The 459,292-nt window shown below is 48.7% G+C and overlaps 3 protein-coding genes and 1 long non-coding RNA gene across 4 annotated transcripts; 2 read left to right on the top strand and 2 right to left on the bottom strand.

Annotated features, from left to right (window-relative positions):
* Window positions 1-21,128: 21,128 nt before the first annotated feature.
* On the bottom strand, window positions 21,129-51,096 carry CACNG5 (calcium voltage-gated channel auxiliary subunit gamma 5). Its single transcript, XM_037128074.2, has 6 exons — window positions 50,950-51,096; window positions 26,450-26,701; window positions 24,381-24,467; window positions 23,331-23,471; window positions 21,820-21,965; window positions 21,129-21,540 (listed from the first exon to the last, which is right to left on the bottom strand). Exons 2-6 carry the CDS (start codon window positions 26,643-26,645, stop codon window positions 21,283-21,285), a joined length of 828 nt encoding a protein of 275 aa, XP_036983969.1. The 5' UTR covers window positions 26,646-26,701; window positions 50,950-51,096; the 3' UTR covers window positions 21,129-21,282.
* Window positions 51,097-70,766: 19,670 nt separating this feature from the next.
* PRKCA (protein kinase C alpha) lies at window positions 70,767-419,200 on the bottom strand. Its single transcript, XM_053655561.1, has 17 exons — window positions 418,764-419,200; window positions 415,471-415,502; window positions 272,285-272,367; window positions 170,974-171,085; window positions 167,752-167,880; window positions 140,847-141,003; window positions 139,646-139,780; window positions 139,314-139,410; window positions 112,853-112,984; window positions 111,992-112,165; window positions 109,919-110,010; window positions 107,634-107,696; window positions 106,696-106,834; window positions 93,591-93,671; window positions 85,720-85,827; window positions 84,166-84,306; window positions 70,767-74,908 (listed from the first exon to the last, which is right to left on the bottom strand). Exons 1-17 carry the CDS (start codon window positions 418,934-418,936, stop codon window positions 74,744-74,746), a joined length of 2,013 nt encoding a protein of 670 aa, XP_053511536.1. The 5' UTR covers window positions 418,937-419,200; the 3' UTR covers window positions 70,767-74,743.
* On the top strand, window positions 206,739-209,230 carry LOC128625873 (uncharacterized). The gene is made up of 3 exons (XR_008389726.1): window positions 206,739-207,440; window positions 208,334-208,566; window positions 208,783-209,230. It is a non-coding gene; the product is annotated as an uncharacterized LOC128625873 (long non-coding RNA).
* Window positions 419,201-446,614: 27,414 nt separating the features above from the next.
* APOH (apolipoprotein H) lies at window positions 446,615-458,566 on the top strand. Its single transcript, XM_037128043.2, has 8 exons — window positions 446,615-446,724; window positions 447,096-447,272; window positions 448,528-448,624; window positions 450,146-450,222; window positions 452,220-452,426; window positions 455,039-455,218; window positions 456,857-457,054; window positions 458,415-458,566. The coding sequence occupies exons 1-8, from the start codon at window positions 446,661-446,663 to the stop codon at window positions 458,468-458,470; spliced, it is 1,056 nt and encodes a 351-aa protein (XP_036983938.2). The 5' UTR covers window positions 446,615-446,660; the 3' UTR covers window positions 458,471-458,566.
* The last annotated feature ends 726 nt before the right edge of the window (window positions 458,567-459,292 follow it).

A 459,292-nucleotide genomic window follows, 5' to 3' on the forward strand; every position in this document is an offset into this window, starting at 1 on the left:
GGGTTTTCAACCCTAGACACCCCACTCCCATTTCAGGGGGCGGTGTCCCAACTCCAAGGGCAGAATAAGACTGGGAAAAGTGGTGCATTTATGTTACCTTTTAGCCATGCTGAGCTCTCCAGAGCCAAGAGTTACTCCCTGGGGCGGTAGTGAGTGTCCTGTCCCTGGGGATATTCAAGCAGAGGTTGGTGACTAGTTGGCAAAGGTGTGTAGGGGGGATTCAGTGGTGGGTGGACAGAGGCTGTCTTCCTTTCTTGAGATTCTCTGGATCCGTAACTAGGTAAGTAATGCTCGGGGTTTAGGTTAGTGTCTCATAACTGGCTTTGTGTCTGACTTGTGCTTCCCTGCCCCCGTCTGAATGGCCCCTCCCAGCGTTTCTTCCCCATCTGAGTTCCCGGCTCCTGCCGCTCCCGCGTGTGCCCGCAGCAAGGCCTGGACACGTCCACGTCTGTAACGCCTGTGGCGGGCTTTGCCTGTGTGTTGAGTTTGCGGCAAGAGGAAGATCCATCTCAGCATTACAAGGAAGACCACTGGAAGTGGACTTCGCTGTTTGAAATAGTCCCTTGGTCATTTCCGCTGACTTGGGATCCTGCCACCTTCATGCACCTGGTTCTCCACGACCTTCTCCTCCGTGCACACCCCCCACAGGCGTCTGAACACTTTTACCTTTTGCTGAGAAGCCCTAGCCCTCCCCTGGGGCTTCCATTTCTGCCCCGGTGGGGTCCATCCGGTGCACTCAGAGGTGGGTCCTTCTTCCCTGAGAGCAGCTCTGGGTCGGGGTGGGAGAAGGATTTCCCCTCCCTCTGCTCTACCATCTTTGTGAGGGAAGAACAGGCCAGAGCCATCAGACATTTATCGGTTCCACTCCGGCTTCCGGGACAGTAGCTAGAACTGGAATCTCTGTCCCCAACAGGGGGGTCAAGTACCCCTCGGGCCCACAGTGCTCCTTCTGCGCCAGCAATCAGCCAGGCAGTGACGGGCGCCCGATGGTCCAGGGTACCCCCTTCATCAGGCGAGCCAAGGACCCGCGGCCCGAATGACGGATTAGGACAGAAACCCCTTCGCTTGGGGTGGTGGCTGCAATTTTCTGAGCAGTCATTTCAGATGCACAAACACCCAATTAAGGTGTCATCGTACCGGACGTGGGGACAGAAGGGCTCACGTGATTTCCTTTCTTGGTAATCTAATGAGCTATTTTTTCATCCCATTAAGAAGCCAAAAAACTTATTTTTTTAGAGCAGTTTTAGGTTCACAGCAGAGTTGAGAGGAAGCTACTTTGCTAGGAGATAGAAATGTGCCGCGGTGAACATGGTCGGAGGAAGTCTGTTGGAAGGATATTAGGGATGCGGGATATTCTCGGGGCGGCCAGAGAACCAGCCGTTAGCAGACCCCTCCCAAAGCCCGCCTGCCGCCTTGCACATCCTCTCTCTGCCGCCTCGCTGTCTTAGCCTCCTCACTTGTCTGACCAAGTGGCGGCTCATGGTCTACAGGCCAGCCCAAGCGTCCCCTCCTCTGTGACCCATCCAAGTAGCTCGGCCCCCCTTCTGGGCCCGCACGGTACCCAGCAGCTGTGTGATAGCACCTGACACCCAGGGTGACCCCCTCCGCGACCCGGATTGAGAGCTGGGGAGAGCAGGGCTGGCAGCGTCTCCTTCCTGCTCGCGGGGGCCCAGCACCGCACCCCGCACACTGTAGGCGCCGATTCTCAGGAGGAAATAATGCAGATCGATCCTGGCTTGCCACCTGGCAACCCCTCCTGGAGTGGGTCCTGCAGTTGCATCTCCATTCCCAGTGCTGGGCCTGGGGGTGGGGTGGCAGGATGCTAACTAACTGCCCCAGGTGGGCAGAGTAGGCCTCCGACCAGAGGTTTGCACTGGGGTGGGCAGCCTCCTGGGCTTCTGGGGTGAGGAAGTTGCCCTGGAGGGCGTGTCTCCAAAACGTCAGAGAAAATTAGGGGGGACAACTCTTAGGAAAGATGTAGGGAGGGGTGGTGTGTGTGGGGGAAAGGGGTTGTAGGAGTGGCACGTGCGTCTTTCTGGGGAGCGGTGAGGCGGAGGGGGCTGGTGGGCTGAGGCACGAAGGGGCACGTGCTGGTGGGGAGGGTGAGCGCCAGATGCCGGGCTTGCGCTCGTGGCGTTTACTTCTGTGGCGAGGGACCCAGGTGTGTATGCCGTGTGAGTGTGTGTGTGTGTGTGTGTGAGAGAGAGAGAGAGAGAGAGCGAACGAGCACGTGAGACTCCTCGCCACTGAGATTCCTCGCCCCCGTGGCTCCGACCTTGACCGCCTCCTTCAGTGAAGACAGTGGGCTTTGTGGGTGGCGTGTGCACGGGGGTCCTTGTGTCTCCCCATTTCAGCGGTGTATTCATGACTGTTACCCTTGTCATACTATTTGTGCACAAAGGGCACTTTTCCCGCTCTGTTTCCTGGCTGATGAGCCGAGTCTGGACACCTGGCAGGTTGGGGCACTGGCGACTTGGAGCGGGAAGCAGGGGCGCGGAGTCCCTCCAGGGCCGGTTTCCCAGCAGCGCCCGGGCCGCCACTCGGCTCCTCCCTCCGAGCTGACAGCGGGGCAGGGGCTCCCTCTCCTGGGCCTGCAAAGCCAGTGGGAGCAGAGCAGCCACGCAGAGAGGTGGGATGTCTGCCAGGAGAACGGGTCTGTCGCCCCAGCCCTGTGTCCCTCCTGCTCCAGAGTCTCTTCTAGTCCGAGGTTATAACGGTCTGGGGCGGTCCTTTGACCGCCTTCCACCCCCAACCCTGCCAGCAACACCGGGCGGTGAAGTTGGACCAGCGGCCAGAACACCTGCTCCCTAGACGTCCTGTATCAGAACCTCTGAGGGGTGGGGGTGGGGGTCCAGGGTCTGTTGAACCAGCTTTCTGAGTGATTCAGACAGCTGCTGACACTTACAAAGCATCATTCCAGAAGGCATACTGGAATCACAGTGGGGTGAGATCACTTGCCCAGGGTGTTATTCATTCATTAAAAATCTGCCGAGTGCCCAATACCCACCAGGCCTGGGCACTGGGGTATGTCAGTGAGCAAAACAGACAAAACCCCCAGCCTCGGGAGCTTATATTCCATTGGTGGTGGGGACGGGGGGAGAGGCACAATATAGAAAAGTAGAAAGCGAAGTGAGTGGGGTCTAGAAGGCGGAGGGAACTTAGCCTAGGCTCGTCGAGAGCCTCTGGCCACTGGGTGGAGACAAAGGTGAAGTGAGACCCGGATGCAGGAGCCCACAGCTGGTCGCAATTCAGGCAGGAGGTGATGGGTGCTCAGACCCGGGCTGCTTGGGCATCCTGGGCAGGACCGTGTCCCCCGGCAACTGAGAGCAAACCAGGAGAGCATGCTGGGGATTTGAGGCTCGAAGGGACGAGCCTGCAACAGTCATCCAGAAGGGTGGGGACCGAGGGTCATTGGTGGCTCCTGGTTCTGAATGTGAGGTGAAGTTAATCAGGGCTGGAGTTCTGCCAGCTGAGGGTGGTGAAGAGAGAGGTGACAGGAAGCAGGGTGCGGGCCCCAGGGAGGGAATCTAGGCCTGGGGAGTGGGATCTAAACCGTGCGAAGAGCAGGGAGGACCAGTGTTCGAGGCAGAACTGAGACGAGGGACCAGGGCTTCTCTGTAGGAGAGACCGGTTAGGTGGCTTCTTTGAGGTTTGGTCTAGTGAAACCCATCCTGTACCCCCTGGTGTCCGTGGAGGGATGTGAAGTCTCTCTGGTGCCCTCTGGCTTGTGCCAGGACTGGTGCCAGCATCTGGATTTCGGGGGCCTTAGCGTTTGGCAAAGGGGTGCCATGGGCTGTCCCAGTGCCAACAAAGAGCTGGCACACAGCAGCTGTGCACTAATGTCATCAGTGTTTGTTGAATGAATAATGAATGGATTCCAGCCTTCAAGTTTCACTACTGGTTTGTAATTTTCTGTATCTGTAGCAGTTTTAAATATAAAACTTTAAGTAGATTCCCCTACTTAAGAGGGATTAAAAATTTGTCTAAATCATTCTAAATAACTGAGCAATGTTTACACGTAAGCCCCAGTGCCATACAAGCTGTGTCTCACAGTGTCACTAAAAATCCTCGTAGTTGCTGCATTGTTCATTTTTGTCACCCTCAGTATGCGGCAGCCGTCACCCCCTTTGGTTTCATGCTGCAAAGTTAACCCTGTTTTAGGGTTCAGGTTCTAAAGTTACCACCCAAGGAGAAAACACAGTTTAATTAAAAAAAAATACCCTTGAAAATAAAGGACTGTTCCCAATAAGTGGAGAATTTCTGTTTTATGCCCGCAAACCTCCGCCCCAATATGCATATAATGTGCAAATTAAATATTTATAAAAAGATTTTATTTATTTATTTTTAGAGAGAGGGGGAGGGGAGGAGAAAGAGAGGGAGAGAAACATCAATGTGTGGTTGCCTCTCATGTGTCCCCTGCTGGGAACTGGCCCACAACCTAGGCATGTGCCCTGTCTGGGAATCAAACTGGTGACCCTTTGGTTTGAAGCTCGTGCTCAATCCACTGAGCAACACCCAGGGGCAAATTAAATATTTTTATGCAAAATAGCAATTACAGAATTTTTGATAGAATAAAAGGACAAAGAGTTATAATTTACTTATTTGAATCAGAATATGTGCGAGACAAAATTCTCACCTGTCCTGGCAAAGTCACCATTCTTGGCCCCCAGCCTTGGGTCAACAAAGGGCACGCTGTCTTTGGCATCAATCAGGGCAGAGGTGCTGGAGCAGAGAGGGACACCAGACCCCAGGCCAGCAGAGGAAAGCTTGTAAGGGCCCACGAATCCAAAGCAATTGCTTGATCTAAAATTCTGGAGCCACAAACCCTGAGGTTAAAAAGAGAAGAACTACAGAATAAAGGTGGGGTGCAGAGGCTCGTTCCAGGCTCCCCTGGAATGTAGGTGCTATTTTTACAAATAACCTAAAGATAGAGGTCCCCAACTGCCGGACCACAGACCCCAAAGGGACAGTGACTGATTGTCAGGGCCTTGAAGTCCACGTGGGGAGGCAGCTTTGCCCACAGGGTCACTACTGTGTCTCGTGTCTAGACAGATGGCTGTTTGTCAGATTTGTGTAAATGCTGTCATGATAAATCAACCACAGTCTATTGCAAAGCACCGCGGAGTTCCTAGTGACTTTTGGTGGATTTTGTACACTCTCAGTCGGTAGGTGCGATGCACACCTCTGCGATGGCGTGAGCTCTGTGCAAACGCCATCTGCACCCTCCACACCTAGAAACTGAGCCCTTCCCAGGCCTCTCCTGCTCTCCTCCCCCACCAAGACCTCAAGGCCACTGTCCTTTTAGATTCTGCTTCCAGAACAGAGCTGGCGGACAGGAAAGCACATGGAGTCGGTCAGATGTGGAAATCTTGGTATCCAGATTGGTATCCAGCACGCTGAGTTCCACTGTCTCCTGTGGAGAGGGCCCCGGGGAGGCAGGAGAGAGCCCCTCTTGGTCCTATGGGGACCCCATGCTCAGAAAGGAACCCTGCAGGGGACGAACAACCTGTCCTTCCTCAGCCTTCAGAACCTCAGCGTCTGCTTCCCGCCCTGTGGGCTGGGCCTGCTTTTCCTGTTCTTGTTCCCAATCAGGTTTTCTAACCAGGTCGTTTGCTCCTGGAAATGCAGCATCTGGGCCAGGAATGGGGCCCGGCGAGTGATGGAGTGGGAACATCTGACGCCGGCAACGTGCGGGTAAATCCCAGTCGCCTGCTCTGACATCCCATCCTGCTCCAGGCCCCTGTCTGGGCTGCCATGTCCAGCAATCCGGTACCAAGCCCCCGGGTGGATCAGAAAAATACCTGTTTCTACAGTCTAATCAGGACTGAGGTCATGAAATAAAATTCGAGGGACAATTGCACTTGAGGACTTTTCTGGAAGTGTTACTTTAAAATTGATGTTCGTTTGTAAACTTAGGACTGCTCTGAGTTCTCCCAGAGGGGCAGGCTCAATTTGTGCAGTTGCTGGATCTGGCCACTAGATGGGGCTTCTCCCTTTGTGTCTGAGCAGGCAGCTGTAAACAGCCCTGAACCACGTTTCTCACTCGGAGACTTACGGCACCATTTTCTGAACTTAATCCAAATCTTTATTATTAATAAATTCCACAAAAGCCCCCCACCATTCAGGTCTCAACTGAAATGTCGCCTCATCAGAGAGGCTGCTCCCATTCTCTTCTCCCCGATCCTCCTTTATCGCTGTCATTGCACCCGAACCTTACTTAGGTGTGTGCTCAGCGGGTTTCAGGGGTCCCATTCCCAGCCCGGCCCACTGGAAGGTAAGTTCCTCAGGGGCGGGGCCTCTGGTTAGAGTAGCCTTCGATACACAGTAGGTACCCCACAAATGTCATTCAATGGCCGAGTGGCCCTTCAGTAAAAACTTAGTTGAAGGTGGCAGGCAGCCGTGGAAGGATGACAGGTCAAATGTCAGGCCCCAGAGTCTGTTGGCCAGGTGAATCTGGGTAAGCAACTGGGGTTCTCTAAGACCCGCCTTCTAGGGTAGGCCTGGGAGAGGGTGGTCACTAGTGGGCCATTATTCTGAAGATAGGGTGGGCGGTAACGGATGCCAAGCGACAGAGCCAGTTCGTGGCACATGGCTGGTACCTAAGAAATGTGAACGGCTTCTCACCCTTTCCCAGGGGAATCATTCAGAATAAATATAACATTTACACTAAAACCTTAGCATTTTTCTCTGTCGACCGTGTTCAGGGTGTTGAGAAATACAGAAATAATTAACTTGGAACACCTGGTGAAGAAGAGCAGACACAGGCCCTGGGGAACGGGGCTGTCTGGCTTGGGCAGAAGTTTGGTCCTAACAATTTTTATGAAAATGGTTCTATAAAGCACTTTCTCTCTTTTCTCTCCAAAATAACTAGTAATGTGCATAATTATTATAATCTGGACTCTCAACCGTAATGTCCATCCCTTATGTCCCCCCTTCTTCCCGCTTGCTCCCCTGGGCTCCTCTCAGGTTCTCAGATCCGTCTCTGAGCCTCTGTACATGCTGGTCCCGTGTGCAAAGAACCCAGGACAATGGCCTGGGGCCTTTCCCCTGAGAACTCTTTTTCATTAGGGTTGGGCTTGAATGCCACCTCCTCCGGGAAGGCTTTCCTGATTACAGACTCTGCTGGATCAGCTGTGTCCTTTAGGCTTTGCTGTTCGAACTTGCATTTACTTTCCCAATGTCCAGCTTTCCCGTCACTTGTTGGCTGAGAACTCGTTAGTAGACAATATCTGAAAGTTAAAATGGTTTAGTCTTTAGCCGTGGTCTGAGGAACCATGGCACCAAGATGGCTGCATCAGAACAGCGGTGTAGATATGCTCTCCAGAACCTGCCAGGGCCTGCATCAGTGTGCTGGGCGTTGCCATGCCAACCAGCTGGGGCCTGGCGACGAGCACTTGCTTTCCTAAGTGACCCCCCAAGTTGATTACAGATGTGCCTCTATTAAGGCAGGCAACTTGTTTGAGAGTTATAGTTTGTGAATTCATAGAGCTGGATCCTGGCTGTTGAGAAATTCATTCTCGAAGATAGAAAGGCGACAGGAAATGAGCGGTGCGTGCTCAGATCCAATGTCGTGAACCAAAAATGGGAAGCCTGCCACACCCACTCCTCTCAGCCTCCTGTCCTACTGCCTCAGACACTGGGCTTACCTCTGGGTCTGGGCCCCCTTTCCTGGCCCCTCCCTGTCAGGGTCCTTCTCTGCCTTCTTCCTCTCCGACCACCAGGGCCGGTGAAAGCTTTTGGAGGTGACTTCCAGGTTCTCCACATTGTTTTTCTACTTGGCTGGAGCTGGTGGCCTTCCAGCCACGTTCTGTGGCCGAGGAAGTGGCTGTGTGTGTCGCAGCTTGAGTACCGAGTCCGGATTGCAGCGCCCTCCCAGTGGGGCAGACCTGCGCTGCCTCAGAGGCCTGGCTCTCCAGCTGTGTGCGGGTGCCACAGCTTTTTTTTTTGCTAAAATTTTTCTGTCTGTTCAGGTAAAAGCATTTGAATGGTGGTGGGCTTTTGGTCTTCTTCTAAAGAAACTAATTTTAATCACATCTGGACTGTTATCCCAACCAGGCTTCCCAGTGGTGGCACCCCCTACCCTCTTGCCCCCAGCCAAGCCTGAACCTCAGGCCACGAGACCTTCCCATGACCTCCCACTGTCCTTGAAGAAGCCAGGAACCAAGGCCAGGGGTTTTCCTTGCTCAGAGCAAATGGAGGCATGTGACCTCTGCCCTAGGAGTGCTGGTAATTCTTACTAAGACCCTAAGGGTACCATTTACCAGGGAGGTTTGGGACTCTTTAATTTAGAAGAAGACTCTTTGTTCTGGATTTGCAACTTTTCTGTAAGTTTCTGATTCTTTCCAAATCAAATAGGAAGCTCTGGGCTTGACTCATGATCCTCAGGCTCCGTGTGGACAGAGGGCTCCCCTGCAGTGTGTGGGTGCTGGGCTAGTGGCTGGCCAGCCAGGCTCTGGGGCTGCTGTCACTGGCTGCATTGTGACAGGTTCTTCTGCATTTCACAAGCAGGCATGTGTTACTCAGAAGAAAGTGTGGGCGAGACAATGTCCAAGCCACCAAAGGAATCGGCCTGTTTCAGTCTATCCCAAGGCCACATATTAAAGAGGAAAAGGAGAAATGGCCACACGAGGGCAGCATTGTTAGCCTTTTTTCCTCGTAAAATGGGGGAAGCATTTGAAATTTGAAGGGAAAAAGGTTTCTTTGTGGGTGCAGGTTCCAGGCTGAACGGACAAGTGCAGGATGTGATAGAGGAAGGAGAGACTGACTCGAAGTCCCCACACTGTCTTTTCCAGGCACTGGCTGGTGCAGAGGGGCTTCTGCAGAGCACCTTAGGCGACAGGGTGACGGCACCTTCTTAACAAACAACACGGGCACATGGACAATGCCCGCATTGAGGAAGGGGCTGGTCACCAGCACTGGGTGCCGGGGTTTTGAATCAGTTCTGCAAATCACATGGAAAAGAGATGTTTCAATGTAGAAGTTCTACAGAGGGCAGCAGCCGCCCCTTCCTGAGCCTCTGGCCTGCCTGCCACGACCTGGTCCCCTCACACCACCTGCTGGGAAGGCAGCCTCCACTTGAGCCTCATCCTCCCTCCAACCCACCTGCTCTGTCCTCCTGTGAGAGGCTGTGGCACACACCTGGCCATAGGGCTGAACCGAAGCAGTGGACAGGCCGTGAGCAGGGAGACACAGAGCTCACGTGGGACAGAGCTGACTCTAAGAGCCACGGAGCCATGAGTGTGTGCTTTGACGTGAGTTCTCTGTAGAGCAGTGGAGGAGGAGGTTGGGGAGATATTGGTCAGAGGAAGCTTTGGAGCAGCGAGGCAAAGGGCAAAGGGCAAAGGGCACAGGTTTCAAAGTTGGTCAAACCTAGGTTTTCCCATCGACAAGCCCAGTGACCATTAGGAAGCGTCAAGGTATCTCTGGGACTCAGTTTGCTAATCTGTCCAATGGGAGTAACAGCACTCCCTTCGTTACCTTGTTCTGCAGGTTACATGGAGTCCCGCAAGTAAAGGGCCTGGAATGTAGTAGGTGCTGAAGAAATCTCACTTCCCATCTTTGACTTCTGTCCCAAGGAAACAAAGAGGTTCTGGGAGCTTGCTTGGGGCCCCTTTTCTCTGCAGCATCTTGGAGAAAGGGAAGTAGGAAGAACCGCAGGAGCGGGAGCGGAGACGGTCCTGTGTTCCGGGGCACAAAGGCGTGCTGGGGGCTCAGATCAAGCAACTGTATAGGGATAATTGTGGCTGCTATTTTTGCGCACTAGTTTAACAACGTTAATTTGACGACAGCCTGATATTATAACATCCTCTCCCACACAGAGGTGGCTTTAGTTCCCTCCTCACCAGAATTCATTTGCATTTTTCCTGTAGGGTTTGGGCTGGGGAGCTGGTGACTCAGAGCTGGAGGGAAGCTCCGGGAGAGGCCCTTCTATGCGGGGCGTGAGCTGCTGGCAACGTTGCCTTGTGAGGGATGAACCCGAAACTCATACAGCCTCCAGGGAAAGGCCCCTGGCCTTGCTCTGGGCCTCTCCGAAAGCTGGCAAAAAACTGGCCGTTCCTGAGCCATTGCACCAGGGCAGGCTTCTTAGAGAGGGAACCTGTGGTGTGGTTGCTCAATGGCCCTGTGGCTGAGGGTGAGCCCAGGGGGCAGAAGGAATAATCACACTAACGCTCACGCATTGGAGATTTGTGCTGAAAATGAAGACACCGACAGACTGGTTTCTGAGTGAGGGCTGGCAAAATGTGACTAGGGGGATGTTTTGCTGAATCAACTCAGAAGTCCGACCATGGATGGGGCAGGTCCATGCCTCAGGGCGTGTGCAGCTGCGAACGAAGTGATGACCCAGGTGCAACGTATAGGAAGCGGTCGAGGGCGGGTTTCTCTCCACAGCAGCACTGCAGCTCAGCAAAGAGGCAAGAGCGGTACTAGCACCTGTGCACTCAGCAGCCACCAGTGAAATAGTGGACCGTGGCCATGACTGTCCTCGGCCACTGACCTCACAATGGAAAGGCAGCCAGAGGTTGCATGCCGCCTAATTTCAGATGATGAAAGGAAGCAATTATTGCTAGTAATTTAAGTGCGTTATTATTGGCATTGTGATTTTTTTAAGGAACACTAATTTTTGCAGATTCACAGTTAAATATTTATGAAAGAAACGCTGTGATGTTTGGGATTTCCTTCTCAAATAATCGGGGATTAGCCCTGGCTGGTGTGGCTCAGTGGGTTGGGCATTGACCCACAAACAGAGGGGATGCCAGTTTGACTCCTGGTCAGGGCACAAGCCTAGGTGTCGAGCCAGGTCCCCTGTTGGAGGTGCAACCAATTGATGTTACTCTCGAATATGAATGTTTCTCTCTCTCTCTTTCTCCCTTCCTCCCCCTCTGTCTGAAAACAAATTCTTTAAGAATCTTAAAATAATTGGGAGTGGACATGTGTTAATCGTGGTTGAAGGTGAGTGATGGGTGCAGGGAGTTCGGCGTACTGTCTTCCTGAGGAATTCCGGACCGTTCTGGGGGGCGGTGAGCACTGGCGGCGTTCAGGCCGTGCCTGTGGGGTGAAAACCGCAGCCTGCGCGCATTCTGAAAGGCAGCGAGGCAGCGCTGGAGCACCGGGGGCGCCTGCGCCCTGTGCGGCCTACATTCCTCCGCCTGCAGGGAGAGGTAGAAGGTTGTGTGGCGGCATCGCTGTTTGCGGGTGGAGCGGCCTTGGAGGCCACCTGATCCGAGAGATGTGCTGGCGGAATTGTGGTCACGACTGGGAGGCGAGCTCGCGACTCCGGATCCCATTTTCCTGGTGTCCGTCACGGGGACTTCCCTGGGACTCAGGCCAAAGGCGGTCAGCCGTGGCATCCTAGGCTGTGATTAGAAGCAACGGGCTCCATGCTCACGGAGCCAAACAGAAGCACTAGGAAAGCCGTGCTGGACGGAGAAGTGAGAGAGAGAACATACGTAATGTGGTGCCTTCTATTCAGATGAACGTGTGTGTGCAAAAAGCAACAACACACATTTTGAGGAGCACGTACCACGCAAAAGGATACATTGGGAAACGCATTTCATGGTTGCTCAAGGGAGGGGAGGGGCGAGGAAAAAATAAATGAACGAGAAACCAGGAGCCAAGATTGGTTTGAAGCAATGAGGCCACTACCGTGAACTGGGGGATGTGATGATCTCTCTGGGGTTTAGAGTAAACAAAGTCATGAAGGATAAACTGCCTAGGATAGCAACTGGCATACAGTAGGCACTAAATAAATGCTAGCAACAACCGAAAGAATATATTTGCATTCATTTGATTACCATTAATAGGCTAGCAGGGTAGATTATTAAAAACACTTGGACCATTTTTTCCCCACCGTTTTCTTTTTCCCCAATCCCAGAAAAGAGTCCATCCACCCTTCTGTTCCTGGGGACTCACTGAGGAACAACGTGGAGGGTCTTCCTGAAGGGACAGGTTGGAAGGACATCCTTGCCAGAGGTCCGGGTAAATAGCGAACCCTAGGATGGAGGGGACCGGTTTGTCTTAGTCTGGCAAATGTGACTCAGCTCTGTATGGAAAACCTACAGATGCAAAGTGGTGGGCAGGAGCCAGACCATCAAACCGAGTTTTCCCGTGGGAATCAGGCCTAGAAAATGCATACAGACTGTTATGGCTTGTTCCTGCTAAAACTCCCTCACCCTGGTCTAAAGCAACAAATGTGTATTGTCTGTCTTCAAGGTAATTTCCAAAGCCTGTATGAGTTCTCTCAAAGATAGCTAATCAGCTCATCGCCATTCCCCTCTGCATGCTATTTTCATTTTCTTGATTGTACCTAAAATGTAGACAATAATATTCTATGTGATAGATAATAAATCTTTCTATGATATAAGACCCCAGGAAAACAATAAAAGCCTGTCCAGGCAAGGGTCGGGGCGCTGCCCTCTTGAGGAAGTGGCCGAGGCACCATAGGCAACTCTCCCCTTGAGAGAGTAGCCGTGCCTGTTCCCTTTTTCCACACAGGATCGTTGTCGCCTGTGCATTCATTCTCGCCGTCAGCCACAACAGGCGGACTCTGCTGGCCAGGTCCGCCACACTGGGAATTGTCCCCATGCCTCTTGGGAAGGAAATGAGCCAGCAAGTGCCACCAGTGAGTTCCGATGGAGGTAGAGACCAGAGACCACTGCAGGGCCCAAGAGGGGTGGTGGCGTGGGGTTTCTGCGGACAGTGGCCATCAGGAGTCAGGTCCTGCCTCTGCAATGGCCCAGGCACCTACACTTTCCTGCCACCTGGTAGCCTCTGCCACCCGCTCCCCCCTGGGCCTCCTGAGCAGCCCTGGGGAACGCTGAATTCCCCACAAACCATGTGGGTACGGCTCAACATTAGATTAGTTTGATTCAGAGCAGCAAGGTGACGCTTGTCGCGTTTAAGTGTGTGCAGTGAAACTCATTCACGCTCCACTTTTTTCTTCACACCTCCTACAGCTGGGGGGCGGGGTGGAGCTCACACGTAAGGTGTTTCAGGAAGTGTTTTGTTGAACACACAGAAATACTCCTTCCTCCTCACTAGCTGGTGGGCCCTGTAGTCCAGGTCTCACTGCCCCGGACACTGCCGCTGGCCACATGCTTCAGGGCTCCTGGGGCCCAAAGCCAGCGTCCTCTGCGAGCTGCTCTGCACGATCTGGGCCTGGCTCCTCAACACTGGCTGGGTCACTCGGGGTGTTGGGTGTGACGGGTAATCCCTGGCCCCTCACTGCGCGGTCAGTCCCAGCACCTGCTGTGATGCTGTGAGTCTTCCTGCAGTGACTGCCAAACAAGGAGGGCCCGATGAGGTCCCACCACGGACCGACCTCACGTAGGGAAACCTGGAATCGTGCCGTCGCCATGCCCACCCTGGTTGTGTGACATAACAGGAAGCACGGCCGGGTCTCCGCCTTGTCTCCCCGCACAGCGCTCCTGAGACCCTAGTAAGGAGTGCCGAGGGCGCTGGGAACATCTTTTCTTCTGCTATTCGGCCATCAGCCTTGGCTCCTGACAGGCGCTCTAAGTCGTTTGGAGTTTCCCGGGTGACAGCAGAGCCTTGTTCTAAATGGGGTGACTCCGGATGGGTGCCTGGACAGCTTCAGGGTTGGGGCTGGTCGCCAAAAGAGGCAGCTGTGAGTAGAAGCTTGGAAGGTGCAGCCTAACCCCGCCCTCCAGGGAGGGGAGGGGGGCCAGAGGATGAGTCTGTGACTGAGCATGCTTGCAGGACCAGGGCCCCAGGGAAGCCAGCACTGTGAGCAGCTGGGAGAGCATCCTGCTTTGTGCGCACCTGACCGCCACAGGCGGCAGCTCCCAGACTGCACCCTACACAGCTCTTCATCTGGGTGTCTGCCTCTACCCTCTGTTCCACCTTTTGTTCTACAGTAAACTGGTAAGTGTAAGCGGTTCCCTGAGGTCTGTGAGCAGTTCCAGAACCAATTGGATCCAAGGAGGTGAGTGGTGGGAACCTCTGCTTGGCAGCCAGGTTGGGCAGAAGTGGTGAGCAACCCGGGTCCCTCTTCTCCTGACCGGCCTCTGGGGTGGGGGCTCTTGGTGGGACAGAGCCCTGGAGCTGGGCCATCTGCTCTAACTCCGGTTAGTGTCAGAATTGAATGTAATTGTGGGACACCCAGCTGGTGTCACCGAGAACTGAGCAGGATGAGTAGAGAGGTGACAAAAAGGACTAACAAGCAGGGAGCTTTCGGGGGAATGACACCACGCCACCCTTTCCCATCACTGACACCTGTCCTTCCCCATCCACCTTTGAATGGAAGCCATACTCTCTGAGTATGGTGGTGGGCGCCGTGGCCATGCCGGGCGGTGAATGGAAGACACCCGGCACTTGAGACAGGAAATGGCAGAGCAGTGCTAACGTTACCGCCTGTGTGGTCACGAGCAAGCCCCTAACCCTCTCCAGGTGTCCGTGTCCCCAGTGTACACGACCCAGAGGGTTGAATGGGACAGTGCTCGCAAAGAACCTACTATGTGCCAACTGCTTGCACAGGACTTTACAAGCATGTTGACGATGATGTCTGGCGATGCCCCTCTGCTGGAGTTGATGCTGAGGTCATAGTGTCCAGACTGCCGTTCACAAGAAACTGGCCTTGATTCATAACAGCAAATCTGTTTTCCCAAAACCTGTGACTGACGCTGTAGGACAGTCCATCCAGCCTCGGCCATTTAGGGCACCGAGAATCACTGCGGATTTAACACACGGAACTCCTCCGGGGCCTCGTGCGGGGCTTATTTTATTTAGTCTCTTTACCGTTGTGTTCATAAAGGTAACTCAATCAGAAAAGGACTTATGTTTTACATACATACTCCCCCCCCCATAGATTCCACCGTGTTTCATGCAGATTTCATTGTATTTGAACTGGGATAGGAGGTGGACGCGTGAATGCGGGTGGATTAAATATTAGAATTGACCCAGAATCAGTGTGCTGAAGAGACTGTAATACATGGTCTCTTTATTGCCTGATCAGAAACCTCCAAAGCCCTGACGCCTTGTTCTTTTTATGATTGCCGAGCGTGAGATGAATTATTCAAAGACCAGTGATGAAGATTGGCTTCAACTCTGCAGCCGGAGCCCTGGAACGGCAAGGTCATTTCTGAACATCCATCAGGCCTGCTCGGGGCCCAAAGTTCATCCCTGAGCCCTGGCAGTGGGGGCAGGGAGCACACTGACTCCAGAATGCTGAGCGCTCTTGTCCTCTTTCTCAAGGGCAGGCCCTTGCTGCATCCCAATGAAGACCAGCCCCTCAGGGAAAGGGAGGCTGGGCCTGAGCCCATGAACTTGACAGCTTGCCCAAGGCACAGCCTTTGTCTAAGGAGGCAGAGCCCGTGAGGGCTGGGAGGGAGCAAGGGGGATGCCTGGGCCTTCAGCATCCCTGGTTGCCCACCCGACACTGTTTCCTCTTCCTTTCTTGAGTTTTGTTTGGGAAGCCACTAGACTTCCAACGAAACTATTGAGAAGGGGCTTCATCCCCAGTTCCAAGGGTAAATCCTGGTGGGTCTAAGCCAACGGTTCTCACCCTAGTGTCCCATTAGGACCATGTTTAAATAGTTTGTGTGACTGGAACCCAGTTGAGAGCCTGGAGCAGGGCACAGCTTTGCCATCATCTGGAAGCTTGTTAGAGAAACGGACTCTCAGGCCCAGCCTGAGAACAAAGTCAGAATCTCTGGGCTCGGAGGACAACTGGCCAAAGCCAATCGTTATGTGGCAGATGCACTTCCCAGTGATGGGGCCACGACAGGTCCTGCTTCTCACACTTGCCTCACCATGGGACTCTGACACCCCTCTCATCTTGAACCAGCAGGACCTGTGTTCCCTCCCCCGAAACCTGGGGGGTCTGGTCCTCAGGTGAAAATGACGCCAGATAACACCTAAGGCTACGTCCATTCGCCCTGTGAACCCTGCAGTCACACTTGGAGGGGGACCAGGCCTTGTGAGCAAGACAGCACAGGAGTTCCAGCTGGCAGCCCCTGCTGAGGTCCCCGCCGGTGCCAACTGTCAAGCGAGTGAGCAGGGAAGCTTTGCTGAGGACGGTGGCTGTCGCACTCCCGCTGCCGGGAAATCTGGAACCAGAGCCACCTGCGGAGCCCGGTCAAGCCCTCGATCTGCACAGTGATGGGATCGTGATGTCTTACGCTGCTGAGTTCTGGGCGATTTGTTGGCATCAGTAGATGACTGGGTCCCATGGTCCCCCGCCCTTGCCAGATGGTGGTTGGTTGGGCACGTGACCCAGTGTGGGCCAATAAGACATGTGGCGGAGTCCTCTGGGAAAGCTGCCGTCTGGGTTCCCGAGAAGGCGGCACAAGAAGAGACTGCCCTTCTCTCTCTTCTGCTGCGTTGCGTCTTGATAAGACTTGAACTGCTACCAACCTTTTGCTATCGACCTGAGGACAAAGGCAACTCCGAGGACAGCACAGCGGAGACATGGAAAGACCTCGGGTCCTTGAGGGCATCACCGAGCTACTGCATTAACAGACCCCCGAGCCCACACCTTCTCCTGGCTCTCCTGACGTGAGTGAAGATTACACTCACCGCCTAAAGCAATTCGAGTCACAGTGTTACTTGTTGTCGGAAGTGTCCTCTCTGTTGCAGGGTGGAAACCAGAAGCCAATCTCCACCAGCTCTGAAAAGGGAGGATCTCAAGGCCAAGGTCAACAGGCAATGGAGTGTCAGCTGTTTCCCCAGAACTGCTCCTCCTGCTGGTGAGGAGAGAGCTGGCAGGGAGTCCCTCCTGAGCCGAGAGCAGGTTGAGCAATTCGGGAGGGCAGGGCCGATGATGGGACAAGTCAGCTAAGCTTGGGTCATAGACAGGGTGACTCAGCCAGCTCTCAGCCCCGAGTCGGCGTGTCTTCTCCACCAGGAACCATCAGAAACCCCAAGTAAATTCTCACATAGGCTTCTCCTTCCCAGGAAAGGAAGCCTGAGGAGGCCACTCGTTTTGTGGATGGAGGACCCGAGGCTCAAAGGGGGCCATGGGCTCACCCAGGGGGAGTGGTGGCTCCGAAGTCCTTCCTTTTGCCTGCAAGATGTTGGCTGGGACTTGGCAAAGGAAGCTGCAGGTCACGTCCCCAAACACTCAGCCCACCTGGGTGACCAGCCAGCGCCCTACCTGCGGGTCTGAGGAGGAGGCTAAGCCTTTCACATCAATTCCAGGGTGAGCTTCTCCAGGGAAGCCATCACTTCCTTCCTCTAAGTGGACTCCCATCTCAAAACTTCCGTCTACCAATAGACACAGACACAGACACAACCACATCTTGGGTGCCTTTCAGCAGGGAAGCATCTTTTCTGCTCTCCATTGGACATGGAAGTGGTGCTTCTTGATCTTGAATCTGCTCTTGAACCTCTGGAGTTGGCTGAACTAGGGCCTCACTCCCCATAATGTGGTCAGGGGAGCAGGCACTGGCTGGAGAAGCCATTTTCCCCTCCCCCCAGCTCAGAGGAAAGAATGGGACCCCTCCTGCTGCTCTGGGGGCCTGCCCTTTGCACTCAATCTTGTTCTTTCTTGGGGTCCTCCAAGTATCTGATCTTGTATCTAAATTCCATATTCTCTGGGTTGTTGTCCAGGAAGGAGGCAGGAGATGCAGGGGTGAGGGAGCCCACACTTGAGATTGGTTAGGTTTTGCTTGTAAAGCCAACCACCTTCAGAGCTAGAGGCAGAGTCTGAGGACAGAACCTAGGGATGATTTTATCCAACCCCTTCATAAACAAAGGAAAAAGTTAAGTCCCCAATTCCTGGGGGTCTATGTCCTGGCTATGGGGCACCTCCCTCTACCCCATGGGGAGTGTCAAGCCTGCAGGTGGTGGCTGCTGAGCGCGAGGCTGGCTGAGCCCACACTGCTCCAACCCTGCATTTGGCAGAATCCACTTGTTCATCCACTTCTGCACCCACTCAAGACGTGGAGTGTTTGTGTTCCAGAAGCTAATTAACTTCCTAAGGGTCATATTAGCATATGAGAGTGTGTTCACTGAGTTTGGTATAAAAATCAAGACTGGGAGAATTGCAAATGGGCTCTCTGTGCTCACCAAGCAGATGGCCTCGGCCAAAGAAGCAGCCTGGGAGGGCACAGAGCCTGGGTGTGCTGACTCCCCACACCCCCAAACTCTACACCAACCCTGCAGTTCTTAAGGTGGAATGCCATTTCCCTTGTTTTCCTCTGCCCTTTATCCACTTATGATGGTTAATTATATGTGTTGACATGGCTGGGCCATGGTGCCCAGGTATTTGGTCAAACATTATTCTATTCTAGGTATTTCTGTGAATTTTTTGATGAGGTTAACATTTAAATCAATGGACTTTGAGTAAAGCAGATTGCCCTCCATAGGCGGGTGGGCCTCACCCAATCAGTTGAAGGTCTGAGTAGAACAGACTGACCTCTCCTTTGCAGAAAGGAAATCTGACAACAAATGGCCTTCAGACTTGAACTAGAGCTCTTCCCTGAGTCTACCCTCTGCCGATGTCCCCCATCAGGTTTTGAACTTGGTGAGCTTGCATCATCAGATGGGCCAGTCCCTGAAAATAAATCTCTCTCTGTAGATACACATTCCATTGGTTAGCTCTAACACTTGAGCTACCCAAACATTAAGCAGGGGACTCTCCCCACCTGTTCTTCTGGATCATCACCGTGCAGATGCGCCAGTGACTCCTCCCCTCAACTCTGCGCAGAGCCCTGACCGCAGCCCACGCCTTTGGAGACCGTCATCTGGTGCTGGGGGCTGAGGTATCTGGACTCACAGGAGGCAAGACGGAGGGTGGTGATTTCCAGGTGGGAGTGAGCCAGCGTCCCATGATTGGTAACCCCGAATGTTTTTATTTCAAAACTCATCAGATTTTGGTGTATGAATGCCCCCCTCCCATTTTTTGAAGGGGGGAAAAAAGAGCTCATCAATGTATTTTTTTTAAGTGCTCAAAGAAACAAAAGTGATCAGAAAGTACATTGGGGAAGGAGCCGTAATTCATTTCTGAGTTGACTCTATATACTTTAATGTTTGATTAAAATCTTTTGATTGTGGAGGGGTGGCAAACAGGGTCCAACTCTGAAACCGATGTCCAGCTGGAAAGGAAACCGGGATTGTCGCAGTTTGGCAGCTCAGCTCCCAGGCCAGGACAGGCGCACCCTGATGACGTCACAGCCAACCGCCCGCCCACGTCCGGGGCGCCTTTGTGCGTGAGGACTAGGCAGCACAGTAACAGGGCAAGGTGATGGGGTGCACAGTGATGTGCATCCTACGCGCTAGTTACACTGACAAAAATGGAAGTAGAGCATATCTGCACACCGGTCGAGTTTGGAAAAGCCGCCTACTGGTCTCCAAGTACACTCACCGATTCCTCTGCGGTGGGAGAACGCGGTTGCCAGATCATTCTGTACACGGTAACCAAAGACTAGAACAGCCATCGCAGGTGCCAGCGAAGGGAGAGTTGGGGCCTTACAGTTGCTACTGGTTTATAGGCAAGGGTTGGAAAATGAGGGCAATCTGGAGCTTTCCACATGAAGCCGAATCATTAGAATTCAGGCTGGTGTCCCCATAAACAGGGGATTGGGATACCAGGGGCGTGCACGCGTGCAGAGAAAAGACCATATGAGGACATGGTTGAGAAGATGGCCATCAGCAAGCCAAGGAAGGGCCTCCGCAGAAACCCAATTTCCTGACACCTTGATCTTGGACTCTTGGCTGCCAGCACTGTGAGAAATAAAGGTCTGTTGTTGAAGCCACCCAGTCTGGGGCATTCTGTTATGGCAGCCAAGCTAAAAAAAACCCACAAAAAAGCCACACACACATACACACAAAACACCAACCCCACAAAACAGTGTCCTTTGGAAGGCCTCATACGTCACGTGCACTTTTTTGTACAACTTTCCAGAGCCCACCAGGAGCCCACTGTGGCTTTGTGCACGCAGAACCTAACACTATCTTAAAGAGAAAGAGAGAAAAGCAGGCAGAGCAAAAATGCAGCAGGGAGCCTGTCATTATTTCGCTGGTCAGAACCTCAAATCCAAAACCGCAGGAGCTGGGACCCTTGGAGAACCGAGGGGGTTGGGGTCCTGCAGAGGTCCTGCCACCGTTTTCTGCCCCGTGGGCCTGGCAGAAGGTGCTCCACACATTCCAGCTCAGGTTTCCTACTAGGAAAATGGGCATCAGGCTCCCTCGCCTTCTGGGGACATCCTCCATATGTACCATACCCAGGAGGCAGATTCGGCCCTATGTTAGGATTAAATTGGCAACCCCCTCTCCCATGTTCACGGGCATCCTCAGGAGAGCAGCTGGGTCATTCCCAGCCTGGCTTGTTTAGCTTCAGAATGCACCAGGTGTTGGCAAGTCCAGCTCCGGGTCCCACGCAGCCTCTCTGAACACTGCCTTCCGCTTAGGTGGTACAGACATCTGTCTAGTGTTTGGATCTGAGGGTCTTGGACTGGATATATGGCCCGTGTGAGCAGGGACAGTATCCCCGGAGCCTGAAACAGTGCCTGGGAGTATGAACTCAGACCAGGAAAATTATGAAATTCTCATTATCAGAGTCACTTCTTTGGGTTAAGGCATTAAAGACCCCTGTTAAATGTTAGGGAGGGGCCATACAGATTAAGACTTCATCAGCCATTAACACCTCTTTGTGACTTATCAGCAGCCTCAGAGCCTCCTTAGTTCCCTAGGGCAATTGAGTTCATGTGGGAGAAGGGGAGGGATTCACAGTTGGGGGGGCTGAGCTGAGGGTGGAGAGCACAGATGGGGGTATTGTATGGAGGGAGGTGGGTGACAGAGAGAATACAAGATTTCACAAGGAACACTGCTTGACAGTTCTGAGCCAGCCAGACCTCTGTATCAGTCACCTTTTGGTCCGTGGTCCAGATCGTGAATGTGAGGGCCAGGCCAGCTGGCAAGCACACAAGTCCCACTGGGCCTGTGTAAGGAGCTTGGCGTCTCAGAGCTGGCCTTGGACTGAGCCATGAAGCTGGGTGTGCAGGGACCAATACACGGCTGCAACACCCACCTGTTCCAGGAAAGTGGGGAGTGGCTGGTGTGGCTGGCACTCAAAAGGTGGGGCTGCACCCATGCTCTCAGCCAATCTGCTTGCCCACTGGCTCCATTCTCCTGACACCACTGTGGGGCAGTTGGAGATACTGTGTGGGTGGGGGCCGGGGAAGCAGGGAAACAACTTGGGTCAAGTGACAACAGCTAAGCTTGGGGGAGGCTGGCCTGTCAGCCACACGCCTGGGCTCACAGGCCAGCGGGGGAGCTCTGGAGAAGCTGCCTGGCTGTCCAGTCCCAGGAGGCAGGCGGTGAGGCTCAGCAGGGGGAAGAGGACATCTGGTCATAGTCGGGGCACTTGAGCAGGGCTGGGTAGTTGCTGTTCATCTGCAGGGAGGCGTCGCTGGAGATGTCGGAGGGGCTGCGGCCCCGGACCCAGGCATCCGGGTGGAGGAACTGGCCTGAGTAATCAGAGCAGTTGCTCAGCCGTGGGCGGTAGAAGCCGGGGTGAGGCCTGTACATGTCCTCAGCGGTGTACCTCTTCATGAACAGGTACACGGACATCACCCCCGCACTCTGTGGAGAGGAGGGAGCAGAGGAGGCTCATGCTGGGGGCCTGGCCTTGCTCCCAGCAGGGGGACACAGTGATGAGAGCCACTGGGGGTGGGGGAGGGTGGCGACAGGGGCAGGGCCCTGGACCATCCTGGCCGGAGCAGCCGTGAGCAGGTAAACCGTGACATGTTCTGGGGACGAAGGGCAGTGGAGTGGTGGGTCCAGGGTGGGTGTAGCCTGCCTTCCTCGTCCGGCTGGGCCCGGGCATGCCCTGCTCCCCACCCAGCCTGCTGGAAGGGTTACCTCTGTTAAAAGGAAGGAGATGGCGGCGAAGGCAAACGACCAGCCGTACTTGTAGCTGAAGTAGGTCTCTGCGTCCTTGGTGCGGTTGAGCATCTCATCGTTGATGCTGGAGATGTAGAGCACCAGGCCGACCACGAGAGAGAGGCCTGGGGGGCGGGCAGCGGGGCTCAGAGGGGAGGCCCTGGAGTTTGCCGGTGGGACACACGCCTCCCCTCAGGGTTCAGGAAGAAAGCCCGGAGACAGGGCACTTATTCCGGGGTTCAGGGAGAGGAGGAGCTTGCTTCCTGAAGACCATGTTTAGACCATGACCTTCTGGAAAGCGTACATGTGCAGGTAAGAAAGCTCCCTGCCTCTGTTTCATTTGTCCATTTTTTGGGGTGGTGAACACACAATACTACATACAGATGATGTATTATGGAATTGTATCCCTGAAGCCTGCATAATTTCATTAGCCAATGACACCCCAATAAAGTCGATAAAAAAAAGCTCTCAGCCAGCCTCCTCTTGAACTGGTGGCTCTCACCCCTCTGCTGTCCGGAGTCACCTGTCGGATGTGGATGCCCACCCCCCTCCCGTGGACGTTCTGAGTCACCCGAGGACTGGGGTCCTGGCACGGTACTATCTTACAGCTCCCCCCGGTGACCCTGATGTGAACGATGGCGACAGCCACTGAGCTAGCAGGGGGCTTTTGCTAAACCGAGGAAGAAAACCGACTCCCACTGACAGAGGCAGCCAGGCCTCCAGCCCCCATCTCTCCGGCCACGGCGGGTAACATCGCTTCAGAGACGATCCGCTCCCGGTTTGAGCAGCAGCCCCCCACCCTTCGCCCGACCACTGGGTGTGGCCTGAGGAGGTCATCAGGCAGAGAGGGAAGGAGAATTTGTCCAGATTTTGGTAACTGTTCAGTCGGGGCGGGGGTGGGGGGCCCCGTGGGGGTCCAGAGTCCCACTGCCATTGTGCCAAATAAATGACAGCCTCAGGCACCGTCAATGAGTGACTGTAATTGAATCAGCACACAATTAATTACCCTGTTTTGAGCTGTTCAGGTTTAATTCCCTTCACATGATTAAACCAGGGCATCTTGAAGGATGAATGTTCAAGGAAAATCAGTGTGACTCCAGACTTCCCGGGCACTTAACTCACGCCTGCGTCTCTGCTGGTCCTGCGGACCCCGGGCCCCGCTCTCGTTAGAACCACTGAGTGCGGCCCAGTTAGACCTGAGGTTTCTGATCTGACTGCTGAAAAAATCTCAGGTGCCTCCCAGCCACTGTACAGCCTTGACTAAGGTCAGGTTCATAGCAGGAGGAAGAGGAGCTTCACCCTGGGTCCCCACCTCCTGGCCTGGGTGGAAACAGCACCATGCAGAGGGTGGGCTGAGGACACTGCAGGTGCCTGGGTCACTCACTCAGCTGGTCTGCGCCGGGGGCCGACCCACAGCCACGGCCAGGACTGCCCAGAGTGTGGCTGTTTGGGCGTTGAAAGTCCAGAGTGAACGAAAACCACAGACTTACCCGAGAGGATGAAGAAGATGCCAGAGACAAAGGCCAGTATTGTCCGGTGGGGACGGATGTGTCCGATGTTGCTCAGGATGAAGCCAATGAACATGAAGAAGAGACTGACGAGGGGGAAGGGTGTGGCTGAGCGAATCATTTCTAATTGAGGGGACAAGAAGACACCATTAGCCTCCACTTGCCTTACCCTCCTGAGTCAGGTGCTCCTGGAGGTGTCTGCCAGCTGGTGCCCATGGCCGCACTGTTCACAAACTCCCCAGCTCTGTCCCTTCCTTGGCTGGCCTGGGACCTCCCGGTGCTGCCAGAGCCTTTGTCCCTTCGCCCTTAGCTTGTGGAGTCTGTGCTCAGTGTCAGAACTGCATGGAAAGCTCACTTTAGGGGTCAGAACCAGCTCTGATGAGGCCAAGGCCACGGTCAGTCTTGCTGGGGGGCCAGAGGGCTCGATTCAGTTCTCCGAGTACTTCGGTCTGGATGTTTTTGTCCCCATCCCCCCTCCCAAATCCGTGTGTTGAAACCTACTCCCCAGTGGGATAGGATCAGAGGCAGGGACTTTGGGAGTTGCTAAGGTCAGGAGGGTGGAGCCCTCCTGCACGGGATTAGTGCCCTTATAAATGAGCCTCCAGGGAGCTCCCTCACCCTTCCACTGTACAGGACAGAGCACGAGGGCACCCACTATGAATCGGAAGACAGCTCTCGCCAGAATGTGACCATGCTAGAGCCTCAATCTTGGACTCCGAGTTCCCCGAATAAGGGAAGGACATTTCTGCTGTTTATGAGCTACCTGGTGTGGGGTATTTTGTTCTAGCAGCCCAAGCAGGTATGGATGCCCTCTCACTCGCCTGGGTCACAAGGCTGGGACATTCCAGCAACCTGTCACCATCTTGGGATAAGTAATGGATAGAGCGGGTTCCGGGCAGCTCGGTCCAGCATGGCCAGCTGAGCCCAAGGACATCAGCTCTTGGGAACCGAGCTGGTTGCCCTGCCTCTTCCCTCCGCCCTGCTCTGCTCTGCGGAGCCAGTGGCCCAGCGTGGAGCATCTGAGGCACCTACTCAGGACGTTGACCGTGGACTCGGACGTCAGCTGGGTGTTCATAGGCATCACGTATTCTATGGTGAAGCAGCGTCCCCGCTCCTCACCTACGAAGACAAGAATCATTTACCTTTCTGGGTTTCTCCGGAAGGTGAACTTGAAGTTATTCAAATTGTATCTTTAAATGCTTCTAGAATCTTTGACCCTCAGTGTATTCACGTCTGGACAAGCTCCAGACCCTGGGGGGTCCCGTCCCCCACGGCAGAGCTGGAGCACAGCCGGACGTCACGCCCTTCCTGAACCCAAGCTCCGAGAGGCGCATGAGAAGTGGCCAGATTGCAAACTCAGGCTGAGTAACATGACGGTGGCCGTCTTGCTGTTCGGGGACAGACTCAGTGCACGGCGGGCTTAGATTCCCTGGTGCGGGCATCACGGAGCAGAACCCCCAAAGCCTTGTCAACCACTTCGGAAGCCAGACGCTGGGGGCTTCCAACTCTGCCTGATGATTGCCACATGGTCCCAGGCAGTGAGGGGTGAGGTCAGGTCCCAAAACAGACGCAAGTCACCAGCAGGCCAGGCCTTGAGGTGTCCCCCTGTCGAATGCTGGTGGGCACCAGGTGGGCACTGGAAATATGGGGGACCACTGTCTAATCTATAGGACTGTCTAACCACTGTGCTGTACACCTGAAACTAATGCAAAATAATATTGAATGTAAACTGCAATGGAAGAATAAAGTTAAAAAAGAACAGAAAAGGAAAAAGAAGAGGTAAAAGGAGCGTGAGTGACCAAAGACTGAAGTTGGGGTCTCTGGCATGTCTGCAGACCATCAGGGTTGTGGGGGTGGGGGAGGTGGGGCTGCGGCTGCCACCTGGGAGACCACCCAGGCCCCGTTTGGAGGTGCCTGGGGGAGGGTGGGGACCACGAGGCAGAGACGGGAGGGATGACCCCGACCAGAGAGACCGGAGAGGAAAGGAGGAAACCACAGCCTCGCTGGGCGGGCCGCTCCCAGGAGGCCGGTCACAGCCGTGAGATGCAGACGGGCTGGTGGCTTCCCGAACTGGAAAACTGGTTAGAAAGGAAACAACAGGTGCTGGTTTCCACTGCATTCCAACTCTGTCCTTGCAGCGGCCCTTTCAGACAGAGTTAAATACAGGTGTAATGGCAGTCGGCGGCACTGCTCACCAGGGTGACAAATGCACACACACACCCGTGGGCACCAACCCCACGCCCACCTCCCAAAGCCCTGCCACGCAGCTGGGAGGACCCCCGGGCCCCTCTGCCCAGGGCACCCATAGGTTACAGGGCCCTCCAAAAAGTGCCCAGGGACCACCCTGTGGTGATTCCAGTCAGCCCAAATTTGTGGCCCATCTCGGGATGTGGAGACAGAGAAGCTCTTCTTGTACAGGCTGCTTGCGGCCTGATAGCGGGACAAAGGATAGTAGTGCGGCTCCGAGGCTTCCACAGCAGCAGGGGCCTCTGGAAGAACTAGCGCTGGCGGGAGGACTGGACAGGCGGCACCGGACCTGCCCACCTGGCGGGGTGGGAGCGACCTGCACCTGGGAGGCCTCCCCGCCACCCCCTGCACACAGACACAGAGAGGCTGCCAAGCCCCGCCCACCCTGCACACCAGTGGTACTGAGTCAGGGAGACGTCCTTCCCCTCCCCCAAGCCCCACTGCCTCGTTTGTAAGGTGGACGAACCCACAGTCCTGCCTTGCGGGGAGGTGGGGAGATCAGTGAAGCAGGGGGTTCAGGCATGGCAGGCGCGTGAGCCCTGTGCCTGTCAGCCGCCCTCCGCCTGCAGGTGGAGTGTAGGGGAGGTCGTGGTTTACACACGCCTCTCAGGTGGGCAGACCCAGGTCGCCAGCGATGAGAGCACTTGCTCAAATGGACGCTGCCCATCAGGACTCGAGTTTGGGGTGAGTCCCGGTTGCTGCAGGGGACACTGCCTCGGCTTCCAGAGGATTGTCTAGTAAACCGTACGGCACCTCCCCCAAGGGTGGGGGAGGGGCTCCTGGGCAGGTTTTCTGGGGTGGGGGTGGGGCTGCTCCTCTCTGGGCGGAGCTATCTACACCCTGGGTGTCCTTACCTGCGAGAAAGCAGACACGCCACAGGCCCGAGTGCAGGGACATCTTGATCTCCGTGCTCTGGTTCTGGGGCAGGACCACGCCCTCCTCCAGGTACAGCCAGTAGTCGGTGCTGACGGCGATGCCCAGGAGGCCCAGGCCGCACACGGCGAAGACGCTGCTCAGCAGGGTCAGGGCCTTCCTCCCGCAGGCGCTCATCTTCTCCACGGCTGAGTGGGGGCCGCGGCCCTGGTCCCGCCAGCAGGGGGCGAGCTCTGGGGGTGGGAACAAGTAGCGGCTGTACCTCTGAGGAGGCCAAGGTGAGGGGCCTGGGGGAGGTAACTAAGGTGAACTCCCCCTGGCTAAACCGATGTGTAAAGAGCAACAGGCCGGCTCCCTGGAGGCCAGGCCGCTGGGCTGAGGTGCACTCTCTTCTTCCTGCCAGGAACTCACAGCTTTCTTGCCAGGCTACTGCAAGGGGCCAGCTTGTCCTCTGTGGGAATCTCCCTTGATGGATAATGCTATCCATCCATCCATCCATCCATCCATCCCTCCACCCAGCAGTCCCCTGTGCCCAACACGGGAGATAAAAAGACAAACCCTGAACGTGATACTATCCTCACTCTTGAAAGCTTCCCACCTAGAAGGACAAAGGCTCCCACAAAGCAGTTAAAATGCAGCTTCCAGGAGGCTGTGCTAGAGATCTGCCCAAGAGCTCTGAAGCAGGGAGGAGGGCTGGAGGTGTAAGCTCTGCCCGAGGGCTTCTCTGTGTGGAGAAGGACTCTGAGGGTCAAGTGCACCCTGGCAGAGAGCTGTAGCAGCCAGGAGGGGAAGTGGCGGCAGCCTTGGGAAGAGGCAGAGGGTGAGAAGGCTTCCTGGGAAGGTGTCTTCTTGGGAAGCACTTCGATCAGTGCAGTTCTAGGTCAACAGAAGTGAAGAAGCCACACCACACAGTCTGAGCTCAATGGACTTCCTAAACCCACCTAATCAGAGACCGACTCTTGCCTTGGCAGGAGCTGGCTCCGAACCAGCCACAGAGGAGCTAAGAGTCCCTTCAGGCCTGCCTGCTGACACCTGCCAGGGCCAGGCACTGGGCTGGGAGCTGGGGAGCCCTGAGGGGTAAGGCCGGGGGACACTGACCCCCACGGAGCCCAGAGCCCAGCTCAGGGCCCTGACCACTGGCTGCCATGTGGCGTCACCCAGGGTTTGCCCAGCCATCCCCGCTGCCTGGGCATCGCTCTGAGAGATCCTGGTGCAGCTGGGCTCGGTGTTTTTCAAGTGCCCCCAGTGATTCTAATGCGCAGCCCAAGTTGAGAGGGACTGGACTTTGCTACTCAAAGTGTGAACCACAGACCAGCCACATCCCCTGGGAGCTTGTTAGAAATGCGGATGCTTCAGCTCTCCCAACTTTGTCCATCAGAATCCGCATTGCAATGAGATCCAGGTGAGTTGTGTATCTGCTGAAGTCTGCGAAGAACTGGGTCAAACAGGTGACAGGGAAGCCCAGGATGTGATGAGAGCCCAGAAGAGGGTCACCATGGGGGGCTCGAGGGGTCAGGCAGAGCCCACTCCAGAGAGGGTGGGCCTGGGCAACTCAGCGTGCCTTACCTAAGCCAGTCGTGCTCACGATGGTGCCAAGTGTGAACCCTGTGCAGTAGTGCAAAGCCAGAAATGCTAAAACGGTGTGAATGTTCACACAAGTGTCAGGCATCGCAGCACCTGTGGTGAGGGGGGAATGCCACCCGGCGGTGACCCAGGGCCCTACTCAGGGCATGGCCTCATGTCTCAGTGGGTTCACCTGCAGGGTCTGAGCTGGCTGGAGGAGGGGAGAAAGGGAAGGGGAGGTAAATGGGTGCTCTTTGCAGGAAGCGGGGGACGTCCGGCACTGAGTCCACAGCACTGGCCCTGCCCTATCGGCTGACCACAGGAGGGCTGACTGACCTGTAGAAGGAGCCCCAGCCGGCTCCCTGGAGCTGGGTGTGAGCCCATGGAAACCGATGCACTCTGTCCGCCAGGCCAAGAGCAGTGGGGTTTAACCCAGGCCGCTCCTTCCTGAACCAGCTTTGACAAAGAAGGAAAAATGAAATGCAAAACAGCCAGCCCTCCCCACCTAGCCAAGTCCCTCTCCACACGGTGGGGTGGGGGGCGGAGCTGGCTGGCTAGGCTCCCAACTGGGTTGCAGGTATGTCACGGAGCACCTACTTTGTGTGGAGTCCCGTGCTCACTGCCACAGGGGAGGCAATGGCATCAGAGGCACTGTGTGCAGAGTTCACCAGCCGGGAAAGGGGGACACAACAGCATCAGGGCGGTCACAATGGGGCGGGACCCACCTGGCAGGTGGACCTCGGTGGGGGAGGGGCCCTGGAGACTGCTGCATGGATCGGTGGGTTGGGCAGTGACGTGGGAAATGATAATTAAGGTTTTCATTGATGGTTGGCTAAGTACATTCGCTTACATTTGAAGCTCCCAGGGCCCCCATATCTTCCAAAGAGAATGGGATTAGAACCCAAGGACAGTTGCTGGAGGGAAGGGAAGGAGAATACAAGGGTGAGATGCCTGGATGAGAACAGAGCCCCACAAGCTGCAAAGAGCCTTGAGAGGCAGGAAACCAGGGCCGCAACCTGGTCACTAAATCTCTGTGTAAGACCGGAAAATCGACCCTTCTGGGGCCCGTTTTTCTCTTGGGTAACCCAGAGGAAGGGAACAATAAAAGTACCGTCTACTGAAGCTTTAGCATGACCATGAGGCATTTGCTAAGCACTTTACCATCTGTTTTAATTCTCCCAACTCTACCACCGCCTCCCTGCACAGGCGAGCACACTGAGGATCAGAGAAGTTAAGAAACTCACCCAAGGTCACTCAGCTGGCGGGTGGAGGTGCCCACATTTGAACTTCACCCTGCCTCATTCTCAAGACACTTCCTGTGCCACCCCTACAAGTGTCTTCCAAAGTGGGGTCCCACACAGCAAAATTGCCTTGGAATATTCTAGCAAAAAAGACTCCATTGAAAAAAAGCCTTGACAAGCGCTGCATGTAGGTCTTGAAGAATCCCACTGCACACGCACACGTTAAGGCCTCGGAGATCTAAGCCCACCGTGCACTGAATCTGACCCCAAACCTCATGCATTCCAGGGCTTTGCCTACATATCTGTCCATGCAACCGTGCCTCGCTCTGAGACAGCCACGCTGGGGACAAGGCTGCCCAGAACAACCAGGCCTGCCCTGCTCACCCCCCAGAACGGCCGGGAGATTAAACATGACAGGGCTTTGAAAAATCCGAGGCACCGTCCTGGTGTAAGGAATTATTCTTAAGCACCGATGGGCAAATAAGCCCCTGTGCTTGTAAGGCAGATGGATCAGGGCTTCTGAAATACGACAGCCGGTGCGGCCGGAGCCGAACAGCCCATTTCAACGATAAGCTTGTCAGCGAGCGAGACAAAGAAAGGGTCTGGGCCTTGGAGGCTCGAAAAGATGAAGGTGGAGAGCAGACTGGATCTGAATCTATAAACGCGAGAAGCAGAAGAAGAGGCCGAGGCTGGCCTGGCCCGCGGAACTCTGCGGCAGCACAGCCTGAAGGGGGAGTGAGCGTGGGAAGAGGAGGCGTCCCCTTCCAGAGCAGGAGACAAGCTCGCGGGCTCTGCACAGAGCAAAAACAACAGTCCTGTTCATGACACAAGACTAGTTGTGCTTCCATCATGAAAGCGTTCTTATCTACAAATAAACGGCAGCATCAGGACCTCACAACTACCCTCTCTGTGGGGAGCATTAGCCCCATTTTGTGGATGGGGAAACTGAGGCTCCGGGATGTTAGGTGAGCCTGCAGGACGTCCTGGCTGGGGGCCAGCCTCTGGATTTAGACCTCGGTCCGATCCCGAGTCCATGCTCTGGCTGCACCGTCTCCCTACTGAGGACATAGACCCTTCTGGAGTGTTGGGGTGAAGAGACACATCCAAAGTGGGCCACTAGGACATCTAGAGACGTATGTGACACAATACTTGGAAGATGGTCTTTGTAAAGGGCCACGTCACCTAAGGGCCATTGGCTGATCCTACCGGGCTCGCTCTCGGCAGCCCCCGGCTGACCCTCCTCTGCCATTTCTGGGAGGTGCTCTCCGACTTGGCATTTCTGATTCCGAAAACACCCTGTAGGGTGAAGGACTGATGTTTCTCTCAAACCACACGTAGGAAAGTCAAGGTCCAGAGGGGAGGGATACCTGAGGCCGCCCAGCCAGGCCCCTGGAGGGACCAAAGTGTGAACTGGTAGTTTTTTGAACACTGATTCAATGCTTTTCCCCCTGTGCCGCATGGAAAATTGTGAGGCAGCAGATGGAAATTACCTGTGCTGCCCCATTCTGAAAACGATTAACTTGCATCTTAGTTCATTGCCTTTGCCTTTCTTTTGACATCACTGCCTATGTTTGCACCCGATGTCGTCTGGCAGTGGCAGCAGGAATGGGGGTCCCGCTGGAGACACTGGTCTGGGTGAAGTCCTGGTTCCCACACCATCAGGCTTTTGTCCAAGTCCTTGCTCACACACGACCGTCTCTCCTTCCACGAAGCCTGTCCTTCACCCACAAGGTTCATTCGATCTTTCCGATGGGGAAGGCGGACGCTTTTTATGAGCCGCTGCCCCGAAGAGATGCTTGTCCCCTAATGTTACACAAATAAAGCTGGATGCGAAACCACGTCTTCCAAGAATTCAACTGTCGAAAAAAATTCACAGGCTGGGAAGAAGTAAACCAAAATGTGGATGGTGGGTGTTTCCAGGTAATAAAGTTATGGATATTCGATTTTCTTTATCACTTTCCTGTGCTCAACAAAGCTTCTAAAGAAACATGGATTATTTTTATATCCAAAGTAGAGAACAGACATAAAGACTAGAGTGGTCCATTCTCCAACTGCTGCCCTCGTGTGCAGGGTCCCCGCGAACTCCTGGGCTAGAGATGCTGAAATGCAGGGTTACCCTCTGGGGCTCGGGGCCCAGACATGGAAGTCTGGCAGCTTCAAGATGATTACCTGGGTGCCATTACCTCTAAGCATTAGCTTGTTAATTATCAGGCATTAACAGTTGCTAATTATCATCCCATGACTAGCAATTAGGGAGAAATGTCTTGTGGAGAATCAAATCACTAATGGAACATCTCCCTGCTCAAGCCAATAATAAAAGAACTTGGAATGGCGTGCTTAGGGCTCAGACACAGGTGAGGGCACAGGTGAGCGTGGGAGCCCAGGTAGAGGACTGGACGGTAGTTTAACAGGAGGGAAAGAGAGGGAGGGTGGAAGGACTGTCCAGTGTGAACGCTGATCTGTTTCCTACCGGCCCAGAGAAACCCTAGCAGCACTCGAAGGGCTCAGGGAGCAGGGGCTCCCGACGGTCGCAGCAGCTGCCCCTGTGAGCTGGTCTAGGGACTCCGCATCCACTTGTCCGGCTCCCAGCAGGACAAGCGGGTGACCGTCCACCCCCAGGGGTTCTATGGTCCTGCGTGCTTTCCACTGTGCTGAGTGCCAATGCATTCTACGGTGGTTAGAAAGTGACCACAAATTTCCTGTCACTCCCCCTTTTGGGAGGTGGGGCCCACGCACGTCCCCTCCCCTTGAGTCTTCGGATGTTTGTGACTGCTTCAACTAATAGCGTACACCAAAATGATGCTGCGTGACTTCTGAGGCTGGGTCATAAAAGGAGATGCAGTTGCCGCCTGGCTCTCTTGAGAACTCCCTTGGGGGAAGCCAGCCCCCAGGTAAGAAGTTCAACGCCCTGAGATCGCCATGCCTCGGAGAAGGGCTCTCAGACTGGGCCCCACTCACCTGTGGGGCTGGACAGTTCTTCGTGGGGTGGGGCCTTCGTGGGCAGTGCGGGGTGTTTGGTAGCACCCCTGCCTCTACCCACCAGTTGTTAAGACACAAACTTGTTTCTGCATGGGTGCAAGCACCTCGGGTTGAGGACACTGCTTCGGAGGCTGCTCACGGGTGCTCTGGTTGACAGCCCCGCTGAGGGACCAGCCAGCCGTCAGAACCAGCTGCCGGCCACGGGCTCAAGCCATCTTAGACGTCCGGCCCAGCAGAGCCTGTGGATGAAGGCAGCCCCAGCCAATGTTCTGAGTGTACCTGCATGAGAAACCCCAGCAAGGACCGCCCAGAGGAGCCCTGACCGGTGTGGCTCAGTGGGTCAGGCGTTGTCCGGGAAAGCAAAAGGTCACTGGTTCGATTCCTGATCGGGGCACATGCCTGAGTTGCGGGTTCTGACCCTAGTCAGGGTGTGTTCAAGAGGCAACAAATCAGTGTTTCTCTCCACCTCTTTCTCCTTCCCTCCCCCTCTCTCTATAAATAAATAAATAAATAAATAAATAAATAAATAAATAAAATCTAAAAAACCCCCCCCAAAACCCCAACTGTCAGGCTGAGCACTTCCCAAATTCTTGACCCACAAAATCACAAGCAAAATATATTGGCTGTTGTTTTATACCATCATGTTTTGAGGTAATTTGTCATATAGCAGAAATTCCCAAGACAATTTTATTACTCAGTGATAAGCAAGCTCTTCTAAGTGCTAGGTATGTGATGAGTCCCAGGTGCGATTGTTGAGGATGTGACTCAGTGACGGAGGGTCCGCGGGTCGCAGCTCCGTCCCTGGAGTTTACGGCTACGTGGGGAAGAGAACGGCATCCCGGCTCTGGGGTCAGGCAAACCTGAGTCGGAACAAACGCCAGTGCTTTCCTTTCAGATCCTGCGGGAATCCCACGACCACGCTGACCCTTGGTCTCTTCATTGGAGAGCAGGGCTGGCTTCTCATGGGTCACTGCAAGGGCCTATGACAGCGTCCCCGAGGGAGGCTGGGCCACTGCGCGCCAGCCCGGTGAGTGCTTCAGTCACGACATGACACCCTGGCACCCAAAGAGCAGTGAACAGCAGGGTGGGTGGAGCAGGGGGATTTTGTCTCTGAAAAGGAGCAAAACGGCCTGGGCTCTCTCATCACTTCCCAGCTCTCTAGCCTCCCTCTCATCCTGGCAGTTGGTCCCTGCAGAAGTTTCACACCCCTCCTCCCGCCCCCGCCCCCTCCCTCCCGGACCAAATTTCAGCCTTCCTGTCTCGCCTCCATATCAACGAAGGCTTCAGACTGCAGAGATTTTAGGTTCTTCTCATTGGGGGAGCTAAACTGCACACGGGTGTAAAGGGCACTCGCCCGCAGCTGACCTAGGAGCTCTGCAGGCCCTGGAGACTGTGGTTCCTGTTTCCTGGGCCCGCAGGCTGGGTGCACACAGGGTGCAAACACGCCCCGAAGGCTCGCAGGACACGCGTCAGACCAGGGCCCACAGCGACGTCCGTGATGGGAGGGCGATGATGGCGGCCCAGTATGGGGCTGGTCTCTTCACGGAGCGTCCACATCCTCGTTCTAATCCCTACCTGGACAGGCCCCACGAGGATTACGGTTATTTTTTTTACGTAAAGGGACTTACAGATGGAGGCCTGGTGGTCACCCAGTTCACGCTGACAGAGGTTAGATTCAAACCTAGGTGCGTCCAGCCCCAAGGCTCGGGCTCTGAGCCCACGTACAGGCTCCACCCACGCCTCCCCCATGTCACTGTGGACGCCCGCCCTCTCTTCTACTTACTCCAGGGATATAACGCAGTCTGCCCCCTCTCTTCAACAACACAGAGCTGCATTTGTTATAATTTTACAGCAAATGTAATTTATATCTTATGGGATAATAAAATATATGGAATATATTGGGATATATTATGGAATGTGGAATAACAAGCCATAAGACCATCCCATGAATCTATCGCGTTTGAGCAAACATGTCTCTACCTTGGGGCTTCTGTGCTTCTGACCTGGGGCATCCCTCGTTCCCAGCCCTGCTATCAGCCAGGAATGACAGAGGTTCGCCCTCCCCTCTGCCACACTATGTCACACCCCAGCTGGGGCCACACTGGGGGACCCTGGCAGCAGGAGAGATGCAGCAGATGTCCCAGCCACCCCTAAACACCAGTCCCACGAGGAGAGCAGCCACCCCCGAAGTTCCAGCCCAACAGAAGTGGGTTTTTACCTTGTGGTTTTTGTAGAAGCCAAACTCCCCTTTAGAAAAGGCAGAGAGAGCGACACCTGCCCTTCTTCCTTCCCATCCCACACAACCTCGACCAGGGCTGCCCAACACGCCCCTCAGCGACACGAAGCCGTAACTGTCGGCAACGAGACGCCCACTCTGCGGCTGCCTCCTCCCGCTCACACCTCCAGCGACGCCTACTGCGCCCGTAGCTTTGCAGCCCCCTGACTACCGGGCACGAGAAGAGCCAGCGAGAAATGGAAGACGGCTTCCAACCCTGGGCCTTAACACGTGTAGACGGGAAAACTGTTCAGGCTCGGTCTCATTTTGGTGGCACTGTCCATCCATCAGACCCAGGCCGCCGACACCTGCAGGGACCGTGGAGCCCGGGGGTTTCCGCTTTCCTGGGGATCCTGATTTGGGGTCTGCTGCTCCCCTGTGCACTTCTGTCCCCCCCCGGTTCCGGCCGGCTGACGTCTGCTGTATCAGGACTCTGGGCCAGAAACTGTTCTACGCAGTTTACACGTATTAATTCACTTAATCCTCGACACAACCCTTCGTGGCCAGCACTACGATTAAAAAGAGGATACTACTAGTACCTTCTTCAAAGGGGGGTGAGGATTAAATGAGCCAACACACGTGGCCAGCTTAAAATAGGGGCTCCTGCCTAGCACATTGTAAGTGTACAAAGCAATTTTTAAAAAAAGATTTTATTCTTTTATTGTTAGAGAGAGGCAAAAAGAGGGAGAAAGAGAGGGACAGACACATCGATGTGAAAAAGAAACATTGACTGGTTGCCTCTCAAACATGCCTTGACTGGGGACTGAACCTCCAACCCAGGCATGTGCCCTGACCAGGCATTGAACCAGCAAACCTGCTTTGTGGGACGATGCCCAACCAACTGAGCCACACCAGCCTGGGCACACAGAGCAATCTTAACTGTGGCCATTATCTCCACTTCGTAGATGAGGGCGTTGGTGGTTCCACCTCCTAGTCAAGGTCACCAGATAGAAAATGGGGGAGCTGGGTTTTGAACCCAGCGATCTGGTCCCATTACCTGCTAAGCAGAACTGCCTCTCGCTCCTCTTATCCTGTGAAGTGGCAGAAGTCGTTTGGACAGAGTGCTTAGCTCACCACTTGGGAAATCTCGCCTCCGGGAAGTGGAGACTCCTGCCGGTCAGAGGGAAACTCGGACCCAATCTGGCTCAGAATTCGTCCGCCTCTTGCTCGAGATAAGAGGGCTGACGGTCTCATTCCTTTTCTGCTTGGCCTCTGGCTCGCTCAGGCGCACAGGCAGCCCAGGTGTTTTCACACCAAACGGTGAGCGTGCAGTTGCAGTGGGAGGGAGAGGGAAGTAGCTGAGCGGTCCCGGCCCCGCCTCAGGGTTATCCTCGTTCTGTCCAGTCCCTCCTCTGTGCTCGGAGTTACTATTTAAGTTTCAAGAGAGGCATTTACTTTTAAAGATTTTCATTTTTAGAGAAGGGGGGAGAAAGAGAGGGAGAGAAACATCCATACTCGATAGATACATTGATAGGTTGCTTCTCTCACACACCCCCAAGCTGGGGACCTGGCCTGCAGCCCAGGCACATGCCCTGACTGGGAACCGAACCGGCAGCAACCTTTCAATTCACAGGACGGCGCTCAATCTACTGAGCCACACCAGCCAGGGCAAGAGAGACATTTTTTTTTTTTGCTGATTCTTTCTTCAGCAAAAGGGGGCGGGGGAGGGAGGGAGGGAGAAGGGGTGGGAGAGCTGGGGGAGGTGCGCTGCAGCAAACCCTGCTACGGAAGGACCCTTGGGAGACAATCAGTGTGGCCTGGCCCGGTTACCAGGCCGTGGGCGTGCTTCTATAAATACCTCCCGCCATCCGTTTTCCTGCCTCTGGCACATTCTACCCTAACTCAGGATTCTGATCGTCAGCAGCCCACATGCCCAGGCCCGCTCCTCTCCACCACCCCGAATCCCTGCCCCTTCGAGCCCCGAGCCCTGGGTCACACAGAGAGCCAGGCGGGTGGCTGTGGGCCTGGGAGCAACACGCACAAGCCCAGGGTTCCAGCCCTCCCAACGTTAGTGCAAAAAGGAAGACGAAGTGCCAGCCGCTTCGGGGACAGAGCCTTGAACCAGAGGCACAAGGAGAGAAAAGCATAAAAGGGCTGATGTGTTTCTCCGAGGAGTCAGCTCTCAACACGATGCTGCCCACTCCTCCGTCTGCCCCTGTGACTTGGCATGAAATGATGTCTGGGCCTCCCTGAGACCCAGGGGCCTGGTTCTGAGCATCCCCCACTCTCCCTGTGGGTGAGGAGATCCAGGGCCACTCAGTAAAGTCATGTGGCCCCTGGAGGTTCTTGCCTTAAGGGATGCAGCATGACTCTGGACAAAATCAAGGTGCTTACGATGTTTTTAAAGAGACTTCAATATCTCCTGACTGGATGACAGAACTAACAATCTGTGCAGGGAACTGAGGGCGAGGCAGGAATGGCCTCACTGTGCACCAGGCCCCCAGGAGGCAGGTGGGGACAAGGATGAGGAGGCAAGGGTGCTGCACTCTGCTTTGCAGCCAGTGACACCACCTTGCAGGCCCAGAGCCGCTGGGTGTGGGAGGGCACTGGTCTGGAGAAAGAAGCAAAGGCAGGACAAGCGCGAACCTCAGCCCAGCTGTCACTCCCCCTGTGGCTCACTGCTCAGGACATCAGCCCACTAAAGCCACCTGGACGCCCTGGGCCGGGGTGGGGGTGGCTCTGGCTTCCAGTCCCGAGTCAGCCTGGGTTGGCCGTGGGGCCTCGGCTGCTGGCTCAGCCTGTTGGAGTCTCATCCGTAACTCAGGAATGGCTGCTTTTCAGGGCGGCTGTGAGGGTTCTGTGCCATGAAGTAGGTTGGGGGTTCTCGGCAAATGTTCATCTTCATTTCTCGATCCAGGAAGGAAGCCAGACCGGCCACCAAGGGGGCTGACCCCAGTGTGGAAAATGCGTGGGGTCATGAGGCGGTGCTGGCAGGAAGGCGAGGGGGACATGTGTGTGTGCATCTGACTTTAAGACCAGCTTTGCTGACTGTCTCCCAACTGAACAGGTGGAGATCGGGGCGGCACGTGGTGGGCATGGGACACAGAGAAGCCCTCAGGACTGCTGGGGAGGAAAGTGCCTGCTACGCAAGGGGTCAGGTCAGGAAATGCGAGGAGGAAGGGGACCCCCCGGAACCCCATGGCACGATGGGATCGAACAGGACACAACCCCGGGCCTTTGTACCAGTGGGCCTCAATCCCCGAGACCCAGGAGCATCGTCTTGAAGAGTTTTACAGAAATCCCAAAGACGATTGCTTCTGAGACCAATTACACCTGACCTTCTGGTGGGGCAGGCAGGGGGGAGGGCGAAGTGTCAGTATCACAAAAAATTCCAGGTGATTCCAATGTGCAGCTGAAGTTGAGGACCACAACCCAACACGGGGACCCTCACAAGCCTGGAGAGGTACAGACCCCGGGCTCACGGCTGGACCTTAGTTCGGTTTGGATGGGAGCTGAGCTCTCCATCATGGAGGCCACCAGCCACAGGGGGCTCTGGAGACGCACAGCGCGGCCAGTCCGAGCCCAGACATGCCATCAGCCCAGAACGCACACCAGATGTCTAAGACTTCGTACGGAGAAAGAAAGTAAAACATCTCATTGACAATGTTGTAAAACACCGACTACATGTTGAAATGGCATATGGGGCTAAGTGAAATGTACGACAGAAAAATTCCCATCACATCATACAGCTCTCATTATAATCTACTGGACCGCGCTGGTCTGAGACTAGCCAGTTCAAAGATGCGTTTCCTGTAGCTCTCCTGTCTGTAAGTTAGTTTCATCTGTTTTTTTTTTTTTTTTACAGGAATGGCACTTCATGATTCCATTTATCTACCACTCTCAGAATGGCAACAATAGAGAAATGAAGAATAGATTCGTGGTTGCGGGGATCGGAACGAGAGGTGGGTGGAGGAGGCCCATGTGGCTGCAGGCGGGAACCTCACGGTGTGGGCACGCTCTGCGCCTCCACTGCGGCTACTCAGCATCCGGCTGTGGCCCGTGTGCCGCGGTTCTGCAAGACCTTACCATCCGGGGAAACTGGGTAAAGGGTTCACGGGATCTCTCCGTACGATTCCTGTCCACTGCATGTGAATCTACAATGACCTCAAAATAAGATGGTAAGTTAGAGAGAACAGTGTCACCTCTGACACGGTCACGTCTGTGCTGTGCTGGCCAGAGCGTAAGGCGGCGCAGCCCTTTATGAAAGCAGTTTGGTGACATGCCCTGAGCCTTAGGCATTTTCACTTCCCTCAGCCCCCCAAATTCTACTTCTGGGAGCTGCTGCTAAGCAAGTGGATGTCAGTACACACGTACACAAAGATATTTATTCTCTGTTGTATGCAGTAGCACAGCGCTCAAAACCACCCAGGGTCTTTCCGAAAGAGAAGGGGTATAGGAACTATGGTTTGTCCACTCAATGAGCTATTATGTAGTCATTTATGGAAAACCCTGATAAGATCATGTTAAATGAAAAAAAAAAGCGAAATACAAAATATTGCTAATTTGTAAAACAAAAAATTCGTTAACACATGGGATAATAAATATAACAACATTAATAGTGGTATTTGGAATCAACTATTTGGGAAAATATATTTGCCAATGATACCTTGGATAAGGGTTTGATCTCCAAAATATATAAAGAACTCACACGACTCCACTCCAGAAGACACAAAACCCAGTTAAAAAATGGGCAAAAGACTTGAACAGACACTTCTCCAAGGAGGACCTACAGAGGGCCCAGAGACACATGAAAAGATGCTCAGCATCACTAGCCATCAGAGAGATGCAAATTCAAACCACAATGAGATACCACTTCACACTGGTCAGAATGGCCAACATAAACAAATCAACAAACAAGTGTTGGAGAGGGTACGGAGAAAAGCACTGTTGGTGGGAATGCAGTCACTAGGGCAGCCACTGTGGAAAACAGTATGGAATTTCCTCAGAAAACTAAAAATGGAACTGCCTCTTGACCCAGCAGTTCCACTGCTGGGATCATGCCCTAAGAATCCTGAAACACCAATCCAGAAGAACCTATGCACCCCAATGTTAATAGCAACACAATTTACCATAGCCAAGTGCTGGAAGCAACCTAAGTGCCCATCAGCAAACGAGTGGATCAAAAACCTATGGTACATTTACACAATGGAATTCTATGCAGCAGAGAGAGAGAGAGAGAGAGAGAGAGAGAGAGAGAGAGAGAGGGAGAGAGAGAGGAGCTTCTATCCTTTGCGACAGCATGGATGGAACTGGAGAGCATTATGCTAAGTGAAATAAGCCAGGTGGTGAGGGACAAATACCATATGATATCACCTTTAACTAGAACATAATCAACAAAAGAACAAAGCAAACAAAATATAAGCAGAGACATTGAAACTAAGAACAATCTAATAATAGCCAGAGGGGGGGAGGGGACAGTAGGGAGAAGGGTCTTCAGGAACTACTATAAAGGACACATGGACAAAACCAAGGGGGAGGGTGGAAGCAAGGGAGGGAGGTGGGTTTGGATGGGGTGAGGAGAAAATGCAGACAACTGTAATTGAACAACAAAGTAATAAAACAAATAGTGGTGTTTTGATAGTAGGGTTGTGGATGAATTTGTTTATTCTTTTTCTTTTGCTGTTTAATAAATATGCACCACATTTTTCTCTAAGTGACCTATGATCTTTCCCCTTTTTTAAATGAGCTGTCTTCCTGCAGCTAAGGGACAATGCCCCATCAGGAAAGAGGGTGGGTAGCAGACTTGCCCCCTGCTGGCTGACCACGGTGGTGCAGCCTGGGGCCCCAGGGCACAGCTAGGAGAGCAGTCACAGGTTCCGCCAAGTACCCCCAGGAGGATTTGGAGCCCTGTCCCTGCACCAATGCCACTGAGAGAACCCTGACTGTTTAGAGGGTAGAAAGGAGAATCTGTAGCTTCAGAGCTTATGTGAACTCTGGTGAGATACATAAGCTCTCTCAGCCGCATTCAGCAAAGACATAAAGTGGCAGCATTGTAACCCCTGCGTGAGGGGGTCCTGGAGGAATGAAATGACACAGGAGCACAGCGGTTTAGAAGCTGCGTTTCACACTTCACTACAGAATGCCAATTCCCAAATTGCACTCCCCCTGCAGCGTGTAAGAGAAGGGGGACTTCTCATTGCTTCCTACGGTGTGGTCGGGCTTCTTGTCAAACACAGTGGGGACAAAACGGTGTCCACTGTCATCTCAACATGCACTTCCGTGACTGCTAGTGACATGCAGCATCTTTTCACGTCCAGTCCCTTCCCTGTTCCCTTTTGTAGGAAGCATCTGTTTACGTCTTCCCCCCACGTATTTTTCTCTTGGGTTCATCTTATTTCTTACTAATTTATAGGAGCTCTTGAAATATTCTGGATATTAACCCTTTGCCATATGTATGTGCTAAAACATCTCACAGTCTGCTGCTTTTCTCTTCACTTAATGGTATCTTTTGAGAAGTTCTTAAATATATTTGAATGCACGGTACTATTACTCATTGTTGTATGTTGCTCTTGTATACAGCAATATTGCTAAACAGGAGCCTCTTAGATTTTCTGTGTAGGAGATCTATAGTTTGAATGCTGACACTTTTGTAGTTTTTCATTCCAATTCCTATACCTCCTACTTCTTTTTCTTGCACTAGTGCAGTGTCAAGGCACACTGGGGGGACGACAGGGACATGCTTGGTCTGATTTTAAAGAGAATGATTGTAACATTTACTACAAAGTAGGATGTTTGTTGAAAATATAGCTCATCAGGGAAAGGAAGTTGTCTCCTATTGATAGTTTGTGACAAGGTTTTCTTTTTTGGTCATATTGATTTTTATTGTCCTTTCCACATTCATTGAGATTTCCATGTTTATTTTTCTCCTATAATCTATTAACAAGGTAAATTGCATTAATAGATTTTCTAATGTTAAACCACTCTTGCATTATTGGAATAAATTTTGCTTTTGGTGTGATATATAATATTACATATAGATTATAGGTCAATCTCACTCATGACTATCAACACAAATGCCAGTTCGACATTATTACATTGACGATGTCTGTGTTTATAGTCATGAGCAAGGTTGACTTATCATTTCCCCCACTGTCCTACTTAGTGTCCTCATCAAGGATATTTCTGAACCACAATGAAATACCATGACACACACACACAAGTGGCTAAAATTTAAAAGGTTGACAATAGTAAGTGTGGACCAAGATTTGGAGTAGCTGGAGCTCTCAGACATTGCTGGTGGGAATGCAAAATGGTACAGTTACTTTAGAAGACAGTTTGCAGTTTCTTATAAAGTTAAATGTGCTCTTGCTGCACAACCCGGCAATCCCACTCCTAAGTGGGCAGGTTTCTAGTCTCCTGTTCACAGAGGAGTGTGGCAACTTCTGGCCTTGCTAGGGCCCAAGGCCACATCTTCCTGTTTCTCGGTGGGCATTAAATTTCAGACTTGAGCTCCTATGGCCGTATCTGGGCCCAGCGCCTCCTGGTCCTCCTTGGGGTCAGTTCACATGCTGAACACTCTGGGTTTGAGTTCCTTGAGGACTTCTGTCTTTCTTCAGAGTCTGCTGTGTATTTTAAAACCTTAGGTACTGTTAGGTGGATGGGTGTGTGTTAGCTGAGCTTACTCTGTTGCTGACACTGGGCGTGTCTAATTCAGTATCTACGTTTGAGCCCCTCTTGCCTACAGGTGGTACCAGAAACCTCTAACACGCCACCCAGCCTTCCGGAGTGGGGGTGGGAAGGGAAGACGGCCTCTTTTTACTTTTCTGAATTTCCCGACGTGCTATAACAAGCACACATTATTTCTCCAATTGGGGTACATACGCATGTGAGTGTATACACATATATAAACTTTAACTTAAAAATGAACAAAAGCTGACCTATATGTAAGGAAAAAAATACTTTTAAACCAGAGCCACTGCATGGCAGAGGGAGGCAGACAGTGAATTCCGGCCCCTCTCCTGGCATGGCCTCCTCTGCCTTTTCCTGGGGCAGAAGCCAGCCTGCTCCAGGCTTTTGCAATGTTCTATTTTTATTTTCATTATTTAACTGTGTCCAGTATACATTGCTGAGCGGAGCGCTCAGCTCCATAGCTTAATGGACAACTGACCTCGGTTTGCAAAGGCGCAAGTCACGTGGGGCGCTGCAGGCTGTTAGCGGGCTCCTTAGCACGCCCCGCCCCGTCAGTTCCCGTCTGAGGCAGAGAGAGCAGGGATGCGGCTGCCGGGGAGGGGCCCAGGGCGAGTGGAGGGAGCCGGTCCACTTGCAGCCCGCTCTCGGGAGCTGAGGGGCTCGTGGGGCCGCAGGCGGCTGACCATCCATTTGTTTTCTCACCTCTGCCGGCTCGGTCACCAGTCACTGAACTGAGCTCCTGGCCAGACTGACTAAGGGGTTCTCCTACTTCCACCTCATCTTCTTTCTTAGTCACTTAATTCTGGACCTTCACAGTGATCATAACTGCATCTTTGGACCATCGGACCCCACAAAGGTCATACACCCAGTTGCCTGGAAAATAATGGGGTGATTCACCAGGCAAACAGGCTCAGAAGAGTTTGTTGATCGACTGCATTGACCTTGATCCTCGGCATTCGTAATGTTTCACCAAATGTTTATACTGGATGCTTTCCTCAAGCCTAGCAAGATGCTGACATGGATGGCATGATCCATTTGGCAAGTGAGGAAACCGAGGCAGAAGAGGAGGCATCCTGCCCAGGGAGTGTGGGACAGGGACTTGAACTTGTGTCTCCTGGGGCACAGTCCTCAGCCGGTACTCACACCATTCTCCCCACAGAGAGGCAGGGCGTCTTCCCAGGTAGAACCATGGGCACAGAGCCCTGGGGGCCAGTCAGCCAGGAAGTGTAACCCCCAGGACTTGGGGTCAGGGAGCCCGCTAGGCTGATCTGTGGTGAATCTGCCCCTTCCGGGGGTAGGAAGGCAGGACAGAAGGGCTGCCGCTTTCTCTTTGCCTCCCGCCTCCCTCCCTCGGTTGCCTGCACTGCCCCCCCCCCCCCCCCCGCCCCGTTCCCCAGCCGGTGTCTGCAGGCCGGCTGGATGATGAGTGTTCCTCATTCTTCCCACAACAACTCATTCATCAGGAGGGAGACAGACGTCTGGTCCGCAGGGAAGGGAGAGGGAGCGGAGGAAATCAATAACTGAGAGTGATGTCTCTATATTGTGCCTCCTGTGCGGTATTTCCCTCTGCGGAGGCAGGACAGGGAGAAAATGTTGCCTGCGTCTCTGATGCTAATTGATCTTGAGGCTGGGTGAACCCAGCAGTGGCCCCTTAAGGGCTGACGGTCACCTGCTGGCCCTGGGCTGACAACAAGCCCTCAATCAATGTGCACGGGGCTACCACTGATCTGATTGGGGTGTCCTGGCTCCTCTCCACTCCCAGCACTGGGGCCTGCTCAGCAGGGTCTAGACACAAGCCATCGGCTTGCAGGGGGGCACGATGTGGGAGAAGGTCAAAGGAGGAAACCGGGGCCATGCCACAGACCCAGACTCCTTTCTCCTGCACACGTGGAAATTCCTACTCAGCTTGGGCTGAGCGAAATCCCAGTGGTACAAGCAGCATTATCAGCTAATAATAACACTTCAGTCTGAATTTACAGAGCCTGGATCTCCATGGGGACAGTCACAGCCCTGTCCAGGGACATGGGGAGGAGTGCATGAGGTGACCCACTCCTGGTACTGTCATCAATGGCTGGTACAGCCAAGCTCTGGGACCTTATGTGGGGCGGGGATCGGCTTGGCTCCGGACACACAGCAGCTGTGCCCCCTCAAGTTTCCAGAGTGACCTGTGGGAGTGGGATAGACAGGGGGACAGGGGTGCCTGAAATTCGGAGCAACGTCCCGTAGGAAGGTTTCAGAGAGGGGCAGCATGTGGGTGCAGGGTGCCAAGTGGGGCCCAAACACCACCACATGCCTGCCACCGCACTCAGGGCTGGGGCCCCGGGCCTCTCCTCTGTGAGTTCAGGGGTCAGTGATGCCTTGTGCCCCGGTGGGGTGGGGCTGGCCTCAGTGTCATGTGCCCGCCAGCCCCAGAGCACCTGGCAAGCTCCTTCTGCAGAGCAGGGCAAGGCTGGCTGAGGCCCCTGGGGGCAAGTGAAGTGCAAGTGAAGGTCACCCACCAGGGAGCAGTCCCCTATACCGAGGCCAAGTGAGATTTACCCAAGAAGTCACCTGCATCCTAGGGCGACAGTCGGGGGTGTCTGGGTGTGCCAGTCCATGGGGAAGGTGCTGCTTTCTGGCATGACAACTGGTACTGCCCACAAGTGCCAGCGCCATCCTCTGTGGGGTCCCTGTTTGGAGGAAAAGCCGTGATGGGCAGTGGAGAACGGGGGCAGTCACGAGCCAGGGACAGTGTGGTGCTTGGGACCCTTAAGCCCTTGACCCTGGGGTCACATGAGTCCTGGAAGAGAAGGGGTCAGCAGTCAAGAGAGCAGAGCCTCCGTGGTCACAAAAAATGTGGGTAACCCTGGTGCAAAAAATAATAAGTTTTGGCAAATCGGATGTTGGGAAGTTGGTGACGGGAGTGTAAAATGGTGTTGTGGACCACAGTTTGGTGGTGCTTCGATTAAGTCACACATATGATGACCCCATGGCCCAGCAACTCTACGCCTAGGGATACACCTAGAAAACCTGGTGACGGGTATTACGACAAATGTTTGTACCTGGATGTTCATAGCAGTATTATCTGTAACAGCCAAGAAGCAGAAATAACACTAATGTCCATCGACTGATGAATGGATAAACACATGTTGTAGACCCACAGTGGAGTATTATTCAGCCATGAAAAAGGAACAGAGTGCTGAAACACACCACCACATGGGAGAACCTGGAAAATGTAACGCAAAGTGGAAAACGTCCACATGTTGCAATTCCCTTTGTACGCAAGGTCAGGTCCAGAACAGGCAAAGGTACAGAGATGGAAAGCAGATGCGTGGTTGCCAGGCACGTGGGGCAGGGTGCAGGGGGCAATGGATGTGTGCCGGGACTCGGCAACGGTGATGGCTGCACAGCACCTGAAGGTACTAAGTGCCACTGAATCGTATACTCTAAGATGGTTAAAACAGTGGAGTTCATGTTGTGTGTATTTTACCACAATAAACCCCCCCTACGGATTGCATTGATTTATAGCAAAGATGATGACTCACCACAATTTAAGGAAGATGTATGCACATGAGCAATGAGGGCAGAGTTGGGAGGGCTGCAGGAGAGGAGGGAAGACTGGCTGTGAGGTGTCTGAGCACAGAGGAGCTGCTCAGTACACTGCACTTCCCTCCCGTGACCCCTCCTGCATGGGAGCTGGCCTTTGCTGACCACGCCCTTCCACACATCCCCTCATCCTGCACCCCGAGATAGGCAGGACAGGTCCCTTGCTGTCTTCTGTAGATCCAATGATTCCCTGCCTCCCTGAGCAGCCCAGACCCCAGGGACGGAAACTCCAGAGCTGGTCGGTAACACCTGGCACCCGACTCCAGTGAAATGCGTGATCGGCACTGGTGAACACAAGCTTGCAGGTCTGGCAAGACCTACAAAGGGCAAAGGGCAAAGGAAGCACTGGGCTTTGATTTCAGTGACCAGTGGGAGCAAATGTCGTTTAACAAGCAGGTTGTGAGTACCCCTTCGGCAAGTCTTTGTCCTTGGGGGTTGGGGAAGAGGAGCAGATGCTGGCAGTGCTGGAGGCAAGTTGGCTGACGGAGGTGATGGCACAGAGGCACAAACAAGGGACCCTAACTGGGGAACATCTAGGAAGGCTTCCTGGAGGAGGTGGCACTTGAGCCGAGTCCATTACATCACCTGGTTCCTATCTGGGGAAGAGTTTTTATTTCAAATGAAGGGAAAGGGAAGAGATTTTTGGGAGAGTCAGACCCTGTGCCCAGTGATTTGGTTACATTTTTCTTTTACAAATTCCAGTGGTCTCCGTAAGCATACTGTGCTCCCTGGGTTCAAATCCTGGCTCTACTACTTATGAGCTGGGTGACTGTGGGCAAGTTATCTGTGCTTCAGTTTCTTCCCCTATAAAATATGTTTGATGACAAGGACCTCGATGAGCTGCTTGACAGCTAGATAAGGTCAGTCAAACACTCGAACAGTAGAGGAAAAGGAGGGGACATGTGTAGGAACTATTGTCATCATATCCACTCCCTTTACACTTGACCGTGGCTTTGGGCTCGTTAACTGACAAGGTGGCCTATAAGGATCCGTTGGCTTCATTCTTTCCCAGCCATCAAGTGCAGCAGAACCTCTTGCAGACGTCATGGGGTGGGCAAGACGGGCCCAGTGTCCACAGGGCCCGGAAGACAAAGGGAGTGGCCACTATGTATGTGGCACCTCTCGTCACGGCTTGAGGTTGTGTGATGCCTGTTGTCTTCCTTCTAGTTTGATCCTCACGCCAACCCCACGGGGCAACCGCTCTCTCCTCCATTTTAGAATTAAGGAAACTGGGGCTCAAGGAGGCAGAATACTTTGCCGAAGGTCACACGGGCGGCCGAGCTCCAGGCCCCGGTTCCACCCATCCTCCGCCCAGTAGGGGGGACAGGGGCCTGGAGGGGCAGAGCCTGGGCCGCATCCCCAGGCCAGAGCTTCCCAGCTGGGCCTGATTCCTGGACTCGGTGCCAGCCTGACACCCAGGTGCGTCTCACCAGGACTGGACGGCAGGGGGCTTACCCACGGGCAGCTTCGCAGTGATAAGCGCCCGCTGCAAGTTCACTCCTATTAGTGCAGAAGTGCCAGGTACAAACCAGACGCCCCAGAAGGGATGACACTGTCACTAGCCACCATCTCCTGGAAATGTCCTAACATCAGTCTGTCCATTTGCCTGACATGTGGGACTCAAGACAGTACTTTAGAAAATGACTCGCTGCTGGGTCCTCTGTCCCACTCACCCCGAGGCCTGTCAATCTGCCCTCGGCCCCTGCCCCTCACTAAGCTCTGCCTCAAGACGGTGCCAGCAGTCACACAAGCTGACTGGCTGGAGGCGGCTGCCGCCTCCCCCCGCCCCCCCCCCCCCGCCGCTGTGTGCATCTCCCTCCTCTCCTTGTCTCCCTCCCCTTCTCCTGGTCTCCCCTCAAATGTCACCTGCCAAAGGGGCCTTCCCTGAGGCCCCTTGGAAAGTGGCACCCACCCCCACACTCTCTGAACCTCCAGCCTGTCTTCCACTCTGCATTTCCACCTCGCAGCCTGCTGTATATTTTCCTCCTTCAGCATGTTTGCTGTCTGCCTCCCTCTACAGAACGCTTACCCCTAAGGGAAGGGCACTGAATTTTGTCTGTTTTGTTCATGGCTGTATTCCTGATGGTTCTCAGCAGTGGGTGACCATACCCTGCCAGGTGCCATTGGGAGACATTTCTGGTTGTCACAGTGGGAGGAGGTTGGTTAGGTTTGCAGACCTAACCAATCACCGCCGACAGTTTTAAACAGCCAGCTGACTAGCCCAGGCTCTGCAAATGCAGAGCACACCACCTATGGAGTACATTAACCACCACGCGGCCTCACTAAGGGGAAGGGAGAGCAGGGGGCTCTGTCACCTCCAGAAACCACACAGCCATAGGACTGGAAGCCTCTGGAAGCTTCTGTCTAACACCTGCGTCCCCAGCAGGCCGCCCAGCCCGCATTCCCACCAGGAATTCCCACTTGAGGTTCATAGCTCTCCCTGCTTGCTGCTGACCTCACTCCCCAGGGGCCTCCTTGGGCCCACAGTTGGGCCTTTCTCTGCAAAACCTGAGGCTGGGAGAGTGCCACCTTCTCTCTCTTCCTCTGCCCACCTTGTCTTGCCTCCCCCTCTCTTCTGCCTTTTTCCTCTCCCCTCACGGGTCCTGAAAGCTTTGAAACAAGTCACTAATGCTAACTTTTAGTAGCTGACATTATCAGGTACAAGGCCAGGGGCCAAAGGAATGAATCTCTAATGGTGGAATATTAGGCACCAGACAGCTAGTTTTTGGAGGACAGGATGATATTTGGTGGGCCAGGGTTTTCCTGGTGCTCCTGAAGTCATAGGTAGTTTGGCCCCACTTCTGCCAGGGAGACAGGCTGACCCCAAACCCAGGATGAAATAAGAGTAGGCTGGTGCCAGTGACCGCCTGGGACTGAGCTGGGGGGCTGAATGGGGTAGGCACAGAAGGACAGCGAGGGCTGGAAGCCCGAGGTGGAACGCCAACCCCCCAGGGTTGGGCTTGGTGGAGACTGGGGTCTGAGTTTTCCGTCCTCTTATCCTGGGAGGCCAAACTCAGTCTGTGAGCTGCCCCCAAATCTACACCACTCCTCCGGCTCTGAGGGTGGCGTGAGGGCTCCTGGGCACATGGTCACTTCCCTCAAGTTCAATGTCTAAGAGTCAGGTGGGGGACTAGAGGAGGCAGAGCAACCAGCCCTGGACACCTCCATGAGCTGACACGGACATCTGTGTCTTTGCTTTACACAAGGCCCGGACCCACGCTACAGATGAGGAAACTGAGTCTCTGGGTCAGGAGCCCAGCTGGGGCTGGAGCCCGTGTTTTCCACCCCGACATAAGGCCCACCTCCTCCAGCTGAGAGGGAATAGTCCGGCCAATCTCTTCCCTCTGCATCCTCCTCTCCCACCTCAGCCCCAAATCACTGAACCTCCACTCGCTACCTGAGAATGGCCGACTGTCACAAGCCTGCTGCCTGCTGCCTGCTGGCTGGGCTGTGGGTGCAGCCCTCCAGGACGCCAGGTCCTCACAAACTGGACCTGTGTGGACAGGGCAGCCTGGCTCCTCCCTGGCCTCGGGATAGCCACACCTCCCACCCATGAGAGGGAGGCACCCCAGGGACCTGGCCCTGACATGGGATGCCCCCAGCTACCTCCAGCTGCTGAGTTAGCAGAAAAGTGAGTCACAGCCAGGGCATCGCAGGCAGACTCAGGCAGGCAGGGCTGGCTGTGGTGTCAGCAGAAAGATGCGACCGACCAAGCTGCCTGTGGCCTGAGAGGTCCTGAAACCGGGACATCACATCCAGACCAAGAGCCCCTCGCTTGCCTCCGTCCGGTGCAATCAGAGAAAAAGGTGCAAAAGAGACTTAACAGAGAATCCGGGGACCTGGCCAGGGACCTGGCTCCTGTTCTGAGCCTCGCCAGTGCAGACAGGGCGCCCCTCACGGAGCTGGGTGTAGCCACGTGCTCTCATCTGCCCCCTAGAACCTGGCAGGCATGATGGTGCCCCATTTTGTGGTTGAAAGGCAGTCACCCACTTCGCACTGGATTATCAGTGACCGGATGAGAGCAGGTCTCAGGACAGGACCTTAATTCATCAACCCCCAGGGTTCACGGAGAAGATGAGTGAGCCTGAGGTGGCTGGGAGGGTGGTCCCATGTTGGGTTCTGGGGGATGGTGAGAAGCCAGGACCGTGACAGCCGGAGTGTCACATCCATTTGGGGATCCTGTCCTGAGACCTGTTCTCATCCGGTCACTGATAATCCAGTGCGAAGTGGGTGACTGCCTTTCAACCACAAAATGGGGCACCATCATGCCTGCCAGGTTCTAGGGGGCAGATGAGAGCACGTGGCTACACCCGGCTCCGTGAGGGGCGCCCTGTCAGCACTGGCCAGGCTCAGAACACGAGCCAGGTCCCTGGCCAGGTCCCCGGATTCTCTGTTAAGTCTCTTTCATTCCCAGGAAGTGGCAATTTGATCATCAGTCCTAGGAAGTGATCATTTGACTTCACTTACAAAATTGTACTAAACTGCATCTTCGTCAATGGCCAAATTAGGATGACAGCAAAGAGATAAACCAAGTAATTAAAACGAGGGGGCTTTGGGGTGGCTGGAGAGACTTGGGGGTGCATCTGCCTGTGGATTCCCCGTGGCCACCACCGCCTTCTCCCCCCGTGTCCGTCTCTGCTCCGTGGCGGCCGGCAGGGACACTTCCTCCGACCCGGCCAGACCAGGCGCCCTCCCCGTCCCGTGGGGCGCGCGGGAAGAGTCCTGCCTGGGGGCAGGCGGAGCGGCGGGGCGATGGGACAGCTGGGGAGGTGAGACCACCCGGCAGGCGGGCTGCGATAAGTGGGATGTGCGACGCGCGTGGACGGCCCGGCTCAACAGGTGGCGGTGGGCTTGCCCTCCGCATTATCCGGATAATTCCTACCGAGCATTCAAGTCCGCCCAGGGAGTCTGCCCTCAGCTTCGGAGCGGGCGCGAGACCTGCCCCGCGGCGCTGGCCACGGGGAGGCACCAGCCCCTCCCCGCACATCCCGGAGCGGGAGACGCACACGCGCTTCCCACCGCGCGGCCCCCGCCTTCGCCGCGCCCGGCCAGGAGCGCGCGCGGGGGGCAAGCCGGCCCCCGCCCCGGCTGCGTGGTAATGGGGTGCGGGGTGGTGAGCGCTGGCCGGGCGCCGTGGAAGCGGCTCCCGCGGGAGGTCGTACTCCACCGGCTGGGAGAGCTGGTGTCTCCGGGTTTTCCCGGCTCTTACCTCGCGGGAGCCTCAGCGACCCCGATTCTGGTGCAACGCTCCTCGCCGGCTTCGCCTGTCAGGCGGTAGGATGCGCGCGAGGTTCCCCTGGCGCCGGTCCCGTGTAGTCCCGCCGAGCCGCTCCGCGCCCGTGACCGTGGCCGCAGCCGCCGCTGCGGGAGCCGCGAACTCGGAGAGGGAGGGTGGGTCGGGGGCGGGGCAGGGGGCGGGGACTGGGACGGGGGCGGGGCCTCGCGCCTCCAGGCCTCCCGGCCTTTGCGCCTCCGCGTCGAGAGCTCCCGCGGGCCCTGGGATCCTGCGGGCGCTGGGATCCTCCCGGGAGCTGAGCCCCTCTGGGGGAAGCACCCTCATGGGGTTTGCAGGTGGAGAGTTAGAGGCTGGGCTAGGGAGGAGAGACCGCACAGGGCTTAGCGGAGACCCCCGAGCCCTGGGTCAGACTTAACCTTCAAATTCCAGCTGTTACTGCTACTACTGCTCAATGAGAATAACCACAATATGGGACCTAGTATTCATTGGTCACTTACTGTGCGCTAGGCACTGTTCAAGGCGCTTTGCGTGTATTAAGTCATTTGACCCCCACATCAACCCTATTTTGCAGACGGAAACACTGAGGCACGCACGGAGCAGTGACTGGAGGTGCCCCAGGACACATGGCTGGAAAACGCCTGAGCCAGGATTGCAGCTCAGGTCTCTTGTGGCTCAAGGTCCGTGCATCAAAGCCTCACTGTGCTTTCTGTCTGTGTGGTGTTAAGACAATTACTCCTTAAAGGCAGAAGGCCTGGCACATAGTAGGTGTTTAGTTATATTTGTTGAGTGAATGAATAAAGCTGTTAAGGGGGAAGCCACCAAAAAAAAAAAAAAAAAAAGAGAAGGAAAGAAAAGAAAGAAGAAAAAAACACTGGTGGAGCTGGGTTAGTGATACGAAGATGAAAAATGGGTATAGCAGCCAGGAGATGTCTCTTCTTCCAGGTCTGCATTTAATATTCCCAGCAAAGGTCAGAGACGCTGCCCTGAGATCATGTCTTGCAGGATCATCTCTGCTGGGCAGCAGCCGTGTCCTCAGACAACTGCAGAGTGTGTTTGGGGGCCAGAGGACTGCCGGAGAGTGGGTTTGAGGGCAGAGATGGCTGGGGCAGTGGGTACCCGCCCTCGTGGGCTGGTTGAGGAATGTTAGAATGTGCACCTGCTCCCCAGGTCCTCTTTGATCCGTCTGATGCTGCTCATGTTGCAATGTCCAGGGTGAAGCAACAGACTCCTTACCTGCAGAAGGCACCCTTTAAAATGAAAATAGTTTCTAGGGATGCTCACAGCCTCTCCTCAGTCATTCTGTGACTCCTCAGTCATTCTAGGGGAAAGTGGGGAGGTCTCACATGCTGGGTGGTTGAGAGAAAAGGAATTGGGATTCAACATGTTTTAGCTTCTAACTTACTGTGTGACCTCGGACAAGTTACTTAACCTCTCTGAGCTTCAGGTTCTTCTTCTATAACCAGGGCTGCCTTCGTGGGCATGTGACCTTTGCACACAGACCTGCTCTTAGAAAGGCCTTATGCCTGCTTTAATGACCTGTTTTGGTCTCTTAAAAATTTTAAATCATTTTTAAACAGGGCACAACATTTTCAGTTTGCACTGGACCCCGCTAGTTGTTAGCCAGCATTGGTTATAAGACCCACCTCACTGGGTTACCGTGACACTCACTGAGATAATGTTTCCCACAGGGGTTTCCCTTCCACTGAACTGGTCGTAAAGACAAGTAGGATTTCATCAGGGAGACAAAGGGATGGGAAGGGAGTATCAGGCAGAGGGGCCGGTATGGGTGAAGGCCTGCGAATGTGAAATTCCATTCAGGGAAAGACAAATAAACGCTCTGGGGTCAGGTGGGGGGTGGAGAGTGGAGATGAAACCAAAGAGGCAGGTTGGGGTCAGCGTGAAAGGGCTTCCAGTTCTTTTTAAAGAGTTTGGACCTCAGCTTGGGCGCCTGTGAGCAGGGAGCACTCGGAAGGGGAGGCAGATGGGCACCAACACCTACACCCTTAGCCCACAGCTCAGCTTGGACTGGTTCAGATAATGAGCCAGGCAGCGAATGGCGTGGGCAGGGGCCCTGCTTGGAGGCTGCCAACATGGCCTGTTTGAGCCGTTCGCTGTCGACACAATGGGAAAATGCTGTAGGTGTCAAAGCCAGCAGCGGCACTTGGGGACTTGGGGATTCTGGGCCTGATAAATAATGGAGCAGCCCTTCATGCCTGGGTCTTTTTCAACTCTTTCAATAATTCATGAATTCCACATGGATTGAGAAGTCTCGTAAAACGTCATTTTTTTTTTTCTGAATCCTGAGCCAGTCTGAGCAAATCTGGTCGCTTCATGCATTAGGTCTTAATTAGAAACATACACACACATGGGCACATCCAGCTCTGCAGAATGCGACTTGTGATCAAGTCAAGGAAAATGCCCTATTACATCCCAGACGGGGGCGGGGCAGGTCCAGCCAGGCCCCTGGGAGGAGGTGGAGGTGGGCGCCGGCTGTCCTGGGGGGACAGGGTTGGCGGGGAGGGTCCTCGGGGTGTGCACGCTCCAGAAGAGACTGGATGTTTTGGTGCTCAGCACCCTCCCCGTGGGAGGGGCTTCCTCCTTTGCCTCCTGGAAGCCAGGCTCAGCCACAGGGCCTGCCTCGGCCAATGCAATGTGAGCAGAAGTGACAGGTGTCACTTCCAGGGAAGTTCTAGGAGCCACTGAGTTCTTTGCTGTCTCGTTTTCCCTGTCTTTGGGACTGTGGAGACATGAGACAACAACCTTATGTCCTAGGTAGGACATTACTAGTTTCTATTTCTAGGTGAGGAAATGGAGGCTTTCAGACATAATTTGACCTAGAAATGGCCAGGTTACCGCACTTGCAGGAGAATGGCACGCTTGGGCGCCATCCGCATGGGCATCTCTCAGGCCGTGAGTGGGCACAGCAGCCAGAACCCTCAGGCCAGCTGCCAGGACCCAGGCACACAGGGTCTGGTCTCAGCAGGGGAACCAGGGAGCTGTTTGGGGGCCACACGTTCTGGGTGACTGGGCAAACAGGAAGGCTGGGGTGACAGGGTCACTGGCCCTGAGGTGTCCAGGGCTCAAGCAACACTGCATTTTAAGAAGCAGGGGAATGAGTGTCTTTTTCCTCAAGGGGGCTTGGCTTACCAGGTGATGTTTCTTGTCTAGCTGGCTGGCTGGCAGGGACCTTTAGAAGGCGGACTGCGCTAAATCTCCAGGTGAGATTTCTTCCTCACCTGCCCTTCCTCACCCATGGATTCAGCCTTGTAAGTTCCCTCTTTTCTCCTAGGACTTGACCTTGCTGGTGGGGGAGGGATCAGCAGGAACACTGGCTGTGCCGCACTGGGTCCCCATCACTCAGACCCCAGCACGTCTGTCCATTCCATGCCCCCAGCTGACACCTCTCTTCAGCCCCCTAAGCACCTCATCAGGCCTCCACATCGGGCCTGTTGATAACCGATTCCTCTTCAGTTAGAATGTACCCCCGCCTCTCCGCCCTTGAGGCAACGGAGTGTGAAGCCTGGTGAGTTCCTTGCGAGGTGGCCGGGTGGCCATTCACATTCCCCTTGGCCCTTCTCCAAGCTGCACCCCCTGCTCTGCTAAGACCAGCTGTTCAGCCTCTGCTCTCCTGATTTGTCCCCTTGGCAACTCGGTTGTTGCTTATCCAACAGTTCAAGGGCAGGGGAGCCCGTCAACGGAATGAAGACTCCTCTCCGTTTCTACCGCTGAGAAGTGACTGGGTGTCACAGGAAATGACACTGAAATGAAGGCCCTGATGGGACTGAAGATGGGGTGGCAGGTGCGGTCAGGGGGAAGAAAGAGACCTTGGCAGGAAAGGTCTGAAGGTGGCCCAGGAAGACAGTGCTCACCCAGGTCAGCACCTGGACAGCTCCCTGCGGGGCCTGGGAGCCCCGCTGCCTCGGGGAGGATCTTTGTAAAAGGTGATTGCTGCTACTTAACCCTAGATTCTCCCTGTTCTCTACCGAAGCCTGTACAAGCTGTTGGTCTGGTGATTTACTCCTTTGGGGCTCAGGGAGACACCAGTGTCATTTGATGAGCTAATCCAGGCCACCACCGTACGGATTCCCAGGAGCCAAGGTGTTCAGTTGGCCAAGTGACACATCGCAGCTCCTTGGAGCACTCCCAGGGGTTCGGGCCACCAGAAGAGGGCTGTGGGAGGATCTCTGGAAGCCCAGCACTCTTCTGGAAGGGCCCAAGGGGTGGGGGGCGGCTCATCTCTCCTGAGAAATAGGTGGGGCGGCTGGGCACCTTGCCTCCCGCAGGGCGGCTGCTATGTGACTGTCAGTGGCTGGTGGGGCGGGAGCTCCTACAACAAAGGGCCCAGGACCCTGGCGGGTGGGCTGGGAGTGAGGAGAAAGGGAGGCCAGGAACTGAGACGTGAGCTCCTGTTTCAGAACTAAGAAAGCAGGTGCAGACTCCAGCCATCTCCCCAATTACCTGGCTCCAGAGATGACAAAAAATAGTGTCATAAAGAGCCACTTCCCGGCTTTGAAGTTAATGAAACAAGCTTTGAAGTATAGGAGTGAGGGTGGTTTTTGAAGCAGGCTGCATGTGGGAAGGTGGCCGTGTGTGCCCTGGAGGACACAGATGTGCCCCTCCGGCCAGACAGTCCCCGAGCCCTGGGCCAGCCTGAGAGGCCCCTGGGCTCTGAGAGGGCTGGGTCAGACCCCTCCCTGGGAGGAGACTGGGGCTTGAGAAAAGGAACAGCATTCCTTGGGGCCATCTAGCAGGGGGGTCAAAAGCAATGCAGCTGTTAGGACCCAGTAACCCTTCTTCCACGAATCCACCGTTTTCATCATAGCCTTGTTTATGATGCACCAAAAGGAAAACCCCTACATACCCATATCTACTATTTGGGAATCTCTGAGGATAAGCAGGTTATAGCCACAGGATGGAATATCATACAGTCACTAAAAATCAAGTTTTCAATTTAAGGATACAAAAAATGCTCACCATATATAAATATCACTTATATTTATATATTTATCAGGTAGTTATGTGAAAATTTGGACACAAAAATATTTATATAATAGGATCCACTTTGTGAAAAAATAAAATAATACATATACACATCCCTGAAAAATAACTACAAGGAAATATATTGGAGTGTTCGCCATTGTTAACTCTGGAAGAGAGACTATGGGTGGTGATTATGTTCTTCTTCATACTTTTTTATATTGTTTAAAAGTTTTTAAAATTATGAACACAATTTTATAATCAGAAAAATAACATTTATTATTATTTTAAGTACGGTGCAACATACATAACATAAAATGTACATTTATGTCGCTGTGCAACCATCACCATTGTAAAAAAATGACATTTTAAGTGTACTTTGAAACTTGAAGTTTTTTGTGCAGTTGGAAGTAGAAGTCTGGAAGGCAGAGTTTTCAAACCGCGGCATGGACATCTCTGGGCTGTCCCCCAGAATTCACTCAGACATAAACTACGGTCTGCTTCCCGCAAGCATCAAACCTATCAGTCAGGACTGCTTTGGTGGCAAAGGAGAGAAACCCAGCAAAGGGAATTATGTGACTCGGGTACCTGGCATCTGGACTGAGCGAGTGTGGTGGGAACAGGTGCGCAGAGGATAACTGGGGAGCGGATTCCAGAAGGGACAGGTGTCGTTTCCCCAATCAACAGATGTTTGCTTCTCGGGGAGCTAAGGCGGGACACCTGTGATGCGCCAGCTCCGCCCCCTGCCCAAGGCGGCCATAACTACGACACCGTTTTTTAAATTAAGATTTTAAAAATTGAGGTGAAATTCACATAACATAAAGTCGCCCATTTTAAATGCCATTTTTGGTGGCATGCAGTGCACCCACTTTTGAGGGGATGGTTAGCGATGGCGAGGATTGGGGAGCCGGTCCCCGAAATCCGAGGGCTGTTGCGTTCCTGCTGCCCTGCTGCCCTGCTGCCCTGCTGTCCTTTCGGACCAGCCCAAGGTCTGCGCACCCATCGGGGCTATTGCCCTCTCGGAAAACAGACCTGCCTCAGGGTATCTAGAAGCCTCTAGCTTCCGGAAACCTTGGTTAAGAAGGACAAATCCCTCACCCATCACTTGTAAAGGTCCTAGACCCTGCTCCCGCGTGGGGGTCCCGAGCCCCACGGTTCCCTCGGTCTCGGCCGTGTACTGGGAAATGTCTAAGACCTCCTGGCAGAACCGTCCCTCTCAGGAGCAGGTTTAGCTCAGCCTGCCTTTCCCGTTCCTTTTTAAGGCAGTGATACTTGCGGGTGGCCCACTGGGGTAAAAGGACAGGGCTGTCACTTGCTGGGGGCACCGGCAGGAGGCGGTCCCTCCGCGCACCTGGAGCGCGGTCACCGCAGTGGATTACGAGCGTGCGCTCCGGAGTGAGCGGCTCTGGGGTTGGAGAAATGACTGATCCCTCTAAGTGTTGGTGGCCTTACTTGAAAACAATGCCCGTAACACGCCTCCAGGGTTTGTTGAGAGAACAAAGGAGACAATATATTCAAAGTGCGTAGACCGGGTCTGGCAAAAAGTAACCAACGTAACTTCGGTTTTAGGTTTCTAAACCTGCCCCGTTGTAAATCCCTGCGGGGAGGACGGAGTCCCTGGGCGGGCACTGTCATCTTCAAGTGCCAGGCACTTTCCCAGGGAGCGGGTGTGAAAGTGCCTGCTGGGAGCCACTGGTAGGGTGCCATCTGCCCAGAAGTCAGGACGGGGGACACCAGCTTATGTTCCACCTGGCTGGGGGTCCCCCGTGGGTGTGCAGGCAGTGCCCACCTGTGCTCAGGGTCAGAAAGGTCCCCCTCCTCTGTGGCGAGGCTACACAGTTTTCCAACAGGGGGTCGGGGCAACCCCAGAGGTCGGAGATTCAACCTCCAGCTCCTTCCTGTATCCTCATGGGGTGGGGGAAGGCAGAGACTACCCGGCTCCCCCAGGGAAGTGGGGGGCAGCCCCCAGGTCCCTGCAATGTAGGACAAATGCTGGTGCCTGGGTCTTCTGGGCTTTCCCGGCTGAGCACTGCCCACGCTGGGTTGGGGGCCGGGGGCTGGGCCGGGCCCTTTAGGCAGTTTAGCCGCATCTTTGGCTTCCCCACCCACTTGTGTCAGTAGGCCCTCACCCCCATTGTGACAACCGACATATCTCCAGTCATTGCTAAATGTCCCCTGGGCTGCAAAGTCACCCCTGGTTGAAGACCACTGGGCCAGGTGTCAGCTGAGGCTATTTCTGGCCAGACTTCTGCTGGCTTCCAAGCAGAGAAGAGGGGTGGGCAGTGGCCCCGATGCAGGAAAGGCTGCCCCGGCTCTGAATCCTGATGCGGTTGTGCACTGGTGAAAGAAACACCCTCCCTAATTCTTTTAGTTACTTAGGAGCAAACACCTCTCTACAGCAAGTCTTAATTTTCTCCTGAACACAGTGTGGTCTGGCTGGGACCCTGGAGGACAGAGCCTTGCTCCTCTCACCCTGACTGACCCACTCCGTGTGTGATGGCAGCTTGGTCACGGCTGTCCTTGTGGGACTTGCTTTCCTCATGAAGACCCCGCAGCAGCCAGCAAGTGGCCGTCCCCAGACGGACCCTCTGGGTCTCCACAACGGCCTCTGATGGAATGGAGGGGGTGGGGCAGGGAGGGGGAGTCTCAGTTCTCCCAGTGATGCTGTAAGGCAGATCTGTGTTCTTTTCTTTATTATTTAAATGAGCAAATTAGCACATTAAAGATCTGAGGGACTAAATGCACTCACCCATGGTCGCTCCTTAAGTTTGACACTGAACCAGCATTCATTCATTCGCTCCCTCCCTCCCCGTGCCTGGAGGGGTGGGGGCGATGGGCTGCAAGCTGCCGGTCACAGGAGGAACATGGTTTTGGGACTGGACCCCAATGGGGCTCCCGACACCAGCCCCGAGGGGCTGTCACAGCAGAGTTTCCTGAACAACACGGGAGAGGAAGGAGCGTATTTGTCCCTCCTCGCTGGGTCCTCCAGTGCCCCACTATGCCCATCCCTGTCAGCGACTGTCCGGGACTCACCCTCTTCGGGCCCTGAGATTACGAGGCTTGTTAACTCCCCAGGTAAGTTTTAACCCCTAAGCACACCCTGGGCCTGAAGACCTTTCTCTAAAGAATGAGGACAAGGGACTATGTCAGTGGTTCTCAACTGGGGGGCGGCTTATCTCCCCAAGGAACATTTGAGCATGTGACATCGTGGTTGTCACAACTTGGGGAAGGGGCTGTGGTTGACACCCAGTGGGCAGAGGCTAAGGAAGCTGCTCCACATGATGCATTGCACAGGACAGTCCCCCAGAATAATGACCCTAAAATGTCCCAGTGCCAAGGCCGAGAGATTGCAAAATGGATAAAATATCAGTTCACGCGCAGATCCCAAGGGGAGATGAGGTGGGGCGTTGTGAGTGCCAGGGAAGAAGCACACAGGTCTCGGGGTAACCCCCCTCCAAGTCTGGTTTGCTTTGGAAGGCCCTGGGGGGTGTCCACGGCCCTGGCAGGTGAAGAGGGTCTCTGTTGCACTTTCCTAAGTGTCCTGGTTGGACAGCTGTTACACAGTCACCTTACTGTCAGGCACGAGCAACCGTCACCCCTATGGAGGCAAAAGCCCCTGGACGCGGGGACAGAGGTCTGCTCCTTTCAAACGACAGCACAGCCTGGAGACAGGTGAGTGACGGGCGCTGGGGGGTGGGGACAGAACGTTCACAGAGACACAGGAGTCCCTCAGGGCCTTGGCGACCAAATGACCCTCCTCACTCAGTAAGTGATTACTCTGTGTTTTTTTTCCAGTGTAATAAAATTTCCCAGCATCTGCTCACTGGCCTTTGTTGTTTTCTGTTCTTACTGTTTTGTTTTGCCGTAGATTGTTCTTGCTGCAGTGGCAGGTTTGGTGCCAGGAATGGGCCTTCTGCAAGAACCACGCGGGCAGGAGCTCTCTGATGTCCAGCCGTCCCTGGGACCTGCCCCCCACCCAGCTCCTTCTCATGGGCCTTTTGGGGGCTGAGCTGGTCCCACTGAGTCACACGTTCTTGCCCGAACCAGCTGTTCAGAAGGAGAACGGAATTCTGTGATCGCCTCCCTCAGGGCGGGTGAGTGCTGGCGTCCCCAACTCTGCCAAAATTGGGTTTTAATCTTTAAACAAAGCTTGATCTTTGCCCAGTTGATAGATAAAACATTTGTTCTTTTTTTCTCCAGGAATTCTAAGTTATTTGTTTGGACCAAGTTGGACCATGAAATTGGCTGCTTACCTGGAGACTGGGCTGTAGCCTGTCAGTCGGTTGCCTTCACAAAGCTGCTTTTCACTCTCCTGCCCCTGACGTGGTCAAGACACTCAAGAAAGGTCACGTGGAAGTTTATCCTTTTAAAACACCCCAAACATTGGTGAGGACATCGCTGCTCAGTCTCTCGTCTAGGTAATAACATCATATCCAAGAAGTTTCTTCTGAAACTTTCACTGAGAGAGGCTTGTGGTCCCCAGGGGCTTATGTCTGCCCCCCCGGGGGACTGATCACGCCCCACCTTTTCTCAGCTGCTAGGGAATGCAAAGTCCGGCTGGAGGATCCATGACAGCAATTTGGCTAACTCTCGTGGGACACAGATTTACGTTTTTATTGTCTTCCATCCTGGTCTATTTTTATTTTGTAATTCACCTGGAGTGTTTTACTTTCATGTCATTCCAAATCCGGTGGAAAAAGGCAAAGCCCCAGTTTCTCTTGATGATAAACTCTTATAATCAACGTGTCCCTATAACATAGATCAGACCTGGCACCTAACATAAATGTGTGTTTAATGAATGAATACACGAGTGAATGAACACACTTGACAATGACCAACTGCAAAGGCATTGACACTGACTGAAAGGAAACCCGAGTTACATGTTGATCCAAGAGCCCGAAAATGTCCCCATGGAAAGTAGGGCTTCCAGAAGCAAAGCCAAAGGAGAAAGGAACACAGAGTCTCAAAAATGTTCAGTCGTATTATTTTTTAAAAATGACCCATCTCCCCTAATGCCTTCAAAATTTCAGGAACAAGGATGTTCATTACCCAGTTGTTTAAAATAACGTAAAAACTGGAACTAACCTAAAAGTCCAATAAGAGGGGAATTAGTTAGAGAATGATGGTGATCTGTTTAATGGAAAATTGCAGCCATCTAAAATGTTCGGTACAAAGAGTTCTTCAGGACTTTGAGAATAATGTGTGCAACAGTGTCCCTCGGAAGAGCAGGAGGCGGGACTGGATGTCCCTGACGTTCCCCACAGGGGGTGACAATGAGCACAGAAGGAAGACAGTGAACTGTGGCGCTCTCAGGGGCGTCTCTGGGGGGTGTCATGATGGGAGGAGTTTATTATTTTATCTGGAATTTTCCACATTTTTGACCATCAGCATCCGTTTTAAAATAAGAGAAAAGGCCTAATTAAACATAGAACAGGAAAAGATACAAAGCATAGTAAGATTGTTGAAGAGCATTTCAGAACAAGGTCACCATTCCATCGAAAGTGCAGCTCAGGGGTTTTCTTGCTTCTCTCGCTGACGGCAGCCAGTGCCCTGAAGGGCTTACCTTCTCCTGGTGTGGCGTTTCTTTCTGAAATTCAAGGTTGAGCCCAATTCCTCTCTGCTTGATTATGGGCTGGACTGAGTGACTTACTCCTAACAAATGGAACGAGGGGAAGTGACGAGCAGCTTCCCAGAGTAGACTGTACCAGGTCCTGCGTCCTCCCTGCGGTCCCTGGGCTCGTTCACTTGGGGGAGGCCCGCTGACGTGCTGTGAGCCCAGGTGAGCAGCCCGACGACGACGGCCCACGCGGGGGGACCCGAGGCCCCCAGCAGGAGTCGTGAGAGTGAGCCTTCTTCGAGGCAGAAGCTCCGGCCCCGGTCAAACCTTCAGGTGACCGCAGCTACAACCCGGTGACAGATCCTCAGCCCGCCCACCCTGCTGAGTCACTGCGGACTTCTTGACCCACAGAAACTGTGAGATAATACACATTTGTCGTTTTCAGTTGCTAAGTTTTGGAGTAACCCGGCCCGCAGCAATAATGACTGATGCGCAGGTAAATGTTGACTGCGCACAGCTGTGGAGGGTGTGCGGGTATGTGGGTAAGAAGCTTCGAAGTGACTCGGTTGGGTAAAAATTAGAACGCTTGGTTTCCTCTATTTCTTACTGCATCTTGACCTTATGTATCCAAAGCCCTGAAAAAGGTTCGTAGCCGCTGACCCGGAATCCGGCTTTGTGGAATTTGCCCCGAGGACACGGAATCTCCCCGAAGCGCACAGTCAGCAAGAGCAGGGACTCTGGTCGGTCTGGCCTTGTGCTGCTTCTGCAGCACCTGGGACAGCACATGGGCCCTCGTGGGGGCACCACGCACGGGTTTTGAACGGATAAATAAACACGTGGAAGCACTGGCCAAGTATGTGGAGACGTAGGGATTAGACTATTCACCCCAATGTCATTTATGACAGTACAACATTGAGAATCACCCGAATGCTAGGACAGAGGGCGTGACCGGCCGGCTTGGGTCAGAACGCGCATGTGCAGAAGGGGAGGCTGTGCAGCCCTGGAAACAGTGATGTGGAGCCGCCCGTATTTTGTAGCGGAGTCTTTCTTAGTGGGTGTTTACTAAATGACCGGGATGAGCCAACATTTTTTTTCTGTACCAAAAATGAAATAATTCCCATGACCTGCTGACCAGCTTATTTTCCTCAAACTCCCGTTTTTTCACGTCTCCATGCAATTTCACTCGCACTGCGACTTCTCGTGAGCCAGTCAATGTATTCCCAAGACTTTCAACAAAACACTGTTTTGTATTTAAGTAGTGATTTAAGCAAATGTCACATAAACGGATGAAATACAACGCAAAAGAATGGAGTTGTTTCGATGAACACAAAATAGAATTTTTTTAAAAAGATTTTATTTATTTATCTTTAGAGGGGAAGGGAAGGAGAGAGGGAGAGAAACATCAATGTCTGGTTGCCTTTTGTGCGTCCCCTGCTGGGAACTGGCCTGCAACCCAGGCATGTGCCCTGACTGGGAATCAAACTGCGATTGTCTGGTTCGCAGGCCCGCGCTCAATCCACTGAGCTACACCAGCCAGGGCGCACAAAATAGAATTTTTAAGAAAGACAATAAAGGTGAGTTTTTAAAATTCATAGTGCTAGTTGTGGGCAGCTCCAAAAGACAAGAAATATTGCAGAAATCTAGAAAGATGGCATTCAGGTTGCTTTGTGAATATTTTGCTTCTCTTCAAATAAGCTCGAGCTGGAAATTTAAGTCAAGCACTATGGGTGTCATAGCTCAAGCAAGAAAGACATCCCCACTCAGGAAGTTTCCACCCTTTCTGAGAGGCCTTGCACTTACAGGTGTTGCGTGACAGTGAAATGTTTGAAATGCGTGTGTGTCAACATCGTGTTCCCTGCGTTAGAGGCTTGGCTTTGAGCCCCCGTGCAGTTTAGTAAGAGGGTTTCACAGTCCCGTCAGGAAAAGGAAAACAGAATAATTAATAAGATTAAATGAAATGAGCGGGCAGTTTTGGCAGGGCAGTGGTTATCTGGGGATGGTGGGGTTGTCTTTTCCTTATCTGTATTAGCTAGAAGAATCAGGTGCCATTTTTGTAAATTTTCTAAAGTTTCTAAAAGCCTTTTCTACAATAACCTAAGAGCATTCCCATGGCGCCCTGCCCTGCCCGTGCCTCCCCAGGGTGCCCAGTGCGAAGATACTGGCGCCTTCATTTTGACAAGCCCCACACTTCCCGACGGTCGCCGCACCTGGCCCGCCCTCAGCGCCCCCCTCCCCACACCCCTGCTTGGGGGTTCACCTGCACGCACTCAGCTGCCCTAGGTGTTGATATCTGAGGGGGGTGATGCCAGGGCTGTGCTATGGTCAGAGGGTGGGCCACTTGCCCCTTCCTCTCAGGGCCTCTCCAGGCAAGAGGCACCCGGGTGGGGGTGGGTGCAAAGGGACCTGCCAGGTTCTGAGAGTCACAGCGCTATTTTTCTCTCTCCACCCACATCCAGACAGCTCAAAAAAAAAAAAAAAAAAAAAGGTGAAGGTGGGGGAGAGGCTTCCAGAAACAGTTACAGAAGAGCATTAATCTCATAGGCATCAGAGGCAGCTGAGAGATGGGGTGGGCTTTGAAAGAAGCCATGGAGGGGACGAAGCCCCAGGATGGCCCTGCATCCCCCCCACCCCCCGTGCCCCGTCCAAGCTGCCCCTTTGGTCTCCCAAGTGTGGCAAAGTCAGAAACGTCAGGGGCCTGGCGCCCAGCCTCGCTGTGCCACTGAGGAGTTCTGTGCCTGGAGGCTGGTTCGTTACCTTGGGCCTCAGTTCCCCCATTTGTAAGATGTGCACCCTGACTTCTCCTCCATGAGAGTGCCACAGGGGCCCACGAGATGACTGTGGACTGTGCAACGGCTGCTGGATATGCCCGTCCCCCCCCACCTGCTTGCTGATTTCTGCCTGTTCACCTTCTTCCCTCTCCATCCTGTCCTCCAACGGACCGCAGCTTCCCTGCCTCCTCCAGGAAGGCCCCCGGTGTGGCTCACATCTCTGCTCTTCCAGTTGGCTCAGTCTGGCGTTGCTCACCCAGGGAATATTTGACTGCTCAGGACTCACCTTTCCTATCCTGGAAAATGGGCACCTCCCTCAAGTGGTCACTGTGGCCTTTAAATAAATGCAGGTAAAGTAACCAGAAAAGTGGCTGGCATTGCTCACTCGGCGTGTGTGTATGCGTGTGTGTATAATTTTCATTACATCTATATATACACATACATATATACACTTTTTTTGCTATTTTCATCTGTGTCTGATCCTTGAGCTGCTGCTAGCTCTTCTGTTTCTTTAGAACCATATTGTTCTTTTCCTTCTCATGCCTAGAATAGGCCTCTCTGCAATATTTTTATCAAATTAGCTTCAAAAAAAGAACCTTGGGGAGACATCCAGTTCTGCCTCCTCGGAGCCAGGAGCCCTCCTGGCGAGCTCCCACCGCCAGGGCCCTGCCCCCGCATCGTGGGCAGTCAGCGTGGGGACGCTATGTGAAAACAATAACCTCTGTCTGTGCCCAGAGCGTATAAGCTGCACTGCGACTTCACCGTGCAAGTGTAACAATGGGCAGCCACGGCCTCGAGGCTCTGGGCCCGAGGGCAGAGACTGGGATCTTGGGTCTCCTTGGCAGGAGCGCCGAAGAGTTTCAACAGCTGATCTTCAGTTAACTCTGGCGCGCACACCTGGCCTCCTTCGTTACTTGGGGACTGCCTCGAGGGCCCGGGCCACGGCACAGCGGTGGCTGGGCAACACCTTGCGGGACTCGGCAAATTTGCGATCCATGTGTTTATTCCCTCAGTCCACAAACATTCTGCTGAGTCCCCGCCACGCGCCCCTTTCTCACATTCCGACGGGAAAGGCACGCGGCACGTGGCGGATGAAGGCACGGGGCACCTGGCGGATGAAGGCACGCGGCTCGTGGCGGATGAAGGCACGCGGCACGTGGCGGATGAAGGCACGGGGCACGTGGCGGATGAAGGCACGGGGCACGTGGCGGATGAAGGCACGGGGCACGTGGCGGATGAAGGCACGCAGCACGTGGCGGATGAAGGCACGGGGCACCTGGCGGATGAAGGCACGGGGCACGTGGCGGATGAAGGCACGCGGCACGTGGCGGATGAAGGCACGCGGCGGATCCGCACCCCCCGAGCGCTCCCCTCACCAGCCGGCCCCGGGGCCACGAGCCAGAGCGCATGGGGCTGGGAGGCTGTGGGAGACTTTGGGTTTCATCTGAGGGTTGTGGGGGGTCATGGGAGGGCTTTAAGCAGGGGAGAGACCTGCTTGGACAGGGTCACACTGGCTGCTGTGCCGAGAGGGCCATGGGGGATCCAGGGGCATCCAGGGGGACCTGGAGGAGACGGGCAGAGAAAACAGTGGACGCGGAGCCGGCGCCAGGACCTGGTGCTCGGTTTTCAGCTGCGGCAGCAGCAGCAGCACCGCTGACGTCTGGTCTGGATCATTCTCTGTTGCGGGGGGCGAGGGGGGGGCGGTTATCCCTGGCATCTCGGGTGTTTAGCAGCTCCCCCGGCTGTCGGTCTTTGCCTTCTAGAGGCCGTAGTGCCTCCCTCCAGTGTGACCACAAAAATGTCTCTACATGTTGCCAGATGTCCCCTGAGGGGCAAAATCGCCCCCAGCCGAGAAGCTTGGCTTTAGCGCTGACCTGACAGGACTTGCCGATGGACTGGGCATAGGTGGGCAGGGATGGACACGGGCTGGTGAGGCCGGTACTAGACAGAGGACTAGACTTGAGGGAGGATAGGTTTTTACTGATTTTAGAGAGAAGGGAAGGGAAAGAGATAGGGATAGAAATGGCCGGCGGGGGGAGGAGAGAGAGGGAGGGAGACCTCGATGGGTTGCCTCCCCTATGCACTCCAACCAGGAATTGAACCCGAAACCTTTCGGTGTGCGGACAGTGCTTCAGTGAGCCGTGCCACCCGGCCAGGGCGGCTTCACAGGGAGGGCACCCCGGCCACAGGGACACAGGCTGGAGTTTCTCTACCCGTGAGGCTGTCCCTTTCTCCCCGCAGCCTCCTGCCGCAGGGGGCAGGCCTGGAGCTCCCGGGCCCAGCGCAGCGGTGGTGCTCGGGCGGAGCGGGCTGGTTCCCGGAGCCCACGCAGAGCCGGCCTGGGGGCAGGTGGCGGGCAGCAGCCGGGCCGACCGCGGGGCACAGATGTGCTGTGGGTGCTGAGGCTGGGCCTCGGCAGGCTGCTCGCTTCTCCCTCCCACGCTGCCCAGCTGCTCCTCTGTGACAACTGAATTCCTATTTCTAGCACATCCATCTTTAGCCTGCCGGGGGTCCCCACACGCCTCCATTCAGCCCTGTTCCTAGACTCTGAGGTTGGCTCAATAATTATCTTCACACCAGGAATCCCCCGGTTAGCTGGTACACCCCACCCCCTTCTCAAATGGGACTGGAAGAGAGAAAACCCCAGGGCCGTTCTCTGGCTGTAACCTCCACCCCCCGCCCCGGGTCCCAGCCATTCCCTGCCCTTGTAAGGAGCCCTGCCTCTTCCTTCAGGGGTCTAACAGGTTCGCCCTGTAGTCCCCACTGTCACCCCACAGGCACCCTCTTCATCGTGCTGTTTTACACACGAGGACATGGAGGCAGAGACAGGCACCAAGAACGTGCCCCTGATCGAACAGTCACAAGTGGGAAGCCCGGCCGTGTGGCTTCAGCTTTGCTCTTGCCACCAAGGCTGCCTCTCCAGAGACAGTGAGGGAGGAAGGGGTGTGGGTGGGCTGGGGAGCAGCCTGAGGTGCTTTGCTGGGGGAGACGGCGTGGGCACCCGGCCCACAGCAAGGACCTGGGTGTGGCTGTGCAAGCCTGCAGGGACCATGTCGAGGTGAATGGCAGCAGTTGACTCGGCGACAGGCTGCCAGCCTGGCCAGAGGTTTCTCTGTGTGACAGGTAGTAGCCAGGTGGGGTAGAGGAAGGGACAGGCTTCCAGGGACAGCTGGGGATCCTCAGTCCTGAGACTGAGGCTTCTTGAGTCCTGATGAGGCTGCCTGTCCACCTCCTGGGGCTCAGGTCACGCCCTGGCCCCACGCCCAGCCACATGTGGTTGCTGCAGTCGCCATCACATGGAAATGGACTTAGTGGGTGGGAAGCAGCACCCGGAGGAGAGAAATCACAGCGCGGCAGGTCTGGCTGCACAGTGAGGGGTGGGCAGGGTGGGGGCTTGGGGTAGGGGGGGGGGGGTGCGGAATGCGGTCCCCCAAAGGAGTGGAGGAAGGGGGCAGAGGTGAACTCTATCGAGGCTGCTGATCCCGGCTCTTAGGAGTGCTACTTCTGTTATTGGTTTTTAGTTCTTTTTGAGGCTAATTCCCTAAAGAGCATTGAGTTTTAAGACTGGGTGTGTGGGAGCGCTCCCTGTTTTATCCCCCACTTTTCCATGCCCAGCAGCAAGGACAGGACGAGGGCTGCTGAAGCGGAAGGCAGTGATGGTCCTGAGGCTGAGTCCCTGGTGCAGCCGACCAGACGTGTGAACAGTGTGTGTTTCTAAAGGCAAACCCCAAGTTTGAGCTCAATTCCTTCTGAAACCCTCCTAGTGAAGGGGACAGCCCATCCGTGGACAAAGTCCTCACCAGCCGCTGTGTGACCCCTGCAGTGTGGGGGTGCAAGAGCACAAGCTCCACCCCCTGGCAGGCAGGGGCCTTACTGGCCCCCTCTCCCCCACATCCCTGGTGCCTGGCGTGGCTCCTGCCCCAAGCGGCTGCCCCATGAACTGCCTATGAATGAATGAATGACTTGTCATGACTCTATCCCAGTACCTGCTTGGGTTTCAATTCAAAGCATATTTTAAGAAAAATCTTGAGCGGGGGTGAGGGGAACTAGAAGAGTGTAAAGGGGGATAAATGGTGATGGAAGGAGACTGGACTTGGGGTGGTGAACACACAACACAATACGCAGATGATATATTACAGAATTGTACACCTGAAACCCATATAATGTTATTAACCAGTGTCACCCCAATGAAGTCAATGAAAAATTAAAAAGTCCTTCCACTTGTATCCATTGAAGAAAAAAGTGAGCGTAAGCGGAGTGGGTGCCCAGGAAGTGTCCCGAGTCAAGTTCTCGGACATGAACACTCGAAGAACAACTGTGACACCACAAACGAGGCAAACGAGGCCAAGTGCACTGAGGAATGATCATATTTATTCATACACAGTTAATGTCGCTAACGAAGCGTATCATGCAAACGAAGATTAGAGGTCATACGGATTGAGGACAGCGATGCGGTTAGTTGTACATTCATCTCGCCCGCCACAAACCCGATGTCCCTCGCCAGCTGAGCGGCCTCTGCAGTGGTCACCAGGGGCTTATTCAGAAGGAAAACCTCCGCCTCTTCCTCCTTCGTACACACGTGGGGTCTCACACTATGTTTTTCAGTGAACGGCTTAAACATGGCATGTTCTCCACACACACACAATATTAGGTAGCAAAAGCAATGATTTCAAATGTTTCTGACCATCTATAAAAGTTATTCTGAAAGACCCTGACAGAAGGGACGTGAGGTGAATTCCTAGACCACTTAGACTTCAGAGGAAAACTGCCTTCATGTGGGACCCTGAAGAGCCCGCTAATCTGCTCAAGAAAAGAATCACATTCTTTCAGGAAGAACATCAACAAAAATCTACAATCACAGGAATAAATACTCCTAAAGTTCAGCAGAGGAGACGGAGACACAGCTGTTTAATCAGAAATTGCGAAGCCACCCTTTGTCTGATTGTAGAAAAAAAGATTCTTATAAAGTGGACTTGGTACTTATTTTTCTGAAAAAGCAGGGTTCTGTCCACTCGTGTAAGAAAGAACTTGGAAACGGATGCCCTCGGTGTGCTGGCTGCTGCCGCCTCCTTCTCGGGACCGTGGAAGAGTTTCTGAATTGCCCAGTGAGCAAAACCCTTACGGGGCAGCTCTGCATTTTCACCGAGTGTGAGAGACCCGGGGACCCCCGGGCACTGGAGACAGACCTGAGCAAGAGCCCCCTTCCCGTGTCTGCTGTGGCAGACCAGAGCACGGACAGGTGCCCCAGGGACCCCTGGGGAGACTGTTCTAGGTCCACATCTGGACGAGGCGCAATGAGGCCATCTTTCTATGGTCTGAGAGTCTATGGACCCTAGACAGTTGTCCCCAGGGTCTACTAAAAACAGGGAGGGTGTCGGTCTGCCAGGGCGTTTCACCCAAACCTCCAGTCATCCTGATGAGGACTCCGCACCCACAGGCATGGGAGACCCTGCAGGGCGAGTGCAAGTTGGGGGGGGGGGTGCTGTAGCCGGCTGCCGCCGAGGCCTCCTACAGGGTCCATGTGGTTGGAATCTTATCAAATTGTAATTTTAAAAGCCTGTTTTTAAAGAATTGAGTTATTAAAGTTCTCTATAAAAAAGTATAAAGAGCTCAGCATAGCCAGTTGTTTCACTGGAGTTAAATTAGTTTCTTCCTTAAGGTTTAAAAAAAGTCTTTGGAACCTGTGGGCCTGGGTGTAGGGGCACTGTAAGGCTGTTTGACGGCTGAGTCGGGCCTCACGGTTGTTAACTGCACTCGATTCAGCTCAGAGGCACAGGGGACCCTCCCAAAGGGCCCTGACATTGTAGGATGAACAGAACCGTGGTCGACACTGTTCCCAGACACCAGCCTTCGCCCGTGTACAGTGCAGGCAACCTCACCCAGTCTCCCGTGTTTCGAATGGATGAGAAATACAGCGCTCCCTGCGTCAGCCCAAATGGGAAGTGACGGAAATGTTCACGGTCTGCTGTATTTCATAAAGTGTAACCCAAGCGACTCTAGAAAAATGTTTTTTAAAATACTTCCCCACACTCCTTGTCAAACTAGCGTGGTGCAGTCACTAATAACCAGAGAGTCCCTTGCCTTCCCCAGACCCGCTGTGCCTTCGCTGTTCCTATAGCCCCGTGGGTCCCTGGCTCAGTGTCCAGTTCATGGTCATGATTATTCCGGTGAGCTCGGTGGGGGGTACCCTGCCCTGGGTGGGTTTAAAGAAATAGGAAATGGTGTGAACTGCACACATAAGAACTAAGCGACTTCATAAGACCCAAGTGAGAAAATGCCTGTCAGATGGTGTCGCCTTCCTGAGGCTTTTAAAAACCCGAGACTCTCACTTTCCTTCCTCTTCACTGCAGAGAAAATAAATCCCGGCAAAACACCTCTCATTTCTCTTGCTAAGTGGACCCAGGTGAGAACGGCATTGTGAGCTGTTTCTGCGTCTTCCCCATCCATCCCCGGCTGCCACGGTGCTCGTGACGAGCCCCAGAGGGGCAGCTGGGTGGTTCGGCTCGGCCTCTCCGGTGGAGACAGGGGAAGAGGCTTCCAGCAGCTGGTGAGGATGCTGCTGGCATTTGGGAGATGTTTTCTGAGGAGGACTAGACCGTGTCCCTGGCAACAAACTCATTCTCGAGAGCCAGCAGGCGGTGACTTTCTTCTGCACCAATGACCTCCAATGGAAAGCCCTGGAAATAGCAACAGCGTCCTTCCCAGGATGCCCCCTCCTTCCCCTCCATCCTGCTTTCCTCCTGCCACAAGCTTCCTCCTGGACGCATGCAAACCCCGCTCCTCTCTCAGCTCCGTACCCACCTCGGCCTCTGCAGACCTCTTGCTTCTCGGCACATGGACAGGAGGGGTCTGCACCTGCATTCACCGGAAGTTAGCACACTCCTCTGAGAGCCGTAGCTCAGGGAGGTGCTCAGCAGTCATTTGTCGGCTTGCATTCATCTTGGTCTTTCATAGTCTTTCAACCAACCATCTCAAGTCATTTCCAGGGAGCTCTGAACCCTCTGATCTTCTACGAAAGTTCCCAATAAGAAAGCCTCATGAGAAAAGACAGACAGTGGCTCTGCATTGACTTGTGCCAGGCCGTGGGGATGAAAGGGGATGAGATGTGTTGACAAGCAATCATTCCAGTGCCTAGGGGGTCGTATCCATCTTCTCAGTCCGTTCTCGCCGTGAGTGAATGTGCCGCCAACCTGTGAGGGAGGCGGCCCAGACCCTTCTGTTCAAACCAACACCCAGTGGCGCTAGAGGAGATGCCCGCCGGCCTGCAGCTCACAGGGAAGCTCCAACGCTGGGCAGCGGCCGCATTCCGAGGGGAAAGGACGCAGGGAAGTTGGGTGGCCTTTTGGAGTCACAGAGCCACAAGTCCGGCGGAGATGGAGATTGTGCGAGACCCTGCTGGGGGCCCGGATGGCCACAGGCCCTGGTGGCAGGGGCACTGCCCGGGGGCCGGAACCGCCTGCAGTCCCCCAGCCACCTGGCCCTGCGAGGCATCCTCCTCACTCCAGCCTCCACCAGGGCCCTTCCCTGTGCTTTTATTCCCACGATGCCTGCACAGGGGCCAACACCACAGAATTCCACACGTGCTCTGGCAGATGGGTGTGTGAACGGTCACCACAGGACTTACTCTTTCAGCAATAAGCCCAGGACACAGCCTGGAACCAAACCGGCTATGTCGTGGGGACATGTCACCAGGCCCCTGTGTTTACTGTTTGTCCAAGAGCCTGCTGTCCCTGGGGCAGAGTTCTGGGCCCACCGATGGGGAATTTTCTTCAAACACTATGCCACACATTTGGAAAGAACACCAGGCAGCCGAGATGCTGGGCATGTTTCCTAGGGAGATATGAACGCTCTGGAGATGTGCTGGCTTTTTCCTGGGAAGCCGGAGCTGCTGCGGCTTAAACAGGTGGGCAGCGTGGGGCCCGGGACAAACGGTCCTCAACTATGTGCTTTGCTGGGGGACTAGGGACCCATCCTGCTGTGGCCCTGTTCTGGGGCATGGTGACTGGCTCTTTTGTTTCTCAGGCTCTTTCTGTAAGCTGGTCCCTTTTCTGTCAGATCCAATTGAGGTGCGCCTGGTGAGGACCTGTCCCCAAAGTGTGCACTGACCAGGGCGGGGGCTGCAGCTCTGAATGTGCGGGAGCTCCTCGGGGGTCCTGGAGCCCACAGCCCATCAGGGACGGCAGAGAAGGCGCTCTCCCCGGGTCTGACTTACTCCTTACCCATCTCTTCCTCCCCTCAGGGGTTCCCAGGACAGATAAGCCTCTCGTGTCACAGCTTCCTCAGTGGCAGGGTGTGCCATGAATTTCAGGCAAACAGGCAGGAGTCAATCCTGGAGCACTTAGCTGGGAGATGCTTCTGGGGAACGGAGAGAAACAGAGCAGGCCTCTGGGAGGAGTGGACGCAGCTTCCGTCTGGAATGTTCTTTCTGTTGTGGAAGACTGGCTTCTCCGAGCGCCTGGCGCAGGTGGTGTCTGACATAGAAGGCTCCCCGGGCTGGTTCCAACGGCAGGTGGGAGAAGCTCGGTCACCTCTGCAAAGAGTCTGCCGAGAGCCCCAGGGGATGGCTGTGCCCAGGGGCTGCCAATGGTCTGTCTCACGACGTCTGCACTCGGGGAACAGACATGCGGGCCTCCCAGGGGACACTGTGTGCTATCTGCCAGGGCACCTCGCCCCGATCACTCACAGTAACGAGGCTGAAAGGGAGAGAACCGCTGTGTCCTGCCAGAGGCTGGGCTCACACCACGTCTGCCTGGTCTAGTCACACTGGAGTCAAACCTGCCGTCCCCAAGGGGAAGAATGGAGTAGAAGCCAGAACAGAAGACGGCATTAAGAGGCTAAGAGAGTCTCATCTGAAAGACAATCCCCTAAAATTTTTGTTTGCAGGTAGAACCAAACATTTATATATATATGTGTGTATATATATATAAAGCCTAACTAATCAAGTAAAGTAGCCATTCATTTCTGAGATTAGATCTATGTTAGAAAATTAATATGTCCAATGCGATGCCAATGCACAGGGGACACACGGGGTGGGGGCGGGGGGGCAGCAAAGGGCTCAACCAAGACGTAACCATAGAAGCAGATTAGAAACAAGAGCCTCCACAAATATAGCACAATTGTGTCTTATAAAATTATTATAACACTTTCTTTATGCTTGATACGATTATATCAATAATATAGATTCGCTTGTTATTAAGGTTTATTATAAACATGCAAAATTCATTGCATGATGCATTTGCAAAACATATTAAAATTCTTCTTGCAATAAAACCTCTTTGAGCTGATATGTCTCCAAGTTTCCTGATTCTACAGTTCCAGGTGTGTCACTCGACACAGACTGGAAACAGGGACCAAAACTGCATTGATTTTCATCCCTATGGGGAGGGACGTGGAGGGCCAGAGAATGGAGGAGAATCCGTGGGTAGGGACCGGTCCTAGAGTCAACGCCTGAGGTGACTGTACATCGTACCCTCACAAACGACACTGCAGCCGGTTAAATAAATACGTACAAAAGGGGCCGGGCGCTCGCTTCGGCTTCTCAGGAAGTAGGAAGCAAAATGCTGGGGGCTGGGGGGTTGGCTAACAACACTGTGAGCACTGGCATTGCCGATGGCACCCTGGATCGCAGGATAATCTCCCAGAGATTAAAACGGACGCACGCGCGCGCACACACACTGCTGTATCCTTGATCTGAAATGACTTTGCACGCTCAGGTAGCAAAGTCCTTGGAAGATTTGGCCTCTTACAAAGAAATGCAAGTATCAAGACAGGCTTCAGCCGAGCAGGACACGAGGACAGACTCACTGAACGCCCAACTGAGGTTTTCTTCTTCTTCTTTCTTAAAACCGGTGACCACCGGGCCGTGATCGGGCTATGACGGGCAATGTCTGGGGACAGTGAGCTTGGAAATGACATCCTGGCCTCTCGATGCTAGGGACGGTTTCCGTGGAGGCAGAGACAGAAGTGGCAGGGGTGCAGAAGCCTCCCACCCCCGGCCCTGCCTTGCTCCCTCTCTGCCCTCGGGGCTCCCTGTTCTTTCATTCCCAAGGTGCCGGGGTGGGGATGTGTCCAGCCCACATCTTTGGTGGGGTGGGGGCAGGGGGAAGGGTATCCTGGTGGTGAAAGCCGACAGACAGAGGATTTGGGGAATATATCAAATCGTACCAAAAAAGGGGCAAGAGCCTGTTTGCTGCCTAGGCAGAGTTAACCTACAGCCAGAGTGACTTCTACGTAATGGAACCGGACACTGTACATTGTATAGTCTTCCACTCAGAGAACACTCTTGGTTGGGGGAGAGAGACCCTGAACAGCTGGTCACATTGGGACTAACAACCCTACGATTTGCAGGCCTCCGTCTGGGACAAGAAAATAAGGCCGTGGCCCTAAAATTTGAGGGTGAAGGATCATTTCCCGCTGCTGGGGGGACGGGCAGGGGCGGGGAGGCCTTTGCTTTCGGTGGCGAGTTTCATACTGCGCTCTGTAAGATGGGGTGCACGAACTGGGGGTTGACGTACGAGAACCCCTCAAAATCAGACTGGTCTATGTTAGCGATGACCAGCTGATCTGGAGGCGTTAAGACTGGTTGCCCTCGCGTGAAGAACTTGTCAAAGTTTTCCGCCCCTTTGCCGCACTGCGGAGAAAACAGAGAGAGGAGAGGTCAGTGAAGTGTCGGGAAACACCAGGCAGCCGCTCTCAGGCGCGCCCTGCGGGGCGGAGCGCGGCCGGGGTGGTTAGACAGGAGGAAATCTGGGAGGCGTGCGGCCGACTGGATGGAAGCCAGGCACAGCCAGCGACGGCAGAGGCCCACGCGGTTACTGACCTCCACATACCCGCCCACCACGAAGTGGCCGCTCAGGGGGAAATGCACTGTCAACAGTAAGGTGACAAAGGAACAACTTCTTGTGTTTCCGCCCCAGAGCAAGCAAGGCCTGAGCACAGATGCTACACACGCGGCCGGCAGTCGCGGTCCCTGTTGAAAGGCTGGGATGCTGAGTGGGGATACAGGCAGCACGACCCCTCCCGCCCTGAACTGAAAGGTCAAGCTCACTCTCCCACATCCGTTTTTCTGCACCGTATTCCAAACGAAGCAAAAACTGTGCTATTCATGTCGTCCAGCTGGGATGTTCTAAAAGCCTCAACGCCTAAGTCCCCCTGTGACCCACCCTAGGTATACGGGATGGGCCCTCGGGAATGCGCCCTGGGGCCTGGCTGGATGTCAGCTTATCTGGATGGATCTGGGTGACCAGTATGTGGTCACCAAGGAGTTCAGTTGCAGGTTGGTCTCTGGCTGGAGGTTTGCCCCGGGGCCAGAGCGGGGTGGAGCAAGGCCTGCTGTCCGTCTCAGGTGCAACTTTCCTCCCAGTCCCCAGGGCACTCAGTGCAGACGGAGCTGCGGGCAGAGCTGCTCTGGGAGAGGCTCTGAGCAGCACAGCGGCTGGAGGACCACGGCCGGCAGCCTGACCCCCAGTGGAGCAAAGGGCTGTCCTCGCTTCCCCAGCCACCCAGAAGGGTGGGGCATGCTGATGTGCCCGGGATCCCAGGGCGACTCCGAGACCAGGAGTGCCGGGAGGTGCGTGGGCAACAGGAATCCCGTCCTCCGCACTCTGCGAAGGCTCGTCCTCTCCCTGGCTGACGCCCAGGGCAGCATGCGTTCACTCCTGTCAGCAGCAGTTCCTCACGGACCGGGCATTCCTGGGTCTTTGACAGAGGACCGCTCTAGGTAACAGCAGTGGCCTCATTGGTACAATGGGAGGACAGTCGAACCACCTCCTGGACAGCTACGAAGGTTGAACGCACGGCGTTCCACACACAACCCAGCTCATGGCGACAGCAAGGCCTTCGGGCTGTTACCTTTGTGAGGCCCGTGTGGTCTCCTGGGCCACTTTTCCACACCTCTTCCCCATCTCCCAGAAGGTTTCCTTGAGAATCTAGTTTCATTCTGCTTTCCCCACCCGTTTTCATCAACAATACCTGCTCCTAGGTACCTATCGCGGTGGAAGGCATGTCATAAGTTCAAAGTCGGGCCTTCCTAACAGGGGGCTTTCCTTTCTGGGGTTGTTTTCATCTTCGGAAGTGACCACACGCTCGCAACTGGAGGAGGGTGCGGACCAGTGACTGGTGGGTGGAAATGAGCGGTGTGTGTTGCTGGGGAGGAAGGGAGGTGAGTGGGAGACATGGGGTGGGGGTGGAGTTGTTTGAGCCCCTTTGGGCCCCTTTATGGCGGCCACGCCGACGGTAAGTCCCGCTCACCACGAGGGTCCTGCCTCCCGCACATGCGCCCTGTTTCCACGGTGCGGTTCCTCGGGAGGGCACACAGCGCCATGGAGACTAAGGTCGGGAGCGGGAGCACAGCTATTTTCATCCGAGGTTCAGGACTAGGAGACGCAGTGCTAATTTTTCCCCCATGGAGGGTCTCAGTGCCTGAAAGATGAGCCCTCCACAGCTCTTAGTGCGATTAGGCTTAGAGACAGACGGTCTCCTTTAAGTCACATTGGAGAAGACCTTGAACTGCTTATTTTCCTAGACGTGGGGAACCCAAACTCCTCTTGTACCCTCCACTACCTACTGAACAGTGTCATGGAAGTCAGAGCTCTTTGGTCCCCAGGCAGACGCCAAACGATGGCTTCACCCAAGCTACTGTTTGGTGAAGGTAGAAAGGATCCTGCCCACCGCCTGCGAGCCAACCGCGCTCACAACCGTCAGCCTGTGGGCGAAGGGCCCGGGCGCCATCTGGGTCCGAGAGGGAGGAGGAGGAGGCGGCACAGAGACCGAAGGGCCCGGGGGCCCTGGCTGTGCCTGGGAATGCACAGACGACAGCGTCAGCGAGTGACAGGGTGACAGGAAAGTACAGCCCGCCAGACTGCAGACATCCTCGCAGCAGTCCTCAGGGATGAGGGGGGAGGTGGCTGCCATGGCCACCGGCAGGGCAGCCTCTGCCACTGTCCACAACGGCAACAGGCAGGTGTGGGCTGCCCTTGGCCTCAGAGTGCTAGGCCACTTGACAACCCACAGAAGCTAAAGGCAGCGGGTGCTACTTGTGAGCAAAACTCCTTGGCTGGTGCGTGGTCTTCAGCAGTAAGGGCCTCCTATACCTTCCACCAGCTGAGGCTCCTGGCACCTGGGATGTGGGACAAAGATGGGGGTGGGGAGGGCAGCAGCAAGTGGCCCAAACCTGACCGTCCACTGGCACTCCGAGACCAGACCACGTCTGCGTTCACGGGGCCACGTTCGACTCCCGAAGGAAAATGGGAGGTGCGATGGGGTGAAGGACCCAGCCAGAGTTCCAAAGGCCAGGGTCCAGCTCTGGGCAACTCACTCACTGTAAAGGGAAGACAAGGATGGGAATGTCCGCCTGCCACGCCTGCTGTGAGGACTGGAGGGACCACCGTGTGTGCCGTCCTCTCTAAATGACCAGGTGCGGCACCAACCTGCAGCAGGTGCCCGGCAGGGAGAAGGTCCGTGATCGCCACGTGCGGCGTGAGTGAACACCACGATCCTCTACCTCCCTCCCTCGGCTCTGCAGGCAGGACTGAACTCCTTTTTAGCCACCTGGTAAAGAGCATTGCTCAGACGAACCCAGGAGTAGCTGGCATGGGAAAGACATGACGAAGCACCGGGCGATGCCGACTCCGGGTGGCACGTGAGACTGCAGTGCTTCCCCCGCCGGGTGGCACGTGGCCCACCCACAACGCTCCGCATCCTGCCTCCTGGGCAACGGACACGGGGAGGAGGCTGAGCCTGCGCCGTGGAGGTCGGCTTCCCGGCTCTGATTCTTACCTGGGGGCCACCGAGAGTGAAGCGCATGGGTTAGGTCTCAGTCCTGACCTTTACCTTGGTGTCCCAGTCGTGTGGAATCCAACCCCACAGTCACTGGCATGGGAATTAGGGGGCGTGTGAGTAGCACGGAGAACACGGCCATCACAAAGCAAACCCGCACAAACCCAGGAGAGCAGGAAGAGCGCGCAACAAACCGGGAGAACAGGCGTGGAGCGACAGGAAGGAGAAAGGAGACTCGTTGGGGTGCGCACGTCTCTGACGGCCCCAAAGCACGGCCCCTGAGGGTGTGCTTTGTCTCAGGGTCGTGTTAGCCATGTTCCAAGTCCTGGTTCTGGGGGCTGACCGCAGCCCTGTGCCGTGGTCCTACCGCAGCGTGTTAGTGAGAACACTGCCGACACCTGTACACTGTGCCCAGACCCACGGTCGTATGCTGTCTTCATTTAATCAAACAACCAGGGGCAGAGGGAGCGGGCACATGCTGCCCTGGGCCCCCTGGGAGGTCATTTCCACACTACGGGACCATCTGGGGAGGGCGCGGGGCCGCCGGGCAGCAGCCCTGGGCCTGTCCTTTCTAAGAAGGCCAGCATGCTCAGGAAACGGTCTTCCGTGCATGGCCAGTGCAAGCAGGCACACACGCTGAGGGTTAAGAAGTGAGGCTAGCTTGCTCATGTAGTCAGTCACCCAAGGCTCTGCAAACGTGCTCACCGAAGGCCTGGATGCCCACTCAAGCCAGTGTGCTTTGGTACAGAAAGTCTGGAGGACAAGAACGGACAGGGGAGAGTATTTGGAAAACAGTCAGTGCTCGGCTTAGGAACTGGAGAATCGGAATGGCCCGTGTAAAGGATGCCACAAACCCACAGGAGCTGACGCGGACGCACCTCTGAGATACACTGTTGTTTGGAAGACGCAAGATGAGAAATGGGGTGCGTGGCGCCACCTCGCTTGTATGTACGTTCACGCGCATGTACAACTTTCCAGAAGGTTCCAGACAAGACAGTGAACAATGACAGTAGTTATGGGGGGGGGGGTCTTTCTTCTCCTTTTATGTCCATCTCTATTGCTTGACTGTTTTCCTATGCAGATCCAGTGTTTAACAGTAACTGGTGAGACATGAACCAGGCTGTGGTTCCCGACAGTACAAAGTTAAACAGTTTTCTTCTCGCCCGTGGCCTTAGAACCTGCCTCAGAAAGGGCCAGTTCTGGCCGGAGGAGCAGCTCTGCTGACGGGTTTGTGGACAGGCACAGGCTGTGAGCCACTTGTGAAATGAGTGGTTGCTCGTGGGCACAAGAGCCATGTGGGCACGAAGGCAGAGACTGTGGCTCAGCCTGGGCTGCATTCTGTGGGGCCACATGGTGTCCTCTGCTTGTCTGTCTTTATATAAATGGCCAGCTTAGAGGACTCAGTGACCGTTGTGATCGGAACCGCTGTTTCGGACGAGAGCTCGTCAGCTCCTGCGACTCGGGGTGCACAGGGTTCGCATTTATCCCGCCCTCCACCTCAGAAGCTCCTTGAGCCTTGCCCAGAGCTGCTGATTTATTTAGATTGATTATTATTTTACATGTCTCCTTTCTTCCCAGTTCTCTTTCAAGCGGAAACACATTTGGGAGAGTAATTGTCAATGAAAAGGAAGACTTCTTGACTCTAATTAACCAAGCAGAAGATGCTGTCTCGGGCTGGTTTCGAGGCTTGAATCTACTCCAAGTCCATCAGGATGTGGCGGAGGCTCTCGTCTCCCCCGGGGGGTCAGTGTTCCCACGCTGCCGGTGAGGCTCCGAGTCTGGTGAGTCTCACTGTTAATTGGCATCCCTGCGTCTGGTTCCCTGGGAAGGCGGTGAGTGAACCTGCCTGCTGCCCGAGAGGCCTGATTAGATGCAGCCGGTGGCGTGATCGTCCGGCAGCCCCTCGTCTGGACGGCTGTGGCTCTGCACAATAACTTCAGAGCGATGACGAGAAGCACAGCGCCACGGAGCGCAGGAATTATTTAGATGGAAAGAGATATTAGGCCTGCCACGTACCCTCAGAGGATGCAGGAAAAGAATGTGTGTGTGTGTGTGACATAAAGAAAGAACTGACACGGCCGATGCGGGAACGTGGTACGTTCAGGGTCTCTGGGCATGGGGTCCACAGCAACTCTTCAAACGATCCCTGCAACTCTTCTGCAAGCCAGAAATTAGAAATCATTATAATAAATAAAATGAGTAAAATGAATTAAACTGTCATCCAACTCCCCGAACAAGCCGAAGAAGACACGATGGAACGAGGGACTCCAGGGCCACAGCGGAACCCCCTTGGGCTCTCGCTGCAAGACTGACAACGTCCTGATGAAAGTTGTTACTGTCTTACTGTCTCTTTCTGATTCCACGACAGTAATTTCCCCAGAAAGGCTACCCGTGAGCGACAGGCCTATTTCCAAAGTGCTGGGATCATCTATCAATGCCGGGATCTACTTCTCGGTGTTAACTTTATAGATTAATTTCTCTCTCGCCCACAACCATTTAAGCACGGCGAACGCTTTGGTCTTGCCTGTGAACTAGATATTCTGCTCCTTGGTGCCAATGGATGGAATTCAAACATGAAAAATCAATTAACTTTCCACTTTCGATATTTGTATAAACTGTTCTGTATCACGGACAGGAAGAATGGGAATTTGCAGGACATTATTTTCCCATGAATAACAAATTGGGACAGAAGCCGACAAAATTCAAAGTGACACCGGGTGGCCCTCTGAGCACAGGGCCTCTTGCTCCCCAGGCTGAGCAGAAAGAGGGCGGTCCTCCCCCCCAGCGGCTGCTTGGGATGCTGGTGCGTCACCGGCTAGGTCACCTGGAGCCCGGCAGGCAGCCAGGACCCTCTCCATTCCCTTTCAGAAAGTACAGTCACCGCTTCACGGGGACCTCTTTTTTAAACTTAAAAAAAGGAAGCTTCTTCCATGGGATCTTCTGAACGGGCCTCGTTTTGCTGACTCCAGGTTTTGGCTCAGAGCACTAGCCACATGCTGAGCCCACGGCCCTGCTGGTGCGCGAGGCTGCCTTCCTTGCAGGCACACGGAAACCAGCTTGCCCTGTGCTTTTCTCCAGAAAGGAGAGAGAGTTCCCTGGCTGTCTCAGCTCCCAGAGAGCAGAACACAGATGATTTTGTTTTACAAAATAAACCAGCCCAGAGTGCTCTCCTTCATCTTCCAGAAAATCATCTTCATTTTCACAATTGCACTTGGTGGCCTTCTGGGGACACAGGGTCCTCCCTGACAGTGGGCCACCGCGTGCACTAATTCCTCCGGGCTGTGGGCGCTTCCCTCTCCACTTCCACTTCTGTGCCTGGGTGACGGTCGCCCTCCTCTCTCTGCTCTACTTGATGTGAGACCCGAAACGGAACCCAGGCCACAGAACATCCTGAAAGAGCCTCCCACAGACCCACCAGCGTTGTGAGCCAGCGTTGGAGGTGGAGTTCCATTTCCCTGGTGCTTGAGTCTAGTTTCCGTGATGTTGCCTTGATAGCAGGCAAAGAAAGAGGGTGGGACACCGTGGGAACCCGGATTGTCCAGAATACGCTCCGTGGTGGTCCGGCGACAGGATTCCTCTACTCTCCTAGGGAAGCCAGTCACTTTAAAATCATCTTTCACTGGAGATGTAAAAATTAAAAATAAAACACCAAAATGCTAAAAAACCAATGAAACGAGACTTCTGAGCTCATACACACAAAATGGGCCTCCGGAAGCCCCTGCAGATAACTGGGTACTCCACCGAGTCCTCCTGCTGGCATCACAAATAACCAAAGGCTCCGCATTTCAGGGGAAGTGCTTCACTGGCACTTGCTGGAAAAGCACTGAGCACGCTCCAAGACAGACGAGCTCTGCCCGCCAGGGCCGTCGGCCCCGCTCAGAGGAGAGATGCTCTCCGAAATGGGTCGCTGCACACGTTCGGCAGAATCTGGCAGCAACAGCTCTGCTGGTGCTGCTGCATCTTTGAAATAACAAAGCCGCCGGTCAGAGAAGACTCAGCTTTGTACTTTATCCATAAACTCTTTTGACTTAATGACAACACCGTGGAATCACTTTCTGCTCCCCTCGGCTGCAGCGCTGATCCAGTGGGTGCTGCCGCCTCCTGGACATGTGGACTTCACGGAGCGATGGCTTTCTTTTGCTGCTTACGTGTGGTCCTTCTGCTCCGGGCGGGCATCGTGAGGTCAGAGTGATGTCCTGGAAGCTGCCTAAGTGCTCCCTTCACCTGAGGTTCACAGCCAGCTCTGCTGCCTCGCGAGTAGCCTGGCACAGGGTGGGGGACACTGAGCCCTCCCGGGCCCCGGGCTGCCCTCACAATCTCTCTGCCCTCAGCCTTCTTCTGCGCTGGGAAAACACGTTTGCTGCTCAGTCCTGCAGCCACGGGCTTCCACCGCCACTCTTGTTTGCATCTCCCTTGCAGAACCACCTCCTGCCCTCTGCACTCTCCTAGCTGCTTCTTCCTTCTCTGTACCCAGATTCCCCGGCTTCTGCCTGGGAAACCTCTCAGTGGGCGGGTGAGGTCTCTCCCTCCAACCAGAGCTCTCGCCGCACAGGCCTTCCACACAAAACGGCCCTTCCAGCGATTCCCACGGCCCACGGGAAACCACGTATATTTGGGCCGCCCGAGCCAAGCCATGCTCTGGCTTCCCTGCATGTGAATTTAGGGCTGCAGTGTCCACAGAAAGTAGGCGACTATGCAGATGGACAGTGTCCTGCTGAAGGCCAGGCGGATACACAGAGGAAGGTGTATCTGAGGGCGACTTGGCCGCACCTTGTCTTTCTGGAAAGGGGATGTTGAGTACTTGGAGCAGGGTCTGCATGGGTCTCTACTGTCCCCATGAAGAACCAAGCTGTGAGTAAGCCCTGGCCATGGCGCGCCTGTCATAGTTCCAGAAGGCTGGCTAGCCGTGCAAGGGAAAGGAAAATCCCGAAAAGACTGTTCTGCGCAAATGGGCTGCAGGAGCATTTATCTCTGTCTTCAGCCCCACGCCCCTCCCTGGCCTTAAAACCAGGCTTTGTAAACTGGAGGGAAGGGTCCTTATGAGAGCCCTTGAACTCAGGGCCCAGGACTGGCTAAAACGAAGGTGGGGTGTCAGAGACATAACGTCTCTACTTGAAATGATGACTCAGGAGAAGGTCAGCCGACCTGATTAATTTTAGTTTTTCTTCAGTTTGTGCTAAAAATGCCTTGGAAAAATAAAATCAATGGACTGACCACTCGTGGTTTTATTCTTGGAGTAGAGGACACGTAAGCATATTTGATGAGGAAGTAGCTGCTCTAAGAATAAAGCTGTACTGCACCACCCTGCCCCCCTCCACAACCACCCCCTTCTGCCCAGTCAGTAACTCAGCCCCCCGGGAGGTCGCTTTGACTGCTCACAGGGCCACGTGAGGAGAGATTTGGGCTGAACCAACACAGCAAGTGCTTCTGAAACTGCGCAATAACGGCGCCCTGTTTGCAGTCTCAGGAGCAGAGGCCACAGGGTGATGACCCAACGCTGGCTGAGCTGGTGGCCGAGCTGGTGGCCGAGCTGCAGGGCCCAGACCCCTCTGCCTCCCAGATGTGGGATGCAGGGCAAAGCAGCCGCCCTGGAGACACTGCAAAGTGGCAGGTGGCATGAGTGAAGAGGCTGATGTCTTAAGACTCCCAGTTTCTCGCCAGAGATAGAAGCATTCAGAAAGGCAACAGGCTGCAGCTAGCAACTGGGGTCTGGTGTTGTGGCAATCACCGGGGGTGGGGTGGGGGGCAAAGGTGCGAGGGGAATCCAGGATGGTTGGAGATTCGGAGCAAGGAATTCAAGTCCATGAGATCCCAACCCACAGCAGACCTGCCCTGGCTAAGAGTTTTGGTGGGCGTTCGGCAGCTGTCCTGCTGCAGGGCATGGTGAGCACAGCCCCCCCACCTCCCGCTGCCTGGTCTGTCCTTATGCTCAGAGTCAGCAGGGATCCTGGTTTCTCAGATCTCAGAACGAGGGCAAGGCAGATACATGGCCATTTTTTCCCCTTGCAGAGGCTGGGGGTCATTGGCTGCATCCCTCTGGAAAAACGGTGGGTGGGACACCTTCAGGATTTGGGGAAGCACAGCTGGGAAACAGGCTTGCCCCTGACTCACCACTTTGGGCTTGAAGGGCGGCTGGATCTCCCTGTTCTCCAGTTTCTCCCAGTCGATCCTCCGGAAGAAGGCGTGTTCACGCACGTCCCGCTGTCCCTCGGGCCCGCAGCCCAGCCGCTTGCCTGGATGTTTGGTCATCAGCTAAGGCAGGAGAAAGAGGAAGGAGCTAATGTATATCAGGGTGCCCACAGCTGATGATAATGTATTGTATGACTGAAATCTGCCAAGAGGGTAGAACTTCAGGGAAAAAAGTAACTATGCCAGGTGATGAATGAGTCAGCCTGACTGTGGGACTTGTCCCTCAGTATTAGGAAGGGACTGGTTCCAGGACTCCCCCGTGGGCCCTGAAATCCCATCGCTCAAGTCCCTTATGTGTGTAAGGCACAGTGTCTGCACATCACCTGCATATCCTCCCGGATGCTTTAAATCACCTCTAGGTTACTTATGATTCCTAACACGATGTGAACTGTTGTGAACTGTTACACTGTGCTGTTTAGGAAGCAGGGATGAGAAAAACGTCTGCTCATGTTCAGTGCAGACACAGCCACCGTGGGCCTAACTCCCTAATGCATGTCAGCCAGCAACCATGTCACTTTTCTTTTGGAATCTTCTTGATCTGTGGCTGGTTTAACCTGCACAGCAGGAACACGTGGCTACAAAGGGCCAACTGTACACGCGTATCAGGTTATCACGCTGTATACTTTAAATATACTACAGTTTGGTTAATGATACCTTAATAAAGCAGAAAAAAATAAGCTGAAAATTTGTTCACGTGTTCCTCAAACACATAACCCACGAGCGTCAGGGCAGTGTACTCGGAACAGCCCGAGTCAAAAGGAGACGACCCAGGTGCCCAGCAGTGGCAGAACGGAGCACAGGCGGGGCTGCGTTCACACGAGGGAGTGTGCCCAGGGTTCGGAAGGCAGGCCACAGCCACGTGCAGGACGCGGGGATGGCTCACCAGTACCACCCGAGGGGCTAAGCCAGGCCCAGGGAGCAAGACCCCACATGTGCCAAGTTCAAACAGGCACAGCCAACCCCTGCAGGGACAGGCCGGGAGGGACGACAAGGCGGGAGAGGAGGGGGCTCCAGGGGTGCTGGGGACGAGCAGTTATGTGTGTTCCTTTGGGACAGTTCGCCGATCTGCACACTGATGACTCGTGCCCTTTTCTACACGTGTGTTGCCGACCGGCACATCTCAAAAACAGAGAGGCGAACACGGGACTAACCAAGGCCTTGCCAAGTGAGGCCACGAAGAGCGCGAACATTCTCTAACCATCAAGGTCATTTCCAGTAACCTGCACCACAATCTGTGGGGTGGACGGGGAACTGACGCTGACCGGGCCAGGGTCTCCAGAGGTTTTGGGGTGTCAACCTACTTTCCAGGCCTTCCTTTCCCCACCAGCCCCTGCACGTCACCCGGCTCTAGCTGTTAACGGCCAAAGGCAGTGGCGCGGGTTCGTGGTCTCCCCGCCCTCCTGCAGAGAAGCATGGGGAACCGGTGCCGTGCGCCCCTCCGGTCTGTGATCGCGACGGGAACCCAAACCCACTTACTCCTTTGCAGATGGAAACAGCCTCCTTGGACAGGGATTTTGGGTACGAGACGTTGTGCTCCATGATGGACTGGAAGAGCTCGTCTTCATCTTCACCATCAAACGGAGGCTGTTCCGGAAAAGAAAAGGACGGCAAAACATTGGGGCAGGGCCACTTATTAACACGGCGCCTGAAGCTCCGAGTCAACCCCGAGAAGCCCCACGGGCTGCAGGCGCAGCGCGGTCGGCCGGTGGGTTTATTCGATGATCTGTAATTAGGCTGCTGTGTGTGTGTGTCTGTTTTTCCTGTGCCTTTAATTATCTTACCCTGGGCAACTCGAAACGATCTTTAAGAAAAATGTTTTTTGGGTAATGCTTTGAATGTTTTGCAAATGAATTGTAATTCATCCATTCGTCTTGTAATTATGTGTTAAAAATCTAATTACCATCAAGCCAGCTTACAGGTGACTGTTCGGAAGGTGGGAGCTTGGCAAACGCCGATGTTTTTGGATCCTGAACACGGGGTTAAGTGGACACCAGCACGTGGGCGAACAGGACTTCCTCAGGGCCCCTCGGACCCAACACAGAGCCGCCCTGGACACCGCCCTGTCCTTTTCGGCCAGGTCTGCCTCCCCGAGTGGGGAGTGGGGGGCACAGAGGCACTGCAGGAGGTCCGGGCTTTGAAGTCAGGCCGGTCTAAACCGGAACTGCAGCCCCACCGCCCCCTGCTGGTTGTCCAGAGGCAAGCGGCTCACCTCTTTGTAAGACACAGTGTTCCCGTCTGTACAGTGGGGTTCCCCGGTGAGTCTGCAAAGCGCCTGATATTTGTCTTGTACCCAGTAAGGGACCAATGAAGGGTGCTTAGTGGTACTAGTATTGTTATTGAGGTGGATGGATTGTCTTTGTGGGGGCTGCTGGGAACCTCAGGAGGAACAGGTGCGCTCAACATGCCCTCAGTCCTGAGAACGGCAAATCACCTGTCACTCTGGACAACCCACAGCATCAATGGGCTTAGGAAAAATGGCTTAATGTTCTCCTTTAACTTAGCTAACCTTGACCTTAGAATGCAAAAGGCAGACCAGAGTCAGCCCGTGTTGAGAGAGTCCTATTTCACCTTGCATTTTCCTTCTCATTGTGAGGAGGGCTCATGGTCACCGTGGCTGATGAGGTCAGGGCTCACACAGCCGAGCCGGGCTTCGGGTTGAGCTACCTTGTGACCAAAGACAACTGTGCAATCGTCAGTGGAACGGCTGTCCCTTCTTGTCAAACAGCCCCCCTGAGTGGGAGAAGCCAACTAAAGTAAGCAGAGCGCTCCCCTACCCACCACTCACAACCACCCCGACCTGTTCTGGCCCCCAACCTTCCTCCTCCGCCCCAGCCACAGCCCTGAACAGGCGTGGGGAGTGGGGTCAGCACACGGGAGCCACACCCACTGATGGGAAAGATGCCGAGTCCATAAAGAACCCTGCCTTGGGGCCAGGTGTGGGGTGACTGATGCCACGTATGTCTTTTTCCTTTGTTCTAAAAATATAAATAGGCCTGTTTTCCAGCTGCGAGTGCCTAGCATTGAGAACGTCTAATTCGGTGGGAGCATGCAGGAGGGCGAGAGAATGAAAATTAGCCTGCCCGGGAGGGACGCAGAGCAGAGCAGGAACAGAGCCGCACGGGAAGAAGTGCCACAGCACCTGGGGCGCCCTCCAGGCAAGTCAGTTGGGGGCAGACACCCCAGCGGGGAGTGCAGGCTGTGGATGGTCTCCTGCGATGGCAGGGGCTGTGCAGCTTCTGCCTGCAGGGCAGGGCAGGGCAGGGGGGGAACAGGTGTGGCTACAGCCAGCAAGGGCTCCAGCAGAGGCCAGCCCTACGGTCCACCCCACAGAACCTTCTCCCCTGATGTCCTGCAGCCTCCTTCCTCTGACCACCCGCTGCATGCCAACCACGAGACACCTCGTTTTCCCTGAAGAGCGACCCATGTATGTGGCCGCGTTTTGGCCAATGAGATTTTCGTAACTAAAACAAACATGGTGTGGTTTCTGTTCAGGACTGCGAACTACATACTTCTAGGGGCCTCACTTGCTCTGAATTTGCTGTGTTTGTACTCTGCAAGGTCACAGTGCCCTAGAGGTGAGCAGGCCCTGCTTCTGGATAACCAATCGGTGCTCCAATGTGGCCCCTCAGGGTCACTGGTCAGGACGAGCTACATAATTTGTGGGTCTCAGAGCAAAATGAAAATGGGGGGTCCCTTACTAGACGGCAGAGCACTAAACCTGAAGTGCTGGTGTCTTCTGAGTTTGGGCCCTGTGTGACCACATAGGTCACATGCCCATGAAATTGGCTGAAGGTGGGTGGCTGGTGTGCTTTGCTGACAGTGACAAAGACACCAGGGGGATTCACCCCGCCTCCCTGGTGATGCTCAGAACCAGTGGCAGGAATGCCACAGGGGCCGGGTGACAGGTGATCCAAACCACAGGCCTAAGAGAAGCTTTCTCCAAAGAAACTCAAGTGAACACTTCCCAGGAATCCTCCTCAAGCGAGGCAGCGAGAGGGCCCTCCTCACTGGAAGACCGCGAGGTCAGTGCGGCCAGAGCCCTTTTTTCCCGTGATGTGAAAGACGGGAGCTGTCGGGGGCGTCTGGGTGTGGCTCTGGCTCTGACTCCTGCCTCCTGGTCTCCGGGCCTGGAAACCAGCTTTGCTCGGGGAGCTTCCCCATGTGAGCTGGTTCCTGAAACAGATACAGCTGGGCCAGGCCCACTGCAGGGCAAAGGAAGATTTTTTGACCACATAGTAACAGCTGTACCCCCACCCAGGGCAGGACAGGTGGCCCCTGACATGCCCAGAGAGCGTTCCTCAGGATATTGATCCTGCAGGGCATTTCCGGGTCAGAGTTTGCACCTACATCCCTCTCCGGAGATTCGTATGGATACATTCTAAAGGCCCCGAGAAGCCCTGCAGCAGAGACAGCTAACTCAAGCTGATTGTTACGGCGCGGGGTGGGGGGTCTGCAGAGGCCCCGTGGGCTCACCTGCTGCAGTAAGGTTCCTAGGCTATAACAGAAGCCACAAGACATAGGTGCTATTAATTCCATTGCACAGCGGAGGTCACTGAGGTTCCAGTAAGTGCTCTGGCCAGGGCTACAGAACTGGGGTGTCCAGGAGCCGGGAAGCAAGCCCAGGCACCCTGACTTCGAAGCTGGGACTCGCGGGCAGTCTGGGAGATGCCACTTCCCACGCATGTCTGGGGGGGTCAGACAGTGCCCGTGACCCTGGTGCTGCAGCTGTCGGAGGGGGAGGTGCTGGGCTGCCGTGCACCCAGCACGAGAGGAGGACTCGACTGCTCGGGTGAGACTGTTCTGGTAAACTTAAAAAAGCCAGATTCACCTCCTGTACAATGGGTAGTGGTGAGCTCTGAAAATAAAGGGGGCGGGCAGGTACCGTGGCCTGGGATGTTTCATGTCACTGTGAAGAGTGTGACTACCTCTAGACCAGAGGCCTGACGTGATTCCCCAGCCCAAACGTGGACTACCTATCTCCTGCTCAGGCCACGCGTTCACTGCGGGTCGGCAGAGCCACACCGTGGGTCGCCCAGGAGCCCACGCCGGGGGAGCAGCGCCATCCCCGTCTTGCTGTGGCGGAGCTGGAACAGGGGCTCTGCGGTGATACTCCAGCTGGGAGCACATCCAGCCAGGCCTCACTGGTCAGAACTAGTCCCGCGTCCCACCCAGTCCCCCCGTGTGCCACAAGGAAGGAAGACCCCGAATGCCTGGGGAACAGTAGTAGTGACCGTCACATTTGGAAAAGCTCCCCGGAACCCTGTGTTAAACTGAAACGATGGATTCCCTCGGGGAGGGGAAGTCCATGAAAGCAGCATCCGCATCCCTCTTACCCCAGCGCGAACATGGCTCTTATCCTCCTGTGGACCCTGTGACTTTTCATACCACTTCTGAGCGGCGAAACGTAATTTGGCGTGGTCTGCTTTTCACTCGCTGCTGCAAACACATTTTCTCCGCAGCTACCAGTGTTCCCAGTCAGATTAGTGCCGCTGGGGGCGCATCCTAGGCTGACTCATTTGTCCAAGGCGCACTTGTAATTGCTTCCAGCACTAGCAAATGCTCCTAAAAATGTCTCTGTGTGCCATTTGTTTCTTCTCTGAATTACTTCCTGGAATGATTTCCCAGGTGTGGGATGGAGCAGCCGAAGGACGTGAACATTTTTCTGGCTTCTCCCTCAGTGTCTCCTGGTCGCCCCTGGAAAGTTCTTACAGGTCATCGCTTGCTCTCAGGCCTGGGTGTCGACGGCAGGTCCGTGCTCAGGAGTTACAATCACATTCATTTTCCTTCCCAGACATGCCAGCTACAGCGCCCGGGGACCCCAGGGGGCCACGTGCTGCCGAGGTACCTAGGGCACGACCATCTTGGATGGCTTCTCTCCCCTCTTCCCCCCAATCCCCAGGATTACTATTTTTTAATTTCTACAAATCTGGACTCAGTGTTTCAAGCCTAGCTCAAGCCTTGGCTTGGGGCTGCCCTCCTTGACAATGTGTAATTTGTGAATTTTAAACAGGCAAATGAAGGATGAAGGACCTTTCCAAGGTCATTCCAAAATGATCCCAAGGTCGCTCACTAGTCGGTGGCCACTGGGCCCGCCATGTTCACTTGCAGGTCACTGATGACCGGGGGCGGGGGTCAGGGGTCGGGGAGAGAACTCGAGGACATTCAGGCTGATGTTCTGGGATGAAGTGCCCATTACTGATTCACCGGGAATAAGCACAAAGCATTAACAACCCTGGCAGAAAGGGACGGGAGAGGAGAGGGCTGGCCCCGTTATGATGAATACCCAGGAAAGCTGTGGGCAGTGGTAGCCTGTTAGAGAGCTGGGCAAACATGACTTGTGCCCTGAAGTCTTCGCATTTGTCAAGCTGTCTGAGAACTGAAGACGGCCTCGGGCTGTTTATACTTCACTGCTCCTGCTGGCTGCTCACAATAAATAAAGCAAATAAGAAGAAAATGGCAATAAACTTTTTCGGCTCATCTTCAGCTCTTGATTAAAGAGGACACGTTTCGAGTACAACCCCACCAGCAACTTTCTAATTAGTTTTACTTCTCGATAACAGTGTCTATTCCCTCCGCTGGGTCTCCGAGGCTACTGCAGCTTCGGGGCGGGGGGGCGGGGGCTGTGTGGACAATTCATGTGGTGCCTTTACTGTCCTTTTTGGGCTGAGTCGCAGCCCAGGAATATGCTGAAATTTGCATCAGGTTGGAGAGGAAGGTGAGGAAGGCGAGGAAGGGGGTCTGAAATGGAGGCGCCGTGTTGTGGCGGCACAGGGGGCACTTTGAGGAAGAGTGGCGGTGTCTGCCAGTGCGCCCGAACGTGGGCCAACTTTAAGGTGCCACAGTTAGAGTCTCCCTGTTTCCACAGACATGATGAACCCTTTCAGAAATCATATAAGGCAGGCTCACTGACGCAGAGGAACAGGATAAAAAATAATGAAAATGTGCCAGAATGTCTGTGGGACCACTGGGTGGGGGAGGGCCCTGGGCTCTCTTTGGGGGCGTGAGGAAGAACCTGTCTGCAAATGAGGCAGGACTTCGAAATGCATCCAGAAGGGGACCTCCCTGAAGGGGGGCAGCATTGCCCGAGCTCTCCCTGGCAGGGCACAGACCCAGGAGGTTCGGAGAAGGAGAAAGATGGTGCGGAGGGGACTTCGCTGCAGGCCTGGGTCCCAAAATTCTAGTCTCCTGCTGGCCAATAAAGAGACAGCTCATTTCATCTCTTGTAAAGTGCCCTTGGAAACAGATCCTATTTCCACCCAACCCGTTTTGTTTATTGGCATATGCAAATGTGCCTCTCTTCGTGAAAGCAGGGTTTGTTTTCTGGACTCAAGAGTCAGGACACGCAAGTGGGACTGAGGAGGGGACTCAGCTTCCTGTGCTTTCAGGAACAGCACGGCTCCCAGGGGGCCGACAACTTAGTCCGATTCTAGTGCCAAAGTTCTAAAGAGGGGAGATTATCTGAGGGAGCAGGCGACTTGTGTTTTGCCAGCTGTTGTCTCTCTGACAGCTGTTCTGTATAACCTGCTTTTCTGTGTCTACAAATGGAGGCATTTGGCCTAAAATAAACATTGTACTAGGAACGAAAACCTAAATAATACACAAACCACTTTTTGAAATATAAATCCCATCTTAGCATCACTGAGAAATAATGACCAAATGTAGGCTAGTACTGTGTATCTTTTAACGTCTAAAAGATGACTTTAGTATCTGAAACATGTAAGATTCGATGAAACAGACAGAGCATCAAGGCCTCCCACCCGGCGGGAAGGCCAATGGCCTTGCGATGACCCCCACGCACACGTGACCTGGTGCACCCCCTTCGTCTCTGACCCGGGGCCTCCTCCTCCTACTCCAGCCACCTGCTCCCTCGCAGGCCTCTCTGCTCTGCTCCAACCACACTGGCGACTTCTCTTCTGTTGCTTAAACATGGCAGCTTATCCCACCCCAGGGCCTTTGCACCTGCTTTCCCCCCAGATTTGCACACGGACATTCCCTCATTTCCTTTCCGTTTTGATTTGTACACAAGACCCTCCTTGGCCTTCCTAGCGAAAATTTCCACCCTTCTCCAACACTCTGCCTTCTTCTCCTTATTTGTTACTTTTCTTCTTAGCTTTTCAACTGTTGCACATTTCCCTTATTTCCCTTGCTTACTGACTTTCTTTAGACTGTCAGCTTGGTGAAGGTACAGATCTTTGTTCATGGCTATTACCATTGTAAATGTGTGTTGAATGAATAAATGAATGAGTCAATGGATGTAAGTTGTCAGAAAGGGTAACTTCTTTTCAGAAACAAAGATTTAAAGATTTTTTTTTGGGGGGGGGTAGCTATGCTACTGAACACAAGCATTTCTTTCTATTCTCCTTACTCAAGCTCTTAGCTATGGGGGGTGGTGCTGGCAACTATAAAAGCAGCCCCAACAGAATCATTTTGAGGTGCAATGGCAGAGATCAGGTAGATGCTCAACAAACCCGCTTCCCCCTGCCGAGCTCACAGGTGCCTCTCTGTGAGGCCGTGGGGCCATGGGGCCAGTGAGGGGCAGGCAGGGGTGCCGCGTGCCACCTCCAGGCCTGGGCCTGAGGGTGCAGGTGCAGCTGTCCCCCTGCTCTCTCCTCATCGGCCGGCTGAGTAATGAGGAGTCAGTGGGGGAATCCGAGGCTCTAGAAGGTGGAGTCAATGGATGGCAGGAGCCTGGGTCCTCGAATGACTGTGGGATCCGTGTCCCCCACCCCCACCTAGGTCCGCACCGAGCATGTGAAATACACGTGTGTTGTGTGTTAGCCCACTGAGATTCTGAGGTGGCTTGTTACAACAGCTGGCGTGACTTTACTCCAACACAGATGTGAGGCCAGTACCTCAGCCAGCGCCGTGTTGGCCCGTGACGCGCTTGGTCATCTGATAGGTCACATTGCCGAGAGGAAACCAAACGTGCCTGTCCTTAGCTGGAAACTCAGCCTCACTGGACTTCTACACAAGTTAGATGAACTACCGGTGGCGAGATAGGAGGGAGTGGGAGAAGCTACCGGAGCGCATCTTCGACAGTGGCGTGCACACACGGGCGGCACCGGGGGTCCTGGTCCTGCAGACGCGCTCACAGGGGACCTGAGCCCAGGTCTGAGACGCTGCGGACGACAGAGGCCCCGGTCGCCATCGACGTGCAGGGGGCTCTTGTGTATAATGTGGGAGCTGAGCACTGTCTGTGCTCCGGGATGCACCTGTCAGTGCAGGCTTCCGAGATGGAAGCTGACTTCTGTCCCTATGAACAGAACCCCCTCTCATGGGAGCGTCTCCACCCTCCGCCTGGGCCCAGGGAGGCGGCCCAGCCCCACGAGAACACGGTGAGACGTTACCTGCCCGGCCAGCATTTCATACAGCAGGACGCCATAGGCCCACCAGTCCACAGACTTCCCATACGGCTGGTAGGCAATGATCTGTGGGAAAACGAACACCGATGACAGTCAGTGGCAAATCGAAAGGCCTGTGTTAGAGCAGGTGTCAGTCACACCTGTGGGCATTTGCACAGTTTGTGTAGTGAGGGGTGACGGTGTCTTTGATTTCTACACCCAGGGCAGAGCACCCCTCAAATCAGGCACCTTGAGAACCACTGGTTCCCAATTCACTGCTCAAAATCTGTCTGGAACTTGCCTTCTACCCACCCCCACTGAGATGCCACAGAGCTGTTTGAAAGTAGATTTGATGATCCTCCTCGGAGAAAAATATCTGGACACTGAGGTGGATTTAATTTTTGGAAACAGCAGATTCAAAGCTAGGGTCTGATAAATAAGAAAATAAAACCACATGACAGAATTTCTCTAAAAGTGACGAAGATGATGAGGACTGTGATACCAATAACACGGGGCAGGAGGAGGAGTGACTAATGAAAACTCTAGTTTTCTGGTTTGCACACAGAGGTACAGGATCTGCTGAATGACTGAGGTTTCAAAATGCTTTCAGAGAGACAAAGAATAATAATCAAATGTAATACTTGGGATCGTCTGATCTTGATTCTAACTAACCAACTGTAAACAAGAAACTGGGAAAATTAAATATGCTCTTGATATCAGGTGATAGGAAGTGTTAGGCAGGATAAACAGTATCATGACTACAGAGTGCCCTTTTCGGTCTGAGATGAGTGCATTTTTGAGTGAAATGTGTGAGGAGTGAAGTATTTATGGGTAAAACAAAATCTTAGATTTGTTTTAAATACGTCAGTAAAATAGGTGGGGGGAAGGACAGATGAAAATGCAAGCAGCCGCTGAGGCTGGGGGATGGGCCACCAGGGACCTTCCCTTCCCCCCAGCTCCCCCCCCCCCCCCGCCTTTGTGGCCCCCAGAAGTCCTATAGTAACCCCACAACCTCCCCTGGAGGAAGAGCGATGCTGGCTCAACTTTCTCAGTGCCGCCGGCTTATTAAAACACTGGCTTCACTGCCGTGCACCTAACGCACACAATTCCCAGGTGCCTGGATCACACCCAGGATTCAATGCGCAGACAGACTAACAGGGACTCAGTGTGACCGCTCTGCCGCTTTGCATGCGAATTTGACTTGGAAATGAGGTGCGGTATTCTTTTTTATTGGCCCAGTAGGTCTAATCAAATGTCCTGGGACCTAAACAAACTTCCTGCCAGCCTGCCCATCTCTGTTCCTTTAATGAGCCACCAGGGCCTCCGGCTGTGGGACGAGAGGGGCAGGTTCCAGGCTCACTTAGGTGTGGGCGACAACAAGGGGGTACAGATTTGCATTCTGTGGCTCTGTGGCTCATTTCTGTGACAAGAAAATGATACACAAAAAGGAGGCCTTCATTTGTTTTTTAAATTACATTTGTTCTTTTTTGGAAACTTGGAAAACACACATACAAACACAAAGCACCCAAAAAACCTGCCAAAATGAGTCTCTAATCTATTACCTAATGACTCGAGCTCCCAGACAGAAAATCACTGGATCAAAGCCTGTCATGGCCAAGCCGCAGAACCACAAAGATTGCCCTTGGGAGGACACGAGTACACCCACCAAGCACTGACCGACCGTCTGTCCGATGCCCTCCACACTGTGTGCTCTCCGATGAGGCAGAAATTGCCATGGTTCCCATTTTACAGGCGAGAAAACCAAGGTGCAAGAAGTTTGGGACACCTGCTTGAAAGCCCATCTGTTCACAGGTGGTGCTCTGAATATTGATGTATTTGTTTTAAAAATACAATTTACGGCTTTCAAATACATGTAATCACTCCTATGGGATTAATAAAATGATAATCAAAGGGCTCTGAGGATTAAAATAAATCGAAGGCATCATTTCAGTTTAGCAACTATATTTCAAAAGCATGCGAATAAAATTTGTTCTTGCAACTATTTTAAAAGCTTCCCTGTGATCTGTTTTCAACAACCAGTGTTTCAGTAAAGCTGGTTTTTCACACAAGCACAGCTGAGGTGCCATGTTGCTGTGTGAATTATGATGCTGAGGAACGGGGGTGGGGGGGGCTCACTTTATTTCATCTCCAGGATTCTGCAAATACCCGCACAGCCGTACCAACAAGATCCCTCCACGTGGGTGGGGGGAAGGGCTGCCCGGGGTTGGAGAGCTTAGGAGTCAAGGGTCAAAATGATTCACAAATCCTAATAGCGAGGATGACGTTTTCCTTTCCTTTCTTGACTTGATCAACTTTGGTCCAACTTGCTCTTCATTTTCAATTCCCACAGCACTGAACTCCATGACTCCTGTTGCTAAGGCCCCCTCCTTCCCCCACGGCCTCCCAGAGCAGAAGGCCTTGTGCCAACGGCGGCTCATTCTTGGTGACAGCATTGGTCAGTCCCCAGAGCCCACCAGCTCAGCCGCTGGGCGGAGGACACAAAGTCACAGATCACTGCGATGCCTGGTAACAATAGGACGGGACTCAGGATTTCACAGAAGCATTTTCCACTCCCCCTCAAAAGAGAAGCCCACTGCTGTCACCACGGCTCGTGCACTAGAGAACACAGGATGGCCCAAAGGTCTGTCACAAATCCGGGAGGCAACTTACCAATGCAAATTCACTTTTAGAACAAAGCATGCTTCCCCCTCAATGACCAGCTGCTATTCATACATCCCTCTCATTACCCAAACTCTCACTGCAAAAGGGAAACAGTGTTGGCGAGCCCCCTTTGGCGGACACAGATGCACGAGGTTCAGGAAGCTGGGCGCACTGTCCACTGCGCCTTGTGTGGACCATGCACGGCTACCAAGTGCTGAGCACCTCATGTGCGCTGGGTGTGCGCACTGCAGACCCCGAAGGTGCAGAGACTGGAAAACGTGGAACACCTCGTTAATAAGCTTTCATCTGGATATCTTGGGCTAAAATACATCCAAATTCATTTCCTTTATTTCTCTTTTAACTTTTTAACATGTGGCTGCTAAGTGTAGTTGGCTTGTATTTCTGTTGGATGTGCTGGACTGGACCGTCTCCCCGGCTCCAGATGGCCTAGGGAGCCAGCCCCCCGCTGAGGACTGGGCCCAGAGGCCACGGCCTGGGTGGGGAGGCTCGCTTGCATCTGCCCCCATTGGAGCAGGTGCCTCTGGCACCTGTGGGCCAATGGAGGCTCACGGCCAAGCCCGGGGGCGGGGTGGGGGCACTGTCTGACATCCCAAAACCCCAGGCGAGGGGCTGTGGTGGTTTCTCACAGCAGAGGACTCACAAAGGGAGAGGCGGACTTGGCAAGAGGGGCGCGAGTTGGCAGACCTCCGGTAGCACATGGGAGGCTGAACTTCAGCTTCAAAGACAGACCCCCAGCCGGGCCACTGCCATTCAGTTTTATTGCTGTTTGTCATCATGATCATGATTATTATACGGGCCCACTGCTTGGGGGGGCGGGTGTCAGGATGTTGTAAATGGCTGCCTGTCTTATAAAAGTCAGCTGTGAATGAGCGTTCTTCCAGCCTGGGCACAGAACCAGGAACAGGGGGCCGGGGGCAGCCTCTCATCTCTGACCAGGCCAGAGGCCCACAGCGGCTGGAAGAACGTCTCCCTAAGGCCACCCACCCTTCCACCCTCTGCCTGGCCTACGCTTGGGAAGGCCCCTCAAAGGGGGTGGGGCTTCGGAAGCTTTCTGGAGGAACCAGGCCGCATGGTCAGGGGTGAGATGCTGTGGCAGTGGCGACAGTGGCTGTACCCAGTGACCATTGCCACTGTCGCCAGTACAGCATCCGCCATGCGCCAGGCTCTCTGGCTCTGTCAGCTCATTCAGGCGTCACAACACCCTGGAGAGGTTCACCTACAGGAAGAGGCCATGCTGGTGGTCTGGCCTCGGCACCCACACTCTTGACCATTTGGTTCATCAGCTCTGCACCCTGTGTGGTTCCCTAGACAGCTGTGGTGGCAACTGGCCCGATTCAGGTGCCTTTGCAAAAAAAGAGGGTCCTAGTGCTTAACAGGCTCAAAACAGCCGAGATGCCCATTCCCCCAGGGACTCAGGCTCTGAAGGTTTGGTCTTGGAGGACCCCCGAGAAATTGTCACGTGCACGGGCAGGGTCTCCCTCCCATCCTCGGGTGCACTTTCTCTGGACCCGGGTCTTCATTTTCGTGTTCTGTCTACTTGCCAAACCTCCAGAGCCCGTTCTAAAACAACTGGCCTGACCGCAGAAGCCTACTTCTAGGCGGCCACCACAAAAGAATGCTGGCCTTTATACGTAAAACATGCTCACGCCCTTTTACTGTCTCAAGGAAACCAAGCATATCTCTTCCTTTCATTGAAAATAACAGTGACATGTCCGAACGGTGCTGTCTGGACAGAAAGAAGGGGGGGCCTGTTTTCTGAGGGTTCTGTCCTGACAGTTGGGACCGGCTCCCCCGCTGCCTCCTTCGGGGCCCACAGCCCCAGAACACGCAGCTCCTGGGCCGGAGCCACGTTCTACCCAGACTGCTTATCTGCTCCCACGGGACCCCCGATTCTCCCCGGAACCGGGGCACCCGGCACCAGGTGCGCACCCAGCCCGACAGGCCGTCCGTCAGGCTGTGCTGGAGAAAGTGACGGTCTGACCCGAGCCCGCCCTGCAGACACCGCTGGCCTCCTTGGCGCACAGTCCACAGTGCTTGCAGCATTGCTGGGCTGCTGAGGAGGGAGGGGGCTCAGGCGTGATTTAGGGAGGTGTCTTCAGGGTTCTGAACAGCAACCTGAGGCTCAGAGTAGCTAAGTGGCTTGTTTGAAGGTCACTGGGCTGGTCAGTGGCAGGTCTCCTGACCGTGTCCTCTTCTTGCAGCACCAGGCCTGGACCAGAATGTGACAAACAGGGAGCACCATGGCGGGGGACAAAGGTGGGGAACCCCCACCTCTCAGCCAAGATGCTCCAAATGCACCAAAATGGGATATCTCAGATCAAGGATCTTAGTGTATTATAGGAGAAATAGCAGCGATGTTTGAAATCCTTGGACGAAAGGCATTATATAAGTATACAAAAATTTGTACAAGATGAGAACAAAAAGTCTAGAGTCCAAATTATGTATTTTTTACCTAGACAAAAATCATGGCTCTCTCTAGCACTGGAGAGAACAGTAAACGACTTCTCTAACGGTAATAAAAGTGCTCCAAATCTACCCATAGCGACCTTGCTGTGGTTCACTCTACACTGCCAGAGCAGAAAGCCACAGGACAGGACAGGATGACCTGAGCACTGACCCCTCCACCGGACACAGGAGTGCACAGGGGAGCAGGCTGGTGTCCCAGGACGGACAGAGCTCGGGAAGAGGCCCTTGCAGGTCCTGGAAGTGAATTCTCAGGCCCTGGATGGGCACGTTCCTTTGTCCCAACAGACCCCTAACCTACCTGGAAAAGCCAAGGCCGAGGCGGGCCAGAGGACAGCCCTCAGAGTTGGGGACGGCAAGCGACAGCTTCTAGGCCAAATCCAGCCTGCCTCCTGCTTGTGTACAGCTTGTGAGCTAAACATGGTTCTCACATTTTTAAAAGTAAAATGAAAATGTAAAAAGACTATCAGTCTTCTGGCATGAACAGTCACTCGGTTTTGCCTGTTGGCAAAATCTAAAATGTAGATTAAGGCAAAGCCTAAAATATTTACTCTCTAGCCCTTTGCAGGAAGAATGTGCTGATCTCAGCTCTAAACCTAGGGGGGCCCTGCTAGCCTGAGTGTTCCGAGCCTTCAGGGACCCCCACTTCAGGGTGCTATGTTGAGGATCCTCTCATTGGTCAACACACAGCAGAACCAGCTGTCCCCCAGGATGGACTGTCTCTGAGGATGGCTGCAGGGCCCCTTCCATCCTGTGTGCCCTCTTGCAGTGTGACAATGCCACTCTTCCCACCAGAATGTGGCATTCATCTTGCCCCCGCCGCTTCTGCCCTGGCACCGGGCTGGCTCTGAGACTTGCTTCAACCTCGGAAATGTGGTGGAAGTGACACATTTCAGTGACAGGGGCAGCTTCAGGAAGAGGCCTTGTGGCTTCTGCTTTCGCCCTCCTGGGAACCAGCCACCATGTCCGCAAGCTCTGGACACCCACTGAATGATGAGAAAGACAGACTGCATAGAAAGACAGCGTGCGGAGGAGAACCCACCGCTCGGCCGACAGCGCCGGGACCTGGGGGCAGTGGGGCCCGGAGCCGACAGTGTTCAGAAGCCCCGGCTGCCCAGTCCCCTGCGTCGTCCTGGTGCACGGAATGGTGGTATTAACGGGGCTGTCGTTTTGAGCCTGCAAGTGTGAGGCAGTTATGCAGGGACAGGCAACCGAGACGACTGTCAGAGAGGGGACAGCAGTGTGGGGAGCGCTGCCTCTGAGGCAGGCCCGGCTCATCACACGCTGAACTCCACCCTCAGAGTTGCACTTTGAGAAAGGTGCTATGGTTACCCCACTTTGCAGACGTTACCCCAAGTTCTTTCAGGAGCAGAACGACAGCCGAGTTCACTATGCAATAATGAAGAAGAAGCCCCTGGAGCCAAACAGGAAGTTCGCCCTTAGGGTGGACACTGTCTGCATGGGGCACAGGCGGCCTGAGTCCACCCGGGGTCCTGTACATCGTCACGGGCCCTCTAGACTCTGGTCAGCTGGCTCTCAACCTCAGTCACTGCAGCCCTTCTCACTGGTTTCTCCTGGGTGGCCGGTGACGGGGCTGGTGCTAGGGACGAGCTGGGCAGGATTCACTGCTGGGCCGCCACTTTGGAGCCCGGCTTGCCTCGGGCCTCCTTCGCTGAGCGGAGCGCTGTTCAGAACGTTAACTGCGCATCCCAACAGGGTAAGTACTTGTGCAGGAAGGGCCGGGAGCTGGCGATATATTTTATGTCTGTAAGAGTTTTACTAGCTGACATAAAAGATTTCCTGGAACCGGGAGGTCTCACAGTCCAATGGGTCTTTGTAGGTGTTCTTGGTAATGGAGTGATCGGCAAGGCGCCAAGTGGGAACTGGCCACGGGTGGCAACTGTCACCTGGTGCGCTGCGGGAACTGCTGAAGGACGCAGTACCGGAGAAGGCAGTCAGGGGTACTGACTCCTTTTCCCTTAGATTGTCAAATAAAAAAATTAGTTCACACAATAATAGCAATCGGTGTGAATGAATCAAAACTCTACCAATTTTTTTTTGTCAGATTGGCACAAAATATATTTTTTGGTGTGCTGTAGGATGTCAGTGATTGGTGTGTGGGTACCATGCAAAAGAAAGGCTGAAAATCGTCACGGTGACAGGCCCGGGGTCCCGACCCTGTCACTTGCTGCCTATGAGCCCTGGACGGGCCACCTCTCAGCTCCCATCTCCTCTTCCTCGTCCTTAAACAGGGCAATTGCACCCCCTGAGAGGACCACTGCTGGAATTAAACGCAGTGACAGGTATCAATGCACAGTGTGCACTGGGAAGCCAGCAACTGCTGATTGTCTGTCTCTCTCCAGGCACCACCCTCTCCTCCCCATCGCCCAGGCAACTTTACAAAGTAAAAGATGAAATACAGTTCGGGCATCTCTGACCCACTTTTACAGGAATTACTCAAATCCCCAAATGATGGGCCAAGATGAGCGCAGACAGACATCCAGGAGGCAGGACTTATCAGGGCACCATCGGGGCTCTGTAGACACGGACTGGGCCTGAGAGAGCTGCTCATTTGCACTCAGGGAAGGAGGCCTTCTCTGGGTGGCAGCTCAGCCCATGCTGCAGCCCCCTCCTCTTGGGACAAGAACCCCTGCAGGGAGGAGCTCAAGGGGGTTCGAAGCCTAGGACCCCCTTGAATTGGGGCCGTGGGAAAAATGAGCAAAGCTCTTTGCACCTGGGGCTCATCATCCGGAAGACAGGGCTGGTGACACCACCTTCGCAGAGCTGATCAAGGAACGAATGACAGAAAATCAGTGAGGCGCTCAGCCTGGGTCTTGGCATTTGCCAAAGGCACGGCACCCACAGCAGACGGCTGTGCCTGGAGGAGGAGCTGAGAGCAGGGGTCGGGGGAGCACGGGAGCCGAATGCTCCAGGGGAACAGGACTGAACTGATGAGACCCCAAGGCCAGGAGAACAGTGAGGCAGTTAAAGAGCTGCAGGCAGATGGCAAAATATATGAGCTAATATCACCAATGTAATTGCTTGACAAGATCTGAGCAGAGTTACACAATTTAAGGAGGAACCGAGAGGAAAGTCTGGCTTTTTAAGCATTTCTGGGAGGGAGAGCGGCTGCTTTATTTTCTCTTGCAAGGCTGGAGTCACTGGCCCGTGACCTTCCATGGAGGGAAGCTGGCCTCTGACGGAAAGCAAGCCGCCCTTGGGTTTTGGGTCTCTTTCTTTCACCAGTGCTTTCACCAGTGCTCGTGCCAGCGCCGGCTTGCCGTGGGGCCGGTGGTTCAGAGGCGCTGATCCCGGAACGGCCCCTCCGAGCTGACTGGCCTCCCTCTCTCATTTCTGGTTCTTCTGGGTCTGGCAGGCTGTTCACTGCCTGACTGCCTGGTGAGTGCGCCCCTGAGCTGTTTTCTCATCTAACTTCTACATCCTCTTTCTTTCTCTCCCTCTCTATGGCGCTTTCCCCAGTGGCCAGGAAAAGTCTCTGGGAAGTCAAAACTGGGGGACCCTGGCTGTCTGGGAGACCAGGCTATGTCCCGCCAACCATCGGACCCTCAGGTTCCCCAGCAGTTGATGAGGTGAGCCACGTGGCCATCCTTGGCACTCGGTCCCCTGCCATCGGCCTCACCCCAGTGGCAGCCTTGGGGGTGCCCTGTTCAACACCAGCTTCCGGACAGAGAGCCTGGCCTCTCAGTTCCAGGGCCTTCAGCTCTGCTCTGTGTCTCCTCTGCCACCGTCATATCTCGGAACGCAGCAGCTGCAGTTGTTTGTCCCCAACACATCTGCCCGCCTGGGTGTGGCTCCAGACCCAGGGCAGGGCGCATCAGTGAGCGCAGCACAAAGATTCCGCGGTGTGGAGCTTGGACAGAGCGCTGGCTGGTGGGGCTGGAGGGCTGCAGTTTTAAACAGCATTACCAGGAAAGGTGGCCTCCTGGATGTGACCTCAGAGCTGAGGCTTGAAGGAGGCGAGGGAGGGTCCTACGTGGACACCTGGGGTGAAGGGTTACGGGTAGACTCCACAGCTCCCGGTGTCTTCTGCCTCCATGCTCACCTCTTGGCCCAATCTTCCCCCCCCTAAAATGTGGCTCTCCCCAGATGTGACCCTTGACTCCCTCCAGAACAGAGGTCACAGCTGATGGCCCATTGGCTGAATCTTCCCTGGACACATTTCTCTGAATATATATTTAGAGTTGACGTGAACGATTAGGCCAATTTTATATAAAAATGCGGACTTCTGGGCAATGCTGGGCTGGAAGAAGATGCCAGGAGGAACCCTGGGGACGGGTCTTCAGCTCCCTGACACTTCTGGCCCCCAGCACTCCCAGGAGTTTGCACGTCTGCATATGGCCAGCTGGCTGGGGGTGGCAAGGCGCCCAGACTTCTGCTCTCGTGATTTGGGCCATGTTGGAGGTGCCGTCTGTTCTTGCCGAGGGGAAGGCTGTCTCCCCACATCTCCATACCACGTCTCCCCCCCGGCTGCAGTGGCCTGTTTCTCACTGCCTAGCTCCCAGCATCCTCCTGGGTCCCTCTGGGTTCCCCTTTCCTGCTGAGCGTGCCTAGGCATTTAGTAGGCACTTGCTGAATACCTGATTAACTGTTGCCATGTGAGGGAGAGGGACTTAAGTGTTGCTGGTTCACCCCACGGCTTCTGAGGGACCTGCCTGGGATTGACGGCTGAAACACAACCCCAACTCAGTTGCGGTGGAAAGGCCTGACCACACCCTGGGCCCCCGACTCCAGTTCAGGTGGGAGAATGTCCACTTTGGCCTAAGAGACGTGGAGGAAAAGATGGTCTGTACCATCCCAGTGCTCACGTCTGACCTCTCCATCGCGTGGGAGGTTCTCCTCCCCATTTCTGGGAGGAGCATGTATCTGGAAAGACTACACAGGCTCCGGAGTCGGAAAGTCTTGGGTCCTGACCCTGCCTTTGCGCGTTATCAGCTGTGTGCTTGGGGGCCTGACCTCGTGTCCCTGGTGGGCTTGGGTATGAGGTGCCTGGCATGCAGTAACCTGCGATAAATGGTGGAGCGCTTCCTTTGCTCTCGCTTGCACAGTGGATAAAAGGAGAGGGTCGAAGGCTTGCGGAACGGAGGGCATTTGGGGCCGGGCCACGTCACCTTGTTTCCCTCTCTGTGACGGCATGTGCCGGCGTCCCTCCTTCTGAAAGCTCGTTCCCAGGTTCCTAGCATGACACGGCCAACCCCACACAGGCACCACGTCCTCTGGTGACTTCTAATGGCAATCAACTCTCCGTTCGAAGGTCTTCCCAGGCCAGCCTGGCCTTTTCGGCCCCCCAAAATGACCATGCACACAGCGACAGCCAGAGCTTCCCAGAGGGGCCATAGCAGACAGCTGCAAGGTCACTGTCCAATGTGGCACACGAGCGAAATGCACAATGGCGACGGGAGGACCAACTTGCCCAGGACAGAAGAATACTCCAAGGTACAGACAGCACCCTCAGAGAGGAGGTTGACCTGGTAGTAGAAGCCGTGGTGGTAGAAGCCATGGCTCAACCATGGTGACAGTAGTTCTGGAAAGTGCTCAGCCAAAAAAAACCGATCTCAAAAGATTACCTGCCGTACAACACTATCATAGGATGTTCTTGAAGTGACCAAGTTACGGGATGAAAGTAGATGAATGGTTGCCAGGGGGCAGGGAGGGGTGTCGGGAGGGAGGTAGATGTGGTTATAAAAGTGGTTCTGAAAGTGAACTCATCTTCCTTGGGCTGCTGGGGGTGTGAACCTATACCCGTGATCAAGTTGCAGAGAACGGAACAAACATACACACAACAGTATACAAGCAAAAAACTAAAAATAAAAAGGCGTGGAGTTAACCAAGATCCAAGACCTATCCCTGGTATGTTGAACAGCGCTTTGGAAGGGGGTAGGAGGTTGCCACGTGTAGTTAGATGCTGCCATGAGTACAGTGCCCAGGAGTGTACGCCCTCGTCCCTGCGAGCTGTGACTCTGTTCACTTCACTCCATAAAAGGAGCTTTTGCAGATGTGACTGAGTCAAGGATTTTGAGATGGGGTGGAGACCCGGGGTTCCCTGGGTGGGCCCATGTCGTCCCAGGGTCCTTAGCAGAGGGAGGCTGAAGGGCTGGAGTGAGAAAAGGCAGAGACCGGAAGACACTGTGCCGTGGGCACAGGAGACAGAGGAAGACACCTGGAGTGCAGGACCGCGGAGAGCCCCCAGGGACGGGGAGACCAGGCTGTGCATCACCCCAGAGCTTCCCGGGGGAGGGCAGCTCTGCCCACAGTGGACTTTAACCCCGTGAGACTGATTTTGGACTTCTGGTCTAAGGAACTGTAAGAGCACATATCTGTATTGTTTTCACCCACTAAGCCTGTGCTTATTTGTTACAGCAGCAATAGGAAACTAAGACAATACAGTGAGGGACATGTTTTAAAAAGACAGTAAGCTTCAATTATTTGCTAAAGTCCACCCACGTGGAACACTGCCACCCCTGGTGAGACGGGGTGTCTGAGGTGTCAGTGAGCACAGGAAGCTATTTGTCTGAGCAGCTGAGACCTGTTCAAAGCCACCTATAGTCCTGAAAATGCTGCCACTCCCTGTCCCCAAGCTTTTACAGCATCCGCCGTTGTTACCAGGGCCGGCACGGCTCATAACTGCAGCCTGTTGAATGCTCCTCGGCCAGTGGATGGCTTCGTAAGAAACACCACATTGGTGGGGGCGGGAGGGTGTGTCTACTGTAGGAGCTCACTGTTCATGCTTGAAAACAGGACGGGTTAAGTCCATATTATGCCTGGAGATACCAATGTATGAGTTCTTTTGGGGGGAAACCAATAAATTACTTATCAAGATAAGACAATACCTTTGGTCACATTAAGTTTCTAAGTAAATGGTCTGTTTCCACATGGCCTAGGAATATAACAGACAAAAAGCTCTTAACAAAGGAATATAAATTAGTTTCCCGTTTGGAACAGTGGCTACTACTGAGGGTTTCCTGGGTGCCAAACATTGTAGTAGGCACTTGTTCCTCCCAGCAACTCCACTCGGCGCGCACTAGGACTCTGACTGGCTGCTGCAGGAGCCCTGCTGCAGGGTCCAGAGAGGGTGAGCAGCTCACCTGAGTCCCCCCTGCCTGCCAGTCACAGTCAGGACAGAAGCTCACGGTGATCTGAGTCCTAAGCTTGTGTTTTTTCCAAGGTCCTGCCTGCCTCCAAGAGGGGACAATATGCTAAGCAAATACCATAAAAGCTGCCGACAGCTAACACAAGAGCTCGGTAAAGGGCCGAAGGCCTAACTTTGAATCTATGACACTGGTGCTGAGCTGGGAAAGACTGTCTCATCTGCAGGGCTGTGTGGGGACAGAGCTGGCCATGCAGTGACCTGGGGTAGGGCCCAATCTGTCAGTGGCACGGAGGAAGCTTCATCAAATAGGAAGCGAGTCATTCAAGGAGCATTGTAACGAAGGCCAAGCAATATGGCCTCGCGGTCAGCACACAGATCTCAGAACCACTTTGCTGGATAACCACCTGGATACGTTCTTCCCAGACAGACACTGTGGTCAAGGCCAACGCATCATTTAGAGCACTAATTGCTCTGATTTTGCTAACAAGTCATCACTGGGACCAGCTTCTGACCCAGTTTTCCCCTGAAGAACATTTTCACAAGCAAGACCCCCACTTCCCCGCCCAGCGACTTTCCTTGAGTTGCTCTGACCATGACCGCATGGGAGACACACTGTTCCAGGCAGCCAGCTGACACGTGCACACCAGGAAAACGGAAGTTCCAAAATCCGTGACATACTATGTGTCACCAGTGGTATGTTTTTCCCCCCCACCCTGTTCTGCTCTGTTTAGTCTAGTTTGGTCCATTCTGATGTCACGGCCCCACCCAGTGACTTGCCAATGACTCCCCACCCCATGAGGGAGCTGTGGTGGCAGTTTGAAGCCGCTGGTCTGGCAAACAAGGAGAATGGGGGCCTACCTCTGGGGCGATGTAGTCTGGGGTCCCGCAGAAGGTTCTGGTCGTGACCCCCTCCATCATGTGCTCCTTGCACATCCCGAAGTCAGCAATCTTGATGTGCCCTTCGGAGTCCAGCATGACGTTGTCTAACTTCAGGTCCCTGCAAGGAGGTGGCACAGCATCAGGCCCCTCCCACAGCGGGGCGTGGCCTGCTCCGGAAAGGGCGGGGCGGGGAGACTTGGGATAGCTGACCAGCTGCCGTCTCCTTGGCAACTGAACTACAAGTCCCAGGGGAGTCGGGACCAGGAATTATTATTACTAATCTCTAGAGCCTGATGTGGTGCTTGGGAGTACGGGGGTACTTCCCAGATGCGTGCTGAAGGGAAGACTAAATGGCTGAACCAGCGATTCCCAGCCACGGCTGCACAAGGGGATCAGCAGAGATTCCGGTTCAGCAGGTCCGGGCCACAAACGTGTCCCTTCTCTTCCGCCCAGTGCCTTACGTCCGTTTTGTCACTTTCCACTTAGTACTGGAAGACGTTCCTCTTTCTGTGGTACCAGACTTTCACTAGGGCTGACGACCAGAAGACTATAACTGAGGTTTCCCCTTGCCTCTCTCCCCCCAGTTCCCTGTGCGCTTATCTATCTGGGCGTCTCTCAGAAATGCAGGCTCGGTCCTTGCCGCCCGAACTCCCTCCCAAGTAAAAGGCACAGGGAGAGCTGTCGGTGGAGAGAAAGGCGTGTTTCCTCGTGGGAACCGGAAAGGAGAGGACTCTTTGGAGGCCCAGGGATCAGAAGGTGGTTCTGACCTCCCCGAGGGTCCCAGCAGGTCTCTGCTGCCTTGGGGGTTTATCGACTTCACACCTGGCATCCCCATCACAGAATCACATGCCCACGGAGACCCAGGGGCCCAGCCACACGCTCCACCGCACGGGCGGTGGGAGAGCGTCGCCACGTACCTATAAATGATTCCTTTTTTATGAAGAAAGAACAATCCAATGGAAATCTCTGCTGCGTAGAATCTGCAAGAGGAAAAAGGTCGTCAGACCTCATCGGACTCCTGGACACTTTATAACCCCCCTCCCCTGCTCTCTCCCACCCACCGCAGTTCAGGTGTCAAAGAGGTAAAACAGTGCAAGACCTGGGACCCTCAGGGGTCAGCGTCACCCCTCACTTGTTCTTCCAACCCTTCGCCCTTCCCTCTGCCATTTTCATTCTGCCAATTTCGCAACTTTTACAAACGATACAGCTCATAAAATCAATGGGATGAGTTTATTTCCTGTCCAGAAACAAGCACTTGTTGTCTGGGGCAGGTGGACAGGTAACTTTCTGCTTAAGAGAAATTCCCAATACCATCTTTTAAAGAGCAGATATTAGATGCCTTCCTGTCAGGACTACGGCAGAATGCATTTCCATCCGCCTACTCACGAGCAGAGTGCATCGGTGTCTGCACGCACAACTGTTCCCTGGAAGGCAGAGCACTGTGTGCAGTGAGCTCTTCAGCTGCATTCCTCAACCCTCCCCCCACACTGACCCCAAGCGCCAGGATAAACGGGACACTGTGATTCATACCCGAGTTTACCGTTTTGAATAATTCATAATAAAAAGCAGTTACTGCCATGATTTCAAGATTGCTCATAGGTTATTATCTGAAACTCAGTATAACTGCTGAAGGATGTTTCAAAATTTGTATCATAGTTTAGGAGTCTTTGAAGTCTGAGAAGCCGCAAAACTGCCGGTGCGAACATCACACCCAGGAGGCTTGGCTGAAGCTCCCGTTTCTGTCTGCACGGGCAGAGAACCCCCACGGCAAGGACCAGGCTGGGGGGGGGGGGAGCAGACTCCTCCTCTGAGGGCTGGTGGGAGGGGAAGAGGTCGGAGAGGAGAGGAGGTGGGACGATAGGCGACTTTCACATTATTTTTCATGCTTTCCTATCTTTTAAAAAATAATACCTTTCTGGCCACACCAGTACAACGAGAGGGGACTGCCCTCTGTGTGATTTATACCACGAGGAGGCTATTCTGCCACGTGGTCTTTAGCTCCCTGCCCCCAGCTTCATTTGGCCACCCGAGCCTGTTAACGCTCTCTCACTAACAACATGAGAGTGGGGGTGAGGGCAGGCGTTTCTGGAAGCTGGAAAGGAGGAAGACAAAACACCTGCCTTCCCACTTTTTAAACCTGCTACCAAAGACTCCCGTCAGCCTCCGGCCACCCTCCCCAAGACGTGCCCTCTGCACCGCTGTGGTGTCCCCACGGCCGAGACCCAGTCCCTATACACCTGACTCGCCAGCGCCTACGCCACCGCGCATCTCGTGGAGGGAGACGAATTCGGTATCTGTTTAGCTTTGCTCCTGTTGAGTTTCTGGGGCCTCCCTGGCCCCTGAAAATGGGATGACTTTTCAGGTCCCCAGGTCCCCAGAGCCTGGCTCTGTCTCCTGTGTTACTGACTCACATCCCAGGATCTGAGGCACATCCCAGTGACACCTTCAAACAGAGCTCCTGGTTCTCCCCCCGGACTGCCTCCTCCTTGGTGGCTGCCCCAGATGCTCTGTGGGGCGGCACCTGAACATGTTTCTCTCTTCTCACCCCCAGTCTGTGGTTTTCCTCCTCCAGAAGGACCCTCAAAAACACTGATTCCTGTGGCTCCGCTCCTCCCCTCCTTCGATTTTCACCAGCCACACACTCCCCCCCCCCCTGGGCCAGAGGGCTGTGTGACAACTCAGCCCGGTGCTGTCAGGCCCTTGACGCCCCATCCAGCCTTCCTGTATCTCCAGGGGACACCTGCAAGGCTCGGCACCCACACCCCTACTCCACTGCCCTCCACATCTCGCTCCGTCTCCCTGAGCTTCTGAGATGGGCACGCCCTGAGGACAGTCTTCCCTCCCTCCCCCCTTTGGGGCTCTGCATGCTGTCCAGCGTCACCTAGACAGTATTGGCAATGCACCACGTGGTCCAGCGACCTCTCCCACTCCAGGTCGGACAGCGGGCTCCCCAAGGGCCCGGCGCTCACTCCTTTCACATGCAACACAGGAGTGGCCGTCCGAGTCCCTCTCCGGTTCACCAGACGTGGGCTGAACCTCTCCGGAGGCTTACGCACTGAGATGGCCGGGGCTATAAATCCGCGCCCACAGCAAGTCACCGCGCTCCACCCCAAGTGCACGGAGCCCCCAGCGCCGTTCGCCCAGCAGAAGCTCCCCACCGCGACTGCCGTGTCTGAGCGAAGGGACCTGAACGCATACTCACACTGCCTGTGGTTCCTTGAATTTTCCTACTTGCTGAATGTGGTACATGAGGTCCCCGCCGTTGACGTATTCCATGACGAAGTACAGCCGGTCCTGCGGGCCAAGGGGCGACACGTGAGCCGCGCTGCTCCGCGGGCGGGCGGGCGGGGCGGTGCCCCGCGCTCCCCCAGACCCAGGTCTGCCCCTTCTCCCTGCCTCAGAGGGTCTCCCCTGCTCTCCTACACACATAACACATGTCTAAGTCAGGGACGACGTGAAGAATCCGCCTGGGCCAATTATTTAATTTTAACCAGTGTTTCTTGTTCGCGATGTCTAGGAGGCCTGCGAGCATAATGCGGTCACGTGTTTAACCGGATGCTTCTAAAAACAAACCTTGGGCTCAGTGACATTTACTGTGGGGGAGGGGACGGTCGACGGGGAGGCTCATCAAACGTCCTTCTGCATCCAGAACGTGTCCAAATGTGGTTCCTGACGTCCTCTGTCGCTGCTGTGCTGCGTGCTGGCCCCACGAAGGGCACGCGCCATAGAACCAAGTAAATGTGCACATTTATGAGGACATTATGCTGCTCATTATACAGAGCAGAGCGGGCTTAACAGTGAAACAAGTAACGGCACCGCGCACCCAGGTAACAGCCGACCTCTGCTGCTTCCAGAAAACATCACCGTTTCAGGGAGGTCACTGCACCTGCTCAGGGAGGACGGCAACCGTGAGCTGCAGACAACGGGCAGGAGAGGGCTCTGGGGGCTTCGGTGTCTGGCTTTCCTGTTAGCAACTTTAATGTCGTCGTTATTTCTCTGCTTTGCAGCTTTCTGGAGCATGATCAGTGTAACCAGGGTTACTGGATCCGGGCTGGGATTCAAGGCCCGGCTCCCTCTCAGTGCTCTGCTCCTCTGCTTGGCGCTACTTAGGTGCCGCTGGGAGCAGGGAGCGGCGGGCTGCCAGCGCTCGGCCGACACGCAGCGGCCAGCACCTGGCTCTGCAGCCCCACGCTCGGACTGTGGCTGCCCTGCCATTTTGAGAGTCTAAAATGCAAGAGCATTGAGGGGCACCTCCCCACAGATCTTAAAGGGAGAGAGAAAATGCAAAGTCAATTTCTGGCCAACGGGAACATGAAGACAGTAATAACACCAATAGTAACAATTACAGGTGCTGATTCTCGAGTCATATGTTACAAGGACAGCAGCTGAGGGCTGGAAAGTCCATCTCTGGGGATGCCTCACCTCGGCGCCATCTCAGCCTTTACATTTCTTGCAGGCCGAGTGCGAGCAGCAAGCCAGGGCCCTGGCCCCACCACTGGCTGATCAGTGCTCTGGAGCTTTCTGCATCCTCGCACAGCTCTGCCCTATGGCAGGGCTGAGACACTTTCTCCTTAAAGGGCCAGACAGGGTAACATCGTAGGCTTTGTGTGTGTCTTGCAAGTACTCAACTCTGCCTTCGTGGCACAGACGCAGCTGTCAATGACAGGTGAGTGACTTGAGCGCGGCTGTGTTCCGACAGACCTGTTTGGGGCTCTGAGATTTGAATTTCACCTGCTTTTTCCATGCCATAAAATAGGACTTTTAATCATTTTTTAAAGCTTTCTTAGAGCTCATGGGCTGTGCTAAACAGGCCAGATTGCCAACCCCTGCTGTGCGCACTGGGAAAGAGCACGCTCTCCCACCAAATCGAGTCTCCGCGTGTCCCAGTGCTTGGCAGCTGGCGAGCTGGCCTGCAAGCAGCCGGCACCGAGAGTTGTTTTGTTTTATGTCTCTGAGTCCTAGCACATTGCCTGGCACGAGGAAAGCCTCTGATAAAACGTTTGCTGAATTAAATGGAATCAATGCCAAGTCTCTAAGTAGGACACATCCCAGGGAGGGGGTGCTCCAAAAGTACCAGTGGCACTTGACTGAGAGGTTGTTTCCAGTCGCCTCTGGGTGGCAGAGGAGACTCCGGGGGCCGAGCAGTCCCCAGGTGACGCCTTTCTCCAGCCTTTTCCGCAGGAATGAAGCTGATTGGGCACCGAGGGCACCGGGGCTCAGGGAGCCCTGGGGGCGCACCCTGTGCGGAGCCGCAGCTGTGAGCCTGGGTCCTTACCACTGTCTGGAAGCAGGAGTGCAGCTGGGTCAGGAACGGGGGCTTGTCGAGCAGGGCCAGGACTCGCTTTTCCACCATGGTGCACTCCACATCGTCGTCCTGAATCACCACGTCCTTCTTTAGGATCTTGATGGCGTAGAGTTCTTCTGTTCCCTTCCTGTCAGCCAGCATCACCTGAGAACAGATGAAAACGGCTAGGCGTTCGCCGGGAAGCACGTGGTGTAAAAACAGTCATAAAGTTCCACATCATGCGCAGACTGTGAGATACTGCAGGTCACTGCACATCACATTCCTCCTGCACTGTGTAATTTCCAAGGCGGCAGGGTCTGCACGCTGTGCAGGCTGTGGCCACACGGTGGCGCTGTTGTGGCCGCTAATAGGAATATGCAGCATTAGAGCGTTAGGGCTGAATTATGCGTTTTTTCATGGTCATCCTTACTGCAAATAAGTGACTGAGCTTTATAAGCTTCTGACCAGTCAGGTACTACCACAAAGAAACAGGCAGGATAGAAACCAGTTCCTGGATTTATGGTGAGATTTGGGGCCAGGTGCAGACATACAGGCTAAAGAAACCCAGTTCAATCTCTCATGATTATTACATTCGCTTACTACAAGCTAACATTCAATTTTTAGTTGTGAAAATTATGCATGCAGCCAACGCTGCGGAGCACCCATTCTGTCCTCCTGAACACTGACATGGTGGCACAGTGACTCCTCTTGAGCTTTTTGGACACAGTTGTTTTTGAGAAACCGTGCAGAGAGCAGGGAAACCTAAGGGGCAGCTCCGGAAATGTAAGAAAGAATGGGATGGTCCCAGCGTACAGAAATCTGGCCATGTCACGGGCCAGTTGTCCTCCTTACCTTCCCAAAACTTCCCTTCCCCAGCACCATGAGGAAATTGAAGTCAGTGAGTTTCACTCTGTCCAGGTTGTTGGAAAATCTCCTGTCTTCTGAAGGACTGATCACTTTCTTGGCGGGGCCAAGCTTGGCTTTCTGGACAACAAACAGACAGGTGAAAACAGTCAGTCGTTTTTTCCCCGAGGGGAAAGACTGACAGCAAACGCTGTAACTAAGTGGGATGCCAGCGGGGAGGGGGAGGTGGCACGAGGTGAGGAGAGCCCCAGCCGACACCGCTGCTCCAGCTGGGTGGCTGCACCCGTCCCGGGCGGCGTCTGCGGAGCGCCCACACACGGCCCTTACCTAGGAAGAGACAACTCTTCAAACTGCTCATCAAGAATCCAGTCACTGGACCCCTGCAAGGGCAGGCTGAATCTCGTTCTGGGAGGTAAACTTTAACTTCTCGGGGAGCCAGGGCTGGCCAACGGTCAACACCATAAGAGAGAGAAACTACGCGCTGATGTTTCTCTTATTTGTAGATTTTCCAATTTAAGGTTAATCTGTAGGACAGAAACTTGTGCCCCTGCAAAGAGGGAGGACCGTGTCCTCAGGAGAGGAACTGCTTAAGTGGCAACTGTGGGGATGATTTATTGCTACTTTAAAAGGCAAGATAAGAAGAACAGTGTTTTTTTTGTTTTTTTTTTTTGTTTTTTTTTAAGTCATGAGAAGAAATGGTGATACACCGAGAATCTGGTTTCACACCCTGGAAACACACTCTGCCCTTGGAACCTGGAGAGTGCATGGTCAGTGAGGTGAATTACTGAAAGGAGTTCCTATAAATTAGACCCGGCCACACAGAGGCCCGGGAGAGACCCGGCCCTCATCATGGAGGAGTCAGTTTCATGCTCAAGGTGAAAAGCAAGAGGCTCAGCAGAACAGGAGAGGCGACTGGGATTACAGGGGCGCATCTCAACCATCAGCCGAGGAGCCTGTGGAGAATGTGGAGGAGCCCTGAGTGGGTGGAGAAGCCCCCACCAGAGTCTGCATTTTGAAATCTGCCTGACAGTGAGGGAGCCCGTTACTGGATGTGTCAGCGGCTGAAAAGGCCAGGGTCCAGGGGCCTGGCCAAACCTCTGCAGCCACGGCCCTGGGCTGCAGGGCCAGGTCTCGAGCTCTGAACACATTCTCAGTGAGAGGGTGCAGCCCCGGCCCAGCGCAGCAGGTGCGACCGAGCGCAGCTGAGCTTTGGGCAGGTGCCAGGGCATCCCTGGAATCGACGTGGTTACCACGAACACGGCGTAGGAGGCAGAGAAGGTGCCCTCGGGGCCTCATCGACAACCAAAGCACTGGCAACACAGGTTCTTAGCACTGGGGGTGGGGGGGGAGAGCGAGCTGCTTCATGCCGGCTCTGCTGGAGATGCCCCTTCCACAGCGGTTGGCATGGGGTGTGCACTCGACGTTTCAGTTGAACGGATAAAGAAATGAAGCCGTACTGTGCCCCTCGGAGGCTGTGCTATGAGGCGATGCTTTTCTCCGATAAAAACAACTGGCCTGTAGGGGTCAGACCTCACGGCTTGAGCGGGTGCTTGGGTGAAGTGCGCACACCCAGCTAAGCAGAGACTTCAAAACATGGGGGAAGGATGGCCCCAACTTTTCTGCCTCCAGGCTGGAAGTATTAAATACAGTTGGACTGCACCCGTTTGCAGTGCATGGCGGGAACCGTGGGCATTAGGGGCCACTGGGGACACCGATGCTCGGTCAAGGCAGAGCCTGAACTGCAGTGACATGTAAACTGGCCTCCCCCTTGACAGAGGACGGGAGGGATTTTCAGGCAGACTTGCGAGAAAAAAACAAGGACTTGGGGTCCTTCAGATCCTCCCTCGACTTCAGGACCAGCCCCCTGTCCTCCAAAGAGCTGCCCCGGAATGGCTCCGAGTTGAGAAACTTTCTGGTTTCTGGTCTAACTTTAAATGAGTAATCGGGAAATTCAGGTGTGAGGCGAGGATACGGACTAAGCCGCTCTGCTCTTGTGATTTACAAAGAGAAGATGTTATCAGACAGGCACGGAGAGGTTACTTCGGTGCTATTGGGAATCCACAGCAGCATCTGGAAGGACCCAAACACGAGGGGCTCGTGGCCCTGGAGCGCTGGGAGCAGCTGCTGCGTGTCCACCTGCGGAGCTGACCAGGGCCGGGACCGGGTGTCCCTGACCCATCGGCAGTCCTGAACAGTGACGGCGCCCTCAGCACGCCTCCCTGCCACAGGCCGTGTACGAGGCACCGTGGGCTGATGTGTGTGCTGGCCTCCAGAACAGAGACGGGCTTTTTCACCCAGCACCTATTGCCAGCACGGGGGACGGCAACCCAGCAAGAGCTCTGCCGGTTTTGTGCTACGACCGTAGGGTAGTGATAGGTACGGGGTATTCCCCACAGTCAGGCTAAAGGGACGTGAATGCAAAACCACACTTTTGCATTTGGCTACTTTTGGACCCCATTGCAATGTGACCTTAAACTGCAGTGGGGACAACCTGTGAGGCTGGGGAGGAACAGCCACAGAGGAGACCCCTGCCCGCAGGACAGAGGGGCAGCTCGGGGCCCCTGGGCAGCTCCCCTGCCAACAGGAGGGCGGTTCTCCCACAGCCACACCTGGAAAGGCTCCTTGAATCCTTGCGGCAGAACATACCTTCTTCCTGGACTTGCTGATCTGCCCTCTGTCCAGACCGCCTCGCTCATCTTTGTATCTTTAGACCGGGCACACTCACTGAATGTCTCATTCACTCATTCATCCCAAAACCCATGACTCCATTAAACCTAGGACTGGCAGAATTTAAGAGGCCAAATCATAAACAGTACAGTGAACTTGCAGCCAGCACTGGTCAGACAAGCAGTTGCCACTAGGTGGGTCCTTTCAGAGACCACCCTGCATTCGGGTGGTCACACAGTGACCCTTCCCAGGGGGCACGCAAGGCTGGCAGCCGGGCCAGCAAGCCGAAGCCAGGCCCTGGAACGGTTTCTCTGCAGCGACCTCCTCAGAGGAGAAGTCCTGCCCGCCCCCGACCCAGCCGTGATCTCTGACTGGTGGGCGGCGGTGAGCCTCTGAGCCGACCATTTCTTTCTTCGAGCATTTCAACGAGCTGTCTGGCAACTGGTCTCCCTGTGGGCAGACACCTGCTTTTCCTGGCTTGCACACTGCTCACCTAACTCTGGCGGTCATGGATCTAATTCAGACTTCGCTGGGAGTGCAAATAAAATCAGCTAAGGGGAGGAACAGAGCTGAGGCCGACGGCCCAACCACAGAGGTTCTGGTGAACCCGTGCAGGCATTGGAATAAAAATAAGCCCTATGGACACCCTTCACTAAAGCAACACAAACCCTGACCTGCACAACCTGGGGTTCAGACCACGGAGAAGGGAGGGACAGGATGTCTCTGGAAGACAGACAAAGAGCATCGGCTGGGGCTGGGGACCTAAAGGTCACATTAGTCCTTCGGTAACACACCTGCTGATAAATCCCAAACCTTGAGTTCCACCTCTCTCATCCTCGACACTCACAAGAGGAGAGTTGATGGAGCGCCAGGCTCGGGGCAGCAGCCGATGGGGCGGAGATCCCCGCTTGCTGAGCCTCCACCCTCCCTCCCGTGAAGCCCTCCTCCACTCCCCCTACCCCATCACGGGAGCAGGGGGAGCAGGGGGATGCCCTCTTAGCTTTGATGGTGTCCGTTAACTTCTTCAGAGAGAAGCGGCCGGAGCTTGGGGTTTGAGTCCCGACCTTATCACACCCACCGCAGGGGCGGGCGGTGGGGACGGGCCTCACCTCCAGAGCCCACCCTGATTTCAGAGCATCTTCTGTAGCCCCTCCAGGGCGAGGATGTGCAGGGGACGGCCCTGGCTTATTAAAATGGCATGGAAATTTTTAAAGAGAAAGTAAAAATGGTGCTGTAAACTAGAATAAAAATGGCTTCACAGGCTGAAGATTTAGCATGCTTTTTAAAAACTCAGACGAAAACTCAGCATGGCTTTTTATTGGCTGTGACCAAAGAACTCGGACTTTTGGGCTCCGTGAAAGATGGCAGACCAAGCACCAGGCCTGGTCTGGCATCGGCTGCCGACGGGGTTTCCAGGGTGTGCGAACAAGCAGCATTCTCTCCCCCAGCGGAACACTTAATATACTATCAACACGTGTCTCACTGTACACAAGACACGTCCTTGAAAAGCCGCAACACTGTGCGGTCACTGAAGGTGTTCTCTACTTAAAGGCTCCGATGGTGGGGTCTCTGTAAAGCACAGCACGCAGCGAACCCCAGGAGTGCGAGCCCAGATTCTCGGGGGTTGGGGTCGCGGCCTGCAGGTGTGTGTAATTCCCGTGTCTGAGGCGCTGTCTGTGTGAGCTGTGAGAGGCCCCATGTTTGGTGCACTGCTAGGGGGCTTTCCCAATTAAAGCTGAGTGGGGGGTGCACCAGAGGACCACGCTGCGCGGCTATGAGGATCCAACTGCAGGAGATGCTAATGTTCTACGAGGCTGGACCATTTATTTGCAATAGCTGGGATGTGACAATCTGACCCACATGAATGGCAATTCCGAGTGGCTTAACTTAATGCAGTAGATGCTCTGCAAGGTTTAGATTTTGCATAATGATGATATGTTCGCTCCGGGATGCGGGAAGACAGAATAAAGACACGGGGAAAGTGTCAAGTTATAAGTCACCAGTCTCCTAATACAATAGCACCCTGCCTAGCAGCTCTTCTAAGAAGTGCTGACCTACCTTCAGTAGGAACCGAAGCCCAGAGATTCGTCCACAGCGGGAATGCAGAGACCGCTCACCGCGAGTCTCCCCGAGGGCCTGCCCTGGGATCACTGAACCTTCGGGCAGCCCTCGGAAGAATGCTGTACTGTTTAACTCCATCCCACTGCAACTGTGTCCATTCGCACCTATTCTGAGAAAGTTCCTTTAATACTGTATCTCCTTGCCTAACAGAAATTATGGCTCTGAAGAATATATGTATCAAAGATGTTTGCAAATTGTAGAGAGATGACCCTGAAACAATGGGAGCTTCTTTCTACTTCTAAGATTCTGAGGGCAGATGGCCAACAGTGAGCAACTGTTGTGGCAGATGAATACTGTGGATTTCTTCTAAACTTTTTTCCTGTAAGGTGAAAATGCTCTGTGCTCGGGGCTTAGCTGCATGACCCTGGCAGTGCAACACGGAGGTGTTCCCATGCTGCTCCGTGGGCAGCAGAAACAGCCACGCCACGAACAACCAGGACCTCAGCACAGCGCCTTACCTCTGGGGCAACCACGTATTCACCTGCACCCACAGAGACAGGAGTTAAGAGAAATCACACGGTTTCTGGAGACGACCACCACGAAGGAGCCAGGAAGGTGTCTCGACAATCCCATTAATGGAGTAAGCCTGCGCATTTCTAACAAGCCCTGAGTCACGACACCGATCACACCCACTCTGTCACCAGGTGATGGACTAAGACGATGCTACTAAATGGCCGTCGCAGCCTCCTGGGGAGCACAGCCGGGGTAAATAAAATGCCTGCTGTTCTCTGGCCAATTTTTCATCTTCCGAGACACGCCAAGCAGGCTTCTTGCCGGAGGGCCTTCGCACTTCCTGCCCTCCGACCCACTGAGGCACGAGCCGTCCCTGCTCCCCGCCAGCCCCGTGCAGCCTGGCAGTGCCGTTCCTTCCTGCGGCGAGTCCCCCCTCACGCCCTTCTCACTACCTGCTGCTCCTCCCTCCACTGGACGGAGCCGGGAACCTCATCTGTTCTGGTCGCTGATGGCTCGCCAGCGCCCAGGAGCGAGCCTGGGACGTGGTGGCAAATGCATGAATGTGGATGTGGGGAAGGCAGTTCCTCGTGATACAAAATGTTTTAAAAGGCAGCATGATCGCTTTTACAAAATTTCTACCATAATGCTGCTTCTTGTCATACAAATAATAACGCTCATTTTAGAAAATGTAACGGGCAAGGACAAGTAAAAATATCTGTAATTTTATCACCTAGAGATAACATTGTTAATATTTTAGATATTCTTTTTCCAAAGATTTTATTTATTATTTTTAGAGAGAGAGGAAGGGAAGGAGACAGAGAAAAAACCATCGATGTGAGAGAGAAACAGCAATCGTTGCCTCTTCCACGTTCCCCGACTGGGGACTGAACCCGCGACCCAGGCATGTGTCCTGCCCGGACACTGAACCTGCGATCCTTTGCTTTGCGGGACGATGCCAACCCACTGAGCCACACTGGTCAGGGCTGTTGGATATTCTAGTTCTTTTTCCATGTTTTCCTCTTAGATGTTATAGAATTACACTGCCCGTAGCCCGCTCCCTCCCTTCGGAGGATGCGAACTTTTCCCAAGTGCCCCTGTATCACCTGACTGCGGCGCCTGGACACTGCCCCGCGGGGCCCCCTGTAGCGGGGCCCCCTGCAGGTGATGTAGCCACTCCCCTACTGCTGGGCATCCAGGTTGGTCCCAGTTGCCCCTGTACCCAGTCACGTGCAGGCAAACGATTCTGTCATCCAATCTCTGCGCACATCCCTGATCTCCCCAGGATAGACTTCCTGACGTGGGATTTCCGGGGCAAGACGGGTAGGCACTGCGAAGATGGTGGGGAAGCCAGACAGTTCCACCTGACCGTGCGAAGTCAAAGAGAAGCGGGGACCTGAAGAGGCTGCGTAGCTCCTGATGGCAGGGTCTCGGCTTCTTTTAGGCCTCGTATCCAACACCGTGACCAGGATTCCCCATAGCACTTCTCTGTCAGACCTGGCAGTCTGATCGGCCGCTCTGATCTGGAGGCACAAGGCCAGGGAGCGGCCGTGTCGGCACCTGTGTTGTCTCTGCAGTGGGGTTCGGAGGGGAGCAGCACATCGCAGGTGTGTGTCAGTCATTCTCCCGCTGACGACCGCAGGGGCAGCCTTGGAACCGGTGGCTGTCCGCCACAGACGGGCCCTTGGGGAGGTCGGACCTGCTTGGGTCCAGGTGAGGACACAGGCCTACAGAACTGACTCTACCACCTGCCGCTGCTCAGGGTCATGGCAGTGCTGGGGTGGGGAGTGGCGGGGCATGATAGATGTGTTATTTCCTCTGTATTGGTCCTTGGAACAGGACCCTGGGTCATTCCACAGAGAGCCACTCCCCTGTGCCAAGGGCTGCTCCGCCTGGGATGTAACCTCTCGCCCACCACACAAGGGGGAGGGAGCCTTTAGGATTTGAAAGGAAGTTGGAGGTCAGCTAGTCAAGGCCACCCACCTTCCAGATGAGGAGACTGAGGCCTGAGTGATGTGTCTAAATCGATTTTCCTCCCTGGGCTCTGAATCTAGAACTCTGTTCTTTGAATTCAGGGCTCGTTCTCCTATTTAGAAGGTAGGAAAATATAAGGGGTCAAATGATTCCATTTTGGGGTTTGCAAGCCAAACACTGTCATTGCTGTAACCACCTGGCCCTGCCGGTTCGGTGGGAAAGCCACCCGAGTGAGCGAGTGCGTGCGTGTGGCTGTGTGCTAACGCCGCCTTGTGTCAGGAGACAGGCAGCATGTGGCCGGGAGGCTCCAGTTCGCCTAGATGATGCAGGTTTGCAAACGGTCCGTCCTCATTTGCAGTTAGATTTACACAGAACATCTGCATTGCATTGCTAACTTGTCAGAATGAACCTCGCATGCACTTGAACTAAATTCCTGTTCCGTCTGCTCCACGATGCTGGACAGGCTGACTAGTACTGGCCAAAGCTGCCTCGCGCCAGACAGCGTGGTGAGTGAAGTGCTTTGTGGAGCAGAAATTTCCGGGAAACCACGTTAAGTCATTTTCTTAACGAGAAATATTTTTACAGACACAGTCACTTACGCTGTTGCCACTGTGGAAATGAATTTGCAGGAAGCCGGCAGGCCTCTGTTGTCACGGCAACTGAGCCACACTCTAAGAGGACAAATGTGGGACCTGGGATGTAGCGCTTTGCCCGAAGTGGAAAACAGAGGGGTCAGTTCTCCTGGGACTGACGATTATATACCTCACTGTTCTGCTGGGTTGTTCTTCAACCCACCTGCTTCTCCTTCTCCTGGAGGTGTCCAGTGGGTGCTGACACACGTTTTCCTAGGCTGGCTGACGGTCATTGCCGGGCCGCAGTAGTGCGGCCAGTCTCACCCGCTACACAGGTCCAGGGCAGGCTGCTGCTCTCAGTGCTGCCTGGTTGCTGAGAGTCCAGACTTACGGGAGGATGCCGGGAGCGACGGCACCCTCTTCAAGTTTTCTCTTCTGCAAAAGACCGCCTTTCTCTCTCTGACCACAGGCATCTGCCCGCCTTCGAGAAAGGCCCAAGTGAGCAGGCCTGCACACTGCTGTCGGAGTGTTGTGGCACCCAGGAGTTTTTGGAATCCTACGTCCTTCCCTACCAGGAATGCTCCCTCTTTGGAATTCACACCGCACTGGCTTTGTGAGTTGGCTGTGGCAGGGTCAGAAGCCACAGGAACTCACAGATGCTACCAAAGTAAACAGTTTTCCTGACGGCCAACAGCATTGCTCGGAACTGGGGACTTCTCTGCCCTGAGGAAGCAGAGCACGTGAAATGTGCCGCGGCCCGTGCAAGCGAGAGTAGGCTGCAGGAGCCACGCAGACCTGAAGAAACCCTGACGTCTTGCTTTTTCATCACCCTGACAGTCTCTAAGACCACGGAGCAATTGGGAACACAGAGGTAATCCCCTCTTCAAATCCATCAAAAAGTAGAGATGCAGGCTCAAGTACGTTGCCATCCCAGGAACAAGCTTTCACGGACTCTTTTATTTGCAGATCTTTACTGCCCTCTTGTGGTACCTGCCTGAGCTGGACTGCACTGTGATCCGGACCTTTTAGCAGAAACCTGCCTACGGATCACCAGTCAGGTCCACAGAGGTCAGGTTCCCCTAAGCGCTGCAAAATGGCACAGAAAACACAGAAATTCCACCTTCCAAGCTGCACCTTCATGGGCAAGGGCTCGAAACTCCACCAGGACGGCTGGGCCTCAGCAAAACGCCAGCGGAGTGTGGACTGACGCCAGGGGTGCGTCTTGGGATCCTGGTACTTTCTTTCTAGAAACCAACAAGTCGCCAACCAGGCATACCTCTGTGTCTCCTGAATCTAACCTTCGACTGGGCCCAGGCTTTGCAAGTCACAGATACAGGGAGCAGGGCAAGGGCGGATGTGAGGGCTTCCGGGGGCCTGGGGTGGCCTCAGAGAAACACGGAGCAATTTCAGAAGTAATAAGAAATGATGATAGTCACATAAGGGCAGAATTCAATAAAAAAGCCACCACTGGGGAAATTCAATTGAAGCTAAATGATCACAGAATGGCATCTCCTGAATTAAAAAAAAAAAGCCATAACTGGCAATAAAGTCCGGATCCCTGGGGAAAGTTCTAGACACTTCTCTCCATCACTACATGGCCGCCATAGGGAAGGTAGGCAGGCCTGGGCACCTGGCAAAAAAGCATCCAAACTTCATCCACACGGAGGAGGTAAAAACAGAAAAAAAAAGATCCCTCTCCCCAAATGTTGATTACTTTTGCTCAATTACTCAATTTAAGGTTTTTAGAAATGTCTCTAATTGACAGCAACTAGCATTCCAAAAGCAGGGCCGATGGCAATTAAATTGAGCATAATCAAAATTTACATAATCATTGATTTCATCCTACCTTCACTGAGCGTTTTAAAGCCACACCAGCTTTTAAAAACAAGGGACCTAATTATAGCTCAATGGGACACCTGCTTCCAAGGCTGGTGGCAGCTGCACTGTTCTGGGTGGTTCCTGGGCCCCTGTGGCCGTGGGCTGGCAGGGAAGCCGAGGGGCGGGGTGGGGTAGGGTGGGGTGGGGGCGGCAACTGCTGAAGAGCATAGGAGTTCAAGTCCAGCACACATTGGCTGGAGCGCCAACTACAGTAGGGTTGACTTCACCAAGGCCTCAGTTTCTTCATCTGTAAAATGGACTATGACTCCTCGCTTCCTCCTGTGCAGAGCTTTTCCTTCCTGCAGTGACAGGGGCTCAGTCAGGGCCCAGTAGCTGCTGCCAGGTTGGGGGCTCAGAAGAGAGATTCAGCCTTGGCTGTATCTCAGTGGATTGAGCGACAGCCTACAGACCAAATGGTAGGCAGTTTGAGTCCCTGTCAAGGCACATGCCTGGGTTGCAGGCCAGGTCCCCAGTAGGGGGCGCATGAGAGGCAACCACACATTGATGTTTCTCTCCCTCTCTTTCTCTGTCCCTTTCCTTCTATCTAAAAATAAATAATCTTTTAAAAAAATGTTTTAAAAGAAGGGAGATTCCCCCTGGAGGAAGCAAAGGGATGGCAAGTAGGACCTGGCACAAATGAACCTGGGGGGCTCCCTGCTGGCCAAGAGAGTCCACGGTGTTCGCTGTGAGAGTGGGCCTCTGGGGTGGGGGAGGGTGACACCTGGCGGGGTGGGGAGTGGAGGGTGGAGGGTGGGGGTTGGGGGACAGGATACTCCCTGCCTGGGAAGCGGATGGGGGGATGCCGCAGACCAAGGAAAAGCCAGGAAAATGTAAAATAACTCAACCACTGTGCTCTCAGAGGAACCACAAGCGGCTGGGGCCTGGGGAAACGTGGGTCGCAGGAGCACCCCCTCGTGAGAAACGAGAGCACGGCTGCCCCTCCCCCCCAAAGCTGTCAGTTCCGGGCAAGAGCCGCCCGCAGCCGCTGCCAGGAGTCGGGAAGACGGTCCCCACAGGCTCCTTCCCAGCCGGTCAGCAGAGGGCAGTGGGCCCCGGGGAGCAGCGATGGACCCATCACTGACAGCTCTGTGTTTTCAGAGAAAGCTACGAGGTGAAGGCTGGCCCACGAGCGGGGGAGCAACGCCTCGTTCACGTGTGTGAGAATGCCTCACTGCACGGGCCAGGGCGACTTTCCCCTACGCAGGTGACGTGTTCCTTCTCAGGTGGAATAATCTGTGTTTCTCACCTGAAGACCCATAACCAGAAGCACAGGAGATGTCAGACACGTGCACCCAGACAAAGCCTGTCCCACGGGGGGCTTTGCTGACTCCAGAACCCTCGACCCTGTTCTCAAATGACCCGAGGACGCCCTTCCTTGGATGCAGTGGGCAGGGGTGGTGGGGTCACTCTTCCTCGCTGACGGAGTCCACGAGTGGTTCAGAGAGCAGGACAAAGGGTCGCTTTAAGCGGGCGATGGCTTCTCAGACGACAGCAATGCACAGGGGCACTTCCACGTGGAAGACGATGTGGGGAGACATGGGGAGAGTGCCGGGAGCAAGAGCAGTGCAAATTCTTATCTAGAAGGTGCTGTTGGCTGTTCGGAGCACCTTGTACAGTCACCGCTCAGTCCTTGCGGCAACCCTAGCAGGGAGGTGCTTTGATTGTCCCCATTTCAGAGATGGGGAAACTGAGGTAAAAGAGGTAAGCACATGGCCCAAGGCTAAGAGGTGGTGGAGCTGGGATCTGAGTTTGACTTTAACTGTGCTGTTTCCTCGGAGTGACAAGGTGAGAGCCAGGCTGCCCAGCAGGCAGGGGGGAGAGGACAGTCCTTCCCAAGAGGGGACAGCCTCCCATCAGTTGGGAGGAGCTGCAGTTTACCAGCCAGGGGGGACCCAGAGTGGTGAAGACTTTGCCCAAATCCTTTCCTCTTTTCCCTCTATGTCCTGTTCCAGCCCCATCTGGTTCTGTACCAGCACCTTGACAGGGAAACACAGACCTGTAGTAATATGTGTGTTTTTCTCCCTGGAATAACAAAGTTTCCAATGGAAAAACAAAGATGGAAACACACTGTGCGGGTGTGTCACAACTCGCAGGGGACGAATGTCTGGGTCACAGTTGGGAACTGAGGACCCGAGGTGAGTTTGCTTCATCGGAGCAGAGCAGCCTCTGAGCAACAGGGACTGAGACGACAGGCGGCTCACTCGTGTTTGACAGTCTCCACGTCCCTGAACGATCGGCGAGGACCCACTCACTCTGAGGACGTGGAAGCTTTGACTCGGCCAGTGCTCAGGGCAGCCACCAGTGAACGCGCTGCACCTCGGGGCGGGGCTGCAAGGCAAACACCCAGAGACTGTGACGACAGCGGGAGTCTCAGGAGGCTAAGGTTTTCACCACGCTCCACGAGACCCGAGAACCCTCAAAGACTATTTTCTCTTTCCCATTTCCAATAACTCTGGGTCACTAATCTCCTGTGGCCCCTTCAGGGAACCCATCTGCAGTGTCCAATACAGGTTCTGGAGATGAGAAGTTGCCCAGACATTAGCTCCTGGGTGTCATCTTCAGCACAATGCTCTTCAAAGAGCGTTCTATGCTGATCCTAGCTTGGGGGCGGGGCTGGGGTTCCCCCCGGCCAGTCCTCCACCCAAGTATCCGAGTATTTAAATTTTCCACCCAGTTCCAGTAGGAATACCCCGTAACAGTATAGAGACGATTTTCATTACTGACAAGAGCAGTATGTGGGGGGCACCGCTGGCCCGCAGCCCCAACCAGCACCCCCAAAGACAGCAGTGTTGTCAGAAGTGACAACAGACCAGAGTTGAAAAGAACTGACATCCAAGTGGCAGAGCTCCACTGGAGAGCTCGGGGAGAGAACGGCTGATTAGGTTACGACAGTTAAGTGAGTTGGGAAGAAAGTAAAAAATGAGAGAAAATGAAATATAGCACGTCGTATTAAGCCAGGCATGAAGCACATGGGAAGAGTTCGAGGGGTTTGGCCCCTGCTGTGTCACCCTGCACCCCCCACATAAGCACAGACACGCGGGGTGCAGGGTAAGTGCCCGCGGGGGCCGTGCACTCAGGTGGATGCTTGCCTACGAAAACCTGGAAATGCGGTTGGGCACGCACAGTGAGTGAGAGAGAGGGAGGGAGATGGGCTGTCGAGCTAAAGACGCACTCTTTCTGTTCATCGGACGCTCCGATCAGACCTGAACTTATCTTTAGGCACTCAGAGGAGATTCCAGTATTTCCTGGGCAGAGCTATAAACAAACCCAGTCTGAAGAGAGGGAGGCCCGGTGTACTCTGTGGGTGACTGGCACACAGGCATCTTCCCTCACTGGGGGGCTGCGGCCTCGGGACAGGGGCAGGCAGACCAGGGCACAGGGGGGCATGGGGGTCAAGCTCCCGGAACACACGGTGCATCGTTAAGCATGGACAGCATGGTCGGGGCTCAGGCTTGGGAGCCACGAAAGCCAGGGCGGACGTTTTTGTGGAAGGAAAGGTGGCAGAGGACAGAGCGTTGGCAAAACTGCCTTTAAGCAGCGGACGTGTCAGCCTGGTGAGAGCTAGGAGAAGAACTGCTAGGTCAGTAGGGGAAATGCTAGGTATACAGGAAAATGATTAGCACCGTGAGAAAATAGAGATGGAAAACCACATGGCTCCGGCTGTATTTACAATGCAGGCAGGAGGGCCTGGCTGGGCAGCTCAGCTGGTTAAAGCACTGTTTCGATACGCCAAGGTTGTGGGTTTGATCCCCAGTCAGGGCACATGCAAGAACAAACCAATGAATGCATAAATAAGTGGAACACCACATCAGTGAGTTTCTCTTTCCTCCCTCTCTCTCTCTAAAAATAATCAATAAATACAGTGCAGATGGAAGGCAACCTCTTAGATGAGCACCAGCCCCGTGAGGGTTGGAACTCTCCCTTGTATGAGCAGGGAAGGGTGAGAGCCACACCGGGCGGAGCACAGGCCCTTCTCCTCTTCTTCCTCATGGCTACACATGGCATCAGGTCAACAGCGTCACCCCATTCATGGATGCTTCTCCTGCTTCTGGCATGATGGAGTCACCGGGTATTTGGTTAATCAAGTGTCTGAGATGGTACACAGCTAGTTACCTGGCCATTTTACATATAGACTGTCATTGTTACATGAATGGGAACAAAACCAAATCCACTCATCGTTTGAACTATTTGTAGCCAAATTTCTTTTCTCGATGATTCAGAAGGCTATTCAGCATCTTGAAGTGCCCAAGATTCCTGGTGAAACATAAACTGGCCGGGCAGCTGATTAACCACGTCCTGGCTGACCGAGCGCCAGGTAACCAGGTTTTGTTTTTCAGACACACCTCTTTTCGCCTTTCCACTTCTGTCTAACATAACCCATCATAACTTGATAACATCACTTTCTCACATACTAATGTGGAAAAAATGAAGTTGAAACCATCTTAATGGAGATTCCATAAGAGCAGCCACGGGACGAACCCTACGAGTTCAGACTGCGTGCGAGTCAGTGTCCGGGAGGAGACCCGAGAGAGCGGCTGATTTCCAGAACCCAAACTCCACAGCCCCAAAGGGTCCCAGCATCCCTGAGCCTGAACAGACTGACCGTCAGAGACAACCAGATTCTACCCTGTGCTCGGAAGGCTTTGCCTACTAAGTTAGGACACCGGTCAGATCGTGAATCTCGCATCTCTTTGAACCGGTGTGGGCAGATTTTCTCCCATTACCTCTTATAATTATGGTCCTTTAAATCTGTCATCACAAATCGATTTATAATTGTTCTCAAAATAGGCCATTTTATTCTAGTCCCAAAGCTCTATTTTAGGCTAGAGATCTTAATCCATATCAGGATGAAAGGGAACTAACAGTGGCAACAAAAACATCCTTATAGGACCCTTGGAAAGAACCTTAAAGGAAATGTAACCTGCATTTTCCCTGCACCTTCCCTATAGAATCGCCCAGCCTCTGCTCAAATACCTCCAGGTAGGAATAATTAGCCAGGGTGGGGATCAATGGCCTCCCATCCCCTACACTATACTCGGCAACATCCTTAAGAGCAAGGTTTGTGCCTTAACTCTTTGTCCCCACCACTTGTGCTCGACAGCAGATGCAACACTCACCAGCTGGAAATTTCCGGGACTACCCATTTCTTTAACTGCAAAAAGTGTGGGAAAGGAGCTGGTCCATTTGCAAGAGTGACCACATTCATCACATATGGTTTTGTCCTACTGCTAAAGGGATGTGAGTAGACAAGGAGAGGAAGACTCTGGGCTGCACAACAGCAGACGTCCTCTGCTGGACGCCAAGGACATTGGGGTGAAAGGTACATTCCTCCTGGGGCCTGAAGTTTAGATTTCAAAGCGTTCAGAGCAGGACCCAGGGTGCTCTGTCTGCAAACAGGAAGGTGACAAATCTTCTGGGTGTATCCGGCAAGTGAGCAGTCTTTAGTTTGCACAAGGAAATTTCAGACCAGTTGAAAAGCCTTGAGGATTACGTAAAGGTGTGGCTGGGATTCAAAGAGTTGAGACAGAGGGAAGTGGAGGAGAAGGGAGGGTCTTTCCCACACAACCTAAGCAAGCACTGAGATGCATGGAAGAGCGTATGTCTGCAGGTGGGGAGACCTGGTGTCATGGCGGGCGGATGGGCACCGGAATGCGAGAGAAGCGTCTTTCCAAACAGATCCGGTCCTGCTGCATGCTAGCTTGACCGAATCCCCTCTGTGCTCTTGTTTTCCCACCACAAAGGTAATGCCAGATACCCCTCTCAGTTCTCTCATCCTACGGTCCCCTTATTGCAGGGGTCAGAAAACGTCCTCTATAAAGGACCCGATGGCACACAATAGGCTTCTGGGGCCATCCCGTCACTATGGCTACGACTCAACTCTGCTGCTGTAGCCTGAGAGCAGCCAAAAGGTGAGCACACAGACGTGGCTTGTTAACAAAACTCTATTTGTGGACACTGAAGTCTGAATTTTGTCTAATTTTCAAGTGTCCCAAGTGATATCCTTTTTGATTTTTTCAACCATTTAGAAATACTAAAACCATTCTGAGGTCACAGGTCATAAACCACACGTGCTTGCTTGCGATCCTGCCCTGTGTAACACGGACATGGTAGGGGCAGGGATGGAGTCCATCCTCACGACCTGCACAGGCCCTGGAGAATTGGAGTTCGTTTTTCATTAGCCAGCAGGTCACGTCCTCTGGACCAGCACTTCTCGAACTGACATGGATGCAGGCATCCCCTGGGGAATGTTCACACGCAGATGCTGACTCGGTGGAAGTGGAGAATGGGGTCTGGGGATCTGTACTTTAATGAGCCCCCAGATGCTGCCGACGTTCCAGGCTCAGAGTCACAAGGACCTGGAGCCCCAGGATGGTCAAGGCTTCCTTTTGCAAGATACCCAGGAAGTTCAGAATCTTGGGACTGACCTCTCTAGAGCCCCCAATCCGAACTCTTTATGGGATAAATTCCTGGGGAAAGCTAGCACACCTCATTCTGTATTAACCTTCTGTGTTAACATTAACCTTCTGTATTAACATTCTGTGTAACCTTATTCTAGGCTTTTCTCTTTTAGGAGCTTTAATTTTGTAGCTGCGCAAGATAGAGCCATAAAGACCTGTGTCAGTGCCTAGTTGGCCTGCCTGTGTCAGTGACAATGGACATTGGCTCGACCTTCCTTTTAATTCCTTCCCCACAGAGGGAAGTATCCTTGGCGCCTGCTAATCCCCTGTGGGTTCCAGGACCAGCTGCTTCTAACATTTAATATTAGGCTTGCCCAACATCCACCCACACGACCACCCCCACAGCTATAAACTCAAGGCTTTTTATGTCATTTTGGGAATTCGTGAGGAAGAAACAGACAACTGGAATATACAACCTTTTTTGTTTGTTTCTCGACAAAGCCATTTCCATAAGACAAGCTAAACAGAAAACATGCCGCCCACGCTGTGGTAGAATGCGCTCGCCCTCCCTCACAGGCGAACTGAAACCGCAGTTGCTCTCAGAGTCTGCCATTGAGTTTGCTCAGCTGAGTGGCAGTATCCACCTCAGTTGACAAGGATGTAAGGAATGCGTGAAATGCGCTTGCCCTCCCTCACAGGCGAACTGAAACCGCAGTTGCTCTCAGAGTCTGCCATTGAGTTTGCTCAGCTGAGTGGCAGTATCCACCTCAGTTGACAAGGATGTAAGGAATGCGTGAAATGATGTCCAACATTAAACCTTGTCCCATTTCAGTTTAAGACGTTGTATCTGGCCCTGGCCAGTGTGGCTCAGTTGGTTAGGTGTAAATAAAATCTTTAAAAAATAAATATAAGATTACTCTGCTCAAAATCTTAAAAAAAAAAAAGATTTTGCTTTCAAGACAGAACTGAAGTACAAAGATGTGTGCTTATAGGTCCCTGCACCCCCTCCCCCCACCATCACGCAGTTCAGAAGTAAAATTAAAGCTATTTAGAGAGAGAGGAAAAAAAAGGTGGACTCCACAGTGGGAATACACATTTTCTGTTTAGTGTCTAAAAGGTCACTGGAAAGTGCTCAGTTTCCATAGTAACAGTAGCAGACCTGATCAAATCAACAAATAGCTTCAATTTATCTGAGGGTCTCCGATGAACTATTTTTTTCCCCATCGAGACAGGAACATTCTGAATTAGATAAAGTCTTCACAGACAGTGGGAGGAAGCTTTTAGAAAATCTATTTTCAATAATGGTAAACAGAAAGGTGCTTGCTTGCTCTTTACACATATAACCTGGCCCCAGAGTGTTATCTACGTTATTTAAGTACCTAAATTATAATAGTAATTGGAGCATACTAGTTTGATAATCAGTAGTAGGAATAATCTCAAAATGTTCCCCCAGAATCAATAAAAGGAGCTATACTGTGCTACCCAGGCCACCTGCAGGCTCCAGGGTGGTCCTTCTGGTAGACCCCCGACCTGTACCACCAGCCCTGCAAGGCGGCTCAGGCTCATGGGCCGTCACCGTCAATTCTGTTCTGTCTTCTTTGTGTTTAGGCCCTGATGTGGTTCTGAATGGTGACAAATGCAAAAACTGCAAAGTCACAGACCTCACATACTATTGACAGAAGTTGCTGATAATCCAGCTTTAGACTCTGACCGATGGATTGTCTGTAGGATCTATTTAAAAAAGTCTGTTCAAAAAAACATTTCAGCCATAAAAGGTCCAGGTCACCTATTTCCAAAATGCCTGTTACCATGAACGTAGCTCATGGGCCCACAGCCCTCAGGGGACACATTTACTGGGGCCTGGAGATCAGACTGGAGGGCGGGGCAGATGGGGTCTCAGCGTCTCCACTGCAGCCCACTCCTCTGCTCACAGCTTCCCACGCACATGGTGGGTTTTGCTGGGACTTCTGGGGCTGAGACAGACGTGTGTACTGTTCATTAGTAGGCGGCTCCACTATCATCCTAACTGCGTTATATCCGTGTCTCTAACATAGTCACTCCGCCATGCAAAAACCTGACTTCTTAGGCCTAGGAACAGGCTGAGAATCTGGAGGGAATCTACTTTCTGAAGTCCAAGTTTCTTGTAAACCAATGATTTGTAAGCCCAGGAAAAACATACTAGAAAGTCATGGGTTTTGCATTTCAGTCCCCCCCCCCCAGAGTGAACTATTTTTCTTACTTGGGGGGGGAAGGTTGACACCGGCCCTAACAGAAATGCAATGTCTGCTACGGATGCAATTTCACATTTTTTAATAACCTTGTTAAACATACACCAAACAGGTGAAGTTAATTCCAACAATGTTTGTTTGATGCTATGTTTAATAATATTAGGATTAGTACTAATGTTTATTAAATAATAACTCAATCAATTTAGTGTATTTTATATCAATATTTATATTATGTTAACTAACATTCTATATTAGATTTTAATAATGACATAGTTACTAATCGATGTTAATTTTATTTTATATTAATACTTAATATTTATTAAATATCAATAAACAGTATATCTACTAATGCTAATAGTTACTACACATTAAATATCATTTAATAGATATTTAATCTCTATGAAATATCAATACTTTGATATTTATTAATATATTTAACTATACCAATGGATTTATTAAATATATTTTTTTCGATATATCAAAACTATTTTTCTGTATACAACCAATGTAAAAGGCATCACAAACAAGATGTTTCACACACTTTTCTTTACTGGGTCTCGGAAACCCGGTGTGGATTCGATACTTGCCGCCTGTTTCAGTTCGGACTGGCCACACTTTACGCGCTTCATAGACCCGTGGGGCCAGCGGCTTCTGAACCAGACAGTGAGGCCCCTGAGGATTTCCAAAGTAAGAGGAAGTGTGGCCTATTCACTCTTTGGGATTCAGCATTGTGTGACTATTTAGCTGACAAGGCAGTCAAGCCGTGAGGGAGGGACAGGCTGGGCTCTCTGTGCTGGCCGAGCCAATGAGCAGATTTCTGGCTTTCCTCCACCACCTGGAGACCAAGGCTGGGCATGGAGCCAGATGCCAAGGCTGACGACAGTCAGTGAGGGAGAGAATGAGACTTAGTATGAGGGGCCAACTTGGGGTTCTGGGGCACGGCACAGATGGCTCAGGGCACGCGCCAAGTTGAGGGGGTGGGGCTGGTCCCTCGGAAGGGCCAAAGCTGCCAATCAGGTAAGTACCAGTTCAGACAACTGTGAAACGCCTCCTGCCTGCCATGGGACACAGGAGACCGAGTTGAAGCAGAGCCGAAGTGGGGAACCCTACAGCTGAAAACATCACCGAGAGAGGATAATCCGAATTAAGCTTCAGGCTCCAGAAAGCCGTGACTGTTGGGACAAGCGACCCAGGGTCCGTTCTCAGGAATGATTCCTTGACAAAATTTCTAACATGCCAAACAGGGTTCTGAAATGCCTCTCAGAAGCATCTCTTTAGCATTTATAAATATACGTTATCCAAATCTTAAAAAAAGAATCTTCTTACCCAAGCTCACCAGCTAGTAAGTGGTAGAGCCCGGGTGTGAAACTGTGGCTAATTATTCCAAATTGCACAGCCCTTCCAGAACACCACAGTGCAACACTGAGTAACTGGCTCAAGTTCGTGCAGCTGGAGGCGGGTAAACCAGGACTTGAATCCCAGCAGCACTGGCTCCAGGGGCCCTTCACCGGGTGCGGCAGCACTTCCCCAACAACAGCGGTATAAGCGCTCAGCACGGACACTGCCCGGAGCTCAGCTCGCACTCCCCACTGCTCCCCATAGTCACTGTTGCGTCCCTCACTGTCCCCATCAATACTGCACCCCTGAACCCCTGTTCCTGGGAAGGGGTGGCAAGGGAGGAGTCACTGAGACCATGCTCCAAGAGCAGTTATTTCACACTTGATCATAAACTTCCCTCTTTATAGAACTCTGAAAGGACAGGCACACCTTGGTTCATTGCGCTTCACAGATGTTGCATATTTTCCAAATTGAAGGCAGGAAGAACGGCTGTTGTCAAAAAGATGACAACTCGTTTTGTGCGGTGGTCTGGAATTGAACCCGCAGTATCTCCCAGGTGTGCCTGTACTTCCCTACAGAGAGCTCACGCCCATTTCAAGTGACACTGCAATTTGAATAAACTCATCTTGCTTTCTTGAGTCCTGACACCCCAAAGAGTTATTTGTGATACATCATATGCCGGCGCTCCCACAGAGCGTTACTTCATGCCATTGTTTTCTGACAATGCAATGATTCCGTGGCAGATACAGACCAAAGGGTGCGGCCTTTCAGCTACGGATGTGTCTGTGTTGCTCTTTAACGTTTTTCAACGTTAGTTTTAACACCCTGGAGTGAAGCAACGGTAGCAGGCAAGCGTGACAGTTAACAGTAAGAACAGAAAAGGGCTCACATGCTTTTAGCTGATTTGTTCTATTTTATGAGTGATCTGAAACAAGCGATGACAGCAGTGAAAAGCCTTGACAGCAAAACAGAATGGCGTGACCTCATTTAAGGAAATACCGGCTCCTACATCAGAATCTCCAATAACCGTCAACGACGTGTGGGGGAGACAGCCAACCCCACAGGTGGAAGCGAGTTCATCTGGAGTCCATTTGTAGCTAAGGGAGTCGTCAAAGTAAAAATTAGAAGCAGTGATTGGGATCTGGAATAAAATGAGGGAATTTAGCTTTGACTTTGATGAACACAGAAATATGAAAAGTGACGGAGGGAGAAGTGACCCTGAGCCAAAGCCCAGTGCTGGTGGCCCCAGAAGGCCGGGTCCAGGGCCACCAGCCCTTCTGGCTCGATTCGTATAGAGTCACTGGACTCCATGTGGGAGTCTACGGGAAGCAGGATCGGGGAGAAGGTCTTGGTGAGAGTAAGTTGTGGCAGGGACTAGGGGCCGAGCCTTGGGAGGAGGGCTCTGCCTCAGAGTAGAAGGGGACAGAGGCGGGAACAGGGTCTGGGAAGGAAGTAGCTGGGCTCCGAAGGAAGGGACAGAGAGTCATCCTGTCACTGGCCTCACCGTCCTCCTCCCCAAGCCTCCGCCCATCTTCTTTATTCTGGGATAACCCAGGGATGCGGTCCAAACGGCTCAGGGGAAGGCTCACCCGACTGATAAAACACAACGCGAGTAGCTCAAGCTTACCGGCAACCACGGAAGTGGACGAGTGCCAGTCAGATCCTCCGGAACTATTTGAAACAAGGAAAAGACATGGCCAGAAGATCCCCTTTCTTCCAACTGGGAAGCTGAATGTCACACGTACCCTGCTAGGCATAGCTCCAGAGGCGAATGGTCCGGATGCCAGATTTTGTAAAAGATCGAAACAGTAGCATGGACAGAAGTCCTGAGCTTTCAGGTGAATAAAATCAGTACTAAACTGTGTCGTTTCTGTTGTTAACCTACAGCTGCTACCGTCCTCACACTGTGTTCATTCCTGGTGTGGGTAACAGCACACGCCTTTCTGAGGTGCTCACCTTGAGTCTAACGAGGAGCAGGCGTGGTCAATGTACACGCCGGCTCAGCAGGAGACTAGTGACTCCCGATAACCACTTAAACCCGATCTTGTCCAGCGAGTATCCGATCCGTCGCCAGATACACACAAAGTTCCCAATTTACAAACCCACTACGTTCCAGAAACCCATCTAAATGTACACGGAGCCCTATTCCCCCCAAACAATGTTACAAATGGCGGCAGCGCTCTCACTAACACGCCTCTATTTCCTAATGTGGCTGGACTACAGGGTGTGGAACATGCCCACTTCTTAGAGTGTCTTTCAACATGAAAAAAAATTTTTTTTAGAGAAGCTTCGGAAATTAAAAACATAAAACAAAAAAATACCTTTTCTAACCCAGTTTCTACAATGAAACATATTGATATTGACGATGATGATGGTGGTGGCGATGAGAGCCAACACTTGTATATAAGTTTGCTTCCAGGACTTTCCTGTTGACTACTTAATCGAACCTTTAAACACTACCGTTAAGTCAATCTGCTGTTTTCATTCGCAGAGAACACACACACAGGGCGGGCAGGTGTTAACAAACAGCAGGGGTCAGGATTTGACTCTGGAGTCCGTGGGCTGAGCCAGGGGCTGGTAAACTGTGGCCCACAGGCCAAGCGGGTCTGCTGCCTGCTTTTGTAAATAAACTTTTATTGGAACACAGCCTCATCCATTTGCTTACATATTGCCTATGGTTGCTTTTATGCTACAAAGGCAGCATTGAGCAGCTGCAATGATATTCCTGATATGTTAACTACTTTAAACCTCAGGCCTGCAAAGCCTAAAATATTTATCCTGTGAGCCTGTACAGAAGGTTTGCTGAGCAAGGGTGAACCCACCCTTGGGTCACCTCTGCGGAAGCCTCTTCTCTGACTCTGGCCAGGAGCCTCATCGCTAGCAGAGGAAGGACGGCAGCCCTGACGTCCACACTGCTGACAGGAAGTCCAGGGGAACTGCTGACCCGCACAGGGGTCATTGCGTGGTCACGTCTCAATAGCTTCCTGCGTCATTTCCAAAGAGACCTGAAGCAGGGTCCACAGCCACCTCCATGCAGGAGGGACTGTTGATCTTATTTATGGAATACTATTGAACAAGTGAACAAACATGTATTTTACGTTTGTGATTCAGAGACCACTTGTGCTTTGTTTAAAGACAAACAGGGAACAGGCTACAGGACCACAGACACCCTGTCTGTGAAGATGGCGGTGAAGGTTCTGGTTTGTTTTGTCTCTCAGGCAGATGAACTGCTCTAGTGGGACAATGCGTTACGGAGCAAGGTCATTTCCAACCATCCAGGGCCTTTTCTTGGCTCCAAAGAGCTTCATTCACTGCACATTCTGTTAGCCAAGATTTTCAAACCAGCAATAAATTTGTAATTTTTCCATGTTATTGTCAGACGAGTACTGACACAGTGGCAGAGCCATAAATGCTCCGGTGTTTTATTTTTACGTTTTCCTTTCTTCACACTGAACGACTTCTGGTTTCTGGGGGAGGATTTGAAAACCACATTTAGTGAGCTCTTTCTGGGAACAGAGCCGGGCGTGGAAGGAACAGCCTGGGGGGCGAGACATCGTACAACCCCGCTGAGCGGGCCCTGTCCCTAAAGGCACCAGCCACCGGGCTGTGTTTCATCCAGCCCGGATTCACCACTGACCTTTAGATGAAAGAACCTGCACTCAGCGGAATCAAACTGTCACCAAGGGGTGGGAGAGTATCTGTAAAAGAGGGGGTTGGCAAAGGACCAGTGTGACGGAAAGCACATCCGGACAGAAGTTCTCTCTGGAGAGGATGGCACACAGAGGGGAAGCTGCAGCTGGCGGAGGGGGCAATCACACTGTGCCTGGGACTGAGAGGGTGGGGGTTAAAGGAAGTGCCCCCACACCGCACCCTGATGCCTAATGGCACCCCATTTGGGAAGGTGCTGTCACCCAGAATCGCTCGATGCCGACCCAGCCTTCCTGCCCTGGTCCACGGCGGCATGCTGCATCCCAGCAGTCGGCACTGGGAAGTACACACTGTCGTGTTGACAAGCCTCCACCAGAGGCTGCTGTGTGACTAACCCCCTGCCTGAAATCTGGTCTGAGTGTTCCAGTTAAAATGCAGGACAGATGTCATAAAACTTGTGACATCATTCTGACCCCATCACCTAGGGCTTCCTACTCCATCTCTTGCAGTGGGTTCTACAAAGCTCTAAGTAAACGAGCTCATCGAATCCCAATAAAACCTGGGAAGTCCGAGTTGAAAGGCGAATCAAGGGAAAGCGGGACTGTGAGTGCACGCAGGTGCTCTGAGTACCTGAGCACCACACTCAGTGACGGGGCAGCAGAGGCCCCGCCCCCTTGAAACTCACTGACACAACCTGTCCTGGCTGACGTGACTTGCCCTTGGGCAGCAGGCCCAGCTCTCCTTGGAGGGAGGACAGTCACCAGCAGGACACGCACATGGCCTCCAGCTGGCCAATGGAGAGAAATGCTGCACTTTTGGCCTCAGGCCCTCTGGCCTGTTTCCTATTGATTTATTTATGTATGTATGTATTTATTTATTTTTGAGTTGGGAACCCTGACCTTTGTAAAAAGCTGGATTTGTTGCCCAGAAAAACAGGAAGGTCACTCCCCAGGAAGCCACGGAAATGAAGCATTAAAAGTGGGCTGATATTTGTCCATCAGCAAAGTGAAGTGTGTGACACCACCCCACGTGGCATCATCACGACGGCCCAGGGCTGTCCCTCTCTCCAATGCCTTCTGTCCCAGAGGTTCCCGACCCTGTGATCACCAATGGCCACGCTACAGCACAGCAGTCGGCAAGGTTCTTTTTAGCTCCTCAGGTCTCTCCCCTGACTGGGCATCTGAGTGATGCTGGTGCCCAGTGTCCCCAAACTCTCTCTAGAAGGACTCATCCCTCCTAAGGGTGGTGTGACACTGGGGATGGGGCTCCTGTCCTGAGCTGTGGGGCGGAGGTGGCAGTAGGCAATCAAACAGGTGGAAGAAAAACGCCAGCAGGAGAAGGGCTATGCCTGGCACAGGTGCTTGACGCTGCCCCGGACCCTGACCTTCATCCTTGCGTGCCTCTGGGTGTTACAAGGCCTCTTCAGAAAGAACATATTATATATTCCTACTTCTTTTTCTCCTCTGTGTTTTTGAAAGGTTTCATTTATTCATTTTTAGAGAGAGGAGAAGGGAGGGAGGGAGGAAGAGAGGGGGAGAAACATCTGTGTGAGAGGAACATTGTTGCTCTCTTGCATGTGCCCTGACCAGGGACCGAAACTGCAACCCGGGCATGTGCCCTGACTGGGAATCGAACTGGCAACCTTTCGCCCAACCAACTGCACCACGCTGGTCAGGGCTTCTCCTATATCTTTTAAGAGCAGGATCATAAGCTGGGTCCCACTGGCTGAATCCTACCTGTGTCTGAAGGAACAGTTGCATGTTGGACTTACCCAGAGTTTAAGTTTTACTTCGCTGCTAGTATTAAAAGGAATCAGAACATGTCGTAAAAAATGTGGGGTTTTGGCTTCTCTTGCAGGACCGGGGGATCTGGCAGCAGTGGACCCTCATCTAAGCACATCGGTGTCCCCGGGGCCGAGTAGCAGCAGCTGCCGCCTTCAGACGAGGCCTGAACTTACCAGCTCACCCCACTCCCTACCACTCCCTATTGTCTCATCAGCCCTGAGGCCAGCCATTAGGTGCTGTGTATGTGTATTACCTGCGACTCACTCTACCCATTTACGCTCCTGAGGGCATCGGGGCTCACAGCCCCCTCTTTTAAATATTTGCCATCAATATCCACTTTAACCAAATGCCAGTATAACAAAACACTTTCAACACTTGTATGTTTTAACTCCTTTGGAATTCCTTCTACCTGGATATGACCTATATGTTTCTTGGGGACGAAGTTTTATTTGGGAGAAGGGAACAGTAGAAGAGGGGAAACAAGACCCGCACCCGCTGCGGGTCAGCGTTTCCATCACTGTGCAGGAGCAGCCTGCGCGTGTGTGTATTTCAACAGGGTGGAAGAATTTCAGGGACTTCTCAACAGCCGGAGGACGAGAATGATTCAAAAACAAATTGGCCAGTTCCACAGACTGAACTGGCTGGTATACGTTTCCCTCAAAAAGCCAAAAAATGCAGGTGATTAAAGAAACAGAACAACATGTAAAGCCGTGACCTGGGACTTAAGGCAGGTGCTCGGAGAAAAGAACAGCTGTTAAAAGTGGAGAAGTTTGGTGGGTACAGAGACATAGGGACAGAGAGGAGAAAGAGAGAGAGAGAGAGAGAGAGAGAGAGAGAGAGAGAGAGAGAGAGAGAGACGAGGGGGAGAGGAGAATTGGAGAAGGAAGGGGAAAGAAGACAAGTGAACTTGGGACAGAAGGCGAACTCGGGTACCCAACGGGAAGGAAAGAGCGAGCTGGTTTGGTCTTTGCTAAAGCTCTAGAGCACAAGTTAAGAGGCTGGCGCAGTAAACCAATTACTCCCACACGGGCTCGGTTGAGGCCGAAACGACCTCCCGCCACTGGGAGGAGCAGAGCCCTTCCTTCGAATGAGAGTATTGCACTCAGAACCCTGCCCATCTCCCCAAGAAGTACAAACCAATTTCTTACGCACAAATCAACCATGTCCTTTTCTGGGACACTTCCATTCTCTAAGTGAGAATAGGCGCAGCATGTCAACAGCTTCCAAAGGAAGGTGATTAGGTAACATTTTTTGGTTGTAAACAAAAAGAAAGATCAACACCGAAGCTACTTTTTCCCTTTCAGCAGGGTGACCTCAAAGGTCTGGCTCTGCCTGAAGTTATTAAACTTTCTCAAGGAAAGGGGTCCCAGGGATTTTGTGGGGATCCTCACCTCGAATTTCTGCCTGAGTTCCATGTTTCCTTCATCGTCCCCTTCTGGAATGGGCACGTTGTAGTATTCACCTTCTTCTTGGTTGAGCAGCTTGTACCTTTCAGAGACAGGGGAGAGAAGTGTGAAGGCCCCGGGCTCAGCGACCTGTCTTCTGCAGCCTCTGGCCCAGCCTCTCCTGAAATGCGTCCCACAGGGAGACGACAGTCAGAAAGCTACACGTTCGATGGTCATTTGAGACTTCAGCCCCCTTGTTTCCAAACCTCTAACTGCTCTGACGCCCTGAGACTACTGGCCCTTGGCTGACACGGACACAGTGACCCCGGCTTCCTTACCACCCACAGGCCGGCATCTTCATCAGCTCTGAAACGCCGAAGGAGAGGGACCCCATGAAGTCGTTCCTCGTGGTCCGGTCCCAGTCCCAGATTTCTATGGACAGTCGTCGGTCTTTATCTGAAGGTTTTAATTTGCTACAAACAAACACACACACCGTTATGCTGATCATGGTTTCCTGGGAGACACCCCATGCTCATAATGTGAGCTTGAAATTAAAAACTAAAAAGTACATTCGATGCTCTTCCTGTGACTCCCCATTGCCAACAAAGTTCCAGCCTCCAGGTAACCAACGCTCTGGACTAGGGGTTAGCAAACTAGGACCCGTGGGCCAAATCTGGCCCACTGCTTGTTTTTATAAATAAAGTTTTATTGGGACATGGCCATAGCCATACATATTGTCTATGGCTGCTTTGACTCTAGCACAGCAGAACTGTGTGCCTGTGACAGACACTATCTGCCTATAAAGTCGGAAATATTTACTTATTCGGCCCTTTACCGAGCCAGGCTTGCTGGCCTCTCTCCCACACGGCTGAGATCTCTCTTCCTGGCTCTCCACAGGTAAACGGCTCCCTGTGCGCTAGTCTGCCAGAAGGACCACGTGTTCATGTGCAGCCGCAGCCAGCGCCTTCCAACCCCTGACTTATTTCTGCCATTCCTTCCTCCCGGTAACCCCTTCCTTCTTCCCTGTCTACCATCTAGCTCTGAAGTCCTGTATTCCTTCAAGGCCCACTTTAAATGCCACCTCCTCCAAGAAGTCTTCCCTGCTTAAAGGTAAGGATCTTCCCATTTCAGTGGCAACAGCAGTGCCTGTTGTTCACTTATTACATTTCTTAAAAATTATCATTCAAATGTATCAAAAAGGATCTATCATCCTTGCCTTACATCATCCCCTAACCCTCAAAAGATCCTAAGTTCAGCATGAGGTATTTTTATATCATCTGTAATGTACGAGAATTCTTGTGCAGAGTAGATATTGATAATAATTTGGGGCCAGCATCATGTACTTCTTGACACCAAGTTGCTGTCCATCAAACGGGAGTGGCAACAGCTCTCCCCAGCAGTCGTCTGAGAAAGTCTTAGGAACAAAGTGGTGTGTGGAGGCCGTTGTAACGAGCCCACCTAGGTATCACTGACCGAGAGGCAGGCGTTTTTGTGGTGGGTAGGGAGGGCACTGGCTCGAGAAGAGAGGACAAAACTTACAACGTGAAGGACTCGTTCCACTGGGGGTTCAGTGTGGAGCGGATAGTTTTGGTTTTCTGTTTGCTCTCATTCTTGGGATCAGGAATAAGTTTCAGCTTCACGTAAGGGTCTGAAAGTCCATTTGGATCCATGGGGATTAGATTTTTTGCATCTTGCACTGTGAAGAGAGAAGGAAGAAAGATTAAATGTTACGAAAAGGAGACCTGACTCCTATCGCCCGGTGTCAGCACTGGGCTGAACGAGAGGCATGTCCAGATGGTGTTTACGGGCAGAGGAGGTGAGGTGAGAAGCCTCCGACCGCCACCGTCTAGACGAATGAACCGGGGCACGGTTCCAGTGGCACAGGGCTGCTGGGAGAAGCCGGCGGAATTATGTACAGCACGCCTGGAAGGCGGGGGAGGGAACCGACAATTCCTTGATGTGAGCGCCCACTCTGCCCGGGGCACAGTGTGCCGCACTCACCCCCACTACCCACCACTGCAAAATCTGCGATGAGGGCGGCGGACTCCAGGGGACCTGGCTGCCCGAGAACTCCCTTAAACTCAGGCAGAAGCTTTTTAATGCAATGCAGAAAAGGACTAGTGTCCTAAAACAGCACCCCAAGTCCCACAAAAGATTAAAAATGGGAGCATAAGAATAAGGCTCCCCACAAGGAATGGAAATGAGCCGCAGGTCTCTCTCCAATGAAGCACTGGGATGAGAATCAGATTCTTTCCAATGGCAGAAAAAGCCCCAAACGGCTGACGCTGAGGCTGCATCCCGGACAAGCTCATGAGGACCACCAAGGCTGTCAAGAGTAGTGCCGGTGGCAGAATAAGTGTGGGTGCGGCTCCATCATCTTCAGTTTATACGCAGTGCAGACAGCCCACGCACACACAGATCGTCTGGGGCAGGTCTCTTCTGAATGGCGATGAGTTAAAAATCTCAACAGGATTTAGAATTGTGGGCTTCCTACAGAGACATTTGCATTTAAGCTGATGATGTAAAGAACTTATCAATTCCAAACATTATCGAAGTAAGCGGTGGGTCCAAATTTCAATTTCTTATTGCACAGAGGACAGCATGCCAGAACACCTGAACCGGGATGAGGGGCAACGCACTTGGGGTCCCATCTGCTCTGAACGTGGGCTCCGGGGCCAGGCTGCCTGCGTTTGGAGGCTGGTGATGTAGGTTCGTGCAAAGTACTTGGAACAATGTGGTAGGCACACATCAGAGCCGGGTCATGACTGTGATCGTTGTTGTTAACACAAGTTCCTGGCAGAGAACACAACCCAAAGGGATGTGCAGAAACTGGACTGACAGCTTATGAACTGGCAAGCAAATGCTGGGGAGAGCGATGCAATGAGGAAATTTTCTGACGTGGCTGCGACAGCGTGGTGCCAGGGATGCCTTACCCTGAGCAGCAGTGTCAGAGGGTGCCACTAACGAGAGCAGGTGTGGGGAGCTGGGAGAGGGGAGATGGGGGAGAGGAACAAGAGCAAACGGGTGAGGAAGTAGATGAGAAGAAGGGCCAGAAGCAGGAGAGAGAAGGAAGAGAAAATGCGATGGTAGTGTGGAGTCAGACGCTGCCCCTGGGGACCCCGGGCAGTGTGTCTCCACCCCTGCTGAGCACTGGAAACTCACAGGATGTTTTAGTGAGTTCTGACGGATGTGTGCGCCAGCCCCTGGCCCCCACCGGGGAGTCTGACTTAACTGGTCTGGAGGTTGTTCCCCAAGTGTGGCCCCGGGATGGGCATCACTTGGCATCATCTGAGGACTCAGACGAGTCCTCACTTTTGAACATTCAGCATCTAAAAATTGATCACTCAAAATGGATCACTATGGTAAATGAAAAACCAGGATTGTCTGCCATGAATTGAAAGTAACCATGAAAATCAACACAGTGACAACCCGACAGTGTTCCTTATTTCCAGCTGATACAATTGCCCAAGGCCTGCTCTTAGTTGTTACAGAGGGGGAATTACAAGACTAAGAATATTCGGAATATTCCAGCCTCACAGAGTCTTTTTCTAGATTGAAAGAAAACTGAAAAGGGAAACCTTTCTTACCACGTAATTTAATACTTTTAAAAGTCATCTCAAGTACAACCAACAGTCATAGCCCATTGGTGGCCCTGGTGCACACAGGGAGAGTGTTTTGGGGGCGGGCAGGGAATGCCAATTCTGAGACAGTAAGGGTGTCCGGTATTTCAGTCTAGGAGAGCCAGCAGGTCCAAGGACAGACCCAGCACAGGGCCCGTGGCTCATTTCTCGTCTCTCATTTTCTGTAAGAACCAAACTACTTTGACCCACAGAATTAAGGCAGGAAAAATACCACACTGCTCTGATAAATAAACTAGGGTGAATGAGACTTTTGGGGGAAGGGAGGGTAAAGCGCTGTTGTGCCAGCCCAGGGTCTGAAGGTAGTCGGTCTCTAAATACAGCAGCGGAGAACACATCTGCCTTAGTCGCTCTGGCTGCTGCAGCCCCGACCGCCCCTGGGGTCTGTGCGTGGGGGCTGAGCCCCAGCGTGAGGGCAGGCGGGAAGCAGGTGAGAACGTTTGCCCTTTGCATCCTATCAGCAGTTCTGCCGCCGCCTCGCTGAGGACACATCTGCTGGAGGAGCAAATGCGTCCGGGCCATGGAGTTTGCTGTTTCAGAACTCAAGTCTGTTCTGATCCCAGAACTTCAACAGAAATACAGAACATGGGTTATCTCACTATCTGTTGGCTTCAGGTGCCGGTTTTGAAGCCCAGCTATCCAGCCCAGCAGTGAGGAAAAGCAGCCTGGGTTGAAAGGTTAACTCCCTGAGAGTGTAAGATAGCATTTCTGGACAACATCCATCCACATAAGATCAGGAGGACTGAGAAACGCCCCAGTGGTGCTGGGAGACGCCTGACCGAGGTGGCGAGGCTGCCCGGAACGTGCGAGTCCTGAGAGCGTTTCGGCACAGGGGCTGTCCCGTCATGAGCTCAGCCGGCTGGGCGGCTTCGCCAGACTGGAAAATCGGCATTAAAACTGCCCCGTGGTAAACAGAACAGCTGACATTTAGGAACGAAACCAGGGGTCTTTGCCAAGGCCGTGCCCGATGAGGGGAAGTGGAGATGAGGATGCAGGCAGGGGGCGGGCGGAAAGGAAGCAGCGACCGCCGTGCTTTCTTGGGGAGAGGCAGGCTAGACCCACAAAGATGTGCAGGCAGGTGACTGCCTGATGTGCACCTGAGGATACGTCTACTCAGACGGAGGCTGGCTTCTGAGCGGCAGCACGGCGTGGTGGCTGGAAGCTGGGTTCAAATCCCTGCTCTACCACTTATTAGCTATATGACGTTGGACAAGTTACCCCACTTCTCAGTTTGTTCATCTGTAAAACAGGAACAATAATAGTGCTCACAGGGCCGTTGGGAAGACGGATGAGTTACTGCACGTGGAGCATTTAGAAGAGGACCTGGAGCAAGCGACGTGTTAGAGAAGCACCTGCTGTTACTACCGGTGATGTCAGTGCCATCTTTATCACCGTAGTTACCACCACCACCTCCACCATCGTCCAGTCTGTCTGGGCCGGGAGGCGGGGCCAGTTCCTCGGGGTAAAGAAACCTAGTACGTCTAAGCGCAGTTCATGTAGCACTGGAATTTTGAGACCTCAGGGTTAGGCTGGAGTTCAACAGGCAGCTCTTCGCTGTTCCCCAAAGAGCTTGGGATTAAAAACAGAAGAGAACAAAATCAATGCAATCCTTGATCCACTCAGAATGGCCCAGAGGGTCTCATGACCCAGAGAATAGCCATAGCATAAACGATGCTAACCACCTGTGCACTCCCCACCTGACACAAAAGCTGGGTCAAGGCCAACACCGATGAACCCACCTTATGTCTTCCCCCAACCCTGGGGACTTTGAACCTCACTCTGAGGTTGTCTCAGGGCACTCTGGCTGGGCACGGAGCTCTGGGGGGCGCGGAGGGATTCATCCCCTCCCCCCCACACACACACGGAAAGCTCTGCTGAGGACACAGCCAGATCCCCTCTGCCTATGGACCACATTCATCTGCAGTGACCCCCGGTGACCCTGCCTGTCGCAGAGTTCGCCTGCAGCAGACGTTGTCTGGTGATGCGTGAAAATCAAGTGCCTCCAAATTCAAGGACAGCAGGGCCCTTCAAATGATTTGTTTTGCTTTAGACAAGAATTCTCTATTTTTTGTGCCTTTTTCCTTTCTCTAAAAGCACCTTTGTTTATGGTTTCTGTTTAAAGCCAAAAAGGACAAAGACTCAAAACGGGGGCTTGCCGCTGCAAAAGTCAGGATTCCTCAGTGCATGCTGACCTGCTGACCCCTCCCACCGCTGTCCTTGCTCAGCAAAAGTAAGAGTAAACAAGATTCTAAAACGCTGCCCCGCCTCGTGCAAAAGCAAAACTTATATTTCCCGACACTACAGAAAAAAACACAAACGCTCGTGTGAAGTTACCAACAGCCCAAAACGAGAGTGCAAAAATGCCAGGGGGTCAGCTGGGGCAGACCGCAAGCTGGGCTCTAGCGTCTGTGTGGAAAGGACCTGCAGTTGCTTAATGTCAGGGGACGGGGTGGCGGGGGCTACCCAGCGCCATGAACCACGCCTTTGAGCAGAGCCGGGGAATTAATTTTGATAACTATTAGACAGCCATAACATCTTCTTTAAAAAGACCTTGGGCTCATATGTTAATTTCTTATAAAAATATAGTCATGTTCAACTATAACTGTAATGTCGGGGAAACTCGATGGGCAACATTTCTGGGAGGTGTGCCTGCAGCGAGAAGGCAGAGATGGGTGTGCGCGTGTGATCGCTCTCTTGTCCACGGAGCGAGGCTGATCTGACCCACGTGGCAGTGGGTTGTGGCCAGGTCCCTCACACTCTAGGAAGGGAAGGAGCATGGTGGCGGTGGTAGAGATGGCAAGGGACAGCATTCCTGGAGAGATTACTATGGGGTACATGCTGTTTTAAGTTCTTTACAATGAGAGAGGTGCTATTCCCAAGCCCACTGGCAGATGGAGGCCCTTGGATGCAGGGAGAGGCATTATTACCTGTTCATCACACAAAGGTACCAGGTAGCCAAACTGTGGTTAGTGTGTGATTGCATAAAACCTAGCTTTGTGCTTGTTTTTGGATAAAAATGACTTGAATAAGTCTTGTGCTAGGCAGTAAAGTTGACCTTGGCTGGGAGGGAATGAGAACATTTGCTCAAGAGAAGGGGGAGGAAGGGGGAGGAAGGGGAGCGAGCACTTTCCCCTCCACGGGAGGGGGGAGATGGCAGAACATGCCCAGGTGAAGGGAACACCCCCCCGGGGCCAGCTGTGCCGCGGGGCCAGGTGGCCAGGAAGGCAAAGTGTATGTACAACCCAAGTTCTGCTTGGGTGCCACCAACGCAGTCAGCTAAGCACCTGACTTAAAGACGTGAGTGCAGATCTTGGGGTGCAAATTCTTAGGTCACTTAGCATACCGGGGTGTTTTGGTCACTCAGTGGTCTCTATAGCTGGGCCTCTGACAAAAGCTGACATCTGCCAGAGAACACGCAGGTTAGTTCCCGACTCAAGTAAGGCCACAGTGTCACCAAGACACAGGGCTCAAGAGCACCCAGTGGCCATAATACCAAAGGGGCCCCGAGGGAAGGCTCTGCCCCTTCACACTCAGGAACGGCGCTCTGTCTCTCTCATCCCCACACTGACGGTAGGACAAACGGCACGTGGACAGCACAGAGAGAGAAGGGGACTGCCGTAGGTGTAAAGTGGGCCGGGCACATTCGCACTAAACAGAGAGATGCTTCAGATCACAAAACAAACATCAAAACCGGAGATGACATTCCACAGAACCGCATGACTGTATCCCAAACAATCCCAAAGTGTGCTCGTTTCCCCCACAAGAATGCTGAAAATATCCACCGGGCGCATGCTGCGAGAAGCCTGCTGGCTGGGGCTGTGCGTTTTGTCAGAAAAGCATTCTTCAGCTCCACGTGGGAGTGGAAAGCATAGAGCGGGGAAGGGCCTGGGTTCGCCAGATGTTTGTCCTCCGCCAAACGAACGCAGGCTGGCCGAGGCCGGCTTCTCCACTGCACAGTGCGAGGGGAGCATCCTGCCCCGGCTTAGACCCTGGGACACACCTCCAGTTTTTCAAAGAAGGTCGCATTTACAGATTCCAGGGATGAGGGTTGATATTTTGGGGTGGTCATTCCTCAGCCCACTGCTGAGGGGTCTTTCTTTGGGGTGATGAGAAATGAAAGTGATCTGGAATTAGTGGCGATGGCTGCATTGTCTTGTGAATGTGCTGATAAGCCTTGGGCTGTGCATGTTGAAAGATGAACTTTACGGTAGGGGACTCGTATGTCAACAGGCCCCTTTATCAATAGATGTCCATTTGCCTGATTGTACCTGCTCGCTTAATCCTCCCAACCTGTCCTGTGAAATTCAGTCAGATGCCCATTTTCTGGATGAGGGACTGAGGCACAGAGATGTTAACTAGCTCAAGGTCGGGCATTTAGTAAGCAATGGAATCAAGGGTACAGCTGAGTCTGACCGGGGCCTGAGCAGTGACCTCTGCATGGTCCTTCCAAGGCGGCCTCTGCATTCAGGTATGGCTGTTGGCATAGAACAGGGGGAGCAAACCTGCTCTAGAAAGGACCGGATTGGACATATTTTAGGCTCTGCCACAAAGCCTCCACTGCAAGTTCTCAAGTCTGCTGTTGGAGAGTTAAAGAAGCCAGAGACAATGAACATGCTGTGTTCCAATAAAACTTTATTTAAAAAGGCACAAGCAGTGGGCCAGATCTGGCCCTCAGGCCACACGTGCATGGTCCTTGACATGGGTCCACACTGAACAGTGTGAGGAGTAACAAACAGGGCAGAGGGGCCTCTAGCTCCTCCCTAGGACTCTGCTTCCTCCAGGTTCTTTCTGCTTTGATCTGAGCCTCCAGAACTCTGACCTGGTCCTAAGGCTTGGGATCGGTCCTGGCTGGGGTTGAGGAGAGAGAGGGTGTGCGTTCTGAGAGGAACTGGAACCCACCCTTGTCCTTTGTTGTTCTCTCCTGTCTCAGAGGACCTTTCGGAGGCTGACATCTCGTGCTTGTGCTTAGGTTTGTTTCTTTTCCCCACGAGGCTTCATCGGGCTTTTTGGGGGCAGTGGCCCTCCATCCTAGACAAACCTGATGTGCAGCCTCTCCCTGGAACGTCGATCTAGCTCCGACCTGCTGCTGTGTGCCAACCCCACCTCCTTCAGGCAGCCAGGGCGTGGCCCCACCCAGAGGCCAAGTGCAAACAGGGAGCACGATAAGGCATCAATGGGGCCATTGTTTAATTATGCAACAGCTGCTTTGGAAATGGGAACTTGAAGGAGTGTGTACCAAGCGCACCAGGATGCAGAAAAGCTGACCCGTCAGAGGAGAGCGGGCAGGGGGCCTGTCTGCTTGCTGGTTAACCTGGCTGCACCTTACGGAGCCCGGGGGGTCCTGCTGAGAAAGCTGCTCTCCTGACGGCCTGGGCAGCACTTCAAGGGGCCCGTGGGCTGGATCAGATAGAAAAAGGGTAAAACCCTTTCCCGACCCCCCCCAACCCAAGCTACTAATCATGTGGAAACACAACCACACCACAAAGTTCTCGTGTTTCCTCTAGATTACACTTCCCCGGTCACGTTACGAGGAAGAACACCCTGTTCTCAGGGTCTGTTTTCTCCTCACTTTAGGCCTCTCCTGATGCCGCTGTGAGGGAGACGCGGTGTGGAGAAGCTGCCAGTTCCCCGGCGTCGCCACAGTCAGCTCTGCACCCGGTGCCGGCAGCCAGCCCTCCAAATGTTGATGGGGAAACTAGTGGCCTGACAGATTGCTTCCGGAACAGGAGTTACCGAACTCCCTCCCGGCAAGATGTTTCGGGGGCGGTCCAGCTGTCTAGCAATGTGCGAGGTTCCGGGATTAGGGGGCCTGAGCTGGAGCATCTCAAACCCCCAGACACACGGGCCCTGGCAAAGGGGAGCACGTCACAGGTGATGGCAGACAAGTTGGCGTGGGACCCTGTGAAGCACTAGACCTGGTGAGGCCACAGGCCATCAGGCTGGCATAATAGGTCACCACAGAAGGACACTGGGCAGGTCCCGGCTGGCCCGAGGATGTGGACACAGAGAGGCACAGCTCCCAAGTCACATTCCTGATACACACACGTTTTAACTCTGGTCACAGGTCCACCCCGAAAGATTTCAGACCAGACTCGATTCTCCATAAGCCGTCCGCCCTTTGACACAACACTGCAGTTGCTACGACAGTGTAAGGGCACACATGGGCCCTGGGGGAGGCCTCTGCTGTGTGAGCCGTGGAAGCCTGGCTCTCCCAGGCTGGAGCGCACCTTTCAGAACCTGGGGGCAGGGAAACAGACACTGTTCCTCTAGGCGACTCCTGCTGCGGCTGAGCATGCGAAGGAGCCTGGGAGCCCCCGGCAGAGGTCCTGCTGATGGGGACAGACAGCTGCCCCTGGCAATGGGGACAAGTGGCTGTCAGTAAGGTGGTCGGTCCAGGGCGGCGTGGGCCGTTCTCCATTAGCCGGAGTGCGGGCACATATTAGTGGGCGCCCACTAGTGGTAGAGTTCAGTCTGGCAAAATTAACCCTGAAGTGTTGCTATGTGAGAGCTGACCATGAACTTCATCAGGCTGATTCAATAGAATTGTTTAGTTAGGAAAAACAAAAAGCCACACTCTTCTCTCCCAAACAAATCAGACCTGAGAGGCTGAATGGCAGGTGAGTGACAGTGTTTTTGAGGATCCCAGATACAGACCTGAGGCCAATACCCTGTGTTCTCTGCTATTTTAACAATTCTGTATACACAGGGACTCTCCATCCTCTGGTCCACATTTACCTAGTACATGGGGGCATGACTTAGGAGCTGGCGTCGGTTCTGACTGGTTGGTTAAGGATGTTAAATATTTAACTGCACCCAACCTATCCCATCCACTATTTACATAACCCGAAGACCCACTCCACACCAGTGAGGCCAGGCTCTTTGCTGGTGCTCATGCTGAGCCCAAACAGCCCGGCCCGGGGCTGTGCACTCACACTCAGTAATTGCCTGCTAAATACACGCAGCTCCAGGCCACCCTGTCCTGTGCTCCTGGGTTCATATGCCCATTTCTGAGCCAGCAGGAGCACACCCCTCCACGCAGCTCAGTACCACTGGCCCTTACTTTGGAACAAGACCCATCTTCTCCGACCTTCCGTCTACTGCCTGCCCAGCCCACCGGAGCTTCAGCTCTACAGATGGACAGCAACTTGGGCAGGGGCTGCATAGGATCCTACACCCACCCCACCCACGCCCACCCCACCCCTCACCGCCAGGGTTAGCTCAGGGTAAGGCAAAACCCATAAGGATTCTTGTTTGGCTGAGGAGCTAACTCGGATGGGAAAGCCTGCCAATGCTCCGTCTTCTGGTTGCAGTACATAAAGTGTCCACTTGGAGACACTCTTGGACCAGGAAAAACCGCACAGGCCGCACAGTGGAGCGTCAAGGCAGGTCTGAGAGGAGTCAGTTGCACTCTTTTCTAGGCCATGGTCAATACTGTGAAGAAAGGGTCCCTGAGCTCACAAAGACTAAAGGCTGTATGACATAGCTCCAGATTTCGGGAAAAACGTATCCGAAAGGGGGGTTTAGTCTTGGGGAAAAATGATCATGTAGAAATTCTCAGGATTTCAAGAGTAAAATGCAAGGCTGTCACCACCAACGAGGGTCAATTTCTGACTGGGCAGCCCTGGACTGAGAGTCTGTGGACAAGCTGGGGTCCGGGACTGTCTGGATAGACCCGTCTCGTCTAATTCTGCTGGGTCAAGTCCCCTGATGCTGTCCGTGCTGATGAAATCCAGAGAGCGCTGGGTGCGATCTCTTCCACGTGAATATAATACGACCCACAAGTTTGTGATACTTGTTCCTTTATTGCCCGGGACAGAGGCAGGAGCAATAAGCTGCTAAAACCACACCTGCTCAGCCGTCCCGTCCACGTAATCCAAACACAAATCTGGGTTCAGGGACGTAAGTAATCTCACCCTTCGGACTTATTCATGTAATGTTCTGTTTCATTGGTGAGTCTCACTGCTTGGTGATAAGCATGTAATTTCCGACCCAGTGAATTCAGGGGCTATTCACATACCCCAAACCATGAGTCAGCAATGCTTCAACCCCAGTCCTGCTGGAATAAAACTGACGAAAGAGGACTGAGGTGGGTGTGGTGTGAGCTGAGAAAAGTAGCAGGTGGACCTTGGGAAAGATCGTAAATATTCCACTGCTTCTGCTAAAAAAATTTCTAATTCCCTGTGTCAGGACCATCTACTTAGTTTAAAATTCTTCACCTTCATAAATAACACAGTAACTGATCATCCTCATGCATAACTACATAGTCACTGAATTTCTTTTTCCCCCTCAAGGCACATTCTTAGAAGTGGACTGAAGGGTACAAAATCATTCAAGACGCTACATATATTGGCAAAGTGTTCCCTCAAACATTGCACCAAAGTCTTATCAAAGGGAAGGTGAGAGAAGTAAAAAAAACGACATTGTAATTTTAGCCTTTTGATGATCTTTGAGATTTAACTTTTTTTTTTTAATGTGGTTACCTGGCCCCCTACCTTGCTTTGACTTACTCCCTCTTCAAGTCTCCTACGGGGTGTCTGGCAAAGAATTCTCTGACTGGCTCAGAAGAGCTCGCATGGGGTGAATGAATGACAACAGCCCCTTGTCGCAGTTGCAGCAAAAGCATTAAGATTCCATTCGCTGTGATTCTGGGAACCCAGAAACTGAAGTTTTTACACAATTAAACCTGTCAAACATTTAAAAACCTTCCTCCACTTCTTTTAAGTTTAGAAAAATCCTTGCCCTTTCTGAAGCTGTTTTGTTATTTTGTTTCTCTTCTTCTATTTAACTTTTAAATCCATTTGGAATTTATTTTGGTGTACAGTATGAGGTAAGATCAAACTGATTTTCTTCTTCCAAATGTTCAGACCACTTTCCCAATGACATGTGGGGGGAGCCCCGTCTTTCGCACGGGGCCATGGGGCTTCTGCATGTTCACATTTGGGCGTCTACTGTAAGAGAGTCGGCCTTGAGCTTATTCCTGCAACAAGCCTATGCCCTAAATTGTTCTAGATTTTCAACCGGTTTTGAAATACAGCCTTTTCTATCTGGGTGCAGTTTCCTGAATCAGGGAAATTCCACTCAGCTGCTTTTTTTCCTGCTCACCTAATAAAATTTCCTTTGTATCTGTGCGTGTGCGTGTGTGCGTGTGTGTGTAATTCCGTTTGCCTCTCCTCTCAACTTGTTTGTTTAAACAACCTCCTGCTCTTGTTTGATGGGGACGGTGTACTCTCGCATTCTACAGAAGTTTATGTGGAGTTTTCTCAAATCTTCTGTCTGTTTTTGCTCAGTAGTCCACTTCCAAACCTGTTCTCCATGATCATACTCCCTCCCTTCCATTCCTCAGTGTATACACATTTCAATGGGCCCCAGATTATGTAATGTTGTCTTTCTTTACTCATTTCTAACTGAGGAAAGAAAGCTACATTCAGATTTGGTGATCGCCTAAGGACTCCATTTAGATTCTCATTGGCTCTGTCTACTGTCTACTTGGTGACTGGTCAACTTCTTCCCTCAAAACTAATTCCAACTGATGGGCAAAGCTCCTTGGACCAATATCACCGTGCCTTTGCGGACCCAGGTGGGAGCATATCCACTTCCTAGCGCATGGTCATCACACACACCGAGTCAGCGGTATCGTTTCGAGTCCCACCAACACCACGGTTCTTCTTCCTTTCCTACCTGTCCACCCCACTTCATACCTGGGCTCCTAACCCTCGGGACACGCGGCACCCAGACCAGCCCTGGCCTGTGGCCGATCCTTTGTCTTTCCTTTGGAAAGGACCCTGTGTGGAAGGATAAAAGAGAACCACATTTTGGCCGCCCAAAGCTGGAGACCTTCTGCAGTAAAGGGAAGCCGCCCAGGTTTTCTGGCTGGTGAAGACCCTGTTTCCCTGAGTCTGTGGGAGGCCTAAAGAATCTTCCTGCCTCCTTTTAGGAGCACAGGGCTTTGTTGCTTCAGGAGCCAAGTATGGCCCGGCCACTGATGATTTTTTTCTTAATGCAGACCCACGTAGGCTGATAGTCAGAATCTCTCTAAGGTGGCAGTGAGTGGTCTATCTCAAATGTGGGTTTCTGTCTTTTCCCAGGTCTTCCCGACTCTTCAGAGGGACACGAGAGAGGCTGAAGTTCAGAGGTTACCAGCTTCTTCATTCAATGCAGAAATCTATTGATTCCTTAAGTGGCTCTTGGAATCCCACTGTTTCTAGAAAAGCCTGGTTAATTAGAAGACAGATAAATTCCCCTTGACCACCCTCGGTTTGAAACTAAGCTGCCCCCGTCATTTCTCATGTCAAAGAGTCTACCTGTCACCGTGCCCCTGCTGGATACCTTTCCAATGTGCTTCCCCTGGTGTGTTCTGTCCTTTAAAGGTCAAGGCTGCCTGTTTAACTCAATTCCACATCATCTCAGTGTTGGGAACTGCCCTGCCTGGTTTCAGAAGCTGTAACCCCCCACCCCCCATGGCTAAGGCTGAGTGAGTGACCTTCGGACCATAAGCCACTAAGGAGACAAAGCTTTTCTCCCTGGCAGGGGTGCCACTTCTGTTCCTTTTACTTCATCCATAACTGGCCCCAGTGCTTGATCTGTTAGCCGATGACGGGTAAGATTCCCTAAGGGGGGAAATGACCTAAGACAGGCACGGTCATGTGGAAGCCCCAGGAAAGGACTTGGAGGCTATGGAGAAAGGGGGTGATGGACCCTTGCTCCTCGGCTTTGACAAAGCCTGAGTCCTCATTCTGTCTGTGAGAGGTCTCCTAATCTCTCAGCTGCCTTACTTCCCCTGCCTGACTTAAGCCTGAAACCATGACAGAAGGCGGTGCAGCCCCGTGTTGGAAAGGGGCAGTTCCCCAGGTTATCAGGCCTAAGAAAGAATACATAAACTCCTGTGAAACCTGCTTTGCTAAGAATGCTCTCAATTAAATGATAAAGGTGAACCAATCATTTAATGGCCAGACCACTCACTGCCACCTTAGAGAGATTCTGACTATCAGCCTACGTGGGTCTGCATTAAGAAAAAAATCATCAGTGGCCGGGCCATACTTGGCTCCTGAAGCAACAAAGCCCTGTGCTCCTAAAAGGAGGCAGGAAGATTCTTTAAGCCTCCCATAGACTCAGGGAAACAGGGTCTTCACCAGCCAGAAAACCTGGGCGGCTTCCCTTTACTGCAGAAGGTCTCCAACTCTGGGCGGCCAAAATGTGGTTCTCTCTTATCCTTCCACACAGGAAATGAGTTTTTTCCCCCAAAGTTTTGTAGCCTTTTAGCTAATAGACCCTGACTCAGAAGAAGCCCTAATAGTTCTTTGTATGCTATCTACTGTTTACTGCCTGACAATGATTAATGAGCTGTACCTGTATTCCTGCACAAATTAAACCCAATAAAAGCCTGTCTAGGCAAGGGCGTGGTGCATGCTCTCTCCTCGAGAGAGTGGCCAGGCCTCTCCGAGGCTTTCCGCCCTTGAGGGAGTAGCCGTGCCATCCCTTTTCCTCCATGGGACTCGGTAGTCCATGTGAATCTGTCTCATGTCTCATCCATGACGCTGTGGGCACTGCAGGCCGGTGCACGTGTCATCTCAGCAGTCATTTCGCCCCCCAGCTATGAGGTTACTCAACTTCCAGACACTGCAGACAGGACGACGTTACGGGTACGAGAGGCCAGGGAATGCCATGGGCAAGGACAGTGGGTCTCCAGCCTGCCCCGCCCCCCCACACTCCCTTCCCTGGGCAATCCCCAGTGAACCATGTGATCTATCTAGAAAGCAATGGGGCTGGTGGGACTAGGAAATCTTTAAGCTTCCTTCTACTTTGATCACAGACTGCCGAGAATTGATGGCATATGTTTATGCCTCTGTTTTCAGGGACACATTACCTATGAGCAAAGGGGTATGTTCCTGCTGTGGGCACTAGGCAGCTAGAGGTCCTCTGCATGGCCCCTCATCCTGGATACAATCCCTAACTTCGGGGGGTCATGGGATGCCTTGGAGAAGATAACAGCTGTGGCTGCTCTCCCTCCCAGGACGTAGATGCAAAATTCTGCACACCGTTTTTGGAGGCCTCCCTGACTCCAGGCAGCTAGGGTGGGGCTGGGCTTATGTGCACAGATCTGAGCTCAGGCCCCGCTGTGAGATAAACATGTCTCCTCTTCCACTTGGGGCTGTCACACAGACTCCAGGCTCCGTCAGTTTCGGAGCTCTGCCAAGTCCCCTGCAGAAGACTGGAGCTCCCCAGACTTGTAGGACAACCATGTCTAACACGATACACTCAAATGAGAGAGGGCAAGGAGAGGCACCTCGGCAAACACCAGGAATGTCTGTGAGACGGGCCCAAGGGGAAGTGTCTGAACGTTTAACCTAAGTGCCTCTGGTCCCAGAATCATGGCTGCCCCTATCTGGAGACCTACCTTAGCCTGATCCCCATACACATGGAGCTAATCCTCTAGTTCCAGGCCACAAGCCTTTCGGTTCTGGGTCTCTCGGAGGGAGCTTCTGCCTAATGCATTTGACCCAGATGACCCCCTCAAACTGGGCAACCCAGGCAACCTGAGATCTCAGAGCAACAAGGCACCCCAGGGAGAAAGAGCCACAACCACCTGAGGACAAACGGAGTCTGCTAAAAGGGGACAGGCAGGGGCAGAGGAAGGTGTATTCAGTTTTCTCCTGGCACTAGAGGAAACGATCCATTTGTATTTCTGGCGGCGTAATTATTATGGTCCCTTCCCCACCACAGCTGATAGAACTGTCCCTTCCTTTCTTAGAGGAACAAGATGACACCGAAATGAATCCACAGTGAGAACTGGAACTTGGCCTGGACGACTTGTCTCTGGTGGTCACTGGCTTCACTCATATCAGGAGGGGCTGAGCTGGAGTAACTGGGGAGGGGAAATGTCTCCTGCACCTCCCTCACCTGCCCCCTCAGCCTGGTTGTTTCCTCTTCATCTGAGCTTAAAATAGACTGAGCCGAACTGAAAATAACCAGGGAGATTAAATTAAACTTAATCAGACCTGGCTCCGGGGCTGTTGCTAATAGAATCATAACCATTCGCATCAGCGTGGCAGACAAAGACAAAATGTTTATTGGTTCTTTATTTCTTTTCCCCTAAAGTCACTGAATCCTTAAGAGACAAAGCCCAAGGAAACCAATGTGCTTCTATTGACTTTATGCAAGGGATTAAGTGTAGAAACCTTTGAGGCTGGTCAGCCTGCGAACTTGTTCTTCTGAGCTCACTCGAGGGAGCCCCACCTCCTGGCCACCTTTGCTGGGCTTCCTGCCAGGGATGTCCTGGCTGAGCATCACCCAAGATGCCTGGCGAGCCAGCGACAGCCCACGTGCTCCCTCAGTCGGCGGGAAAGGGGTCAACTGTTCCACTCAGGGCTGTTCCCGGCACCTGCAGGACCAACGACTCTCCCATTCCTTCTGGTCACCAAAGAGGGGCTCAGACCCGATTCTCTGAGGGGCATACCTATCGGGGCTACTGGGGGTTCGTGTGAACAAGAGACTCTGAGTGTCTGTCTTTGGGACACTCCAGTCCTTGGAGAGAGAGGAAGCTGTAACAATGAGCCACTTGCAGCCTTTCTGTGTGGACCACTGTAGCCTTTAATCTGAGACTACGGAGCTGAAGATACACATCAATTACACTTATTCTGCCAAGGCTAAGAGATTTTTACCTGGCAAAGCCTCTTATCACCTCAACCACAGTCAAAAATATAAAACACATCTGGACATTCTCATTAACTTCGGGTTCTTCGTCTGACTGGGCCCATCTGTCCACACTGGGCAGTTGCGGGCGTCAGACCCAGTCGGGACTAAATGAATTCTGGGAAGACGGGGCTGGGGACCGAGTATCTTGGATGTAAAACTTGTAACCCAGTGAGACAACCGAGGTGCTTGTACAGCACCAGGCCACGGCGCGGAGGCGGTCACTGAATCTGCCAAGGCATCGAGCAGGAAGAAGATTAAACAGGGGGACAGCCAGTGTTGTAGAAGCCACAAGTCCAAGACTATCCCCAGGAAGAAGATTCTAGTCATCTGAGTACTTAAGAGGCAGCCTTTGAGATCTTGGGGGGGGGCGCAGGACGGAGAGGGGACCCGCCGTCTCTCCATAATCCCCAGTCTACAAACCAAGCAAGAGACACCTCCTTTTCCCTAACTGTGGGTGGACTAATGGCTGGTTCGCAGACAAAATGCACCTTGCTGAATGAGAGCCAGGCAGGCTGGCTTTTCTTTCTTTCCTTTTTTGTTTTTGGAGAAAGGCTAAGAATCCAGGGCATTGTTAGCACGTTGCCAACTAGTTTATTCTCGCAGCTGGAATTTCTCATGAAAGCCCATTTCCAGGGGCGAGAGGCCCAGGGCTGCCAGGACCCAGCGAGCAAATGGCCTGCAGACAAAGCTGCCCAGGGGGAGGGTCCTTTCGGGCCAAAAAGCTCAAAATGCAGCCCCTAATCACACAGCCACGCCACCTTTCCTGGTCACTTGCTCTTCATTCTGACTGAGGCCCCATTCAAAGAGCCCTGCTTCCTGTGGGCTCAGCCGTCACTGCCCTCCTCCGCATCAGCACCATTTGCACTTGGAACCCAGTGCACCGTTTTTGTAGCTTCCAGACAAGAGGAGGCAATTAATGGTCCAGGGGGCTGAATTGGGCACATGTCGCTGAATCAAAGCTGTTTCTTTATCCTTGGCTGATTTTGGAAACCAGCCAGGCCAGGACGGTGCTCCTTTGTTTGTTCAAAAGGGACTTATGAGTCGTACCCGACCTTTGTACGGAAGCTCAGACTCCAGCACTGCCCTTCGGTCGTTCCATGGACGTGAAATGCGGTTGAAGGAAAAAAAGCGCCAAAGCAAAAGGCAGGTGCCTGGCTCCAGTCCCTACTCCCAGAGCCCCTTCCTGCACAACCCCGGCAAAGGGCTCACGGTGTCAGCAGGACCTACTGGTTTGTCTGTTCGGCACCATCCCCCTTGTTCCTCTGGGTGTGCTCCCCTCACCTTCACCTGCCGTTTTAGAAGACCTCGCCCTTTGGCCACCGTCGATCAGTCCAGAGGTGGCACATGACCCAAAGGGAGCCAGTGACCCCTTCCCTGGGACTCTGGATTTGCTCCTGACACGGCAGGGGAGGTGCCGTGGGACAAAGCTGCAGAACCGGCCACAGCCAGGTGTCTGCAGTGCAGGGAGGCCCCGACTTGCTGTGAGATGAATGACAGCTGTGTGGAGAGAGGAGGAGAGGAGGGACAAGAGCTAGTCCTTGCTCCCAGCTTTTTCTGCAGCTCCACAGCATCCATCCTTGAGTTCCATAAGATATCCCAGATTTCTTTAATTCTCGCCCAAGGATATGTTCATTGATTTCAGTGAGAGAGAGAGAGAGACAGACAGACAGATTTGGATGTGAGAGCAGCATCGATGTGAAAGAGAAACATCAACTGGTTGCCTCCTGTACGGGCCCTGACCAGGAATCGAACCTTTGACCTTTTGGGGTACAGCTTGATGTTCTAACCAACTGAGCCACCGGCCAGGGTCCCAGATGTCTTTTGATAACTCTCCTGAGAGTGTACTGGAGTTTGGTTTTGTCCTTTACAATCCAAAACACCTACCTCGTAGTCACATTAGTTCCCTAAACCTTGGTTTTGACATAGGTAAAATGCAGGGGTTGGGCCAGTAGTGGTTTTCAAATTCTGGTCTACAGACTCTTCTCATGGGTCACAGAAGAGGAGGAGGAAGGCGGGTGCTGCGTCCTCTCCCCTCGAATGGGAATATCACCCCCAGTAAGATGTCACGTGAAGGCATGTGCTCTTCGCACCAGTTTGAAAATCACTCGGCCTCACCCGCTTGCGGAGCTCGCGGAGTCTCGGAGTCTCCGAGTCTACTGTCCGCCCGAGGGGCCCCTGCTGACTGGCACTGATTAGCTTTCTCTCTGAAATGGCTCTCGCAGCAGCAAAAATGCTAGAGCCAGAGGGAACCTGGGAGTTCAAGTGCCTTGATTTGCAGATGAGGAAACAGAAACAGAGAGAGGTTAAGTGGTGAGGCCAAGGTGGGTGGCAAGTTAGAAGCTTCGAGGGGAATATTCTGAGCGTCACATGCAACCGTCCCCCTCCCACCAGGCCCGTTAGGTTCCGAGAGTGCCGGCTGCAGGCTGGTCCCGCGCAGCACCTGCCTGCGGGGTGGTAAAGGCAAAACAAACGAAACCGGCGCCAGGCTTTGCTGGGCGTGGCTTAGGCCCCACTGTGGCTCCCCGTGGGAAACAAGTCAGGACAGAAAGAGTTAATGTGTCAATAAAGTGACGCGCTTCTATTCACTGAGCTCTACAGCATCGGACACGGACATGTGACAGGGACACGGAGCCTGACTGTTACTCCAGTCACTAGGTAACAACCCCTCATGCTTAGTGAGCATTCGTCAGCTGCAGAGCTGGGGGTCAAACCCAGTCTGCGGGACTCCAGGGCCCACGCCAGTTTCCTCTAAACCCAGATCGCATAACTATCTGATACACATAATCCCCCTGTGTGTGTCCGGTCTTCACGGAGTGCTAGTCATTTCAGTGTGCTGAGGATTTGTCTTCTAAAATATACGGGCAGCCTTCAGAAGCCCGGAGTTCTGAGACAACAGAGAGTCCCTCCTCTCCTGGGGCAGGGAAGGGGTGTGCAGTGGGTGGTGGGAGCACAGACTGACCTCAGCTCGGGATTGTTGGGAATTAGAAGTAATGAGGCTCGCTGGCGCTGTTGATAACATGTGGTGCACACACCTTCCTCTCTGGCCTTCTGGGCAGATGTTTGCCCACGGGACCCCTGCGGTAGCCACCAGTGAGAGCGGCGGTGTAGCCAAAGCGACAAGCCCTCCCCCGTGCCCTGCACCTCCAAGTCCCACCCAGGCTGGGTACAGGCAGAGTGACTTAACAAAGGGAAAGAGATGTCAGCGCGGTATTTTCCAGAACAAGGGCCCTCCTCTCCCCGCCTCCCCACTGGGAGTTCAGCGAAGCAGGCATTTCTCTTGATTGCATCCCCTGCCTCCCACGGGTCTGAGCTGCCAAGTGGCACTTCCCCTCCGGTACCTTCCCCAGATCCTGCCCCCCCTCCCCCCTTGAAACTTGGACGGGAAGTTCGCCTTGCATCTGCTCTTGCTTCATTATTCTAGGGGGAAAATGCCTGCCTCGGTTTTAAAAGGAACCCTGACTGTCTTTAATTAACCATAAACCTTGCATTAATTACCAAATGGGTGGTAAAGTACAACCACTGTTCTTCTCAGTAGAGAACGTCCCCCGTGGGCAAAGCTCTGGTGCGGAGCGCTGCACAGGTGGCCACACCCCCCTCCATTCAAACAGGATATTTTAGGACCGCTCGGGAGCTGACTTATCTTCTGTACTCTTTTCAAGTGGAAATGCCTAAGGCTGAGGTGAACACAGTCTGATGTCTCTCTGCACCATTTCCATGCCCACGACCACATTGCGTGCGCACACGTGAACTGGAGATAGTTTTACAAAACATTTGGAAAACGAATGTTTGGGGGACATCAGAACAGCTCAGTGTTGGAGCTAGCCCCTGTGTCTGCTAGCTTTTGGGGGCCCACTCTCACCCACCCTTGAAGAAGAAATGAATCAGAGAGGAAGCATGCTTGCATTTATTTGGCGAACACTGTCTCTTGGTGAACCAAATGATTTGCACACACTGAAAGGTTCGAGTTCTTCAACCTTTCGGTGGGGAACCAAAAGGGGGCGCTGACCTGCTCTTTGTTTCCACTTCCAACCTGATCCCTGCAACATCTCCTCACCTATCAAAGAGTTAAAAGAAAGTTTCCACAGGAGGGATTAAAAAAAGAAAACATTTGCAAGCTTCGAAGAGATTCCTCACTTGGCTAATGCATTTACTTTCCAGAAGAAGATCAAGTTCTTTGCAATAATTTCATGGCAATTAATCTTGTGCTTAAATGATAATCCTATAATTAGAAGCAATTAAAATCCTACTTGAGAATGACCTGCTCAGTTAATGTGAGCGTCCCTATATGCTAATGGGGTGATCTTGAAAGAGGACCCAGAAACTATGTGTTCCTCCTCTTGCCAGGGATGCAGGCATTCAAAGCCCATCTTAAGAATACTTCTTTATTGCAAGAGCCACTGAAGTCACAGTGGACAGAAGCCTAAGGCCCCTGTAAAGAATCAGGGGCTTGAAATCAACTTAAGCAGGTGGAAGAGAAGCCATGTCACTTTTAATCTGAATACCTGGGCAATCGAAGAGAAAGGGGCAGACACCACATTAAGGAAATGGCACTGGTGACTCTGCCCCTCACCCTGGCTCTGCTGCCTCCCACGGATGCCCAGTGACTAAGCACCCAGGGTGGAAATCTATTTGGAATCACCACACAGAGAACCACACAGGAATAACAATCTGTAGGAGGGCGCACGGCTAGTTAGTACATAGTTGACATTTAGCTCTGCCAAAGATAGGTCAGGACGAGGCACCGCAGTCAGGATGCAAATAATGAAACGTCTCTTTGACAGGATGCAACCTCTTTCTTGGCTACATTTCTCTAAAGGACCCCTGAAATCCTGTGGATTCGTGAATCAGGCTAAAACAGGTTCGTTTAAACTTGACGCAGATGTAGGGTTAGAACGGGAGGAGTTACTTGGATTGGGAAGCACAGTGTAAAGCTCAGAGTGATCTGTTTACGTTGAGCCTACTGGATACTTCTATCATCATCCTCGTGATCATCTGTTCGACAGACATAAATTAGGCGCAGACTCTAGACACTCAGTGGGGACCAGGAGATAAGGCACCCTCTCTGACCTCAAAGGGCTAGCCGTCTGACAGAGGAAAATCAACACACACATTAACATGCCAGTGAAATCGCATTATAAGTGCTCTAGAGAGCTTGGGGAGAAAGTGGGCAATTTTAGGCAAGGCAGGAAATGTTAGGAGAGGCTTCATAAAGGTAACTGGAACAGAATGTTACAAAGATGTTGCCCCAAGGGAACAGCAGGAATGGCAAGCGCAAAGGTGAGGTGGTAGGAAGTCGCCTGACCACCAGGAAACCCACTTAGCTTTTCTTTAATACTGGAACACAGAGTGCCAAGGGATTAAGGGACATGGTTGGGGGGAGGGCATAAAGGATGAGGACTGGGGAGGCAGGCAAGGTACTGGCTGCTGAACATGACACAGACATGTCACACAGACATGTGACACCTGGTATTTAGGAACGTCCGACCAAGGAAGAAGATGGAGGGGATAAGTCCATTGGAAACATTCCAGCATCACTGAGAAGCAACTGCATTTGAACGGGCAACATGTAAGCCCTCTTCTGGTACCAGCAAGCTGCCATTCGGTTTGGCTGAGAGCAGGGGTGTCAAACTCATTTTCACCGGGGCCACACAGCCTTGCAGTTGCCTTCAAAGGGCCAAATGTTAGGACTGTGTACATGTAACTACTCCTTAACTAGGGGCAAGGAGCTCGGTGCTGCTGCCGGGTAGAAACAAGGTGCCGGCTGCACAAAACAAGCTGTCAGGCCTTGTCTTTGCTGCCTGTGGCTCAGAGGTAGTTCCTGTTTTCTTTTGCAAAGGATGGGCCTGGATGTTAAGCACAGGGACAACTGCTGGAGGTGGGCTCTTCCCAGACTGTGGGCATGCGCGAGCAGGGACCAGTCTGTGATGGGGGAGAACCAGGTCCAATAAGAAAAAGCCACGGTGGAGGCTGAGAAAGGACGTCGTCAAATCACACATCTGGCCCACTCACACACAGTAAGAACACATCCCGAAGGGGTATGTTTCCATCCTTGCCCGCCCATTTTAACTCTTCACTTCAAGGCAGGGAAGAGTTCGGCCAGGTTTCCTGCTGCCACTTTCATTTCCAGCCATTATCTCAGCCTTGGGACCCGGAGGCGCCAGGGGGAAATAATGACAGACCCCCAGCCACAATGGTGCCAGCAACACTGCAGTAATTATAGGTGTTGAAGGGCCATCCTGGAGTAGCGCTGACTACGAATTGCAGGATAGAGACGTGAAATTGCAAACATTTTAGCAGCGGTGTGGGCCCTGTCTCTGCTACGGGGAGAGGGGTGTGAGCTGGCCAGTCGCCTTCCCTGGGCCAGAGCAGGAGTCGGCTACGGAAGGGAGTGGGAGGGGCGAGTCTGGGTGTCGGGGTGTAGTGTCCTTCACCTGGCAGGTACATGACCTTGGGCAGGCTGCTGGGGCTCAGCCACCTGTCTCCTCAGTTACAAAATGATAGTGACGGCAGCATTTAGCCCTGGCCACGCGGCTCAGTTGGCTGGGGCATCATCTGGTGCATCAAACGTTTCAAGGTTTGATTCCTGGTCAGGGCACATACCTAGGTTGTGGGTTTGATCTGTGGTCGGGGCGCAATGTGGGAGGCAACCAATCGATGTTTCTCTCTGACAGAGATGTCTGTCTGTCTGTCTCTTCCCTGCTCCCCAAATCAATAACCATATCCTTGGGTGAGGATTAAAAAAAAGGTATGTACTTTAAAAAAGTCTTCCCATTTGATAGAGAAGTATTTAACTTGGAGCCTGCACCGCCTGACTCCTAAGAACTGTGCGTTCTGTAAAGTGGGATGGTTGTAGCCCTAATCCCAAATATAGAAAGACATTTCCCTCCATCTCTCCCCACCACACACTCAGAATCGCCCAATTCCTGCTCTGTGTCGAGCTTCCTGAATATCTGCTGCCCTTCCACGGCTCAGCATCTTTCCCTGAAATGCCACTCCCTACCTGTCCTTCTGTTCCGCTGTCACTTCCTCTGTGAACCTGCCAGCATCTTCCTCAGGTGAGGCCCCGCTCTCCCAAACTCCTACCACACCTGGAGCACTGCCCTGCTGCTTTCTCATGTCTTAATTACCCCCAAAGACCGCACATTCTGTGATGAGAGCCCTGTCTTAATGATCTCAGCATCCCGGGGCCTGGTAGAGAGCCGGAAGCATGCTCAGTGAATGTGTAACAAATGAAAGACCGAAAGGATACATGGTTACTATGAAGTTGAGTCTCACTGCCTTGACGCCACAGCAAACATGCTACTATCATTATAGGGCAGAAAAGTACAGAAGGAATGTTATTATTTTAGTCTCTGCAAGACGATGGTAAGTCTCGAGGCCTGGGGTGTTGGGACACGGGCACCAAACTGCACACAGTCCTTGAAGGTAGACAGAAGATGTGACCCTTATGGTGCAAAAGAAGCTCAGGACCTGCAGGAAGTCCTCTTCCCATGTGACCTCTTAGAACTTCAATCTCTGTGCCAAATTAACAACCCAAAGTAGGAGAGAAAATTAGACTCTTCAACAGAATAATCTATTTGTGGGAGAGATGTGTTCCTAAAACAGTTGTAAAGCATATGATATTTTTTCCATTTGCTTACAACATTAAATTGAAAATTGGTTCCCATAAGGGATTTTACCACTCCCCCAAACCAAATAAAAAAGCACAAAAGAGCATAGAAGACCTATTAAAATCACATATTAAAAAAATGACAATGTTCAGATAACATCGGCACCACTGACCAAGGGCAAAAAAGAAAAACATGGCAGGAAAGTGAGGCCTTGCCTATAAATACCACCCCAATCTAGACGGGAAACTCATCTCTGCTCTCAAGAGGGTGATTTCTGTCCCAGAGAAGGAGTCCACTGGGAGTTTATTTTACTTTGGAAGTTATTTTTGATTTGAGTGATTCTGTGCAGGTAAAATGTGCTGATCCACAATTAGCACAGCTGCTCAGAGTTCAAGTGCATTTTCCAAGAAATCACTCACATTTGAACCATCAGCTCTCCTTATCACGGTTTGTTGTTTATACCCGGGTTCTCACGAACTCCAGGCTGACGCCCACGTCCCACGAAGCCCTCTGGGGAGCACCCTTCCCTCCGCCTGTCCAGTACCCACAGCCCTTCGGTCTCCTCTGTAGCATCCTTCCTTCCTGCTCACGGCCATGACTCTGAGCACCTCCCAGTGGTGCCCTGGTTAGCCCCCACGTAACCAAGCATTTAATTATACTTGGACTTGGGCTGTCCTTTCATTCGCTCATGGGTTTCTCTTTCTCCCCTGGTTCTATGCCCCACATGTGGACCTTCTGTAACCTCAACGAATATGTGGAGTGCTGAGTAGGGGTGCAGCAGATATTTATGGATTTGGTCTTTGGTGAAGGGGACTCTATGGGAGTCAGGTCTGGGATCCAGTCCTCGCCCCACCAATTACTACCTTATTATATGTAGCAATTTCCCTTCCCTTTGCTCATTGGCTCATCTCGAAAAGGAAGATAATAATAGTACTTTGTTGTATTGTTTGAGGGGGTCAGTGAAACAATAGATATAAAGTGCTCCACACGATGAAAAGGTCCAGCTCTACGAACAGTCTATGTATTGTGAGTCCTCAGTAAATGGCAGCTGCTGTCGTCTAGGCCGTGCGTTGACATGAACTTGTGCCTGAGCCCTGGGTTGGGAGGGGGTGGCGGCAGGTGCAGCTGGAAAGGACCTTGGCTTTGTGTTCCTGGCAGCCCTTCCATACCGGGATAAGTCTGATGTCTTTCTGGCCCTTTAACACAATTTCTAGTGAGTAACACAGGTACCTCTTTTCCACAAATTTATCACATACTATTTAAAAATGTGATGACCACAGTGATACTCAAAACTGCAGTTTCATAAGACAGTCAGTACTGGGGGTGCTGGGTGAAGGGTATACAGGAAATGTACTTCTACAACCCATTTTTGTTTTTGCATTTGGACCATGAGCTCTACTCTTTGTGGCTGACTATTTACATTTGTGTTCCCATTAAAACCAATTTCTAATTCTGAAAATCTACATGTAATTCTACATTAAAAGTTTTAGAGAAGTGATTGGCTCTCTTCCCTGAGTTTGGTTTTTCTCTGTGTGATTCTGGACAAGTCATTTACTTTCTTTGTCCCTCAGTTTCCTCATCTACACAGCAAGAATGACGGTGGAAACTCTACATAGGTTTAAATAAGTCACTGTGTAAAGTGCCCCTTTGTGGGAAGGGCTCAGTCAGCGTTAGCTGCTGCTGCTGCTTTGTTAAACTATTGCTGGATTCATCTTCCTAGAGCACAGCTATATCTACACAAACATTTCTGGACTAATTCTCAAGAGACTTGACCTAGATTAGTATCGTAAGCCCCACTGGTGGCTTTCGGGAGGAGTCCGTGTCTGACTCGGTGAAGGGTGCTGTCCCCTGAGACGGTCCGGCACTGTGAACCCAGCCCCATGCCCAGCGATGGTGGGGCCACTAGCAGACAGGCCTTGGGAGGACACTCTGCTGTCCTTGGGAGATGGCCCTGACCTTTCTCTTCTGCTTGTGTAGCACGTGCCACCCCGCCCAGGGCTTCTGCGCCCCTCCATGCAGGCTGACACCTGTGCAGATGTGCAGAGTCCCCTGAGGCCTGCAGGGGAGAGAGACTGGAAAGCGTGGGCAGCACCACGCGGTTGCTGCTTTTATTACAGGACGGCCCCAGGCCAGGCCCGGCGCTGTGGGTAGAAAGTTTGCTTATTTTTTTTTAAAGATGTTATTTATTTTTCAGAGAGGGGAAGGGAGGGAGAAAGAGAGGGAGAGAAACATCAATGTGTGCTTGCTTCTCACACGTCCCTTATTAGGGACCTGGCCTGCAACCCGGGCATGTGCTCTTGACCAGGAGTCGAACCAGCAACCCTTTGATTTGCAGATTGGCACTCGACCATTGAACCACACAAGCAAGGACATGCTTATTTTTTAAATTAACAATATGAGGATGTTTTAAAAAAATGAGCTTTCCCTGAATTTCGTCTTTTTAAAAAATAGACTCTTTTGATCTTCTTCCCCCTATAATATCTTTTTATTTACAATAAAGAACATTAAAGTTAGCCTTTCCATTTTCACCATAGCTTAAAATTCCTAAGTACAAATGGCAGCATTACTATCTTTGCTGTTTAACTGAGAATCAGTGCCTCCGTCAAAGGAAAGAGAGGGGGTGGGAGGGAGCCCCACAAGCAAGGAGGCGGGGTTGACACCCGCGAGCTGAACGACACATCAGCACAGAGCAGGGTGCAGCAGGCGCGCCAAGGACCTGTGAACCCCGGACCGGGCGCAGGGCCAGCAGGGCTCCAGCATAACTCGGTCGAGTGTTGATTTACCCCCCGTGGACATGGAGGGCCAACCTCAGGAAGAGCCGCGCTGAGGCAGAGCCCACCCAGACACAGCCCTGGGAGGCAGTGTCCTGGCCCACGGAGGGGGATCTGGTCCCGTGCGTGGGCTGTTTGCCGGGGGTGCCCATGGAGGGACAATTAGAAGCACAGGTACGGAGTCCACATGTCTTGTTTCCAACCCTGGCTCTGCACTTACTCTGTGACACTGCAAGTTACTGAGCTCTTTCAGCCTCGGCTTCCTCTTCTGGAAAATGAGGCTCATCGTCGGGGGATCGTGAGCACCGTGTAAACTATGTGGAGTTCTTAGCACGATGCCTAACGCCATGGAAACACGAACGCTCAGTGGCTGCTCGCTGTCACTGGCCTTAAGGCGGACTTCCCAGGCCAGCACGGCCCAACGCCATGAAACATGTGGGTCATCCCTCACCGCCCCTTGCCCCGCCCCAGTTCCGTTCTCACCCACTGCATTTCTGCTTCCCTGGCCCCTTGTCGCCAGGGGATAATGCACCCGCCATGCTGTCACGGTTATGACTCGGAGTGGCATTGAGCCTTTGGGAACTCACATGCGGAGCAGTCTCCTAGGAGACGTGCTAATGGGGACCAGCTCTGAGGCAGCAACCAGCCAAGCATCTGAACCCCGCCGCGGTGTGCCCCCAACCTCCGTCCACTGGGGAGCTGCAGGCCTGACGCCTCCACAGGTGTGCCTTACCTGTGACGTGGAGCTTTTCGTCAGCGACCTCAGCCTTCAGGTAGATCCGGCCCCTCTTCTCGGTGTGGTCCATCCCACAGAGGCTGGGGACGTTTATGACGCACTGCTTGTGCACGTTCATGTCGCAGGCTGCGGATCGAGAAAGCACAGGCTGAGCTGGGCATGTGGACCATCGCTCCCTCAGTGTTTTGGTTGTAGGAGCACAAGTGAAAACGGGCTACCCTTGAACTCGATACTTTGCTGTATGTTGTTGGTGACATAAAGAGCTGTTAGCAGATGTCCCTCACAGCACAGGCTTTGTGTGAGTGACAATATCCTTAAAATATCCACACCATGTTTGTCCAGGCTCAGCCAAAGCAAAACGCTCCTGCCTGGTCTTCTGTGAGGTTTCAAATATTTAACAGTGGACAAACTTCACATAGGTAAATGCGTACAAAGCACAGCCTCACTCCTAATTTGTACACAGAGGCAAATAATATGCACATCTTAACCAGAGGACTTTTTTTCTGCAAAACCACTTCTTGTGCCTTTCTAGCTCACCACTCAGAAAGGGCGAGAATCTGTGGGTTGCACATAGGAAATTCATAAAATTTTCCTGAGCTAAGTCTGTATTTTCAAGAAGGCTTAAATATATCGCTTTTGCTTTTTTTTTAAAAAAGAACTCGTATTTGATATTTTAAACCTGTCTTCAAATATTTAAATATTATTCCAAGTAAAACAAATACACGCCTGGCATGATACGCCATTCTTTACCAGCCGACACTGCGTGGGTGAGACTGGGGGAGGACTGAGGAACAAGACTAGTCACCGCGATGAACTGGAGGCTCCGTGGAAAGAGCCCTGCGAACATCAGACTCTGCGGAGGCGCTGCAGCTCCCGGGTCCTCCCGCCTCCAGGCTTCCAGAGAAGGGCCGGCCGCCGCAGCCCTCGGCCGCCCTCGATGGGGTGCCGCAGGCGGGTTCTTCTGTGACCTTCGAGGGGCAGCCTTCATGCTGTTTGGTTCTGAAGGTTTGACTTTCGTGTGGTGAAATAAGTTGCCGAGAGCACAGTGTAGGATGTCTGTTCGCCGTGACTGAACATGGAAGGCAGGACACTGGACACGGGGTGGAGAGAACTGGCTGGTTCACACATGTGGATTCTGGTACCTATTCGTGGATTCACGTGCCTATTTCAAAAGCTACCTGTTCAAAGCCGTGAACCTTGACTTAGCAAAGACACAGACTCAGACTGAAATATCTTTAAGTGCCTGGGAAGAATGTGAAACTTAAAGGCAATAAAGGCCACAGGCTCTGGGAAGGGCCCGGACAGCAGGGAGGGCGTGGGCAAGGGGTGAGGGGCCCTGGGCTGAGTCCTTGTCTCTGCTTCCACCATGAGAAGCTTTTGAATCTTGGGAAGCTTATCTGCTCTCTCTGATGCCATTTCTTACTCTGCAAACGAAGAGCCTGGCCCAGACAGTGGTTGATAAGTTTGGTTTTTCTGTTGTTTTTTCCACCAAGCAGAACTGTGTGTGGTGTTATGACCCTACAGTGTTGAGGGAGCAGGCAGAGGATTCTTCCCAGAGAAGCTGGGGGAGGGGATGGGTCCGGGTGCCCTCCTCCTCCAGGAAGGAGCACGGGCAGCCGCCCCAGACACCCTGGGCCTCCAAGGGGAGGAGTTTAAAGCAAAACAAAAAGCACCAATTTTTAGACTTTTTTTTTAGCAATGGAACCCATTTTTTCAAACAAAATCTTAGGCAGAATCCTAAAATATAACCAGATGAGTATTAGTTTGTTAGCATAAACTTAGCTAATAAATTCAAATTTATACCATTTATTTATTATAAAGATATGCATGGATAAACCACAAGGCCTTCTGATTCGGACAAAGTCGTGAAGCCAGCTCTGCGGGATGCTCAGCTCTGCCGGAAGAACTCATGTATGCATGTATCTTGTTAAAGGTACACGGCACCCCAAACCCTGGCTCCTACAGGAGTGAGCACCAGCGGTCACGCTGTCGGACTCTGTGCTCACAGTCCCGAGGCCCTTCTGTCCAGTGGGTGCAGCAGGAGAAACTTGACTGCACGTCCTTCCCAGTGAGCGGCGCTGGGCAACATCAGGTCTCTGACGCTGTCTTCAACTTGTCAAGGCTGAGTGTGTGACGCATTCAAGTGTTCATTTTTGTTCCAAGTTTTCAAGCAGTTAAAAGTATATTTACAAATGCACTTAGAATTGCGCTTGCAAAACCCCTGCAAACCACGTCTTGGGAATCCTAGGGTTTCTTGAAATGCAGCAGGCCCCAGGTCTGGATCATCACAGAGGTTTTGTTAGGCTATTGAATGCCACAGCTTTGGGAGGGGAAGAGCCCCTGTGTTCTGGGAAACCACCCACCTACTCTGTAACATGCATGTATCTTTGTTTCCATGCACTGTTTGCTCGCTCCATATAGGATACACGTAGGAGAGCTCCTGGCCATAACAGTAACCACTAATGAATGACAACATGCTGATGTTTCCGTAACACTTTCTTGAGTACTAGAAAAACAGGCACAGTCTTTTCATATCCTAAAGGTATATGCTTTTATTTAAGCAAATAGATAGCCTGGAAAATGAATTTCAAATAGAATTATCAAAGCAAAGACTTTCCACACTCGTTTTTCTTTCCTCCTGGGGGTTGATGGAGATAAACACAGAACAGAATAGGAGGGTGGAGGACACCAGGGTCTTCCTCATCAGTGTCTTCAGTGACTCACCACTAGCTGGGCTCACAGGGGTCTCAGCTGCCCATGGCCACACAGGGCGAGCAAACTTAAGGAGACACCAGCCTGGGTTTTATTTTCAGTGTGGTTTCAGTTTAAGGAGAATCTACTGGATTTTTCCACGGTCCGCCCACTAATTAGAAACATAGGAAGATAATGACTGTGGTGGCTTCGCTGATTTTGAAGCCTAACCAAATGTGGGATCCGGAGGTGCCGAGTCTTTTTTCAGCACCTGGCATTTGCTTTGGGATTTGACTAGCCTGCATGTCATCGTGGTTGCAGATTTCCAACACAAAAAATTGGGATAGCACCAACTTCACTTATAAATTGAGTGCTTTTTTTGGTTCATAATTAGGCAATTAGGCAAATCTGAATGATTCTCTTTCTGGACAAGTTGGCGCTGAAATGTTACTGAACCTGAAGTGCTCGGGGAGCTCTGGGCACCTGCTCCGGAGCCTCGCCATCGGCTGGAAAAGAAAACTTACTTACTGTCGCATTTCATCCCCTGATGGATGAGCCCGTACAGCAGCGACCCGCAGTGGTCACAGAAGGTGGGGCTGCCATAGGTGTGGATTTTAAACTTGTGCTTGCTCCTGGGGTCCTGCAGGGAGAAGAAGCACACTGCTCACTCCGGGCACGCGAGGACCAGATTGTTGGGTTAAGCCAATGTCAGGCCCACCACTCCCCATTCCCGTGTCAAGGTTCGGTGGAACTCGAGTGTGCACTGCTCTCTGGGGCCACATGATGGGCGGTGGCAACTTGGCCATGTTAGATTTTAATAGGCTGCCTGTTCTGGGCCATGTAACAAATACCCACGTTTCTTCCTTTACGGGATGCAATGAGGTAATTTGCATATTGCTGGGTTCCCACCGAAGCTATCGCTTCTGGCCCACAGTCACCCAAGTAATCGAGGACGATCATAGTGCTTTGGACGCTGCAGTGCCTCCGCATCCTCTGTGCCCAGCACAGAGGACGTGCAAAATCGGGGTGTGTTTGTGAAGCTGGACTGAGTTCAGGCAACCTGCTGGAGGGCAAGGTTTCCGTAAGAGCAGATATGTACCCCCACCGACAGGGACATCTTCCTGCTTCGGCGCTGTTTCCAAAGCACCCTGTGCATCTGCACAGGGAAGCACCAGCACGATCGGGGGAAGTTAGAAATGCACTGAACACAGCTGCTGCAGCCCCTGCCGCAGTTTCCTCCCATCCCCTAGTACACCACACACGCCACTGGAGGGACAGCCAGGCAGCTCATGTTCTAGTGGCGCTTTTGTTCCTCCACCCACTGGTCGCCCACAGACAGGGAAGTACGCGTTCCATGGAGCACACCACAGGGATCCAAGCTCATGGCCTCCACAGTCAGGCTGCCTGGGTACCGGCCCCAGCTCTGTTCTGCCCGGAAGTGTGACCCTGCACCCATGACTTATCCTTCCTGCCTCGTCTATAAACTAGGAAATTAACAGCACCCGTCTTAGGTGGCTGCTATGGGGACAAAACCAGTCAACCGTAGTAAGGTGCCACACGGGCGAATCCATGGAGAGAGTAAGCTCCCCTGCTCCTCGGGCCTCGATTGATTAGTACACAAAAGCAGGGGATGAGCTACAAGACATTTCTGTCCTGTCCGGGCTATACAACCATTCTGTCCTCCACCCTCCCTCATCATATGCCTCCTCCTGGATGACATTTTCTGTGTCCTGAGGAGATGTGAGCTGCCATTCATGGAATTAAGGAAGGGGACCAAAGGGCAGGGTTTGGGGGGGGGAAGGAGACCAAAGGCCCCATTTCCGAGGTGTCCAGCTCGAGCTGCCCCTGAGTCCTAGGGTTTCTCCAGTCCTAACGCGCGCAAGACGTTCCCGGCCTCTGACTGTCTAAGAGCCTGGGTGCTGGTGATTTTGACTTCAGAAGATAACTGAGCACTTGTTTGGCTTTGGAACCTAAGGTCTAAGCCACATACGAGCCACATACTTTTAAAAGACATAAATTCTAAAATTAGCGAATATTTCAATCATGCAGAATATAAAGAAAAATAAATCAAACACTCATGTAAGCACCACCCAGACTTGACAAATGTTAACATTTTCCCCAATTTTCACTGCACGATTATCATCCTCATTCTACAGAGATGGCAATGACCTTCAAAGTCACACGGCCAGTGAATCCCGGTGATGGGATGTGAATGCATCTGAGCCTTTAACACTGATTCCCACCCAAGAGTTTTCAGAAATCCATTCAGAATGAGGCTCTGGTCTTAACAGCTTTACTTTTTATTTTTATATTTGCAACACAATTTTTTTTTGGAAATGAGAATGCCACCTGTTTTATAAATAAACTGTCACTGGAATTTAGACACGCTCATTCATTTACATATTTTCTGTTGCTACAGTGGCAGAGCTGAGACAGAGCCCGCATGGCCCTGTGAGCCTCAAATACTCACTTCGGGGCCAGTCTCTGCTTTGCGACTGTAGTTTCCAAAGTGTGGTCCCTACCCAGCACCACCATCACCTGGAACGTGTTGGAACTGAAATTACTTTCCCCTCCCCAGACCACCCGAATGGAACCTCTGTGGCAGAGGCCCAGCAGGAGGTCCTAGTGTGGGGAGCACACTGACTACGAAGACTGAGAACTGCTGCTTTGGAAGGTTACCCACCGAGTAGGTAGTAGGTGCCTAACAGGTGCTGGGTGCCTACCTGTGTAGATGGCTTAACGATATTCTTGAGGCAGTCACTAGTTTACTTTCTACGTGTCTCTGGGGGTGTGAAAGACCAACGCCTTCCTTGGGAGGTTAGTTTTCCTAGCAGGCGGCAGCTGCGAATACGGTCTGAAGTACGTGTGGGCTTTAAAGCGGTCCCTCCGCTCCCCCTGTGTGCTAGGACATTGGGAAGAATGTCAAGGGAAGAGGCCAGTGACAGGCTCCATTATGAGTTCCCACGTGGACAGCCAAGGTTACGTCCTACCATGGGGAGGGCGAAGAGGTTGCCAGGGGAAGGACATGGCCAGTTGCCCCTATGGAAGCAAGGTGCGGACCATGCGTGCTGAGTAAACGGCTGTGGAGGTGGACACGCAGCCTGCCGGAGCCCGGGCATGCCGGGCAGCTCAGGGCAGCTGTCCTGCTGGTCAGTTGTCACATGGGTTCCTGTGGCACATGGGTAATTGGTTTTGCTTTTCAGGAAAATCTACGTCTTACTCATGCACCCCCTCCCCCATTTGGCATCTTTGGGCTCTAACCATTTGGAGGCGTAGGAAGAGAGGAAACCTTTGCTTTTAGCTCCTGGGTAAGTCTGGAGAATGACCAAGTCTTGGAGTCCTCATACTTCAAAATCACGAGTGGCCAAGGATCATGCTCACAATGACAAGGACACCACCACCTGCCTGTTGATCCTCATTCTTGGGCAGGTGCTTTGCAATGACCAAGATCTCCCCCATAATAAGACCATTGACCAGGACCCTGGAGACCTGTGTTCTGACTCCGGCCTTGACACAGACTCAGTGAGTGACCTTGGAAAGGTCATGCCCCTTATTTATGAAGCAGAAAGAAAGCCAGTCTGCCTTTATGAAAGCTGGGAGTGAGGCTTACCCAGGGGAACATATAAGGGTTTTGCAACCTGGAAATCCCTAGACAAATACAAGAGAAGATGACTGCAATTATATTACCCTTGGAAGGAAGTAAGCCAAGGTGCACGACATTCCCCTTCCTTTGGTGACTTGGGCCTGAATCACAAGGAAGAGGAGAGCTAATTAGCCTCAGTCCTGATCGGCGGTCAGAGCAGATGCCAAGGTGGCCAGAAGCCAGGGGCCTCCTCTGAGGTCCCCAGTTCCTGCCGTGTGCCAAAGACTGGCCTTCCCAGGCTGAGGGGTAGATTGTGACACCGCCTGGCGGCCCCACCGGCTGTGCCCCGGATCCACCATATGGAGGAGGACACCTCCCACACACCAGAGACGGAATGCAGGAGCGTACAGCCTCCGGCCGACGTGGCCTCACCTCATCTGAGAGCCGCAGCGTTAGCTAAGGAGCTGTGAGTTAACAGTGGCTGCAGAGAGTGACAGCACTGAAGAATGAGCCGGGCTCCGTGTGTCTATCCAGGGTCCCCAAGGAGCGGTGCGTTTCACCTCTTTGGGCCCTGACTGCCTCATCTGGAGCCTGAAAGCGCTGGGCTGGATGAGCCTCTTCAAAGCGGCACTTCACAGAGCCCTGCAGTGGCCAGGAGGTGCCCGGGGGCCGCTGGGGGAGCCAGTGGGGAGGGCGCGAGAGCAAGGCCACTGCTAAATAATGTTGAAAACTGGACTAGACGATCTCTTTGATTCTGTTCTTGCTCTCAAAAAGAGAACAAACTTCTTATTTTTATTTTGGAATAACTTAAGACTTGTAAGAATGTGCAAAAATAGCACATACTGTTCCCATGCAGTTTCCAGCCAGCCTTCCCCGGTGATACCTCTTACGTAACCGCAGCACATTCGCAAAGCCAGGCCATAGGTCGGCATCGGGCCCACCCCCCCGTGCCCCCCTCCGGCGACGACAGTAATGTTCCACCGGATCTCACACACATCATGCCAGTGCAGACATTTGCATTAAGCAGCTTGTGAGTTACAGCCACTGTTTACTGAGTGGGGGCACAGTAGTATTTGCTGGGTCCGCACCACAGTTCAGTCCGAGCCCCCCACCGACCATTCGCAGCTTGTCCGTCAGATGCACACCCTGGGTCTCCCCTGCAGGGGTTACAGGAGGACGAGTCTGAGGGTCCGTCTGAAAACTGGAGTCAGCGGGCTTTTCTCTCCACAAAGGAAACTCACACTCTCTCCAAAATTTTCTGATCAGTTTTTCAAGACAAAAACCATTTTTGCGGCCCAGGTTGCCTGAGGCCTCACACAAAGAAGGTGCCAGCAGGGGTCAGAGGGCAGTGGGAGGTGTGTCAGTTACGGTGACACTTGTAACCCGAAGGAAAGACAAGGACATCAAGGCACGAGCTGTCCCCCACTGGCTCCAGAGGAGGTGTCGGGCAGGTGCTGGTGAACCACATGAACGGTGAGCGCTGAGGCAGCCAGGAGGCTCTGGGTGGCCAGGGAGCAGGGGCGGGGGCAATGCGGGGAGAGTCCTTAGCAGGACAAGTCGCACTTGTCCTCAGGTTGTGAGACGCAGCGTGTAATGGATAATGGGGCTTTCAGATTCCTTCCTGCACCTGTAAACCCAAATGCCGAACCCTTCACTGGGTGATCCCCAGACAGCACCTGGGCTTCTCCCATCTGGCTTTGGCCGTTCCCTCTACCTGGCGTAACCCAGTGCCGAGAGTCCCCCTGCTGAGACACGTGGAAAAGGCAGTCCCCAGGGCCGCTCCCCCTCGCAGAACGCTTCCTCAGCCCTCCTGTTCCCTCGACCTTCCACAGCATCTCATGTCTGTCGTTTCCGCGCCACTTCCACCTTCTGTCCTGGAGACGGTTACTGCTCCAGGTGCCTCCGCTCCCACTTTTCATCCTCTCTCTCTCTCTCCTCACACACACACACACACACTCTCTCTCTCTCTCTCTCTGCTGGGGTTCAGATGCCGCAGTCTGACAGAAGTCTGGAAGCACGGGGCTGAATCTGCAACTGGACCGAGGCTGCCAGTTAAGTTTTAAGTAGCAACTTGATCTCCAAACTTCCTGGTAACCAAAGCAAAAAAGGGGAAAGGACACAGCAGGCTCCTCTGGGGCTGCAAAGCCCCCAGGGGCAGAACTCTGCCTCAGTGTGCTCCAAACACCATGTTGTGCCTCACACATGGTGGACCATCAACCCACGGAAGGAACCACTAAATCTTCTACAAAGCGTCCTCCTGCCACTGCTCCCTGGAGGGTTCTCGATCAAGCGACCTCACGTATAAGTTAAGTTTGGCTACACCCGGGGCCGCAACACACACCACGCCTGGACTACTGCCAAGTTCGTCCCATCCCCCCATTAGTGCTGGTCACGTGAGCCTTGCCTGGGCCTTGTCCAGGCCCTGGCGGCCTCTTACGAGGTGGGGTCTGAAAGCTGCTGTCCTACGTCACAAGCCTGACATAATCTTACGAAGAAAGTGAAAAAACACTCAGCTTAGATGCTTCTGTCCTACACACAGTTGGGGGCAAAAAGGAAACTGTTGACTAAACCAGTGTTTCATTCACAGGCACGAATGAAATCAAACCCACAAATCTCCCACGGGTGTCCAACCTGCGGCCTGCGGGCCGCACACAGCCCAGGATGGCTGTGAATGAGACCGACACAAAATTGTACATTTACTCAAAACATTAGATTTTTTTGTGTGATTACGCATTGCAATGTATTTAATGTGTGGCCCAGAGATGCCAAAAGGTTGGACGCCCCTGATTAGTTAAAACCTTTAATTCAAAAAATAACAAACAGAAATTTTGGGCTCTGTGGAAAGCACCTGTGAGCCCGATTCTCATGACTCCGCTTTACAATGGAGCAGCGTCGCGAGCCCTGCTCAGAATCAGCTCTCGGCACCTCTCCCAGGACTTCCGAAGCCTTTCACCGTCAGCACCACCACCTCCCTCTCTGCCGTTTTTGAAGTGTGTTAGAAACAAACCCACAGATCTGCGCCGCCCCAAATCTCGATGCTGTTTGGGCCTTAAATCTCCTTAGGTAAACTTTTTATTAACTATAACCAGGTAGAAGGGGTATTCCAGGTAAGCTGAACTTCAGTCTTCATAGGTGGAGAATGAGCCAGCGATGCACGATGGGCAGCTCTTGAGTACCAGGAGGCCCACAGGGTCAAAAACCATCAGGGATGGTTTTTGCACATGGCAAAAAAACCATGTTGATGTTGATGTTCGAATGCACATGGCACTGAATGCCTTTTTAATTCAATGAAGAGAATAACGGCAGGCTTTTTGCTAGAGGCCCTCCTGGCTTGAGTTTTCCACCCATATTTGAATGTTTCTGAACCCCACACAGGGTTCACTTGCAGCACCCGAATGGCGGCCATCAAGGGCTGGCGTTCAGATCTCACGGGTTTCCGGGAGAGGCGGTCTTTAACGGAGCGAGGCCCTGCACTGTGGCTTCCTCGTCGCCTGGAGTGGCGCGGCTGCTTCAAGCTGCTCCCTTCCCCACTTTCACCATCTGACATACTCTCATGAATCACGCTTGTAAGCCAAGCTGGGGTCTAAAGGTCACCTGCCTGCTGACTGCACAAGTGACACCAAGAAGACATTGCTCTGGAGGCGAATCTGGCAACATTTCTGTGATCTTAAATTTCTTGGGAAGCGAGTTTTTTTTTTTAACTCCATGATTTAAAAAATCTCTCCTTAAAATTTGTTAACATGAGACTATTACCCACACCAGACCATATGACTGTGGTGATTTCATGTAACTTAGGAGTCACTATAGTGGTTACGTTGGTGGTCACGTTCCGAGCAGGGCACCCCAGCCCCGCTCTGGCCGCCGAATCCGCCCGGTTGCATCTTCGCTTGGGTGGAGGCAGCGCGCTCTGCCTGAGACTGCACTGGTCTTGCTGGATGCTGCCTGTTCTAAGAAAGACCCGAGGAACTCCCAGGCCTGGCGACAGTTAATTTTTGGTCTCAATGTAACCCTATGTTTTCCTCATGAACGACATTCACCTTTTACAGTTGGACTAACTCGTCAAATCAGGCTTTGCTGGTAGAAAGATTCTTATGGGTCCTTTGTCAAGCTATGCGAGATGCCTTAATTATTATATGTGAATTGACAACTCTTTTAAATAAATCTCTACCAGCAAGGCTATGACTAAATAAACATAATATATTTTATACTAAAAAAACACTCTGTAGCAAGCTAAACCAAATGAGCTAGATCTTCCTGTATCAACACAGCTCTCTGAAACATAGTGCCTAATGAAAAGAGCAAGGCACAGAATGAAACATAAAATATAATGACATTTATTTCAAAACCAGGATTAAATATAACCTCCAGTCACAGAGTAACAACATAGCAGGAGAGATGTATAAGTAACTTGCCTCTGGGGAAGAGCAGGGACAGACTGGCTTTGTACATGACAGTGAGAGGTGCCACTGAATATCATCTGAAAAGGTCTATGTTTAAAGAAAACGAATTCATCCATTATCTATGTAATCTGAATTACCACGACTCCCACCTGAAAGCATCAGGTCGCGTGTTAACCGGCTTGTGAGATGACATTAGAGGGACGGCCCCCGTGGGCTGCAGAAGCTGAGGCACGACTGCTGTACCTGGTGGTCAGTGGCCGTGTCTACGGCTTCTCCAGCAACCTGCTGAGAAGGTGTCGAGATGAGATGACGGTGCAGATGAGTGGTACCACCCGCCGTCAGTAAAGGTGGAATCTTAATTAAAAGCTATATTATATGCAAGCTAATTTCCCTACTTGTATAAAATTTTCTGTGTTGTCACCATCTCCAGACAAAAACTCGACACAATTCGATGTCTTATTAATTATGAAAGACTCTTTGATGGTTTAGTCTGAAATCCTAACACTAAAATATGATGTTGAAAATGGGCAAATATTCAAATCACAAAGCCCCTTATTTCCTAGTTAGCTAGCAGATTTCTTCATTTTACTTTTAAAATTATTTATGGCCTGCCTGAGAGTTTAAGTTTCTATTTTGAAATATGTTTAGACTCACAAGTGATAAAACCAGTGCAGAGTTCCCGTGTAGCCTCCCCCCCGGTGACAGCCTCTCACCAAACCACCACCCCAGTCCGGACGCGGGTGCAATGGATGCCCCCAGGTTCTAAGTGCTGTCTGTGTGCGCCTGCCTGTCTCGTGCTATGAGATTCTGTCACACAGCCATTGACACGGAAGAGCTCCATCATGACAAAGAAGCCTCCTTGTCCTGCTGGATGTCATCATACCCTCCCCCGTCCCTAACTCTGGCAATCACCGATCTGTTCTTTAGATGAACTTTTATAGCAATTTATTTGAGCACCAAATAAGGTCTGTGCCAGTTAACGATCTGGTTAGCTCCAGTGCCATAGTTCGAAAGGAAAACAAAGCAGGAATATAAGAAGCATCCCTGCCAGCCCGGAACAAAGTTAGTTGCTTTCTAAAAAAGAAATCCATGGCCAAGTTTATGTGACATCTAAGAACAAATCAGGGATAAATGGCAACATATTTATTTGAGAACATCCAAGATGCTATCACCTTTAATTTAGTAAAGACAGAACTGGGTTGCTGGCCCTGTGAGAACCCTTGCCTGACACTCACAGACGGCACAGGACAAATTCTGGAGCCCAGAGGCGGCACTTACGTTCGCCACAGACTTGAAAAAGCGTAACACCATTTGCAAGCAGGCTGATCTTCATGCCTCCCTGTGAGGTTGGGCGGTTCCCCAGCAGCTGGTGTTTGTTCAACTGATTAAACACAACGGAGGAGGCAGGAGGTGCATCCCTGTGTCTTTCTTGACTGCCAAGTCCAAAGGGGGCAGGATTCGTTCTTTCCTCAGGTACCCTTGATGCTTTATGCAGTTTGCTCACTACTCTCAATAAATATTCCCCAAATGGCAACGCTCTCCCCCGCACTGGCTACATTAAGAGATATTTACTTCCTTGTGTCCAAGGATGTTTTCAGTTATAACCTCATGTTTTATTTAAAAAAGTGTGCAGCATATGATAAAATATTAATCATTTTTGCCACTTATTAATTTTCAATTGTTTATTCACATGTTCATTTATGCATATAAAAATTCTATTTATTATAAGAAAATGTGGTTAAATAGACAGGAAAATTATATATATGTAAATATTTTGGTATGTTTCATTCAAGAAAGATATGATTGTGTGTGTGTGTGTGTGTGTGTTTTCTCTTAGGAATAATTCTGAACAGTCTCTAGATTTCCCTTCAAAAAGAAAAACTAATAGCTCATCTTAAACATCTTCCCATGTTGCTAATTATAAAGCAGTATCATATTATACTGTGTGATATTTCATCATCCAGATGCACCATAATTGACTTAACTGCTCCCCCATTCCTGGACATATAGGTTATTCCCAATGTCACTATTATGCTATTACAGACAATACTCCAACAAGTGATTATGAGCATATACTATGCAAGGGTCTTATCAGCTCCCCAGGACAAAGGGCAGGAGAGGAAATCCTGGGCCAAAAGTATGAACAAAAATATTAAATTTAAAAGCTGTTCATCCATTATAATCCCAAAATCTGTTTTTGATCAAGGCGCTCGCTCTACGCTGGTTGTTCCGGGTAAGCTTACAAGTAGCCATTGTTCTATCTCGGCTAAAAAGTGCCACGGACTCTAGGCTTGGACTTGATTTTTGTCGGGTGCAGGCATCTGTCCTTGAGTCCTGCTGCTCCCCTCTGCTCGGTGCCTGCCAAGAGCCTCCCTAGAACGAGGGCTGACGTTGTCTTCCCTCCTTGCCCTCAAGGATTTACTGTTCTTTCTACTGACATCTTTTTGTTCCTTTTTATTACACTGGGAGTTGAGAAACAGTGACGGCGCATTTTCTGGACAGTGAATCTGCAACCGACTGTCAGTTAAGGATGGCCGGGCTGAAGCTGTGAGGCAGCAGACCATCTTACACAGTTAAAAAACCGATTATTTTGGCCTGCTGCAGTCTCTGACATTAATCTCACACTGGGTCCCGGGTTTGGGCGTATGGAGACTTCCACCTTGGCCTCCCCTCATGCAAAGCACTATCACAGGTACAACTGAATTGCCCTTTAGCATTTGCCTATTGCGCAAACTCTGCATCTTGCTTCAGGTTTTTGTCCAGCGTCTCTGCCTCAGGCTGCTGTGTGCTGGTGATTCTGGGGCACGCACACCCGTGCCAAACACACACACTCTCTGCTCACTCTCTCTCCTTTTCTAAACACCAGGAGCCAACACTAATGTGCTTTCCTCCCACTGTGACTTTAAATGCATCCGAAGCAATGCCTCCCAGAGGTCAATCCAAAGAGTGACAAAAATAGTACTCATTCAGCTGCCTCCCAGGACTGCACCAGGCACCTCCAATCCTTCATCTTAAACGGCTGGCTCTGTGCTCGGCTCTCATAAAAAACCTGAAGTTTGCCCTTAGGGCAGTGGAAACCTACTAGGCACATGTGAAACTTGTTTTACTGTTTTATTTCCTTGTCTTAAGTGAAGCAAGCATCTTAACAAAAATATCACGTAGAACATGCTACTATTGCCCCTTGAAGCAAACAGTGGTTACAATTAAGGCAGAAATTCAGTGCTGCCTGCCCCTGCCCAAGGGTCTGGTCTCAGTGCTCCTTTGTCCCTGCCCTGCAGAGGGCGGCCATGACGGGGTGACAAGAACAAAGAGGGGGAGGGACGCCCCATTAAAGTGCATTTGTGCACATACCTCTTTTTATTTGAGGATATACAGAAGTACTGTGATGGCTAGTATTCTAAAAAACTGTTTTTCTTCCTGTTAACTGGCTTAACCCTAGAAAAAGTCGACATTTAAAAGAAAAGGGAAGTATTATACAGTAAAACCCAATGGCAGCCTGTGGGCCCGTCACCAATTCCCACCCCTGTTGTTCTACCTGCGGGCAGAGGGTTGGGAAACAAATGTTCAGTTAACCTGGTCATCCGTCCTTTCTGATAGGGTGCCATGGTATGGGAAAGGGGGTCAGGGAAACTTAATGCAGTCTGGCTTCATCCTCAAAGGGCTTATGTTATTGCTTTTCACCTGTGTGATGGCCATGGGGGGTCAAAAGGGGACAGTCCCCAGTTGAAAAATGAAGAAACCAAGGCCCAGGTAGGTAAATGATTTCAGCAAGATCCCAAGCTGGTAAGTGGTTTAAAATTTCAGCTCACGTCTTTTAACTCAATTGATGGGTCCAACCTGTGCCAGACGTTGAACCAACGCTGGGCAGATACATAGACTGGGCGAGCAGACTCACTCTGGGTGTGAGTACAGATGCCCAAACCTACTTTCCTTCAAGGAACTCAAAGGGACATAGAGCAGAGAAGACTATCTTCCTTTGAAGATAGGAGAAGAGAGAAAATATGAAGAAGCAGCCTGTCACGAGGTGGAAATAAATGGTAATGGCTTTAGCCATCTTTAGTATCTCTAGATTTCCATTTCTACCATTTTCAGTATGTCCAAGCTGGAGCAGAAAACAGATACCCTTTGGTTCCACTAGAGGGCAACAGACTGGGGTCAAAAAACGCAGGTCAAAGAGCCTTAAAGATGGCCACAAGGGAGCGGGAGTGGGAGCAGGAGCGGAGACTCCAGCTGTCCTTGCGGTGCTGACGCCCCTGGGTTTCAGAGCGTGTGGTCCTCTTCTTATCACAGTCTGTTCCGGAGAAATTAAATCAGGCTGAAGTTTCACTCAGCCTCTAGGATACATGCAATTCAAACATTCTGTTCTTCCTGGAGGTAATTTTCTATTACCCTTTGTCAAGCCCACAGCATTTGACAGCCCAACCAATGAAATTTCACAAAGAATCTAATTGGTGTCCGTAAGTGGGTATGATCTGTACAGACCGAAGTGGCAGCAGGGAAGGTAGTGTGTGGTACAAAACACCGCGGGAGACTTGCTCATGATCTACGGAAAGAAAAAGGTTTGTTCATGAGAGAAACTAATGATCCAGCTCAGCAGAGTCCGCTGGAACCTTCCATAATGACAGAAATGTCTCATATCTGCCCTGTCCAATACAGTAACCACTAGCTACATGTTGAGCACTTGAAATGTAGTGACTTCTACTAAGGAACTGAACTTCTGAATTTCCATTTACCTTCAATTCACTTGAATTTAAATAGCCACAGATGGCTAGTGGTTGCTGTGATGGACAGTGCACATTCTGAACACTCTTTCCTGAGAGACCTTGTTTGGTCCTTTTTCCTGCTCCTCCTCAAAGTGCCATGAGGGCAGGGACGTGCTGCGAGAGCTTTTCCTTCGCTCTGCAGGTAACTGGACAAGCCGGGCTGTGAATCGAGGCCGGGCATCCTTCTTGACCTGGACCTTTCATGCTAACCCCACTTCACCACCCAAAAGCCGGGCCTCAGGGCCACATATCCAGTCTCCTGGGGGCTTCCTACCCAACTCCACAGTCCAGCCCCATTGGATTACTTTCCTTGATCCACTACCAGCACCACATCACTCCCTTGCTCAATGCCCCCTGGGGGCTCCCTGCTGCCTCTGCAGTCCAGCCACAATCAAACTGTCCAGTGTCCTTCCTCACCGCAGGGCTCTGTAAACTGCCCACCCACGAGCCTGCCCTGGTGTCTGTGCTCACAGGCCTCTCCCCACACTGAGAAAAGCCCTCTCCCAAGCGTACCTCCTCTCAGTGCAGGCTCCAAACACACCTCAAGCCCCCCCCCGCCCCCAGACCCTCTCCTCCTGAGGCCTTCTCTGACTGCCTCCGCCTACAGTTCCCCTCTTTTGCTTCACAGTCTGCACCCAGCTACCATTTTCTGAAGGCTTGTGAAGGGTCTTTGTTACTTATCTGTTCTTGGAACACATCTTTCTTTGTTCCATCTGAGGGTCTTTGCACTTGCTGCTGCTCTGCCTGGAACCAGGCGCTGGCTCTTTAATAGATGCCTCCCTTGTCACTCAGGGTGGGCTAAGCTCAGCCTGCTGCCCCGAAAGGTTCTCCTCGATGCCCATCTAAAGGAGCCTTCCAGATGCTGCGTGCCATGATCTGTTGTTACTTGTTTAAATTCTGTATTTTTATTCTTTAAAATGTAAATTCCATGAGTAGAGGGGACCGTGTCTGCCTGGTACCTGGAATGGGGCAGAAGACAGGCTCTGCATGAACACCTGTCGGGTGAGTGAGTCCTATAGTGAGCCCTCCCGATGGGTGGGAAACTCAGAGGTCACACCTCCTGGGAGCTCAGTACAGGTTTGCACAAGATCATAGCAACAGTGACACTCAATCTGAGCCTTCGACCAACTAGCTCACAGGTGACCCACCGTTAAATGAAGGTGCTTTGCAAATGAACCTTCCAAAGTCTCTAAACAAACGTATTACCTTTGATATTTATGTCTGTCTCTTAGAAAGTGAAGTTTAGATTAAAAAATCTAGCTAAGGTCAATATTTTAAGGATGGAATAATCATGTAATAGTTACAATTGATACCCATTTAGGAACATTCTAGAAATTTTAACTGATTTCGGTTGTGAACTTACTCTGCCATGAGTGGTGCCATAGGTTTTCTGGTGGGAAGGAGGAGTGTTTCAACTTCTTTTACCAAAGGATGAGGGGTGGTGAGACTTCCCACCCATGCAAGAAGGAAAGGAAACCTTCTAATGTGTGTCCCTCAGGAAACAGGGAGAGGAGGGTGAAATGCGACCCTGCTTGTGGCTCTTGTCCTGGTTTTAAACTTGGTCACAAATCAGCAGCTTCCTGGGAAAGGTCAGTCCTCTCCAGTTTAGTGAGCTAATCACCTGACCAGTGATCCTCTGACATTTCATTTTCTGGGGATGTCAGTTTCCCACATGAAAATTAAAACCGCAGTCCTGGGGGGAGATAACCACCCAGAGTCAAGTCTGATTCCAGCTCCCTTTGAAATGATTTGCTTACACTGTAATTTTGTCCTTGAGCGCTGATGAAAAGCAGTGAGCCACCTTCGGGGGCAGAGATCTGCTCTGCTGGGCTAAAATTTTGAATCTAAACATATCTGTTTGTAATCAGCTTTTTTTTTGGTTACTGTTAATCTCATTTCTTAGATTACAGATGGAGATGGCCATCATCTGCGTGCAATTAACTATGAACAGCTCACTGTTCCCGAGAAGCCTGCAGGTAGGCTATTTTTAACAATTGTTAAACATTTTTTAAAGACCCCCTTTTTTAAAAAATGTGGACTCTCTGAATTTAGTTGAAAATCCTTGCTAAGGTTTATTTACTACTACAAACACATCTGAGGGGCAGCAGTTACTGACATAACCAACCACGTTGTTTCAAAAGTGATTTTCCTGCTCATACCGGGAAGCTATATGCAGCCAGAGCGGGTACAGGTTGTCATCCTTTAATGTTGTCTGAGGTTTCTATGGAATTTTCTAAGAAAAAAAAATCACCACAAACACCAGACCAGCTATGAGTATTTGTCCTGAAAAGTGCATCCTATTCCTTCACGGAAGCATCTGTTTTTAACGTTTTCTCTTAACCCTCTCTCCAAGAACCGAAGGTTTCATAAAGAAATCTGGTTCTACTGAAGATGTCAGAAGATTGCTATGAATTTCCTAAATGGAGCAAATGATCCTCCTGGTTGAATGCTAAGTGACCAAAACAGGCGGTATCGTTTCACTGATTGCACCAGGTTTTGTGGGGGTAAGTTGAGCAAAGTATGTCGGTAAACAAAGGAAAGAAGGAAAATGGGGACGGTGAGTCCTTGAAGAAATAATTTTTAAATGCCTCAATGGGTCAAATCGTGATTTTGTTGGGTTTCAAACAGAAATGCTTATAGACAGACCTGAACTGCAAAATCTTTACTGAGAAAACGCCATTCATGTGACTCAAATAGGATCATTCTTTTGGGTTGACCCTGGTAGGTCTCTGAAGCCCATGGAGCCGGGATCTCACTGACTGGGACGAACCAATGAATCTAGAATTTTGGGAACAGAAGGAATCCTCCTTTCCTGATCAACCCGAGTCTTCTCTGTAGATAGGTTACTAGGGGTTAATACCCCTTAGAAGATGCATTAGCTAGCACTCAGACATCGAAGAGCCTGGCTCTGCTCGTGCTGATGAGTGGATAAAGACTTATTTTTACTTGATCGCCAGAGGACAACTTCATCATGAAACTTCAGAGCTGAGTTATTTTCAGATGCTCCTTGACAAAATGTACGCCAGCCCTTAAGGCTATTTTGTTAGCTCCTAAGATAGATCTATTCTCCTTACAATACAAGCAGAGAATAATTAGGAGAGAGGTTTGGCAGAAATTGGGCCTCTCCAGGTGAACATCTGCACACTTCCTGTGGACAGCTGATGGCCAGACAGCTGCATGGGACCCAAGCCACTGCCAGTGTCAGTGGGCTGCTGACAACACGCTCGCTTTGACTTCGCAGAATCGCTCAGCTTCCAGGGGCTGGGACCTGAGCGCCCTCCCAGGGGCAGGCATTCCTAGGTCCCTGACCCAAATCTGTTCCTCTTTTTCCCTTATGAAGAGATCTCTGGTTTTTGTTGGAAAGACATGTCTAACTAACAAAATACACTCCCAGCTACTCTTGCAGCCACAAATGGCCAGGTGACACATGTCTGATGTAAACACAGTCAGATGTGTTTACTGGCTGTAAACACAGCCCACAGTCTGGGGGTCCCTTTTAAGAAAGCCCCAATCTCTGTGACCCTCCAAACTCCCTCACTTCCCTTTTTATCTTCCTACCTGGCGGTGGAATGGGCATTTGATGACCAGAGGCAAATCCTATTTCCTCCACAAACATGGAGACTTTGGGAAACTCTTTTAGAAAGGGAGCTGGATTTTTTTCATGCTGTTAGGAAAACAGGCACCAGCTGATGGAGGCTGCCCAATGAGTCATGCAGCCGTTCTGCAGCTTCTGTCCATCTCATCGGGTTTTCACTGAGTCAGAAGGAAGCAGAACTTGTTGCTCCTTTCTTGTGTCGCTTGCTGTTTACCCGACAGGGGGACACAGCTCACGGAGGGACACCTGCTCCCTGAACGCTGTGCGATCCCTTCTGTACTGGACGTGTTTATGTGCCTGCGTTCCCAATGACCCCATTGTGGCCACTTAAGGGAACATGTGACAGTGTGGCTGGCCTAAAAAAACACTTTAATTACCTACAAAAGCCTGTTTTCTTAGATGTTTTGGGCCGTTCCTTAGTAACAACTACCTACATCTCAATCTAGCCCCCTCCATGACTGTATAACCTCATAATGGGAGCAGGAAAGCAAAGCCAAGGTTAAAAAATAATCACAGTTTTCTGGACATTATACAGGCAGCTTCACTCCCACTTTCCTTCTTTCCTTCCCTCCCTTTTAGAGGTTTAAAAGAGACTATAATAAACTTCTGAAAACATCTGCTTAATGAGGCTTTGCCTTGAGACACTGAGTGGGGGGAAGAGCAGGAACTGGTTTCAACACAGTTGAGCTTTGCCAAAACCCTTGGCTTTGAGAGATGGGCACAGCCTTGTCATCTTTCAGAGGCTCCATTTTGCAGATGAAGATAATGACATTCATTTGAGGGGCATATTATGCCCTTCTGTTGCATATACAAACCAGCCTTAATGGATATTTAAAAGAACTTCCCACGGGAAAAATAGGCCCTGCAAAAATGCCAGGCTTTCAACTGCCACTTCCTCCCAGGGAAAAAGGAAACAAAACCCAATGGTCCTACTTAGATGGAGACGGAAATTGCTCTCCGCTCTCAAAGCTCTTAAGGCTGCCGCCTCCACATTTGGCCGGTGGGCTTCCTCCAACCTGCGGCCCTTGGAGGGTGGACACCTGCCAGAGTCACACACCAATTTAGAACAGTTTATGAAGATGACAGGAAAGAGGGTGATGGAAGAGAGGCTCCCATTTGTTCCTCTTTGCAACCAACCCTCACTTCCATAATGCAATGGTTCACGACAGAGACTTGGGTGCAGGCGTCTCCAAGAAGTGCCACTATTACGAGGTTACTTTCCTGACCCCTGGTCCTCCAACTGACTTACAATACCAGAGAAAGCTGCCAAGACTATGAGATTTTTACAAACCTATAAGCCACATGGTTCTTAACTTTTTCTGTCTGACTGACTTAGCATGACATTCTCAAGATCCATCCAAGTTGTTGCAAGTGGCAGTATTTCATCTTTTCTTATGGCTGAATAGTGTTGATTTCACTCATAGGTGAGATATAAACTGAAAGCAACAATGGACAAACAAGAAAAACAAACACTCAGACACAGACAACAATGTGGTGGTTACCGGAGGAAAGAGGGGTGAGGGGTTAGTAAAGGGCGTGGAATTTATGGTGATGGCAGAAGATTTAACTCTGGGTGGTGGGCAAATAGTGCCATAACTACAGATGATACATCATAGAATTGTACACTTGAAACCCAGATAATCTTACTAACCAATGTTACCCCAATAAATTTAATCAAAACTAAAGTATACAGATATGAAACAACCCAAACAAACCTATAATCCTCACTTGCTCGGTTACTGAAAGATGGGAATGTAATATTTGGGGCTAACTGTGCTCATTGGGACCCACTTGACTCATATGGGCTCCATCCTCACCTGGTTCCCGGTGAGTCTAAAGGCTGTAGAAGTTAGTGAGAGAGAACGAAGATGACTGACAAAAGGATGAACAAATGAATGGACAGAAGGACATTTGGGAAGGGAAGCAGGAACGATTTGTGCATGAAGAAGTGGGACACAGTCACCCCAGCTGTACTTTTCCTCGTTGACATTCCGCAACAGCCCGTGTTGTGTGCCTTGCCTGGCCTGTGTCCCTGTAGAATGCAGACACGCAGTACAGAATGTCAGCGTTTCCCACAGTATGAAATCGCCTGAGTCACAGATTCTTTTATTAAAATTCATGAGCACCGTCGCAAATACCACAATTCATGCCATTTGATGTCTGCTACTTATCTCCGGGAACCGTGATGCTGTTTCATGCCCAGGACTTCCTCAAAACTGTACCTGCAACTAATTTAGGGTTTGTTTTTTTAATTCTCACCTGAAGATATGTTTATCGATTTTAGAGAGAGATAGAGGGAGAAATGGGGAAGAGAGAGAGAGTGAGAGAGACATTGATGTGAGAGAAAAACATCAATTGGTTGCTTCTTGTGAGCATCCTGACCAGGAATCAAAACTGCAACCCAGGCATGTGCCCTCACCGGGAGTCTAAGCTGTGACCTTTCAGTGTATGAGATGGTGCTCCGGCCAACTGAGGCACCTGGCCAGACCTAATTCAGGAATTTTTTTAAATACTGATTTTTTGAAAAGTCATAATGATAGGTCCACAAATAATCTATTTGTTTTATACATAAATACTTGCAATATGTATATATTGAGAGTCTAGATAGAGAGCAAAAATTATACACATACATTTAGGGAGCTAAAAAAATACATGAGAATGCATGAATAGACAGCTAAATGATTAAGTTTAATGACCCTATTGAGGGCAAGACTCATTCAATAGTGAATTGAAAGAATAAAGTTACCCTTGACTTAGAAATTAATATAGCACTTCTGATGCCACATGAATAGATGGCCACGTTGGGTCAACTAAACCTTCATGACCAGCACGTTTCTGGCACCAAGAGGGCCTTGGAAAATTAGCCTGCTGCCTCTTAGCCTGATAGAAATCTCAATATCAGCTCAAGACAATGCGAGTTTTTCTTCCACTGTAACACAGGGAGTTCCTACTATACTAGGTGGTGTTTTGTTTCCAAAAGCCCTTTATGTTCTTTACAAGCACTTTACAAAGGAAGGACTGGTGGTCATCAGGTGGTTCTGCAGCATTCTGACCCAATTTCAATAGGTTCTTAAGAAACCTGGGTGAGCGGCGTGCCTATCTGTGGCCACGGCTGGGAAGTTGCCTGGTGGTTTCCTCCATCTCCAGGTCCGGGTTTTGGTAGCTGGAGGCAGAGCCGCCTGTGCTTGAGTCCCGGCCAGTTCATGCATAATGCATCTGAGTGGATGGAACAGGCCCACTAGGGACGAAGCTTGGCCTGTTTCCTCCGGCTCATCATCAAATTTGCTCTCTCTTTGATCTCAATGGCTCTGTAATGGTCCCCCTTTGATACCCATGAAGCTGCTGTAAGTCAGATAATGACAGGAGACATCTGGTGGCAGATGGAGAGGGGTCCTTCTGGAGAACAAAGTTGGGCTTCAAACCCAGCCGATGGGCCAGGAGAGGAAAAAAGCCCCAAAACTAGATTACAAAGATGAAGAAAAACAGCCCATACCTGGTAGGTCACAAGACATGAAAAGACCCAGATAGTCCATATTCAAAACCCAGTGCGTCACCCTGTCCCCCTCGGGCCCTGAGATGAAACAGCCCCCGAGCACCTGGGCTCTTTCATCTTGGCCCCCTCGCACTTCCCGCCAGGAAGAGACTGAGAACTGGCAGGTTGTACTGCATCTGTCGTGCTTTTCCAGAAGCTGTAGCTTATAAATGTGCTGTGTTAATCAGAATTATAAATGAGGAACTTTTTTTAATACTGTGAGCTGTTCGGGCCTGTGTCCCCAACTTCAGCCTCCCGAGCAGCCAGGGGAAAGCTGCAGCTTCTGCTCCCCGTGGCCCTTGAGGGCTTCTCCTGGGCCCGGGGGCCTCTCCTGCCTCCTCACTGCCTCATCTTCCAGCCCCCTCCTCTTTTTCTCCCAGTTGGATCCCTTTGGAATATAAGCTTATGGCACTTACCACAATTGTAACAAATTAACTAATTAACTAATTGTGTGAAGACGGCTCATAGCAAAACCATCTCACTGAAGTATAGACTCCACCCAGCGGTTCTCGTCATCTTTGGCGCCTGTGCACCCCTGCGCCTGAGCATGCAGCCCCAAGCCCAGTCTTTGCACAAGTTGCCGAGGTGGATGGAACCAGCCATCGGGCCTTAATCACTTTGTTACCCCCCAGCTCCCAGCACAGTGCCTGAGGCACAGCCTATTTTCAAAAGACATCTGGGAAATGAACTGAAGATATCCACTAAGTAAACGGATCTTAAGGCACCTCGTTTTATGTTTGAAGATGGATTTGCTTAAAGGTACTCAGCTGCCTGGTGTTGCCACAGAATCCAAGTCTGATGCTGGAATGTACAATGCTTTTTCCATCATCACGACTGGGGTGGAGGTAGGGGTGGGGCCAGGACGCAAAAAGCCACGTTAAATGTGTTAAATTTATTCCACATAAGTGAATTTCTATACTCCATAGAGCTATAGTTCATAGACAATTAGCAAGTGATGATAGTGAGGGGCCAGCCAGACTTTCTGATAGGGCCCTCAGAAGGGCTGTGAATTACAAAAAAAAAAAAAAAAAAAAAAAGCCTATTTTTCTTGCCATCTGAAACCAGGATCCAGAGCAGCGAGGGATGTCTGCTTGCCTAAAACCTCGCTCAGCAAAATGGCTGAGCTAGGTGCTGAGCAATTTTCCTTAGTTCTGGATCTATAAGTAAAACACTGAATATTCACATACAAGCAGCTTACAGGGCCCTGGAGTTCCAGCCCCTCCCCCACTGTGCAGGGAAGAGATTTCACTTAAACCCCGAGGGGCACAGGGTCACGACTCCTGGTGTATGGTGTTTTCCCCCGCACTGTGATGCTCTGCTTTGAGCAGTTTCGGTGTGTGGATTTGCTTTAAACTGGGGGCAACTCTTACAAGCTTTGTTTTGTTTTCCTAGAGCATACGCAGGCCTGGACGGACCCATGGCTACTGTGGGAAACAATCAAATGGCAATGCAAATTATTCATTTTCTCTCAAGGGTGGAGTATCGATAGTTCTCTACTTATGAATGGGCTGTTGTAAAAATCATTCGCAAGGCTGTTGTTCTAAATCAGGATATTTTTACCCCAGGGCTACATACCTGGTCCACTTCCCAGATCAGACCCTCAATCCCAAAGTGCAATCTTCAAGCCCCTACAGAATATAACCCATCACAGCAGAGAATGCTGGTTACCTGCCCCAACATCTAATTCTTCTCTCTCCCCCCTAGTAGAATCCCCGTGTTCACTGGGCACACTGAAGTCTGTAGCATCTAGGCATGGCCATGTGACAAGCGAGATAAAAGCAGAAGTATCACATGGACTTTCTGAAACACTGCCTAAAAGCTGGGAGGGGTGCCCTTTTTTCCCCTTCTGTGGCATGCAACACAAACTCGAAGGCTGGAACTTCAGCAGCCATTTTGGAGCAGAGGGGGCTGAATGGAAGCCACGGGCGCAGCTGACGTAGTAGAGATAGACCTTTGTTCCTGATGCCCATGGAGCTGCTTTATAAGCCCTGGCCTACTTCCCTCCATGTGCTTTCTATACAGAGGGAAACGAATGCTCTGCTGTTATCTGAGAGTTTTCCACTGTACACAGCTATGTGCAATTCTTACTATGCCCATAAATAACAACATGTCTACAGGAAATTGGGATGTCTACAATATGTCTATCCCCAAGCCCTCTCTGGCAGGACAACAAAAAGAACATGCACGCACCTCCAAAACAGCCAGAAAAAAGCATAACAACAGGAACTGACATTTGTGGAACATTTGCATTTAACAAGCATAGTTATTTGTTAGCCACCGCAAATATATAATAGCTATGAATGACTGCCCCCTTCTACAAATGGCGAAGTGAAGGTTCAAGTAGCTCAGGATCTGTCTGTCCCAAGTCAGCGAAGTGGCTGAGGAAGAGCTACATATATGGCAGGAGATAGCATGGATGTGGTAACAGGTGGAAAATGATAACATTTTTAAAGAACTTATCAACAAATTTAGTAAACTGCAATTACATGGGGAAACTAGAATAAAGAGGCGACTTGACAGAATTAAATGAGGTAATATAGTTAAAGGTATGCATCATGTGATACTCTAAAAATACCAGTTTCCATGCGAATTTTTAAAAAGTCCTTCCTGAAATATATACTGCTCCCCCCACCCTCCCAATTTCTGAGATGCATTTTGTTAGATGATTTTGTTAGGGAGGTAATATACATGGGATCCTACAGTCATTTACAAAGTTGTGCCCCCAAAATGAATTGGCCAGGTTTGTGTACTAGGTTGACGAGCATCCCCCTCAAATCCACGTCCATCCCTAACCTCAGAACGAGACCTTATTTGGAAATAGGATCTTTGTAGATGTAACCAGTTAAGATGAGGTCCTCCTGGGTTAGGGTGGGCCCTAACCCAATGACTGGTGTCCTTATAATAAGGGGAAGGATGCGCAGTGACATAGAGAGAAGAGCTCCGAGGACAGACAGAGGCAGAGACCGGAGCGATGTGGCCACAAGCCAAGGGATGCTGCGTGTGACCACGGAGCTGCCAGAAGCAAGGAAGGAGCGCTCCCCAGAGCATGGCCCTGCTGACTCCTTGATTTCGGACTTCTGGCCTCAGAACTAGGAAAGAATAAATTTCTGTTGTTTTAAACTACCAGGTCGTGGTAATTTACTACAGCATCCCTAGGGAATGAATAGTCTGGACACAGAATAAGAGTATCAGAGAGAGCTGAGTGCTGGAAGTGATTATAAGACTAAGATCCATTTCTGTGTGTCTGAAAACTGTCTCCCTCATGTAGGTTGCTATGCCTTTGACCTCCAGTTTCTGTCCCTCCAGCCACTGCTGTGCTGGCCTTGCCTCGGCTCTTTGGAGCCGGCACCAGGCTCTGGATTCTGGCCGAGAACTCTACTCACTGGTCAATGCCCTACTTCATCTGTTGATGGTGCGCTGGTCATCAAGGTGAGAAAAGTCAGCTGCTATACGTCAAGTGCACCAATAAACAGGGGCTAATTAGATTTTGGGATAAGATTTGATTTTATCCTGGAGATATTTGATATTTATTCGAGTATAGGATTATAACTTGTAGATATGTGCCTAATTTAAATTTACTGTTCTATTCTTCTGAAATTAACATAATCAAGTTTAGTATACTTATGTTCAGAATACCAAATGAATAAACACGACTTTGTACATACTCCATAGTTTTACAAGCCTTTAATGGAGAAACCCAATTATGATCATTTAAAGACAGAAACGATAATTTCCTTCAACTGTCTGCAAGAAAAGAAGGTTTTCTTACCCTGGAAAGTTTCACAATACCACAAATGAGATGCTTATCTCTTCAGTTTCTGTACAACTTAGCTAAAGACAAAAACCCTCCAACAGAATCTGTCAAATATTCTCCACTGAACCTAGGACTTTCAAATTGGTGCGTGTGAGAATTGCACAAATATCAAAATGCTCTCAATGTGAAGCAGTTGTCTTCACTCACCCATATTCCCCCCAGGATTCAGAATTCTATATGTGTGCCATATTTAATATGTTTATATTATCAGTGTCAGATTTCTCTAACTACCAGAATGTTTCCCAAAAGTGGGTGACATGGAATTATGAGTCGATCACAGTGTTCATAACGCCTCTGTGGTATTTGAAATACTTGCTAGTTCTCCTTCCATTTTCTACTTGCACGGTGAGATACGCTTAATACAAAAAGGTACACTTTTGACTTCACAATGAAAAGATAAATAACCCAATTATAAAATGGGTCAAGGATGTGAATCAACATCTCTCCAAAGGAGACGTGTGATGACCAATAGTCGCATGAAAAGATGTTCAGCATTGCTAGCCACTGGGGACATGAAAACCAAAACCACCATGAGATACCACTTCACACTTACTAGGATGATTAGACACAAGAAGATCCCCAATTACAAGCATTGGCAAGGATGTGGGAGAAACTAGAACCCTCACCCATTGCTGATGGGACTATGAAACGGTGCAGCCCCTTCAGAAAACTGTTTGGCATTGCCTCCCAATGCTGAACACAGTTACCGCATGAGCCAGCAAGTCACCCCCGTGTGGATAACCAAGAAAACTGAAACCACGTGTCCACCCCGAACCTGCCCAGTGATGTTCAGGGCAGCATCATTCACAACAAGTGGCCACGACCCTAAAGTCCACCAACTGGTGAGTGGATTTTTGAAATGTGATATACCGTACAATGGAGTATTATTTGGCTGTAAAATAGGAATGAAGTGCTGGTACCTGCTACAGCATAGCTGAATCCTGAAAGCGTTATACTAAGTGCAAGAAACCAGTCACAAAGGACCACTTATTCTAATATTCTATTTATAGGAGTTGGCCAGAATAAGACAATTCTGTAGAGGCAGAGAGGAGTTAGTAGTTGCCAAGGGTTGGAAGAGCAAAGAAATAGGCAGTGGCTGCTAATGAGTGGAGACTTTCTGTTCAGGGTGATGAAATGTTTTGGAATTATAGTTTTGCTCCTGCAACTCTGTGAATATACTACTAAAAACCACTGAATATACTACTAAAAACCACTAAAAGCAGCTGAAACTTATATCAACTATATGTCAATAAACCCATAAAAATAATAAATGTGGGAAATTATATTTTTTAAAGAAATATTTACAACCAAAAATGAAGTAACACAATACTCATTCTCCATAATTAAAAAAATGTGCCCTTGAACAGCTCACCAGTGGGGACCTTTGTCCAAACAATAAAAATCCAGGCAGTTCCTAGGATAATTCTCCCCAACTTCAAGTATGTGGGGTTTCCCTTTCTCCATTCCTTCTTCTCTTTCTCTCTCATTCTCTTGGGGCTTCTGGTCAAATCATTCAGACAATCTGTCACACCTTTAACTGAACTGGCCAGCTGCTTAACTGACTCAGCAAATGGTACCTGTGTGACAGGCATTGCAACCGTGTGTGTGTTGACAAGCTTTGGAGAGTTAAGCCAGATGGACGGACCTGACAACAGGCAAAGTCCTGGTCCTGTCATCCTGAGCCTCCAGTCTGCGGCTGGTCTCTCGCATTTCTGCTTTGGGTGTGGCTGTTCGGTTCACCAGAGAGCCAGCCATTCATTCTTTAACTCACTCATCGGCTGGTGGGCTGGTGCGGACTTCTATCCCATCTTTTACCACCGGACTGACCGGCAACACAGAAGCACCACAGACAACATTCGAAACACCAATGCTTATCTTGCAGTCCAACAAAATGATTACAAATACACACTGAAGAGGCGAATTTGTGAAGGAAGGAACAAATCTTGTAAAATTCCATGTTTTTACAAATGGCTGAGTCATACAAATCAGATTTCACGGTGCTTTAAGATTCCAGAAAGGTCAGTCCGAAGATGGGTTGAGGAGCCGCCGTGAAGAGCCCAGCCTCTGGGGCAGACCCAGGAGCTGGTGGTCCCACAAATGCACCTTCACCTCCAGTTACTCACCTGTCAAGCGACAGGACTGCATCGGGCCTCCCAAGCCTGGCTGATTATCAGGGTCACTTGGGAGGCCTAAAAAAAATCTTTTCATTATGGGAAATTCCCAACATGCAGAGGGTAGACAGAACAAGAAATCCTCAGTATGGACTCATCACCAGCTCAAACGGTCATCTCTTGGCTGGTTCTGTTGCAGTGAGAACACTCCTCTGCCTCCCGACCCCATGGGTGAGCTTTTCAGGGACACAGATTCCTGGGTCAGAGATTAATCAGATCTGTAACAGGACTCTTTTTTCTTAAAGTCAGTTCACAAACCAATGACCAGGAGGACCACTGAGTTTCTTTCCAGCAAGAAAATTCTATCAGCATAGGATGCACGAAGCTACAAATGCCATAAGGTCAAGTTTATGAAATGACAAAGATACACCTTATGGGCAGCGTATGTACTTTATAGAGCATTAAGCCATTGCTGAAGAAGCTGATTTTGTTTGTTTTGCATCTGGACCCGGACCCCCATAAGGAACAATCCTGTTCAGTGCAGGCTGCAGAGGAACCCCCGGTGCTCCAGAAGTTAGACTTACACAGCGCAGACCATGCCCACAGCTCGCCTGGAACTGGAGCGGAGGCCGCCACCGCAAAGCGAAGATGGCTGCACGGCACCCAGACCTCAAATTTAAACCGACTCGTATGCCTCCATACCTGCAGAGAGCCACTGACAGACACCAGAACATACACTGCCCACACCAAATGTTCTGAGTGGGTCAACATCTTCATCTTTGAGATGATGCCCCGTGACCACTTTGATTTTCAAATTAATATAACTCTCTGACAGTGTTTTTTCCAGGAGAAACCTCTGTATCTTTATAGGGAGTTGCGTTCAAAAGCTGGTGTTTCAGCTTCCCAACTACAATACAAAAAGCCTTCATTTTGCTCTAAGATCACACAATCCTGAAGCTATCCAAATTGATAATGAGTCTTTTCATTTTTAAACATTGCTTCTAACTTCCTTTACTTGGACTGCACGAGCAATTAAAATGACGGTGTCCACTGAATTAAACAGAAATTCAGAAGGGAGACCTGGTGGGCCCTGTGAGCACCCACACGCCCCTTATCCTTTCAGGTCGGGCTTCATGTACCTCAGAGAAACCAGGCTGCACCTGAGCGGCTGGCAGGAGGTAGAACCTCGAAACAGCAGCTAATGCTTCGAGCACATCCACCCTGAGGTGGCAAAGGGACCACTGCTGCTACAAAATATAAAGTAAAACAATAATGTTTACAGGTTGATACATGCTCCTTGCCATAAACACCAAACCTTACAGGAGGAGAAAATGACATGGAGTGTTTTCCAAACTGGACCTCAGCAATCACTCTTTTTTAAAAATGAAGTCAAGTGTGTTTACCTTTAAATAAACAAGACTCAGACTTTTACTTTTATGTTTTTAACACAGGGGTTGGAAGAGGCAGTGCTTGCCTCCCTCCCCAAAGGCACGCGCTTTCAGAGGGTGATTCACAGCTTGCTTGCAACAAAGTCTGCACTGAGCTGATTAGCTGCCTGAACTTTTTTCCCCACAAAACTATGAGAATTGGAAAAGTGGAAGATTCGTTTAACCCTAGAGTGGTTTTGCAAAGGCAGAGTCGACTCATGGTGTCTTAAGCATTTTTCTCATTTGATAATACTGCCTAATTATTATTTGAATTTTAAAGTTAGTCAAGTAAACCTGCATCTTTTGGGTTTTATTGATTGATTGAAATAATCTACATAAAATAAATAAATATTCTAGGGAACATAATCCTTAGGAATATAACGTCTATTTATAAAAATGTTTTAAATTTTAAAAGTCACAGTATTACAAAATAAAACGAAGAAAAAATTTCCAGAGTCCCACTAATACTACTCAATCACCAGAATATTCTAGTATATTTCCATTTGGTAATTTTAAACATGCCTCCTTTTGTAAAGTTATAATAAGAATAAATATACATTAAAATCTTATTTTTCCATTTAATTTAGTCATGTGACCATGACTTTAGAACAATTTTCAAACGAAACGCAAATGAGTCATAATTTCCACCACTGTTCCTTCATCATCAGGTAAGATTGCAGCGAACACATTCATGCACATAACTACACTGCTGCATTCGTAGAAGAAATTTCTAGAAGTAGAATAGCCACAAACATCTTATAGCTCTTACTATATATTGCCACACACTTTCCAAGCGTAGTACCAAGTTATAACATAACCTGAAACATGGAGAAATACTGCTTTATATACTCTAACAGCAACACTGCTTTTAAATAAAATTCTGCTAATGATACTTTATTTTTCACTTTAATATCTTTGTCAGAGTACCAGAGTATTTCCTATTTGTTAGTTATAGTCCCTCTATTGTGAGCTCTCCTTTTGAAATCTTTTGCTAGTTCATCTGCTGGAGTTCTGTCTGAGCTTTCCACAGGGCTTCTTCAATCCTATGGCCTCTTGGCTTTTCTTTGGTTTAACTTTATTATATTTAACCCTTTCATCTCTCTTAAGTTTATTTTCATGCATGGTATGAAATAAGTATCAAATTAATTATTCTTCTAAATTACTGAGGAATTTATTCCAAATAGCATTTATTGAGTAATCCTTCACTCCTCATTAACAAGTAGCAGTTTAGATTTAAAGGACAACAATGAAATTCAGCAGCATTTTTCTTCCAGCTAAGGTGAGGAAAGACACTCTTGGAAAAATCTGGGTCACACAGAAAGGAGAGACCGGATCACTACCCATTTATCTCACAAACTGATGACTGCCCTTACGTGTGTGTGCACCTTGTGTGTGTGCCTGCACACACAGACACGTACACAGCAGAGACAGACAAGGTAGCTCATCTGTGGCTACGTGTACCTGCACACCTACATGCATATTCCACAGAAGGAAATATTTTGAGAGCAAATATGAACGGGACGACAGCGCTGACAAACTGGACCATGAGTCTGTGGTCTGGGTCTGATCGATAAAATTAAAACAAATTGGTGGTGAGACAGAGAAACACACAGCCATCTGATTTCAGCATCTGCATCATGTTAACCGATATTCATTACTGACATTGGTCATAGATGTTTAGTGCAATCCCTTTAGTAGTTGTTCTTCTTTTGCCTCGATTTCTGTCTTTCACCATAGGGGGACTATATAACATTCCATCATTTGTTGACTCAACAAATAACTGGGGAGCACCTACTGTGGGTCAGGTACAGTTCTAAATGTTGGTGAATCAATGGGAAAAACCCGACAAGCACCCTGGTCTCATCAAACTGTCTTCCCAGCGGTGACCCCTCTGCCTGCGCCAGACGGACGGACTGACGTGCAGTGTGGAAGGCAAAGCAGGATCCGAAGGCCGAGTGCCCCTGGGCGCAGTGGAGGCAGCCCTCCCGACCTCCCCCGGGAGTGGCGAGCTCATATCGCGTCACTGCAAGAGCAGCAGGAAGGTGGAAACATCTTCTGACGTGCCCATCACCGGACAAGGGGATAAGAGGGACGGGGTGCATGGAAACATCAAGCAGCCCGAAAAAGGAAATTCTTACCCGTGCCAGTGGGTGAACCTTGAGGACGCCGTGGTCAGTGAAATAAGCCAGTCACAGAAGGACAAGTACTGCATGACCCCACTTGTATGCGGTCCCTAAAGTCACCCAATTCAGAGACACACAGTGGAATGGTGACGGCCGGGGCTGTGAGGGAGGGAATGCAGACTTGCTGCTTAGCAGGTGCAGAGCTTCAGGTTGGGACAATGAAGCGCATTCCGAAGAGGGAGGGTGGTGATGGCCACTCGACAACATGGGCGTCCTTGCTACTACCGACCCGTACATTTGAATGGCTAAAACGGTGAATTTCTGGTTACGGGTATTTTACCACCATCTACTAAAAAAGAAGAGGGGCAGCGGGACCTTCAGCTCCCCCTCACTGGCTCCCTGCACCCACTGCAGAGGCACCTGCCAGCCCTCGCCGTGCTGCGCACTTCAGGAAGGCCTAGAGAGGGCTCGGCTTGGACCCGTGCCTGGGCTCGTGCGTAAAGGACCCACGCGATGCTCCCGGGAATGGGCCACAGGCCAGAAGTCCAAGTAAGTGCAGCCGAGAGCCGCCCCCACAGAGAGAGCTGGTCCTGGCCTTCCACTTGTCCCATCCCAGGAAACTCCTTCCGAAGCAGTTTCCAGTGGCTTCTAAGGAATCCAGGGAGGAGAACTCCAGATGGGACATCAGAGCAAGAATCTCTAAGGTGCCCCTTAAAACCGGGCTGTCCCCACCCCTGCATCTTGCTCAAATCTGATACCCCTGTCATTCTACAGCAGCTAACACCAGCCAACAAAAGAAAAGAAGGGGGGGCTGTCTTAAGTTCTTTAATTTCCTATAAAGGTCATGAACGTTGGTGGAAATGAAAACCTTCCCTTTTCTATCACGCACCCAGGGAGATACCAATCAGCCCAGCAAAGATGGGAACGTGTGGCGCTGGCTTACCGTCACCGGGCCGGATGTGGCGCGGAGCCTGGCTTGGAAGAGTGAAGTGGCAAAGGCAGGGGGGCACAGGGAAAACTCTCCTAACTGAACCTCACGAGACCAAATTACAGCCCTGACTTTTCCCATCCTGTTCCCACTCGCTTTTTTTTATTGTGCTTTTATGGCTCAAAGGAACCACGATAAACAGCACAGGTATGAAGTGGAAAACACACTAGAAGGTGCCCATCAAGCAGTAAAATAACCCTTACCAAGCCCTGGGCTGGGAGCAGAATGACGGGCACCACATCCCCCAGCTAATTACAGAGCAGAGAAAGCGAGTGCACACAGGGGACACGTCCCCGTGAGCCCACCTGTTCACGCGTGGCTGTGCAATGGGTTGCATGTGAACATGCCCGGAGGTGACCCACGGCCCATCCCTACAGGACAAGCCCGCCTGCTTCCTGGAGTTTCCGGCCGTGCCGCCGTGAAGGACGCCCCGCTGCACTGATGAGGCCCTGCCAGCCTCTGCAGCCCTCAGAACGGCCTTGGTGGTGACGGACTCAACCTCTCCTAATGCCTGTTTGCTAGGGTGTGCTGTGGGTTAAGTTGTGTTCCCCCCCAAGAAAAGATACACCTCACGTCCTAACCCCTACTACCTGCAAATGTGGGCTTATTTGAAAACACGGTCTTTGCAGAGGTAATTAAGTTGAAGATCTTGAGGTGAGATCATCTGCGATTTAGGGTGGGCCCTAAATCCCAACGCGGTGACTGGTGTTCTTGTAAGAGAAAGGAGAGGGGGGCCCGAGGCACAGAGACATGGGGAAGAAGGCGGGGGAAGACGGAGGCAGACTGGCGTGACGCGTGCACAAATCCGGGGCTGCCACGGGCTGCTGGCCGCCACCAGAGGCCAGGAGAGACTGGCGGAGCGGAAAGAACCTGCCAACACCTGATTGTAAGCTTCTGGCTTCCAGAAATAATTTCCGGAGGTAAATTTCTATTGTTTTTGGCCCTCAAATTCTGGTAGTTTATCAGGGCAGTCCCAGAAAACTAATACAGATAGATGTTAATTCCCTTAGGAAGAGTGTTTAAGAAGGTTTCTCTCTTGGTCCTTAAACCAGGAATGGGGATCAGCGAGTCACCTGCAGTTCCATGGCCCCACCCGAACCATGCAGATCGTGTGATGGCAGGGGCCGTCTTCAGAGGACAGCAGCCAGCTCCCCTTTTCATTTATGATTTAATTATTTTCCCTTGGAACTGGGAGACTGGTCTCTCGGATCTAGGGAATGCACCTGAAAATGTGCCAAAGGGGGGAGAAGCCCACATACTTTTGTCAACAAACATAATCTTCCCATAATTTCCCTGCATTTGCTGGCCAATAACATGCTAAGAAACATATCTTTCCCAGGCTGCCTGAGTTTGCCCTTCGTTAAAGTCACTCGGACCATGGCCCTGAAAAAATAAAGAGATTCCAGAAATTTCTTGCTGAACTACAACTAAGGAAGCCATCTGGGAGAGCCGTCTACAGCTGTGTTGGTTCTGCGGAGCAGCAGCAGGCAGGAGCGGGAGTTGGTAAACACAGGTCTCAGACCCGTGGCTGTCAGACCATTCCGCACGGCCAACACATGCTGGGACCAGTCGTCACTGCCAACTAACATTTGTGACATCATCGGGGTTGGGATGTGGGCACCCAAGGTCTCCTTCAGATTGTGCCCCTGGGTCTCCCGGGGAACACTCTGAACGAGAGAGTTGTGTTTGGAGCCCAGGACAGAGACTTAGCGTCTTCCCTCGCACCGGGTCTCTGGGGATCATCACTGAGGCGGGACAGAGTTGCTCTCATGCCAACCACGCCTTCCGGGGTATCTGCCTTCTAAACATGGGGAGGGATGGTAAGGCGGACTGGACATGGGGACAGGTAAGAAGCAGGAATTTCCTTTTCCAATTTTGTTAGAGAGAAAATGATATGGATAGAAAACGCCTTCAAGTCTGCGGCCCAGATCGCTGTGTCCTCTGAGTGACTGAGACCTCTCCCCACTCCGCCCCCAGATTTCGGCTGGGCGGCTGGCTGCTGCTTGGCTGCGGCCGGTACGTGCCTGCCTCCCCTGCGGTTGGACGCAGCTATGCGCCTGGGCTCAGGCCAGTGGGTTGTGCAGACGAGTGCTGCGCGACTCTGCTGGGTCTTGGCCTCAAGATGCCGAGCTTCAGTGCCCCATCCTCCCTCCTCACGTCCATGCAAACTGGATTCAACTACGCGAATAAGGAAAGCATCCCAGGGAATGGACAGAACATCAAGATGGGAGGAACTCAACTCCCTGCAGGACCACATGGTACAAAGCTGCCCCCACCAGCTTCGGGGCTGCTGTGTAAGAGGAAAGATAAACTCTGGACCTTGGCCACTGTGATCTGGAATCTCTATTGCAGTGGCTTAGCCTTCACCCTGACTAATCTTCCGGATCAGACATTTAAGCACTAATAAATGCATCTTTATTTGATGACTAAATGTTCTTTGGTTACAAACAATGTAGAGAACCAATCACACAATTCAACTGCATCGCAGTTCACCTCTACACAACATAACAACTGGAGTCAGTTTAAGAGACTGAAAGGCTGCAAGGGTGCTTCTGGAGGCCCCGCCCCAGTCTCGCCTGAGTGGGATTTACTGCGCAATTCCGAGCAACTCATTTCACCCCCTGTTCTGTGTGTGGATGAGAGCTAGGATTCCTTGGATGCACAGGAGGCAGAAAAATAGCAAAGGAACAAGTTTTTCCATGAAATTCATGGATATAATCTTTGGAAATATACTGAGCTCAAGTCCTTTCTCTCTCTCCCATTTTATCCATTTGAAGGAAGGAAAGGGCTTTCTTTGATAAAATGGTGGCTGAACTGTAACTTTTAATAAGGTCCTTACATAGAAAAATGAAAAGGTGACCATGTTCATGCTCGTCCCACACATTAAAAAAATTACTCGCTAAGGCCCCGAAACTCCCTAAATCTAGACCAGCTGTCCTCAAGTCCTAATATGCTCTGATCGCTGGGTACACAAAGGTAAACTCAGAGCAAAGGTGATGGGTGTTTTAGTAACCATTGAAAAAACACATTTGTCAGGGGTGACCGCTCTCTGCCAGTGCTCAGGCTTATACAAAAGGACCCCGTCTCCTGGGGAACCAGCCATGGCCCAGCACCGGGCCACCTTGGAGGAGAGCCCTGGACACGGGCTTCCCGGCTGTCCACAGAGCTTCTACTCATTGTTCTGTAGCTGCAGGCCAGCTCTTCCTTCAAACCTTACTCAGAAAAAGCAAATCCTCATGGCCTGTAACTGCCCCCCCAAGGGGGGCACTTTCACTAGGAAAAAAGTGTTCAGGAAGTTCCAGAATGATGAATAAAAACTGTCTCACCAGGTCCGGGAGAAAGCACTGTACATGCCTTATTCCCTTTGATTCTCATAAGGATTGTATCGTCATCCCGATTTTATAGATGCAGAAATTCCAACACAGAGAAGTTAAGTCACTTGTCCAACGACACAGAGCTGGTAAGTGGCGGGGCTGGGATTTGAACCAGGGCTGTGTTAGAGCAGAGCTGCATTTTCCCCGCTGTGCTCTGCTGAGCATGACTCCAAGCCCTAAGCTCTGCAGCCAGTGCATGAAGCTGTCCCGCTCCCATTTAGTGGGGGGGGTCTTATTTCAACAACAACACCCTCTGGACCCACTCCTTACCTGATGCCCTTGTATACACCCGAGGACAACATTAGCAATGCTGTTTATTACATTTATATAGAATCTGACAGCCAGCAAACGGCTTTTCCATCCTTTCTGTGACGAATCTCACATCTGTGAGGCCGCTGTCATTATTATTCCTGGTGGGCAGGGGTGGACACTGAAGGACAAGAGGTTCTGTGACTCATCTCAAGCAGAGGTGGGGCTGGACTGTCAGTCAAGGTAAGCATTTTACATCCTTTAGATAGAAAGCAAATGTGCGATGCTGGGGGCCACGTGTGTCGTCCCGACAGAATTTCTGACTGCTGCTGTCCCCTCTCTTAACTGAAGATCAACTGCCTTCCTCCTAGTGACAGCTCCCCATGTCCTCGCTGGTCCGAGGCCTGCGACAGTTCCCCAGATGATGAACTCCGAGGACAGGGACTGAGACCGTGTCCATTTCCTCCACGTTCCCAGTTCACAGGGGGTGCCTGGCATGCGGCAGGCACTCGACAAGCATCCCCGGAATCAGCGAACAGTTCCACCCCCACGTGGACTCAGCAACTCGGGCTGCCCACCACAGTGCTGGAAGTGAGCATGGCTTTGATGCCGTAATTCCAGGTCTTGGATTTCTTTTTCCATCAGGAAGTGCTTAAAGAGATTCACAAACATCCATGCTCATGCCAAGGCTGCTTCTTATAGAAAAAAAAATCTTCAAGATGATACAAAGGATGCAGCCATTCCAACTGACACTGTGGAAGTATATCTATTAACCTGGAAGGAGATTCCTGACCTAAATGTACGACCTAAAACCACGTGTTCTTTTTGATCCCTGTTGTGATACCACACTCACCCAGCCACAGCTAGATCCAAAAAACAAGAGTGGGATCCGAATCAGAGGATAAGAAGTGGCTGCCTTTTGGGGGGTGGGATTACGCTCTTCAGTGGGATTTATGATGGGAGTGGATGGCTCTGTAGTGAGAGAAACAGGTGTCCACTTGGGGAGGATAACAGCGGACCCACCCTGCGCTGGTGGGCACTGGCAGACGTGGGGAATGTATAGAGATCTCAGGCACTTGTGACACTGTGAACTGTGAGTTGTCAGGCTTGTGTTCACCTGTGGCTCGGGTGACAGCATCAGCCCCTCAGTCTCAAAGTCCCAAGCAAGGGACCACGAAGAACCAACAAGAACAAAGACATGTTCCTAAAGGCAATGCTTTAAAAGACAAAACAAAGACTCAAAAAAAAAAAAACCACCCACCTCAAACCCCGAAAGCCCCGTCCTGATAACATCTCAGTGGACGGGAACTGCAACGACGGGAGCTTAGCAACCAGGGACCGGTCTTAGACGCAGAATCGACAGACCCTTTTACAGATGTTTTTCTCTTGATGGCTGAACTGCGCTTCCCCACATCTCATCTTTCTTTCATTAAAACACTTCAGTGACAGTGTTACAGACCAGGAGAAGATACTTGCAACTCAAATCAACAAAAAAATTAGTAGCCAGAGTGTGTAAAGAATTTTTACCAGCCACTGAGAAACAAGCACCCCTCCCCTGCATTCCCAAAAGAGGTGGAGGCAAAAACACGCCAAGGATAGAAAACAGTTCTTAGAAACAGCAGCCCTGGCGGCTACGGAACATACGAAAAGGTGCTTAACTTTCCCAGCAACCCAGAGAGGCCAATGGCTGCCGTGTCACACCTGTCCGTTGGAGCCTTTTGGTAAATCCGACCTCAGCGCTCACCGGCAGGGACTTGAGGAACCAGAACCCTCCAACCCTGCTGGCGGGATCTGAATGGTCAGGCACTTTGGAGAGCGAGCTGCCAGACCCAGTCAAGTTAAAGACAGGCCCACCTTAGGACCAGCAGTCCCCCTTCCGAACGTGCCCTAGCCTGGGGGACATCCTCACACACGCGTGCACTGCAGCTCTGTTTGACAGAGAGCATGATCCCAGAAGCAACCTGGCCATCCACCAGTAGGGGGACGGACAAGTCGCTATCACTACAGGACCAGTGACATGAATGAACTAGATCCAATGTGCACCAGCGTGGACACATCTCAGATCTATAGTGTGGAGAGGGAAAGCTGTAAGAGAATTTGCAGAGTGCAGGATGATGCACGTAACCTTGAAAACGCACAGAATGATGCTAGACAGAGATCTCTTCAGATATGTAACCGCATGTTGGAAAGTGCATGACAGTGATGCTCATCAGCTTCAGGACAGCAGTTGCCCTGGGAGGAAGGGGCAGGGAAGGGGGGTGAGGGGCAAGGAAATGAACTTTGACACAAAATATCTGTGGGAGGACATTTCTGCAGGATGGTGGGAATGAGGGAAGGGAGGAGGCCTCCGTGACGATGCTGGGAAGTCAGTCGACTGTCCTGCTCAGGGCCTGTGACTCTGGTCCTGATCTCTGCTTGTTTTCTATGCCACAGAGACGAGACTCACTAGGTTTCTGAGTGGACACTATCTGCTGACCGGACTCACAGAGACCACTCGTAGCAGAAACACATGAGCAGCGTGGCGATCGAGTTGGAAAAAGAAAAAAGGCCTTTCCCGTCACTTCTGCCCACGTCTCCACACCCTCTCCAGTGACTGTGCGCCAGTCCCGGGTTCCCGCGGCTCTCGGGCCCACAGATGCGGGCGGGGACAGCGTCCCCTTTCTGTGTCCTGAGCCTGGCGCACTGTGGATACTCGGCCGACCTTAACCGGCTCATGTGACCATCACAGAGGACGATCCCAGGCTCCACCTGGGCACCTGTCACAGCAGCGAAACACTGCACCACCACCTGGGGAGCAGGTGGGCTGCTGAAGGGACTGAGTGAAGTCCCCTGGAGCTGACGCAGCAACGTCCCCGTAAAGGTCCAACCTCGGCAGCAAAGGCTTCTTCTAGACTCTCTCCGGAAGGTGCTGGTTACTGGTCTATGGTCCAGAGGGTGGAGGTACCTTTTTTTCTCCTAGAAGGACAGATGGTTCTATGTGCTCTTTGTCTTCTGCGGAGACCTCGCCAGACCTGACTCTCATCACACCCACCCAAGGTATGAATGGGGGGCATGACGCTAATTCTGCTCTTTACCTGAACACCTGGAATAACCTTTTTTAGTCTAGATTTTTTTTTTGAGAGGCAGCTAGGTGCTGAGTCCTGGGGTGAAGGAAGCCACACGCCAGGTGAAGGCCAGGTGGGGAGCCGCTGTCCCTGCGTGCCATGGGGTGGGTTCGGGGCTGTCCCACCTGTGATCTCCAGTGGCCTTGTGGAGGCCTGATCTCCGCTGGCTCACACCCACAGGGGCACAGCGCCACAGCAACCCCCGCCACGACAACCACTAAAATGTGGCCAGGTACTGCCAAAACTCACCACTGAATTCACTGCGTGCTGTCGATAACCTGGGTCCTCTAGAAAGGCCGTTGCCCCCATTTGTCCAGAGTTGCCCGACGGATCTGTGAGTTGTCAGACACAACCCACCTGAGGATGGGGGACTTACTGTGGGGTCACGGAGGGCCTGACATCGGATTCTACAACACTCACTCCCTGCTACAAGTTGTGCACCATGCCAGCCACGCCCACCGTCCCCCATGTGACGCTCAGGACCCGAGAGGAAAATATGATCACCTCCACTTTACAAAGGACAGGAGTCAAGGCTGGGAGACCCTTAGTAACACCCTCGTGGCCACAGGGTAGAAAGGGGGAAGCTGGCTTTTCCAGTGGAAGCAGCTGGCTCCTCACCCCACAGTCCACCCCCACCCAGACTGCCAGCGTTCTAGGGATGGGGACATGGGTCCCCGGATGAAAAGCCCTCCCCGACGGTCAGCTAGAGTCTCTGTGAGGCCAACTGTGGTGGGTTCAGCAGTGCCCCCTGCCCCCCAAAATACATCTAAGTCCTAACTCTATTAGTTTAGAATGTAGCCTTCTTCAGAAATAAGGTCTTTGCAGGTCTAATTAAGAATCTCGAAGTCCCTAAATCCAGAGACTGGTGTTCTTAGAACGAAGAGGGAGGTGTGACCAGGACACTGGGGAGAAGCCCGCGCGGGGACAGAGGAGTAATGCCGTCACCAGCCAAGAACCACCAGAAACTGGGCGAGGCAGGCAAGCACCTTCCCCAAGAGGCCCTGGTGGGAGTGTGCGCTTGCTGACGCCTTGATTTTCCACTTCTGGCCTCCAGAACGGTGAGAGGAGATATTTCTGCTGTTTTTTAGGGTGCCCAGTGTGAAGTGATTTGTTAAGGCAGCCACAGGAAACTGATCCCTAACCCTGTCCTCACGGATTTGCCTGAAACCAAGCCAGAGTGATGGGGGGTCAGGGAGAATGCAGGGGGGGAGGGAGGAGGGATGGGGAGTTTACGTGCAAATGTGGTGTGTCTCTCCCTTCTGCCGACCCAACAGGCTTCTGCTCGGAACCGAAACCGAAATCAACCAGAGAAATTAACAGCCCGAACCATCCACACTCTCAGAATCCATCTGCTCAGCTTCTCAGAAGGCTCCTACCTACTTGAGGCTTTAGGCCGTGCGTCTTAATTTCACGATTCACACCTCTGCACCCTCAGAGTTGCGATGAAGATAATTGACTTTGGAGAGAGACTGTAACAGCCTCGGGCTTTTCAAAAAGGCGAATCCACCTCAAGAAAAGGAAGAGTACACACAGCCCATCATTCTACCCCATTAACAAAATTATTTCTCATTTTCAAAAATTACCTCTCAAGTAAAATGACTTTCCTCTGCTCCTAACCGGGGACAGCAGCAACTCTGGGAGGCCGGGAAGATGCTCACTCAGCATATTCCTGAACCCAGAAGTTGTCGGACTTTTGTCAAAGATCTGAGAGATCACCACTGATGGTTTCCCCAAAGGAAACCATTAACTGAGACTTCCTTCAGGATGTCACTTTAAATCCCACAGGAACAAAGTCCTTTTACACAGTACCAAAGAGTCTATCACCCATTCTTAACCCTGCATTTTAGCATGAGTCCCCCAAACAGGAACAGACCATTTCAGGATGTCTCACATTATTAAAAAACGAGCTATGATAGAAAATTGACAAATCATAAAGCAATACTCATGAGATTTATTTTTCCTTAAAAAACAAACAAACAAACAAACCCTTAACTTATTTAGTGGTCATATATCTGGGAACCTCAATGGTGGTTCCCAAGGCATGAGAGCGACGCAATCATGTGCTAAGTGACAGCAAGAACGGGGGCGAACACACTGGGCTTACTCGGCGCCCGGACTGTTCCAAACGTTCTCACATGCTTCCATTCACTCAGCCCTGCCAGCAACGCTACCTGGCAGGGCCTCTCTCCCTGCCATTCTAGACAGGGAAACTGAGGGACAGAAAGGGGGAGTGACACATATGTCCTCAGTGGTAAGCTGGGATTCCACCGGACCAGCTCCCAAGTCTGTGCCCTTGACCTCTATGTTATATAAAGTTTACATTCCGAAGAGCCCAGCTGAGGGTTTAACGCAAGGTTTTTAACCTCTCGCCTTAGCTTTATTTAGGCTGCCAATGAGAATCAGCAAGGTAGAGTTGATGGAGGAGGTAGACTGGGAGGCAGGCGAGGAGCAGTTACAGCTCAAACGCCACGGCCACAAGGGGAACGGAAAGTGTAAAGGGGCACTCACACGAAGGCCCTCCAGGGTGGAGGAGTTTGACACAGAAGCCGAGTGCCCCTCCTAGTCGGGTGCCTGGAGCCACTTCTGTGGGTGGAGGAGAAAGCACAATGGCTACACTCTAGGCGCTGGTTGGGGCGGTGCCTAGAAGACCTGTGGTGAGGGGACTGCGTCACCGCGGCTGACAGCCAGAATACGTGACAAGGGGTGCGGCCGGGCACTGGGCCCGCACTGCCGAGCGCACGGGAGCCTGTCCCGGCGCTGGCCCGGCCGTCCTGGTGCGACCAGCTCGCTGCACACCCTGCCCGCAGCCCCACTTCACAGAAGGCACAACGGAGCCAGGGGATCCAGTGACTCGTCCAAAGAGACACAGAAGAGGACAGGCCCGGACTCCTGTAACGTGCTCCCAGGTTTTCTAAGAAAACGTGTAGGCTCACTCCGAGAATATAAATCAGGGTTTAAAAATTTTAAGGAGATTTCCTTTCAAGTATGGTTGAACTGAAAAAAAAATGGCAGAATAATATTTATGACAAGCACACGTCACGTGAGCCTCACACGTCGGTGCCCGTAAATCCCGTGTGCGGCGCACGGCCACGCCCACCTGTGCGCGTGCGGTCGGTGGCTGGTTCTGCAACCTGTCGGCAGAGGCGAGTGGCTGCAACAGAGCCCACACGGTGTGCAAAGCCAGAAATACTTACCTCCTGGCCCCTTGCAGGAAAAAATTGCTGGCCGCTGACCTAGAGACTGTATCTGGAAGAATCACTCTTTTTCTGATGGTTAAAAAATGAGCAAGACCGTAATATAACAATAACACAATCACTGTAATTCCTAACGTCTACAACCTGGCAGGGTGTCTCCCTGTGAGGGACAGCCTTCCTGCACCAAGACTGACTTCCCGCTCATCTGATTTCTAGGACACAGAAGAGAGTGATTGAGGATGGCATGTGGGGAAAATACACACTTTGTCTTAGATGCACCATCTCCGACACACTCCATGATTCCACTGGCATGAAGTTCACGCACAAGAAAGCCAGTGCAGGCTGTCAGAAGCTGGATAGCTGTGGCCCACCCGGGGCGGGCAGGGAACAGAAGGAGCAAGAGGGAGACTCGGCGCTGCAATGTCCTGGTTTGGGATTTGGGTGCAGATTACAAGGGTATATTCATTTGATGAACGCAGGCTAATGCAGGCTAATGATATTGCAATTTTTATGAAATACATATATTTGAATGTCTGTAAAAGTTTATGCATATATATTTCAGAAAGGGAGGGAGAGGAAGGAAGAGAGGGAAAGAGGGAGAAAGAGAGGGAGGGGTAGGGGGAGGGAGAGACAGACAGACAGACACAGACATTGATGTGAGAGAAACATCCATTGGTTGCCTCCTGCACATGCCCCAACCGGGGACTGAACCTGCAACTTAGGAATGTCCTATGACTGCGAACTGAATGGGACAATGCTCCAATCAACTGAGCCTCACTGGCAGGGCCTGTCAAAGTTTGTACAAAAAAACGGGTGACCTCTCCTACACTTGGCTGTGTGGCAGCTAAGGAGCTTGGTGTTTGTCCTTAGATCTGAGAGGCTGGGACGAACGGAACCCTGGAGGTCCGAGCCCAAACACTGCTCCGTGGTCTCGTGTTGGGCCACGTGGACGCTGAGTAGGCACTGAGTTGCGGGAGGAGAGCCGGGAGGGTCAGCCTGTCCCTGTCCCAGCCGCCTCCCCGCCACTGCCAAACACTGCCGGCTTCCAAGGACTGTGACGTCCCGGGTGCTGGGGCTCAGAGCAGGAACGCAGCAGCCCCGGCAGGCAGTGCGCGGACTGGCCTGCCTTCAAGGGACCTTTTGACTCCTCAAGAATGTGAACCCGGAGGAGGGCTCCCGGTTCCCGGTGTTATTGAGGAAGTGGAAATTTTAGCTTTAATAACACACCACTGGTCCCCCACAAGGAATTTATTTTATTTAGGGTCAAGGTTAAAGAAAGAATTATTTATGACACTTGTTAAAGCAGAAAGGCAGACTTTATTCCCGGGGCCCAGTGCAGTAGGTACAGGGACCACTAGACACAGGGGAGACACACCGGACTCAACTCCCAGGAGAACAAGGGAAAACAAGGAGCAGAGTGCAGGGCAGTGGGCGGAGGGTCACCGAGGAAGCTCCAGGGGCGAGGAGGGTCCCTGCCGCAGGCAGGCCAGGGGACGGGGAACCCCGTCGGGTGCAGGGGGGCTGGATGTGGAGGATGGGGGGTTCTGGCTGAAACTGGACAACGCGTAGACAGACACCAAAGCCCGCGCATCAGGGGCCAGATGGGGGGTGAGTTCGGAGGAGAATGACTAGCAGGGGTGTCCAACCTTTTGGTGTGTCTGGACCACACGTTAAATACACTGCAACACAAAATCACACACACAAAAAATCTCATCATGTTTTAAGTAAATTTACAGTTTTGTGTTGGGCCGCAGGTTGGACACCCCGGGACCACAGTTTGGTCAAGGAGGAAATCTTTGTCACAGCCACAGGTAGCTACAGTTCGGAAGTAATGTCCGAGTTTTTAAGAATAAGTTGAAAAATGAAATTACTCAGTAAAATACCTGACTTCACAGCTCTGTAGATTTATTTCCGTCTTTTTAAAACCTGTGGCATGTCCACTGTACATGGGGGAACAGAGATGCTGGACCCGCCCAGATGACAGACACTCCCTGGTCTTGAGGAGCTCTGAGGGTGTGAGAAAGGAGGGGCCCCGACAGACAGTGACCCCTGCACTGGGGCTTGAGGGACAGGTGGGAGGGAACCAGGGGAAGGAAGGAGGGAAATCCATTCATCCCTTTTTTTTTTTTAACCTAACCTAGGAAGTGACAGCATACAATTTCTCCTTGCTCCCAACTGGAGCTTCCCCCCACACCCACTGCTCTCCCAAGAAAGTAGACTGATCACTTTAATATGCAAATTGGACCCTGTCACACCCGAAGCAGTTGACAAGGCTCTTCTCTGCCTTCCAGCCTCACCTCTCCGGTCTAAGCTGCAGGCACAAAGGCCTCTTTCAAGGCCTTGACCAGGCCAAGCAAGATCACACAGCGATTAAGGCATGAGCTTGGGATCCAGACGCCCTGTGTTCAAAGCCCACCACCCTGCCAGCTTCTCTGCGCCACAGAGGCACCTACTTTGGAGAATTTTACAAGGATTCGGTGCCCTCAGGCTAGAGCCTGGTGCCGAGTAAACCCCGCTAAGTGCGCAGTGCAGCGGCCACTGCGTGGTCCCCCTCAGCCTCCTCCTGTCTCACAGCTCGGGGGTCCTGGAGAGCTTCCTTCAAGCTCGCACGCTGACCTGAAGCTGCCGCCCATGTTGGTTTCAGCTCAGATGTCACACTCTTGAATCCCGGTCTGCTTCTCTCCTGTCCCTTTCACACTCGTGTCACCGTGTTTAACGATGCAATTACTGCTATGAGGCTGGTTTGATATCTGTCCCCCTCACCGGTCTGTGCATCCTGAAAGGGTAAAGCCACTTCTGTCTACTCGGTGCTGCACCCCAGCCCCACCACGGTGCTCACTTAGGTGCTCACTCTTGAGTGTGGGCACAAACATATTCCAGGCAAAGCAGCGGAGCCCCGAGAGGCTGCGGCCCACACAGGCGCAAGGAGCCCCCTGCAAGGGAGACAGAGGTGAGAGGGAGGGAAGGACTGGAGCAGATGCCCAGGGTTAAATCGCATGGGGCAGCCTGCGAGCCGTGCTCAGGGAAGTCACCAGGAGACGTGAAACACAGCGATCCTGGCCCTGGGGTGTCATCCACGGTACGGAGGGGCCAGGGAATGACGGGGAGGAGGAACAAGAGTCGAGGCAGGTGGCCAGTAGGAGACTGCCCCAGCAGGCACAGATTTGGATGAGGACATGAACCACCAGCCTAGGACGCAGAGATGAGGCCTGACTTGAAATAAATAAAAGATGTAGAAAGGGTGAAATCTGAGGACTCCTCGATGGGGACACTTCTTTAGAATGGCCAGGGAATTAATATCACTCGTTTTGTTTTCCTCATTCATACCCCGCTCGGAGCAGGGGCAGTCTGTGCAGCCCGGCCCAGCCCCAGATGCTGTTTGTGGCCTCAGCTGTGTTGTCCCATTGACCAGATGGCTAAAGGGGATGCTCAGCTCCCTGGGGCCAAAAGGTGCATCTCCTGGCCTGGCATCATTTTAGAGGTGGTGAATATAATAAACAGGCACAGACTCCTCTGTGCTGAATTCCTCCTCCACTGTATCCTTCTCTGAGGATGTGAAATCCCAGTGAACTGGAAGATTTCTCTGGTCAAGCCTTGGGGACGTGACATGTGGCAGCTCGACCCAGCCTGTGACCACTGTCCACTCTGACAGGCCTGCTGACCCCGGGGTTGCCCTGACTCTAGGACGAGATGAAAGGCAAATACCAAAGACAGACAATGAATGCTGGATTGTTTCTTTTCACTGTGTTTTCTATTTTTTAAAAAATCGGTCTCTCCCTCCCTCGAAGATGAAAAGAAAAACAGTTTTTGAACCTGGCATTTGGGAGGTAGCGGGGGGAGTGGATGGAGTAAAGGTTAAAGAAAGAACTGATGGGGGTGGAGGAGGCATCCGTCCAGCACAAACCCGGCATCAAGGCTGGTCCAGGCCACCGATGGGCAGGTGTACGGGTGGAGCAGGCAGCTGGGAGCGGGTGGCAGGCGCTGAGGATCGGAAGTGAAGCACACAGGATTGAAAACAGTGATTCATGTGGCATCAGGGGACCGGAGAGGAGCACCCTCTCCCCTCCTGTCACCCCCACCTTCACAGAGTGTCATTCTCTGCTCTCAATAAATGTGACAGGGGACTTCCGGTTAAGATGCTATTGTACATGCATGCTTTGGGCCTCTCCTTCAGTACCAAATACACACACACACACACACACACACACACACACACACACACACACAAATACCAAAAAAAAAAAAAAAACCCCAGGAAATTGGAATGGTATCTACTTCTATACAAAATAAGCATCTCCATGAGCTAGACACTGAGCAGAAACCCCAAGCTGTAGAGCAGAAGCTCTAGGCCTGCCACACTCTAGGTCTGAAGCAGGCAAGGGGTGAGCAGTTCCCACAGAAAGAGAGGCTAAAAGTGGACGAGCAAGGGGGGAGGGGTTGCTGAAGTCCAGTTGCAAGGAGTCTGTGGCTAACCACCCCCATCATCAGAAGACCCTCTTGCCCAGGCCACAGGACGCATCTTGGGAGGCCCTCGACCTCAGAGACAAGATCTACTTTTATTCTAGTCTGGAAAGGGAACTTGTACTTCCCAGGCCAAAACCAGGAGACAAACTCTGACGCAAAAACAAAGGCCTTGACAACTGGAGCAAGGAAAGCAAAAGTCCCTGTCTCCAGAACTCCGATGGCAGCCCTCCACTGCCCTGCCGCCTGCCCCAAACTGAAGGGTCCATTTGTTTCAGCAGCTAGGAACCCCTCCGACTAACAACTGTTGCAATCCAAAGTGCATTGCTATTTTCCAAAACAGCTTAAGGGTTTGAGAAGGGAGAAATGAGAGACGGAGCATGTGAGGTGGGTACCACAAACCCTTCGTGAAGTGACAGGAACGCCCTGAGGTCTCCTTGCTCAGGAGAGAACACGGGTGCTCCCCCGTGTGTGTTCCCTGCTGAAGGCTGAGTCTGCTAATTGACCATGTGACTCGCTGGGCAATTACATAACATGAAATTTCAAGCCTGGGCAAGTCATACGTAGATATCAAATTTCTCTGGATTTGTGAACAGCAGAAATGATATTTCATCATGAACCGAGTCCTACGGCTCTTTGCAAAAATCAACGGGAAGCAAATTATATGCCAAAGTAAAGAGCCGTAGGCATTGGCACTTCAAAAGGCATTCATTTCAAATTATAGACTGGTCTAGAATCATCCGTGCTCTTCCTCGTATCGGCACATCGAGAACAGGGGCTTCGGCCTCTCCCATGCTTTATACGAACTTCACGAGGTCCCTTACACTTTGCCAGTCACCACAGAAGATGGCCCTGTGACTGCGACGTTTACTCTAGTGCGTCCTCCTCTGCACGGTATGGATGCAGCGGTGCACGTAAAATTTGGTGCCCTCGTTCTCAACGCTGTGTTGAAGTGACTTTCCCTGTTGTGACATAGCTGTCTCAGCCACCATTTGGAACCTCTATAATTTATTTTGCCTTTCTTCCAGTTATTGGATGACTGGGTGTTTCTAATTTTATGTACTAATATTAACACTAACACCTCTTATCCAGACATCCTCCTTCAGTGTCACTTCATTCAGTACTCGAAACAATACTTAAGGTGGTAATAGACAACTCTGTAAATTATTGACAGTATTGCAGATGTCTCCCTTCTCCCCCTCTGTCCCCCTCCGCCCAGCCCCCACCCCCTCTCAGCCTTTGTCTGTGCCCGCGAGCTGTGATCTATGTTCTTTGTCTCATCTCTTCCCCTAACTAGGCCATGATGACTGCTTTCTATATGCCAGACAAGGGTCTAAGTGCTTTGCCCATTAAGATTTTATTTTTTTTATAGAAAGCTTTAAAAAAAAGATTTTATTTATTTATCTTTAGAGGGGAAGCAAAGGAGAGAGGGAGAGAAATATCAATGTATGGTTGCCTCTCTTGTGTCCCCTGGGAACTGGCCTGCAACCCAGGCATGTGCCCTGACTGGGAATCGAACCTCAATCCTTTGGTTCTCAGGCCTACACTCAATCCGCTGAGCCACAACAGCCAGGGCTAGGATTTTATTTTTAAAAAGTCAGCAGCAGAGATTACTGTCAGCCCCATTTGATGAGATGGAAACTGAGGCTCGGAGGCTGGGTCACATGCCCAAAGCACGGAGCAGGCAGACAGCCGTTGGACCCACGTGTAACTGAGCAGCACCCCTCCCCACCCCCGCCTGGGTGGCTAGAGCACCACCCCTCCACCAGGGTGAGCATTTCAACCTTTTCCTGACAACCTGGCTTTTAAACCGTGGATTCTTCCTTCGGGTAAATGAATGCGGAAGTGAAATTGCTAGGTCAAGGTTATAAACAGGAAAGCTTATCGATACATATGGTCAAATTCATTTCCAAAAGACCACGTAAACTTGCAGGTCACAGACGAGATATGAGATTGCCATTTTCATTTTGCCTCCCTTACCGACTCTGGTTGCTGCGATTCCCTTCATTGAATAAGTGGGATCTTGTTTCGCATTGTTTTATTACCCTTGAGTCCATTTTTCTAGATGGTTGTTTACAGAGGCTATTTCATCTTTTGAGATGGTGGAATGATTTTTTGAACTGGTGGGAGGGTAGGGCCCTTTGAAACGAAAGATGATACTCGGGAGGCCCGGGAGAGCTCGCTAAAACCAGCAGTAGAGCACGGAGTCAAAGAGCGGTGCTATGTTTTATTATAAATGCGCGTCAACATTGTTCCAACGATCTAGAGTTACAGTTACGATCTACGTAACTGTTCCAACAATCTACAGTTATCCAGTTGGTTCAAGTCATGAACCCAGTGTTTCTATGTGAAACGTCGTGGGGCAGGGGGGCTCAGGAAAAAGCCCCTCTGCAGACAAAACACAGCTCTTTCAAACTCATGAAGGCAAATGCACACTTTTCAAAGTTCCCGGCCCGCAGTTCTCGGAACCTTTTCAAAAATGACTGGGGGAGGTCACACTTTGAGTTTCCGAGTAAGGTCTCCCCGACTCCCCTACTACTGAATTACTAAATGCTGCATTTTTAAAAAATTAAAATGGCTGAAAAGAGGACAAAGATGCATCCTCATACATTAGCAAAAACCAGTACAAAAACAAATTATGTAACATATTTTTAAATATTTGAGTCACAGAGTTTCCCAGGAAAGTTCAGTGGGTAGGAGGTTAAGTGTAGGTTACCTGAACAATTCGATTAACTGAAACATTCCCGAAAGCTGGCTCACCTTGGGCATTTTCTTAGTTATTGATATTTTTCACAGCCTTTCAATACACAATATTTATTCTGAAAAGTATATAAATTCGATTGAAGGTTGATCGATGAGTGTCTAGAGATATTAGGGACCTCACATATTTTGTCTGGGGCCACAGCATCGCAGACGCCAGTCACCGAGTATTCCGCCTCTGTCAGGGTGCGGAACAGGCAGCACCCCAGGTACGCAGGGTGACAGGCTGGGACAGAACACCGACCCAGCACCATCACACGTACAGAACCCTCCCTACACCGTAGCCGGGCATAGCAGTCACCCAGCTGTCCACCAGGTCCAACATCCTTTTCAAGTCTCAGCAGGAAGGTGCATCTACCCTGCAGACCTCTGCTTCCAACAGAGCCACCTCCCTTTTATCTGTCCTTTACATTGAGGTTTAGTGGAAGTTTTTATTTGCAGAAATGTACGTCTTACGCTAAACAAACATTTTAGAATCACTGGCCTAGATCAGTAATCTGTTTTCTAGAAATAACAATTTCCAAGGAATTCACTTAGGTTGTTCAATTAAACTGAAGTGAATTTAAACCATGGTTTTTTCCCCCATCTTTTCAGATATATTTCTCCTGATAAATTTATTTGACTAAAAGTTCCAAATTAGCTTTTTCTCCCATCAAGGAGACCATTCCAAATATCAGTGATGACAGTTAAAATGATTATGCAGTGTGAAACTTATTTCTAATTTGGCGTATTATGATTTGTTAGTGGGCAAGTAATTATACTTAAACATGTCTGTATGTGCTGGCAAAAGTTACTTTAGAAACACGGGTAGCAGACCTGTATCATGTAGAGCCAGCTCCTTTCCAACATCTTCAGCTACCCCACATGAGCTACTATTAACATAAAACAGAAATAAGTACATGGCATGTTGCGATGTGACAGGCATTAGGAACGAGACATTTGTGTCTCATTCAGAGACACATGCATGTGTGCATTTGTGCACTTTCAGATCACTCCAAAATTCCTCCATCATGCCGAGTCTTTAAAACTGGGCTTTGGTTTTTCACACCTTGTGTGTCCACAGACATTTAACAGGAAACTTAAACACGCGATCAGATACTTGCTGCAGTGGTGGGTTCATGCAAGCAGATGTGTTTGCACTTGTCACAATTTGGAAATGTGCTCAGAGATACTGCCTCGCTTTATCCTCACAGCAATCTGAGAGAGAGGAGTGCGGCTTTCACTTGCAGCTTTGATATTTCCACTTCAGGGGCGGGGGAGCATCTATGAAGAACAGCTAAGTCATTTGCTCTGGGGCCTAGACTGGAAGCTGGAACTAGAATCCAGAACTAGAACCCAGGGCTCTTGGCTTCCAGCCCGGAACTCATCCCACTGGATTATGTTGTCAATCGGCTGGAGAAAACTTCACCCCCACAGTTCAGGTTGAAGATTTGATAGCTATTTAAATACTCAGCTCCAGGCAAGCAGTTATATGAAGACATTACATATAATTTTAATAGGAAAACTGCCAAATTGAGTAAAGGGTGCCAAAGAAGCCTGAAAAAAGAGCGAAAGCAGAGTCTTTCACGCCACGAGGAATGTAGCCACAGCACAAGTTCACTCTGTACACATGGGCATCTCCCCTCCTTTCACCGGTGCCCAGGGGCACCATGCACACACCATCGCTGAGATGCACAGTAGCCTGGGGGTTGTTTGAAGGCAATTCTAAAATAAACTGTCCATCAGGTTTACAGAATTTTCAAATGCACATACGATGCAAAGCCAGATGAATTACGACATGACACCCTCCCCAGTGCGTCCACAATCCAATCAATGGCCCAGGACCCCAGTGCCTCCTTGTGCCTCTTCATGTCACCATCCTCCCCAACAAGGTGGTGGTTATATTGATGCGTAGCAGTACTGATGAGTTTTTGCCTGTTTTTGAACTTCAAATGTATGGAATCATTTTTTTTTTTAAATGTGTAACTTTGTGCCTGAATCCTGTAGTTCAACATTATGTCTAAGAGAATCACATTTTGTTGCATGTATTAGGTTTCTCATTATGTTACATGGTAGTACATTGTGGGATTATACCCCTCAAAAATCCATCCTACCTATGAGGACCATTTGCGTTTTCCAAGTTAAGGCAGCATCCATCGCGTCTTCCCCATTTACATCTCTTGACCTTTCCTTTCTCAACCAGCAGTCCCCCAGGAGGCTGTTTTCTGAGGCCCCCACTAGCCTCTGCCTGAGCCTTAATCCCAGCTTCAGTGAAAAGCCTTAAAGCAAACTATGAATTGTAGTTCTGGAGTTATACCGTGGGATTTCCTGTACAAAAGGAAGGCAAATGAAACTACCGTAGCCAAACGCTGGAGAGATAGATCGGCAGTGCTTTGGGGACTGGCAGCCTCGGTTTGCACCAGGAGGGTCCTTTTTCTGCCCCAGGTGGTGCTTTTTCAGACGGTTTCCAACACCTCGGCTTATGGAACCTACAAAAATGCTGGGTGACCAACTGACAAGGGAAGAAATGGACCTCTCGAGAAACTTTTCTTCCACTTCTCCTCACCATGCTCTGGGTTCCTTCAAGGTCTCCTGCCAGTGACCCCAAACATATCTCAGTAACTACTGTTCCCCCCAACTCTCCCAACTCCACCCTGGGATTTAAACGAGAAGGACGAATACAGTGGCTTCCCCACGGGCAAAAATATTGAAGAGTCCACCGTTCCCAGGGTAGAACCCTTCTGAATTCGGGTAGAGAAGGCCTGTGGATACACCTTTCAGTGTTTTACTTACAATTCTTTTATTGTGGTAAAATCAACTTTGCTATTTCAACCATTTTTAAGTGTGTGGTTTAGCAACACCAAGTCCTTTCCCATAGCAGTGCCACCATCTCCCCATCGCTTGCTTGCAGAACTCTTGCATCTTCCCTGAACCGAAATCCCGTGTCAATCAAACATTAAGCCTTCACTCCCCACTCCACCGCCAGCTCCGTCTTGGCCCTGGCCATCCCCGCTCTGTCTCTCAGAACCTGACTGCTCTAGGTTTATCCTATAGATGGAATCATACAGTATTTTTTGTGCCTGGCGTTTTTTTAATGGAGCACAGTGTCTTCGAGGTTCTTCCTTGTTGTGGCATGTGTCACAATGCCCTCCTTTTCAAATGCTGGATAACATTCCACTGCATGGATATTATTTATCCGTTCATTCATTGATGGACAGTTCAGTTGTTTCCGCCTTTTGCCTGTTGTGCCTAATGCTTTTATAAATATGGGTGTGCAAATATCTCAATATCCTGCTTTCATTTCTTTTGGGTGTGTACCCCCAAATGGAAATGCTGGATCATCCACCTTATTTTTAAGAGCAGCATTAACCCCAGCTGTGGAAATGACACCCAGTGAATGACAATATAAAGCTCAGACTCTAGAGGGTCTGCTTCCTTCAGCTTAGAGGACAGACAGTGTCAGTGGCAGGATTCAAGCTAACGCAGCTTCCGTGTAAAACTCAGCTCCCTCTGCCTGCCCACTTCTGAGCTTTCTAGTTCAAAACAGCGCTGAGCTGTACTCCAGTTCAGTTTCACAAACTGACAGGGAAGTTGGATTTCTTCATTATAAGAGGATAATGAATTCTGTGCTCAAAATTTTAAACTCCAGCTTTGTCAGTAAACACAAGATCTCGTTAATCTTGACTGAGTTAAAAAGCATGTGAAAATGATCATTTCTGCACATCTAACCTGCTACCACTTCATCAGATTAATCTCATCAGTCTAATTTAACAGGCTTTAGAATCATTTAAAATGATATGTTTTGAGGAAAACAGTAGCTCTTGCTCTCCACGGGCCCACCTTCTCACACACTGGTCTCATTGGTACTTTAAACCCCAGCAGCTTTGGCTGAATCGGTATTTAAATGGGGAGACTTCCAGGGAAAACTTGAGAGGGACAGAAGCAAGCAGGGAGACAGGAAGCACTGCCTCAAGCAGACGGCCAACAATCTCCCCGGACCTATGACTGGCTCCTACAGATGGAGGCCGGGTGGGCCCTCAAACTCCTTCTGGCACCTCAGAGGTCTCAGCCAGGTTTGCCCAGAATTATCCGAAATGCTTTGAAAACCTCCAAGAACTGGTGCCAACCCAGATCAAATGGAAGGAAAATGCCAGAGATGGGGCTGTTACTATTTTTAAGTTCTCCAAGTACAGCCTGAATTTAAAAAACAGAGCTAGAAAGAAATTCAGACTTTGTCTCGACAGTGTTGCACTGCTTACAAATGTTTTTTTTTTTTTTTACACAATCTCATTTGATGCTCTCAGCAAGGCAGCTCGGGCAGGTGGGCTGACGCTATTGTGCCTGTTTCACAGATGGGGAGTGGAGATTCAGAAAGCTTGGGTGACATGGGTCCCGCAGCTGACTCAGGGCTGCACAATGCCAGCCCCCAGGCCTCCCTCTACACCATGCTGCTTCGCAACAGAGAAAACTTTCTGGCGAAAATCAGAAATCCCCCTCCGAGGAATACACTGGTGATGGGCTTGAAATGCAAACAGTCTTTTATATTTTCCTGAGCCTGCATAATAATACTTACGAATGTTCCTAATTTTCCATAGAAATGGCTTCAACTTCACTTTGCATGTTATGTTTGAAATTGCATTCTCGTTTGCTCCTATTCCTGATTTCCTGCAGTCTCAGCCGAGGCCTCCCTGACATTTCTTTAGGGTTCTGATGTAACCATTATGCAACTCTCCTCGGCACTCAAAACCCAACAATCTCTGTGAGTCTTTGGAGGGAGCGTTGGCCTCTGCCAAGTGCACCCACATCCTCTGCTCTCCAATTTGTAAATGATTGCTCTGCTGTTTACATGGGAGAGCACTTCCTTGCTGGTGAGGAAGAGCCAACATTCTAAATGGAACCTTCACCTCCAAGCGTGAACCAGAAATCATTCAGCTGCGACATCCCCACCTCGATTTTTTTGAGCATTCCTCTATGTGCTCTAAGCCTCCGTGGGCTGTCTTACAGCTCAGAGCTTACTGAAAGAAAAGGGGAAAGGGGCACTCAGAAAGAAACACTATAAATAGAGAATTGCAAAATCTATCGGCCTCAGGGACCAGATCGCATTAGACCTGAAACTGTCTGACTTCTCGCAGAGACCCTGCAGCCCAGTTACTGGGGTTCCTCACCAGGGAGATGATCTTGAGAACATCAGGATTCCACCTTTAAGCTGTTTACTTGACACAATCCTCCAGGATTGTTTCTGGATGGGCTTAATCCTTAAATAAATTAATTCTGAAAGAATTTGTGAAAGGGTACCCTAGAAGGCTTACAGTGAAGAGTTGCAAGAGCATCACACACAATTCTCATTAAGAGAAAGGCTGCTTGCTTCAGCGACAGTTTTTCTCCAGCTCTGTCCCGACCTGGCTGTGTGTCTTTGGGTGAACATCCCATAACCTCTCTGAGCCTCAGTTTCCTAAACTGTTAAAGACGAGAGTGCCAGGGGGACTTCTGCGCCTTGTCCCTGCTCAAATAGTCTCTGATTCGAGGACTCTTCTGCCCCAACCGTTTATGATCTAGTACAAGATCTATAATGGATTCAGATGTGTGGGTCCCTGAGCTGTCCCTCTTGAGCCCAGAGAGATCCTAAATGTGAAGTTACAGTGAGGGAGAGACCCCCCGCCCCCCAGGACTAAGTCCTCCTGATACTCGCTCAGTTCTCACCAGCATTGCTTCCGCCTCGCCCCGGACCCACCCATTTCCTCTAGTAAGGCAACCTCAGGCATTCATTGAAGAGCACGCCCAGCCTGCGGTGTGCCGATCCCAGCTGCACAGCAGGATCGCCTGCACCTGACCCTTAACCGAACCTTCTGGCTCCCTTCACTCCCCTCCACCTCGAAGGCCACCACCCCAGCTGTGGGCTTTATCAACTCTCACCTGAACAGCTGCACATGAACCTTCTTACTGCTGTTCTCACCTTCTCTCTTGCCCATTCTCCCTTCCTTTCTTCCTCCAGGCTGTAGTTGGGGTCATCTTTTTGACCATCTCACTCCCAGCACTCCGTCTCTGCCCACCTCGCTCCCCTGTGCCCACAGTGCTCAGGCCCATGGCCAAGCTCCCTTCTACCTGGAATGCACTCCCCGCTGCCCTCCCCTAGATGATTCTAGACATCCTATGAGTCTCAGCATTGAGGTCCAATCCTAGCAATGCTGTGCCCGCCACCCAAAAGCAGCAAGCCCTTCTCTCTTATTCTCTATCAGTGCACCTCACTTTTTTGGCTTATGAGGCACCTAGCATGACTTTAATGTATTTGTTCGCATCTATGTTTGTTGTCGGTTTCTTCAACTAGACCATAAACCTCAGAAGCGGAAATGTCTGTTTCAGTGTCTACAGAACGCCTGGCATGTACTTGCTGTTAAATACACATCTGGTCTCTGAATGAACCATCAACCAAACCAACAACCCAACCCAGCAGTGAGGGGCCCAGCCATGCTTCGTGAGGGTTTCTGGATGCACAGCTGTTTCCATGTTGGCCAGGGCTGTGAAGTCTCAAATATGTCAGAGTTTGGCAGCTGTGGTCTTTACCTAGATGCAACAGTTGCATCACAAGGCTCCCCAGATGCCGGCAATAAGCGTGCTTGCTGGTAGGCACCCAGGAGGATGGTGTGATCTGCCCATTCAGAACCTGGGCCTGCAGGAAGGGGTGCTGTCTGGTACCTGGGGCACCTATCAGCACATGAACTCAAAACACTGCTCTCTACAAAACGTCCCCTCACAGGCCAGTGGAAGACCTACCAAGGTGGGGCATAGCGTTCATTACAGGAAAAACTACTGGAAAAAAAACTTTCCAAAGTTTTAAAATATGAGATGAAAAACCATTGTGTCTGCTGAAGAAATCTCTGTAGGCTTTACTACAAAGTACCCTAATAGAGGATTAACCTTGGCTAAAACTGTTCAAAAAAGCCCCTCCCCCTCTTATAAAACATAAACCATATTATGGTATTTACTCCATGAATAGAGCTATTACACCAATGATTACACTGAATATATGCACTTAAAAATCCCAATGAGTAATCTGCCGCCCCGCCCAAATTTGAAGACTTGCACAACCCATGAGACTGTGCACACCATGAGTCAGATTTTTTCTGAGTCAGATTCTGCACCCAAAGAGTAACTAAGGGAGCATGAGTGACAGGTCTAAGAAATGTCAGCAGGCAACTGCTATTGTAAAGGAGAGTGCCTGAATATAATATATCACTAACAATTTCAGAATTGTAATTTGTATCAAGTTGTCTTGGTGCAACTTGCCTCACAGAGAAGTGCCTCTGAATAATTCATTATGTATCTTCCTCAAGCCCCTTGAAAAAAACCATAGACACCACAGATAATAGTCTATCCCTTAAATGAGTCCTATCCATCCCTTTTTCCTACCAGTGGAAGGAATGTTCTTGGAGGCGCAGGAGGAAAGAAGTCACGCACTGTTCTCTGAGTAGCTATGGAGACTGGGGGCTTTGGAAGCTGCAAACTGGTCTGGTCCAGTCATCACGCGCTGGGCTCCTCCTCCCACGCCCCTGGTCCCACGTGGTCCTTCCTTGGGGAGTGAGCACACTCGCTTCCACACCCAGCTAACTGCCTGTCGCACGTCTCCACACTCTTCAAACTCTCCCTTTCTTTGGTTAAATATTTCCATTTCTTTAGCTCCAGGAGTCCACTTATTTTAATAATCTCTTTGAGCAATATGTCATAGACTAAAATGGAACTGGATAGCTTTTGTCACCTAATGCCCATGAAAAACTACTGTCTTGACTTAAAAAAAACGAAGACCATTTTTGGAGCCCAAGAATTAACTCATTGGTATATAGCTCCAGGTGCAAATGCATATTTAATACATGTTTTCTGGTGATAAAAACGAAATCTTGAATTTTTAAAGCGCCTTTCGGTGAAAGACCCAAATGTGTTCAGAGTGGAAGGCTTCCAGGCAGTAAACAGAAACTTGATGCCCGAAGGTGCTCTGAGCAGAGGCAGCTCGATGGAAAAGAGCCCCGGCCTTGGCGGGGCGGGGCCGGGCAGCGCCCTGGGTGGCCTGCCCGTGCCGAGCAGTGAGGGCCGAATGCCTTCTTTTTCAGGGAACATTTTTCTCCAGAAAAAGAGGTAGCAGTTGAAAATACCCTTGGCAAAACAAACGAGAAGGCTCTATATTTAATGACAGGAACCAAAAAAGAATTAGTCGCGTTCATCGCCAAGGACGACAAGTGAAATGCTTGATGAGTTCTTCTCGGACGCCACACATTTTAAAATCTTAAACAGCACCTGGAGGGAACCCCCTTCACCTAACGACAGTCTAAAATGACTAGCGGGGCAGGTTGTCAATGGCTGTAGTTCATAATAGCTGTGCCAGTAGTAATCATACAAATGAAGCCAAAGACTTCTTGTCCCTGTAACTCAAATGAGAGTCCGGGTGGCCTGGTTCTCCGGCAGTGCAGGTGGTTGTCCAACAACACGCCAGGCTATGAGCCACCACACTGCCCAGACGGTTCTCAAACGGAGTTAGAAACTAGGATTTTTACAGCATATACTCCCAAGGGGGAACATTTTGTAAGATTTTGGTGAAGGCTATCTTCTGCACTGGGTGGGAAGGCAGCAAGCAGTCTGGCTTCTTTGTCCAAAGGCACCCAAGTGACATGGGGGAGTGAGCAACACAAAACTGAGTTAAGGGAGAAAGCATTTCTCCGCCAGGATTCTGTGATATGGCGGAACGGCGAGCGCCTGGTGGTGAGGAGTCCGTGGGAGGCGATCTCCGTAAAGGAGGCCTCACGTGTGCAGCAGCCAGGACGCTGGCCGTGCAAAAAGGGCAACACGCGCTCCCTGTGGCTCCGCCTCCACCCAGCACGTCCACGGATGCTGAAGGAGGAACAGCCCTTCCCGAGCACCTGTTAACTTCTAAAACACTGTGCTGGCTTCTCTGCAGAGCAGAACCCCTGCCTTCAGAGAGTTCCCAGCCCACTAAAGGAGACAACTGTGGGATCACAAGCACTATGGGATGGCTGCAACACAACAGCGTTACCTGTTCAGGGGCTGCAGGTAGCCCTACCTGGCTGGTCCGGTCCTGCAGCAAGGACAAACCTGCCCTTCAACAGACCGCGCAGCTTGGGGAACCGAGAGGGAGGGAGAGGCTGCAAACAGGGCAGCAGACGCCAGGACCCAACTACCTTCACATCCACACATTTACTTTGTTGGTTAGGGGCAAAAAGCAGTTTGTTTAATCCTTTAAAATAAAAGCTCATCCTGCCTTTGGAGGATGGGTAGGGTTTAAAAGGCAGAAGCGGGCCCAGCAACGCCAGGAAGAAGCGCTCTAGGAACAGGAAGGCGTGAGCAGACTCGAGGGGGTGTCACCTTCCAGCCCGAAGCTGCGACTTGGGTCCCGACGGGGGCCAGCAACACGTCATAGCATGGTTACGAATGGAAGCCCTAAGAATCTTCCAGGTCAAGGACGTGTTAGGGAGGCTTTCTGCCACACAGCCTGGGTCTCTGCGGCCCCAGGTTCACCGTTGTTCCAAGTTCAAAGGAGTTCAAAGCTCCTTTTCTGAGAGGTCTGAGCCCTGCCTTTGGGTCCTCTCCAAGCACGGGTGTCTTTTTGCCTCGTCTCCGCTCCACGCGGGCACAGCACTCCACCGAGGAGCCCTGTGCTTCTCACCTTTGCACCTTTAAAGGCCGCATGTCCCATCTCAGCTTGTGAATCACTTCAGCTCTCCATCAGCCTCTCATTTCTGTCCCAAGCCCAGAGCTTATTCCTCAGCCTCCAAGAAGCCTTTCCTGTCACTGCAGACACACAGGTCACCTTCTGAATAATCGCAAGACGGCACAAGCTTTCCAATATGCAACCAGTTCTTAAGCAACTTGGGCGGAAGGGCCATATCCAACACCTTTTGGTCTCTTCTGGGACTCTAGCAGGGGACCTAATGCATGGAAGGACTCACTTCCAAGACGCTCTCCTTCCTCACTGGGCTGCTGGCGGGAGGACTTGGCTCCTTGCCAGTCCATCTTCCAAAGGTGGTCTTGAGGGTCCCCACAGCATGGCCCCTGGCTTCCTCTGAGGTGGCAATCCGAGAAAGAGCAGGGAGGGAGCTGCGATGCCTTTCACACGGAGTGTCAGAAGTCACATGCCGCCACGGCCACCGTATGCTGCTTATTAGCAGCAAATCACTAAGTGCAGCCCTTACGTGAGGGTATGAGATTGAAGCTCCACCTCTTCAAGGGAGGAACGTTGAAGAATTTGTGAAAATATTTCGGAATCACAGTGGGGAAGGCCCAGAAATGTGTGAAAGGAAGGGGTGTCAGGCAGTAACTGACGACCCACCCGAAGTCTCTTCTTATCCAGCCAATTATTTCATTTATCTGCTGAGGAAAAAACAAAAACAAACAACCCCCCCCCCCACATTCACTGGCCCAAGTACATTGGAGAATAGAGGAGTCAGGTCTCTCTTGTAGCCGTACATGTTCGGTGTTCCGCTGAAAAGACACCCGCGCCACAGCGCTGCCGGGCTCCTGGGCAGGTCCGCACGTGTGTACCGTAGACAGTGGTGGGAAGCTCCGACACGGCTCCCGGGAGTGTCCCCCACCTGGTCTTCGTGCCTCGTGTGGACTCCTGCCCTCGAGTGCCCTTGGTGACCTGCCTCTGACTAGGAGCACATGGCAGAGGGGTTCGGCGGTCATCTCTGTGACTCGGTGACAGAAGACTGTGACTGCAGCCTTGCTGGCATTTTTCTCTTGAGACTGTCTGCTTTCAGGAAGCCAGCAAGTGGTCCGAGAGGCAGGCACTGAGGGCCGTTTCTAGCCAACGCACAGCGAGGAACTAAGGGTCCCAGCCCAACAGGCGCATCGGGGGAGTGAACTTGGAGGCAGGTCCTTTGCCCCTTGAGCCCTGAGGCGAGGGGGCCCCAAGCCGGCTCTTCTGCTGTGATCAGTGAGAGACTCAGAGTTCCAGGCACCCAGTCGGGTGAGGCCTGGGCTCCTGACCCACAGCAGCCGTGAGTTCACAAGCGCTGTTGCTTTCAACATAGTTTCTGAAATAGACCTACTGTATTTGGGACTTAAAAAATCCCATGGTCTAGGCTGTTGTACTAAGTGAAATAAGTCAAAGAGGGTACTATGTGATTTCACACATATGCAAAATCTAAACAATAAAACAAACAAAACAGAAACAGACCCACGGATAGAGAATGAACTGAGAGGTGACGGAGGGGAGGAGAACGGGGGGATGGGCGAAACAGCAAAGGGGAATAAGAGGTGCAAACGTCCAAGTGTAAGAGAAATGCGTCACGGGGTGACACAGAGCCCAGGGAACACAGTCCATAGGATCCTAACGACTTTGTATGGTGACAGGTGGGTATCAGATCTCTCACGGCGATCACTCTGTAAGGTATATAAATATTGAACAACTCGTAATATTGCGTGCCAACTACACTTTCATAAAAATGGTCATCTATTATAAAGTAAAAAATCTTATGTATTTTTTAGAGCACATCATACTTTGCACTTAGGACCTAAGCATTTTATATGTAAAATATATAAGGGCACAAGGAGAAAATAAGCCCCTCTCATGGATCTCACATACGCAGTGGGTTTTCATGAAACGAGTTTGAATGGTGTGAAACTTGCCATTCTGCAGTAAGAGAAAGCCTTGGAGGCAGCCCCCAGCCCCCAACCCCCCTGTGTGACAGCCACCACCTTGTGCTCACCAAAAGCCTTATCTCACAGAAACATGTTCTAAAATCTCACAGTTGCTCATTGTACAAGTAAGAAACCAAGTGGAGTTTCAGTGAAAAGGTCCAGAAAAAGCCACATGGTGATTACAGATTGCCAGGAAGCCAAGGGACCAGAGGCATTCTTTTGAACATTCAATTAGTGCACTTGAACTGTTGGAAGGAAAATCCCCAATTATATTTTATACACACTCTTCAGCTCCAGCCACTGCTCAGAAGTCTGCTGCCATGGAAAAGAAACAAGTAGATGACCATTGATGAGGCAAAGTTTCTAAAATGCCAGGTGCTAAATCAAGCATATTGTGCTAAAAATTTTACGGACTATAAATAAAAGCAGAAATTATGGAAGTGTGTAGCTTTGCTAATTGTGTGAAAATAATGCCATAATTCGACTTGAACTGGATGCCTACAGATGAAACAATAATTGACTCTTTAGCTATAACTCTGAGTTGTTTTATAACTATTATAGTTTCCAAACACAGTCATTTATTTGAAAGATCTCATTGACTCATCAAATGCTATCTTTAAAACACTACTCCCGTTCTGAGAAAATGACGTTCACATACCAGAATAAGATGACCTGCCAAATATAATTTTACTTCAATAAAACAAAACACATGCATTCATCTGCACTTTATCATTTAATAGCACGGTGGTATTTTTCAAGGGAAACAAACAACAACGCTCAACCCACAAAGGCATGTGAATGTTAGGTCTCTCCAATCTGCTGCCACTTACCCTTCCAGCCTCGCCTCCCAACCCAGGCCTGTTCTGCAGAGTTCTGCCCAACTAGTCCTTCCTGAATAGTCCTCACACGCACTACCACTGTGCCTCTGTCCAGAATGCTCTGCCCTGCCCCGCACCCCACACACCGTGGCATCCCTTCACCTGAGTCCCATTGTAGCATCTTTCCAGGTCTTTGTGATCTGCTCTCTTTTCCAGAAACCTTCTTTGGGCAGAAGAAATACCTCCCTCCTCTCATCTCCATAGGGCTCAGCACTTCTCAGGCTCTGGCTTTACTACAGCATGGCCGGGTTTACCAGTTGCCTGCTTCCTACTTATGTACGGGAAGCTCTTGGGGCCAAGTATGACACTGAATGTCCACAGAAACTAACATGAAGCTCGTGCACGTAAGGATGCTAATAAATGTGACCTGAGTAAATTAAGTACATACTGTAGCATGGAAACCCTAGACATGATAAAAAGAAAAAAAAGATACTAGTTTCAACACTGTCTGCTACAGTTTCTTATAACCTCTCTGCAATGATTTTAAGGTTAGGGAAACGTTTGGCTTAACTCACTCTGCATAAACTCTTTAAATGTTAACTACTAAGTTTTAAAAGCATGGAATGACTTTTTCTCCCCTGTGGCTTTATACAGAATCATAATAATTGCGACATGAGCTTCGGGCGCTGTAAGTGCCTGACATTAAACTCCCTCTATGGGATTCCACACGGTGCCTATTATCAGCCTTGCATAGAACAAATATGGTCAAAGTATCTACAAAAATCTGCTGTGAGACCCAAAAATATTTCAGGGGCTCATGCACGCTTAGGTCATTGATATTTAATTGATCACCAAGAAGAATACAATGATCAAAAATCTGAACAGACTCAAAAGAGTTTTAAACAACATAATTATATATTTTACAGGGCACATGTTTTTCTGGAGCCCCCAGAATAGATATGCAAATATCATATAAGTGGCAATATTTTTACTTAATTTTTAGCATCATGAGTCACCTCACCGGGTGGCTTTTGTACACGGCGGGCACCGAGAGTCACATGCACTTCCAAAGTGCTGTGAGGTGTGGGTCAGAAGCCAGCTCTGCTCTGTGTATGCAGTTTCCCCGTTCGGAACCGCGGCTGCCATCTGCTGCCTGTGCATTTGCCTCTGTCTGGACAGTGGGAATTATTTCTTCTTCCACATCCAGGTCCAGAAAGGCAAATTGGCTTTGAATCCCAGTCAACTGCTCTTTGCCCGTTGCAGAAATTAAGTTAGGACACAGAGGAAGAAAATGATTGAGGGAGCTAAGCCTCCAAAATCTTTTGGTGTCCCCTGGCTCTGCAGAGGTTTGTCAGCCCCTGTAAGAGCAGAAGGGACAGGAGCATGTGAGGGGTGGGCACAGCGCCTTCCTTAAGACCTCCCTGCACTGTCACGGTCAGCTCCCACTTACTGCTGCAACGCAAAAGCATCATACAACAGATTAAAGCTCTAAAAACCAACCAACCCTTACTTTCACACCTCAGCTAATCAAACTCTCATTGTAATTATTGCGAAAACAAATCAGACTCTTTTGAGAGTCTCATCTAAACCTCTGCCTTCCCCTGTAGCGACCCTTAGTCACTAGCCAGCCGGTGATGACTGGAGAATAGATACATGTGGGAAAACTAGTAACAGCCACTTCCTACCTCCGTAGGGTTTTACTATACTTTTGCACATACCTTGTCTTATTGGGTTATTCACTGCAGAGTGGGATGGGATAGGGGCTGCCATTTTTTTCCAGCTGAGAAAACAGAGGCTCACAAGGTTTAGAGTGAAACACACAAGGAAACAAGCCCAATGAATGTCAGACCTAGAGGTCAAATGATATACTAATAACCACCATTGACTATGCACTTGTCACATGCCGCCATATTCAGTCTCTACAAGGGAGGTCTGTCACCCCTCTTTTGCAGATTAGGGGGACAAATGGAGATGCAGGAAGTGACGGGGTCAGAGAAGTGATGGCTGAATTAGGTATCTGATACGGGTCTGACAAACTCCTCAGCCCCAGTTCTAGACACTGTCTGCTCACAACCCAGACGTTCCAGCTCGGCGTGCCTTCCGCGGGGCCACTGTGGCCCCGGCAGCCGGCTGGAGCCTTGCTCCAGACCAGCCTCTGCCTGCAGCCCCCGCCCGGCGGCAGCACTGCCGCTGACTGCGCCGGGCTATTTATGAGACAGTCCTCGCTCTAAGACGTCCGTCTTTGGATTATTCACTCCCCCCTACGAAGTAGAACCGGCACAGGCTGTCCCTTCTGCGCGGAGCCCTGTTCCGGGCTCCGCAGTCAGCTGCCTCCCTCTCCGCCCCCTCACTGACAGTCGAGGCTCCCAACTTGGGCTGAACCTGCCCGGTGCTGAATGTCACCCTTTGTCTCGAGGCCCTGGGCTGGCTCTGGCGGCTGGAAAGCCTGAACAACAATGATGAATCAGAGTATTTATTTTTGAGGTTTTTCTCCAAGCTGCCTCTTCATCAGCTCTTAAATAGCAGCATTCAAAGCTGCCACAGACACTTCCAGAAGTTTCCTGGCCTGGGGTTCCCAGTGGGGAAAACTTCGCCTTCCTGGCAACAGAGGCAGCAGCTCCATGACACCGTCTGAAGGAGAGACGCAGAGCGAATTTCTCCCAGAAAAGACGGGAGGCCTACATGTTTAAACTGATTTTTCCAATTACTTTTAAATCCCTCTGGTTGCAGGAGCAATGCTGGATTCCTATTCCTGAGCGTGGTGACCTTTTCGAAAACTGTTTTATGCTTTTCACTCTTCTTTAATTGGTGCAACCTAAGAGTATACATCATCACATCAGTGTGGGGTGTTGGAGTGAACCGTGCAGCCCAAGGCAGGGGAGAGCAGGCCTTCGTGCTGGGGCACAATGTGGCTTCTGTGTGTCATGCTCTCAGGTGAAAATGAACCATTCTTGTTCAAACGGAAAGCTTAAATTCAATAATGAAGTTACCGGGCTTGAGAAGGGGAAATGCAAGAATAATTCACAAATTAGAATTTTTTCTTGTTGTAGTTTCTGACTGTGAACATCCTGGGCAGATATCCTCCGGGTAGGTCATTCTTCTATATATCCCCCGCCCCCGCCCCCAACACACACACAACCCTCATCCAGCACCCTCTGCAGGGAATGGCCCCAAGTGGTTCTCAACCTAACAGATGCAGGAGGCTGTTGGGGCCACAGGAAATTCCCCCTTGTTGGAGCCGTCTTGTCATCCTGCCTGTTCACATCGATGACAGCACCAGCGACAAGCACCACCACTGTTTGCTGGACACCTGATACAGTTACGCATTGTTGGAAGCACCATTAGATCCCCACCACACCCCTGTGGGAAAGCGCTACTGCTGTCATCCACGGTTTACAGAGGAGAAAAGCAAGGCACAGAGTTCAAGTGAACCTGCCCAGGTCAAAGAGCTAGCGAGCGGCAGAACAGGGACTCGAACGCAGAGCCCGACTTCCAGTGCCCGTGCTGCACGGCCTGGAGCAGCGCACTTCCTGGAGGCGTGGCTGCTGCGTGAACCTTGGCTCAGCACGGCAGCTGGCCATCTGGTCCCACTTCAGTGTGGAATTTCCAAGTGTCCGCTTTTTCATTCTGGGTGCTCTCGGAGCTTTGGTTAGTGCTTCTCTTTCCTCTGTTACTGCTGAACATGTCACTGTCCATTTTTGATTTGGGGATGATGGGGGGAGGGTGGACATGCTCAATGACCTCTTGGGAGTCGTTGAGCCTGGATGGGAGGGGTACTGCTGGGTGGGATGGGAGAACTAACGACTAAAACAGAGAAGCACTGCTCCCCGTTATCCATAGATGCACCGCCCTCCATAAAAGCTCTTTTGCAGCGGACAGTCTCTCGGACTCGGGGGTTAATGGGTGGAAGAACGACACAGCTCCGCCTGTGGAGAATGAGTTCTCCCCCTCACTGCTGCAGCAACAAGATGCAAAAGCCTAAAGTGCAGAATCACAGAGGAAAAGGGGGTGGGAAGCAGCTGAAGCTCTTCAGTGTTCTCCGAGTAGCTGGTTGGCGAGCTATGAAACTCATGTCCAGACTCTTTCTCAGTAGCGCAGGCCAGTGCTGCACAATGCCCCAGACGGGAACCGGGCCCACGTCTGCACGCGTTGTTTCCCAGGGTGCAGTGTGGAACGGCACAGGGCCACCGAGGACCCAAGCGCCGCTGTCCTCAAAACCCTTGGGAACTTGGAACGGTAAAACCACCATAAAGGAGGGGTGTTGGGGCCACGCGATTCACTTCATTTTGGTTTATTTTGTCTTGCTGTCAATTTAAATACCCAAGTCAACGACGTGGCTTTGGGAGGGGCTGTGTAGGCGTATGGTCTTTTCATAGTAAGTAGGTTTACATGGAAATTACATAACTCTTTTTGGTAACTCTTCTTGGTATTGAGATGAAACTCACACCGTGCACAATTCACCCATTTGGTGCATTCAGTTCAAGGATTTTTACTACCTTCACGGGTTATGCAAACATCCCCAAAGTCTTAGAGCCCTTTTTCCCCAAATGAATCTCTCACACCCATCAGCAGTCATGACCTCCTTTCCTGACCCCCAAACTTGAGCAACTGTTCATCTGCTTTCTGTCTCCAGGCACAAATGTGCCAACTCTAGGCATTTCCTGTAAGTGGAATCATATAATATGTAGTCTCCCATGACTGGCGACTTTCACTTATAGCTCCTCCAAGGCTCACTCATGTGGTAGTATGGAACAGCACTTCATTCCTTTTTCTGGCTGAGTGATACTCCACTGTAAGGACGGTCTACATGTTACTCATTCATTCGTCGGTTGATAGCCATTTGGGTCACTCCACTTTGTGGATATTTTGGAGAACGTTGCTATGCACGTTCAAGTGCAAGGGCTTGTGTGGACACATGCTTTCCTCTCTCAGGGGCACACACCCAGGAGTGAGACTGCTGGGTCATATGGTACTCTAGGTTTAATCTTTTGTTAATTAAATACATAATATTTTAATTGAAAGCTTCAAGTGGCCAGTTCAAAGGAAGAATTTAACTATCATCTGTAAAATGTAGATTGACTTATCTCCAAAATAATCCATATTCCTGGATTATAGACTTCTCAAGGGTAGTAGCTCATCTTATTCACCCTGCCCCTGCATGTGCTCTATCCAAGGTTGACCTGAAGAGATTCTCATTTACCAGAAAACAAAACACTTGGTTTGAAAAAAAAGTGTGAAATTCTACAGATTCTGAAGCTCCCACCCACCTCCCAGCTGAGGGAGTAGAAACACAGGCCCCGCCCAATTCCTTCTCCACCCAACTCCTTAATGAAAATTTCTTGACTCATTTCCCAATTGGTGAGGTGATGATGGTGCAAAAAGACCAGTCCTGTCAAGGTCACAGACAAACAGGAGGAAGCTGTAAACATGCTCAGCAACAATGCCCATGTGGTCGGGACCTACCGGCTATTGTCCACAGTGTTCTCCCAATGGCTAACCACCGGCAGACAGAAACGTCGTGGCTTTAAGAACATTCCCATTCCGATAAAAACAATGCAAAGATGATGACAGGCCAAATTCCTCCCCTGCCTGGGAATGCAGGCGGCTTATCTGCATACACATGAATTAACTGATGGAAAAGGTAAACCTCCTGAATTCCTGAGAAGGAAGGTGCTGCTTTTCAATAACGTGCCAGAAAGTTTAAGGTGTGTTGCTTTTGAGTTGCAAAACTCTACTGGACTCCGTTCAATGAAAATTTTTCTAAAAGGCATTGGACATCTCCCTGACGGCTTAAAGGCATACAGGGAGGGACAGGGAGGGACAGGGAGAAAGCAGAGCTCGGTCCTGAGCCTGCTGTGAGCTGAGGTTTGTGCAGAGCACAAGCATATGTTTGCCCTTTGAAGCCCCAGGGCAAACCTTTGAAAGCACGGTACTTAAATGTATTCTCAGCAATGCCTGAGGTCCTGGCAGTGATAGCTGCTACCCTGCCCTGCTCGTGGTGGAGTCAGTGCCCCATTCTGCAGTTCGGAGGGGGTGGGTCAGCAAGAAGCCCAAGGTCGCAGAAGCTTGACATGGAGAAGCCACTTCAAGCCAGGTCCTTCTGACTCTGATGCTGACCATGTTAAATACTGTTCTAATAACATCCTAGATATTTTAATTTGTATTATCCTTCTTTGCCCAGATGGCATAATCTAATAGATGTTGTAATCTCACAAGAGCATTTCCCTGTGGGTTTCATTTTCCCGTCTGTGTGTTTCTCTGGGACTCTTCTGTGAAGGAGCCTTCCTCAGTCAATAGAGGATCTATTTGGGTACCAGACAACTGGATTTAGATGGAAGGCTCTAGCCACCGGGTGGAGAGCTCTGAGACATCTCAGAGGCATCTCAGTACCACCACAGTGCTCTCATTCAGGGCTGTGATTAGCAGCAGGCTGAGGGGACTGCGAGAAATAAATGCTGGGATCACAAAAGTGGGGCACATGCAAAATGGTTTTTAAAGAGAAAAAAGAAAAAAAGATGTCTGTAAAAAACCGTGACTCAAAATCCGGGTAAGAACAGAGATCGTGAATATATAAATACCAGTGGGCAGAGCCAAGAGCTATCCAAGGTCCAGGCAAGTCATCACCAACCACAGGGGTGAAGAGGGGAAGAAAATAAAATCTGACTGCCCAATACGTTCTCAGCACGATGCTATTTTTGGCCTAAATCTTCCCTTTTGCTTAAATGTAGGCTTTTTCCCCCCTCCTCACCCGAAGACAATTTTTTTTTCTCATTGCTTTCTAGAGAGAAAGGAAGGGAGAAAGGGAAACATGGACTTGAGAGAGAGGCATCAGTCAGTTGCCTCCCATGTGCATGCAGACTGGGAATCGAATCCACAACCCAGGTACATACCCTGACGGATGATGGAACCTGCAATCCTTTGGTTGTGGGACTCTGGTCCTACCAATTGGTAGCCACCCCAGGCTACCAATTTAGACCAGGGCTAAATGCAAGCATATTTAAAGGAGGGTGAGCCAGGAGACTGGAGCTTCGGCCTGGAACACACAGGTACCCGGCTGTGTGGGCCCCTCTTCAAAATGAGGGGATGGACTAGAAGACTGGTCTCCAAGACCCTGAGACCCTGTGGCTGTCTTTCCTTTGTTAAGAGAACGAGCTGAAGACAATGGAGCAGAGGAGCTCCTCCTAGGAATGTAGAGGGAGGGACAGAGCAAACAGGGACCGGGGACCAGCCACCAAGAAAAGGTCTCTGTGGCCCATATGGCTTGCAGAAACCCCTTCAGAGCTGGGCTGTGCATCCCCTACCCCAGTGAGAGCGCCAGGCCTGAGAAGCTGGGCCAGCACAGAGCTGAGGGGACACCTGCCAATAGGTAAGAGGTCCGTGGGCAGCAGGGGTAAGGAGATTTGAGTCCAAGGTAAGGCGAGTTAAAGAAGTCGCCCTGCCTGTTTAGGTTTCATTAAATAACCCGCAAGACATCATCGCAGCTCTCCTTCTGCCGGGTGTTGGCTTGAGGTAAAAGCCCTGACCCGATGGACACCGTCAATCAACAAACAGATGGCCTATCTGTACTCAAGAATCTTGTCAGTAGGCCTCACCCTTGGTGAGTTCCCCCATCTGGTAAAATGCACGCGACATGAAAGAAGCAGTATACATGGACAGTGAAGAGTAGTTACAAGTGGGAATTAGAAAATTGGACTGTGTTAAAATCGTGGAGGTCACTCACCAAACCGTGGATGAGCTACTAAACCTCGTTAACTCACAGCTTCAGCTGAAAAGCAAGGGTGGCCAGGAGGCCAAATCAGAGTCCGGGAAGATTCGAGGAAGCAATTCCCATAAAGGACGGAGAACGGAACCTGGTACTTCCATACATGCACGCCAAGTGCTGACTACCTGCGCTTACGATGGTGCTGGTGCAAATGACGACAGTGAAGCACTCTGCACTCGGATCTCAGGGAATTGAAATATATTCAAGTCGTTACCCTTTGGATCCATAAAATCAGCATATGCCATGAGAAGGCTGAAGCGTGCCAAGCGATCCTCCTTTATTTCATTGTCAGTAACAATAATCCAGGCACGGGCCAAATTGTTATTAAGTCTTCGAGTTTATTCACCCATTGCCTTCATGCTAGAAATTTATTACCCACATACACTTGGCCCAAAGTTCAGGAAGATCAACCCGTGCCTTTTAATAATATTCAGAATACAAAACTTGAGAGGAAGCCAGACATGTAGGAATGAAATGAAACCTACATCAGATTCACCAAGAATCAACAGAAGACAGCGACTCTCCCTCACGCGCCAGAGACCCCAGCTGTGTGCCCTTTGGAAGAACGATAAGCACTGAGCCCTGCATGGTTCCCATCCAAGGGGAAGGCACAAGTGTGAAACTTCAACACAAAATCCCAGTCAGCTCCACTAGAGAAGAAACCAGTCAAGGCCAAGGTCATCAAAACCAGTCACTTTCAGACTGGGGTGGCGGGGGGTATGGGATCAGCTAAGGTCATGATTTTCATATTGACTCTCAATAGAGAAAAACTCAGATTGGAACTCAAGGCTCTGCCTCCCACCTCTCCAGGGAGGAAGTGCTCCATAAATACTGTGTTAAAGAATGACAGGGTCACTTCTACCCCACGACGTCCAGCCATCTTCAGATGACTCGTTTAAATGCCTGAGAAGGCGGCTGTCTGGGCTGCCCTTTCCAGCGGCCTCCTCAGGGGGACAGATTCCTTTGCCGTGGCAGAAATAAGCCTGAGCCATCAAAGGCAGCATTCCGAAGTTGACAACGGCCTCTTTGAGTAGGAACCTTGAAGGGGAAAGAGGTTCTGCCTGGTCAGAGTGAGAGGCAGCATGAAGAATGTCACCTGGATCTGTCCCGGCCGCTCATGACTAGCCCACGGGGTATCCAGTTAAATAAAGCCTTAGCGGGGAAACACGATGCGCAAGACTAGTCTGTAGTTCAAGGGGAAGCAGAGGCTGGTCCTTACAACCGTCCTCCTCTGTTCAGCCAAATTAAGATTAATTATAAACCAAATCGTTCACGCTCGGACTCCCAGCTGTGGACATGACGTGTTCCGAGACACGTGGCCGAATCGCTAGCATGACACAAACCACTGGGCTTCAGGAAAGGACACAGGGTGTGGCCGGAGCTCTGTTGCCTTCTGGAGGCTAGAGAGAGGCATGTCCTGTCTGAAGTAACAGCACACCTGGGAGCAGAGGAAATGCAGACCACAGTCACACTGGTCCAGAGAAGGGGCTGGGAAAGAAAAACGGCTGATGTCCTGGAATAAGAGCCTATCGCTTTTCTGCACATTTTGGGGCAGCCCTTTAAGTGTTGCTTAGTAAGGAGAGAGGAAGTATGAGAATAAAGTGGTTATTATCTAAGACATGTTATAAAAAGCTCTAATGTTTGAATCTCATAGACCTCGACATTTATTTTCAAAGGGCTGGAGTGTTGCTGATTGTGCACAGTTACAGTCGTGTTTAAGCGTGGACACGGGAAAGTGAGTGTGTCTGTGTCGTGCCGAGAAGGCACCGCTGTACCTACCCCACAGTGGGCCGTGTGTGCAGACTGATGGCCCTTGTAGCAGCGGGTGAGTTGCTGGGGGTAGGCAGAGCCTCAGCACCCTCTGGGAGGGAGTGCTAGATGGCTGATCTTCAGGAAAGGCAGGTGGGGGGCTGGGCCACAGTCACCAGTGGTGAAGCCAGATCACCAGTGGGGGAGAACACAAGTCCAAGCCAGTCCTTGACGGTTTATCCCACACCAAGAGGGGGAAAATGGTGGGGTTGTAAGTCACTTAAAAAGACAAATGGAGATTTATGGGGGTCAGGGGGGAGTGCATCAACGATACTTAAAAATAAAAAAGAATCAAGTCTGATTAAAGACAACCAGCAAAAAGCTAATGAATTATCACATGACTTTTTAAAAGCCCTCAGCTGGTTCTGTAATTCCTTCTGCACAAGGGTGGTTCAAAGAGAGACCCTAGGGACTCAAGCTGGAGCCAGGTCTTTACCAGAAGTGAGTTGCTGGGCTGGGGGAGGGGCAGGGGAAGATCCCATCCCCCCCGGGGCAGTGCCATCTGCAGTTTTCCTTCTTGGAAATTCACCCGGCTTAGAAGTGGAACACGGTGCTCCAGCAGTGAAGGAGCTAAATTATGCAGAAGCAAGTGCACAGAAGGGAGGCTTGGGCGATGTTTGCCGGTGCTGGTGGGGACGCCTGGCTGCCTCGCTCCTCGGCCCAGGAGCCAGAACATGCAGCTCCTCTTGGAGAAATCAAACCCCACCACTGGAAACGCAGGCTCCGGACTGTGAGGTCTGGGCAGGCTCAGCATCAATAAAATCATTTGAAGAAGAAAGCCTACTTTCTCTGTATCCTGGTTGCTAAGCAGGGACTTGTGGGCACCCATGATGGGTGGTCTCTGTGTGTTCCACTTGCTGCCCTAAAGGTTGGCACTGGCTGAGGACCAGCTGGCGTGGAAAGGAGCGGCGGAGAGAGAGGCCTGCCCCTGAACCTCGCTTTGCCACTGGCCGTTTCTGCTGAGCACCGAGGGCTAACCCCATACAGGCAGATGGCGAAGACAGGAGGCCACTACTAAGGTGACTTGTGGAAACACGGGCCAGGTCGCTTCACCTGAAATAGTCACACCATAAGGACAGGACAGGACCCAGGGAACCAAGCACCCAGTCAGCACTTTTATTTCCTGACACCAGCCACAAAAGGAGTCGGAGCTGCCCTCCCAGATAAGCAGATAACTGAGTCTAAAGCCTTCTCAGCTCCAGCTTCACAGCAGGATCACCTGGGGGCCTCTGATAAAACCCTGAAGTCACAAACTACGACCTGGGAGATAAGGATTTAATTGATTAGGAGATCACCCAGGCCTAGGCCCTTCTTTTAAAAACTCGTTTGGTGATTTGCAGACACACTCAGGGCACAGCAGCACAGGTCGACAGAGTCCTGGGTGTGGGAGGTGGCAGGGGTGGGGGCTGGCAGAGGCAGGGCTGGCTCCCAGGCTGCAGATCCTGATGTTCTTGCAGCCGCCGCCTCTCAGCTGGTCTCCACTAAACACAGGAACAGTAGGCTGGCTGTCCTGGCTTCCTGGTGCAAATCCCAGGCCCGTTTAATCGCAGGCTTTCCTGGAGCCCTGCACTCATGTGAGCTGGGTGAACAGGAGCCAGCAAAGAGTCCCACTGGGGCAGCGAATGTTACTGAAAAGCTCCTAATTGTCAGCAAAAATCTAGGCAATCAATTAGGCCTCTGAGTGTTATCAGAAGGACCTGGAGGGCTCAGGGGAGGGAGAGGGAGACGACAGACTGTGGCAGGTGAGGGGCTCGGCTACGTGTTCCACAGCCAGGGCAAGGTGGGAGCGCAAGGGTGATTTTTTCCTAGCTCTCCCCCCAAGAGCACTCCTTAGAGAGTCAGGGGAGGGGTGTTGGCATTTCCAGCACAGGCGGCCCAGGGACTGCACAGTAACCTGAGACAGGCATCCAGATTCTCCCACCTGGCTTCGAGGTGCCTAGGTCAGGGAGTCCCTGGCCTTGAACCCCACTAGTCCATCCATCTAACAACAACAACAAACCCAAAATCACTTCCCTCATCACTTCCCTCACTTCTCTGATCGGAGAACAAAAGGTGCCGGGAAGACAGCCATCTTCTCCCTCGTGGAAACTGAGAACACTCTGGGGGCTGTCAACCGGGCAACCAACTGGGACGGTCCTGCTCTGCTTTTTATAGCTGGCCACCTCTGTGGCTGGAAAACTCGTTATTTGATATTTTCTTTCTGCCCAAGTAGTTTTCAATTACCCTGTTTGGGGGAACCTCAGTGATAATACGCTGAATGGTGAAGTTCATTCTGCCCCTTACATCTGCGTAAGTCAGACTGGGTTATGGTCTTCAGTTTAATTAAAGTTTAGTTCTGTGTTTATCCCTCTTTCCCGCTCTCTCAAGTGAAAAGATGCTCTCATTTGGAATAAATGTGCTCAGCTTACATCCCCTACTTTGGAGTTCAAAATATTTTATGAACTTCAGGACAGTAAGGGCTGGAATAAACCGATTTTAGCCAGGATGTCATGCAGGGAATCAGAGGGCACTGAACTTGGGGCATGAACCAAATTAACGCCACTTTCCAAGAACTGTATATTGCCAGATCAAAGCCAAGGGCATGGTTCCTAGTTTGGTCTGCAGGAATTAGAAGGCGTTTGATCTTGCTGACTCAGTTTTCCTTACTGCAGACTGCAGATTTGGGTGGACAGAGGAGGAACAGGACGGATGTGCAGTGAGGCAGCGGAACCGTCGAGTCCATTCGCTTCACCTGTGCGCCGTCAGGCAGGATGCGCAGCGGCTGATTCTGAGGCTTAAGAAGAGTCTTTGGCTCTGATTTATCCAGCTGCGCCACGGACCGACCGCAATGTTGAGGACTTCACACGAGGACTCACAAAATGAGCCGTACAGAGGACGTCCATAAGGACACTGTCAGAGTGACCTTCACTTACTCACTCAAAACATGTAAAACTAGCCTTGGGACACATGAAAATTTTCAAAATCTCATTTTACCTGTGGTGGAAAAATGCAGAGACAACTACGGGATTCTGGAATTCCACCCATGGGCCACTTGCCCCGCAACAAAGAGCTCGTCCAGTGTGGGATGTGCTCCCCTTACCAGTGAGGACCTGGGCTCTGCCAGGTCACAGGACTCTGGAAGAGGAGAGGCGGGCCTACGAAATGACTGACTGAACGCCAAAGCTGGGGGAAGAGAGCAGCTAGCCTAACTCACAACAGCTTCTTACACCTGGGAAATAATAGTGGGACAAACCAGGGAGGGAGAGAAAAGTGGCATTGAACATAACGTCTAAGTTACGGAATGTTTTAGTCACTTTACAGAATTTGATGGAAGTCTGTAAATGTTTTGAGCTTAATGCTTGCACTCAAACTTTTGCAAAGATCTTAATTACAAGGGTATCAATAGTGATCAAAGATGACATTTCGGCTCAAAAAGTCTATTGAAAGCCAGAAAGAGGCTTAAACAAGAAAAGAAGTTGGCTTTCTTGTATGGAGGCTGGAGCCATCTGCCTCCCTGACACAGCAACACCTGAACCGGAGAACAATTTTGTTATTCTGTTTAGCTTTATCTACCACTTCCTTGATCGTGAACTTCAAATTCTACCATTTCCCCCTCTTCTAACATTTAAAGGTCCCTCGATGCCTCTTAGTCTTAACCACCCGACCAAAATAAACTTAGCAACCACCCAATCAAAATACACTAGCCAACTAAAACACATAAAATAACTTCCAACTGTTATTTTGAAGTATCTTCCCTTCCAGTTATATGAGCTGTGTTAGTTTTCTACTGCTACTCTCACAAAATAGCACAGACGTAGTGGCTTAGAAAAACACAAATTTATTATCTTCCAGTTCTACATGTCAGAGGTCCACAAGGAATCTGACAAGGCCCATAATCAAGGCGTTGGCAGGGCTGTGTCCTTCTGGAGGCCTCCGTCTCCTGCGCCTTGTCTGACCTCTAGGGGCCACTATATTCCTTGGCTCATGGCCCTTCGGTCCATCTTTAAAGTGCAAACATCCAACCTCTGCTTCCGTACCCTTTTCTGACCTCTCTAGCTTCACTTGCATAGGGACCACCGAGATAATCCAGGATAAGCTCTCCTCAAGATCCTTACCGCAGTCACATGTGCAAGGTGCTTTTTGCCACGAAAGGTTATGTAGTTAACACTTCTGGGTGTTAGGACGTGGGTATCTTTTGGGGGACCTTAGTCTATTATTACACATACACACACATTTATTACATGGTTGCAACAGTTTACTGGCTGCAGTTCTGTATGATCTTTTTTTTTTAATGGAACATTAACTGTAAGGATTTCCTGTATTTCTATCAAGATTGTTTTAAAACATATAAATTCCTACCTGATTGAGAAAAACCATTGTAAATACATGCCAGGGAGGTGACAGGTATAATATATAATTTTCTGTCTTTTAAACCTTCTTTGTAGCATTTTGCCAAAAAGCCATTTTATTAATTTTAAAAAAGGGGCAAGAAGAGGCAGCATGCCTCCATGCTGACCCTGGGAGTGTGGGCCCCGCACCCAGCTGTTGTGGGGAGAGGGGCCTGAGCAGACCACGGTCTGCAGCGTCCCTCCTGGGAGCAGAGGTGAGAGGGTTTGCACTCAATTCTACAGAAGCACAATCAGACTGTCTTCAGCAGAGCAAGAACAATTGCCCTACTGTCTAACATCACGAACGACCTACAGAGCCACCATGCATTAACAGTCAAGGCCGGGGCAGCACCTGGCTCTCTCATTTGTATGTCCTACAGGCTGCAATTTGTCGGCTTGTTCACTTTGGTTTCAGGATTGTAGCTTGTGGGTATAAACTGGACTGGCTGTCGCCGCCACAATCCAGGGGCCGGGGTTACCTGATTTCCCCATTTTATCTGTTACAAAGACCCACAAGAATAAGAATGTAACCCTAAAAGGAACTGGGGGCTGGGGGAGGGCACAGAGGTGGAGATTAAAACTGAATTTGCTTCCCATAAACTATTGGGTTGCCTTGTATAAAACAGGGTTCCCAAACTTTCCCCTTCGGTCTCTGTCACCAGCACTCACACTCATGGCTCCTGCGGTGGGGGCAGAGCTGCCACGTACAACACAGACACTGACGCATGGGCACGGCGCTGCTCCAGTGACACACTGTTTACAAAGATAAGCCGTGAACAGGATGAGGCCCAACCAGCTGAAATTTGCAACCCCTGGTACAGGAGGAGAACAGGTGTCTTTAACTTGTACAAACACCAAAGTATCTCCAAATTCTTTCCTTCCTGCTGCTAATCTAAGTCATCTGTTTGTACAATTTTAGCAAGTCTGGGATCGTCTTAAGAGTCACATGGATAAGGTGGTGTATTTTATGATGGCCCCAATTTTTCACCCCTACCTGTAGCCATAATGTTTCTTACATGACTTTGGGGTCCCTCCCATAAAGGTTAAGTATGTTTCTTTGTCCCTGATTTTGGGCTCAGCCCTGTGACTTGCTGTGGTCAACAGAATGAAGCAGAAATGCCAACATGCCGGTTCTGTGCCTCCAACAAAACAGACTCGGTGTTTCCACTCGCCCTCTTGGGCTCCCACCAGCCCTGGGAAGGACACACCCAGGCTGGCCACCTGGTCAGAGGGGATGGGAGGCTTGTGGAGCAGAGTTGACGTCCAGCCCCACAGTAAGAAACCCAGGTGCCCAGAGGCACTCAGGTGAAATTGGCCAAACCTCATACAACCTGCAGACTACGTGAGTGCTAATGCCTTTGTTGTTTTAAAGCTGCCAGCATCTGGGTCAGTCTGCTAGGTGATCAAAGGGATTAGCATATCATTCATAAAGCAAACTTTGTCTTTTTTTCCAAGCCCACCCAGTCACCTCCACAGAAATCATCTCCATAGAAAATCGTGTCTCCTTCTATGGAATGATTTCTGATTGAGATTACATGCATTGTACATATTTACTTTAAAGCCTGCTTTACTCATTCTAACTTTATTACTAATAAATTTTCTCAGTATTTCCTCATAGTAGTGTGTAGCTGCTTTCACCCACTGATCCAAACAGGAATCTACAGAGCCATGTAGTTAATGTATGCGATTCCCCAGATTTTTCCATCACAGCAGTGGGTCATTTTTAGACCACTTCCTAAAGCATGGTTTACCATCACGATAAAGCAGTCTGGCACCGTGCTGACTCTGACTGCTCATTTAGAGAAGGTATTATTAGCAAGAACATTAATAAAGTGATGTTTATAAAGCTATTATGCACAGAGAATATTCTCAGACCTCCATCTGAATTAAATAAAAACCCCGTTTTCTGGAAAAGAGAAAAAAGGTGTGTGTAATGGCCCTACCATGTTTCTGTTTAATTTATGGAGGCAGATGTCCATTCTCCACTTTGGACTGATATCACTGAGTCATGACATCTATCAACACTTCTAGTAAGGACACAAGAAAGACTGGGTTCAGTAAACATACACTTGCCCAAATTCTGGCCAGGGTCAGCTTTAACCCATACCTTCCCAAGGACATCCAGCCATCCACACCCACATGAAGCTGGTTCATGTACCCTAGGAAGTTTTCGCCACCCAATGGCTGCAGTATCACACTTCCTGAGCTAATCTCTCTCTCAACGAGACACACGCAGCTAGTCACCACAGTTTAGGTGGGTCTCTTCCAAAAGCTTGTCTCTAAGTGGGCGATTTAAAAATGTGAAAGGCATTTCCAAAGCCAATGTTGCAAAGTCTATTTAATTCATAACAAAGGGGAATTATATTAATCTCTGCATTAACAAAATCTTTACAACTTTCGATTGTTAATAACAAAACCATGTATGCTGATGCTGATGGTGAGCATCCTGAGATTCAGGCTGGCGCAGCCCCCTGCAGCTGCGTCCCCCCATCAGGAGGCGGGACTAGGTGGTCTATGATGGCCTCATTCTCCGGCCGGGAGGATGGGGCTGGTTTGGCCTAGAGCTCTTCAGTCACAAGGCTTATTTCTGCTTCACGTGGAAGCCCAGTCTCAAGAAGGCTTCTTCCTCAGTCAGCATTCATTCCGAGAGAGAGCGAGCAGGGGTGGGCGTTGTGAAACCTCTCCGCTCAGAGCTCTGCAATGACACTCATGCTGCATTCTGCTGGTCAAAGGTGGCATGGAACTGGTCTGGACTTCCTGGGGCGGGGAGATGACTCCACCTCCTGACCAAGGGTGTGGGGCAAAGTCATATTTCAAGGGAGCTTGCCACAGGACAGGAGAATCAGGGGTCATTTTTGGTGGTTGACCACATGTACCTAACAATGACGTGTTCTACTGTTTATGTAAAAGTGCATGTAGTTTTCACAACTTCGTCTCCCTGCATAGTCACATGCAAGATCCCCAGAGGGCTGGGGGAAGGGATCATAGATAAAGGAAGGTAGTCCTAGACACCTGTCACAGGTTATTCCTCACCTGGGGCAATAGGGCAGGCACACTTCTAGGCTAATGGCCCTAGAACACATGCTCCATGAGCACAGGGATTATTGCCTGTTTAGCTCAACTGGTGGATCCCCAAGGCACAGGAGAGGGCCTGGCCCATAGCAGACAGGCAATGAAGTTCTTGAAATGAAAGAGTGAATGCCTCCTAGGGGTTCTGAATTGGAAGTTACCCAGGAGTCCTGCAGTGGAAGATGAAGACTTTCTGACATCCAAGATAATACTTATTCGTGGGTATGGATCATCGGAATTCTGCTGTCTATAAGTTGGGGACTATCAGTACTTAGAACGAGAGCAGAAAAACGATGTGCTGAGATGTTCCCATATTAATCTTCCAGAATGACATTAGCCTCTTGAGACCAAAAATCAGACAAAAGCATAATGAAGTAGACTTTCTGTATCATTCCGACAAAACAAGAATGCTCTTGTAAGTGGAATTTTCTGGCTTTGCTAAGTTCACAGGAATCTGAATTGTGAGCAAGAAATTAGCAAAACACACAGTCTTCCACTGAACAAAGGCTCTTACAGTACCAGGAACTGAAAATCAAGGGAGCACAAAATAAGTGGAAAGGAAGTGCAATAGACATTTGTTGGATGGTTAGTGTTGGAGCCAGAAGACCCCCAGCAGTCACCTGACCCCTGTTCTCACAACAGGGAAGCTGAGGCCTCAGAATGAAGTGGCTTGTCCAAGGTCACTCAGCACGTTAGGGAAGAGTGGGGACAAGAGTTCGGGAGGTGAGACCGAGCACTGAGCAACTTCCACTACACCCTGTTGACAATTTCCAGCAGTATAAACAAGCTTTTGAATAGAAGCAACTATAAATAGCAGTTAGTCAGAGCCTTGTATTAGATACGTTGACATCACCAGAAGGCAGCTCTGTTCACCACAAGCCCCTCTGACGCTCACTCTGAAACAGCTCTCGAGTCACTGCCTCCTTCACTTCCACCGGCACTACCCTGGACCCCCACAGGTCCAGACCGTGTCCTTCCAGCATCTTCCAGCAATCTCAACCTCATCAAAATGTCCCCTCTTCTCCCAAAGCTTGCCGAATATTTGTGTGTACTTGCTTTTCTCAGCCACCTACATGATGTCTTTGTCAGGAAAGGGAGCATTATTTTTATAATTCCCTTGCACACTCCCACAGTACTGAGAGCCATCTGACATACACATTTTGGTTAAGGTAGTAACAGGTAACATTTATATTGGATAATTACCATGGGACAGGCACTGAGCTAAACATTTCACAAGCATGTCATTCTTTGTCCCTTGCCCACAGATAAAGAAACTGGTCTGTAGAGATTAACTAACTTGCTAAAGGTCACCCAACTAGTGAGGGTGTTTGGAGCTGAGATTCAACCCTGAGGCTACCTGACTCCAAAGTTTATGTTAAATCCTGGTCCTTTCCAAACAAGACCTGCCTGAGTTTGGAGTGGGGCCCAGAAAATGCATTTTGGAAATGTGCCCGGTGATTCAGGTGTGTACCAGATTTGGGGGTTACTGCCCTATACTCTGCAACCTTACACTGATTGATTCTGCTTACATTTTTCTGGAACCAGAATGAAGGGAGGACCAGAATCTGGTCAGCTCTCCTCAGGTGACTCGGGTCGTGCACACAGCAGAGTGTTGTCTGCTCTCCTGAACTCACCCCTTTCCACGAGAACCCTCCACAGCCAGGGCACCGGATAGTTATTGCAGGAGCAGTGCTGAGAGTCTATCAAGGAAGTCCTGACAGCACAGTCCAGGAAGACAGCAGAGTTCAAGGCCACACAGGTCCATGTGGATCTCAAGATAACGTTCTAGGCCCTCTTCTTTGGGGTCTTTTTTTTTTTTTTTAATGTCACCCACACATCATCCAATGACAGGCCCAGCTACACAGTCTCACACCATTTTCCCCAAGTTCGGAATAGACATTATGGTTTTCATTGCTATGCCCCAGCACTGGACATTATAAAATACCCTCAAGCATGCTTTTAAGAAATTTTTTTGGAGCAGCTGGTCCTTCCTTCCTCTATAAAGGACTCCATAGGTGATACGGACATTGGCCTGCTGTGTCCACAGCATCATGGATGAGACGTGAGACAAATTCCACGGACTACCGAGTCTTGTGGAGGAAAAGGGATGGCCTGGCCACTCTCTCAAGGGGAGAGCATGCTGACCCTTGCCTGGACAGGTTTTTATTGGGTTCAATTAGCACAGGAATACAGGTAAAGTTCATTAATTATGGTCAGGCAGTAAGGATGAAACAATAGATAACACACAAAGAACTCTGAGGGCTTATTCTGAGTCAGGGTCTGTGAGCTAAAGGGCTACAAAACTTTGGGGAAAAAAACTCATTTCCTGCTCAGACCTTTATCATGTAATTGAGAGCATTCTTAGCAAAGCAGGTTTCACAGGAGTTTATGTATTCTTTCTTAGGCCTGATAACCCTGGGGAACTGGCCCTTTCCAGCACAGGGCTGCACCGCCTTCTGTCATGGTTTCAGGCTTAAGTCAGACAGGGGAAGTAAGGCAGCTGAGAGATTAGGAGACCTCTCACAGACAGAACGAGGACTCAGGCTATGTCAAAGCTGAGGGGTGAGGGTCCATCACCCCCTTTCTTCATAGCCCCCAAGTCTTTCCCTGGGGCCTCCATGTGATCATGCCTGTCTTAGGTCATTTCCCCCCTTGGGGAATCTTACCTGTCATTGGCTAACGGATCAAGCACTGGGGGCCTATTATAGATGAAGTTAAAGGAGCAGAGGCAGGGCTCTTACCAGGGAGAAAAGCTTTGTCTCCTTAGTGGCTTATGGTCTGAAGGTCATTCACTCAGCCTTAGCCATGGGGCAGGGGGGTTACAGCTTCTGAAACCAGACAGGGCAGTTCCCAACACATGGGGTTCAGTGCAAACCACCTACAAGAGGGTAACTTGGCCCATGCAATGATACTATACCTAACACAGGACTAAAGTTCTCCAGGAGATCACAACCACGTGCTTTCAAACAGTCTCGAAGTTTCTCCATCAGGGGCTGCCTCTTGCTTCAATTACTGTTCTCTCCCCATGCCGTTCTCTCCTGCAGTCTCTGCCAAATACCCAGGAGCTCCTTTCTGCCTAGCATAGCTGACTCAAAAAGACATTATGAAATACTAAAAGGGAACAAACACAGAAATTACAGGAAGCCAATTAGAAAGGGGAATGCTTTGTAAAGAATAGGTGTTCCATCTTGCCATAGCTGGCTTCATTGGCTTTGCCCAAGGTCATATGAAGTCTTGGGATTTCCATCAGCTCTTCTCCAAGGTCTAGTACAACCTCACAAGCCTGCTACCTGTGCTCCTGTCTCCAGGCTCCCTGTCCACATCCACCTGGAGGATGCCCATCTAGGACCCCAGCAGCCCCCCAATGGACATCTTGAGGGATTTGTGGTCCAGACCAAGAGAAAGACCCCTGTCCCTGTCATGAAGAATGGGAGCCAGAATATGGCTGGGAGGGGGGTAAGAGGTTGAATAGTAGCTAAAGGGGCCATGGTTTGAAGGAAGGGTTCTTCTAGAGCTAAATTTAAGTTAGTTCCTCACTTTTTTCCTTCACTCAAGTATTTTGTTATTTCAAGGAAACACTCAGTATTTTGGAGACTAATCTAAAAGTAGAAACCAGGTCTTGCTATTTCCTCAGCCTGTGTTCTTGTCTTTCAGAGTAAAAGGATAAAACAATCCTTGACCCTATTTTCTGTTCTTACACATGCAGTAAAAATCTGTAAAACCAAGAGGATTTATTTCATCTTCTCTTAGAAATTGGGATTTGTCTCACACTGGCTCTTTTTTCAACATACATTCTTCTAACTTAGGTCTCCTTAAAGAACACAAACTGAGCCAGACTAGACTCATCACTCCATAATTGGATGTTTACTTTTAGTTGTCCTAATTAGCTGAAAGGAAAAAAAAATCTTGTCATGTATACCACTCTTCTGGGATCCTAGAGAGAATAAGTGTGAAAAGCAACTCAGAATTAGAGGAAAAAATTCTCTGTGGTCATGCACTATCATTATCCTCACAGATGAGTTTACATCTGGATGTGGCAAATGTTTAGAAATGATAAAAATGAGATTTCTGATTTTGACAGTCATTAAACTCTGCATACCCATCGCTATAATGTACCATTAAGACTATATTTGTACTCCTGCACTGTCTAAATACGAGTTAGAAATTGCCACATCCTTTCAATATCTGTGAATGCACTTGTTAGAGAAACTGCAGACTGCAGCAGAAACCCTGTAAATGTCACACATTTTTAGTACTTGTCTTTGGGTGGCGGGTAATTTCCACACAGAATTAGCTGAAGCACACCTCGGTTGGTGTTGAGTGGGCTGGTTCCCACAGAGTCCTGGTGACGCCATGTGGCACATGGAATCTGAAGTGTCTCGTCTTTTTAGGCCCCTGGCCTCCCAAGATACCAACAATGCCCTGGATTGAGACTTAAATCATTGCACTGTTTGTTTGTTTAATATTCTATAGCAGGTTTTTTTGTTTTGTTTTTTTTTTAATCAGGAGTGGCAGACACAGGGGAATTCACTGAGTCTAAAATAGCAGCTGCAGGTGGTACTGGAATCACTCTACTTTTTCTGCTCGGTCTCGGGGCAAATCTTCTGGGTTTCAGAAGCCCAGCCATCAACTATCACTTGGAAACAAAAAGGCAGGATCCTGGAGTTAGAAAAGAATATGACCAATTGTTCTTTTAGCTCAAACAGAAAGCATAAATTATATAATAGTAAGTATGGGCACCTGAAATTCAGGGGGAAAATGGTTGCTCACTGCATTAACTTTGATAAGCTGAATTAAAAGTGCTTTTTCATTGCAAGATAAATATAAATAAACCTTTTCATTCAAAGTCATCCTGCTCTTCCGACAGGTCAGAAATCCAAAAGCCGCCTTATTCAATACCCTTCTTGTAACAGCAGAGCGGGCGAGTTCTGTGAGTGACCAGCAGTCCTACACAGCAACGAGAACTGTACTCAACCACGACCAAGGTGAACCCAGAAACACATGCTAGGGGAATGGTTCTCAAACAGAGCGAGCCCACCTGGAGGGCTCTAACCACAGACTCACACCCAGGGTGTCCATTCAGTACTTCCGTGGCACCTGAGTATGTGCCTGTCCAGCAAATGCCCAGGTAATAATGAGGTTGTAGGGGGCGGATCTGAGAACACTGCCCCAGAGAACACTGAGGGGCATGGGAGTAGGAGACTGAGCGCTTACCCAGCACCAGATTCTTTAATTATCATCATTCCCCCATTTGACCCTCAGTGCAACTGCCAGGAGCATCACCAGGTGAACGATGAGCAAATGGACACCGAGAACGGCTGTAGTATTTGGTGGGCAGTAAGAAGGCAAGAGACAACCCCGAGGCAGGCAGGGGCCCCCCAGAACCTTCCTGTGGCTTCCTTAGACCCTAATCAGTAAAATCATACGCATGGTAAAATACCCTACGTTCATATCTGATTGGGCTACCTTGAGACTTGCAGACTTGCTAAATAAAACATTCTAACTTGGAAGCCTCAGAGCATTCAAACTATCACACATGGGCATTTTTCATGCAAGGAGCCAATTTCCACCTCTCCCCTTTAACTTTCGACTTGCTGCTTTCCTGTTCCACTGAACAATCTCCCCAAACCCTCATTGGCACATGGTAATGACCTGCCCCTGACCAAGGATGGAACTCACCACCTGTATTTCAAACAGCAAGTGCCCATTGCTTATGCTTTTTGAGGCTCTTACTGTTGATAATCTGCATGTTTCTTTTGTGTTTGTAGGTGTCAAAGTTATGTCTTTAATGTAAGCTCCAAAAATATAAGAGTTCCCTGCTTTGTACAATGCGCATCGTAGCACAACACTTAATAAAGGCTCTGTGTTGGTAATGACCTGCAGTATCTCTCCATTATCAGGGAGTCCCTGCCACTGTGTAACAAAGCAACTCCGAGATCTGTTTCCATGACAACGGCAGCATCACACAGGAAAGAGAAGGAAGAGAGTACAGAAAGGCTCTTTAGAAATTGGTACCAAAATGCATATCCAGTTTATGAGACTAAAAACAATGTTTGTGCATTAGATTTGAGGTTGAAATCTTTTCTTTCTTGAATGTATCCTCTAATGAAGTGACTGTTTTTAAACACCTAATGGGAATTGATTCAGAACACTATAAATACCACCCATCTGCCAAATTTCAAGTCTAAAATTAGGTTACCAGGTTCATCAATTTCCCTTAGAAGATTCTAGCAGAAACAGATCAAGTCTCTCTGACAGCAACAGCAGCGGATGCTGACAGTTCAAATGCTGCAATAAATAAACAGCGTTCATTGAACAATGACAAGCTTATAGAAAAACTCTCCAAACCATCATTTTTCCTGAATAAAATGACAATGGAAAACATCTTATGAGACAGCAGTTTCCTTAGAAGGCCCTTCAAACCATTTACCAAGCCACACACTGAAAATAACTCACAGCAGTGTGTGTTATAACTAAATCACACGATATAAACAAACACGAGAGGGGAAATCACGTTTTCCCTTTCCACCCTGCTCGTGGCCAGCCATGTTTGCTCTTCTCTCACAGATGAGGGAAAATAAAATGAAACACCAGACAATTGAAGTAACCTCCTCCCTGCCTAACACTTGTTTCTACCATGGTTTTTCATGCACTGGTCATCAGAGAAGAAAGGGCCCTCTGACTAACAATACACTGGAACAACAGCCAGGATCGGGGCCTCTTTTGTTCTCAGCCACTGGGAGGTAAGGTTCTTTCACCTCCGTGTGTCCAGGTTATTTCTGACCCTTGCCTTGTTCTCTGTCTATTCTATTTCGGTAAACTGAAGGGAGGGTGCAGTCTCCGGTACCCCAGGCCAACACGCTCACCAACAGGCTTCGCGCGAACTGCACGGTGCCTACTTTTCCACCTTTTCACAAGTATAAAAGTCGGACATCAAAATGAGATGGCACTCGCACAAAGAACTGTTTTTCTTTATTCCCGGAACCGTCCATTATGCTGAGAGGCCACAGCTGGCTCAGGAGAAACAGGAATTCTGTGTCACATCTGGGTTAACTCGAGGCGCATCTCCCTGATCATGTACTTGCTAACTCAATAATTAGTTTTTTACTGAGAGCCAGCCAGATGCCAGATTGAGGGTGAGCGCTGAGGCTGGGGGGTCAAAGACAGGGTTTGCCCTCCAGGGGCTGCAGCGTGTGGTTGTGACAGAGACCGTTACAGCACTGTCACAGATGTCTTCAGAGGTAGCACAGGGAGAATGAAATGGGGGGCGGGGGTGGAAAGGAGCCTGGGTGGTCAGAGAGAGGAGATGCCAAATGGGATTCTCAAACGACGACTGAGCGCTGGTCAGGAGGCACGGGAGACAGGCACAGAGAAGAGCCGTGGCCTCAGAGCACCACCTCGGCCTCCAGTGCAGCCCCTGCTTCTGGGCAGAGCGGGCCTGGCATCCCCGGTACACGTCGTGGGCCTCCTTGTTCTGCAGTCCCTCTTCTCCTGTTAGAGACACCTGCTCTTTGGAAGTTCTCCTTGGGGTTTATGCCAAACTGTGCCTTCTTGTAACACCCATTAGATCTGGGATTCCAAAGTCAAGTCCACCCTTCTTTCTAAAACGAAAAACAGCTCTTACCAACTCCTACAACTTATTCCTTTCTTTAAGCTGAACATTCCTGACTCATTTTCTGGGGCTCCATACTATTGTTCCCTGTCTCCATACCTCAAGATCTGATGCCCGTACGGAACTTTGGTCCCCACAGAGGAGTGCCACCTCCCTCGACCTGGGGGAGCCCTGCTGCAGATGACCAAAGCCACTCGAAAGCCGCAGTGAGTTATTTAGATACCTGTCTTGCTTCAATGAACCCTGATTATGTACTATCAGGAACTACTATGTAATAATATTATGACTGAAAGCACATAGTTATTGAAACTCAAAATATCTCAATGCAAAAATGCTGTTCGTCAGAAAACAAAGAACAACAACAACAAGAAAAAACCTGAGAAGTACAATTACCAAAGAACCAACAACTGGTTTGGGGGAGGGGAACTCATTGTAAGACTTTCTCACTCCTGTCTTTTTCTGTCATCAACGGATAAGCAACTCAGTTCATTGCACCTGAAAACCCCCCATGACATCAGGTGAGTAACAGGCTCCTCCCTCTGCTGCTGAGACGAGCTCACAGCACTGGCAGTAGCGACAAGGACGCCTTCCCAGGCACACAGTGCAGGCAGTTACGTCCAGGAGGCCATCCGTCCTCAACGACTTGAGCATAGAATTCATTGTTGCCTATTTAATACTCATTCTTCTGTTCTTTGTTACTGGACTGCCTTGATTTTGTTCTGGGTAGGACTATACCCAGGCTAAAATAGAGCAAACCAAAACCTACAGTTTTTTTTCCAAGTAGGAGTGGCTAATAGGATGAAACTGGAAGTTGCTGGACCGGGTTTCTGGGGGAGTTCTTTGAAAGGGAGCAGACTCAATGGGCATCTATGTTTTGGACCTTCCCTTTCTCTTTCCTGTTGCTTGGGACACGGTGGGATGGAACTGGAGCAGCCGGCTGACAAGTAGGGCAACAACAATAAGAACGAAAAAACAAAAGCCGCCAGACGAGACGGCGGCACTGAAGAGCGAAGGAGCCGGGTCCTCCGCGGGGTCTCAGAGCCACCCTGTGAGCCCAAGGCTGCCCAGTTCCAGATATTTTCGTACACGAAGAGGACAAAATCCCTAGTTAATTCAAGTCACTGTTGAATCAGGTTTTCTACTGCTGGTGTTTGAACCCAACCCCAAATTAACGCTTAGCATGTAGCCGTGTAGACACCCGCAATGAAGAGCTTTACCATCACACTGCTGGGCAAAGAAACATTCTCAGGCGGGCAGGGATGCTCCGCTGAGATCACAGTCCTGGAGAACACTGCGCTTGGCTGTGGACAATGATACGGATGGGACGAGGGAGGGGTGCAAATACTTCAATGAGAATTTGAGAACTTTTCAAAAATTGTACTATTCCAACCAGATTAAATCCAGAAGAATGATGTAAGTCTAATTATCTTAAAAATCAAATTATTATCCCACAATTTCAATTTCCTATGGTCCCTTCTAGCTCCTGCCTCTCATCACATAAATTCTGCCAGTGCTAATCATAGTAACAACTTCATATCAAGCTTTTGCACCGAGCATCATAGAAACGTTTTTTCATGTCTTTATAATCATCATTCTTAATGACCACCTGCATCCTATCACACTGATGTATCACAGTCGACTTCACAACTCCCTGCCGACTGGCAAGAAAGTGAGTAGGAGAAAGTGATGGCTGCAGAGGGCAATCGAAGAAGCACCGCTTCTTGCCAATAGCCAGCCATGTCATAGTTTTCGATGCTTAGATCCTATTAGACATAAATTATTCTCAAGGTTCTGAATTTGACACTGGTCTCACGTATCCAAAATGGCTGATACACAGAAATCTGGCAGTTGATTAGGTATTGTAGCTAAATGAGATCAATAACAGACATATTATTTTTAAATGAACTTGACAGACCCCATATTGTTAGCATTATGAAGAATGTTAAACCCTACTTTACTAGAGCTGGTTTCTGGACACATTAACTCATTTTTTTTTAATATACAGAAAAGGGACAGTGCATTTCAGTTTGCTTCCAAACTAGGAGATCACATTGAATTCTGCATTTCTTAACTGCAAACATACAGAGCCCTTATACCGTGTTATAAATAAATGGGTTTTCAAGCATAGAGCCATTGATAATTGTATACTATTTTAAAAGACCTAAGGCAATGAATTCCATTTCCAATGGAAAAAAAGAATTGTGCAAACAAGCTTAAAACAAATTTTTGTGTGTGTTTGCCAGTGTTATAAAATTGCAGCTTTTAATAAAACCTTGACCCAAATGCCAGCAACTTCAGAAAAGAATCTGGGTGGGGGGAAGAAGAAGGTTGTTTCATTTAGGAAAAACCACCACTATCTTTTTCCTAATCTTCAACACACACAATTTAAACATATACAGCTAGCTGTAACACTTTACACTATCCCTATATGCTACAGCAGAAACAAGACCTAAATACAATAGTATATTTGAGCACTGGACTAAGGCTTCGTATAAAAATACCATCCTCCTTCCCCACCCATGTTTCTAAAGTATGACATACTTCCTCCAACATGTGCAGCAACACAGGGATTTTTAGGAAACTTTTGTGCATGATCTTAATTCCCAACCTTGGCTCTTTGGCCTCAGTGACAAAATACCCTTTCCTATGTGTTTTATCTAGTTTTTTTGGTTACTATGGAAAAGTCAAGGTAAATTTTAAATACTAAGATTTCTGATTTCTTGAGCTTGAATTATACCATGATGCTGATGTAAAAATGAAAGGGGCACCACGGTGAACTGAGAAAAGTTTCTCAGTTTTACCAGTTGTGACTTATTCTTTCCTGTCACCTCTTTCCCTGTTGCCTCAAACCACAGCAAAAGGATACTGCATTTCTTATTATTGCAGGGCTGAGGTTACGGAAGTCATCCCAACATGTCTCAGTCTGTTCTTGGAAAGTCCTGCTAGCTGAGCGACAAGTCTAATAAGCACGGAGAATGAAGATGAACGTATTTCATGTTTTGCACACAAATGCAGAATTTGTAGAACTACATGACTTCATAGTTGTGATCTCGAAAAAGAGAGAATTTCTACTGTATCTTTTGTTTTGCAACTAATGGGAGAATACTGAATCTTTAAGCATCTGAAGTATGAGAGGTAGAGATGGTCCAGTAAAGATGTAGTTGCAATGTTTTATTCATTTAGCATGTGTTTATTTTTCCTTATATACTCGGAGGTGATTTATTTGTTCAGCCCAGTGATACTACAGCTAAAAATAATCATTCATTAGGAAAAGTAGAAGCAATTTCAACTTAACAAATAGGAAATGTTTGTTTTTTATATTGAGTTGAATATTTGACTCTTAACACTTTTCTACATGCAAAACACAAGTATCTTGAAGGTTCTCCACACCTGCACTATGGAGGAATGTAGTGTGTAGTAAGCACTTCCTGAAGATTTGACGTTTGACCACAGTGTCCATTGGGTGGTTAATTTTTCTTATGAGCCCCATGATGCAAAGACTTACAGATGAATTTGAGAAAAAAAAAACCAGAAGAAATTAGGTTATCAGGTTCTGTTAAGCTGGTACATATATCTTGCTTAAGTTTTTGTTCATTAATTTATATCTACTTATTACAGAAAGCAAATTTGGAGGGGAAAAAAGATTATGAAGAACATGTTGTTGGGTTATTTTGAAGATACATCCAATCACATAGTAGGGCTTAGGTTTAATTGGCACAGCCAGTTGGTTAACCATTTGGTATGATGCCATAATGACAGAAAAGAAAAAGTCTCTATTTACCCTGAGGCATTTCCTTGAGGTTATATTATCAGAAGGAATCAAACAGAAAAGACTCTAAGATTTTTCATGTCTCTTGTAAGAGTAACATGCATTCATTCATCCGCCTGACATATATTAATTGAGCACTTACTATGTGCCAGTTCTAGGTTAAATAGAAAAGTAAAACAATGTCCCTGCTTTCATGGTGGTGGAAGAGATAGACAATAATCAAGTAACTAATAAATACTATGGTTTAGGTGATGATGGGGGCTATGAAGTACACAAAGGAGGAAAGACTAATAGAAAATAATGAGGGGAGGGTCATCTGAGCAGATTCTTGAGTGGTATGAATGAGCATCCCCTTGGAATGAGTTGCATGCGGAAGAATCCACCTGTGCAAAGGCCCTGAGATGCAAAGGCCCTGAGATGCAAAGGCCCTGACATGCAAAAAGGCCCTGACATGCAAAAAGGCCCTGAGATGCAAATGAACTTGGCATGTTCTGGTCAGGGAGGTGGAGAGGAGCCAGACTACAGTCATGATGGGCCTTGTTGACCGAAGGAAGAAGTTCACATTTTATTCTAATAATCAAAGGAAGCCACTGAAGGGGTTAGGCAGAGCAATACAGTGATATAATCTGCCTGATACATGCAAAAAAACCCACTGTGTCTGCTGTGGTGAGGATAAACTGTAGGAGGCAAGAGCAGAAATGAGGAGCGAGTTAGGAGGCTGCTAGGCAAACTGTGTATTTTTTCAGGTTATTTTGTTGGAGTCTCCCATCATTAGGCTCCTGAATGAGACATTTACTATGTGAGAATATGATCGAATTTAAGCAAACACCTCCAAATCGAGAGTGGGCACATAGACTCACAGAGAAGTTTTCACTTACCATTTTCTTTCCCATTTTAGTTCTGTGCATTAAGTTTTCTAAATTACAGATTTGTAATGAAAACAAAAAAGTTAAACCGAACTACCTTAATCTCAGTGCATACATCAAGCTTATTAGCAAATGCTAAAGAGAACAACCTGCCTTTCTAATTTTAAGACCTGCTGTGTAAACTCCTCTCCTTTTTCAAGTGTCCCTGGTCTTTCATGATTAATTTTAGTAACAGGAGAATGACCTACTTAAGCCCAAATGAGTCATGATACAGCTTAATATCTAGAAACCTAACATCACCCTCCTTCACGGAGAGCATCATTTCCATATATGAAATCCTCGTGGTTTCAATATTTCTACCCCGTGTTAACACTATAAAGCTCCCTGCCTTGAAAAAGAGATTGGAACAGACAGGCTAGGAATGTGCCACGTACAGAGAGCGAGCAACGTGTAAGCTGCCTTCAGAAAGGTGTTTGAGGCAGGTTTATGACAAAGAAAGCCCCTGGACTGTTATAAAACAGTTCAGAATCGGTGCATTTTAAAACATGTTCTTTTACACAGTCATCCCATACTAAGATAAATTTCTCATGAGCGTGAAGAGCAAGTGACCTGTATGAGTTCTGCACAGACTAGTGACCCTGGCCCAGTTAGGCAGATAATAGACACGTACCCAGGAAAGCAGTGGCCAAACGGGAAGGAAATCAAAGACCACAGCCGCGTAGGTAGTGTCCCTGGTGCTCTCTGTCGCCTCTCAGCCTTGTGAATTGTGACTGGTTAAAACCTCTCTGAATTAACTGTATAATTAGCAGTTACTTCAAGGATTACAAATATAAAATATGCAGTTGACAAAACAAACATTTCCTCTTGGGGGATTTTTTTTTCCTTCCCATCGACATTTAACCAAAAACTGTTCACCAGGTTAAAAGTGGTCACAGTTAGCAATCATGACTCACTGGGCATCATGCATGATTTCATTTGGCTTAAATATTTTTCAAGTACTGAAGAGTCCCTCCATAAGAAAAAAATTTTTTTTTCTTAAAAATAAAGAAATTCACTATCTAGAGACTTTTAATCAGGAAATGGCTGGTATTGATTCTGAGAGAATCTCATGAAACATTGTGGACATTTTACTCAAACCAAGGAAGTGATTTGCATTCTATTTTGGGATCAGAGATTTCACTTTTCCATTCATTCACTCACTCATTTAACAGTGATCACTTACTATGACTCAGAAATCATACAAAGCAGTGGAGATACAGAGATGAACAAACTATAGGGGAAGGAAACTATTACAATATAACAACTAAAATATGTCTTCCTGTGGTAAATTGGACAGTAATGGCCCGAGGACCCCCCCCTCCCAGGACCCACACCTTGTGTGCGTGCCCTCTGTGGTGGTGAGTTCTGCGTGTCCACCTGACTGGACCGGGGGACGCCCACACACACATTTGGTCACATTATTCAGGATGTGATCTTTGGATAAGATTAACATCTAAATCAGTAGACTGAGTAAAGATGATTGCCTTCCCTAACAAAAGCCTAAATAGAACAAAAAGGCTAACCCTTGCCCAAACAAGAGGGACTTCTTCCTGCCTGACGGTCTTAGAGCCGGGACACAGGCTTTCCTGCCTTTAGGCTCCAGCTGAAATACTGGCTCTCCGGGTCTCAAACCTGTTGGCCTTCGCACTGGAACTGCACCGAGTCTGTCCTGAGTCTCCCACTTGCCGACACCCTGTAGATCTTGGCACCTGCCAGCCTCCATAGTCATACCAGCCAATTCCTTATAGTAAACCTCTTTGTATGATAAAAAGACATACACAGTGTACGGGTTCTGTGTCTCTGGAGAACCCTGATGAATCTGCCTTCACAGGGATTCTGGGCATAGCCATGTGATGCTTTGACCAAGGGGACATCAGGAAGTGATTCCAGCAGAAGCTCACTAGATGCATGTGCATTGCGGCTTGCCCTCCGGGAAAAGCAGAGCTCCATGTCAGAGGCCTGTGCTACTGGCCTCCTACAGAGGCCAGTGTGAAGCAGAACCAAGGCGTCCTGGCCAACAGCCCCGGCAGTCATCTTGTGGGCCCCCGCAGAACCCCCTGGGAGACATGAGACAGGAGAGCAGCACAATCATATATGTATAACACCTGGAGTACCACTGGGTGGCCACCCGCATACAGGAGAGTGTCCAGCTCATTAAGGCCAAGTCGTAGCACATGATGAGGTCATCGGTGAGAGGGGGGCTGTGACGATGGAGATGGCAGACCGAGGCAGAGCCCACAGAACTTGGGATGTCTTAAGATGTGGGAGACAAAGGGGATGGAGACAACCGAGTTAATCACAAGGCTGCTGGCTCAGGAGACTGCGTAAAGCTGATGGTCTGGCACGGTTCTAATACAGACTAGTAAGCATTGGCTTGGAAAGTGGAAGAGACACAAAGAGAATGGCCAGAGTGACACCCATCAAGCACGACACAGTTGACATAAAGAGCTTGGGCACTCTTTCCACATCAAGGATGCCATCTGGAAACCTTCACACGGTCAGGACTACTCAGCACCTAATGGCGATGTGACAGGTATCATGACAATGGCACTCTTCTTAGAACCTGGCTTTTGCTTTTGGCATGTCAGTCTCGACACATGTTTGGGGAATATGCTGGACTATAAATGTGGAAGTGTTCAATGAATAAACAAAATGATTATGACAACTGACTTTCCCACTGCCCATCTCCTCTCTGGCCAGCACTAGACTCCGTGATTGACAGGGTCTGCGCACAGCTCTGGTACAACAACATCACAGAGCCGCTGTTGGGGAGGGTCCCACTGCTTCATCTCTCACAGCCATTATCAAAGGCCACCGCAGGCCTAGTAAGGGGTTCATTTGATTGCTGGGATGGTTCCTTTTGTCCTTAGCCTCACTGTAAACAAATAAATGTCACAGTGATAGAAAATCATCGCTAGCTAGAAAATCCTCGATAAACCTTCCTGCCTCTCCTAGCCCCTGGCGAATATACTTCTTTTTGTTCATAGACTCTCCCTGAGTCTCCTGCTGGAAATTTGTTAAGTAGCAGAAACAGAAAACAGAGCCAAGGTGAGGAAGGTGCCAGCTAATTGAATGGGACTCATACATTGGCTAGTGGAAAAGCAGCTCACTGAGATGCAGGAATGAGCCTGCGGCGTGAGCCCAAAAGCTATGTGGGCTGGTCTTCAACTTCGGGTGAAGCCACCTGAAATGAGTCTCTCCAGAAACCCAGTGTCCTGGGAAGTCCTACCTTCCACTTTCTTGAGAAAAAAGTCAAACTCTCCAAACTGCCCCAGACTCTCACCTGGGCCCACAGTCCCGCATGCTCCAGTCTAAACTAGGATGCAGGGTCGATCTGGCTTATGAGCACTTTTACTGTAAATGTGTTAGGGTTTCATCATTTCAAATCTCTCTTACTAAGAGTTGTCCTAGTCACATTGACCCCAGACTCTGTCCACAGAAACAGAGCCTTTATAGGCAGAAAAACTTCCCCTTAAGCTGGCTTTGCAGATCAACCATGTGGTACTAGGGAAAGAGAACAGGCCTGCAAGTGGCATGACCTGGTCCAACACTTAACGCACCCTTTACTATTGGGCCCCAGCGAGTCACTTCCCCACCCGGGAGCCTTGATTTTCACATTCGTACAACGGGAACAATGATCTGTGCCTTGTGCATTTTTTTTTAAGATTTTATTTATTTATCTTTGAGAGAGGAAGGGAAGGAGAGGAGGAGAGAAACATCAATGTGTGGTTGCCTTTCGTGCATCCCCTGCTGGGAACTGACCTGCAGGGAACCAGCCTGCAACCCAGGCATGTGCCCTGACTGGGAATCAAACCGAGATCGTGTGGTTCGCAGGCCCGTGCTCAATCCACTGAGCTATGCCAGCCAGGGCTGCCTTGTGCATTTTTGTATGTGATCCACTGAAGTAATTATCTGAATGAAAATCATGTTTATTCATATGTGTGACTTCCCACTAGGGATAAACTGAAGACAAGGACCATGTTTTTTTAACCTTTGCATCTCATAGCCCCAGGCACAGAATAAATGATCAAGAAATGTTGAATAACATGTAATGAAGAAATACAAGAGTAGCCCCAGGCACAAGAAATGCTCAACACATGTCAGACAACGTCATGAAGATGCAGTGACTTGTAGAACAAACCTGTAGCTCTGGGTTCCCGATGATTTGGATCCCAGGGACCGGCTCCCCAGGCCACATTTCTGGCAAGTATTCTTAGGCACAGGTTATTCTGATGGTCCGAACACCATCGACTGTCCAATAGTCCCAAGTCTCTTGTGTAGGTCAGGAAAAATAAATGAGGAAACCATCCTACCAATTTTGATCGCAACCAGCCCAAAGGCTATTGCCCAGATGTGCCATTTTTAAAACTCAAATCCCAAGAATTAAGACAATGGCTTCAAATGGCTATTGTGAAAAGCAGGAGAGCCCATCAAGGTGCCACAATAATGATGGTGACGAAACATCCACTCCTGGGTGCTGGATCTGGTCATTAACTGTCTCATGTGCAGCTAAAGCTATTGAAGTAACTGGAGACCAGATGAAAACAACTGGTGATCAAGTTAGGTTAACAGACCTTCATCCACACATTCTCTGTGGATCAACGATATTTTTTTCTGTGCTAGTTGAGGCACTGGGCTCTTGGCTTTTAAAGTGAAAAGACAAGATCTGCTCACAAAGACTTCACTGTGTAGGCGAAGTCATTAAGCAATACAACCATTTCAAAAACAGAAAACCACACAGGTGTTAATCAGAAGTGCCCCAGAGAGGTTACACAGTGACTCCTGTGTGCCCTCGGCACTTTGCACAAAAATGTCTCTCTCAGACCTGATGTCACAGGCACTGCTTAACCTGCACAAGAAAGACCACTTTCTAACCTAACCCTCTCACCTCCAGCTGGGCCCATGCCAGTGCTCAGTCACGCCCCTTTTCCCATCTGGTTCCACCCGACTTTTGGCAGCTTCCCCAAATAACACTACCAAAGGCTAACAAAGTTGCCAAGAGCGGAGATTTGGAAAAGAATGTGCTACTGGCCTTCTATGCCATTCTGAGAGTGGAGTTCCTAAGATGTTTGAGCAGTGACAACGTAAACAGTTGGATTAAGCTGGAAAGCCCCAGGAGCCCTGGAAAACAAGCCTTTGGCTAAAATATGAGGCACCCTGTCATCACGCACATATATGCCCCCTCTCACTGGCCAGATCTTGGGAGGCAGAGAGAACAGACATTCCACCGCCCAGCTGCCTCCCATAGTTCTCACCAGAGCTGCAGAGCAGGGGGCAAATCTCTGGGGCCCCTTTTAATTCCCAGCTGGATTAATTGCTGCAAAAGTAGCAGGAGTCCCTTCCCTTGGAGGAAATGCTTCTGCTGCTGTGAATCTGGTACAGAGAAGAAGCTACCCACCAAGGATCAGAGTTAGCACAGGAATTATCTGCTAGGTTTACTTTCCTGAAATAACTTGTTGTTAAGGTCCCCCATGGCATCGCAGCACGTGAGAATACCACCTGTGGGTGACTGCAGAGGGATCCAGGACCTGGCAAGGGCTTCCTCACAGGTGGATGCAGGGCTGAGCCCTCCAGGGAGTGCAGAACACTGCGATTTCTCTTGCAGGTGTTCTTTTTACCAGGCTTCTTGCAAATACACGTCACTTAAGTCTGTGTGCCCCTGGATAGCAGCCTTTGGCAAGATGTGTAACTCCCTTAATCCAGCAGAGAAACATGAAAATACTGGTCTGTTTGTAAAAGAAAATTTTAAAAAGAACTGCAATCCATCTGAAAATGTCACCACTTTCAGGAAGCCTTCCCTCATTCTCCCATTAGATGCTCCCCGCCCTCTGCTTAAACTACACAGCATTTTACTTCTCTTCCTCCTATACAGCTATCCTATGCAATCTTACAGGGTAGTTATTTGCATGCTGGCTCATCCGTGTGATACAAGAGACTGTATTGGCAGGGCAGAAATGAGACTGTCTTCACCTTCATATCTTTACAGCATAAAGCCCTGAATAAATATTTAGTGAAGGAATAGAACTTAGGGCTGAAAACAACTTGAAAGACCACTGAGTTTATCCTCCATATTTATCAAAGAAAACCAGGGTCTGGAACGCTTTGTGGGAGGGCAGGACAGCCAGTTCCCACACCAGATCCCCTCTGTTCCCTCTGCTGACTTCCAAATGCCACTTTCTAGCGCCAGCACCTTTTACAAAGCTCACTCTACTTAGTTCAAGCATATAAAAGTCTTTCGGGTATAACTGGGTTTGCGCACAAAATTGTGTGATTTCCGTAGTAAATGGAAAAGCACACTTTGAGAAAACAGATTCACTAATCAAATTAACTCCTAGATTTGTTTTAAATGTTTTGAGTTTTGTTGCAAATGAAGCTTTGAAACGCTGGATTTTAAACAACTGAGCAGCCTCGCTTTATTCAATTGGTTTCTAAGACACCGAGAGGAACTCAACAGCAGAGAATTCGCAAGACCACCATCAAGAATAGAGAGCAATTTTGCTTTCTGGACAGGCAGCCCTCCACGGAGTCCAGCTTCGGACCAGACAGTGCTTTTGTTTTGCAGCAATTTGCTCAATCGGTTCTATTTTTGGTTCTGTTTATAAGTCAATGCTCTCGGCTTCTTCAAATGGCTCGGTTTTATGGTCTTCACAGGCCTGTAGCTGTACCCAGATCAGAAGCAAGCTTCCCTGCCGTCTAACTCATTAACTTCACTGGTGCCTCTGCCCTGGGAGGCACCAGCTGACATGTGACGCCACCTGTGTGGATGTCCGCCATCTCCCGGGTGAGGGGCACTGATGACCCGGGAAGTTATTTTTAAGTCCCCTGAGTTCTGTGCAACTGTATGGCTCAGATCTAAGAAGTGCAAAGTCCTACACGACAAATTGCTCCCCAGATAGGCCAGGGGTGCTAGTGAAAATGTACAAGAAAAAAAAAAAGAAGGGTTAAACAAAAAGGCAAAGAAAAACGCAAGGGAAGCTCATTACCTCCAAGTGCATTAAGGCCTGTAACAGCAACCCTGGCTGGTGTAGCTCAGTGGATTGAGCGCGGGCCTGAGAATCAGAGGATCGTGGTTCAATTCCCAGTCAGGGCACATGCCGGGGTTGCAGGCCAGTTCCCAGCAGGGGATGCATGAGAGGCAACCATACATTGATATTTCTCTCCCTCTCTCCTTCCCTTCCCCTCTAAAGATAAATAAAAATTAAAAAAAAGACTTATAACAGATCACTACCTTTCCCTTTCACTTTCTCAAACCTCCACACATCCAATGCATAGGGTGAGTGCACCTAAGGTAATGTTTAAATACTTGTTTAGCATTTGTGCCATTTTATACGTATCACATAAAAATGTTTCTCTCTCTAAAACTTGACACAACAAAAGGATGTGTGAGTGTGTCCCCATTATGGCTTTAAAAGCAGGACTGAGATGGGTACAATTCTCTGAAAGGGCCACTTTGCAGCTTTTCTCACTTAAGGCACACAGAGAAAAGTATGGAAGAAAATGACTTAATGTACTAATAATCTATACATACCCACATCTGGAAGGACCCGAGTAACCTGTTTTCCCTGTAGCGACATGAGCTTCATGAACAGATGTAATTTAAGCTGAATGGAGATGATTCTAAGAATGAGGAGGCGTTCCAGACGGAAGGACAAAGAGGCAGGCCAGCTGAAATCTTAGACGGCAAAGGGAAGCCTCAGACAGAGCCGGCCCCTGGAACCCTCGCCAGCCCTCCTCAGTCTGCCTCGTCACCCCACTGTGGCCACAGCAAAGTCACATTCTCCAACCCCACACCCAGAGCCAAGCAAGGCCATATTCCCTGTCTACCTGCACACCATGTCTTAGTTCATGTCTTAACTGGGAGTGGGGGGGACGGTGGGTGTGGGAGAACCGTTTCTGCACATGGACCAGTTCTGTCTTGTTTCTCTGTTGTCACATAAAATCTGGGGTGTAGGGCAGGGGATGCTGGGGCCGCTCACCTGGAGACACAAATTCTGCACCAACTCAGGTGCCTTTCCAACGCCAAATGGGAAGAGCCCTGTGTGTTCTGTGAGCCACGTCCATCCCCTCTTTCCAGCTTGTAGTTCTTGGCTCTAAAGATTCACGATGCCAGTGCATGCGTTAACCTCTAATGTTAGGTGCTCTGAAAGTCTTTCATTTTCCTCTGCTACTGGGTGTGCATGGGGCTGTGCTTAAAGCTTCAGAAGCCTTGGCTTTCATCTCTAGTCATGGTGGTAGGGATTGTCTGAAAGAATTCCGCTCGTCTGGAGCGGGGTGGGCGGGCTCAGAGACTGGCCTGATTTCCAGGGGGTCCTGCTATTGAATCCCAGAGCCCCTTCTCCTCCAAGGTGCCCCAAACTTCCTCATCGGTTCAACAGGACCGCTCTTGGAGCCTTAAAGATTGATTATCTCTGTTCGAAACAATGTTTAGTTCTCTTCCTATCTGATTCTGGTAATCTGGGTTCTGCTCTTTTATTTTTCAGTCCTTTTCCTTTCCTTCCATCTGGGAGATGGCGGAGCAGGTACAGTGCAGTGCCTGCGGACCTCACAGAGTTGGTTCTTCCCACCTGCAAACGCTCAGAGTCTGCTGAGGTCGACGAGGGCATTGTTAAGCCTGACGTCAACTGTGCATCTTAAGCACTCACCATAGTGTGAAAAGGAATCTTATTTGATGATTTTTAAATTTTCACAAAAAAAATGTTTGAGGTAGTTTTTTCACCTACATTACAAAGGGTGAGGCAAAAGTAGGTTTACAGTTGTTCATATGGAAAATAATAAACAGTAATACAAAAATAAACTCTGCATTTTGTGTGCTCACAACTGTAAACCTGCGTTTGCCCTGTATTTCTTTCTTCCTGATCCTTCTGCTCCTTTAACGGGCTTTCCTCATGTCCTTTAGCACTTTTCTGAACATGTGAACAGAACTTCCAATGGTTCCACCAGCGGGTAGGTCCCAACAAGCTCTGTTGAAGCACAAGCAGGCCAGGGCCGCTCTCTCTTCCCCGACCACCCTCCCAGCTCTGTAATTCTGTGATTTTAAACTTGCTGGGGGAAAAAAGGACAAAACAAGAAAATTCCTACCATCTCAGCTCAGCTCTGTGCCATGAAACCCTCATGCTTTTCCAACCACCCCCTGGGGTACAGTTCATCGTGCACATTTGTAAGGTAATAAGGTTGCCCTGCATGAAAAACAGCCCTGTGCTGGGGCTGCCGGAAAACCTGATCACAGGCCCCTTAACCCCAAGGGCCAAAGTTTCCTCCTTGGAAGAGAACACGCAATTCATTCCAGATCAGCCAGCCAAGTCTCCCAATTCTTCTAAATGTCTCCTGTACTTCTTTTTCTCTCACATTAAAAAAAAAGGTTCATCTCGTATCAACTGTATTTTCAAGGATTATAAAACGTGAGGCTCAGTACCAACGGCAAGTCGACACAGAAGGAAGAGGAGCAGACCTCAGCTGCACGTTGGACACAGGGGCGCCTCCCGTTACATCTCACACCAGGTGCACCATCCCTAAAGCTTCCTGCCTGGCTCCGGGCTCCAGGAGCAAGGGGACTGCAGGGCAACCATCCAAACAGCATACAATTTCTGAGCGTGAATGAGGTCACGGAAAATAGTTCACAGGCATGAACTAATCTCTAGCGGGCATAAACCAAGACTCTCCGTTGTCAACAAGACAGTCTGGTGGACACGGGGATGTACAGTGCCCGTCCAGGTGTAAAATCAAGAGCTTACAGCGAATTTGTGACAGAACCACAGACGTGATCAGAGCGTTGGGCTGTGTTGCTTCAGGAAATCATTACATCAGCATCACTCCCCTGGATTGATTTCCTCCTACCTCCCGGCCCCTCCTCTCCCAGCCAATCTGCCGAAGTTCCTCAGAGCTCTCTCCTGGGCCCTGATCTCTTTTCTTTTCACTCTATACCCTCTGTCTAGGCAAGATAACACTTAAAAAAATCTTTATGTTTAGGACATACGCCACTTCTCACTTCCAATCCCATATTCACCCACAACTGTCTTCTCAATGTCCAACTTCTCAAATGCCCAAGTCAAACCCTCGGTCTGATTTACCCCAGAGCCTCAAAGATGCTCTCCCTTTAGGCCAGAAACCTGAACGTCTTTTTCAACATCTCCATCTCCCTGGCCCGACAATGGCCAAGAACCACTGATCAGGCAGGCACCTCAGTGTACCCTGAATGGGTTCACTCCGCCCATCCCCATTGCCTCCATCCACTCCAAGCTCCCATCTCTTTGCCCTGGAGAGTGGGGTCCCTGTGCTGGTTCTCCATCAGCTGATGTTCCCCCATGTTCACCTGTATGTTGAGCCCATTTCCTACTCAGTTCATTTTCTACCAGGCGACCACAGCCACCTTCATAAGATGCAACTAGGATCACATCATCCCTAGGTTAAAACCTTTCCCTGGGTCCCCACTGTACACGAGACTGTGTTCAAAACACTGAACCGGACGTCTGATGCCCAGCCCGCTCAAGTTCATTCATACCAGAAACTCCTCCCCACATCAGGGAGGTCTCACCTGGTCTGCCCTTTGTAGAAAGAGTGTTTTACAAGGTTCCACGTTCCCCAGCTTGCATGCACACATGCCCATGTATGCACGAGCACAAACCCCCTTTTGCTGCCTGTCTTCTACTTATTCTTGATGCTTGGTTTAAAAGGCATTTATTTCCCTGGGGAAGCCTTCTGACCACCTGCCATAGGACCCTCACTCAGGTAAACACACTCAGAGCGCTGGCATCCTGTTTTAATGAGTGGTATTTTAATGCAAGGGTGTTAAACTCATTTTCACCAGGGGCCACATCAGCCTCACGGTTGCCCTCGAAGGGTCAAATAATTTTAGGGCTGTATAACTGTAACTACTCCTTAGCTAGGGGCAAGGAGCTCTACATTCGGCCCTTTGAAGGCAACCATGAGGCTGATGTGGCCCCCGGTGAAAATGAGTTTGACACCCCTGTTTTAATGTCTATCTTCCCCTATATTAAAAATCCAATAAAGCATATTTAACTAAAAGAATAAAGAGGTGGAAGGAGTCAAGCAAAAGCCGTTTACAGCCCGGTAGCTTGCACCAGCCCCACCGCTCCCTGCTCCATTCTTGGTGGGGCCAGTATGAGAGGGGACAGAAGAGAAATGAGCAGAGCTCAAAGGGGAGTTGAGAATAACAAGCAAGGAGGTGAAAGGACCACACATGATGCTTGCTCTTCATTTGCACCCAATTTTCTCTCTTTTTATTTCTTGCCCCAAACGGATAAGAAAGGGGACTGTGGAAAGGGGAAGTGTGGGTGACACCACACAGCTTTTTTGTACGCAGGCAAGTCACTCAACATTCGTGGGCTGGATGGACTTCCTGGTCCACAAGAATATACAACAAGGTCATCCCAGAGGGTCCCTCCGGCTCCCGCATGGTGAGTCTTTGTGGGAGGGACAGTGGTGGCTCAGAACTGAGGCACCCACTCTGTGCTGCCTCCACCAGCATCTGAACGGGGACACAGCATGTCTCCACACGCTGGGGGTCCCCCAGTAAGTTCCTTCACTACATGTGCTAAAAGATGCAAAGCTGAATTGCTCAGAGCTCCTGGGGAACACGCCGGCTCCTGGGGAGGGGGGAATTCGGCCCTGCCTCCACCGCCAACGCTGCTGTGAAACCGGTTTCCTGATGGGAATGGATGCTGAAGGCAGAAATCACTCAAAGCACATAATTTAAGTATCAGTGACTAAAGAGATCCGGCGAAAGCAATTCAGAATAGAAATGCCTACTCTTTAGGTCTCCCCCGCAAAAAAAATTTTTTTCAGTTAAAATATTATTTTCCATGGAAACAAACCATGTTCCTTTCCGTTCAATATACATGGTGGGGAAAGTAGACTTACAGGTGTGAGTACGTGAAACCCGGAGTTTATTCTTGTGTTATGTTTTCATTACTGTATTATTATTTTCCATACCAACTGTAAATCTGCTTTTGTCCCAGCCTGTATTTCCGACGCGGGTATTTCCCAGGCCTCCTGAATCCCACTCTGCTGGGCTGCTCCTGTTTTTCAGTGCATTGCAGACGCTCCACAGAGACAGGCAGAATTACACACAAATACACAAAATTACATGTTCACTCATGGGCAACTTTGGAGATCATCTGCTCGGTGGAACAGATGTTAACTTACTTAAACCAACAGGGGCGTTTATAACACAGAATGAAAGGGCAGCAAAGATCTCATGAAGCGAACTAGATAGGTTTGTTAGTGGCCAGAAGCAATGACAGACCACTAGTTAATGTACCAAAGAGTGATTTATGTTGATTGTAACATTGGTCAGCATCTTTGGGAAAGACCTGCATTGTGTTCGGGAAAGCTATTCCTATCCATCTGCTGCACTTAGTCCACGCGGCCGCCCAAAGCAGAAGACTGATGGGGAACATTCAGCAAGAAATTCTCCTCTGCCCCCGGCAGTCCTGCCAGGGCTCAGAGGACGGTGCATGTGTTCACTGGTACAAGACACACAGGACTGGACCAACGGACAAGTCTTCTCATCGACAGTAGAGGCCCAGACAATAGTTGTACCGGCATTAAAAAAAATTAAACTCGGAAATTCAAGTTGACATCGAGCAATAGCTCCCAGACTACTTACATCAGTGTCAGGTCCCTTGTCTGCACCCGGACAAGAAAATGTGACAAATTCATGGCACCTCTTGTGAACCACAAAACAGCAAACTGGCAGAGAGAAAAGAAAGTCAAAATTAGAATAAACCAGATTTAGTATACAAGTTGTTTTCCAGAAGAGCTATGTACTACTCATTAGCAGTCAACTTAATTTCTCTACAGAATCTTAAACGGCAATCAGAAGGCATTTCATTAAAGACACATCAACACTTAGTGTTGATCAGACTCTGATAACAGAACCGTACAAAGCCCGCACTGATGGGCCCCGGGGAACCTGACCCGCAAGTCTCTTTCTTTGCGGTTGAAGGCGAGCAGGCTAGAGACTGTAAGACAGTTTCTCAAGGTATAAAAAGCAAGAATCAAAATTTAAACTACTTCGCGCTGTCCTACACCAACACAATCATGCCCATATAAATGTTTATAAATGTTACACCCTGTAGGTGACATAAACTATAAAGAGTTTATAACTATAAATAATATATGGGTGTCCCTAAGAGTGGGTTCCAGAAGCTCCTCAGCAACATCGGGACCCGAGAAACTCATTAAGACACAGACCCTGTCTACAGAGAACAGCTATTTGAAATAAGGAAAGGCTCCCCTCACGCCTTCTTGCCATAACTATATAATGAGGGGGGAAGAAAGGGGAGAAAAGGGGAGAGAGAAGAGAGGATGGGGAGGTGATGGGGGAGGTGATGGGGGAGGTGATGGGGGAGGTGATGGGGGAGGTGATGGGGGGGGGGGGGGAGAGACGACTAAAGCCCAGAGGATGGAGATGTGGGTGTGCCAAGTCAGGAAGGTACAATAAGGGTTGTTTTTTCATTTTTAAATAGTTATCTTTTAAGGTGCTCATAATACAATGTCACGGTGCAAGTACATTTTTAAAAAAAGAAATGCAGGCTTGCCATCAAGCAGGCAGAGTTGGGCCTACGGGGGAACCAACCCTAAGAACGTGACGACTGAAGGTCTTTAAAAGAGCATCCCTTTAGGAGCAGAGATGAGGGGTTCTTGTTCGCTGCCCGCCACGCCTGCCCCCCCCCCCACCATCCGGGCAGGAGGCGGTGGGTGTGACCCACGGAGGAGAGGCCCCCAGGGCCTCAGACCCGGGTCTTCCCACTGCGTCCCTGCCCGAGCAAGAGCTCTGCGGCACTCCAAGGGTGAAGGACACAGCGGCGCTGAGAGGACACAAAGGACTCCTCTGCCCCCGCTGCCTAGGCACAGAGTCATCTTTCACTCCCTGGAATTAGGGGAAGAAATTGCTAGAGAAAGAGGCTCACAGGAGCCTCGCTGCTCCACCGTCCTCATGTATTGTGGATGTGGTGTTTGGAAGGGAAAATAAACATCATGATTCCTTACTTAATCGTTCGAATGTGCAGGGTCTTTTGTCTTTTTTCTTTTTTTTAAATCCATCTCTGCACTTATTAAGAAAACCTGTATTTATCAAATTCCTTTGGAGGAACAGTTTGTTTTTTAACTCTGTCCTTTCTACCATTACTTACCCATCCATGCAATTATATGTTACCCTAGTATTCTACTATATGCCTCAAAAAAAATTTTAAATCAACTTCATCTGAAAAACCAGGCCCTCAAGGCACAGCATAATTTATGAGGCAGCAAAAAGCCCCACCACTGGTCCCAAATACTTCTTCCCAGCCTGCCTTAGAGAAGCCTCCCCAACCTTACACAAAAGTCTCGGACCCAGCAGGGCCTGAGTATCCTACAGAATGTGGAGAAAAGGGCCATGTCTTCCCAGACAGCCATTTAGACACGAGCTACCTGAAGGATAAAGACCCCGCAGGCCTGTTCAAGACTGAAAATTCAGAACAAGTGGTCTTCAAAGGAAGCTACAGACCAGACCTATGCCTGAGTGACTAAGGAGAGACAGCTGGGTGAGCCCTTCCCTCACCCCGACCTCCAGGGAGGGGAGCAGGGAAGAGGAGCTCCCTGGTAGTGGCGGACTCCGGCATTGGCCAGGGAAAGGCTGTCTCAGAAAACTAAGGAAGGGCCAGAGATTCCAAAATCACCGATGGCTGACCTTGACCTTTGGTTTCAAGTTCCAAACTAAATTGGGTTATTTTGTAAGACAATATGATGCGAACATTTGAGGAGTCTTGCTACTGTCACTGGAAAATGAGGGAAAGACAATAAATACAGCAAGAGAATGCATTGGGTCGACCTGGAGATTGGACAGCAGAGACTTTCCTGAGGCTGAAATTAGGAGCTATGGTTTTCACCCTTTTTGTTTTGGAGTTCTAAAGGTCTTCATCTCACCATGTCATGGGGAACAAAGGGAACTGGGGAGCAGGTGAGGGAATAAGGTGCTACTTGTCACCGAGTATGCTTTCAATAAATAGCTGCCTGGCCCTGGCTGGCGGAAAGGCAACATTAAGACAGCAACCACTCAGTTGGAAGATGCACAGACATAAGTCACAATGGATTTCTCCGTGCTTGGTCCTGGAGCTGGACCGTTGGCCCTTGAAGAAGTCCTTGCTTAAGCAAGCACAGGCTGGCCAATCAGACTCTGAGATGGAGTCTCACGGTCAAAGACTTCGGGGCCCCTCTGCTTGTACAACCAAATGAGAGGTTTTAAAATAGGAGGCTGTCCTGCTGCTTAAAGTCACAAAGTAAACCTTCATTCAATTATTTCCTAAGCACAAAACCACTTCCCTCTAATCCTCGCCATGATATGCTTATGCTGCCCGACAGTGATGGCTCTGCTCACACACGAAATGCACAAATCACACCAAGCAAATGACGTGGGCAGACAAAAATAACCACGGTCTTGGCCTAATCATGCTCCTCAAGGTCACGTGGCTTTAAATGGAGACTGTTCAGTCTACTGATCTGTATCACACACTAATCTTACTTATGGAAGGGAACGAAATGGAAATTAAGGAGAGTTTTGGCCATCTGTCAAAGTAGGTTTCAGAGACAGAACAAGTGATATAGTCACCTATGTTTTCCTCAAGAATTCATAAAAATTTTTAAAAATTAAAAAAAATAGCAGGTGTGTTGTGCTGTTGCTGTGCTGACAGTAATAGTGGTTCCCAGTTGTGCCCATTAGTTTAAGAGGAACAGTTCTCAGCAAATGGCAGCCCAACAGCCAAATGCCCCTCATGAGAGAAACACCAGTCTCTTCTGACACTGCACCTCCCCTCCCCCAGTGAATTTGATAAGAGCTCACTTTGCTGTAGTGAGTTTTGGCCCAGTAGACACACCTGGGTGACCTGAGACTGCTCTGTGTCAAATGTTGTCCCCACACAAATGGGTGACTTGGGACTCTCGATACTGAACGATGTCTGCTGACATGGCCTTGGGCAACTGGTAAGCCCAGAGGCATTTTCCATACTCCATCCATGCACAGAGCTTCACTAGGGCGAACCGGTGCTACGTATAAAGGAGTCAGCTGCTGCTGAGATTCCTGCTCATTCAGATTCCTCCTCTGGACCAGCACCAACCCTGGTCACTCACCCACCACGCAGGCACAGCCGTGGCTGCCGAGTGAGAGAGAACTTGAAGGGTCTCCACTCCACACCCACGGGCAGGCTATTATTAAGAGGAAAGAAGAAAAATACCCAGTGATGGCAAGGGTGAAGAGAAATTGGAGCCCTTAAAAAGAGGAAAAGAGTTGCTGTGGAAAAGAGTCAACTGTATCTCAAAAAGTAAACGGAACGACCGTAGGGTCTGACAACGCCCCCCAGACATGGGGTCACGTAATCTGCCTGTAAAATGCGCTGCCCCCAAGTCTGCTGGACAAGGGCTGCCATGTTCCCTGAGGGGAAGAACTGCATACTCATGTGTCACTTTCCACTTCTCTAAAAAATAGGATTTCACCGTGGAGGCTCAGCTCTGCGGTATTTAGGACTCAGGTCATAGTCATGTGCCCCGCCTGCGTACCCGTGGTTTCAGTCACCTATGGCCAACCACATCCTGAAAATATTAAATGAAAAATCCCCAGAATGAACTATGTATAACTCTCAAACTGCACTCCGGTCCGAGGTGGTGTGCTGGAATCTCGTGCTGCCCCGCCCCAGCCCACTCGGACGCAGATGACCCCTTTGTCCAGCTGTGGACTCTCCCTGCTCATCGGTCAGTTACGCCATCTGGGTTATCAAGTTAGTTGTCCGGGTACTGCAGTGCCTGTGTTCAGGCCGCCTGTATTTTACGTAATAATGGCCCCACGTTCTGGCAATTCAGACAGGCCAAAGTGAAGCCGTAAAGTGACTCCTGTAAGTGAGAAGGTGAAAGTTCTCGACTTAATAAGGCATCTTATCGGCTTGCATCTCCACAAGAAGGATGAGTACAGTAAAATACGATATTTTGAAAGAGACTGCATTCACATTACTTTTATTAGAGTATATCATTGTAATGGGTCTTCATTAATCATTGTTAATCTCTTACTATGCCTAATATATAAATGGAACTTTATCATAGGTACATGTGTACAGGAAAAAGCATATTCTGTGTCTGTAGGGTTCAGTACTATCCCGGGTTTTAGGAGTCCCTGGGGTCTAGGAACGCAGCTCCTCTGAACGAATGGAGACCACTGTATGCACAAAAGTTCCCTGTTACCCAGAATTAACGGGGTGAAAGTCATTATGTAACAAGTCCTGAATCCATGAAAGGACCTACTGGATGTAATAGTTCAACTTGGTTTAAAACAGAAGACTGGAGGCTGAGCTTCCGAGAGCTCCTTTTTAACATGCATAAATGGTTGCCATCAAGTGAGGTGGTTTTAATTAAATTTTGCTTAGCTGGAAGGGATTAATGAAAGGTAGCTGCACATCAGAACACAATGAGAATGAAAATCTCTAAGGCAAGTGAACTGCTTTCAGCTTCGTAGGAAAAGTAATGAAAAAATGGAGCTTATATATTATATTTGCATGTTAAAAGAAAATTATTGGTTTCAGATGTGTAACAGTGAAAGCATTCTTCTCGTGGGATACACATTAAAGTTGTCGAAAAACAAATCGAATCGATGTGCCTTATGACATAAGATAAGGAGCCCACTGATGCTGCCTCAAAGCATTTGGGTGCTGCTCCCATTAAACTCCTGCCCAAACCCACTGCTCCCACTTCTGACCAGCACCTCCCATCTCCCCTTCCTCAGGAGAATCCTCGTTAACCTCTCCTCAACTTCCCTTCCTCGAACGTCACCACATCGGACTCATGCTTCCTTTCTGCACTCCTCCCTGGTTGGATAGGAGATATACTTTGAAGAAGGAGCTGAGGGATTGACTATGAGGTGTGAAGGGGGGGTCAAAGGTGGCCCCCAGGTGATCAGCCAGAGCAACTGTGCAAGTCGTGTCACCATCGTGGAAACAAGAGGGGAGCCCTAGGATGAGCGTGAGAGCACGGAAGACTAAGGAGTGGGGAGAAGAGCGGGAGTTGGGAGGGGAGAGAGAGAAACACCACATCTCCACGCTGGCGTGGCTCCCAGCTCCAGACTTCTCGGTTATGGGAACCATCAAATACCCTTTAAAGATTTCATTTTCTTCACATATACCCACACCTGCATATATGTGACATATGTTACTATGTCCTGAACACACAAGATCACATCATACACACATTTTATTGTTTATGCATGTTTGACCTGACTTTTCTGTACTTGAAACAGAAAGAATCCTAAATGGTAAAGTGTGAATGGCAGGGTGTGGGAAATGAGGGGAGGAGACCAGGAGGTATGAAAGAATTAACTTGGACTTGGGGACTCGCAGCCTGGGTAAGCTGTGCACGGAAATTACACAGGCTGAAGGAGGAGAAACTATTGTTGGTGTTGTATACACCGGGGTTTCAGTTTAGGCAAGTTGAGTGTAATGTGCTGCGGGGCCCCCCAGGTAGCCCTGTCAGACAATCGAGTGGAACGCCAAGGTTAGAGGTCTGAAGACAGCTGGGAGCTGCAGGCCGGGTTTTGGAGGCATCTATGTGATCTGACAGCTGAAGGCAACATGGTGAATGAGGACTCCGAGCAGCGGGGGGGGGGGGGGGTCCTGGGGACACCCACCTTTGTGGCTGCTGGAAAGATGCAGGTGGTCTGGGAGAGGGAGGAGTCAGAGAGAGCTGGGGCCTGGGGTTGGGGGAAAAAGAATTTTAAGACAAGCTTTGATGATCAGCAGCCCATCATCGCCCCAAAGCCGCACACCTGGAAGGACAGAGCTAATGCCAACGGGTAACTGCTAAACAGTCTCCTTTTACTCAGTTCAACTCACCCCGCATTCTGTACCCCAGAACTGACATGGACTTTTCTGATACCAACTACCAATACACGGTAATAAAATCTTAATACCTTGAGTAACTGCAGTACAAAGGCCTGTTTTATGGAAACGAAACCAAAATCTCTTAAAGGTAAGTTTATGACAAATCACACCAACAGGTGTGAGAAGCGACCCTCAGCCTTCACACAGGATATCACTGATTTAAAAGGCGGCAGACACCACTGAGGGTCCGAAGAGAACAGAATCGGGGGAGACCTCAGAAAGAACCTACTGCCGTGGTTTCCAAACGGGAAGCCTTTTGGGTGGTGGGGCAGGGACTGGGCGGGTGAATGACGAGGCCATGCCTCTTCCCTGACACTGTGCTCTCCTTGTTCAGTCCTGGGCTACGGTTCTATTCGTACAGTTTTGATATCTTGGCGGCCACACCAACAGTCAACACCCTTAGCACATATTTGTTCAGTAAACAAACCATTTGGTTACAAAGCTGAAGGTCAAGGGCAGAGTAAAGAATCGTGTCACTCTTCACACGAATACCTGTGAAGCTCCCAGCAGAAAGCAAGGAAGGCTGGCAGACATGTGGGGACTTGGGGTTTCATAACCCCAAGGGAGCTTTGCAATTATGTGACTAAAATGTTTGGGCTATCTGCTTAGTAGAGAAGGGGAAGCCACCTAGGAAGAGTGGGTGGACATCCTGAATACAGGGTCTAGGAAGACAGCACGCTTGGGTGGTGAGACGAGAAATCGGCAGAGGAGGAGAGGCAGGCCTAGGAGAGGGGCAGGCCGAGAGCCAGCCTGAAATGGCTCTGGAAAGGTGGGGGTGTTTCAAGAAGGAGGAAGTTGTCAGTAGTGTCACTCTCACAAGAAGTCAGGGAGAAGCTGATGGAGGCAAGTCTAGTCGATCAGGGACTGGAGGGCCCTACACTGGCCATGGTTTTGACAGTGGTAAAAACAGAGAAACAGAACACAGGGGTTAACAAGAAATCAGGTAGTAAAACAGAGGCAATGGGTAGAGAACATTTAATTCAGTTGAATTCTGGTCAACAAATATTTACTGAGCAACAACAGTTACATCCCCCAAATGGAGAAAGGTCCTGGGGATGGTCAAGGTCAACAAGGTTCAGGTCCCTCCACAAGTGTGGAGTCTAGTTTGGAAAACTTCAAGATTGTAAAGGCAGCATAGTCAAGTCTCCCTGTGGACTGTGAGCGCCTAGGGACTGGCTCTTATCCCAGCCTCAAGGTCACCGAAGCCTTGTGGCAGAAATGATGATCTTGGCCAGGCCGGAAAAGGACAAAAAGTCAAGGAACTTTTTCCCCACCAAGTGAGGGCAGTCATGTGACAGTTTGCAGTAACATCTATGTAAAGTTATGAAAATGGGCGTGGCCCCCTCATGCAAACTACGAGGGAGGTAGTAGGTCAGAGGAAAAGCAAACACTGATGGAAAGAAATGCGATTCATATCTCAACCAAGAAAATACTACTTTTGGTCATGGTTCAAGGAAGGAAGTTACGAAGTTGTTCCAAACATTGTAGTAAACATGCTCATTTTAGAACATAGTGATGTTTATTTTATTATTATTATTACTACTAGTATTTTGTTAGTGTGTTTTAGCCATATAACTAGAAAACTCCTGTGGCTAAGTGAGGGAAAAAGTGTTTTTACTAGGTTTGGTTTGATTTCAGTCTCAGGACTGAAAGAAGATGTTAACATTTAGTTACAAAAGCAGGACACAATAAAAAGAAATAGGGTACAGTATTACTACTGAAATGACGGAGCGACCACTAAGCAACGGTAATTTTTAATTTTTAGAGATAAATGCATGCACAAAGTTTCCATGAATAAAATGCTTTCATGTTCTTGAAATGACATGGAGTTTGTGACACAATCTGTCCACATTATGTAAATTTTTACCCAGGTAGCACTTCCTTCTGTTTATCTTGGCGAACAGTTCAAAAGAAGCCATAATACCCTAATTGCCTCCCTTTTATCAAATATGTTGGGAACTAATAAAGCATCGGGGATGTGGAACACAACATAATTACAAAGCAATGAGGCCAAATATTTCCAAAAAGGAAATCAGAAGGTGTCCAGGGGACCCCAGTGCCCATGGGTAACAGTGGTGAGCAGCTGGGGGGAGACTCTGCACAAAGGAACCTGGGAAAGTTTTCATACAAATAAGGACACAAAGCATGGACAGCGGCAGGGAAGCAGTGAAAAAAAACAAACACAAAACCCAGCCTCATAAAACAAAGGCGCTACACTTCTAAATAGCATGCCAGAAACTAGAGGGCGAAGATCATTTTTTAAAAATATGGTTATTCAGAACGTTAAGAACAAGTGATTTTTTAATCTACACTTAGAAGCTTCAAAAACCCTACATTGGACATTAATCTTCACGCAGAGCTATTTACTGACTTTAAAAGATGTACATGTGGTTGTTGTTGGTTTGCCTGTTTGGTGAGTTCGTGTTTTCCTGTGCGTGAGAGTCTGCTAAGGATGTAGGCCAAAGCAGTGAATGGAGTGGGTCCGGCATGGTGCTTAAGAAGATTCAATTTTACTTTCTTTTAGTTCATACCTGTTTTCTCATTTTTTCACCCATTGATGTATCAACTAAAAATATAACTTTAAAGACGATGTTCCTAGTCACAAGCTACAAGCTCCTGAAGTGATTTCTGAATCATCACCATAAAAAAGGTCTTAGTGCATATTTGGAATTTGTTGTGATACTGTAAGCCCATCAGGTATTTAATACAATTCCCATGACTCATGCTGCTGGGTACTCAGCCATGGGGTATAGACGGAAACCAGAAAACAACTCACAAATGCTGGAGAGCAGTAACTGAGACAAACACAAGAGCAAAAAAAAAAAAAAGCAAAAAATATAATGCATCTAATTGCTCAAAACCTTTTGGTTTTGCATACTAGCAATTGCACACTCAACAATTAATTCAAAGAAAATGATGGTAGATGCACATAAAATGTGGCACAAAGAATGTTTATAACAAGATTACATATAATGTCAAGAAATTAGAAGGACACTGAGAGTCCAAATGGAAATGTAGGTTCGCAGGTGCCCTTCTGATAAAATGCTACCCAAGCCATAAGGACTGTTGTAAAAGCACACTTACTGCCGCAAGGAGACGTCTAAGAGGCATCGCCGCGTCGAAGGAAAGAAAGCTGGCTGCAGGAGCACGGTGTACATTTTAAATGCACATGTAAAGCCTCACACCAAACTGGGAACCGTAACTACCTGCATCTGGTGGGGTGACAGGACTGTCACAGCGCAATTTTCAAAAATGCAAAACATGACCCTCAAGACAAATACAGAATAAAGATGTTGAAACTATTCACCTTGTTAACGAGCAGACCACTAAGTTGGTAGAGCTGGTGGGTTCCAAGGAGAACTGAGTCCGCCAGGAAAGGCACTGTGAACCAGGTGGGCGGCGGTGGGGAGCAGGGCGAGGCCAGTGTTCCAAGGGGGACTGTGTTGATGGGGGCACGACTCTGACCACGCTGGAAACCACTGAATCGTGCACTTTAAATGAGTGAATCGTATACTATGTAAATTACATGATATCAAAGTTAGTTTTAAAAAGCTAAAATCAGTGCATATGTGGGATATAAAACTGAAACTCAGGGATGCAGACAGACGCCAGCGTGGCAGTGACCAGAGAAGGGGGTGGGGTGGCAGAGGGCAAAGGGGGGCAGATATACGGTGACGGAAGCTGATCAGACTCCGAGTGGTGGGCACGCAATGCAATATGCCGATCACGCGTCATAGAGTTCTACACTTGAAGCCTGTATGATCCTATGGACCAGTCACACCAACCACTTTAATGAAAAAGCCAAAAACAAACAGTACAACAGCTTAAATAATTAAATAGCCCTTCAACGGCCTCATTAAGCAATGACCCCAAATAACACCGACAGGTTACGCTGCTCACCTTTACGCTTTCTTTCTAAATTTAAGTCACTTTCTCAACCTTGAAACAGTGTATTTTTACTCCTCTTGGGATGTCTTCCCTACGTTTCCGGGACTAGGCGTGGATCTTTGAAGCGTCCGGTCCGTGGCTACCCTCAGATGGCTCCTGAGCAGCGTGACTCCGGTGCACTCTCTCAGGCTGGCAGGACGGGGGGCAGAGTCCTGTGCCCCCCTTGCCTGCACCCCATTCACCGGTCTCACAACCCTGGGCACATTTGCTTCAGAACCTCGGCTGCTTCTAACTCTACGAGGGAAATGGACGCCACCGACCTCCCTGAGCTGTGAAGGGCCAGATGGGGCGGTGTGAATTAACTTCCAGTCCAGACCTGAGTCATCATAGGCACTCCACAAATATTTTTCTCTTTGTCCAGATGGGAGAAAACGGAAATTTATTAAAAAAAAATATATAGGTCATTTTGGCAGGGGTTCAGAATAATTTGGAACTTGTGACTAGACTGAGGAGAGAGAAAAACAGGATATTTTCAAATGAAGAAAATGTAAGAAAAGACAGAATTTAGCTGACATGGAAATCAATGAGTAGAAGGCACAGCCTCCACAAGCCGATGAGAAGGCAGTTCCTCCTTTTCCTACAAAATAGGGAGAAAACACACCAGGGAAACCAAACAGCTACCTCTCAGACTGAGGGTCCCCACAGCCAGCTGTTGACTCAGCCCAGGCTCTCAGAGTGATGCCCCCCACCCCAAGCTCAGGGCCTCCCCTAAATCAGGCACGTGGGGAAGCCGGGCCAGGACAAGCAGAGGAGGTGCCGTGGTACAGAGAGGCACAGGCCCCTCAAGGATAAGCCAGCAAAGCTCGGGCCCACCCCATCCTCAACCTGGACAACTGAGGGCTCCAGAAGCGTGACCATGTCAGTCTCAGGACGTCAGCTGCCAAGAGAGTCGGCAGCTGTGGGCTCTTCCAGGCCAGGCGTGCCGGGGACCCGGGGGAGACAAAACAAGGACCCACCGCAGCAGCGAGGAGTGCTCCTCGGCTCCACGCATTCCTTCAGATCCTCACCGAGGGCAGCCAAGTTCCTCATTCCACAGCTCAAGTCCACAGACACTAGTATCTACCACTACAAGTGTCTGTGTCGGTGGCAGGAACATCTGACAAGTAGATGAGATAAAGCCGTCTACTTTGGATGTGCAGCGAGAGGGAGACTGCCTTCCGAGAGGGGAAGGCTGTTCACAGGCTTTACTTCCTAGACTCGGGCGAACCCACCGAAGGCAACTTTCCCCACTGGGCAAAAAATGGGAAACTGGGAAAGTCAGTACATGTCTTGACCGGTCAAGTTTGACACTCAAAGAAAACTCCAAAGCTAGACCAGGCTGATTCCACAAGCCAGACCCTACCAAGATGACACTGAACAATAAAGGCAATTCGAATTCCCACACCTTGCTTCCAAAGTACATAGACGCAGAGTGAGGAAGAGATAGATCAACCACCATAGAGATGAAAAGAATGAGGCATTTTAACTGATACACCAAACCATGTGGTATGGCTGCCAAAAGAACTTCTGGGAGAAGAGGCTGCATTAACAGATGTATATCATCTAGAATGAAGGAGGTGAGAATTCCACACAACTCTATTCCTGAGACACGGTTCAGGGTTCCAAGGACTTCTGTTAACTGTGGTTGCAGCCTCTTTTCAGTTTAGGATATCTAAATACAAGTAAGATGAGGAGACTCTGAAACGCCTCCTAAAACGAGAGGGAGGGGTCCGTCTGAGAGAGAAGACTCAGTCTGCAGCTGAGCGGTGCAAATACTTGAATGTCTGGTATTTGCAGGAAGGATTAAGCCTGTTCTGTTTGTCCCTAAAGGAGGGAAACTGGAGAGGACTAAAGACAGTTACGGAGTATCAGGTTTCAGCTGTGACAGGGGATGATGTAAGGGCTGCCTGAAAAGGAAGGCAGCTTGGGGGGGCCACTTTCAGTTGCTGTACATGACCCAGACTGCACGTGAAGTTTGAGTTTGAATGCCCACCCAGAAACACCACCACAACCGAATTCAACCAGAGCAGGTAACTGCAGCGACCCTGTTTATAATGGTTTTGCTTACTATTACTAGTGTCTTTAACCTAAAAGAAACTTCTGGTACAATAAAACCCATCTAAAGATGACTTTAGAAAAAAGAGCTTTACCGTCAGGGATGGGACAAAGCCTTCAACGTTCTAAAGCTAACGGTGGAATGTGGATCTGGAAGCTGCTCCCTTCACACCTGATTTATCACAGCCTTTACCTGCACAGTGTGGCCCCCATGCACTGCCACCCCCAGCCACCTCCCGAGAGCGTCCCTTTCCAGTGCGCCCAGCAACAGCAGCCTTTCAACGAGAGCGACTCCTCCGCCGATCCGGTGTACGCTGAGACAATACTTACCGGGCACCATGCCGGCAGTCCGGGGTTCCCACCAGTTTTTGAAGTGCTCGTGAACACACACACACACACACACACACACACACAAGACAGCAGACAACGTCACTGGACAGTTCTGCTAATGTCAACAGCACCGCGGGTGTCCTGGTCTGGACGTGTTGGGGCAGAAGGGGCTCTAAATTACGTGTGCGATGTCAAGTCACTGGAACCGGGTTGCTCACCCAAGAAAAATAAGGCACAATAATGAGAGTAAGCCCCCATAATACTCACTAAATACTTTCATTGAGGACGAGGGAAGGGGGTGCAGAGAGAAGGAAACTGTAGAGTCACACAGCTAATATGTGGGGAGGCTGGGTTCCAACCTGCCAGTCTGGTTTGAGGGCTCAGGTTTCCACCAGGATGTAACCGCAGCACCTGGGGCTCGTTTTTGGTCATTGTGCAGCTCCAGTGTTCCCTTGGATTTGAACAGGAGGACGGTAAAAGACTGGCCGGACAGAGGGGCTCCATGGTTACTGGGGGTCCAGACAGCAAGGTGTTCCCTTTCTGGAGGCTGGTGCTACAGGGAATGTGCCAGGACCCAGGTGTGAAGACAGAGTCCTGAACTGGGCAGAGCAGCTCTAGCTGAGAGGAACAGGTGGGTAGCAAACCGAGACAAACCCATGTAATCCCTGCAGGTGTGACGGAGCAGGCACGGTGGCAGGGAAACCCGAGGCTGGAGGACACTCAGAGAGACAGAGAGAATCCTGGCCTGGGGTGGACGCAGGCACCAGAGCTCCATGGACCCAATGCCGAAGCTCTGGGTTGCAGGGGGGTGTGGCCTACCTGTGCAGTCAGGTAAAAATACCTGCTGCTGGAACAGGAGAGAACGGAGGCTGGGGGGTGAGAGGCAGGCAGCTGCCCCAGTGCTGGCCAATGACCTCCCCAGGGAGAAAGGACTTCAGCCTGACAAAGCAAAGGTTGCCTCCTTCACCACACAAGGCAGGCAAGCCCAGGTTCAAGCACCTCCGATGGTGGCAGAAAAATCCACTGCCTCTTGAAAAGACACCAGTTTTTCTGAAAACTGGAAAATGACCGACAGTCATTGTGCACGTAACCTGATTATCCCCTACTGTTCATTTGGGATTCACGCAGCAGAATTCCCGGAGAGACAGATCTCTCTTCTGACGGCCTCCTCGGCGCGGAGACGCCTGTGTGTGGAGGGCGTTGCAGGCGGGCGGCCCTGGTCAGTCCTGAGTCTCGTTCAAGTGAAGGCATTCGCTCCTAGAGACTGACCTAAACGGCTGGCTCTTCGCTTCTTTTTGGCAACTGAGCACGAAACCCAGGGAGGAAATATCAGGTCAATTCTGATAATGGGTATCTGTTCCCTTGACAAGAAAGAAAATCGGAGAAATGCTAATAGGATTCGTGGGATCTAAGTAATGATTTAGGGCAGTTCCACGTTTAGCCCTCAACGAGCAAACGCGGAAGGCCTGCACGTGACCGGCTGGGCGGGCTGCGAGCAAGCAGGACTCCTCCCCCGGGGCACCACAGCCTCAGGAACTGGTGAGGGCAAGTTCGGGTCTTCTAGAACCTGCCACCACCCCACCTTGGGCTCCATGGAGGTGGCTTTGTTCACTGGTTGTGAACAAAGTGTTAGCTTTACAAAAATAGTTGATCAAATTGAGACCCAATTCTGACTCTTCTGCATCCCTGTCTTTTCTCTCTAAATCCTTTAGAGTAATTCCGTATGTGTTTGCCCCACCATCACTGAGTGGTTCACAGCGACCCTACAGGTAAGCCACTTTCTCTCCCGAGGTCAAGTCCAACTTTCCCACACCTTTTCATGAAACCAAGCAGGGATGGGGAGCCAACACAGCAAGACACACTCTGTGGGAGTAAGAAATCAGAGTTAAATTCTAGCCCTCCATTCCACTTTTAAAAAGTAACTTCAAAGTTCCATGTGCAGGAAACCTAGAAAACAGTTCATTCAATCCGTCAATTTCATTCAGACTCACCAGCCTGAAAATCAGCTTTATTTTTGTTCTCCCCTACAATTACAGAGGGCTGATAGTTCTGCTCTCTGATGACAACATCTTCCTGCAACTGTCTTGTCTATAACCATTGTTGTCACTTGATTCCATTCAATGTACCTCTACTGGGTATCTATGTGCCAGATGCTGGCTGTGTCTGAGATGAATAACCCGAGGGTGCTCGGGAGCTAGTTAGTAACAGACACAAGTTCATCAATGGTAAACCTCTCCCAGGGGCACAAGTTGGAATTACCATCTATCACCCTGCCTGAGAACAGGGTTCAAAATGTATTTGATGCACCAAAGTATCCAGTTTATCTTTGTGATGTATTACTTACTGATGTCACCAACATAAAAAAAAACAACCAAAAAACCATAAAATGTTGCTCTGGCAAATGCTACTTACGGGAACAAAAGCATCAGGAAAATGAAATATATTATGTCGATAAATGCAAAGTGAACCTGAAGTTTCAGGTGTTAGAGAATATGTCCAAAATAAAGTTGGAATTCACTTATGCAATATTTCCTCCAGCTCTAGAACTCAAAGAGCACCATGTGTAAATGTAACCAAATAAACTAAAAATACAGGTACCAAGTACAGGCCAGAGGTAAGGTTTAGAAAAGGGTGCGCTTCCTCTCTCCCCTGAAACACAGCCTGCAGTCTAATTAAACACACCAAGGAGGAGGTGCTGGCTGTCTAGTCAGCCCAGGAGGGAAAGCAGACCAGAAGATTGCTGTTCAGGTTTTAATTCCCTCCGTTTCCTCTTCTACTCGAGTATTTGACATTTGTTTTGAGCTGCACAGCCTTGCCTTCGCTGTCTCCCTAATAATTAAATTCTAAAATACCAAGTCCTTGAATACCATTTCAAAAAAATGATCGTTGGTGCTGAAATGAAGGGTTCCCGGTGCCCTTTAAGGCTGAAGTGCGCGACTGCCCCAGGGAATTACCGGGTCTGCCCCATGGGGTCCCGAAACCTGGGCAGGGCCGGGAGCTCCCCCTAAGGTGCCCTCTCTGCCCCGAACAAACGCAAAGCGGTTCAGGTCCATTAAGCATCAGCTCTGAAATATGTCAGGGGAATTCCTTTCTTGGCATGTGATACTGAGGTTTCATTTTTGTGGCCTCTTCCTGGGACATGTAGCCAAACCTTGTTATTTTGTTCCCTAAAAATGAGCCCATTAAAAAAAAAACCACAGGACACGTGTGCAGCATGATGCAGCAATGGACACATTTACTGTGGGGCGCTGCCTGAAAGAGGACAGGTTTCCGAGTCGCCTTTAAAATTCCTCATTAAAAAGCTAAACCAACAGTTTCTCTCCAGGCCTCTCAGTTCACGGACACTTACGTAATCCTGAATCTTTGGTTTCAAGACTCTGGCCATGAGGCCTTGGTACTTATCACCCACCTCCAGAGTTTCTTTCTTAACAAAAAACCGTGAATTCCTGTACTTAGGGGTTGGGAGATTGAACCCAGTGGGTCACGCGCGTCGGTCAGACATGGAGTCACAGCTACTCACCCCCACGCGTATGTGTGTGCAGAGTCACTTCTTCTGCTTCCAAATGCTTCATCAATGACCCAACAAATGACAAAATGTGGCAGTTTGGTGAACAAATTAATAGAAAACAGGCTTTAAAAGGTGTTGTTTTTAACACAGTGACTCTCCAATATACAAAGTCATACCATTCCTATGCGCCCATAAATATCACAGACTGATAGAGCGATTGTTCGACAGACAGGTAGACAGACGGGCTTTTTCACCTGAGACCATCTGTGCACCAAGGTGTGGTACTGTGGTTACCACCCGGTAGAGGGACTGTGTCGTGTTTTCAACATTACTTATTTTATCATATTTTCTCCAATGAACATGTGTTACTAAGAACTGTTTCTAAAAGTTCAGTGCCTGTCAGACTTACTCCTCCACCAAACAGATCACCATGCTGACTACACAGCCCAAAGAGAGTGGGGGAGGCGTGTTCCAAGGAAGCCCTTGTGAAATGATGGCAGGTGCCATCACAAGTACACACACCTGGGAACCCAGGGAGAAAGGGGGTGCAGACCTCCCTGAAGCCGGCTATCACCAGGGGGCGCTCCTCGGGGTCTGGCCCCCCAGAAACCGGAGGGATGTAGCACACAGAGACTCTCCTGCGTTTGGAGGAGACAAAGGCACCTGCAGGGGCAGCTGGACTAAGTGGGGCCCAGTGTTGACTCTAGAATGGCATCATCTCATCCTCCTTGGTGCCGAGTAGAGAGACAGCGTAGGTTGAAGGTGATGGTCCAAAAGGAAACAAAGCTGAGCTACTGCCCCTCAATGTTTCTTCTAGGAAAAGAACAAAAGGGAGCGAGTTGAAGAACAGATAGGAATGGTCATCCATGCAGGTAAGAGAAAATGGTGAGTAGGAATCCAGCTTTCTCTCCTGACAATACCAGGGTGGGTTCCCCTTCTCTTCGGCCTTCCTTCCACGCTCCCCACTTCCTCCCTGGCCCTACTCTGGGGCTCCTGCTGCAATGATGCCCCAGTTGTTGGGTTTCAGAGCCTGTCCTCCACTTGGAGAGCTCAGAGGGGGAGCCTTGGGTGTTTATTCCAGCTCAGCTGCCCACTGAAAGTGCACCAACATGTCGGAAAACCAGAAGCAAGGGCAGCAGGAAGCGGGTTTCTCAGCCAGATATGCTCTGTCACTCGCAAAAGCGCCGGACCTTGGGAAAAGCATGAATTACGATTTGCTTCCCAAAAATGCATCCACAGGAAAAAGCCAGCTAGCTGATTGCGACTGCTACACCGAGATAACAAATGGGAGCTAACGAAGGCCAGGAGACCCAACCAGCCCCTCCAGCAGGGACGTGTGGCCCATGTGGCTGAAAGGGTATTTGCCAGGATTCAGGGACAACAAAAGGTAGTTTGTTTCCTTCTAGTTCACTAAAACAACAGGGGCAGAGGGGGTGGAGACTGGTGCACATTATCTTTTCCAATAGGTGGCTGCACAGTACAGACCCGGTAAAGGAAAAAGTCACTCTACAGTTTTCATTTCTCTAAGCCAACATGCACCAAACGGCAAGTACACACTTATCTGAATAACTTTATCATTTCAGAGACATAGTGGCACCTTGTGTTTTAGTGAATCAGAAGAAAGAAGTGTCGAAATGAGACTGCACAGCTCCTGAGAGCAGCTACTGAGAGTTGCTGGGAGAAGGACCATTTGGGGGATACATGCTTTTGGGAGCAAGGAGGCCTGGTTCTAGGAAGAGGTATTCCTTAGCATCACACCAACACTCATCAGAGCAAAGTTTTAAAAGCAAAAGTGCAAATAAAGTTCACGTTAATGTTGAAATGCACTATAGCGGACTAGTCATTAGATTTCTTTTTTCCACAAAAGAACTTTGCCCAGCTAAAGCTAACTGTTCTTCAAGTGTTTTGCTCATGATGAAATCTAAAATATCATTTAGTCAAAAGCTGTCATTTACAGATGAGGAAAAATGAGACAGTCAACCAAAATATCGTAACGTGAGTGCTAATAACTCCAGATGAGCTACAAGAAATCTGGTTATGGACCACGAAACTGGAGCACTGTTAACATCACCCCATCTGAGACATGGGTGTCTGCAAGCCTGGTTTAGCGTAGGGGGGCTGTGCCACACTGCGGCCCGAGTGCAGGCTGGCAGACAGATCGCTGTATGAGAAGATCTCCCACACCCCCACCTGTGAGCCAGGGCAAGCTGTGCCGTCGACGCCCTTCTCCAGGATGCTGGGAAAAGGGGGAAAATAAGGAGTTACTAAATGAGGAGCCATTTCTGTCATGCATGTTTTTGGGGAAAATGAAGCCATCAGCAAACAACAATAATCTACTTTTAGTAAGAGAGCCTTTTTTTTTTCTTTCTGGAAGAGGACATTCTATTCCTCTGAGGTACAAAACAGTATTTTTTTAGGAAGCAGAACCATAGGTGGTAGGGAGGAGTGGCCGCGTTTTCGTGAATGGCCTCCAAGGAAGCTGCCATCATCGTTGGGGAAGACGGCCTGTATCTTGGCTGAGAGAGCAGTGATCTAAAAATGACAGGAGAACTATCATTTTGCTCAAGTAAATTCAAAGAGACAGTTGATATAAGTCTCATCTATGTTGAGAATGAAACAAATTGATGTAATGAAAAAGTTTACAGATAATATAGGTATGGTTATAAAATAATCTTGGTTTGCTATATAACGAGGTACTCAAGATTTAGAAAAACACAATTTCTGCATGGATACAAATATTGCATGCCTTCTCTGGTCTCAGAGTTAAGCAGCCCCACCGATGAGCCAGTGGGCCCGCTGGTGGCTTGGATGCTGCTCTCCTCCCTCACTTGTCCTCCTTAAATTATTCAGCCTCAAAGGGCTGGAATAATTTTAGGAATGTACAAAATGTAACTACTCCTTAACTGTTAAGGAGCTGAAATTACATTCAGCCCTTTGAAGGCAACTGTGAGGCTGCCGTGGCCCCCAGTGAAAGTGAGTTTGATAGCCCTGGTCTAGATGATGGTCTACTTATTCTTTAACGTGCAAGGTAACGCATTCAGGTTGAGCTGAGATTGATCGACAAGTCTGACAGAAGTCTAACTGGAAGAATATGTTCACATGTATACACGTTAACAGTTAAATTTTTACCTTTTACGTGGCATGTGACCTTCAAAAACATATCAAGACAGACACTCAGAGAAGGCTAGATATAGTTGTTTCTTAAACCTTCTTCTGTGGTAAACCCTGGGGTAGGAGCTAGGACCCTTGAGGCCTGTGGCCACTGCTTTGCTGGTCTTCATTAACTCCCGCTTGTCAAATCCTGGGAGCGCTGTTCTGCTTCTACAGTAAAGGACACACTAGGGCCTGGTGTTTGCCCTCGTCAACTGGCAGGTGGGCACAAAACCCAGCAGTAACATTCAAAGGTGCAGCTCAGCTGGCTGACCAAAGCCTCGGCAGAGGGATTACTGGGAGGACAAGCCAAGGTTGTATGCCACTGAACCTCAATAAGCGCCCAAAGCCAGAGAGAGAGGATTTCTGTCATTCTCCCCTTCTCCGCTGTCGAAACTCAGAGCCAACAGATGCATGAAACGTACGCACACGGTGGGAGAGGTGGTGAGGGATGGAGCAAGTGGGCTAGGGAGGGGGCCTGCCTTCGCGTACCGACCCTGCACGTTCAGTACGTATGTTCTCCTCTCGTGCATGAGACCCTTTTCACACACCTGAAGAGTTTAAATGAAATAAAATCTCAAGAGAGCTAACTTACAGAGGAAAAACCCCTACATAGCAATAAAACCATGACATCATGTTAAGAACCACGAGTTTTATACACGTCATGAATATTTATGTACACACACACACGCCAACCCACATGTCGCATTCGACTCTGCAGTGTATTTCTAGGTCCACAACCGTTAATCTTAGATTTCATTTACAGAACTCATTACGCGGCATGGCAATTAAAGCTAAGAATGCACATTCCTTTGGACTTACTGAAAAAAAAGGAAAAACCACTGTGGACATATTTCAGAAACCACCTGAGAAATAGGCAGAAAGGTAAAGGGATACTGAGAAACAAAATCAACTTTGCAAGAAAAGCTTGCACCCAGTGAGCGGGATGGAAAACCTGCTTTCATGAATGATTCATCCTTAGAGACTGCGGATGGATTACTCAGGGCTGGCTGGCACGAGCCTTCCTGCACAGGCCCCACGAGGTACCAACGGCCACCACCCAGCAGGCTGCATGCACTCTCCAGTGGTAGTGCTTTAAAAAAAAAAAGTGCCGGGAAGCAGGTGGAAAGCAGTATCTGTACACTAAAAGTAAGAAAACAAAACAACAACAATGTCCCAAATAAGCACTTGCTTCAAAGCACTCCCAAGAGAACATGGTTACAACTACAGGAAAAACAAGCAGGAACACCTCCCAGCCCACGACCATGCCTGTCTCCTTGCTTCTGAATTTCAGCAAGGAAGAACTGGACGAGATGGCTTTATCTGCAGTGAGACCCTGCAGAATCTCATCTACCCTGCTCCAGGAGGAGACAAGGTCTTCAATTGGGGGAATTTTCAGAAAACACAGACTTGCCCTGCACCAACCAAAACTCTTCAAATAACTTGAGTGAACTCCTACTTCCTCAAGAGTATTGTAGTGTGTACCTTCTCACGTCGGAGGTGCAGAACATTAATTCGGTCTCCCGGTGAGTACTGACTATGCTGGTCTTTGGTTAGTGTCGCAGTGAGCGCTTCGGTGCTTCTGCTGAAGTCAGGCTGCCTTTTGTTCCATGCAGGTGGTCCACACGCAAGAGGGGGAAGCCATGCAGGCCCTCCAGCTTGGGCTCACATCCCAACCACACCACTCTGGAGCTGCGTCAACCTCAGCAGGTTACCTTACCTCCCTGAGCCTCTACTTCCCCATCCATAAAACGGAGATCATAAATTTCGTGTCCAGCGCTTGGCACGCAGGAGCCATTTCATAAATGTCACTTCCCTCCTTCGACCCTTTGCTTTTTCTAAATACATATAAACTAGAAAAGTCAGTAGCCAAACCTATAAGGAGTATTATGATAAAATAATTTTCAGAAGATGCTAAAAGAATCCTTAGAGGGAACTCTACACTGCGTAGAATGAGACATTAGGGGTTTTATGCTAGTTGTCTCTAGCTTGCCGTTTTTGTTTAATTCCAGAGTCTAGGTTCTGTTTCAGAAAGGTGTAGGTTTCTTTGGGACTTAAATCTTTTAGCTATAACTTTATTCCAATGCCCCAAGTAGAAAGCACATTGATTCCCATCTAGATCCTAACAAAAGATCCTCCCTGCGTATCCTGCAGAACAGTTCTTTTTGGTGTTTAAATATCTCAATCTTTAGAAAGGAAAATCTGTATCCCCCCCCACCAACTAAGTATTCTGGAGATCTCATCTTAAGCTGCCTAGTTTTGGAAGTCACTGCCCTCACGACAGAACTTTGTGAAGGTTAGAGTATTTATGTCGGGCTGCTTGCTCCCACCAGACTTGATAGACAAGAGACGACAGGTCTGAATATTGAACAAGAGTCCAGAAGGGCGGCGGGCCGTGCTTGCTCATCCTGTCAAGGAGAAGGCTGTGGTGGGGAAGCACCGCGCAGGTGACCCGGCCGCCAACAGTAAGGACTGTGAACTCGCAGGCAGCCAGGAGTGGTGCTGGGCTTGATGGGCAGGGTGGGGCCAAAGTAGGTTCACAGCTGTGAGTACTCGAAACGGAGTTTATCTTGTATTATTATTTATTAATTATTGTGTTATTTTCCGTACAAACAATTGTAAACCCACGCTGACCTCACTCTGTACATCTGGCATTGTCACCAGCTCCGAGTGGCACCATGGTCATCACTTCCAACAGGGATATTCCAACACGCAGTGAGTTGGAAGCAGAGCCGGGTCACCTAAGCCTCCCCGGCTTCCAGGCGGGTGATTATCACCTTCCTCCACCCTGCATACTAGGAAACCCCGCGCATCTCTTTACCCCAAACACTGACAGTCTGGCCTTCAGCAGAGGCACAAATAGGTACTAATTTCCTGATCCACAGAGGCCCAAATACGTGATGAAGAACTCAGCTATTCTCTTGGACAAATGCCTAAAATAGCGGTGATGCTCCAGGCCAAGGAGAGGATTCCAAGATGACACCATCCCTTAAATTCTCACTGAAATATTAAATGACTTCACCGTGATCACTCCAGGCAAAAAAGCTTTCCACCCAAGCCTCGCACCCGCCACTGCCATGCTGGTGGAAGCGTTGTCATTCCAGGCACACCTGGGATCCTGAAGGCGGCCTGAAGCCCAGAACGGACTCCCTGTCTGCTATGACTCCCACTCTGAGCTTTCGTTTTAGCACAGAAAGCTGTTCCTGGAAAGGCTAGTGTGTGCCCTTCCGTGATGGGGACCTGGCATGGTCCAATTCTCCCAGGACCCAAGCGGCTCCGTGCCCTAATCTTGAAAGGCAGGACAAGAGGTGAAGAAGGGTTTTTTTGGCTTTTGTCTTCTCCTGACACCCGAACATACCTCTAAATCAGCCCCAAATTGTCTCAAACAGCACAGAAGAAAGCTGGACGCAAGCACAGAAGCTGTGGCCAGAAGCTGGCCAAGTGGATGACAATTATCATCTAGATGAGTCAGACTATTTGGACTGGGTTTGGGGGCACTGGCTTCCTACAAAGCCTTGGACAGGAAGGAAAACCAGCTTAGGCCACTCACACTGACTTGTAAGAACTTCTCACTCCCGTCCCCCAGGGCAGGACAAGACTGCCGAGAGAGCGGCAGTATGCCCCCGTATTCAAGCGGGCAAAGACAACGCAGAAATACAGGGGCCGTGTGTCTGACAGCAAGGGCTGCCATAACGAGGCACCATAAATGGGGTGGCTTAGTGCAGCAGAAGTGCTTCCTCTCACTGCCCTGGAGGCTGGGAGTCTGCAGTCAGGGCCTTGGCAGCCTGGCTCCTCCAGGAGGCCCCGCGGGACGGCCTGTCCCAGACTCTCTCCTGCCTTCCGGGGGCTGCCAGCCGTTCTGGGCGCCCCTCAGCTTGCCAGAACATTGCTCCATTCTCTTCCTCTGCTGACAGGTGGCATTCTTCCTGTGCCTGTGTCTTTGCGTGGCCTTCTTATAAGGACAACAGTCCTTAGATTTAGGGCCCGCTGTCAACTGGTATGACTTCACCCTCATGAACTGCCTCTGCAAAGATCCTATTCCCAAACAAGGTCACGCTGGGAGATTCTGAGTCGACGTGAACTTAGCGGGGACACCCGTCAACCCAGGACAGGGAGAAATAAGAAAAGGGGAGTGAATATGTGAGCACGGCTGGGCCTACAACACACAAGGGTTAAATGAACTTCCCAAGCCCTTTCTCAGACGAGAGCAGAAGGGAGGTGGGGAATGCAGTCTCGGCCCAGCTCCGAGGTCCCAGGTTCTAAGCAGTAGGAGAAGCCCGCACAGGTAAGACCCCAGTACGTCGAAACGCCACCGCGGGGCTCTTCTCCAAGCACATTGAGATGACGGACGAGGGAGTCTGGCATGGCCAACCTTCCATCCCTTGTATAAGGCGACCGCTGTTTACAAATCTAAGAAATGAAGATAATCTTCAGAAAGCCAGGAATGATAAATAAAGTCCGCGTACTGCCCGACTTCGGTATCGAACATTCTTTTTCCTGGCAGCCCTAGTTCTAGACACTCCAGAGGGCCGTGCCTTTTCCTCACAGTGTCAGCGGGAATGGCCGGCCTGGCCATCCGAAAACGCGGCCCTCCTGGCAGCGTGACGGTGTCTGTGCGGCCCACAGAGGCAATTTACTGCTTCGAGCACATTTGTAAAACGTGGGGGGAGCTGACTGAAATTAATGAACTTTTCTTGCCAAAAAGAACTGGGCTCCTTATTCAGTCGGCACTGCCAAATAAACAGTGTGAATAAAGTCAGTTGGTGAGGAAAATAAGAACAGTCAGAAGCCGCAGAAGTTGAATACAGGCAGTCCCCGACTTATTTATGCTGATCTAAAGATATCCCTCAGCGGAGAAAAATAAGTCTGTACCTGCGGCCGAGTCCACCTGACACATCCCACCTCCGACTACACACTCAGCATTTCTCTGCCATCTGCCTTCCCGGCTTCCTCCTCCCTCTACAAAGCCCTCCACTGTCTGGGCCCACTGTCCCCAGACTTTCCATCCCCTGGCCAGGCACCTGTCCCTGCCTGGTGTGGCCCGGGGTCAGTGGTGGGCCAGCTGACGGTGAGTGATGAAGAAGGAAGGGAAGGCGCCTTCCCTACCCCACAAGAAACTGCTCTGCCTCGGGGCTGGCTGCCTCGGAACCTGCCCAGATCCTCCCTCCTCCCACCCTGAAGGCCTCAGTCTGGGGTTTTCTTCTCAAAAAAAGAAAAGAATGTTTAGTTTTTCACTCCCAAAGTCTACAGTACTGACCTCCTTGGTCTTTACATAGCCAGGCATTTCAGACCCATGTCCACCTTGAACTTGCCTGCCCCTGAGGCACTGCCTCTTTGGAGGCTGTCGGCCCCAAAGTGCTGCCCCCAGGAAGCTGGCACACGGACCAAGGAGTCAGAGCGCCCAGCGCCTGCCGTGGCTGCCACGTGCAAGCCACCGTCCCACGGGGAGCACAGGCTGTAATTTGAAGCTGAATGCCATTAATTGTGTAATTTCATATTAATTCCGCTAAAATCACATCATACAATTAGGGCATGATGAAGAATTGTTTCTGGAAAGAAACCAAAGTCCCCCTAAGTACTGGGTTCACGTCCAATACTGACAGCTAAATACAAATGGAGGGATCGATTTAAACATCCCATCCCACGACTTTAAAAGCCTGGATGCCCCTGATATTGGTCTAGAAAAAAAACCTATTCTGACTCCCATGTAAGCTAAATGGTTATCTCAAAGTCCTTGAAAAGATATGTGTTTCCATCAGGGAGAAAGCTAGTGGAAAACAGCGAGACCAATTTTGAAGAAGAAACCCCACGAATGGAGGAAACCCTAATCAGATCTAGCTCCCAGTGACGTCCTGCTTTCAGCCCAATTCAACCCCAGACTGATAGGGGAGTGGAAAGGGAAGCAAGTCGATGGATTCTAGAGGTCGTGGGGAGAACAGAGAACAAGGGGGTTGCGAACGATCGGTGATGATAGACAGGTGCCAGTTTCAGTCTCTTTCTGGGGTCCCCTGAGGTCCCTGATCCCTGCCAACCCCAGAGCTTCTGCCGCAAGCCACAGCTCCATCATAAATGGTTTCCGAGTTGGGGTAATTCCACGGGAAGTAAAGGGAAGGAGGACTTCCTGTCCTCGCAGAATGCCATGAGGGAAAAAACACCCTTGACCTTCCGACAGGACCCCTAAGTGAGCCTCTCCACGCAAACCTGGTTCAGTGTGGTTCAAGCAGAGTTGGGGGTTAAATGGGCCCTGTGGTTTGAGAACACAGCCATTATAGGTCCCATTATCTTTGAAGGACAATTGTGTTTGTGGTTCCGTCAGTCAGTGTGAGAATGAAGTATCAAGCCCACTCGTGGGTTTCACTGTTTTAGCCACTGTTTTAGCCAGGAGCGCTGTTTTGGCCTCGTTCCCGCAGACTTCAGCGCAACAGGAACACGCAGGGTGGGTGCAAGGCTAGTGGTGAAGATGCTCCTCACGGTTCCCAGAATGCACAACGTCTCAAGAAGAAATAAAATGGTCAAGGCAGAAGCATGGGCAGTCCCTCATTCTGCTACACTAGTTCCACTTACCTGGGAAAGCCTATTGCCCTTCCCAGAAGCACCCAAGTAAAAGGCTAACCTCTGGAGGCACCTGTGCTGCACCTGAACGTGGGGGCTCCCACTCCCGCCCTGTCTGGACGAATGCTGCACAGGCCTCGAGGAAGAGACGAAGGCTTCAGTGGCGTAATCAGAGTCACCCAAATAAAAAGTAGGCAAGCAATGGGAGACACTTCTCTAGACAAAATGAAAGTACTAGTAGTATTTTCAATAAATGGAATCACCCAGGCCCCATGGATCGGAAGGTCACCCAATGCCTTGTCCCCTGGGTCAGCCTGGAAGTGTCCCTGCTACAAGGTGAGGCCATAAAACAAATTTCTGTAAGTGAGGAATGAGCCCTGTGCGGTGAAATGGCTGCGGTAGACTGCAACGTAGGAAGCCCTAATCAGGTTTACTTCTCAGCGATGTCCTGCTTTCAATCAAATTTTCTGGACGGTTAGACTGAGACTGAATCAAAAAGGTATTTGCCAAGAGGAATAGAAAAATTATTTCTGTTCCCTGGCCTTTGTCTTTATTAGTGATCACCCAAGAGTCAGCTGGAATGCATAGGAAACCCAAGGCTCGTGAGCCTGTGATGGACGCACCGTGGCTGGTGGGCTGGAACACAGGATTCAGGGGTCCTTCCTCACCCCTCCACCCACAGGGACTTCGCTGTCTGGCTCCGCTGTGAGCCTACGCTCACAGTGCCCTATGCTCAGAGGATTGCAACACAGCTGCTCCTCCGAAATAACTGCTCACTCTCTAACGATATGAAGATATGGCAACTAACATCCTGTGGACATATACTGGTTAGAAAAGCACATTATGCCATTCTATGAAATAACAATTTAGACTGCACATGACCTGCATGTTTGTTACCAAAACAAACAGAAGAAAGCATCTTTCACTCAACTTATCCCAGGGGAAAAATTATTTCTAATTCTGGGCTTTAAAAAATTTGAACTTAATACCACTCCTTACTATTAAATTCTATTATATTCTATCATTAGAACCACCACTTACAGATCAAAGCTGGGAAAAAAACCCCAGTATTCAGAGCTGAAGCAGTAAGAGGATTTAATATGCAGCTCCACCAGACCAGCATGCACACCATCCATTTCCTTCTCAAGATGAGTATCGATGTCTGATTTTCCAAATTTCTTCATTTTTAATCAATATGCTACTTGGTTAATGAATTGACAATCAAAGATAGAACAGTGGAGGACCAGAGGCTACATTCATTTTGTGGTTTTGCCTGAATCAGTGGAAACTCATTTACCTCTTTTCCTTCCCATCACTAAACCTTTTTTTTTAGGTAAAGTGACAGAGAGACAGAATGGGTCGTTCTCCTTTCAGCCCAATTCTAAAAATTCGCTCCGCAGGAAGCCTCCATGCAGGAGTTCCAAACAGCACCATTTTCTTCTCAAGTTAAAATGGGCAGATCAAAATGTTTCAGCAGTTGCACGAGTTAGTGGTTTTCATAAATAACTCAGCACAATTTATTCGAGGTAAGTAGACAACAGCGCAGGAGCCCATTACTGGGCAACCCAAACTGCGGGCTGTCATTCCTTTGCGTGAAAGCAGACACCCGCACTCCTCCAAAACCCCAGGGCAAAGAGGGTGCCGAGGTGTGGATGCAAGTCACCTGGGGACTAGTGCACAGGAGCAAACCGACACCTGCCCTGGGACCCTCTGTCCAGTTCCAAGCCCTCCGTTCCCTTGGGTGCCTCCTCTTTTCAGGAAGTGTCTGTCCATCTCCACGTACATCCCATTGGAAACCCTGCCGTGAGTGCCCTCCTTCCACGCCCCTGTCAGACGCTGGCCTTTCCCAGGTCGGGTGGACATGAGCCAGCAGACTGTGCAGCAGACACTTTTACCTGTCCTGTTTTATTTAAGATTCAGCACTGACCTTTGAGGTACTGTTATACCTGCTCTACAGAGAGGAAACAGACCAAGGGAAAGTCTCCCAGTTTCCAGAAACCGTTTCCAATCCTTGCAGACTGGTGGGATGCCCCTGCCTCACGTCCGGTGGGCCTTCCTTAGCCGTCCCCCTGCCTATGTCCCTCTCCACCACATTGAGGCTTTGGAGGACCCTGCTTGGTGCCGGGCACACAACAGGCATCCACTCAGTGACTGCTGCGTGAATCAACTACCTTGACAAAGGTCACCCAGTTAACGACCGACAAAGATGTCATTCCAGAGCCTCTACTCTTCCCTCCTTCCCAGTGACAGCCTATCAAGGCTGCATATGATGCTTTAAAGAAAGAAAGGGAACCCCCCCATGTCCCAACGGATACCTCCTTGATCATGAAAACAAAATGAGAAATCGCTTTTTAAAAGTAATCGATACACGAGTACAGACATGCTGTGTCCGAATTGAAGCTCCTAGCAACACTAGACACACTCGTCACCCACACCCGAGGACAACTGGTGAGCCAGGGCACGAGTGCTGGGAGGAGCTCTGCCCCCTTCTGCCCCCTGCCAGCACCCTCAGGGTCTGCGCTTGCGCACAACACGCTGGAAAAACAAGCCCAAGCCTAGAAGCAAACCCCTGGTGCAGAACCACCTCCGTGCTCTCTGCCTCACCGGGCCCCAGATGTTCTGCTTTATCACCACGTGCCTTTCCCCTGGAGAGAGCCGCACCTGAATGATGGCCAAAACAAAGTCACTCTGCGTTTGCACAGTACAAGGGACACAGTCGGTTCTGGGGGCAGAGACCAAGGTTGAAGATGGCAAAGATTAAAGATGATTGATTCCCAGAAAGAGAACAAGACCAGTGTGGGTTTGTTTGCAATTTTATGTATGTTTGATTTTCAAAGGCAATATGGCTAAGGAGTTGCAAAAAAAAAAAAAAAGCCTCAGTTTCCCTACCTATCCATTTCTTCTAAGCTCATACAGAATGATTGTTTTTTTAATGTTAAGTTTTTTTCCTCCCAAAAGCTGAGATAACCCTCTTTAAAATAATATAAATAACACAGGGGAAAAAACTGAGCAAACTGACAAATTCAATAAATTTAAAATACTCCAGAAAATTTTTTTTTGGCCAGAATTTTTCTTTTACCTGTTCACAGAGGCATCATTATATGACAACAAAGAGTCACCTCACTTTGCAAAAGCACATATTGCGGGTAAAGTCTGAACAGTTTCACGGACTGCTTAAAGGGATTTGTGATGTAGGGGGGCAGTTTGTTCACCTGGTTTAATTCTGGGCAAATCAAAGAGCTCAGGAACCCCACAGTGGGTTCTTGTGAAAGCTCGGACTTTTGTTATAACCTGAATAATCAGCTCCTAATGTATTTGGCCACTACATTTAAATTTTTGTGCAACTAATTTTCAAAATAAAGGGCCAGCACAGATGGAGAGTGTTTCCAAAGATTAAAGCCATTTGCGAGGCTCTAAGCTGCCTCCCAACTCACCACCCTCGTTGTATTTAGCAGTTTAATGGCACCAGGCCGAATAGGTCTCCAAGAGCGTAATGCAGCTGACATGCCGCGATAACTTCCATCAGGCAGCTTGAGTCCCCAAACTGACGTTCGGCTTTCACTGCGTCCCAAGGCAGCAACATCCACTGCTCCCTTCAACCAGACCTTGTTCTTGCAATGCCATATTAGGATGAATTGCAATAATGACAGGTAACTAATCCATGTTACCCTAATGTTTAGACGTACTAAGTATGCACTCTGATACCAATAAGACAAAGTTGCGGTATACCAACAACTCGCTAGGAAAAAGAGGCACAAAATGAAACGCAACTCCCACATTTCACCAAGACTTCACTCTGAAGAACCTAAATTTTATAATGCAATTCAAGGTTTTCATTCAACACGCTAGCTTTTCACTGAGTGCCTTCTCTGGGTTATGTGTGCATCTCAGCTACAGACCCCAAAGTGGGTAAGACAGCCTCGCCTATGGATGCTCGCCGCCCACAGATACTGACTCCATGGGAACGGGGTCCACACGATGCTTAGACAGTAGGCACTGAAGGGACCAGTTCTGTCTAGGCCTGCAGGAGATGCCCACTGCATCAGAGGACGCCCTGAGCACAGGGATGGACATTTTCAGTCTCCCCTCAGCACGCACCTGGCCACACCCAGACCAGCGGCCGACGCTGCGCGCAGGAGGCTGAGGGCAGAGCACTGGGGGGAAGTGAAGTGGGACTCGAGAGACACACAGGTTAATTGCTTCTTATTCCCAACACCCCTACTCTCTGGTTATCCCTGCCACCTCTCAGCTCTGTCACCATCCTGTATACAAGAATATGACACTTTCTTCACTGTCCACCCATTACTAACATTTTAAGGTTCCAGCCAAAACATTCTCAGGGAGGGAGCCCTCACATACAGGACTTACTCTCTTAATAATTCATTATCCTGTCTTCTGATGGCTTGATATTGAAGTCGTTCTGAAACTTAACACTACAGTAAACTATTTTTTAGATTAAAAGGGAGTTATTTTGTTAAGTGAAATATATCAGCAAAAAACAAAGATGGTATATGAGGAATCTAATAAGTTCTATATCTCATATATAACATAAATTTATTTCATATAAATATATATACATTTACTACACACACACACACACACACACACACACCAAAGCTCACAGACAGAGAACAGATTGGTGGTTACCAGAGGCAGCAGGTGCGGGGGTGAGAAAAATGGGTAAAATTTTATTTTTGTTTAAATAAACCGAACTAAAAGAAAAGTCTCTTTGACAAGTGATGCTGGAGCAAACACATGTGTAAAAGAATGATTTTGGACCCCCTACTGCGCTGAATGTAAAAATCACCTCCAAATGAATCATCTGCCTAAATTTCAGAGCCAACTCCATAAAAACGCTTAGAACAAAATAAAGGAGTCTTCATGACCTCGGCTTTAGGCAATGGCTTCTTCTATAACGCCAAAACACTAAATAGCAAAAGAAAAAAAATTAGGCATCACCAAAACTTAAAACATTTGTGCTTCAAAGGACACCATCAAGAATGTGAAAAGACAGCTCATAAAACAGAAGATACTTGCAAACACTACAACAGACAAGGCGCTTGTATGCAGAACTCCAGTACCTCGCGGACACAAAGACAAGCCAATCAGAAGGTGGGCAAAGGATCTGAAGAACTGTTTCTCAAAAAAAAGATACTTAAATGGCCAAGAAATGTGTGAAAAGACGGTCCCTACAGTCGGTCACGGGGGAAAGGCAAATGGAAGCCACAGTGCGTGCCCCGTCACACCCAGGAGAGCAGGCCCTCGGGAAACGCTGATCTCGGTGCTGCCAGGGACAGAGACGGCCTGGAACCACCACGCACTGCTGGTGGAAACGCAGTCTGGCGTGGCTGCTTTGGAAAACAACTGGGCAGTAGTTCGAGAAGTTAAACGTGGAGCTACCCTGCGATGCAGCGATCCCACCCCTGGGTATGTACTCAGGAGACTAGCAAATGTGTCGACAAAGGCTGTGGACAGTGGACACTCTTCCGCTGCCCCTGGGGACAGGCTCACCGTCTGCTGAACTGAGTCAGCCGGTGCCTGCTTGGTGCCGTCTGGAGAAGAGGGGACTCTGGGCTAGGAGCCAACTGAATAAAAAAAGAAAGTGATTCTGTTCATTTAAGAATTTCACAAACATATGGATCATATGTGCATATGGATTAAATCTATTTCACTAAAAGTAAATAATGAGCAAATTTCTGACTGTTAAAGGGGTTTTGCATGTTCTCAGAAACAACCATGTGATAAGCACAACAAGCCAGAAGTTTCCATCCTGAGATCAGTGCAGGAAGACACCCCCCATCCCCGCCCACACAACCCTTGATCAAATCCTCTATGCATCTCAGCTGCCCCCTTGCTCGCTGGGCTAGAGGATCACTGGGGCCCTGAGATGCTCCTTCACTTCAGCCCCAGGAAGAAACCTCAGTTCTCAGGGCTCCTGGGCCTCCTGGGGATGAATCACAGCAGACGGTCAGGATCTGCTCAACCACTGAGTGCAGACGGCAGTGAGTCACCGGCCTGTACAAACCCCAGTGCCCTGGGCAGGCGGTGCTCGGAGCCCTTTACCCAAATCTAGATGAGGGTACAATACAGCAGCTTATGAAAACCCACCTCAGTCTGTATTTTTTAAACAGAATGACACTGTGTCCCCACCAGGATCCAGTCGAGAGATCCTGCAAATGCCTGGCTCGCCTTCCTGGAGCAAAGCTGAGGAAGGGTGGGGATCATCTCCCTCTCAGAGAAGGTGGGTCAGAGTGTTGTAGTGTCTGGACACTCGGGGAGGCCGCAGTGAGGAGGGTCAATTCTACCGCAGCCCCCAGCCCCGGTCTTTCGGAAGGGCGGTGGGCACTGGTAGTGGGAAGAGAGTCTGCATCACTTAATAAAGTTAGAAAGCAGCACCCCTTTTAGGACCAAGGTTGGTGGGTCACAGAAAAAAGCAGTTTCAAAGGCCCATCATAGCTCCTGGTGTAAGGGGAGGTAAACCCAGCCCCAACACAAACCTTAAAACCCTCACCACCACTGCCACAGACAAAAGACCAGACCGTGAGGCTTCCGCAGTGAAGGTCACAGGAACATGGGCATGAGTGCTGGGGTAGCAGGTATATCTGAGTGTGGGCCCGGCCCCCCACCATGTGTGTAAGGCCACAAAGTGAGTGTTTCTACACTGTTTGGGTCCTCAGAGGGTCGCAATTAGTTCTTCTCTTCCCAGGACAGTGCCAATTAGGCCTGCACCCTGGCAACCAGGGACTCCCCCTTATCATGGCATCAGAAGCCTTCCACTCAGAGGTGACTGCTCTGAATGACCTCCAGCCTCAAACACTTGGACTCCCCCCAGTGTCGACAACAGCCCCGACCCACCGCGCCCACCCAGCCTGGCCCTGTTTGCCTTGGAGGCTCTTCCACAGGGAGCAGAGCTGTTTTCACCCCAATTTTTTTCAGTCCTACATGGGTTCCAGCCTGGAAGCACCCCAAAGGCCTGGACAAGTAGGAACTCAAACCCCAGGAAGAAGGGGATATTGGCTTTATTTGGAAGTCCCATCCTGGACCAGGGTCACAAACATGACACCGAAAGGAGAGTCCAGGTGGTAAATTCAGGGACAGGTAGGTGTCACTACGAATCCCAGTGCTCACTAAGGTCCCTGAGGTCAGCCAGTGTGCACGGGTGTGGTGTGGTGTGGTGTGTGGTGTGTAGGGTGTGTCATGCATGGGGCGCGCATGCTCTGGTGCATGTGGTACGTGTCCTGAGAAGCGTGGAAAGGCACTCAAGGACTCTGAAAACTGAGTGGGATTTTCTAAAACACTGAGAAAAGGAACATGTAGGGAAGAAAATTCTATTTTGCTCTTAAAAGCTTTATTCTCTCCAGCAGGTGCAAACACAGTTTCAGAGGTGGGAGTGCCTTTCGACAAATAATTCACCGTCCCAAATGCTAAAATCAAACTCCTACACAGGCAGACAACAAGGGGAAGATTCTCCCTGGAATTTATCACCAACACACCTTTCCAAAGGAAGCCTCCGAACCCCAGCCTCAAAGATAAGTCTCTGCTCTCTGACGCTCAACCCCTTAACCAGCGACTTGTGGAAACCGCCAACTTAATAGGGAAATCCTTCCCCTTCCAGAAAAGAGGGTGTTCCCTGAAGGTCAGGACGGGGAGGGCTCTGAGGCTGGAGGCCTCACCCACCAGGCAGCCAACTACTCTCCAGAAAGTCACCTGTTGACGGGTCTTGGGAAACCCAAGATGCCATCCCTGGTTAAGATGTCCCTCTAAGAAGAAAAGAGGACGCTGCCAGTGAACCTATGGCATGCCACTGACTGTAAGACACCGTGAGATTCTAGAACACAGAGGTGTGAAAACACGTGTGCCTTGGATACAAAGAGACAGGGCGGCAACACACAGGCCTGGCCTGTAGCAGGAGTCCCTGCCTGGGTTGCGGGGACCAGAACCCACAGAACAGTGCTCCAGGCTGACTTCTGTGGCCTGGCACCTCCCTCCCGCTGCTCACTCAACGAATATGCACCAAGCTTCGTGCTGGGACCAGCATTGGGACCTTCACATGCTTGTGGCATTTGAGTCTCACAATGACCCTGTGAGGTATCACACTCATCCTTCCCCTTTTACCAGATCAGAAGCAGACTCAGGCCAGATCACTTCCTGAGGCTGGTAGGAGGCAGGCCACCAATTCCCACTCAGGTCGATCTGGGTGCAAAGCCCGCAATTCCCATCCCAGCCCACATTTTGGGTCTTTCTTTCTCCAGGTGAAGCAGATATCCACCTGTATGCTTTCTCTTCTCCTTTGGTATCTCACCAGCCCAATTCATGGCTTCTGGCAGCGAGGAGGTATTCCTTTTCCTTGGGTTATGTGTGGTCAGGAATTTAGTATTAGCTCAACCTCTCCTCCATCCACTGTACGGTTTATTCCTCCCTTTCAGTGGGCCACGCACGTCACAACGGTGAGCCCGGGTGGCTGTGAGTCAGTTACCAAGGCCCGGTTCTTGCACTTCCCGGGGGTGGGGAGGCTCACAGCAGGCTTTGTGGCGACTCGGTTTCACGGATCCCAACATGCCACAGTTTGTCACTCATCAGGATGAAGGCATCTACTTGTGGCTGAAGAAAAGCATATAACCTGCTTAGTGAGTCATTAAGTTCCGCCTCTCAGGGGAATTCTCTGCAGCCAGAGCAAACATGCTTTCTGCTCTGTACATAAAGACATCTAAGAGGTCCAACCATAGTTTTCAGTCTCTGGTACCAAGGCTGGCTTTCTTCCCAGGAGGGACAGATGCCAACCACCTCATCAGAGTTGTCCCCCAAGTTACTTCCCATTCATTTCAAGCCTCAAGTCAAGAGCAGAGTTTGTGAGGGATCAGCCTTTTCGTCGTTATAAAAGTCAATTGACCAGCATGGAAACCATTCAGAAAGGGCAGCCCGGCATCAGACTGGAATCGGAAAACCTTGATTCGACAGCTTCATCTACCACTTACAACAATGGAGAAGGTGCTGACCTCCTCTGAGCTCCAGCTATTGGTCTCATAAAATGAGGTCCCTGATAACCACTGGGAATTCCACGAGACCTAACTGCCCTGTGCAAGAAGCACATCAGCCTGAGACGTCACTGGAAAGAGACGGTGGGGAGAGCCACAGGCAGAGCTGTCTCCCGTTCACGTCCGAGGCTGCGATGCTGTGTTTCCCACACTGTGAAAACATGGCTCCCTCCTAGGCTAACAGGAATGCAGGAACTGCTCACAGCCACCCAGTTCCAGAACAGCTTTCCCCAAAGACAGAAACGTGTGTGCATGTGTGTGTACTAAAAAGCAAAAATGCAATTAAAAGTAAACATTGGATATGTACTTGTTGAGCAGTTACATGCGTTAAGTGTTGGGGTTCAGGGTAAAAAACAGCAAGATGGCCTCCGGCCTCAGTGAGCTTGCAGTCCGATAGGAGAGAGGAATGTGAACTAAATAATTACAAGACTAAATATATCATACCCAGCATGAACATTAGGAAGAAAAAGATGTGGGGGATACGAGAGCAAATCAGGGAGGGACCTGAGATGGCCTGGGATCCAAAGAAAAGTCTTCAGAGTAAAATTACGTTTCCGCTGGGCACTGGACGGAAGCGGCTGCCAGGATCAGGCGACCGGTGGGTGAAGAGCATTCAAAGACAGTGGAACAGCCCAAGCGAAGGCCTGGGACAGAGGGAGGGGGCAGGGCACCCTCATGGCACCTGGAAACCGAGGGAAGGGGGTTCAGAAATGAGCAGGGACCGCAGGTGACACAGGGCCTGCAGGCCAGGGAGAGGATTTTGGCCTTCATCCTGCAAACAATGGAAGCATCTCAATCACTGTAAGCAGGAAGCATGGAGTGGGGTGGCCGGTTTAAAGATCAGTTGATAGAGAACAGACTGGGGGCAGGGAGACCCGGTGAGAGGCTGAGGGGACAGACTCAGAAGAGAGACTGACACCATAAAGAAATAAGATGACACCACATAAAACATATCCCATGGTAGAGTTGGGGCCATAAAACCAAACTGGCTGGAACCTGTCCATCCATCCATCCACCTACCACTCACCAAAGGCCACTCCTCCTCAGCAGGGCACGAGGCTGTCTAGGATAAGAGCACAAGAAGCTCACAACCAGCGTGGGTTCATTCCAAGAAAACCACCATCGAGAGAAGCCCCACCAGTGTTTCCTATGATGCAAATACACAGAACCTCAGGGGTCAGCGTTAGGGCGCAGACGGTTTCTGTGTGAAGGCCGTGCTCTGTCTTGGTCTGGATTAAGCTCACTGTGTCAGAAGAAAGACAACAGGAAAACAGGCTGCGTGTACGGAACAGCCCGTGAGCTACAGCTTCACCCCCCTTTGCAAGGAGGCACTCCAGGCCTCACTTCCTCTGCGAGGAAGTGACAGCAAAACCACCTGAGGGGGATGATCAGCTCTCTCGGGGACAGGAGAGTCACATGGAGCTGTGTAAAAATAACAAACATTTTCAAGGGCTTCCAAAAGAGCCAGCAGACAGATGGGGACCCACTGCATTTTTAGATACAGAAGCAGACTTTGAGGAGAAAGGGGAATGCGGGTTCCGCCCCCCGGGAACAGCGCTTCCTCGGCTGCCCAGGAAAGGAGCGGCGGGGGCTGTGAACTGAGGACACCCGATCGGGTCGGCGCTGCTGTCCTGCACTGCGAGGACCAGTGTCACCTCACTGGCGCTCGCCAGCCCACCCTCAGCCCCTAGCTGCCACGTCCAGGTCCCCCCATGCCCCCGACCTCCAGCCCAGGTCACAACCCCATCAGAGGCACGCTCGGGGCTCTGTGCTTCACCCTCATGTCACTTGTTGTCATTAGGACTCTATAAATATTTGGATTTATGGTCACATATCCATCCTTGCTGAACTCAAAAATTTGGGAGGCCACATCTTCCTGTCTTCAGAATCTACCACAGGACTTGAGAGAATGGGAACTTGGTAAATATTTGTCCACTTGTTGAATAACCAAACTAATCAAAAGTGACTAAGTTGAATAAAATCTGAAGAGAAGAATGAAAACTCACTACATGTTACAGTCGCCACCCCCTTTAATTATGGAGGACTAAGAGTCCTCTCTGTCCTGTAGCTTTGGTGGGGGAGGGGTCTTAAAACTCTGGGGCCTGGCCCTGGCTGGTGTAGCTCAGTGGATTGAGCATGGGCCTGCGAACCAGAGGATCGCGGTTCGATTCCCAGTCAGGGCACATGCCTGGGTTGCAGGCCAGTTCCCAGCAGGAGACGTACAAGAAGCAACCATACATTGATATTTCTCTCCCTCTCTCCTTTCCTTCCCCTCTAAAGATAAATAAATAAAATCTTAAAAAACAAAAACCCTGGGGCCTGAACTATATCATTATATCATATCATAATTATGGTTGCTTTGACTTGCATAAGAAATGTGGGCTTATCAATTCAGCGCACTTGCGTTCACTTAGAAGTCAATGACCGAAGATATTTTAGGACTCAATGTTTCTGGTATTTCATAAGGACAGGACATTTTGGGAGAGGGAAAAAAAGCAAGCCTCTTATTTAGAAGGGGCCTACGTATCACCCAAGCTCTTTCTGGCCGTGATGTAGAAAATCCATCAGCAGAAGGCTGTTGCATTAATTTTGGGATTTCCAGGGAGTGTAGGCGCAGGTGAAAAACAAAACAAACAAAAAATAAATAAATAAAAACCCTTATTTTACTTCCTGAAGCGGCAATGCTGATGCGCTTTTTCTGCCCGTGCTCATCAGGACCTTCAGGTCACAGGGCTGACAAGCTTGCTCGCCCAGTGGTGAAAACGGTGCTTCTGGCTGGAAAGGACATCCGCAGAAGACGGCCTGCGCCAAGGCTCGTCACAGCCTTTGACAAAGGTGGAGGGAAGCGGGGACTCCCACACCCTCTTCTCCAACAAACCTCAAAGGATCTCCAACCTTCAGGCACGAACATCAAAGCACAACGAAAGGCCCTATAAAAACTGCGAAGCCACCTAAGAGAACCCGCTGCAGACCAGCACAGCACGAGGCCAGCTGCTGCCCAGCCAGACGCAGGGAGCAACAGACTTTGCCACCTGTGAAGTACAGGTACAGTGTCGTCTAATTTATTATGGTTGTGGGGAGGGTTGAAGGACACCAGATGAGACACAAACTCTAAGTGATTCTATGATGCTTTATGCACTGAGGTCCTCACTAAATGTCAGGTTTTGCTGATGAAGACGGCAACTATGCTGATCACTATTAAGAGGAGGTGCTTATTAGTTCTCTGTTCCCCCCCTCCCCCTTCATCTTCTTTTCATGGTCTGGTTTCAACGAAGCAACTGGTATAAAATACCAACCACAAATGATCAAAGCTGGGCTGGCAAAGTTAAGAAAACTTGTTTCCTCTCTGAAGTGCTCCCTTTTTTGAGTGTTTTATGACCAGGAAAGGGCCCAGTTGGCTGTTTCCCACCGTGGGGCCATGTTCTCACACCAACCACTCGTCTCACAAGGACACATGTCCGGACAGTGTCCACCGGACACAGCGAGGCTGCCAGTGCGGGGGGCACTGAGAAGCCTGCCTTTGCTCTGTGCCCACAGAGCTGCTTTGCAGGTGGGGAAACTGAAAGAGTGAGACGCTTCGGGACCCTCAGTGCCACCCAAGACCCGGAACCGAGGTCAGTGGGTCCTGAAAATCTGTGGTCTCAACTCCCGTCTCATAATGTGAGGGCGGAGGGAAAGGGACCCCCAGCTGCTGCCCACTAAGCCCTGTTCTTCCAGGACACTGTTCCCTGACATCTTGGCAGGTTTGGAAATTTGTCATCCACCCTCCCAACCCTCCATAGCCCCTGGAAACAGCACAGTAGCACCTCCTCAAGAAGCACAGTCGAGAAGTCACATGATGTATTTATTCATGGTGTCCAAATAGGAAGGGGACCTGCTAAAAGATATTTATACACGTGAGTCTGTTCTTAGAAAGCACCGACAGATAAAGGGTTTTCAGAAAACCAAGCAGAAACAGGGAAGGGGGGAGGACAGTTCACCTATGTGGGTTTAGGCTGTCCAAGGAATTAGCCTACTCATCTGTCTAATCTACTTGAAGTCAAAAAAGGGAAGTTCAAAGAACTGCCCACTTATTTCTGGAATTTGCAGCATCATGATTCGAGCTATGCCCGGGTTCGCGATTCCTAAATTGTACTGGGGCCGCCCAGCAGGCAGGGCCTTTGGCTCCACTGTTTCAGTCAACAGATTCAGGAACTGTTTCCCAGCTTTGGTTTCCTAGGAGAGAAGACTGCTTCAAAATAAAAGTTTTAAAACTCTTCAAATTACTTCTTTCCCAGTGCCTAGAAGCATTATGAATAAGAAACATCATTTGCAAAAAGGAAAATACTAGAAGCTTTTTAAGGTTTGAGAAGCGTCAACATGCAAGTCAAAAATGTAAACTTTTTCCCCCTGGAGAGAAAACCTGTTTGCGCCCCCCCCTCCCCCCCCCACACACACCCGCGTTCTCTCCCTCATTTTGCGGGGGGAAGCTCTTCGCCCACTCACCCCTTCTCCCTCCTCTGTGAGCACCGTGTTACCAGTTCCCGACCTGGAGCCCACATGCATTCCTTCCTGCACTTCCAGCCTCCGGTTCTGCACAGGGCTGCTTCTCACTTGTCCTTTAAAACCTGCAGCTCTCTGGTGGGTTGTCGGGGTTTGCGTTCGCTCTGCTGGTTCCTCTAACACCATTTCATCACTTGCCTTTCACCTCTCGTCTGGGTTCTCATATTCCTCGAACTCAGCTTGTAAATTATCCCACCACTGCTGAGCTGCTCCAGCATCTTTAACCACCTCCAGGCCTCATCAGTGGCACATTTTCTCCTCTCCATTTTCACTCAGTTCTCAATGTATCTGACTTGGATGACATCTTTTCAGAAAAAGAAAAAAACCGATGCTCTTCTTTGGTTTCCATGACAACACAGTCCCTTGATTTGCCTCCTAATTCTCTAGTTATTCATTGTCTGTGTCTTTCCTGGTTCTTTATTGTCCTCCCATTAATCGACAGGGGTATTCCTCCAAGGCACCATTTGCATTGATCCCCCATTTATCAACCTCTGCGTTCACTCCATTGGAAATATCCATTATTCTCAGAGCTTTACCATCTGCACCTCCCAAATCTAGACTTCTTATCCTCGCCCTTACACCTGGTCCTACACCTACTCGTCTGAATGTCAGTGTGACGAACACTGACGGTGGCACGGCACTAACATGCATTGAGCACTTCCTACGTGCCAGGCGCTGCTCCAAACATTTTTCATGTGCTCTCATTTAATCCTCATAACCACCTTACGAGGTAGGTACTATCATTGTCCCCATTTTACAAACGAGAAAACTAAGGCACACAGCAATCAATTTGACTGAAGCTGCACAGTTAATGGCTGGTGGGACTAAAGTTTGAACCCAGGCGTTTGGAGTTCAGGGTTCAAGCTTCTAATCAAGGACAGAAACTTCCTCTCCTCCTTTGAAAAGAGTCAGTGATCCCCCCTGCAAGGTCACGTGATCGTCATTCAACATCAACACCACACGCTGCTCCTGAGGTTTGGAGACTTTCTCTCCCCTCTTTCATTTTCTTTGCTACTCAGCTTTGGAACAAATCCTGATGGCCTTTCCCCCGAGACACCTGAAAAGTGGGTCCCACTTGCCTATCCACGGCCAGCACCCCAGTGCAGCCGTCATCAGCCTCCTCTTGCCTCATGGCAGCAGCTTCCGGCTCACTCCGATCTGACGGAAAGTGTGCACGTGGCACCTCTATTGGCATCACAGATGTACCCTCCAGTGGTTTCCCCTCATCCGTGATGACAAGGCTACATTCCTTACCTTGTAACTCAGCCTCCCCAGTTGCACCCTCACTACTAGGCTCAACAGAGTACAGGGCCTCTGGGGCGGTCCTGTCAAACACCCGTCTTCATTCCTGCTCTCCGCCTGCACCCACTCAACACGTGCCATTCTCTCCACCCAAAAGGCTCTCCCCCTTTTTCTTCTCTTCAGGATCCAGCTCAGAATCACTGACTCCTAAAAAGTCTTCCCTCCCTGCTCATGAGAACCATTTCATGGGCTTTGTGCTTATTATGTATTGTTTTAAATACATCTATTCAATTTCTTGTTTCTACTACCTGATATGCCCCCAATTTAACATATCCTCCCCCTCATCCAAGTAGCAGACGGTTCCTCTTCTGTACTTGTCCACCTCCCCCAGTTGGGAGCTAAAAGCCTGATCTTGTTTGTAGAACATAATTATCCCCGTGGCAGCCCAGTGGTCCTGCGTGAGCCACCCATGGTTGTTCGTAAGAACGCAGCACCACCGCGCCAACAGGACAAGCTGCCGGGTGTAAAGAGTGCCAAGCCTTATTATCACAACATCTGGGGCTTCTTTTAAAAAGTATTTATTTTTAGAGAGAGGGGAAGGGAGGGGGAAAGAGAGGGAAAAATATATCAGTGTGTGGCTGCCTCTCATGCTCCCTCTACTGGGGACCTGGCCCGCAACCCAGGCATGTACCCTGACTGGGAATCGAACCCACGACCCTTCAGTTCAAAAGCCAGCACTCAATCCACTAAAGCCACACCAGCCACGGCCATCTGGGAATTTGTATTTGACAACATAAACTGCACTCTCAAAAGAGGCCAGAATAAGAAAGGGAAAGTCTCAGTCTATGCTAGGTGTGGCAAGGGGTGGGTCCAGGACCTCCTGTGGGCCTGAATAAAGAAGGGACCAGACTGGGATGGTGCAGGAACCAGGCAACAGTCCTAAGGTAGGAGGTCAGGACACAGCGCCAGCCCATCTTTGCCCTGGTGCTTAGAGAAGCCTTCCTTCTCCTTCCGAATCCAAGCACACTGGACTCCACAGCAGGAGCCTGGTATTTGAATTTATTTTTATTTCATTCACACATGATCACCCACAAGAATACAAATAGCAAAGTACAAACACATTTGAAAATCAGCATTAGGAAAAATAGGGATCAAACCAAAATCCAGTTGGGGAGATGGAAATAATACAGATATTCAGAGCTAAGAGTCCCTGGTGGTGGTGGTTCTGCTAACATTAATTGACTGTCACTGTGTTTGAAGAAGGCTCCAAGCACTTGACATTATTATTGTACTTTAATCCTCGCAATCACCCCATGAGGTAGACAGTATTCCTATACCTGAGAAATTGTTGTGACAGCTGGGTGCCGTCATTTTAATCAAGGCACAGAGAAGTTGGGCAGCCTGTCCGGGGCCACGCAGCTGGCAAGCTGTATGTAGAGCAGATGTCGGAAATGGACGAGCCGACTCCTAAACCACGGCGGGAGCCTGTACTTCCCACCCAAGCCAAGGGGGAAGTCATCCAAATGCCAGGGCAGACCACAGCAATGGGGGCCTGACTCAGACCATTCTAGCAGCAGCAGCTGCAGCGAGTCCCTCGGGTTCTGCACTCCCCCACCACTTCACCCGTGGGCAGGGCCTACAAGACCAGACCAACGCCTACAAGACCAGATCTACCTTCCACAAATCATCATGTTAATCCTTAGATGTGCTTTTTTTTGTTCAGGTTCACTCCCTCCCCCCCCCCGGCCCCACTCAGGACTGTGAGGCCTGTGACAGCTGAACGAGGTCCACACAAACTACACTTGATGATAAAGTCCAGTGCAGTGGGGCTGGCTTTCATTCACACTCACAGCCCCCGACTTAATGGGGCTAAACTGACAGGCCCACCAAGGGATGAGTCTGGGCACCAAAGCACTGTCCACTGGGGTAAAATAAAGCTGCTGTACAGATGAAGGATCCAGGTACAGTCTTGTCTCCCATTCTCGCTGCTCCAAACCTTAAGGCTCAAGCAGGAATAAAGATCTATTGGCCCTTTATCTCTGTTGGCTCCTGACATGCCCTCAATGGCCGCTAAAACCCCAAGAAGACTTTGGTTAAGAGAGAAAGAGCGGAAGTCAGGCTCCATCCCAGCCATGCTGCTCCTAGGCCAGGAAATTCACCTGGGGGCCCCACCTGCTCCGCCCACCAATTCAGGGGCTAGAACAGAGTCCATTAATGAGGAGGTACTAGGTCCTCCACCTGGAAAGGTCTACAAAGACAAGCCAGTGCCCAGGCCTCGCCAACAGAGGCTCTGAGTCAGATGTTTTAGAAACACTTCCTGGGCTTCCTGAGGGAACCTCTGGGCTAGAGGAATTCAAGCCCCATCCCTGGTCCTCCGGCTCCTCTGTGCTTACAACAAACAAGTTCACTGTGTTCACAGAACAGACCAGAAGGGGAAGAGGCTCACAATAACTCAGCAGGCAGAGGGGCTGCTCCAGACTGTGTTTATGAGAAACTTCCACGGAGGTAATTTCATTACAAGATGCCTCAAGGGCCCGGAGCGAGGGCCAGGAGAAGCTCCGGGATTTCGTCCAGGGCACAAACCGCTGGGAACGCACAGACTGATTCACACATGGCCTCCGGAAAGCATCCCAGCTATTGCAACACTTAATCTCTAGAGTTCTCCTTGCTTTAAAAAAAATAAAAGTAAGGCAGTAATGATATATCCAGGTTAGGAGTTCTGAATTCTAGTTGGCCGCCCCCCTGTTTTGGGGCTTGCTCCTTCCCTGGGCTAATCACAGACCTCGGGCTTGCTCTGGGCATTCCGCCTTCAGGATCTTACACCCCACAACCTGCCTGGCTTGCCCAGCTGCCCTCTCACCTACTGAAAGGTAGATAATATGTGGATTGTGAAGGTGGGTGCATGAGGGTTTCATCAGTACTCAGTCCTCTTAGGCTTTAAGAGAAAATCTGGCAGCCTCGCTTTATTCAATCAACAGACATGAACTGCACACCCACTGTGTGAGAAGCACTAAAGAGACCCACATGAATAAGGCACAGCCCTGACATCAGGATGCTTAAGAATCAGAGAATTTACAGTGACTTTATGCACCTGATGACCAGCTGTGGGAACCTAGAAAAGCCACATTACCTCCTTCTGCTTCAGTTTTCTCAAATATTTAGTGCGATGAAAATAAGACCCCGGTATACGAAATATCGTCAGGAAGGAGATTGAATAATAACAGACTCCCTAATGGTCTGCAGCTTTGAGACTGCACCAAAAGGAAGAGAGGGTTGTGCCTGGTGGCAAAAAAAAAAAAAAAAGATCTGTAGTCATGGTAACAAGAAGCCACAGTTTAAATGATCAATGACAGCTCAGCACTAGTACACAGGCTTGTGCTGTCTCCAAGTCTTGTCAGGAGGCCAATCAACAACAGGTGCACACACATGACCTTGACACAGCTGAAATCCAGTCAGACCCAACTCCCAACGCCTGCCCAGCCCTGCACCTTACACTTTCGCAAACCCTCCCCAGGATCAGCTCCCAGCCTGGCTCAGAGAAACTGTCCACAAAGCAGACCTCTCCCCGCTACTTACATAGGTAATAAATTCCCTTTACTGCTTCACATACAGAGCGGAGGTCTCTTTCTTGAGCACGAATCATAAAAACATTTTTGCCTGCCTCTCTGGGTATATTTCAGTCTATGGCTGAAATGAGAAATGAACCTGAACGTGATTTGGAAATGCTGAATATACAAATGACAAAAGGATGAGAATGTGGGGAAAAACTTACTGGATTTTCCACAGGACAAGTCCTTAGGTTTACCCAGTGCCAAATTGGCTGTGTTTTAGATATAATTCAATATGCTCAATTATTGGCTTTCAATACTCACTGAAGATTAAAAGCTGCAAATGAAACAGGGCAGAGGGAAGAAGCTGGCAACCAGGGGAGATAATACATGAGGACTCTAAACACTGAACTACATAACCATCTAGCTCAGCAGTCAACTCCATTTAGTCCTCAAGTCTCAGTTTCAAAAGGAACTGAATTGTGACAGTCAGGATCGGGTCATTAACAGAAGTGTAAAGGTGCTGGCACCTAGAGGGGTAAAGCCCCCTCCCCCTGGCTTTATTCAGAGCAAAGCCTTCCCTGCAGACCTCTGGAGAGCTGAGGCAAAACTTTTGCAAAATATTTCTGATGTAATCAATTTCTATTCAGGAACCATAGGATGTTTCGTAGGATGTAATGAAACCCACACTGTTTCCCTGAAGGCAAAGGAAAATGAGGGCGCCTTTCCTAAGAGCCTGGTCCGTCCCACCAGGAAGACTATGAACAGGCACTGGAGGAACAACTCGGTTGGGTAGTGTCATCCCCATATGCCAAAGTTGCGAGTTCGATCCTCAGTCAGGGCACATACAAGAGTCGATCAATGAATGCGTAAACAAGTGCAACAACAAAAATGGACATTTCTCTAAAATAATACATATTTTTTTAAAAAGAAAAATATGGAGAGATCTGGAACATCAAAGGAAAATAAAGAAAGACAACAAAATGAATTCATTTTCTGGACTACTGTCCAGCACAGCTGCACTGAACTCATTTACATTTGCAATTAAATAGCCCTAATACATATGAACATGGTACCACATACAGGTCCGTGTTTGAAATATCTCAACCCAGTCACCGTAGAAGCAGTGGTGACCAAATACACTGTCCTTTTCCCTCCCATCAGAACGAATGAATTAGTGGGCATTTGTGAGACAAAACTCAGCATTCTGAAAGCTAGTTATTTGTGGTGCACAAACAGAAACATATGTTCCAGCGTGAATCATGGCGCTGGCTGTGATTTCATCACAAGCCTGAGGTCCAGACCCTGTGCCCCGAGGCAGTCTCAACCTACAAAGCAAATAAAGATTCCATTTCACCACGGGTCCTGCGATTTCCCGGGAAAGCCCTGTGCCAGTCAGCAAGCTGGACTTTTCCTCTCTGTGTGGAGAGTAAAGGATTCATGAAAAAAACGGGAGTAATCTACAGTAACTGGGGGATGCTGCTGGGAGCCCGGACCTAAAATAGACATCTTCAACCCTATGCCCACCTGGCCACTCCCTGGTGCTCCCAGAAAGTCTCCAGATCCTACCCCCTCCCTTCTCAGCTGTGTGGGCAGCACAGCGCTGGCAGAGAGCTGTAAATTAACTCGGTTCCTGCAACTTCTCTCCCCACGAACGGAAATCAAGCTCTCCTGGAGGCAGCTCTGGAACCCTTCTCAGGGTGCAGTGCGCCACAGCGTTGGCCCCGCCCAGACCCAGCAGAGCCCCTGGGCCCCAGATTCAGGCTCCACCTCTAGGAGCCAGAGCACAGCTTCTGACCACACCTGGATGATGCTGGTGCTTGTGCAGGAACACCCGGGGCACGCCAAGGGTCTGTCTGGAGAGCTGGGGCCGCAGCAGGCGATGCTGCTGGACAAGGCGTGGTGCTCTCTGCCCTTGTGTGCGGTTCTGCCCCCAGAGCACAGGGCTCGGGGGACATGTTGTGGAGAGAGGCAGGAGGTTTTCTGCCTCTGCCTGAACTTCATCCAGCACCTGAAGAGGAACCACCTTTCGTGGTAGTGAAAGGACGATGGGGAGTAACTGGGTCCTGGAAGGACAGAGTTCATGAGGGGCTGTGAACAGAAAGAAAAGAGAACAACCCAGAATATAGACATGTGTGCCTCTATTTTTATCTTTGCATAAAATAGTGTGCAGCCCGGGGTTGTGGAGGATGCAGAGACAGACAGCATTCTGTCGTACAGACCAAAGGGATGCTGGCCACAGTCTCGAGCGTATGATTACATCCACAGTCCCCAAGCCTGGTGAGTGTAAAAGTTTCACTTTGGAAAAAGACCTTAAACAGAAAACAGGCAGATACAGCCTACCCTCAACATGCCTACAGTCACTCTTTTCGACACACATTAACACTTCTCGCCCATATATACCCTTATGGAGATGGACCCCACTATACTTGTGCCTGAATTTTGCAGGGAGGTACAGGCTGGCCGTGGGGCCAAGGGAGACAGGTACATGGTTCCAATGAGGACAGAAGGGACCAGGCAGGTGGTAGCTTCCCTTATCTATTATCAAAACAATCGGCAGTTGGACCTTGGGTCAGGAAGTCAGCGTCGGTTTCCTCCTCTGAAGATCAGAGTGATGTGATACCTCTGTCGCCAAGCTCCCCTCCCAGCCCCGGCAATCTGTGAAGTGTCCACATATCCCTTCTCTTGCTGCTAATTGGTTCCTCAATAAATAATCCCAAATCAAACCAGAGGAAATAATGTGCCAACACCGATCATGGAAAGAAATAAAGCAAGACAGTAAAACCCAACATATGCATCACACACATTTATTACATTCATGAAACCAAACCAAACCAAAGCCAGGCTGAAATTTTCATTTCGGAGGGTGTTACTGCTACATGGAGCTATGCTGACAGAAGCACCTTAAAATAGGACTCCTGAAAAATGAGGAGTCAACACATTTATTCGATATGTATTTATGGAGCTCCTGCTGTCTATCAAGACCTACGCCAGAGGTTAGCGGCCCCAAATCAGACATCATCCCTCCCCCCTGGAAATACAGGGGCTCGGCAGAGAAGCCCTCACAAAAATAAATCTCCCAAAAGCAAAAAGACATTCCTTATAATCCCCAAAGACCATCCAACCACGTTTTAAAACAAGAGAGCTTGTCTAGAACTTCCAGCTACTAACTCAACGTGCGTGAGCGGCTCGGAAGGTCTTCAGGAGGTCAAAGCTGAAGCCAAAGTCTGATTTTACTTTCACTCCTCCCTGTTTCACCGAGATTACATCTGTTGCTAGTAGAGCAGCCTTCCTCTTCCAAGTTTCCACTTAACTTTTCTGGAACACCTTTCAACTTTTTTTGAAATGTCCTGGGCAGCTTTCCCCTGAATACTGACACAATACAAACCAGCCTTCCCCTGAAGCGATCAGACACATCATCCTTGATCCGGGCTGTCTTCCTCTGACATCTCACGGTGACTGTTCATTAGTGTTTTGAAGACAGCTCGACTTCTTGCTAAAATCACTGCTTCCTGCAAAGGCCTGCGGCTTCACCTGCTCTGATCACACATCCCTGCCATCCAGCCCATCACCCATCAGCGCCCCAGTGCCAATGCGCTCAGGGAAGTGCCAGGTGTTCAAAGGGGCATCCGTTGAAGCCAGTGAGCTGGGCCACTACTGCAGGGAGAAGGTCTTATTTACAATAACAGAGATCATAAAAGCTAAGGGTCATCAGTCCAATGGTCCTGAACTGAGGGTCACATGAATGTCTTAACTCTTAGGGCCAGTAACATAGGGTCAAAGGACAAGAGACTGTAAAAAAAATTTTTACTTTTTCCTTGTCTGGGAAAACCAGATTAAACATTAATTTTCATATCAATTCCATCAAGATATGTCTCACTTTCAGGGCTGAAATGTCTGGATCTCTTATCTCCATTCAGAACAAACTAATCTCCCCTCTGACCTTCTCCTCCTACTCTTTTCAGCTGCTCTGTTGAAGCGCCTGCCCTCCGGCTCCAGCTCTGGGCCATCATATTGAAATTGCAACCAGTCTGCACTTGACATTCTTGACGACCCCTTGTTGGAAACTCTTTTTTACTTTGTTTCCGAGATGTGCTACTGACTCCCAAAGGTGCATGTTTGGTCTGACTGCATGTGCAACTTACAAAGCCCTTGTCTATATAACAATGTCCAGTTACCACGGACAAAACAAGGCCAGCACCTTCACAGGAGAAACTCTGGCTGCAAATAAGTAGAAAATCTAACTCAAAATGCCTTACACGAGGGGCCGGCAAACTTTCCTCCGAAGGGCCAGACGGTAAACACTGCAGGCGTTGTGAACCTCACGTTCTCTTTCCCAGCCAATGTGCTTTGTGGTCAGGGTCAGAGGCAGCCCCAGACAGCACATAAACAGATGAACGATGCCTGGTTCTGATGTGACTTCATTTACAAAAACCGGTGGGCGTGGCCCGTGGGCCAGAGGTTGCTGACCCCTAGCTTAAACAAAAAAGATGATTTGTCTTACAAAACAAGGCCTGAAGCAGGAAAATCCCACGGTTGTTTAATTCAGCCACGCAACCACATCCTAAGGTCCTGCTTCTCTCCACTTTCTGCCTGGCCGCCTGACAAAGCCAGCTCTTCTCATGGTCACAAGATGGCTGCCACAACTCCAAAAAGCACGTGCAACATCCAACAGAAAGACAAATGGCTTCTTCCTTGTGCCCCCTTTTAGGGTAAGGAAGCCTTTACCAGAAGCCACCTGTTTCACAAGAATCATATGCCCAGCCCGAGGAGGATTCTCATCGTTGTCTTAGACCAACCAGGACTCACCACTGAAGTCACGAGGGTGAGCCAATAGAGACCAACCCCTCAGTGTGCACCAGGGTCTGACCTCCTGCCAGCCATTCCTTGCCTAACCCTGCACCAACCCTCCCTTCCAGCGGGACTCGCTGCCGCTGTGCAGTGAGTGTCTGAGATTGACACTGTGTCTAAGATTCAAGACCATTCCTGCTCCCACAATTAACATTAATGTTTAATTAGAGTTAACCTACTGTGGATACCTGAGGGCTTTCCAAAGCATAAGTTACATGCAAAGAAACAGATGCTACTGTGAATCACTGGGTTTGAAAAATGATACAAAAACTTTTTTCTGAGCTCCACGCGGTCGTTTTCCATGCAGTCCAGTTTAGTTTCAGGATCAGATAAACAGGCCACAGAAAGCCCATACTTTCTCTCACCCTAGAAGCCATCAGGAATAAACCCTCAACTGTGGTTTTTCAGTTAAACTGCCACCATACAATCACTGACAACTTTGACGATGAGAACGAAAAAGCCTCGAACAATAGGTTGATGGAGAGCTGACACATTTCCTTCCCACATAAGCAGGTAAGTGGCAATACTCGTGTCCAGGCACCATGGGGAGCCCTAGCCTGGGTGAGGAGGGCAGTACGGACAAAACCACACTCAGGTGAGGACAGCCACCCTGAATGGTAGGGTGGTGGCAGGAAGAGGGCCGGGTGGTTTGGCTTTGACGTGAGATGCGTGTGGACGCTGCCAAAGGCTGGAGAGAAGCCCCTCACAGGGACGGCACTCTTCTGCGTTAATCAGGAAAGGGAAGAAGCCAGCAGCATTCGGTGATGGCACGCTTTGGCTACGTCAACTCGAAAATGGTGCAAGCTTCTTACACAGTTCCTACAAGCAACAGGACCAGCAGCCATGGTTTGGATGTCCACATACGTGGAGCATTTTTACTCGACAGTTCCACGTGGAAACCACATAGGAACTCACCGCAAAGGCCTGTGCACAGTGCACAGGAACAAGAGGCAAGTTAGGCTGCTCATGGATTTTCCATAAATACACTTGCAGGTTTAGAACACTTCTTTCCCTAACAGTGAGTTTTTTAAAAAATTTGAGAGAGAGAGAGAAAGGAAGGGAGGAATTGGGGGAGGGAAGGGGAGGAGAAGAGATATGGAGAAGCACTGATTTGTTGTTCCACTTACTAATGCATTCAGTGGTTGCTTCTTGTGTGTTCCCAGAGGATCAAACCCACAACCTCAAGACGAATCGCTAACCAGCTGAGCTAGCAGGCCACAGCCCTATCACTAACTCTTATTCCAAGTCACATTACTTTAGAAATATGTGAAATGTCTAGAAGAATGGGAGTTTATGTTACATAAGCACAGAGTCATGGCTGATCTCTGAGTGCTCACTGCTCCTTCTTGCTGGAAAGGCCCTGAAAGGGTGCAAGCTGACAGAGAGCCCCTGACGAAGGAGAGAAATGGGAGGAAATGCTGCTTCTCCCAGAGTCGTCCCATAGGAAAGCATCACCCCCCTCGCCAGCCTCCCGCAGCAGCTCCCGGCTCCCCTGCACTTCTGCGAAGGCAGCATTAGCGTAATGCTATAGAGTGCCAAAGAGAATAGTTTTAATACACAGGGTTTTTATGCTCCTGGAAAACTTAAACATGAGCACTTGATTCTATTAGCTAGAGTGCACGGCAGCCAGAGGAGGACCCATGGTGGAATGAGCAGCACACTGCTCTCTGAAACCCTGACATCCCCAGCACTTAAAAGATTGAATTCTTAAACACATTCAGCTCAGAGAAGTGCTTCCAGGCTAATTAGAGCGATCCATGTAACATTCTAGAAGTGGAAGTGGGCTTTAAATATTTTTTACTGTGTAATATGATTGTGTTTCTCAACTGGGGGCAGGCCATTGAAGGAAACCATAATAATTACTGCAGATTACCTGGGAGGAACACCAGGATGTATTAAAAGCCTCAGTAACAGCCTGCTTTAAAGTACAGGCAGGCGACCAGCACTGGTAGGTGGTGTCTCTTAGGTGGTGTCTTGTGAGTCAGGCTAACAATTATTGTATGTAAATGATGCCTCTAAAGATATGTGGAATGAACCTAAGTCTCTCATAATCGTGTCATTCTGTAATATTAATTTTATCAGTAAATCTCTCATCTATAAAGGTGAATTTCAGTCTAGTCTCTCTGAGCTATCAAAGTCTCAAACCTGTAAACTTCAAATGATCAAAGATGTCCAAGTATGGAATCATAAAAGGGACAAGCACAGCTTTTTTCTACGGCGCATGAAAGGTCATGTGAAGCAGGGATCTGGGCGGAAAAGGAAGTTCTACCCGGATAACTACAGGGACAAAATCCTCTCTGCTCTCCGGGTGAGTGGCATCGTCTCCACACTGTGAGTGTAACTCACCAACGCTTTTGCTAAGAGTTCACCACCCCAACCATACCTATTCCCCTACAATCACACTGCAGTCAAACGAGGTCAGAGCACATCTTCCCTGTGGTGGTTCCAGAAATTTTACGATTGCTTATCAATGATCCCATCGCCATTTTTAAAATATTGTATCACAGTAAAAAAAAAATACATGACTTGATATGAAGTCTCTCACATCCTGTATTTCTTGACACAGTAAAGCTAAGGCTATCTAAGACTAGTCTGTCCTGCTGTCTCCAGTCCAAGGACACCGCCACTGCACAGAGCCCTAAGATTGATGACGATCATCACTGCCTTTGAGTCCTTTTTTTAGAAATTGGAAACTAACATGGTTTTGTGGCACTCCTGTAACTTTCTTACATGTGTGGCCTGCGTGTGTCCAACAATATTTAATATTTATTACGGGTCTGCTCTAGGCTCTCGATGATAGGAACACTGGTACGTGAACGAAGCAGACAAAATCCTTGCTGCGTGGTGCTTACCTCTGAGTTCACGCCACATTAAGTAATTATAAACTGCACTCTTGAAACACACAGAAGCCAACCTCGGGAGTCCCAGAGTGACGGATTTGCTAAGCAAAAGTAAGAAGAGTAAAAAGGGAACGGCACAGGAAAAAGTATTTTAGAAATACATCCCTATAAAGCAGAAAACCTCTCCAAAGATCACTTTAAAAAAAATGCCTTGGCTAAACTGTGACACATTTAGACAAACTGACAGCCAAGGTTAAGTGGCCAAAGAAAAAGGGGACTGCCCCTGCCGCCCAGGTGGACAGAACCTGCAACTGGCCCCCAGCGCCCGCCCGCCCTTTCTGTTAGAACAGCCTGGGAACACCTGTGACCAATGCCGAAGATTCTTTGTGGTTTCCTCCCCCTCAGAATTACTCAGCCCAATCCTTTCACTTTCACTTCTCTTCTAGAGTAAAAGCAGAAGAAGGGGTTGGCATGTGGACTCTCAGCGGGAAAGTAGTGGAATGAGTTCTTTGGGCTCCTGAGACAAAATTCACCGTCTTTAATGCTTTGACCATCAAACATTCATGTCCTCATTTAAAACCTAAGAAACATTTCATTTCAGTATAATGCATTCCCAATAAGCTATCAGAAATTCTGATCCTTTCTTTTTGGGGGGATTAATTTCTCCTTATAAAGAGGATTTTTTAAAACTGTTTTTCAATTACAGTTTGCTTCAACGTTATTTGCATTAGTTTCAGGTGTAAAGAGGATTTTGAAACATCAGAGAAAGGAGGAGCCCTGGCTGGTGTGGCTCAGTGGATTGAGTGCCAGAGTGTGAAGCAAAGGGTCACTGGTTTGATTCCCAGTCAGGGCACAAGCCTGGGTTGTGGGCCAGGTCACCAGTAGGGGGCTCAGGAGAGGCAACCACACATTGGTGTTTCCCTCTCTTTCTCCATCCCTTCCCTTCTAAAAATAAATAAAATCTTTTTAAAAAAGAAAGAAAAGGGAGGAGAGCAGGGCACAATGACATCAGTGAATTCCAGGAGCGAAGACCGAAAGGGACCATCTGAGTATTTCGTGATCCAAAGCTGGCCTCCGAGTGTAAGACTTTGTCAGAATAGCCTATCAGAAGCCTAGCAAATGTCTTCTCTCCCTCTTACTGTAACTAGTATATACTTGCCCCCAAATTGAGACAAAGCTGGTGTTTCTGTCTTTAGGAACAGAGTCCCCAGACAAAGGGGCAGTTTCTTTACTCATCCACCAAATACTGACTGAGGATGCCTTATGTTTACTGCATGTCTGCATAGCTCAGTAAGTGCTGGGCACAGGTGGCCGCAAATAAAGAATGCAGTAAATGGGTAGATACATGCTTTGGAAACTTTCCCTATCATCTCCCATGATTTCTACTTCAGTCTCCAAGACTTCATTACAGTAGGTTTGTGTGCAAGTAGGCAGTTTTCTCTCGGGGCTTTTAGAACTTCCTAATTCACAGACATTTGCAAGCTTTTAAACCATCCTCATCTTCCCCAACAAGTCACGTCCATCATTCTTCCTTTACTCCCACCCTTCCTTCCAAGGGGAGGGGAACGTCGCTTCAGGAGAACACAGAACTGAAGTTAACTGAAGTCCAGTGACATGTGAGCCGAGCTGTCTGCTCTGCCCACACAGAGAACCACGCCCAAATGCGGATCATTTGGGGAACAGAAATGTGCTCGCTGTGTCCAAGGTTGCTGAGAAAGTCAGCGTGGTTTTCATTTCTAGTGTGGGAATTAGAACAAACAAAAGAGTTAAGTAGTTTTAAAAATAAATCCCAGGTCCACGCATCTTAGAGACTGTGACACAACAGCCTAGGCTTCAATTAGGGTTTTTTGTGGGGTTTTTTTTTTGCCATGAAGAGCAATTTTTACATTTTTAAATTTTATTTTTCAATTATAGTTGGCATTCAGTATTATTTTGTATTAGTATCCAATGTACAGCATAGTGATTGGACAAACACAGACTCTGCAAAGTGATGCCTATGATCCTCCAAGTAGCCACCTGGCCCTACACATAGTTATCACAATATTACTGACTATATTTCCTATGCTGTCCTTTAAATCCCTGGGGCTATTCTGTAACTCCCAATTTGTACTTCCTAGTCCCTTCGCCTTTCTTACCCAACCCCCTAACATCCCTCCCATCTGGCAGACAATCAGTCTGTTCTATGTTAATGAGTCTGTTTCTGTTCCATTTATTCATTTATTTTGCTCTCCAGATTCCACATGTGTGCAAAATCAGATGATGTTTGTCTGACTTATTTCACTTAGCACAATACCCTCCAAGTCCATCCATGCTGTAACAAATAATAAGATTTCATTCTGTGAAGATAAACCTTCTTTAATATCAATGTAAGGCAATCTTTGGTTTTTATAAAAAAAAGAATGCTTTTAAAAATGCTTAGAAATGTGGCAGCTTGGTTTTTTGAAACCTCTGGGCCCTGACAAAGGTAATTCTAAATGAATAGCTTCAGACGTTCAGGGCTACCTCTGGGTCAAAAGTTAATAATTGACAGCTGAGCAAATGTAGGTAAACTGCTTCTTTACTGCAAGCTTCTAATCTCCCGTGGGTCACTGTGAAAATGACAGAGTGCATTCTCTTAAGTGTAAGCCAGCTGCGACTCAACCACGTGCTAATCTGATACACTGCTCTTAGAGGAATAAAGTCCACGGGAGATGGCCTTCCACCTTGCTATTTTCTAAGTGAAAATCACACACCCAAATCTAAATTACATGACATCCTTTATCTCAGTTGTGGTTAAATACATAATATTGTTGAACTTAAGGTCAGCAAAGATGATATGGACTTCACTAAAAAAAAAAAAAACAAAATGCAGATGAGTTGGTCTAAAAAAAAACCTACTTGAATTACTGATTACAAAAGTAACCCAAGCTCGCTTTAGACAATTTGGAAAGTGCCTAAGGATATTAAGAAAAAAATGCTACTACCCAAAGATAAATGTTAGCATGTTGCTATGTTTCCTTCCAGTCTTTTTTCCTGAGTGTATGTAAATATGTTTCCTTTATGGTCAGTTTACAGAGATGTGTACCCTGCCATTTAAAAACATATGAACTATGCCACTAACTAGCTTTTAAGAACAATTTTCAGTGGCTTCATACTACGTCACAATGTATTAAAACAGCCCCTTTTGTTGTTTATTTCATCTAGAACAATGGCTGGCCTGGACCACACCTGGTGTCCACTGCAACACTGTCGTCCGTAAACAGGAACCCCACAGAATTAGGAGCAAAAACTCCAGGAGACCAGAACCACTGTCAAGCCGGTCATCCTACTTACAAATGCAAACACATTCCTGGCTATATACACACGTAGCAGGGGAAAGCAGCGTATTGTGATGAGATTATTAGCCAAGACATAAATCACATCAGTAAGGAGTGCTTGGCAAACTCACCCAGGAAGGACCCCGGAAAGCAGACTGAACGAGGCTCTTGCTTCATTCATCTGACCAATGCCCAAGTCTGAATAACCACGATTTACCAGTCACTTCTAAGTAAAAATGATGATCCATGAGAAAAGCAGCTAGTTTAGCTGATAATTCAATTTTGTACAAGTCTCTCTCTAAAGCACCCATCCGTCAACAGTCAGAGGCCCTTTATATGAACTTCCCATGTCGTTACAAAGAATGTGAAAGAAATGTAACTCAAGAGCCAAGGTTTAATAAAATAAATCATTTTTGCTGCTTCCTCAAGGATATTAAGTGGACATTTCTACAGCTGCTAGTGCAGGCCCAGGAGCTGGCAGCCCTGTCCACGACCTGCTCTTGCAGCACTGGCTTGTGCCGTCACGGCCAATGTCAACACCACTGAAAGGGAAAAGCATCTGCATGTAATCCAAATAAGTGTGGCCTTGAGGACCCTCTGAACGTCATCATAGACCCCCAGGGATCCGCAGACCACACTCTGAGGACCACTGGCCCGGAGGGCAGGGAAACTAAAGGAACTAAAGGATGGTTTTTCCTTTTATTTTTATAGTAAGTCCATAAATAACCTTTAAATGTTTGAAGGTGTCTTAAAAAAAAAAAACCAAACTTGTTCTTTTCAGGCTTCTGGAACAACAAACAATAATCAAACACAGAAAATACTACTTCCATGCAAAGATGGGCTCACTTTGGTGCAGTGAGTGCTGGCTGTGTCTCGAAGCTGAAGCGGCAGCAAGCCCTCAGTCCTGGGAAGCATACATCTGAGGAAGTCGTTTGCTGGTCAAGTTCAAAAGTGCAGCTACTTGAGAACCTCAATGAACTGGAACGAAACTTACACAATTGCTCTCAGAAACCAAAAGAAAGAACATTATCACTTTTTTTAAAGGTCTAAGACGCAGCTTCCTTATAATAAAGTATTTAAAACTTTATAGTTTGAACAACTGTAAAGTGTCTTTCAAACCAGAAAAGTGAATAACCTAGCACAATTTTCAGTGGTAAAGTAACAGACGAGCCATTTCCGAGTCTCCACTTGCAAAGCCACTCAGGAGTTGTTAGGACATACTGGGAGGTCTTTCTGCAATACTTACAAACTACAGGAGTCCCAAATATTCCTCGTGTAAAAAAAAAGCATTCTCGAAAATGATGGTGATAGATATGATTTTTGATGATTCTCACAATCCCCCTTAATAAGCCCTACCAAACTCAGTAACTTGCTAAGGCAGAAATCCACAGTCCTGTAGGGCATGACCTTTTGGAAAAAGGACTGGGGAGATGCTGACAGTCATCGCCGTCACTCCAGCCAAATGTAGCACCCGGCGCACTGGCAGGTGTCCCGCCAGCACCCTGTTAGTTGCACAAATGAATGAACCAACAAATGAATGAATGAACATAGTCGATGCTGGCAGACAGAGCAGCAGGATCTGCTAACAGTCTGATTTGCGTCACGAACTCTCAGGATGAGGAGGACTTCTGATTTCATCTATTTAAAAAGGACTGGAGAACACATATTTTTCTAAATATTAAACTATTCTCAAATATTTACTCTCCTGAGATGCAAATAATTTCTAACAGTTCCAATACATCTGAGAGAGAAGATATATTACATAAGTGTATTGGATATATTAATGCGTCTATTTTCCTAAGTGTTCCCTTCCCCAGAAAAATGAATAATCTTTATTATCAATTATGATTCATCAATGGAACAAACACTGTACCTGCCATGAATCCAATAGAGAAGGCGCAAGATGCACAGGACAACCGCAAGACCTGGTGGAAACAGCCAAGGTTTTTAACAAGTGAAGCAGCCAGGGCAGGGGGCACGGACCCTCAAACCTTTTTTAGCCCCCCCAACCCACCCTCTAATTCATGAGTATTTCATGAGTGGACCTCAAACATGCCTTCTAGACTTCCTCCAGCCATCACTTACAGCCGTAACCAAAAGCTCCCCAAACTCGAAGCTTTCTGATAACTACCACACATTCGATCCAAAGTGCCCCAGGTCCCCCACGTCAAAGCAACTTACAAGCAGCCAGTGCACTCACCGGTCGGTATTTGACCTTCTCTTTCTCTGCCCTAATCGCCGGTGAGAGCAAAATGAATATTTGCATAGAAATAAAGGGAGTGAGACTAATGCCAATTTTTTAAAAAACCAGATAAACCAAAAAAATGCAAAGTTAGGTAACAAATTTTGGGTCTGGACATCCCCACTTGGATAGGTGCACTCAAGCACATGTACAGAGCTGTGATACCCGACCTGGATTCTAAACCATTGATTCGAATGGCTAGTTGGTATAGATTAAATGCATTCTCTTTTTACAAACTAGTCTTCCAAGTTCCAGTTATGAAATTAAAATGTTTGACACTCTCTAGTCTAAAATGCTGTCCCAAAATGCAGTGATTTGCATAAATCATGCCATTACACAGGTACTAATTAACCAACTATTGAAATATAGTCAACACATTCTCATAGCTAGAGGATCTTTTTAAACACTAAATAATATTAAAATTCTTTTCCTTCTGAATATTTTTCTTTTTGCATCTTTTCAGGTTATCCACCAATAACATGTTGGATCTACAGTTGCCTTTGACAGTCTATTTTGATTAGAGTAAATCTTTCTTATGCTGTATATCATGCAGCTACCCAAAAGAAGTACTGAAAGTGAATTAATGTCAATGCCAATTTTTATAATATGTAACTGAGTGTAACCTTTCTGGAGTCATGGGTGGTTCTAACAACAGATTACTTAAATGCTCAACTCCTACCCACCCTGTTTCAAAACAATGAATTTCAGCTGTTAAAAATAATGATTTTAACTGCTTACCCAGTGCCTATTTCTAAGAAACATAAAAGTGTTTACTTTTATGTGTAAAGACAGACTTTGAATGCTGCTTGCAATGTTTAAGAATGAATGTCATAACCCTTGTAAGTTAAGACACAGTACAATTCTGTTCATGTACCATTCAAAGCAACATTTTTACTCATGTGCTGCTATAACTATAAAGGACATCTTTTTTATTTATAACTTTTTTAATGAGAAATACAAAAAGGTTTTCCAGAGTAGCAGGATCCCACAAAGTTATATTGAGTCTCTCAGTCTAACAATTCCTGGCACATGTTAAAGTCCAAATAAATATGAGATGGATGGATAAATAAACAAAAAGATGACTAAAAGATCATAATTCATAAACTTAACTCATATTTCAGCAGGGTGCCCACTGGACAAGTACACAATCAGTTTCACTGGATCTGCACAGTGGGGTAAAATATTAATACCCAGGCTCTCATTTTTCTAAGCAAGGAAGATGGTTTAGAGGTCACATGGAAAAGACTTTCAGAAATGCAATCATTTTCTTGAAATTAGATTTCCTGGAAATGAAGTGTCTTCTACAGATGAAGCTGCCAAGAATTCTGAGCCAGCAGCAGACGTGAGCTCTCGCTGCAGCAGTGATAAAACCCTGCACCAAGCTCCGGGCTCCTCTTCCACTCAACGGCACTGGAAGCGAGTAAAAGAGAATGAAGGTGGGTGGCCTTTATTCTGACCTCCTTGGTATCGGGTTCCAACCAAATACAGAAACCAGTCCAAATGATGAAATGCATTTCTTAAATTTTAAGTTTTTACTTCCAGATTGACGTCTAACATCAGCACAACAGATTCCTATCCACCCTCATCTCTTCTCAGGCCTTGAAGACCCAGAAGAGCTCTCCGCAGCCTTCTGAAGCTGTCTGGGCAGCACTTGGGGCCCTGCCACAGACTCCTGGCAAGAGAAGCGGCCACTCTGCAGGTGTGATATAGAAAGTGAGAATCAGCCGCCGGAGCAAATTTTATTTTGGAATCCAACCATACACCCTCAGGTGACTCAGCCGGGTCTTTTGTTCATGGAGTGCTGTCAGCATCTGTGCAGGGGGCTTATTTTTTACAAAGTAAAATACCTGAGAGTGTCCAATGAAACTTTTTTACGGCAAGTCATCCTAGGAAAGAGACAAAACCAGTAAAGAGGTCACATTTTTAATTCAAAGCAGCCTTCTCTTTTTCTTAATGGGAGAGACCTCTAATCAAAGTGAGCAAGAAATCACTCTACAGGCAGACCCTGTTTCATTGTGCTTGCTTTATTGCACTTTACATGTGTTGCATTTTGTTCGTTTAAAAAAAAAAAAAAACTGGATGCAAGACCCTCCACCAACAAAAAGGTTGTAACTCACTTTTCTGTGGTGTGTCTAGAACTGAACTGGCACTGTCCCCAAGGTGTGCCTGCACTGAAACCCCAACACAAATGCCTGTTACCCTGTTTTCTTAAGACATCTGCAGAAAGAGGTTTTTGGATGTGTTTGGCAATTCTGCTAACAGGCCGCTGCCGCTCTCAGGGCTCAGCCTCAGACTCAGTGCGTGACAGAGCAAACTGGGGCAGGCATTCAGATGCGACAGCTGGCTGGGAAAGGAGAAGGAACCACTTTCTTCTCCTCCTTCTTGGGTAAAGAGGTGAGAATAGTGTATTCCATTCTTCTTCCACACCAACCATAACCACTGCCCACAGGAAGCCCCCGATCCCACTGACAGGAACGCAGCCGCAGAAAGCCTAGTGACGCCCAGCACAGCACCCTCTCCGACCAACAGGCTTAACCCCTGCAAGTGCAAAAGGAAAAGCTGCTTGTGAAGAGCCCATACAGCCATCTGCCAAGAGTCACCAGCCATCCCCCACTCAGGTATTGGCGCCTATTGGGAAGGATTAACTGTACGTGCAAAAGAACAGGGATGGAATCATTGGATTACAAACCCTCAGGGAATATGCTTCACCTACCAGGAACTTCTAAATTTACTTTTTAAAGCCAACTAAATCTTTAAATGTCTGGTCTAATTGTGAAATTCAAATATATACAGAGGGCTGGGCTTTTTTTCCCTATTATTAGTGAATATGTAGTAACAGAAAACTGATGCTGGGAGATCTCGCGGTGATGCTAAATATAAGCAGGAGTTTTCCGTGTGAAATGACAGCTGGACCTCATCCAGAAAGCATCACAAGAGAGAGGAAGGTGCTCCACAGGTACATCCGAGGACAACAGAGGAACACAGCTCATCGTCGCTGTGTCCCTAGGCCACTTGAGGCAAATCAGAAGTGAGCAGCCAAACCAGGAGCTGAAGCAATGACACCCAGGGACTGCGTGGTGGCCAGCTAGCCATGTAACCCTTGTCAGCCCGCACGCAGGTCTTCTCTCACACCAGCCTCGCACAAATCCCCGGACGTGTGCATTGTAGGCCCTCTCGGCAAAGTGAACAGACATTACCCACAGGAGAACTGCTGCTCGCCACCTTCCCTCCTGATGGGAGAGAAAGGGATGGGCTGCAATTCCAGGAAGATGGGTTTCAATGACATCAAGGCGGCCTTGCAAGCAACGTAGTGTTGGGATAGTGGTAACAAGATGAATAGATTCCAGCAATTCTCGCACATTGTTAGTGCTGCTGAGGACCAGCTGGTGGCTAACCTCCTATAGCCCGTAAATAGCGACCTGACAAAAATAAGAGGCCAACAAGAACTCAAGACACACGCACTAAGACTGTCACCCAACCACAACTGGTGCATTCAGCTGGGCAATGCTACGATGCATTACCAAAGACAGTTTTTAATTTTTTTTTCCTGGAGGAGTCAGGACTAGGAAGTGCCTACCTGATTATTTGGAAAACAATGTTCTACAGGTAGAGATGTTCTGCAGGCTTTCCCAGGAGGACAAAGGGAAAACTACCAACAAATATTTCCTGGAAGTGTCTTAGTGCAAGGTCCAAGGTTGGATACTGTAACTGAATAAACTAATACCCATCGCGCTTTCCTTCAGGGTGCCCAGCATGTGAATGCTCAGGTCAGAGACCAGGAGCGAAGGGTGAGAATTCAGGGTGAATAACACATTCCGTGCTCGCCTGCAGCCCAGCTCCTGGGCTACAACACAAATGACTTGTGGACTCCTGAACTCCTCTGCTCTCCAGCATCCCGGAGTGTGCAGAGCTCTGAGAAAAGCCTCAGCCGCCTTCCCTCACAAAGCACAAGCCAAGGGCTCTTCTCTGGAATCCACCCCGTCTTCTATTTGAACGACCTAAATTCAACAACCTCAACAATAAAATAATGACACGGAATCTGCATGAACCACTGAAAATTAATACATACTTACTGAAACTTATAAGGCCCCATTTCTCCATAGTTAAACCTCTGATTTCTTTTAATGACGTTATTGAAAACTAGCACCTTGCCACAAAGCTGTATGCCTTGGACGGTTCTTAAATGGACTTGCGGCTGTGGCTGTGGTCCACTGAAAAACTACACTGTATACATTCTCCCTCTCCCCCCCCCCCCCCCCGAAGCATCCTAGACATTCCTGCATCTCCACCTGCCCTCCTGCAGAGAGCTGGGCGTTTATACCCGGAAAACTTTCACTTACATGGCTTTAATGGGTTCTCAGTAGAGCACTCCTCCCAGTGATTCATTCTCCCATCTGACTGGCCAAGAATTTGAATTATAGCTCATAGGGCAAATTCATAACTAAAGAGTGCCATAACGTGGTGTGAGATGTACACGTGGATTTGCCCATTACTGAATGGAGCACGCCACTGTGGCGACGTGCCGGTCTGCGGAGGGGCACCTCGTCGGACACGGGCATCCCTTTGCTTTCCCACCAACTCAGGGTCAGGAATAACATCTCTTCTGTAGGCTAGACTGGAATGCAGGTATGTTTCAGAAGGTATAAGGAGCCTCTTAGTATTTCAAACATGTAATAACAAACCATATTACAATAATTACAATATGCCCCCAGCATAACATGTCTCCGCATAGGTCACCGACAGAAATGTGAGGTATGCTATTGTTTAAGTCGCTAGGCTATTAAGGAAACCCCAGTAGGTTCTTGACACAAGCCTGTTCAAATTACAGAGTGCCACATGCCCAGTGACAGCTGAATCTTGACACTAAAGAATCAACCCATAAACATGAACCGAAGGGTCACCACGCACGGCAGGAGATGTCAAACCACCACTCCTGCAGAGGGTGTTAGTGGGACGGGCAGAAAGCGGGCTTTGAAGTGCTGAGGGGGCCGGTGACAACGCTGTTGATGGGAAAACGGACTCAGGAACTAACTCATCACAGAAATGACCCTCCAAGCATCTTTCTTTACTGCCGAGTCCCCCTACACTCCGGAGCTATCCTCTACCTAATGTTGTTCATTTCCCCTAAATGTCTTTCCAAGATCTCTTTTAAAAAATACTGACTTCACCATGAGTTTGGCTCACCCTCTCCAGAATCTTCTAGGACCTGTTTCCGTAAGCCATTCCTTCTTCAACCTAAATCTTTGGCTTCTTCCCCACACCCAGAAAACACTTGTAATGTTGTAGTTAAATGGGAGCTACACACATTATATGACCCAGGGGTATCTGTCTGTGACACCTCGAGCCACTTAATCTCTTTGTATGCCTCAGTTTACTCATTTGTAAATTGAGAACGACAGCACCCTGTATCTCTCAGACTTCTGGGGATTAAATGCATTCATTCGTGTGCAGCTGTTGAATGTGGCGGACACAGAGCAGGCTCCTTACAATGTGGGCCATTTTAATGATGACCAAACTCTTCTCTCCACTGAAACATCTCTCTGAATCCTAATTAAAAAAAATCCCCTGACCTTTTTTCATCTTTCCCTCTTCCCTTTCTAGCTAAGCTTCTTGAAAGAGTTCTTTACACACACAGTCTCCTCTTCCTCACTGAATCTCTAACTGAACTTAGCTTCCCACAGCCATCAAGCTATGAAAACGGCTTGGGTCGAAGTCCAGACGACTTCACATTTGCATTTCTGACCTTTTGCTCCCTGGGGTGGAGGCCACTCCTTCTGGAACCTGCCTCCTTTCTCAGCCCCGTGACACTGCTCCTGCCCTGACTCACAGGGCTCCCTCCCCGGCTCCCTCCCTGGCTCCCTCAGTGCAGCGTCTGGTCCAAGGCCCACTGCTTTTACTGTGTCCTATTTGAGGGCTCCATAATCCACTGCATTGTTTTAGCACCACTGTGTACAGCTAGTGAGTCCCAAGAGTGCACCTCCCGGCCAAGTCTGACCAGGACCAAACCCAAGGCACAAACCCAAGGTGACTTGGGTTTTGGTCACAAACCCAAGGTGACTTGGACGTAACCACTCGTGTGTCTCACAGGGCTACCACCCTCAATGTGCCCAAAAAGAGATTGATCAGATCTGCCCCAGCTCCCACTTGGACGTCCCTCATGTCAGATCATGGAACCGCTACCAGGAAGCAGGGCACTGTGTTCGAGTTTCCTCTCCCTTGCCACCCATACATGCACTCGATCAGCAAACGGCTGCTGGTTTTTCTAAGTGTTCTGTAAGCCCCTGTCGTTCTCCTCATCCCTACAATCACTGCCTTGCTCAGTCCTGTAGCCTCCCCTGAAATTTCACAGAAACCAGCCGCCTGATGTCTCTGCCTCCACCTCCCATGGCCACCAGACTGGTGAGCTCCCATCATGCAACACTTCACTGGCTTTCCATCTGTGTGAGGGTAACACCCAAGCCCTTGGGCACACAGCAACCAGCGCCCAGGGCCTCCCCTCCGGCCCCTCGCCTTGAGTGCTGAGTCTACATGGCTGCCAGGGGCTCCCACGCAGCCCACCTTTGCTGAAGCGGGCTGGGCCATGGGACTCCCCTCAGCCCTGCTCCTCCAGGCAAGCTCCCACCACTCTCCACGGTTCAGCTCCAGCTCCACCTGCCTAGCCCCACTCCACAAACTCGCCTGGTTAGTGTCTCCCTTCCCCTTTTCTCACCTGCAGTCCCTGCCGAGTGTCCTTTGTCACTGCATTTACCTCTTCCCACAAAATGTGGCTTCTTCCCATCAGTCCCTTGAGGGCAAGAACTGTGTCCTGGGCATCTCTGTGTTCTCAACAGGACTCAGTATTTACCGAATTCAATGTTTACATGAAATAGGCAAAGAAGAATTCCATGTAGTTAAGTACTGGAGAAAAGTGTCCAGAATATTCTTGTGCAATCAAGTACTCAAATACATATTGATGCTTTAAACACCCTGCCCCTTGGAGGACTGTAACAGCAAATGCAGATGAATCTCAAATGATATTGTAAGATTTGTTTATAACTATGAGGAAAAGATTGACGCGCTATGTACGTATAGATGGGCCTCACTCCCATCAGGACATTAGGGCAGCTACTATCAGAGACACAAATCACCAGTGTCGGCCAGGATGTAGACCAACTGCACCCTTGTGCTCTGTTGGTGGAATTGGAAAACTATATAAAGGTTACTCAAAAATTAAAGGCAGTACTACCATACAACTCAGCAGTCCCAATCCTGGGTATATATCCAAAAGAATTGAAAGCAGTGTCGCGAAGAGGTATTTCCACATCGATATTCACAGCAGCGCTACTGGCAGTAGCCAGAGGCGGAATCAACCCTAGTGCCCAACAACAGATGAGTGGACAGGCAAAGGATGGTCTATTTGTGCAATCAGTTATTAAATCTTAAAAAGGAAATTCTGTGACAGAGCTTAAGGAGAAAAAAAGCAATGAAACCCCCCCTGCAATAACATGGATAAACCTTGAGGACATTACGCTAAGTGACATAAGCCTATGACAAAAACGAATACTGCACAACTCCACTTGTACGAGTTACCTAAAGTAGTCAACTCCATGGGGACAGGAAGTTGAATGGTGGCCCACGGGGACTTACGGGGAGGGAGAAACGGGGAATTATTTAGTGGGCGTAGTGCTGTAGTTCTGAAAGACAGCAGTTCTGGAGACTTGGTTCAGCACAGCGTGACTATACTGCACACCACGGGTCTCTATAGTTCACAATGGGAAGTACAATGAGACACTAAATCTTGTGTTTTGTGTTATCACCCCCACACACAACCGTGCAGACAAATTCAGACAAAACATCCAAAAATTCCATGTACTGGTTTAAATTATGACTTTTTTTTTTTGCATGTGACCATTGTTTTCTTATAAAAAACCATCAGAAAATTCCACATGCCCATATGAAAATGATGTCCGACAAGCGGTCCCTCGTGCCCACGGGACCCGTCCCCGTCCCAGCTACCGGCACGTTTCATGTCTAAATTGGATCTGAATCTACAGGACGACATGAAGAACCAGTAAACACAACAAATTGAGCATTCAATGAAATCAAGTGTCTGGAAGGAGCACAAGAGTGATTCTTAAAGTAAACATAATAACCCTGTCTGCCTAGCACACTGAAATCTCTGGGAGCTCTTAACAGTGGCAGGGTGCCAATTACATGACCTTGTTTTAAAAGAGTCCGTGGAATTTTGCTATAATTTTACTTATTAAAAGGACATATGAGTAGTGTAACACCGCCCACCTTCCCATCATCCATCTGCCTCTTCCCATTCATCAGCTTCCGCCTCGCCTGTCCTGGTTATCCCGAATGCTACCGACACCCTCCAAGCTGGAGAACCTTCTCTCTGTCTTGCTTCCTAACTGCCTGATCAAACCATGATATGCAAATTCCCTACGACATCTACAGGGCTCAGGAAACTTTCCCACCCCTTCAACCAACACCCAAATGCCTTCCTCTCCCCAACCAGCTCTTCCTACCCACTTATGTTTTCCACTTAGTCTTCCAAACTAACCCAACAGCCACTGGTGCTTCTCCAGCGACATCTGAAAGCCACCCTACCCGAACCACTGTCCACTTGAAAAATGAGGTTGGGTTACTGTGCTGTGGCATGACTGCCCACCTGTTTATGGAGATAAGCTGTCAGTGTGTGGCAGAGAGGATGTCTGAGCTGGAATCACCACAGTTTTGAGGGTTGCTCTGGTTTTCATCTCTGTCTCGTTTCCTTCCAGTTATCAAGGCCATGGGGCCTGAACTCTTACACGGGTTGTGGAGCCAATATAATCTCCAGGCCTGCACATTCCTAGCTCTGTGACTCCAAGGAAGTTTCCTAACCACTCTGAGCTTCAATCGCATCAACCACCACACGATGAAAATAACAGTACTTGTCACCTATGCCGTTGTAGGAGTGGTCAGGAGAATGAAGTGCAGAGGTTCATGGCCTGGTGCAGAGTCACTGAGTAAAGGTCAGTGAGAGTGGACACCCGATCCCTCAAGAAGCATGCTAGCTACAGTCCCCTGGAGTTTACACAATGTCACAGAGTGCTTCTGCTAAGCTCCGGCACCCTGCAGAGGCCAGGGACGCGTTGCCAAACTCAGGAGTCAGACTTAGTGGCATCTTTAGGACACAGCCATTGATGTTGCATCGCGAATGTGCTGCTCTCAAGAATAACCCCTTGTGAGTGGGTCGCACTCTCCCCGTGACATATTACTGATTATACGTGTCAAGGTCACCACAAAGCCCTAGAATACCTTGACACATTAAAAAAAGCAACAAAAACCAACTATGGCCCATCCCAGTATCCCTCAGATAAGTCTCAGAAAGACAATTCCTCCTTATCAGTCAAGGACAAGGGCTGCAAAAGGCAGCCTAAGAAGAAAAACAGAGAATGTGCCTTTAATGTATTATCTTTTTTAATTTTAAAATCTTGCATGAACATGACATGCCTGCCATCTACCAATTTAGGAATTCCTTTATAACTGGAAACCCCAGCACGGGCTGGGCTTGGGCCAGAAGGGCCCACCCTAAGTGAAGGAAAGAAAGTAAACTCGTGCTATGGTGTGGGGGAGAACTTGACAGCACACGTCAAAGCCCTAAAACAATCTATACTGTTTAACTCAATAATTTTGCTTCTAGCAACTTATACTGCAATAGTTCAACTTTCCTATCAATATTTATGTGGAAGGACGTGCATCCCAGACTTATTTACAATAAAAAAGGAAAATAACAAGAGGGTCATTAAAAGTCAAGTCAATGACAGAACATAAGATAGAATGTGCAGCCATTATAGTCTTAAAAAAATACTTACGAATGAGATACTGATCATACATGAACAATGAACAAGCAGGATGAAAACTACACAAAATCACACTGTAAAATAGATGACTGGAGGTACAAAAAAAAAGAAAAGATAAGGGATCGTGAATAATTCATTCTTGTCTTTTTCAAATTGGCTCCAAAGAATACATCTCACTGCCACACGTGAAGGGAGGGAAGGCAATCTGCATAAACTGTGTGCCTTTCATTCGCCAGGGCTCTCTGCCGCCCCCTTCAGCCCAGAGCCCTGTGTGCACACACCACACTCCACCGGGGGTTTGTGCCAGACCTGCTTCACCAGTGGACTCTGAACCAACCCCCTGATTTGCAGCTGAACGGACAAGATTCGGAAGGAAGTTTTAATGCCATTTGACAAACAGTGTTTCATCCATCCAAATGACTTGAGTAGGTGGGAGGGAAACTATACTTAGTAACCTTATCCTCGTTTCAGTTCAAAATGAATAGCTACAATATTCAATACAGTAACAGTGTAAACCTGCACTGAAATAATGCTAAAAATAGTCCGCTGCCTATGCCAGTGACTTCCCCCAGTGGGAGACTTTTCAGGTCAAGCATGAATGTCAGTGGAAGTCCTCCCCCTCGTTAGGAAAAGGGGTGGAGAGCACGGGATCTGTGACACCAACTTCCCTGAGAAATGAGGTCTCTGACCAAAGGTGGCCCCCGGAGGCCCCAAGCCTTTCTGTCACCTACTGTAACACTGAGCAGTCTCTTACTGCCTGTCCTCACGGTGTCCCTCCCAACAGGGCTCAGCGCAAGGCTGCTAAAAACAGGAAAGCCAGATGTTCTAATGAGCAGCAGTGAGATGAGAATAATCGCCCACCGTGATGTGTGGGTGTAATGGCAACAAACACCACGCAACAGAGAGGAGTTGTAGGACCTATACCTGGTCCTCAGTGGACGCGACACTCCTTACAAGACCACCCCCCAAAGTCAAGTGGGCCTGCGCCCCGCCCCCTCCGAGCCTGCGCTGTCCAAAGCTGCTTTGCACCTGAGCTGCGGCCTTGTCCCAGTGGAGATGTTCTAAGTGTAGGATATGCACCAGATTTAGGAGGCTTGGGGCAAGAAATCTTGATTGTTTTGATATTACATGGTACAATGATAACATTATACATACATATAGGATTAAAGATACTTTAAAATTAGCTTCACTTGCTTCCTTTTACTTCTTTTCACGCGGCTACCAGAGTGTGTCCAACTGTACGTGGCTTGCACCGCGTGTCTATTAGCAGAGCTGCCTTCGGCCGCCTGGCTGCTTCCTTCCTTCAGACTGTGCCGAGTCGGCCCTGTTCACGTGTGGGGACGACTTAGTTTATGATGGCCCCCACCCACGGAACAGAAGCTCATCTTCTAACCTGCTCCTCTGGGTGTGAGTTACCCTTGAAAACTCATTCTCACTTCTCTGACTGCCCCCGCCATGTGCCCACATCAGCAGACCCCAGGACAGGCCAGGACGGGGCGGGAGATGAGCATCCAGCTGCAAGAACTCTGAGCTGAGCCATATCCTGCCTTCTGTGCACCTCTGCTTTCAAGAAGCAATAATAATACTTTCTGTTTATGTAAAATGCTAAACCAAGACCCTCCACCCCCACCCATGGTCACTGCCTCCCCCGGTGCAAAACAACCCCCGTGGGGGCCGCACACCCCTCTCAGAGTGCCCTCTCTGCAGACGTCTGTCTGGCGTTGGGGAGTCTCCTCTGTTCTGAAGGCCAGTGACGTGAGGAGAAGCCCCTCTCTCAAGCCTGGACTAGACGCCCCCTCCTGGAGGGCTCCCAGGAAGCCTCCATTGCTCTGACACTTGAGACCCGCATGTCTGCCCACAGCCCTGGGGGACATGAGGTCCTGACCCGGGCTCCGCCCTGCACTCTGCACGAACTCAGGCTCCGGGCCTCTCGCTCAGGCCTGACACAGGAAACCACAGGCCGCTTCCTGTCCATCACAGCCACTCCCTCATCAGCAAGGTGAACTAGTTTGTTTTGGGTTTTTGTTGGTGGTGGGTTTTTTCTTCTACTGAATTGAGACGAATTGGATTTGGGTGGCAAAGTGGACTGTGTGTGCCTGGGAGAAACACGTCAATGAGGTCACGAAGGCCGGAGCCTGAGGCCCACAGAGGGTTCCACACCTGCAGTGAAGGAAAGAACCAGAAGCCGGGGCTGACCAGACGGGCTGTCTGCCCATCAGCACCACCCCCCCCCCCATTCTCTACGCCTTCTACATATCTCCTCCCGGTGGGGGGGCAGTCCGCCTGTTACAGTGCTGAACGAACCCCACAGTGGTTAGTTAGTCTTGCTCTGACGGTCCAAACCCAGACAGAGGTCTGGAACGTCAAAATCAAGACCCAGACTCTCCAGGGGTGGCCTCCACCTGTCTGTCCTCAAGGTTCCCTGTGTTCCTGGAGCCCACTGGCCCATGTTTGCATTTACCTCCATTTCATACTAGTTGTTATTCCCACCCCAAACCAATACTGGATAGTTATTTTCCACAGTTTCCTGTCTATTTACCCAGTGAAATGCCCAGCAGCCTGGAAGCACCTTTCTCTTGCTCGTCTGAGGTTTAGGCCGTTGGTGCGTATCTTACACGCATCTAGAAACTGGGAAGTGGACACGGTCCCCCCAGAAGTGCTTCAGAGGTAGCCTTTCAGCTTCAAGGACACTTGTTTAGATTTAGCAAAGCCCTCTAGTATATGGTGGGAACAACTGAAGTTCTGACTACTTGCAACAACCTACATTGCCTTTTATTTATGCACGTATAGAATTCTAAGCCTAGTCACAAAATGAAGCCACAGCTGTTATTAAAATGCAGAAGTCGGGTTTGCTCCGGGCTCTAAGCTCTCACAGGCATGTCGTGCAGCATGGAGAACCCTGCTGACTAAACACTTTGTGGGTCTACACAGCCCCTGCGCACATTAATAAACCTGCCAGCAAACGCAAGCAAAATTAAAGGCACTTCTTCAATGACAGCCCCCGAGAGGCAAGGGAAATAATAAGTGTGGTTATTACAAAACCACAGAGGAATCATAAAAGTGAAAGCTCCAAATATGGTCAAGTTGAATGAGTTTTTCAGGGAGACAGTAAGTTCTTCTTTGAAAGGCTGTAAAATTTTAGACATGGTACTGTGAAGGGGCCCCCGGGCACCCAGCTCAGTTCAGAGGTTAGCTTCTCAATGAAACTCTTTCTAATTGTTCCAGCTTTTTTAAAAAGTAGTTTTCCGCACGTTGTACTCCCAGACCACTGTGACCCTCAGCAGGGCAGCTTCTAATGGGGCACTTGTTTCTCTCACAGCATGAAATACTCAGGGACAGGCAGGGTGCCCCCAGGCCTACAGCCTCCTTGCAGATGATTTGTGCACATGTGTGTGCAAGTGCACGTGTGTTGGTGCACTCGTGTGCATGTGTATGTGCTGGTGCACACATGTGTGTCGGTGCACACGTGTGTGCATGGAGAAAAGCATAGAGTGAGACTGTCAAGTAGTCAGTCAGCAGACGCAGGCGATCACTGCGCTGCTCTCTCAAATTTCCCGTCAGTTTGAAAGCTTCGAAAGTAAAATAAAAAACGTAAAGTCGAGCGACACACAGTAGGAGCACCGACTGGCAGAGTGCAGAAGTGCTTTACTTTGACAGCCAGATGACCATTTAGTGTTGCATAAAGAGGACTCTGGGGGCTCTTCATCCAATGAGCATGGAAGCTCCCACCACTAGGCACTGGGATGGACACAGAAGATGAAGCCACGAACCAGCCTTTGTCCCAACCCCAGGGGCCACCGGGCCACTGGGAAAAGCAGATGACCCAATCAGTCAGGCCCCAGGCACTCTGCCACGGGCAAGCAGGAGGTGCTGTGCAAGGAGGGCGGGGGAGGCACCCATCTTCTCTTGGGGTAGGAAGAGGGAGCCACGGAACTCAAGGAACATATAACAACCAACATCTGTAGAATGAATGAATGAGTGAGTGAATGAATGAAGACAAAGTATGTGAAAGCTGAATGGCACCTTGAAGCATTCAGCAGACTGTGCCCCTGTGCGGGGCAGGGTGAGCACCACTGAAAGGGCAAAACACAACCGAAAGCAGAAGGGACAGGCTGCTCTCCTGCGCATGACTGACGCTCCATCCCAGGAGCCCACCCCTCGGGGGACCCACGCAGAGCAGTGAGCAGCCCAGGTTCATGGCCAGTGGGGTGGAGAGTGGAAAATGCCTGTAGGCTCGTTAGGACTTTTAATACCCTGATGAAAGGCTGGCGGAGACAAGGCCACCTGATCTGTCAAATGGGAAATCCCTTTTCATTCCCAGATTCCACCAGAAGTCCTCAGGAAGGTCTGATTTCACCTCCAAAACACTGGGAGGTTGCGCTTTCCCCACTGGCACGCAGATCTGGTTCCTCGGCTTCCTGTGTGAATAGCCCCGGGGAGCGGTCCTTGGCTGTTCGCTCTTCGAGACAGAGTTGAGACCAGCCTCCCTTTCCAAAGCTGGGCTGGCAGAGTTGCCGACACCCTCCCTCCTGCGTGGAGACTCATGGCTGCCTGTCCTGTTAGAGAATGAGCCCCCGATGGCTTTGCTAGCTGTGCCTAAAGTCTCCAACACTACAGAAGCCCACGGAAGCCCCTGCAAAACTCCACTTGGGGACCCCAACACAGGATAGTCTAGAATCAAAGTCTGTGGCATGTCCCTGCACCTTCCACAAAGTCACTGCAGGTGCTGCCGATGCCGCAGAGAAGCACATGTGTGGAAATGGGTTGGCTTTTCTCCCCCCAACCAAGATAAAAAGCAGTGTTCCTTAAACCCAAAGCTGAGTGGGAGTCGACCTTATGTTTTCCCTTTCTCTCCTCCTATTTGGTGCTTTGTTGGTTCACGGATGTCGGTTATGAAAATGACTTCTAACGAACCACCTTTGGCTTTTGCAGCCAAAGGAAACCAGGAAAGCACAACTACTAATACGAACATCTACTGTACGTACATCACAGTCACAGGCGCCCAGAACACAGGAAAAACAGACCCCGTGAAGAGGTCCACCCTTCATGACTTCACATTGTTCCAAGCTATTTATTTTCTCTGCGATTATCCACACTGGATAAGGTGCCATTTGTGTGTACTTGACCCCAGTAAGTTCCTTACACCTCTGACTTTCTACAAAGGAACATTAAAACTGCATATAAAAAATGAAACTGTAGGGTCAGCAATTTTCATCCCAAGTCAAATGGATGGCTATTTCCAACCAATCAGCCTGGTCACCAGAGGTGACCTGCTGCACCTTGGCCCAGGTATGACCAACAATGGTCACGTGTTTCGAACATGACCAGAGCATCGCCAAGCACACCTCCTCACTGTCAACCACCCTGGCCCAGAGTGAGGACATTGACCATGAAGATAGTAAAACTTGATGTTGAAGCTGGTGCTGGCCGCTGTTTCCTGGGGACCTGGTAAGAACCGGACACTGTCTGGGCTTCGTTCCCTGACCCATTTGCGCTCTCTCCAGCTCTCAACAGTTACCCTCCTGAGGGGCTCTTCTGCAGAAAGGGCACTGAGGCAGAAGTCGCACAGGCCACAGAGTGGGAGGACCCCCCACCCAAGAGTCTAACCAAGGTCAGCGATGTCCCTCACGTGTGCGGTGCTGTAGGAGGGGATTGGAGGCCCGTCTCTACAGAGACACAGGCCGAGGGGAGCCATAAGCTTCTCCTCCTTCCCCTCTGGCCAGCCCGCTTACAAAAGCGAAATTCAACCCCACAGACATTTACCTACCACGCTCCTTCCGTGTGGGAGACCTGCTGATGGATGTCCCAGGGAAAACGTGAGGAAAAGAACACTGGCCTCTATCTCAGGCCGGCCTCGCAGCTGTGAGGTGAGTGGGAAGATGCCACAGTATTTAAAACAGTTGGGATACGCGATGCTGCTTCTTAAATGAAATCACAGTAGTCACCACCAATGGCTTAAATGAGCTTCTCAGCACTTCCCACACCTTTTTCCCTTTCCTTTCACGACTCCCTGTGTTTCTTTCCTAGCAATGTCATCCACTTGACATTAAATAAGATATCCTTTGGTGATGAGTCTCAGGTCTTAAAATTAAACAAAAAATGACATCACCCTCCCCAGTGAGGCAAACAGCAGAGTAGAAAAGTCAAGACAGGGCTCCGCACTGATGCCTCCTGGCATGTTACCTCTTACTGAGACCCGGGCGAGTCACCGACCCTCCCCTGCCCTCAGTCGTCTGTGGGGACGGTGCAGCCACCCACAGCGCAGGTGCAGATGAGCTTCGGGGGCTTGTGAATGCCTTGACTTGCATGTACTTTCGTGTGTGTGTGTGTGTGTGTGTGTGTGTGTGGCGGGGGTGGGGGGGGGGTGTAAATGCCTTTTTTCCAGGTATAAGGTCACTGTCGAGGAAGCTCCAGCTGGGGCTTTGCCCAGACACGGGTTGCAGGTTCAGCCCGGCCCCATCCTGCTCCATGGTCACCTCCCCCTCATCAAACTCAGACACAGGTTTACTGCTTTACTACCTCAAAGCTGAGATTTCAAGAGGAGACTAGCGCCTCACCAAGAAAGGAGACAGCCAACAGGGGAAACAAAGGTCTAGGCGCCGTGGGGGAGGAGCAGGTGGGACAGGAGCCAGGGATGAGGCAGTTCAAGCTGAGAACCGTAGGAGGAATGGCCCCCCGCCCAAGGGGATGTGAGTAGCAGTCTGGAAAATGGACAGCACAGGCTGGCAGGCCCGAAGCACCATGCCACAGCCTTCTGTGACTTTTCGTCCACCTCCTCCCTACTCTTGGAGCACCTTCTCAGCAAAGGAGCTGCTACAGCAGCTGAGGGCTCCCACAGGGTGAGCAGCCAGGAGCCCCATGGCTTAGAGGGAACCAGGGACTGGCAGGGAGATGCTGGTGACCGTTGCAGAACAGGTCAGTGTGTGAGAGAACTGCCTTTCTTCTTCACTAAAAGCCACTTTCCCAACGATCCTTCCCTCGTAGGCCTGCAGGAAAGTCAAGGTGAAGAGCCCCTTTGACTGGACCAGCAGGAGTCTCTGCACCAAGGAGAAGGCTGTCACCAACTCCAGGACCCGGCAGCTCTCCCAGGATGCCAGGTCCTCCCCAGGCTTTGCCAAGCGCCCCTCAGCTGCCTCTCATGCGATTCTCTCTCTCTCCCCTCATTCTCCCTTACAGTGGGGACAGCCAGCTACCAGGCCTGGTCTGACCTGGTGATGGACGACGAGGCCTGCCGCACAGGGCGTGGAACGCAGAAGCCTCGGTTTCCTGCCCGCACGGCTGCCACGCTCTTACTCATCGGCAGAGACAGCGCATCTCACCATGGCCTGGCATCTCACTGTGTCTGCCCTCCAACCCTACCCAATGAAGAGGAAAACAAACCTAAGAACGGGTTCCTGTTCTACCGTGAGCTGACGCCAACTATCCCAACGGGTCTCCACACTTCATCAAGCAGGATAAACCTGCTCATATGCAAATGTCAGGCAACCCCGAACACGCAGGAAGTAACCTTCTCTCTTAGTCAAGCCCATTGTATTCAAACAATGAGGGAGAACATTTCAACCACAAGCCCAAGGACCATTGACTTTCTTCACATTTTCGCCCATTCTTCCACGAAGAGCCGCACAACGCTCGGATCGCCACGCCGCCATTTCCCAACAGGTGCCATTATGTGTCCAACACGAGAGACAGGTAAAAGGACGTAATAAAGGAACCTGCTAGCTTCTAAGCCTCCTTACGTTGGGGGAAAACTATGCTCTTTAAAGCTCAGAAGTTCGATTACTAGTGGAAGAGTAACTTGGTGTAACATCTGTGTAGGGCACCCAGGAACACTCATCACAGTTGGAATGGCACTATTTTTTCAACCAACGAGTCTGCTTTCGGAAACTTGTCCCGAGCATACACTGTCCAGTGTGCCCCGACCGACTCAGTCAGAGCCGGTGCTAGTGACCGCGAGAGCTCCCCATGTCCCAGGCATTGTTGTAAGTGCATCAGCCACTTTACTTCTCATAACGACCACCCAGTTTATGGAGGAGAAACCCAAGGGCAAGAGAGGGAGTGACTAGTTCAAAGCCAAGGAACTAGCAGCTGGCAGAGCCAAGGTTCAACCCCAGCCAGTGTTTGTTCAAAAAGGCAATGCACAGCATGTAACTTCAATGTCCATCAATAGGAAACTGCTAAATAAATCACGGCGCATTCACGTAATGGAGTGCTTTGTAACAACTGCAGAAAGAAGTTGTGTCTCTGCGTGCTGGCGTGGGAAGAGGTGCAGGCCCACGCTGTGGATGAAGACGGACGTCACAGAACTGTGGGATCGTACGGCAGCCCGCGGGTTAAAAACCAAAAGGGAGAGAGTAAAACAGAGACAGATATGTCAAAAGCAAAGTTCTAAAGGATACGGGAGGACTCACTGGTGGTTACATCTGTGAAATGGGTCTGTGACATGGGAAAGGGGCTTGAACATTTTGTGCTCTTCCATCCGCTTCATTTTTTATCAAGAGTATTTACGCATTTTAGTTTTTAAAAGTGTTTTTTACAAAAAAGATTAGATATCTCTCCATTATACCAGAGAGGGAGAAAGAGAACTCTGGACTTCATGCTACAAACATTTTGAGTATTAAAATGGACAAGGCCTTACAAAATACCATCCAAGCCGCGTGCGTGCGTGCTTGCGTGCGTGTGTGTGTGTGTGTGTGTGTGTGTGTGTGTGTGTGTGTCTGATGCAGAACCAGACACTCTCCGGTTAAAGAGTAAGTCTTGCACCTGGCTCCATGAAACGGCAAAAAATATCGCCTTCCAAGAGGTTCTACAGCAAGTGTAAAACAAAGCAGAGCAAACAAACACTTGATTCGGTGCTCTCTTTCCTGTGTTCGCGTCCAGATTGATGAGCTGAGGACAGACAGTAGCAGAAGGGGGGTGCACAACCTAAAACAGGGACTGCGAAGGGATGTCCCACTCACGGTGTTTGCCCGGGACAGTCCGGGACGGCTGTCCCAACCATATGGTGTCACATGGCTGTCCCACGGCTGTCCCACAGACATGAGCCCACCTCAGCCCCAATAAACTGCTGCATCCTTGAGAGAGATTCCGCACAAGAAATATGTTTTGCAAGTCGAGGAGGAGGAAGGCCTTTCTCGAGATCCCAGTTTAGGCATCTGTTTCCACACACTAGCACCAAGTTGAAGAGAAAAACAGCCTTTTCCAAGCACAAACATTTAAAACACAGTATTTGTAAAACTTGGAGTGGTTTTGACGTTTTATTCCTAAAGGAACCAATTCTCCAGAAACCAGACAATTTGTACTGTTCTCCCTACACGTGTGACACTCAGAAAACCTATGAGAAAAGACGAGCTTTTGATGAATTTCTGGAGCCCTGTTCTAAGACCAATCGCCTTTCCAGAAAACAGGTTTACCACTGGGAAAAAAATGACATAATTGGAATCTTATCTGTAATCAACACTTTGACATCGAGTAAATCATAGCCCAGACCAAGAGTCCATCCAAGGCAATACTCACCTGTAACTCCCTGCAGTCATTACCCTCGATAGCTATACTCTAAGCCCTGCACTGTGGCCATAAGTTTGCTCACTTGTGTTTAATACGTATGGATGGCCCGTTCTGTGTGCCAAAGAGACTCCACGCAGGAAATGCCAGAGAGTGCTCAGTGCCCATAAAGTACCAAAGTAACTAACCAAAAATAGGAAAGTGAAATGAACCCAAACTTTTACCTAATTATATTATAACTAACTTTAATCATTCCACCAAAGTCCATTTTATTTTCTCCGAATTTGACAGGATTCCCCGTGATGCGCCCAGTGATTCTGACTCTCTCTGGGACAGCTGCAGTGACTGCCGTCAGTTTTCTCAATGGCCTGCAGTCATTACAGGCCTTGTCCCACTGACCCTGCAGAGGCTCACAGACGCTGCATGATGTCATTTGATACCAGACAATTAAAAGCATATGTGCCTCTCAAAAAAGCACTTCACAAAGACTACTAATCAAAGAAATACCACTTTTTTGCCTGCTAAATTAGCAAAACAATTTTTTTTCTCATAACATGATGCTTGATGTGGACAAAAACACAGGCCAGAAAAAGTTCATTCATTGCCAATGATGTTCTGAAATCAGGATTACGCCTTTGGAAAGCGATTTGGAAATATATGCTAAGAATCATGAAAAAAAATTCATCCCTTAGAAAAATATGAACACTTGTAAATCCTACCCTTGGAAAATAATTGGGAATTCAGAAAGAGCCAAATGCATAAACTTGGTCATTGCAGGCCCTTTGCAAGAGCAGTAACTTAGAACATTTGCAGTAAGGAGACATGGGTTACTACATCTGGAAGCCTGCACAGCAACCCTTTTAACTAGGACACAGTGCCTAGTGAAAAGACCCAGGTATGAAAAGCTATGTCCGTGATTATACATGTGCATACACAATAAGGAAAGAAAATAAGCCAACGTGGCGATGCAATCAGAGGTGGGATTACTTACTGCGTGTCAGAGGGATTATGACAGGATTTCTCAAACTCAGCACTGCTGGCACTTGGGGCTGGGCTGTTCTCCACGGGGGGGCCGGGAGGTGGTCCTGTGTGTGAAGGACATCCAGCAGCATCCCCGACCTCCACCCACCAAACGCCAGGAGCACGTTCACCACCAGCTGTGACAAAGCCATCCCCAGACACTGCCAACTGTCCCTGGGGGAGGGCAGAATCACTGGAGTAAGACTTACGAGGTTTAAGCTCCTTTTTTCTCTCTCTACTTATTTATTTTTCTATTATAATATTAAAAGAATTGAATTTTTAAATAAAAAGGGTAGCAGCAGAAGCCAACATGTAATGACTTATTTTGTAGTCCAAGATGAAAGCCTGTGTGCATTGCCTCCAGTCCAGAACCCAGGCCGGGTGGGCTCTTTGCTCAGCCTCGGCCCAGGGCGTTCTCCTCCTGCGGCCCACCCCTGAGGCTGCTCTGAAGGCCGAGGCTTGGAAGGACACTAGGTTTTTTCTCCACCAAAGAAGCTCCCCCAGTCCAGCCCTTTCTTACTCCATGGACTCCCCTCCTACAACATTAACCCACATCTGAAAGTTTTCATAGCGGAAATTAACAGAGGGACACGCGAAAGGGCACTGCCTCTTTCACAGCTTTTGGCATTTTGCTGCCATGCCGTCTCCTGAGAAACCACAAAACGCATGATCGTGTCACCAGCGCGCGTTTCAAAAGAAGCTTCAAAAAGCCCTTCCTAACTAACTACTGCACTCTGCAAACAAGAATGAAGAGTATTTTGGCCACATACTGTTGCTTTTGAGTTAACAGGTCAGAAAAAAATCACAGAAGTGCTCAAAAATGATGGCAAAACAAGTTAAACTACTTCTCAGAACCCAGTGAGTAAAGCGGTACTTTACAAATTATAGGACGAGGTGGGCGGCGGTCTTGACTACATTTTAACTTCATGTATTGGCAAATTCACATACATTTTTGTTGCCGCATACTAACTACATTTAATGGTAAATCTCTGCGATGGCTCGTACAATAACGTCCAAACTGGCCTCAGATTCCTTTGCAACCCTGTTGCCCCGTGCTCCTCCCCTCTGTGTTACCTCCTTAGCCCTCCAGCTCGGGCTGTCCCTAGCAGTCGGGTCTCCCTGGCTGGAAGATGCCCATGGGCTCATCGCTCACAAGCATCCATCTGATGAATCGATTACCTCCACAGTCACCCAACCGGACACACCCTTGCAGTGCCCGAAAACTGGGAACTCTTTGAGGACAGAGATGGAACACCAACCTGTAAATGCTGACTTGTAATTGACCTTGAGCCATCTCCGAAAAGCCCTATGAGCTCCTCTCTCAAATTCATGACCTGCCTCATGTTTGGGCTGGAAGAAAAGGATCGCCTTGGTAGAGAATTCTTTCCTGAAGATGGTTTCTAAGGAACAAGGCGCCATTTTTGCCTGCTTGGTTTTGCTTCTGACCATCATCAGTGCCATTCCAGAAAGTCCCAGCAGCTATTCACTCCTTGAGCTGTTATAAGTAAGGACAAGAACCTGACACCAATCCATTCTCCTATCCGGTTCTACAACTGCTCTTCTGAACCTAGATTATAACTAAGCAAAAAATGTTATAAATAATAGAAATGTTATTGGACTATCTCAATAAGTTATTCATAAAAGCAATGTTTCCTGTGGGCAAAGTTAATAATTAACATATATTTATCCAACAAGTCAAAAACATGATCGTAGTATTTAACATTCAAGTTGGAAGTACAAATCATGCTGGTGGCCTAACTGTATACTAGAAATATTTTAAAATAAATGACATTTAATAATAAGCACTTGGGCGTCTACTAAGCATTAGGCTCTATTCTAAGCCTTTTAATATGTCAACTAATACAACCCTCGCTACGCCATAGGTATGCACTATTAACGTCCCATGAAACACAGTGATTATAAGGAACCCGAGTAGATGTATCTGCTCTCTCCCTGATTAAAACCGTGTGGCCCATTTCCACATCTAAGGAGCACATGAGTACGGGCAGACGACCAAGTCACACACTCAAATCTTTCCCATGAAGTCGAATACAACACTCACAAAATTCCCTACGAAGCAACCCGCATGAATGTTTACATTCTTATTTTACAACATGTGTTTCTTGAAACGCTCACTGGAGGCCGTGTCAAAACACTTCCCGAACTGGAACTGGTGTTAGTCGTCAGCTCAATTTTAGAATAAAAATAATTTGAGACTGGGGCATTTATTTATTCCTTTGAAAAACAAAACCTATAATTTTGGTCTCCTGTGACTAGTAATTTCAACAACAGGACAGAGCAGAACATCAATCCTTTTCTAAAAAATCAAAGTGCTTTATTTTTTATCCATTATATACTTTCAATGGCCCTAACCAAAGATTATTTTTAACAGCAATGACAACAAAGAAGAGCCTCACAACATGAAAGGGAAAGCAAGACCTAAGTACAATAGCCACTGCTGTAAAATTCTTGGAAGAAAACAAAGGAATAAATCTTCCTGACCTTATATTTGGCAATGGTTGCTTATCTCTGACACCAAAAGTATAATCAATCAAAGAGAAATGCATAATTAGACTTCGTCAAAATGAAAAATGTCTGTGCTTCAAAGGACAACACTAAGAAAGTGGAAAGACAACCCACAGAATGGGGTCTGATATTTACAAATCATACCTGGCAAGGGACTTGTACCTAGACTCCATGAAGAATGCACACTAGCGAAGACAATCCGAGGACTTAAAGAGACATTTCTCCAAAGCACACATGGCTAACAAGCACATGGAAAGATGCTCAACCACATAAGTCATGAGGAAAATGAAAACCGAAGCCGAGAGACACCACTTCACCCCCAGCAGGATGACTAAAGAAACAGATGAGCAATCACAAGTGCCGACAAGGAGGTGGACAAACTGGGGCCTTCACTGCTGGGAGGACAGTAAAGTGGGGCAGCGTCTTTGGGAAACACTTTGGCAGATGTTTGAAATGCTAAACATAGAAATACCGTGACCCAGCAGTTTCAGTCCCCGGCACACACCCAGGAGAAATGAAAAACACATCCATGCCGACACTTGTACGAGAAGGTTCCCATCCGCGTTACCACTAACAGTTGAAAAGTGGAAACAACCCAAATGCTACCAACTGATGAAGGGGAAACAAACTGTGGTGTATCCACACATGACACACTGCAGAGCTGTGAAAGGGAATGAAGTGCTGATACATGCCATAACATGGATGAACCTCGAAACACCCCAGACACAAAAGGCCACGTTCTACACAATCCCGTTTACATGAAATGTCCAAAACTGGCAAACTCAAAGAGTCAGAGAGTAGATTCATGGTTAGCAGGCCCTGGAGAGAGTGGGCACTGGGAAGGGACTGCTGACGAGTGTGGGGTTTCTTTCTAGAATGATGAAAATGTTCTAAAATTAGGTGATGTGGATAGGATTGTACAATCCTGTGGCTATACTAAAAACCACTAAACAGTACACACAAAAGGGTGACTTTGATGGTATGTGAATTATAGCATAAATCTTATTTAAAATGGCATATGTGGCAGAGAAAAAAAAAGTCAGAAGAAGCTTTACATTCAACTACGGTGTGTGCAATTGTGCTTATCGATGATTCTTCCCTTTCTCCTTGATCCCGCCACACAAGACAGAGGCATCGGAAAGCAGCAGCTGTGAACCTGGGTCTACACATCAACCCAGCCACTGGTGGACCAACACGAGGTCCCATCCCTTGGCCTCAGTTTTCTAAGTGGTCATGACAGTGCGAGAGGACTGACGATACTCTAGAATCTGAGGCTTTGAGACGGTAGCAGGCGAAACCATTTCCAGAATTCATCGCTGCCAAAACCTGGAAGCAACCGAGACGCCCTTCAGCGGGTGAACACGTACCTACACTGCCGTGCACCCAGACAGTGGAGCATTATTAGGCACTGAAAAGAACTGAGCTATCGCGTGGTGAAGAGACACGGAAGAAACTCAGGTGCATAACAGAGAGTTGAAGCAGCCGATCGGAAAAGGCTGCAGGCTGTATGGTTCTAACCACACGCCATTCTGGAAAAGGCAGAAGAGTGGGGACAGTGACACGGTCAGTGTTTCCAGAGGACAGAGGGGTAGGGATGAACAGGCGAAGCTTAGAGGACATTTAGGGCAGTGAGCATTCTCTCTATATTATAATGATGGATAGATGTCTTTACACATTCGTCCAAACCCACAGAATGCGCACCAGCAAGCATGAACCCTAATGCAAACTAAAGCCTTTTGGCAAATGTGTATCACAGTAGGTTCATCCACTGTAATAAGTGCACCACTCTGGCGGTGCGATGCTGAGAGTGAGCGAGGCTACGTGTGTACGGTGGGGAAAAGGGAAGGAAATCTCTACTGTCTCCTCAACTTTCCTGTGAGCCTAAAATTGTTCTTCGAAAAAAAAAAAAAAGAGGCTTTGGTGGTGGTGACCGGGGATACCCTTTAATAAGAGGTTGAACTCAAGCTCCACACTGGCTTGATGTGTTTCCAGCATCTTCCCTGCTCCCTGCGCCATTTGAAGCCAGCAGATAGGGGCCTCAACTTCCTTGCCTTGAGTGTACTCCAAGTCTGTGCTCTCCACACACGGCGAGGCACCCTGCAGGTACCGCAGCCCGGGGTGAGGATTTACAAGAGGACCCGCCATCCATCTCTTCTCCCCCCACTGGACACCCAGGACAGTGCATCAGACTAATGTATCTTACACTGGGGACCCACCTGCCCGCTCCTGCTACCTGTGCCTGCCTCGCCCACAGTGTTTGCCTTCTTTGTCTCTGTATCCATCCCACTGTGCCAGGGCTTCTTCTCAAACTCAAGTGTGTATCAATGTCACCTGGAGGGCTTGCTAAAACAGAGTCCTGGGCTCCAGCCCTGGAGAGTCCAACTCAGCAGCTTCCAGCAGGGCCCCTGAATTGGCACGTCCATCAAGCTGACTTGGTGTGGCTGGGACTGCGCCCTGAGGGGAGCTGGTATACAGCACTATGCCCAGCATATGGAAGGAAGTCGATAAATGTGTGTCGAGTAAATAAAGGGATCTTTACCCAGATCATAAACCATGTGTTACGAGTGCCCAGCACTTCACTGTCTGTGACCTCGGCTGATTTTTACAACTCAACACATTAGCAAGGCAGGTACCAGCATCCCTTCACAGCTGCCTGAAGGACCCAGGCTCAGAAGGATTAAGCAACGTGCCAACTCCATATGGTTCTGATGCGCAGGACGAGCCTGAGAAGCCAGGGGCTGGGCGGCCTCCAGGAGCACTACCCTGAGCCTCTGCACCTTTCTGCATTTCTCTTCACTGCACCTGTTTCTCCCCAGTTCAGTATTTCCCTGGTAGATGACCCGAGTGGTAAAACGGGCCCAGAAAAACACAAAACTGACTCTTAAAAATGGTAGAAAAGATACACACACACAGCCTCAAAAGCCATAACAACACATGACCTGTAAATGGAACGTATGGCTCACGCAGAAAACTGGGAACACAGTCTATGTGGGATGCTAAACTGGCTTCACCAAGGGGTCCGCAGCTAACAGGACAAAACGCAGACAGGTGAGAAGCACAGCCAAGAGCATCCCTGGCTCCATTTCTAAAAAAGCAGAGCAGGAGACATAAGCCATCCATCACCAGGCGGCCCCTGAGTCATTGCCTGTCTTCAGCTAGCAAGTCAAATGGAAAAGCTGCCCGTGTGGAAAGCCAGGGCCCTTCACGTCTAAAGACGTGGGTGTTTCCAGGCAACAGGCAATAAATATTCATTAACTAGAACTAGGAACTTCCTTTTCCTCAAATGCTTTTACCTACAACTGGAATGATTTCTAATTCGGCTCTGCCCAATCACTTTTCACCCACGCCAAATCCTCCCAGAACTTCTGGTGCCCAGAAATCCTCTACGGCATACACAGGTAAGATAAATCCTTCCATTACACAGTAAAGACCTCCGTGAAACTATTCCCCCCCTCAAGGCCACACACCACGCAGAGGGATACAGACTCAACACAGAAAGAATGCACCTCGCGGGTGTGGGGCACGTAGCAGACCTTCCGTAAAACAGCAGATGTAATGACATCATCACTTCCTGTCCCGAGGAGCAGGAGCTCAGACCCCAGAATCCGGCTCCCCCTTTACAGTGCCAACCAGAACCTGTTTAGTTGCTTGCGTAACTAATTCAGGGGCTGAGGTACAGATGGGGCTGAGCATGAGGAAGGAAATTAGATTGTGGAGGCTCCTCTAGGCTGGATGGGTGCCATGGTAACCAATGTGCAAGAGGCCATGTGAACAGCGAAGGAGACCAAGGCGACATCCGCGTGACTTCGATAGCACTAAGCCCAGGAGGGGAGAAGCAGGCCTTTAACAGTCGCTTATGAGGACAAACACCTCAGCCTCTAAAGGTACACAAAGCACTTGGCACCATGTCAGGTGACAAGGGGGTGAGGAAGCTGGTCCAGTGGGGAGAGTTGGAGGTGGTGGTAAAGAAAAAGCCCCAGGAGAAAGGGGGCTGGGATGCAGACCCGTCCAAATGGCACAGGTGCTCACCCCCTGCCCCCCGAGACACATCTGGCAGCACCATCAAGGGGAGTATTCTCTTCATGAGGATGGAGGACAGGCACTCAGGAAGGGGGAGGGAAGGGGGAGGGAAGGGAGAAGGAGAGGAGAGAAGAGAGGGAAAGGGAGGAAAGGAAAAAGAGAGGGAGGGAAGGGGGAGGGAAGGGGGAAGGAAGGCGGAGCCCGGGCCCACCCCACCTTGGGAAATGAGGCAGACAATATTATTAAGTCGAAGGGCTGCTTACGGCCTGGGGTTCACTGATTAGCTGCTAAAAACCTGAAGACCATTTAATGTGGCTTCCCACCTAAATCTGAGTCTCAATAGTCTTGACTGTTTGATGCTACAAACCAAGAGAAAACCGACCTTCTCACAGGATGGAAAGTGATCATGAAAATAGGAGGAGGGATTTCAACAGGGCACCTTCCCTACAGCAGTTAATTGGCTGAGTTTCTCTGTGATGGTCTCCATGTAAACCCCCGAATGACAAAAGCCATACCAACAGCCAATTTCATGCATTTAGAAAGCCCTTAGGATAATCTATTGGTTCATTTAAGTAATAACTGATGGTTCAGGAGAAAAACAAAAAAATTCACAACAGCAGAAAAAATAAAATCACCATATTCCTACCCAAGACTATGGACATTTGGGTGTACATCCTCACAGGCCTTTAAAAACAAGAAACTGTGTGCCTATCAGTGTAGCAGCGGTGTCATGTGACAGTTCAAGCACCAAGCAGTGGTGGCTACTTACAGGCTGTGTGACTTTGGGTAAGTCGCTTTCCCTCTCTGAGCACCCTGTCCATCAGAAAACAGGGACAACATTTCAAACTCATCATCTAGAGCAGGATTAAAGGAGGTGATTGACACATGTCAAGTGTCTGTTGCACAAGAAGTGCCCATTGAGTGTTTAGCTCTCTCGGTGCTCAAGTTCATGACGCTCCTTCCCCTGCTTTTTCATTTGCCCAGGTGTCAAGCATCTTCCCAAGAGGGCAAATGGAGTTCTACGTTTTTGTGGTAGCTACCACTACCTGCTGCATGTGTGGGCCATAAACTAACTGTGTCCCTCCGCTGCCCTTTCGACACTGTCGCTGACTGCCCCCCATGAAAGATGTCAGTGATGAGCCTCCCCGCTGCCCATCTCAGCTCAGCCAGCCAGTTCATTTCTTAGGGAAACTCTCTGGAGAAAAGTGCTGAGAAAAAAATATACTTAAGTAGTTACATGGCCTTTTTTTTAAAAAAAAAGAGGCAAAATGTAAGGACTGCTGAAGGTGTTACCAATAAAGAACACACCTAACGTAAAGTGAGGCGGAGTCACCAAGACCCCGCCAACAGCAGAAGTTCCTTCACTTTTGTGTAACCGAGGCCATCATTTCTCAGGACAGTGTTTGTAAACGTACCTGGCTGGCCAAAAAGTTTGGTTACTTTTTGCCATAAAGTAAAAGGCATTTTTCATTTTCACCAATAACTTCATTGATTTGGGTATTTTGAGCATGTTGGCCATCTCCCACAAGGCATAACATTGATTGTTCTCAGTTAATGTCTCCACTTGATCACCACCAACTCCAACTGCTCTACCCAACCAAACAGCATCGTCCGGCGAGAAATCCCCAGCAAGAACCTTTGCAAACCACTTCTGACGCTTTCGGTCAGTCACAGCACCTTCTCCGTGCACTGCACAAATCTTTTTTTGCTTTCAGTTGTTTTCACCTTTCTTGAAATAATAAACCATATGCTGAATAACAAACATGCTGAAAATGTTGCATAACTTCTTCCATCTTCGATATTAAAATGGCTACACAGAAATCCAATTTTGATAAGTTTTTTTAAAGCATGCTGATATGACAGCTGTCCCAATACAATCTAACACAATTGTTCTGAATGAAGTTAAAGACAAGTAAGTGTTACTAGAGCCAGCGTATGGGAAAAACCCATCGAACTTTTTGGCCAACCCACTACCACTGCTTACCTTTCAAAGAGTCATCAGTGCCAAGCATCGATTAACTTGGCTCTGAAATGCTCTCTTAATAAGCAGACTCAGTGGCTTTCTCCACGTGTATGTGTGTGTCTGTCTGTCTGTCTGTCTGTCTCTCTCTCTCTCAGTGCACATGCATCTAGATGCTGGACTTGAGAGTTTCTCCACGCCTGGTCCACAGGTCCCCGTGTCAATGCAGATTCCTGGGTCCCACTGAGACAGACCGAGTCCGACTCTCAGATGCTGGGGATGCGTTTTTTAAATGAGGCCCCGGGAGTCTCTTAAACAGTAAGACACAGCAGGTGCTATCTTCCTGTGATTACACAAATGCAGATCCTTCTAATTCAGCCTCTGGATATAGACTCTTATTCTCCTGCCCTTGTTTAAATACTAAGCACTTTTAAATTCTCAGTTGGATGTAACAAAAAGTATCTGATGCCTATTACGTGCCAGGCATTGGGTGGGGACTTTCAAGTCACTGCCTCAGGCCCAAAGAAACGGTTTTAAGGAGAAAACCCACCATCTGGTGTTCAGGCAGCACTGGCAGGTGTCACAAAGACTTGAGCCATTAGACGGTACCTTCCTTGTTCTACTGCATCACCTAGTGTCCCCTGAAAGGGAGCATGTGACTTACAGATGAAACCATTCTAGAATTCCTCTATGCCGGGCCCTGTTATTCTACGATCTTCACCTGTGCTGATTCAATTCCTATGACAATGCCAACACAGCTGGTGGTATTACTATGTGTCTCACAGAGGAAGCAACTGAAAGGAAGAGAAAGGCACAGGACCCGTCAAGATCACAGAGTTAAAATGGAAGAGATGGGACTTGAACCTGGGCAGTCTGGGTCCAGGGCTGTACTCTTTGCTACCAGCCTGGAGTGTCTCTCTGAGGTTCAAAGCTCATCCCCAATTTCCACTGAGGAAGATCACTTTCAAAATGGCCATCTTCTGAACTTCAGAAGAGACAACAATCAATTCTCGTAATTCTCAAACGCCTCTCAACCTCATTAGTGACTGCAGGGTAGGGCAAGCAGTTTGAAATCAGGACATGAGAACCCTGGCTTCACTGTTGATTTGAAGTGATTAACTCTAGACTGAGCTCTCCACAGGTCTAAGATGTGACATTTTTACCAAAGATGGGGAGCTCAAAGAGAATAACTATAAAAATAAACGCATCATCATTTATTTGCTACCTGCATTCTATAATTACATATAATCAGAAATTCATACTCCTTTGTTGAAGATGAACAGGAAATAATTTGTTTCTTAGGGATTCACTAAGGAGAAATGCTTAAGGAGACAATTCGCTCTCTTATGTACTATCATGTCCCCCCATATCTGTAGTAACTGTATAATAAAGCGACTATTGGTTTAAACTCTGGGTTTGACCCCAGCTCAGCTGTTTAATACTCACTTTCAGGCAGAGTTCATTTCTCTCTGCATCAATATCCTCTGCCACACAATAGAGACTACAATAGTACCTAATCTATAGAGTTATTGAGGATTAAATTGGTCTATGTGAAGTTCCTACCTCCCAGCTTGCACCTGGTACATGCTCAGTATGGACGAACTATCCCACAAAGGGCTGGAACTGTTTCACCTGTAACTCACAGGCTGCCTTTTAAAGGCACTAGGTGATCCAGCAGAACAAGAAAGGTACCATCTAATGGCCCAAGTCTTTTGATATTTGGCAAACACGGCCCGTTGACTGTTAACCACCCTGGTTACTTATCATCCCTGTTCCTGAAGTTTCCCAAACTGTTTTATTTATTTCATTCAATAAACTAATTACCTCTGTGCCACGGTGGAGGGTGAGGCATACAAGGACTATCCTTCCCATCAAGAAGGCTCCAATCAATACAAGGGACAAGCAGGGAAACCATATGTCTACGGCTGCCCAGACAGCCCCGGTTAACACCTGTTGTCCTGGCTTACAATTCACAGTACAGCCCCACCTCACTGTCAAAAGTGTCCTGGTTTGGATAATAAATTATATGTTCACCCTAGTGGTAAGATACCTGGAAAAAAACCCACAACCCACTACTCTCTGGCAGCATTTAATAGGTCCCACAGCAGAGCCGCGAACAGGCTGCTCATGTTCTACGGGACAGAAACCAGGAAGGACACAGGGAAGAGGGGCTGCCTCAGCGGGGCCTCGGCAGTGAGAGGGCGGGTCCTCAGGACCTGGACACAGCCAGCTCAAAGGGAGGATGAAGATGGCACTTGGTGAGCTGTCACTACGCTTCTCCCATTTGCCCAGCCAGAGTAGACGGTACCACATTCAACAGTGGGGGGAAAAAGGCCACAGGATTTCACAAATTTTACTGGACTATGTGGGGTAGAGATGGAAAATGCTGGGAGATTAAATGAGTACCTCAAGGCCCCCAAGTTAATCAATCATTCATCTCAGCATCAACTGCCTTAATCTGATCGACATCTGGCTGGAGTGAGCCTCAGGGAATTCACGTTAGTAAGAAGGGGAAGTGAAGAAATCAATTGTCACTGGTCTCTCCTCCCCATAAACACCTCTCCTGCTGTTTTCTGAGGGAATCTTGGAACCACAGAACAATCCTCATATCCCCTTCCTACAGAAATACAAAAACGTCTTAAACTCCACTAGAAGGGGACAGTCACTGAGGCTCAGGGACAGTCGGGGGAGGCTAAACGTGGGAGGCACTGCAAGAGCGGGATTCTGGGATGCGGCCTCGGCACTGACCTGGTTCACCTGGCCTTCCCTTGGGCAGAACTTCTGGTTCATCGACAGAAGCTGAGTTAGAAACGACAGTATCCAAATCTCAGATAAGACACAGCCACCCTCTTACAACCCTGGGGAAGAAGGGGCCAGCCAAGGGTCATTGGGATGGACTAGAGTGGAAGGTTGAAGGAAGGGCTCAGGGAGCCAGCTAGCCAGACTCCCTAATTTACAGACAAGCAAACTGAAACCTGGGAGATGTTGACACTTTCCTGGGTCCGATGGCGTGGGCCCAGGAGCAAGACCCAGGCCCCTACCTGACCCCTTCGCTCTGAAATCCAATAGACCAATCAGCAGGCTCAATGTGAAACCACCGTATTTTGATTTTCTACAGAACTTATTATTTTAAAAAGTTATGCTCACATGCACCTTCCTCAATATAAAGAAAGCCTCCTTATACCATGAATGAAAAACACGAAATAAGATTTGCTCCAGGCCAAAAGCCACCGGAACACCCAATGATTGAGCCTTGATTTTCAAAATGCCCAGTAGGCCGCAGGAATTTAAATTAAACACACAGAATTCAACATAAGGTAAGAAACACCAAAACCGTATGAGCTCCATTGCCTCAAACATGTCCTGACAGAAACGCCATCGGGCGGTCAGCTGGGGAGCCAGAGCTGGGGGGCGGAGTCCACAATCCCCACCAGTCTGGACAACCTGCTGGGCATCTGGGCGCTGCACCCTAATCTCCTGTCCACTCCTTCATGTTACACTCTCCAGAGGGTGACCGCACTTGTCGGGGGTCTCATTACCAAGGGACATTATTGCAAGTGATAGTCTTAAGTGCTGACTTAGGGTTAGCATGCAGCCCAGTACATCGAGCGCCCATTCTGCAAAAGGGCCTCTCACATACATCATTCTGACCCATCACTGCACGCAGTGTCGCAAATCGGTGAGGCAAATTAGCAAAGCCGAATGCGGACCACCTGCCCGGTACCATGAGGCCCTCAAGGACGTAGCTCAGATTCAACCCCGGTGTCAGGACACTAAGCACTAGTTGTTTCAGATATAACAGAATTGCTTTTCTTCACCCCAACTGGTCATTTCACTGGGAGAGAAAAATAGACCTTTTAAGGCCATTTCACCCCACTTACTGGCAAGACTGCCTGCTAGAATGACAACAGCTTAACAGGTTTTGAAGGACTTGGTAAGGAATTCAGAACAGGATTGAAATACCAAAGCCCCAAATTTCTAAAACTCTGAATTTTAAAATCATTTTAGGTATGGCCGTGGGTTTTGCTGGGTATCTTTGTTTCCTCCAGATTTCTACTCAATAGCCTCTGGCTTTCAGACCGCAATTTTCCACCTGTCCTGCAAGCTTTCATTCGTCTTTCATCCACCATCGTGACCAAGGGCTTTTTCTTAGCTCAGGTTCCAGGGCAGGGAATTCTTGGCCCATGGCCCAGCCACTTCTGCAAAGGACTGGCCAGCAGCTGCTTTCTTTCTACTTCCTAACATTGATTTCCACAAAGAACACTCGGGCCTTTATTGTTTCCTTTAGAGAAATCAAATTTTTCCAACTCAGTATGGCCCTGTTAAAAACTTTCAAATTGTGCCCTGACTGGTGTAGCTCAGTGGATTGACTGGGGGCTGTGAACCAAAAGGTTGCAGTTTGACTCCCAGTCAGGGCACATGCCTGGGTTACAGGCCAGGTCCCCAGTGGGGGCCACGTGAGAGGCAACCACACACTGATGTTTCTTTCCCTCTCTTCCTCCCTCCCTTTCTCTCTAAAAATAAATTTAAAAAAACTTTCAAAGTATTTGCAAATTGAGACTACTTACACATGCTTTATTTTGGGCGCTATAAAAGCAATATTCTTGAAAGATGGGAGGGGCAGGAAAAAGGGCAACCTGAAAAGACCGCTTTGACATATGCTTGTTCTATAAAGGCCAACACGGTATAAAAATCCCAAATGTGCTTCTCAAATTATTTAATAAATCTAGATAATGAGTTAATTAACAATTTTGCTCACTATGAAGGGCTTTTTAAGACTGACTTTCGGATCACGCACATCACTTGTTCTGATCTGCAAGCACATTGAGTGGACGGGAATTTCTTCCATGAGAAACTCCTGAGACTCACTGGAGTCAGCGCAACCGCGTCCTCCGGTCAAGGAAGCACCAGAGTGGGCAGGCCACTCCCCAGTCATTTCCCCCCACAGCAGCTTGCCTGCCATCATTCACCGCTCTTCACTTTTTCTAGTCCTGTCCTTTCATCCCTTCAAATGCACGGCGATTATTTAACTCTGACAAACTTCCTACAATTCACAGGCCCAATTCAGTTGGAGTCAATTATAATGTCTCTTTCGGATTCCCTATAGAAAGGAAAATTTCTCAACCTGCTTTAGCCTTGGTACCAGGACCTGAAAACGAGAACACAAAGGCAATTTATTTTTCATAAGCTAGTCGGGTGCACATCACTACGTAAAGCCTGGCTGGGAAAGTTACTCAGAAAACAGAGTAAGTTTTGCTTTAAGGCACATTTTCCATCAATAAAAATCTATGTTTTATTTATGGACGAGCTTATAAAACTTTTGGTTTCAGAAGCATTTTTCCCCTAAAAGTACTACAGTTGTATCATGAATAAAATACCAAAAAAAAAAGTCATCTGTGTTAACATCTAAAAGGTCATCTATGTGATAGTTATCTTTAATGCCACAAATCAAAAAATGCAGGAATCGAGCTATTTTTGTCACGGCGATGACTATGGCAATGGTTTCAGTGGCACACTTGTAGCTACCACAATTGTAATTACACAGCCAGCTTTGAAAGTACACAAGTATCACAGTCCTGATACAGACACATAATGACATACGCATCTCCATTTATACCTTCTCTGACTATGGGGAAAGGTAACAGTTACTTCAAATGCTTTCTGTATATAAACAAAAAGAACATGAACGATGCATTACTGTCAACACTCAGTTCATATCAACAATGAAAAACCATGGCTCGGATAACATTAAATGGTGCATAATAAATTATTTATGTTAGGCTTTGGCATGAGTTCCGTGCTTCTGCTTAACTAAGGAAGTCTATGATAATCAGGGAGGATGAAACATTCATAAGTCTGTTTTCTCAATGGATATACAGTGAATAAAATCAGTTTTCTGTCGAGGAGAATTGTCTTCATTTTAGGAAATATTCATTAAGCATTCAGGATGATAGGAGACTTATTCCAGGTACAGAATAAAGACAGAATTCATTTATTAGGGAAAGTAAATATACCACTAAGATAAGGAAAGAGTAAAATCATTAGTAAAGAGAAGAGTTCAGTGGTTAAGCAGCATAAATTCTTGCGTCAAATATATCTAATTTCCTCTGACGGAATTAAATGAGATCATGCGTGCAAAGTGCTTAGTCCAGGGCGGGGTCATCCGCTCACACCCTCTGCCTTTTCTGCTTCTCCCTCATTAGGCTGCAAGTATTCCACAAGACTGGCAAAGCTTTCTCCTCCTCCTCCTCTCATGCAGGATGTATCCAGTGCCATGACTTGTTAGCCACTGTCTTGCAGAATACATATCACATATCCAACATAATGCTTGAGTTTGGAGACTTCCCAGAAAGTCTGCCCTCCTAATTCCAGCTGGTCTTCACCCCAAAGGCCTCAAGAAACCTTCACAATAAAGGCAAGAGCCTATCCTAGGAACATCAAGACATGAAGATAAATATTGCTTTTAACATGAGTCCCCTTTTCTCCTAGCGTTTGGGATGTAATTGTTTCTTACAGAGAGACCTTGGCTGAGTCTGGAAAATATATATAATGAAAACCATCACATGATGAGATTAGATTTTACATTCTTCAGTTAGGATATAGTCTGCAAGGGGGAAAATATTTTAAAGCAGGGGTGTCAAACCCGTTTTCACTGGGGGTTACATCGGCTTCATGATCACCTTCAAAAGGCTGAAATAATTTTAGGACTGTATAAATGTAACTACTCCTTCATTGTTGAGGAGCTGAAATTACATTTGGCCCTCTGAAGGCAACTGTGAGGCTGATGTGAACCCTGGTGAAAATGAATTTGACACCCCTATTCTAAAGGGTTTATGGAGCTATGCAAGTGTAGAAAAAAAATCACATTGGTTGGTCTAAAACTAGATATTTGCACAAGCCCACAATGGAAAGGAAAAGTGGAAATGAGAGAAAACACAAAAATCACTGGCTGAAAGAATACATTATGTGCGTGCACACAAGAAGCAATGACAGCCACGGAGAAGTGGAGACTCCCCAAATCAGGGAAGAGCCACCCTTGTCACTGTCACAGTCGGTGGGTGGGCATCGAACGCTCCCTTTTCCCACACGCCCTACATTCCAACTACACTGACCTCCACACCGAATGACCATTCATCCTTCTAGCACATTTGGTGTCTTCCAGCCTGCCCCTCTGACCTTTGCTCACACTGTCTCCTCCCCAACCACAGGCTACTTCCATAAAGTGCAACCATTCTTTAAGACCAAGTTCAAATATTACCTCCTCAGTTCCCACTCTCTGGCCCCAGAACACTTTGGTTTCATGTCTATGGTGGCATTCATCATGATCTCCCGTTCTGGCTGTAGGCTTTCTCCTTGTCTGTTACTGCCATGACATTATAATGATCTGGAAAAAGCCCATCCCTGGCTTTTCCATCTCAGTCTTCTCCATGGCTAGCACAGAGCAGAGCACAGGGAAGATGCCCCTTTATTTTTTGTGAAATTAAACTGGCTTTATTGGAACAGCATTCCTTCTTAATAAATTTACTCCCAATAAACACTATAAAGTCATTAATGGACAGCCTTCCTCATTAAAGCAGCATGGTTTATTACTTATGGAATGTAAGGAGAAGTCTTCATTCAGAGGGCTAGTTCTAGTTTTTGTCTGTTTGTTTTACCAACTATAAAGGACAATAATTCCAAAAAAAGCAGTTGCTTCATTTTTTTAGTTTCACACTTTACTTCATTGTTCTTCTAAGATTCATTCCATGCAAATGCAAAGGAAAAAGACAGTCGTGTGTAAAGAAAATTGGTAAAAACAACGCAAGGGTTGACTGAAGCACCAGCATACCCCAGGGTTTGCCACACACCTTGGGCGGGGCTGTACTAAATTCTGCAATGTCTTTTCATCTAACCGCTCTTATCTACAGAAGCAAAACAAGATGAGTTTTAGTGGCGACGAAAGAAAACATGATTGCTGGACACGTTGGGCACATTGAGACTGTTTCCAACATATCGGATTTCGGGGACAAGGTCTCTTGGATGCTGTCATCATAAAATAAGACATGTTGGAGGAAGCTGCAAACCTGCATGGCACCATGTTCATCGACGGGGATAGAAAACATTTCTCCACCAGGTAACGGTCAGCAGACTTTACCTGGTGTTTCCTGTGAACCAGACCCGAGAGACACAAAGATAAGACTTGGTCTCTACCCGAAGGAGCTCAGGATTAGGTGAAGGCATGAGACACCAGAGGCATAACACAGAGGCATAGTAGCAGACACTGCAGATTATGGGACAACTGGGCAGAGGACAGAAAAAAAAAAAAAAACACTCAACCTGAAGAGCCAAGATGTGTTAGCCAGCAGGCTGGGGGGCGAGAGATTGGCAGGGAGGGTCCCACTCAGAGGAAGCAGCCCTAAAAGGCAAAGAAGTGAGAGAGTGCTCACCTCCTCCTAGGGTAGGCAGGTGGCTCAGGAGAGCAGGGGTGGAGACTGTCAGGAGGTGGAGCCTGGGCAGAGAGGCCGCGGGTGAACAGAGATCTCACACTGCTGCCTTCCGTGACCCTCGTCCCACAGGGATGCTGTGAGGACCGAGTCCAAGGGCGCTCAGAACCTGGTGCAATGCAGAGACCGTGCTCAGGAAGCACAGACTACGACCACTATCACTACAGCAGGTCCTGGAACGGTCCTTCCATTCAGTGTCACTTCACTGTGGGGCTGATGCCCGTGCAGGAACTTCTGTTTTCACCCACTAGCCTACGGTACAACTGGTTTCCTTTATGTCATTTTGCTTCAAGTTGCAGAACCTATTGATGATGTATCTCAATTATGTTAAGACTAATACTTCTGATTTACCCGCTGTCTTAATAGAAAAGAAAAAGTGAATCTACTCATCTATAAACACTACAGCAGCAGTGACTACCTTCAACAAAAGGCAACTAATTGAAAGCAGAACAAGGCAGACTGGGTAGATACCATGCCGTCAGCCAAAAATGGACTTCTTTTGTTTGTTTACAAAAAAAGGAGTCCAATGTATGCATTTATGGAGAGAACCATAAAAGAAGGATAAAGAGTATTGGTTCTAGCTTCTGAAGTCTCAAGATCCAAAAAGGATGTGTTATGCTGAATGGCTTGTTGATATTTAGACTCTGGAATGTAATTACTGACATATACATAGACAACTTCACCAGTTCAGAGGGACTTGCTCCCCTTTGAGGATACTCCCAGGTCTAATGCCCTGGACCCAGCCAAGCAGCGTTCAAGGCCTCCCAGCCTTGTCAATGGCCTTTCATGAGAACAACACGGTCACAGATCATTGGGTGCTTGCTGAAACCTCACTTTGTCTCTTTCTTCCCTTTCTATTTTTAATCACCTACCCAAAACAAAAGGGAAAGCCAAGCAACACCACACACAGACTGTACCCTAAATTCCTTGAACCTCAAAACAGGAAACCACTCCCAACTCATCCCTAAGCTCCCTCTACACTTCAGAGACTCACTCTCTCTCTCGTTGCCACTTTGGAGCCAACCACCCACCAGCTCAACTGCTTCTGAGCCCTGGATTCAACCGAGGGCTAGCAGAGCCGAGAACTGCATTATCCATTCGGATTGTGAGTGCAGCTTTGAGACGTTCCATAAAGCAATGTATAGAAAAGACGCTGCAAATAAGCCCCACTGATCCCTTGGATCTGACCTGCCTGCCACTCCAGAACCACCTGTGTCAAAGCTGGTCCTTCCCCCTGATCACCCGTGCTCCCTGCTGCCACAAGCAATGTTTGAGAGCTCCTCATCCACTGTAGAGCTTCTTCTGAGCCCTCCCCACCTCCCAGCTTCTAAGCAGGGCTGAGGGAAAGGGCCAAGCCCAGGGCCACACTTGCTAAACACGCATCAGGGGATCCTGCGTCCAGGCTACAAGGAAACTGAGGGCATTTTTCTTGTTAGCAATGAAGAGTCACATGGAGCACAGTTTCCTCCCCTGCCCCACCCCCACATACTGAAGGGGAGTTCCCATCAATTAAGGAGGACCACATGTGAATCAGTATCACTCCTAAGACCCACTCACCTGCAGCCAGTGTGAAAGGGTCTCCTGGTTTGCTGAACTTGACGGCTGTGAAAGCTTTTCCCTCCACGTTCAAATAATACAAAGAAGTAAAATACATTTAGGGTCTTGGTAACTAAGTCCAACAATGTTTGAGTGGAAATGTGAGGTTTTTTTGAAATGCTGGTCCAACTGCAGAGAGGTAGAAAACACTCCAGTTCTACATATAAATTCTCCGCTCACAATCTCACTGTCCTTGGAGACGGCCTGGCCATCATGCTATAATTCTGGGCCAGAGAACACTGCATTCACGGGACGAAAGACGGGGCCAAATAAGAGACACTCAAGCAGTGAGTATGGTTTAGTAGGAGTTAAATAGAGGCTACAAAGAATAGTTATTCGTTCCAGTTTTCTAAAAGAACTGCAACTAGCTTGCTTAAAGTACTTTGAGTTTATGTGCAAGTTTCGGCCTACTATAAATATTTCTATAATCCTTTTCTGCTCCCAACTCCTTGAGAGAAGCCAAAAAAAAAAAAAAAACCTCTGAAATATTTTTGGTGTTGGCCTAGAATGAATTGTTATTATTAGCATTTGGGACACAATTTATTGAGTTGTCCATCAACATCCTTCACCCTACCCCTTGCGTAATCTGCACACGCCATAGGTATTCTACTGCATAAAACTGCTGAGTTGCCTTCCCTTTAGATGACGATGAGCCCTCCAGAATTTCAAGGCCCACGTGGTCAGGCTGGGACTCTTCTATAAATGAGACCTTAATCCTGTCCATTTCACAGCTACTGAAAGGTCTATGTCATTACATGGTGTGGTATCTCTGTCAGGAGGCAGGGAAACCAGTTTTCAGTGAATTGAATCCAGTTCTGAATATATTAAGACACTGTGACAGGTTTTTTTTTTAAAGACACCTGCAGCAGATTCCAACATCATTTACAAATGTATGACTTGTGATGAGGTTTGGTGTTCAAACAATGAAAGCGAGGCATGTCCTGAGCTGTTCGTGAGGAAAGTTGGTGGCTGCTTGAAGACTTCTGACAAGCTCTCTTTGTTGGAGACCATCTCAGTTTCCCTAACATCTAAATGCACATTTTTAACTTACTTGGCTCTTCCCAGATGTGTTTTGGGAATGGCAAGTTGGTAGAAAAATAATACCTTCTACTAAATTCCCAGACAACTTTCATTTTAAAGTGAGCTCAGCTGAGATGAGGAGGCAACCAGCCAATGAAAGGTGAGGATAACAAAGACCCGGTTGAAAGTCATAGTTAGTTCACTGCAAATTTCAGGCTCATTTCATTATTCACAGAGGTCAAACATTTCCTTAACCGAACTGTTTACTTAGGTACTCTCATCCTAATACCCTATTAAATTTCGTTTTGACTCCTCAGGTTGACACCATCTATAAAACCATGGAAATCAACAGAAGAATATGCTTGTTAGTGTGAAAATGAGACACTTTTCTTTGTGGGAGTAGGGCCATTTGGACTTTAATCACAAAATGAATCAGCCATGATGAGATCTCGGATTTATGTGAACAGAGCAAATGTGCCAACATCACTCTGGGTGGAAAAAAAAATTGAAAAGAACAAGCAAGAAGGCACTGGTACATGTCTTACGTGCCAATGAATGAATAAAGTGGTGAGTGAATTAAGAGCAACAGTACTGTCATCCCACAAATTATTAAATTTGCTGCTGCACCGGAAGGAGCGAAGTGGTTGCTTGTGTTTTCTTCTTTTTCTCAGTATTGTTAGGTTAGCTTCGGGCTTGAACATGTCAGAAAGGACCTGCGTGCACTGTAAGAGTTTGCCATCTACTCTTACTGTATAGGAAGAATATTCATGATACTAGAAGGACAAAATGTGAATGAATCGGTCTCCGACCTCAAAGAACTCACGTATTTTGCAGCCATCAACACAGAGTACCAGTTCGGCCTACCTGGTACCAAGGAGGACATGGATTACTCAGTTACAGTTAAGAGTCCCTTCACCTTACTGGGAAAAAAGTTTAAACTCAGTCTTCAAAAAATATAAGAACTCTGCCTAAACATCAACACTTAAAACAAGTATATTTCACCAAATTTCTGCTTTTCAAAACACTCAAGAGATTGAATTACAAATTGCAAACTAGGAACAGAGAGCAAAACAAAAGATCAATAGATTATAATTGTTGTAGCAATTCTATTTAACACCCTTCCGTGTTGTGTAATCTGTTACACTCTTCTTGGCTTCCAAGTTCACCAGAAAGACTGCCTTACGAAGGAACTGATCAGCAATAATTCTGCCGTCCACTGAACCTCCAAGGACCCATTTGGAGTGTGGACCCGGTTTCTATTCTGAGCTACTGTAGTACAGACCGTGGTCCTGGTGACACAGCGTCCAGCGGGTCTTTAAATAGCACTCACTTTACTGTTGGTTCATGATAACCGCCATCTATCAAGTACACTGTGAATTAGGCTCTGCGTGGGGCTTAAATGTGCGTTATCTCTTCTTTAACAAGTGCACAATCCTATGAGAAAGGTAGTATTATTTTCCCATTTTATAAATGAGAAAGGTTAAGTAACTTGTCCAAAATTTGGAGCTAGTAAGCAGCAGGGCCAGTGTCCAACCCTATTCGAATCTCAAAGTCCTGGAGAAATTCTACCTTCATTAAAGAGAATTAGAAATAGACACTTTCTATAGAGACCAAAATATATTCTAAGTCTTTTTTTTTTATTATTATTGAGATTTGTTTATTTCTACCTCTGCTACCCCTACTATCAGGACAGACCTTACTATCCTTATAATTCAAGGCTCACTCTGCAATACAAATATAATGGCAATAAAAACAGAAAGCTAAATGCAAGATAGCTTGTCCAAGGCACAAGCATGACTGAGGCCGCAGTGGCCTTTGGTGGCCTTTTCCGACCGGCCCTGCGGGAGCAGCCCTGACCAGAGCCGGCGCTCAGGAGCTGGGACACACACCACCAGGGCTGCAGGATGGGAAGTCTCGCCTCCTGGCAACGCTGTCTCCGTAACACTCTTCACAAAAGGAAAAACCTCTACACCCAAAAGATCCACTCTAAGGGCTACTTTTCTTACCAGTGCATCACTTCTACCTTTGTCAGTCTTGTTCACTTTCAAGTATTCATCTGTGACATTTCATTATACAAATAATGTTCCTTTTTAAAAAAAAAATCAGACAATACAAAAATTATAGAAAATGATGAAAAGAGAAACAGTCACCCATCATTTCATCAGTTACCACAATCACCATTCGGCTTTTACCTACAGATTTTGTTGTTAATCACTGTAATCATACTGTGAATATAATTTAATATCTTATAAGTGGCAGAGCATTTTCATGAGCATTTTCCCATATTCATTCTAGGCAGTGATTTGAAAGACTTAAGCAGCAGACTACTTGAACATACAGTACTAATCATCGCTGAATCATTTCCCCCGAAACTGGACATAAAGATGGTTCCAATTTATTGCTATTATAAGGAAACTGGCCGTGGACAAGTGACTGTGCAAAAGCTTCCATAGTTCAGATTAGTTCATAAGGGCTGATTCCCAGAAGCTGGATCAGATGAAAGAATGACTCTCAAACCAAAATGAAGATGACCGTGATAATGAGAACGAAAGACTATTTCAGACATACATAAAAGTTCTGAGAATGCTGTAATAAACACTCAGGCACCCATCGCCGGACTGAAACCAAATGGTGGGAACTCAAGACCTAAGAGCTAAAGATGATGAACAGCAGGAACGTCATCACCAGGATATAAGCAGCTGCAATACTTCACTCCCCAAAATCCTAGAAATGTACTGGTTAAATCAGCAGGCAACAAGAGGAGTCTCACCATCTCCTTTCCATTAGCACTTCTCTAGGTTTTCATTAGCACGTACAGCAGGGTTTTGAAGGATCTGTGTTGGCTGCCTGCATATGATTGAATTAGAATGATCTCAGTTTTAATGAAGCCCTTTCTGCATATGTAAACTGAAAAAAAAAAAAGATAATTTGACCTGTAGGAATTTGGAGAATGTTGTCATTAGCAAATGCCATGAAATGTGCTTACTTCAAATTAATGTTTCAGAAACTACCACATGCCAAACATCACTTCCATTTTCACTGTCGTCTCCCCTCTGGAAACTCGAGTTCCCAAGGGGCTGATGAAATGTAAACACACGAGAAAGCAAGCAGCCTTGTATCATGACGCTGAAAATAGAGAGGATATAGTCAGCACTGACAATAACAAAAATTATGTTTCTTCCCTGACTACACTAGAAGATACAAAGAAGTATCACAAAAAGGCAAAAGCACAAATGAAAATTAAATTTCTGCTTAATCATCCTTTTCCAGAGGGGAAAAAAAAGCACTTTATTTATTTTCCGTGCAAGGCAATATCATCTTTTAATAGCTGCAGGACACATTACTATTATCCTGCTGCTTCTTGGCTGGAGAAATAGGATTAGTGGCCTAGGAGGGAAGAGCTTAAACTGATTATTAGTCAAAGAGGCAGTCCTAGGGCAAATAAGCAGGAAAAAGGAGCAGCCCAGGTCTTCTTGGGTAAATGTCCTGCAGAGTGAGACCTGGTCAATCCAAGGTTGGTCCGGGACTTTAGATTGTGATTTACATGGGGAGGGCTTTTAAACTTCCATTGTCAAAACAGACTCCAAATGACGGAGGTCAGATGTAGGTTGGCTCAAAACACAGCTTCCGTCTTACCAGGCAGTTTCAGGATGGCCACCATGGATCTGTTCATGCACTCACTTAGCCAGCAGTGCTTATGCTTATTAGGCAACTACCACATGAGTGAGGCACTGTGTGGACAGGGGCACAAGATCCAGAGCCCACCTGCAGGAAGCAGCGCTAACATAACTGACTGATGTTTCTGCCCGATCGGAACGTTAATGACCAAGAACTGAGCATCTCAAACTCGAGTCCTGGTGGGTGGGGTGGGAAGCTGTCTCTCAGATCACTGCAGCCACCCTCCTACATTTTGCAAAAGATAAACAAAAAAAAAACAGAAGCCCAGAGATGTGTGTGGACTAACTCAAGAACAAAATTTAGCAAAGAGTGTATGCCTATAATCCCAGCCAAGAGATCTGCCCACAAAAACAGGCAACACAAATTTATTTTAAAGAACTTGGTACCCAAAACATCAGAAAATTTCAAAATGAGAAGTTTTCTCAAAGTAATACAAGTGAAGTGGTAATGAGCCTCTCTCCATTTGACATGCTAACTTAGGACAATGCAAGGGCAATGCTTAGAGTCCCAAAGTGAGGTGCTAGCATGTTTTCAGGTTCTGGAAGCAGCTCCCCAGGGCCCCAGGACGCAGCGCAGGCCACGGAAACTGGACACTTGAGTCCTTCATTTGCAGATGTTACCCACCATCTCTCTGTTGGCGATTCCTCTGCGCTTTCCTAATCGAAGTCAGGAGGGAAAGAGACTCCCTTCCTGAATCAAACCAGCCAGGCATACCTGCTGTGAGAAGGAGGGACACCTGTCATGAAGTTCAACAGAGAGCTGGAAGAGGAGGTTCCCAGGAGCAATTATAAAAATTAAAATAAAGATTAGGGCCCAAGTGCGTCATCAGGCATGGTTAAGCTTCACTGAAATGTGCAGTAAAATCTGCCTGTACCATACTTAATGGGAAGGATTTCTCAGGCTAAACCCAGGACACACCCCTTTAACCAGAGGACTTTATTAGTTTGATGCCACCATAGCTACCCGACTTTTAACAGTTCTCTTTACAGCCTGGCATGAAAACAAAACTACCTTTGCCACAACCAGGTAAAGTGAGTTGACAATCAACAATAATCTCTGACAGACTAAATGTCTAACATGATATTAAAAACATTACCAAAGGGTCATATCTAAGAAATGTTTCTCAACCATAAAGTGGCTGATAAAACTATGTAGTCTGACGAAGTTCAAGAACACCCCTCACATACCATTCCCTACCACTTCCCTTCTCCCCAAACCCCTAAAACAACGCAACTCAGAAAATTAAAAGAAAACGTCAAGATGTTCTTGTCTTTCCTGCCATTCTTCCCCTTTCATTCGCTCTGGAGCTGTCTGCAGAAATTCTACCACTCTGATGGAATGACTGTTTCAATGACCCTGTGGCAGGGACGGTCTGGGATGTCTGCACAACCCGTGCCAGCTCTGAAAGTTCCATCTCACACACAGAACGGGTCTCCAGGCAGGGACTGAGTTTCTCTAAAGAAACCATGGAAAACAACTGGGAGGAAAGGAATTAAGGGGGTGCCACACCCTGTGGCTTGCTGCAAGTATTGCAGCCCTGTTGACTCTTTCTAGACTTTTGATAGATGGCTTCCAAATGCTGGGATCTTACTCCAGCCCTCTAAGCTACCCGAATTCCCCAGACTCCTCCATGCATTCAGCTAGGCGCCTGACTAGCCTCTCTCCCCCAAGAATTTAAACTGAGATTTGCATCTGTCTGCTCTTGAACTTGGGGGCTGGTACACTCAGGATCTGACCTGGCCATTTTAGATTCTGTAAGCAGGGAAGTGGAGAAAGCCCAATTGTACCCTAGAGAAGTATGTAGCCAATGCAGGGAGGGAAGTGGGGTGAGCCGCAGGCAGCCTCAGGCAGAAAGGTCCTTGGCTCTGGTGCTTCCAGACCCCCAGTGGCTGGCAGCATTTCCTGTCCTTGCCCCTGTAAAGGGCCCCCATGGACCCTTATATAAACTCTTTTATAGCTTATGCTGGTTTGAATAGGCATTTGTTTTTTTGTAACCAATCAGATGTACTAAAATGTTTAATCATTTAAAAGCTAACATTTACTGATATATAACCCCCCCAGTAGAACAACCTAAAAACCTATTTCTTTAGCAGCATGTACTGAAATATTTGTATCCAATTTCAAAATATATTTTATAGTTTCCCTATAGCCCTTTCTAAAATACAGCTACATGCCTAGGAGGAAATTTAAGTAAGTATTAATACTTACTCTCCTTGTCCTAAAGGTTGAGCTATTAAAATCTAAAGACCTTGGGTGGAAGGTTTTACTTTCAAGTCTTCAAATTCAGAGTCTCACAAACTTAAAGCACAGACCAAAGAAATTGCTAAATGATGAAAAAGCCCATTCAAGGCTCAGAAGCAGGGGGCACCCAAACTGTGCTGTAGGTTAGTTACAATATCTTTGGTAATGTTTTTAGTCTGTCAGGTTACTATGCAGCCTCCAGCCATAACAGCCCCTGTCCTGGTAAAGGACGTGCAGCCACAGTCAGAGGGAGAAATAAAATCAGAACAATGCTGATATTCCATGCTTGTCCTGGCCAGTGAATGTGGCTATACTTATTTAAGCATCTACCCACCCAACAGATAGTCACCGCATGTCCACCCCCACCTTGTACCAGGCTCGGTACCATGTAGGAGGGAGTACAGGCTCTGTCCACTCAGTTTCTTCCATCAGACATTTACACTTTAGTAAGAGAGAGGAAACAGAGACACAAGTACAATACGCTGTGGTCTGTGATGAGGTGAGAAGAGAAGCACAACATACCATGGGATGCAGAGAAAGCAAGTGGTATGCAGCGCCACACGTTGGGAGGGAGGGAGGGAGGGAGGGAGGGAGGGAGGGAGGGAGAACAAACGGGCCTTGGGACTCTGAACTTGACTACGGATCCCACTTCACTGCAGTGACTACCAACAAGCTGGCCCCAATGCAATTGCTCAGCCTTCCAAACGTGGAAAATAACAAAATTTTAAATATTTTTCCTTTATTTCATTTTTCTATTTTAGCAAGAAGAGGATGACATCATCACCCTTATAACCAACCCTTCCCTGTATCGTAAAGGTCCACTAATATCCACCCCAAGGGAGCCCAGTTCCCTGCCTGGTGTGCCCTGGGCTGGACTGACCACTCCAGCAGCCACCCACGTGGCTCATTTGACTGTGCTCTCCTGAGCCCTTCCTTTCAAGTGAGAAACACATGCCACTTACTGAGCATCTAAAGTTATTTTTTTCCAGCACCATTCAACATGTGAAAAGCTAGTTCCCAAAGAGAAATAAAGAGTACTGTTATCACAAATTTGTCCCCTTATTTGTAACTGGGCTGAGCTGAAAGCAGACTCCTGCCAGTCCCTGAAAGGCCATAGCTCTGAGGACCTTTGGTGGAGCTTTAGTTACAATATCTCTTTTCACTGCCCCGTAGGTGCTCACCCTCCCTTCCCCTCCCCCCACACCCAGCTACCAGCTCCTAGGGTGGACTTTTTTTTTAACCTTGGTAACTAAAGAACCCGATAGGGCCATGTGATAAGGGAACGGTGGCCTAAAAACCCTAAGTCTCCAGTTCCAGCAGCTATGGCTCACTTTTCATGTTTCACACACAGAAGACATTAACGAAGGCCCTAAAAATAAAAGACACTGGAGGCAGCCAAAGAGATACCTAACACTCAATCAAAGCTGTACAAGTGAGGAGAGAGCACTAGCAGTTTTTGGGAAGCAGGCCAAATGTTCTTCTACTGGAGGAATGAATTTAGGGTTTGTGCGCAGTCAGCGGCCTGAAGAAGGTGCAAGAACACAGGAGCTGGACAACCAGGAGGCCCCGGAAAACCCTCTCCGCCCTGCCAAAGTCCACCACGTGGGCGAGCCCTTCACAGCCAAACCAGTAGAAAAGGATGATTCATTTCCTCCATCCATCAGGCCCTGAGAAACGTGAAACACAGGAGGAGGAAGGACACAAAGAATGTGACGACCTACTTGCAAACCGCTGCACAGCGCCGTGGTCACTGAGCGTGGTCTGCATGGCGGGTTCCTACAAGCCAGTGGGTTGCTGCTGTACCCCTAAGGAGCTCGCAACATGCCCAAGGCCCAGGTACCGTTAGAGCCCCAGAAGCTGCAGGAATGTTAACATTTCTCCTTTTCAAAAATACAGATCTCGAGAGAAAAACCATATTGTCAAATTTTTAGTGGCTGACAAAAATATGTGCTCTATACCTGCTGCTATAGGTATAAAGTAATTTTTTTTGGACTGGACAATTGCCCACTAACAGTTAACAGGGCCTCTCCAATTATGCACAGGAAGAGGTTCAAGTGTTCTCTACATGAGGGAGATCCTTGGAGAAGCGACCTCAGCTTTTCACATTTGTGCAGCCTCTGGTGCATTCTGAATGCTTCATTAGAGAAATTACTTAAGCTCCCACTAACAAAGTCACATTCCAAAAGAAAAAGGCTTTATGAAAATTCTCAACCCAACCCTAGAGCCATTCTTAGTTAAACAATACATTAAAAGTTTGAACAAACGGTTTTGGAGACCTGTAATTTTTAACTATATATAGTTTTATTGCTTTTCAACTAAGCTGCTGACTAAAACTAAGAGCAATTTACAGCTCCATTATCCACACGTGGATGACTCGTTGGTCCGATTACTGTCACTGCAGGCTGCCCACCTGTTCTGTAGTCCAACCTGCTCCAGGATCACATGTCCACGGCCTGCCGATGTAGGCTAAGGGCACGCAAGCCAACTTCAATGCACACAGAAGAAAAAGAAGGCAGTGATGCTGAATACCTAGACTGCATTTCTCCGAGATAAACAGGAATTTTGAGTTATGTATAATTTTGGACAACTGGTAGGATTTCAATTCGTTAAGTATGAATTTTAATGTGCTCCACACAAACTTAGACTATACTCCTCAGACCTCCAAAGCTCAACGTGACTGAAACTATTTTCCTGATACCTCTAAGTCATTATTTGCCCTCTTCCCTGGGTTGACATCTGTCCCGAAGGTGGGAAAGCAATGTTGGTAAGACCGCTGGCGACTTAGCAAGAACCAAGGCAGTGGCCTCTTACTGTGCAGCATGACATTCATCCCGCCATGAAGCCCCAGGGTTCGGTTTTGTTTAGTGCCAGTTTCCTGTTCAGGAACATCTTGATGGTGCATTACAAATTGTTCATCTTATGCTAATATTCTGTCTGCCACACCAAGCGCTCAGCTCAGGCTGCACCCTGAGTAGGATGGTCGCTCTTCCTATGGAAAACCACCATTACGTAAAGGCGCTACAAGCTATGCCTATCCAGACTAGGATATCTAGCAGATAACTTTTTTGCAAACAAATGAAGTGAGGGCCTGTCACTTTGTGAAAAATAACTGACAGTATTTATAGCCAATGATGAAATTCAAGCTTTCAAGGGAAAAACAGAATTTTGGGAAACTTGAGGTTAACAGCTTCTTCGTACCTTTCTTTTTTTATGAGATTGATGCCAAACTTTTAACAACCGATGTTTGATGTTGTGTAATGGAACGTGTCCACGTTGAGAAGGCCCGCAGAACCCAATGATATCACATTTCCCGATCAGAAAAGGAAGTCACACAGGCACGTGAAACAGGCTCTCCAGGCAGACCAGGGGGCACAGATGTGGTTTCATATTCTAACTCAGTGTTAAGACGCTCGCTTGCCAGCTATCACTACCAAAGAAGAATGTCTCCAATCATCTGAAAAGGCTGTTAAAATACTGTTCCCTTTTCCAGTACCACAGCTGTGTGAGACATAAACTTCACCCAAAGCAATGGACCACGACCAAACAAAAGCAAAGGCAGCCGAGCCCAACAGTGTTTTATTCACATCAGACACCAGAGGGATGTCCAATACATAAAACACCACCACCTAAATTTGTTTGTTTTGAAAAATATCCTTTTCCATAAAATTATATAATTTATGTTAACACATAAAAGGCTTTTTTATGGTTTTAAAATGAACATTTTAAAATTACTTTTTAATGAGGTAAATTTTAGTAGATAAAAGAGCTTTTGCTTATGTAAGTTTTAAGTCCTGAATAACTTTCTAGAACACAGGGGTCCTGAGACTGAAAAGTTTAAGAACTACAGCCTTAATACAATTATATCAAAAATTCAAAATGTAAGTTTAGTTATTTCCAAATATAAAAATAGGTTTCTGGTATCATAGTGCGTCTACGCACTATGATAGATAAAGTGACATAGATGATATCACTATAGAGTGATATAACATAGTGACATGTCTTAAAAGCTTGACTTTTTAAAATATACTTTGTTATCTCGTGGGTTCTGTGGCTTTCATACTAAAACAAATCTTATCTTTTCCTGGCATGCATTCAGTTAGCATTCACAGTGTACTCACTGGACACCTTCTATTTAACGCTGAAAATACAGCCACCGCTGCCCTCCCGGAGCTTACAATCCAGTGGCAGTCACTGCCTATCTGCTCACACAACACTCTCTCAGTAAAATTAACTGAGCGCCTGCTATATGCTAGGACTAAGCCTGGCCACCGTCTCAGAGTCAGGGTGTTGATAGACTTCACTGCACTTTTCATCGGAGCTACCCATACTTTCCAAATGCTCTTCATTTTTGCTCATTCCCACACATCTTAGGAGTTGAGATTTTTTCACCCTAAATCTGAAGGCTATTGCTCTATTCACTTTTGCCGTCCACGATTTCATGACAGAGACACAGTTTCATGATAAGAGGAAGAGATGTGTTGACAGTCAGAAAGACGATGGCGCACTCAGCCAGCCCTGACACTCCCTGCTCCCCTTTTCCATGGTAAGGGCCTGGTCGCTGGCCCTGAGGCTCGGGGAGAGCCAGCCTGCAATACTTCAAGGGGGACCTAGAGAGCACCTGTCAGGGCTAAGAGAAATGGAGGCTGCCCCCACACTGCAGAGATTTCCTTACAAAATTCATCAGGCAAGCAGTGGCGTACATAAACATGACTCCGAACATCATTAAAGATTCCAGAGAAAACTGAAAGATAATTGTCCATTAGTTACGCAGGCTGAACTTAAATGAGCGCTTTAGAAATTCAACCTCCTAACAAGGTTTTTAATTCAATCACAACTTTTAAAAAACCCAACAGCACCACCACGTACATAAAAACTGGCTAGAAACTGGTATGGGAAGTAAGGCTGGTCACACTGAAATAAATCTTGCATCTGTGGCACAGGGTATAATAATTCTGTGAATCTGAATAATTTTGCTATTGCCAAAGCAAGGTAGGGCATGTAAGTTGCCAAGAAAACCTAGCTAGAGCGGATAAAAAAGGGCATTTTGTTTACACAAGATAGAGGAAACAAATTAGAGAAATAAAAGGGGTCATCTTCTACTCTGGGCATTACATAAAAGAGGTTTCATCAGATGGCAGTGTGCTTATTCGTTCTTTCAGCCAAGACCTGAGTACAAAGAGCTCGTTAATATCTAAAGAACATGCATCGCTTCTGCCAACCAACAGGTCTTGTCTACATAGTGGAAAGCAGTGAGATTCGGGAGTCAAAGAGATTGGATTCAAATCCTACTTTTGCCACTTGTTACTGCCCGCCACTTACTTGCATTTTCTATGCCTCAGTTTCCTCATCTGTAAAATGGGAATGCCAGTACTAATCTCACAGGGATTTGCTAATTGCTTCTGGCTGTTTCCATTCTAAAGGCTAGGGAATGCATTCAAACAAAAATAAGGCAATAAATAAGTAATAAACATAACAACTGCTAAAGAAATTAAGAGGTGGAAAGATCCCTGGTCTCAGGTCGTCAGGGAAGAACAGTTCATACTCCATTACAAAGCTGAATGGGAAGTTCCCATTCATCAGTATTGTTTCTCGTGCTTCATGAGCCCATGATAGGTATTTACTGAATGGTAACTGTGGGAAACATACTTAGTGGTTCTTCACCTTTCTTGAGTCATATGGCGCTCCCTGGGTAAATAAAAGATAGGGAATAAACCTTTCCCCAGAAAATGCTGCTGACAATTATTCAAAGTCTGGGAGAGATAGACCCCAAAAAGCTCATTCATGAGCCCTACCTAAACACATACAATGTTAGGCCCTGGCCAGGTAGTTCAGTTGGTTAGAGCAAGGTTCCAATATGATCAAGGTTGTGGGTTTGATCCCCAGTCAGGGCACATACAAGAATCAATGAATGTATAAATAAGTGGAACAACAAATTGATGTTTCTCTCTCTCTCCCTGCCACCCCCTATCTAAAATAAATAAGTGAATTAATTTAACTAAAGACATACAGTGTTACACATGATGACGCTATTGATTCTGAAATGAACCCCAAGGTCACCTGGCCCAGCGTCGTGAGTCAGGGGTACCATTATCAGGACTGTTGTGCATCACACCTTGTTCTGTGTGCAGCACCATGATCCATCCTACTGCACAAGCTCAGAACCTAGGAGCCACTCTGGTCACTTCCCCTCCTACAACTAACCTTCCAGCAGGTCTTGTCCATTTCTCAAGCATGGCCTCACACTTCCCCTCCTCTGTCCAAGTCACTGTCCCCCCTGTAGCAAAACCGCTTCAGCAATACCGTGACTGGTCTTCTCTCTCTCTCTCTCTCTCTCTCTCTGGTCTCCCTGTCACCTGGTCTCTGCACAGCAGGCTGAGCCAACTCCTCAAACTTGTCATATCAAAACCACCCCGCACTCACTGAAAACAAAGAATAGTTTTCGTTGAAAGGAAGCCATACCATTCTGAGTGGTACACACCCTGGAATGGATTGGGGGCAGGAGGGAGGAAAGTGATGCAGAAAAAATCAAACATAGCAGGGAAGCAATGAAAACAACCACCATTCTCAGTTACTTTGGACACTTAGGTCTGCATATGTTACACACAACCCATGGGCAGCAGGATAAGCAGTATTCCCTCCCACTTCCCCTTCTCTAATTTTAGAAATCAAAAACATAACAGCTATTCATATCCTTAACACCCCAAATTATCTACTTTTAAGCTCTTGACATCTTTGTACATTTTTATTTTTAAATACTTTTTAAAGAATCTATACAATGCACAGTAGAAACACAAATGCAAAAATAAATCAAATCAGACACCAATACAAAAAGAATAACATTAACATTAGGCAACAACCATTCTAGGCATCTTTCTACAAACACAGAAGGATGGATGGATAAAGCTATAGGTAGATATAAATAATGTTGTGAAAATGGGAACATATTCCACATGCTACTTCATTTTTGATATATGAAACTTTAATTTGCTGGCCTATAGCAAAATAAAATTTAAGATGAAGAAATATTTTTTAAATATTTTATTTATTTTTAAAGAGAGGAAAAGGGAAGGAGAAAGAGTGAGAGAAACATCAATGTGGTTGCCTCTCATGTGTCCCCCACCGGGGACCTGGCCCGAAACCCAGGCATGTGCCTTAACTGGGAATCAAACCAGCGACCCTTTGCTTCACAGGACCATGCTCAATCCACCGAGCTACACCAGCCAGGGCAAGATGAAGAAATAATTTTAAAAATTAAGAAACTGGAGTCATTTTTATTTTATTGTTGACACTATTAACACATGTCCCTCATTTCCCCCCGCTTCACCCAGTCCCTGCATCCCCTACCGTGGCCTTTACCACGTTGTCCTCTGTCCATGGGCTATCCTCTCTGCCTCCACACTTCTGTTCAGTTACAAAGCTAAAGACTAAAAAAAAAAAAATTGCCATTTCACACTCTGTCCCGTTCCCATAATTCCCTTAACTGCCTGGCATCGGTTCCCCTACATTTAAATAGGTTCAGATGCTCAGCCTGCCTCCTATAGTACCCCCACCTCTGAGTTCCTCACTTTGATTCACAGCTTGGAAGTGCATGGACTTCAGCAAACTCTTAAACACAGGGCCACATCGCTGCATTCTTAGTGTCTGTATGGTAGGTGCCCCAGGAACATTATATGGAAGAATTTATAACTGCCAAACAGTGTGAGAATAGTTTATCTGTTAAATGACACATATTGTATCTGTGGCACGAGTAAAAAGGTAATTCAAAATCTTGAACTCTTTGTTGAAGAGCTGTAAGAAAGGTATTCACTAAGAATATCAGAATTTTATAAGCTGCCTCCTATTTGAGACTTCTTTACTAAATCTGCCATACACTGAAGGCAGCTTTTTTTTTTATATAAACGCTTAAGGCAACATGCAAAAAAGATGTTCCTTCACATTAAAGAAAAACTAACATTCAGAAGATAACCAGGTCAAGTTAGATTTTAAATTCCAAGCTGCTATCGCACTGTGCTAGAATTATACTGGCACGGTCAAGTATCTAGTTAATTATTTGTGACTGATTACCATTTATAACTCATGTCATCAAAAACGGTTCCTTAGTTATAACCACTCTTCAAAAATTCAAAGCTATGAGGTGGTTAAGTACTCTTGACCCTTTCAGACATCTTTCAAGGCAAGGTACTCAAAGTTTACAAGCAGTCACATTGCAAGTCACCAGCACACGCTTCTAAACAATATGCCTTGCTCGATTCTGCACCTCTCTAAAAGGAGACTTCATAGTGAACAAAGATATTAATTTTTTAAATTACTTAATACCTATCAATTTGTATCTTAAAGATTAAATGCAGGGAAAAAAATGGCCATGATCGAAACAATTTGCAGAGGTTGCTTAAATTCACTGCCAGCACACAGTGTCATGGTGAATTCCCCAAGAGCCTTGCCATCTATCCCTAAATGACTGTGTCACAAAGTAGGAAGCTGGCAACCTTCTAGACACAGGTGTCTGGGACCAGCAGAAAAATAGATTCAACAAGATGTCGTGAGGGTTTTTTTTTTTAAGTCTTCCCAAAAAAGAATAAAAAAAGAATTACAAAGATCCATGCAAGTGATTTTTTCAGATCTGTAAGAATATATCTATTCTCCTTGCAGGTGTAAAGGACATGAGGAGTCCCATGCCTTCCTCTGACTCCCACATAACTAGCCTAAAGCTTCCCTGACTCCTGACATTGGCCCTTCTACCCGGAACTCACTGTCAAGTTCCTCCTGGGCCCTACATGGCTACAATTAGCTCCTTCTTAATTGCCAAATAATTTCAGTAGAATTATTGCCCCCGACCTAACAGTGCTCACAGTTGCTTTATCAATGATAAATAGGAATGACTTTTAGATAAAGGATTTCTGCTATATTCACATTCAGACAGGCTTTTCCTGCTGAAACCGGACACCACCGTCTATCTAATTATGACATTTTTCTTGGCCCTCCCTTAACATTTTAACTATTCTAATATTTATGCCCTAATTTTTCTCCCTGGATGTTTATGTTCTCCCTTCCTTAAAGAAACTACTTGGTTATACTTAGACCAAGTTCATCTACAGGGAAAACATCATTTGCATGTCAGAAGCACCAGGTCTCCACTGGCTTGTCTGCTAGGAGAGCTTCTGGAATATTCACAACCTAAACCAAACAGGCCTCGTTCTGACAAACTACATCTGACGCTGCTGATACCAGCCATGATCCCCCAGTGCCTGCCCCAGGTCAATCCGCCCACCCCAGCTGAGTTCCCCGAGGCCTTGGTAATTGTTTTCCATTACGGAGATTATCTTCAAGCCAAAGTCCATTGCTACTGTCTGAACAACTCTGATACAAATGTTTTATTGTGTATGGCTTGCTCTGAGGCTTAAATGTCCTTTTTATCTGTTCCCCCAGAGAGTTTAACGCAATAAGTAAAGTAGATGAAGGTATGTGTATGTAACATAGAACTAATCCACACCATTTTTACCCCATCCCCCCCCAAAACGGTCCTCCCGTTAAGCCTGGAATTAATATAGTACCCAGCAATGTTAAGGCTTCCTTTAGCTCATGCTATCAAAGTTATATAGTTCAGACCTTTCACTTTCGCCTGTTATAAAAGCATTTGAAAATCTGATTAAGCGTGCATTCATAACATAGTTGGCAGATTTCAGCATGGGCTCTTAATATTGGGTTATTTTGTTGCTTTGGGGGAACTTCCTAGTTTGACGACCTAAGTTAACGTCAGGCTATTTCCATAAAACGTTTTTGTCCTTCCTGGTGGCCCTCAGAGGCGAGCTGCCATTCTTTGCTCAGCAACTGGAAGAAATCAGAGAGGGTTTGGGGTCAATGCAGCAAAAGGAAACAGCTTCTATTTAAAGGTCTTTGGAGGGGGAGAGAGTCAAAGAAAAACAGATTCTGGAGTTTACAGTTCTTTACGGTGCTTCAGAATGGCTGTCATGTTTCTTTGTATCTGAGTTCCACTCAAGTAGTCATGACAAAACAATCCTCAGTAGTTGAAATGAACAACAGAAAAAAACTAAGCTTCCTTCCCAGAAATGGTTCTTCAATAACGCTGGGGAAACTGTAGGAGTTGTGTAAAAAACATTTAGCATAAGCTAAAAGTAAAATTAAGTCAGCTTCAAAGTGGTTTGTAAAAGAAAAGAAAAAAGGAGAAGAAAAACCCTTGAGTTAATGAGAAAGATCTTAGTCCACATGTAAGTTTCAGAAATTTGGGTTTTACAAAAGAATCCTTTCCCCTTACGAGCCACTGAGTTTTCAGAAGGCCTAATTTAAAGGGAAGATGGATTACACACCAGGACAAATAAACTGAGGAGCCACAACACTAGTTCACTGAGGCAGTGATGTACGAAGTACATTCCTATGACATTCTGGAAGGTTACAACTCCAGATTTAAGTGTTGCAAATCAGCTTCGAAATCCAGCCGAATCCAGCCATCCCCCGTTTTCCAGTTGACACTGTAGCAGCAACCATTTAAGTTGTGCCTATTCTACTTCGTTAGTTATTGGAAGCAAAGTGACCATCTACCCCCCACCCCTGCCTATCTAATTCCCCTCTGATTAAAGCACCTGCGCTTTCTCTTCAACAAATATCTAAGGAATGCCAGCAAGATTGATCAAAGCCTGGGTGAGCGTTGCAGCAATTAACATTTAATAAATATAAAACTAAAACACAGCTAGACATTGGCAAGCCCAGGATGGTGGCCGCAAATACGTCCTCTTCATTCCCTTCTATTACCTTGAGGATCGGGAAGCAAGTTTCCAAAAGGAGCAGTAACGGGCGGCCGGGTGAATTCTGTGGCTATCTAGGACAGCCACCTTCACCATGCATAGTCTGGGTCCGTGTCAGAAACAGCTGTCTGCAGCCTCTGCCAGGAAGAACCAATGAGAACTGCAAAAACAACTTATTTGTCCATTCCACAAAATATGCTCCCCCACTCCCGTTCTTCCCACTGTAACCTCCTCAGAACCCTGTGAAAGCCCAGATGCAGCTGCATCTTGGTTCATTTATATTTTAAAATTTTACTCCATAAGACAGCTTTGAACAGCAACCCCAAGCCCTGTATGTTTAAAATGCGCGGGGGGAAATGTGATGTCCTTAGCATACCGAGTTTGCTTATTTAGTAGTTGCATAATGAAAAAGTCCTCTAAGTCAGAAAACCCAACATGAGGAGCATATACTGCCCCGGCAGACACTCCCAATGCCAGCCTTTGGTCATCATCTAATCCGGATGACAATCAGTGAAGGGCCATCAGGGGCCTCTGCTGATGTGCAGAGAGTGTGGTTCACGGCCAGAGTGGGGTTGTGTACAGTAAGTCAAAACAGCCAGTTCTAAAAAACTGAAGTCTCCAGAGTTTAGAGCCAGGCAGAAAGGAAAAGCGACAAGTCTGGTGAGCCACCAAAGAAACCCAATGTTTTCTGGTGACTGCAACAGAGAGACCAGGCAGCCTCAGATCGCCCACTCCAAACAGTCTCTGCACAGGAGAAAGACAAAGTTTGAGGAGATGCTCCTCTGGAATGCCTTCAGAAGCCGCGAGGAAGAACTAGATGCCTTCTGGAAGAATCCACAGGGTCAAAACTAACTCACCAAGAATAAGTGGGAATTTCAGGGGGGAAAAAAAGCCCAGGTTAAAAAAAAAATACCTATGCTACTTTCACTTTTGCAACAAGCGTTAAAGAACTAACTCACAGATTCACAGGAAAGCACAAAAACGATTAATCACACTGGCTAAAGATTCAGCATTTAGGATTTCTTCAAGAATTACATTGAATCAAGCTCTTAATGCTCAAAGTCAAAGGTCAATGCCAACATTTCTGGGATTCCTTTAACCAAAAGCATTGAGGTCTATTAGAAAAAGATTTAAGTTTCGTTATCCATTTCAACCAGGTTTCAATCTTTGGGCCGCCACGAACAATAGTTCTTTCAGGTCAGGCAAGTTACTTATATCTCACAGAGACTTGGTTTCCTACTTTGTAAAGTGGGAGAAACTTAGAATTTTAAGGACTGAGAGAACATGAAAGGGTTCTTGGTCAACAGCTTGTATTCCTGCCTCCACTCCCTCACCTGCTATCCTTTCCCAGCCCTTGGCAACTCAGGGTCCCCTAGGGCCTCCCTGTCCCAGAACTCTTCCCTTCCCTCAGCATTTTTGACTTTGACTTCGTAGAAGTGAAAAGAGTGATGCACTCTAATTAATCAGATTCTTACAAACCATCAAGGAGACATGTCTGTCAGCAGTCACTCACTCCCAGGAAGAAGAAACGCATGTACAACAGGCAGGTACTAAGCACAGGTCAGAGCCCGAGGAGCGTGGGCAGTTGGGAGAAGTGGACTTCACACTGCAGAGGTCCAGCATGTGGCCTCGCGCAGGAAGGTGGCCACGCAGGAAGGAGGTGCTGGCCCAGCCCCTTGCACAGGTGCTCGCCTGAGGCTTGGCCTGTCCACACCCCACAGTGCAGACAATCCCAGGAGGTAAAGGGGAGGACACTGGGGCTGACCCCTCAAGTCTCTTCTAGAGGCAAGACCGCCACAGACTGCCATGAAAAATCACATGCAAAAGTTCGGGGGGTCAGGGGGTGGGAGGGCAAATGGGCTGAAGAAAGATAAATAATTAAAACCCATGGATGGCAGAAGAATAATTAGTATATGGGTACTTAAAAATTAACCAGGAAAAAAGTGAGTAAGTCAGTTGGGGGGTGGAGGCTGAGCAAAGGACAATGAGTAGCCAAATCCATACACACACATACACATATGGCCGACCCTTTTAGGGGCGGTCATCCCTTCTCCTTTGGGTTTCATCTCACCACCTGGATGCTTCCTATTACCCTTAAGTTGCACACGCCTTCTCTGCCTCTTACCGACTGAGTGAAGAGCCAGTAATACTTGTTCCCACGGCAGACTGACTTCTCATCTGACAGCAACTTTCAATGGTACCGTAATTGTTTAACTGCCCCTTCCACTAGACTGTAAGCACAGTGAGGACAGCATAACATGCATCAGTCCTGTTCGACAGTATGTCTGGCACCCTGAAGGAGGACCCGGCACCTAGTAGGTACTCAAATGCATCCCACAAATAAAGCACTCCCTGTATTTCAGGTACTATTCATGAAAGTGAGAAAACTACTCCAAGTCACTAGTCATAAAATGGATACAAATTTTTTTTAAATGGTGACAAACCATTGTTTGGCTCAATGGGCAAATTGTTTTTAATGATGATACATAGTGTCTGGAAAGATAAGATGAAATGAGCACTTGGTTGAAATACAGTTTAATAAGCCCTCAAGGTAATATGGTAAATATGGATCAAGAGCCTTCGAAAGGTTCAAATGTCCAGGTAGCCTGTGATCTCGGGTCTCAGGATTAACATAAGTAATTAGCTATAAAGAAAAAACTGATACACAAGGACATTTATCACAGCATTGCTCATGTTAATGGAACACTGTCAATGTATAACAGGAAAGAAAATGGTAAGAGGTATTCTGTATAATGCACTATCATACAAATCATGTTCTCAAAGAATAGTCAATGGCGTGGGAAATGGCAATACTTGTTTTAATTGTGGTACCATACCCATAACATGCAAGTTACCATTTTAACCATTTAAGTTGGCCGTTCTGTGGCATTAAGCACATGCCCAGTGTTCTGCAACCATCACCACGCCTTCCCCAGACCTCATCCCAAACTGCAACCCACACTAAACACTAGCCCCGCCTCCCTCCCCCCAGGCCCTGGAAACCACCATTCTCCTTCCCGCCTCTCTGGATTTGACTGCTCTAACACCTCTTCAGTGAAATCCTACAGTTTGTCCTCTTGTTCATGACTTATGTCACTTAGCATAATAAGATGGTCTATAGACTTAGAGGTCCATCCATGCTGTGGGGGGTGTCAGAATTTCCATCCTTTTAAGGCTGAATAATGTTCCATGTATGCTCATATCACATTTTGTTTCTCCATTTCTTCATCAACAGACACTTGGTTGCTTCAACAACCTTGTGGTTATATGGTGAATAACACAGCTATGAACATGAATGTGCAAATATCTGTTCATCTCTCCGCTTTCAGTCCCTCGGGGCATACACCTAGAGTTGGAATGTGATAGCAAATGGTGTTTATTTTAGATTTTTTGAGAGGTGGCGCCCTTTCCTATCCCCACCAGCGAAGCACGAGCACTCCCACTCCTCCATACCTTCACCTACACTTGTTTTTCTGTTTTCTTAACAGCAGTCATTCGAATGGGCATGAAATGGTACCTCCTTGTAGTCTTGTTTTACATTTCCCTGATGACTAGTGACACTGAGCATCTTTTCATGTGCTATTGGCCATTTGCACATCTTCAGGGAAATGTTTAGCCAAGTCCACTGACCATCTTTTAATTGGATTGTCACAATATATTAAGTGACAGAAGTAGGGTCTAAAAACAATTTAACAGAGAAAACTATGCATATGTACATTGAAAGAGGAAGGAAGCATTACAAGATTGATGGTTACTTCTGGATAGGAAGATTATATATGACTAACTTCTTTATACTTTATTTGCAATGTTTCTAAAAGAAACATCTATGACTAGTACGATCAGGAAGGAAGGGGGCATTAAAAGCGCCTTTTTAAAACCTGAACCCGACCACAAAGTCAAGGTGTCATTGAAGAGTATCACTGTGAAGGGTTTCTGGAGCTGGACTTCAGTAGGAGGAAAGACTCAACCTCTGCTTGTCCTGTCGGGGAGGGGACCAGGCACTGGAGGGGCTCCAGAACCTCTGGGGGACGCTGACAGCACCTAGTCTGGTCACCCCTTCATTTACATAATCCAGGCTCCGCCCCCTCAGCCCACAAATGAGCACGTGGTACAAGGCGATGGGACAAGTTCTCTCTCCTCATGGAACTTGAAAGGGAGATCAAACAAGATGAAACTGTCAACAACTGACAAAGATATTATAAAAAACACAACTGAATGACCATACAAACAGGTGCCTCAGATGGTATTAAGGTAGACCCCTCTAATACCGACCCATGATTCAGATGAGACCACTGTAGCCTTGAACATTCACCAGAAAACAGCTTGATGATATAATGAGACAGGTAAAAACGGAGGGCGAACTTTTCAGCATTTAGAGGAAACCATCTCCATTAATAATCACTCATCTTTCTTACAGTTTCTTAGATTCTCTATCAGTCAACCCTGGTATGTTTTTAAGTTGTTTATAATGTAGACTCCACTGATGTAGACGTCCCACCTCCTTGCTGGTTGCACTGGACAGACTCTTGCCATGCACGGCATGTGAGTCCAGGCAGGTGAAGGAAAACCTGAGGTTCACTTTACCTGAACAAGGCTTCAGCCTCCTTAATAGCACCAGACTCAAATCACGAGCAGATCCCTGAATACCAGGAACCTGACTTAGACCTCACAGAAAATGGAAGAATGGACGTACTTTGAATGACAGCCAACAGTCTTAAATGCTAAGGGCCCTCTCCCTCCAACTCCCCCACATTCCCCTGACCTCGCCAAACCCTACAGCAGAGGCTTGAAACTGCTTGAATAAATCAGATGCCCTGGTATGGCCAGAATTCACATGTTCTAGTCCAAGACGTATTACATTCATACATCCTGTTGGGAACGTGGCAATGTTTTCTTTTGCTCTAGTATATTCTGAACCAAAAACAATGGGTTTGCTAACCTTGTATGCGAAAGAAAAATACTGATAAAATATTCAGTAATAACAGGAAAAATAACCATGAAAGTGCTTTGACAAGACAGAGCATGTGTGCTTTTATATTGCCTTTAAGACAGTTTCCCTTGAGGAAAGGCTACAGCAATGCATTTAGCAACCAAGAGATTACACAGTTGTCATAAACCTCCTTTAGTGAAATATGTCACCGATGTGACGGGGTGATACACTCCAATACTCCCACCCTTGTCTGCATGTTCCATTTCTTTCCCCTGCCCACTCCAGAAGGTCATGTAACTTGCTGACCAATGAGCTGTGAGCGGACGTATCATTCCTGAGCTGAAGCAATAGAAAGAGGGTGATACTCTACCCTCTGTCAGAGCTTCTGAGGGAGGCAGCCTGATGTTCTAGATGCTAACATCACACAAACCTGAGGAGAAGAGCCCCCTCATCGCCTCACAGTGGATGTGTACAGAGAAGGAAAAGCAAACTTCTGTTGTGTCAAGACCCTGAGATTCAGGGATTAATGTGTTGCTAGAGATGACCAATCTCCACTAATACAACAAGGGTGTACCCATTACTAAACACATGGCACCACATCCACCCCAACATGGGGGGGCATAATTAAAAGTATGTGAGAATCTTCAGAGGTTAAAGAGGGGGGAGATGCAAAGGGGTTCTATTTATACTTTTAGAAGAATGAGTCAAGGCTAGGGAAAGACTGGGGGACAGGAAGCATGGGATACACACAGTCTTTCAACCCAAACTACCAAGACCAGGTTGTTGGAACACACAACTAAAACAGTCACACACCCAACCCCGTCCCCCTGATAATTAGAGCCCGAGAAGCAGGGAGCTATGATTCCAAATTATTCTTTCTGACATCTCATCTCTACACATCACCCCCAAAGCACTTAAACATCTTCCAGGCCGCTTCTATCAACAGCCATCTTAGACATGCCCCCTTGTTAGTTCATGGAAGGGCTTCAAGGATTCGGAATATGGAGCAGTTGCCAACACAGAGAAAATTCTTAGGAACAAAGAACAAAAATAAATAGTCTAAGATTAGAAGGAAAGTACAAGCAACCATGTGCCTTCTTCATTCCCCCCAGGATCCCAACACAGTCAGAGCCCAGGAACCCTGCTATGACCAGCCTCACTCCCTCCAACACAAGTTCAAAGTCGTTTTCCCCATTGCCATTTTAAAGCCCGTTGTGGCTAACTTATAAATTCTGTAATCTAGTTAATGCCAGAGCACATGACCCTCCAAATACCCTTTTTTTTTCTGCAATCATCCTCAGACCCTTTTAACAAAATACTTGAAATTGGGGTTGAGTCTCTAATACTATATTCTAGCTTAATAAAATCTCCTCCAAACACTGACAAATGTTTGCTTGCCTACTGATCCGTTTTATCTTTTTTGATAGGATGAGCAGGTATTGCAGCTGTCTAACTAAAAAAAAATAATCAAATAGTCCTTTTACTGATGTATCCAAGTGTACTGGCTGAATAAATAAAGGCAGGGGTATGTGGTTGGGGTTCGTACCTCCCTGAGTCACATACAAATTAATTATCAGGGAACAGCCTCTCTTCCCAGCTGTTCCTTCTGTGTTAATACCCAAGAGACAGACAAAAGGTCGAATGAGATCAGCTCAGTAAAAACTGGGTGTTGAATGTATAAAATTTTTTTAAAACTCAAGCTTAGCTTTTTCTTTCTAAAGAATGAAAGCAGGGTAACAATGTTTACCCTGATTGGCTGATAGAGACGGGCATTTCTAGGGAGCCATACCCTTAACGGCAATGCATGGGAAGCAAGACTGCGATGCATTTTATTGAGCAATCCTCATGCTGTCCACAGCATTCTTGCTCAGATATTGTCACCATTTCCTCTACCCTCTGCCCCATGACAATAAAGCTCCAAATCCCACTGGGGATTCCAGACAGGCAACGCCTGTCTGGAAACCTCGCCCTACCTTCAGTAACAGGTCCTCCTCTTCCCTGTGCTTTCCTATACCACAGCCTCTGGTTTTGTTCCTGCCTCGTTGGCCCCCAGGCCCCACCCCTCTCTTCTGAAGGCTCATTCTTGCTGACACACCAATTCTACTATGGCAGGATTCTACCATGCTGACGGCATTGGCTCTATCGTCTTTCCACACTGTGCCCTCTTCCCCCAGGCACGCTAATCCTTACTATTCACTCAATTCCACCTGTGAGCAGAGGACTCTGGCCACCCCTCTCCAGTGCCCGAACCCAGCTGGCATTCCCCCTCCCTCACTTTGAAGACCTTGAAGGCACCTCTCATCCCACAGGTTCAAAGCCATGTGCTCTTCCCCCAAACCTAGTCTTCCTTCCTCTGGCTTGCTACACAGTAGTGACTGGCACCACCCTTCTGCTCTGACCTGCCTCGTCCCTTCTACACCCAGCTGATTTCACCTCGACAGCCCCTGGATTTGCAAACATCTCTCTACTGTCACCCCTCCAGTTTCAGGAACCGGAATGAAGTTTCATTCTCTCACTAGAATGAAGACTGGCCTGCCAATAGCTGCCCCATTCACTCCTGCCCACTTCTAATTAGTTCTCCATATAACGGCAGGCACAGTCCTTTCCAAGGAAATGCTGATCAGGCCACCCCTCCTTCCTTGAAGCCCTTCCATGAATTCCCAGGGATTCCCAGGGATAAAGGACGAAATCTTGAATGTGGTCTAAGACCTGCAAGGTGGCCCCTGCCTTCCTCTCCAGCCCTTTCTCACCCAGCCCTAATCACTCCAGAACAGGGCTGTTTTGGTTCCTAGGACACACAGCACTACCTCCTTTCCTGGCCTTTGTACTGCTGGTTGCCTTGCCCAGTAGTAGGCTTTTCCTTTCTTCTTCACCTAGATAGCTCCCTTTCACCCTTCAGAGCTCATTCAAATGTTGCTTCCTTAGATGAGAGTTTCCTGACCCCCAGACTAAGTTAGACCCCTTGTTTGTTATCCATAGCCAGAGGCCTGAGGCCCTTTCCTTTACAATTCCATAAGCGGCCTCTCCTTATTTGCCCTCCTGATTACTGGATCAGTGGCCAGGTCCATTACTGAAGGGATAATACCAGAAATAGTCTCACAGTTTGGATTATTTATATCCCCAGCACTAGATACCATGCCTGGCAGATAGAGCTATGTTAAAATGTATGTTACATATTATATATAAACAGTCATCTAAAATTTTAGGCCTCATTGTTTAAAAATTCTCCTCCAAACCTGTCATAATGATATCCAAATAAAAGCTAAGTAAAAAAATATGAGAAATGAGAAATAAAAGATATATCAAAATAAAGCTAAAAGGATAAATTGAACTAGAGAATTGAGTCATGATTACAATGCTGATTCTAAATATTTGGGGGTTATGGAAATAGAAGATGACACAAAAATAGAGGATTACTTTTAAACGAACTTTTATTTATCAAATAAATGATCAAATGTAAAATGAAGGGACCATCTGATATCCCTTTCAGCAGAGCTCCCCTTCATAAACTTTAAAACAAGATTGTACCAGTGCTGATAGGTGAGGGGCCCATCTAAATGGAACCCCACCCGACCCTGGGGACCACAGCAGTGGTGAGTGCCCACAGTGCATCTCCCTCCCGACTCGGGGTAAGTTCAGCATCACTGATCTCCATGGCACCAGGACAGACAGAGCAGACACATGGCAAACAGACAATCGCCATTTGTTTCCCAACCTTGGCCAAGGACAGAAGCGAATGCTCCTACAAAATACAGTATTAGGACTGAATTTATCTTTTGTTAAATTAAAAATCCATTCCATGTGTCTCTGAAACCTGCCCTGCCTCACATTTGCTGGGCTTGACCACACTTGTTTTATCATGTCCCCACGGACCACCAGGATATACACCAGGAAATTAAAGAGCATGTTCTTAGGGACAGATTGTCTGCAGCCTGTTGTGTGATGGGTAGGGGGCTGCCAGGGGGAGAAGACAACACCTGCATCCAAGCTGTAAAAACGGGGAAATTACTTTGAAAAACTTAATAAATCTGAGGAATTTACCCATCGAAAATGATAATTTAGGTGACATTTCACAAAAACCAACAAAATGAATCAATAATCAAGATCTATATTCCAATACTAACATGAACCAATCTCTTAGTTGTGTGATTCAGGCAATAACCTCTGACCTCATCCATCAAATAATTTGTCCTTATTTGCTTGTCCTCATTATCTTATATTAAATAAGATATATTTGTAAAGTGCTTAACACTGGACCATACACAAAGGACATATTCAATAAGTGTTAAGTATTATTATTATTATTCCCAGCAACTAGCACAGTGTTTGGTAGATAATATGTACTGAACATACAATTTTAAGTAGATGGTTGGTAGCCAGCTATACATACCTGGAGGTCTTAGCGACTTAACATTAACCCTAAAACCTAAAGCTTCCCACAAATGGCCAGCTTTTTAAAAAAGGGAAAAGGAGGAGAGGGATAGGGGACAGTAATGGAAATCACTTGAAAGGTCAAATTTGCACAAACAGGATTTGTGCATGCAGAAGCATGTAGTCTGACATACTCCAAGTAATCCCGGGGCTCTATCGGGCTCAAAAGATTGTAAGCAAGCTTTCAAAAAAAAAAAAATCACAGCTACCCACCCTTCTGAGTTTTTTCTCCTCTCCTTTAATTCTGTTCTCAAACAGTTTTAGGAACATTGCATCCTGGCTTGCCGCTTCCAACATAATTTCCTCTCCCATGCATTTCTGAATAGAGCAATCTGTACCCTCACTATCACCAGCCATCTCTGGGCCCAGTGCACCATTATTTGAGCCTTCATTATGGTTCCTACAAGATCAAACACAAAGCTCTACTAGTATTTTATTTCCTCTCCAGATTAGGGGGGGAGGGAAAGAGGGGCTGCCGAGTGATTACTCGGGTCACAGAGCTCTGTAAAACACCACAGAACCAAAACAGGACTCAAATACCGGATTTCGACTGTAAGGAGGTCACATAAATTGGATAGTAAAAAACATTGGCATGGACCCAGCAGAAGTCAGAAATATTTAACATTCTACATGTTGCTAAAAAAGAAAAACATCAAGGCATGAACACGGTTTGTTTTTCTCATCCTAAACCAACTCAATTCCTGGCTTATGGCCAATTCCCAGAAACGACAGTTTGTTTTGCATGAAACTTTCAATATTTCATGATAATACTTTTAGGGAACAAATTTCCGTATGATTATTTTTCCAAGTATTATGTTTCTATGGAAGAATTAAAAGAAAATGGGAAATATATAAAAACTGAGTGACAAGGAGATTGAACGCTTCCAAGGCTCTCCAACCCTCAGGAGATAAACGAGGAGGAGGGACTTGGAAACAAGGCAGCCCAGGACTGACAAATAGATTTGCTCTTCCATGTCAAGTTCAATCACATGATATGTAATGGTGACTTGCAGTACTGAGTTGAGACGGATTCTGAAGCTGAAAAGGGACCATGATGACTAGAATTAGTGTTAACCTGCCACAGAAACTGGCAAGAATGTCACATTTTACTACCATTAACAGAGTCCAACTCCCCCTTTACAAAGTAGACAGAAGCCTAAACTAAACTCAAACCAAGATTAGCTACTTTCTCCTCTAGTGCTTATTTGTCACATAGAAAGGTCTCTTTCGACTTTTGTAAAACACACTTATACATGTTAACTTTTTTAAATAGAAGAACTCTGTAGTGTCTAAGTCATACTTATTTAGTTATATTTTAAACTCCCTGATAAAAGGGAGCAGGCCTTCTAATTCTCAAGAAACCCCTTCCTCCTCCACATCAACAGCTGGAGTGTGGTTCTGTGCACAGCAGGCCCAGGAGCTGCTTACCATCTGCTTCTTCAAATAAGAACACACCAAATGCACCTTTCACTCGCTTATTTTCTTTTCCCCTAGACAGCACAGTGCACAAAAGCAACTCTAAAGCCCGACTTGGTCTTCTGTCGAAAATTAAAAGACCAAGAACAACAACAAAAAGAGTATGTACAGCCATGTGGGTGAGGTGTAGGCAAGTGAATGACTGACTGTATTACAATTCAATGAGCAATTCTTTCCACCACCCCCAACAGGCAGGCAGACACACCTCTTGCTCACAGAAGTACTTACTAAAAACTAAAATTGGCATAAAGGTATTATGAATACCACACATTTAGAAAGACCTCTGACAACCTGGTTTTCCACAAGTAGCATGCAGATGTTTCCACGGTACACTGCAAAATTTAGCATAAATGAGTTAAACTAGGTTAACTGTTCTCAATTTGGGGTACTTTAATTAATGGAAAAACACTCCACTGGTGTTCTTTCCACATTGACATACACGTAGCCAACAATCATGTGAAGTTACAAAGGCATCTTAAAAACTACAATGGGGAGAAGGGTTTTCAGGAACTACTGTAAAGGACACATGGACAAAACCAAGGGGGAGGGTGGAAGCAAGGGAGGGAGGTGGGTTTGGAGGGGTTGGAAGGAGGGGTGGGGAGAATATACTGACAGCTGTAATTAAACAATAAAATAATTTAAATAAAACAAAAGTACCTGACCTAGACCTGGCTGGTGTAGCTCAGTGCATTGAGTGCCAGCTTGCAAATCAAAGGGTTGCTGGTTCAGTTCCCACTTAGGGCCCATGCCTGGGTTACAGACCAGGTTCCCATAAGGGGAGTGCAAGAATGTTTTTTAAAAAATTAAAAACAGAAAAACTATCTGACCCAGACTGAATCAGAGTCCAGTCAATCAACTCTCTTGATCCAGCTGCCAATCTGCAACATCTGCAGAGGAATGTGGTGCACTGTACCATGAGCCTGTCATCAGCAAAACTCCACGGGACACTCATGGTCCTAAGGCCCAGGGCCACCACCCTCCCCCAACCCCCGCCAGATAGATAATAAGGAAAAGAAGGGACGGAGGATGATGTCGCAGATTGCAAGACTCAAGGACATTTCCAACTATTTCCAAGTGTGCAAGACTGCACTGCAGTGTCTAAACCTAACCACTTGGATGATAAAAGAAATGCACGTATCTGATGAATCTAAAAAGCACAGCAGGGTTACTCTGGAGGGAGAAACAGGGCAGATGGAGGACTTGGCCAAGTTCTACCACTTGACTGGGTAGTGGTTACAGGAATTATTAGCTTTATCATCATTCATTAAACCATACCTTCTGTGTGGTTTTATACATCTGTTTTTATTTTACAAGGAAAGGTTTTTAAAGTATCACTCGATTTTACTCCCTAAGGATGTTCTAAAGTTGAACTCTTCCAATGCAGTAGCCACTTGCCACGTGTGGCCACTGAACTTTAAACTTCAAAAATAAAACAAAAACTCAGTTCTGCACTTCAAGTGCTTAATAGACAGTGCTAGTGGCTACACACTAGGTAATGCAGATTAAAGATGATTCCCATTATCACACAAAATTCTGTTGGACAGCCACTGTCTAGAAAATAAGCCGGCTTTCTAGGTTTCTGAAGCTCTGAATTACTAACTTCCCTCCCCAGAAAAGACCAAGCATGAGACCCTTGACTTTCAGAATAAGCTTCCATTCCTGTTACTCTGCTTGTAAATAAGATCCCAATGATGAGAAGCACCATAAACTCCAGTGACAGCCACCCAGCAACCACAGTAACCACAAGGCTGACCCCACCCAGAATAGCAGCTCCAATGCAACTAACAGTCTTTTTTTTCTTTAAGGGAGTGGTCTGATTTTTAAAAATATTTATTTTTAGACAGAGAGGAAGGGAGGAAGAAAGAGAGGGAAAGAAACATCAATGTGTGGTTGCCTCTTGTACTCCCCACACCAGGAAACCTAGCCTGCAACCCAGGCATGTGCCCCGACTGGGAATTGAACCAGCGAACCTTTGGTTCACAGGGCAGTGCTCAATTCACTGAGCCACACCAGCCAGAGCTGATTTGTGATCAAGGAAAATATCTGATTGTTCAGATGCATGACCAGATACACTACCCCAAGACAACTGGCAAAAACCTGTTATCTCCAAGACAAAGGAAAAATAATTAGATGCAAGCTGCGATCCTGGATCCTAAAACAGAAAATAGACATGAGTGGAAAAACTGATGGAAATTCAAGTAAGGTTTGTAGTTTAATTGATGATACTGAACCAATGTTAATTTCCTGTTCTTGATGATTATACCACTGTTCTTGATGACTATACTACGTCAACAATGGGGGAAGCGAGATGAAAGACACAGGTAAACTCCCTGTATCATTTTTATTTCTCTGCATCTAAAATAAGATCAAATTAAAAGTTTGAAGGAAAGAAAAGATTTCTTCCAAAGGTTTAAGGGTGAGCTTGATGGAGGCAGAACTCCAGTAAGAGCCAAGGACGGCTTAGCCAGGTGAGGTTGAGATGTGGCCGGTGTAAGTACCTACTCCCTGTCCCAGACCCATCAGGTTTTCCTGGAAAACGGAACTGAATTATTTGAGAAGAAAGGCTATTATTCCGAGATGGTGATAAATTTCATACAGCAGGCACAACGGAGCTATAAAAGTGACATAGGTAATAATTATCCTTGGCACTTAAGTCATACGAAGAAATTTTAAAAATTATTCATACATATCAAGTCAGCCCTGGTAATTTTTTTTAAAGATTGTATTTATTTATCTTTAGAGGGGAAGGGAAGGAGAGAGGGGGAAAAATACCAATATGTGGTTGCCTCTCATAGGTGCCCTGCTGTGAACTGGCCTGCAACCCAGGCATGTGCCCTGACCGGGAATCGAACCTGGATCCTCTAGTTTGCAGGCCCGAGGTCAATCCACTGAGCTATACCAGCCAGGGCAGCCCTGGTAATTTTTTTAGCATTTCTTAATTTTGAGCATGGTCCAAAGACTTCTGGGGCAATAAACATGGCCAAGGGTATTGTGGGGAAATTCACCAGTGGGTGGGGTGGGTGGAGAAGCAACCATCTTCTCGGGCTCATTTCTGAAGCAACTTAGTAATCTAGGACATGAAGGAAAATTCCCCAAGAAACATTTCCAAGATATATATTGTATATGGGTTTAGAAAAAGAAATATTGAAAGAGGTATGCATAAACGTCCATGTTTGTTATCATTAGATCTGTCATTTTGTATATTTTGTGCATTTTCCGTATCGGTACTTCCTAGAGCAGAACCTCAAATCAACACTAAAACTATGAAATAAAGGCTTCATTTCTGTATTTGGCTGTACCACTGTCCAGAAATAACTTCAGTTCTAAGAGTGGCATTACTTATACTACAGAAAGCAAAATGATCAAATAATAAACTCTACAGTTCTATTAAGTCACCATTGGAATGAATCTTATTTAGGAGGCTACTAAACATATTTTAGCATATTTTCAGATTAATTAAACACTAATTTATACATACATTTTCAGGTAATGTAGGACATAGGAAATCAGCTCTGATGTAATATCTCAATGTAAGATAATTAGTAGAGTAAGAAACACACAGATGTAGCCTGTTTCCAAAAAATCATGGTAAAAGACTTAAAATTAGGCAGAAGTCAAAACATTACTTCAAATAGACTCATCTTCCTTGCCGTGAATTCTCCAACAACAATGCAAAGACTTAAGAATTTCTAAAGCAATGTTTTCAATGAGGTCTTTACATGTCATTTCCATTCTGGTAATCTACAAGTTATCAAAGAAAAATGTAATGATTACTCAGTAAAATCCCAACGCTCAGAGCAAGATACGTACGCATTTACCTCTAAAACACAGTTTTCAAAGGAAATAAAAAGAACCTTCTTTGTTTGCAGAGTTCCTCATACCTTTTTTTTTTTAAATAGAGGTTATTGGATGAGCACCCATCATCACTGGCAATAGCCCTTCAGATCCAAGACTATGAAGTGCAGGTAAGCACAGAGGTTTCTGAGCTACCAAGAAGCAGAAAGATGTCGGCGGGCAGCATCACTACACGGATGTTGGGAGCCAGGGATTTAGGTGGTCAGTCTCGTGGGTGGGTTTGGAGCAAGTCACTTAATTCTCCTGGCCGGCTCCACAGCTGTAAATTCAAGGACCTCAGCTACACAGTCCCCACGGTCCTTTCTTGCTTTAAGTTCTAAGAGCATGGCTCTTCCTGAACCTGTGACTCCAGAATTCAGCAGAAAGGTCAAGAAAAGCCAGTGCTTAAATGTATGTGAATTCAGATGTTAACCTGCTTTTAAACCTAAGCATATTTTTATCACCTACAAATATACAATTTAAGCAATTTTAAAGCTGATATTTACCAAGAGGGCTATCCTGGTTCTTTTTTTTATTAACCAAAAGTTTTGTGCATCTGACATGAATATATTCTACCACTTCAAATAAATGACTTTTTAAAAATCCTAAGAGAGAGCTTCCTTGGTTTCAGGCTGTTAAGACAAAATATACAGAATATCAAACATAACTTGACATTAAAGGAACACATAGGAAATAGATAAAAACAGGCCAAAAGTGAATGCTGCTCTTCAGAATTTTAAGACAAAACTTGGGCCTTCATTAATTCCCCACTGATAGGAAAGTCAGCCAAACGCACCTTATTCACAAATGAGCCCGTCAAACTCAATAGCAGGAACGCTTTATCTTTCCCAAGTTTAGTCTTTAAATTTAAAACAAATTGTGAAAAGCATTTTACACCTCTCATTATCAAAGTAACTGAAGAATTGAATCAGCCCCAAGCCTCACCCATGAGTGATCCTATGCTCTCTGGTACTTTACCTTTTATCTTAATTATCCTTCAACAGCAAGAGGAATCGTTAGATTCCTCTTAGAACACTAAGGTAAGTTGTAAGCATACGAACTATTCCAGCTCCCACCCAATAATTCATCTTTTAAAAAGATGCAATCTTGCAAATTAATCTGCACCCCAGGAACACAAATCTGGCTCAATACCAGCAGGTGCTGTGGTGCGATTAAGTGACTAACAAAGGAAAAATAAGGACAATACATCTCAGTCTTTATCCCTAACTTTGATTTTGGACCTAAAGAACGAATAAATGAATGAATAGCAAAAACAAATAAATAAACAAACAAATCAATCAATAAAATCGGCCATGAATTCTCTGAACTGTTTAAAATGGACCACCTTGGCCAATGTGGCTCGGTTGGAGCATGGTCCCATACACTGAAAGGCTGCGAGTTTGATTCCTGGTCAGGGCACATACCAACGTTACAGGTTCGATCCCCAGTTGGGGCACATATGAGAAGGCAACCAATTGATGTTTATTTCTCTCTCTACCTCCTCCTCTAAAAGCAATGAAAATAAAAATGTCCTCAGGTGAGGGTAAATATAAATAAAAATAGAATAAGTGATCATTTGATTTTTAAAGGCACACATGTGCTATAGAGAGATAAAACGAAATCAAAACAGAAGAATGATGAAGTTTTCCATGTTAATGAGTCACTCAGATCAAAGTAACTAATGTGAAACTAAGGCGACAAAAATCACTTTAGTGATCAAACAAACTCAGCATGTGAAAGAATTAGATTTACTCAAAAGAAGATTCCAAAGTAGTTAGTAAGCAAATGACTCACAACATGGTATTTTTATAATCCACATATGAAATGGTAAACATCCTTACACAACTTGTTATGATTATGACTACATTTTAAAAGCATTTTTGTTTAGAATATAAGAAAATATGATTTAAACTACTTTTTACTCTGTAAATAGTTATCAAATTGTAGTATCTAGGGTTGTTTTAATGACTTAACTCCTGTTTTTATGTTTTAGGATACTTACATAGGTACATGCATAAATTCAACAGGAAAATAATTTAAAGTCACTTACTGCCACTAAACTTGAAGACATGTGCAAATGGAAACTAACAAAAGCGTTTACAAGTATGAGCCTAACACTGAATCAATGAGAGTTTTATGAATTACAACAAACAGCACCATGTACCATACTTTATTAGTAAATCTAAGGGAAGAAAAAGACAAATGAAATTAACAGTAAAAGGGATTAGCTACTTATGGGTGTAGCTTCAGATCTACTGCCATCAAACACACTAAATCTGCCTGTTCTCAAAGTCCCAAGACCACAGGCAACTACCCCTCCCGGTCCCAGCATCTGCTTCTGCAGAGTGGGGACAGTAATGCCAGCTCCCACAGAGTGGTGGCCTGTCGCTAAGTACATAATACTGCTGCTAAGCTGACGTGAAGTTTTATTTTGCAAACCTGAAATCAGATAAGAATCCATCCCACACTCCAACCTGGGGTGCCGTGTGGTACCCCCTTTGCTGTCCTTTACAAAGGTTTCTGATTAGGGTTATAACACATTCTCCTGAGTTTGGCCCTACAGAGAAGGAAGGAATAAGTATCCATCATGAACCAGAAATTCAGATGGAATATGTCAGTATGCAGTTTTTCACACAGAAAGTGCTGACTTTAAGTATGCAAATGTTTTCTTTATCATTTCCCTTATTAGCGAATATGAACATATCTAGTATAACTCAATGTATTTATCACCTTCACTCATAATTTCCATGCAGCAAGACTCTAGACTTCCAACGTGATGCTGTGATCAACAGCGACAGTTTGGTAATAGAGGCCCTTGGCACAGTGTCAAAGCAGCACACTTTCTAAAACAAGTTATTTTGCACGCTTTGATACAATAGATCTTTCATAGAGATAACAAGCTTTAATCTCCTATAATTGCAAAATTTTTCTGAAAAGGAAGCATGACATGCAAATACAAAGACACAAAAGAAAATAATGTATTTTTGTAGAAGAACCAACATATGGGGAATCGCACGGCGTACTCCACGTGCATTTCTCCAATCCATCCTTCTGCTTGGGCTTTGGCACTGACATCTCAAACAGCCTGACCTCCCTCCTGGCCTATATGGCTCCCTGAATATACCAGTCACGTTCACCGCTCTCTCTTTTTGCTGTTGTGTTTCTCACATTAGAACATCTTCCCACATCCCTCCAAAGGAAACTCTATGCATTCTACAGAGCCCAAATCAAAGCAAAGCCACCTCCTAATGAGCCCAGAATATATCTTCCTCCTCCTCACCTGCTTCAACACTCTCTCATTCAGATATATTACAACAAGTTGTTTCATGAAATTGTTTCCCTCTAAGCTCCCTGATACCAGACTGGCCCACGCCCTGCAGTGTCTGGCACAATGGAGACACAGTGGAGGTCCACATGCCCACGACAGGGAGCAAGCACGTAAGAGTTACTGAGTTGAACAGCTCCTCATCCTTCCACACCTCCACAACCGAGTTACTGCTGTAGTTTAAGTCTGACACAAAGGGAACTGCGAGGCAACACAGAGCACTTAGATGAACAGCATGGAGCCTGCACCTGTCCTTCCTGGGTTTGAATCCCAACTTCGCCATTTTTGAACTGGGTGTCCTGAAGCAAGTTACTAAACTTCTCTGTGCCTCAGTGGCTGATTCCTCATCTGTAAAATGGGAGGAAATAACACTGCTTACCCTTTTCAGAATTGCGAGGATCAAAGAGGTTAATGAGAAGTGCTCAGAACAGTGTAGAAGAGTAAGCGCACGGGTGACTGCTAGTGTTTCAAGGACAGGAAATGGTCTACGTCAGACTTCGTGCATTGCTGTGCATGAGCTGGTGCACTCACCCCCGCAGCAGCCATGGTCTCGCCGACAGCGTAACTGGTGGCGAGAGAAATCAGAGCATCTCTAAAAAAGAACCTGGCTCTCAGAACTCAGCTGTTAACTGGACTCTCCTCTCAGCCCATTTCTCATACGGGTTTGTCCAAGTTGGAGGTAAACTTATGCCTTCAGTTTTGTAGTTCTGCCTTCACTATCTCCTGACTATTGGAGTCACCCCAAATAATATAGATGGGGCATATATTTCCCAAAATGCCAAAAGCAGAGATATTACAGGAAAAAAATAGCAAGTAACAGCATTAAAAACGAACTGCCCTCATGCTAATTTTACTTTGTGAACTCCCTTTAAAAATAATTCTTATCTTGTGTTGACAACGAATCAGATCATTCCCCTCCACCCATTTCTTGATAGACATCTATTTCCAAAAACCATCTTGCATGTTGTTTAGTTTAATAAAGGGGACTTCCGGTCAAGATGGTGACACAGGAAGACATGTCTCACCTCTTTGCACAACCACATCAGAATTAAAACTAAAATATAGATCACACACAACCATCGGAAATTGAGTTGAACGGGAATTTGACAACTACAGAATTAAACCATACCATCCACACTGGCAGGAGGGGCACAGACATGAAACAGGCTGGTCCCCCATATACGTGTGGTGGATAAAAATTCAGGAGGTACATCTCAGGAGTGAGGAGTCCCAGCCCCACACCAGGCCCCCCAGCCCAGGGCTCCAATGCCAGGAAGATAAGTCCCCACAACTTCTGGCTACAAAAACCAGTGGGAACTGAGTCAGGGAAAGAAACTTCTGGAGTCCCAAGTAGTTCCTCTTAACCCACACAGGGACTCACTTAGATTCACTCCCTCTGACCTCCAGCACCGGGGTAGCAGTTTGAAAGGCACCAGAGGTACACAGAGAGAAACTGAAGTATCTGGCATCAAGTCAAGCAGAGGCCATTGTCCCTTTTCTAAACCCTCCCCTGGTAGAACCAGCAGGCTGGTGCCATATCTGAGACTCCATCAACATGGCTAACACTGTTTGACCTGCCTTGGACATCCCCAGAAGCTCTGCCCAACCCAACTTACAGGCCCACCCAAGCTGCTTTTCCATATGAATGGCTGGTCTTGGCTCATGCTTTACAACTTCCTAAATCCTATCCAATAAGCAACAGCCAGCCTCAGTGAGCCCCAGGCCAGTCACTAGCATTAGCCAGCCTAGATTCACAGCTTGGCTTCACCTGGGAATCTCCAAGCCCAGCACGAGTAGAAGCCATCTCAGATTGCTTTATAGCTCAGGCAGGGTGGCCCTGGGCAAAACACAGGTGGAAGCTGACCTTAGCCTGTACCACCTGGTAAACCGCAAGGCCAATACATCCAGTGGACAGCCAGAGACCATGTCAGAGCACCACATGCACGGAGTCCCTGACAGCTGATCCTATATGGAGGGCAGACATTTGTGGTCATTGGTCAAAGCCAGTCCTTGCAGCTGACTGGCCTGCATAAATCCATCCTGCTGATCTGCCGACAGCAACCAAGCTTCAACTACTAGAGGAGGGTGTACTCAGCCCACATAAAGGGTGCACCTCGAGTACCCAGCTTAAGTGAGAGGGGAGGTAGGGCCACTGGACCCCACAGGACACCTACTACATTAGGCCACACTATCAAGACACAAAGTAAAAGCAGCTCTATCTAATACATAGAAACAAACACAGGGAGGCCACCAAAATGAGGAGACAAAGAAACATGGCCCAAATGAAAGAACAGATCAAAACTCCAGAAAAAGATTGCTTATCTCCATTTCATTTACCTATCAGATGCAGAGTTCAAAACACTAGTTATAGGGATGCTCAAGAAACTTAGTAAGAACCTCAACAGCATAAAAAAGACCCAGTCAGAAACAAAGGATGCACCAATTGAAATAAAGAACAATTTACAGGGAAACAACAATAGAGTGGATAAAGCCGAGAATCAAATCAATGATATCAAAATAATGAAGCAAAGAATAACCAATCAGAACAACAACAAGAATCCAAAAAAATAAAATATAGTATAAGCAGCCTCTGGGACAACTTCAAGAAGTCCAACATTCACATCATAGGAATGCCAGAAGGAGAAGAGAAAGAGCAAGAAAATGGAAATCTATTTGAAAAAACAGTGAAAGAAAACATCCCTAATTTGGTGAAGGAAATAGACATGCAAGTCCAAGAAGCACAGAGTCCCAAACAAAATGGATGTAAAGAGGCCCACTCCAAGATACATAATTAAAATGCCAAAGGTTAAAGAGAGAATCTTAACAGCAGCAAGAGAAAAGAAGTCAGTTACCTAAAGGGGAGTTCCCATAAGACTATCAGCTGATATCTCTAAAGAAACTTTGCAAGCTGGAAGGGATGTAGTAGGTGTCCTGTGGGGTCCAGTGGCCCTACCTCCCCTCTCACTTAAGCTGGGTACTCGAGGTGCACCCTTTATGTGGGCTGAGTACACCCTCCTCTAGTAGTTGAAGCTTGGTTGCTGTCGGCAGATCAGCAGGATGGATTTATGCAGGCCAGTCAGCTGCAAGAAGTATTCAAAGTCATGAAAAGCAGAGACCTACAGCTAAGATTGCTCTACCCAGCAAAGCTATCAGAATAGAAGCTATCAAAAGCTAGCAAATAAAAAGCTTCCTAGACAAGAAAAACTAAAGGAGTTCATCATCAACAAACCATTATTATATGAAATGTTAAAGGTACTTAAGAAAGAGGTCAAAACTATGAATAAAATGGCAAAAAAATACAAATCATCAATTGAATCTAAAAAGCAAAGCAAACAAGACCAGAGATAGAATCATGGATATGGAGAGCATTTTGATGGTTACCATATGGGCAGGGTGTGGGGGAATGGGTGAAGAGTGAGGGGATTAAGAAGTACAAATAGGTAGTTACGGAACAGACATGGGGATGTAAAGTACAATATAGGAAGTAGAATAGCCAAAGAACATATGTGCACGACCCATGGACATGAACGATGGTGGGGGAATTGCCTGAGGGAGTGGGGGGGGCGTGCTGTGTGGAGGAGGGCAAAGGGAAAAAAAAATCAGGGCAACTATAATAGCATAACCATTATTTAAAAGTCTAAAAATTTTAATAGAGGGTTTTTAATGTAGCTTTAGTCATTCCAATCAGATTTGACTGTTAACACTGCACCAATACTGAGATGCTTATGTGTCAAAAAGTCTAACATGAGGTTTCAAAGTTTGGTAGAAAACAAGACCTGAAATAAAGGGTATATCATGGAAATTCTGACTGTGAGGACAGTGAAGCCTTAATTCTGTCACCAAGAAATGGTTCATGTTTCCCTTAACACCATCATTCTTTCCCTAACATAAATCCAGGCTTTGTACTTACCCAAAAACTTTCCGCTTGGCTCTAAAACATGTTTTCTGCAGAACTGTTAGAATATGAATCCATGCCCTACACCACCCACCAGCCTGGTGAACTCTCCGGCACTCTCATTTCTAAAAGGGGGATAATGTCCCAGGCTTCGTGGGGTGCTTTCGGAATGAAGGTGTATAAAATGCGAAAGCTCCTGAAGGTCCGGCACACCGCACCATTTCATTCATATTAGCTTGTCTTTCCTTTCAGTTGCAGGAAACCTTTAAAGTGATTGTACGTCAGGTGTCGCCCTTCTCCTTCAGCCTCCCTACTGCCACTCACATCCATGCCTCTCACGTCAAGGCACAGAAACCTTTCGGGCACAAGGACTTTTAGGAATACCAGAGTCAATCCGGTGAGCTGCCGCTCCCTCTGGAGCATGGCAGTCTGGCTTCAGCTGTTAACAATCTGACACAAAAGAAAACGTTTTAAGTGACTGCACCAGATGAGTGTCCTGGAGCCGGTTTTAATCCCCCACTACCCAGGACGCTTCCCCCTCCTGCCATGGCCCATAACATGCTTGTTTTGTTTGTGACAGTAAGATTCATTTCTTTCTTTGTTTGAACACTTTTCTATCCTTACCCCATGACATTTTTTTTTCATTGCTTTGAGATGGAGAGGGAGGGACAGAGAAAGACAGAGACGTCAATGTGACACAGAGACGAACTGGTTGCCTCCTGTACACACCCGAGCCAGGGATCAAACCCGCAGCTTAGGTGTGTGCCCTGACTGGGGGCTGAACCGGCACCTTTCAGTTTAAGGGACAATGAACGCTTCAGCTGACTGAGCCACACCGGCCAGGGCCAATAAGATTCATTTCTGATGCTTGGGTTCCTTTCTAAAGACAGAAGGATAGCACATGAAGTGGTTTATTCCTATTGTACCCATTTTGCAACTTTAGAATGAACACACAACTTATGGATACAATTAAATTACATATAACTTATTACAGATACAACTAAACTTTCATGCTCCATGTTTTAAATAAGTATGCTTAGCTTCGCCAAATACAATACTTTTCGTTAAGCCATCTGAAGATCTATCCTAGTGGACACACCTTGGATTGTGAACTAGATTTTTAAAAATAGTAGGTGGGCAGAAGTCACTGTGACCCTTCTGGTTATGGACAGTCACATCACATCTCTCCTAATATTTACATCGTGCCCCCTGAGTGCCAGGAACTGCCTTAAACACTGGAGACAGAGAAATAAGCCTCAGTTCTTGGTGTCAAGGCTGGCCAAGAAGCAGACAAAAATGTTTTAAACAATGATACATGGTGAGATCGCTATGACAGGGAGGGCGGCCGGGATGGCAGGAGGACGGAGAGGCCTGGGCTAGGACTCGCAGGTGAGACGGGCATTACCTGGGCAAAGAGAGGGTGGGCAAGGGGCTGAAGAAAGAAAACACTTTCTGGGAAAGTGCAACTTGCTCAGCATGACTGGGGGGACAGGCAGTTCACGAGATGAGTCTGAAAACGCATGACAGCAGGATTTAAGAGACAGAATGTCCCGCTGAGGAGCCAGATTGCATCTGACAGAGAAGCTCTGAAATTAATGCTATTTTGAAACAAGAATACGCTCAAGGAAAATGAATGAGCAAGCTAAGGGTTAATGTGCCCCCCAAATTAAACTGTAAGACATCCAGGGGAGTGAAACACTCAGAGGGAAGGAAATCATTTCATCATTAAATTAATGGAAACTTAAATGTCAGATTCATCCTCAAAAAAACCCCAAATGTTAGGTTTCTACTGCCTAGTAGGAAGAATAACCACTCATGCGCCACAGCACCAGCTTCTGGTGGGGATGTAATGCACCCTGTATGATTCCGAAGGCCATTAATCCGAAGTCATTTCACGGTAAGTACAGCGCACCAGACGGGAATACCCAACAGTCATTTTGTCCAGGTGTCCTTATTTCTAACACGTGTAAATGCACCTTTGTGGAGAGAAAAAAATAAAACTGGTAAAAACAAAAGCAGCTTTAACTGCCCACCTCCACGGCACTTTTCCATATCTTAGGTATTACTGACAATTTCACGTTCAAAGCTGAAATAACACTTTGATCTGACCTCAGTGGGAAAGTGTCCCAGTTTCAAATGATCCCTGCCCTTCTGTGGGCCTGTCTATTTGCAACTCTATAGATAACCCCAAGAGTTCCCCCATGGTTCCCATAGCTTCTAATGTGAGCTAATTAATGAAAAGCGGGATGCCAAGAGGCTGACCCCGGTTTTGAAACTGAAGGATGGAAAATCCTGGCATCAGGTGAGGCCTAGACTTATCAGGGTATCACTTCATAAATTACATCAATGTCTAACCACTATGCTGTACACCTGAAACAAATGTAAAAACAGTGAATGCTAACTCTAATTGAAAAAGAGAAAAAAAGTCCTGGCATCAACTTTGAAAATCAGTGGCCTATCGAAGTTTAGGGGTGGCCATCCCCAGGAAGGGCAAATACCTCCCCTTCTGCCCAACTCCATCCTCACTCCCCTTCTGTCTTCTGACACCTGGTGTCCGCACTTGGCTCCCAGGCCCTGGGACTGATGAGAATAACTAGACATCCTTTTCTGAAAAGCTGCCAACTAAATCTCCATTCTTTTAAAGGTCACCCTCCCTTAAATTGGCCTGGTTTTCTGGAATTCCTCCGCTTGTGCAGCCAAGGGAGACTCATTCTTTCTTCTTCCCTGAAACATCAAATTTCACTCTTACAGAAGGAATATAAAATACCATCCTGTTCAGCAGAGCTGATGTAAATATCTAGCCCGAAGCAGGCCTTCGACATGGAATGTCATCAGCAGAGGCGAAGGGAAGCTGATTCTTAACCCTTAAATACTGAAAAATACAGTGTTAGTGGGAGGCACAGGGTAAGTACAATATTTGGTACGTCCATAGCAGGGAAAGGGCTCAAGACTCAAAAGGGCTTCCCGGTGGCGGACTGAAAGCACACAAATGTAAATTCATCTTCCCCGCAGGCAGACCCCCTCAAACATCCCAGTGTTCCTCTTCAGAGCCAACAGTCCCCTACTGTTCAAGGTCATTGGCAGGGATTAATCCTGATGCTCTCCCTTTAGGGTACCCTAATCATCCAACAGCCTCGGTTAGCAGGAACTTTCATTTGTGACCATTAAACAAGAGAGAAAGAATAGAAAAGGCAGGAAAAACGAGCCGAGGTGAACCAGAGGTAACCGACCGGGGGTTTGGCACGTCCACGAAGCGGGTCACACTTGCAGAGGCTGCTTCTATCACTGTAACTAGAGAAGCACGTGGGTCCTGCTACTGCTGAGGAGGAAAAAAGCGAGCTGGCTCACCCCCTTTTCCAATAGTGAAAGCAGCAAGCAGGTCAGACTGTCGGGGCTCCGCTGCCCCCAGGGAAGAGAACCTCAGAGCAGCTCGGTGCACCGTCCGTCCAGCCCTGTGATCTGGGACCACTGCCTCTGGCAGCAGTCAGTACAGGGCGGGAACCCCCGACTGGAGGCAGAACTTCCCGGTTTGAATCTCGGGTTCATCCATGACCAAGCCAGACAAGCCCATGTTTCTTTCTCAAAAAAAAAAAATAGAGGGGCAGGGACAGCCAGCTGCACAGAGATGAAATAAGCAAGGGGCAGATCAAGCCAAGCAACCACATTATGCCAGAGAAAAATCAAAAGGCAAACTCGAGTCATGTCATTTCAAGGCTTATTTCAGATCCACAAAGGGAAAGCTTGTCTTCGTCTCTAAAAACCTCAAGAAAAGTGTTTCATGGCTTCTAGGTCTAGCCCGAACCCTTCTTTCTTCTCGCCCACGTTTAAGGCCCTTGGTTTCACAGCAAATTCTCACAATGGGGTCCTCCTGTGTTCCCTGCCCTTGTAATATGTTTTCAAGCCCATCAATCCCTCTTCAGTAAAGTTTCTTGCTTCCATTTATGTTGTATCTTGGAGAAGGGAAGACATGGGAAATAAACTTACATGTTTTGTAGATGTTTGTAAAACATAATGCTTTCTAAATGGTATAGATTACAAACCCAGTTTTAAGGACCAAAACTCACTCATTTTAGTTTTCCAATCCTCACTAGACCTTTACTAAGTGAAATGATGGCAAATATTTTGGATTGAAAGCTATCTCACTGCATGAATGTGTGACTCACTTGGAGCATATGCACCTACAGACAGGGTACCTACTGAACAAAGCAGCGGAACATACTGAGAGCTAGAAGATGCTGCCTCCATCAGGTGAGAACACGCTGATGGATAAGGGAGACAGAAAGCAGTCTCCCCCTCCAGCCGCCCGAGGCAGAGGGTGTGTCGCCAAAGGCAAGGATGAGAATGAGTTTTCCCCTGGATAAGAATGACTATCAAACAGAACCAAGAGGAAGTGCTTCAAGTTAGAGAAGAACATTGAGAAAACATTCAGAAATGGTCAGATGTTATAAAAATTAATTTCAAGCAGAGAAGCAAGATAGGAAACACTGGGTAACTATTGTGCATTAAAAGCCACTGTACAGAGCTAACAGATCATTCATTAAGTTACAACAAACAAGATACAATGGATTGATTAGCATGCCTACTCAATGTTAAATACAAATGATACGTACTGAAATTGTGACAAGCAGACAGCATGTTACAGACATATCTAAAATGGTTTCTGTGAATTAAAATTTGTAAATGCCGTAGAAGAATTTGTCAAAGATGTCTGCCTTCCAATTCTTCACCAAAGGAAAGAAAAGTGCATAAAGTACCTGGTCGCTCCTCTAATTCATCTCATTTGTAAACCCTGCATTCATTCAAACAACAGGTAAAGTAAGGCGACTCACAGAATAAATACAAATGGCTCAAACATGCCTGAAAACATGCTCAGCCTCGCCCTGGAGATGGAATGGGTGAGCAGGGTGGGGGGCGCAGGGAAGGCACCTTTTCATCTACCAGAGCAAAAATGAAAAAGACTGATATGAGCCAATACTGGTAAGAAGGAAGGGAAAAGATTACGTCTCATAGATTAATACTGAAAATATAAATTGGAAACTATTTGGAGAGCAACTTAGTGGTACTCATTAAAATTTAAATGTATACACACTCTTCTAGGTATCTATTATAGAAGTACCTATACAAGTGTCCGAGGGTTTTATCAACAGTAGTATTTGTACTAACAAGTGCATATAAACTATTCAAATACCCATCAAGAGAAAAATGGGTGAATAAATAGCTACAGCCACGCATGCAACCACTAACGAGAAGGTAGAACTGATGTTTTGACATAAAATGGTACCCACCACATACTGCTGAGCAAAAAAATTAAGTTGCAAGATGATTAAAAGTTTGATCTGTTTTTAAAAACACTAAGTATGTATGACTGAGTAAACCAACAGGTATCTTAGAAGTTATCACTGAGGGTGGAAAGAAGAGGGTACACATTTTTATACAGTGTTCAGAATTTTTGCAACTATCATTGTGTGTGTGTGAGTGAGATTTAGGTAGAAGGGAGTTATGCTGCGACTACTAACCTGCTCATTTACTAAAAGTTCAATAGGTGCTCCATGAGGAGAAACCACTCAGGTTCTCCCTTGTAGTCTAATAATGCAGCCGCTCTGATTTTTACCAACAAAGTTTGCTCAAAAGAACAGGCCTGAAAGGGACCAATATGAACCTGAGGTTTATTTATATGCAGAAAATCATAGTTCATAAAATACCATATTGCACTCAGTATGATTTAGAAATTTGAGTAAATACTTTTTCTTATAAGTTTCCATAGGTCTCCACCGGACACATTACCAATGTGAACCATGTTAGTCACAGGTTTACATCTGTAAATAACCTAAAGTCATGTTCAAGCACAGACCCAAATGTTGCCTGCAAAGTTGAGGTCTACAGCTTTCAGAAGTGGGAAGAGTTACACCTTCATCTTTTATAAAGATACTGGTGTGATACACCTTTCTCTTTATTCTCTTTCTTAAAGGACTATTCCTTGACTCTGCCCCCCCAACCCACATAACTCTCAACATGATTTATTCAATAGGGGTTTTAAGCAACATTGTAAAGGAAGGTAAAGTATTAATTAGAGCACAAAATAGCTGCATCTAAAAACGTTTAGAAAATGTACAGGGTGGGGCAAAAAGTAGGTTTGTAATTATTCATATGGAAAATGCAATAAATAAGAATAACCTGGTTTGCGTACTCACAACTATAAACCTACTTTTGCCCAACCTGTATGTAAAAAACAGGCTCACAAATATACGGCAAATCTTAAAGGTAATCAACTTACTAGCTGATTACTTTTAAAACTGTAAATGTACATAACTGTAAAGGTACAAAAAGCACACACAGTGTCTCTCTCCCTCTCACGCACTTAACATTAAACAGTGTTAGGATAATATTTTCCAGGCTAGGATGTACTTTCCACTTGCCCTATTAATAAACCTATGCCCAGATGGGACATGTAACCAGAACTAAATAAACATAATATAGACAGTGAACAGGAGAGCCAGAAGGTAGGCTAATAAACCCAGGATGCCTTCACAAACTAGAAAATGCTTTAAAAAAAAATTAAATAGACTAGAAGTACAAAATGTTTTATATGTGACATATGAAATGGAGAGTCTAAAAAGTTATATATGTGACATGTGTAAAATGCAGCTACAAATTAGAAGAAGAGAATAATTGATTTCTTTCCGGATGAAATGGATAGCATCATATGTTGTCACATAGTTAAGCTGAAGAAAAAAAATGTGCCTCCTACTAGAGCAAAGAGTCATCAAATGAGTTACACAACTTTAAAACACGTAACTTTGTTCTGGATGATGATCACTTATCAAATAACAAACAACTTACAGTATAACTAACGTGTGGCCTAAAATTAGGAGTCGAACTTACCACATGGGTAAAGGATGAACAAAAAAGACGGAGGAGGAACCAGAAAAGCCACATGACGGTAAAGTGATTCCATTTTTTTTTCCTGAACACCCACACAAAGACAGCAGTTTCTGACAAGAATGTTCTTGGCAAAAGATAAAATTACAGGAAGATTTCTTTTTTCAATGAGAAAAAGGCAATTCTATATGTAGATTACTAGGCAATACCGCATGATTTTTTTAAGGCCCAAATTTAACGTACAGCCCTCATATTTTAAAAATATATAAATAACTTTTTTGGATGACAAAGAAAAGAGGGCTGAAGTACGGTTCCTGTGTGAAATGCTTACTTCATATTGCGCTGGAAAGCGGAAATCGAGCGTGGCGGCTTACCTTGGCACTGGAAGCCTTGTTTTCCAAACCCCCTGAAAAACAGAAATGAGAACAAAGTATCTTAACATATTTTGTGTGGGATGCCATATTTTAAGCCAGTTATGTGACAAAGCATTTTACAGAGTTAAAGGTATGTACGGAAAACCCAGTGATTCGATAGGAAACACACGCCTAAATAGCTCGGAGGACTGTATGAATCCAACTCAGAAAAGGCTGCCCGGCCTCCAAAGGCTCCCGGAGCTATTTCGATGCACCCGGATTCTTTCCCAAGTTTTACACTGTTATCAATACTTAAATTTCAAGGCAAGAACATAATTGTACATTCAAACTGGTTGGCCATACTATTCAAATAACATAAAGGACCTCATGGGGGAAAAGAAACCCTAAGTGGCTTAATTTGGTCCCTAAAGACCAACTGAAAATTATTTTTTCTCCCTAAAGACAGTTAAAAAGTGGATTCCTCATTTGTAATGAATTTGTTTAAAATATTCATCTACAAATTGCCAAAGAGCACCACTCTTAATAGTAAATTTTGTCTTAAAGGAGCCAGATTTTATAAAGTATTCCTATTTTTGTATTTGAGACTATGATCTAATGTTTACTGTGTACCAACAGCATTTGAAACATACTGAGGCTATTTTGTTCTTGAAAGTCACTTTAGAGAATTTACTCTCTAAGTGAAGAAACTTGACATGGGTATTAAACTGCCAACTCTGTCCTAACTAGGATGAACTGCTTTAATTTTTTTCAGATTATTAGTCATAATGTCTTGCTTTGTGAAATCACTTCACATATTTTATCATTAACTTAGTCATTTGCACACCTCCACCCCAAAAAACCATACTTAAACCCCAAACACTTAAATTATCAGTGCTTTCATATTTAAATAAAACTCAAATCAAGGGCCCAGAGAAACAATGATGAAAGCACACTGAGAAATTAAAACCACAGCTAGACAAGCCTGGTGGATATTTTCCTGGAACTCGTGAGTGGCTGCTTTACAGATAAGTGGAGAAATGTTGCAGGGGTTACTCAGGGAAGAGAAGATAGGGCAACCTTTATTTTCCACTTCACCTTATACCTGGTGACCCAACGCCCCACATCAGTCCACCAGGGGCTATTCCTTCAGGGCAACTGATAGTGGAAAGACATTTGCTACCCTGCGTATACATGCTGCAGTCCCTTTTTCTAACTTACCTACTTTCTGCAGGAGTCATCAGCAGTCTGACTGTCCCTTTTCATTGGATTTCACAGTCGACAGGGGAGGCTGAAGACCTGCCCTCAACTAAAGGCAAATGATCTTTCCCTTGGTGCTCCAAAAACTTGTTTTAAATGGCCTTATCTACAATTACCTACTCCTTGGAGCTCAATCGCTTCTTAGGCTGACTACACAACAGAAATCATTCATAGAGGTAGCTGTGCTTTTTGTAAGTGTAGTTTTGAACAGATTTCTAAAAAGGAAAGGAAAAATGAAGCACCTTAGCACCACACGTGTGGGACTCTCCCTCAGAGATGATATTCTCCAGGTGTGACAGATGCAAATAAAGCCAGCCCCATAAAAACTAAGCACCTAATTAGCACCACGTTTGTGGGGACTCTCCCTTAGAGGTAATACTCCCCAGGTGTGATGGATTCAAATAAAGCCGCCCATAAGAGAAAAATTAAACATGGTTAGCACCACGTTTGTGGGGTTCCCCCTTTGAAGTGTTTTTCCCCAGCAGGGATGGATTCACACGGAGCCACCAATACTTCTCCCTAGGGCCCCAACAAGATAAACAAGACACGCAGCTAGCTGGTGGCAGGGTGCACTCTGTGGCACTGTCGTGCTGGTGCAGCTCTCCATCCATCTTTGTAGGGGAGAGCTTAGTAACCCCAGGCACCGCTCCGACCTGGGGACCTGGGAAGGTATGCAGGCATAAAAGGTAAGAAAAGGCAGGGTATCTGGCCACCTGGGGGTGGGGGTAGGGAACTACAGCTCATCAAATCATCACCTGGAGTTCCAGCTTTCTAAACTTTGGGAGTTTGGCGGGAAGGGGTGTCACCGATCTTTCCAGAATCTACTAATAAAGCTATAATTATTTCACCAACGAAAAGCACAAACAGGGTTGGGGGGAGATGGAAGAAGATATAGGGAGGATAAATGGTGATGGGGTGGTAAACACAACATACAGGTGATGTATTACAGAACTGTACACCTGAAACCTATGAATTTTATTGACCAATCACCCCAATAAATTTTATAAAAACAAAAACATTTTAAAAGCACATGCAATTTCACCTAATTTTACAGGGTTCAGAGGCCCCTGAAGCCCATCCATTTATCAATTCCTCCCAGACACCCCAAAGTCCCTGAATTAAGAATAGCTGAGTTCATTGGAAATTACCTGAACTATGACACCTTTAGCCCCTACAGTATTTTTCCTTAAATAAGGCCTCTGTCCTCGTCCACAGGGTTACAGATCTAATCTCGTGTTGACAGGGTCTATTTTAAATGACTCCCTCTGTCCTTCTGCCATTTGCCTGCTGTTTTATTCCCCCACACACACCGCCCCCCCCCCCCCCCCACCGCGCTGCAAGCTTTCAACAGTTTGTTGCCTCTCTTCTCTTTGGGCTCACCCAGAAAAGTCCAAGCCTTTCCATGCCCAGTAGATACAAGCTACAGTAGGCAGGAACCCAAGGTTCCAGTGGAGTTCACGCCCGCTGGGAAACATACAATACACCCCCCCCCCCCCGAACGCGCCCAGCAGGGCTCGCTAACACCTTGGACGGAGCGGTGCAATCGCCGGCCGCCCCGGTGACTCCCGGGCGTGTTCCCCGGGAAACTCTGCCCTCTGAATTCTCCTTTCCACTTTACCCTTCACTCGCACCCGGCAAACGGCTGCTTCGCTGTTCGCACGAAGGCGGGCGCGCCTGGGGAAGCCGGGAGGCTAGACCCATAGAGGGGATCAATGTCACTACCGCGCGCGGCCAGCCCCCCCGCCCCCCGCGGCAGGAGTGTGTGTGTGCGACCGGGCGATGACTTCCCTAAGAGTCCTGCCAGCGTGTGTGGCAGTAGCCCGGGCGGCCGGGCGCGCGCGTGTCACTCCGAGCGAGAGTTTGGACTCCCGCCGGTTCTCCAAGTTCCCTGAGTGAGTCAGCCCTGGAGTGGACACGCCTGCAACCCGGGCTGGGTGAGCGAGCGAGCGAGGGTCCCCGGGGCGAAAGGGCCCCGGACTAGGGGCTGGCCGCACCCGGGGGCGCCTCGAGAGGGGTCCTGAGCGGCGGTCCACGCGCTGCGCCCCGAGCGCACCTACCAGATGAAGTCGGTGCAGTGGCTGCAGAAGGTGGGCTGCTTGAAGAAGCGGGCGATGAATTTGTGGTCCTTCACCTCGTGCACGTTCTTCTGTCTCAGCGCCCCTTTGCGGGCGAAGCGGTTGGCCACGTCCTGAGGCGCCGTGGAGTCGTTGGCCGGGAAAACGTCAGCCATGGTCCCCCCCAACCACCTCTTGCCTCCGCCGGGGAGCAGCAGCCGGGGAGGGCCGGGTGGGCGGGGGCGAATCAGCGGGGCCGCGAGCGACCCCGGGCGCGGAGCGCGGGCTGGTGGCGGGGGGCGCTGCGAGGAGGGGCGGCGGGAGCCGGGAGAGTCGGGCCGGAGCGGAGCGAGAGCCGGAGCCGGAGCCGCACACTCGCTGGCTGGCACCACGCTCACTGACAGCCCGGCGACCCGCGCTCGCGCTTCCTACTCTCAGCAGCAGAGGCGGCCCGGAGCGGCGCCGCCCACCGCGCATGCCCCGAGCGCCGGAGCCGCGCGTGAGTGCGGGGGCGCGCGGGCGGGAGCGCGCGAGGCGGCGCGACGCTGCGAGGACGCGCCTGCTGGAGGAGTTAGAGCCTCAGCGCTTTCGGAGCAGTGCAAAAACTGGAGGCGGCGGCCTGGGGAGAGCCTGGCCGATTTTGGGAGCGGAGGCGGACGCTGGGCGGGGCAGACCCGTTTTCCTCCGACACTTTTTTCTTTTTCTTCCTTTTCCTCCTCCCGCCTCTGCTTCCGCTCCTCTCTCTTCGCCCACTCTTCCCCCGTTTTCCTCCTCCTACTCCCACTCGCTCCCTCCAGCTCCTCGCTCCTCCTCGCTACTCTTCGCTACTCTGTTCTCTCCAGTGGGAGGTCTGCGCGGCCGGTGCAGGGCCAAGAGGAGCCCAGGGTCCCGGGATGGGGCTCCACGCTGCCTCCCCTCTCGCTGCCTGGTCCGACCAGCTCCCGCTTCGCGCCCACTGCAGCTGCCCCTCCCTGGTTTTCCAGGTTTTTATCAGCTCCTACCGATCTGAGGTTTCACCTGGGTAAACCACTCCAACTGTGTATGCCCTAAAATGCCCAACCCCCAGACCTTCACGCTGTTTATACACGGAGAACAGGAAAAAAGGGAGGGATTTTAAATTTCACTTACATGTGGGACGTAAAACTGAAATCCATAGACACAGACAATAGTATGGTGGCTACCAGAGGGAACGAGGTTGGGCAGTAAAGGGCAAAAGGGGCCAAATGTATGGTGACAGAAGATGATCTGACTTTGGGTGGCGGGCATACAATGCAATATACAGATCATGTATCATAGACTGGTACACCAGAAACTCATATAACCTTATTAACCAATGACACACCGATAAATTTCATTTAAAAATTAAAAATGAATCATAGAATATTGACCCTTTCACCTTCCTCCAATTGTCCTATATTTCAGCTGCGCCTTGTTATAGACCTCTGGTTTGCACGTAGGTTAGTTAAAAAGGACTTGTCTTTAGTTATTTATCCTCTTGTTGCCTGCCACAGTTATGATGTGGATCATCAGCTTTTCTTGATTTTACAAGTCCAGAATTTTAATTCAGAAATCGTTTGCATCTGAGCTAATTACTTCAATTTTGGCAGGTGCAGCCGGCACGTGTGTAAATCACCAAGTAAAACGGCTGGTGAAAGGGTAGCTTGTATGCATATGGACGCATGGGACACGTACTAATAAATATTCAAACACTTGTTGAATATTTATTAGTTCTGCCTGGAGGATGCTAAAATACATAAGGGAAACAATCATCTCCCAGCATTCCGTTAGTGTTTCATTTCACAGTCAGATTCACTAGGTTCACAAATTGACTTCACAAGCTGAGGACATCAAGAAAGAGAACGTGCCACCTCTCACCTGTCAGAGTTTCTATCACCAGAAAAATCAACAAGTAAGTGTTGGCAAGGATGCAAAAAAAAGGGGACCCTCCTGCACTGATGGTGGGATTGAAAGTTGGTGCAAACACTACGGGAATCAGTATGGAGGTTCCTCAATAAATTAAAAATAGAGCTGCCAATAGACCCAGCAATTGCACTTCTGAGTATGCAAAGAAAACAAAAACTCTGACCCAGAAAGATATGTACCCCCAGTGTTCATTGCAACATTATTTACAATAGCCAGGATATGGAAGCAACCTGTGTCCATCAATAGATGAGTGGATAAAGATGTGAGATATGCGTATACATACACACACACACTGGAATATTACTCAGCAATAAAAAACAATGAATTCTTGCCACTTGTGACAACATCGATGCACCCACAGGGTATTATGCTAAGTGAGGTAAGTCATACAGAGAAAGGTAAATACTGTATGATTTCACTTATATGTGGAATCTTAAAGAAAAAATGAGTAAACAAGCCAGAAGCAAACTGTTAGATACAGAGGACAAGCTAATGGTTGCCAAAGGGGAGGGAGGTGGAGGATGGGTAAAAAATAAAATAAAATGCCATTGACATTCATAAATACTGAAAGAAAGGAAGGAAGACAAAAAGAAAACACATTGTTTAACCCTTCAAGAAGTTAAAAAAAAAAAAGAAAATAAAGCTTTTGTAAGATATATACTATCTTAAAGCATTCACATAGACCAAGTCAGGTTACTATTTTTTTAAGATGGTCTAATTGAATGGTAACTGATAGGAATGGCTTTTATATTTAAACAAGTGTAAGCTGTTGACTGGCCATTCAGGGGCCATGCAATTTGCTGGCCCACGTCTAACCTCTTGAGCCAATGTAGTTGGTACTTAAAGAGACTGCACCTTCTTGAAACTCTATTCGGTCAGAAATTTCACCACTTGCGGTGGACTCCTCTAATCCAAGGAAGTTAAAAAAAAAAAAGGCAAGGAAAAGAATGGAAAGCAGAGTATGTTGGGAAAGTAGATCAAATTCTCCACCAAACACTGTATGCATCCCAAGCCATGGTTGTTAATTGCCTAATAATCATAAATCAAAGAGAGCACAGTAGAATGAAACACAGACTACTTTCCTCACAGCCATCTTTATCTAAACAGAGGTTCTCACACATTTTATGAAAACGAGCTTCTTTCTACTTCCGAGAAGCCTTGATGCCACAGTGGAGGAAGAATATGGAGGAGGTGGAGGGTGGAGGTGTTAATGGTAGAATCCCTGATCAAAGTCAATAGGGAAGATGAGCTACAAACGAACGAATGGACCTTGGCAGCAGACTGCTGGAGATGTGTGTACAGAGTGACTGACTGCAGCAGTGAGTAGACCAGATGGAGACAATATATCTCTTCTTTCAGGTTGTGGCTTTGCCTTCTTGACTCATGTATTACTGTTATTCCTTGTGGAGAGAACTAACCAGAAGTTTGTTGATTGATAGCTGGACTGAGCTTGAGTGGTCAATTGCCTATAGCTTAGCTCAGTTGTAGGGGTGGGGTGGGGGTGCACCTGGAGCAGGGAATTATCAAGCGGTGTGACACTGCCCCTAGCCAGTACTGATGGGAATGTGAGCCACAGCTGGCCCATGCCGCCCACCTGAGAAACCCCCTCGGTAGCATTGAAGCGGAGGGGAAGCAGGAAGAGCCACTGCAGAGAAAGTGGTGTTACGTGGATAAGTAAACTTCTTCAAGTCTGTATTTCTCCATCTAAAAATTGAGAGATTCATAACTACTACCCTACGGATTTCTTAAGAATTTAACCAGATGATGTAGAAAAGTTTAGTAAATCCTAAAATCTTGTACGAATGCAAGGCACTTCGGGTCCTCCTTTCCTTTACCAAGTCTGCATTTGAGAAAAACTGAGTTGAGGGTTCCCATCTCTAAGCCCATTCTTCCTCCACAACAGTGGCTATGAATTAGGAAGCAAGAGCTCACAGATGGAGGGAGTATACAAATTTTACCTGCAAGTCCACGTTTCACACTTCTAACATCACTCGCAACCCTCGCTTTTCAATTGCTTCTTGGCGAAGGTCCTAATGCTTGGATTCTTCGAAAATGCAAGTTGCACAAGGACCCAAGCAACTCCCATTGCTTTCCATTCCCTCCAATGGGAGCAGGTACTTAAGAGTTATCTCGTGGTGCTTTTCCGAACCTGGCTGGGGAGAAGAGTTACCGATTCTGATGAATCCTGTTTTGTCTGTCCCCTGCCTTCTCTCTAGACAATAAAACCTTGAAACAAAGCAAAAACATCAACACCAAGAGGAAACTTTTGAGGTAATGTCTATGTTCATTATTTGTTGGTTTCCTAGATAATTCACATATCTAAACTCACTGAATTTTAGACTTCAAATATCTATAGTTTATTGTAAATCAATCATACCTCAACAAAACTGTTACTTTTCAAAGCCAAATAGCTAAATGCACTATTTATGGACAAACTGGAAATCTAGATAAAGAACCAGTTGGCCCTCACATGGGGCGTTCAGCTGCCTTTCCCTTGGGGGGGGGGGGGGGGGGTGGCAGGCAGGGAGGATAAGCCCACTCTGTCCAGTAGGCATGAGACTCAAGTTTTGCTTCATTCCAAAAACACGCATTGAGCTTCAACTCCACAGCAGGCACTCCTCTAGCCCCAGAAATACCAAACAAAGAAGACCAGCTTTCGGCCTTTCAGGACCTCAGCTACAAAGGAGAGTGGTTCGGATGTGGGGTGGGGTCTCATTTAAAGCAGCAGAGCTGGGCAGAAAGAGGTAGGTAAAGATAAAAGAACATCATTTGTTTCTCATGTCCTTCAACGGGCATCGAACAAAATGCAAGTCAGAACCTGGGATGAGACTCTTCAATCCTTCCTTTCTTCTTTCTTCCCCTACCCCTAACATGCACTCTGACCTCCCACATTCTCAGGAGCACCTCAGAAAACCCTTACCCTCCAGAAAATGTTTTCTCCTCTACCCACAGCTAGATCAGCTTTGACTCGCCCTCCCCCCATTAATATTATTTTTTGTACTCTCTGTTGTTTTACCAATTTTGACAAGACCGCTCCCTACCTCTCCCGTTAGAAAAAGTCCTTCTGTACTCTTCCTAGGACCCTGCATGACAAAAAGTCTAGGAACTGGTTTAAACAGGATAAATTAGGGTGCAAGTGAGCATCGGGATAGCTGAGCAAAGTGAGAGGACTGGCAATTACCAGATTCTCATCTATCGATTCAACAATGAAGGCCAGGTCCCGGAATATTCATAGTGTGTGTTTACTGTATATGGGTGCAGCAGTGAGCCAAACAGACATAATCTCTGCCTTTATGTAGTTTACATTTTCTTGGGTGATTTGAGTGGGAGAGGGAAGTTTGTGGGTGCTTCCACCCAGCAAAATTTCACACATCACTTATGCTCCCTTCTACTTTCCTGATACCCGTCATTTCATATACAGTCAAAACTTTGATCTTGTCTTAGTTTGGATGTTTCATGCTGTACGCGGTAATGGAGTGGAAACAGCACACCTCCCCACAGCTGGTGGAAAGCGAAGACCCCAGAGCTACTTGGAGAAGCAGCTCAGAAGGTGTGTCCAACACCCTGTGCCCAACAGGGTTAAATAGGTAAATCAGTAGGGATGCAGAATGCCAGCCTTCCCTTGGGTGGAGCCGTTTCTCGAGCACCATGTGATGATCCCGGCCTGTTCCCTTTGAATGCCCACTTACTGTTTTCTGGCAAACTGTATGGTCTACCTTTGTGTCTGTGATTGGATTGGCCTTAGAACTACAGTGGCGACGCCTCCCAGAGCCTTGGAATCCATTCGGATGTCCATTCGAAAGCAACACCTTATACAAATGTCACACCTGTATAAGGTGTGGCTTAAACAAATAGGAAAAATAAAAAGAACTATTCAGAAACACGTTTTATTAAATAAGTACTAATTGTGCATTTATTACATGCTCAGGCACTGTTATAGATACTGGAAATGAACAGTGAACCAAATTGTTTCTGTGGAGAGGTGTGGGGGTTTGTTTGGAGGGGGCTTAGGAGAGAAGGGGAGAAGCTGAAGTCCGAAATCACAGACTGCTGTTGCAAATAAGAGTTTTTAAAAAGTGGAGGAGAGTGGTCAGTGAGTTCCACATACATTTTTACGAGACAAATAACATTATGTTTGAGTGGTAATAGGAATGACCCTGGAGAGGGACTAGAAATAGATACATCCATTCGTTTTGGTGACTCAGTACGGCTGATAGGTGATGGGGAAGGAAGCCTTCTCCTCCACCCACTTAGGTTCGGTGAGTGGAGTGTGTGAATTAAACTGACCAAGAACAGATGAACAAGAAAAAAGACCAATTCTTATTCCCATACATACACAAAGCACACAGAAAAAGAAAAAGTGACTCAAAAGGATAGTTAGAATTTGGGGCTTCTGTACCATCCAGATACGAGATGGGAAGAGGGAGAAAGAGTACTTGGGTGAAAGCAAAGACTTGTGGGAAAGATGGAGGAACCCTTAGGAGAATAAACAGGAGATCACATCATTTCGGTGACGAGCTCTGTGTATGTGATCTCAGAGACTTCGCTCTAGTGACAAAGCCGTGAAGCTCATCGGGCGAGGATTTATCACAGTCAAATTCTTCTGGAAGGTTCTGCTTCTTGGCAGATAGGGAATTCAGAGAAAAAAGCCTCTTCCTGCAACTGCCAATTTTCAAATGATTTCAGTTCACAATAATTTGTATGCCACAGTGGCATAGTCTGTATTTTGGAGTCTGTGACAGGGAGACTCTTTTTAAAAAGCCCAACTGCACAGGCAGGCACGAGAAAAGCCACTCTCAGTGTCACAGTTCCAGCCTGCGGTTCCTTTGGGAATGTCCAGCAACAGCCCTGGCCAGGTGAGACAGCCAGGTAGGGGCAGCCCCTCAGGTCCCAGGTATGGTGCAAATGTCTTCTCTTCGACAGTCGGTGTTTAATTTATTTTATCACCTACACAGTTCATTCTACATTTTCTGAGAATGAACTGTACAGATTAAAAGAGGGAAATCTAGAATAAACTGTACAGATGCTAAAGTAAATCTCTTTTTTTGATTAGTCTTTATCGTATTATTTTCCATTTAAATTTATTTTTTAGTTAAGTTCAGAAAGAAACTGTGTATGCTGTGTTCACAAGAAATTGGCATATCAGGGGGGTTAACAGATTTACTTTGTGATTCTGATTTACAATGTGCAAGTGAGTAGTGGCTTTAGACTGTGAGTTTATGTTGAGATCTTACTGACTTGGTAAGTTGTACTAAAACACTCAAGGGAATTCTAAGACTTACCAGTGTTGTAAGTTGAATATTTTAGACACAAAAAACTTTACTTAAGTTTTAAGTCTTAACCAGGAGAACTTCATTTGTCAGACAGTTGACCATTTATTATTGTTTATTATTTCCCACAATCATTTCTGAAATGATTTTTAAACAGAAGAATAAGATTTGTAACCTGAACTTAAAAGTTTCCAGGGTAAGTATATTTGAAAATCTGTAACTTTAGTAAATTAAATATGAATGTTAAAAATATGTCCTTTTGACTGTTTTTCTGGATAAAACAAAAGAATGACAAAAGTCACCCTCAGGGACATAAAAGCTCACACTGACAGTTTTGTGTAAAATTTCATCTTACATCCATGTTTATTTATTTAAAGTTGTTTTTCTTCCCCCTGCCCTTTTAACAGGGGTCCAGAAACCATGGAGAAGCCCAACTCTCACAGCTAGGGGACCATGAACACATACATTTCTAACAGGGCTTGTCTTGTTTTTCTAAAAGTATCAACCACACATTCAGAGTGAACTGGACTGAAAGTTATCAAATCTAGATTCATTACCTTTGGAACTGGCTGCTTCTGTAACAGTCTGGTGTCAGTTATTGAAAAATGACTGGAGCTAAAAAAAAAAAAAAGAGAGAGAGAGAGAAATGAAGGTTTAATATTGAAAAAACCTGGCCTACCAGATTGCTTCATCACCTTAAAAAAATTTTAGTGGAATTTCAAAGGAGTGAATTAAGTGGGTACAGAAAGCACATCATTTCTCGAGAGCGGCTCGGCCACAAAAGCAACGCCATCCAGGGAAGGCCTGCCGAGGCCTGTGCAGACAATGGCATTTCCTTCCTTTGGGCCAATGCAATTTCAGGGTTAAATTCGCAAACATTGTCTCTAGTAAATACCTTGAATTGATACTGGATAATTTCACTCTCTGTAACTAACTTAAACTGATGTAATAACTTATAGAGTTTAAGAAGAGAGAAATGACAATAAAAAAGTACTGAACATTTATAGCATGATCAACTATGTCCCAGGAATTATTTCAAGCTCTTTATAGGCAAGTGTTAACTCACGTCCATAAGAATTAGATGTTAATGTTATCCTCATAAAACCTATGACAGACAAAGGGACACTGAGATATACAAAGAGGTGATGCTACATATCCAAGGTCACACAACTGGTCACCAGCAGAGCTGGGATTTGAATCCTGGAAGCCTGGCCTATAGCTCACACCCTAAACTATTCGCTAAGTGGCTGCCATCCATGGCTAGTGTCATTGCCATTTTTCATGTCAACCCTATGCTTTGACAAGAGGAATTCTTCCAAGTTGGTCCTCTCAGGCACAGAGTGGGATTTCTTTTTTCTAATTTAGGAGATTTTTGGTGACGAACCAAAGCTGCTGCTGCCCAAATGTAAATATTGAATGAGCGAGAAGCCAGTCTTCCATCTAGTGGTATGAGAGCAACTTGTGGAGCTTCTGTGGGCAGCTCAAAGAATGAACAAATAAGCAAAACCAATATTTCAACATCACCGTTCCAGGCACCACCCATTTGCTAGTAGCTTTTTTTCCCTCTCCTTTGATAGAATGTTTAATGTACCTCAGAGCACTTAGACTAGGCGAGGATGATGTCAGTGAACGCACCCTCTGACTCTGGATACTTCGTTACTCTAAAACTATATCCATTGTAACCCAGAAGCCTAAGCAGCAAAGAATTGTCAGCCAAGAACTGGAACCAGATGTGAGCTTTTGTGATCAGGCACCTAGGGGATGCTCCTATTTGCAGGAATTTAATTTATGGATAGAATATGGTGAAAAGGAGTGGTGTTTTGGACACTGTCAAAGTTGAATAGCAACAAATGGCATACACAGTCTAACCAGGGAATAAGCGAAAGCAGCTCATTACACGAGAAATGCTACCACGTCTTGGACTTTCCTCTTCAGCAGAGATGCTCCCTGCCCTACAGGGCTACATTGGAGGCGATGTGTCGAGGATGAAAATGTTTAGAACCAGGTTCAATCAATAAGATTGCTGAAAAGCAAATGGAAACTGCACTCTGTCCAGGGAGAAGGGGAAGTCTCTGGGGCTGAGAAAGAAGCCTCTGGCTTTATTTGCAGTGGGTGTGGAGCCAAAGAGGCACTCTTGCTTCAGTGAAATTAGGGAATGAGAGTTTTGCTGTGAACAGCACTGTAGGAGTGGCTGGGCCAGGGAAAGGAGGACAGCCGAGGGGACCTGACAAACCTGGCTGTCGGTCTGAGCTCTTCCACTCCTGAACAACTCTGGGCAAATCCCCAGCCTCTCTGAGAGCACCTACCTCTTGGACCGCTGTGGGAATTAAATAGGATAGTTCACCCACAGTCCTCGGTGTGCACCGAACGTGCTGGCTCTCTTTCTCCACCCACCAGGATTGCCTTGTAGTGAATTTCTGTCTTTTCTTGGTCGTGGTGTTATTTTGATTTTCCTACCTTACATCAGAAGAGCCCTCTTACTCAGAGACGAGTCTCGGGGGCAGCCGGCCCCATCTCCTTTCATGCAAAGTGAACGGGACACCTGCTGCTTCTCCCTGACACATGGAAGACAAGTATGTGAGCCAGTGTGGCTGAGAATGGGCTTCCATATCTAGTTTGAGTTGAAAGCAGAGCCAGAGACGAGGGCTTGGGTGTGAGAGTTTATGTTGGAGGTGAGCCAGGGAGCAAACCTGCAGGAAAGATGGTGGAGGAGGAGGCTCCAGGAAAGGGTGTGTTGTTACTGAGCTGCTTACGGCTCGGGCACCGAGGCTCCGTCCTGCTGGGGAACATCTGAGGAACAACATAGACCGAAGCTTTATATTTTGTCCACACAAAATCCTGTACTCAAATGTTTACAGCAGTGCTGTCCACAATAGCCAAAAGGTGGAAACAACGCAAGTGTTCATCAACCGATGAGCAAATCAGTACGATATGGTAGAGGCGTGCCATGGAAAATTGTTTGGCCACAAAAAGGAAGAAAGGAATGAAGCATGCTATCACATGGATGAAAACAGAAAGCATGCTAAGTGAAAGGAGCCAGACACGAAACAACACATGCCGTATGATTCCATTTACATGAAATGTGCAGAACAGGAAAGTCAATAGAAATAAGTAGTGGTGGCCTAGGGAGGAGAGGATTGTGGGAATAGAGGTAAAGCGAATGTGCACTGGGTTTCTTTCTGAGCTGATGAACACTGACTGTAGGGATGGTTGCTCTCACCAGTGAATATACTTAAAGAAAATCATTGAGTTGTATGCTTCCGATGGGTGAATTGTAATATGATATGGAAACTATCTCAATCAAAGTCTGAACTGAAAAAGCCACTGAACTCTATACTTAAAAAATGGCTAAGATGGTAAAAATATTTAAAAAGTCAATGGCCTACTGCACTAATGTAAAGAAGGGAAAGGAGAGATTATTCAAGGTGTCCTGTGGTCTGTCTGCGAAGCACCATGGCTGGGCTTCCTGCTGCCTCACTCTTCCTTCTCCAGCCTTCCAGAAGAATCCATGAGCTTCCTGATAGCCTCCCACTACATGGCTTTGGTGCTCACAGTTGGCAGAGCACTCCACGAGCCGTTGCCTGCCTCCCAGAATCCCGACTCGGACACATCTAGAATAGAATTAGCAAAGCAGAAATTTCTGAGCATGTTATATTGCAGCCATTGGTTAATGCAAATCCTAAGGCCAGGCTTAAGATAATGGAAACATGACTGTTTTTAGGCAAGATTTAGCCCTTCTTAAACAGCAAAACTAAATTGGTCTCACTGGTGATTCAGGAAAGGTATGCTCTGGAAAGTGCCCGTCCTTGTGGGGGCAGGAGCGGAGGGGGGGCATTCAGGTGGTGTAAAGGCTCTGACTGCAGGCTCCTCCGCCTCTCCTGGTCGGCGGTCCGTCTGCTTCAGATCTGCTGAGGGTGAGGAGGAGAGAAGGGAGCCATCTCAGCCCCTTAAAGCCAACTCTGAGCTTCACAGCAGGAGCAGGAAGAATTACTAAGAGAAAAAAAAATAGGTCTTTAACTGGGGTTATTCTCTCCATTTCCCACTCGCTCCCATTTCTGGGGAGGAAATGCCAGCAGGGCTTGTCCAAAGACTCACGGCAGGGGAGCCTATGGAAATAATGAAATGGGAGCAGCTGGAAGGGTGTGTGGGAGGCAGACATGCCCAGAGGGAAGTGGCTGCTCGCTCTTAGTATGCATGAGCATGCGGTACCTTCAGGTCAGTGATGGCAACCTCTGTCGGGGCGGGGATGAGGGGGTGTTGCTGAGACCCTCCCACAACACCAGAGCAGCAATGCCTGAGTGTCAGGGATGATGTCTTGGCAGGGGCTTGTCTGCAGCATCTTGGAAGCAAACAACACTTTGAAAGAAGGTGATGATCATGGACTAAGTCCTCATCCCCAGCCGGCCCCACTTTTCTAAGGCTGTAGACATAGGAGGATTTTATCACCAAAAGGAGGAAAGTAAGACCCTCCAAAATCTCTTGGGACTGATTTTTCTGCCGACCGTTGGACAGGAGCCCAAAGCAATTGAAATTTTTTTTTGAGATATAAAGTAATGGGATCTTTGGTGCATCTGAATTTATACTCAGCACATAACTTTTTTACTTTTCAATTTCCTGTCTTCACTGCGGTCGGTAATTGTACAGCCAAGTGCATAATTATTTCCACTGCAGAGGCAATCTCTGTGAGCAGACTCCATACAGCAAAGCTGTTTTGTGTTTATCATCAAATGCAGCCCAGTCTAAACTTGACACGGGTCTAATGCTGTGGACTCTCACTTTGTTGTCATCTCTGGCTGCTTGGCACTATGTGTTTGATGTCTCCACCTACTTTGACCTCTCTTTCTTGGCTCCCCAGGGACCTCCTGGGACCTCAGGACATGTCCCAACTCTCAGATCAAAATCCTCCGCAGGTAGCTACTTGAACTACTTGGGCATCAGAGGCAGCTGGAATTCCCAGCCCAGTGTTTCTCCAACCTGATGATGCATCAGAATCATTGGAGGAACATGAAAAAATCTATCCAGGTCCTGAACTGGTGGTTTAGTGAATCAGAGGCTTGAGGAATAGGGCCAGGAGCCTGTATATTTAATAGTTGTCCCAGGCAATTCTGAAGTACAGTCAGGTCTGAGAATCATTGTCTTGGCCAGAGCTTCTTAAACTGCCCACTGTGAGCCATAGCAGAGAGGCAACCAGGAGACCCTGGGAGGAGTTTGAGTCCATAAATCAGCTGCCAATTAACAGCTGAAATGCCTTGAAAGCCGAAAGGAGTTTTTGTCTTAAAACCCATTTATTCTGATCTCTTAAAGTGTCAGTTCTGTCCTCTCTGCTCATTTTGATTTGATCTCTGTATATTAACATTACCAGAAATTACAAACCCAAATTTCCCATTATGCATCCCATATAAATATGTCACTTCCCAGGTTTTCATGAAAAGGTACATATGACCCTGGCCGGCGTAGCTCAGTGGATTGAGTGTGGGCCTGCAAACCAGAGGACCGTGGTTCGATTCCCAGTCAGGGCACATGCCTGGGTTGCAGGCCAGTTCCCAGCATGGGACACATGAGAGGCAACCGTACATTGATATTTCCCTCCCTCTCTCCTTCCCTCCCCCTCTTAAGATAAATAAATAAAAATCTTTTTTTAAAAAAAGGTACATATGGTGCTGGGAACTTTATTTAACTAAAGCTACCAGAACCTCACAAGAACATGCAAATTTTAGATGAAGAAACTGCAGCTCATAGAAGTGACAGAGCTAATAAAGTGCAGAGCTGAATTTTTTTATTTTTAATTTTTTACTGCACTAAAATGCACATAAAACTTACCATTATATCCATAAAATGGATAGTACCAAAATATCCATTTTAAATTGTAAAACTCAGCGGCATTAAGTGCCTCCGCTGCGCTGTGCAACTGTTAATGCTACCCGTCTCCAGAACTCTTTCCTCATCACCACAGACATTCTGGGCCCATTAGACAACAACTCCCCATCCTCTGCTCCCCGGCCCCCAGTAACTACTGTTCTATGTTTTGTTTCTACGAATCGGCCTATTCTAGCTACCTAATATAAGTGGAATCGTATAATATGTGTCCTTTTGTGTCTGGTTTATCTCATGTAGCGTAATCTTGTCAAGGTCCGTTCATGTCGTAGCATGTCAGACAGAGCTGTAATTCACACCCAGTTCTAAGAGATTCTTCAGTCCATGCTCTTTTCACTTCCCATTTTGCCTCCAAGTGTTGGAAGGGCTGTGGAAGGATGTGGAAGAGGGATCAACTGCATTTTGTTTGGCCACAGAACATAGAAAAAAGACCATCAGTGAAAGTTTCAGAGGGGCAAATTCCAACCACAGAAGCTGAAAAAAAAAAAAAAACCCTTGTCATTGGAGCTGATGTGAAATAACATCAGGCCATCTCACTAGGTAATGACTTACCTGTGCTTGGAGGTGACCAAGCACAGGCTGGACAACCAATGTTAAAGGAGCTGATTCCTCATGGTCCCCAGGATTTTGGTTGGGAGAGGGGCAGGGTTGGAATAGAAATAACTGTTTTCCATGCTACTCCTGAGATGATGTCAGAACAACCTGGAAATTTAAAAAAAAAGATTCCTGGGTCTCCCTGCAGAGACTCTGATTGGTCGCATCTGGAGAGGATTCAGGGGGTATGCTCGGGGGACCTTCGGAGGCCTTCGGAGGCCTGGGGGTGCACATCAGGGTTAAGAGCTGCCAGACTGGATGATAGCGAGCCCCGCCCTGACATCAGATCCCTGGACTCAATTCCAACTCATTTATCAACGGGACAAAATGTGCGCTTAAATGGGCTCTGAAGACTGTTAAAAGTTTCTGAGAGACAGAAGTTGGAGGTAGGTGGTTGTGTTTTGGTAATGATTTGAGCACTGAAGAAGCATTAGAATGGTGAGTACTCAAGCCCATTAAAATCAGGAAGCATTGCCAAGGTCGGGGAAAGAGTCATAGAAGTCATATTTGTATCAGCGCAACAATCAGGACCCAGCTCACAATATTCTTGCCCTGCCCTCTGGCTGAATGCCTGCCCCACCCCCGGCCCTCCCTCCAGCACCTGCTGGTTCCCACCTGTCCCTGGCATGTGCAAGGGGGCTGGGAGTAGAAGGAGAGGAGACTCGACAGTAAGAAGCAAGCTAGAGGCAGCTGGTCCCACCCTGAGATCAATAAGCGGGTGTGAATCACCCGGAGATCTTGTTAAAATGCAGATTCTCTTTCCAGGTTGGGCATGGCCAAGGGACTGAAGAGTGTGTGCTTCTAACAAGCTCCCAGATGAATCACACACCTACCGCTAGCTGCTGGCGACAGACCCACTCAGAGGAGTACACACTGAATAACAATGGTGAGGGGGTTCAGAGGGCAGCTTCATGACCTTGGATGAGACACTTAACCTGAGAGTCTCTGTGTCTGCATCTGAGAAAGGGGGAAATGATAGCACTCATGTTACAGCATCGTGAGGATTATAACAGATCAAGTGCAGGAGGCATTTTGCATGGTGCCTGGTGCATAGTAAGAACTGTGCACCAATACCAAACAGACTGACAAAAAAAAACAAAACCGTTGCTCCTGGAGCCAGAGCTGGGAGGAGAGGCCATGTGCCTTCTGGACCAGGAGCTGAGCTGGGCTCTGGGCGTGGTGGTCTCTTCTGCTGCTGCTTCCCCACAGCATCCCACATGTTAGCCCAGGCCTGGAAATTGCTGCCGCTTTATCATCTGTACTTTTTATGAGGCTTGTTCAGAAGGTGCTGGCCAAAACCTGCATTGAGGAACCCCCTCAAGTTTCCCTTGACTTTGGTGCTACTGCATCTGCTCAGCGATCATGCCGTGATATGCTTTAGATCAGCCATCCCTAAATTGCTATCCTGTTGCTTTATTCCAACTACAGAGAAGCCAGTAATGAGTCTGACCCGAAGAGTGACTCAGGTAAGAACATTCTTTTCATTTGCCGGTGAGACTCCATCACCTACCCAGACAAGACCCAGTGGGAGTTCTGACCTGCCATGATCTCATTAGCAGCTGTGGCTAACCACTGGCGGGGTACTTGACGCGTGTGGCAAGGGATGCCCGTGGGGCAGCACCCTCGTGCAGGCCTGATGACCTGTTAATTTTTTTTGCCAGTTTCCTGGATTTTCTGTATACATCTTTGTCCTATTCTCCTGGACATTCAAAACTCTGACAAGTAGACTGCTAACTCCTCTTTCATTTGTAACTATTAAAGCCTGGTATGACTCCATGAGAAAAAAAATCCTGGTTAGGAATGTTGCAGGGAAAAAAGTCTCTAATAAGTGACCAATCCTACAGTAGCAACAATGGCTTAAAACTCATTTGGAGTCTCTTCTGGAGCAGTATCATGGTCCTCTTTAATGGTATCAGGACAAAGGGTAAGTCAGCTCCTCCAGGGTTCTTAACTGATACTGCAAGAGCCTTAATAGCTTACACCTGAGCTTCAGGCCTTTTCTTTGTAGTTGCACCCAGGTCAGAACCTCAGTCTCTCCTGGTTGCTGCCTAGGCCTGGGTTCAATAGGGGGCCCTTTAACAATGAAAATAAGACAAGAAGTTCAGGTTCAGGAATCCAGGGCCAAGGCAACCATGACCTTGAGGGGAAATTCTGTATGGAAGAACTGCTCTGGTGGATTATACCTTGTGCCTCAAGGGCCAAAGCACTTCTCATGTCAACTGTTTCTTACACAGATGTTTCTGAAGTTCACTTTGTACATTGTTACAGGAAAAACACAACCTACTTTCCAAGGCTAACCTACCATTAGGATACCTGTTACTATGGTGACAAGTTCAAGAAGTATTGAAGTGTTGACTCTTACACAAAATAGCCCCAGATTTTCAACTTTTAAAACTAATCTTTGTGGCTTTTTCTGATTATAAAAAAAAAGGGTTTTAAGAGTTTTTTTAAGTTGTTCACTTTCGAATAGGTTTTACTCTTTCCTTCCAGATTATTCACCTGTCTGTTACTTCTCCTTCTAACATGTGTCTAGCAACTCTCCTCCCATTTGTTACATTTGATCTCTAGACAGAGGCTAGGAAACCACATAATCAAGCTTGTTAAAATTGTGTATGCAGAGAACGCTCAGGATAGACAAACACCCAGCTAATCAATATCACTATTAGGACAGAACTTTCTAGTGGATAATGGAAGAAGCTTAGGCTATAGAATCAGACAGACCCAAGTACAAATTGCCTCTCTGACGCTTGCTTACGGGTATTGGGAGCTTCCACAAATAATCTAGTCATCTTCAGCTTCAGTTTCCTCAAAGTAAAATCAAAATAATAACTCCTAACTTGCATGGCCATTGTAAGGACTGAAAGAATAAGATATGGCACACCCATCGCAGTTTGGCTCACGATGGTGCCTGGATGAACACTAGCCCCCTCTCCTCACGAGGCTGTGGAAGGAGAATGCCTCTAGGACAGTGGTTCAGAACTTGACCTTGCATCGAAATCTCTTGGAGCGCTTACAAAAATACAGATATCTGGGTCCCATCCCCAGGGTTTCTGACTCAGTAATAATAGGCTGGGGCCCAAGAATTTGCCTTTTGAAGATACTTCCAGGTGTGCTGGTGGTGCCGCTGCTGCTGGCTGGGGACCCACACTGAGCACTTAGTGAGTCTGGGAGACGGACTCTGGTCCCAGCCCAGCCACTCAGTTGTGCTGACCTGGGCCTCACCAAACTCATCTGAGCCATGATTTCCTAGCACTTAATAGGTCTTCATAAACCTTATTTTCTCCTCTTTGAGACAGTGTCCCTTCCTGTTCAGCTTAAGGACTTTCAGTGTCCCGAGGAACTACAGCAACTAGATGATTTAGCCCCTAGAATTACACACATTTCATCTTAGATACTTTATGAAGAAGGCACCTGTCATTGGATTGGGAGAGCAGCAATAGACTTTGTAATAGGTAGGAAATACAGGCCCTGGAGAAGTGGCTTAGGAGACCAATTCTATTCACTTCCTACCTGTTTACCTTTTAGAAAAATGATGGATTGATTAAAAATTATTTCCCCCTGTTGATAAGGAAGGCTTGTACAGGTGAGTACCTACCGATCAATGAGTTTTTTCTCCTTTGGGTGTATGTGGGCTGTGAGCTGTGGGTTGGAGGCAGCTATCTAAACTCACACCTAAGAATATTACATATGAAGCCTCCGTCAGCTAGTTTAATTGGCTAGAGCATCATTCTGACACGCCAAGGTTGTGGGTTCGATCCTGGGTCAGGGCATACACAAGAATCAACCAATGAATGCATAATAAGTGGAACAACATGTCAATGTTTCTCTCTCCCTTCTTTCTTTCTAAAAACATCAATAAAATTTAAAACACTTTAACAGTATATGTACCCATAAACTGCAAAGCCGATGAAACTCTAATTGGATATATTCTGTTCAAATGACACACTCTTCAGGAAAAGAAAATCATGCTTTTCTGCTGTGAAATTGGTTTGCTGGGGTTCTGCCAAATGGAAGCCTTATCATAGTAAATACTTCAACTGTAATTATTCATTTCTACTTGTTTGAAGAAATATTCTTATGTGACAAACATGTATTCATACAGTTCTCTGTTGCAGTAACATGAACTAAATAAGTCACTTTCACACATAAATGCAGCTCCAAAACTTATTGCTAACTTGTACTTTCTATACCATTCACACATTTTCCATTCAGCTGGAGAAAGTGTAGTGTTTTGGGTAATGGAATTTTGGAGTGAAAAAATGATGATCTTTTTAGTGTTCTTTCAAAAGGGGAAAAAAGCATGGGCTACCATCTGCTTTTATTGATATATCGAAACATCTCTATGTATAGAATTTGTCAAAGTACAACTGGTTTGCCAAATTCATCCACTGAATCTGCATAACCAAAAGGAGGCTCCTTTGCAGCTGTTGTGCAGGCCCGTGGCAAACACATTAGGGTCCATTCCGCCATCTGGTGTTCATTGAAGGAAGTGTCCGCTGGGACAAGAATTACATGGCCAGTGTTTATTTATCTCATAGTTATTGGTGGCTGCGACATTATCATAATCTCAGTGAAAGTCAGTTCCATAATCTCTGCCAAATTCCAAAAGTAGGCAATTGAGGATATCTTTTAAAATTAAAAATGCACATATCCTTGACCTAGTGATTCCATTTTTATTAATGTATTATGGGTATATTTATATATGTGCACAAAGTAATGTGTCCAGAAGAATATTCCTAGTAGACTGCTCATACTAGTGGATGACTGGTAACAAGATAACTATCCATCACTGGGGTGCTGGTGAAATACATTAGGATACACCATACCGTGGGTACAGTGTGAAACTGTTTGAAAAAAAGGCAAGTCCATATCTATAGATGGGGGATGATTGCCAAGCCGTATTGTCAAGTAAAATAAACGATGTAACAGTGTGCATAATATATGGATATTGGTGTAAATAGATGAATATTAAATAGACAAATAGCATAGAATGTCCCTAGAAGGATACCCAACAAAGTGGGAAGTGTCTAACTGTGAAGGAAAGAACCCTAGGGGTCAGCAATGAGAAGGTAACTTACCTCTTACGATCAACATTTTGTAGTGTAGGAATAATCTTTAACACGTGTATGTAGATTATAATAATTGTACACAGTCTTTCAACATTCACGGGGAAGGAATGAATCGTACGATGGAGAAGAGAGATGCTGCCTATGGAATCCCTTTGCCTTCCCCTTTCGCCTCCTCTTCCGATTTCTGTCCACCTCCATCTCAGAGAGCAAACGGGGGCAGTTTGGAGCAGCACAGGGCTGTACCAGAGGGCCCAGATTGAGCCAGGAGCCCCCTGTGCTAACGTGAATGAAAACTTTGGGGATCTTTGAAGTCCGTCCACAGCAGTGTTCTCCAAGGCTTGGGGAGTTTGCCTTCCAGAAGGGTCTCTGTGACAATGGAAGCAGAGAGGGTCTTGACTGAAAACAAAACAGCCGCAGGTGGTTTCCGTGAAGGTAATCACACAGGTATTCATACTTGCAGAACACAAAGCACTCTAGTGAGGGGATTCTGGACACGCCAGTCCCAAGTACGGTACCTTGACCTGTTGAATATTTTAAGCTGAAGGAATTGACAAATGGCTTGTGTGAAGGGACTTGCTGACCTTTCCCTAGAGCAGGTCATCAGACCCTCGTGTGAAAAGTGTCTTCCATGGACCCTGAGGACAAGAGCATCCCTGCCTCTGGGAGAGAATGGCCAAAAGAGAAATAGGAAGAAACAGACCTATTGAGTCTCCCCCAGTGGGTACACTGACTTCACTTCCTTTTTGTCCTGTTACATTTTCTCATGACTGCCCACTTGTCACCAAACCCACCTTTTTCACGTGCTCCATAAGAACTGCCAAACTTAGATCAGACCAGCACAAAACAAAGGAGCAACAGTGTCCAAGACTGGAGTCACCCCTGTCTTTGAACACAGCCCGATTCAATGACATTTCAGCTGTGTTACTACTGGGCCGGACTACCCGTGTGGTCAGCAGAAGCATCTGGAACTTCTTTACATTAAAAGCCCTTCATCTTCTACCTAATCAATGTATGTACTAAGGTTTACATCAATCTTGGGGCATTTATCCTGTGGTTTCCGGCGGATGTATGGAGATTTTTGTGATCAAGTTTGTCTGCATTTTCTCAGCTGGGTGACATCTGAACCTTTGTAGAAGGTTGTTTTTTTTTTTCCCTACCCTTCATCTAATTTGTCTAAATATTGAATAGAGTAGGACCGGGGACAAAATTCTGTAGTTTTCTTCCTGAAAGTTTTTCTAAATTATCAGCTTTTCAAATAACGGACTGAGTGGATAGAGGAGTATATCGTTATATCTGTAGTGAAAGTAACTTGGTGAATAAATACAAAAGTTTGGGAGGAGAGCAAATGAAGGGGGCATGCTATCTTGAAGAAAACTAATATTAGAACATGTAGAAACAGAGGAAAGTCATAAATAGCCTTGATGGCTTCCAGCTGATCCATTGGATTGATTTTTTTTCCTCGGACGCACGGGAAGTCCCCTGTAAAGGCCCTTGGTGTATTCGTGCATGTTCGTGTAATGAGAGGCTTTAACAATGTTTCTTTAAATCTATGATCTTCTTGAAGGGTCCACAGAACTCAACCTTGTTGTATGCTCATACTCATTTTAAATGTAAAGAGTTAAATTTTTAAAAAGCAATAGATCATTTATGAGAGACACACATATACTTAGAGCAGGTCATTCTCTTAAAAATACTGATCCATTCTCCAAGTCATCCTGTTCTTTCCTATTAGAGCTAATGAAACCGCAAGGGCTTGGTTGTTGCACATTATAGCCACTGAGCAGAATGGTTCACATACAGTATGTACAAGCAGCTGCTGAACCAACCTGCAGCACTGTAGTCCGAGCCACAGCTCAGCATCCCACTCCCAAGGATGCCATCCAGAGACGAGCCATCGAATGCTTGGTTGAAATGGAAACACGTTATAATGAAAGCATTCTCTCTTATCCATGCACCTAACAACTATGTCAAGAGCACAACTGGACGTAGTTTGTTGTGACCTGCTTGAAGAGAGCCCATGTTGATTTTTCGTGTTCCTCTCACATATGGCCAAGTACACATCAACCATCTTTAACAATTTACATCCTTGGGCTGTGGATTTGTGTCGATATCAGCTGACACTGGTTTTCACAATCAATTGCTTTTTCTCCTGTCTTCAGATGGACCTCTTGTTTAGCATTCAAAAAATTCCTTTTAAAGCGATACAAACACACTGCATAGAATTTGGAAATAGGGAAAAAAAATCGCTGAACCCAAATACTCTTAATATTTTGGTGTGTTAACTTCTGGAATTTTTCTACATATATTCTTTACAGTATCACAATGTTGTACATGTGTTTTTAAATAAAGTGTTCATGTTATTAGATTTTATTCCTGACTACCCTATATTGTAAAGATTGATGATGGTGATGTTGAGGTCACAATGACAAGTTCTAGCAACTTGGGAAATATGTTCCTGGTTTTATAGCCCCTGAATCAGAGAGCTAGATGCTTATATTATTTTCTAGCTGAGCTTTGATTCCATCTTCACAACGTCCATATTACCTTTTCCAGTGTGAGTATAATTTTCTTTGCTAGGTAAGCCAGAATAAAACTAAAAACTTGACTAATGGAGCTCTGTCTCTGTCTGTTGCTACCAGCACACCATGTTTAGAACCTTCCAATGTCGTAAAGTGGGAACATCAACTGGGTTAACCTTTCTGGCTGGTGGCCGAACAGTATGTATCAAGGTCCTTAAAAATGTTTTGCCCTTTGTGAAAGTAATTCCACATCTAGAAATAAGACTCCAAGGAAACAATGTATTCAAACGTTTTGTAGAAGGGTCTTAACTGTGGGATTATTCTCACTGGTGACAGATCTCTCCTCAATGTCTAAAAGTAGGGAGATGGTTAAAATATAGATGGTGGAAGATCATATAGTCATTTTTAAAAAGCATGTCTTTGAAAGATAAACAAAAATCTGGGAAAGTGCTTAGGATATGCAAGTAAAACACAAAGTTGTATACTGGATAAGACCCCAATTTTGATTTCGATATATAAAAAATGCTGAAAAGATGTAACTGTACTTGGTAATAGCACAGGATTTTGTATTTGCTCCATAAGTCTGTTTTCCAGATTGAGTCAAATGACATGTTACTTCTACAATGAGTGAAATACACACGTAATTCCCAGGTATATGAACTATCTTCCTAAAGAAGTAAAAGAGCTGCTTCTCCTCCTCCTCTTCTGACCCCGCCCTTTGTTGTCTTTGCATCTTTCCAAATCTTTGTCGTCCTGGACCTGCTTTAGCTGGCTGAGTTCCTGACACTTTGCAGATTGATTTACGCTGCCTTTGAACTCAATCCACGTAATATTCCCCTTCTCCCATTCCCCCACCCTCTGCAACCCGGTCTTTTTATATTTGAGCTTATCAGACAGCTTCTTGGGAAGTCATATTAGTTTCTCTGGCTGCCTCCTCATTTTCTTCTAGATCGGATAACTGGTGAGCACATTTTTAGCATTTTATTCTCAGGCCCTCAGCTGGTAAGCCTCATTCTTTTTAGAGTTTCTGGTGATGAGATCATACCAATTTTTCCTTCAGATTTCTTACTATGTTTTGTAAGTAGTGTATGACACCTGTGGGAATTTCCCACTGTTCTCTTCTTTGTGCTCCAAAGTCATGGCCTTTTGTCCCCAATTTGAACTGATTTGGGACTTCACACAAAGCAGGAAAAGAAAGGGAGTTGGGACCCGACACCAGACCCACACACCGGGACTGGACAGGGGACTGAGGAGGCGGAGCCAGCTGCGGGGCTGACTCCGGGGGAGCTGGCTGGGGCTTCTGGGGATCCATAGATGTTTCTTGGGTGACGCGATGACTCTACTGAGTCTTGGGGAAAACGCCTGTAGTGCTGCGTACACGAAGATGAATTCCTGGAGTGGGGGAGTCCTGCGGTTGTGCTGCCGGTGAAGACTAAGGCCAGGGAAGCAGCTCCCCGGAAGGGTCATTTAACATGTGTGAATCACATACCTACTTCAGTGTTTGTAGAGTAAGAAAGCTTCCTTTTCCCCCAAATGTGGAAATAGATCTTCTGTCTTAGTCACTGGTAAGGTTTCTTAAATCAGCAAAAACAAAACAAGACAAAAATCTGACATATTAAAAAAAGGAAGAAAGCAAAACACCCATATTCTCCCACCTACAGACAACTACCGCTGACATTTGCAGTGGAGAATGGGATGTGGCTTTCTTTCTGTCTTTTGCTCCTTTGCATCTTCTAGGAAGGAGCACCAGTTCACCACACGGCATTGAAATCTGTCACAGTGCATGGCTTTGTGGAGGAGTGTCCAATACTTTGCTGGGAGACATCTGAGTCACCGGTGTTAACAATAAGAAGAATATTAATGACAGCTAAATTTCATCAAACACTCAGGATAAGCCAGGTACCTTGTCAGTGTGCTGGAGGCATTCTAATTGGATCCTGACAAAAAGCTTTTGAAGTAGGTTTAATTGTCACCTCCGCTTCAGGGATGAAAACTTGACCAGAGAATGTTACCTGCCCAAGATACCACAGCCAGTAAGAGGCAGAGTCAGCACTCAGACTCCAGCACTTCAGGATGAGAACGCCTCACCTCAGTGACCCGGGGCACCACACTCCCGTTGCACCGGGAGCCTGTCGGTGGGTATTGGTTAGATAGAATCCCAACCCAGGAAGAGACAGCATTGAAAGTTTGGTTTTTTTTTTTAGATTCTAAACTATTGCTAAATGTTGTATGGGATGGTCAAAGTCTCTGCTTGTAAAGTAAATAGAAAAGTTTTTGAACATGTGATGCAATGTGGTACCAGGAATACAAAACCTTGGACTCTGAGACTAGGTCTCTGTAGTTTAATTTACAAAATAGAGTGGGAAACAATATGAAGTTATTGGGAGTTTTGAGAGCACAGTTCTATGTTTCCTCTAAAGCGATTGTCATGTATTCTTCAACCTAGGCGTCTGTGTATTTCTGTTCATGGTAAATAAAAGATAATACACTAAGTGCAACATTAAATCCAAGGGTTGGCTAATCCTTAGTGGTGAGTATAAACCTCAGCAATACAAAACAGCCACTTGACTTGCCAAAATTTTTTCAATTTTTCCCCCTTAATGCTTTTTCCACTTGCTGTGCCAAATTAAACTGCAATGGTAAGTTTAAATGTGTCTTTAAAACATTATTTAATGTCAATTATCAACCAGCTCCTTGGTTACTATCATAAGTTAGTTGTTGGAGTATGAATCAAACTACACAGAGGAGACAGTAGACCAGACCACAGGTCAGCCACACGGTGCTCAAGGTACATGAGACCATAAATCGCAGGCTGGGGGATGAGCAACTACATCATGTCTCGGCTCATCCCAGAGGCTTTCCATGAGACCTGCCTAAGTTTGGAGAAGAGTTCTGGGAGCATCTCAGAATTCAGGCATGTGCAAGTGCTCAAAGCACTCAGGACTAGTAATAATTATAATTTATAAATTGTGCACGTTGCCATCTGTTATCTCTATATCCAATTATACAAACAAGGGAATATTTTACTAGTCCAAAACAAACAAACAATGCCTCCCACAAACTCATGTGACTTTCTTCAAAAACTGTCAGACTAAGTTGGATTTAGCTGTTTCTTTCTTTTCTGGTTACTTTGTCTTTACATAATTTTCCAAAGTTCAATAGCTGCCAGCAGCATGTGGGTGTCCATGATTACATATGCATACGTACACATAAAACAAAAATCGATGACATTTTGTGCATTACACTGACTTATAGGAGATGATGCAAATAAGGCAAGGCCTCGCAAGTTCCAATTAAAGAACAGTATCTCATTAAGAGTATTCCTAAGGATGCCACGAAAAGGGCGCACAATTCTTTTCTATTTTAAGTTATATTTTCAAACATTTTCACATTTCAAACATACAGAACATTTTCAAGAATAAAACAACAACAACAAAATCCCTTCCAAATACTTTTTTACCCAGAGACCTCCTTCCAGTTTTACCAAATCTCCCCCAGGCTTCTACAGCAAGAGGATCATGCGGTGTATACCTGTTTAGCCTGTAACCCTGGGCCATCTCAGCCTTCCTTTGTCTGTTTGAGTCTACAGGATGTTTTGCATACTCTCCTTCCACTTCCTACTTGCAGCACCTTCTCACAACACAGCCTGGGTTGTTACGTCTTTGGCAGGAAGATCTCAGAAGAGATGCAGTGCTCCTCTCAAATGTCAATCTGTCTCATTAATGGTGGTATTAATTTTGATTATTTGAGTAGGATGGTGTCTGCCAGGTTCCTCCACTATAAATTTTCCTCCCATTTATAATAAGTAATTATTTTGCATGGAGACACTTTGAAGGCCATAGGAATACCTCATTTCTCATCTCACTGACACTGCCTAGTTTTAGCATCCATTCTGGTATCTTTTTGCCAGAATTAAATGTCTTTATGATTATTTCCAAATTGCAATTTGCTCATTCCAGTATTCCTCCTGTATTAATCCTCCCTTAAGGAATAACTTCTTTATCTTCCCATATATTTGTCAACACAGTTATTGCTCTCAATGTGGACTCATTGATTCCTGCTTTAGTCAATGGATTGTAACTCATTACTATCATTAATTATTTCAACAGTCAGATTGTCCCATATTTCACTAGTGAGAGCTCCTTCAAATGACTTCCAGTCCCTTTGTACTGGATCCCTACCATGCTCTCAGTATTATCTGAGTTGTTCTTCCCAACATGATGTTCTAGGCTTATCTTGCTCTTCCTCTGCCCCAATCCTGGAATCAGACAATTTCCTGAGGGTCCTAGGTGCCTTTCCTTAGAACTGAGACCTAAGCACTAGGTGTGCTCACTGCTCCTGGGTATGTTGTCATTCCCAGACTATCTCAGTGGAAAGAGCTAGGAATTACATGTGTCTACAGGCATAGTGTACACACACACACACACATATGCACATACCTTTATATCTATAATTATTTCTATATCTGTTTATATAAATTTGCAGAATTTCTACTGATGCCTCTACTTCCAATCAACATCACAAGGTTCATTCATGCTTTCCTTCTTTCCATCTTGCTACCTCTCTTCCTCAATAAGAATCTTGATTCCCATTGTCTTCAATACATTTGCTTGTTTGCTTATCGACCCCTTGCATGTGGCCAATCCTGTGACAACATTAGGCTGCCATCTTTACAAGGGACACTATGACTTCCCCACTTAGATCTGTCCTTTGGAAAGAATTAGGAAGGAGGGAAGAAGGAAGAAAAGAAGGAAGGAAGGAAGGAAGGAAGGAAGGAAGGAAGGAAAGAAGGGCATTGCTTTTAAATTGAATTATAATTAACATATGAAAGGCACTGATCTCAAATGTTTAGCTGGATGTGTTTTGACAATTGCATGTACCTACCTAAGAAATAACCAACTAAAATAAAATATAAACTCTCCAGAAGGTTCCCTCGGGTGAGGAAGTACATCCATCAGCAAGCATCATTAAAAACCCCTCTCTCCATCATGGATCCTCTCAGTGTCTGCCACTCAAGTTTGCAGCAACTGTCAAAAATGTTATCCTCTGAATTTTAAACCTCTCAACATTTCTTTCCCTGATGCCCAGCCTGTTTGGTTTTTCCCTTGTTCTCCATCCACCACAGCGCTTTGTTATATAACAACTTGGCTCCTCTTCACTAGCTTTCTCTTTCTCACCCATAAAAAGAATTCTCCACAGTAATGGAATTCTCCACAAATATGGTATTCATCCATATTTAACTATGCGGGGGGCAGGGGAGAGAGAATATTGTGATTTAATCACAAAGGGGAAGGATGGCCATTATTTTATATTAGTGGCAGTACACTTGTCTACTTATCATGGAACATCATGCTCATTAGAAGCATCGTTCAAGAACAGATGCCTGACAAGAACATTTCTTAAACTACTGTGTCTCCAGGAACTTCAGATCTGTGTATATAAACCTCGACCACCCTGGTAAGAGCACAGCAAAGCTGTTTATTCAGAGTTTGTAATAGCCAGGGAGTCAGCCATCATTATTTGTGTCTGGCAGAGACTCAAAGTCAGTTAGAGGAGTGGGAAAACCTTAGGGTGGACAAAAGGGAAGCTTTCAAGTTGCCCTGGTTGCAGCTTATTGGTACGGGGAAGATGGAGGAGATGGACTAACTAGAGTTCAGGCAGCCTATATGATTGGATAGAAGAGCATACGTGGCTTTTTCTGGTTGGTGCCAAGTTGAGCCAGTAGCTGCAGAGGTTATGATTTGGCTTCCTGGATTGGTTGCTACAAAGATGGGGGTCAGCATGATATTCTTATACATTGCCTGGCCATGGCTCATTTGCATATGCAATTCCTTGGAGCAAATGAAGTATGAGAGAACTGTGCAGTCACGAATGGTCCCCTCCAAACCTTCCCCGTCAACGTCATCACCGTTCTCTTCTCCTACTCAGCTCCTTTTCTTCTGTGAGTCCTGGTCAATTTTCCAACCCCTAAAACAGATCTAAACATCTGTCTACACAGATCTAGGAAGTATTGAAAATGGCTAAGCAAGACTTGGTGTTCATTTGATCTTGTTGCCCACTGCAGGCAAAAGGGGGAATCTGGAAGAAACAGCCATTGCGTGAGGGAATAACAAGCTCCATTTTTTAGACATTCTAGGTATGGGGGCCTCTTTCATGTTTTAAGAATCATACATCTAGAAACAGGAATATCATGTTAGAGGGGTGAAGACTAGAGCCCCGAAAGAAACGGATCATCCCAAGTTTATATGCCAAGGCTGGGGATGAAGCAGTCACTTTGGTCTTCGGGTAATCCATCCACAATGAGCAGAAAACAAAGGATGGGAAGCTAGAGGTCTGGACTGAAGACCTGGCAACCTGGGAATCACCAGGGTTCTATAAGTGGCAATAATGGACTGTTTTGTGCCTTTAACAAAATTATTATAAAGACAAAACCATCAACCGATGATTTCACAACAGACCCACAGAAGTAGAAAGAAAGTAAATGATTAAAGAATGTAGGCCTCAGGGTTCCTTTCAAATCATGATATGTTATCTTCTATTTACAGACAAAAAAGTACACAAAAATGGTTAATAGTTAAGCATTTTCCTATGTGCATCTGTCTTTTTGGTAGAGGAAAGCCACTTTGGCAGTGTCTGTGAGAACCATCCACAATGATTTCTCCAGTGCTCCTCCTGTTCTCGAGTTTTTTCTGCTATGTGGCGACTGCAGGACGGAGTAAGTGCTCTTCACTTTTGCAAAAATAATGGATCTATGCAACCCCCTGGTATAATCCAGGGATCGCTAATAACTTCAATTCCCTTTAGGGTGGACGCTGGAGAGACTGGATCAACACTTATTTTTGAATCTTGCCACATTTAAAGGTTCTCCAGAAAATGCCTAGACAATTTAAGCCTCGGGGTACTGATCTATACAATGGGGATGGCAATAGCACCCTCCAAAGTGTCATTGAGGAGATTAGATGAGATATGGCGCCGGACTTTGTAGAGTTGTTGTGAGTGGCATTAGCGGGTTTTAATTTCGATGCCAGCTGAACTGAAAAATGCACATCTAGATTTCTTAACCAACTGCTTTGTGCTTTATTTTAGCCTGTCCCAAGCCAGAAGAGCTACCGTTTGCCACAGTTACTCCCTTAAAAATGTCCTATGAACCAGGGGAGCAGATAATATACTCCTGCCAGCCAGGCTATGTGTCCCGGGGAGGGATAAGACGGTTCACCTGCCCTCTCTCCGGAATGTGGCCCATCAACACACTGAAATGTACAGGTAAGTCAGTGCCTCTTGCACATTCTCTCCCCTCACTTAGACTCTGAACATTTTGGGGTGGGGGGGTAGCCTCCCTTACCGTGCTGCGCAGGGTGCAGAAGGCCAGCAGAGCTGTGTGTGTGTTTGGGGGCTGTGAAGAAACAAGAGGGTCTGGGGACATCTCCATAAAAGATGAGGCCAAGGATAGTAGGTACTATTTAGAGAAGGGGAGGCAAGCTTAGCCTGGAATTGGGGGATCTGTGAGAAAAGGACCTGGTGTGATAAAAGGAGAGAGGAACACTGCAGAAGTGAAAAAAGAAAGTGCAGATTCTCTGAAATTTAAACAGATGCCAAGGAGACACTTGAAAAAAAAATTGAGGAATCATCATATCTCTGGACTTTGCCTCAAAATGAAAGCAGATTTAATAGTTACTGAAATGATAATAAATTTCATCTGAACTATGTATATATTACATGTTTATTCATAATAAAGAATAGATATATGTTATACTAACTTGATAATATAACATAAATTATATACATCTATATCTCATTCCTTTATGGTAGATGGTTACTTTTATGTACCCTCAGAATATGGTTCTGTGATGTCAAGTTGGTATTATTTTTACAATCAAATATTGAACAATTGACTATATAGAATTTCTGCCAATTTTATGCAGAAGTTAAGCACTAAAAAAACTATATGGACCTATCTAGGCTTTGGTTATTTTGGTCATATGGACATAACATTTGTGAAAAGTATACATGTTCATACAAGTGATTTTAACATTCTTTTTTATTAAAAAAGACCAAACATAACTTTTAATGAAAAGAACACCTTTAAGTCAGTTATAACTCTAGAACACTAACAATTCATTTTTCAGTTATCTCCATGTGTACATGTTTGCATGTTGCAGAGAGTAGAGACCATTTTGTATTTTTCTATTTTCATCAGTATATCAGAAACATTGACTATGTTTCTATGGTCTTCATAATCAATATTTTATGGACTACACTACAGCTCAACTGTTGATTTACCATCATTAGTTAAAACAATACCCTGAAAGTATACATTTAGACTGTTCAGTTTTTGTTGTCAGAGGTAACCATGCAATAAACACATTCAGGCATTTATCATTTGACTTATTTTAGTTATTTTTCTTAGAATGTTACCAGTAGAGTTATTTGATCAAAGGGTAGAAATGACTTTGTATATTTTTATTTTAATAGGAAACTCTATTTATAGGTATTTACCTTTTTAATCTTTAAATCACAGCCAGAGTGTGTCCTTTTGCTGGAATCTTACCAAATGGAGCGGTACGCTATTCTACCTTTGAATATCCCAACACCATCAGTTTCTCTTGTAACACTGGGTAAGGACTTCTGAGTAGCTAACCAATGAAGCTCATTTCGATGCCCTTAAGCTAAACCACAGGACTACTCCAGGCTTCATTTCTAGCCTTAGACTTGCTGAGTGCAAATCACTGAATACAAATACACAATGGTGTGGAGGGTGGATAAGGGATGGAGAATATGATAATTAGCAAAACATTCTAATTTTTCTGCACCCAGTTAGTTGCTTATCTGATGAGGTACATTAAAATTATTGACAGCTGTCTGGGGGGTTGGAGGTTAGGGGGTGAAGAAATTGAGCAAACAAGAAAAAAGAGAAAAACTCATGGACACAACAGTGTGGTGATTGCTGAAGGAAGTGGGTGGGGGGAGGTGGGAGAGGCTATGGGGGTGTAAGTGGTGACGACAGAGACTAGACTTGGGGTGGTGAATACACCATACAGTTACAGATCATGTGTTGTGGAATTGTGCACCTTAATCCTGTATAATTTTGTTAACTGGTATCACTCCAGCAAATTCAATGAAAAGAAAAAAATTAGGAAAAAGATTATTGAAACTGGACAATAATTCCTTATAATTTCTGGGCCAAATCTTGGTATGAGGATTAAAATAGTATGAGCGTTGGATTTGGGCTTTAGCCATGAGGCTCACTTGATGGTAGTCTCTAGAAGGGAATTCTGCGGGGAAGATTGGGAGTATGGTGATGTAGGACGCAGTGCTGTTGATTCTCAATGCAGCACGACATCCCCAGGAAGAAAGCCTGTGGTTGGTAATACAGCTCATCTGCCTTATGAGCAGACACCACTGGTGTCACTGGCAATATAGCACGTTGATTGTACATACAGTTGGGCAAAACTTAACTGAGGATCCTTGTTTGGGATTGGAGATTAAGCAACACTGCATGTGAAAGAGAAATGCAGTCAGTCCTCTCATCCGAAACCCAAATTACTACTGGTGTGTCTGATGATAAAGCACACTGAAAAAATCGGCTCCAACGACAGAATGTTACATTTTTGATGAAAATAAATTGCATTGGTTTTTTTGTTTTTGAATTTTTAAACCTTTAAAATTACAGTTGGCATACAATCTTGTATTACTTTCAGGCATACAACATAGTGATTTAAACATTTATGTAACAAACAAAGGGATCACCTTGGTAATAGACTGTATTGGTTTTATACATTTGTGTCACTGGGCTCTCAGAGAACAAATAGTAGAGCTTACTCAATTTGATTCAATTTCATTTTTTTGCTTCACATAACAACCAACCAGTTGGTCCAGCTGGTTGGAGATGACAGTTTGGAGGTTTGGCCGCTGTACCCACCAGCTATGGAACCCTCCCCTCCTTCAGTGATTCCCCTGCAGCTTTAGGCCGGTAGACCTGAGCTTTGTATGTGTGTTAAACTCCACAGGAAAACAACGTTATAAAATGTGAACAAAGTCAATAGTATTCATCTGAAGCAACATACAAGGGCAAAGACATCTGAGATGCTCTCGATGGATTCTTTACCTGCTTGATGGATTAAATTTTCCTTTTGCAGTTTTTATCTGAATGGAACTAAATCTTCTCAATGCACTGAGGAAGGAAAATGGAGTCCAGACCTTCCTGTCTGTGCTCGTGAGTCTGTGGGTCGCAGATATGGGGGCGGTGATCAGTTGGTTTACCTGGGACGTTTCTGGTTTCAGGACTCTAAGTCTCATGCCTGGAAACCCTTCAGTCTCAGCTCCATGAGATGGCTGGTTGCCCTTATAGGGAATATTCATCCTGATAACATCTTCCTCTGCAGGAGGAAAGAAGCACTTTGGAATGACAGAAGGGAAGCCTTCTACTCATGAACACATTTTGTATCTTCTCCCTGATGGTGCCAGGGGTCTCTGGGTTTATTAATTCCAACTCTCCCACAGTGTTTGGGCAGGGGCTTGGGTATGTGTGGCATCAGTCTATCAGGGACTGCCACCATTTGACTACAAGAACTTCTGCATCAAACACCTTCTTCCCGCTCTGGAACCCCATTCATTCATCCATTCATTCACTCACTTATTCATGTATTCAACACACATATATTGAGGACATAATATGCACTACATCCTGTTTTCAGCACCGAGGCTACTGAGCTAAGGGGGGCTTAGCTCGGTCCCCAGCAAGTAAGTCAGTTTAGTGATGAGGGAGATGAGGAAGCCACCTTTACGATAAGTTTAGAGCCCATCAAAGGGCCCTGCATCCAAAAAGCTGATTGAGTTTCCTGCAAAAGGCACTGGTGATAAGATTAGTTCAGGGGATGCTCAGTTGAGCAGTCAGGGTCAGCTCTGGGCTCTGCTTTTATGGGGAGGGACATTCTTAAATGCCCTTGTGATTTTTGCACATTCAATCTTTGACCAAAAGGCCTAGGCAACAATGATACTTATGAATTTTTGACATTTCAGTGAGGTGTGTCCCAGCAAAAGAAGTGAAAAAGTAAAGCAATTTCAAATAAACACTAGTTTAAGAAACATCGAACTACCAAAAAGTTATTTTAAGCTAAATTAAGTACAGTTTTTTACTCAGTCATGGGAGCACCATGGTTCTTATAAATAGTTTCCCTTTTTACTTACTTATTTATATATTTTAAATCCTCCCCTGAGGATATGTGAAGTCCCTTTTTTCTTTTTAGTTGAAGTCGATTGACTACTTTAGCATCGGTCTAACCTAAATAAGTGCTTCTCATACTCTAGTGTACTTATGAATCATCTGGGCATCTTTACAAAATACAATTTCCGATTCATGGGTCCTGGGTAGGGCCTGAGCTTCTGCATTTCTAACAGGCTTCCAGGCAGTGCTCATGTTGCTGGTCCATGGATCACATTCTGAGACTTTAGATCAGGGGTCCCCAACGCCCCAGGCCATGGACTGGTACCAGTCGGTGGCCTGTTAGGAAAGAGACTGCGTTGCAGGAGGTGAGCTTGATTGTAATGTGTTTGAAGCATCCTGAGACCACCCCCCTTACCCTGGTCCATGGAAAAATAGTCTTCCATAAAACCAGCCCCTAATGCCAGAAAGTTTGGGGACTGCTGCTACCGATGATTCAAACTAAATCTCATTTTGGTCTCCACTAACTTCCGTTATATTACCATAACTTTCCCTGGACTTGCTCAGACTTCACTTGAGTCAGATTGGGATGTCAGCCTATACCATTTCTCTGTGGAAGGCTGTTTGTATGAGCTCCAGAGTGCACAAAAAGCAGGAGGTGTTCCACTGGAACAAACGAACCTGAACTGCAGTGGAACTCAGATGTGGAGCACACGCAGCTTTGCACCAGGTTGCTGTCAACAGCGATGATTACAGGAGGGTCCCTCAGCAACGTTGTCCACCTGCTCTGACCTCCAGAAACATCTTCTGAGATTGCATTGGGATCAAAGATTCATGGAAACCTAAGCACTATGTTATCGTAACAGGCATCTGCTTTCCAGATCCAAGTTTCTCATTCGGCTTTTACAATTGACCATTTTTTTTACCATGGCACTTGACCAAATCTTGCATTTTCTCAAGTTAATCTTCAGATTTTTTTCCTTTCTGGAAAGAGTATACCTAAAAATCTCAATGATTTTCATAAAAACAACAGTTCTTTCTTTTTCTAGCTATAAGCTGCCCTCCACCATCCGTACCTAAATTTGCAGTACTTAGTATTTCTAAGTCATTGGCCACAAACAGCTCATTCTCTGGAGACAGCGCCCTCTATGGGAACAAGGCCGTCTTCAAGTGCTTGTCACGCTATGCCATGTTTGGAAATGATACCATTACCTGCACAAAACATGGCAACTGGACTGAATTACCAGAATGCAGGGGTAAGTGCAAAGATAAAAGAAAATGATTATGATAGTGTAATTCCCATTTTTGAAAACTAGTGACCATTCTGCTGTCACCGAGTGTTTTAAATGACCCTGCTTGGCGGTGGTGGGGAGTGGTGAGCAGAGCTGCCTTCCACAGGACCTTGTTTGGCAAGCGTCCACTGGCCTCTACCACGCGCCAGGCAGTGTGCTGGGTGTTTGGGATACCAGAAGAATGAGGCCTGGCTTTTCACCTCAGGGGAATTATATATAATGCAATGAACTGTCCGGAGCAGCCAGAGCAGGGCCTTGGAGAATGAGTGGTGACGGGGGTGGAAGTGCAGGGAGGGAAGGCACGCCATGCAGGGTGAAGGATGTGGGGGGTCTGGAAGGCAGGACGAACAGGGCGTGTGTGCAGACAGCTGACTTGATGTGGGCTGGCGAGGAGAGGCCTGGACCATACTGAGGTGTCCTGGGAGATGAAGGTAAACACTGGGTTGCAGCCAGATTGTTATAAGCTTTCACTTAAATTTAAGAATCACAAAAATATCTAGTTTTAAAAATAGTATGCACATTCTTCCTCCTTGAATTTGACCTCTCATCACCATCTTTAAATTTGTCAACTGCATATCAAGTAGACACATTTAAGAATTTATCATGCACAAGAGGAGTTTGATACTAAGGACTGTTAACTTCTCCTGGAGTAGGTATTTTAGATATCAATTGAATGATTCAAAACATAAGTGCTTTTTAGCATGGGAAAACCACCAGCAATAATACCTAGACCTTTTTGGGGTGACTCAGTTCTGTCTCCTACTGTGTATGTGTCATCTCATTTAATTCTCTCAAGCCCTAAGTAGTAGGTATTTGAAAAAAGTTTCCATCCCGTCACCTAGATGTATTGACTGTCAGCATGTTGTGATATTTTCAGTCATCCATCCCCTGGCCCAGGTACTTTTTATCCCTGAACCATCAAGCTGTGGGCATCATGACTCTTTCCCATGATGCTTCAGTGTACCCTAGGTGAATACCCTAAGCACAAGGACAGTCTCCTATTGTCACTGTTCCCAAGACATGTAACATGTTTTGAATTATTAAGAATAATTTGAACAGTTCTAATAATACAAACAATTAGGAACATTTCATCTGTAAACTTTTCTAATTGAGCCAGAAGCATCCTTTACGTGTGTGCTTTATTTTATGTGAGATCGAATTCCGAATCACACATTCTGTTTTGTTGTCGTATCCCTTTAGCCTCTTTAATTAAAAATGACCCCCTGCCTTTTGAATTGTCTGTCACTGACATTTTTAAAGAGTATAGGATAGTTGCCTTATAGAATGTTTCATAACTGAGTTTTGGTTGATTTTTTTACTTGTGATTAAAGTTCTATACTTTGTTAAGAATTCATTTTAGCACGTGTTGGGCCACTGCTGGTCATGTCTAGTTTGATCTCTTAACCAGGTCGGGTGTGGCAATTCTTCTCTTGGTGAAGGACCTTGTTCTCTTTGGAATTAGTAAGTTACCTGTGGACGCCACTTGGTGACCATGTGGATACGCTTCCTCCAGGTGGAATTTCTGTGTCTACTGATGCTCTAGTTTTGACACAGGTGGCTGCAAAATGGTGACTTTCTAATTCCATCTTCCCTTCTATATTGATCAGCTGGCATTCCTCTGTAGAGATGAGCTTTTCTTCCATGGCCTTTTTTTTTAGTATTATTATAGACTTATAGATTCTTGCTTTCACTTAATGTGTGGAAGAGCCAACACTGAACCAAGCAGTCCAACACTGAAGTTTGTCCTGTTCGACTGCCTCATTATTCTACCTCCCAAGAGTTCTGCACTCCTGGCCTCACCCTTGTCTTATTGTATTGGGGTAAATAGAGATGTGGATTTGAGAAGACTTAAGAAAACTTGGAAGTGGCACCATTTTCCTCCCCTGTATTTTGTTCTGGTTTCTCGTGTCATCTGAAGAATTTGTTGTAACATTTAAAATCCAAATAATGGTGTGCTAATGTACATGGAGAGAGTCTTTGTGTTCCAATTTTATGCCTAGTTGATTAAAAGAGACAAACTTTTCTTTCCCTTCTTTCAAACTCACCATGTTAGGCTGTGTGGAGATGAAATTCACAATAATACCTTATGATTATATGAAAACCCTAAGAACCTGGTGACTCGTTCATATACTTTGTTTTTCAATTTTTTAAATATTTTATTTATTTATTTTTGGAGAAAGGGGAAGAGAGGGAGAAAGAGAGGGAGAGAAATATCAATGCGTAGTTGCCTCTTGTGCACCCCCTGCTGGAGATTTGGCCTGCAACCCAGGAATGTGCCCTGACTGGGAATTGAACTGGTGACCTTTTGGTTCACAGGCCAGTACTCAATCCACTGAGCCAGGGCTCATTCATATACTTTCAAAGTGGTGTTTTCTCTTTTCTGTACAATCAAGGGCCCCATGAATATAGGATCCGGAGGACAAAATTAAGCACCAATGTACCTAGACTTTGCATTCTAGTCACTGGAACCCCCCGTGATCAATGGTATAAAGGTACTAGAGTATAACTATGTATCTCATGACTACTGGACAATGTCACTATTTATACTAATATATCTTATTGAATAAACTTTTTAGAAGTAAAATGCCCATTCCCATCAAGACCGAACAATGGCTTTGTGAACTATCCTGCAAAAGAAGCACTTTATTACAAGGATAAAGCCACATATGGTTGCCATGAGAAATATGTCTTGGATGGCCCACAAGAAGTAGAATGTAGCAAATTTGGAAACTGGTCTGCACAGCCCAGTTGTAAAGGTATGAAATATGGGTGAGGTCTTAAAATGTCTCCGAACTTACCAGTGGGTCACCTTTACTTGCCCTTTTCTTGTTCCAATCCTCTGACTTGTTGCTCAGACTTGCTTCACAGCTACTGCCACGTGAAAGGTGTTAGGACTCATTGTACAGCTTCATGCCTAGCAAGCTCGTTTGACACTAAAATGTGTGAAATAAACTTATCATACTGATAATATGGTGGAAGATTATGTGGGATTCTTATAACACATTTAAGTCTTTGCCTGTGAGCATCCATTTCTGCTTGGTTTTGGTTAAGACTCTTCATGGTTGCAAAAACCAACCACGTGTTCAAGCTATTTCAAGGAAATGGAGGCTTATCCTTGGGCAACAGGCAATCTGATGGGCAGTGAAGAACAGGAAATGAAACACAACCCCTCCTCCTAAGAACTGGAGCTGCACATTAGCAGCAGTTGCTCTTTTTTCATATCTTGGTGGCCTCATGATCTCTCCCATCTCCATGTTTCTCTGCCTACTCACCTTGAACCTGGCTGGACTCTACCTCTGTATTTCTCAATTAAAGGATTCATCACTAACACATCTTTTCCCTGAGATACTTGCCTGTTTTCAGTTAGGTGTCTATTCTCGATACGGTCAGTGTCATGCTTATGCAGAAAACCACAACCCAGCACTAGGTGTCTGCTCAGGCTGGACAGTGTAAGCAGAAAGGGAAGTAGAAATAGCAGGCAAATGACATATGGCTAGTGTCTTAGTTTGGGGTGCCCTAGAAGCAGAGTTTGGGACAGGGATCCAAGTGTAGTTGATTTATTGAGTGTCTCGGGAGAGAGTGAGGCAGGTAGGATGGAGTGGGAGACCGGATCTCCCACTGTGCATCAGAGGCTGGTTCTTCATCATGCACCAGAATCCCACAGAGTTTCTGATTTGGTAGATCTGGGCTAGGACATGAGAATTTGCATTGGTACCAAGTTCCCAGGTGCTGCTGCTACTGCTGATCCAACTAAGTTTCAAGCAAGCATGTAGTCTCAACCAGAGTTTAGCCTCAGCTACACCCCTTGGGGGTTCTGGATCATAAATTCTGCCCCAGAGTTGTTCTCACCAAGAAGTGAGGGGGCCTGCTTTTTATATCTCCTAGTCATTGGCTGTGGGCTACTCCGTTCTCTGGCCCGAGGGTTGGGGGCAGATTTGCATTACCTCCTGGGAGAGGGGCCTTCCTTATGGATGAAGACAATTTTTCAGAGAAAGGAGTGGTTGTGAGCTGTTGTCAGCCAACTGTCACAGTGGCTGGTGGGGTGGGTGCACTAGGTCAGCAAATGGGTGATGAGTGGGCCAATGTAGGCTTACATAATATGACAGAGTCCGGTGGAAGTTCTTCACTGGGGCCCAGAGTCTTATGCTTCTGCTCTTGTGATGTGGCTACTGTAGGCGCAGAAAAGCCCATCTCGGAATCCATGGCTAATGGTTCTGTTGCTAAAGAGCCGTTACTAGCAATGATATTGATGCTATTCCCTATGTACAGTCTTGGAATCTTCTTCTGTTGAGTGATTTCTTTCAGGGGTCCTCATCTGCAGGCTCACATACTACATTCTCTTGAAGAAAGACTAAGAACTCCTAAGTCTTGACTACAGATATTGTCTCTTTCAGCATCTTGTAGTGTATCTGTCAAAAAAGCAACTGTGATATTTGAAGGGGAGAGAGTAAAGATCCAAGAAAAATTTAAGAATGGAATGCTGCATGGTCAAAAGGTTTCTTTCTTCTGCAAAAACAAGGAAAAGAAGTGCAGCTACACAGAGGATGCTGAGTGCATAGACGGCACCTTAGAAATCCCCAAATGCTTCAAGGGTGAGTCTAACGCTGGAGCTTTGAGCCAGGACTTCACTTGCCCTTCCCCATAATCACTGTTTTATTACATAATGACCATAAGGAGCCATGTCAATATGGTCACTGGACTTTTAAAAGGAGATGGGGACAGGAACAACACTGACATGAAATAGTGGGTGCCCTCAGGTTCCTTACCTGCATAACCATTTTTCTTTCCAGTTATTTTCCTTAATACTTGTGATTATGATTTTATTTGATGAATATTGAGGTGAATTATCCTATCTGGTATAATTCCAAATTAAGTTTGAATAGTAATAATAATAATAATAATAAATGGAACATTTGCTACTTGTTGGTCCCAAATGATAAAGAACTCATCCCAAATTACAAAGTAACTCGTGGCAATGGGAACTGATTTACAGACCTAACCTTTTTTTCCTTCCTTCAGCATTTGCTAGAGTTTGAAAAGTACCCACTAGAACATAGCATTCATCAGAACAAAATATTTTAAGGAAGATAATTATGTCTGTGTGAGGTTTCTAAAGAAGTTTCTAACGGCCAGCGCTTAGAGCTGCCAACCATGTAAGGTTTGGGGTTTGGGGTTTAGATATCTTTGTCATCTGAAGGAAGAACCAGCAGAGGCGGAAGCTGTTGTTGGCTGTAGGTTTAGAAATGGCCCGAGAATGCTGACAGCCCCACACCTGCTGGAAAGAACAGAGTCGGGAGCAGAGCGGGAGAAGGGGACAGGGGTCTGAGGGGTCTGAGAAGCGGCCCGCTGGAGAGACAGAGGGAGTGATAACTACCCACCTTGTAGGTTTGATTGTCTAAGACATTACGCCTGACATTGAATCAGTGCTCAACCAATGACAGTCATTATAATTACAAAGGGTCAGAAATGCACTGAATAAACTGTTATTATTCAAAACAGAGCAGAGCCCTGGTGAGATGTTAAATAGCAAAATGAACAAAGCACCATAAGCTCAGTACAAATCAGTGAAAAAAATAGTAGGAGAGGATAATTAAACAAAAAAAAGCAAACCGAGCTTTGCTGATGTACCTATTCAAGCCATTCTCCCTCCCAGTCTCCAGATGAATGCCGCCCTGACAGGGCCTTGGAGAAGAAATAATGGGCTCGTACAGTTCTGTCTTTTTCACTCATGACTCTCAGAGTTATACAGCTTTTATTTTCTCTCCTGGAAACGAGGGCCTTATCATTTCCCTAATGCTTTGTCCTATCGCGTAAACCTCACACTATATGATTTCATTCATATAATTCATTTTATCCTGCACATTTAAAACACATTTGATTTGTCTTAGCCATTTAACAAATTCGAGAAATGGTCGTTTCTCACAGCGTGTTTACCTTTTTCTCCCCGTACAGAGCACAGTTCTCTGGCTTTCTGGAAAACCGATGCATCCGATGTGAAGCCATGCTGAACTGGGGTTCAGATTCAAAACTGAATGGCATATCTGTGTTTGTCCAAGAAACCTAATGGAAGTAGAAACAAATAAAAGGCTGGATTTATGGCCTGAGCCATTGTATGATTGCTCGTCATGGGCTTAGTTTTAGTTATGCTATCTGGTTAAGAACCCATGTGTTTGGAACATCATCATTTTGTTGTTGTGAACTGAAAAGTGTAAACAGTGTTCTGAGGGACCCAGTTCACCTCTCCCTACTCTGTCCTCAAATACTTTCCCCTGAAACAACTACAGTTCAGTATTTCTCCTTGAACGTTCCACAGACACCGGCCCTCCCCCACTACATCCGTATCACCTGGTACATATTCCAAAGGAAAAAGGCCGGACCCCAGAATCTGTGAGGATGGTCCAAGACTCTGCATCAATGACATGGTCCCTGGGTGATTCTTTGCATTCCCAAGTTTCAGAAGCATGGCCCTGAAGGAATGAGAATGGATTTCTAGGTCAGGGGAACTGGATTTGAACCTTTGGTGTCCAGTTTATAAAATGCCTTAAAAAAATCTCTCCTTAGCCACTCACATTCCATGACCTGTCATAACATTTTTCCTTTGTTCCTATTCAATTCCCTTGCCCCTTGCTTCTTCGGGAGTGCATGGCGGCAAAACCTACCCCAGGCCCTTGCTGCCTTCCCTCTGCCTGGACCACCAGAGCAGCTGACTGTCGCTGGGGAAAATAGAAAACCAATCACGCTAATAGGCCCCGCTTTCAGTTCGGCGACACAAACACAACCTGAGTTCTCGGCTCTGCCCAGAAACGCCACCGTATTCCTTTAGGTTGTTC

This window comes from Artibeus jamaicensis, unplaced genomic scaffold, assembly GCF_021234435.1.
Source record: "Artibeus jamaicensis isolate MK-2021 breed Jamaican fruit bat unplaced genomic scaffold, CSHL_Jam_final contig_1998, whole genome shotgun sequence".
In the NCBI taxonomy this organism is placed as follows: Eukaryota; Metazoa; Chordata; class Mammalia; order Chiroptera; family Phyllostomidae; genus Artibeus; species Artibeus jamaicensis.

Bases quoted from the DNA above. Each gene is read 5' to 3' on its own strand.
- CACNG5 (XM_037128074.2), bottom strand. From the start codon at position 26,645: ATGAGCGCCTGCGGGAGGAAGGCCCTGACCCTGCTGAGCAGCGTCTTC. The intron at 23,472-24,380 runs GTAGGTGCCTCA...CCCCTCAATTAG, and splicing joins GTCCACGGTCAACGTCCTGA to AAATGATTCGCTCAGCCACA. The intron at 21,966-23,330 runs GTAAGTCTGTGG...CCCGCCCCCCAG, and splicing joins CATCTTCTTCATCCTCTCGG to GCCTCTCTCTCGTGGTCGGC.
- PRKCA (XM_053655561.1), bottom strand. From the start codon at position 418,936: ATGGCTGACGTTTTCCCGGCCAACGACTCCACGGCGCCTCAGGACGTG. The intron at 171,086-272,284 runs GTAAGTAGTCTG...TTCTCCCTGCAG, and splicing joins ACAAGGGACCTGACACTGAT to GACCCCAGGAGCAAGCACAA. The intron at 93,672-106,695 runs GTAGGCCCCCAT...GTTTTCCCACAG, and splicing joins CAGACTACATCGCCCCAGAG to ATCATTGCCTACCAGCCGTA.
- APOH (XM_037128043.2), top strand. From the start codon at position 446,661: ATGATTTCTCCAGTGCTCCTCCTGTTCTCGAGTTTTTTCTGCTATGTG. The intron at 448,625-450,145 runs GTAAGGACTTCT...TTCCTTTTGCAG, and splicing joins AGTTTCTCTTGTAACACTGG to TTTTTATCTGAATGGAACTA. The intron at 455,219-456,856 runs GTATGAAATATG...TGTCTCTTTCAG, and splicing joins TGCACAGCCCAGTTGTAAAG to CATCTTGTAGTGTATCTGTC.